General features: G+C 52.6%; 26 protein-coding genes and 2 long non-coding RNA genes across 45 annotated transcripts; 14 read left to right on the top strand and 14 right to left on the bottom strand.

Moving 5' to 3' along the window:
• Positions 1 to 3241: 3241 nt before the first annotated feature.
• PPRC1 (PPARG related coactivator 1) lies at positions 3242 to 17237 on the top strand. The gene is made up of 14 exons (XM_066554921.1): positions 3242 to 3382; positions 7155 to 7298; positions 7417 to 7572; positions 7962 to 8078; positions 8452 to 11179; positions 11593 to 11646; positions 12027 to 12087; positions 12435 to 12520; positions 12687 to 13485; positions 15571 to 15750; positions 15915 to 15978; positions 16195 to 16316; positions 16452 to 16603; positions 16906 to 17237. The coding sequence occupies exons 1-14, from the start codon at positions 3242 to 3244 to the stop codon at positions 17007 to 17009; spliced, it is 4908 nt and encodes a 1635-aa protein (XP_066411018.1). The 3' UTR covers positions 17010 to 17237.
• Positions 17238 to 62938: 45701 nt separating this feature from the next.
• Positions 62939 to 122481, top strand: LCOR (ligand dependent nuclear receptor corepressor). The gene is made up of 6 exons (XM_066554293.1): positions 62939 to 63004; positions 63421 to 63500; positions 77101 to 77233; positions 81780 to 82067; positions 84929 to 85022; positions 111519 to 122481. The coding sequence occupies exons 4-6, from the start codon at positions 81830 to 81832 to the stop codon at positions 116020 to 116022; spliced, it is 4836 nt and encodes a 1611-aa protein (XP_066410390.1). The 5' UTR covers positions 62939 to 63004; positions 63421 to 63500; positions 77101 to 77233; positions 81780 to 81829; the 3' UTR covers positions 116023 to 122481.
• A 547-nt stretch (positions 122482 to 123028) lies between these two features.
• On the bottom strand, positions 123029 to 183519 carry SLIT1 (slit guidance ligand 1). Of its 2 annotated transcripts, XR_010783989.1 has the most exons (38): positions 183317 to 183519; positions 171200 to 171271; positions 170845 to 170916; positions 170124 to 170195; positions 139984 to 140055; positions 139774 to 139845; positions 139283 to 139354; positions 138796 to 138959; positions 138254 to 138401; positions 137675 to 137746; positions 137351 to 137422; positions 137174 to 137245; positions 136908 to 137051; positions 136572 to 136735; positions 136433 to 136456; positions 135847 to 135991; positions 135635 to 135709; positions 135265 to 135408; positions 134862 to 135005; positions 134589 to 134755; positions 133403 to 133535; positions 132440 to 132508; positions 132004 to 132075; positions 131709 to 131780; positions 131399 to 131470; positions 129769 to 129932; positions 129314 to 129438; positions 129011 to 129108; positions 128221 to 128360; positions 127747 to 127840; positions 127435 to 127572; positions 126776 to 127013; positions 126558 to 126688; positions 126312 to 126466; positions 125953 to 126241; positions 125427 to 125638; positions 124718 to 125341; positions 123029 to 123226 (listed from the first exon to the last, which is right to left on the bottom strand). XR_010783989.1 is itself a non-coding variant. In XM_066554294.1 (37 exons), exons 1-37 carry the CDS (start codon positions 183517 to 183519, stop codon positions 125097 to 125099), a joined length of 4617 nt encoding a protein of 1538 aa, XP_066410391.1. In that variant the 3' UTR covers positions 123029 to 125096. The 2 variants fall into 2 exon arrangements, 1 of the variants encoding a protein (XP_066410391.1); XM_066554294.1 differs by having other exon boundaries at positions 123029 to 125341.
• Positions 183520 to 192248: 8729 nt separating this feature from the next.
• Positions 192249 to 217755, bottom strand: ARHGAP19 (Rho GTPase activating protein 19). 2 transcript variants are annotated; one of them, XM_066555043.1, is made up of 12 exons: positions 217694 to 217755; positions 205261 to 205526; positions 201231 to 201311; positions 200676 to 200885; positions 199906 to 200132; positions 199319 to 199405; positions 198317 to 198382; positions 197399 to 197587; positions 196609 to 196707; positions 195924 to 196016; positions 195384 to 195452; positions 192249 to 194909 (listed from the first exon to the last, which is right to left on the bottom strand). In XM_066555043.1, the coding sequence occupies exons 1-12, from the start codon at positions 217753 to 217755 to the stop codon at positions 194853 to 194855; spliced, it is 1506 nt and encodes a 501-aa protein (XP_066411140.1). In that variant the 3' UTR covers positions 192249 to 194852. The 2 variants fall into 2 exon arrangements, with proteins under 2 accessions (XP_066411140.1, XP_066411141.1); XM_066555044.1 differs by lacking the exon at positions 217694 to 217755 and adding an exon at positions 208330 to 208408.
• A 2861-nt stretch (positions 217756 to 220616) lies between these two features.
• On the bottom strand, positions 220617 to 232233 carry RRP12 (ribosomal RNA processing 12 homolog). Of its 2 annotated transcripts, XM_066554934.1 has the most exons (34): positions 232057 to 232210; positions 230971 to 231203; positions 230789 to 230872; positions 230483 to 230559; positions 230192 to 230297; positions 229903 to 230019; positions 229651 to 229789; positions 229200 to 229327; positions 228815 to 228913; positions 228638 to 228729; positions 228450 to 228561; positions 228188 to 228285; positions 227942 to 228056; positions 227533 to 227675; positions 227225 to 227346; positions 227033 to 227097; positions 226761 to 226923; positions 226518 to 226672; positions 226071 to 226138; positions 225788 to 225881; positions 225426 to 225584; positions 225224 to 225304; positions 225039 to 225144; positions 224788 to 224895; positions 224535 to 224692; positions 224095 to 224186; positions 223844 to 224002; positions 223494 to 223666; positions 223242 to 223358; positions 222886 to 222935; positions 222526 to 222604; positions 221599 to 221666; positions 221142 to 221224; positions 220617 to 220949 (listed from the first exon to the last, which is right to left on the bottom strand). In XM_066554934.1, the coding sequence occupies exons 1-34, from the start codon at positions 232193 to 232195 to the stop codon at positions 220847 to 220849; spliced, it is 3885 nt and encodes a 1294-aa protein (XP_066411031.1). In that variant the 5' UTR covers positions 232196 to 232210; the 3' UTR covers positions 220617 to 220846. The 2 variants fall into 2 exon arrangements, 1 of the variants encoding a protein (XP_066411031.1); XR_010784024.1 differs by lacking the exons at positions 220617 to 220949; positions 221142 to 221224; positions 221599 to 221666; positions 222526 to 222604 and having other exon boundaries at positions 223242 to 223384; positions 232057 to 232233.
• A 398-nt stretch (positions 232234 to 232631) lies between these two features.
• On the top strand, positions 232632 to 235260 carry PGAM1 (phosphoglycerate mutase 1). The gene is made up of 4 exons (XM_066554933.1): positions 232632 to 232844; positions 233209 to 233483; positions 233987 to 234167; positions 234262 to 235260. Exons 1-4 carry the CDS (start codon positions 232703 to 232705, stop codon positions 234429 to 234431), a joined length of 768 nt encoding a protein of 255 aa, XP_066411030.1. The 5' UTR covers positions 232632 to 232702; the 3' UTR covers positions 234432 to 235260.
• Positions 235261 to 235764: 504 nt separating this feature from the next.
• Positions 235765 to 238015, bottom strand: EXOSC1 (exosome component 1). Of its 2 annotated transcripts, XM_066554674.1 has the most exons (8): positions 237973 to 238015; positions 237650 to 237765; positions 237402 to 237476; positions 236739 to 236827; positions 236492 to 236525; positions 236317 to 236367; positions 236154 to 236238; positions 235765 to 236011 (listed from the first exon to the last, which is right to left on the bottom strand). In XM_066554674.1, the coding sequence occupies exons 1-8, from the start codon at positions 238001 to 238003 to the stop codon at positions 235905 to 235907; spliced, it is 588 nt and encodes a 195-aa protein (XP_066410771.1). In that variant the 5' UTR covers positions 238004 to 238015; the 3' UTR covers positions 235765 to 235904. The 2 variants fall into 2 exon arrangements, with proteins under 2 accessions (XP_066410771.1, XP_066410770.1); XM_066554673.1 differs by lacking the exon at positions 237973 to 238015 and having other exon boundaries at positions 237650 to 237964.
• A 137-nt stretch (positions 238016 to 238152) lies between these two features.
• ZDHHC16 (zinc finger DHHC-type palmitoyltransferase 16) lies at positions 238153 to 243932 on the top strand. 4 transcript variants are annotated; one of them, XM_066554321.1, is made up of 11 exons: positions 238153 to 238226; positions 240119 to 240637; positions 240837 to 241031; positions 241219 to 241307; positions 241517 to 241545; positions 241750 to 241883; positions 242104 to 242151; positions 242735 to 242820; positions 243097 to 243220; positions 243293 to 243363; positions 243707 to 243932. In XM_066554321.1, the coding sequence occupies exons 2-11, from the start codon at positions 240401 to 240403 to the stop codon at positions 243819 to 243821; spliced, it is 1128 nt and encodes a 375-aa protein (XP_066410418.1). In that variant the 5' UTR covers positions 238153 to 238226; positions 240119 to 240400; the 3' UTR covers positions 243822 to 243932. The 4 variants fall into 4 exon arrangements, with proteins under 4 accessions (XP_066410418.1, XP_066410420.1, XP_066410419.1 ...); XM_066554323.1 differs by having other exon boundaries at positions 243097 to 243215; positions 243707 to 243818; XM_066554322.1 differs by lacking the exon at positions 242104 to 242151.
• A 686-nt stretch (positions 243933 to 244618) lies between these two features.
• Positions 244619 to 259513, bottom strand: MMS19 (MMS19 homolog, cytosolic iron-sulfur assembly component). Of its 2 annotated transcripts, XM_066554318.1 has the most exons (31): positions 259406 to 259513; positions 255728 to 255776; positions 254894 to 254994; positions 253342 to 253427; positions 252865 to 252939; positions 252249 to 252318; positions 251924 to 252052; positions 251655 to 251716; positions 251282 to 251368; positions 250895 to 250969; positions 250543 to 250620; positions 250103 to 250241; positions 249596 to 249750; positions 249341 to 249419; positions 248971 to 249096; positions 248579 to 248660; positions 248170 to 248267; positions 247664 to 247801; positions 247277 to 247432; positions 246933 to 247032; positions 246677 to 246779; positions 246507 to 246581; positions 246261 to 246387; positions 246078 to 246178; positions 245946 to 246002; positions 245650 to 245836; positions 245457 to 245539; positions 245193 to 245357; positions 245054 to 245113; positions 244834 to 244934; positions 244619 to 244758 (listed from the first exon to the last, which is right to left on the bottom strand). In XM_066554318.1, exons 1-31 carry the CDS (start codon positions 259500 to 259502, stop codon positions 244731 to 244733), a joined length of 3069 nt encoding a protein of 1022 aa, XP_066410415.1. In that variant the 5' UTR covers positions 259503 to 259513; the 3' UTR covers positions 244619 to 244730. The 2 variants fall into 2 exon arrangements, with proteins under 2 accessions (XP_066410415.1, XP_066410416.1); XM_066554319.1 differs by lacking the exons at positions 244619 to 244758; positions 244834 to 244934; positions 245054 to 245113; positions 245193 to 245357; positions 245457 to 245539 and having other exon boundaries at positions 245691 to 245836; positions 246078 to 246173.
• Positions 259514 to 259635: 122 nt separating this feature from the next.
• On the top strand, positions 259636 to 264429 carry UBTD1 (ubiquitin domain containing 1). Its single transcript, XM_066554751.1, has 3 exons — positions 259636 to 259742; positions 263480 to 263707; positions 263925 to 264429. The coding sequence occupies exons 1-3, from the start codon at positions 259673 to 259675 to the stop codon at positions 264308 to 264310; spliced, it is 684 nt and encodes a 227-aa protein (XP_066410848.1). The 5' UTR covers positions 259636 to 259672; the 3' UTR covers positions 264311 to 264429.
• A 1463-nt stretch (positions 264430 to 265892) lies between these two features.
• ANKRD2 (ankyrin repeat domain 2) lies at positions 265893 to 268688 on the top strand. Its single transcript, XM_066554818.1, is given in 10 exon segments — positions 265893 to 266027; positions 266029 to 266160; positions 266550 to 266663; positions 266742 to 266903; positions 267089 to 267196; positions 267375 to 267473; positions 267703 to 267801; positions 267936 to 268034; positions 268306 to 268404; positions 268492 to 268688. Coding segments are annotated over 10 exon segments (1152 nt in total). The 3' UTR covers positions 268597 to 268688.
• An 829-nt stretch (positions 268689 to 269517) lies between these two features.
• On the top strand, positions 269518 to 272168 carry HOGA1 (4-hydroxy-2-oxoglutarate aldolase 1). Its single transcript, XM_066555056.1, has 7 exons — positions 269518 to 269746; positions 270326 to 270454; positions 270541 to 270668; positions 270778 to 270912; positions 271085 to 271181; positions 271306 to 271439; positions 272019 to 272168. The coding sequence occupies exons 1-7, from the start codon at positions 269518 to 269520 to the stop codon at positions 272166 to 272168; spliced, it is 1002 nt and encodes a 333-aa protein (XP_066411153.1).
• A 339-nt stretch (positions 272169 to 272507) lies between these two features.
• On the bottom strand, positions 272508 to 276102 carry MORN4 (MORN repeat containing 4). 2 transcript variants are annotated; one of them, XM_066554669.1, is made up of 5 exons: positions 276015 to 276102; positions 274285 to 274382; positions 274054 to 274168; positions 273859 to 273968; positions 272508 to 273744 (listed from the first exon to the last, which is right to left on the bottom strand). In XM_066554669.1, exons 2-5 carry the CDS (start codon positions 274349 to 274351, stop codon positions 273596 to 273598), a joined length of 441 nt encoding a protein of 146 aa, XP_066410766.1. In that variant the 5' UTR covers positions 274352 to 274382; positions 276015 to 276102; the 3' UTR covers positions 272508 to 273595. The 2 variants fall into 2 exon arrangements, with proteins under 2 accessions (XP_066410766.1, XP_066410765.1); XM_066554668.1 differs by lacking the exon at positions 276015 to 276102 and adding an exon at positions 274831 to 275136.
• Positions 276103 to 276634: 532 nt separating this feature from the next.
• PI4K2A (phosphatidylinositol 4-kinase type 2 alpha) lies at positions 276635 to 283989 on the top strand. Its single transcript, XM_066555009.1, has 9 exons — positions 276635 to 277027; positions 279596 to 279796; positions 280038 to 280169; positions 280254 to 280407; positions 280989 to 281050; positions 281484 to 281583; positions 281841 to 281974; positions 282251 to 282310; positions 282447 to 283989. Exons 1-9 carry the CDS (start codon positions 276635 to 276637, stop codon positions 282606 to 282608), a joined length of 1398 nt encoding a protein of 465 aa, XP_066411106.1. The 3' UTR covers positions 282609 to 283989.
• Positions 283990 to 284865: 876 nt separating this feature from the next.
• Positions 284866 to 285803, bottom strand: AVPI1 (arginine vasopressin induced 1). Its single transcript, XM_066555011.1, has 3 exons — positions 285688 to 285803; positions 285099 to 285393; positions 284866 to 285018 (listed from the first exon to the last, which is right to left on the bottom strand). Exons 1-3 carry the CDS (start codon positions 285776 to 285778, stop codon positions 284952 to 284954), a joined length of 453 nt encoding a protein of 150 aa, XP_066411108.1. The 5' UTR covers positions 285779 to 285803; the 3' UTR covers positions 284866 to 284951.
• Positions 285804 to 286116: 313 nt separating this feature from the next.
• Positions 286117 to 288768, top strand: MARVELD1 (MARVEL domain containing 1). Its single transcript, XM_066554733.1, has 2 exons — positions 286117 to 287246; positions 287781 to 288768. The coding sequence occupies exon 1, from the start codon at positions 286355 to 286357 to the stop codon at positions 286880 to 286882; it is 528 nt and encodes a 175-aa protein (XP_066410830.1). The 5' UTR covers positions 286117 to 286354; the 3' UTR covers positions 286883 to 287246; positions 287781 to 288768.
• Positions 288769 to 290151: 1383 nt separating this feature from the next.
• ZFYVE27 (zinc finger FYVE-type containing 27) lies at positions 290152 to 294469 on the top strand. 2 transcript variants are annotated; one of them, XM_066554872.1, is made up of 12 exons: positions 290152 to 290428; positions 290506 to 290576; positions 290647 to 290833; positions 291012 to 291107; positions 291290 to 291402; positions 292099 to 292229; positions 292591 to 292662; positions 292815 to 292835; positions 293020 to 293164; positions 293459 to 293505; positions 293984 to 294065; positions 294283 to 294469. In XM_066554872.1, the coding sequence occupies exons 1-12, from the start codon at positions 290232 to 290234 to the stop codon at positions 294345 to 294347; spliced, it is 1227 nt and encodes a 408-aa protein (XP_066410969.1). In that variant the 5' UTR covers positions 290152 to 290231; the 3' UTR covers positions 294348 to 294469. The 2 variants fall into 2 exon arrangements, with proteins under 2 accessions (XP_066410969.1, XP_066410970.1); XM_066554873.1 differs by lacking the exon at positions 292815 to 292835.
• A 2886-nt stretch (positions 294470 to 297355) lies between these two features.
• SFRP5 (secreted frizzled related protein 5) lies at positions 297356 to 300188 on the bottom strand. The gene is made up of 3 exons (XM_066554787.1): positions 299657 to 300188; positions 298900 to 298977; positions 297356 to 298488 (listed from the first exon to the last, which is right to left on the bottom strand). The coding sequence occupies exons 1-3, from the start codon at positions 300186 to 300188 to the stop codon at positions 298148 to 298150; spliced, it is 951 nt and encodes a 316-aa protein (XP_066410884.1). The 3' UTR covers positions 297356 to 298147.
• Positions 300189 to 306732: 6544 nt separating this feature from the next.
• Positions 306733 to 310364, top strand: GOLGA7B (golgin A7 family member B). Its single transcript, XM_066554525.1, has 5 exons — positions 306733 to 306838; positions 307866 to 307991; positions 308361 to 308513; positions 308661 to 308762; positions 308877 to 310364. The coding sequence occupies exons 1-5, from the start codon at positions 306827 to 306829 to the stop codon at positions 308979 to 308981; spliced, it is 498 nt and encodes a 165-aa protein (XP_066410622.1). The 5' UTR covers positions 306733 to 306826; the 3' UTR covers positions 308982 to 310364.
• Positions 310365 to 310578: 214 nt separating this feature from the next.
• Positions 310579 to 323978, bottom strand: CRTAC1 (cartilage acidic protein 1). Of its 3 annotated transcripts, XM_066554524.1 has the most exons (16): positions 323886 to 323978; positions 320005 to 320201; positions 318626 to 318822; positions 317585 to 317715; positions 316815 to 316971; positions 316074 to 316208; positions 315644 to 315789; positions 315328 to 315464; positions 314591 to 314673; positions 313994 to 314094; positions 313741 to 313909; positions 313109 to 313254; positions 312934 to 312976; positions 312347 to 312490; positions 311121 to 311246; positions 310579 to 310799 (listed from the first exon to the last, which is right to left on the bottom strand). In XM_066554524.1, the coding sequence occupies exons 1-16, from the start codon at positions 323928 to 323930 to the stop codon at positions 310672 to 310674; spliced, it is 2085 nt and encodes a 694-aa protein (XP_066410621.1). In that variant the 5' UTR covers positions 323931 to 323978; the 3' UTR covers positions 310579 to 310671. The 3 variants fall into 3 exon arrangements, with proteins under 3 accessions (XP_066410621.1, XP_066410618.1, XP_066410619.1); XM_066554521.1 differs by lacking the exons at positions 310579 to 310799; positions 311121 to 311246 and adding an exon at positions 311482 to 312106; XM_066554522.1 differs by lacking the exons at positions 310579 to 310799; positions 311121 to 311246; positions 312934 to 312976 and adding an exon at positions 311482 to 312106.
• A 13458-nt stretch (positions 323979 to 337436) lies between these two features.
• R3HCC1L (R3H domain and coiled-coil containing 1 like) lies at positions 337437 to 345042 on the top strand. The gene is made up of 7 exons (XM_066554632.1): positions 337437 to 337902; positions 338383 to 339808; positions 343615 to 343790; positions 343902 to 343972; positions 344086 to 344181; positions 344331 to 344471; positions 344630 to 345042. Exons 1-7 carry the CDS (start codon positions 337805 to 337807, stop codon positions 344683 to 344685), a joined length of 2064 nt encoding a protein of 687 aa, XP_066410729.1. The 5' UTR covers positions 337437 to 337804; the 3' UTR covers positions 344686 to 345042.
• A 1787-nt stretch (positions 345043 to 346829) lies between these two features.
• LOXL4 (lysyl oxidase like 4) lies at positions 346830 to 351850 on the bottom strand. Of its 3 annotated transcripts, XM_066554732.1 has the most exons (15): positions 351562 to 351838; positions 351240 to 351418; positions 351202 to 351204; positions 350881 to 351092; positions 350329 to 350367; positions 349990 to 350206; positions 349681 to 349864; positions 349261 to 349415; positions 348776 to 348943; positions 348420 to 348582; positions 348056 to 348299; positions 347684 to 347799; positions 347457 to 347593; positions 347155 to 347266; positions 346830 to 347030 (listed from the first exon to the last, which is right to left on the bottom strand). In XM_066554732.1, exons 1-15 carry the CDS (start codon positions 351836 to 351838, stop codon positions 346960 to 346962), a joined length of 2277 nt encoding a protein of 758 aa, XP_066410829.1. In that variant the 3' UTR covers positions 346830 to 346959. The 3 variants fall into 3 exon arrangements, with proteins under 3 accessions (XP_066410829.1, XP_066410827.1, XP_066410828.1); XM_066554730.1 differs by lacking the exon at positions 351202 to 351204 and having other exon boundaries at positions 351562 to 351850; XM_066554731.1 differs by lacking the exon at positions 351202 to 351204 and having other exon boundaries at positions 349975 to 350206; positions 351562 to 351835.
• Positions 351851 to 354730: 2880 nt separating this feature from the next.
• PYROXD2 (pyridine nucleotide-disulphide oxidoreductase domain 2) lies at positions 354731 to 359345 on the bottom strand. Its single transcript, XM_066554817.1, has 16 exons — positions 359129 to 359345; positions 358691 to 358710; positions 358370 to 358463; positions 358223 to 358296; positions 357957 to 358103; positions 357660 to 357813; positions 357383 to 357444; positions 357175 to 357272; positions 356613 to 356754; positions 356386 to 356520; positions 356214 to 356286; positions 355956 to 356112; positions 355671 to 355825; positions 355445 to 355551; positions 355219 to 355339; positions 354731 to 355115 (listed from the first exon to the last, which is right to left on the bottom strand). Exons 1-16 carry the CDS (start codon positions 359289 to 359291, stop codon positions 355045 to 355047), a joined length of 1773 nt encoding a protein of 590 aa, XP_066410914.1. The 5' UTR covers positions 359292 to 359345; the 3' UTR covers positions 354731 to 355044.
• Positions 359346 to 360455: 1110 nt separating this feature from the next.
• HPS1 (HPS1 biogenesis of lysosomal organelles complex 3 subunit 1) lies at positions 360456 to 365251 on the bottom strand. The gene is made up of 18 exons (XM_066554816.1): positions 365074 to 365251; positions 364847 to 364984; positions 364623 to 364765; positions 364252 to 364360; positions 363910 to 364070; positions 363731 to 363833; positions 363524 to 363628; positions 363362 to 363431; positions 363190 to 363257; positions 362470 to 362637; positions 362219 to 362395; positions 362083 to 362150; positions 361830 to 361952; positions 361665 to 361729; positions 361332 to 361477; positions 361122 to 361235; positions 360911 to 360993; positions 360456 to 360674 (listed from the first exon to the last, which is right to left on the bottom strand). The coding sequence occupies exons 1-18, from the start codon at positions 365170 to 365172 to the stop codon at positions 360512 to 360514; spliced, it is 2103 nt and encodes a 700-aa protein (XP_066410913.1). The 5' UTR covers positions 365173 to 365251; the 3' UTR covers positions 360456 to 360511.
• A 692-nt stretch (positions 365252 to 365943) lies between these two features.
• On the bottom strand, positions 365944 to 470489 carry HPSE2 (heparanase 2 (inactive)). Its single transcript, XM_066554910.1, has 12 exons — positions 470230 to 470489; positions 469070 to 469227; positions 457494 to 457655; positions 399425 to 399598; positions 398693 to 398864; positions 388087 to 388134; positions 379984 to 380077; positions 377479 to 377585; positions 376571 to 376685; positions 367705 to 367850; positions 366642 to 366788; positions 365944 to 366559 (listed from the first exon to the last, which is right to left on the bottom strand). The coding sequence occupies exons 1-12, from the start codon at positions 470487 to 470489 to the stop codon at positions 366394 to 366396; spliced, it is 1749 nt and encodes a 582-aa protein (XP_066411007.1). The 3' UTR covers positions 365944 to 366393.
• Positions 470490 to 472824: 2335 nt separating this feature from the next.
• LOC136559602 (uncharacterized) lies at positions 472825 to 481138 on the bottom strand. Of its 2 annotated transcripts, XR_010784022.1 has the most exons (3): positions 481026 to 481138; positions 475614 to 475761; positions 472825 to 472980 (listed from the first exon to the last, which is right to left on the bottom strand). It is a non-coding gene; the product is annotated as an uncharacterized lncRNA (long non-coding RNA). The 2 variants fall into 2 exon arrangements; XR_010784021.1 differs by lacking the exon at positions 481026 to 481138 and having other exon boundaries at positions 475614 to 479795.
• A 349-nt stretch (positions 481139 to 481487) lies between these two features.
• CNNM1 (cyclin and CBS domain divalent metal cation transport mediator 1) lies at positions 481488 to 501190 on the top strand. 2 transcript variants are annotated; one of them, XM_066554290.1, is made up of 13 exons: positions 481488 to 483000; positions 492770 to 492913; positions 493460 to 493600; positions 493898 to 494067; positions 494257 to 494356; positions 494530 to 494577; positions 497440 to 497502; positions 498474 to 498631; positions 498841 to 499018; positions 499350 to 499463; positions 499555 to 499671; positions 499951 to 500078; positions 500426 to 501190. In XM_066554290.1, the coding sequence occupies exons 1-12, from the start codon at positions 481488 to 481490 to the stop codon at positions 500028 to 500030; spliced, it is 2826 nt and encodes a 941-aa protein (XP_066410387.1). In that variant the 3' UTR covers positions 500031 to 500078; positions 500426 to 501190. The 2 variants fall into 2 exon arrangements, with proteins under 2 accessions (XP_066410387.1, XP_066410388.1); XM_066554291.1 differs by lacking the exon at positions 500426 to 501190 and having other exon boundaries at positions 499559 to 499671; positions 499951 to 500066.
• On the top strand, positions 483180 to 483992 carry LOC136559240 (uncharacterized). Of its 2 annotated transcripts, XR_010783988.1 has the most exons (4): positions 483197 to 483297; positions 483553 to 483708; positions 483810 to 483859; positions 483973 to 483992. It is a non-coding gene; the product is annotated as an uncharacterized lncRNA (long non-coding RNA). The 2 variants fall into 2 exon arrangements; XR_010783987.1 differs by having other exon boundaries at positions 483180 to 483708.
• Positions 501191 to 501708: the final 518 nt, after the last annotated feature.

Here is a 501708-nt window from a genome sequence, read left to right as displayed (position 1 = left end):
CCCCTCCGCTCTGCTGAGGCTCTCGGCGCTGCCCCCTGGGGTTTGCGGCCGTTGGAGCGGGGGTAGCGCTCTCCCCTGAGCCCCGTGTGTGGGTGAGGGTTCTCAGGGCTGCGAGGCTCCCGGGGGCAGCGCAGGGCTGAGGCTTCCGTCCCCCCCGTCGGCCGGGGCTGCTCTTCCCAGGGCCTGAGGGGGACTCAAGTGGAGGGACGAGTGCTCAGGGACCCACGCCCGGGGTGGCCGATGAGCGCCCCGAGTGTCTCCGGGCAGCTCGTTGGGGTTTCCACCTGAGAGGCCGTGGGGACGAGGAGAGGACGCCGCGGCTGTTCCGCATGGAGGAGCCTGCTGAAGGCTTGTGCTTTTTGGGACCTTGCCAGTCTCCCAGCCCCGGGGCACGGGAAAGACGGCGCTGTGGAGGTTGTAGGTGGGAGGGAAGGGGGCAGAGAGGGCCGGAGGGCAGGAAGGAAGGGGGTTCGCAGCAGCGCTTTGCATAGTCAGAGAGAGTGTGACCTGCGATTGCTGTGCCTTGTGCAGCAGGGGATGGCAGAGGCTGCTGGACAGGAGGCTGGGAGCTGCTCTGGTCTGTGCTGTACCCTATGCTGGAGAGATGTGACAGCATCCCAGGTGAGGCTGGGGGCCAGAGAGATGCCAGGGCAGAAGGAGCAGAGTGCCATACGGACAGGGTCTCTCTGGGGGACACCCACCAAGAGGACCTCACCAGGAATCCTGGCCCAGCCCCACGCAGCTCTGCTCCTGCACACCAGCTGTAGGGCCAGAGCCCAGTCTGCAAAGGCAAGCACTGTCCCTCTACTGCCCTGCCAAGATGCAGTCCCAGCCCCACGATGGGAGCAGTGTCCTGGGCTGAGCAAACTGCCTAAGGGAGCCAAAGCCCTCTCTTCTCTCTGAAGGGCCAACTTTGGCCATCTGCTCCTGCCTGGTTGGGACACACATTCCTCTTTACTGAGTGGAGTGTCCTTTAAGCATCACATGGGTTTTGGGCTCTCCTTTTCACACTGTGCCTATTAGCCCTGAGCAAGCTGCCACCCTGGGTGCTGCACAGGCTGAAACTGGATGGCCCTGAGCAGCATCTGGCTGTGCCTGGCCAGGGAGTGGTCACAACACAGAGAGGGAAAGGAGGGGAGCCAGGGATGTAGAATGCGCATATTCCTTTCTGGCTTGTTGTTTGTTTTTCTTGTAAACCAGCAGGAATGCCTGGTGTTGCCCTGTGCCAGGAGTGCATCCCTGCTGGGGATTGTACTGGGGGAGGGAGATAACTGCAGGTGGGACTCCCTATGGTGACACTCCAGGGACCCTATGTGCAAGGAATATGGTTCCACTTTACAGGATGCACACCAGGCCAGGCTTGCTCTGTCAGATCAGCCTTGTTGTGCCGCAGGGTCCTGCCACACGCAGGGACAGAGGGATTAGGCAGGTCATTGCATGCCCTGGATGTGCCCAGGGGAGAGGACATGACAGGGAAGGAGGGTGTGGAGCAGGATAAGGAAAGCTGCAGGGCTCCAAGGGGAACGTTGCTCCACATCCCTGTCAGCAGCTCTCTGTGTGCCAGCAGCTTCTCCTCAGGCCAGTGGACAGAAACGTTGACATTTGAAAAGTGACTTGTTCCTTGACCACACCTGAGCTGCAGAGAACCTGGAACACTTGCCCAGCCTCCCCAGCTTCTTCTGCAGTGCCAGAAGCAGGTGCTGGCCTGAGGAGCCAGTTACATCCAGCAAAATCCCCCACACTGCAGTGGTGTGCTCTGCAGCTCTCAGACATGGATCCATAGCCCTGGAGAAGGACACAGCCACCTGCTGCTCAGACAGCATTTTGGCCAGATACAAGTGTTGGTGAGAAGTACTATGGGCTCCTTGGATGAGGAGGTGGAGGGGAGCAGCTCCCCTGGACAGAGCCTGTTTGTGGCTAGGGAGGAGCAACCCCTGCGAGGCAGGAAGTGACGAGCGATCACCTTTAAAGTCCCTTGCGGCAGGGATGGAAGGAAGGAGAGCAGGATGAGGCTCCATGTGTCAGACATAGTTCAGTCCAATGAGCAGGCACACAGGGCTGAGAAAAGCAGCTCTATCCTGTGGATCCCCAAGGGAATCTGGCCAGGGCAGGCCTGTGCTCCAGTGACTGATGTAGAGGAAGGGGCAATTGCTCCCCACCAGGTAAATCGTGCACTTCAGGGCTCCAGTGACATGTCCACACTGCACCTGTGCTGCTGTAAGCACATCCCTGAACTCCATGAGATGATCCTACTGTTCGTCTGGAAGCCAGAAGAGCCATAGGAAGTGACAAAGAGTCCCCAAAGGGACTCTGGGCTTCCTGAACAGAGGGTACAAAGCAGGGCCAGGCCAAGCACCTGTGCACACCAGCATCCCTTGTCTTCTTGAGGAGCCAGGCTGGATAGCAATTGTGTCCAGTGAGCCCAGTTTGGCTCCCTCACATTTTCCAGGTGATCTTCTGTGTGCCAGCTTTGGAGAACAGTGCACAGCTAAACACAAGAAGTGACTTGGGTACCCTGCCCCGTTGCCATGCCAGGAGGCTGCACGGCAGCTCACGGTGCCCATCCCTCCTTTCATACCCGATAGTTTCTTTCATCCACCCTGTGCCCACCACACGTGCGTCTCACCTCCACCAGCCCCACACGAGGTCGGGCTCAATGGAGCACCATGGCACAGGCACCTCAGGCAGAGGGAACGCTGCTCACAGCCAGGAGACGGCGAGCCCACAGCAGCTCTGCCCCTGCTTTCCGGAAGCGACGCGCGGGGACGCGCGGGGACGCGCGGGGACGCGCGGGGACGCGCGGGGACGCGCGGGGACGCGCGGGTCGGCCGCGCACACGTGTGCGCCGGCGCCGGCGGGGCCGGGGCGGGCCCGCGGCGCCGCGGGAAAATGCGCGCCTGCCCCGCCCCCAGGGGGCGCTTCCCGCCAGTCCCGCCCGCGCCGCCCCTCCCACCGCGCGTCGCGGGGCCGGGCCGACCCTCCTCGCCCTCGCCCGCCGCAAGGATGGCGGAGAAGCCCGGGGGTCTGCCCGCCCTCAAGATGGCCGCCCGCGCTGCCGGGGCCGGGCGCCCCCTAAGGCTGCTGCCCGCCTCTCGGCGCGCGGCCAGCGGAGAAAGGGTGCGCTCCCGGCGTGCCGCGCGCGGGCGGGGCGGCGCGGGGGTCGCCGGGAGTTGTAGTGCGGGGTGGGCGGCGGTCACGTGGCGCTCTCGGCAGTGGCCGCGCTGGGAGCAGAGGCGCCAAGATGGCGGCGCGGCGGGGCGGAGCGGTGCCCGCCGCCAACGGGGCCGGGGCCGGTGGCGCTGCCGCCGCGGCCGCTCCGCGGGGCCTGGCGAACGGCGGAGCCCTGCGCGAGCCGCCTTTCCGCGCCGGCAGTCCCCTGCAGGTAAGGGGCGGCGGGGCGCGGCGGGCCGTGCCGTGACACGTGGAGGCCGGGCGCGGCTCCCGCGGCCGCTGCACCACGTGTGCCGGAGCGGGCCCGCCGCACCGGCGGCGGGCAGGGGTCGCAACACGGGCCGGCGGCGCCTCTGCTGTTCCCGGAGTGGGGCGCCCTTTCTTTGGGTGGGGGAATGGGGTGCCCGCAGCTCTCCCGCCGGCGTGGGGCGTCGGCGCGGGGAGATTACGGGGTTAGAGGGGCCGCGGCACGGCCACGGGACCCGGCGAGACGGGTGGCTTGGTGTCCCCTGCGGGAGATGACACCCCGGCCTTGGGTAGTGGGGGACAGGGGGATGCCGCTCGCGTCATTCCCCCGTGGTCCTTCCATCCCGGCGCCGCTCTCTGCCACCTGCGGCCGCGGGGAGCTGGGGTTGGCGCGGTTTGGGACACCCGCCGGTTTCGGTGGCAGGAGCTCTATTTGCAGAACGTGGCCCGGGCCGGAGGAGGTTCCCCCAGCCGTACCGAGAGCTTATCCACGGGAAGCGGGGCTTTATTCTTAGTAAGAGGTTTCCGCGCCGGGGCAGGTGTGGGGCGCAGCGCTGCCGCTGTCACCGGCCCCGGTGGGCGCCTGCCGGGGCCGGGCTGGGCGCGGGTGCCCTGCTGTCTGGGTGGGGAGCGCGGGGATGCAGCACCCCGGGAATGGACGCGGGGGCACCTGCGTTGTGCGTTTGTCGGGATTTTTTTGGGGAAGGTCCTAGGCTTCTGCCTCCGTCAGGGTCCTGAGGGGCTGCGGGGGAGACACCCCCATCCCGACCCTGAGCTGGAGGACGCCAAGCCCGCCTCGCCCCTCCCCGACGCGAGCAGAGTGGGCTGCGTATGGGGGAAGAGAGGTGTGTTCCCGCCTGATGCTTTCTGAAAGCAGCGGGGGAATCCAGGGAGCATCCTCTGGCTGTGCCGCGCTGGCCGGGCGGAGCCCCCCGGCTTCCCGGGCTTACCCCGCGCCCTTGCCGGCAGCTCTGGCGCTGTAGGAGCAGCCTTGGCAGCCAGCCGGGGACCATGGCCGCCCTGTGCTCGGGGCGTAGCCGCAGCACGCCGGGCACACGTGTCAGCAGCGGCCTGCGGGGGCCTCCGTTGTCCCTTCCGGGGAGCAGAGCAGCGAGCGCAGTGTACCCTGCGCCGGGTGGGTGCCGGAGGAGCTGGTGGCCTCGCTTAGACTGTGTCCATTGCAAGCAGTCAGCTCCAGTCCCGGTACCCACTCTGGGGCTGTGGGCATCCTCCCTTCTCCCCGGCAGTGCTGGTTGCTTGGGCACAGCGTGGCCAGAGCCGAAGCCTGTCCTTGAACATTCCCGTGACCCTCTTTCCCTGCAGCGTTGCTTAAAGCAAGCACAGGGAGCTGTGAAGGAAGGCACGGCGGGTTCCCCCCTTCCCTCCGGGCTAGGAGTGACAGGGGTCTCTGGCAGGGCGGAGCGCGGGCAGGGACGCTGGAGCAGGCTGGGCTGGTTCGTACCCCCGCCCCGACGCACAAGCGATGCTCGAGTGATGACGGCTGCAGGAGGTGCCCGTCCCCAGGTGGATCAAAGGGAATCCTGGGGGAACACAGCCCAGGCCGGTGACTCACGGCTGTGAGACTCCTTGTTGCAAGGCGCTGAGTCAAGGGAGTCGAGGAAGGCATGGGAGATTGCCCGCCCTCCCTCCCGGGCTGCGGGAAGGAGCCACAGGAAGAGGCCATTTGAGTGGGAGGGTTTTACTTCCCTCCCTCCTAATGTCCAGCGCTGATCACAGCTGGAAACCTTTTATTACATGTTTTCTTTGGGGAGAGCCGCCCTGTGGCCAGATGAGCAGGGCTGTGCAGCCCCGGGGTGTCCTTCGGATCCCTTTGCCATCTACAGGCAGGGGTCAGATGGTCCCTGCGTCCCTGGGTTGCTGATGCTCCATCCTGCTGGCTCCTTCGGTGGCCCGGGTACCTCTGCCTGCCGGTCACCGCTGACTCAGGGTTGCACTCGGGGCTGGGCGTGTGAGCCTGGATGTCCTCCCAGTATCTGCGTGAGGATTGGTCGGGAATCGCAGCCAGGCTGCGCCTAGAGGGCTGCCAGCAGGCTCTGCGCTGCGCTCTGACCAGCAGCCAGCACCGGCGAGGGAGGGGACTGGGGATGCTGAGCAGGGAAACTGCTCTAAAACTGCTCCATAGCCTGAACTGCATGATGGGCTGGAGTGGTGCCCTGGTGTCACTGGTGGGCTCCACTTCCAGGCAGAGGGCCCTGGAACAGGCTGGTCTGGGCTGGCAGCCTGTCTGCTGAGCCCCAAACCACTGCAGACTCCTGGTCCTTAGGGTGTCATGTCACAGACTGGGGGAATTTGGGATAGGTAGCTTTGGGGCATTGCTGTGGATGTCCTGGCTTTGATTCTCAGCCTGGTATTGGGGTGCCTGTGTTCTGGGGTTGCACAGGGCTCCTGGCTGTGCTGTGGCCAGGAGCTGCTGCTTAGTCTTATCAGAGGAAGTCTCTGAAGAGCCCCAGGGACCAGGGGTTTGGGCACGTGGCTTTGGTGCTGTTGTATTTTAGAAACATCTATTTCGTGAAATGCCTGCTGTCTCTCTGGTGCAGTTTACTGCTTGCTAGAAGAGGATTTCAAAGTATTAGCAGATTCTCTCTAGGGACAAGGTACAATTTGTTCTACATGGGCACAGGCTCACGCAGGCTCTGGTACCTACATGAAACAGAGGTGAACTGCATCATATGTGCATCCCCCAAGGTTCGGCTGTATTCTCACGGTGCTGGTGCTGCTCCAAGGGCAGGAAGATGGGTCACAGCCTGCTCCTGGCTAGCTTTGGGAGGGAGGTGTACTCTCCCAGGGCTCTGTCCTTGGTGCCCTTATCTTCCCAGCCTCCATTATCTCTCAGCCTAAGCCCATCTACAAACAGGAATTCGCATCCTGTCTCGTGCCGGTGGCCTGCGCCACTGCTCTGCTCTGTGTGTCCTGTGGCTCTGCTCAACTGGGGGCTGCAGCCCCTTCCCTTGCCCAGCATCTGGCTTTTCCTGGCTGTCCTGCAGCATGGCTGTGTGACACCCTGGAGTGCAGTGCAAAACTTTCTTGAAGTTACCCAAGCATCCCTGGAGGTGGCTGGGGGACTGGAAAGGATGTGGGGTTGGGAATTTGGAGGAGGAAGAGTAACAAAGCTGGTTTGGTCCTGGATTGCAAGCACAGACCATGTCCTCTCGTAGCCTGCAGCAGAGGTATTGGGGTAGGGCTCCAGCAGTGGCAGCTGGCTGCACCCCTCTTGCTGACTCCTGCACTTTTGTTATGAGTTTCGTAATGGTTTTGGGCTTATCTGAAGCACCAACAGCCGGAATTGGAGGAGCGCGTGACAGTCCATGAGGTGGCTGGAGCTGGCCTGTCCCCTCCCTGTCCTGCAGGACCATGTGTGGTGTTGGGTAGAGCCTGGTGTTTTATCCATTCATCTTTCCCAGTCATGCAGCTGCAGAGTGAATCAGGCAGAAATTTTCAGTGTGCAGGCATCCTGGGTAATTGGAAGGGTCTTGGGCTGAAAGCAGCACAGGCCTTTGTGCAGTGGACTCTCCTGAAAGCAAGGAGGAAGGTCCCCTGTGCCACCTTCTGACCTGCAGCTGCGTCCCACCTGCTTCCCCTGCGTGTTCAGGGTGCTGGGGGTCCCCAGCCACTGTTTGCAGCACAGGCTGTTCACAGCCCGTGTGTACTGTGAGGAAATCAGTGCTGGTAGTGGGGCTGTGCAAAGTGTTTACCTGGCTCCCCATGCTCCTCAACAGTGCTTTTCCCTTGAGGACGATGACCTGAACTTAACATCGTTGGATGCAGAGACCATCTTAGAGGCTGAAGAGATCCTGGGCACAATGCAGAACTATCTTGACTCCTCTGTGATCTCCATCATTGAGGATCTTTCTCTGAGTGAGGTGGGAGCTCACACACAGATGTGGGATGTGGCATGGGTGGGGGTGATGGCAGTGTCCTCAGTGTCCAGGTCTTAGGGCTGTGTCCCATCGCCCTCTGAGACCGTCCCTACCCTTGCAGCAGAGCAAGGCCTGCCTGGATGCACAGAATGAGCTGTCCCTGCTGACTGCCATCACAGAGATCCTGGACAGCACAGATGATGAGACCTTGTCCCCCTTTGACACCATCATGGATGCAGAGCTGCTGACCTCACCTCGTGAGCGGGAGAATACCTCGGTAAGTCGGGGGCAGATGCAGCCTGACCCCAGAGCCCATGGGAAGATGCTCTGGCAGGGCTCTGCTAGGTCCTAGCATGACGGTGTCCTGAAGTAGTAGGACCCTGGTCCCCAGTACCCTGAGATGTACTCTCATGACAGTTCCAATGTGAGGAAGTGCTCTGGAGGGCCATGCGTCCCCCTTGAGTCTTTATAAAGAGCCGGAGTTGTGCCAGAGGCTTTGAGGAGCAGCATGTCCCCAGTGGGAGCTGTGTGCAGTGTGGGTGAAACAGGGCTGTTTGCTCTTGGGCTTTGTGGGGTGAAGTGTGTGAGCATTGTGGGGCTGGGGGTGGCCTGTCCTCTCCAGCAGCATAGACCTGCCACTGTCTAATCTTCTGTCCATCTTTCCAGTTTCAGAAGTTTCTCACCTTATCCCGCCCATTGCTGGAGTGTGAGAGCCCTACCCTGGAGCAGCCTAAGGCTCTCAGGCCTCTCAGCAGCAGCAGCAGTGTCTCTGTGGTTGGGAAGGTGAGCAGCTGAGCAGGGCAAGCTGAAGCAGCACTATTGGGGTGGTGCTGGGATAACTGCCTCTGCTGCAGCCCCTAGCCCCGGCCTTCCCTCCTGGCACAGGCATCCTTTCCCTGAGACGATGCTTTTGCAAGGTACCAGTGGCAGTGGGAGCAGGGTCTGCCTCATGTGGTGGGTGCCAGGGACTGAGGATGCTCCCATAGGAGCGTCAGATTTCCAGCTCTGTTGTGTTTTACTGGGCAGGTCAGATGTGTCCCAGCTTTTTGTCAGCCATGGGGCTTTGCTGTAAAATTGCAGCAAACCCAGTTGGCTCTCTTGGGGGACTGCTGCTAAAAACTCAGGAGCTGATGTTTGCTGTGATCCCCCTTCCCAGACTGACACAGATGTGGCCTGGGACCGTGCTACTCATGGCCTCGAGGACCCAGTGCTGCCAAAGAAGCAAGTCTGCAGTACCCCGAGAGTGGAGAGGAAGGTGAGCTGGCACCGAGCCCGAGAGCAGCCCCTGCCACAGCGCAGTGATGGGGAGGAAGAAGAGGAAGAGGCTGCCTTGAGCCTGGAGCTAGACAGAAGCATGGAAGCTGTGAATTTCTGTGTGAGCGAGACAGGGGCAGTGCTGGAGGAGCATGAAGACCCCTGTATCATCAACACAGGTGATGTATCCCTGAGTGAGCTGGTGAAGTCCATGCACCCCTACTGCCTGCCCACCTTCACTGTGTGCCTGGACCCTGACACAGAGCCTGTGGCCAAGGAGCTTCTGAGCAGTCCTGTCTTGCTGGAAATTGTGCCTGGAGAGGGAGAGAGTGTGGAGATCCCTGTGGTTCTGCAGCCCTTGACTCCCAACTCCGCTGACATGGAGCCCCAACTCCTGGGAGTAGAGGAGACTACCGGTGAGTCAATCCCAGAAGATCGTGGGAAGCTGCCAGGAGCTCCAACCCAGGAAAATAGGTTGGAAGAGGAGAAGGAGGAAAAACTGCCTGGGAAGGAGCCTTCACGCACTACCCCAGAGGCCACCTCCCCACTGGAGACAGCAGCACCTGGTGCCTCAGGTCCCAACAAGAGCTCCTGCCACAGCACAGAAGCCCCAGCAGGTGGAAAACGTGAATGCTCTGAGAAGGGGCGGGGCCGTGAGAGAGCAAGGAAGAGTCGGAAAAAGAAAGCAGAGGAGGACCAAAGCAAGCAGGCCAGGCCTGGCAGGGACTGTGTAGCCCACCGGCTCCGTTCCGCTGGCTCTGGACAGCCCCATGCCCAGCCAGCCGTCAGCAGGCAGCGGGCAGAGTGTCCCTCTGTTCAGGTCTCAGACTTCCTGGCACAGCAGCTGGAGCGAGCCCGGAAGGAGGGGCAGATGGAGCTGCATGCTGAGCGGGCACCTCGGCCCCGGGGCAGGCCTCAGAGCACAGCAGGGGCCTTGCTGCCCAAGAAGGTGAAGCAGGAGCTGCAGAAGGAGCCGGCACCAGAAACCGTGAATGTGGCCCTGGAGAAGAACAAGACTCTGATGTCCCTGGAGAAGACTGCACCAAGCGTGGAGGGGCAGCCAGCAGCTGCATGTCCCAGCCCGACAGACCAGGCTGAGGGCCAGGGAGATGTGCAGCCATCTGCCGGACAGAGCAGTGGGGTCTCAGAGGCTGCCTCTCAGCTCCCAGAGCAAGGTGTTGGGCTGGAGCCTGCCCAGAGGGTGCCAGCAGCAGAACCAAGTGAGGGCCTGCCTAAGGAAGCCAAACCCAAGGCCCTGAGCCTGCGTGAGTACCGCATCCGCATGCTGCACCGTCAGCCCAGCGCGGGTGGCAGCCAGGAAGGCAAGAAGCAAGTGGCCAGCAAGTGGCCCAGTGTCCCTGAGCCTCCGACAGAGCTGGCGGAGATCCCCTGCCTGGTGTCACCCATGCGCTCCGCCACAGAGGCAGACATTGCTCAGAAGGGACCAGACAAACCCTCCAGCCCTGCTGCTGTCCCTTCTCCTGCCAGCAAAGGTCCCACCGCACTGACTTCAGCCCCAGCACCTGCCACAGCTCCACCACCGCCATCAGCACCAATGCCTTTTGTCGCACCAAACGTGCCCCCAGCTGCTGGGGTGGCTCCCACTGGGATGCCGCCAGGCTCTGCCGGTGCTTATGCCCTTTACCCACCAGTGCCTTCCTGGCCCTGCTTCAGCCCGCAGCCCATGGGCTGCCATGGTTTGCCCCCACCACCCAGTGCCAGCTCCTCCAGTGCTTTTCACGTGGTGCCTGGCCTCCCGCCTCCAGCCATGGCCTGGCCCCCTCCACCTTTGCCACCCCCGCCTCCATTTGGCCCAGGTGGCCCCTATGCCCCAGTTGGGTGGGCACCACCATCCTACTGGCCTGGAATCCCCGTGCCACCTCCGGTGCCTTCCCTTGCGTACAGGGACCCTGGAGCAGCCATGCAGGCCACCACTGCCTTCCCAGCTGGCAGCCACCCTGGCACAGGCCCTCTGCATGGGCAGTCTCCTGCTGCCCCTATGCTCAGCTGCCCAGAGCCACCAGCCTTCCCTGCCCAGTCACCTGCTGCCCCGAGCAGCGAGATGGGGCCTGCAGGTGGCCCGGCCAGGCCGGCGGCTGGCAGGGTGTCAGATCCCAGGAGGCAGGCACGGCTGGCAGGAGAGAGCTCCCTCCCCAAGGCCCCTCTGGCCCCAGCCCCAGCCCCCTCAGCTGCCACTGCCCAGCCCAGCAGGGTCCCTCCTGCAGTGCCAGTCCCCCAGGCTGTCCCCACCCAGCCTCCAGAGGAGTCCCAAGCTGCAACTCCCAACCAGCTCCCAAAGGTCCCCCCAGCTGCCGTCTGCTGCCCAGCAGAGGTGTCTCCTGCCCCTGTTGGGGAGTCCCCTGGCACCCATGCCACAGAGAAGGCTGTAGAGCCAGGGAAGGAGGCAGCGGAGAAAGCCCCGTTGGAGCCCAAGGCAGCTGCCGGGCAGGAGGTGCCTGGCCAAAAATCCACCTCCCAGGCTGTGGCACCACCACGGAAAGCAGGTCGAGAGAGCAGCCTTCCCACCAAGGCACCCACTGTGCGGCCATGGAGGCACCAGCCACTCCTCAGCTCAGCCCAGCCCAGAGACAGCAGCAAGGACATTGTGCAAGCCTTCATCAGCGAGATCGGTGAGTGGGAGGGCTGCAGGACGCTGGGTTGAGTGTCAGCAGCCAGCAAGGCTGCAGTGCTGCCGGCAGCCTGGGTAGCAGGACCGGTTCCTGGCACTTCTGGGGGTGAGGGTGGCAAAGCCTTGCCCACAGGCTTGCAGTCTCTTCCCAGTACTCTGCTGGGATGTTGCCTGCAATGGATGGTTTGGGCTGGCTGTCCTGAAACTACTTCCTTCTGGGACTGCAGAGCTGGCAGCTCCTGTCCATCTGGGAGACACAGAGCTGCTGCAGGCTCTGTTACTGCTTTTCCTCCCCAGTGTTTGTCCCACCATCCAGGGAGGCTGATGCAGGGGGAGAATGGGGTTGGGGTGCATCACTGTGGTGCTGGGGGAATTCTAGCTGATCTGACTTGCTGTGCTTTCTCCCTGGCTCAGGGATTGAAGCCACCGACCTGTCCAGCCTGCTGGAGCAGTTTGAGAAGTCTGAAGGTGCGGATCTGGCATGCCATCCCCTGCAGGGCTCCCTCCGTGCCATGCTGGCCTCCCTGGGCTGTCCATGCTCCCTGTGTCAGCGTGGTAGTGGGAGGGCTGTGATGCTGCTGCCTGTGGGCTCGTGTTACCCTGCCTGGGTGTTTTTGTCCTGCGGCTCTCTCTGCCTCCATCTCCTTGGCCTGTGGAAATATCTGGGGGTCCCCATGGCAACCAAAGGGGTGGTGAAGAGTCTGTGAAGGAAAAAGGATGTGCAGCTCCTATCTTGAGGGAGCTGAGTTTCAGGAGCTGTGCTCTTCCAAGCTGTTCCTGGGGTGCTTTGTTGACCCTGTCCTTCAGCCCTACTTATTGCCACTCTCACCTACCTGTTCTCTTTTCAGCCAAGAAGGAGGAAACTCCTGTACAGCCCCCTGAGGAAAGGCAGCTGACAGGGAGCTCTGGGTGAGTATCAAAACCTTGGCAGCTGGTGCCCAGCATGGAGCCCAGCAGAGCAAGGGCACAGGGCAGCTTTCAGTCCTGGCAGGATTTGAAGTGTGGTGGCGCTGTGTCCATTGGCCCAGGAGGGGCTGAGCTTTTTGCTGGACTGGGACAGAGCTGGCACTTAGGGAAAAACTGGGACAAGCAGTGATGGGCATGACAAGGCTGTGCAAGTTTTATCCTTGCAGCACTCTTGGATCCTCTGTCCTCGTGAGCTGGCCAGTGGGGCAGATTGAGTGGGTGCCCCAGGCTTGGGGAGTGGGGCTGGGTTTTGCTTGCTGTGTTTGACAAAGCTCTTTTCCCATTCTCAGACCTGAGACCCAGCAGGAAGCACCAACCCAGCAGGACAGGAAGCCCCCAGATGGGCTGCAGGCCTCTGAGCTGGCCAATGTGGCAGGTAAAGAATACTTGGGACAAGGGAGGGTAGTGTGCCATGTCGTGGCAGGGCTGTTGTGTGTCTGGGGGGACATCTTGGGGAGTGAGAGGGGCTGGGATATGAGGGAGCCCCAGCTGGTGGGTTGCAGCAAAGGGCTGCTCTTGTAAGTGTTCTGGTGCTCTCCCAGGCCTCACGCCCCCAGCGACACCTCCTCACCAGCTCTGGAAGCCTTTGCCTGCTGTCTCACTGCTGGCCAAGACCAAGTCACCTGGGTCCATGCCCCAGGAAGGGCCCCAGAAGTCAACCAAGCTAATGAAAACCAAGCCACTGCTCCCAAACAAGATCCAGGTGAAGAGCATGGTGCCAGCCCCTGCCAGCACAGCCCCCAGCCATGTCTGCTCGGGAGACCACGACTACTGCATCCTGGGTGCACCGCAGCCCGAGAGCAGCAATAGCCCTGGCACGCAGCCCCCTGCTGAAGGTGGCTCCCGCTGGAATGTCAAACACCACTGGGACATCACTATCAAACCCATCTCCTCCTTAACCAAACGGACGCTGGACCAACCTGAGCCCACCCCACCAGCCCCCGACACCGCCATGGGGCACAGCCCGGAGCCCCTGGGGATGGCCTCCCCAGCTCCCCTGGATTATCGGACTACCATCCCCAACAAGGCCACCACTGGGTGCAGCAGTCCCCCCACCTCAGTGCTCCTGTCTCCAGCTGCATCCCCCTGCCGGGAGCAGGAGGTGCGGACTCCCAGTGCCCAGCCCAGCCATGCTGCTGCCAAGAGGTCCCTGCGCTGCTACCGGAGACCCCAGGACTCACCCAGCCCCTCTACCGACAGCTGGAGGGCTGGCCGGAGCCGTGCCAGCCGTTCTTTCAGCTCCAGTTCGGATGGAGCTAGCGAGTCCTCATCTTCATCTTCATCCTCGTCCTCCCGGTCCCGGTCACGGTCGCTCTCCCCACCTCCCAAGCGGTGGCGAAGGTAAGCAGCAGATTGTTGCTTGCTCTTGAGGAGTGTCTTGGTTTGAAAAGACAGGTGTCTGATAAGGAGGGCAGGAGCCTCTCTTGAAATGTAAACCCCCTCACTCCAAATTATTATAATTTTGAAATTAAGGGGCTCTCAGGCAAAGATATGGGAATAGGAATAACAGTTCTTAACTAGGAAAATTAAAATAAAAATGCAGTAATACAAAAAAACACTGACAGAGTCAGAATACAACCTCATTGAATGGTGGCTGCTGTCCTCCTGGAGTGACAGGTGTGGGTGGTTCTGTTGAAGCAGCGATCCTGTAGAAGGGTGTAGTTTTCCTCTGAAGGTCCAGTGGTGGTGTAGATGGGCCTGGTCTTCCTCTGGGAATCCTGTGGGAAAAGGCTCCCCTGGGTTTCCAAATATCAGATTTTTCTTTAGGTAGGAATGCTTGGCTCCTCCCCCTGGGTGGAGCATCTCACAATGGGATGATGTAATTTTATGCAGCGAGTCAATGGCCCATTAACTGGAGATATTTCCCTGGATGGAGGATGGGTCATGGAGGAGATAAAGAACACTGCTCCACCTGGTTTCAACAGGTGATGATAGAATACCTGTAGTATTTCTGGTTACATCTTTCACTGCAACCTAAAACAGGCAGTTGTCCAGTGGCTGGTCTTTTGCAAGAGCCCAGACACATCTTTATGGTCCTACTTAGATGGCTGGATTTGATGCTTTTGTCCTTGCGACCCTTCTGAAGAGATGTTTGGCTCACAGAGGGTGGGGGAGCTGCAGCAACACGCTGCCCATCCAGTTCTGGCTGAAGCCCACATCTGGGCCCATATGCCTGCAAAGCCACCACTGAGCCAGACTTCCCTACTTCTGGAACATCCAAACCATGTTACAAGTCCTTGGCTGCATCTTTGCTTTTGGATGCTTTTTCTGGAGTATTACAGCAAGTGTTCATATTTGTGCTGTGGGGCTGTTGCAGCCCTTGGTATTAGAAGTGAGAGGAGCCACAGTGGAGCTCCCCAAGGAGCTGCTGGAGGCAAGCAGGGAAAAACCTGTCTGGCTTGGCTGCCTCAGGGGCTCCCTGTTCTCTTTATGCAGGTGGCTGTGTAGGAAAGTGGGACAGCTTGGATTCTGTGGGATGCATTTCTTTTGGAGTCCTTGTGCATCTGAATGATGTGTAGCCTGTCCAGCTGGGCTGGGAGGCACTGGAGGTAGTGAAGGGTTTCTCTTTCTGTCGTTCTCTTGATGTTCAGCCAGTTCTGGAGATGTCCCTGGGCATGAGGGGCCTGTCCAACCAAGACCTCTTCATTGATAGCCAGTAAATGCAGAGGCTGGATCTGGAAAGAGCAGATATAAAAGTGCCATGTTCCATGGATGTGCAGCTTGGGGATTGTGAAGCAACACATCTGGCTTGGCTTTCCAGCAAATCAGCTGGCCATGTGCTGGAAAATGTCCCCATGTACTGTGCCACCCTGATTTGCTGTCTTCCAGGAGAATGTGGCATAGGAATATGTAGCCAAGCCAGGCAGCATGCCCTGCCAGGGTTTGCCCGTGGCAGGGACCACTTATGGCCAGCATGTCTGGAGAGTGACTGTGCTCCTGGCTGGACAAAGCAGAGCTTAATCCCAGCTGTGTTTTGGTCCTGCTGTCCTTAAGGTTTCCCTGGCCCTGCTGGAGAAGCTCTTGCAGTCTCTGTCCACATGGCTGTTGAGCACGAGGTGGATATAGTGTTGTCCTGTGCATTGTGTGGGGCTCAGCACAGAAATCCCAGCCTTTTCTGAGCCCTCCCAGGCACAGCCCTCCCAGGCACAGCCCTCCCAGGGCTCACAGTTCCCCATGACTATTTCTTGGAAGCTGTGCCTCCTATGAGCCTGCTCTCTTTTCTCTGTGGCATTGGGAACCAAATGGAGCAACATTTCTGTAGTGTTGCTGCTCTGGCAGTCTTGGGCAGAGGCTTCCCCATGCTGGGGATGGGTCCTGTCCGAGTGGGATGCTGAATACCGTGGGGACAATGGATATATTTTCCTGCTTTGGAGCCTTATGATGCTGGACAAAGGGAGAGCTCAGCTGTATCTCTTCTTCCCCCAGGTACCGCTCAAGATGTTCCCACAGCTCCCACAGTTCCTCTCACTCCAGCTGTGGGTCATGTGGCAGGTCCCGGGACAGGTCCTCATCCTCATCGTCAACATCCTCCTACTCATCCAGGTCCACATCCCGCAGCCAGTCCCGCTCCCCCTCGCCCCGTGGGAGGAGTAGCAGGTGGAGAAGGTGAGCGTGAACTCTCACAGGGTGTGAACTCTCCCCAACCCATCTCCCAGCCTTCTGTGGAGGAAGGATAGACCCATTCCTTCAAGATCTCCCTTGTGTTTGGGATCACTCTTCTGACATCCCCATGATTCCATAGCTCATGTGTCTGGTTTCTGCCCTGACAGATACAGCTATGATGCACAGGACCACTACCAAAGGCAGAGGATCCTCCAGAAGGAACGTGCAATAGTGAGTGATGGAGGGCTGGGAATCTGGGACTGGAAATTTGGGGGTTCACAGCCCCCCTGTCATTTCAGAAACAGAGGGGGTTTCTGTATGGGGGTGCAGCCTTGCCAGCAGCATTGCTGGGAGGCCCTGGCCAAGGCACAGTGTGGTGGGAGGCCATGCAGGGAGGGTGTTCTGTGCGAGAGGTCCTGCTCATGGATGGGGCATCCCTGTCCGCAGGAGGAGCGGCGAGTTGTGTTTATCGGCAAGATCCCCAGCAGGATGACACGGTCAGAGCTGCGGCACCGCTTCTCTGTCTTTGGGGACATTGAGGAGTGTACCCTGCATTTCCGCTCCGAGGGGTAAGAGCTATGGGGAGATGGGTCAGTCCCTTCTCAGGGATGACTCCTCTTGGCCCTTTTCCCATTACTCAAGGGGATGTTGCAGACCAAGGGGGGACAAACATAACTGTTGCTGCTGGTCTCCTCCAATGTCAGGGATAACTATGGCTTTGTCACCTACCGGTATGCTGAGGAAGCCTTTGCTGCCATTGAGAGTGGGCACAAGCTGCGGCGCCCAGACGAGCAGCCCTTCGACCTGTGCTTTGGTGGCCGCAGGCAGTTCTGCAGGAGGAACTATGCTGACTTGGGTGAGTTGCACAACCTCCAAGTTGGGGGTTGGCCTCCCTGGGTCCTTCTCTTCTTTCCAGAGGCATAGGAGTCCCCATCCTTGGGGTCAGTCAGAGTTGGCAGCAGAGCTGCATCCAGGAACTGTCCTGCCCTGAAGGATTGAATGGGGGCTCCCTGTCTCTCCAGCACTGTGTTGGAGGCCGGCCCAATTCTGGGTCTAGAGGCTGGCAGGTGAAACAAGATAAGAAATTTGCTGTGGGAATGGCCAGAACTGTGCCATTGTTTCCATGAGCTCAAGACAGCCTCTCCCCATCTCTTCCAGATTCAAACCGTGAGGATTTTGACCCAGCTCCTGTCAAGAGCAAGTTTGACTCCCTGGACTTTGACACTCTGCTGCGGCAGGCACAGCGCAGCCTGCGGAGGTAGCGGCAGGCAAGGCGGAGCACCCGCCCCCACTTTTATACTCAAATACAAAAGGCAAAAAAAGAATGGAGAGAGAGATGAGATTTTTAATAAAATGAAAAAGGAAAAAAATTTGTTTTATAACCAATATTTAAGGAGGATGGTTCATTGGCCTTCAACTGGAGCAGTCCAGGCAAGTCGCAGCCCTGGGCTTGCCCCAGACATATAATAAATACGGATGCCCAAACAGCAGCACTGCCTTGTTTCCTCTTTTGCATGGGCTATTCCCAGGTGTGGGCTTAGGCTGTGCCCCCCTCAAGACCCCAGGGACTCTGCCTGTGGTATGGCCCCATCAAATGTTGCACAGGTCATAGACTGGGCACAGGAGTGGGATTTTTGGGGAGAGTGGGGCAGGATTGAGGTCACCGAGTGTGTGACTGTCATCATGGCAGCCTGCAATGGCCTGGCACGGGGTGAATGCCTCTCTGAGGACCCCTCTGACAGTCTCTTGGGCTCTGCTGGACTGCAGGACTTGGCACCCCGAGGCTCCCAGCCGTTTTGGGGCCACTTGCACCGCCCGCAATGGCCACGGCGGGGCAGTGCAAGATGCTCCACCGCCGCTCCCAGCAGTGGGCTGGGAACCGGCTCAGCCCTCAGCCAGAGCTCGGGCAGGGCTCTGCTCGCTCCGAGCCCACTGCCCTTCGAGCCTGCTTCTTGGTATTGCTCCGGCTCGCCAGAAACAGAGGGGAGACATCTCATCTCTGGGTTTCCCCTGAGGGAGAGCTGTTTGTGTGACTGCAGAGGGATTACAGCTGTCTGCAGGGGCATGGTGCTTGGCAGGAAAGGATGGCCAGTGGCAGGCAGGGAGGGATGGATGGTGCCTGTCTGGGCCCTCTCAGTGCACTGCAGCTCCTGGAGGAGAGCAGCGATCGCAGGCAGCCCCCAAGGGAGCAGGCTTGGGCCTGCTGCCAAGCATCTTTTCTGCTCCCTGCTCTTGTGCTGGCAGTCAGAGAAAAGCTGTGCCTTGGACTGTTTCTGGGCTGGGACAAGCTTGGGCATCCCTTGCAGGTGGCAGTGCTGATTTGGAATGCTGAGATGGCATCGAGTACCCTGGCTTCAGGACTGGGACAGGCTTGGGGTGGGGTGCAGTGTTTGAGCCCTCTCTTGGCACACCCTGGGTTAGGAAAGCCTGCAGCTGCCCAGGTGTGGAGGGAAGTGATGGGCAGGGGATGGACCCCATGCCATTCCCAGGGTTGTTCATGGTGTTTGGGGTGGACAGGGGCTGGTCAGAGATCCCTTACTTGGTGGAGGCAGCACCCACTCCAATAGTGTGAGATCAGGGAGGGGAATAGGGGCAATAAACCCAGGGTGGGGGGTTCAGCCAAGTTGATGCTGATGTTGCCACTTGGATCATGTTCAAGGCTTTGAGCCCTTTGTGGCTGTGCCTGGGTGTATTGCAGCACTCTTATGGACTGGCACTGTGGCTGGAGCCCACCTCTTCCCTTGCTGCTCTCCTAGGTGGAGCGAGGTGCTCCTGCCTGCACACTGGTGACTTGTGCTGCTGCACTGCTCAGCCCAGGGAGGCCTCTGCAGTATGCAGGGATGTGGGGTACAGTCAGGCTGCCTGCAGGTGGGCCCTGAGTGAGCTCCCACCTTGTTCTTTCCTCCTGGCCCTGGACTTTGCACAAGGGAGGGTCCAAGGAGGCAGCTGCAGGCAAGGGTGTGAGTGGGATGGAGGGAGGCAGGCAGGGGGCTGTTAATCAGCAATGCAGTTCTTCCAGCGACATTGAAGGAGGGGGTGACAGCCAAGGCCCAGTGGGGTCTTGTGGGGAGGATGTGTGTCCCTTTCTGTGAGTTCATGCAAAGCCCTGTGGCTGCAGCATACCTGCAGCCCCTCTCCTGCCCAGAGCTGCTGGGCTGATGGTGGTGCTGACCAGCATCTCCCTGGTCTCAGAGCTGCCACAGGAGTGGCAGATGTGGATCCAAGCGTTACAGGGAGAGCATCTCTTAAATCAGCTGTGAAAACACTCTCCAGCTGCTGGGTGATTCAGACCTGAGGAAACTCTTGTATGCCTTAGAGCTGGGCTTGTTTCTACAAATACTTTAGGTGATCTGAAAGTTTCTTTACAGCCTTTCCTTGAAACTGTGGTGCATCTGAAGAGGCAGGCAGGAGCAGGTAGTGTTATAGACAAAGAGGAGTTGGACACTGGGGATGTCTGCTGTCAGCAACCCTGGGAACCCCTGGGTATATGCTATTCCATGCATTTGGGCAGCCCTGTGAGCATGGCATCACCCCAAATATGTGTGCTGCTGACTGTTGCATGAACAAGGCTGTGTCCTTGTGTTCCTACAGCTGGGCTGCACATGGTCCCCTCTCCTCCCACTGCTCCTGTGGGTGACGAAAGGCAGGGGGTATGAAAGTGTTTGTGTTGCCAAAAGAATTAACACCCTGCTGTTGTGCCCTATAAATCTTCTGAGTGTTAGAGGCTGGCTTTATTCCCCTGTGTTACAGTTTAATGGTTTCCGTTAGCAATAACCTATCCCTGTGTTCTTGGTTATTGATTTAAGGTTTGTTGTGGAGGGTGTGAGAGTTGCAGAAAGGTGTTTTCCTGCTGTCCAGCCAGCGGCAAAGGCACTGTTGCAAAGAGGAGGCAGGAGCAGGAGCATGGAAAGCAGTGCACAGCAGCTCTCTGGTAGCAGGAGTGCTGGTGGAAGCTGTCTGGAGAAAACTGGGGACAGTGGCAAGGAGCAGCACTTGGAGCATATGCTTCATCCAGGCAGGTGAGCCAGAGGTGAGGAGCAAAGATGAGGTTTTGTTGGAACCCCAGTTCTGTTGGAAACAAGTCCACTTTACCATAGGATAGCCAACCTTCCTCCTGCAAGCAGCAGCTGCCTTTGCTGCCTGTGCGAGTGGCTCTGCCCCGAGGTGCAGCAGCCCATGGCTGGGAACCACACAGAGGGTGTTTTATGAGAGGTCACTAAGCAGAGCTGGGGTTTTCACTCTGTTTCTCTTCAAAGCACTCTCAGCTTTTCCCTTTCTGTTCCTGCTACAGACTCTAATCTCCAGCAGCTGTCCCTTTCTGCACCAGGCCCTGTTATCTACAGTCTTCTTCTTGAACAAATCTCTAAGTGATTGATGCTGATATCATATCTTCCTTCTCCCTTTCCATTTTAATTCTCTCTTGCATTTGTATGTTCTGAACATGATCTCCAAGCTAGAAAGCAGCTAGAAGGGCATCCAAATTGGTCTTTCATTGTGGGTAAAACCCACAAGATGAGGGACTTGTGTTCTGTGCATAAGCTGTTTTGGAGCCTATGTGCAGAAGGCAGTGGGGCAGCAGAAGAGTCTGACAGCAGCACTCCTTGCACATCTCTGCCCAGGGCTGAAGACTGCACAGCCCTTGTCTTCATTTCTTTGCAGAGCTCAACATTTTCTCAGCAACAGCACAGTCCCATATCCTCAGGAAAGTTTATTCCGGGTCCATGGAGTTGGGTGCTGCCGGGTGTGGAGTACCCACATGTCTGTGAGGTGGGTGTGCTTTCTCACACTTAGGATACTCACACTTAGAAGTTCAGCATACTCATCCTGAAAGCTGACAGGGACCCCTGTGGGCAGAGGTGCCAGGCAGGAACCTGGCTATGGTCCTTGCTGTTGACACCCATTCCAGACCCTGGGACCACCAGTCCTCAAGATTCAGACTTACTCAACACACCCAAGGGCTCAGGGCTCCTGACCCAAAGCAGAGGTTGCTGCTGTGGCACATCTGTGCCTCCCCAACCTGGGTTCCCTCCACCAGGAGCCTCACAGGGGTACCCAGCTCCAGGGTGCCTGCTGAGAGTGGCCATCGATCCCAGTCTGGTGCTGGGATTGATGCAGGTGGGCTCAGAGGAGCCACAGAGAGCTGGGAGAGGTGCTTACCCCACTTTGGCATGTAGCACCCTCAGATTTGGGGCTCCCTCACTCACCACACTTTCTCTGCTCTCTTACACATTCCTCATCCTAAATCCCTGCCTGCCTGCTTGTAAATAAGCCCTGGAGGTCAGCCAGTGGTTGTGTGTCCTTTAAATCTGTGCTTGTAGAGCTGAGAGGCTGGGTTAATGCCCCTGTTCCCTCTCACAGCCGCTGCTGCAGTTACTGTGTGTGCTTGTGTTCGCATTGGGAAGTCCTCCAGGGTCACCCTGTAGTCCAGTGTCTGCAGCTGGGAGTAAACATGCAGTGAACATCCTGTTGGTGCCTCTAGTCTGGACACCTGCTCCCCTCACCTCACAAACCAGGTGCTACAAGTGCTTTCTGACTCCTCTCAGAAAAAGACCTGCAGCTGTAACATGCTACAGGAAGCAGGCAGGAAGATTAAGGGACCACTGGTCTGCAGCTTGGCAATAGCAGAGAATTAATGAAAAAAATTACATAAGGTCTAGAAAATAGATGTGAACTTGGGGAAGTAAAAATCCAAACCAAAACAAAACAAAAAGGCCCCAATCAAAACCACACACACACAAAAAATGCAACCGCAATTTTTCTGTCAATCTAGGAAAATTCCCTCCTGACCCTAATCTGGCAATAGCATTAAGCCTGATGTGTGAGCAGACCTCTGGGACTGTAATGCTGAGCACCAATGCATGAGACCTAGAGCTTGCCTTTAGTTTCCCAAAGGAAGGAAAACCTCAGTACCTTTAGTAGCAAATTAAGAGGGGAAATTATATTCTTCATCATCACAATGCCCAGCAGAAACCCAGAAGCCTGGGGTAAAGCAGCATCTCCTCCAAACACCCTTAGTACTGCTGACTCCTTGGCCAACCTGGATCTGTATCCCAGGCTGAGCCGCCCGTTTCCAGGGTTCCTTCACTTACAAATTAATGGAGGGAATTCTAACAAAGTGTGTGTTAAAATGATGCAGGTTTTTCTGCCTCATTACCCTTCTCAGAAGGCTGGTCCAGAACATTAATCCTGGCAGGGGTATAAGCTCTCTAATTCACCATCTAAACTTATTAAATATTTTTTGCCATTATTGTACATCTTGCATATTTTCATAACAATTTTATTTATAATTTTCTTTTGGTGGTTTTTCGGAAATACATCTGTCCCCTCTCAGCCTGTCTGGCTAGAAGAAACCAAACTCTTTTAGTAGATTCTTAATCAGCTGGTGTTTGTTTGTCTCAGCATCCAAATTGTTTTTCTCTGTGCAGTGGAAATTTATCCTTCCTGGATGTAGAGCTGCAAGGATATTCTGGAGGAAGTCTCACAATGCCTTGCGCAATGGCAATAATGTTTCTGTCTCTGCTAAAAATAACTTGTCTGATGCATCCTAGCATAGTGCCATTCCTTTTCCACAGAAGCATCATGCCGCAGCTTCATATTCATCCTTCAGTGCAGTAAGGTCTTTTTATTCCTTCAGAGCTTTCATTTCATCAGTTTGTAGCAAATGTCCTTGCTGCTGGTCCCCAAGTGTTTAATTTGCCCTTTCTGCCATTAAATTTCACCCTGCTTCCCTCATCCCTTGACAAGGTCAAGGTCCCTTTCTTCCCCTGCGAGGAACTATTACTCTCAGCACTTGCAATAACTCCCAACCGTCTGCTCCCTCTGCATTTTGGGAGCTTGCACATGGCTCTTCTGAAATTACCAATGGATTTACTAGCCTGAACTTATTCTCAGAATCTGTGGTTAATACCTGTCCTGCAGCCTGGTCATGCTTGTGTCTGATGCAGCCTGGCCAGTTTTTCGTGTATCTCCTCTCCAGCCTTGGGACTGATCTTCACCTTTAGCAGCAGTTTCTTCTGATTTGTAGTGCACCATCCTTTACTTTGAATTGAGTGCCTCAGTCTACGAAATTGGCAGCCCCATCTAAGGGATTATTTCTGTTGTGCTGTTCCTGTTTCACTAGGTATCTCCTCACTCCCCATGTTCCCTTCATCACTTTTACTGAAACAGAGTTAAACCCACTTTTGGGGTTTGATTGCAGCTGGTTCATGTCTCCTCTCCCCTCACCTCTCTCCCTGCAGGGGTACATTTGGTGGCTGCTCCTCCCTACAGGTCTGTTCCCTGACTGATGGAGCAGGCTTACCATTCAGTGAAGCTGTGTCTGAAATGATGTTGTGTTTTATGTTATACTGAATCGATATGGAAATTTGCTTTCTGTCTTGTCAGCGGATGTCTGAGCACTGCTATTCTGGCACAGTTTACTGCCTGGCATTCACTGTGAAATTAAAGACTCCTATAATTGCACAGTTCCTACTCTTTATCCATCTTGTAGCCTTGAAGACAGCACAGTTTATTCTCAAGGCTATGTCTGGTGTATATGCAGCCAGCCCCTGAGAATAAGGACCCTGTGCCACCCTTTCACACAGCTCCTCAGGACGTATCTTAGCCATGTAATTCCCTTTTATGTCCTTACAATGACCTGATTTACTAGCAGCGCCTCACGACTTCCTGCTCTCCTCCTACCGACCAGGTGCTGCCAGCCAGCTTCTACTCCCGCTTATCTCTGCAGCTTTGTTCCAGGTGGCACACTCTGCCTGTGCCAAGCATTCCAACACATGCTGGGATGCACTATCCTCTGGCTCAACACCTTTCCAGTATGCCAACACTCTGGCTTGCCTGATGTGGCCACAGCAAATGACAAAATGGGGAGAAGCCTGCAAAATCAGTAGCACAGGCTGTGACAAAATCTGAGAAGGAGAAAAAAACTTGTATGAGGAATGGATGACTGAGATAAAGGACATGGTGTTTCCAGTTTAACCTCAAAAGATTCTGGTTAGGGGATGACAGAGCCTTAGGTGATAAGGCTGGTTGGACAAATGGCTTAACACCTCTCAGCTTAATCCAAGGGAGACCCACAAGTCCATGTGAAAATGCTAAACAAGGTAAATTGAGTGTGACTGGAAGGCTTAGTCGATGGGTGAGTTACAAGGTTGTGAAATTGTGTACGGTATCAATATAGCATATGAGCACTGTTCCCAGGTGAACTGGTATTAGAAACTACATCTTCAAATAGCATATTTTTAGAGGCAGGAAGTATGTAGAGAAGTAGCAGAAAATACACTTTTTCAGTTACCAAGAGACAGTTGGAGCTTGTCCCTAAGTAAAGCAACTCTCCTTCAAGTACCTGGGGGTAAAGTGATTCCTGCATCCCACTCATTCACTAGAGCAATGCTGCATAAGCTCAGGAAACAGGACTTTACCAGTTCTGGCCATGCGACCCAGAGCAGACATGACTGAGAGCATCATACAGGTGGCCTGGAGCACTACGTCTATCACCTAGCAAAGGACTCGTGTGGTGCAATGAAGATGTGGAGACCAGGCAATGTCTGTGTATCAGAACTTCCAAGACCTGGGATTGCACTTAGCCTGTAGGCAAAGCACTCAATTTGTTATAAAAATTAAGTGAATAAGAGATGATCATAACGTTTGGGAAAACACCTGGTACAATGAATGAGAAACTACTTCAGGCTAAATTTGTGCTTTTATAGGCTTTGAAATCTGGCTAAGGGGCAGTTAGACCTCACTGTGGTCCATTTTCACCAGTGGATGAGAATGAGTTCTACTTACAATCTCATGTGAGTAAAAAGACCTGCAGGATGTATCTGCTCATGAATTGTAGCTGCCACTGGAGGAAATGAATAAATCAGACTCCTCCGGATGCTGGTGGAAGCAGACTTCAGAGAAGGCAATGCTATTAATGGCCCAGATAAAAGGAATAGGTCAGAGCAGGACAGGATCTCTGGAGTGCCAATAGCAACAAGGGAAAGAGGGGACAGCAGCCAACACCACTTACTGCTATGGACAGGTGTTCTCTTAATCCCTATCTCTATCAACATCTCTAAACATTTCCATGCGATAGCAAGGTTGGTGAATCCGTAACCCCTCCCAGATCCACAAGCTGGGCTCAGTTTTGTCTTTGTATTCTCTCTCTCCTGGTGCTTTGACTAGTGGCTAATTCCTCAGACCTCGGTGCTTCCCATTTGATGATTCACTTCAGAGCTATCTATTAATGAAATGTAAGTTAACAGGGACTAAAACCTGGTCTGGGACCCTCAGCCACCACCTTATTACTTCAACAATATTTCCCTCAGCATGCTGGAAGCCACATGTTGGAGTGAGGCAATTACAAGGCTGGACCCAAACTTGATAGAAATTTTACATATACCCATTGCTTTTAAACCACAGCTAAAAAAATGTTTGGATGTCCACAACTGTGCTTGGTGACAGTAGCCTGTAGTCAAGGTGATTTTTCTGCACTGTTCTACCCTTAAAGCTTTCTGTTGGGCCCCTGAGTCCCTGTAGGCTTCCCCCTACTGTGTAAACATGTCTTTATTAGTAATCTTCATGGTTTTAGAAAGCTGCTCTTTGAAAATTAATTTGGCTGGCTGAAATATGTTGGATTGTGGGGTCTCATTATTTATTTATTTATTTAACTTGGCAGACTTTGGGGTTTTCTGTATTTCTTCTTTGGTCATACTTATTCTTTTTTTGGTTTTTTTTTTTTTTTTTTTTGTTTGGGTTTTTTTTTTTTCTTCTAAATGTCATCTTTTTTCTACTTTGAGTGATGCCATATTTAAAGCTTTAAATGAAGGGTCTCAATGTCATTGCAAGCATTTGTCCGTTCATTACCTACCTAAAAATTCTTCTTAATTACTCTGCTGACTTCTACACTTATTCTCTTTGGAAGGAGAATATACTCATCTCCTTTTTAAATTACATTGCACTGCAGTGTACTTTTCTGTTGCTTTTTCCTCCCTGGCTATAATATACTGGATTTGAGCACACTGTGTTCATAAAGACAAGGTGACTCTTCGTTATTACATTTCACACTCCCTCCCATATACTACTCGTGACTAAATCAAGAGTTCATCCTCTGCTTGGTTCCTCTGAGTGGTCATTCTAAGAAATGCCCATTTATGAGGGCTAAAAATGCAGTCTTTGCATCATTCTTTGACATGGTGTCTACCCAGTCTGTATGGGGGAAATTAATGTCTCCCATTATCATTATGTTTTCTCCCCTGACAACCTCTCAAGTCCTTCAGATGCTTTTTATTCCACTATTTTAATCAGGTGGTCAATAGTTTATGCTCAGTATCGCTTAGGCACATGTCAATGCAAAACTGTTCTCTAGTAGTTTAAACAATATCACAGGGTGTGCTTTTTTCTCCCTGTTTCCCCCCATCTCTCCTCTCCTCTCCTCTCCTCTCCTCTCCTCTCCTCTCCTCTCCTCTCCTCTCCTCTCCTCTCCTCTCCTCTCCTCTCCTCTCCTCTCCTCTCCTCTCCTCTCCTCTCCTCTCCTCTCCTCTCCTCTCCTCTCCTTTTTCTTTTCTTTTCCTGGATGAACACTCTGCTACTAGCCAGAATAATTTTCTATGGCTTCATATCTTGAGCTGCTACTCTGGCAATCATTTTCCTACTGAAATGAGACAAAACCTTACATTGGCCTGGGTAGGTTTTTTGTTTTGTTTCTTTTGTTGTTGTTCCTTTTTTAAAATAAAATTCACGTTTGATTTCTAGCTCTGGACGTTGGTCCATGAAAATGTCTTCTTTCACCAGCTGTTTTTTCAGTTTGCTGAATGTACATTTGTAACTTGAAAGAAAATTTTATCACCTTGGAGAAGGGCAGAGATATTTTCTATCTGCATGCAGCCCCCCCTCTTCTGTAATGCAAGAAGCATTTTATGGTCATTGCTCATAAAAATTAGCTTACTGTGTATGAAGACAGCTTTTTTTATACCCATACTGTTCTTCCCAGAGTGATGGGTATGGTGACCATTCCCTAATTTCCTCATTCTCCATTCAGAAACTGCAGAGCATTTGCCACTTTTCACTTCTTGATTATGAGAGCCAGCTTAAGCAGAACATAGTACACTGCATCAAGTAAGTCAGTGGTTTCATATCTGAAAGGATTTGAAGTTCTTGATTAGTCACTTGTCACTGAGCCTCCAGCACCTCCCTCACGCTTTCACAGTGACCACAAACCTGTTTAACATTGAGCAGAGTTTTGAGTGTGGCTGTTGACTGCAGAACATGAACATCTGAGCCATTTTGAGTGCTGCCTTCATTCTTGTAGTGTATATATAGAGAGAGAGGTTTTATGATGAGCAACTTTATATTTTCAAACTCTTTGCACCCTTTATTTTGAAGACACTGCACCCGTCAAGTTGCTGGTGTGGAAAACTTGTAAGGTGCAACTGCTTGATCCACTTGCCTGTCTCTTAGGATGCACCAAGCCTTCCTTGGAGTTACCTGCATGTTTGGTTGAATTGTTTTGTTGTTTCCTGCTTCTACAGCATTTATAGTTTTGGCCAAGCTCCTTAATGAGCTGACACACACAAAGATGCTGTTGTCTGCTAATCATGGTGGCACTGGAGCAAGCATTCACAGATTCACAGAATGACCAGGTTGGAAGAGACCCTCAGGATTGAGTCCAACCCATGCCCTGACACCTCAACTAAACCGTGGCACCAAGTGCCACAGACAGTCTTTTTTTAAACACATCCAGGGATGGTGACTCCACCACCTCCCTGGGCAGGTCATTCCAGAACTTTATCACTCATCCTGTGAAAAACTTTTTCCTAATATCCAACCTATATTTTCCTTGATGCAGCTTGAGCCTGTGTCCTCTGGTTCTGTCAGTTGCTGCCTGGTGAAAGAGACCAACCCCCACCTGACTACAACCACCTCTCAGGAAGTTGTAGAGAGTGATAAGTCACCCGAGTCTCCTTTTCTCCAGGCATTCAGAGCATGAGAACTGACTCAAGTCATGCTGCAGTCTCAAGTCAAACATGTTCTGGACAACTTGACCGTTCCAGTTCCAGCTCTACCCTGGTTTCATGCTAATGTTTCCTCATCCCCTAGAAACAGTTACAAGCTGACCTAGTGTTCACCTTGCTTCAGGGTGCATCACCCTTCCTTTTATTACAAAGATGATCTTTTATAGTCCATTTATTCAACTGTCCAGCTTTCCTGTTCCTTTAATGGGGATAAACTCCCTGCTGTAAACCCCAGATTATTCCCATCGACGTTACAGATCTATTGCTTTCTATTTATATTAATATTATAATTTCTGACAACACATTGTCTTGTGCCCCGAAATCCATCCTAAACTTAATGAATATCTCTCTGCTTTCACGCTGATAGTCTGTCCATCTCTAGTGAAGCTGGTATTGCATGTGACAATAAATCCCTTTGAAAAAGGGATCAAATTGCTTCCCTCTTCATCCATCCTGCATACACTCCATAGTGCTTCTCAGGCTCCTGCCCAGCAGTGTATGTCAGAGTGTTTCCCTTGCTGTTATTTGTGGATCATTGTATATGTTGCTCCGTGCTGTTAATGCCCTCTTGTCTTCCAGACTCCTCTCTTGCAGGATGTATGATTGTATTCATTGTGTCAAAACCTGGCACACAAACCTTGCTTGGATGGAGTGACTTTGGGCACTGAACAAATGCTAAATATGTTATCAAAAGTGAATTTTGTGTCTCTTCTCACTGACTCGGGTAGACTTTCCAAAGTGCAATGTTCCTTTTGCTGGACACTGAGTCTCCTTAGCCTGTGATCAGTCATGGCCTCCTCCATGATGTCACTTTCTACCTCATTAGAATTTATTTCAGTGTAGGCTCACACACTTTTGTATGAGTTCCACCCTGCAGTGGGCATGGCACAAGCATTTGGACTTGGCTTGCATTATTTTAACTGTGTCATCCAGTTTGCTGCAGGGAATAATCCTGTTCTGGCAAGAAAATGAAGAGTTAGTATCTCTCTCTCTCTCATTGCTATAAATCATTTAACAAAGGTGATATGTTGGAAGCATGCCACATTCCTCAGAAGAAGGCATGTTTCCCTAACTTTCAGTGAGGTCTCATTTATTGCTCTACTTGAAGGGATGTAATTTGTGTTTGCTTCTGCTTGGCTGGGGCTTCCCAGAGGACTAGCTCACTCCATTCAAAAGCTTGCAGAGTCTGGATAGAAGCAGAGTTTGTGTGATATGATAAATATACTTTGCTGATAATGGGGAGAGGGTTACAAAATTGAATTTGTGCCTTTTTCTCACTTGTCTTTGTTCATACTTATGGTTCAGTGCTTCCTTCCTGAGGCTGTGGTACTTCACACTTCCACAGGACAGATATCTTTCTCACAGTTCTTTGCTTCCCACACTATCTCTCCACAGCAGGAGTTCTGCCTAATCTGGGCCCTCTCCAGTATGTGAGGTGTTACCCTAGGGAGAAATCCCAGCCTCCTGGTCTGGGACCCACAACAAGGGTTGACTGAAGCCAAGGAAGCTACCGCACATCCACACTCTTTTTACCCTGTCTCTGAGGGGTCAATCACTGACCTGTAGGTTTGCATGCACTTGGCAATGTGCTGCTGCCTGGAGCAGATTGACAGAAAAGGTTTTGCTGAAATATCCACTTAAGAAAGAGGATAGTCCAAGGCTGCTTGTGCAAGTCTCATTTTACTGCAGCTGGCCCCTTTCATTCAGACATCTGCTGTGCTGATGGAGAAGGTGCCATGTTCTGTATGGCGTTGCCTTGAACACCAGCCACACAAAAATCAGGCAAAACAGCAATTTAGAGTCTATCCCCTTCTCCCATTCTGGTGTATTCCTTCTGCAGGACCACAGAAGGGGGCAATTAATGGGACAAGAAGGTAAATCATGTTTCTACTAAGTCCCATAAAGGTCATGCAATTCTATAGGGCCATTTTTAACTCTCACTGTTTCCCCACCTCTGGCATCTCTGGGGCTGTCATGATATTTTGGATGTGGTGCAAGACTGTGAGAAGACAGGTTTCTGCTCAAACGCCTTTCTGAGTATTTTCTGTTCTAATGGCAAAACGGATGTTGGAGAGACCTGCTGTAGGATCTACCCTGAAAATCTTACCTCTGAGATGCCAGGCCCTACTCGGTGCTAAGTGCAATTGTCTGCAGCTCATTAACATCAAAGCATTTTCTCCACTGGGCTGGGCAGCTCGGTAGTAACCAGCAGACGGACCAGAGAACAGCTAGCTCTCCACTAAGCTTTGCCTGCAAACAATTAACATCAAAGGGGAGCCACCTTGAAACAGGGGGGAAACAACGTTTCAAATGTAGCAAATCTCATGGCTCATGGGAAATGGGGGAGGCCAAAGCTGGGTCCCAGCTAGAGAGCTTGGGCTGAGATGTTTACAGGAGCAAGGACAGGAGTGGCTGCTGGGGCCTGCTGGTGGTCCTGGCCAGGAAAATGGTGGATCCGCTTTGGTTCAACAAACCTGCCTGACCATGTTGGTGGCAGCATGGTGCAAGCTCTGGTTTATCAAATTTGGTCCAGCCTAACTCTAGGATCAAGTCAGATCTGCCTGTTGCCTTGGTAGTTTCATGATTACTCACTTAGCTGTCACTCTTGATGAGACTCTTGAGGCCAGTCCCACTGCTCTTTATACCCTTTTTCTCCATCTCCCTGAACACAAAAGTTTTAGTTTTGATTCTAGATGATGCTGCTCTTTTATAAAGTGGACCTTGGCCCTTTTTTTGCCCCTCCTCACAGGAGGCCTCTGGTATTAAACCATTTTTTAGATTACAGGTCTATTGCCTTTCTCTAGCCTTCAAACAGCTTCTTGTGCTTTATGTACTGGATATTCTGGTTCATGCTTTCCTCATCCTCTTCCTCCCTGCTTTGGTGATGGGTAAGAAATCCAAAGTATTGGTATTTATCATGCTACCAGTCCATGGTTAGCCCTGGGGAGGGCAACACATTATAGAAAATGAATTATTTTTTATATGGGTCCCAGTCAGGAATTAGAAGCTTTATGGTAGGTTCAATACCAGCACAGGGTAGAACCGTGGGGCTGTCTCAAAGAGTTTGCTATCTAAACATCAGTCTAAGAATAGAGGATTGCAAAAAAACCCAAAACTAGAACTCTCTAATAATTAGTGTGGGGAGTTCACCCACTGTTCTAGCTGCCATGCAGAAGTTACCTGCTGGAGTTTAAACCATCCATGTTGTAATCCCTTTGTTTAGATTATCTACCTCTCAGGAAATGCACATTTCTGTGATTAGTACAGTGGCAGCTAAGGGGATCATTCCCGAGCAGGAGTGCCCAAAGAGCTTTCCTACTCTTTGTGGTATAGAAATTCTTCATAGGTCATGCTTTCCCTGTTTTCACTGTTAATGGCTTTCAAACCAGGACTGGGATTCCCTAAACCTGTTTGCTCTGCTCATGAAAACAAGCTTCACCTTGCCCTCCTCACGTGGAAGCTGCATCTTGAAATGGGCTTTTGCCTCTTGCTACTCTGTTTGCTGTCTACTCTGGGAAGTTCCACCTGCTACAGTAAGAAATCATCCTCTGACTTCCTCCAGGAAAGTACTGAGAGCCAACCAATAATCCTTGCTTATACTACCATTGGCCTTCAGATAGCTCTGTCCATCTTTTCCCCCACCACAGCTTCCCTGGTAGATTGGCAGAGTAAGTACACCTTGGGTTTGCACTCCTTTTGCTGGACTAGCCAAACTGAGCTGTCTTGATCTCCTTTTGTAGGACAGGTTCATTGCTCTCCTACCTGCCCACACCAAGTGCCTCTTGGTGTTCCCTTTGAACAGGACAGGTGGCTTACAGCAGCTACAACAGCAGCTGAACAGTAGCTCAAACAGCTCTTTCTGTCCAGGAAATACTTTATCTAGGACATCCTAATACTGCAGCTGCATTTGACCAGCCAGCTTTGCACAGCCAACTTTGAGCTCTATGCCTTTTTAACTCCCTAATCATGTGTGGCTAGGCAAGATGAGGGTAACGGCTCTAGTGGTTAGGGTGGGGAAAGAAAGGCTCATACACCTTCATCTCTGGCCTTATGGCAAGGTTTGGAGTAAGAGATTTCACTTTACAATCCTATCCCCTGAGCTTGAAAGAAGCTGGTATTGGTGCTCCTGTCCTCCTGCACGGGTACAAGGCAGTGCCATGCTTTCCCTAGATTGTCAATGTATTCCCTGCTTGCTGTCATAATTGTTACTACATCACCAGCGCCCTTACAACATCTGAGCACACCTGGAGGGAGGGCCTTGTGCTTGTGGTGCAAGGCTGCAGCACAGGAGGTGGCCGAGTCATGGAGCTGTCTCTGCAGGACCTCCTGGCCACTGCAGGCTCATGTGCCTTCTCTTTGCATCATGGCCATCAACAGAACTGGTGGTTTTATAACTACACGGTGGAGCAGATGAGATTTCATCTCTTCCTGATACAAAACCATGTGATCTGAAATGGCCCCTCAAGGAAGGATTGCAGCTCTGGGAACAGTGAACCCTCTGGGCACAGTGAACTCTCACAGTCCCCTCAGGACACGGTGACCCCTCACGGGTGGCATGTCCCCTCAGGACACAGTGTCCCCTCAGGATACGGTGACCCCTCACGGGTGGAATGTCCCCTCAGGACACAATGACCTCTCAGAGCACGCTGACCCCTCAGGGCGTTCCCGCTCCCTCACGAAAGGCTCCGGGGTTGCACAGCGCCCCCTAGCGCACGGGTGCGGCGCGGCCGCACGTGCGAGCCGCTGGGGGACGGGCGGCGCATGCGCGGGGCGGGGAGAGCGCTGAGCGCGAGTGGGCGTGCCAGAGCGCGGCGCGCGCGGCCCTCCCTCCCTCCCTCCCTCCCCCCCGCCCCGCCGGCCGCCACCGCCCCCGCCCCGCCCCCGCCCAGAAGATGGCGAGCCCGTGCGGGCGGCAGCAGTGCTCCATCCAGAGGCGCGGCGTCCGCCACCAGCTCGATTCGTGGCGACACAAGCTCATTCACTGTGTAGGTGAGGGACGGCGGCGCGGCGGGGAGGCCCGGCCGGGCCCCGCGGCGGCGGGAGGCTCCGCCGGAGCGGGGGCCGTGAGGCGAGCGGCGCCGCGGCCTGCGGGCCCGCCCCGCTCCCCCTCCCCGTCTGCCGCCGTGAGGCGCCGCGCCGGGCCGGGCCCCGCCCTGCGCCGAAGGGGGGGAGCCGGGAGGGGGTCCTGCCCTGCCCTTTTGTGCGGCCCCTGTCAGCGCCGCGCCCGCTCCTCCCCGCTCGGCACGGCCCGGCCCGGCCGCGGCCCCTTCAAACTTGTTTACGGCGGGGCCGCGCCCGGCGGCGCCGAGCGGCCCGCCTGTCACTGCCCGGGGGCGAGCCGGGGCCGGCCCGCCTGCCCCCGGCCCGGCGAGGCGGGAGGGAGCGAGGCCGCGGAACCGGCGGGAGGATCGGCGGGGGAGGTGGAAAGTTGTGGATCGCGGTGCCGGATTGACGCCGTGAATCCGGAGCGGGGCCGCGGGGTTAAAAGGATGTGTGATTGCTTTTCTGTTCTCCCTCCACCTCCTTTTTTCCCCCCTCTTCCTCTTTGCGCGTTTCTTGTTGAGTAGGCTCCCTGCAATCGAATGTTTGGGGTTTTGAAAAGGAAGTCCCTTTCATCTCGAGTAACTTTTTCCATTCAAAATACAGATTTTGCCCTCTTATCTTTCCCTGCTTAGAAATTGAAACCTTTTCAGTGGAACCCAACATTCACGTAAATGTCAGCTCTAGGCCAGTAATTCAGTGTCTCCAAAGAAAAAAGGTTTGAGAACAGTAGACTGTGAACTTGCAGAGTAATCGTAAAAATCCCTGTCTAGAGCATTGGTATGTTTCATCTTGTTTGGCCTTCTGTTTCTAATTGAGCACAAATCCTCGTTTTATTTTTAAATATGCAAATATGGCCATAATCTGCCAGTGACTGCTCAGCATAGGTAATCTGTAATAACAGTCACAGATTCACTTTAGTTCCTTGTGTGCAGAGTTAAACCTCTTATTGTCAGTTAGCTCAGCATCCCAATTCATTATCAGGGATTTGAAACACCATTTTTGGTTACACCAGGATGTGTAACTGCTGTGTATATTTTTGGCTTCACCTAGATGTTTAAATTTCTGTAATACAGAAAATACCATGTGCTCTAGATGCTTGTTAACTTCAGATTAATTCAAGCAATTAATTTGTTTTATATATGAAGCAACTGAAGGGCAATATGTTACTGAGAAACTCCTACTACATGAAACTGTTGGGTTTTCTTTCCAACGAATAATTGATATTTCTAAATTCAGTTTGTGGGATTTTATTTTGATTCTATCTCTGGTACATTTTATTCCACAGCTGCTTGAACCAGATTTATTTTACTTCTATCTCTTTTTCTCAATTCCTCTTACCTCAAGCTGCTGGGGTTCAGCTGTTCTGGTCCTTTCTAAACTCTCTGTTTGCAGCCTGTCATCTTATCTTCCTCTCAGTCCCTGCTGCTCTAGCACTGGGTCCAGTGGAGCTGTCCTATTGCTCAGAGTTTAACATAGCTGTGAGGAGTAAATTTGGAAGGAAGAAAAAAACCAAAGAAGACAGTTTCAAAGCTGCTGTTGAAGATATTGTGTTGGGGTGAAATGCAAGAATTGTCTCTATTCATTGTGCTGCTCTTTGGGAAAATCCTGGGTAGAAAGAGAAGTTTATGTCTACAGACTCAAGGAAAACACTACGTTATTGAAGTTCTTAGCAACCCTAAGTGCTAAATCTTAAAACAAACACCCCACCTCCACCCCCATTAATACACACCCTGTTCCATTTCCCTAAAGCCATTTAAATTGCCAGCTTCTGGTGAAGTTGCTTCCTCCCCTCATCTCTTGCATATCTCTTCCTCATACCTAAATTTGATACGTTTTCTTCTTCCAAAAGATTCCTCTCTCTGAAAGTCCCTCTGTGTGTTTAACAAAGGGTACTGAGAAAGCTTTTAAGCACAGAATTGAATGGGGTTTTTTTGGAGGTAAAGTACAAAACCATTTTAAAAAAATAAAGTCCAAAGTGTAACAGTGCTCTGTGACTTTTATCTTGATGGCAGTATGTCGTAAATAGTTTCAGCTTCAAATTGATCAGTTTTATGAGGTTTCAGGACCTGCCTCGTTCCTACTATGAATCTTGCATAAATTGTTGGGTCATGTAAATGTGTTGTTACCTTTTTTGTTTTCATATTTTTATAAAATTATAAAGGATTTATTGCACTTGCCCACAATCTCCAGCTGAAATTATGTTGTGATCATAACCCCTTGCTCTAAATATATACTTCTGTCATCTTTTTAAGTGAACTTTGACAATATTCCGTGAGATTTGGAAGTAGACTGTTAAATGATGTAGTCTTCTGTTTTACCTTGGCTGTTTGTAGAAGTCTTTGAGAATTTTTCCCTGTAATAAACACTCTACTTTCCAGTATTTATGCATCAGGATGTGAAAATTTTTCTTGTAGTAATCAGACATACTCATTCATATTTAGTTCTGAAAATAAATGAGGTGTGTGGGATTTTCTGTGTTAACATCATTCCTTGAAAAGTCATTCTAATACCACACCATGTGGCATTCAGAAAAAATATACCTGTGGTTTGAACTAGTGCATTTGGCAATAAATATGGCTTAAGTAATTCACTTTCCCCTCTTGTTTCTTGCTTCTTCAGCTGTCTGCTCCTTTGGACTGTGGGTTCATGACAATTTGTCAAACTAAGCTTGTGCTCTTAAGGGAGCAAAACCACAGAGGGACAGACAGACCACCTGCCCACAAGGAGCCAATTCAGGGGAGCTGTCCTAGCAGAAAACATCTTTTGGAGGGAGTAGAATAATTTTGTGCTGGTCTAGCTCCCTGAACTGCTGGCAGTTTAAGCAAATACCAGCACTAGCACGAGGAAGAGGGTGAGAATGCAAAGCTGGTGGAAAAGAGTGGCAACAAGGCAGCAGAGATACAGATAAACTTGAACTGTCATAGAGTTGCATCCTTGGTTGTCCCAGTGTGGCCTTTTGTGGGAGATAGCTCAGGGAACTGATCTGGCTGAAACCTTCCTTCATTGTCATGCATTTCACCCCCTTTCTGTGAGGAGGGAGATGGTGAGGCTGGTGGAGCTCACATAGGTCTGTGAGCAGTTCTGTTGATCAATGGTGAAATTGAGGGAGCAGCATGCCGTGGCCTGGAGGTGAAGGAAGTGTGGAGAAGGGGTGTCCAAGCTCTCTTAGCAGTGAGTTGTAATGGGACTGTGAACCACAGAGCAGGGATAGCTGGGACTGGTGCACAGATCATGGTGCCCTGGTAGCACTTTGTAGGGACAGTCTGCCAGATCACAACTATCACAACTATTTGATGCTGCCATTTGTGTTCTCTGTACCAGTCTTGAGTGTTAGCGTCTTTTTCAGTGGTCAAAAGCAGATACCTAGACATAAAGGCATGTGGTGATTTTAATTTACTTTTCCTTCTCCCAGCCTCTAATCATCTTGTGTTCAGGCACTTGCTGAATTTGAAACGGTTGATGGGATTGGATCTGCTAAGGAACGGGGAGTTTGCGGAATGAAATAACGCAGAGATTTCTGAAACCCTCCTGACACCTTTTGCACAGGCAGTTAATAGCATGGCAGTGCTGCGTGATCACCGGAGTAGCATGAGGTGATCGCATGCATTTCTTCTAGCTGGTGATGCTTGGCCCTTTGTTAAATATTAGCTGTACTCTTGGAGAGTCTCTGACTGAATTATGCTCTATGTTGGGGGTGTGGGGGCAGGGAGAGAATGGTTCACTGCCCTTCAGAGATGATCCTAGTTTTGGGAGCAAAATGAGGATTTCAAGGGAAAACCTGTAACATTCTCATCAGATTTCCAATCATCTTGAGCTCTGCCAGTGTTTCATTGAGATGCTGCTTAGCTGTTAAAGTTATCACTGCTGATTAAATACTGCAACTTAAGTACCTGATCTCTTTCTGTTTAGTTCATTGTATGATGGTGGTCTTCTGTGACCTTGGATACTTAGGATTAAAGTGTAGATTCTGAGGAAGAAGTATGATACATCAGGAAGTGTTAGAATACAATAATAATCAAGAGAAGGTGTATAGCAGTTGAATAATTCTGAAATCTTTATTACTTTCCTTATCTTGATTATGGCTCCTGTATAGCTCCAGCCTGTGTGTGATATGAATTAGCTGCTGCTTCCAAACAGTTAGCTGTGTTACCTTGTTTTGGAAGTAGGCTCGAGTCTTCAAGTGTTTAACGTGGTTCTAGTTCAAAGGTCAGATTGTATTTCTTTGTTCCAAAATGAGAAAGCTTATTATAGCTGTGGTGTTGATGAAAAATAATAATAAAAAGCAAGTTAAAGTTTAAATGTAGGGCTCTTCTATACTGGTGTTTGTTTTAGATACACCCCCAGCCTTGTCCTCAGCAAACGTGAGTGGTACTGTTTGCCTTATCTCAACCTGCTTGCAACGTAGCTGCAGATTGTGGCTTCTTTTATTAATATAAATCCATTGTATGGCAATTTTACAATTTAGTAGCTGAAGGCTTGTTCAAGAAAATCTGCTCTATGCTCCAACATTTCTGCTTGTTGGCAGTATGAGTAGAGGGAAGGAGAATTACCCTTTTATTACAAAGTTATGCCAGGAAGAGATTGAGGCAACTATCATTTAAAAATGAAAATCTTTTGTTGGAAGGAGTAAAATTTACAGTGTGATTTTTAGTTTTACTTTAAATGTGCATGGAAGGATGGTATGTATCTGAAGAAGAGTAGAAGTTGAACTGAGGGGATGAATCTTGATCAGTTTAAAATTCAAATTCTTTGAATTCACTACAAATCACTCTGGATTTGCCCTTGTTTCCTTGCTTGCACATGAAAAATAACTTCTCTTCTTTCATGGATGATGTCAACCAATCAAAAGCATACTCGAAGAAATTATTGATAATCACTTTGAGTTACACCATCTTGAGATATTCTTCTGATGCCTGCGACATGAAATTTCACACTAGGCCTAATAATTGGGGTTTCTTTCACATTTCAACAAAAACATATTTTAATTTGTGTGAGGCAATAGCAATGATTGCAAGGTGGGATATTTCCTTCTCGGGATATGTTTGTCCTGCAGGAAGTATAGGCATTTGAACTTTTTAAATAAGAAATAATGACATTCAGAATTCATCCGCTCTAATAAAACTTCCAGAATTAATTGTGATAATCCATTCCATGCATGTAGAAAATAGTAAAAATCCACCTAGATAAAATCTATTTAGCATTTATGTTGAGATGTATATATTACAGATTTACAGCTTTGTGGTACAGTACCATTTTAAAAGAGTACCTAAAGGACTGTTCCAAAATTTTCAGCTATTTCTTGACAGTTTGTGCCGTATGTTGATGATAGTCCAAATGCTGTTATGTATAGAAGTCCAGTTACTGCACTTTAATGAATAATGGGTGATAAAAAAAATACCAATTTCTGTGCTCCGTTCTAAATCCTCATTGCATGGTGCTTTAGTGACTCCACAGTCTGCCATCTTAGGCTATCGTACATCCAGGCAAGTACTGTCATGTGTCCTTGCAAGGTTTTGGGGGTTTGCTTGTTTTTGTTTGTTTTGTTTTTGTCTGAGAATTTATGTTCTTTCACTGCTATTGTAAAATCACAATGAGAATACTTCCTAGAAGTATTAGTCAGTTTAGGCAAGGTTTGAGGAAAAACAAGCATTTAATAGGGTTAAAGAAAATTAGCCCTGTCTTACAGGTTGGGGCAGAGCAAACACCACTGCAGGATTTTACAGGAGACTTTCCAATCCTCTTCCTCACCCTTCTATGTATACACATTTTCACTCTTAAGAGGATGAGGCTTTGGTTCTCAAAGTTTGCTGGGATGGATATTTATAACTCTCTGAGAAATACAAAGCTTTTGGGATTTTCTGAGAGCAGGGTTGGATGGGATGGGCTGAGCCAATTTAGGGTCTGCCTCTGGCTAAGAGGGGCATTAGTGCTTATTTTTACTAAACTGACAGAAGTCTGCAAAACCAGCTCATCTTCTGGTGATGTGCAGTAACCTGAGTCATCCTAGGTGGGAATGAGATGATCAGGAGAGCTCATCTGAAACACTCGATGGGGTCACATCTGTGGGGGGAAGGGAAGTGGGTAGAACAGTCTATTCCAAAGACACAGAGTCTTCTAGTTTGTGTCTTGTTTCTTGTAACCATGCTACAGACTGTGGTTATGTTTGACAGTAGTGCTGTCTAAACTGGCTTAAATAGTCCCCTCTGTTCAAGCACAAAACTATGTGTATCAGTTCCCTGACTAGACCTGACTGGAAAACAATTATTTTTTTTTTTGGCTACAACATCTGCAGAGGAAGAAGAGGCGCAGAGAGTGAGGAATTGGTGAGGAGTTGAGACTATTCAACTGGTATTGTCACACACGCAGAAATACATCTTTCACTGAGTAGGTGTTAGTTTTTGTGTGCTTCATGTTCATTGCAGAAGTAGGAAGATTGAAGCAAGCTCCCTCTTCATGCTCTCTCCCTGATAATGAACTGTGGGCTTTGCTTTCCTAACCAGTTTCTCTTTAATAAAGTTGCAGCTTTATACCTCCTCTCCTTGTATCTCTGCAGGCCTCTGGGGTTTCTCATTTCTTTCTGATAAATCTGTATGGCCATTTTGAGAAATGAGAGCTTCAGCTTCTTTCTTTTTCTCTTGAAGAATGCCTTACTGTTATTTCTCTGGATATCTTTAAATCATTTACCTTTTTCCTCAGATTTAGTTCACCTTGTATGTTATGTGTAGTATCACATGCTCTTTATGGTGAATTGACAAAAAATTGAACTCTCAAAGCTAAGTAGGAGATTTGAGTTACACATCAATGCTGCTGACACATGAAAGATGAAATAGAGGTTATGGTTTTGCAACATTTCTGCAGGACACCAGTTCCTCTATGGTAAAATTGCTACTAGATGATGTCTCCATCTGGTTTTTTCCACTGTTCTTACAGAGAAGAGAAAGGATGGTACTCCTCTTGCATTTTCTAGGAGGGGTGGCAAAGTGGCTGCACAGGGAAAACTTGCAAGAGGACAAAGGATGTTCCTTATGCCCTGAGGACCATGATATTTTATGGGAGGGAGTAGAGGGGGAGAAAAGAGGACTTGACAAGAGCCTAGTATTCATTAACAAAGGAAGCTTTCAGAAGCTGAATCCAGCAGCGTGGAAAGACATCAGAGGCCACCAGACAATCTTAACTCTTGAGCTGAGTTTACTAATGAAAACTTTCCTGGTTGTCTTTGATTGCTTTTTGCATACACCTATAGTACAGGTATTTCAGTGTGTAACTGGAGAGGTGAGTCCATCTGATGTCCTTTGCCCTCTGCTACTGCAGGGGTGGTGGTCGTTTTGAAAATGGATCAACTGCCAGAATAGGAAGAGGAACAGGTAGTCAAGAGTCAGAGTTCTTAATTTCTTTTTTTCTTTTTTTGTTGGTTGCCCTAACAAAAGGATGTGAAAGCTTCAGCTCACAGCCTGTAGTTCCCTGCTCTTATAATACTTCAAGGCAGGTTCTTAGTGCTGAGGCTCCTGTGCTTGTCGTGGTGTCTGTAATGAGTCTGTAGCAATGTGCTGTTTGGCTCCCTTTGCTGCTGTGTTTGTGTGACAGGAGGCAGCTTGCTGTGTTACCTGTGTAGCAAACTTCTGAATTCAGCCTGTGGCCTTGCAAGGACAGGATAGTCCTGCAGCTGTTACACTCTCCACAGAGATTCAAGTACACTAAGCTCTTTGGTGGTCTGCTTGTGCTTAATGTGCTGAGTAACTTGCAGGTCAGTTTTGAAACTTTGTCGCAGATTAGTCAGAATAAAATAGAGTTCTGTGCTTGTGCACTTCAGATGGAGAGTCTTGTGATCAGATGAGTCCTCTCAGCCTGTGCCTTGTGTCCTGTAGTCTTAGGTTTCTGGAGAATTTTTTTTATATATTTGAATTGAGAAAATGGATTTACTTTGGTTTTAACAGCAACCTGGCTTACTTCTTGTCTCCTTTGGGAGTTATTTGGTCCTCAGTGTGAACAAGTTGAAGATAAGCTAGTGTTACAGAAGACCCTTGTCTGAAGTTTGGTCATCTCCTGGGTTAAGGGCTGTCATTGTGACAAAAATGATGAGAGCTGCTGTCTAGGTGATGCTTTATCATGGCTTTAAGATGTGTTTCTGAGAACATGCATAAAGAAAATTTTAGCAGAAGTGGATGCTTAACTTCCATTTCATTCTGCAAAAGCAAGAGAATAGGAAAGCATGGAGGTAATTTCTTTTTCTGATCTAAACAAACTTAAAAGCAATCTTCTTGAAGCAGTGATTCCATATACATCCTTCAGAATAGGAGGAGCATTGCTACTTATCCCTAGCTTTCTCTCCTACTTAAAAGTCATTAGTGAAACTTAAGTTTATATGATACCAAAATCTCTCTTCTGGGGTTTCTCTCAAGGGTCTTACTTTTATCTTATGAAGAAAAAAAAAATCTGACAGTGCTCACTTCCAAATGAGCAGTGAAAAAACTTTTCTTAAAAAAAAAAACTACTGCACTTTTTTGTCAGTGATCATTTCTTGATCTAATTGTCCTCTTTGGTAAGTAAGAGGAGTGTTCCTTGCTGGTTTTAAATGTCCTTTGGAAAAGTTGTGTTCTTATTCAACTAGAAATTGAAAGTTTCAGTTACCTTAGTGGTTATTCTTTATCTGCATGCTGTACCTTACTATCTTTCAAAATATTACAAGATTAGGAAAAGGATGAAGACATGTGAGGGAACATATTGCAGAATGTGTTGTGTAAGACAAGTGCACTGAGTCTTTGTCAAAACGAAGTGTCAAAGTCTCTTGGAGGGGGAAAAAGTAGTTTTTTCCCTGAAATATTTCCCATGAATGTTTAGTTTATTCTAACTTATACTTCATGGCAAAATTGTATCAAGTATAACACTAAATTTGGTATTTCTGGTTAAATGCCTAACTACTGCCCACACATTTCTCTTGGTTTTTTTATACTTTTCTGTCATTCTTGTCAGTCCCATGCATTCATTCAAATAAGAAAAACGTAATCATCTGTAACTGTATGGTAAGATGCTATGAGAACCTAGTTTTTGTATCTCACAGGAGTATTTTTGTAAACTCCTCACAAAATCTAGTGCCTTGGTCTTGCCTCTGCAGGGTTCCTTGAGTGATGTACAGTCATTTGGGAAATGAATGGCTTTAGTGCTCCGTTGGCATAGGCCATGCAGAGGTCCATTTTGCATATGATCTTTTGAATTCAGCAGGGATGCTGCATTTATTTCTTGAGCAAGCCTAAACCATTGAGAAAACTGTGCTTTGCCAGAGCTCTCTTAAAACAGTGTTTTTCAATCTGAAGTTGGCAAGAAGCAACTGTGGAAAAACAAGGCTACTGCCAATAGTTTAAATTGTGTGGCATTTTATGCTTTTCAGGATTCCACAACTTGAAAATTACTGCTCTAAATGATTTGTAAATGAGGGCTATTTTTCCTTTCCAAAGTGGCTGTAGGTGTTAAGGAGTATGAGCTGATACTTAGCGATCCATTAGATTAGGACTGATTTTTATCTTTCCTTCCTCTTCTCATACTTTGCTATTTAAAAGTATATTTTATCCAGAAATGGGTATCATGGTGGATACTAAGTCTGGAAAACTTCAGTTTGAAAGCTGACTTCTGAAAAAAGGTTAGAGTGGTGTTAAGTAGGTCTGTTTACAGAACTGCACTCTGTGAATGTAGAGTTTCTGTACTCTCCCTTCCAAGAATCTTGCTATGAAGGCCAAACTCCTGCTAGTTTGTGTTAGATCTAAAGATTTCATTGCATTCCTCCCTTACACGGTTGTGAAAGAACTTTAAATATGCAGGCTTGAGCGTAAACTGATGTAGTCTCCATGCAGTGCATTGGCAGATGCCCTGAACCAGCAGGTAAAGCACCTTTCAGGTCTCAGGAGGACATGGATTTATTTATTTTAATGACTAGAAGGCATTTGAAGTATGGGATGGACGCTAAGCTGTTTGCTAATCCTTTGGTGCACTGCTGTTCTGGGTATCAGAACCCAAATAGTCTCCATCCTGGCCACTGTCCACCTGACTCTTTTTTGGTAGAACCACAGCTGAGGTCACAGTTTGAGCATGCTAAAAGTACAAAATTGAATAGAGTTCAGAGGTTACTCTGCTCAACAAGTTACTCAGTTTTAAAACAGATTAAAATTTGACTTCGTAAGTTAAAGATGCTGCAGAACTGTAGTCAACTTTGGAGGCTGCACTCCTTTCCTATGACAGATTGGTTCTTGTTCTTAAATCATCTGTTTGCCTGTGACTAATCTTGAATTTGTATCTTTCTGCTGCTTGTACTTTGAAGTGAATTCTGTGCTCCAAATAAGAACAGCAGACAGGACTTTACATTTTTTCAGCTCCTTGTAGCCCAGGGACTGCTCCTGGCCCTAGGATAGGAAATGCCTTACACAGCTTGGTATATAATGGGAGGTGCTTGAGGGGAAGGCAAGAAGTCGATCACAGCTGCTTTGGTCTATACTTACTGGCATGGTGATGAACTTTAGCACCTAAATGCGCTTGTGATGACACCTCACAAACTTCAGAAAGTAAGCAGTTATTTTTGGAAACTTTTTCCCCCTCAGGACTAAAACTACTAAACCTACTTAAAAAAAAAGTCTATGCAAAAGCACTTTTTCCCAAGAAATCGACACCTTCTGCTTATCGTGTTTGTGGGCATTTCAGCATCCCAACCCTATATCCCTCTTGATGTTCCTTCTTGTCTTTCTAGTGTTTGAAAGTTGGAGGGCTTTCCATAGTTGTAAGCAAGAAGAATAGCTATTTCCTATTCAGCTAGAGGAAAGAGATAAGCAATCCTTGATCCCATCTTTAAGGCAGATGGATCTTTGCTCTCAGCATGCCATGATGCTGCCTGGGGGGGGTCTTCATGATTGTGCTGGTAAGCAGCAAACAGAGCTAATTTCTGAGTTGGTTTATACTAGGAGACTTGAAGGGTTAAGAGTGCTGAATTTATTGTGCAGTTTTGAGATTCTGTTGGTGGTGTCAAAAATTTCTTTAATAAATAAATAAATAAATCATGCTCTGAACACTGGTTTGCTGCCCCGTAGTTTTGCTGGTGTCGCTCTATTTGGTCTGTTTTTAAGCTGGGTTGTGAAGTCAAGGTTTAATAAGCCTTGACTGTAATGAGAAGTCACAGGCTAGTGTGAACAGAGGCTGTGGGACCTTAGCTGTGAGTGGGCCAGAACGAGAGCCATGGATGTGGGTGTGTGGAGGAATCCCTGTCAGGGATGTCCTTGCCTCTGAGCTGGGAACCGTCTGTTCTCAGTGGCAGTGAAAGGACACCAGTGCCTGCAGGAGCACCTTGTGGTTATGTGTGACAAGTGAGGCTCTCCTGAGGACTAATGCCTGCTCTCTGTCAGCGTGGCAGCCAGAGTGTAAATGTGCTTTGGCTGTAGTGCAGTAACTGCCTCACCCTCTGCTGTCAGTCCACACGCATGTAGGGCTGGGGTCTAGAGCAGCTTGAGTCTGCTGGTCTTAGGAAATTGATCTCTTGCTTCAGATGACCTCACAGAAGGTCATAAGCTTACTCTTGTTTTCAAAATGACATGTAAAATCCTTGTCTGTGGGCTTTCAAACTCCTTGGTAAGGCATTGTTTAACTCAGGTGGCTTCTCCCTGCTAGTTCCTTTTGAGGGGAGGTAGAGATGAAAATTAACTACCAGGACATCATAGCCTTGAAATATCCCAAGAGTTTTTCTTCTTGGAACCAGTGAAGGAAAATGAGTATATCTTCAAAACTAGGTCTCTTGAAAATCCAGATTTAGCATAAATGAGGATGCTTCACAAAGAACGCTTTTAGAAAAGGAGATAATGAGCTTTAATAGCTGTGTAAAGACTAAACTCTTCCAAATACATCTTAAAGCATTTTTGGGGCATGGTCAAAATATTTCCCACTTCAGAGGAAAAAAGAGTTTCAGGTAACTAACTACCTGATCTTCCCATCAAAGAGAAAAGTGTATTCATTTGAAGCCTTTGCTTATTAAAGTTCTAATGTGAAACTTGAGGGGGCAGTGTTTGGGGAGACACTGGTGGGAGAGGCAGCCAGGTTCTGGTGGGTTTGTTTTGGTTTTTTGTTTGTTTGTTTGGGGTTTTTTATTTTGTTTGGGTTTGGTTTTGGTTTTGTTGTTTTAAGCTTAACAAGTCAAGTGGAAGTCACCATGAAAAAGCTATTCTAAAAACATACTATTTTCAGTTAAGTGTTAGGATGGCATAGGGATGTGCTTAGATAGGTTCTCTGAATCTTTTTGTAAAGGAAATTAACAGAAAATGGTCCTCAAGAATATCTAATAAAATTACTTTTGGCTTTTGAGCCATGAGTTATTCTTTGTCCACAATTAAGTTAAACATTATGCTGTTTTTTAAACTGTCTTGCATGACATTAAGCAAGTTTCTAGATGGTCAGATTTCTGAAAAGGCATGAAATTGCTCTCTTTGCAATATTACTGTTTTGGTGAAAAATATTGAAATGTATTGATTATAGTTTATATACCCTAAAAGTGATGTTCAGTGTTTGTAGAAGATGCTATAGGAAACATTAAGTAGACTTTTTCCTTTTTAAAATAAAGGAGAAGTTATGCTAGAGCAACTGTAATAAGCATTTCACCCTGTTTTTGAAGAAACTGCAAGTCCAAATTTCGAACCTTGCCAAATTGCAGCTTAGTGTTACATTTAGAGTAGGTACAGGTTTGGGCAGTAACTCCTACCATAATTCCTGAGAAATCACAATTGTATGTCTTTTAACCTAAATGAGCAGTATGGGAGAGTACAATTGTTTAATGCTGACCAGTTTATAAGATTATTCAGGAAAGATTTTGGTTCCACCACAGGTAAACAGAATACGTATCCAAGGGATGCACAGCAGTAAAAGTGAATTTCCATATAAAAACACAATTCATGGTTGCACAGCAGTTTTTACTCTCACATAGATTTAAAATGCTGCAGGAGAAGAGTGATCATACCACCCCCTTTGTGCCACTGCCCTCACTTTGTGTAAATGCATGCTGGGTTGGATCAGGAAACTGATCCCTGAACCATCTTGTCATGTTACTGTGCAAATGCGAGATGAGTGAGCATCTGGGGGGGTGGGGAGGATGAGTGGGATCAGCTCTTTCAGTGGAGAGGTGGATTTATCACGGATTAAAGTGCCAGGTGATCAGTAATCATAGCTTCAAAACATTGAAACATGCTGCAGTATGAACTTCCCTGGTACAGTAACCTTCAGTTTACAGTGATCTGTCTTCTAGTGACTTGGGATAAGTGAATTGTGGAATTTTGTGTTTTCTTACTCTGCTTCTCATAGTTAACAATTTTTGCACAGTATATATTACAGTCATATTTTGCATACACATGCATTTTAGTGCTCTTTAATTTTTATCACCCTCCTTTAATGCACTTGAGTCAGGCAAGCCTCATTTTACTCCTGATGCTGCCTTATTAGTCAATGTGCCTTAAGTTGCAGTAAGTCTTGAGTAGATAAAGATCTTTATCCAATATGTTTGTTTTTCATAAAATTAACAGGAAGTTACAGAGAAACTGATGCTGCAATGGGGACATTAGGACTAGTTAGCAAAAAATGATTTTCAGGGATGAAACCAGCTGAATCTATCTTTATATTCCCCAGTAGTCATTCTCATAGGTATTTCCTTGCTCTGGTTCCTTTGACATAATGGTAGTCTAAATTCTCCTTTCGAACTAGAGTCAAGACATTTTTGAATGTTGGCCTAAAGGAAGGGATTCTCTTTACCTTGTTGGGTAATCTGTGTTTTTGGGCTTTCACAAAATGACAACAATCTCTGCTGGGGTACCTTACACCTTAGGTTTGTGTTGCCAACTGGGAAGATGGGCCAGTGCTGCAACAGCTTGTTTGGGATCAGTGTTCTCCCAAAGAGCAGGGGCAGTGGGTTTCTAACCTCTTGAACCTCCTGGACCTCAACCCCTCATTACACCAGACTTCAGAGCATTCTTGGTCTAGTGCAGTATCTTCCATTTCCAGTGAAAACAGTCCCTACTACAGAGGGATGCATAGGTTTGGACTGGACTTTTTATGTGGTCAGCCAGTCAGAATGCATATTCAGCACAACTGCTGGTTTTTAGAGATTTTGTGTTAAGACATGGTTTACAACTGTCATAGGGCTTGCTTCCAAACCAGAGTCATTAGGGAGAAAAAGCAGGTAGAGCTAAGGGCAGTTAGCACTTGTGCTGAGTTCATCTGAGATTGATCAGCCAGCATCTCCTGATGGCTGACCAAGGAGTGTGCCAGGGCTGTGTCAGACCAGCTCTGCGTTCTCGAGAGAGAGCTGGAGTAAGAACCACTCCCTGATAACAGCTGTCTGCTCATTCACCAGTGGGTCCCATTGCCTTCCATAAGGGCTCTGGGATCTGTGTGCTGGCCTCTCCTACAGGAGCGTGGGTCTGTCCTGCTCCTCTGTGTCTCACCTATTCTCTGCAGCACACTGTGCCAAAACCTATGCACCATGGACTATTGTTGACTCTATCTCCTTTCTGTTTTAATAGGCTTTGATTTTCCAGCATCTTTACTGTAACATGCATCTCTCATGGTTTTCATTTGCAAGCAGTCCAGTGCAGTTACACACCTGACAAACTGGAGCAATTGCATGCTGTTCTTTAACAGACTTTTAAGCAGCAGCTATGCTTCTCCTTCTGAAAAAAGGTTTTTTGTGATGTGCTGGCTATGCTTTTCACGATGGCATTGGTTAAGTCGTCTCCTTGTATTGCCACTTACACTTTTGCCCTTATTGGAATTGGGATTCTGGGCTAGGTAAACCTTTGTCTTAACCCTGAACACCCGTTCTCATACAAGGTGAACTTATAGAAGTTACTACTTAAAATAAAGAGAGAAGTGAGGGGTGTGTGTGCAAAATCACTTATCCTTTCTGCAGTCTCATGAACTTCTAGCAGTGTAGCTGATGCAGTGTAGGAGTAGGAATGAGTGATGGAGTAGAGAAGGAAAGGGCTGCAAAACCTGCTGTTGCTACTGCTCCAGAGACTGCTTTGAATCTGTAAGGTGATTGGACTTTGCCTCTATGAAACTTGCCTCATGCTAGCACTGATCTTTTAAAAGGGGCAAAAGATTACAGAGATACTTTGCTAGTGTCCTCTGGTGCAAAATCAGAGATTAATTTTTGTAATGTCTGAAGCCATGCATCTTCCTAAAATACACTGAGTTCTTCAATGAGATTATGGGATTCTTGGTTCTGTACTGTCTTTATAGTTTGAACTAATTTAATACCCATGCTGTGTTTCATGTGCCTTTGGCTTGAGGGATACCTGGCAACATGTTGTTTAAATCTCCATTGAAATATGTAGGGCTAACCAGTTTCTGTCAAAGATGAGGCAGACTGGTAGGAGCTGTTTTGTTCTTGCCATCACACCACAAGCAGCAGCTGATGATGTGCACAGGATGACTTTTTTCAGAAATCACATAGCTTTGCAGTCGTCAAGAGGGAAAACCTTCAGTCTTCTATTTGCTTGTGATGATGGGATGCATAAACTGGAGCATAAGTCTCTATGCTGGAGCTTCTCCTAATGTTCAGCAACATGATAGGCAGAAAGATGGCTTCTGGTAAAATGTTGAACCTGTTGGTTTGGGATTTTGGTTTTTTATTTTGTTTTGGTTTTTTCTTTTTTTGTCTGTGGACTGCCATGAGTACAAACCATCTACATGGTTGCCTCATGGAACCCTTGTTACTGAGGAAAACAAATTCTGTAAAATTAGCCTATTTTGTTAATTTGGGAATGAATCAGAAAAAATGGTTCTTAGTTTGTGTCTAGAAATATTTCTTAGAAACAAAGACTTGACAATCCTTGGAGATGTATGCTGGTTACTGTAACTTTTACATTTGCATTTGTCTGCCCTGGGTGAGGAGTCTCTTGTAGTCTTTCTGAAGGTAGAGTCCATGCTTTCCTCCTGTTATCTTTGCTATTAAAGCTGGATAGTGCTGACATCTGCCTTGATGGATGAGTGGATGTCATTCTTGGGAAAAGTAAATTTTAGGCAAAAAGTAAATGGTGAAGGATTTTTTTTTTTAATTCTTCTTTCTTTTTAGTAGTTGAACTAGCAGTTTTGGTTTATTTTCTCAAGGACCACAGGAATAAATCTGAACAATGCAAGGTTGAGTTGCACCTGTAAAAGTGGATTCGTTTTCTTAGCTTCCTCCTGTTCTGCACAAAGCCACAAGCAGCAGAAGTACTGGAAGAGCCTGCTGCGTAGGCTTATGCTAACCGTATGTTAACTTTGCTTAAAAAAAATGAAACCCTACCTCCTGCAGAACTTGATTTGCCATTGAGAAGAGCTTTCCACTTGCTAGGCATGAAGGGGAATTTTTCAGTCCCTGGCAATTGTGCAGAGAGATGGCTATTGTTATTGGCTCAAAGACTGTAGAAAGAACTTTAATTTCCCTGCTCTGTTTGGTGCCTCTGCAACTCCAGACTGTCTTTCAATGCACATATTTAGCTGACTGTCCACTGTTGCTGCTTCTAGGTTCCTTTCATTTTATGTTTTATTCCACTATCCTTGTGGTTCTTCTACATTAAGTGTTTGGAGTTATTTTTCATGAGGTGTTTTTGTTTCCAAAGTAATTTTATTTTTTCTCTGGGTCATTTATGTATTTGTCTTCACTAATGTTTGCAACATCTCCGAACATAGTATCCTCTGTGAATTTAACTAACGTGCTGTTTACCCTTTCTTCCAGATCCAGTTTCTGATCCTACTTCCACATTTGGGAGTATGCAAGGGACAAACACAACTCTTTGCGTAGCTTGACTGGATATCCCAAGACTAGGATGTTAGTATATTTAAACATTTTTTTTGCATTAAAATGTTGCCAGTATCTTAATTGCACATAGACTATTATTTCTTAAATGTAATTAACTTTATTGGCATTATGCATATTCAGAAGCTTGCTCGTAAAAACATTCTGCAGTCTGACTAGTGCTTATTGGTGACTTTAAAATGGGTGCAGGAGTAAAAAGAATTTCAGGGTTGCTTTTTAAATGAGCTTATTTAGTGTTACAGCTTTAACACTCATTCTTGAAAGTGTTGGCTCTTTGTGTAATAAGATTAACTACAGGTTAATCCATGAACATATAAAGTCTTTAGACTATGTTCAAGATAGTTATGAAAGACCGTTTCAGACTTATGAATGCATGAAGAGAGATTTTTAAATACCTGAAATAGTCAAATATCTATAGAAATACTTGCATCAAATAAGCGTTAACAAAACCCAAAATTGCACACTGAAGTCTTCTTTGATTCCCTGCATCGTAGGTCATATTATTATTATTCTGGGACTCATAAGGAGCCAGTTGTCTGAAAGAGTAAACCCTATGCTAAACTATTTTTGCAGATTTGATAATGCAGTTTCCTTAAAAATGTGTTTTGTGATCATATCACTACTGCAAAATGAGGTATTGCATGTTTTCTGTTGTGCAAGTAATTGCTTGGAAGTAATTAGCAATTCAAAGACAAAGTCAGCATTAAAATATGTGCTGTTTTGAAAAATGTTGGGTTTTTGACTCGGCTTCTCTTGGTGGAGTGTTCCATGTGTTCAACTACTACTGTATATAATTGAATTACTTATTGAACACTAGGCAAGCAAGTATTTAAAATACTGAAGTCACTAGGATACTGAATACAGGATTCATTGTGGAGCTGTGGATTTTGCAGGTTCCTTTCCAGCCTTAGTTTTCCAGTGTGCTTCTGTTCTTTTCCTCCTGTAAATGAAAGGAACCTTCTCTTCATGAGATTTGAATTTCTTTTGTTAAAACTGCTGCTGACCTTCTTGCCTGTGATTTTACAGTGATTAGGTATAGTTTCTCTGCTTGGATTTTAATTGATACTGTTCAGCTTTGTACATGGGTAACAAATCCAGTAAAATTGCAATTCTTCTTTAGCTTGGCTACTTTGGCAAAAGAAGAACTGGTGCAAGTTGTTCTGCAACACTTGTTCTAGCATCCCACTGCATTTTGTTTTAGTGTCTGATTTCCTTCACTCATACCTCTGGTACTATTGCTGTGGTTTTATAGAAAAGTGTGTTATGGTCACCACAATGTGTTCTAGATGTCTAATATTCCTTGAACTTGGAAATATTTCTGGTGTGAAAGATAACTTTTTTTTAAAGTTGGGTATATTTGAAATCATTTCCATAGTACTTAAGATATGAAATTGACAGTAGTGGGGAGCAGGGCACTCACATGAAGTAGTTATTAATGCTTCTTGCACACGCAGTCATCAGTAATTTACTGTTCCCTCTTTATGCTATACTTTGTTCATTAGGTGTGCATGATAGTCTTTTTTAGAAAAGAGAGAAACTTATGTATGAGGAATTCTGTAGGGGAAAAAAAATTACCTTAGGGGAAGATATTTACAAAGTGTCGTAGACATCAACAAACTGAATAGTTGTTAGTGCTACTGTAGACTTTTAATCCCTTAGGATCAGATTATTAGGGTGTAGCCTGCACAAGCTCAGTTTGCATCAAATTTCTTTGCTGTTTATATGGCTGTACTGCTGGCAGTTCCTAGCTGTGGATTAGGAAATCCATTTCTGAGATTTTGCTCTGAAAGAACAATTATGAATTTACAAAAAGAGCTGCTTTGATTACAAGTGGACAGTGATACTGATCTTAAAAGCTCAATCTTCTAGCAAAGCAGCACTCAAAATTGGGAAGGGTTTCTATTGTTTCTTCTTGTAAAAGTTGTACCAGATACTTCAGTTTCTGGTGAATCTAGCAATACAGCAGAGTGGGCAAGCTTGAGAAGATTTGTGTATAGGTTACCTGAAAAATTTAATTCTGATTTGGAACAAAAGACTAACTTCTGATTTGGAAGGCTGAGTGCTCTCCCAGTGTTTCTTCACTTAGCATGAAAGAATTGGTTTCAGATCTTTTGATCATCCTAGTGATGAGAGTGACTTGATTCTTTGAAAAGATCTGAGGGAGGTTTAGCAGGTTTACTAAAACCTTTTTACTGAGACACTAACTGTAAAATTAGAGCAAGACTGGCTGTTGTAGAAGTCTTATCTTCAGATGTTTTGTCTTTGTAACAGTTTGATGTTCTTGACTAGAAACTTGTAATTTTTTTTACTGTTAGCATATCCTGAGATTCTGCTGCAACACAGTGACATTGAGAAACTTAGTGTGCATAAAGTATGGGACTGCTGTCTTCTCTCAAGTTCAGATCACAAATGATGCTTTGAAGCAAAGAACTTCAACTAGATTGAAAACAAATGTATGAGGGTATAGGGTGGCCTCAACCAAAGTACAGTGGATAAACATTTGACTAAAGAAGGCCAATAATGTATGCTATATTTCAGGAATTCCAGAAGATCTGGAATAAATGGGATGGAGAAATCAGCAGTGTCAAAAAGCTGCACGTAACAGCTTGGTTTGAGGAAGACTTAAAGATGATGATAGGAACTGAAATTACTATGTATATAACTCAGTTAAATGCACTATAAGCTGTTAAATATGCCATTAGACACCAAATCCACTGTAGCTATCCAGAAAAGGTACTTGGGAATAACTTTGAAATCCTGAATGGCCATCGAGAAATCTGTGTTCTCTATCATGTTACTTTTGCATCAACCAAATTCCAAGGGATCTTTTCTGGCTATGATCTTTGCTTCTGATCCATTATTTATTTCAGATATCTGTCTTTAATCGGAATAAGGGAAGGCAGTTTGAGAGAGCAAAAAACTAAGTTAGACAGATCTTGATTTCTGCAGTGTTGTCTAAGATGTCCCTCCCTGGTCCTGCCATTTGTACTTGCTGGTGTAACTGGACTAGGCCAGGAAATTGTTCCAATCTAGAAAAAAGGCAAGCAAAAATGATGATTTTTTAAAATCTTTTATATGTTCTTACATAGTAATTTATATTGCCAGTCAAAAATGTGATTAGAAGTGCTGATGGTTAAGCAGTCTGAGCTCAGCTTACGGAATTGGTGATGTGTGTCTGAGGCTAAAGGGTTAGTAAGACTCCAAGAATTGTGACCTGAAATGATAGTAGACATTATGTGACATCAAAAGTGAGAGAGATATTTATCAGTCACTTGCTCTTTGGGAAAATTTCACTAAACTCCAAAGGTCAGGCTTTTTTTACAGCTATTTACTGTGAGTTTCTGGCATCTTGAGTGGAGTTATTTTTTTAGAAAAGGTTTACTGGTCCTCATCTACACTGAGTAATGTTCCATCACATCTGGCAATTTCAGTTCTCGCAGTTAATTTCAGCACCAAATTGTTTTTCTGCTGTAATATTTTGTTACAAAGTTGTCAGCAGCTGTGCTGATGCCTTTCTGTTTCCAGAGGAACATCAGGGCTTGCAGCTTCTTTAGTGCATAGGCATATCCCGAGGTGTGACTGAAGGATAGCTTAAGAATATTTCTGTTAGTATTTGATTCTGTTGACACAAGAATAACAACAGTAATACAGCTGTATCTTCCTTGCTGTATGCAAGGGCAGTCATGTCCTTACTTTGTACCTTTGTGTTCTCAATACTACTGCTGTGCAAACAGCCATAAAGCTGGAGAGGATTTTTAGGCTTAGTTTTGCTTCCTTTGGGTTTGCACCTTGTGTTGTAGACTCATGGAATAATGCCTCTCTTGATGTAAATTTGCAAGTGTGACTTCAGTGATGACAATTAGTCACTATAACCTGCCCAGAATTCACCTGGTGTGAATTCTGTGTCTTTCAGTGTTAAGATACTCCTCTGTGTGTGTTGATTTGTTTTCAGGGTTTTTGTTTAAGGTATATAACTTGTGACTCCGTGCCCTGCTTTCATTTACCCTTTCATTTTTGTGTAGCTGCCTGTATCACCTTCTGATTTCGTCTAGATCATCCTTCCTATTGAGGCAGAAATGAGCTGTCCATCTGACAAGGCTAAGGATACTTTTCTAGCATTTCTGGAAAGCCTTCTCAAAACATCACATGTGCTTCGTATTCACTGTAGTCATGATTCAGCTTTCTTTACAGGATGTAGAGCTTTCTTTGCTTTTGTTAGCTTCTTAATCAGAATTTAGATACTGGTGTGGTGAAATAATCACTTGACTTAATAGTGTTGTATCTTTGTATACCATAAGATTTTTCAGGATGCTGAGAGCTAGATGGAGTCAAGGTGTACTGTTCATTGAGGCAATTATGTAATGGCTTATTAAGGAGGTTTATTTTTCACCAGACAGACTTAAAATCACAAAAAACAGAGTAAAAATGCTCTTGGCGATTTTTACCTTACAGGTAAACTCAGTATATTCACTTCTCAACTCAGAAATGTTCAATTGTTTTCATGGGTCTGTTCATTGAAGGTCATCAGATGTTCAATGATTGATGATGTAATTATGTTTAGTTTCCTAAAGAGAATCATATTTTCATTCCCATTTGCTGATTACTTGAATAGATCTGAAAAATCTCTGTAGAGATGTTGAAAGGGATATCTACAACTTGAGAGCTGAAGGAAAAGAATAATGTATTGAGTTAATTCAGTAATGAATCATGGTATAAATGACCTCTTGTGGTAAAGAAGATGAAACTGAGTCACACTGCAGGAGTTTTCTAGATCACAGGTGTGGTTTGGTAGATGCTTTTTCTGCTGGCAGTTCTTGTTTAAGTGGATTCAGCAGCTTGTACCTACCATTTCTGGGCTGATTTTTAGCTTTGAATTATTTCAATTAATGTGGTTTCAGTAGGTGACTATGTTGCAGCAGGGAACAATGTCAGGCAAGACTGGATTGCTGAGGGAGGCAGCCCTCTTCAAACAGGGCAGTTGTGGAGTATGAAATATAGCTCATATCTCAGCCAGTTAACTCATCCTCTAATGCTTCTGCACTGTGCCAATATCTCTTGAGGTTGGGGTGCAAGCCACTGGTGTCCTGTGCTTCCACACAGACAGCTTCTGTGGGAGAGGGAGGGTTCTTCTGTGGGAGAGGGAGGGTTCTTCTGTGCTTTAGACTGACTTGGACCTCTGCTGTACCTGCTTGTGGCAAGTGGTTCCTCATAGCACACCTGGCCTGGTCTGTGACACGAGCATTACTGTGGCCATGAAATAAAGTAGAGCAGAGAATTGATGCTGCTGGAAATCCTATCTTTTCCGTGGGAGGCATTTTCCAGGCAGATCAATTTCATCTACTGCAAGGCAATTCTTAAGTTTGTGCTTTAGGAGCATGGCATATGGGGATAAATAGTGGTAGTTCATGAATGCCACCTTACCTTTGCTTGGGAGTGAAGCATTAATGGATTGTCTCCAATGGGAAAAAAGTTTCAAGGTTTTTATTTTGCTGCAATAAGTAATGCAATACGGTTAAAAAAAATAGCCTCAAGTTTGAGACATGTTTGGGTCTCTGGATTTTAGTCCATGCTGATTTATGCTAGTGTGCATCCTCATTCTTGAGCTATTTGACTTTTTTAATCTGTAAACTTCCTAGCTAGTTCTTGCAGTTTCTTATCAGTGAAAGTTGTACCTGGTTGCCTGCTGGAACTCCATACCTGGAGGTTGTACAAATAAGAGCACTCTCTTTGAACTGAGATACTGAAAAGCAAATTCCACTTCAGTTTTTATTTTTAAAATTCATATGTTTGGATTTTACTTTATTTAAGTTCTTAAAAAAAAATTAGATCCTCTTCTACCATTAAGTAAAACCTATATTTTTTTAAGGATGCATAGAAAGTTGGTAGTTACTGAAACTCCTCTGTTGTAATTCTTTGTCATTTTGTGCTGTCTGCATTTTCTGGTTTATTTTCTAAGGTAATAAAATGCAAGTATTTACGTGAGAAGATTCCAGTTAGGTCCTGCATTAGTGGTGACTGACTGTGAAGGAAACCAGATAGTCATACAATAAATCTCCTGATTTTGAGCTAAATGTAAACCAGAAACCCACAACTCCTGACTTGAACAACTAGCCAGATTAGTGGTGCAGTATCTATAAATTTGAGGATCCTTTCACCCTGCAAATCCATATGAAGATTGCAACTCAGCCTGCCAGAACAATTGATGTATCTTGAGGGGATCTTGAGACAGCCATTGCAATATCCTTAGCTTTTCTTGTATTCTGCTTCTGAGACTTTTGATTGGAAATAAGAAGTTTGCATGCCTTTGTGTAATTCTCTTCTTGATATCAGATCGCTCACACAAAAATACTCCTCGTGGGAGGGAAGCAGGAGATGATCCATATTTTGCTATACTCTGCACTCAGGCAACAAGCTTTATAACTTGTCACTTCTGGTTTTTTGGGGTTGAATTTTCAGTTGTAATCAGTGAGATAGCCTGCCAGTTAGAGTGCTAACATTGGATGGAAAGACTCCTGTTTCCATTTCTTGTACTGTGACACAAGCTGGTAACTTGCTTTGCTTCTCTGCTCTTCCTTGTAGAGCAGAGAGATCTCCCCTGTTCTAGGGTGTTTGGCAAGACACTTTTCTGCTGTGAAGGCAAGTGCACTGCAGCTCTGTAGTTCTGATATGTAGCTGTTATGCTGTCATATTTAGCTCATTAAATTTTAAATGCCTTACTGTGAGTTTGGGATTGCATCAGAGAAAATGTTCTTAGACTTGGTTCTCAGAGGAAAAGGAATAGCTTGGTTGAGAGGGATGTTTGGGGAGCAGAGTGAGGATGGTCTGCTGCAGCTTTTTTATAAAAATTACAAACTAGTTGTGGAATTTTAATTAAGTCCTGCAGGATTGATGGTCAGTCAGAAGCACTTCTATCAACAGTTCTTGTAGTTTTTTGCTGCTTTTTTGATTTCTCAGCTTACTGCTGCAGTAAATTACTGTAACAGTGACGTAGTGGCTGCAGAACATGCACCTTGTTCGCTTCTTGATTGTTTCAAATGAAGCTTCTCTACTGGAGATGCTCTTCTACAGTGAACAAAGCACTACTCTAAGGCCAAAATTCTTATTCTCTTGAGCTCCAAGTTCCTGTTTAGGGACCTCAGCACATGTTATTCTGTATTGAACGGAAGGTATTCTGGTGCAAAAAGCTACAGAAGAGCTGTGTGTTGCTATACAGAACTTGGATATATCTGTTCTTTAAAGCAGTACCTGTCTTAACATCCGTAGTTCTTTTCTTTTCTATGCATGTGTCTATATTGCTCTTAAAGAACCAGGTTGATATTTAAGATCCTCATAATCCTCTGGAGCAAGAATGTCTGCAGTAAGTCCCTGAACAGTGCAGTTTCATTAACAAGAATGGGGAAGCATGAAATTTGAAAAATTGGTTGAGATGCACAGCTTTTACTTTTTTCCCCAAGAAGCTAAAGCAAACTTGATTTACCTTGTAGTTGGAGTCCTTAATTGGTCTCCATGCAGATAACGAGATCTCTCATCATAGGTAGATGGGAGTTTCTTTTATTTTGTTGCATGAATAAAAGAATATTCACAACTTATAATTATATGCATGTCATGAGACTTAGTGTATATTAATAACTGTCCTGTGACTTTTTTCCACCTCCCTTGTTGCTTGGTCTTGCTTTTCTATTAAGATGCTTGTGACTGAAACATTCAAGTTTAATAGATTTTTGTCCTGAAAGAGACAGAATTCCCGTGTTACACATAGAGTGTAGGATTTTTCTGAATTAATTCCTGCTTCAAATCCCATAGCTGTGGATAAATATAACCAATCTTGACCAGAAAACGCAGGCACAAGAAATCCAGTAAAAACCTGATGTGATGGTGGCTGTTGGTTCAGACTAGTTAATGAGACTCCTAGCATGATGAATCCAACTGCTGGGAGAGAATGAAAGGGAAATAGATCTCAGCAACCAGCCTATGCTTTCCTAAACAACACCTTCAGAGTCCTAGAGTAGGGAAAACGATGATCCAGTCTTAGGGTGCGTGTCTTGTGTCTTCAATTAGACCCTTGTAAAATTAAAGAGTGTCTTACGTCTGGCTGAGTTTGATCAGCTTCCAGTTTCAGCTGCTGGATCTGGGTATGTCTTTGAGAAGCTGTTTTTCCTGTTCCTAGATGTGTGATTTGTGGCTTTCTCCATTCCCCCTACCCCCCTTTCCAAGTAGTGTTTAATTGCATTTGCTTTCGTAAGCAGCTTCTGTGACCTGGGCCTTTTGTTAATTGCTGCTCTTCCTGTCTTTGTAGCTCCAGCAAATTTAGTGACTGCTTTCTTCCAAGTCACTGACTAGGACTGAAATGGCAAATGGCACAGGGCCAAGAACCAGTACCTGATGGACCTCACTGCCAGTAGTTTCTCACTGCCACCAATATTTTAAGAGCTGTCACTTAATTGATTTTTAATGTTTTGTATTTACTTGACTGATTTTTTTCTTTGGTGTGGCTTAATGTTTTTTTTTTTTTTAATTTTGGGGGTTTTGTTAAATATGTGGTTTTAGTCAAGATGTGTCATGCCAGCCCAGAAGTCTAAAGATATTATATCAAACCTGTTGTTAATTAAAATTTTAGTTTTGTAAGACTCTTAATAAGAATTTCTGTAAGCCCATGTTGATTGATACCATTTTTGCTATCAATTCCTGAGAACTATTCATTGGTTTTGAAAACCTTTACCAGTTTGAGACCCTGGTACTAACTTGTTTAATGTTTTGACATTTCAAAGTGATTTTTTTTCTTTTTTTTTGAGCCCATTGGGACTTCCACAATATTTCAGGACTTTTTGGAATTAAACACTGCTGCAAATACTCTGAGTAACTCACAGAAAAAAACCCAGCACATGTCCATTGAATATTAAAACAACTTAGAAATGTTAGTAACAGCACTTTGATAGATTTTGTTGAATTATTGCCATTCTATTGAACGATTTGTAATATCCTACCATACTCCTACATATTTTATCTAAAAATTCCGATGTATATGTGCCTTGATTTTGATTTTATCTTTGCTTACTTTAAAGCTGTTTGCATCTCCTCTCTGACTTTTGCAACATTTCTGAGTGTTGATTTGACTTCTCTGCTCTGAGTCTTCCTGTCCATCATCCAACTGCTTGTCTCCTCTTTGTGCTTTTACTCCTAGTCACCTGGGCTTGGGTTTTGTTGTTTTTTTAATTTTTTCCCCCATTTAGCAGGTCAGATTTTCTCCCCCATGGGTTTGATGGTTTCTGATATGTTCTTAGATGGTTGAGTAATTTAAACAAAATATATAGCCAACTAATGTCTTAAGTGACTTGACTAAATTTCCAGCTTTTTGAAGTTGTCCTTTTAATGTGCAAATTGCTATATATTTGATTGTTTATTTTAAATAAATGCTGATGAATCACTTGTCTTAATTTCTATTGCAACTGGTCCATTGGAGTTTGATTTGATCCTTGTGGATCACTTCCGTCTCTGGATATTCTGATTCTCTGGTTCTGTGACCTACTATACTTAACTGCTGGCCTGAGTAGTACTCATTAAGTCTATTGAGGTTTAGTTTATAAATTGATATTCTCTGGTTAAATTTATATGCATAGATAAGGGCTGAGGAGTTGACAACTATGTATGTTGCTTTTAATTTTCTGCCCTTGCTATGCTGATTTTTTTTTTTTGAGTTATTAACAATTTATGTAATAATACACTCAGAGCAATAGTAGTCTGTGGTTTTTTACTTCCCCTAAAATGATTTGTACCTGTACGTTAAAGTAAAGCTTTACTGCTTTGACTAGATACATATCTAGGGCTGAATTATGTAGTAACTATTCAAAGGTATATTTGAGCTGTGCTGTCTTAGGGGGAAAAAAGCATTGTTTGACGTGCTAGGCTCTGTGTCAATGGCACTCCAGAAGTGCATCCCTATCTTTTTCTGAAGATCTTGCATTCCTGTTTTTATAGTAGAGAATGTGTCTCTGGCTAATTTGCATTACTAGATACTGTTATCCCAAGGAGCCTGGTAGCTACTTAATGATCACAAGGGCTCTCAGTTTTAAGGGAGAAGATGACATGAGGGCTTAACTTTTTTTTTTTCTTTGCAAAGCTTAAATTAAACTATTGTGTTAAATTGTTGTCTTAGACCATTAGCCATCAAACTACAATTACAGTTTAAATTTCTGCCAAAATATTTGGTTATAGATGGGAAAAAATGCCGAGAAAAGATGAAAATAAAACTGTTTAGGTGCAGAGAGAAAACTAGTGAAAATTGATCATGCTGAGGACTGCATAGTCAACCTTCCCCCCCCACCTTCTCTTTAGTTTTAATTTCTTTTCTTGCTACCCTTAGCAGAAAAAAATGGCACATATATATTCTGATTTTTACCAGAGAAAGTTTTAGGGGAGGCTTTACTTGTTTACAGTTTAACTTTTGTGAAATAGGAATAAGTGTGTAACAACCTCTGCATTCAAAAAGTTATTCCACCCTTGCTTCACTACTAAGGGTTTTCTTTCTTTGTTCTGGGATTTATTTTTTCTAATTCTTCACTTTCTAGAGAGCCTTCTGGAAAAGAGAGATGTTTTAAAGTTTATAAATTCAGGGGGATTTTTTAAAATTAAAATATTTTTTCTAAATTTTTATACTAACATCCAGAAAGTGTTTTTCATTGGAAAGGTCACCAGTAACATTTGTGGGAGTTAAATATGTGGCTGCTTTGATTGTGAAGAGCATATCAGAGATCTAAATACAACTGATATTGAAAATCTAATACTGATTTCTAAAATACTGGAATTTTCTTTCTTTTTCTTTCTTCTAATTCTGTTATTCCTGCAACTTTTCCACTGGCTCTGCTCTTCAGCTGCTGTAAACTATCAGACACTGAAATACAGATGATGAAAATATAGAAACTGGAATTTAGCAGAGAGAGCCATGTTAATTTCTGTTCCATTTGAAATGCAGGAAAATATCATCTGCCAAATGGAAAAGGACAATCGGTGGGAAAAGAAATGTTCTTTTCAAGCTTCTAAGAGCAGTGACAATGGAGAGAAAAAATACTATAAAAAGTAGGCAGCTCCTTTTTCAAGATTTTGTTTTCAATGTATTCTGCATGATTAACTGTACACAGTTGCTCTTTTGGAGCCCTGAATGACTGAACACAACATCACAGGGCTTAAACTGCCTTTGCTGCATTGCACTTTGCATTTGGGGGGAATAGGGCTCAGCTTTATGGCAGTTTTACCAGTCTCTAGTATAATTTTTGAATACATTCATACTTCCCTTATTTGCCTTTTTTAATGTCAAACATTGCACATAAGATGTTCTGCTGTTGCTATGCAACTGCTAAATCCAATATTTAATATTAATAAAACCCGAGTGGCATTAGCATCACTCAGAACAGTGGGCTAGCAAACTACGATCGTACAATATCCAAGCTGTAAAACTTGGCAGGGACTTCAGTGTGCAATTGCATGCATGGCAAACTGTGGGGCATGAGTCACTGCCAGTTGCTATTAAAAGATTGATGAGTTTGAGTAAAATTTCTGAGGTCTTTTGATTTTTATACATATATATATATATATACATAAAATAGAAGTTCTAAACAAAAAGATCAAGAACAAGGTTGGTTAGCTATTTTCCTTAAGGTTTCATTTCAGAGTCAAATTCTGAGGGTCTCTACCCATATGTTAAAAACGTTATAAACTATTCAACGTTATAAACCTATGGGTCAATACCCTGATTCTCCTATTTTTCTTCTAGGTCAGGTTGGTCGGCCCTTTCCCACTGTTCCTGCCACTTCCTGAAGCCTGAATTGGCTTTTTTTGGAGGCAGTGCTACTTCTCTGCCTGACAAGGTGCTGTTCAATGGGGTGTGTTTCCAGTTTCTCCTCTTCCACCTTGTTTTCTGATTTCTCCCTATTTCTCTTCACTCTTGACTGTTATTTCACCTTTTTTTTTTTTTTTTTGATTCTTGGTTCTTTCTGAGATTATATTTTTAGTGTTGTACCTCAGCAATGCTTTTGCCATCTAAGTCATGTTGCACCCTGCAAATTCTGTAGCATCCTGCGTTGGATTGCTGAAGATGTTGGTGCACTGACACTCTTGCTGACACCCAGAGGAATGAAGCACTGTTTGTCATTTCCTTTTGAAGACTGCTCTCCAAAACATAACTTAGATATTAGATCTGGATGAAGTCAGGATTATTTTAGAATTACTGCTCTTTTGAAGTGTAATAAACTATTTCCTTCATTGTACACAATCATTTAGATTTTAACTGATGTCTTAAACATTGCTATTTTGGGTAGTTTATCTGTCCCTGATTCACCCATGCAAGTTTCTCTAAATTTAAGACCATACTTTTGTTTCTTAATTTGTTTTTTATTTCTTCTTCTGCCACTCAAAGACTCAAAGAAGTAGGAGAAGCTAGAAGCCCCTAGCTACTTTCAAACCATTCTTAAAGCTACAAAGCAAAAAGTATTGGAGGGTGGAGGGAAGGGCAGGCAATAGTAAAGTTATAGTCTTGAATTTTTCTGGTCATTCCATTTTTATGCATTTTTATAATCTTTGTACTTTTCATACTCACTCTGCTAACCCATCTTCTCACAGTACTGGGTAGTTACTAGCTCTGTAGATTTTTTACTGCCAGCAGGGGGTTAGTGTAATATTGATTTAACTTTTCCAAATAATGGCAGTAATTTTGGTGCATGTTTTCCCTCTTCTGGAATAAACTTAAATTGATTAGATTTATTTTAAGTGAGGTATAAATCGTGGCATTGAAGTAGATCGGACTGTGTGTGTCTTGGATGCAAATCTGTGATTGAAATTTGATTTCTTACTAATATGGCAATGCTGAATCCTTCTCATTCTAATTTTCTCTCCTCAAAACTGCAGTTCTTGAGGAAACACTGATTCTAATGTTTACAGAAATTTAGAAAAGTAACTGAATGCCACTGAGATGAAAGAATGTATTTTTTAAATTGGGAAACTTCTTTCAGTTCAGAGGCTTAAATGAGAGTATTTTTATTTGTGTAGAAATTTCTCGGTCACGTTGTAGAACCTGCAGCTTCCTATGTTCTTTTGAAAATGGTTTATTTCAATGTTGTAATGTTCTTTGTTTTTAACCTAGCTACTTAGAAAACTGCAGGAGTCAGTGGACTCTAGGTTGTGCTGTGATTTATCAGTAGTTCAGTCATCACAATTGACCCGTGTATCTTGTAATACTTGGAGAAAATGTGTTGAGCTCTGTTCTTGGAACAGATAAATATAGAACTGCTATTATGAATATTGTAGTGACGTACTAATCTAGAAAGCTAACAATTCTTTTATTTGCTTTTAGGGTTTGAAAGTATTCTAGAAGGCCTGTTTGGACCTGGATTATTAAAAGATCTCAGTTTGTTTAAAGGTATTCAATCTCTATGTTTGTATCTTGTTCTGCATTTCTAATGACAGAAGCAGCCTCAGCTCTGCCTCTAGAAAATGTGTGTTACCGTGGTGATTTGTGCTTTTTTTTCCCCCTCCCCCAGGCAGTGCTCACAGTTAGTTTCATATTGGCTAAAATTACTAATGAGTGTGCGTTCATCTTTATGTAGCTGAGAGTGTATTTTGCAGTGCTCAGAAAAACAGATTTGTTGTGCACAGATAAAATGTATATAGTTTGGTAATCTGAGGATTTAGAAAAATGGCCGAAATGAAGCCTGAATCCTCAGAAAGCAGGCAAGAATGTTGTGAAACAGGTATTTAATTCAGCATTTCTCTTTTGGCTCCAGTTGTGTCGTGGTTTATGAATATGAAGTAATTTGCTATTCTTCTGATTTACAGACTGTGAGCCTGAAGGTGTTTCTGATTGGTCTTTTGATGAAAATTGTCTTTTCTGCTGCCTGAGAAGAGAAAAAGTGAAGGTAACAATGCAGATGTGTGAAGCTAGTAGTTGTAGGGGAGGGACAAAGGGAGGGAGTTTGCTGCTCCTAGTTAACTGAATATGGAAAATCTGCAACCTCCTACCCCTTTCCCCTTTGGAAAAAGGTTTTCTGAATTAAATTAAGCAGGTTAATGAACAGACTTGCCTCTTTCTCTGCAACTTTTTCTTTGTAGTATGTAATGCAGGTGGTGGGTTTCGTTTTTTTCTTCCCTGTGCATTAGCTCTTTCTGTTTGGTGTTTTTATTTGTTTTGGGTTTTCCTGAGTTCTTTGTAAGAGATCTCGTTGGGAATCATGAAACCTTTCCCAAGGGAGCCAGACTGTGTGTTGTGCATGTTTTCTACAGTCAGATGATGGGCTTATCTTCAATATGGAAATGTGGTCCATTTTAACAGTCTAGAATCTTGTTCTATATCTTGGAATCTTCTTCCCTGTGGCCATATCCTTTTATTAAAGTGCTCTTGTGCATGGTAGATTTTTGTACTGTGCTTGTTCACAATGAAGTCAGAACCTAAACATGGACAAGTCAGGTTTGCCAACACAATAAACTTGCAGTTTATTTTCTTATGGAGATTATAGTTGTATATAAAACAAAAGCTATGGTGGTATACTGATTGTTGTTCAGCCCACGTATTGAAATTGTGATTGTTCTATAACATAGGAAGGAAGGATCATCTGTCTTGGCAAAACTTCATTTACTGGAATTTGTAACTACTGCTTCTTCCTGCACAATGTAAAACAACACCAGAATGGATCTCTATCAACTTAGGAATTAAACAAAAGCACTCTTTCCTCTGCAGCAGCTAGCACGTAGCTGCATGGCTTGTCCATAAAGGAAGTACCTTGTTGACACTGATATTTGCCATGCTGCCAGTTCATGCATGTTTCTGTATTACAGCTTTTATTAAGGCAAAAGAGGAGGTTTAGGAGTGCGTGCATTTAGAACAGATGTAAGTCATAGTTATTTCATTGAGACTGACAGCAGGTAACATGTATGTATGCTTGTGAAAGGAGCTCTGTCTTTTTTCTTACCTCATTTCATAAAAGGACAAAATCCAGTGTTAAGCACAGCTCTAGTGAAGCCATTGAATTGATTCAGAAATTAATTTTGTGGTGAGTGAGAGACTGGTCATAGTGTGGGCCAGTTGGACAGTGTATGGGTAGGTATTCAAAAAGGCAATCTTACTGCTCTCCAGCCTCTCTGTCAATTCTGTTGGGTTTGGGTATTTTGGCTTTTTGGCTTGCCTTTGTTTTATTTTGAAGGAATGTGTCCTTTTAGGTCTAGGGTTTTTGTGTGTCATCTGAGAGATGGTAGGATGGGAGTGCTTCCTTTCCCCTGTGGGTGCAGCAGATTGCTGCCCTGCTGGCACTGATGTCATTAGCTTGCAATACAGAGTTAAATATGATTCTTTCACAAGAGCCTTCAAATAGTGTGAATTTGACAACATCTTAATTAGAATTCTAATATGTGAGACTAAATTGTTGAAAAAAAGGTTGTAACTTAATTGGTATTTAGCTAAATAATGGACAGTCTTCAGTTAATTCGACTAAATTTGGAATGGTACTAGTTTATTTGACATCTCTTCCATTGAACGTCTGAACTGATCTCTAATTCTTTAGGGAGTTGCAGGCTGTTCATGTGTATCCTCTCACTTTGTTTGGAGAAGAACTGGGCAGGGTGGCATGGTTTGGGTTGGTGCTTGCATGAGTGCTGAGGTACAGAATGAAAAGGTGTGTAATGGATTGTGTAGCTGGGAGCTGGATAGCCACAAGCCATGTATTAAGATACTGTGTGGCTGTGGCTGGCCTGTTTTTTTGGGTTTTTTTTGAGTACATAATTACCAGTACCTCCTTTTGGATTAGTTGAATAATCAGTCAATCTACTTGATTTTCACCTGTAAGTGACATGTAGATACCTAGTGTAACAAGTTCAAAACCAATAAATATCTTTAGGGTTTTTTTCTGGATTTCATTTGCCCATGAGAATTACCTGTAACTTAGGAGACCAGTGGCTGTGCATAAGTAAAAATGGGTTCTGGACTTGTAGGATGAGAATTGGAGGCCAGTATTAGTTTACTGGCAGAGCTGCTTACAGGGTAAGAATCTACATTAGCTGTCCCACTCAGTGATAGTTGTTACTGCTTCTCCAGGCAGTCAGGTTCAATTACATGACTTCTTCAAAGGATGGAAAACCACCTTTTGAAGTATTCTAAAAAGATGAATTTATTTGTACCAGCAGTTCTAATTGCAAATACTGAGCAAATACCTGCATTTTGGCAGTCAAAATACAAGACAAGTTTTGATAGAGAAATGGACTTAAGTGTTTTCATTTGAAAGAGATAACAAAATACAGACAAAGTAGGGAGCCAGCATCTTCCCAGACATGTTTTTTCCCAAATCCAAAGGGTTATGTGCAGTAATGGAGAACTTTTAGAAACTGGACTTCTTCTTTTCATCACAGAATGCAGAATACACAATTGTTTCTGCATGGTGTGTTAGAAGAATAAGTGGTTACCTAAGGTGCTGCTACCAGGTTATTAATGTGGGTGCCTGTGTGCAGAAATGGACAGGTAGCTTGAAAGACAAAAAAAACCATTTAGCAGCTCTGGCTGTCTCCATGAGGTGAGAGAAAGACTGGGATGGGACCAAATCTGGGACCAAATCTGACAAATTCACATTTGGATAAAGTGCAATTGTGGTAATTCTCTATTGCTTGTGGTCTTTATCACTTTTTCTTCTAAAAGGGTGTGGTACAGCCAAGACCCATCAATTGAGATGGATTGAAGTGTACTTGCTTTATCTCTTCTTAATTATGATTCCTAATTTTTCTGTGTGGTTTGTTAAATAATCTGACTGAGCTATCATTACAGAAGAAATCTTTGGCTTCATGTAGAATGTTTGTATCAAATGAGGTGGTCTCTAGTGGCATTTGCTCATAGTTGGAGCTCAAGCCTAGTTTAAGAAAGGCCAGAAGAAAGGAGAAACTGGAAAATGAATCCTTTAAGAATATTCAGTTGAGTATATTCATGTAGAAAGGAAAACACTATTGTCTACAGTGACATAAAGCAATTCATGTGTATTTAGAGAAAAAAGGAACGCACATACATGGACACACAACTAATCTCATTAGTTGGTGAGAGCAGAACAAGAAGGATAATACTCCTAAGCACATTAACTATTTTATAGATATATTTAAGCTACAAAAGTAGCAAGAGAGAAAATGACTTCTAGGAGCATATTCTGGATTCATAGGCAGCTTGATGCCAGAAGATTGATTCTGGTCTGCCAAGTTCTCTAAAATACCTGGGCTTCAGTGAAAGGACCTCTCACAATTCTTTCATTTGTGAAGAAGTGTTTTAAGGTACAGCATTTGAAGAAGTTATTTTAAAATTCAAAATTACTCTGTTATGATTTGGGTATTTTTAAAAGCTTGTAATTATTTTACACAAATCTGATGACCTTTGACTATGGAGGAGCATAACCAATAAGATATGAACTGTGGTAAATGTCTGAATAATTCTGAAGAGAAGTTATCACTCATCTAAAGCATTAACTTGTAGAATAATTGAAGGTGGCAAAGGAAATATCTGAAAATGAGTTGAAGTTGTAGAACTCCTACAATTTTTGATGGCTTTAGAATGTGTTTAAGCTGTGTACAGAGTTCCTCAAGTGTGCTGGAACATGATCTAAAACATTTTAAATGGATTTCATCACTTAAACTCAAGCATTTAGACTGTCACTTTTGTATTGTGTCATTTTAAAATTATTTGATATGGAGGCTAAAACTTGAAAATATTGTTAGTGATAATCTCCAGATGTGTTTAGCAGTAATGCAGGGTTGCAGCTTTTCTTGTGCATCAGTGTTAATAGCTATGGATCAGTCAAGTTGCATGTTTTGAATTTGATAAATATGATGTCAGTCATCTTACTGTAAAAATACATATATTCAGTAAGTGAGGGAGGTCTTAAAACTGATTAAACCATCTGAATTTTTTTAATACTAAGCTGGGAGCAGTCATAGATGCTTTAAAGGACATGCTCAAAATTGAAAATGATCTTGATAAATTTGAATAACAGGACAAGACAGACCTGTTTTGTCAAGTCACAAGTTTCAGAGGTCTTAAGAGTGATAGGAATGTAAAATTAGTAAATGACTTCATGGACTGTTTCAAGAGAAGAATTTGTGTTAATACCTGGAGAGGAAAACCTGAATGCTGGTGAAGCCTCAAATGACTGTAGCATTTTGAGAGATGTAAACAAACTGAGTATCATTGAAATGAAAGCAACAAGAATGATATTTTCTTGCAGGTAGAAGGAACAAAGAGGTCTGCTACCCTTAAGGCTTGTCTACAGAAAATTGTTCTCCTTTGTGTTGGCTATGAATTAAAAAGACTGTACAGTCTTAAGGAAAAAAAAAACACATTGGAGAAGACAATCTAGGGGTGTTTTAGCATTCCTTTCTTACTCAGTGTTCCTGCTTTTACATTGAGGTGGGGTGGGAGGCTGGATGGGGTCCATGGGGTTGACCAGTCAGCCATGGGTGGTGTCTGGGCAGCCTCCTCCTTTTTTTCCCCTGAAGATGGACAGGAATTATCTCATCCCGTTCTAGCTTGTGGGCTCTTCCCATTCCATCTGTGTGTGTGCTGTGGCTTAAACATGAAACTGCTGTTTGCACATCTACACAACAACAGCCTGCATCATAGAGTTCTCTTCATGTCAGCAGTTTAGCATTGGAATTGCTGTATCAACATTTCCTGCAAGGAGGCTCTCAGTGAGCATCCAGCAGTAGTGCTGACGAGGCTGGGCTGCCCAGGATAGGTGGTCTCACAAGGTCACACACTGACCTTGCCTTTTGAAAACCTGAGCTCTGTATTTCTAAGGCTCTTTGACTTAATTACATTGTTATGCTGTTTATCTTAATGTACAAAAAGAGCTTTAGCCCACAAAGAGCATGTGCAAACCACTCCAGGTATCTTTCTCTGAAGGTTTATTGTTCAGTAGTGATGCTGCATGTTCACTGGTGGATTCTAGGAATGCTCTGGGGCATTCTGTTCCCACCTGAAGAGAAGCACAAAGAGAATAGAAAGAATCCTGTGTTTATAAAAAATACCTAAAAGTAACTGAATGGCTATAAATACCCTGAAAAAAAGCCCAGTGAAAATACTATGTAGATATTATTGGGTTTTTCTTCTTCCTACTACCTGCATGTTGCTACTGAAAACTTTGATGTGATTTAGGACTGTAGAGTGAGTGGGTAAATCTGAAAGTAGTGGTTTTAAATAATGGTTATTGGGAAGAACCAGAAAATGTAAAAAAACCCACACCTAAAAAATCAACAGCCCCCCACCCTAACCAAAAAAAACCCAAAAACAACACAACCAAAACCAACAGAAATCAACCAAGCAGACACTCCCAAACCAAACAAAAACACCTCACTTTTGGAAGTGGAATAGCAATCACAAATACTTAATGTGAAAGCTTGAACTTTCCTTCTGGGGAGAAAAAACCTGCAGATTCCTGGAATAATTATGGTACAATGGATGAGAAAACAATTAAAAGTGCAATAAGCAAGAACTATTTCCAGTGTATTTTGTCTCACGTAGTCAGTGCTGCACTGAACATGCCCAAAGACTTTTTTATTCAAAGTGCAAGGTTAAATCTGACTCTTTTACATAACTGTATTTCTTTGTTTTGATATCTTAGCATGGACACTGATAAAAACCATGCATTTAAGGAGATGCTCCTTAATTTGGGGAGTAAAAACTAAGCACTGCCATTTTCTTCCTATTATTCCTCTTCTCTCCTAAATGCAGATCAAGAGATCCTTTACTGAGCACAAGCCACTTAGAATTTATTTTTTCTGGGTGATCCCTTTTTCTTCATTCCTTCTCTATGTAGCAAGAGTACAGCTTTAGTTAGTTTCAGTAGATTAAATGGTACTCTTCTTACATTGCCTTTATATGAGTAATATAAAATACATTTGTTTATGGTGAGGCAGGGTGCTACTGGACTATTTTTCCACTGAGTTGCCAGGCTAGTATTTACAGTGTTTTGTTATAGATGCGTAAAGTGCTAGGAAGATTTGAAATGTATTGTGTTGGCCAAGGGTTATTTTTATTTTAGGCTTCTTCCAGAGCTATAGTCTGTTAAAGAAGAAGCTTCTCCTATGAGAGCAATCAGGTTTAAATCTGGTATGGAAGAAAACCTCAGTCATTTTGTGAGGCCTTCACTTCTGCAGGCTCTTACCTTCGCAGAATCAAAGATGTTTTTACTCACTTGTAACCTCTGTCATTGCATGTTCCTTATATTTCTGTTTGTCATAAAATACTGCTTTGTGTCTGTACCCTGAGATAGTATCTCCCTTTGCTTTTGAAAGAGAGCTTTTGGAAGCTGTTAAATCACAAATATGATATGAAAGCCCATCCATGTGGTTCAGGCCAGAGTCCACAGCATTTGGTATTATTACCCTTAGCACACAGTTCATGTGACTTCTGCGTTCGTTAATTTACTGTGGGCTTGTCATATAACCTTGCTTCTTAAAGCTTTGAAGTTGAGACAGCACAAATTTAAGAATTGCTTATTTTTCATTTATTGTGATTTATAAATGAATTTCCAGTTCTTCCCTTCTAGATCCATGTGATATGAGTCTGAAATCAACTTACACAGTAGAGGCCAAAAAAACAGATGCGGCCTAAATATTATGGTAACTGATACTTTATAAAGGTTAACAAAACAAAACACTCCCTGAAGCCAAAGAGTAGCTGTGTATACATTCCTGCAGTAGGTAAATACAGGTATCTTTAATATAGCTTAAAATGAAAGTGGAAGGAGAGGGCCAGTAAAGAAATTTTTCTCCTGAGCAGGAGCAAGGCATTAAACTGATATAAGTGAAAAAAGGTGTGTGCATCTGGGGGTGGAACCTAAGCATTTAGATTTTGTATTTTTGTAACCTTGTCTTCTAGTTTCTTGACTGTACTTAAAATGAATGATGTATCCTGGCATCTCATGTGCCTAATTATCCTAGTTTGAATTTATTCTTGAGATTACTCAGCTGCTTCCAATTGTGAGAATGGATTTTATTTCATTGTAGGTGTTGTAATGGCTAACTAAAATTTATTTCACTTAAAAGTAGCTACTATTGAGCTTCTTCACATAAAGGTCCTGTTTGTTGATAATGCTTGGTCATTTTTTGCTTAGTTTGCATGAAGGATATATGGAGTAAGGAGAACTGTGGATATTTTGCCTTCAACAGTTATTTTTTGAATCTAAAAATAATAGCCAAAGAACAAGTGCTAGATATGAGATTTGCAGCCAAATGCTTTTCTTCTTTATAATGGACTCTTATTTTCTGTATTGTTATCAAATCTTATGTTTGTGTAAGATCATCATCATTTATGTCTTGGGTTGTAGTGTAAGGTGTCACCCAAGTATGTATTCTACCACCACTTCTATCACCTTGTGATGAACTGTTAGTGATGGGTCCTTTGTATCAGCTGCATACCCCACCTATGAGTTGGGTGTAGTGTTCTCTTTGTTACACCCAGCCTAAGGATGGTCATCTCTGCTAATGTGCTGTCAAGGACTCCCCAAAACATCCTGTGTTTCATAGGATTACATCATTCCATTGTAAAATTCCCCGTCCTGGGGTAGGTACTGAACTGTTCCTGCCTGGATTTGAGGGTGTTGTATGATCTCAAGGTCTGGGGACTTGGAGGAACCACCACTGGACCCCTGGGGAAGGAGCAGACCTTCCACAGGACCACTGCTTTGACAAGTCCACATGCATCATTTCAATGGGACTGCAAGCACCATTTAATCAGACTGCCACCACCACCCTGACCAAGAGGGTGCCAAAACTCTTTGTCAGTTTAAGCCAGTGTTTCTGTACCATTGCCTTTAATGTAACTTTCCTATTAAATTGTAGCTCCATGTGGAAATCACTTGCAAGGTATTTGTGTAGGGTTAATTTCTCCCTCTGCTGACCTTCAAACCAGCACATATTTTGACAACCAATGTGCAGCATCCTGAGAGACATCAGAATTGCAGTTTTGCATTGTATTACAGAAACTGCCTATTCACCATGATGCTTGACATGTTCGCATGGATGTTGTACCTTGCTCTCCATATTTTTCTGCACATGGGGAAGTATTTGCCAGTTGTGATACTCCTTTTGAGACCAGGGAATGCTATGAAAATTGCTTTGTTGGTTCTAAATTGCTTTGTTAGTTCTTTATGTCTACTGCATGATAATATCAGAGGCAGTGAACCTCATTTAGATTATATATTCAGTTTTGTTCTCCTGTCCTGGTCTGGACTGCTGGTTACGGGGCCTTTTTAATAATCTCACCCAGCCAATAGTGGGAAGAGTAGAGAATGGTTTCTTCCAGCTTTTCAGGCCCAACACAACAGTTTTTGAAAATACTGAGTTCTGTCTGGATGTCAAGGATGGCATAATCTTGTTAGTTTTGCTCTGTCTTCTCTGTATGGCCTGCACTGTGTATGCCATGCTTGGAGTCAGGACCAAGCTTGGTGTAGTCCAAGCATATTCAGGAGGAGGAGGAGGAAAAAAGAAGCCAATCAGCAGGCACCGTGTCTAAACAAGCTGTCACTGAGCCATGACAGCCTAAGTCAGTAGCAGTTGCCTCTGTTCAAGAAAAAGAAATTGAAGAGCAAATCGGTCAGCATAGGGACTGATGAGGGGGCAGCAGGACCTTCGTACCCAGGTGGAAGAGACAGAGCTGGAGATCGTCACTCGGTTTCTGTCCCTGGGTGAGTTGTGTGAGCTGCGGAGCGAGTTCACCTGCCAGGTAAACGAGTCCTTTCTGAGCTGGCTGCTGCACATCTGGGACGCTGCAGCCAGTGACACCATTCTGAAAGGATGTGAGGCTGGGATTGCTGTCCCAGGATGTGGTCATTGACCAGGGGATCAGTGAAACCCTGGAAACTCTTAGCTTCTGGCAGTGGCTACTAGCAAGTAAAAGGACTAGGTACCTTTGTAAAGGGGACATCCACGTGCAAAAAGGAATCTGGAGCACAATGGAACAAGGTATCCAATGCCTAAGGGAATTAGCTGTGCTGGAGATATTTTTTCCGGAAGATGAGAGATTCCCTAAGAGCCCAGATGGTGTCCAGTGCACATCACAAATGTGGTTGAAATTCACATGGCTCAGACCAGAAATATATTCCCACTACATAGCAACACTGCAATGGAAGGAAGGAGAGGACAAGGTGGATGCATTGGTCAACAAACTTAAGACTTTACAAGGGTGCTGTCACTGCCCTGTTATGCACCCGCATCTCATATGTGGAAACAAAGCTGGCTGGGCATGTCTGGAGCTTGGAAGACAAAGTTGAAGAAGGTCACCAGAAACTGAGGAAGGAGCTTAAGGAAGGAATTTACCACATCTTGCCAGAACCAAGAAGAGTCTCTGTCATTTGGACCAGATGTCCCCCAGCCAAGGAGAGAGGATACGCTCCATGAGGTAACCTCTGGTTTTTCCTTCAGGACCGTGGAGAAGACATGAAGAAATGGGGTGTACCTCTTCCTTAGCCACCCAAGTACATGAAGTGAAAGGGGGAGCAACAACCGCAAGAAGGTCATCTAGAGTCAACGCTGCTTCGGTCTCTCTTAGACAAAGCTCCAGGTGGTAAAGGAATGATGATATTGCCAACTCTCTTGAGGGAACGTCAAGGTCATATTTATAGGAGAAGAGCAATGTGTACAATGACCGGGATTTAGAGGGGCCCATGCCTTTAGCCAGGTAGGGCAGGGGGACAGTCGGATCTATTGGACTGTGTGGATCCAGTGGCTTGGCATGTCTGACCCATAAAGGTTTATGGCTTTGGTTGACACCAGTGCTCAATGTACCCTGATGTCATCAAGGTATGTGGGAGTGGAATCTATTTCTATTTTTGAGGTGACAGGGGGATCCTAGCAGCTGACTGTATTGGATGCTGAAGTGAGCTTGACTGGGAAGGAGTAGCAGAAACACCCCATTGTGACTGGTACAGAGGCCCCATGCATCCTCAGCATAGACTATCAGGGCTCAAAATGACATTGCTGGGCTTTTAGGATAGCTGCTCTAGAGACAGAGCAAATCAGACAACTGAATACCTTGCCTGGTCTCTCAGACAGCCCCTCTGCTGTAACAACAGGTACCAATCACCACAGCAACAGTGCACCATCGGCAATATCGCAGTGACCGAGACTCTCCCATCCGTAAGATGAGTCCTGAACTGGAGAGCTAAGGGGTGGTCAGCAAGACTCATTCACCCTTTAACAGCCCTCTATGGCTTGTGCATAAATCCAGTAGAGAATAGAGCCTGACGGTGGATTACCTTGGCCTGAATTAAATCCTGCCACCACTGAGTGCTGCTGTGCCAGCCATGTTGCAGCTTCAGTATGAGCTGGAGTCCAAGGCAGTAAAGTGGCATGCAACCATTGACATTGCCAATGATTTTTCTCTGTTTCTTTGACAGCAGACTGCAAGCACCAGTTTGCTTTCACCTGTAAGGGTGTGCAATATACTCGGAATTGACTGCCCCAGGGGTGGAAGCAGAGTTCCACCGTCTGCCATGGACTGATCCACACTGCACTGGAAAAGGGTAGGGCTCCAGAATATCTGCAGTACATCAATGACACCATCATAGGGAGGAACACAGCTGGGGAAGTCTTCGAGAAAGGAGAGAAGATAATCCAGATTGTCCTGAAAGCTTGCCACTAAATGAAGTAAGGTTGAGGGACCTGCTCAAGAAATCAAGTTTCAAGTAAAGTGGCAAGATAGACATTGCCAGGTTTCAATAGAAGTGATTAACAAAATAACATCTATGTCTCTACCAACCAACAAGAAAGAAATGTAGGCCTTCCTAGGTGCTGTGGGCTTTTGGAGGATGCATATCCCAGAGCACAGTACAGTTGTAAGCCCCCTCAGTCTCATGACACAAAAGAAAAAATATTTCCGGTGGGGCCCTGAACAAGCTTTTGAATTAAACAGGCAATTCCCATGCAGTAGCCCTTTGGTCAGTCAGGACAGGGCAGGAAGTAAAAAATGTGCTCTACACTGTGGCCGGGGGAAATGATCCTTCCTGGAGCCTCTTACAGTGACCTGAGGAGACCTGAGGATGACTGTTGGGATTCTGGAGTTGGGGATACAAAGGGTCTGAGGCCAGCTGTACCCCAGCTGAGGAAGAGATTCTTGCAGCCTACAAAGGGGTTCAAGTCACCTCAGAAGTGATTGGTACTGAAGCACAGCTGCTTCTGTCAACCTCACTACCAGTGCTGGGCTGGGTCTTCAAAGGGAAGGTTCCTTCTACACATCATGCCACTGATGCCATGTGGAGCAACTGGATCATGCTGATCACACAGGGAACCTAGGTGGGAAATCCTAATCTCACTGAGATTCTGGAAATCATAAAAAGATGGCCTGAGGGTGAGAGTTTTGGACTATCTTCTGAAGAAGAAGAGGAGCAGGTGACATGTGCTGAGGAGGCCCCACCAAATAACCAACTACCAGAGAATGAAAAGTGATAACGCCCTCTTCACCAAGGGTTCCTGCCCAATTGTAGAAACAAACCAGAAATGGAAAGCTGCTCTGAGGACCTCCACACAGAAAGCTGCAGCAGCTACCACGGCAAGGTAGATCAAGTCAACTTGCAGAGGTTAAAGCCATCCAGCTGGCTTTGAATTTTGCTGAATGAGAGAAGTGGCCGAGACTCTACACTGACTTGTGGATGGTAGCTAATGCTCTGTGGGGGTGGCTGGATCGGTGGATAAAGGCCAAATGACAGCGCAGAGGGAAACCCATCTGGGCTGCTGAGATCTGGCAAGACATTGCTGCCCGGGTAGAGAAGCTGACTCTGAAGGTCTGTCACATCAATGTATGTGTACCCAAAAGTCAGGCTAATGAAGTAACAACATGCAGGTGAATTTTGCTGCCAAGATTCAAGTATCTCAGGTAGATCTGGACTGGTAGCACAAAGGAGAATTACTTCTAGCTTGTTAGACCCTTGATGCCTCCAGTTATCAGGGGCATACCAATGGGCCTGTGACCACTCCTGTGGACTTAAACATAGACAGTATCTCTCATGAATGACTGTGAGAAGTGTGCTGCAATCAAGCAAGCCAAGTGGATGAAGCCTCTTATGGTATGGTAGACAGTAGTCAAAATATAGTGTCATGGTTTGACACTGGCACTCGTTGCTCTTCTCCCATCAGACATCCTACTGCAGATGGATTCTCAGACAGCCCAGGCAAGGTGTTCAATTGCTGGATGCCCTCTGTCTCTACATGTCTCGACCACCACATATAGGTACAAGGAAGCATGGCAAATTGACTACATCACCCTTCCCCAAACCTGCCAAGGCAAGTGCTATGTGCTGACTGTGGTGGGAGCAACTACTGGATGGCTGGAGACCTACCCTGTGCCTCACACCACTGCCCAGAACACCATCTTGGGCCTGGAAAAGCAAGTCCTGTGGAGACATGGCACCCTGGAAAGAATTGAGTCTGACAATGGGACTTGTTTCAAGAACAAACTTATAAAACCCTGGGCTAGGGAACATGGCATTGAGTAGATGTACTGTATTCCTTATAATGAACCAGCTGCTGGGAAGGTGGATGGTGCAATGGACTATTAAAAATCACCCTGAAAGCATTGGGCAAGGGCACCATCAAAAACTGAGAGCTGCATTTAGCAAAGGCCACCTGGTCACCAACATCAATCAAGCTGATCCTGCCCAGTCAGAACCCTTGCACATGGTAGAAGGAGATAAAGTCCCTGTGGTACACATAAGAGGTATGTTAGGACAGATAGTTTGGATTAATCCTACCTCAGGCAATGGCAAATCCATCCATGGAATTGTTATTGCTCAAGGACCTGGTTATACTTAGTGGGTAATGCAGAAAGATGGGGAAACTTGTTAGGTACCTCAACACACCTAATTTTAAACAAGAACTGTGTGTAATGTTTCATTGTGTGCATGTATGTGTATATATATATATATATATATAAAGTAGAGTTAAAGAAGGTTATTAATTTGGATATGATGTAGATGGTGTAGAATAAGGGGTGAATAATGTTACAATACAAGGTGCCACCAAAATATGTATTTTACCACCACTTCCATCACCTTGTGATGAACTGTTAGTGATGGGTCCTTTGTATCAGCAAGTCCACATGCATCATTTCAATGGGACTGCAAGCACCATTTAATCAGACTGCCACCACCACCCTGACCAAGAGGGTGCCAAAACTCTTTGTCAGTTTAAGCCAGTGTTTCTGTACCATTGCCTTTAATGTAACTTTCCTATTAAATTGTAGCTCCATGTGGAAATCACTTGCAAGGTATTTGTGTAGGGTTAATTTCTCCCTCTGGTTGACCTTCAAACCAGTCCAATTTACAACAAGAAAACAGGACAAAGTACAATGTTCTGATGCAGCCAAAAAAACAAGGTTTGATTTAAATAAATTCAACTGTGCTGAGTACCTTAAAATGTTTTGAATTTAGTAAAATATTGAGTGCCTAGGGAACATCATTAATTTTGGAGTCTGGAAGATCTTACAAATATTAAATATCTTTGCAGGAACACTTAGTCAGTCTGGATGAGCCAGCCTCGGAAGCTGGACAAGAAGCTCTGCTTAGACAAGAGCAAGCAAAAATCATTCGTTTTGAAAGGCAAGCGGAAGAGTTCCTCAATGCAGTCTTTTACAGAAAAGGTTGGTTTTAATGGGGGAGGAGGATGCGGGAAATGGTCTCTCTTGTGATCTTTTTGCATGCAATGTAGGTATCAAAGATCTGATGTTCAAGTGGAATGTTCAGTATTTTTCAGTTATCTTCTTTATATATATTTATCAAGGATAAAAATTGACTCTGAAGTAATGTAGCAACATAACAGTGTGGGCTTGGGACATTGGAAGAGAGTATTGATGCCTAGGGAGCATAAAACTGTTTAACCCTAAACCAAATCTCTCCATGAGATCCTGGTGTTTTCACTTTTGGAGAGATGACTCAGTTCTTACCCCGCAGAACTGTTTCCCATAGCCAGTGTTTAGGTGGGTGGGCTGTTTGGAAGAAAGGTCAAGTGGCAGTGGTGGTTGTAGGTGGGTAATGTGTATTCTTTTTTTTTTTTCTTTAATAATTTTATTTTGATGGGATATGTACTAATGCAGTTTTTCTTAAAGGTCATCAGTCTTTTCACTATTGGTAATGATTACCTACCCTATTCCCAACAATCTAGAGTATAAAATATTATTGGAATAGTGCTAAGGGGAATATATGAAGAATTCAAAATGTGGTCAACAAAAGAATTGCTGTAGAATATGCCAAGAACGTGCTCAGTGCTAGAAAATCACCTAAATATTTTCTGGAGAGTTGTTGCTTAAACTGCTCTTAAGGAAGGCACAGAGCTCATTTCACTGTTTTCTACAAATCTGAGAAACATTAATCCAGAGGTTGCTTCCAAATGCATCCTGAATGAAAGTACATCGTACTTATCAGTCTAACCCATGTGTGAGAAAATCTGCCAAATCAGTAATTCCAACCTATCTGCTGGGGGACAATGCAAGGCTTCAGTTTAACAAATTAGAAATTGCTGTAGCCAGTCCCCAGCCCCTCCTTCCAGTGACCAAAATATTTAAAGGTGTTTTAAGTAGATAACAGTATCTTAGCCTTTCTTTTATGACTCAAATGAATAAATACAAGCTATACATTATGATGCTTCTATACATTTTGCAATACATGGAGGATGTTGGGAAGGATAGTTATTGCATTACTACTGATAGTTCAGATAATGCCTTTATTCCAAGGCTTCCTTTTTAAGTTTTCTTTTTTTCTTGTAAGCTTAATGTTTCCTTTTGCTTTTGAGTTTATCCCATTTATCTTCAAATCCAGAAGGAATTTAAGAAAACTAAAGTCTAGAGAAAACAGGTTTTTTCCATATTGCTTTTTCTGGTGATGAAAAAAAAAGCCTTTCCATCATTTTCAAATTGTTTGTTTAAGACCTCATTCGTTTACCACTAAACTTAAATCTTTATGTATGACGTGTCTTTTAGGAAAGGATGCTTTTTTAAATTCACTGAGGAGCCAGCAGCAGATAGTGCAGTTTGTTAATGAATGGTATAATACTCTGTCTGTGGCTGGATACCCAGAATAAAGATAATGAAACATGTCAGATGTCTAAGAATCTTTGAGAATTTTTTTTAAAATATAGCCTTGTTTTTCTTCCTTGGACAAAGCTGTGCTTGGTGCAAGAGTAACAGGCGAGGGGTAGAAGCCTGGCAGGAAGTCAGTTCTGAATCCTTAATGCATGATTTTCAAGCTTGCCTGTATTTAGATTGCTTGAAATCTAACTCATGCTACTGCCATAAGATCCCAAGGCACTGTCATACCGAAGAGGACACAAAGAATGGCAGAACTCTAATGTTCCTACATTGCTTAGAGATGCTGAGCTCTCCTGGCTTCCTGCCAGCAATTAGTTTTTTTCTTCTTTCCATCCACACTGCCAGTAACATTTGAGATGGGTATTTTGTAGCCTGGGTAGATCAGAGAAAATGCAGCTGCTCTCTGAACACTGGCCACACATTAATGTACTGAACATGAATAGGGAATTAACAAGATCAGCAAACTTCTTCAACAGGTTTACTGTCCATTAATCTTAGTCCTTCCTCTGAAGTTTGTGTCCCTGGCAACTCTGACCCAGTAATGCTTCCTTCAAATACTTGTATTTTTCCAGTGAAAGCAGAGTGGTAGTACTTCGTTGTCTGTTACCTTTACTTTGTGGCAGGACAGGACCTTCTTCTGGTTTAATGAAATCATTAAATCCTTTATTTGTTTGATACTGCCCTTTTAAGATTTTGATATAAAAATACACAAAAGCTATTAAGGCTTTAAAGCTCAGAGGTACTGCTTCAGACTATGTATAGCTGATATTTTTTGCTGAATTTTCTCTTCTAAGAGAATGTCTATGTTTTAGTTAATTTTAGTTTTATTTTCCTAAAAAAACCTGAACAGGTGGAGTCAAGATAGATATGTGGTTGATTTCAAGTGATGCTGGATGGGCACCAGCACATATTTTCCACTCCTGAACAGCTTTAATCTTCAGCATACAGGCTTTATATTAAGCAAGAAGCCTTTAATGTGCTAGGTATCTACCCTTCTGCTTGGAGACAGAGTTTTCTGACCCAAATTAGTGCATTTATCTTGAACAGCACTAGAAAGTTGTCATTCTGGTCTGATTCTATGAAGTTGCAGATTACAAGGATGCATGGCTGTAGGCATATGTAATATTTTATTTCTGAATGTGTAAATATGTTCAGATGTAAACATTTTTGAAATGAACATATGAACATGGTGCACAGTAAGGGCCTGATTCTTCGTTCAGAAAACACAAGTGCCGTAAAGCTCTGCATTCCTGCCAGCCCCACTTGTATATGCTAAAAGCACATGTCAAACAGTTGGTATCTGTCTGGTCATGCCATCAACTTGTGTCCCTCTGGACCTCCTTAGAGCCTTTCTATGTCCTTCAGGAGGTTATAGTGAAGAGATTAGAAAAGTAGAAGAAATGCCACCACAGCAGAACAAAACCCTCACACTTTTTCAGGCTGGTGTCCTTGTGGACCATTTGGGAAGCAAGTGAGATTGTAAATGTACCAAAATTTAGGTTTGGTTCATTTTTTGGTGTCTTCTTAAAACTGTAGTATTTGATACTTAAGAACAAGTAAAATCTACAGGATGTTTTAAAGAAAATGGTTACATATTTACATAAACATCCTCGAAATTTATAGGATTTACAGAAATTTACTGTAAGAATGTACGTGGTGACTGTATAAGATCTTAGGTGTAGAAAGCTGTGCTTAACAGAAAGGAGTTCGGGCCTGATAAGTATTTAAAGCTCAATATGATGTTTCATCAAGAAACAGGCTGCTACTGCTGCTCTTTGATTTGTAGGCAGCTCGCTCAAACCTTCATGTCAGTCATCCTTTACACATACTATAAAGCTGGTTTGTTGGATTGATGTACTTTTGACAAAAATGGTGGCAAAAGGCAAATTCTAACACTGAAAGGTCCCACAGAAGATTTTCCTAATGCTTCTAATAGCTCAATCTCAATAGATTACCTTTCAACCTGGGCAATTTTTTTTAAAGAGGTAGTAAACACTTCTCTATTGTTCCCTCTTGAGAGCTGCTTTTAAAGATTTATTTGGTCTTCTACTGTACAGTTGTTTTCTGAACGTTTCTTCGGTAATAGAAAATCAAACCTTTTGAGCCATTTCTGGAATAGTGGTGTGGTTTTCTGTGCTTTGGGGTTTTTTGGGAGTATTGTGGGTGGTTGCTGTTTGTTGTTGTTGGTTTGGTGTTTGGGGGGTTTGTTTGTTTGTTTAAAAACCACAAAACTGATTTGGCCAGAGAACACAGTGTTTCAAGTGAAGTGGCAGGACTTAGCTTTTGGGATTTAGGAGTTACAGATTTACTTTTTCATCACAAATTACTACTGGTCTAAAATAGTGATTTTTGTCAATAAATTTTTGTGCTGTCCACATGCCCAGATACCTTTTTATTTATACACTATTTCATAGAAATAAATTGCAATGCCTACTTGTTCCATTTCACATCCGTTACTAATAGATTTAGCAGCTCCTCTAGAAATAGAATTACTTGTCATGTGACATATCTTGGGGTTTTATGTATATGCAAGTTCTTTGGGTGATTTCTGATCCTGCATTGATTGCAATGTTAGAAATATCAAAAGGAATACATAGAATGAGAAGGAAGACACTTGAACATTTGATCTTCATGCAAATTATTTCAATTTATCAGAACTACAGGGCTTTATTTCTCAGTAAACTTAGAGGGGACTGCTGCAAATTTATTTTCCATTTTACCTTTCTGTAGCTGCAGGTAAGTTATGCAACTCTTCCACTGTGTAACCTGTTCAATATTTTTGGATGAGCTCCATTACTTGGCACTTAAGCTCTCCTTTTCATTTCCACACCTCTTAAAGGTCTGGTAGAATATATCTATATTTTAAAACAAAATATGAGATTGTATATTTTTTTTAGCAAAGTGTTATTTTGGGAAGGCTGTACCTCAATTAGCAATGGTTCTTATTCAGGTATTCTAAGGCTAAAGTACATTTTCTACAGAAACTATTTTATCTTTGTTTTTTTTTTTTCCCCTGGATTTGTTTTGGTAAATAAACAATGACTTAATATAAAAGCTGTTTTACTTAAAGTGCTTCCTTAAAAGAAATCTCTAATATTTGCAGACAGTCCTAGGGTCTCTGACCCAAATATTCCCCTAGTGGCCCGTGAGATCATGCAGCGAATGATCCGACAGTTTGCTGCTGAATATACCTCAAAAAATAGCTCTACTCAGGACTCCAGCCAGCCCAATAGCACAAAGAACCAAAGCCTGCTGAAAGCATCTCTGGTCGCCTCCTCTCCCACGGCTGCAACTGCTCAGAACCCTGTGCTCAGCAAACTGCTCATGGCTGACCAAGACTCACCTCTGGACCTTACTGTCAGAAAGTCTCAGTCAGAACCTAGTGAACAAGGTAGGACTCTTACCAGTGTCTTGCATCCTGTGGCAGTCCATTAATGGCATTCTTATTGCAGAACCAATTAGAAGGTTGCACTTTTGCATAAAATTTAAAGTGGAAAAGCAGTAGATGGTTTTACAGTTAAATAATGACTAGTTCAGTGTGCCTGGGAGAGAAAAGACTTTTTGAAAGAATGTAGACCCATAGACATGAGACATTCTTCAGAAGAAGGGCAAAGGGGATGGACATGCTCTAGACTCCAAGGATGAATGTGCTGTTCCTACTGGGAAATGCAAGAAACAGTCTGCCAAAATAGACTGTACACTTGCTGATAAGAGAAGTTCACATGGTCATAAAAATCATAATGCTGTCTCTTCTCTGAAGATTTAGTGCACAATTTGACTGAAAGGCTGATTTATTTCCTTTCTGGTTGTGGTGTGAGAAGAGTATCTTTAAAAATCTGTGAGAAATTGCTTTGTGAAGGCTATGAAAATTATACCCATGAACTGCACTAAACTTCCAGGTTTGTGTGTTTGGAAGAAATGTCTCTTTTCTACCTTAAAAATAGACTTGTTCTGCAGAGCACAGATTGAATAAATCCTAACAGTGTTTCAGAGCTTATTTTAATTCAAAAACCTTCCTTTCCATCAAAAATGCTTTTTTTTTTTTAAGGAGCAAATTCTGTGAGTGATATAGTATATGAACTTTTCTTTTCTGAAATTGTTGAATCCTAAGTGTATTGTACTGATTAAAATTAGACCCTTTATCCTTCTTCAGAAAAATGTTAGTGCTTGAAGTCATTCTGTCACAGTAGGCTGTCCATCTGCAAATGGAAAAGTTGCCTGAAAAAAAAGCGTTTTTCTAGCTATGACAGAAAAGTAGGTATCCCTTTATTCTTTTAAATTTGGTTTATGAAGCTTTTTGTCAAGTTAATTTTATGTGTCCAGTAATATGCAGCTTGGACATCTGGACACATACTGCAGTTACAGCACTTACTGAAAGCTGTCGTTGCACTTCAGTTACAAACTGCAGTGAGAGGTTGAATAGTGTCTCTCTTGAAATGTGGACCTGTACAGTTAGCTGATAGGCATTTGTTTCTAGCTGTCTTTATTATAAATGCATTCTGTGAGTGTGTTTTGCATGTATGTTTATAAATGTTAAACTGTTCTCATTGTTAAACTTTTTGCTGAAAGAAAGAGGGAGAGAATCAGTTTTGCTTTTGGTTTGTTCCCTTTTAATTAGAGGATGGTATGGTGAAGAAAAAAGCAGGAACACGAACTGTTCTTTAGCTACCATGTGATGGAAAAAGCTGTAAGATAATGAATGGTGTTCATAACGCTCGTTATGAGAGTAGAACATGTGCATATTGAATTATACAGTAATCTGTTTGCTGATGTAAATTTTTTTCCCAATTTACATTTAATGTAATTGGAAAGAGATTTTGCCAAACTTGTTAATGAGAGATTTCAGAGGCTGTCATGAAAGATTGCTAGTGGTGCTTTGTGCTATAGTTTGTTCTAGGGGGTTGAAGGGTACCCAGCTAGTTGTACACTTCTCCCTGGGGTGTGAGGTTGGCTCTGCTTCTCCTCAGGGGCTTCTAGGTCATACTGACTCTTCTGAGGAGGAAGCATGGATGCAAGTGCCTCCAGCAGCTGCCTGTGCTGTCCAGCCTCTTGAAAAGAATGAAAGACTTGATCCAGTCTGTGTCTCTTGTGCCTGCATAAGTGATGTTCAAAAAGAAAATTTAATTATCTGCTTGCTTAAGTTTGGGTTATGGTGTGTTCCCAAATGCAGTGGGTGGAACAGCTTTTCGTAAGTTAATTCTAGTTCACTGTTTATCATGTTTTTTCTCCATATGTCAAATGAGAACTTTAAGCGATCTGAAAGCTGCCTTACATTGTTCTTGTGTTGGGTGGTATTCACTTGATTAGATGGAATGAGTGAGGAGCTCTCATATGTCTCAAGTTCACCTTGCCAACAGGTTTCATTTATCTCTGCCTCATAAATTCCTCGTTTCAAAGTTTCCAGGAACTTCAGATTCTGGGCTGCTTCAATGACAATGTTGCACTTATTAAAATGACTAGAATTTCCAGCTGCTTCAGTGCAGCAGGAGCAAGGCTTTCCTGGTGAAACATGCTCCCTTTTCTGGTGCCTATAAAGGCAGAGTTTACATAAAGGTTTGCAGGGGAGCATGGGGGAGCTTGAGGATGTGCCATTAGTGAGAGTGGAGGAAGCAGTCTAACAGGAAAACCAATTTGGCATATGGAAGAGAGGGAATAAAATGACACAATAGAGGTGAAAGGCAGCAGCTTTTCCAGTAGGGACCCCTTGGAGATATGAAAAAAAAAAAGATGAAGCTGGCTGCCATGTGAGAAGGAATCTCACATCTATGTGTGTGTTAATTTAATTTCCAGTATGAAATTCTCAGTGAATTTTCCTACAAGAGATTTGGATATAAAAAAAAAAAATCCTAGTACTGGCTTGCAGCCTCCCTTTAAGGAGGGGAATATCTCAGATTGACAAATCTTGAAGATTGTCTCAGTTCTGGACCACTGAAAGGTAGTTATGTGATAGGCTCTGTTGTATCCAAAACTGTCACTTGTAGGTAATTTGTTATGCTATGTCTCCTGTAACAGATGCACTTTTAATTTTGTTAATTTTTATTGTGATTTCTGAAGACTATATTGAAGTCACATGTAAACCATATTGCAAAAAAATCCCAAGCCTTATTTTGTTCAAAAATACAATAAACCAAAAAATGTGTGCTAAAAATTACTTCAGCTCAGAAGACTTGCTTTTTCTTTTCAGCTGAAGACAAGATCAGCATGGCTGATCCTGCTTCTTCAAACACTGAAGTCATTCTTTTGTCTCTACAGACGGTGTGCTTGATTTATCCACTAAGAAGAGTCCTGGTGCTGGCAGCACCTCTCTGAGTCACTCTCCAGGGTGCTCTAGTACTTCGGGAAATGGGTAAGAGAAAGCAACTTACTGTGACCTTTAAAACAGTTTTTTACTAAAAATGTGTGCTTAGCTCCTGGTAATTTTAAGTTTCTTTTGGTGTTAACCCTTTGGAGTAATGTGTTTTCAACTTGTACCTTTGGCAAATACCTTCACCCCACCTGCCAAATAAGAGTTGTTGCCGACTGAGACAGGTTTAAGTTGCAGTTAAAGACTCTAATATCTATTAGTTTTGCCAATTTGGTGCTTATCCAGAGATCCTTCCATTACCTGTTTCTTGGGGTTAGTGATAGGTTATTGCTGTGAACATGCAAGTTCAAATAAGTGCATGAAGAGTCTTAGAGGCTTTGCAGTATATTTAGACCTCATTTCACTTAGGGCAAAGTTAGCTAAACAGGAAAGTTTATTTTAGAGGTAACAATGATTTGGGTGATAAACCATGCTGAATTAGATTTAAATCACTGCATGATTTTTGTTAATATTTCCTAGCATGAACCACAACTTAGATAAGGACATGGGGCAGGAAGTCTGGTAGTTCAGAAAACTTTAAATGTAACTTTGTATTTGTGATTGTTCTGTAGTGCTGAACAAGTTTTTTTTAGAAATAATCACAAAGTATGTGGTGTACTGCTCTTGCCTAATCAGTTCAAGGTATGAAATACTGTTAAATAAAAAAACAGTCTTTAGGTTTCATATTTCTAATGGTCACCATTTGCATACATTTAGAAACCCTTTACTCTTGGTCAGGAGGCTGACTGGGACAGTCAGCCTTGGAGAGGCTGACTGGGACAAAGAAGGGGTTTGGGTGTTGATTATCTTGAAGCTACTGTGAACAAATATTTTTTACTAAAGTACAGAAATAGCATATGGTTTAAAGTGCTATTTAATTGCTGGATTTAGCTTTATGATAGCCTTTGAAAACTTGAAAATCTCAACTAGCAACCCTCTTCCACCACCATTCCCATGTACTGCTAACAGCTGATTGAATTTTTGCATTTCTCTTTGGAAAAATATACTGTCTCAGATTTCTCTTTTCAGTATTACTTTTCCATTTAATATTTCTATTAATAAAATACTTCAATCCCTCTTTAAAACTTAGTCTTAATACTTTTTACAATTCTTTAGCATAAACCTTCCCTAGCAGTACTTCTCCTCTAATTCTGAACAGGTTATTTCCATCTTTATTTTCCTAGGAAGGCAGCAAAAGCCACTGAGGCTCTGTACTGTTTGTTCCCTTGTTTGTGAATCAAGTGAAGGCCAAAGTCCAACACACAGGGGTGGCAGGGCCAGCATCTGGCACTGTCCTGCTCAGTCTTGTGGGTCCAGAGAGGATGTGGCATCCTTGCACCTGTGGTTACTTGTCCAGGTGTGTGGCATACGAGGCTGGCTGCAATTTGTTCAGCATCACTAAGTCGGGTGTAACTCTCTATTAACTGCCTGTATGACCTTTACTGAGGTGTAGAATCACTGGTGCACCCTATGATGCTGATACATTCTGTAGAAGGGGTGGAGAATGCACATTGTCTGAGAGGGTTCTTTGGAACTGCAAACTTTGAGCCATTTCTCTGGATTTTGTTCTGAATCCTTGTTGACTTTTGTTGTGCACATCCTATGACTTGTTGCATCCCGGAGAGAAGTGAACAGCATGTGTATCAAGCATTGTGTATGTTACATGCCAGGTTCTTGCAATGGATGTCTTTTCTCTAAAGACTCTTTTTTTAATCCCAGTGTGATGTTAAAAATAATAATGTAGCTTTTCAGTACTATGTATCCTATCCTTAAGTAATGCTGACTTAGCCAGAGGGCTTGACGCCAGTATAGCGTCCCAGAGCATTAAAATAGATTCTCTTTGTTAATTTGTATGCTGAACATGGAGAAATTTGGAGGTGGATTTTGAAACCAATGTGACTTAATAACTATAGGGGGCTAAGTAATCAAAGCATTAAAATAGATGTGATTCTCTGCAGCAGTAGTACTTAATTTCATAGAAAGAGCACTTGTGATGAAAGGGAAATGGTAAAAATACATACTGCCTTTTTTTTTTTGTTAACCCTTGATCTGGATGACAGTTGGCGCTTAGATCTTCCTTTTCCTAGGCATGCTTTTTATCAAATGAGATTCAGGGCTCTGTCTATATGCAATTAGTTGTTAAGAGAGCAGTTTGGTAAGTCTAGTGTAAGTGGTTTTCTTTGTGATCTGCAGTATCCCAGCTTTCATATTTGGTGCTTAATGAAAGTCAGGCAAATGTCTCTGAGGCCTGCTAAGCTTTTTCTTTTATCCTGAGCAGCAATTCTTCAATATGATGTAAGCAAACACTATGCAGGGTTTCCACCTGTGTGTAGATACTGCAGGTGGCAGTCATATTTACATGTTGAATATGTTGCACTTTGGCTTACTCTTTTATTACTGTGCTTGTTTAGTGGTAACGTCACACCAGTAACACAGTTGTGTGTAGATCTATGGCGATTGATTACTACTTTGTAATTAAGGTGCTATTTTCAGACGCTTGCGCGAACTCTTTTCTACTCCGAGAATTTGTGAACCCAACCAGAGACCAGCCAACAGGTTTCATTTTTCTTTGCCCAAAAAGCTTCTCTTTTTTTGCGAACAAGTTTTAAAACTGACTGATGCTGAGACTTTAAAAAAAAATTAAAATAATAAAAAAAATTTAGAGAAAAATAAATAACACAAAAAGTGATGTTACCCAAGCAAGGCCTTCTAATAAAGGAGTGGCCCCCTCACCCATCCCTCCCTACCTGTGCAAGTCCTGCTCACATCAGTTTCCTTCCATCCAATTAGGCGACCTGGGAGACCCAGCCAGCACCATCCGGAGGGACTACAGAGTGGTGATGGGGTACCTCCAAGAAGCTTGCAGGATGGAACCAGGGAAGGTTATGGCCACTCCACATCTCTTAAAGTACCACTGGCTCGATCACTCCAGATTAGTGAAGAACTGCTGAGCAGAAACCAGTTCTCTACAGCTGCCAGCCATGGGCCATCTGGACTACAGAATCATGGACAGCACTTAATATTATCCAGGGAGGCTTCTTGGGCAAAACCACACTACGAATTCAATTTCAGCCGCATGAAATTCAGGGGAAATGGTGCACTCAGCAACATCAGTGACCTTCCTTTTCTTACAGAAAACTCTGCCTTTCAAAAAATGGCACTTCAAACTAAGCAGGATGGGAAAAAGGACGTGAGCCATTCATCTCCTGTGGATTTAAAGATACCACAAGTTCGAGGCATGGACCTTTCATGGGAGTCCCGCACTGGTGACCAGTTCAGCTATAGCTCTTTGGTAATGGGTTCACAAACGGAGAGCGCGCTTAGCAAAAAGTTAAGGGCTATCCTTCCAAAACAAAATAGGAGAAGTTTGCTGGATGCTGGACCAGATTCCTGGGGCTCAGATGCTGAGCAGTCTACCTCTGGACAGCCATATCCCACCTCAGATCAAGAGGGAGATCCTGGCTCCAAGCAACCTAGGAAGAAAAGAGGGAGATACAGACAGTACAACAGCGAGATACTGGAGGAAGCAATCTCTGTGGTTATGAGCGGGAAAATGAGTGTTTCCAAAGCTCAGAGTATTTATGGGATCCCCCACAGTACACTGGAGTACAAAGTTAAAGAGAGGCTGGGCACTTTGAAAAACCCTCCAAAGAAAAAAATGAAATTAATGAGGTCGGAGGGGCAGGATGTTTCAGTAAAGATTGAATTAGATCCCCAGGGAGAAGCAGCACAAAGTGCGAATGAATTGAAGGATGAATAGGGATGTTGTAGAGTGCCAATTACTTTGCAAACTGGGTGAGCACTACTGCATAGTTCAACCATCACTGAGCGCACCTGAGTCTCCTGTTTGCTGCAATGCTCTTTTCTTTGCAGTTTAGCATAGACTTATGTGAACACAGGTGAAAGATGTGCTCTGAATGTCACATTTGTAAATTTTTCTGGCCTAGTATGGCACAATTTCACTCCTTCACCTGCCCACTGCCCTCTTTCTTTCTTTCTTTGTTCCTTTTCTTTTCTTTTGCCTTTTGCATGTTTCTCTGTAATAGAGAATTGAGTTACCTCACAAAGAATGCAGATCTGTAGAAGTGGACATCTTGCCTGTAGAGCCTGCCTGAACTTCTGATGTTGGATTTTTCATATCTGCCTTTATAGAAATAAGTCCACTTTGTTAAACTGACACTCTCCTGAAACCAGGCAATTTTAAAATGAAAATCAGACTGTCATTCTTCAAAAATGTTTCAGAAATCTTTTTTTTGCCCTTCTTATTTTTTGTTGATCCAGTTGATTGAAAGGTTTGAGCTAAATCAAATTATTTAGGAATGGTACCTCTCTTGAACTCAGATTTGTCGACTAGATAGATAATCAATTGGGTCTAATTAGGCTCTCCACTGTTTTCTTTCTAAATTAACTGTACTTACCATCTGCTTAGTGCTCACCCGGAGGGGAGGGGAGGGAAAACTTACATACACTACCTTCAGAAAATGTCAGTTAATTATTTATAACACTACCTTCGCTGTAATTTTATTTGGTGTTTTTGAAGGGTGATATTTACACTCACCTGCTTGAGGATGTAGCCTTATCTCACGGAAGACAAGCTTCTCACAGTCAGGAGCAGTCAGGGTACACTAAATGATGTATTAGGGTATGCCTCATTATATCAGAACTACGGTTCTTTGTGACCTTTACACTTTTTACAGACTTGGTTCTGAGTTTACTAAACTATGTGGTCCCAACAGCTAGTTTAAAAGACTCTAATCCAGGGATGGGGGATTTGTGTAACAAACTACTGTGATACTGGGAAAAAAAAAAAAAAGGAAAAAAAAATAGCCCACAAAATGGTGATCTCAAACGTTACAACCTCAGTAGTCTGCCCAAATATCCACATTAGTGAAGGAGCTTGTTAATGTTCAGGGAAGAAGTAAAACACTGGTAGCCTGATCTAATTCAGGCTCTGCATCATATCTATCTGTAATACTGTCAGGGTCGAACACTCAATGAATGGGTGTTTCCTTTTTAAATATTACAGTTGCCAGTAGCAGGAATTGAGTCCTGCTTTTTTGTTGTTGTTTTTATTTAATCTATTTTGATAGTGGTTTAGCACATGCTAGAATAAGCATTTAAACACCATAAAAAAAGCACTCCGTAAACCACAAATCTGGTTTTTTTTTCAGTATGGTGGTATCTTTATGCTTATATGGAGATCCAGGAAAAGTTTTGTACTGAACTTTTATCTTTGATACTTTCTGCGGGAGTGGTCAGTAACTAAGTGGAACTTACTGGACTTAACCACAACATGACCAAATCATAATTGCTGGTTCTTCAGGTAGAAGCAATTTGGTCTTAATCTGTGCAAAAGGTAGACAGACTTAGCATTTTTCCCCCATTTGCACAACCAAAAGAAACATTGGAGTTTTTGTGTGAGAGCATTAAGTGATGTCAGTGAAAGTGATCTCTCAAAGTTCATGGGAGGGTGACCTAGGTAGCCCTAGGGTTTCTGAATGACTTCTGGAACAATTGATTCTATTAGCCTCTCCCCCTCCCCAGCAACTTCATATTTTCAAAGGTTAGGCACACCATTGCTGTTGTTTTAAATATGCACTGCTCATTCTTAAAATGGACTGGGCATTTGGCCCCAAGTATACTTTATTTTTGTTTACTTAATATATTTTAGTCCTCAAAATCCTGGTTCCTTGTAGCTTTCTAGTTGTCATCTTGGCATTTAAAGCAGTTTAAGCTCAGTAGCAGTATATAAACTCTGCAATACGGTCCAGTTTAGCTGGTGATTGCAATAAAGGCGCAGTTTAAGGCGTGGTTTCATCTGCTGTTGGAGGTTATGGTAGAAAGTTTGTTGCAAGTTAAAAAAAAAAGTAACACAGTTTTACTCTTGAGAGAGGTTTAACCTTTTGCAGTTGTCCTTATTTAAGAAACATGAGTTGAGTTTTATAAAACTTGTCACTGTAGTGTACGTGGAGTGCTCATTTTACTAACCTAAATATTTTGTATGTGTATGTTTAAGTGGGTGACAATCGTGCAGCAGAAGAATGGTGTGCCTACCCTTTAATGCTGCAGTTTTAAAAGAGAATTTGTCTTGTCATTTCAGACTGTAGGCTAAGAATTGTAAATAGATAGTGAAAAGTTGAGTACTCTTTATTTGCTTTGGTTAGGAAGTGGATTTAAAAAAAAGAAACAACAACAAACCAAACACGTAACTTTCTCAGTTTAAATGTCCTGAGACCTGAAGATTGTAATACTCATAACTGCAAAGCTTTTAACACAACACTTGATCTGTGATAACTTACTATTCAGGTAATCTTTCTTTTTCGAGAAGCTTTTGAACAACCATATTTCCTCCAAAGGTCTCTGTTTAAAAAGGAAAAAAAAGAAAAAGTGTAGATTATTTTTTAAGCACTAATTGCATTACATTGGTAACTGCAATATGAAATAGCCATTATTGTTTTGTGAAGCATGGTTGAGATTAGTTAGTGGTCCCTTTTTAAAATTTCATGAGCCTCTCAAAAAATAAAAACAAATTTAAAAAAAAGCTGCTGAATATTCAAAAGATATATATTTTACCTTATTGTAGGTTTTGTAAATTTAGTCTGTAATATTCAGGTGCACCTTTTAATGTTACTTTTTTTTTTCAAAGTCCCATCTAACATATTTTCTCTGAGGTGATTCATCACTTAAGACTAGTATCACTCTAAGTGCTGCAGTGATCACTAATATTTTGTTTCATTTTTCACTACATATATTTTGCAGGCGCTTTCAGTGTAGCTAACTAGTAGTATTTGGGATCATTTTAAATATATGATTGGAATTAATGTTTGTCCATTAGCATGCTTAATTTTCTGCTGACCAGCAGTTTGCATGGCCAAAATCCCTGGTTGACCATATTTTGGTGTGGGAAGGTGTGGTTCACTGCGGTCTTTGTAACAAAAGCCTTGTTTCTCATCTTATTTCTGGTAAGTGGATGCTTATGTTACTTGGATCACTTGGACAGGAAAAAGATTTTAAAGCCTTCTCCTGCTGCTCTTGTGAGATGGCATTAACGTGTAACATAGACAAACTGCAACCCTGTAAAAATCGAGACGTTGTTAGGAGGAGACCTTTCGGGTATTTTTTGTCACTAGTTTTCTCTTATTCCCGAGAATGTCCATCCAATGTAGTTATTGGACTTAACAGTATTGTTGTGTACTACGTTGATGTAGCTGAAAAAGCCTGACAGCAAGAAACTGTGAATTATATTTGTGGCAGTCTCTGAAAACTAGTTTTTCAGTCCAAGTACCATGAAGGAGAATCCCCCTCCCCTACCCCATCCTAGAAAAGTAATTTTATATTTTGTGTGTATAAAGTTTTAAGAATCGAAGTTTCATATTGTACTGAAGTTTAGGTGTCGCTTGGTAAATCTTTGCTGCAGCATATAATTGAAGATGAGTAAGGCTTAGTGTGGTAGGGGTCCTGGTGTGGAGTTAATTATCGTACAGTTCTGGTGGGAAAGCCCAACATGTATGAAATGTGTCCTTTTTTTTTTTTTTTTCATTTGGATTTGTAAGATGTAAAAGTGCTTTTTTAGAACTCTGACCTATTACAAACTATTACCTCACTTTCAGCCAGCTGGATCCTCATTCCACAGTGTTGTAGGCATTATTGTGGCTGTAATGCTTGAGTACAGCTATAGAGTTGAACGTTTCCAGTTAGATATTGTAGGGACACGTTTCTGGACTCATTTTTATTTCTGTCTAAAGATTATTTATTTTCCAGTCATTCCCTGATTTTTTTCTAAAGGTTCCAGACAGTTTCCTTTAGAATTTCTCATTTTTTCCCTGTTGCGCAGGAGAAGTTGCTACATAAGCAATACAGGTATGCCTTTACTTTCTTTTTTGTTGCAGAACTCATAACTTGATTGTTGCATTACCAACCCTACTGCTAGGCCTGAATTCAAACTCTGAACTTTTTTTGGCAGTTGGAGAAAAAATATTTTTAATGATGCAGGGATACAGATAGGATAATGCCTCTAGTTAGGGAACACATTCAGCTTCTGTGTTCTCTCGCAACTCCTGCATGACATTTTTTGCAGAACTTTCCACTGCTGGAGGATATTCCTAAACACTGGAGGTAACTGCATTTGTGTTTAGACTGGGTAAGAGCAGACAAGGAATAGTCTGTGCTTTGTCTTGTGGCAGGCCAACATTTGCATCTATATATTTCTTTCATGAGTACTCAAGAGTACATTGCCTTTCCCTGGAAATTCATGGGAGCTGTTTTAGGGGCTTTAGGGTTGAGTAAGCTTTGTGAAACAACTTTTTAGTTCTGATTGAATTGCTTTTTGTATCATCTGCAACGATTGTTATACAGGCAAAACTGGAATTGCCATGTGTTTCTTTCCAGTTTACTTTCAAGTAATGCTCTTAAGATGTCCTTGAGTCTTAGGAGAAGAACACAGTGTCCAAGGAGTGAAGGGAGCACTCTACTGTTCCCTTTTTTTCTCAAAAACTAGTGTGGCTGCATCTGTAATGTAAAGACCTCTTTCTTCAGTGAAGACAAAATTTGAACTCTTCAGTATAAGAATGCATACTCTTATTGCAGTCCAAAATCTTATGAAGGCGAGATTATTAACCTTACTGAAAGATTTGTCACAATATTCTAAATAGCTTAAATTTTCTGCCAAATGTTAGAAGTAGGATGGGAAGGGTTGTTTCCCTCATTTTCATGAGGATCAGAAACCTCTAGGTATTCCCCACAAATGTTTCAGAAATTAAATGTAATTTCAGTCTAGGTCAATGTTGCTTTTTCTTGGCATCAGTACATAATGTTGGCTAATATTGTTTTAGAAAGCTGTAAGAAAATAATTTTGAGACTTGTTTTGGTACTATAAAGGTTTCTACTTGATCTTGAATTATATTGAAAATTCAGTAATTGGAACCTTCAGAAACCTGAAAATCTGCACTGCTAGTTGTATGCAGTTCTGATGAATGTAGCAGATAAAGTAGCCACTATAGTAACTCATTTCAGATTATCCAGTGTATAAACACAGTGCACTGTGATGACCAGTAGGCAGAGAGATATTTCAAACCCAAAATGATCTGTAGATCCACTTCATATGTACCAGAAAAAACTGTTAAGTACTTAGAGCATTCCGGAGTCCAGCTCTCTCTCTCTTTCCTGTTCTTTCTTTGACTGGGGCCAAGTCTCTAAACGAGTATTACAGCAGTAGTTTTGGACCTCATGTCCTACTGAATTATGCCTATATTCAGGTATTGTCATAAAAACCTTCATATTAAGAGAGCTTTATTTAATCCTTACAAAAATCTCTCAGCCCAGTTGCAAAATCAATTTTCTGTGATTGGGTGATGTACTAGAAAGGAGGATTTTTTTTAGCCTGTCCAGGGCATTTAATCTACCTGCTTAAAAACAAGCATCCCCACCAGTGCCCCTGTGCTTGTCTCTACTGAATTGGTAAGTATAATTTAGGAGGACTCAAGATGATAACTACCTTACAGAGCAGGGATTAGGACACAGGCTTCATTTTGACTGGAGCAGGAAAAGTTAACATCCAAAACAATTTCTCTCATCATCACCTAGCACAATTTATCTTAATATTTTTTTCCTACTCAGAAATAATGAAGATACTACTAGAGCTACTTAAACAGTTTATCAGTTACTTGGTGCTACATTTCTCAAATAGTTTTGCAGATAATACTTTTTATGCCTGCGTGAAAACATGTAAACAATAAAAAGCACTTGTCTGACCTATTCTAAAGTACCAGAAAAGGGATAAATAACTGCAGCACTTTCTCTGTTACAATGCCAGAGTCTTAATTAAATCTGGTCTTCAGGTTATGAAATACTTCAAATATACAATCTAGGATCATGAACAGCTTGTCAGGTCAGATCACAAGGTTTCTTGGGATATTAAGCTGTCTTTTAAAGACAGATTTTAGTACAACAAAATATTCTGGAGTTCAGGCAGGGGATGTATATATACATGCCTGGTATTTTTAACTGATCATTTCAGTAGGCCATTTCAGGGCTTAACATTGGGAATCTGGGATGATGGGTAGGGAAGGGAAGTTTCCCAAATGGAAAAAAACCATTTTGGACCATTGTTTAATGTTCAGTTTGAAAACTATATCACAAGAAAAATGGGTAGGGATTCTTTCTCCCTTATGCCTTCAGGGAATGAGTAGTATTTAGAATCTCTGGCTGAAATTCAAGCCTTTTTACCGTGTAAATTTTTAATATAAACTCATTGACATGCTTTTTACATCTGAGGACTGAAAATGGATCTTAATGTTTAAGTTGTGGAATGGTATATTTCTTAAATGAAGGGGGAACATTTAAAAAAGATAGATTAGAATACCAGCATTAGTGAGCTTAAGGAATTTTAGTATGTAATAGCAAAGTATAGCAAAGTATTTGATTAAAAAATTAATCTTGAATTGCTAGTCTGTAACTAGGTGCATTCTAATTTAGCAGGTGAATATTCTTTACTTATCGATATATGATGGGCTTTTTGCAAATAGAAACCTTTATCTGAGTCCCACGTGTTGCTTGTACTGATGGGATGTATGCTTACAGCAGCTTACTGCTGCTTTAAAATGTACAAAATGTTTTGAGTGTTTGCTCATAACTCTTTTTAACCTCCACTTGTTAAATTGTCAAACATTGGTATTTTATCAGTCCGCAGTGTAAGTTTAAACTAATGTTCTTAGGAATCCAACTTGTACACACACTGTTTAAAAACCCTCAGGGACAGTTTACACACTATCCTCACTCAATTCAGGTACTTGTACTCTCTTCTTAAACCTAGCAGTGACTTGTATTTTGTTTTGCTTTTCTTTTGACGTGCTGATAGCACATCCTTGATGAATGTCAACTTAAAACTCAGTTCAGGTATCCAGGTATAACTCAGCCAAACGGATTTTAAAGCTGCATATTTACTCTCCAGCACACAGTGCCTCAGACACTTATAGTGGCATTCTGTATATTCAGTTATTACTACTGAGCAGATCGCGTGGGGGTTCCTGGTATGTATTGTAAGAAATTCCTATGTATATTATATAATATGTATTATATTATATACATATATAGTATATATGTTATCTTAAACTTATATATTTTAAAATGCCACTTCTAGCCAGCGCAGCTAAAAATGAAATACATTCCCAGCTGCTTCTGCGAACAGCAGAGGCAGCTTCTTAACGTGGCTCTTGCTTCTCTCTCACCATAACTACTTCTAACCTCAAGCACGGGTCCTTGGCTGTCTGACCTCTACACTCTAGTTATGCAATGTCCTTAGAGAATTCTGTGCACTGGCCACTGTGATGGAAACCAATGGGCCGGGAGTGCTTTGAGTTTATTAGTAATTGTTCTGCCAAAGTTGGTGTTTGTATGACAAGCGTGTAAACCTGTCAGATAATCAGCAGAGGTCCAGGTTGTCCATAATTAATTCCACCTCCTGGGCAGGACCAGAGCTCACGAGGCGCCTCCTTTCTAAGGCTGAGCACTGTTCACTGAACACCTGCAGTGCCAGGCCTCTGTGCTGTGCTCACCTGGAGGCCAAGCCTGAAACTAAAATCTGCTGTTCTGCCTTCATGGTGATCTGTTGGCAGTCGCAAGTCAGCAACACCTCTGCTTTATTATTTGACACTTTACATCTAAAAAGTCTTCTCTTTCTATTTATGTAACCCATAGTCTTTGAAGAGTATGGAAAATGGCATTTCTCTCTGACCTCTAGAAGTTCAAGTGTCATGGGAAAAAAAAAACAGGAACCCCCCCCTTTACTCTTATGGACCTCATTTCAATATACTGTTTACAGTTTGACGGAATTGTATAATTTAATATTTCTCTTGTACTGTAGTTTATATTTATTTACAGATTTTTTTTGTACTGTGTGATTTGAATTTTTTGTTCCTTGCTATGATCAATGTTTTATGTAGTAGAGCACTTATGATCACAAATTAAGGTTTTTGGTTTGATTGCACTACATTAATTTTTTTAATGCAGTTCTGATTTTTTGACTGGACTAAATAAGCTGTGTCTTAATGTATGTGATAAGTACTTTTAAATTTTTATTTCATGTGGTCCATTTATTTTTTGCATTGTATGTCAAAGCGCTAATTCTCTTGTTGTGCATGTGTAAGATTTAATGGCTCCATTGTATTATTTGACCATGTCATTTTGGAAACACATTCCCAGCTGTAACGTTGTGTATGGTAGTTTTCACTGGATGCTAGACTTTTCAAAACCACTATTCTTCTAATAAATTTTGTTGTGAAAAACTTCAAGGGGTTCCAATTCTCTTCTTCCTAATGTGCTTTCTAAATGCTTGTTACTAGTAGCCCAAGGATATGAGATGGAAACTATCACAAGGGGGGAGAAGCAGGGGAGGAAGTGAAAATAGAAGGTAAAGCAATTTCTGGCTGAAGGACTGAGCTTTGGAATCTCCATACTCCATTGGGTTCTTGCCCTAAATAGGATTGACCGTAAAGCTGCTTTAGCAGCTGGGTAGGGAATACATGTGAAAGCTGAAACGCTGTCTCATAGCAGCCCGGTCTCATGGACTCCCCTACTCTTAATTTGTGCTTCCCTACTGGCCACCTTAATTTCCTTAATGGTAAATAATTTATCCAGTGAAGAACAAACAGCCTCTCAGGAGGGAAAATAAAAGGTGGTGTAGTGATGTTCACTGAGCACTCAGTAACGAGCCAAGCTAGGCACAGAGGTAGTGAAAGCGTGGCCAGAGCCCCGTGTGGGTCGGTTTTGGGCTGTGGGGTGGCAGCGGGCAGAGCTCCGGTTGGGGCAGTGGAGCTTTGTACTGGAGCACATGGCACCAGGCACAGGCACCTTGCTTAGCTGCCCACCAAGGCACTGGTGTTGCTTTTATTTTCTCTGCACCTTTATTTTCTCTGCTTTTCTTCCGCAGAGGGGGCAGGTCCCCAGCTCCCCATTAGCACAGGGAAGGCTCCAGCAACTCCATCTTGCTGTCCCTCTGCACAGGGGCACAAGGCAAATCCAGCAGTGACACCACACTGCAGCCGGCCCTTCTCCAAGATCCATGTTTACTTTCTCGTGCCTGTACTTGGGGTTGAACGACTTTTGATGTTATGCATTATTGATACTGAAATGCTGAATACTAAAAAGTAGGTTACACTAAGTGGTGTATAATGGAACCCACGTGAGTTTAGGCATTTCTGCTAACCTTTGTGTTCAGTTCTACAATGATTTTGAGAGTGATGCATAGTGATTTCCTAGCTTTAGGAAAATTCATAATGCTGCATGGTATCTAGTCCAGGTTTCTTTTCTCCTGAGAAATTGCCTTTCTCTTAGCATGTGCTATTGAAAAGTAGGTAATTTAGGGTTTGCATTTTTCAGTGCTTTTTTTGTTTTTTAAAATCCTTAAATAACTGTTACATTACAAACTAATTATTGTATTTCTTGTATACTAATGCTGTTATTAAAAACAAAAGGCAAAATGATAATTGGGCACTGTCACTGGTTTAGCTTTACCAGGCAAATTTCTCTTAAGTAAAAAACTTGGTTTAACTAGAGACTACATTCTACACTTATTCAGGAATAGTGAGTTTTTATGTGTAAATAGCTTGAAAGCCTTGTGCAGTAAACTATCATTTATAATATTTTTTTTCTCTTTGTCTGAATACATCTGTCAAATCTATGAAAATAGCCTTTGAAAGTGATGAACCATATTCCCATCTGCCATTCTTTAGGATGCATTACACTGTGCAGGCTTGTCCCAGAACATTTTTAATTGACACTTTTAGTCCTGCGATTATCAGAAATACCACATTTTTCTGCTTTTCCTGAAGGACTTGCTGATGGTCTCGCACTGCTAAGATGAAATTGTTCAAACTTAAATGAACATAGTCTTGATTTCTTCTTTTAAAAGCTGTTTCCTGTATCATGACAATATTTCACAAGATGTTGCCCGCAGAGCCAGAAAGAAGCTTCCATGCTGTCGTCTCTTATAAAAGTAGCAAAGAAACACAATTAGCCCTGTTAGGCAGCTTTAAAAGTCACTAATTTCCTTCAGCTTGTTTGGACTCAGGGTGGGTTTTGAGCTGCTCAGTCTGTTATTGGAAGAGGCAGCTGCCTCTTTTGTACCTGCAGGAGCATATCTGGTCACCTTCTGAAGTAGAAGAATAGCTGTGGACTGTACCCCCACATACACCTGGGTCACTTGCTACAATGCAGATACTCCCTCAGATGTGGAATGAGAGGCTCTGCTCATTGCTCCTCTGTGGAAATAAGAGCTACTGGGAGGGGAAGAGCAACTCCCTGAGCTCAGCATGAAGGATCTGAAAGCTGGAAATAAGCTTAATTTTTGTGAGTGAAGCTGGTTTAATTAAGGAAATTCCTGAGCATGAGAGTTTCACCTTCCCATGTAACCAAAGCTGAGCCCTTGTGGTATGGCTCCTCGAACACCACCAGTGCAGAGGTTGCTCTGGTGTCTGCAGTGAGACAGATCACCAGCAGCTTTCCTGCCTGAGCATGCTGAGCTCTCTAATTTCCTAGAGGCATGACAAAAGTGGGTCTGGGGGAGGGGGAGGATTTAAATCCTGATTCAGGAAGATACTTCAGCAAATCACTATTTTCTTAATCTGCCAACTCTGCTCTGGCAGATGCCCAAACAAGGGTACTGGCTGAATGGAGGTTTTAACTGGAAAGTGCATAGCAGGTTCTTGGACCTGTTTAGGAATATGATTCATACACAGAGGAACAGAGCTACAGATGAAAAGCAGTTTCAAAAAGCTGAGCTTGAAGTGTTAGGGTAAATCTAGGATTATGGATTTTGATACAATGAAGATGGAAAAGAGATTAAAGAGGAAGTTGATCTTTTTAATGTAATTATTCTTGAGACATTTTAGTAGATGTTACAATGCTAGAAGGATCCCAGTTGGTGAGAGTGCTGTTTCCTCTGATCTGGTACATTTGATGCAGACTCTGTAACTTGAAATCCAAGGTGTTCTCAGCTGTCTAGTAGGAAAATCAAAAGAAATGTGAATGACTTCACACCTATGAATTATGAATTCATTAAGTTCCTTCTTACCCACCTACTTGAAAACCGCAGACAACGCAATCTTTAAAAGCTCCCTTTTGGTATCATGAAGAGGGGAACACAAAACAATTGCATCTTGTTTTTACAGGTCACTTTGAATGTCTCAGAATTACAGATCACATTTGAAATAGAACTTCTAAAAATCTTCTCTTGCTGCCTCCTCCTCTGCAGGTGTCTCACAGCTCTGCAGGAGTCTGTTCCCAGCACACTTAACTAAAAGGCAGATTTTCATATGAGATGGCTACAGCTCAGATTTCCAGGAATTGTTTAAAAGCTCAACTAAAATTAGAAGTGCTTAAGGTATACTTCAGAGCACAGAAGTACAAGCACTGCTGCCTGAACATACAAAAGTTGCCTGTATGAAAATACAGCTGCATCTCCTGAAGGAGCTGACCGGAGTCCTGGACCATAACCCACGCAGCCCTCACATTAACACCATGGGGGATGGGGCAGAGGCTTCAGCTCTTGCCTGTACCCAAGCCTGCAGTGGATCTGTTGCTCTGTGGCTCCTGCCTTGTCTCCCTGGCTGTGGTTTCCAGGGCTGGCTTGGTCACAGCTTGCTTGCCTGCCTTTGCTGGGCTCCTGCTCCAGGTGCAGATCAGCCAGCCGTGTGCTGACAGGAGGAGTGGTTTGTCTGTACAGGATTATCAGCAAACTGCCTGTAAAAATTACAGTGCTAAATAGGTTACACCTGCTCAGGTTTGGAATTTTTTTTTTGCTGATGTGCACCAAGATCCCATTGTCTCATGTCCCAGATCCCTCCTGCCCAGCTATTAAAGTGTGGGGCTTGCTTTACTCATTTGGAATTACATTTCTAACTTTGAAAAGGGCTTTTATGGTTTTCCTTTCTTACAGCTGAGCCTTTCTTCTCCCTGAGCTTTAGAGGAAGGCCCTGACACTAATTGTTGAGTTACTCTGGGAACACCTGACGCTAGGAGAAGCCCAACAGCTTCCCTGCACGTGTAAAGTGGTTTTTCATACACACAGCCAATATTTGTGCTGGGTCCCTTGCTGTAATCTAAGCCTGAGGTGGTTGCTTGGAGGATCCACTAGTTCCACCACGTTCCCCTTTCAAGTGAAGGTGGTATTATAGTTTTTTCATGCTTTCAGGTGCACTGTGGTCACACATGGTATCCTCCTCAAATTTCTTTCAGGTCTTTAAAGCACTAGCTGCATGTGAGGTTTAATCAAGTGTTTAAAACAAACTATTTGATTTTGAAAGGAGACTGTAAAAAAAGAGCCAGTAGGATTCTGGTTTTGCATAAGAAGCTACCATAGCAAATACACTCTGTTTGTACAGAAGTACAAATTTTTTTCTTGTTTCTATCCATCAAACATCAGCTCAAGGTGCAAAAGCTAAACAAGCTTACTTGGTACCTGAAGTGTGGTTGTTAATAACTAAGTTCTGATCGGGCCATGGTGGCAGCTGCCTGACCTTACTGCTCACTAGAGGTCTGTCAAGCTGGAATTCAGTGAGCTTTGCTGCTCATGCTCAAAAGCAAGTAGATTTTTGCTCCTGTTTCAGGCCCTCTATTGGTCTTTCTCTGACAGACACAAGTGTGTATGGTAAAGGTGACCACTCATCTGCTCTTTAGTTCTAGCCACCTTGCATATACCTGTCCTTATGTTGGTGTCTTTTCTTTGAGTGTAGACTGGATTTCTAATTAATAAAAGGAAAAATAACATAACTCAGGATTTAAAAGATATCTGCTCTGCACTCAATTGTATTATTGATTTTGGAATAATAGTTATATAATGTAATATTGTAATAGAATCATAATTACAAAGCTTAAAATCAAAGTGACAAAGGTAGTGCCTTAGTGCTGGCAAAGAGCAGATTGATTTGGCGTTTTCATCTGTTCTTTTGTGTCTCATGAGCAAAGAAAGGACTTCCATTGCAAGATTTATCAGAGTAGCAAGGCCTCAGCAGGACAACAGGGAATTTGGCAGTCAGCCTTTTGTGGGTCAGAATTCTCACAATGTGCATTGTTTGGGCTCTGGTGTCACCATCTGAACATCTGAGTTGCTTTGAGGAAGATTTTTCAGAGGTGGTTTAGGTGCGATTTCTGGGTATTGTCCCATTCTGTGTTTCTCTGGTCATGAAAAGTACAGTGCAAATGCCAGTGTCCCATGAGCATTGTTGTCTCATTACAGCTGTGTGGTTAAGAGTGAGTTCATTTCTGTGAGCTCTCAGGGTTTGCATAGTGCACTTACTGTTAATATGATAAAAATGTCTGCAGTAGAGGAGATCTGCGATTGATTGATGGGCAGCATGTACTAATGGGTCATCATCGCTTTGGCTTTCTCTACAAAAGTTAGGGACTCATCTTCCTGCTGGAGGGACCAGGAAAGCACAGAAGTCAGAGAGAGGCAATCTGTGGAGGCATCTCGGGAGGATCTGCAGGGCTCTGATGCTTGCTTCTTCCTTGCTGTGTGTGAGGAGTGATGAGTCACCTCTGCTTTTTCCACAGGATCTGTTCCTTTGCTGGCATAAGCTGTTGTTGATGATTTTATTTTATTTTATTTTTCCTTTTATGACAAACCACCAATAGATGGGTTTTATCACCAGTATAAAGAAACAAACAATACCAATCATTATGCTGCGTTAAGGAAAATCGCACAGAGATAAAGTACATTTCAACTGCAGCGTCCATTTACAAAGGGTAAAATGCCAGCTGAGGAGGCTTTAAATATGGAAAATACCCCTAAAGTAAACTGGGTGTATTAGTAGTGATGGAATGTTACTTACTAAGCAAGGTGTAGTTCCCTACCTCAATTTACCACGTAGCTGCACAAATACTGCCTGTGTGGGGGAAGATGGAACCTTTCTTAGTGGACATCTGCCAGGGTCAGATGTGGTTTGGATTTGTCAGTCTTCCTCTAGCATTGCAATGTGTGACAATATAAACAAGGGAGAAAAAGAATTGTGGGCCAGGATATCAAGGTGAATTTTTGAGAAGAATAGACTCTCTTAAAAGAGGGAGGAAGGACAAGAGTGTGTAATGACAAGGGTTAAAAAAAAAGGCGATGTGAGGGATGTGCAGAAATGGAAGGATGAGAGGTTTGAGCTGAAGGGGAGGGGTATGCATTAGCGCAGAGGAAATCTCTCCTCACTGGTATGCACAGAGACATTTCCTGCCTTATGTTTTGGTTTCTTAATAGTTATCTGACTATAAAATTAACCTACATCATTTAATGGTAGTTGAATGGCAGCTAAATTAACCCACTTTCAAAATAGAGCTTACCTAGCCCGTCAGCTCTGAGACAGCCTTGTCCCCAGGCATTCAGGGCTGCAATCCACATCTCTGCCTTAACCTATTTCCCAAGCAGCCAGCCAAAGTGGTGCATCAGAAACAGGCTTTGCTGCTCAGCCCAGCAGCTGACAGAGAGTAGGGACATGTATCAAACTGCTAATTCACATTTCACCAGGCATTCCCCTGCAAGCAGGGGTGGCATTGGCACGTGGGGAATGCTGCCCTTAGGAGTTGTGATACTGTTTCTATTAACAATGTGGCCTTGATTATCTGAGGCCCAATTATCTGAACCTCCAGGTTATCTGAAATGGGGTCATATCCCCCAACATCTGTTAATTACACCCAGGATACCCTCTCCTCTCCAGATGTCTCCACTGGCCCCTCCCAAGCTTTGGTGACTGGGGTGTGCTGAGTGTGGTTAGCTCTAGCGAGTGCTCTACCAAGCTCCTGCATTTGGCTTTTCATATCCACGTTGGCAAAATACCCCAACCTGGATAATTGCAGAATTGGAAATCCTTGAAGACTTCTAGAAGTAGGCAGTAGCTGTGCATGGCAATGTGTCTATTGGAACTGGGACCAGGAAAGTCTTAGGGGAGGGTGTCCAATGCATTTGAGTTTTCTTCCATCTTTCAGTGTACGTTCAAGTTAGGAGGAGAAGGTGGAATTTCTCACAGCACAGCCTATCCTTGTCACAAGCCCTCATTGACTGCAGATCAGTGTACCTTCAGTGGGAGTTTGCCAATTGTTGAACCTCTGCAGTTGCAGTGACTCCAGCAGACCTGTGTGTGCATGTCTGAAGTTTGGGGAGAGAGAGCTTTGTCCCCAGCGTGCTGCAGGACAGATAGGAACTGACAGCGATGGACACAGAGCAGGGGAGAGGCCATACACCTGTGTCACCTCAGGTCCAGAGCCAGTATATCTTCCTGGGATGGTTAAAGATACTCAGGGCATCCCTCCCTACTCCACAGTCCCTGTGATTCATTCCCCCTTCTCTTAACTGAGTGCTGCTTTTTATAAAACGTGCAAAGCCGTGAAAATCATTGTAAGAACTTTTTTTTTTTTGCCCTGCATGCTTTTGTTATCTGTCTTTTGGTGCTGTCTGTTTTTCTATCTATTCTGGTCTTCTGGTGCTATCTATCCTTTTGGAGCACCTAGCTCAGCAAAGATTCTGAGTACTGCCTCAGAAAGAAACAGTCATGGTAATTTTTTTTCCTTAAAGGGAAGATCCCAAATGATCTTGATAATTAGAAAAATTAGCAAGGACAATTCTGGAAAGGGTTTGAAAGTTAGTGTGTAGAATAGTATTTCCAACATGATAAATTTCCCTTGGTTTTAAAGCAATAGCTCAGTGGTAAAATTTTTAATTAGTCATTAAATATTATATTAGAAATATTAGAGTGATGATAAACTACTATAGAATACAGTTGGGTTTTGGGAAAGATGGGAGTCAAGGAAGTTATGACAGGAATATAAAAATGCAAAAGTTATTTGAGGCTGCTATTAGTTTCTTTTAATGCAAAACCAGCTTTCGTTTGTTTGGTTTCTATTTGGTTACAGGTGGGGAGAAGTGATTTTTAATGTTAAACTAGTTTAAAAATAAATAAACAAGTAAAAGACACTACTCTGAAGGGTTAAAAGTGTGAATCTATAATGGATGTCTGTTATTTGTCCAGTCACTTGGCTGATTGTACAACCTGGATATGTCGATGAATACATGCAGCTGACAAAAAAACCCAGCCAAACAAAACCTACCAATAACTTGTTTCTTCCTGCTTTTCAGTTAAATACAAGCTCAGTCCATCCCCAAGTGCGTCACCAAGGACGGAGTAAATTCTGGGGCCTTGAGAACCTGGCAGCAATATTTCCATAGTTATTTTGGCTGTGCTTTGCACAACTTCAGCTTTTAATTTAGAGGAGAGTGCTTTTTCTCCTTCCTAGCTGTTATGTGGAGCCACAGCTCTTTGCATGCTGCTTTTCTATTTTTTTTCAGTGCAGTGAGGGAGAATTACTGTAGCACCCACAGAGGTGTGAAGGGACTCATTCATCTGTGTGGGGAGTGTGAGGTGCCAGGCATATTTCTGAGGATTGAAATACAGGCATTTAAACTGGTGCATCCAGTGTCAGCCTTTTAATTGGGGCTTTGAAAGATGAGCTCCAGAAAATCTTGCTTCAGTGGCTTACACTGTTCGTGCCCATGGCTGATTTGCCCATCCCCTTCAAGGGGACATCCATTCTGCCAGCAGAAGGAAGCACATCCTGCACCTCTCAAGGCACGAGCTCTGTGCTGCAGCTATGAGTGGAGATGGGTTTGAGCACAGTCAGATGGTCCCACGCCTTTCCCAGCAGGTTTGCTTTTGCATGGCCATTCCAACAAGCTGAACTGGGACTGGCAGAGAACCCATTTCCCCCTTCTGCTGGGTAAGATCCCTGCATGCAGCCCTCCAGCACAGGCAAAGCAAGCCTGTCCTTGGGAAGCCACAGCACAGCCCCTTCCAAGCGCACGCTTGGCATGCGCCCCTGGGGCTGGGGTCAGCTCACCTGACTGCCAGCAGTGAGCAGGTCCCCTTTAAGAGGCTGTTCTTCCTTTGCAACCCTTAAAAAAGGCATTTCCACTCACCCTGAAAAATAAATTAAGTGGTTGAAAACAGCAGGGCTGGAGGTGCCACCCAAGGGCAGTGAGACGCTGCCTCAGAGCTTGGGCTCACAGTGGGCCTGGCCAGTGCTTTGAGTTCAGCTGATGGAGGGCACTGCTCACCAGTTAGTCTTTCTTCTTAGTCATCCATGTTTCTCAAATCTCTGCTTTTAGTCAGGTTTCCAAGAAACCCTTCAACTCGGTGGGGTACTCAAGTGGTACCTCTGGTTTTGGGTGGTGCAAGGCACCTCTGCCAACTGGCACAGAGTCAGCTGCCTGGCAGCAGGAGAGGGAGGGGAAAGGTCATCCCTGTAAAAATACTGAATTGGATTTTATAAGTTTATAGCTATGTTTTGTTTCTTTTACAGAACTATAATCCTGGTGCTTAGAGTGGTCTGAAAGGAACAGAAACACTTAGCCTTGAACTTTTGTTCTGCTGCTGCTTCTTGTGCCTCTGAGGTACAAAACATACCTGTAAACTTATAATCAATCAAACCATTGTTCAAGGGCTAAAAAAGGAAACCTAAAAAGGGTACAGGCTTCAAGTTTAATAGTGAAAAACTTGGGGTAGGCAAGCCAGAAGATTGCAGTTGGCTATTGACAGGTTTTCAGAGACTGGCTTCCCAGGTCGGTTGGTATGAACCAGCTGATTTCTTTCTCCTTTTCTTTCTTCCCCTCTTGCTCCCTGCCCAAATACACTATAGAACCAAAGGCAGGCTGGGCTGCCCCTAAAACTTTTTTTATGGCATTCACAAGCAGAGCAAGCGCAGCGTTACCCTCGTACAACAGGAAGGAAGAGATATGACAACCCCACCAGTGGGCTGGGGGCACTGCAGGAGCTGGGAAAAGCTCCTCAGGCTGTGTAGGGAGAAACACAGATAACTTGGCCCTTCCTCTCCATGCTGTAAATCCTCTATCTGTGCAGCCTATAGGTGTTAGGGACTGACAAACCTCTGCCTTCCCCCAGCCCCTTCATCCCCAACCGCGTGGCCTTTGTTGGAAGCCCCAGGTCCCCTCCAGCAAGAGCTGGGGGAGGGTTGACTTTAAACTCCACTAAACAGTGGAGGCACAATGCAAACAAATGTATTGCAGCACGCAGCTATGCAAATAGCTTCAGAGCGCAGCACGTTTCCCCAGCATTAATTGCTGCACCACCGGGGTTGCGTAGCAACAGCTCCGCTTGTGCCTCTGACAGCTCCTGCCCCTTGATGCCTCTGACACCTTCTGTGGCAGGCAGGCAAGGGGAAGAGAGCAGGGCTGCCCTGGGAAATCAAGAAGGACTGGGAGGCAGTGAGGGGCTCTGGTGATAAAATTCACTTGGGACACTGGGGTTGTGTGCTGCTGTCCCAGGGTAGTGTGTGTGGTGGGGCTGGAAGGAGGGTGTTGGGGCACAGGAACAGAGGAGATCCTGCAGCTGCAGTCTTGTGAAGGCAGCATTCAAGGCTGGTGGGCAGAAAGGGCAGATCTGCCATGTCCCAGGCTCTGCAGGAAAGCTCACTGACAGGTGGGCCGTCTCTCCCATTGCAGTCAATCCTTCTGCAGACCCCACACAGGTTTATGACTGCACCTACAGCTTGGCTAGAGGCATAGAGGGTCCCCAGATTGTCTCTCACTGGTTGTGAATCTCCTTTTGGCTTGTGGCTTTTCCAGCCCTTGGGAGAGATGGCTCATTCCTCATGCACACCCAATCCTAGGAGAGCCCTGTGGGAAGGGGTGAGTACAGGCACCAAGGAGAAGGATGTAGGTGGGATGGGCAGCCCTGGGCTCCCTCGCTGGTCTTTCCAGTCCAGCAGCGTCTGTGGGGCTGGCCTGTATCTCCTGAAAGGCAGGACTATGCCTGCCTGTCTCTTCAGAGGCAGGACTGGCTGCCTCCTGAGAGTAATTTTTCCTCCTGTTCAAAACCATGTTCCTAATTCCCATCCTCTGTGTTTACCAGTGAGTCTTCAGCTCCTTTTGTGCTTTTGCCAGGCTGAGGAACATGTTTGCACCCGGCACCTTTCCCTGGAAAGACACTTCAGCTCTGCAGTCAGCTCACCTCTCCTCTATTCTGATAAGCCACATTAAAAAATTAGTTTCTCTGCAACAGTTTGTACTGTCCATAAGCAACTCTGCTTGAAAATATGGGCACTTGGTGTAAGTCTACTCTTACATGTGAGCCAGAAACAAGCTCTTCTCCAAAACTGCCTTAAGTAGGGAGCATGTGGGCAGTCCTGCATCCATCAGCTGCCTCTAAAGACAATGCCCATGGGCATGTTTTACCTATTAGTGATAGCCAGAACACTAGCCAGGACAGGAATAGTGGGAAATGCTGGCTAGGTACCAAGGCACACAGATTAGCAGGCCCCAGGGAGCACAGAACTCTGTGTGTCTGGGAGATCTGGGGATGGTGAGGCACAGGCTGCAGCTCAGCACCCTTGGGGGCACAGGGAGAGGAAGGACAGAGTTGGGACCTAGCCACCCTCAGAGCCTTTTCACTGCAGGTGGCTTACCGCAGTGAAAGCTCTGCCCCACGGTTATCCTTAGACACCCAGAATGGTGATGCTGCCTGCAGTAGCCAAGCAGGGATGGACTGGAGAAGGAGCAGATGAGCTCAAGGTGAGGAGTTGCAGCCTTTCTTTGAGCTGAAGTGGCGTGACACCAGAGGACCCTGAACACAATGTGCCAGGTGAACTGTGTCACTGAGTGCAAGATGGGTCTTTGAAGTAGAAAGGGCATCAAAACTGAATGGGTTTATTTCCTTTATCAAGCAGGAAAAATGTTTATCTCTGTTTTTAAAAATTTATAGCTTGACAAGCTCTGTGTACCTCTGATTGTCTCCTTGGAGTACAGTAGGGCAAATAAGGTGACAGTGAGCACGAAGGCCTCAGTCACATCACACTTCAGAGGAAGAAACTGGGTGAAAGGCAAGGCAGAAATGCTGCTGGAACCTTCAGGATCAGGGAGCCAAGGTCCCCTCTGCCATACAAGCAGGACATGAGCCTTTTCAGTCCCACTACCTCTGCAAAGCAGGCATGACCTGCAGCTGGCTGTGCTCAGTTTCACGGCTGCAAGGCAGGAAACGACAGTGTCCAGCCATTTTGTCCCTTCTCCCAGACCAGGGGCTCTGCACCCAGGTTTGCAGCCTCGTCCTCACCAGGGGTCACCCAGCCTTTCCATTCCTTTCTTGCCACCCACCTGGGCGGTCACTTTGCCTGTGCCATGGATTCTTCCTTCACAGCCGTGGAGTGCAGCACCCGAGGGTGCTGCAGCAAGGAGTGAGATGACTGTTTTGCCACCATAACCCCTTCCCACAGCAGCCCAGGCAGCATGGCAGTGGGGGGGCCAGGGCAGGGCCCCACCTTTGCTGCTGTCGATAGAAATTCAGTCTTCCCTGGGGAAGATGGCTGCTTCTCTTCAGAGCTGGGTCTGTGAGTAGGTAAGAGGAGTCACCGCCCTCTTTGCAAAGGTGGAAAAAAGATTACGCTGAGCTCTGCCTCTTCAAAAAGCCCCCTGCTCCAAGCCCAGGGGGTTGAAAGGTTTTTTTATCCCCTTTTGTTATTCAGCAGAGCGAGGGGAGGAGCTGGGCCGTGTAAGAGATCCTCGCTGACATAACCCTTCCCATGCAGGGCTCTGGAGAGGGGCCAGGTTGTACCTGGGTATTTTTATTTAAACTAATCCCAGGCGTTCCAAATTGAAAGCCATCGCAGCGCCAGGTAGGACCTCTTGCTGGAGGGCGTTTTTCTCACCTGGGTGTAGTAAAGCAGTCTCCAGGTACGTTGTTTATTGCTAACCCTGGGAGTGTGTTCTGGAGGTGTTGGGACACATTCGACAAGCCGGGCTGGCTCAGCCTTTCCGGGTGATTTCAGGAAAACCCTGCCTAAGAAGCCTTTAAGGAAAGGCTGGGCTTGGGAGGCAAAGCCTCATTACGTGTAAAACACGTTATGCCTGGGCAGACTGGAAAGCAGAGGGGTGGGTAGAGCTGCTCAGGGCAGGCTTGGCTGCAGCCTGGCATTTCTGGGCAGAGAGGAGACTTGGTCAGCCCTGAGCCTGAAGTGGCCCCAGGTGTCTCTCCCTGCCCACCAGCCCAGGGAATCAGGGCACTGGAGGTGCCTCCCTGGTGCATGTCAGTTCAAAGAAAGCAGCCAGCCAGCAGCAGGTAAGGAGCAGGTGAGGGCTGCCCAGCGCAGGCTCTGGTGTGCCTGATGCCACTGAGAATGGCTGGCTCTGGCCACTGGCTTTCCCTTCTCCATTTCTCTGCTGATGGCTCCTTCAAACTGGAGCTCTTCCACCTCATCCACCTGTTGAGCCCTGTGCCTGGCAGCATGGAGAGGGAAAACCCACTCCAGATGAAGCTGCTTTTCTCTACCCTGGCCCTGAACTCTTCGATAAGCATTGCCCCCCTTGACCCAGCTGAGTGAGTGAGGTTGGTGCCTGATGCTGGTGGGGGGGGGGCAGGCAGAGAAAGGCTGCAGGGGGAGAAAGGACTTTCACTCCTCCAGTACAAGGCCAGGAGGTGCAAAGTACAAGTGCTGCTGCAAAGCAACCCTACGTTACTGGTAGGGATCCCATGTCAGGCAGTGTGGGTGCCAAGACGTGGGGCCCTCTTGGCGTGGTCAGGACTGGGTGGGAGTTGCCTGTGCTGCCGTTGGGAACAGATACGGTCTCAATAACAGCACCTGGCATGGAACTCATGATGCTTTCATGCAAACACTGGGTAATTATCCCCTAACCTCTCCACCAGTAAGTCCTAATTAATTGCCTCTGCCAAGCAGGTAACTGATAATGGCCTGGGTTTGAGCACTAGCTAGTGACAGTGACCCCGTGCTGTAGAAGCCCACCTTTCTGCACAACCAGTGTGTGTGCTGACAGCCCATCAGCTGCAGCAACACTTTATTAAATGGCAGCTAATCAAAGGTCAGTGCCAATGGCACGACACCACACAGGGTGCATTGCTGCCTGCATGTCCTGCAGGCTGGGAGCTCACCAGAATTTCTGTGCTGACGACAGAAGAGGCTCAGATCTGCTCAGTTTAGCCCCAGAACCATCTTCTGCTACTGAGTTGTAAGCAGGATTTTAAAACTTAAAGTAGCTGAAGATTCCTGGCATCTGGATGCCCAGCTGTGATGCTGCTCTGCTCCCACCCAGCTTGGCAGTGCAGAGTGAGGGAGCGGAGGTATGCAGCCATCCTAGAAATGCTGGGCCTTCCACACCAGGTGCTGTGCAGATACTAAGCCTGATTCTTTTTAGGTTTGCTTTGAGTATGTGGCATGGTGCCTACACACTGGGATGTCCTAGGCAGAAGTGTAATTATGAGTGCTCTGGCAGTGGCAGACAAACAAAAGTGCAGTCTGTGTCCTGCCAGCAGTGTGCACATGTAAGTGTGCATGCTGGGGCTGGAGGAACACCTGCCAGCCCCAGGAAAACAAGATGCTTGATCTCACCTGGAGGTCAGGCAAGGGATGTGCCTGACTGGGAGGAGAAGGGTTATTCTGCTTTTGCAGCATAAACTAATATTCCCTAGGACACATTACTGACTGCTTCTCTCTTTGTCTCTCTAGTGAGGATCCAGCAGAGACAATAGCAATAGACTCTAACAATCAGCCGAAGTCTCCACTGGAAAAATTTATGGTCAGACTGTGTACACATCACCAGAAGCAGTTCATTCGTGTGCTAAACGACATATACACTGAAGTACAGCCAGACTCTGACGGCCAGCAGTTATCTGAATCTGAGAGCATGGAGGCCTCTACTTGTGGCTCTGGTTGTAGCCAGCAAAGCACTGAAAATCAGGATAAGGGTGCTACTTGTACTGACTCAAAGCTCCCTTCTACATTGGACCCAGGACAGTCAGGGGCTGACGGCCCCCTGCATGTTACGGGACAAGCCCCGAAGCAGCCAGTGGAACTGAAGTCTCTGGACAGAGCAGAGAACTCCAGTCCTGCTTTGAGGAGGGACTTCTGCGAGCTCCCCATCACCAGGCTTCACTCTGCTAGTCCAAAGGATAGCCCCACCCAAGGATACCTCAGCACGTTGAACTCTTCCTCTTTGAATTTCCATCATGCTGCAAAGAGCCTGGAAGGGCAGCAAGCTGCTGGACACGAACAAGAAGCCGCTGTCAGGAAGTGTGAGGATAATAAAGAGCAGCTAGCAGGTAAGACTCTCATGGAAGGTTATATCTCAGTCAAAGTGGCAAATGTGAATGGCAGCGAGGACAGCTTAGACAGCTGTCTGGGGTCCCAAAAGAGCTCTTTCAGGGCTCTCCCAGAGGAGTCCTGGGATCCTGGCTTTGCGGTGACCCCTCCTCGCAGAGCTGACAAAGAGAACACTTTGCAATGCAGCTCAAAAGCCTCTTTGCACCAGGACTTAGATGCAAAAGAACAAGATGTGAGACCAAAGCAAGAAAACCACCTGCATGCCGTGGCCAAGGGCAAGGCAGGCTGCCAGCTGCACCCAGCCGACAAGGGCATGCTCGACAAGTCCAAAGAGGGCTGGCTGCCCACTGGCGCCATGCCAGCCGCCCACCGCCCCCCCGGTGGGCACCCCCGTGCCAAGGCAGCCTCCCTCAGGTCTTCTCGGAAGAGCAAGAAGGCATCGGGGCTGAGGGTCAATGACTATGACAACCAGTGTGACGTGGTGTACATCAGCCAGCCCATCACCGAGTGCCATTTCGAGGCGCAGCGCCTGGTGTCGTCCCGCAGGACGGCCAGGAAGAGCACGCGGGGCTATTACTTCAACGGGGAGTGCTGCGAGCTCCCCACCGTCCGCACGCTGGTGAAGAGCTCCCGGGCCGAGGAGAGGGCGAGCAGCCCGGCACTGCGGACAGAGACCCTCGTAAGTGCAAAGCCACCCCTGGTGCTCTCGGTGGAGGGGTCTGCAGGGGCAGGACGGGAGGGTGAGAAAAGGGTTTCCCTGAGGCTCCTGGCTAAAGTGGCACCAACCGGCCGAGAAACGAAAGAGAGAGCTGAGCTGGGCTCCATGCAGCTCCGGGATACACGAGCACTACGATCAAGGGAAGCTGCTGTGGCCATGCCGTTCTTCTCCCTCTCTGCTCCACCCAGCCCCCAGAAAGAGGACAGCTTGGTCAGCTCTCCGCCACCTGGCTCCCCTCCTGCTGAAGGAGGGGAGTCACCTCCCCTCAGTGCCACAGTGGGAGGCACTGTCACCTGGGAGGCTGGCAGTAGCCTGAGCTCCTCTGGGGATGGCAGCAGCAGCAGACAGGCTGCTGATATTGCTGCCTTTTCAGTCTCAAAAGCACACGGTGAGGAGGAAGGTTGTCCAGGCTCTGACATACAAACTATTCCGGACCCCCCTGCCAGTCCAGAGCCAAAGTCCCCCTCACAGCCCTCTGCTGCTACAGACACAACACCTCTGCCCTGTGATGGTGCCAGGGATCCTGCCCAGCTTCCAGGCTCAGGGGATGCTGAGCTCTGTGGGCAGTGTCTGGCAGAGCCCTCCACATGCTCTCCAGGCTCGCAGGCTCCTGATGAGCCCCCTGCCACCATGGATGGGAAGAGCCCCCTGGAGCCCCCTGCCACTTTACAGTGTGGGGATGTGAACAAAAGCATCGATGCTAAACCAGAATCCAAATCATCGGTCATGGTGGCTGACAGCCCTCTTGAGCAAGAGGATGCTGTGGTTGTCAGCACACCTGTCTCCAAAACCTTGGAAGTGGAAGCAATGCAGAATAACAGCACAGCAGGTGAAAAAGAGCCCACTGAAGGGGAAATGCCACCTGACCCAAACAGTTCAGACTCTGTCTCTTCCAAAGACAGTCTAGACAAGAAGCGAAAGAAAAGCAGGAGAGCACTGGTGGCATCGGACCGATGTCTCCGAAGCCAACGATCCCCATCACCTGCTGAGGGCAGTGCTGAGGACTCTGGTTCTTCCAGCTCTGGGCAGCTTACTTGCCTTCAGATCAAACTCTCCAAGAGCCCTGGTGCTAAGCGGTTCAAGAGAGAAGTGCAGCTAGATGAGGCAGCATCCATGCACTTCCCCAATGACTGCTTCCCCAATGTGCTGCACAAAGCCAGTGAAGAGCCAGGCACTGGCCAGGCTCCAGAGAGCATCACTGAGCAGCAGCCAGGCAAGGAGAATGGTGTCACTACCAGACAAACCTATAAAAGCATCTTAGCAAAAGAGACTGCTGCAGAGGGAGAAAATTCCTCTAAAGATGACTCCTCTGCTAACAGCAGCCAAAGTCAACAGGGTGAGATGCTGGAAATCAGCATCCAGGCTGATTCTGAGAAGAAAAACATTACCCTCCCTCCAGGGAATACTGTTCCTGCAAATGATGCTGAGCAAGTGGATGTGAAACCAGTCAATGCCAGTGCAAAGGACAAGGAGAGCTCTGACAGTGTCAGGGATCTGGGCAAGCCAGTGAACTATGAGCTGGTGACCAATTTGCCTCCGTGTCCCAGCAGCAGAGGTGGAAGCAAGCATCTTCCAGCAAAAACTGCAAAGCACAAAAATGTTGCTCTGCAGTTTTATAACTTACGACATGCACCCGCACCTGTAGACAGTGCAAAAAAGAACACACCAGGGAAGGAGTCTATGCAAGCAATCCCCAAACTGAGGGATGAACACAGTTCAGGGAATGATGACTGCCCAACACTGGAGGACATAGACATGGCTGACAGCAAACCAAAGTTCATGGAGTGGTGTGCTGAAGAGGAAAACCAGGAGCTCATTGCTGAGTTCAACACTCAGTATATGAAAATCCAGAAGGGCTGGATTCAGCTGGAGAAGGAGGTCCAGCCAACCCCCAAGGTAAAGAACAAAGCCGACAAACTGAAAGAGATTTGGAAAAGCAAGAAAAGAACACGGAAAAGCAGAGGCTCACTGGAAGTGCAAAAGCTTTCTCCTGTGCAGATGCTGTTTATGAAGGCCTTTAAGCTGTCTGACATATGCCAGTGGTTTCTGGAGACAACTGAAACCAGGTCTCTAGTGATTGTGAAGAAACTCAACACCCGTCTCCCGGGGGAGATTCCCCCCATGAAAGTCCCCATGCAGAAATATTCTTCCTCTAGTCTCTACCCCAGCTCACTACAAGCTGAACGTTTGAAGAAACATCTCAAGAAGTTTGCCGCCACTACCCCGGCTCGGAATAACCTGAAGAACCAAAAGCTTTGGGCCAAAATTCGTGAGAATGCGGATAAAGCAGAGGTTGAAGAAGCCACCACTCCCAGCCAGACGTCTCCCACTGATGCCAGCACCAAGGAGCTGAGTGAGGACAAAACCATCCCGCCTGCCCTCAGCTTGCCCACGCAGGCCAGCACCAGGATCCTGCGCAAGTACTCCAATCTTCGGGGCAAGCTGCGAGCCCAGCAGCGCGTGGTGAAGGCAGAGAAGCGGAGTGATGGCCCAGGGGACCAGCTGTCCCTGGAGAGCAAGCAGAGCGGGAAAAGTGTGTGCATCAACCCCCTGATGTCTCCAAAGCTGGCCTTGCAGATCAAAGCAGCTGCCTTTCCTGCTAAATCTCCCTCAGTGGATGGAACGGGGAAGGGGCGGAAGGGGAAGAGCAGGTCCCAAGAGGATCCCTTGCCCAAAGCTGACCTCCAGCTCAGCAAGAAGAAGAAGATGCTGAAGGAGAGCGGGAGCACCCAGGAGCGATCCAGCTCTTCCACCAAGGACAAGCTGCCTGCCAAGAAGGCTAGTAAAATAAAGCATTCAGAGGGCAGTGTGAAATCTCCCGCCACCCGAAAGCAGACTGCCATGGAGAGGAGCAATAAACTGGCCAGAAAAATGTCTTTGAAAGAGAAGAGAGTCCCGAAAAAGCAGCTGGAGAAGATGCGGCTCCCCATGCGGAAGGGCAAGGAGAACACGAGCAGACGGGCCGTGCTCCCTCCCAGTCACGAGGAGCTGTCCAAGGCCCCAAAACAGAAGCCACTGGGGGAGTCCTCCACACGGTCACAGAAGATGGCCAACAAGAAGCACAGCAGTGGGAAAACCTTGACAAGGTCCATGAAGAAAATGCAGGAGAGCAGTGTGTCTCAGGGCAAGAGGAAGCTAAGGGCAAAAGTGGACTGTTCGCACAGCAAACGCTCGCGACTGGACCCGAAATAGCAAAGAAACGGTAGCCATGTACAAAACTGATGTATAATAGTAACCCTTTACCATGCATTAACTAAAGCTGCTTTTATAAGCTGTAGCAAGCCTTTAAAAATCCGCAGTTAAAGGATAAACGCCCATGATTTTAGGCATCAGCAGATGTGTCTTGGACAGAGAAGAGGTTGGTCTGTCTGGCTCTGCTGTTCAGAAGGAAGTTTCTGTAGTTTGAACGTTCCTTGGGTTCTTTTAAACTTAGAACCAGGCAGTTTTTGTTAAAAGTACAGTGCCTTATTTATCACTTTAAAAATAAAATAAGAAGCTCGTCTGTGTGATTTGGAGGCTTGCGTTTTATACTTGAGGCACAAGCACTTGTACTGTAGCAGAAAGAAAACCACCTTCGTGCACATGAAGTAGCTTTTGTCAGCCTTTGGGTGCACACAAACATTTCCCTTTCTTTCAGAGTCCTCCTTCTGTCTGTCTTCTTAGTGGCATTTAAAGCAAAACAAAAACCATTTCGCATCACTAATGGAGAGAAAGGCGAGTCTGTCCATTGTCGGTTCGCTGGTAGCAGCTGCTGGTGTCCCAGACTGTTACCTGCATGAGAATGTGAAGTAGCTGCTGGTGTTGTACTGCTGACGGCTGCCTGCTCCTCGCTGCACAGCCCGTGGGTGGGGAGGGCCCGCTCAGGCTGAGGAGATGCCCTGGGGGTGCCAGGTACCAGGCTGCCACACCCACTGCTGCCGGCCGGGCGGGCTGGGCTGTAATCTCTCTTTTTTTCTTGCTGGCTTCAGGGATGAACCGGTCTTGCCATGCTCTGCTCTTGGACAGACTTCCTTCTCCCAAGTCCCTGTCCTTGTGGTGATTTCTGTGGTCTCTGTTGGCAAAGCTTTTCTGTAGTGCTTCACTGGAGGTTGAATCTCTCCCTTCTTAAGGGCTTGAGTTCCTGATGTTGGTGCTCTGCAGGAAGGGAACTCTGGCCCTCACCTTGTGCTTTTGTGCATGCCTTGCCTAGTGCTCTCCGAAGCCAGGATTTGCAGTTGAAATAAGGTTGGGATAAGGGACTGGCTTGTGTTAATTTTTTACCATAATTTGCATTTCACCCTTTTACCAGCAAGGTGCGGGAGGTTTGTCCTTGCTTGTGTCACAGAACAGGGTCATAGTGCCTGTCTTTTCTTAGAAAAACCTGTTAGAAGTGCATAGAGTGTGTGGCTGTGCTGGTTCTGCTGGGCAGAGATGACCAGCAGCTGGGGAGGGCTGTGGTCTGTGCTAGGTAAAGGTCCCTGCTCAACCATTGCATCCCCACGGCTTCACTTTCACATTGCTGCAGAGTCCGCTTGCAGGAATGCCAGTGCCAGTCTCCTTCCAGACATAAAGCAGCAGTGCCTGTCAGGGCACTGTGTGGACCCTGAGGCTGCCAGACCTTTAACAGCTGCCTTGCTGGACCTTGCTCAGCTGCTTGTCCCTGATGAGAGCAAGGCTCTAGTGCAGCCCATGAATTCAAGAGATGCTGGCCCTTGCAGCAGAGGCTGGAAAGGGATTGGCTGCAAAGGGAATTGCTTTTCATGGTTGGCATTGAACCCCAGATCTCAAAGCCTGGGGGTGGGAGGTGAAAGGCAGATAATTGTGTTAAAATCTTTCATTGTAAGCCTTTAGTACAGAGGATGAAACCAGGTGTTTGATTTGCACTCCCTTCACAGAGCACCTCTGGCTCTCTTGGAGGTACTCCCTTTCCCAAGCATTGACACTCACAATGCTGCAGCACATTTTTCTCTTTACTGTGAAATGGCTGATTTAAAAAAAAAAATCCTTTCCCTTTCCTTTGAATTGTGCTAGAGTAAGTTAACTCTCTGAACAGGTAGGAAGTGATTAAATCTAGCCTGTCAGTCCCTGTACAGATTAATATGAAGTTATCTATTACTTTAATTTTTACTGCATGCATTAAATATGTCAAACATTCCATCAGAAGAGATTTTAAAGCATTTCAAGAGAGGTCTAAGGCAGGAGGGCACTGATGGCAGTTAAGTGACTGATCTGTACCTCTTTTGCAGGGTGTCTTTCCCTCTTGCTTCTCCACCCTTACTTATGGTCCTTCTCCAGCCTCTGGCTGGGGCCCAGCCACATGGGCCCAGATTTCCTCTCCTTGCTCTGGGCCAGGTGTATGTGTGAGCACACCTCTTACCTTTGTTGCTCATGCCATTCCCCTGCAGCAAATCCCCTCTCCCTGTCCTTCACCATCACTCCTGAAGCACCTGCACTAGTCACCATGCACCTCCTTGAGGCTTTCTCTCTCTCTTCTCTCATTTTTTAGCTGCTGGTAAATGGTAAATGCAAGCTGTCCTGCTCCCTGTCTTCTGTGCTTCTGGGAGCAGGAATCCCATTAGGATAAAACCCTATACAAAGCAAGTAGAAAGAGTCTTTCTAGATGGGATGCTGCTGCTCCACTGTCCTGGATGCCTTCCTGCACCCTGGGGCTTCACCAGCACTGACTGGCTCAAGCATGGCAAGGTTGGGGGGACAGCAGGTGTCATTGGTGCTGGAGTGGAGCAGCTTCTGGGCATCTGTCCCAGCTCAGTGTGCACTGCTTGGCTCAGGCAGTGATGGGATCAGAGCACTGAGCTTCCTGGCACTGTCCCTGACAGGCAGTGGTGACATGTGCTGCTGAGGCACAGCCCCTGCTTCAGAGCAGTCTGTTACCAATAAATGTGGCTCTTACATCAAGCAAGGGATGCACAGGGAGCTGCAGATGAGCTTAATGAATGGAAGAAAATAAGCAACATGATTTAGTACCTTATTCCACATGGACATGGAGTGTGTTTCCATGTGCTACAGGCAGAGTTGCCCACTGGCACTACCACAGTGCCATCCTCAGATCCACAGCCTCATTGCGCTCCTCTTCCCCGGGCTACCCCCCAGCTCCCTGCTCTGCTTCTTCAGCTCTGGATTTCAAGAGCTACAATCCACAAAGCAGATCTCTTTCTGTTACTTTGGCTTTTCTTGCTGGCTACTTTCTCATCCTATTGAAACTAGTCTCCATCATGCACCCTGGTCCATGAACGAGGAGCAGCATCCTCTTAGCTCTGCACCTCCACAGATGTCCTCACTGTCCCTCTGCTGCCACCCCCCTCCCTCTCATTTGCATGGTTACCTTATTCTCTCTCTTGTCATCAGCAGCTCTGGGTCTTCACACTTCACATGTTCAGAATCCGTCCATCTTAATTAACCACTGAGAGTAGCTGCGTTTGCCAAGCTCAGAGTAACAACTTATGTTGGTGCTGTAGCAAGAGCAGTTAGAGCCCAGGATGGCTCCTCCTACCTGTAGCTGTTAGGATCGTGTTAAGCAAGGCCAGCCCTGGAATGGGTTTCCCTGCTGACAGGGTGTGTGATATGTACCCAAGGCGTGCACATATTTATATTCATCACCTACTCATCCCTGGCAAGGTCCTATTTGCCAGTGTTCTCTCTGTGCAGTGGGGTTTCTGTAGTCACCTGCCAGCAAGTCAGGGAGACAGATCTGCAGCAAACTTCTCTGAAGATCTGACCAGTCGGCGCTGATGCTTCTGACAGACTTTCTGCTGCATTGCTGATCAAGGTCCACGAGCTGTGAGAGCAGGATGAAACTGTTCCTCCTGCTCTCTGCACCCTTCAGTGCTGGGGGTGTCATGCAGGGCTGGACTGAGCGGGCTGGCTGCCTGCCCATGCCACTTTCTGCTGGTGTGCAGATGAGCAAAGCTGCAGGCCAGCCCGTGTCCCAGCTGGTCTTGTGGCACCTCTGGAAATGCTGATGTTTCCAAAAGCTCTGCCAGCTCCCAGGAAATGGACATGCAATCAGATATACTGGTGCCCTGTTTTTAAGATTTGCTGATGGGCACTTTTTCTCTCCAGCTCATAAACTTTCAGCCTGACAGCTGCGTTCCCAGTTGAAGGTGACTGAGAAAGCTGTGATTCCCAGCCTTCCATGGGTAAAGGTAGTGCCTTGGGCATCATGGAGGTGTGGGTGGCCATGCAGGTTGGGCTCTCACCTTTCCACCATCAGCAGTCATGCTGGGGGAAGAGGGCTGAGCCCCAGCCAAGGTGTACTTGGGTCTGCATCCTTGGGCCGTTTGCCTGGACAGCCCAGGAGCAAGACGGGGATAGGCTCCTCCTTGACAGGGAATGCCACTGGAGATTTTCTTGTAGCAGTAGGTTTTTTGAGCGAACCACAAGGCTATGATGTCCCCATGTCACGTGTGTTCCCCCCCGTGTGTCGTAGCATCCATTTGGCCCATCCTTCAGCTTGGTGGTTGTGAAATGAATCCATCTGTTCTAAGATGTTCTCAGGAGTTCTTGTTTGTATTAAGCTCACCCCTAGGCTTAGCAGAAATCACAGTCCCCATCCTCCCTGCTCCCCTCCCCGCAGACAAGCCCTCTCTCTCACGAGCACTTCCACCTTCTCCCGAAGGGCAGCAGAGGGCAGCTGGCGGTTTTGATTCAGGGCACGTTGGCAGCTTTGGGGCAGCCGAAGGAGCTGGGATGCAGCCGGCCAGCATTTGTGACATGGGTCTGGAGGCCAGGCGGTCCCACGGGCTGTATTGCTAGCCAATGTTTTCTAAGTCTGTTTGTAAGAGTACCTAATTTTAAAATGAAATGTGAATATATATTATGTGTAGGTGCCATGTAAGATAGTGTTGTGCTAGGCAGCAGGATGCTAACCTACTTTTTAAGCTTTTTGGAGGCAGGAAAAAGCATTTTTCTCTCACTTCGTGCTCACAGATCTAATATTGTAAATAGGTTTTTTAAATATTTATTTCATGGGCTTTCCACAGGTTCTCGTTCTGACTGGTGTGTGGTGGGTGGGGCTGCATTGCCCAGCGTGCCGCAACCAAAGGGCTGGCGATTGCGTGGGGGATGGGATGGGGCGGGGTGGGGTGGTGGTGGTGCTGTTCAGTTTGGGTTTTTGTCAGAGCTGAAGCATTAACTCTTCATCTCGTTTTGATGATGTCAGACCTGGTCGATGGCCACGGTCCCCAGGGAGGCTGTGAGCTCCCATGGCCGGCCAGGATGGCTGTTCCCCAGGACAGGGGGCACTGCAAGCAATAAGATTTGTAGTAATAATGTCTGCTGTGATGGCAGGGGCTCTCGGGGCTCAGGGCCAGGTGGGAATAACCCTGCTCCCGGCAGGGGCTCAGTCCAGCATGGCTTGGGGGGGGTCTCTGGACCTGGGGCTACTCAAGGAAGTGTCCCCAGGGATGCAGAAAGTGGGGGATGCTGTCACCCCCAAGGAACCCCCAAAACCAGCAGGGTAGGGTAGGTAGTTGCTGGTAGCAAACTCCCACTAGAGAATCACTGCCTTTGTGGGTACGGGTGACCCAAGGGAGCTCACCGCTGTCGCTGCTAGTCCTAGGGCCAGCTCCAGAAGGTCATTTGCTCATTTGCTGATCATTCTGTAATTTTAATTCTCCTTCTAGGAGGTTCGAGGTCATTTGGTAATTTTTGCTTAAGTGGGTTTAGATTTGTTTTTTTTCTTTGTTAACCCCTTTTTGCCTGGAAGTGTGGCTGGCTCTGACCTTCCAGTCCAGCTGTCTGTGTGGGGCAGTGTCAGCAGCATCTGCTTTTATGATGGGTCTCTGACTTTGGAGGATGGAGTGAGGGGTGCTGCTGGGTTCCAGCCCTGCAGGACCCTTCACCAGTCCCACACTTCCTTTACCCTTGGAACAGGTGTGTAAAAAAAGAAAAACAAAAAAAAAGGAAAAAAGGAAACAACACAGTAATTTTTTTCTTAGGATGTAAAACATTTGAATATTATCTCCACCCTGATGGCAAATGTTTTTCCTTCATCTGTGTCTGCTTCCCTGGGAGAGTTTTGTTTCTCTGTTTGTTTCTATATGAATTTTAGACACTGAGCTGAAATTCCTCCTGTCCGGTACTGTATGTTTGAGCCCAAGCAATGTGAACTGTACAGACCAGCAGTGGGAAGGGGGAGCTGGTGACTGCACCTGGGAGAGCCGTGGCTTGGGACGGCATTCCCAGTTGGTGTAGGAGTGGGAAGTACTGCGCCACAAGTTGGGAAAATGAACTGTCTGCTGTGAATTCTCGGTTGGAAATGTGGAGAGGAGTTTCCATTAGATAATGTTTACATACCTCACCTGACAAACCTTTGAAAGTGTATATATAAAAAAAAAAGAAAATAAAATTATATTAAGTTGCTTTAAATCAATATGTATAGCTATAAGAGCTGGGTCATTTGAACTTTGAAAATGTATCGATTCTCTAAATGTTGACATTTTGTGAACTCTGTGCTCCTGTCTTTTATTTCATCCTAGCCTATGGAAAAAGTTGTGTTCTTGTTCCAGGTAAAAGGTCCCTGACTCAGATCTGAACTCCTCAAGGATTCCCACCACCTTGTTTTCTTTTCTTCTTCACTGTCAGTATTCACCCTATGAGCTTTCTAAAGGTCCGTATTTTATTGCCGCTTATTAAACGTTTCTTTGATATCAATGTTTGTTTGGTGTGATAAGTGGGGAAGACTGAAGGTGAGTGAGTGCATGAGGTAGGGCACAGCTGCCTTGCACCCTCCAACTGCCACCCCCTTCCTACGGAGGGGGCATATAAATGCCTGTGTGGGGTTTCAGTGCTCCCAAACCAGTGCCTGAGCTGTGGCGGATTTGTGTTTGTGGCACCAACAGTGCAACCTCTTGGTGGTCCTGGGGACTACTTCCCAGGCCCCCTCTACCCTTCCCCAGAGAGCCACAAGTGCCCGTTTCCGCCTGGAGCCATTCCATCCCCACAGCAGGCACTGGCCCTTCAGCTTCCCACGTGCAAGACCCTGGCAGTGATGGCTGCTTTTGCAAGGCATTGCATGGATAACCCTGGCTGTCCCTGCACCATGGGGGCAATGCATTGGCCAGGGCTGCTCCAGGAGTAGGAAATCATCCCCCAACGCACAACCAACTCTTTCCATCCTGTGCCACCTCCTCACACTCTCAGCAGCTCCCAAGCATCAGCTTCTCCCTTCTCCCCAGCAGGAAAGAAGAGGCCAAGCCTCTGAATGAATAAATGTCATGTTCACATGGAAGACAACATAGACAATACCAAACACCTCCTAAAACAATACAGCCTCTGCCAGCGGAAGGATGCCCAGCGCCTCCCTCGCCAGCCTAGTACAAACCAGCGTCTTCAATAGTGACACACACAAACCCCACGGGCCAAACAAAGCCACTGTCATTTTCCTGCCCAGTAGCATCTGTAAACAAAAAGAAAACATCATTTGTTGACCCCAAACATATAAAAATACTATAACAAAATGAAATACAAATATATATTAGAATCTGTAAGTATTCTGTATAAAGAGATACTTTAGCGGTTAGCGTACAGCAAGAACAGAAACACAACACAACCAAGCCCCGGGTGGGCCACAGGCAAAATGAGACGCATCCCAGCTCCTCTGTGTGGCAGAGGAGTTCCCATGGAGAGAGCATTTGTGGCAGAAACACATCCCCGTGGTGGTGGAGATGCCCTGGATGCCAGTGGTGAGCAGGGATGGGGACAGCACCTGCAGAGCTGGGTGTATCCAGTGGAGGTGCCTGGAGCCCGGGCACAGCTGGCAGTGCAGACCTGAAACCAAAGTGCTGGAGCAGTGAGATGGAGAGACCCAGGACTGCAGCTCTGGGATGAGTCTGTCCACCAGGGTGATGTGGTGTTTCACTGTCCAGCCATGTGCAGTGTCCCAGGTTGGGCCCCCACTATCCTTGGCCCCCACAGTTGTAGAGGTGATGCTGCTGTGGATGTTGGGTGCCTGCAGTACCCTGGCAGGAGGTCCCAGTGTGCCCCAGCTCCCACACCAGCCCAGTACATGCCCTGGCACTGTGGGCTTTGGAGAGATCCTGGGTATGGGCACTTGAGTCCAAGAGCTGATGGGTCCTGCCCTGGCAGTGGTGTTGGTTCCAGGCTTGCAGGTTTGGACATCTCCAGCCTCTTCAACTTGGCATACACAAGACAGAGGCCTGGTGATGGGCATGGCAAACCTGCATCCCAGCTGTCCCAGCAGCCTCCTGCTCCTGCTGCCTGGGGCAGTGGGACACGGGGGACACCTTTGCCCAGCTGCAGGCTTGCACCCCTAGGAGAGAGACTGGAAAAAGGGGATTCCTGTGCTGCCCTCACACAGCTCCCACCTCTGAGCAGAGCCACCTGGCTGAGCCAGGGGTATGTGGGGCCCTCTCCACAGGAATGGCACAGTCAGTGCTGACCACATGGCACAGGGCAAGTTGGCCTGGGAACCCTCAGGGACATCTGTGCACTGCTGCCTGTCCCCCATTCATTGTGCCTGGCACTGCCCTGGTCCTGTTCCACCAGTGTGGCCCTGATGACCACAGTGATGTGACCACAATGACCGAGTGTGCCCATGCATTGCAGAGCCATCCAGTATGCACAGACTGGGGGTGTCACCAGAGGGTCAAGCTGGGGCCACAGAGCTGGGGACATTATCTGGGTACTTTGGGCTACAGAACCCTGCAGGGAGAGAGACCAGGGCTGCTGGAGAGGACAGGAAACCAGGTCTGGGCTCACCAGGACTGCAAGACACTGGCTACACCACGCAGCCCACTGTAAGCCATGGCTTGCCATAGATCACAAGGCTCTGCCATGGCAGGCCTCCCTCCTCCTGTGACACATGTTGGAAAAGCCCTCAGATCGCTGGGCTGATGCAAGGGACAGGGCTGCCAGGGAGGGGACTCACCCGGGCTGCAGGCACTGCCCTCCATGGCCGTGGGGCTTCACTGGCAGGGAGGCAGAGTGCCACAGGGAGAGGTAAGGGCAGCTGGGCAGGGTGCCCACTCCATATCCACGTATCTGTGTAGCTGCAGTTCTTAAAAAAATTCCCTATCTACACATTTGCTTTGTTTGTGGGGTTTTTTTTCTTTTTTTTCTTTCTATTTTTTTTTCTGTTTCCTTCCCAATCTTCTAGATGCACCAGCTCTACCCTCTGCTGGGCTCCTCAGATGCAGCTGCAGTTCGGAACACCCAGAGAGCAGCACCATGCCCGCAGTGTAAAGTGAGGTCCTTGGCTCGGGGGGGTCTCCCCACCAGCCCCCCGGCTCTGCAGGGCCGGTGGCTGCTCACAGGCACTGGCTGCAGCCACACTTGCTGGGCTTCTCCACCTCCTCCACAAAGGTCGCGCCGTTGCTGCATTCAAAGGCGTACTTCCTGCGCCGCAGCCGCAGCCCGGTGCAGCAGCCGGCGTCAGGGCCACCGCAGGTGCCCCGGCATTCCACCCAGGCCACCGGCCGCGTCGTCTGGCAGATGGCATAGCCCCGCTGCACCTGGTGGTAGTCCCGCACCGGCTCCCCGCGGCACTCCGGCTCTGCGGGACAGTGGGACAGCAATGGTCAGCCTGCTGCAGTGGCGTGGGGCTGCCTTCTCTGAACACCCCCCTCCTCAGCACCTACCTTGGTCACAGAGGGCTCCGGTGTAGCCATCGTGGCACTCGCAGGTGGGCTGGCCACCTGGCGTGAGGTGGCAGTGGCCATGGACACAGGGCTGGTGGCGGCAGGGGTCAGGTGGCTCGGCAGGCTGGTTGCAGAGCGCGCCCTGGTAGCCCTCATGGCACTGGCAGCTGTAGGAGAGGGCATCAAGGGGCAGGCACACCCCGTGCACACACCTGTGGGCATACACTGCTGTCAGGACCTGCTGGCGTGGCACCAGCATGCAGACCCCACCAGCATGGCGTGGCTCTGCACCAGCGCTGTACTGCGACTGGTACGGCACCACCTGGTACAGGACAGCCATCCTGGCACAGCACAGGTGTGGCTCTGGCATGGCACCAGCACAGAACAGCCTGACACAACTCAGTGCTAGTGGCATGGCAGGGCACAGTCATGACACAGCACCGCTGTGATGGCACGGGACTGGCACGACAGCACCAGGAAGCAGTCACAGGGCAGGGTGGGCAGCCAGTGGGGTAAGGGCACTCACTTGTGCCCCTGGCAGGGCCCGCCGCGGGGCTGGTCGCAGTGGGGCCCGTCCCAGCCAGGCTCGCAGTGGCACACGGGGCCCTGGGCACCCGAGGGCTGGCAGATGCCGTGCAGGCAGTAGAGCTTGCGGCAGGGCTCGCAGCCTGGCACCACCCCCGGCGTCATCCGCGTCTTGGTGAAGTCCTGCAGCTCGTTGTTGATGTAGAGGTTGCGGATGCATCCGTGGAAGCTGGTGCCATTGAGGAGCTGCCAGAGGCGGAAGGCAGCCGAGTTGACATCCACAGGCATTCCTGAGGAGAGCAGGACCATCAGCGCACCCGGATGCCCCGCATGCCCTCCATCACCTGGTCCCTGTCCTACCTCCTACGTAGAGGGGAGCCTCACTGTTCAGTGTGTAGTGCTTGCCCGAGTTGTCCATGGTCATGGGGCTGCCACCATCGATGGACAGGTTCACCATCTGGTCGAAGGTCACCAGCTCCACGGTGTGGAACTGCCCGTCATTGATGGTCTCAGCACTGGCAGGGATGGCTGGGTCACCGAGGATGCCCCCAGGCCAAAGCAATGGGGGTGGACGTCCCCAGTGAGTGGAGAAGGGGTGCCAGGTACCTGTAGATGGCCGAGCTGGGGTGGGTGCCAGGGTCATAGCTGACCCTCACATGGCCCTGGTACAGCTCCACAGCCATGTGGTCGCTGTCACCATTGTACAGCAGGATGCCATTGCCTTCAGCTGTGGAGACCTGCCAGAGAGAGAGGTGGGAGCCCACATCCCTGGGGCAGACCCCCAGTGCCATCCCTCAATGCCCCCACGCCCCCCCAGCCCTCACCTGAAGGGTGATATTGGCCCGGGGCCAGTCTTGCAGGTCAGTGAACTGCAGGTACGTGTCACGGTCCACAAAGTTGACGCTCAGCAGCTTCTCACATTTGGGGCCACCAAAGCCAGGCAGGCACTGGCACAGGGCACGGGCACCCCGCTCCACACATGGGGCCCCGTTCTGGCATTCAGCTCGCTCACAGAGGCCAGGCTGGCCAGCGGTGTGGGGCGGCATCTCGCAGAGCTGGCCACTGTGGGGCCAAGGATGCTGCTGGGCTGGGGGCTGGGAAAGAGCCGTACACCCTGCCCAATGCCCCACAGGGCTCTGACAGCACACCCCTGATTTGGGTTCCTGGGGAGGCTCTCCCAGACACTGGCAGAGGGATGCCTGAATGCTGAGCTGTGCCCTGGGGTCCCTCCTCAAGGATGCTGGCTCCCCCCAGCCTCCACCCCTAGAGACACACACTCCCAGCTTCACTCCTTCCTCTCACACTGAGGATGGATGGATGGATGGATGGATGGATGGATGGATGGATGGATGGATGGATGGATGGATGGATGGATGGATGGATGGATGGATGGACGGACTTGGTATCCAGGACTTGTCCCTTCTGCACAGTGACACATAACCATGCCCAGTACCCCAGGTGTCCCAGGTGTTCCTGGTGGTACCTGTAGCCCTCGGTGCAGAGGCAGGAGTAGCCATTCACCTCATCCAGGCAGCGGGCGTTGTTCTGGCACCGGTGGTCCTGGCAGTCGTCGAAGTCCTCGCTGCAGTTGCTCCCCACATAGCCAGGTGCACACTCACACCTGGGGCAGGCAGGGGGCTCAAGGCTGCCCCTTCCTTCCCCCTTGCACCAGTGGGTGCCTGCTCCTCCCCTTGTAACCCCCCTTCTCCATGCCCCCTCACTGCAGTCCCCAAAAAGCAAATCTACCCACCCCCAGACAAGCCAGGAATAGTGGTTTGGAGAGGAGGGGGCTCACCTGGGCCCCTGGCTGGTGGAGATGCAGGTGGAGTCATGCTGGCAGGGGTTGAGCTCATCTGAGCAGAAATTGGGTGGCTGCTCACAGAATTCCCCTGCAAGGCAGAAGAGGGGGTACCCACAGCTCCAGGACCAGAGGAGTAGCCCCAGTCCCCATGGAGCAGAGGGGACCCCTGGGAGACTCAGCTCAAGACAGGGAGCTGCCAAGCCCACAGCTTTCACCCCGTGAGCATAGGGTCCTCCTCCCCCGGTGGCAGCTCCTGCCTGACCAGGCACTGAGGGCATCCCGGGGTGTGGGGGGTCAGCTGGGTGTACCCAAACTCAAGACAGCTGAGCCCAGCCAGAGCCCATGGCAATGGGCATTGAGGCAGCAGGCAGAGGAGCTATTCAGCCCTCATGGGTGGGTAGAATCACTGGGCACATTCCCATGCCAGGTCTGTGCCATTTGGGGATGGCTGGCCCGCATTCCAGGTACCTGTGTAGTGGGCAGGACAAAGGCAGGTGTAGTTGGTGGCACTGGGCACACAAGAGCCCCCATTCTTGCAGCTGTGCTCCTTGCAGGGGTCGCTGGTGGTGTGGCAGCTCGGGCCCTCGAAGCCCACTGGGCACAGGCACCTGCCACAGGGCCAGGGCAGTGTCAAGGAGGAAAATGAAACAGAACTTTTTGGGGTGGTTGCCCCAAAAACAACCAGCACGGGACCTTGGCAAAGAGCTGGGTTTGGTGTCCTCCTGTCAAACACTGGGCACAGGGGTGGGTGGCAGCACAGCCTGCCCGAGGATGCGGTGTTGCCACGACAACAGGCTGAGAGGCCTCTCAGCACAGGGAGGGGCTGCACAGCCCAGCTCCTCACCCCCAGCCTGCCAACTATTTTCAGCTCCTAATTGCAGCCTGATTCCCAGAATGGCCTAAAGCATTCAGAGCAGTGAGGGTTGTGTGAGGGTAAGGCAACCCCACAGGGGGCAGCAGTGACTCCAGGACCACAGCAACCAGTACCAGTCCCAAACCCCTCTAGCTCCCCCTGCCTTGTGTGGTGATGGTACCCCCCCAGTGACCTCCACCTAGGAGCCTTCTGGGCTGGGAGGCAAGGGAAAGTGGAGTCAGACAACACTAGCTGGAGCTCCCATGCAAATGCAATATCCCAGCTAGATGCCCAAGGGAGCATGCAGGAGGTGAAGGAAGTGTCAGAACTTCTCTCCATGGGAGGCCAGGGTCCCATGCTACTGCCCAAACACCCACCTTTCTTGGGTTCCTGTCCAGCACTCACCTGAACCCAGCTCCTTCCCCCTCCTGAGGCTGGCAGGTCCCCCCGTTGGCACAGGGGTTGGAGGAGCAGCCACCGAGTGGCACCTCGCAGTCACGGCCCTGGGGAAGGAGGGAAAGGTGGGAGCGAGGAGGTGCCACAGCAGCTGCCCAGCTCTGCCCATCCTGCTCAGCAGGGTGCTGTGGCACACAGGGAGGGTAGGTGGTCCCACAGGCAGCAAGCCCCAGGGGCATGGCAGAGGCTCTGCTCCCCTGCCCTCGGCAGGGACATGTCCGCATGCACTGGGGACCCCTGGGAGCAGGGTACCTTGTAGCCACTGGGACAGGCGCAGCGGTAGGAGCCAAGGGGGTCATTGTGGCAGGTGCCCTGGTTCTGACAGGGGCTGGAGAGACAGGGGTTGCACTTGGCCTGGACGCTCAGGGCAGGTGGGCCTGTAGGAGGGGAGGCACGGAGATGACCATCAGTGTGAGGAGTGATCAGAACATGTCCTTTTGTGGGCACCAGTGGGGGGGCAGAGCCTCTGGTGTTGCTGGGAGCAGAGTCTGTACAAGGGGCTTTGCACCCAGGCAATGGGACAGCCACAGGTTTGCTCAGTCACCAGGGAAGTGCCACCAGTCAGGTAAGAGGACAGAAGCAACCTGGTCCCCCTCCTCCACAAGGCAACTCAACAGCTGAAATCTTGGAGCCACCCAGACTCACAAAGCATTGCTCTGCTGGGTGCCCATGGGAGGGTATGGAGAGACAGCATGGGCACCTCTCACCTTGGCACTCAAATTTCTTGGCAGGGGTGGTGAGCAGCAGCTTCCCTTCCATGTCGGGGGGCCCAGCACAGCGGGCAATGCCAGGCTCCTTGTAGCCCGTCTTGACCCAGCTGGAGAGCCAGCGCAGGTTGCAGCTGCAGTACAGGGGGTTGGCCCCGATGGCTCTGCATGAGGAGAGGGGCAAAATTGCACCTGGTGCCACACAGAGGGAACTGGGCACAATTCTCACTTGACTGGGCTGCCACATGATTGGCAAACCAGCGCTCCTCCATCTCTGGATGCACCAGAAGTGCTGCCCACAATGGGAGGTCTGGAACACACAGCCCCACAATGCTGTCCAGTTAGACCACCCTGCTGCCAGACCCACAGCCCATGCAGTGCTCCGTGCTCTGCCCTGGGGCTCTCTATTGCCCACACAAAAATTCTTGGCAGTCCCTCTCCAGTACACAGGCAAAGCTGCCTGGGGCCAGCAAACTGGGCTAAGTATTCTGAGGCCATGCAGAAACAACAGAGCCTGCACGGGAGCTGCAGGGCCAGCCTGGGCTCTGCTGCACAAGCCTGCAGGACAGAGACACAGGAGTGGGCTGGTGGGAATGAGCAATGGGTCATGGCCAGAGTTTGTGCAGACAACACTGAGGGAAAGCAAGGAACTGCTCTGGGAAAGGAGAAGGAGGATGGAGGATTGCTCTGCACCACAGCAGAGAAGGGTACAGAAGCAGTGGATGATGTGGCAGGTGGAGGGCCTGGATGTCTCTTTGAACCCTCCTTGACTGCAAGGGTCAGCAGTGATGGAGGGCCGGTGTGACAAACATATGTGACAAAAGGAGATGGCAGCCCAGAGGTGAGGCAGCAGGGACAGCAGATCTGCTGGGGCTGACTAACCTGGTCCTACAGCACCCACAGCACCAGCTGTGACACAGCTCAGCCTGTGGGAACTGGCAGTGCCAGCTGTCTGCAGTGAAGGCAGCACAGCCAAGGGAAATTGGAGCAGAGCAAGCAGTGTTTGTCCCCAAAAAACAAGGAGGCTATGACTGGGTATCAAACTGCTCTTTGCAGAGTGAAGGAACAGCCTGAGATGCCCAGGATGCCAGGAGCAGGCAGCTGGGCACAGCTTAGTTAAGAGACAGGGAGGGAACTAAAAAGACACTGTGAGCAAAGTTAAACCCTGGCCCTGGGTGGTGGGTACAGGGCAGAGCTCCTGCAGACCCACTCAAAGAGAGGCTGAAACACCACCGCTGGCAGGAGAATACCTGATACTAACAACACACTGGTGTGTGTCAGAGCAGCCCCTGCCAACCCACAGCTGTGACACTACTTTGCATGGCTTTACCTACATTTTGGGGGACCCCAGAGATCTCGTGGGCTGGGGAAGGACCCCACACCACATCCACCTAAGACCACAGGGACATCTCAGCAGCACTGGGAGACGCAGCTGCACACCTGGATCTGAGCATGGGCAGCAGGTCACAGCACAGCACTATCCAACAAATCATGTTGCAGGTACCAGCCCAGAGAAGAAGGGAGAAGGCAGCTCACCCCCCAGGGAAGCCAAGCTCAGCCCTGTAGTTTTTAAAGATCTATGGAGCCTGCATCCAGCCCTGAGCCCTGAGGAGTGGGAGGAGATACTCACAGGTGGGACAGGGAGGTGACATCTGCAAAGATGCCCTCAGGGAGGCTGGAAATGTCGTTGCCATGGAGAGACCTGCAGAGAACAGAAGGTCCTGCAATGCCCAGGGCTCCAAGGTGGGCAGCAAGGACCGTGGCCCCACCACATTGTCACTGTTGCAAATGCACCGTCTGCTCTGAGGGCAGATGAACCTTCCTGTGCTCCCCCTGCCCAATCGCATGCACCCAGCTCCAGGTGGGCACAGGGGACAGAGGGACATGGGCAGCAGCAGGGAAGGGCCCAGCAGAGCTGTGGGCTGAGGGCAGGTACTCACAGCAGCCGCAGGGAGCGGAGGCCCTCGAAGGCCAGCGGAGGGATGCACTGCAGGGAGTTGTAGCTGAGGATCCTGTGGGAGGGAAGCAGGCAGCACAGCCATGTGTGGCGTAAGAAACACTCCCTGGGCTACACACTGCCCCTGCTGAGCTCCATCTCAAAGCACAGCTTCACCCAGCAGAGGGTGAAGGAGACCCTGGTGTCCCCAGCACCCCCCAGTCTTCAGGGTCCCCTAAAACAGCCCACACAACTCAGCTGGGCTGCGGCCCTGTGTGGCACTGCAGGACCTCACTTACAGGGTGGTGAGCTGGCTCATGTTGGTGAAGGAGGAGTTGCTCAAGGAGCTGATCTTGTTGTTGCTCAGATCGCTGGAAAAAAGAAACCCCAGGGCTTGGAGCCAGCAGGGCCCTGCCCCCTCCTACTGCTCCCCAGCCTGCTCAGCTGCAATGGGGTGCAAACAGCAGCAGGGCTGTCACACAGGGTGATGGCAGCAATGCCGTTTGTCCCCCCTCTGTTCCATGCCTGGCACCAGGTGGTGACCAGCCAGAGGCTGAGCATTGCTGCCAGTCAGTTGTGTTCCAGAGCAGAAGGGGGACACAGAGGGATGTCAGGGGTCCCTGCACACTGCCAGACCCCTTCTCAGGATCACACACCATGGAGACAGCCCCTGCCCTCACCCACAAGTTCCAGCAGTGCCTCCAGCTGCCTGGGCTCCTGCTCCTGGCTACTTACACAAGCTGCAGATACTTGAAGGTGGAGAGCTGCCCCGGGACCTGAGTGAACTGGTTTCCATCCAGGTAGCTGCAAGGAAGAACAAAAACACCTCAGGGTGACTGAGAAGCAGAAGATCCCTCCCTCTTCCCCCTCTTTCTCCTCTGACAACACAAACTTCAGGCTGCAAGAAGCATCTCCAGCATCACCTCCCTCCTGCACCCAGGGCCCAAGGGGCTCTGAGGGGACTCCTGGGCTGGCAGGGGAGCTGGTGTGTCAGTGTAAGAGCACACCTGGGTTTGCAGGCATATCCCTGGGGACACTCTCCCAGCAGCCCACGTGTGCAAGCACAGCCAGTGCTGCGTTTACACATCTGATGGGAGCGTGGGAAGCTGTAACGCTCCCAAGGCATGTGTGAGAACGTGAGAGATGGAGCAGGATGCAGAGAGAGGAGGAGTGTGCAAGACAGCGGAGGGGGCTGCGGGGGTGCTGTGCATATATATGTGTGTCCAACCAGTGCCTGCACCCCCTGCACACAGGACTTGCTGCCATCCCTCATCCCACATGGGCACAGAGCCCCTTTCACAGCAGTGGGCATCACGGAGCCTGCACATCCAGCTCTGGCATGCACATCTGAGCTTCTGGGCTGCATGGGGACCACAGCTACAGGGGGTTGTCCCTCACTGTCCCCTCCCGAGGGCCAAAGACAAGAGTCTCAGCTGCTGTGTGACAACACCTCTTGCACAATACCCTTGACTGCCCCAAATCGTCAGAGAGACTCTTGCTGAGCCACTTGCTGGTGTTGGGGCTGGACAGGATACCTTGGATGGGTCAGGTCCTACCCCCACTACCAGGCCAGGATGGGAGTGTGAGGAGGAGCCCAGGAGTCTCTGCCCTGCAACCCCACAGCAGAGGCCCCTTGCCCAGAGCTGTAAAGTTGATGGAGGGTTAGAGGGAGAGCTTGGGTACTTGCCCACTACTCACAGCTCTGTGACATTCTTGGGGATCCCCTTGGGCAGGGCCTTGAGGTGCTTGTTGCTGCAGCGGACAACTGTGTCGAGACAGGTGCATTCCTGTGGGCACTGTGGCCGGGGGATGCAGGTGGTCTCCTCCTTACCTGCACCAGGCATGGAAAGCCACAAAGTCACTGGGGTCCAGCCCTTGGGTATTGTGTAAGGCCAGATTCAAAGCCAGCCTAGGATGGCTCCCCTCCCATGCCAACCATCCTACTCCACCCCCAAAGCAGGGTGTTGCAGGCAATATCAGTCAGGAATTAGCAGTGCAGGAATTACTCCTGCACCCAGAAATCACCTGCCCCACTGGTGTGGATACAACCAGCCAGCTCAAGGCTGATCAAATTTTCACCATTTTCATGCAAAATGCAGTCACAGGGACAACACAGATAAGGGCACAGAAGCAGGGGCTCAGCCCTGCAAATCCTCCTGAAACATCCTCCTTCACCCATGTCCCAGACACAGGTTAGATGGAGCCTATGCTGAGCAGCCAGAGCAGCTGGCATTGCTCCCCTTCCCTGCCGTGATGCTGGAATCCTGCAGGAAAGGCACTCCTGGGACAACCGTATGCTATCTCGCACTGCTAGGAAAGGCGCAGGATGCAACCCTTCAGTCTTTGACGGGGTGGAGGAGGGAAAGCAGAAGAAAGGATGGTTTGTTTGTAAATATTTTCCAGAGGGCTCAAAAGCTGTTCTAAATTTAAGAAATATATATATATAAAAAGAAGTTTTTCTCCCCACGCACACTCCCTGTCTGCTCCATCTGCCCACCGCCAGCTCCGGTGCATGTGCAAGGCTGAGAAGGGAAGGAGCAGGATGAATCCCAGCGGGCTTTGCCTACACCTCTGCTTCTGTCAGCACCCAGGGCACAGTGTTTGCCAGCATATATATGACCCACCTACATATAAAAGCCTCAAGGTGCAGTGGGTGCAAACTCCTCTTCTGGCTTCAGAGTGGATATTTGAATGCCCAAGGGCTGAGTACCAGGAAGGGAAACTCTTGTATCATTAGGGGAGGGCATTCGGCCCCCTGAGCGACTGCCTTGCCACATGCACATCCTGGCAGCAAGGATGGTGCTGGGACAAGGAGCATGGTGTCATCCTGGGAGGAGCAACCTCGCCTCCCCTCATCCCTGGTGCTGCAGGGCCCATGAGTTACCTTCCTCACACCTGAAGTCAGGGAAAGCCACATCCTGGAGCGGGATCTGCCGGAGGAAGTCAGGGTTTTGGCACCGAGGGTTCCCTGTCACGATCTTCCTCTTGCGCAGCCAGTCCCCCAGCCAGGCCAGCTGGCAGTTGCAGTTGAAGGGGTTGGCGAGCAGGTTCCTGCACACGGGAGAGAGCACAAGGGCAGCACCTGAACAGCCACCAGGCAAGGGCACCTGCAGCAACGTGCACCGGCTAGGGGCATCCCCTGGGGCCCGGGACATACAATGTGGAGAGGGACTGCAGTGTGTCAAAGGCGCCTGGTGCAATTGTGCTGATCTGGTTGTCGTACAGGGAGAGCAGGCGGACGTTGCGCAGCCCTGTGAAGCTGTCATTGTGGATGCAGCTGATGCGGTTGTTCCTCAGCATCCTGCAGAGGGAAGAGAACAAGGGCACCTACAACACAGGCAGGCACCACGGGGGAAACCCACCTTAGCAGTGCTCAGGCTGTGCCCACCTCAGTGCTGGGCAGCAGAATGAGCCTGAGCAAGTCCCTGAGCAGCAAAAACCTGCCCCACCCAGCACTGGATGCAGCCAGCTGGTGGGCAAGGCATCCTGGGCTGGCCCTGCAAGGAGGCAAGGAGTAAGGACATCCCCATCTGGGTGCTCATGGAGGAGAAGGGACTCACAGTGTCCTCAGCCCGTCCAGGCCCCTGAACATGCCACTGCGCACAGACTCCAGCTGGTTGACAGTGAGGTGCAGCTCATTGACAGACGACGCCCCCTCAAATGCCCCATCCTCGATCTCTGACACCTTGTTGTTGCTGAGGTTGCTGTGAAGAGGGAAAAGCAGGCTGGGATGAGGGCTCTGCCTTGACCTCATCCTGAAATCTGCCTCCCCCAGATCCCACTAAGCACCCCCTGATGCCAGTTGTTCAGAGGATTCTCAGGCTGGGACATGCCCTCCATCTCATGTCCCAGTCTGCCCTGGCATCAGGACCCCATGTGCCTTCCCAGCCCTCGGCACTCCTGACATGGCTGTGCCTCCCCAATACTCACATTTTCTTCAGATGTGGGAGTTTCTTGAAAATGCCAGTGGCCTCCAGGATGGAGATCTCATTGTTGTTCAGGCGCCTGGAGTGGGCAGCAGGGAAAAGAGCTCAGGACATGCCTGCAAAGTACCTGGTACAGCCCAAACCCTGAGCCAAACCCCAGTGCCAGAAAGGTGCCTGCTGCAGGAAGGAAAGCAGAGTGAGAGAGGAGACTCTTACAGCTCCGCTGTGGACTGTGGGATGCGATCTGGGATCTTGGTGAGTTTCAGGTTGGAGCACTCGACCACACCAGATTCACAGCGGCATTTTGGGGGGCAGATCACGTCACTGTTGCATTCACTGTTCAGCTGGTAATCCTCTGTCCCTGTGTGATGGTGAAGGCAGCGTGGGCTCCCACAGGCAGAGGTACAGGGGAGTGTGCCTCCCTCCTCTCCCTCTGATCCTCCCACTTGCCCACCTGGTCTCATTTTCCTCCCTAGCTCCCTTCATTCCAGCCCTTGTGCACATATTAGTTTTGTCCATACCCAAAGAAGCTTATCTACAAGGATATTTTTCCTGGGTACACAGGGCACTGCCCTGCCCACCACCCTCCTCCAAACAAAACTGGACCCTGGGGACACTTCTGCACCCATCCAGGTAATGGCAGGATGGGAGATGCCACAACACATCCTGGTACTCAGTGGGAAATGAAGTGTGGTTCTGCTGGGCCAGGCCACGGGTCTGTGGCACAACACCCCCGCACTCAGCCTGGCTAAAAGGGCACCATGCACACACCCATGCACATGTGTGCAGCTCCTCTGCTCACCTGGGATGAAATACTGCTCTTTGGCTGCAGGAAAAAAAACAACACATCAGCCCTCTGAGCGCACAGACACCAGGCTGGGACAGGGCTGGGGACAGCTGTGCTGCAGGATGCCTGTGACAGGGCTGGGGACAGCTCTCACCCGAGCAGCGGAACTTCTTGCTCTTGATCTGGCCAATGCGCTTGTTGGCCAAGCGCCGGGGGCTGGCACAGCGGGCTCCGCTGGTCTCCACGGGGTTGGCACGCAGGAAATCTGCCAGCCACTTCAGGTTGCAGTCACAGATGAAAGGGTTCTGGGCCAGGTGCCTGTGCCAGGGACAGCGGGTGACACACCACCAGGAGCAGTGGGTGACACACTGCCAGGGACAGCAGGTGACACACTGCCAGGAGCAGGGGGTGATCAGCAGCTCCAGCCCTGGAGATGCTTTTCCCCCAGAGGCTCTCCTGCCCAGCCACGGGAGCTGGAGTGAACACTCACAGAGTCTGGATGGCCCGCAGGGAGGTGAACGTGCCTTTGGCCAGGCTCTGGATCTTGTTGTCATACAGTGAGAGCAGTGAGAGGTTCTGCAGATCCTGGAAGGCATCAGCCCGTACACAGTTGATCTTGTTGGCATTGAGAAGCCTGGCAGGGAGGGAGGGATGTGAGTCTGGGGACACCCCTTCACTGCACCATGGGTGCTAGGGACCTCAGTCCTGCTTCCCTGTGTCCCTGGAAAGCATCCCACACAGCCATTGGTGCCTTACAGCAGCTGCAGGGCAAAAAGTCCTCCAAAGACACCCTTAGGGAGGTCTGTGATCTTGTTGCCATACAGCACCCTGGGAAAGAAAGGCTAGTGTGAGAGACCTGGAGGGACTGGTGTGGGCCATGGTTAAGGGGTACAGCATCCACCCCATCCCACCCACACCAGTGTAGACACTTACAGGGAGTTCAGTGAGCGCAGCCCCTGGAAGGCATCAGGGGCGATCTCCGAGATCTGGTTGTTGCTCAGGTCTCTGAAACCCAAAGGGAGAAGGTGGCCTGGTCCCCTCTTCTCTTGTCCCATGTCCTCATCCTTCTGCTCGTTCCAGTGGACCACCCCCAAGACCCAATATACAGAGCTGGGGTTATCCAAGACCCCCTCCCAGTGCTGCCATATGGGGCACCCGTGTCACAGCAGGTGCCCCACGTCTGTCAGCTCTCAGCAGTGGCCAGCAGGGTGAAGGGTGCTGGGGTTCAGGGTGAGCTGGCAGAGGCTGCACACTTACATCCTCCGCAGCTTCTTGTAGGGTGAGAAGGCTCCTGGGGGGATGGACTTGATGCCGTTGAGTTCCAGGCGTCTGCAAAGAGAATAGGGAGACATGAGGGCTCTAGGACTTGGCAAACCCCAGAACCCCACTGACAGAGCTGGGCCTGCAGGACTCCTAAGGTTGCAGTAAGTTACCCCACAGGAGTGGAAATATTCTGCCCAGAGATAACTTGCATCCTGTGGCTGGGGCTTTCTCCATCAGGGAGAGGTGCCATGTGTGGGGAAACCATGGTGGCTGGGGTGGAGGAAGCACCTCTCTTCCTCAGCACCTTGGGTTTGGGGGTGCCTGCTGCCTCCCACATGCTTTCTGCACTGTCCCAGCAGGGGCTCTGCACCGTAATTGGATTCCTCTAAGGAGATTATTTCTCTATTTACATTTTTAATGCAGCTAAATCCAGGGCTAAATCTGGGCAGAGGGAGAGAAGGGCAAGGAAGGCCTGCTAGCCTACGGAGTGGCTGAGCTGCAGGGCTTGCTCCTGTGTTCCCAGTGCCTTGAGCCACCCAGAGCCCGGTGGTGATGGTGTGGGGCCATACTCACATCTCTGTCATGGTCTCGGGCAGGTTGGCGGGGATGGCCGTCAGCCCCTTGCCCCGGCAGTCCACAATGCCATTGCTGCAAGTGCACATGGCTGGGCAGGAGCCGGAGGACAAGCTGCAGAGCTGGGCATGTGCTGAGTCCGTTTGTCCTGCCAGGGAAGCAGCCAGCATTGGAATTGCAAAAAGCTGAGCCAGGCCAGTATGTGGCAGCAGCCTGAAGAAGGGATCCTGTGACAGCTCAGTATACAGGGACAGTTCATGGCACCCCTGAGTGGGTGCATAAGATCTTGGTGCACCCCAACCCCCTGCAAAAGCTCCAAAGGCACAGACTGATGTACTGTCACATGGATAGGGTGGCATTGTCCCCATATTGTCCCCTCACCAAGGACTGTGCTGACCTGAGATGAACCCACAACATGTGTTCTGAGGCTCTGAGCTGAGGCACATGGCAGGGAGTGGAGATGGGCTGCATTGGTGGCAGAAGCCTTGTCCCCCTGGCCCATGTCCCTGCCCTGGCACCCACCACCTCCTCTGCCCCCTCACCGGAGCAGCTGAACTCGTTCTTTTGGATCTCAGCCACGTTGAGGCCGCGAAGCTGGGCGGGAGCAGCACACTGGGTGAAGAGCCCGATGGTGGGGCGCTGGCGCAGCCACTGTGACAGCCAGGCCAGGTGGCAGTCGCAGAAGAGATGGTTGGAATGCAGGCGGCTGCAGGCAGATGGATGGAGCTGTCAGCAGACACAGGACAGCTCCTGCCCACCCCATTGCCCTCTGGATACCCCAGCCTGGCTCGTCCCAAAGGCTGGGGGGATTCAGAGGGAGATACAGAGGGGCCAAAGAGCATCTGTGACAGTTGCCAAGGCCGCCTTGCTTGGCAGTACTTGGGGATGCTCTGCAGGGGTGTCCCCTCCGTTCCCTCACCATGGTGCTGTCCCAGCACTATTGAGACACCAGCACCAGCAGCAGAGCTGGGGACATCCCACTCTAGCCTAGGAGGCCACTCCCACCACCACCACGGCCCTGGCACTCACAACGTCCGCAACTTGGGCATGTGGTTGAAGCTGGACACAGGAATTGAAGTGATATTGTTGTTATTCAGGGTCCTGCACGAAGACAAAGAAGGGCAAACAGGCAAAGAAAGTCAGGGCAGACAGGCTGTAAATAGGCACGTGAGATGGTCTAGGTGGCACTAATCCCTGGGAGCAACCTAGCACAGGGTGAATGGATGGAGGACTACAGGCTGGGGACAGCCCAAACCCCCAGCAGGACTTGCTGTCCTTCCCAGGCATCTCCTCTCCACAGCCAATGGCACCCAGGTGGCCCTCAGGGGCAGGATCAAGCCCTGGAGCACAGCTCTGCAGCAGTTGTACCAGAACCCTGGTCAGCCCCTGCTCATGCCCAGGGAGAGATGGCATGCTGGGGATGTCCCTGCAGCTCCTCAGTGAGGGGGGACACTCAAGGACACCCTCATCCTGCATGGGGTTGCAGACTGGAGGCTCCAGCCGTGTCCCCAGTCACTTACAGGACCTCCAGCCCCCGCAGGGCACGGAAAGCCCCATCCTCGATGCAGCTGATCTGGTTCTTGTCCAGTTGCCTGCAGGAGAAAGAGAAAAAAAGGGAGAATTGTTGGGACAGCCCAGGCAGGGAGCAATCAGTGCTCCTGATCTTCTGCTGCCTGCTGCCACTGGACATGACCCCAAACTCCCGCATGACCAACACTGCCAGGACTCACAGGTTCTTGAGGTCAGTGGCCCCACGGAATGCTTTCCTGGGGATGGCCTGGATGAGGTTCTCACTCAGGTCCCTGCAGAAGAAAGAGGCAGGAAGGCAAATGGGCAGTGCCTGCAAAGTGTGATGTCCCGTGGGAGCAGGGCATCCACAGGCAGGGGCACGCCCTGGCACTCAGTGATCCCTCGGGGACTCTGACAAACTAATTTGGCTCAGGTCCTTGGCTGACCAGTGTTCTGCTGGCTGTCCTGAGGCAAGTCTGACTCCATCCATGGTGGCTCAAAGTAACTGGGGCTCCCTGGGCACTGCAGTCCCTGGCTCTGACAAGCAGAGCTGACTGGCACAGCTCTGGGAAAACCCTCCATACTTAAATGCTCTTTGACTGCTATAATTACAGGTCCCTGCTGATTAACTGGTAATTACACTTAGTGGCTCCAGGAGGCATTCCCATGGAGCCTGACCTGCACTTCAGAGGGTACAAATAATCGGGTCATTATTTACTTCATCACTGTAGGATACTGTCTGTGTAATCACCTGCTCTGTAATGCCAGGGCATGCCAAGCCAGCAAGGGCTCTGTGTTGCAGGGCTGGCAGCAGGTCAGATCCCCTATCATGCCTGGGCTGGCTTTTAAAGACTATGAAGACCACAAATCTCACTGCAAGCAGGGTCTGGGTAGACTGACTCAGCTGTGGGAAGACCTGATTGTTTTATTTATTCTCCATGGCTCCCAAACAGCCATTCCCTCTCCCACCCTAATAGTGAGCAGCTCCTCTGAAATTGGATGGCAACTGCATTGACTGCTCCCATCCTGGGGTGCCAGCATAGTCCTGCTACAGCCACCCCTGGGGCAGGAGGTCAAGTTCCCATCTCCTTCCTGGCAGAGGTAAACTGAGGCACAATATAGCATTTTTCCTATACAAGTCCATGGATGAGTGAGGAGGAGGACCAGGGTATCCTACACAGATTAAATGTCCCCAGAATTACACAGGCCACACAGACACCTCATCCCCAGCCCCAAGAGGTAGTTTAGGGTGTCCATAGATATCAGCACTTCACACATAGTGCTCACCAGCTCTCCTTCAACATAACAAAGCCTGTTTGCTATTGATACCCCACAGCTGGACTGGGTCAGGATGGAGGCACAGCATCCAACTTCCTCCCCATGCCCTCATTTCCTCCAAAAAGTGGGCTCAACAAATGGGCACAAGCTGCTTGCAAAACACCAGGAGGTCTCCAAATTGGGACTTCACCGCAGCTGAAAGCTTCACTAACACAATGAGAAAATGTCCTCAGAGGGAAGCACCAGCATTACTTGCACAGCTGCATGAGGAAAAGGAAAATGAAAGGACAGTGGGCTTGCCTAGCCCTCCAGTAGAATGCCTGACCACCAAGGAGATGCTATACAGTCCAGTGTGATGCACCAGCCCCTGCCCCCGCACAGTTCGTACATCACTCTGGCTCACTCCTGGGAAACAAACCCGGCTGGCAAAGCATCATTGCCGGAGCAGTGGAAGGGAGATGTCGCCCCAGGAACTGCCCAGGCTTCTGGAGAAGGACAAGCCCAGCTCCTCTGCGAGCAGCAGGCGCAGTTTCGCAGCAACCCACGTGGCGGCACTGCCAGGCTGCCCTGCTGTTCGTGCTGCCTGCGCCGCCTGCCCTGACTGTGCCGGCTATTCCCAGTACTCCGCCCGACCCGCCCACGGGGGATCAGGGTCCCTCACCCTCTCCAAAGGGAAAGAACCGGACACCTGCAGCAGCGTCCAATTGTCCAGCACTCCTTCAAATACAAACATCTTCTCCTCATACTATGCTGGGGATGTGATGAGTCTGGGGACCCCGAGGAATTGCACTGACTTTTCAGAATAAGACAGCATTGCACCAATTCCTCTTTTCTCTTTTAGCTCCCACAAGGAATCCCTTAGAAAACTCCTAGGAAAAGATAGCAACTTTTTTACATGGGCAGACAGTGATAGGGGGAACAGTTTTAAACTAAAAGAGCACAGTTTTAAATTAGATGTAAGGAAGAAATTCTTTACTGCGAGGATAGCAAGCCACTGGAACAGGTTGTCCAAAGAACTTGTGGATACCCCATCCCTGGAAGTGTTCAAGGCTAGGCTGGATGGGGCACTGAGCAACCTAATCCAGTGGGTGCCATCCCTGCCCATGGCCAAGGGTTTGAACTAGATGATCTTCAAGTTCTCTTCCAACCCAAACCATACTCTGATTCCATGAACCCTCCAGGTGCATTTCATCAATCTTTCTAGCAAAGCACGCAGTGCACCGCGTTCCTTCTTGGCAGCTGCCTGTCCTCCAGCATTAAACCATCACAGAGGTGAGCACCACACTTCAGTGCTCTGCACCCCTCTCCCAGGGGTGCAGGTCCTGTCTGTGACTTGTCTGGCTCCCCCATGGAAAGCTCACTCCCATTTCTCTGCTTGGAGCACATGGGAGTCCCAGTGTGCCCAGGGAGCAAACCCAAGCGTCTGTCTCCAAGCTGCTCATTTGCAGCTTGCGACGGAAATGCTGCTCGAAGGTTGCAACTGACTTTGCAAGGCTTCTCCCCTTCACAGCTTTTTGTGACAGTCCCTGATGAAGTGCTGCCGTGGGGGGTACCGAAGCCAAGAGGGACAGACGCTGGATGGGAGGGTTTCAGCAAGGCCCCGGCACCGGGCTTAGATTACATTGCACAATTACACAGCTGACGACACCAGGACAAACACATGCTTTGCCTGTGGAATCCTCAGGCCCCGGCGTTGGAACAAGGCACGGCCCCTTCCCTCCTGGTGTTTCATAGCTCCCAGCTATGTTTGCTTTACACTTTGGCGCAGAAGAAACAGCAGATGGCACGGCTTCTCCTCGCCCCGCTGTGCCGCTCGCAGCACCCACGGCGGCTGCACTGGTGCCACCTCATGCCCCACTTGAATACAAGAGTGTCACTGCCATGGCACGTGGAGCACCAGCTTGCAGTGCTGACCACAGGCACTGGCAGGTCTGACAGGCCTGCCGGGGACCTGCTGATGGATAGGCACAGAGAAGGGGCAGTTGTCACAGTCACCCTCACTGCCTCTTCTGGTTCCACTTCCAGGTATTGTCCTCAAACTCCAAGTTAAAGAGTTCCCGGCTGTTGAATCCAGGTGTTTACCAAACAGCCAGCCCATTCACAGTGCTTGTCCTTGCACAGCACAAGGTACAGAGGGCTATGGTAGTCCCAGGGGCGCAAAGGGAAAGTATAACAGGGGGTGAGGACGTGATGGAGGACACCTCTGTCAGTACACTCACCTCCCACATGGATTTCTGACCCAGCAGATGCCTGTACAACAGCAGCAGCCAGCTCCAACCCACAGCTGTGTGATGGCAAGAAGGCAGGCACCCACTTTTCTTCCAAGTCCCCCAAAAGCCTCATGGCCAGCCTATATCCACACAAGTGCACCCTGCCGGGCAGTGAGGGGGATGGTGGCAGTCAGGGACCGCGATTTCAGGAGCTTCCCTGCTCACATCTTACACCCGGCTGCTCTGCCCCATTGTGTGTGTGACGGCTGTCAGATACTCGCGGTACCCCTAGCGAGGCAGGAGGTGTCCCGGCGCTGCCTCTCCTGGCAGCCAGAGCCCCATCGCACCGCCCCGGTTCCCGGGGAGCCTCGGCGAGGAGCCAGGCGCGGGCGCGGCCCCGCGGGGCTGGCAGGGCCTCGGCGGCGGGAGCCAACCCCCCAGCGCGACGCCCTGCCCGGCGCTTAGCGGGGCGCCCGAGCAAAACTGTTCGACATGGCTTCCCAGTGGGGAGCCCACTCAGGCAAACAAACCCCGGCAGCCTTAATCTCCCCGGCAAGAGCCCGCCGGGCCGCAGGGCGGGCGAGAGGGAGGGGGCCGCGGCGGGGCTGCGGCGGCCGGGCAAGGAGGCCGGAGCTATTAGCACGCTCTCATTCTTTTGGCTAATCCTGACTTCACACTTTAACCTGATTGAGCCTTGTTTGGCGAGCCGGCTCCTTGCGCGCCGTGTGAGGGGATTAGGGCCGGACGCAGCGGGGCGATAATTGCTTCCAGCGGCGCTGGCCCCGCGTCCGCCGAGCCCCCCGCTGCCAAGAGCGCCGGGGCGGCCTGGCAGCCTCCGGCGAGGCGCGGCCCTCGCCAGGCGGCCCGGCTTGGCAGCGCCGCTGGGCTGGCTCCACTGCTGGTGAACAGGTCCAGCCTGCCCGGCGGTAGCAGCCACGCGGGCACCTTGTCCGGGCCAAGGCTGCAGCCCGTGTCATGTCCCAGGCACAGCGGCGAGGGCTGCGGGCCATGCTGTGCCAGGTGACTGACTTTCCACCCTGGCAGTGCCAGCATGCCAACTCCAGGCAGGTGAAGTGCAGGGGGCTGCTCCTCTCTTTACCTTGTTTCCTCCCCAGCATCCAAGCTGGAAACCCATTATGAGGGCTTCAGCCTCTGCCAACCCACAGCTCCCACAATGAAAATGCACGACACTGCATGCCCCTGGCTCACATACCAAGCACTGCTGCAGCAGCTCTGCTCCACCAGTGCTGACACCAATCACTGCGGGCACCAGCTCAGCCACAGCAACCATCCACCAAGCCTTGAGCAGACAAGGCAACCAAAGCCACCAGCCCTGCAGAGCATCGTGTTTCATGCTGGAACAAGTGCGCCCTGGATCCCAGCCTCACCTCATTGGTGCCATGCCAGAGGCAGCTGTGCCAGAGCACAAACAGCATTTCCCCAGCAAGGACTGTGGCACCTGCAGCTATTAAGCAACCTCATGTCTCTCACATCACCCTGCACATGCTGTCTGTCCCAGCACAGCCTGTCCAGGGGAGAGGGATGAGCAGAGACAGGGCTGACAGCTGTTCACACCATCACCTTCACTGCCTGACAGGTGACAAGGGGTGAGCTGAAGGGACAGTAAGACTCCTGCATTACAAAAAATCAATAGACTAATCAGCACTTGCATTAGTAGAACAGCCCAGAGTCTCCCAAGGGTTCTGCGCTCCCTGTTGCCACTTCAGGGCAGGAGCTGCTGCACCCACTGCTTGTGTCAGCATCAGCACCTGCAGCCCTGTGCTGGGGGAAGTGTCACCCACATGTCCACAATCCCACATGTGGCTACACAATCCACTTGAGGTGATGCACACAAGTCCCCAGTCGTTCAAAGACCCAGTGCCCAAGGAGGAGTGTCCCTCAGGGAGCTGCTTGCTGGAGATGGGGAGCAGCCACCCCTCCTCTGCATTAGCAGGATGCCAGGGCAACAAGGCAGAATTTTGTCCGCTGTGTCACCTGCCCCAGTCCCCAGTGTGAGTTTGAGCAGGAGCCCACAGCCTGTCTCAGGTTCAGGTTGCCGTGGCATGCCCCCAGCATTATGTCACACTGTTTGATTTTTAATGGGCTCCACTGGCCCAGCTGCTGGCACCGCTCCATCCTGGCCAAGGGAGATGGACAGACTGCCCACTGCCCCCAGCCCATCTCACCCCACTGTCCCCAAGGTCACAGCCTGTGTGCTACCCACCACTGCCTGTTGCTGCCTGCCACCCACTGCAACCCCAGCCCTTGGGGCTGAGGGTGTTTGCACAGGACAAGGTGGGATGGCAGATGCTGACGCATGGTTACAAACAAACCAAAGTGTAGAGGGGTGGGCTCAGTGCGAGCCCCTGCCACTCTGGAGAAACATGGTGGGGTTTCTGGAAAAGGCCCTTTGGCAGGGGGCAGAAGGGGGAATGGGAAGGAATGGGACAGGGCACAAAGCAGCATGGTGTGGGGACAAGGAACATTATTTACTGCTTTTCACAATGCTAGAACAAGGAACGACCAACACAATCACAAAGGCAGGCATACAATCACAGCTAAGAGTGAATCCTCCAAATTAGAAGTCCATGCATCTCTCAGCCACAGCCAGCTCAAAAGGAAAATTAATAGAAGCCAAGTGCTGAGATGCACCTGCCAAGCCTTGCTGTGGCAAGAACACCTGCAGGTGGATGCTTGGGAGCTGAGTCCTGCTGCTGGGAGACCAGCTGGGCACATCTCTGTTAGCACCACCCTGCCCAGTGCAGGCTGCATGGACAATGGCTCCACCACTGGTCTGCTGGTGGGGACTGTCACCCACCAGGAGTCACTTCTGTCACCCTGTTTTAGCGGCAGGCAGAGATGCACAGCCCTCTGCTTCCCAGGGCAGTATGGGGGACATCAGCCTGGGGCCAGGGCAATGCTGGAATGCCCAGCCAGGGTGGGGTATCAGGATCCTGGCTACGATCTCTGCCTGTCACTCCTGTCACTGCCCCCTCCTGGAAGAGGGGGACAGTGAGCTGGAAGTGGGGGAGGGAGGCGCTGCTCCTACAGGGGTTCAAGGGGGAACAGCTGTTTGCTGTGAGCAGCATCCCAGGCTGGGCGGGGTGGCACAGCCCTCCCTGCTGGCAGCCGGAGTGGAGCGGCTCATCAAGCAGCCCCAGCCGCCAACAATTACGTGCTGAGTAAATCGATGGGATATAATTGGACTATTAAGATCTCATTATCCTCCAAGCTCTGGTTGCCACAGCCCGCAGCGAGCTGGGGGAGACTGCAACCTGCAGCCACAGAAACTGCCTCCTGACACACACAGCCTTGATGGGCACTGGGAAAGGGTGCATGGAGCAGGGACAGGACAGACAGAGGGGACAAGAACGCTGGCAGCAACCAAATCTAGTGCAGGAGACATCTCTGTGGCACTGTGCAAAGGCAGGGTGGTATCCCTACAGGGGTCCTAGAGATTAAGACAACCAGCCATCCTTCTACCAGCCTGAAAGCCACCACTAACCTCTCCTGCCCTGTGTTCTCATTGCTCCACAGTGAGATGGGCAGTTTGGCCTCTATATGCCCTTACATGCATATCTCTACCCCATTCCTACTGGAAAGCAGGGCTCATGTCCCCACCTGCAAGATACAGCGTCCTTATGCTCTGAATCACCCAGGCTGCCCAGCCCTGAGTGTCATTTTCCCCGTGCGAGGGCTGTGTACCCACATCATCACCTGCTCACACACCACCCATGGTGGCTGATACGATTCCAGGCCATGGGGCAGTCCTCTCAAAGGCACCAGCATCCTCAGCATCTCTTGGCACCAGGTCATATCCACTGTGGTTCAAGTGAAAGTAAATAATCACTTCTCTTAGGAGAGCTGACCCAATCCCACCTGAGGCTTCTTGTAATATTTCTTTTCTTCTTATTTTCTCAGCACCAGTGAAAGCAATGCATCAGAGCTCCTCCTTGCCAAGCCTTATACATAAGGACAAAACAATCCTTTGCTGCAGCAAGGCAAAACACAACTTGACACCACGATGTGCTGAGTGTCTCAGACCTCAGTGATACAAGCCCTATCAAAAACTTCTGCCTGTCCACTGTGTCCACACAGTAGAGTGCAAAAGTGAACAGAGCAGGGACCAATGCTTCAAGCATACTACCCTGCCTTCCCCAGGCTTCCCAAAGTGCCGTGCTGACCCCAGGCTCTGGCCCTGCTTCTTTCCCTCCCAGGAGATGCAGATGCTTCCAAAAACATTAAAGCTGGGGAGGTTTGTTGCTTGGACAGACGAGCAGAGCATATGTAAAAGCCAACATATGCTCATGGCAACAGTTAGTGAGAGGAGTCCCAGCCCCAGTGTCGTGGTGTTGATTTAGCAAAACATTTCAGGGTGTGCATAAATCTCAGTGGCTTCAAAGGGACACTGCTGACCATGCCACAACCCGCTGATAGCAGCAATTGACTCTGGCTGGTATCACCCAAGGGTGCCACCACGGTGTCAGTGTGTGCTGAGGGGACACCCTGGGGATGCTGAGGCATGTGGGTCCATGCACTACGGGTAACACCAGCAGCCCCTTGTTTGGGCATTGGGGAATTTGGGGACAGTGCAATGTCCCCAGTGAGTGGGTGATCTGTGCCAGGAGGGCACTAGCAGGGGCCAGGCTTTGCTGAGCAGCTCTGCCAGGGCAGCGCATGGGCAGTGGCTCCGGTCCAGCCCCAGCAAGGATCAGCTCCTGCGTGGGCTGAGCTGCAGTGCCAGAGCTGCGGACTCGGCCTCTGTGGGAAGGGGGATGCTATGGGAACAAGGGGAGCTGGCCAAGGAAAAGAGGGAGGGTGGGAGGGAGGGGGAATAAAGCATCTGCTACGCACCCTGGAGCCTCTTCAGAGATTGAAACAAGTTAAAAGCAGCAGCTTTAATGGAAACACAAGTGAAATAACAAGCTGCAAACCCTGCGTGCCTGTCACCGCCCCCTCCCCACAGTGTCCCTTTGTTCCTGCAACCTCGTTATCGGCAGGAAGGGGAGCTAACACGAGGCTAAGGCATCGCCATCAGTTCCCCCGCGCCCCAAAGTGCCTTGAGGGAGCCACAGCTCCTTCTGTGTCCAGTGCCCTGTGGTCTGGCAGAGCCCAGGGGAGTGTCCTGCAACCCACCTGTGGGAGCAGCCAGCCTGTCATTTCCTGCAAAAGGACCTCCTCTGTGGCTGACAACCCCGTTCTCACTGTCTGCTGGGGGAGGGTTCTTTCTCTCCAGCGTCTGGCTGGACACTGAGCGTTAAAACTGCACCTGCCTGGCTCACAGCCCCTGTGTCCCACTGCCACTGGGACCCAAGGCACCCAGCCACTGGCCCCATTGCTGCACAGCCTCCCACTTTTCTGCATCCCTGCTTCTCATCACTTCCAAGTCCCCTTAGCCCTGATGTTCAGCAAATCTTTTCTCCTCCCTCTTTTCATGTTTTTGCTTCTCTCTTACCCTCTAGTAGTGGGAAATCCCTGCATGAACCTTCCACCAAAGCATGTTTTTCCAGCTACCACACTACCCTCCAGTCTGTGCACCTGCCTGCTTCACATCTGCATACCTCAGCTCATTTCAAACATGTTTCCCAAATGCTGCAAATAAAAGGCAGAGAGACGTCCCTTTCCCCAGGGCTGCACATCAGGCCTCCCAACCCCGCAGAGGGAAACTGCTGCCCAGAGCGTAGCAACTCAGCACTCACAGACCCACATGTTCCAGGATGTCTCAGCAGCTCCAGAGCCTGGGACAGAGAGAGCTGAGGGTGGTGCAGGGATTTGCTAGACCATGTGTGGTTCTACCTCCAGCAGACAGCAGTGTGCCACAGCAAGACCCTCCCTGTAGCTCTGTGACAGTTAGGACAAGGTCAATCCCCCCTCACCCCATCACAACCCCATGCATAGCTGTGCCATGCCCTGAGAAGTGCCAGGCTCCAGCCCTGCCTGCCATGCAGCCTGTGCTCCCTGCCTGGCAGCTCACACCCGAGAAGATACCCCAAACTCCATGCTGCAGCACTCATCCAAGGTGTAAATGAAAAAGCAAATAGCTCTTCTGGCAAGCCAGCCCTGAGCCCTGTGGGGAGTTGGCTGCAGCTCTGGTTAGCAGGCTCATCCCCTGGGTTTGCAGCACTGCAAAGCCCAGAGCTAATTGACTCCCAGGCTCTGAGGCTTTTAATTGCTAATAAGTGTGAAGCCAGCCCTGCCAGCCCTCCTGGATTCCTCCGAGGTGTGAATGAGGCTGAGCCAAGCTGAGAATTGCATCCCGGCTGTCCCAGATCTGTCCCAGATCTTGGTGAGCCAAGAAGTGATGCTCTGGATCTGTGATGCTGCTCCTCAGCTTTACAGGTCCTGGGACAGCAACTGGCCTCAGCTTTAAGAAGAGCTAAAGCAAACTCCCTATGGCCTGGAGGATGTTCTGAAACTGAGGCTGAACCTTGCAAGACAGTTGGAGAACTTGGCAAGATGCCCTGACATGACTAAGCGTCCTTCACACTCCTCATGTTTGGCCTTAGCACTCAGACAGGTAAAATTCTTATGTCTCATAGCCTGGGGCTTCCTGAAAGCTCTTGGGAGAGGCTGGCAGTGGGAGGAGAAGTGGGAGATGCATTGCAGGATGAAAGGCAGCCAGGAAGGAGCCAGTGGGACATCTCAAATCGTGCCCAACAGCTGGTAAAAGAGATGTGATTTTACACAGTGCTAGGAGGAAACAGCCAGGATAGGAGAAGGAAAGGCAGATGGAAAACAGCAGAGGGAATGTGGAGCTGCAAGATCACCCAAGCATGGGAATCAAGCACAGGGACACACAGGGAAAACCCAACAGGAAGATAAAGAGACTCCATCTCGTGTGACACACATCAAAGCCAAGATAAGGACTGCTGGAAGGCAGGCAGCAAAGCCCTGCCACAGGGCTGGCCCAAGCTGGGGCTGCCCTTGCCCCAGTAACAATTGCTCTTGAGAGGGGTTTGGGAGAGCAGCACCCAGTCAGGGCCATGCCACAGGGGAGCTGCATCCCAGCCCACAAGGCTTCCCTCCACAGAGCTGCTCTTTGAAGAGCCCCTAGCAGAAAACCACACCACAGGTCTGGGGAAACCTCTGCCTGCAGGTAGTGAGAGTACAGCTGCAGCTCCCACCCATGGACCTGCCTGTGCTGTGGATCAACAGCCCCTCCTTGTTTTGGAGAGGCAGAAATGAGTTGCTGGAGCCACTGGGTGCTCCTCCCTTTCTCTGACCCATGTATGTGTGGAGCTTGGAGAAGTATCAAGCCCAACAGCAGCACCCAATCACAAGGCACAGACTGAAAAGTGCTGGTCCTGAGTCTGTGGGCACTTGGGGGTCTCACACAGATCTTCAATTTCTGTATTAATGTTCAAGTGATGGAGCAGCCCCACAGCCCTTTTCAAAACTGCCCTGAGGTTAATTATCTTTGGGGCTAACCTCCTGTCTTTGTTCCAAGTGCATCTGACTCACCGTGGGGATAGCAGCTCTGTGACCCCAAGAGCCCATGGCTGACTGCCCTGTGGGTGTGCCTTAATAGCTGGGGACTGTGTTACCTGCATGTCCACGCCTCCTGCCACAGCCTGATTGAGCTCAAGAGCAGCCAGGATTGCTGAGAGGAGCTCCACAGAGGGGAGAGTGAGGATGTTGCCAGGGAAGAGGGGATGGGACCCTTCACCCTGGCTGGCTTGGGGGGTTGCTCCTCACAGCTCCAGGGGAGGTGCTGGCCAGGACTGGAGCTGCCAGGGTTGCAGCCAGCCTCCAGCATGGCTGCTCAGGTGGCCTGGCACTGCTGGCACAGCTGCAGCTTGTGCTGTAGGACCTGGGGAGAGGAGCTGCTGAGGCTGATTACCCCTGCCAGAGCAGGCCTGGCAGGTTTATTTTTAACACTTCTGATTGAAGCTGGTTTCCTGCTGACATTTACACTCCTTCATCATTATCGGCTCCCTAGCTTCCAACCGCCAGGATAAAAAGGAGAATGAAATCTCCCGAACAGTGGTGTCCTGGCTGCAAACCCCACACAGGGGGAAAGACCCAGACCAGGGCAGCTGGGCAGATAGCAGCCCCCTTGGAGGGAGATGGGTGCCTATCTCTCAGTGGGGGCATTACAGACTGGGATCCCGCCACCAGATGCAGCAGGAGCCATCTCAGGGCAGCCTGTGCAGGATTGTGAGTCATCATCACTGGCATGAGTGTGACATGGCAGCATGGCTGGGCTGCAGATGCAGCTTTGGGTGCTGGTGTCCCCAGAAACAGGCACACTCCTGGAAGTGCCCCAGTGACTGGCTCCAGGTGCAGCAGGAGCCATGGCTGCTGTCTGGGGCCAGCAGAAGGGTGAGGTGCCAATCCTGTTTGCATGCCCATGCTGTGAGCTCCCAGCAGTGGATAAAGGGACTAATGAAGACATGCAGGGCTTGGAGCCCCAGTGTGGTCCTCTGTGATGGGAGAGTCAAGCAGGGGCTGTGCAGCACAGCCTGACCTTATCCTCCTTCCTATGCTGCTGTGGGAAGGCCAGCAATGCAATGCAGAGCCAGTAGTGGGGCTACAGCATGGCCAGAGCACTCAGATCTGAAAAGCTCCTTTTTCTCCCTATGCAACAGTCAAATTCCAACACGTGCTGCCTAAAAATACACTCTAGTCTGCCCAGAACTCTGCCCGTTCTTACATCTCTTGGATGATTCATATTTTGTCAGATTCCAGATCAGTTTTGAGACCAGAAATACCAGGTTTGAGAGACAAGCATGTCACAGGCCCTGTAAGAGGAGGCTGGAGATGTGACCCAGGTGGGAGATGTCCTTCTGCAGCAGGGACTATGGGCTGTGTGTTCCTGACATGTAGAATGGCTCTCATGGAGGGGGAAAGCCCTGCAGCAGCCCTGGATGGGTACAAGCTGCTCCAAGGCCAAACAACCAGCACAACCCTGCTGCATCCCAGAACAGCCCCAAAATGGGGCGCATTCATACATGGGAGCTTGCGTCCAGCTTTTACTTAATTGACTTAATGGATATTAAATCATCAATAACTAATTACACAGCCCCATTCCTGCCTAATATGCTGAAATCTGCCACCTAATTAAATATTATAGGCATTTAAAAGAATTTCTGACAACATATTATATATGTAAAATACTGCAAATTAGCTGTCTCCCACACTGAAATCCTGCTCAGGAACAATGCAGGGACCTGGTTGGACAGAAATCCGGGACATAATTTCAAGTAAATTGAGAAAAGGGCCCACTCTTCTGGCAAAGGATTTTTTTTTCTTAGGGTTGGAGATTCCTGAAGGACAAAGGAGCCTAGAATCACCTCTGCCAGTCTTGCTGCCCCATGAGCTATGTGAGCCCCCCAGCAAAGGCGATTAGGATGTAAGAGGGCTCCTGGTTAGTTAGGCAAACATTAATGCAAATTGTCAGTGAGCCAGGAGAGGAGATCCCAGGCACAGTGGCTTGAAGGGGAGCAGGCACTTCCTCACATTATCAGCCCATCCACTCTTTGAGGGGGGAGCAGGAGCCAGCAGCTGCTCTGTGTCACAAGAAAGGAGCTCCAGGAGCCAGTTTCCATCCGACCACAGCACATTTGATGTCTTGTGAAGTCGAGTTTACATGAGCTGTCTCGTGTCTGCCTCGCACAAGGAAGGGGCTGGATCCTCCCCCTGCACACACAGCCGCAGCTCTGGCTGAGCACGTGAGCATCCCGCAGCACCCTGGGATCCAGCATGGATGAGCCATCCCCACTGCACCCTTCTAGCCAAAATGCAGCTGGAGAAAAAAGGGCTGGGTTTGGTCTCCTCCTCATAGTAAGGGCCAAAGTGCTGCTGACTTGCTTTGCCCTCTGCACAGAAAACTTCTATTCCTCAGTCTTCAACTCTGGCTTGGTGTGAGCCCAATTCAGTGCTGAGGTGGGGCCATGAGGACCACAGGAGGGGGCACAGGAGGGCTGCAGCATCCCCCACCTTAACCTGCAGGCAAGAGCCCAGCCCAGCACAGTGTGTGCTCTGGTGTGTGTGCTCTGTGCCAGGCTCTTCCCCTAAAAGCGGAGCAGAGAGCAGGCGGTTTGCAAGGGAAAAGGCCGGGAGCTATGGCAGGGAACACCACCTGGTAATTGCCTGCAAACTTAACTTGCAAGTAGAAGCTGCAGTGCCAGGCTTTGAACAGGGCTGTTTCATGTGCCTGGTGCTCCTGCTGCTCCCTGTGCATCCCATCAGACATGGGAGAGGGGATGAGGACAGGGTGTGTTTGAAATTCACACTTCAAAGTTGCTATCCGAGTGCACTGGCTTGTATTTGCTGCACAGCTGGAGACAAGTCAGGGAGGGGAAGGGTGAGCGGGGAGACAAGGGCTCACATTCCCAGACCCTTTAATGCTGGGATCAATCACCTGCTCAGGGAGGCTCTGCTGCAGTGAGATGAGAGCTGTACTCAGCCCCTTCCTTGCTACAGCTCCCATGCTGCAGCTTGTACCAGGGTAACGCTGCCTGACGCTGGAGCACCCTCGGGCTGGGGGCTCTCCACACGCTCTGCTCTGCTGCACTGCCCGCTCTGTCCTACCCTGCAGCATGCACTGCAATCCATGGCCCACTGCACCACGTCCACACTCCCTCCAGCATGCAGACACACTGCACACACACTTGCTCTCTTAATCACTCCTTGATTCTCACTTTAGAGCCTTTGCTGTTTTCTGCCCGCTCCTGTGTCAGCACACCTGGAAAGGCAGCACTGTGGGGAGCAGCAGAGGGGGCACATGGCCCCTGCAGAGTCCAGCCCATCTTCTGAGGCTGGTGGAAAGACCATTCAGTGCTCCTCTCCCAGCAATGCTTCCTTCTGTACACAACCTAAAGAGCAGTCTGGGGAGGTAAGGCACAGAGGAAGACCCTGGTTCTCCACCACCAGGCTCAGGGACACAGATGTGCACGCTAATGCCTGGACTCTCCTGCTTGTGCTCTCCCTGCAAAACACAGCAGCAGCATGGAGGGTCTAAGTATATCAAAGCTGGGCTTTGAACCATTTTAATCAGACTGCCCACGCCACCATGACAAGATCCCCCTGAGCCATCTGCACCTTCCCACATGGCATCCCAGAGGCTTTCAAGGCAGAGCTGGAGCGCAGAGTTGCCCCAGCTGGCAGACACAGGGGCTCTCTGGGACACAGCTAAGGGGATGGACACTCTGCATTCACCTTCCAACAAACGACAGCCCTAAACCTGACCCCTTTTCATGACTGCCACCTGCTTTCCAGGGACTCAGCAGCATCATCCCTGATTTTGCAGGGACAGATTAAGGCACAGGGACAGCATATTGGTGGCCATAGAGCCACAGGCCAAGGACCACTCTCTGTCCCGCAGCCCCTGGAGACCTCCGGAGCCCCTCAGCCTGGCCAGCTGAAAGGCTCTCCCACCTGCTCCTTGGAGCCACAGCGTCTGCAGGGCCGGGCAGCGCCTGCCCCTTCCCGCGGCGGGGCGAGCAGCGGGGCCGGCCCTGCTCAGCCCCAGGAGCCGCAGGCAGCTGCCGGAGCGGCCGGCCCTGCCTCACGGGGGGCGCAGGCAGCGAGGGCCGGGCAGGCCGGGCAGCTGCCCACCTCCCCCGGGGAAGGTGGCGGGCGGCCAGGAGGGGACAGGCGCCAGCCAGACCATGCCGAGGGCAGTCACCAGGCAGGACGGCAGCCGGGCGCGGGCCACACGCTGCTGAGGGCCAGCCTGGTCAGCTGGTGGATGGGCCCAGCAGGAACAGGGTCCCACCTCCTGCTCTGCCCCTCGAGAAGAGGGTTTGATGCAGCGCCTGCCCTGCCAGGCTGCAGCCTCTCCCTCTCATTATTTTTTCACCGCAAGAACTATCTTACACCTTATCAATAATTCACAGGTACAAACGATAACGTTCGCTGTCATGGTCCGGGAGCCACATGTTCCCGGCGAGGGAGAAGGGGCCGGTTGCAATCGCTATTGTTAATGCCTGCGGAGCTGGGGGGAGGCGGGGAGGATAAATATTTAACACTGTGTCTCCGAGCAAATGTCCATGACCGAGGGCTGAACATGGGTTTTACACAGAGCTGCTCCTGCCCTTGAGAGGGTCATTAGCATGTTAAAAGCCGTCAGAGCAGGGCTGATGGAAGGGCTCTGCCGGAGGGACCCCCAGCGCTCTGCCTGGGGGCTAGCGGGGATGCAAGGTGCTTTTTTCTGCTGCAGGAACGTGGCCATCTCCATCCTGCCCAAATCTCCCCTTTTCTGAGCACAAAGGCTGTCGGCCGCTCCTGCTCCTCGAGGAGCATCCCCACCTCTGCCCGATAGACAGGGATGAGGCACCTGGGGTAGCCCGGGGCTGGTGGGTGGCCAGGGCAGTTCATTGTGCAGAGGAATTACAAAGGGGACACAAAGAGCCACACACCACATTTTGTGTGAGCTTCCTCTCCCGGGCCGCCCGGGCCTTTCTTTTGCCATGTTGAGGGTGAGCTTTCTGTGTAAATCCCCAGGGCACGGTGAGGGGAGAATAGGTGTCTTTGTGAAAGAGGCTGGAAAATAAAGGGAAGAAAAAGAAGCAAAAGCACAAAACCCAGGCCCTGCTGTGGCAGGCGGCAAGGACAGGAGCACAAAGATTCCCAGAGGATGTAAAGACAGTCCTACAAACGGGGTGGGGGGATCAGGGGTTGGCAGGCTGCAAGTGCCCTGCTCACGGAGGCACCAAAAGCATCCCACAGCATTCTCCCACTCTGTAAGTGTCCCCAAATGTACAGTGTAACTTCCCCAGAGCCATGTCCTCATCTACAGCCCAGTTTCACATTCTTATTGTTCAAGGCACAATTTTGGGCACTGACAGACAGGAAAACCCCATGCTGGGATAATCCAGGAGCACTCTGTTTTGGCCTTGCTGTGACAGTCACTGCTGGCATCTCTCTGCAGATGGATGGGAACGGGAGAGGAACAGGACCTGTCTGGCTCTGTGGAGGTGGGGGCACAGGAAGAACAGTTGTGATGGACAAGGGAGGAGTGTAGGTAAGAGAGAACAACTTCAGCCACCACTGCCATTTGCCCTGTGAGCTCCAAGCCGAAGCCCCTGGAAGGGTCAGCCAGCCCCTCACCAGGCAAGGTATTCTAGAGCTCATAAAATTAAAGCAAGGCTGTCTTTCCCTTTTACAGAGCTAATAAAATATATTTCTGCCTAAGATGCTCAGACAGGACTGCAGCACAGAGGTCAGAAAGGCCACGGCTGAGCATCCCCTGGGGAGAGCGTGGGAAGAATGGCGCCAGTGGATCTCCCCAGCCTGGCTGAGAGCAGCAGAGTCAGCCTGGAACCCCCTCCAGCAGCCCCCAGCTGTGGCAGCCCCATCCCTACCCACAGACGTGCCTGTTCAGACACCAACTCACATCATCCCAGATAGAGAAAAGCCTCTGCAGCCAGCCTTTGCTCTGCCAGCCTCACAGAGCAGGGATGCTTGGGGGCTTTGAGAGCAATTAAGGACCTGGCCTGTGTTGGAGGCACTGGACTTATGTCCCCAGTACCCAGAGAGGGAGAGCGGATGGGGTGTCATCCATCACCCAGAAGGAGCCACTTTATCAATGGGACACCTCTGAGTACTCAGCCCAGACCCAGAGCCCTCCCAGGGATTTCTGCTCCAACCGACACTTCCAGTTTTCACCACCGGGAAAAGAAGTACAGTCTCTTTTGCAACTTCAAAGGACGTTAAATTCACCTCTTCCCAGCTAAGTGTTCAATGGTTAATTGCTCTCTGTTGTGAAAAAGACAAATTTAATTTTAGTCTGAATTTGTCTAGTTTCAGCCCGCAGCTATTGAATTATTTTATGCTTTTTCTCTTTTCTTTTTTTTTTTTTAATTAATGGCATCCCTATAATCAGGCTTTTCTCCATGCAGGTATACAGAGATGGAGATAAATTTCTCTCCTAGCCTCCTCTTGCATACACTAAATAGACTGAGCTTTTTAATTCTTTTCACTGGAATGCAGATTTTCCAGACCTCCAATTATCCTGCACTTCCTCTCTGAGCACTTTCTAATTTCCCAACATCTCTCTAAACTGTGGGCCCTGAAGCATAAACTGTGCTCAGCAGAGGCCTCCTGCCCCCCAAACGGGCAACTCCCCTGTGCCCAGAGCTACTCCGCACATCCATCACTGCCCAAGCTGGAAGCCCACATCCCAGAGCAGCCTTACACGATGGCTGCTAAGTCCTTTTCAGTGTAACCACATCCCCAGACACTGCTCCCTGTCTTGTAGCTGTGACCTACATTTTTTTTCCCCCAGCTGTGTGACCTTGCATGAGGCTGTTTCCCAGTGCAGGTGTTTCAGGCAGAGTATCCCCACTAGACCGGCATCCCGCCCACAGCACCAGCCCTGCTCCTTTCACCACTGGCTCACGTGTCCTCCAGACTGAGTTCTCTCACTGTGCAGGTGATTTCTTCCCAAGCTGCATCACCCAGGCCACTCAGCTCACCCTCAGCTGGTGCAAGGCAGAAAGAGGAGGCAATGAGAGACCAGGATATTGGGAGCTGATTGGCAAAAGTCAGTAGTGCCACCAAAGACTCCAAGACCACCGCAGCTTGGCAGAGATGGTGAGAATTAGTTCACCACATTAGTTCACCACCATCAGACCCCCACTGCACCCTGCCAGAGAGGTGACCACTGCAATTCCCCCAGGGATTTCTACCAGTGAAGAATGCTGTCAGAAATGCTACACAGACTTTTGCAGAATATTAATGTTTTCATGGCAATATCCTCCAGGCAAGAGCAAAATGACTTGCAGAAGTCTCGGTATATCATGTCAGCACAGTCGCTACTTATCAACCCAATTTGTCAGCTCATCAAAAAAAATGATATCAGGTTTGTTTGACGAGAGCAATTTTCCATGTGGATTGGCATTAATTATCCTTTAATTCCTCCCTGATTGCCACCCGTACTGTTACTGTAGCGGGGATCGGTGTCAAGCTGGAGGCAGAGCAGCGGCTGCCACCGGGGGGAGGCATGGCAGGGATGCTCCATCCTCACTCACTGTGCTCCGGGGTTAATGACCTCACACTCACTCTGGAGGTGACAAAGTGACTGATGCATAGAAAGTGTCACATCCCTCTCCACACAGCCCAGGTCCTGGGCAGGGGTGTTGCTAAGAGACAAGACCAGGATGAAGAGAGTCAAGGAGGATGGGGGATAGGAAGATCCTGTCCTAAGGAGCAGGCTCAAGGCCACTATGGGGAATTTGAGCTACCTGGGTGAAGAGCCATGTTAGTGCAACCACCCCTGCCAGGGATGGGGACCTGCCTGCACCATGAGTCCCTTTCCTCAGGCAAGAGGCAGCCCTAGCCACAGGCACAGGCTGGAGCAGGCACAGGCTGGAGCAGTCCCAGGAGAAGCTAATATTTGCTTTCTCTCAGTTAACCCTCAGACTGAGGAATGCAGGGTCACCACCTGTGTGGCTCCCTGGGGAGGCAGCTGTGTGTGGAGGGATGCAGGGATGTCCCCTTTTGGCTGTGCTGTTTATTTTCTCAATATTTGTGGAAGGAAACAAGAGCCGGGTGGGGGAATGTGGGGCCAAGGATGAACTGGGAGGGCTGGCCAGCAGAGCGTTGGTTGAGGGTCAGCAGGTGATGGAGGTCAGCCAGCACTTCCCAACTACCCTGTGTGTCCCTGTGACACCCAGCCAGGGCCCTCCTCTGCCACCTCCCTCCTGGATGGGGAGTGGGGCTGTGGGTCTCCCTCCTGAGCCTTGCCTCATTCCCTGGCTCAGCCATCTGCTTGGATGCAGCTGGACACACCAGAGCAAACCACTGCCTTCACAAAAATCTATTTTAGGGTGAGTGGGCTCATTCTCACCAGGACCAGGGCCTTGCCAGCTTTCAATAGCAAAAGGTTCTGTGTGATGCTCACTTCCATTAAACCTGCCCACTTCTGTAGCCCTGCTCCCCCCTAAGAAGTTAAAATCTCCCACAAAATGATGTGCTGACCTACAGCACAGGTGATATTCCCAGCAGATAACTGTCTCACAGCTTATATCCTACTCCTGCTCTCAGCCATTAATAAAACTCAAAAGCAATGACCTTGAGGTCCCTGCCAGTGACACCAAACCCCAGCAGCCCTTCACTTCCACACTCTTCATCTCATTTGGGGCTGACATGCTTCCAGTCAAGGCTCTGCCACCAGACAGGCTGCAAACACACAGCCCTGGCACCACGTAGCAGCTCTGGAGGAGAAATCTGGCCATTGGTGGAAGGCACAGCCCTTGGAAAGACAGGCAGGGCTGTCACCATGTCTCTAACCCCTACAGATCTGGGAAATGCAGATGGCAGGGCCACACAGGCACTTTAGTTCCTGTCTCTGTGACTCAGTTTTCCGTCTGTAAATACGAAAAAAACGCTGACATCTGCAGTGGTGGAGATGTCAAACTGAGCGAGCGCTCGCCCCAAGCTCCTCTAGAGCCCAGGGGGAGGGCAACAAAGACTAAATATTATCATTCCTCATTGCAACCAAGACTGCAGAGCAGAAACTGATGCACCAGTGGTGCTGCCCCAGTGGGCTGTATTTGCAGTGTCAGCTAATGATTGAGCTGAGGCACCTCTGAAAGCTGGAATCACACACAGAGTGGTTGTCCCCAGCCCCATGTTGCCAGAGCATTGCAGCAGGGAATAGAGCCTGCTGCACCCTATGATCCAGGGCAGCCAGGGAAGGAGCTTCCTCTGGTGCATCTGCCTGTTCACCCCAGCAGGGCTGGGCAGTCACAGCCCCTGGGGAGCCTCAGGGCACCCCAGTGCCACTGGCACATGCTCGGAGCAGCCGCCCTGCTGCAGGAGAACCAGGCAGCTGCTCTGCTGTAGCATCCCAGCTCCCAGCCCCAAGCTCCTTACCAGCGGCCCCAGGCTGGGGTTGGGGTTGCGGGGGTGTTTCCCAGTCCAGGATGCCCATCTGGAACCCATTAGGCACCTTTAATCCTCCTCATCCATTCTGGTGCTGTCTGAGCTCCCCCCTACCAACACACACAAACGCTGCCATTCAAGCAGTTAATTTAAACAAATTCTGCCCAGCCGCCACATCGAGAAGCAATGAAAAAGCCAAACGAAGCTGCTCAAAGCCAAGGGGAGAATGGGAAAAAAAAAAGAAAGAAAGAAAGAAAACCAAAAGAAAAAGAAAACCACTCAGCACGGCGGGGCTGATACCCAGAAAGACCAGCTGCATCCTCCCGTCCCAGCCAGCCCCAGTCCTCCCCTCTCACAGGCAATCAGATACCATGCGGGCTGTGTAATTGGATGGCAAAGGATAGAGAGAGACATCTTAAAGCTTGGGTCTAATCTCATTAGCACCCGGCTGCGGGGATGCTGTGAAATCGTAGGATGCAGGAATGAGCAACATGCTGAGCCCGTGGGGAGGAGAACAAGCGAGCTGGAGCAGGACGACAACACCGGGAGGTGGAAATGCCTCCGGTCAGACAGCGAGAGCTGGAAACACTGCTGAGTCCTGGGAATGCAGCCAGCCCCCTTGCTTGATCCTCACTTCCTTGCTCCTGTTTACCCCACAAGCACAGATCGCCACTCCTGTTATGTGGCCCCAACTTTATCCCTATGATTGGTAATTAATGGTGTAGCCCAGGGGTTAAATACCTACCCCCCATCCCACACCCATTTTGCATTTCCACTATTCTTGCCTCGGACCAGCACACTGCTGCATTTTTTGCTGGGTATGTGCTGGTCCATGGCAAGAAGAATCACCAGACCACAGGCAAATATCCCAAAAAGGTGCCATGGTGAGGTCAATTTCAACACTCCTCTCCAGGCCCCTGTTGCCACTGCAAGTCTCTGTCATAGAGTGACCAGCCTGGGAAAAAGTATCCTAGATGGGGTGAAGTGGAGGGGATGAAGTATCCACCTATCTATGGGGCTCCTAGGTGGACAAAAGTCCCTTTGAGTGTCATACCAGGGATGGGAAGGTATGGGGAGACACAGGTTCAGAATTCCCAGGTCCCTTTCCCAGTTCTGCCATGGGAGGGGTCTGGGGGTGGAGAACTTCCCAGCTTCGGGACGGGAGACACTTTTTGAGAGCTATTCCTGTGCTTTCCACATTTAGTACTCTGTCCATACAACATAGCTAACACCTCTCCCTCCTTTCTCCTTAGAATCCCAAAATTACCATTTCCCAAACACTCAAGTGGATGGTCAAGCTCTTTCTGGCTGCACCTCCCAGGGAAACATCTCTCCTCCAGCCCCAGGGCCTGCAGAAAGTCTGTGCCAATTTTCCTCTTCAAGCAGCTCTGCCTCAAATGCCATCCCTCACTGGAGGGGCAGCGAGGACCAGATAGGGAGAAGGAGGTCACGGTGAGGAAACCATTCTAAACCATCCCTGCCATTTCCTGCCTCCCAGTTTAGAGGAAAAAAAGACAGCAGGATGTCTTCAGTTACCAACAGCTCCCTTGGGAGCAGTAAAAATTAATCCAGCTTTTCCTATCCTGAAGGGAAATACAGATACAAATGAGAACAAAAGCCTCTGTGGGCAAAGGGGGGTGCAACAACCATGGAAGGGCCGTGGAAGGCAGCTGGTAAGACCCCCTAATCCATACCCTGCTTAGCTCTGGCAGGGCAGTGGGAGTCCCAGCCACAGAAGTCTGCGTCTCACTGGTTAAGTGAGGATAAGCCTGAGATGATAATTAATTTAACACAGATGAGAATCAGGAAAGTGAATCCCCACCTCCCCAAACCCATCCCCAACACACTGCCAGCAGGGTTCCCTTGCACATGGATGTCAATTGGCACACACAGTTGGCACAATGGGCTCACCAAACCAGGACTCCCTCAGCTTATCCCTGCAGGCAGGGCACACCTTCCCCTTGGCAATGCCAAGGAGCCCTGATGCACCAGGAAAGCCCCTAGGTGTGCAAAGGGGCATCTTTTCCACTTACACTCATCTGTTTGGCCCTTACAGGACTTCAGCATAGAGAACTTTACCTGTCTGCAGCATTGGATAAAGCATCCCAGTGCTCCAGGCAGCCCGCTTGGGCAAGAAGTTGGAGCCCACCAAGCCCAACTGCTGGTGTTGGGGTTGCAGGCTGTGTGGTCCAGCACCAATGCCAAAAGCACCACAGGTCCCTTGGGAGCAGAAGAGAAAGAGCACGGCACAGGGACCCTGTTAGGAGCAGTGCTGGAAACTGCTGACAGCTTGTTTTCATTGCAGCCCCAGCATGAGAGAGGAGGGGTTGCAGCACCCAGCCGCGGGAAGATCAGCCAGCAAAGGCAGGTTAATTACCTGGCTCTGCACATTCACACGTCTGTGGGATGCACATGCAGTGGTACCAAGTTATAACTTAGCCTCAAATCACTGCATAGGACTTTTTTCTTTCACATTCTGGAATTCAAATTACCAGAGGCTAATTCTGCTCACGATTCTTTAATATCACTTTGAACTCTTCTACTATTTGAACTGTGAAAACAGGAGGAAGGAAATGCCTTTATGCTGTGCTCAAAATGGATGGACAAAGGCATCAGCTCTTCCAAGTGCTCTTTTAACTCTTTCAGGGGACCAAAGGTGGCCAAAGGCTGAATGTGGGACAATGCAGGCAATGAGCTGTGAGGCAGGCAGGGAATAAATAATTCCTGTGTTTTAATAGCTGTGTAATTAGCACTGCTGCTCAGCTTTAGGAAGACTTGATTTTTCATTGCTTTTTCCCATGAGTTGCAAATTCCCATTTGCCAGTGCACCACTGGGAAGCTGGACAGGGATGCTCTGCATGATGCCATGTGGAGGAGAGGACTTTGCTGAAAGAGGCAGGGGCTGAAAGCTGCACCTCACCACACACAGACTTTCGCTTTAATAACATTACAAAACCCAAATCCAAGCCTGCACCCAAAGCAAGACAGAGGGTGAGCCCAGCAGAACCAGTGGCTCAAGGAGAGAGCCCCGGGAGTGGGGCTTGACCCTGTGCATTGCCAGGGAAACCCTGGAAGCGTCTCAAGAGCCAGAAAACTGGAGCCGGCCGCGAGTCAGGAGCACAACGGGGTGCATGGAGGGAACGGGGCAGATTATCTCCAGGCAGCCGTCTGGCAATGCCCGCTCCTGGCAGCCCCGGCTCGCTGGCAGGATAATGGCACAGAACAGAGCCAGGGCGTCCCTGAGCAGGGCTTGCACCACCACCCCAGTGGGACAGGGCCCAGGCTGGTGGGAAGCAATCGGGGAGGCTGCTCGTCTGCAGGTTGGGCCATGGCTGCTACCCTCACCCCAGCACTCCTGTGCCTCTGGAGACTGCGGGTCAAGTCCCAAAATGCTTATGGAAATGCTCAAGAATGTGTTTAATTTGTGAGGCTTTGAGGTTGTCTGCACTCAGGATCCTCCAGGGAATCTTGCCCTCCCGCCCAAAAAAGCTGAGATCTGTGGCACATTAATGATGGACCAAGAAGAGCAGCAGGCAGTGAGCAGCTCCCTGCACAGGGGTGCTCCTTTCCAGCAGGGTTACCCCGCACAAAGCCCCAGAAGTAAGAATCTGTAAGAATGCTGTCCCCATGGGCCAGAAGCACAAGGACGTATCAGCCTGCCTCAGCTTGGCCCTCCTGCAGCCCCCTGAGCCCTGCCAAGGCTGGGGTGCCAGGAGCAGCCCCTCAGCGCCTGGCAGCCCGCCGGGGAGGGGGCTGGCCGCCCGCCCGCCTGGCAGCATCCTTCCCTAGGTAACCTCCCCACCTATTAGTGGCACATTTGTTTCCCTGCGTTTCCTTAGAGCTGTCACCAGCCACACTGACTCTTTGTTCCCGGGGCCTGCAGAGAGGCCTCCCTTCCCCTTCCCCCCAGCTGGTGTGGGGGGGTGTCTTGCAGCACACAGGCCCCACAGCTCCCCCCTCCCCCCAGCTCCAGGGGTAAACACGCTGCCCCTCCTCATTGGTATTCGGGGGGACACATCCCAGCCTGGCCCCCCCAGCCCTGCTCTGTCCCCAACAGAAGGAGCTTTGTTGGGGAGCGCGATGGGGTGCGGCACCCGGAGTCCAAAACGTGGGCATGGTGACAGCGGGGACACTTGGCCCTCACCCGGCAAGGGGAGGGGGATGCTGCTAGAGGGGGAGCTGGGACAAAATGAGGGATGCTGGGGAAGGGGAAGCAGGGAGGTTTGCTCCAGGAAAGCTGCTCTCTGCTCTGACCTTGGCACCTTGCTCTTGGACCACAGACCTCTGCACAGAGCATCAGCATGTACACATTTGTGCAAAGAGCAAAGGGGCACGTGCCCAGGGAGCCAAAGCAACCCTGCTCCAGCAGGGGAAGGTGAAAACACAAGGCTGTGCCCACAGGCCCCTTCCCACACAGCAGCTGCAGGCTCCTGGGTGCTTGCTGAGCTCCAGAACCAGCACAAACCTTGCTGGAGGGAGTGAACCTCAACCAAATCCCCAACAAGACTGACTGTGGGACATGGGGGTGGGTGTCTGGCACAGGAGAGCCAGGGCACAGCCAGAGCCAGCCCACCACAGTGACAGCATTTCCAGGGAGCCAACCAGCAGGCAGGCACCAAATATCCCTCACTAAATTGAAAATGGGGCTCAGGCAAGTCTCCCCCACTGGGAGGGAGCAAAGCTGTGGCACATGCACTCCCCAGAGAGCGTCCCCACCTGGTACCACACCTCCCACCTGGCACCAGCATCACTACCCACTGTGGGGGCACGGGACCGCTCCTTTATCCAGCCATCACCAAGAACACATTTTTTCCTCTATCCCTGCCTTCCCTCTCTGGGGGCTTTCCTGGTGCAGCCCCAAGAGGAACGGTCACTAGTACAGTCTCGCAAGCAACACCTCCCACACGCAGCCAGCCCCATCTGAGCGGGGCCTGTTTTGTTATTCCTTTCTCTGACAGCTCCTTTTTCACTTGTCACCCTGTTTTGCTACTACTCAGCTCACAGCTTCCTCTGGCATGGTTGTGATCCTCTCCTTCTTGAAGGATGTCATTTGCATTTTCTCAAGTTATTTAGCAGGCCTCCATTTTTCTCTGCTGCTTTTCTAAAGGCAATTAGGGCTGGGTTTAGCCAAATGCAGGGGTGGTGTGAGGAACCTGCCCCAGGGCTTGCCATAATATCACCTCTCCTAACCAGGCAGCACACCCAGCTGTGGTGCTCTCTGCCACTCAGCTCAAAACTCCCTTTAAATAGCCCTGAATCCGCGGTGGGTCTGGACCATCCCCTGGTCCCTCTGTCAGCTCCCAGACAGAGGCAGCCATAGAGCATCACTATTCCTCTGCAGGCTCTGGCCACAGAAGAGTCTCATGGGAGCATGACAATCCCCCCAGCTCCTACAACATTTCACATGTCCCCGGCTCAGAAAGTCACCAGCCCTGATTGAGATGTTAATGCTGTTTCTAGGGAGCCCCTGCCCTTGCAGACTGAGAGCAGCACGGCAGCCCTTCCCCCTGGGCTTGGCTGCCAGCTAAGATGTGGCACCATCTCCTTCACCATTTTAGCTGGCACGGATCTGACAGAAACTGACAGTCTGTGGCCCCTGTCCTAAATCTCCCTCCTTCTGGAGACAAGACTTTTTTCCCCCTACTCCCTGCTCACTCTCTCTCAGCTCCCATTCTGCCTGAGCAAGGAGCAGCTACTGCAGCTTTTGAGGGAAACCACTGGGCAACCACTCCCATGGGGATGCATCCATCTGGGATTGCGACTCCCCTGCAGGAGCTACTCCCCAGAGCTCCTCACAGCCAAGCACCCACTGCTCCTCTCCTCCCTCGCATCAGCTCGGCTTCCCTTGGAGAAAACTATTTATTTATAGCCATCCTGGCTGCCTTTAGCACATTTCAACAGCCCACGTCTTTGCCTCCCTGATGATGCGCCCACAGCATTTCTGTCCTCACCCTGCTGCTACAGCCATTCCAGACTCCTCTCTCCTCCTTGCATCCCCAATCCAGAACCCCCAAGGGACTTAGAAACAGCTTCAGGAGGAGGTTTTAAGGGGAGCTGAGCAGAGAAGGGAGAGAGTGTTACAAAACTCCTATCTCATCCTTCCCCCCCACAAGGAAGCAGAGAGAAACTCTGCTTGCTTTTTCTGTTGGGGGCTGTTGGGAAAAAAACCCCAACTCCTGCCAGCTTGGGAGAGAGGGTGAAAGAAGATCTACCAGCATCCCCTTGGCTCCTGGTGTGCATCAGGGCTGTACTGGAGCACCACTGCTGATGTGTACGGCTGTGGCACACTGGGGACCAACACCAGGCACTGCAATAGAAGAGGTCACCTTCTTGCCTGGGTAATCCTCACTGGAAGGAAAGATCCATCTTTTTATCACCCCTCCTCTTCGCAGGAGATGTGCTCTTCCCCAGTGAGCTGCTGGGGGACCCTGGCTTTCCCCCTTGAGCCCACAAAGCTTTGTTCTTCCGTCCAGTGCTGACAGTTTAATTAAACCCAGTTTGAGAACAGGTCACTGAGGTCAGGCGCTCTCCAGCGAAACCTCAGCTCAGCACCACTTCCAGCCACCAGGACTGCTTAATGAGTTATCCATACATAAATAAAGGAGACATGCAGGGAGTCCCCCTGCCTCCTGGCCCCACTGCCAAGGACCACCCCCACTATCTCAGACTGAAATGGGCTCTGGGCAGGCGTCAGCTCAATATTTCCAAATTCCAAGGGGAAAACATTCCTCTCCAGGCGTCTCACCTCCCTCATGCCCTCATTTGAGGTTTGCTTCCCGTTGGCCCTTTGCTGCCATTCCCCAGTTTATTTAAGCCCTGACGGATCAGGTTTAACTCCAACCCTTTCCATTATCCCGATGCACAAATGCTCTTTACAGCCAACTTCCATGTAACTAATTGTAGCTTGAGCCGGGCTGGGAGACCACAAAGTACCACAAGAGTACGTGGCTCTGACACTCAGGAGGGGCACAAAGAGCTCTCCATCCCAACCTGAACCTCAGGGAGTCCTCCTGTGCTCCTGAAAAATTTTCATCAGGTTCAGCAGGAAAGGTACAGTGGGAAACTGCTCTGTGGGTATCACATACCCCTAATTCAACAGACTTGTCTTCGTCTTCTGTGTAACTGATGTGCTGAGAAAGATCCATCAAGACTATGCCTAGAAAAGGCTAGAGCACCCAGGCCAGCACCCAAGGGCCCATCTAAGTAACCCCCAGCAGCTCCTACAATCCACCCCTGGCTTTCTGCTTCAGCTGCCACCAGACAGCCTTATTTCCCAACCAAACAGATCTCAGCCTGACTCATTCAGTCAGTTTTTGTTAATTCAAGACCTGCCAGTACAATGGTGTGAGGACATGAGGAGCTAGCAAGGACTCCTGAACTCGAGAAGCATGCCATGGGTGGCTGCAGTCAGCAGGTCAAGGGGAAGCCTGTTTGTTGGAAGTGATCTGGAGATCAGGGTTTGCAAGAAAATGGTGCTGGTAAGAGCCTTGTTTTCCCAGACCAGCACAGGTCCTGGCCTGTTTCTGGGCAGGGAAAGGGTCTTGAGCAGTGGGGCCACCCCAGATCCATTTCAGCAGTTAAACAAGTGCAAAGCCCAGTGGGGAGGCTCCAATTTCGCTCAAGGAGAGCTGATTTCAATTTAGCTTAAACCTGTTCCCCACTGACTCGTATCCCTGTAGCCTGACCCGGGTTTGCAGCAATTTAAGAGTGTCCTTATGACCTCCCGCACTGGCAGGCCTAGCTCTGGTCCAGATCCCACCTCCTGCTGAGTCAGCATGTGTGTCTAGACAAGCCACCCAGAGCACCCCCTGAGCACCTCAGTAACCAGCAGTCCCAAGGAGAGGGAGCAGCAGGTCCTCTGGCACATGGGCTCTGTTGCACAAATGCAGAACTTAAGGATCTGCCAGGACACTGGCTCCTGGTTTCCCTCTGGGCAGACCCCAGTGCTGCACCCCTACTCTCATTAATGTGTGTGGGGGAACCTGCTGCAGAGGAGGCTGGAGGGTGGCTCAGTGTGTCCCCTGTCCCCAGTCCCACTGCTCATCACAGGGACCCTCTGCTCCAAGCACACATCAAAGCTCCCCAAACGTGGCACCAGCTATAGTCAAGGAGCTGCAAAATCTGAGCCTGTGCACACAGCCCTAGATTGAACAAGAAAAGCTCCAGGTGCTTTTCCCAGGCATCCTGTATCCAGTATCCAGGCAGTTTGCCACGGCAGAAATGACCAGAAAACAACTTCAAAACAGGGTGGGAGGGAAAAGGTTTGAAATAACCCCCACATTGCAGTAAGCAGTAAACAACAGGAGGAGGCTGAAATGCACCTGAACATGAGGTGGCTGCAAGGAACACCTTGCATAGACCTCTTAAACCCTCAGGTTGTGTACAGCCCCCTGCACACCGTGGCACAGTCCTGGCTCCACATGAGTCTGGCAGCTGTGTAGGGGCACTCTGTATTTGTAGGAGACACACATGCTGCTCTTCTGCATCTCCACAATGAATTGTTAGGGTTTGCTTGTTGAAAGAGTCTGGTATTAAAATCTAGAGAAGATTAAAAAGGAAACAGCAATATTTGTAAAATTATTCTCTGGCCTGTGTTTCTGTTATGGAATGGGTGGCTGGAGGAGGATGGGCCCTTGCTGGCGCCATGATATGGCACAGCTGAGCTCAACAAATGCCATTTGATAATTAATGGAACGCCTGTGCTATCAGCTGCCATTACCTAGGCCCATCTTTGGCACCTGTCCACCACTTCACACATCCCATACTGGCAACCCACACAGTGTTTTAACCCTTCATTACCCACCCCAGGCTGGACTCTGGGACTGACTCCCTGGCACTGTTGGAAGAAAGTGGTTCAGCCACAGCCTGACAGCACAGGCAGGGCTGCCTGGCCCGAACATGGCCATGCCTGTCCTGGGAATGTCTCAGCACATACAGTTATTTCATCCATTCCTGCCTTGCCTCAGCAGGGACCTGGCATCCTCACGTCACAGCTGATCAATGGAGATACAAGATGCTGCAAGCAGAAAGCTTGTGTCCTGGCAACCATCACCCCAATCCACAGGGTATAAGCTGCTTCTCTGAGTGATGGAGAGCACCCAGCCCCAGTCTGCCACGCACCCTCTGCTCCTCACAGCACCCTTCCCAATGTATGTAGTGCCTGACATAGCTGAGAGCCTGTAAACACTTTGTTTGAACAATGCTGGCACTGCTGAAAGCACCATTGCCTGAGCAAAACAGCCCCAGGCAAGGGAAACCCAATATGGAACAGAGAATATTTATCAAAACCCCAGCAGCCCTCCCCAAGCAGCCTGCTGCCGCACAGAGGGAGGAGGAGCAGAGAGATCTGTGGAGCTGGGGCTTGCACAGCAAGAGACAGGCCCTGGAGTTGTTTCTGCAGGTGCAGAGGGACAGGCAGGGATGGGGACACGTAGAGCAATGCGAGAAGAGGGCAGCAGGCATGAAGGGCTGAATCTGCCCTGGGCAGGGCTCCCCCCTCCTTCTCCAGACACCTACAGAAAAGCAGCTCTTGAGCAGGGTTGTGGGGCTCTCTGTGCCCCATGGAGGTCTCTGGAAAGTTACCTCTATGACCCTCCTTTCATGAGAACCTGGGCTAGTGTGTAAGGGAGCCCTGCTCCAAAGCCTGTGACCCACACCCAGGGAGAAGGCTGAGGCGCTCTCAGCACCTCTCCACCTGACACTGTGCAGGCACAGCTCAACTCTGCAATGCCAGACCCAGCCCAGACTGCCAGCACCTCATCCCATATCCCCATGTGTTACAAGGCATCCTTAACACTGCCAGTCTGAGGTCCCTGGCAAGTCACAGCCCATTTCCCACCTTGCTGCATACTCAGCTCATATAGAAATAGGGAGCATTCCCCTGCCAGAGCCCTCACTGGGACAACACACCTGTAACCACCAGCACACCCCCCCAGGAGCAGCACCCTCCCGAGGCATCAGTATCCATCCAAACCCCATGGCAGTCCCCCATGTGAGCCCACAGCAGTCCCCAGGGGAGCCCTGCGGGCACAGGGGGCACTTACAGCCGTGACAGCGCCTGGTTGTTCTGGAAGAGAAGCTCGGGCAGGGTGTGCAGCTGGTTGCGGTTCAGCCGTCTGCAGGGACAGAAGAAAAGGGTCAGGGTTGGGAGTACAAAGCAATGACCCCATCTGCAGCCCAGCTGGATGCACCACGCAGAGCTGGGCACTTTGGCTCACTCAGAGAGGCCAACAGAGCAGAGCATCCCACCTGGCAAGGACAGCCCCATCCTTCTCACAACAATCCCAGGCAGGGACAACCACGGGGCACTAATAGGCCCACTCACAATGTTGTAATTACATGCAGAGAGGACTCCAAGCTGTTAACTGCTGACTGCTGCTTAACTGCGCTCTTAACCTGCTGCTCGCTCAGCTCCTCATATTTGCTCGAGCAGCTTGGGATTTTTAAACTGCTGAGCTATTTTACTGAGTGCTGGACCAGAACTTACAGCTCCCTTGCCAACACACAGGACACAGCTGATACAGCAAAAGTCATTTGTGTTTAACCTGCTCCTAACTTCAAAAGCATCAGAAAGGACTCTTAAGATCTATAGAAACAGAAATAGGTGTGCTTCCCAAACTGTAAAATACCACTGCCACACAGAAGAGAAGCTGTTTGAAGTCAGGCAGCACCGGTACGTTAGGGTTTAAGGAAAAAAGGAAAGGATGCTCACTGCAATAAATCCGGCAGCCCCACACCAACCTCCCTCCATGACCAGACACTCACAGCCGCTCAAGCTCCTTCATGTCATCAAATGCCCCACGCTCCACCACGCTGATCTGGTTTTCCATCAGCTGCCTGCAGAGAGAAGGGGTCAGCTTTCTGCAAAAGTGGTCCCCAGTGCCCCCATTGCTTCTTTTGACCCAGGGTACCTCACTCCCATTATCCCCTCAACACAACCCAGACCCTTCCCACTCTCTCCCAGCTGGAAATCCACCAGGCTCAGCCCAACACAATACCCTCCAGCCCTGCTGGCTGAGGCTCACAGAAAGAGGCTAACTCCAGCAGCCCTAGGAGGGGCCACAAACCAAGCACAATATCCACCAAGGTGGGGGCATCTGGCCCTTTATCAGGAACTCACAGGACACGGAGCTGCTTCAGCCCGGCAAAGTCATTCTTGTTGATTCGTGTTATGTTGTTGCCGTTGAGCTCCCTGCGGAGAGAAGAGGAAGAAATTAGCAAGGAAGCACTCAAGAGGTGGCCAAGCACTGGGCCTCCCCAGTAGCTCCCCAAAAACGGCAGGCAGGGCCCAAAGGACCGTAGGGGCTGGTGCAACTCTGTGGCCCTTCACCAGGAATGGCCCCTGGCCCCAGAGAGGACCCTCAATGACCAGCAGTGCTGGGCACACAGAAGTCTGGCTGCCTGTGGCTGGCATCTTTCATGGACCATAAGGCAACGAGAGGAAGGGGCTCTCTGGCTCCTCCCTGTTCCCGTTCCAGATGCCCCCCCTCCGGGATGCATGTCACCCCCTTCTGCAAATGTAGCTAACACCTGCTAGGGTCATCCCAAATGCATCTAGAGTTGTTTAGAGAAGGCGAGGGTAACAAGAAACAAACAAAAGTCCCCAGAACAGCAGGATCCCTGCAAATACCCAGCTGCAAGACACTTACAAGTGTAAGTGACACTTACATGATAATGGCTCCTGCCACTATCGTTGCATCACAACCGGTTCAGTGCACAGCCATTTCACACCTTCTACCTGGAGAATAAGCCACACTCAGGTTTCACCTGCCAAGAGAAGCTTGCACAGGACAAGCTGCTTTGTGGCATCACTCTCTCCTTCAAAAGCCCTGGGTGAGCATAGGGACAGGCAATGCAGCCAGAAAGAAGATGCCGCCCCTCCTTGCTCATTCTGTTGGTGGAAATAAGGGGTACCTACACCCACCCATGGCCTCGGTCCTGCCCAGGCTCTGCTGAGCACCAGGACAATGTGTCCCACTCCTGGACACACAGGACCTCTGCTCCCAGCCTGCTGGTTACTCCTTCCCCAGCTCTCCTCAGCCATGCTCTCCAGCACGCTCCTACTAGGATTATCCTGCTTTAAAATACATCAAGCCAGAAGCTGCAGAGATTTGCACCTCGCAGTCAGCTTTGCAGCGCTTTTCTGCATTACAGGGTGTGATTACTGTGGGAAAAGCAGGACCATCAGCCCTGGGACCCACAGTCTGCAGAGCTGGGGATCTCTGTGCAGCCCCCTATTGCAGGAGACATCACAAAGCATGGCAGCATTTGCTTCTCGCCATCAGCCAACCTGCCCAAGGCATGTGCTGGGCATGGAAGGTGCCTACACCAAGGCACAGCCCAGGGAGGGCTCCCGTGCCGGAGACCCACTGCCTGCACTGAACACAGACACAAAAAACAAAGGGAAAACAAATAAACTACAGGAGGAGAAGTCGGTCAAGTGAAGGATGAGCTGCAGCAGCCAGGGAAGGAAAGAGACAGGAAAGTGCCACCATGGAGCAGCTTGGGGTGCTCGGGCAGCACCGGGGGGGGGGGGGGGTCTGTAACTTCCTGAGCCCTGACAGCGGGAGCAGGGAGCAGGAATGCCTCATGTCACATGGCTGGCTGAATACACAGTCCATCATTCCCATCCAGAGCCAAAGCTCCCCTCCACCGGGCTCTGCAGCCGTGCGAGGGGCCAAGGTCAGCGGCGGGCTGGCCTCGGGGCCGCCGAGCAGCGTGTAGGGCCAGCGGGTGCAGGCAGCGCAGCCGCGCACCCCGGGGTGCTGCCATTGTCCTGCTGGAACGGCTGATAATGGCTAATGAGTTCCAGCTCGCCATTATAGCCCCGTAATTACAGCGCTATTCAGCCCCGCGATTGCCGGGCTCCTGCCATTATCCAGCCGTGTGCGCCGCGTCGGGAAGGAGGCTGGGAGAGCAGCGTTACTAGGACACAGATGAATGCGAGCCGGAATGAATAGAGGTTCCTCAGCCCCAGTGATTAAACTGAAACCCACAATTGGGCTCTGCAGCCCCACGGCTCCCAGTCCGACCGGCTCGCAGAGAGCACAGCGGGCTGCCGGGGACGGGTCTCCAAATCAGAAGGAGGTGACCCCCTCAGTGGGAGCAAAAGCCGTAGTCAGTCAGGCTGTAAATCCCAGGCACCAAGCTCTGGGGTGTGTCACACGTTTTAGGGACATTTGTCACCACAAAGGGGGTCGTTTGGCATGTACAGCTGTGTGCCCACCTCCCGATGGACCACAGCCCCGGCGTCAGCTAAGGGCAGGGAGAAATCATAGCTTCAGGAGTGGTTTTCTCCAAATGTCCTAAAGGTTCCGTGGCAAAGAAGATTGCCTGGAAGATCCCCAGGGCCAGGCTGGGGACCAAGCTGGAGGTAATGGCACCCATTCGAGCTCCTGTGAGGAAGGGTTCCCAGCAGGACTCCCATGTCACCTTCCTTTAAACATACCCAACGTTACTCTGGCTGTGCAGCCAGAGTACAATTACGGTACAATGTGTAACTGGAAATTGAGACATCTCCAGTACTGCAGAGGGACAGAGCAGAGAGGCTTGATTTAGAACTGCCCAACCTGAAAGCCAGGACTTAGACCCCAGCCTGCAAAGCCCAGGGTGGTGCTGTCCTCAGAGCACCAGCATCCCAGAGCCTTAGCCAGAAGCAGAGCACAGGCAAAGCATGGAAACATGAAGAAACACCAAAGAGCCACGGAAGCCCCACACTAAACATGGCCAGTCCCTGCACATGCCAAAACCAGGCTCTGCCCTCTCTCCAAGGCATCTGCTGGGACAGTGCCCAAAGACTGGAACACCAGAAGGCACTGCCAGGACCAGCTACCCTGGGGTCTGCCGCCCACACAGCCCACCCCAGCTTCTGCTCCCTGCATGCCTGCTGAGCATCCTCGGGGAACTTCAGCAGTGGGGCTGGTGGCAATCCCCAAGTGGGGCTGTGTCTCAGGGGCCCCCTGACAGTCCTCCTCCCTCAGGAACTGACTCTCTGTGCTCCCTGACAACTGCTCCCAGCATCCTTCCATGCCTTTGTTCAGGTAAATGATGGCCTTTGCAACCCAGATGGGAACGAACAGCAGGTAAAGCTTATTTGTAAGGATGCCGAGGCAACACTGCCATTTAACTTCATGACATTTTTTCCCCTCTGAACCCCCTTCAGTTCCTCATGGAGATAAATTACAGTCTGCAGTGCCCAGAAAGCTGGATCCCTGCTGCTCAGCTGCTCACCCACTGCCTCCATGCCCTTTCCTAGTGAAGCAAAACACTCTGCCCTGCTCCACACAGCAGAGCTTCAATAAGGACTGATGTGTCTGGGGAGCTGCCCAGCAGATTGGTTGTATTTCTGGACTATGACTTGAAAGCAGAAACACAAGGCATGCTCTTTCCTCGCTAATTCAAAGGATTTAACACCAGAAAGCATCCTCAAGTTCATTCAGGCTGCCTTCCTCTGCCCCCCCAGCACCCCATATCTCACACTGCTGATGGAGAGGCAGCAGATTTTCATTTGCAACCCTCAAGTTTCAGAAACCCCCCTCCCATTCCTCCCTGGGAAGAGGAAAGTCATTAAAACAATCAGTCCCTTTGCTACATTGCTTGTGGATCATCCCACTCCCAGATGGGATGTCTGTGCTGCAGCAGGGTTCGTTAGACTGGATTTGCATAGTCTGGGTTTATATTTGGTTTCTAGCTTTGGATGGCTTATCCATTCCCAGGAGGTCCGATGTGTCTTTTCCCTTTGCAGGGTTTGGAGCTACACTAACTCAGTAACAACCTCAGAGAGCACAAATGCTGAGAGTTAATTTATTAAATACAGCCAACATGAATGATATTTCCCTGGGCACTGATTTATCAGGAGCGGGAAGGAGCAGACAGCGCAGTCCCAGGATCCCTACTCTTGCAAAGCATCAGCTATTCAGCACACATGTGCCTCCTGTCCTTGTGGCTCAGCTCAGCTCTGCTCTCCTGCTGAGGCAGAAATCCTAACTGCTCTGCTCCCTGGAATCCTGCTTTTAAGAATGCAAAGTCTGTGAGATGGATTCCTGCATTTGCACCCACCAGCACCAAAATGTGCCCTGGCCCATCAGGGCGAGCACAGAGCAGGTGCCCACAGCTCTGGGCAGTGACTGCAGGGGCTGGTGGAGAAGGATCTGTGCTCCTGTGGTGCTGCTGCTGCCCCTGCCCTGGTGCCCAGTGGGGTTGGTACGTGTATTGTCCATGAGATCTGTCCCTCCCTCGACGATCTTCACTGCTCTGCCTTCCCTGCCCTTGCCTCAGAGCTCTGGCCCCAAAGGGCATGGCTCCCCTCCCAGCAGCTCCATAGCCCTCATCCCAGAGCCCTGACCCCAGCTGGAGCCAGCAGTGCCAGATAATAATCAGGGAAGCAGAGAAATGAAGGCTGGAAGGTCACACACCCCACAGCAGTACCTCTGCCACCCTCCATCAATCCAGGCAGATGCACACACTGCTCCTTCAAGGACAGGCACTGACACTACCCTGTGCCTTATTCCAGCACCATTATCAAAACTCTGACCTGAACCCCTCCCACAGCACATGAACCCCATCTCTGCCTGCTCAAGCCACCATGGTGCAGAGATCTGGCTGCTCCCTTGCCTGTGCAGGCCTCTTTCCCACAGCAATCCCCCAGCCCAAGGGCACAGCTCTCCCTCAGGGCCTCTCTGACTTGCAGGGCTCTGTTTGTGCTCCATTCCACATCTGTGCTTTTGGTGATTGCCTCCCACCAACACTTTCCTCGAGTCCCCAGGCAACAACTTCCTTTCTGTCAGCTCATTCCTCCCATTCACCAAGCCCACTCTGAAACCTCAGCCCGTTCTCCAGCCCTCCTGCATCTCCCCCAGCCTGGTGGCATCTGCAACTGTCAGAAGCAGCTCGTGTCCCATCACACAGACTGCTAATAGAAACATGGATGAGGCTTAGACTCCAGACTGACCCCCGTGCTCAGCACTGGGGACAGAGCAGCTGCAACCTTTCATCCTACACTTTTATTGCATTTTTCAAGTCTTCTCAAGATTTCACCCGTCTACTTGAATATAACTTGGCCCCAGCATAGACTCAAACAAAGAAATGTGGGGCAGAGGCCCTTCCCAGTCCTGCAAGAGCCGGTCCCCTGCAGCACAGCACCACGTTCACCAGCTCTCAGGAGCCCATATGGCCATGGATGGGTGCTAACTCCATCCCCTCCAATACCAGGGAATTACAGGGTGCTGCTGCCCACTGCTCAGGGAGGGGACACTGGTCACACACACCCTGGGCTGACACAGCTGCACAAGGGGCTCAGCACCTTCTTCTCCTTTTCCATCCCATCCCTGTTCTGACCAGAGCCCTCAAGAAGAGCAAAGGTGCCCAAGGGACACATGGAAGTCCCTTTAGGGTGTCACTCACCCAGCACCAGCCCTACCAGCTGCCTGCTGGTGCCCAACAAACAGAGCCAAGAGCAGCTGTGTGCTGTTGGGGCTCATCTGGGAATCACTGCCCTTAGCCAAAGAGGACCCCAGCCCCAGGCACAGCCATGGCCCCACAGCACAGGAGGCTCTGTAGGCTCTTACAAGGCCCTACAGCAGGTTAGCATCACGACAGATCTTTAAGCATTACAAACAGCATCGATCATGCAAGTAACAGTGAGGATCCAAAGGCTTTCTGTTCTCCTAACTTCTCTCTGGGGTTTTCATGCCACAGCCATTAGCTGCTCGCAGTCAGGGAATGCTTTACACACACAGCATTGTGGTGTACCACCTTCAGGTTAAAAATTAATAAATAACCTCCCTGAACCCCAGCGGGAGAGAGAAAAGGCAGCAGGGCATTTCTGTATCACAAGTGTGGAAACTGAGACTCAGCCAAGAGAACAGATTTTCTGGGATACCCACGAAATTTGGCTTTTTATGCTGTGCTGAGTAGCCTGGTGAGGGGCTGCTCTGTAGCTCCTCTGCTTCCCAGGGCAGGGGAGGCTGCCCAGCCCTCAGGCTGCATCCTGCCACTCATTGGATTGAGTTCCACTTTGCATCTCCCCCAGCAAAACCTCTTTGGCTTATCCCTCCTGGAGCTGTTCACACCATGGATGAGAGGACAAGTGCACCTGAACTGCTCAGTTATAGATGCCTACTCAATCCCAGACCAGATGGGTCTCCTGGAGCATCCCATTTGGGATGTAGGGCTTCCTCCAACTAAGAAATATCCAGGGCTAGGAGCCTTGCATCTCTCTCACTCTTGGTGCCCAGGGCTGCTCCTTGGCTGCATCACTTTAAAAATTAATCTTCCCTTTTTTCTGATCTTCCTCCTCTAGCAGCCTCTCTCCCCCATAGGACACTTGCCTCTGCTATTTTGAGCAGCAAGTGCATCCAAAATGCATGCTGGGGGAAGCAGGCAGTCAGCACAGCCTCAGAGCCTGAATGTAGCAGGGCGGTCTGAGATGATTCTTGTGGGGACAGCCTTGGGCCAACCCCACACCAACACCACGGAGAGGTCCCCTCATCCCACCTCAATTCCTTCTCACTCCCAGCAGTGCCACAGCCCCAAGGACCTGGTTATCCTTACTGCTATCCTTACTGCTCCCATTGCTAATTGGCATCCTGGTGCTGTACAGCAGGAAGCCTCTGCTCCTCTCCTCACTCCTACCACTGCCATCCCTGGCTGTCCCTCCAGTGGGGATAGGGGCCAGCTGCTGGAGCTGGCCTTGGAGCTCCTTGCAGTGGAAGCCTGCCAGGGAGCAGTGATCTGGGTCTGAATCCCCTGGATGAGGCCATTTGCTAACACACAACTCTGTGGATTTACTGCTTTTCAGTAAAACACGCACAGAAACGTCTCCTTGCCTCTCAGGTTTTATAAAAGGTTATTTCAGTAGCAATGAAGACCAAGAGGATGCATCTGCAGCACCAAGTACCTCTGGAGTGGGCAGGGAAGCATGAAGGACTCAGAAACAAGACAAAGACAGACTCCCTTGGTTGCCCTCATGCTCGTCCTGCTCCAGTACTCTCCTCCACATCTGCCAGAGAGCAAATCAGAGCAAGGATACAGGAGAAGCCCCTCTTCAGTGGGAGGTCATGGGCTTGTACACCTTTCCCTGGACAGGACACCCGTTCCTGTCCACACCACCCTGGTGATAGCCCAAATCCCTTCTGTTCCCCCAGGCTGCAGGTTCTGCTGCCCTGTGGGGGTCCCTCCTGCATCCTCAGCCTTTTATAGCTGCCTCACTCTTCTGCCACAGGTTTGATAGGAAGCAATGAAGTAGGGGAGAAAGAAACTCAAAGCAAATGCACATCCTGTTGGAGTCCCTTTCTGTAACTGGGCTGTTTCTGTGTGTGCTGCCCTGCACTGGCACCATGGCCACCATGCCCAGCCCACCCTGGGACCTGGGCACAGCAGCAACAGCATTGGAAGGTGCACGTGGGAGACCCACATTAAAGCTGGAACCAGCTCCCCTTCCTTGCTCCCACCTCAGCAGCAAGGAATTGCTGTTAGCACAATGCATCACTCTGGAGGACCAAAGTGGCAGCACATTTAAGGCAAAAATATCTGTTTTAAAGGATGCAATAAAACAGAGCCAGGGAAGGGTTTATAGGGAAGCAATTGCTGTGTGGGGTGAGAAGTGGTCACCAGAGGCCAATCTGCCTGGCTTTATTGCCTGTTACTGGTGACTTTTCCCAACCAGGGGACAATAGATCCTCCACTATCAGCCTCCACTTCAGTCAATACAAACACGACATAGTTTTTTAAACTAATATTTTTCCAGCATGCAATTCCATAGAGAGTGAGAACGCAGCGTTACCATGGCAATATATAGACAGCATCTGCCTTGGACGTAGCTGAAGGGAGAAATTGGAATAGAATTGCAAATTTCCTCTGTCCAGGAAGGCTCCCAAGGAAGCCACTGCAGTGGGCTGGGCAGGCTACCTTCCCAAGCCATCCTGCATCCTCCCAGTGCCCAGCACTATCTCTCCTGAGAGCTGAGGGCTGCAGGGCCAGCCAAGCACTGCCCTGGCTGGACCAAGGTCCTGCATCCTGCTCCAGAGCTCTGCAGAGCCTGCACGGACCTCTGCAACCAGACTGCTCACTGGGAACTTGCCTGGGCACTTCAGGGAAGGGACAGGTTGACTTCCTCAAGGTGCTTCCTAAGAAGGAGCATTGCCTGAAGCCCCTGAGAGGAGAAGCAGCCCAACAACTGGAGTTGAATGCAGGAGTGCTGCTGTGATACACCAGCCTGGCTGCTGCAAGACATTTTGATTAACTGGTGAGAGGTAGATGCAGGTGAATGGATTAAACATGCTCTGAACAAGAGCTTGCTGCTGGAATTTTGGCAGGGGATGGTTGGGCAGTATGCAAGAGTGCTTCAGGTGCAGCCACCCTGGCATGGGGCTCCCACACCCAAAGGCTGTAGCTCAGCACCCCTTCCCTCCACCAATGCAGACAGAGGGATGGCAGGCTGGCTACAGACTGCATGGGTCCCATTTCAGCACAGGCAAACCCCCAAAGTTTGGGAACAAGGCAAACAGAAGCCCCACTAAATGCTGAGGCCAGGGACTCTGCAAAGGAAAAGTCAGAGCCAAGAGGGGTGCAGTGATGGGGACCCCCAAACCCAACTCTGCTGCCTTCCACATGAGGGGAGGGACACAGCACAGCCCCCAGTGGGGGGATATTCAGCTCATCAGAGAGGAGGCAAAAGGGGCAAGTGGGGCAATTCTCAGCTGTCAGCCAACAAATTCAATAGCAGAAAAGAGTGACATGCCATCCCAGACAATTCATCCCCTGCAAGCAAAGAGCTGGGCTGGAAGCTGCCATTTGACAGTGGCAAATTTGCACTGATCCTGCTGGCGTGGGGAGAGCTATCCACCTCCTCAACAAGGCAGTCTGCTCTTCAGAGACACTTTCAAAGGAAAAAAGAAAGAAAAGCAAGCAAATGGGGAAGGGAATCGTGACCTTCTCCCACAACTCTTCTCTGGTGGCTGAGGCTGAGGGGACTCCTGGAAGCAGATAACACTGTAGTGCTGGAGGATTATCACCTTATCCTGCCTACAAAGCCTTCGGGCCTCTGTTGTGCTTGCCAGAAGTGTAGGCAGGAGCACAGACATCTGTAAAAAGTGCCCAGAGACTTTGCTGCTTCCCACCTTGCTCAGCCCTGATCCAGCCAGAGGGCAAGTGCACAACCCCCATTTTTGTTGGGTTGCAGACTAAAAGGCACTTAGGGATCAGTGTGCTGTGCCCTGGTACAAGGGAAGAGGGGTCCTGTGTGTCCCCCCCATGCAATCATCACTCATGGTCCATCCTAGACATATCTGCAGCCCTTACTCTCTACCAACAGCATAGCACCCACCAGGAAGATAATCACAGGGCAAACTGAAGCAGAAGACAAGACAATTTTCCCCCAGCCCATGATTCTCCAAAGTTGCAGTGACTCTGTAAGGCAAGTAATTCCCTGTTCTTCAAAGGAAAAGGCTGTATTGCAAAAGCAACACAGCACAAACCTCATCACAGCATGCTGCTGCCTGAGTCCCCACAATGGCAGTGCCAGCAGGCCTGGCTGCCCTGCCCAGGGGCTTGACCCAAGGGGCTCAGCCAGGTGGGAGGCTGGAGAAAGCCTGGAGGCTCCAAACACCGCACTGGCATGCAACAGGTAAGAAATTCAACAGCAGGGACATCCCTGCTCACTGCCACTGTGGGATGCGTGGTGAGGTTGGCATTGCTCATGCTGTGCATCTCAGCATTTGGGAAAAGAGGTATGCAGTGGGGGGCACTGGTGAGAGGCTGATGACTGCCCACAGAGAGCTGACCCCTGGAGAGAGCAAGTCCTGGCACAGCCCCTGCTGCAGGCTCCCCTGTGGCTGCTGCTGACCTTGCTCCATCGAACACTGAGAAGCTGGAGACTGCAAGGCTGCAGCCTGCTTACAGGGAATTGAAACTCACTTACGAGCTGTTACAGCAGGATTTCACTGCTAGGAGATAGACCTGCTCTGCACAGACACCCTCCAGCACCTGCATGGGTGTGCAAAACAGCAGGAAGTAGTTATCCAGCAGACAACACCCACGAGAGAGTAAGCATGTCTAGCTCAGTCCAGACAGGAGATCCGGCATCACCAGCTGCATTAAAATCCAGAAAACCCAATGCTGCTGAATGGCAACAGGCAAGGCAGAACGGGAGACAGCAAGCAGGACCCACCTCCAGAGCAGGAGAGATGCCCTGCCAGAGCAGGAGTGAGACACCCAACAGGGCATCCTCCATTAGCTCACTGCAGCCTTGCTTCATTTGAGCAGTGCTGAGCAAGGGGCTGGATGTGGGCAGAGCTGGGGACCCGATGCCAACCCTCCCCCAGGACCCTGCACCCAGGTGCATGGATGGAGAGCTGATGCCAAGGACCCCATTAAGCTCTCCAAGAGGGAGAAAGGGATAGTGCAGTCTATTCATAAACCTTTCCTCTGCCCTGGGTACAGCAGAAAGGGGGATCCAGTTTCAGACCTCATAAACTTGGTCTATGGGATGGCAACTCACAGCAGCCTGGTTGCCGTGCTGGGTAATAATCATTTGTATGAGGATAATTATGGTGGGAGAAAAGAAAACTCCTCTAAAGTGGTACCCTGCAGAGCTCTTGATGCTGCATGCTGGGTGCAGCTCTGGCAGCTGCCAGGCTCTCTGCAGTCCATGCATGCAGTCCTTGCCTGCAGGGTCTTGGCCCATCTGCAGGCAAAGGGCACAGTCAAACTCCGGGAGCTGCAAACAGCAGGGCACAGGGACAGGAGCACTGTGTGGCTGTCCTGGAACATAGCCTGCAGCTCTGCTGCCCAAGGAGACAGCAGCTCAACACTTCCCTGCACTGCAAGGGGGATGTGGGAGCAGCCTGGCCCCCGGGCCAGGCAGCTCCTGTGCCACTATGGTCCACTGCAGCTACTGGGATGGGGCACCTGCTGCTGCTGAGCAGAGGGGACAGGCTGGGGGCAGCCCTGCTCTCCTGCTGTCCCTGCGTGCCAGGAACCTCCTGCCAGCAGCAGGTTGGACACGTTCAGCTCATGCTGCTCTCCCTGCTTGGCCACAGAACCCCAGGCAGGCAGACCTGCCCAGCCAGGCACCAGCAGAGGCCCCCTCCTGCTCGGGGGAGCTCAGCAAGTAACACGGGGCCCACATAGCCAGCTGGACCTTGACTGTGAGAGAAAAACCTTCCTCATGGGGGCCCGGCTAAGAGAGACAGGGACACCTCCCAGCACCCCTGAGGACGTGGCAAGGGATTTGATGAGCAGTGAGGTGCAGCCACAGGGGACTGGAGAGGATGGGTGATCTGCATGGCTGAAGGCTGATCATGCATGGGGGAATCTCAAGAGGGGCTGGGGCAATGGGACCTGATCCTAAGACGATGTGCAGCACTCCCAGGAGAGCTTCCTGGGGACAAAGGGGTGCTCAGCACAGGTAGGGGCTTGGGGTGACAGGAGCCCTCAGAGAACCCCTGTGGCCGTGTAGCTACCCTGTGACAAGCCACTGGAGGGGTGGCCACACACCTGCCGGGGGTGCCATGGGGCTCACGGACCCACACACACAGTCCGTTCTGGGCTGCCCCAGCGCAAATGCCCCCCCGGAGCAGCCCACTCCCTCGGGCACTGCTGCAACCCCAACCCCGCTGCACATACATGCACAAAGACTGGCACACGCGGGCTCTTGCATATGCCGGACCCCTTGCACGACCCTCACACAGAGAAAAGGCTACACACACCCCCTGCCCCAGCAGGCTCTCACACACACCCTGCTCTCCACCTCGACGGGCTACTGCACCTCCCTCAGGAAGGGGATGATGCACGTAAACTCACTTAACAGGCCCTTGCACAGGTATGCTCTGGACGGGAATTTACAGACACACAACCCCCGGGCGCAGCGGGACACTGCACATCACCCACCCCACCAGGTTCTTGCACTCGCAGCTTTTGGGCGGCCGATCGTGGCCCCACGGGCATCTGCACACGTTCTGCCCGTAGCCGGCACGGCGGGCGCTTGCACACACCGCAGACAGGCTGCTGCCCACCCCCGCCGCGGACAGCCCCTTCCACACGCATCCCCGGACGGGCTCCCGCACGGACTCCCGAGCTCAGGCTCCGGAGCGCGTTCCGCACCCCCGCGGGGCACTCGCTCCCCACGGGCTTTTGGCCACACGCCCTCGGACGAGCCCCGGCCCCGGCGCCCCGCCGGGCTCCCGCACCCCCGTCGGCGCACGCCCGGCGGCGACGGACAAAGCCCGGCGGTACTCACAGGCGCTCGGTGCCGCGGGGGATGCTGCGGGGCACGGCGCGCAGGGCCGAGCCGTGGCAGTCCACCGTGGTGCCGCTGCAGGCGCACAGCGGCGGGCAGGCGGCGGCGCGGCCCCGGCACAGCGCGGCGCACGCCAGCAGCCAGGCGGCGGCCCGCAGCCCCGCCGGGACCCCCGCCGGCCGCCCGGGGGTCGGGGCCGCCATGGCAGCGGGCAGCAGGGTCAGGCGGTGCGGCCGCCGCGCATCACCGGGGAGAGGAGCGGAGCGCGGCTCGGCTCGGCTCGGCTCGGCTCGGCTCGGCTCGGCTCGGCTCGGCTCGGCTCGGCTCGGCGCGGCGCGGCTCGGCTCGGCTGCGGGGCGAGAGCCCCGTCGGCGCACACCCGCCCACCCTCACTGCCGCCCCATCCCGCAGCCCAGGCTCAGCCCCCGCGCTGGCTCCTCCCTCCCGCCCTGCCCGCCCCGACGGGCCCCCCCGCCGCCACCGCGCCCCTCCCCGCGCCCCCGGTACCCGCGGCGGCCGAGGGAGCGGCGGTCCCGGCCGGGCAAGGCACGGGCACCCCGGCCGCCGGAGCCGTCGGGGCTCTGCACCGCTCCGACCGTGCGGGAAGGTGGCTTCGGGTCGGTGCCCCCACCTGGGACAGGGGCTGCGGTCGCGGAGCACCCGAGTTCTCCGGGAGAGGGGCGGGCAGCGGCACCCCGGGGAGAAACAGCCTGGGAGCCAGGCGGCCGCAGAGAGAGCATTCCCACCTCTCCTCGGGGATGCCAAGAGCTTTCGCATCCCCTGATGTACCTAAGGGAGCCTTGGCCTGTCTCCCACCCGGCAGCCTGAAACCTCATTCCATCATCCACAGAGTCCGGGTGAGGCACGGGGACCTGGCAGCCCACGGGGAGCACAGGACAGGCTGGCGCTGGTCACCCGGGACGGTGCCTGGCCCGGCAGTGGGAGTCCCGCGGCTCAGCACTCCAGCCTGCAGGAGGGACTTGGATGGCAGCTCTGCTTTGCTATTTGTCCCACACTCAAACAGCAAATCTTGAAGTCCTGGTTATGGCATTAGCTATGCTCTTTTCCATTCCAGAGGAACACCTTTAAAAATAAAATAACCAAAATGTCTTTTTGGCTAACCTACAGGGAAGAACAAGGCAAAGTACACCTATTTCAATGCAAAAGGAAGCGAAGCCAAGAAATCTTACAAGTTTGACCCTAAACAGCTGACATCTCAAAACCACAAACATTGCATTCATTTTATTGCCTTCCATTTTTTTTCCCCCTGTGATCTGCAAATGCAAGGCAGGAGGGTGTAACCAGGAGGGCTGGTCACCTGTTTTATTAATGACACCTGAAACACTTGTAACCCTGTGGCTCCAAGTGCTGGGTCCTTTAGAAAAACAACAGGTATTTTGATGTGCCCAACACAGCCCTGGCTTCTGGCAGCAACTGCTACAAATGTCCTCCTCAGAGAGGAAATCCACAGAAGGAGGGGAGACGGGAGCCTGTTGCACTGTAGGAGCACAGCAGGAGGGTGGTGTGTGAGCATGGACACCCCAGTGCAACAGGGCATGGTGGATATTTGCAGGGATGGTGGCAGGTCCCAGGGCCGGAGTGTCTCTTAAATCCATGCCCTCTGCACATGGAGCTCCACAGGCTCCTTAATCAGGGCAAGAGGGATGTGTCTGCCTGGGGTCCTGCTCCAGCAAGGGCCACCTCACACACACACAGGGTTGCACCAGCTTGGCCCAGATCAGCAGCTCTTTTCCATCCCAAATGCCGGCTCCCATCATCTGTCTGCATTTTCGTGACATCTCCTTCCTCTGGCCCCAGTCCCGGGAGGAAGCTGTGCCTGAGATGGATGAAAGGGGTTTGTTCCTCGTTGCTACCCAGCAGCCCTGACAGCAAGGAAGATGAGCTGCTTCCCAGGACTCTGGGAGCCGACCCCTTGCTGGCAGAGCTTCTGCAGAGGTGTCCCTGCAGCCTGTCCTGGGGCTCACAGGGAGAGCCTGGTGGCAATGGCACCTGAAAGGGTCTGAACTGTAGACCTTGGCTGAATTTTGGGGGGTGAAGGTTGTTTCAGAATGGCTTGGTGCCCCCCAAAAGGCTGCTATCAGTGTGATGCTTGTGACAGCCCTCCCTCACAAACTCTCCTTCACCTCTTGGCTGGCAGAGCAGAACCAGGTCTCCCTAACCTTTACCTCTGGTGATGGCAGGAAGGTGGGAGGGAGTGAGGGATCTTGTTTCCTCTGTTTTTTTTGCAGCACTCACCCCAGGCAAACCCTTGTGATCTGCAGAAAAAGCAAGTTCTGTCCATCTCTGCGTCCAGCTGCAGCAACACTCAGTCACTGACACGGGGCTGTGGTCTTGGCAAAGGGAGGAGCTGGCAGGGCTTGCCTGGAGCCCACCACACCTGTCCTGGTTCCAGTGGGAGTACAGGACTAGGAAGCTGAAAACTCCATTTCAAGCTGACATCCACATTTTCTCCTGTAGGTACCTCAGCTCTGCTGTTCTCTGTGAGTTTTGGCCTCTGCCTGCCAGGCAGCCAGTGCCCCATGCCCCAGCACCACGGTGCATCCCACTGAGCTGGGCTGCCAGCCATGGCTGACCCCTCAGCATCTGCTCCAGCTGCAGGAGCAACACCCTTCCAGGGCTGCCAACACAGCAAGGGCTGAGCCAGGACAGCAGTGGGGGGGACAGGCTGTGTACCCAGACTCAGCCCCTGGTGCATTTGGGTGATCCCAAATCACCCAGGCACCCTGATGGGGTGGGCCTCAGAGAGCAACAGCTGCCTGGGAAAGTCCCAGGGTTCCTCTGAATATGGATGAGGAGCAGGGAGAAAAATAAACCCCAAACTTCTTTATGAGGGGAGGCCTGGTCCTGCCGTCTGCCACCGGGATTTGGGCCAAACTGCTTGATAGAGAGAGAGACCATCTGGATCGTCTGATGGGCTTTGGATTTGGTTAAAATGAAGCAGAAGCTTTTTTTTTTGTAGGAGTTTCCATGGGAAGATCTGGGGAAGGGTTCCAGGGTACGTGCCAGACCTGTCGTGCAAAGAGATGCGAAGCAGCTACAAAGCTTCAAACAAAAAATTGCTGCCAATGGGAAGCCAAACCCCCCAGGGGAGCATCCCGGCATTTCCTCCCACCCAGGACAGGTCACAGCTCGCCCCTGTTAGCTCTCCCGTGGGCTGGCCTGGCACTGGGTCCCATGATAGCACCTTCCAGCATGCCTGGGCTTCAAGGCAGTGTCTGTACCCTGGATTTGGGCATGCGGAGGGGAGGCAGCACACCCTGGTTCATTTGTACCACACTTTGAAGTAGTTCTGTGGCTGTCACCTGTCCACAGCAGTGCTCAGCCTTTCTCAGGGTGGGATCAGGCTGCTGCAGAGCAGAAGTGTTTAAAACACAGGCAGTAGGGTTCTGGTGGGTTGGCTGTGGCTGGACACCAGGTTTCCCCCAAATCCACTCTGTCCCTCCCTTCCTCAGCTGGCCAGGGGAGAGAAAATATAATCAGAAGCTCATAGGCCAAGGTATGACCAGGGAGAGATAACCAGTTACCAACAGGGGCAAAACAGACTTGACTTGGGGAAATTGGTTAAATTTATCACTCATCAGATCAGAGTAGGATAATAAGAAATAAAATCGAATCTTAAAAACATTTTTCCCATCCCTCTCATCTTCCCAGGCTCAGCTGCACTCCCAGTTTTCTCTACCATACCAGTGACATGAGAAGATGGGGAATGGGAGCTGTGGTCAGTTCATCACACTTCATCTCTGCTGTTTCTTCCTCCTCAGGACAGGGACTTCTCACATTCCTCCCTTGGGCATCCACTGGCTCTGCTGTGGGGTCGTTCACAGGCTGCAGGTGAATCTCTGCTTCACTGTGGACCTCCACAGGCTGCAGGGCTACATCCTGCCTCACCCTGGGCTTCACCACGGGCTGCAGGGGAATCTGCTCTGGTGCCTGCAACATCCCCTCCCCCTCTTCTTTCACTGACCTTTGTGTCTGCAGAGTTGTTCCTCTCACATCTTCCTTCTTCTCTACAGCTGCTGCTGGTGTTCTGCAGAAACTTTTCCCTTATATACATTATCCCAGAGCTGCTACCACCATCACTGGTGGGCTCAGCCTTGGCCAGTGGTCACTCCATCTTGAAGCTGACTGGCACTGGCTCCATCGGACATGGAGGAAGCTTCTGGTAGCTTCTCACAGAAGTCCCCCTGCTACCAAAGCCTTGCCACACAAACCCAACACAAGCACAGGTGCATGGTGCCTGCTCCAGCCTCCCTGCTGAGCCATTGCCAGCTGCAGGATCTGTCATCCCTTGCACTGGGGCTGTGCTTTGAGCCCTTCCTTCCACCAGCAGCACCTGTCTGGGGAGCAGTGGCCATAAGACCCAGCTGGAGCTGTGTTCGGAGCAGAGTGGCCATAACCTTCAGCTTCTAAGTGTCCCCCCAGAGATTTTGTGCAGGGTGGGCTGCCGGGCTGTCCAGGGCCTGTCTGTCATGCCTGGCCAGCTTGGCTCATGCTGGGAGGCCAGGCTGCCTTTGTCCTGGCTGACACACTGGGCTTGGGAGAGCAAGGCATTGTGTGGGAGCAGGCCTGTGTGTCAGCCCCATTAGGATACCTCTTGGGCTCCTGTAGCACAACAATGCCCTTGATGGGTCTATTATAGAGTGGTGCAGGCAGCTGGGGGCACTGGGATCATAGTAAATCTCTCCTGGTTAGCAGCAGCAGCAGGCAGGGCTGGGATGTGCTCTTTCCTGTGTCTTTCTAGGGACAAGCCCTCCCTCACAAACAGCATCACCCTGTGACTGTGGCCAGCATTGCCTTGCAAACTGCCAGCACTGCCCTGTGAGCATAGCCAGCATTGCCTGCCAGACACTGCCAGTGTTGCCCTGTGAATACCACCACCATCACCCCCCAAAGATGGCCAGCACTGCTCTGTGAAGGTGGCCCCACCGACTGCAGGAGCCAGGCAGCTCTACTGCCTGGTGATCTTCACCACTGGGACCAAGTGAAAGGAACAGCATCCACTGACTGCTCTCAGATGATGCAGGTAGTGCCAAGACTCCCAAGCAGATGAATTTGGCCCCAGCCTAACACAACAGGGACCATCCAGGTAGGGGGAACCCAGTCTGTCTAACTGCCTTGAACAATTGTGGAATGGCAGGAGAGGGACAGTCTGCAAGGCACTGCATCCCTGCTTTCTGGTGTGGCTGAGCAGAGGGGCTGAGCCCTGCAGCCTGGCTTCCCCAAACCAGCTCTAGCCCACAAGGAGAACATTTGCAGCAAGCAGCCCAGATGCAATGAGGAGATGCTGCTCCCAGCACGGCCGGACACACGGACCGCCAGGGAGCTCGGCAGAGCAGTGCAAGCTGGTTTGAATAAACCACACGCCAGGAGGTGTCTGTGAAGTGCCTTGCACATGGAAATGCTATTGTTGGATCAGGGGCTCCAGGGTCCCCAGATGTAGCAATTGTTCCACATCCGTGCTGTGCATACAGACACACTCTTTCCCACTCACTCTGCCTGCAGCCACTCATTAACCCTCCTCAATGAAGATGCATTGGAGGGATAATTTACTGTTTAATAGACTAACTTTCCATTTGCTGTTGCCAAGCACATCCAACATATTTCTCCACGGTGCCATAAACTGCAGCTCCTCTGCCATAAAACCCTGCCTCCCAGAAAGAGCAGGTGGGTTTTCAGGACTCAGCTGATGACCTTGGCCACAGGGTAAGCAGAGACAGTGTTCTGTTGTTAGAGGAACAGGGCTTGTTCCCACCAAGCCCTTTCACCCCCCATTGCACTGACATCCCTGGACTGGGAAAACATCTAACCTGAGAAATAAGGAGTGCCTCAGTGCCTCAGTCTGATGGATGAGGGAGGCAGAGGCTCTGTCCTGGTTTTCTTGATGAAGATGCCCTGGGTGCAGATGAGCATGCTTCTGCTCCATATTTATGGCTAGCTGGCAGCTGGTGCCATGCTGGGCTGTGATCAATAAGCTCCATGCGCGCTTGGGCTCATTGTGCTTCCACAGTTGCAGATGGTCTTTCTGTGCCTTGTCAGTCCCAAAGTTGTGAGCATGTGTCTCTGCATCCTTGCTCCTCCTTCCCCAGCCCTTACAGAGTCACAAGCTACTAGAGAATGAAAGAAAAGTCAGATTCTGCTCAACCTGGGACAAGGGAACTCCTTCCATATCGACTTTGCCTCCAGCACCCAAATTTCCACACTATTGAAGATGAACTTTCAGGCTGCAGTTTCTGCAGGAAGGAGCACCAGCCCCAGAGGCATGAGCCTGAAGGACTGGCTACCAGGGTCTGGCTCTGAAGAATGGCAAGAGGATGCTAGTAGCCAAAAATAACTTGAAAAAGAGAGAGAAAGGGTTTAGCTTGCCTTGTGACAGCTCTGCTTGGCCATGGATGCAGGCACAGACTCTCCTTAGAGCTGGAGGACCATGCTAGGGGCTAGCTGCAGAGCTCATTTTTGAGGACACCCTTCCCCAGCCTTCTTAGTGCTCTTTATGTTTTTGTTCACTTTATTTATAGTCCCAGCCTCCCTCCTCCTCCATCTGCCAGATGTAGCCGGGGAGGAAGGAGCAGGCGTCTCCAGGCCTGCCCCCAGCACATCTGGCTCAGCCCCTGGGGCTGCGGGCGGGCAGGGGGTCCCGTCCTGCAGTGTGTGCTGCCAGCCCCCTCTTGTGCTGCCGCTGCAGAACGGCCTGGCACAGGCACAACGCAGCCAGAGCCTGCTGTGCAAGAGGTTGCCGAGATCCTGCTCCACAGGGAAGCAAGGCTCAAGCTTTGTAAGCAAAAAGGTTGGAAGAAACAAACTCTAAAAGAAGCACAGGTCAAGACAGACACCCCCATATCATTGACCTGTGCACACATCAAGTCACATGCAGCCATTGACACAGGCAGGCTGGCACCTCTATTCACCACAATTCCCAGTGGCACAGGAGCTTCAGCCAAAAGCAGAGCATCAAATGGGTCACAATTCTCTCCAGTGGAAAAGGAGATGCGCTTAATGTCATGTAAGGCACTGCAGGGGAGGGCTGGGTGGTGGATTTGTAAATCTTCCCCAACAGCAAGGCAGGGGAGCTGGTTTAGCCTGGGAGAGGAGGAAATGGGGAGGGGGCCACAGAAATGACCACTCCAGCTGTGACTCAGCAGAGAAAGGAAAGCTTGTCTCCCTCTGACCCAGACTAAAATTGAAGGCTGGAGCTGGCAAGTATCTGAACCTCACCCTGTGATGCATGGCTCAGCTCCTCACACAGGAGCCCCAAAACAACCCCATCACATTCCTCATGTATGAGCACTCCCCAGGAACAAAGCTGGGCTGCAACAGGATGGGGCCAGAGAGGTGGTGCCAGCTGAGATCCCACTCTGAGCCACAAGTGTAAGGTCAGTGTGGGACCCAGCACGGAGATCTTGGCACCTACATGCCTGAACAGTTTATGAGCTTCAACACAAACCCTCACTGGGAGATGAGCAAACAGAACTAAACATGGTAATTTATTCACTCAATGAAAAAATATTAGTTAATCCAAGCCAATGAGATTGCAAAGCCTGATAACTGGTCTGGCTGATGCCAATATCTATCGCTAGCAACAGTCATGTTTTTTGTCTACACTGTTGCCCTAGGCAGTGAGATGCAGCAGCAACATGACAGTTCCCAGCCACACATGATAATTTAAGAAAGAGAAAATATCTTATTTCAACTCCAAACCAGGGCAGAGCAGTTAAAAAAAAAAATCAAGACAACTTGCAAAAATTGATTTAGATAGAAGTGACACCCTGAAGAACTTATTTGCAAGTCTGTGCTGTGCAATTTGAGATAAAAACTGTTTAATGAAATGAAGGTGAGCACTGCTTGTTTGCTTTGTAACATCACTGCTGTGCACACATACCAACAGGCCAAAGCAAACACACTGAGAGATGAGTGATCCCCCTTTAAATATATACCTTCACCCAGTGTTGGGTCCCAGTGGCTACTGCCCTTCCACTTGCAGTCAAGCATAAGTGCTTGGATTGTGGCTTCAGAAGCCAAAACCTACTCATTTTTTTGAATTATGTAAGCCAGATAAAGCTGTCACTTTGAATCACAGCTTATGAGGGGGGCGATATTTGGATTTTCAGTATTGAAGATAGCTGTTGTGAGTTTTTGCATTCCTTTGTTCAACACGTTCAAGAAGAGAAACGTCTCTCCAGACTCTCATGCCCACTTTGAAGTGCACAGAGGCCCATCACCCCCGCTGCCTGGGCTCCAGGGAGATGGGGCTCACCATTCCCATGACACCCAAGTGCAGGCACGGAGGAGCAGGGGGCTGGCTTGGGGCTCAGCCCGCAGGAAGGCAGCGCCGCTTTCAAACGCGCTCCTTCTCCTGCTTGTTTTTCAATTGCATGGCGAGGATGTTAATGAGTGTCTGAGCTATGGCAGGCAAGCCCAGGGCATTTCAAACGTGGAAGAACTTCACAGAGAAATAATCTGCATAAAATCTGAGACGCCATTATTAAGAAGGAGGAAAAGAAAATGCAAGCAGAAAGCATCCTCTCTCAGCAGCCAAGAGTGGCAAGAGAAGAATGGCCCTACAGAGAAAAATTTATTCATTTGATCCATTATTTATATAAAGTGTTCTTTGTAAACCTGATTTCCCATCACCCTGGATGACAGCAGGGGGAAGACAGGAAAAGAAGAGGTCCAACTTCATACTTCCAAGGGAAAGACAGCCTGTCTGGGCACCCTGTATCATGCAAGTATCCCAGAGGCTTTCGAGCCCTAGTGCCATGGGAGGCCACCCTGCAGGTGGGCAGCACCTGACCAAGCACTCCCACACTTCAGAGTAGTAGCTCTGGCCTTCTAAGCAGACATTTCCTTCTTTTTGAAGGTGGATGGGAGTCCTTGTTGTCCCAATGAAACTGCTTAAGCCACCAAGCAAACCCACTAAAAATAAAAGCATTTAATGTGGTGTTTTCACATAACACACAGAAAGGCAACAGTCTGCAGCAATACTGACATAGCATATATAAATAAGGACAAAGATTAAAAATACTCTGGAAATGATAGACTCTGGGAACAGTTAGCGGCTGCTCTAGGAAGAAGCATCCTCATGAGTCATTGCACAGGGCAGACAAACAAGACACATCCAAGCATAACTAAAACTCTCCCATGCCTGGGAGACAGCAGGAATGCATGGGGACAGCAACAGCCAAGGTCCTAGGGGTGGAATCTGCCAGCCACACATGGTGAGCCCAGCAGCACAGACTAAAGCCCGGGCACTGAACCCCTCCCAGGACTGATGACAGCATCCATCCCCTTGGCAGGTAAGGCATGTGACACATGCAGAAGGCCTGGCCAGTGCCTCATACGTAACTTTTCTTAGAGCTGGACAAATCTCAGCTGTGCCAGAAGCCAGACAGAGCCCCTGAGCTAGAGCCATCAGTAAGGGGGGACAGTGGAGAGTTACATTTGTCTCATCTATATGGGAGCAGTATATTTAATTTCAGGTACAAGACTGCCTTGCCAAGCAGTCACCCATACAGAGAGATATGAGATATTCCAAGAATGGACAATGGGGAGAGGAGGAGTGAACAAATGCTTCACCCAGAAATTGCCCCAATGCGAGTAAGAGCAGAGATAGCAGGAGCAGACCCAGCTCTCCCTGTGCTGCCACTTGACCTTAGTCTGTGCCTCATCTCTGCTCAGAGGCAAAGCTGAGATTCTCAGGTCTCTGCTAACAGCAGGCTGCAGGGACAGGGCAGAAGTGCAGTCAGAAAAACATGGTGCCCTTTGGAGAAAAGCACACAGACAGCTTCAGCCTCTGGAGGGAATGATTACAGGCACATCCAAAAGCACATACTACTACCACAGCAAACAGCCTCTGCCCTTCCTCACAGCATCACCATCAGTATGGTCCCTGAAGAACCACAGCTCTTTCTTTGCTGTGACAGAGGCTCCTAACACCAGCAACTCCCAACTCCCACATCTACAGTCCCTCAACCCCCTATATTTTCAAGGCTCCAACTGGGGTCAGACTGGGGACAAGCTTTCCTGATAAAGCACCAAAAACCACCCTTTGTACCAAGCAGCATGAGGATTTGTATCTTAAAAAAAATTTCACAATTAAAAAAAGGGACAAATTCCAGTTATGTTACACAGGGCTCCAATGCCCTGTTCTGACAGCTCCAGCCAATCAGACTGAACTCCCTGTTCATATCCCAATATTCACACCTCCTGCCACCAGTTGTTTCAGAAAGCTGTCAAGAGCAGAGCTCTAACTCCTGCTGGCTGCTGGTTCTTAAAGATTAGAAGACAAATATAATTGGATTCCAGAGATTATTTACTTTGCTGAGAAGGGCTGAGAAGTGTTTAGATGGTCCCCCAGCTGATTAAATCTTCATTTCACAGTAGCAACCCTGTGTGTATCCTACCTCAGAGTGCTTGCAGACAGGTTCTTGGCAAGACTGGCTTACTGGAGCGCTTAGGCTTAACGAGACGGCTGACATTGGCCAGCTGTGACTGGGGTTTATCCTGTATCTAGAAGGTTTCATCTCATTTCTGCAGCTCAGACCAAAGAGCTGAACCCAGCTTCAGCCTTTCCCTCAGTTTAATGACTAATCAGCCACTTGCCCTACCAGCCATCCACATATCTTGAGCCAAAGCCTTTGGCACCATTTGCAGCAGAGCACAAATGGATGGAGCCCTCTCTCACCTCTCACACTGTGTGTTTTTCACACACAGACACAAGACTCTGCCTGCCCCAGGCACCTTAACTTCCAAAGATTGCCAGCCTCCTGCTCTCCTCAGCTTAAGCCTCTCTGAGTGAACACAAAGCTAAGACTCCTGGTTCAGAACTGTGCCACTTAAACATGAGGGCAGTGAGCAAGGGCTGCATCCAGCTCAAGCTAAAACAGAGGGATGAGTTTATTGGGGAAGCTGCTTTCCCCTGCCCCTACTTGAAAAGATGGCATCCAGAGCCTATCCTTCCAGGCCCATCCCATGCTCTGTACCATTCGTGCACTTCAGCCCTTGGGAAACAGCAGAGCAAAATGGAACCAAGAAGCAGAGAAGGGAATGTCTCCAGAGGAGGACTGGAGGCAAGCTTGGATGTCAGGATGTGGGTGAGGGTTACAGCCCATCATTCTCACTGCTAACAGGGGAAGGAAGCAAAAACAAGCCAACATGTTAAAAACTCGGAACAGAAAAGCAAAAAAATACAGCCTAGCAACATTACAAGAAAGCTGGGAGTGCACAGAGGGCCCTGCAATGAACAGGGCTCTCCTTGTAAGCAAGCACGCCAGCTCTTCCCAGAGCCAGCAGGTCAGACATGCTGCACAGGTTTTGGTTAGATAGTGGTTTGCCCCATAGTAAAATGAAATGTAATTTATATACAGAAACAAATCCCTGCAATCCTTGCAAAGGTCCAGTCTCAGGAGCGCTGCTGTGTTGGTGAGGGTTGCTGTGAGCCTGCAGCACTCCCCTCTCAGTGCAGCACGTTCACAGCTTGTGAGACGGGGCCATCCCCATCCATGCGTTGGTGCCAGGCGATTCAGAGGGAGGACGAATCCTTGGAAAGCAGGCGGGCTCGCATGCGTCTGCAGGATCCCTGGAGCAGAGAACAGGTGCTGTTAAATGCTTGAGACACAGAATACCATGCAAAAAAAGGCTGACATTCTCCCTCTGCAAGGACTCTTCCCTGGTGTCAGCCTCCCACACCTTTGCCAAAGCTCGAGATGAGGCAGAGAGAAGAGAGGAGCAAACACAGCAGTCAGTCTCGGGCTGCACCAACCTCTTGTCCCACTGCCACCCTGACAGGCTGTTAGCACCATCCTGTGCTGCCAGCTTCCCTGTGCTTCCTGCAACATCCAGCCTGCCAACTCACAGGCAGAAGGGCTGTAAGACCCTTCAGGGTCTGGCTTCCAGCATGTCACCTGCCTGCAGCTGAGCACAGAGCAGACTGCTACGAGCTGGGGCACCACAGCTGTCCCAGAGCCTTGAGTGTGTGCTGTCACCTCAGCAGGTTTCAGCACACCAGGCTCCCTGCAGGAAGAGGAATGGGGGGTAAGGGGAAGTGTCTCACCTCTTTCTGGCCTTCCAAAGACTTCAGCTTGGCCTGGGACATATGAGCTGGAGAGCCACATTTCTGTAACTGGACAAGAGAGGGCAATAGGAGTAGAAAGCTGGTGAATGAACTGGCATCCACAGCCTTCCCTAGGAGCAGCCTGTACCACCAAAGAGCATCTATCACCCAAATCCACTCTTGGTTTGTCTGGGACAACCCTACTGCATACAGGCAGCAGGATTTGTACAACCTGTGGAGGAGGATGAGAGAGAGGGAAGGGAGCACAAGACAATGCCCCAGGGCAGGACCAAGCCAGAGAAACAAAATTGGAGTAGAGCAGCTACATCCTACAGCTGTCATCCCTGCTCTGACACTGCCCTTGCCATCTGCTCTGTTCTCCTCAGAGCAGCTTCTCAGGACGTTATTTTATCATACAGAAGAAACTTGGAACCCTTCTCTTGAGCAGAGAACAGCTCCCTAGGGATTGCTGAAGTTGCAGTCAAGCTCCCCACACACTTGCCCACCAGCAGCTTCAGTGGTGCTGGGAGCAGCTCTTACCAGCTGGACGTTCTCTTTGCTGACCCGCACAGGCTCTGGTGTGGAATCCCTGCTCTTCCTCTCCAGGATAACTGGAGTTCCCAAAACTTTCCGCTGTTGTAAGAAGAAAGGGCTGTTGGCTAGTGCTTAAAGTGCAAAGAAAAAAGAAAGGGAAGGAGCAGGATGCCTTGCTGGTAAGCAGTTGAATGCTGGGAAAGAAAAAAAGGAAGCCAAGCTGCGACAAAGATTGCAAAGCAGAACCACATGAAATACCACACCACTAGGCTGAGCCTGCCTGATTGTAAAGAGTTTGGGAGCTGACCTGGGGCCTGGCCAGGAGCCCAGCTTATCAGAAGCAGGTACATGCTGCTGTAGGGCAGCCCATAATGTGCTAAAACCCGTGCTAACATGCTAGACTTCATGACCAGCTCCCTGTCAATCCTCATCTCATCTCAGGAAGCAATCAATTTTCCAGAAAGATGCATAGATCCTACAGCCATGTGTTTCAAGATAATTACACTTTACACTAACAAGGCTTTTTGTCACTCTGCTGCCTTTTCTGCCCCAGTGGATCTGTGTTGTTTGGCAGGCAATACTTTGAGGAGTCTCTACCCTTTGAGGGTCTCATTCAAGGCAGGGCAAGGCAGAAGCAAAAAGCAACATCAGAAATTCACAGCAGAGAGCAAGGGTCAGAGGCTGCTTTCACCTTAATGAGGCCGCTGAAGGAGCGCGAGCGGGTGCGTCGTGGTGCTGGGGATGTGGGCACATCAGAGCCAGGAGTCAGAGCAGCTGGATGCTTATTAAACTAGGAGAAAACACGAGGGCAGCATGTTAGCATAGTTATACCTGTCCCTTGCTGCTATGTGCTGCTCTACCTGATGTCCCAGAACTCAGTTTCTCTCCTTCACCCCCTAAAATGGAGAAGCAGCTCAGAACTGCAGGAGGAAGAAAGCAGAGGAAGGCCACACCTTCCACCCAGGATTACAGGGAGTTTGGGTGCAAAGGTGCTTTGTGCTGGCTACCAGATTAACCAAAAGTGGCAGATGTTGGGAGCAGAAAGAAGGCTGGGCAGCAGCTGGAGGCTGGCAGCCACGACTGCTGCTGACCATATTGACCAGTCTGTCTGGTGCAGCAAATTGTCTGAGACCAAGAGGAGACCAGTTTGTCCACTCTCTGCAGGCCACAGGGAAAGAAACTTTTCCCTTCCTGAGGGAGGAAGCTCAACAAGGCCATGATCAGGACTGGGAAACTGCTGGCTAGCAAGTCCTTAGCTTGAAAAACCAAACTTAAAAGTGCTACTCGGTACAGCAACATCCAGGACACCTTCTCCTCCTGTTCTTACAGTTCTTACAGCTCTGCCCCTTACACAGCCCAGAATCCACTTTCCCCAGCCTGCCCAGGATTAGGAGCAACTCTCAAGAAGATCCTGTCTTTAGCCCTGTGCCCAGGATTGTGCTGACAAGCACACCCCAAGATACCTTTCCTCCCCACACTACCTGCCGGATAAGCTTCTTCTTCTTTGCAGAGTCAGGCATATTGTGGACGTGCAAGAAGAGCTCCTTCAGTGCCTCCTCTGTGCGCTGCTGGGTCTCCTCCTGATGGCAGGAGTCCAGCCGGCTTCGCTTCTGAGACTTGAGGGGCTGCAGCTCCTTGGAGCCAGAAGACGTCAGCAAATCCAGGTCGTCCTGGGAGAGCGGAGACAGAAGCTGCTTCCCATGCTTTAATCCCAACGAGCCACCCATCTGAGCCAGCCCAGGAGAGCCTCATGAGCTGCCTCAACCCCAGTGAAAGCACAGGACTGTGTTTTCCCTACCCCTCTGCAGCAGCACTGCATCAGCAGGCCCCGTGCCAGGAAGAGGTGACAGCAATACAAAGGTGACCCCATTGCTTCTTCCCTCCCCTCCCAGATGCGAGCTGCAGAAGCCCTTCCAGGCTTGAGAAGGGTCAGTGCAGCTCCTTGCCATGCATGTTCCCTCTTCTGCAGCTACATGAGGCAGGGAAGCATTTGCTGGCAAGACACAAATGTTGTCCCAGTGGCAGCGAGTAGCCTTTATCTCAGCACTTCTGCCAAGCATCCTGGCCATGGCAGCAGGCATGTCCGTCAGTTTGGAAGGAGCAGCCCTGTGAAGGAGCAGGTGCTGCATGTACTGGGCACAGGGAGCAGGTCTGCTGCTTAACAGGGGCTCGTAGCTTTCTTTCCCTGTGCTTTTGATTAACAGATGCTTCAACTCTGTCCAATTTCCCTAATGCAGCTGCCTGCACTACCACACCATATGCTTCTCTTGCTCCTGCCCTCTGACAGATCCTCTTTCATGACTTGGTTTGTTTTCAGCTTCTATCACTCACAAAGATCCATTCATAATATCACAGCCTCTGCCCTTTCATGGAGGGCAGGCTGCACTGGCTGGCCTTACCTTTGATGTGTGGGCTCTGGATCCCAGATAGTGCAGCCTGGCACACTCCCGGATGTACACTGGAGCCTGTGACCATGAGCAGAGAAATGGCCAAATGTATGTTTAACATCTCTGCTCTTGGGGCAACTCCAGCAAGAGCTGCTTTTCAACCATACAACACAAGCCACTTGTATCAAGACTCAGCCATTCTGGGCAAATAAAGCCACGGAATTTCATGTCCTCTCCCTGTATCCCCTTCACAGTATCCTCCCCTCCACAGTATCCTTTACATGCAGACATTCAGCACAAGTGGAACTCAGAGCAGGAAAAAGTTCCTGTGGAACCCTGCTCTAAGTGATTGCCCCAGTTCTGAGCTGGCCAAACTGGGGCCAGACAAAGAAGGCAGAAGGGGAACTCTCCACGGGAGGACTCTGCAGTGAGCAGATGCTTCCAGTAACCAGGAAGGCCCCGAGAAGTCGAGACTGTCTGTTGTAGAAACATTTCCTTGGAGGAACAGTTGAAAGCCCCACACTCCTGACTGTCCTACCCAGCACCCTCCTCAGAGCTGGACAGTGCGTGTAACAGCAGTGGGCTGATGACCATTTGCAGAGAAATTCCCAACAAAACAACCCAGTGCATCAGGTATTCTGCTCCTGGCAGCACTGAGGCAGGACAAATCCCTTCCATTCCCTTATCCTGCCAGAACCCGGGTGCAGCCCGGTGTGTACCTGCCCTCGGGGCCAGGTTTCCCGCCGGGCAGCAGGTGCTGCTGTCCAGCAGAGGGGAGTGTTACACTGCACCGTGCTGCTGACCTGCCCTGGCAAAGCCACCTCCAGCACTGCCTGCCCAGCAAAGACCTCCTCCCCAGTCACTATTGGAATGGTTTCTTGTACAAAGTCTTCTTCTCCTACCGCAGAAGAGAGCCCACAGAATACACACTCAACATGTGGGATCTGGCTGGACAAGGGGCATTCAGCCTCCTGGTGATGGAGGCAGGAGAGCAGGATGCCAAAGCACACTCACCTTGAAGAGTTTCTGAGAATGTTTGATCATGAAGGTCACTCCATTGTTTAGCTTTGTGATATTTTCCTGAAGGTCGTTTGCTGTCACCTGGCAAGGGGACACAGCCATCCATTAGAAGGGGAGGAGGAGGGGTCTTTTCTGGGACACAGACACACACAGTGCCACAGCAGGAGATCTACTCTGAGATGACAGGCAGGCAGGGCTTATAGCAGAGCTCACAGAGCCAAAGCTGCTCTGAGAGGAGAATCAGATAACTCTGAGGCAAAACAGTTCACCAGCAGCATAAGAAAACTTGAAGAGATATGTAAGGTTTTTCTGGAGCTGACATTCTAAGAAGAAGCATGACTGTGCTGTGCTTTCAATTTTACTGAAACAGAAGATGCATAAGTTGCAAATAAGACTCATGGCAGGTCTGGGCTGAACATTGGGACTGAGTCCTGCCAGGAAGCTCCCACCTCTCCATCACAGCCTCCAACCCTCACATCATTGTGTCAGTACTCAACCTTCTCAACCTTTGTTTTTCCCCTGCCAAGCCTTTGCTTTTTACCTTGCAATATCCCACCCACAGACACTGAGGCATTGCTCACATTTCTGGGCCATAGGATGTGGGGTGCAAACATGAGGGCAAGGTTGTGGGCAGACATCTTGTTCTTGTCCTGCTTCTTGGCAGTCTGGTAGAGCAAGTCCAGCAGCAGTTTGAGCAGGCTGCGGTTGGGAGCGGGGAGGATCAGAAACAGCAGCTGGAGGGCTTCGATTTGGCGCTCTTTGTCTGGAGTGCTGGTCTTATTCCCCTTCTCATCAAACAGTGTCAAGTCTGCCAAATCACAAGGCAGAACATGAAGGACACATTACCTTCCCTCAGAGCTGTCTGTTGCAACTGCTTATCCTTTCCTCTTCATATGCAGATCTCCTACAAACCCCTGCACAGCTCTTGGCCCTCTATCTCTCTTCCCCTCAGCTCCCCAGCTCCCCACTTGATGTGTTAATCTATGCTACTCCTCCCACAGAACAACAGAGCTGCTAAGAGCTGTGAAGGCAAGATGGAGCAAGTTCACATAAGGTAGTTCAATAACAGTTATTAAATACATAGAAACCACAACTTGCTCAGAACCCCGGACATAAAACAGATGGAGACCCAGGTTATCACTGTGGGCTTTACCACTGTGGTATCTGAGAAGAATGGTCTAGACAGACTTGGTCTGATTTGTTAATCAGCTCCTGTCTTTCCACCACCAGGCTGAGGTGGCAGGAAGATTCCTTCTAAGGCTGCCTTTGAGGAATACACTTCACAGCCTACTGTGCTTTCTAGGCCAATTCCAGTCCTTCTGCCCATCCCTACCTCTTGCTGCCCACTCACCTGCAATTTTGAGGTGGGCATGGAAGTGCTTGTGTGTCAGCAGCGGCTCTGGTAATTCACCCAGGAACATCTTAAGTAGAGTGGCCACATCGTTGGAATGAAACTCCCCAGAGTCCAGGTCAATATCAGTCCCACTGTTCAGAGCATCCTTTAGGATCTGTTGCCTGATGCTGTTGCCTGGCACTCGAAACAAGCCTTCTGCTCTTAGATCTGCTCAGCAGAGGGGAGAAAAAAGGGCACTGAATAATCAGAGGTTGATTTCCCACCTTCTTACTAAAGCAGCTCCCCCCTCTTTCCAGAGCTGGACAGCAAACCACAGTGAACTGCATTCAGAGACATGGCTTCAAGCTGTCTCCCACCAGTACAGAAAGTCCTTGTACAGAGGGAAATAGACTGACATATCTGCTAGGCAATTCTGGGGAACAGCTGCCCAGGGCAGTCCCAAACTCCTGCTGCTGGAGAGCTCAGAGCTTGTCACTCTGTGTGCACCAGAGACCTGAGGTGGGCCAGACAGCCAGCCATGGGGATAGGAAGACAGCAATCAGAGGCACTTACTCTTGTGCAGATACTCGATTAGCTGGGAAACCTGTGCAATGCCTTCTTCTGTCAGCGGCGAGCCAAACACCACCCCCTTCTCTGCAGAACAGAAAACAACGTGTTCAGGCAGCTCAGAACCAACAGCCACAGAAATTAAAGCTCCCCAAACAACAGCATTTCAACATGCAAAGAGCAGTGCCCCAAAATGTTAAGGGTGAAGGTCACAAGGACCCTCACAGATGTGAGGTTTCACAAACACTCCAGAATAAGTGACTTCATCTCACCATGCTGTACTCACATGGGCTTCATCATCCTTGCTTCTTACCTCAGTTTAATTATAGCTTTTATCAGCTAAAACAAATATTCTCTAGCCCTTGAAGAAAAAACAACACCAGAAGAGATGATTCAGTTTAAAATGGCACAGAATCTGCAAGCCCAGACCTCACAAAAAGAGCAAAGTGGGAAAGGCAGATGTAAGAGCCTGGACAGCCTGGTGCCTGCCACACTGGCACACTCCACACCATGAAAGAAATGTCCAGATTAATCCTCACTGTGGCTTGACATGAAATGGAGCAGAAAGAAGAGTTGCAGCTATGAGTTTATGGGAGAGGCAAATAAGCACTACTGGGGAGAGCAGACATATTCTGACTGGCTCACACTAGCTTCCTTTCCAGGCATGGGTAAAACATGGGATTTCCTCATCCCAGTGAATCTCTCTTCTATGTCAGCTGCCCTGGTCTGAGTGAAGTATGAAAGCTGAACAAGGCAGAAGGAGAGTAGCAAAGCAATAAACTGGGCTCCTCTCTTGAAGTGTGTTCCCATCTCATGGGGTTGAGACTGGGCAGGAGCTGCAGCTCCAGAACTCCAGTAAATAACACAGGTTATAGTCCCAGAAGATGGAAACAACTGAGCTGAAAGAAAGGGGATCACTGCAGGGAAGGAAACATTAGATGAGAAATCCATTTAACTGAAGGGCATTTGTTGAACCAATGTAGAATACTCTTCTTGTCCACAAAGGAACTTCCCAGGTGAGACAGTGATTATCCAGAAGGACAGTGTTTTCTAATAAATGCAACCTTGCTACTGAATGGATTTTTCTGTCCAACACACACAGCCAGTATGATCTGTCCCTCAGAAGGTGGGGAGACAACTCCCAGAGAATTCAGCAACCAGAACTCTGGGCACCACACTTCTTCCCTCAGATGAGTATAGGTTTGGACTGGAGACAGGATACTGGAGAGACTGTACCACAACATGCTGACTGGGACTGAGAACTGGAACCAGGTACAGAGCTGGTTTGTCCTGCCCTGGTACTTGGGCTTCAAAGAGACAACAGATATGAGAAAAGAATATTCCTCCCTTCTCCATGACCAGACTGCCAGCAACATGGGTCACTTCTGAGGGCAGGCTGGACATCTGCACCATTTGCACTGAAGGTTTCCCTCCTTACTGCTACAGCTGATGGCCCAGTAATCCAAGCAATGCATTGGCTGGTCTGATAAAAGTTATCTCCCCCACAAACTTTCTCTTGCTTTTTTCTCCCCTCATATCTCATTTTGATTTTACTTGCTTTTGGTCTCTTGTACTACAGATCTTACTGCTCTGCGGTGTTGATGCTCACAGCATGTGAGGGAGACCTGTTAACCCTAGGCACTTCTCTAGCAGCCATTCTGTGTAACTAAATTTATTCCGCCTGAAGAATGTTCTGCTTTCTTCCAGGACTTCTGAAATACATGGTAAGCCACCAGGAACTCCAGCCTCCTGTTAAATCAAGAACTTTCTGACCTCACTCTGATAAAGCACATGCTTCAGTCATGCAAGAGAAAGGAGGGCAATGCGAGCTCTTGATCCACACCAAAGATCTGAAAGGTTTGAGTGCAAAGGGAGAGAATGATTGGCAAAAGATTCTTGTCCTTGAAGAAAACTAAACTCATTAGACATTCAACAGATAGAATCAACAGTGGCCAGGAATAGAAGAGGAAAATACATCTTCTTGAGACATGCAGGGCCTGATAAATTCAATTTAGTTTTGAAGTCAGAAGCTGGTATCTGAATGAGAATTTGATTCTCAAAGAAACTTGAAAGATGTGTCTGGAGAATGGATGCTGCATTACAAAGGCTTAGATGTTATTGTACAATTGCTTCTGAAACTAAGCAGCAGCATGAGACTGAGTTTCCTGATGCTCAAAGAAGTTGTAAGCATTTGCAGTTTGATCAGCTCTGAGCTCCATGGTCCTTGGCCTCTGGCTTTGAAGAAATAAATTTTTTGTTTGTTGTAGCTGGTCTATAACATGAAGAAAAACAAATGATGGCTCCAAGATGAAACACACAGTACATGAAACTGATTTTCTCTGTAGTCACAAACCTCTTTTCTCAGACTTTGGCCAAGGAGTTCACAGACAGTGCCTGTCAATGCTGGGAGACACTGCTGTTGCAGCCTGGGAGTGCAGCCAGCAGACTTGGAAACATCTGCTAGCTGTAGTGACACACAGCCATGGAGACATGTGAATGGGGGAAAGCAGAGCTCTTGGGGAGCAGAGTTAGCAGGAGATGTCAGCTCTGATAAGAGCAGTGCTCCCAACAGAGTACAGATAATTTAATAAAAAAATTGAGCTGGAGAAGGCTCACCAGCCCCTGCTGGAAGGTTTTGACAAGAACATGGGGGTTTCCATACACACTAAGAAAACACTTTTAATTTGGTTACTCACTCACTTTTATTTGTGAGCAAGTGGCAAGTGCTTGAATTTAAGGTGTCTGCTACTCTCTGGGAAGAGGGAGAAGCAATAACAGGTATGAGCACAGTCTAACTGCAGTTTAGGGGCAGCACAGAGACCTGCTATTGTGGAGCAGCAAAGTAAGTAATGGCAAAATAAAGTAATTCTCATCTAAGGATGCTAAAGGACTTGAAGTCTTTTATTTTCCTAAGGTGAGTATATGCACCAGGATTCTTGATGGGTCAGACAGAAGTGGATGGCTGAAACTGCCACCAGAAAATTCTGCCTCATCACTAGGGCTGTAAAGCTTGTCCTTATGAAACACAGTGGAGGAATAGGCTTGGTATAATCAGAATCACTTTGAGAAATTATATAATGGTTGAAGACAGAAAAAAGCTGTAGTCAAACTATGCCATAGCAATAGCTCCCTTCTCTGAGATACTCACAATAGCAGAACTGCTCAAAGGAAGGGGAAGACTAATCAGAAGTGTTCAACCTCAGGGTGCCAACATTTAAAGGCAGCTCACAGCTTCTCTGCCAGCAGCCAGCCAGTCTAAGCTGGGAAACCAGAGCTGAGGAGGAATGTGAGGGGGCCAGATGGAGGCTGCTTCTGCCTAGATGAGTGAGAAGGTTTAAATGAACTTATCAGGAGAACCAGGCTTCCCTTGAGTGTGGGCAAAGGTGGGAGAAGACACACACACACCGAGAACACCCTTTTAGTTTCAACAAAACAGAGTGATAAATGCCAGCCATTGAAGAGAAAAGGACCTGAACACAACCACACTCAAAAGAAGACTTCTGTGAAGGGCCTGGGGCTAATGTTTCACAAGCAAGACAGCTGAACTTGAGAGAAGATAAGAATAGTCAGTTTAGCAGAAGAAAACTCCAGTGGAATGCTTGTCTAAGAGAGAAAGAGAAATATGTCACCTCCCTGAGTTGAAACTGGGCTTCATCAGTCAGTCTGCAGAGCTTTGTCACTGACTCACTGAATTGGGATATGGACCAGAGCAGCACTAGCATTTGGATGGAAGATACTTACAGATTTCTGAGCTGCACAGTGGGCAGCTGACCCACTGAGGCCAGCCTGACACACACCACAGCAATAATCCCAGAACAAGGGGAACTATTCTCAAAGTGCAGGGCATTGCCAGGATCAATTTCCTGGCCTGTTTTGCTCCTTTCTGGAAGCGGCATCCCCAGAGATTATGAAACCATAGTATTTAGCATTCCACAAGTTCAAAACTATGAGCTGAAACTTTTGTAAACTCAGTGTAACAAATGGGTGACAGCATCACTCAAAGGTGGGCACCAGACTTTGTGCCATCCATACTCACCCTTGCGCTTCAGAGACATCAGAGAACGAAAAAATCCAGAGGCTGTGCTGTTTGCCCCAGGGAGCTTTGGGTCCTCCTCTCCCATGAGCTGGGCCAGCTCTGCCCCAGGCAAATCAATGAGCCTGGTGATGTTGCTGACAACCAGCTCTGTGAACACCTCTGGCTTTTCATGGCGCAGCTTTTCCACAAAGAAGTCGGGATTGAAGATGATCGGCTGGCTGCGGAGGGAGGAGTCATTGCAGATGACAAAATTGCAGATGGCATCTCTGAAAAAAGGGAAAGAGGAAAAAAATACAGTAACTCCTCATCACTTTGGTTTTTACAGCCAGCTGGTCTGCCCTGAAGGAGACATCTGCTGACACAGGAGCTACCAGTCTACACCAACAGCACTGTCTGACTTTGGTGAGTGTTCAGCACAGCACAGTCACATTTCCCTACGGAGCAAAATAATTTCTGGACTGTTTGTACAACACAGTCTAAGACTAGCACTCCACAGCGTGATGATGACATAGGCAACACCCAATGAAAACTACATCTACATCTTTACTACTTGTTTCACTGTATCTACATCATACTACCTCTGGCAGAGATGACACCTAATATTTTACATTAACTTATTACTTTAAGTCATAAATAAGTTTGGCTTTACTTCCCTTCCTCCCCAGAAATTCACTCCCAGTCGCCCAAAAGTCTGAAAAACAATCTAAATTTTTCATGGCCAGCTTACACTCATCAGTTCCTATTGCCATTCTATCATACCTACCTTTCTATCAACAAACAGATAGTTCCCATGTCCTGGGACTCTGTTTTTAAGGTCATAAATGTACAACAACACTGAACCCTCAGTTTTGCTGTGGGTGTGGTCAAATGCTCCCAGGTAACACGCTGCCAACCCTTTGGTTACTGTTCTCTGCCAGCTCCTCACTCTGAGTCTGGAGCAAGTGAGTACTCATTGTCATGAGCCATGCAAGATCAGTCCTTGAGGAACCCCTACTAACTTTTCACCTAGATCATCCCTTTTCAGCTCATCCAGTTCTTACCTCTTTGTCATCCCTTCATGCCCTTTATCTGCCCTCCCTATTCTCTACTGACACCTTTCTTCATTTCATAGCTTCTCATGTGGCATGGGAAAAGGGATGCACCCGAGACACTGCTCTAACAGTTATCTCAAACAGGTGCATAACTCTACCAGAGGATAGGTACATTTACCATGTAGAAAATCAAATCAAAGAGTTATCAAAGAGATATCTCATGTTAATCAGCACTCTTAATGCTCACACTTAACTTTTATCCCAATTTCCATCTACCTCTAGGTCTTCCATTACCGTCTTTCCACCACTGTTCCAAACATTTTCATATTTCTGAAGTCAAGCCCACAGGCTAGAGTTGCCCAGCTTCTCCCTCCACTCTTTTACTTAAAGGTGAGGATTAGTGTCATTATTCTCCAGGCATGAGCTACTGTCCTGATTTCATACTCAGCTATAAAGTGACAGCCTGGCTCTGTGAATGGGTGTGCCAGTTCTTCCAGGGCTCTGGGAGGAGGATGCCTACCCCCTCAGCTTGCACATATTGTGTGTGTTCAGCCTGTGACATTTCCCAATCTTTTAATCATTCTTTAGCTCTTATATAATACTTTCCATTCTTTCTACATCCATCCTCAGCTGTGAGCTATCACTGGACACCATTTTCCAAGGGCAGCTGCCAAGTGCACAGTTAATAGGGATGCTGTGCTTATGTACCAGGAATCACATCAGTCCCTTAGATGCAGATGTGGGGCAGCGAGTGCTCTGCTGAACACCCCTAAGCCCATAAAGGCTTTCTCTTCAAAACAGGCTTTTCTAGAGAAGACCTGGAGCACCTTGATCTTCCTCTCCTCCCTGCTGAAGGGTGGAGGCCATGCCATTGTGTTCAGACCATGCTGGGCATCCTTGCTCACTGCTCAACACAGCTGCCACCAAAAACATCTGCAGCCCCCTGAACCTCACATCCACTGGCTCAAGAAACAGAGCACTTCACTGCTGGTTCAGAGACCTCAGCAGCTTCCTGTTCTCACGTAAACTGACAGTAGCTCACGACAGGGGGACATCAAAGCACATAGTGGCAAGTCACCTGAACTCCAGCCCACCTCCACACATTATCTGTGAACCCAACAGTTATCTAAGCTACTTTATGTTTTTGGCCTGAAAGACTATGTCCAGGATTTCCAGGATCCCTGATCAGCATAACAGAACAGAAGCTGGGACTCAGGCTCCACAAGAAGAAAGATACTTGCTGAAACAAGAGGAAATGAGGCTCTCAGCAACTCTTGTATCGTGAGAATCCATAGCAAACCCCCCTCCCCTTTACACTGCTCTCCATGGGTGCCAAAGACGCCCTTCAAGAGGATGGAGAGGAAGAAGGTCTGCAAGGCAGACTGCAAGGCAATCTGCCAGGTCATCTAAAATTTTAGAAAGCTCTTAAAGGCTCCCAGCTGCCTGGCTCAGTGGCCTAGCAAGCACACTGCTGACTCCAAATGGGGGCCATATTTTGCTGAGCACCTCCCAGCCAGTTTTTCAGCAGTTTGTTATCTGCAATAAATCAAGACCAAAATGCAACAATTCGGTATCAGCTGCCAAAAGCAACTGCCAATGGATCTGATCATATTCGCATTTCATTGCATAGGGCTACAATGCGCAAACAAGTGCCAGCTCTGCCCATAATGTGGAGCAAGCCCTTTGCTTGAAACCCATGACAACTCATTCTGTGGCAATACAGATCCTGAGAAGGGTTAATAGCAAGTGTATAGGCCCAGTGACCCTGCCTGCAATGATCCGTGCACTGTTATTCACTCACTAGCAGTTTTGTTTCCCCACAGAGAAGATATGCAAATACTTTGAAGCAGTTACATCAAGCATCACAGATTATCTCTTCCCTCTGACAATTAGATATCTGGATTCACAGAAAGAAAATTAAACAATTTTGTCAACTAGCGCTGACTGATATGATTTCTCTGCACCGCCTGTGTTAGAAGTCACACAAAGTCCAACAACATTTAATGCAAAAATAAATAGAAAAAAGTAAATTTCTTACATGAGTGCTGAGAGCTTTTGAAGAGGCATTAGGAAGCAGAGACAGGGAAAAGAACTTGCTCCTTGTTTCCAGCAACAAAAGAAACCTGCCTGTCCCAGCACAGCCTATGCAAATTCCACGCATGCTACGAGACACAAGGGCGCATTATTGGGTCTGAAAGGCCCCCTTGGCACACACTGGGCATCAGCCTTCACACAGGGACAAAACAGAAAAGAAAAGCTGGACAAATTGATTCATGTCTCTTGCCAAAGGCTGCGTTGCTGGAGTTTAACTGCAAATAATTCCTACATAGAAACCAGGGTTTTGAATCAGGACCAGCGTGGTATTAAGTGCTTTCCACCTGTATCCAAGAGGAATCCGCAAAATAGTTCCAAGTCTACCCTGTGTTTACCATGAGTAAAGCCAGGCAAACACATTCCCAATGGCATCCAAGCACAACTGATGTTACAGCACTGGCAGGACAATCGCCAAGTCCCTTAACTGCACAACCCTGTGCCCAGAAACCTTGCTGGAAACACTCTCTGCGCCTGCCTTTCACACTTTCAGATCCTTTCAAAGACAAAGCACATAGATCAGCCCCTCAGAGCTGGAAACAGCACCTGGCCATTGCTGCTTGCTACCATTACTGTGCCACCATGTGCTTTTCATCCACCTCAGGATTCCTGTTCCACGTTTCTCTGGATTCCCGTGCAGTTTCCCTGCCTGCTGCAGCTGGGACCAGCCTTGTGTACGCTTATTGTGATATGGCACTTCAATGAGCTACTTCATTTTGAAAGGTCACTTTATTAGCAGCTCTTCCTTACACAGAAAATTTGCTTTTGTATCATTATTGCTAATCAAAATGGAAATGTAAAGCAAGCCCCTATTTCTGAGCAAAGATAAAGCCCCCACTGGCTTTACACACAATAACCCTGCCAATCCTCACTGCTGCACACACCATAACCTTCAGAAAGAGCCATGTGCCCCATCTGCTGTTTTCATGTTAAAAAAGAGAGATGGATGTACTCTACCTACATTCACAGTTTATATAACAGCAGCAAAGGGGAGACAAACATGTATTCATGGAGTTTATTGCTTTTTTTTTGCCTTGCTTGCAATTACAGAGTTATATTTTCTATATGCTGTGATCTCAGATTGCTTTACGACACGTCAAAAGACAATAAAGTAAAGGAATAAATAGCTTCCTCTCCAGTCTCATGAATATAATCAAATCCCAATGAATAATAAAACCTTGTTCTAATAGGGTTGTGATTAAGACAGCAGATTAAAAAAACTGGGTCCTATATTGTGCTGAGATTCTTGCCATTCTAGTATCCTTCAGAGGCAAAGCCTGTGATCCCAGCCAAGTCACAAAGAAAGCTGTCTGTCACACACAACGTTTTTGCTTCAGGCATGACAGCCCCATCATTTCATGGGGAGTGGATGGTGCAGGAGGTCAAAATCATGATGGATCAATTAATCCCTAAGGTAACTAGATCCAGGCCAGGGAAATGCCTTGGAAACTGGGACAAAAATGAGACTTTAAGTGCCAAAACCTGGTGATCAAACCTGCGGTGCAAGAGCTCTGCAAGCAGGCAGATAAGTTCACGTGGCAGCAAGCTTGCATTCGGATAGGTGAGATGGAGCTGCTGTAGTGGCTATCACAGGTCTGATATTGGTCTAAATCCACACATGTGACAGAAGAAAGGTCCAAGAAGCATGAAATAGAGCATAAGGAGAACAGAAGGCAAGAAAGAAAGAGAAGGAAGAGGTACCTTTGGGGCAAGGCATCAGCTGTGTTTGTCTGGCTGGGAAAGGGGATACACTGAAAGCTAAAGATTTCAGAGGAGCCTTATGTGGCTAACTCAGTGGACAAAATCCATCCAGTGCCATTTTGCACACTTTGTATGTCATCACCAAGGCCCTATGCTTCAGACACACCACAGCAGACAAGTTTTACCATGGAGGAGTAAAAGGATTAAAGAGCTTTTGAAAATAAGGCAGATAATAGGAGAAAATTTCCCTCTATAATAACAAAATCTTTAGATTATAGGAAAGAGCTGGGCTGGTACCAAATACTAAGAGCAGGGTGATAAGCAGGCAGTGCTGAAGAACACAAAACATGAACAATTCTCTGCCTGGCTAAGCACAAAGGGACATGGGACAGATGCACACAGGCTTGGATTTCCCCAGGGAGGAAGAAGTAGCCTTGTCTCCTGTGCTGTGCCAGAGTAAGGAATCAATTAATGAGGATGTCTGAAGACAGTATTTCCAGAGCCAGATAGGAGCCATCCCAGATTTTGCAAAGAGATGAAAGAACCATAGTGGAATTATATGGAATCATTTTAAGAACAAAAGGACTAGAAGAAAAATTATTTTCTAGATTAAAAAAGAATAAAAAATAAAAGTAGTCTAATAGGAATGGACTGCAGAGACATTAGAAGAGACTCCACAGTTAAAGTTGCTTTGAGGGCTGTACTTCAGACTGACATTCTTGTAAGATGGTGTAACAAAGATCACATTCAAGCCTCACACTTGGCACCCTAACTCTTCATAGGATGACTGATAAGCCTCTGGAAAATGTCAAGAAAAACACAGAGTAATTTTTGCCCAGGGTTATACTCATAAGGTCTTCAGGGGCAGAGTCCTTTTGTGATGAGTACACAGTGCACAGCACAGTGGGTGCCAATTCTTGCCTACTGTCTCTAGCCTTGACACAAGTAAGCCTTATGAAATATCACTGTCTTTTTAATTTTTGCTTTGCTTTCTTCACATTTAAATAGCTTACACAGAGTGATTCAGCCTTCTGACTATGAGAACCAGATAATAATATACAATTTAAATGGCAAGGAGCTGGCTAAGAAAAGAAAGCTGCTGTTATTGATGGTGGCTTGTGCTCAACAACCTGGAACTAATGCAACTCCTGGCCACCTTTTGGAAACCAGGTATATTGGTTATCCCTGTCACTGCTATCATCTATGAATTCAAATTCTGTGTCAGTAAACAACTCAGAGTAGATCTTGCCAACACTGGCTACACATCTGTGATATGAACCTGGAGGAGATGGACCTATCTGAAAAGATAAAAGGGTTGGGAGGGGTGGGGGTCTGTGCTTTGGAAGAAAATGAAAATGCAATATATTACCAGCGTCAAAGAAAACAGCAGTAGCAAGACAGCTTGATATATGTGAAACATCAAGAAATTTGCATTTCAGCATGAAATTTCTTAAGTTTGACCCGAGTGAATTCTTTGTGATATTTTTAATAATAGCCACTGGAATATTTTAAAGTCAATCAAGCAGTACTTCAATCAGCCATCACAACATCAGAGCATCCAGATGCCTTCTAGTGCTAGGAGGGAGAGAACCAAGGGGTGCCTTAGAGAGAATTGCATGTTCACTGCTGCTCCTCATCAAGTCTCCTTCCCAGTGCCACCACCCCAGGTCCGGGTGCTCCCACACTCTGTGATGGCTCAGCTGGCTACCCAAGACCCTGTAAAAATGCAGAAAGGCAGCTACCACCAGAAATGCAGTAATTTTACATTAAAGATCAGCAAGCTCACATGTCTGCCTTACGATCATATTACCAGAGTCGAATAGTGTTAAATAGGAATGCTGCTCTGATTTTCATGACTGTCAATGCATTTGTGTCTCTATTTTAATATAAACTCCTCCTGGGAGCAGTGATAGAAGAAGAGCCTTAGATCCAATCCTGATTTCACTGAAACCAGCACCAAAACTGAATCTTTTTAGATGGCAGCAGCTGCCTCCTCTCGTTACTGATGTGCTCACTTTTATCACTGTGGCATTGGGAACCTCGGTCACAGCTGGGGACTCCGCTGTGCTCTGTGCTGTACAAACAGAACAAAGGCAATACCCTGTCTTCAGAGGGCTGATAGCTAAATCTGAAATGAATGCTGCAGGGACAGAAAAGAGAAGGAATCCCAAGAGAAGATGCAGCACTATCAGTCAGCATGACTGATAGTGCTGAACTCTGCCAGCTTTTCTGTAGACACTATTAAAAAGGAGGGCAAGGAAGGACAGGAAAAATAATCAGGTCACACTGCAGACATTTAGAAGAAATACAGCTTTTGCATATGGGGTGACATGGGACTGAGCATAAAGGAGCTGGTTTGAAAGCTATCAGGCAGGGATGGCTGGGACATGGGGCTGAGGAGGCAAGAGCTGAGCCCCACGCACTGGCTGGGAGCTGCTGGTGAGGCAGAGACAGGCCAGCAGTGCCAGGCAGCTGGAGAAGCTTGGCAGTGCCACAGGGCACCGTGTGGCACATCCAGACCCTCACTGCAGGGTGGGACACAGCCTGAGGAAGCCCCACAGCCATTTCCCACCAAACATGTCTGCTGTATCCCCAGTGCGCTGGTGGGTACTTTCCAGTTGACAATAATGATAGCATTCTCTTACTCTTCTCATTCTAAACTGTCTTTATCCTCTTATTTCCCCTGGATGGAAGCCAGGCATGGCCCAGTCCCACCTATACCTCCTTGGCCCCTAGCAATCCAAAATTGCTGCATGCACCTCTGATTGTCACCCTTGCTCTTGAAGGTGAGTCTTAGGGCATCCTTCAGAGGCAGGATGAAATGGAGTTCAGAGACCAGCAAAGACACACCATCTATATGCTTCTCAGCCCAGTAGCTCCAAGCTAGTGTCCAGGTCAGAGCAGAACTACCATCTATAAACAGCAACCCATAATAATCAGGTTTACTTCTGAGACAAGAAATCAAGCAATTACACAAAAACAACACAGAAAAGTTAACAAGCTATTGTAGCAACCAGTCTGGGAACTCAGAGCAACCCAGCAAGGCAGGACAGATGTTTTCCTAAACCCTCCCACAGGATGATACCCAAAAGTGGCAGCACCAGCTGGTGCCCAGAACACATTTGGGAATCCCATGCCACCATCAATTGGTAGACTGGTGCTTGAGCAAAGCACCACAATTTGAGTACAGTGTGCTGCAGCACTCACAGGTTTGCTGGACTGCTGCTGCTTTTTATGCACTGAAAGGACACTGAGGTCAGGACTCACAGCCAGCTCCTCACAGTACTGTTGGTGAGGTTTTGTAGTCACAGCCTGGCAAATACAGAGGACGAAGGTATCCAGGAATTACAGCTCTTGCTTTTGTTCACTACACTTCTGTAATTCCACAGCGCTCCAGAGGTGCAGTGAACAAGCTGCATCCTTGCATCTGTGTTTTGTATCACAGTGGTGTTTGCAAAGGATGATAGCACATCAAATCCCTCCTCATCAGCAATCCTCTGCAGACACCACTGAGTATGTCAGAGGCCACATCCCTTGCTCCAGGTGTGTAAACTCCTACGAGCTGGAATTGTGATGAGGAACACCTGGATAGGTGCCAGCATTTAAATAAGCTGGTGACATCTGGTCAGGGCTGCCGAGCACACAGATAAACAGGCTGGGCCCGCCACAGAGCAGCACAGCATGCAGCACCAGTGAGACACAGATACACAAAGCAGCCCAATTAACTCACCAAACTGAGCAGGATGGGGGCCTAGGGCTTTTGAAGGGGATCTGGGCAGGCTAGGATGTCAAAAACTGGAATACTGTACACAGATACCAGGATTCATTTGACAATAACCTACAGTGTCACTTTATGCAACTCTGGTGAGATACAGCTTCTCTTCACATCCTGCCTGACAGTTCATCTCTGTCTGGCTCAACTCTGCTTCACTGCAGAGCCCAGGGAACTGTGATATATTTATACAAGCTCCAGGGGCCACTCAAGAGAATGCAGAGTGGCATGTGCGTGAGGAGAGCTCCAGGAACCCCCAAGAGCTTGTGAGGATGTTCCCTAAAAGGCTTCCTGCTCTCCAAGGCACAGAGAGCCACAGCATGCTTGTCTGCTGCTATAAGACAGCTTGCAAGCAGGGCTGTAGGAATGCCCATATGGAAGTCCCAAACCATAAAGCTATGTTTCAACCTTGAATTTGAGCTCCAGAAAAACAAAAAAGAAAACTAATGCCATTTCCCCTGAGAAATTCCTGCCTCTGAAAATCAGAGCTGCCACATTACTGCTCAAGAAGAAAGGATGTTTTGGCTGGAATCCAAATTATTAGAGCTTTATAGGCCAAAAGCAAACACATTAAAAGTTCCTGTAAGCCAGCTGGCAGGCAATTATTAAGCAGCTTATCACATTCTCCGCTATCTATAGTTTCTGAAAATAAAATTTATGAGGAAACTCTAGATGGTTTCATTGCAATTACCTAGTGTAGAGGTGAGAAAGGCCAGGAGTCAAGGAATGAGGGTTTTGCACTTGGGAGAAAAGGGCCCAGACACCATGGTAAGTGTAATGCATTACCAGGATGAGAGGTCAGGGACACACCAGACCTGTGAAGCTTTGAAAAACTTCACCCTATTTATCCCAGCAAGCAGCCACATTTCCTCTCACTTCTCTGCCCATGCTGACTCCAAGCCCCCTGTGACCTGGGGACACAGGAACCCTCGGTGGCAGTCCCTAGGATCACAGTGCAGCTTCGGTAACAGCGGGGCTGTGCCTCAACCCAGCAGAGCATAGGGCAAGGAAAGAGCCTCAGCTCCCTGCTCCTGCCTCCAGCTGGAGGGCAAGTGGAAATGAGATCCCACAGAACCAGACAGGCCCGAAACAACTGGCAAATATAAGGGCTCAGCAGTGACGAGGAGCCCAACTCAACACTCAGAGGCACAGTATTTCCAAGACGGACTTGACTTCAGTGTAACCATTTGACATTAGCCAACAATTCCATGCTGTCCCCATCTCCTTCCCATCTGTTCATGTCATTTATTAAATCAACACACACTGAGGACTTTTGACCTTTAGGACAAGGCATTTGATTCCCAGCAGCTCCTAGCACTCAGTGCTTCAGTTTCAGACTGAGCTAAATGCCCAGGCACCTTTAAAGGAGTGATAACGAAGCTCTGTGACATTTTCATAGGCATGTAAATGTGCACACAGCAACAAGGCAATGGCCAGGCTGGCAAGGAGACCCAGACGCTGCGTTGGGCTATGTGGGAAGCAATGCTCCCCCTTCACACACACAGACAATAAACTGAAGGGTAGCAGAACAAGGATCCTGTTGTCAAAGCCCATCCCACCCTGGATGGGAACAGGACAGAGTGTTACATGCAAACATATAAAAATACTGCAAACACAACATGGCCTTGAGTTCAGTTCAGATGCAAACCTCACAGGACTTGGATGGAGTATGGGGTCAAACACGAGTTTAGGTCTCAAAGATTCTCATAAGGGCTGTGGAAAAGGGAATGCATGAATGAGATTGCCCCCAGCTCCCAGGCTTTCTTCAGAGAAAAGTAGCCATGTGTTCAAACTTGGCTTTAACTCTGAAATCAACCATTTTTTCTGCCTGACCCTCAGCAAGTCACTTTGATTTTTTGCCATCAAGTCATGTTTACAGTGAACATTTTCCTATTTCCAGTAAAACACAGATGGCAACTGTGTCTATTTTCATAACCTGTTTATGATGTGAGCTCTTGATGTCCAGTTGTGCAGTGCCACTTTATCAAACCATTTTAGCAAGATGCTTTATGGCTTTTTCCAGCTTCTTCCAGCCCCACTGCTTTTTCCCTTCCACTCACCCCACCCCTGCCATATCAAATAGCTGACATGAGTGCCTGGCAAAGCGTTTAGGCACTGCTTGAGTCGGACATTAAACGCATTCATTAAACAGACAGATGTTTCTCTTTTGAAATTGGGCACTCTGGCACAGTGCAATCTTCATTCTCAATTATGAAGAACCAGGCAGAGGTTAGAGAGACCACAAAGAGAAGAGAGAGACCCACACAAATCATCTTTTGTCATGTTCAGTAATATTTGGTAAGGAGTTTAGGACAACCAGGTTTTAATTCCAGTCTTTAAGTCAGCATGCTGTAATACCACACACACAGCATGCAAGCTTTACTAGCTAACTTGCACTTCTCTCCAGATGAGAGGAAATGGGGGCAAAAGCACAAAAAAAGAGGAAGCTTTGTGGCCTGTGTGGTGATAGGCCAGCAAAGCAAGAGCTCGATTTTCTAGCGCTACCTGTGGGTGACAGGCAGTGCTGGAGGAAAATTTGTACTTCAGGCTTTGCATTAACAGAATTGCTTATGGAGGGTGGGAATAAAGAGCAAGAGAATACATCCTAGGGACAACTGCCAACATAGAAAAAGATAAATCTAGTCATTTAGGCCGATCCAGGCCATGTTACAAATTCTTTATCCAAAAGGGCATTTTAAGTATCAGCTGTACTAAGCATACAGATCCCTTTACCAGGTCCAGCATTTTAGGCACTCCTGCCCAAACAGGCTGAAATGAGCACCATCTCTTCATCCCTCCTGCCAGGGAATGCTCTGCCCCAGCCCAGGTACCACAGCAGCGCCCCCAGATAAGCAGAGCAAGTGCCATCGGGATGGGTCCCACTCAGAAGCAAGCAGGATGGCACCACTGTGAATCAGGCTGGGTAAGAGGCATCAGCCCTCTTATAAATAACTGCATTTATTTATTCACAAGAATTACCATTCAAAGGATACTCAGTTTGCAGCTACACACCACACATGCAGGGGGAGAAAAAAAACAGAAGGGGAAGAAAAAAGGTACTGCAGCTTTTTAATAGTCATCCGACACGGCACTGCTGTAGCGAGGTGCTCATGCAGTCCTTGCTGTTTTATTGCAGCAGTAACAGAATGGTGATGCATACAGAAGTGTGAACTGAAGGTGGATTACGTGAAGCTGACATCGCCTGTGTGTTTGGAACGCCAGAATAGCGCGGGCAGAGCGGACAAAGCGAAGGAGAAGGAGGGCTGAATGCGAAGCCAGTCTGTATAGTGCCATCACCCTACCAAAGCCCGCAACTGCCGAGCGCTCGGCGCGGGCTCTGCGGCTGCGGGAGCGGCGAGCCGGCCCGGCGGGCCCCGCAGAGCCGCACGGCGGGCACGGTGCCTTGTCCCCCCCCAGGGAACACGCCGTGCCGGGGCGGAATCTGTCCCCGCAGAGGAGCGGGCGGCGCTTCCCCGCAATGCAGCACCGGGACGCTGCGGGGAGCGCTCCCCGCCGCACAGCCCCGGGCACACGGGCACCGCGGGCACACGGGGCCCTACCGCCACCCCCGCGGGACCCCGCGGCGGCTCGCCGAGCTCCGGAGCCGCCGGAACGCTGAGCCCCACAGCTCTGTTAAGGTGCCGGGGCACCGGCGGGCGGCGCGGCACCTGGGACGGCGCGGCTCGCACGGGCAGCGCCGCAATGGGCGGGCTGAGGTGCACGGACCGGCGCCTGCCCATCGGATGGTGCGGGATGCCTGACCCGTACAACGACGGCCAGAGGCCAAGAGGAGCGCGCCGCCGGGACGGGGCGAGGGGTGCCTGGGTCCCGCTCCTACCTGCGGCCGCCGGACGCCGGTGCTCCCGCCGCCATCTCATACCTGCCGCTCCGCCTGCCCATTGGCCCGCCGCACCACCCCCTCGGCCCCGCCCAGCCTGCGCTGCGCCACGCCATTGGCTGCGGCCGGCACCGCCCCGCCGCTATTGGCCGGTTCGAACGGGCAACGGCCGATCCGCGCGCACGAGGGGGCGGGTGCGGGGGAACGGCCGCCCGTGCGCCGCGCTGCCTGCTGGGAGTTGTAGGCACCGGGAGCAGCGGCAGCAGAGCGCTGCCGCAACCCCTCCACTGCAGGGAAACCCACACCGGCCTGACGGACACCGAGCCTGCTCCAAGAAGCACGAGTTACACCATAAACTGCAATTCCCATCTCGGCTTGAGTGTTTTTTATCACTGCTTTCCATCAAGGACAAATAAAGAACATAGATACTGGAAGAGCAGTTTTATTCCGTTTTTCCCCTTTACGGGTGAAAGCATCTGAGTGCTCACAGCCAGGGTCTCTGTGGCCCTCTACACTTACTGCACCTGCAGTGCTCAGGTAGCAACTATAGAAAGAACTTAGAAACAATTGAAACTGTAGATTGGAGTACTGAGGGACTAGGAATTAATGTAATATTTTTTTAATTGACTAGATTTCAGCTGGAGCGGTCCCTTGGCATTTAAAACTCCACACTTAATTATCTTGCTGCCAATCATTTCAGCCTAAACACCAAAGCTCCTCTTATACTGCTGTCCCCAGGAGGGTTTTCCCATCCCTGCAGCATGTGTGTGAGGAATCCCAACTCTGAACAAGGAACCCCAAAAGGCCCTGCAGTGTGCTTCGAAGATGGGGTGGTCCATCTGGATGGTGGGTGGGCACAGCCCATGGGGCACATCTGCCCCCAATTTTAAGCTTTAAGAATCACGGTCAGCATTTGCAACTGTCCCAGCCAGCACTGGGGGACACGTGTTAGTCCTGCCACCCTCTCCTCAAGCTGGGATCTGCAAGGGTTGGGAACCCTTTGTGACAATGTCATGTGCAAGTGTAGCTGATTTCTGGTACTTCGTAGTTTAAGAGCCTGCTGGATGAAGAAACAGCCTTCAAGCCACCTCCCAGCTTGAGCAGCAAAAGCCAAGCACGGCTCCAGGTCCCCAGCTTGTGCCTCTCCATGGTAACTGCAAAGCAGATGCGGTAGGCAGGGGCAGGAGGCACAACCCCCACCACCCCTCACGTGCCCCGTGTCAGAGATGTGCTCAGGCTCCTGAGGGTCCCCAGGATGCAGCTCTGCTCCCTGCCAGGGGCAGCTGCTGGTGGGGAAGTGGCTTGACTCACAGCCAGCCTTCCCAGGCAGGATGACATCTCCTCACCCAGGGTTTCCATTGCATTACATGATTAATTAGCTGATTAACAAGATGGTGTTGCAGTAGAATCCGTTCTCTGGACTCCAGCTCAGGTGAACACCATCCTCTGTGCTAATAAAGCTCTTCTGTTCCATGCAGTCATGTACTAATCTATGCAACAACATGCAAATGAAGGACAATAGAGTGAGTAAGCTGGAGCTCCCAAATAAATTAGCTACAGCCTTCTCCAGGCCCTGTCTCCAAGGAGAGAGGGGAAAGCAGGAAGACAGATAGCTCTGCTGGGTCTAGAGCCTCAGGTTACAGGTGCTGGTGTCTCAGAAAGTGACTGCTGCCTGTCTCCCCCTGTCCTGCTCTCAGGGGAGGGGAGGGCATCAGGCCCACGCTGCAGGCAGCAGAGGAAGATGGTGTAGCTCCTGGTCACAAGGTGCTGCTGGAGAAGCCTGTCCTGTAGGCCAGGCTGTGAGCTTCCTTCTGGCAGGACAAGCAGCAGCACTTCAACTTGGTCATGGGGCTCAAGGGTCCCACTGAGAGCCCTGGGTGGGAAAGCACAAAGGGAACAGCATTCCTGACAAGGCAGGACCAGTATCAGTACAAGAGCTCCTCCTCTATCCCAGGCTTTTAAAAGGATCTTGGGGGAAAAAAACCCAAACAAGCATAAGAAAACCACAAAACTGGATTTGCAGCCTCCAGAAAGAAGCCTGCAGTAAGAGGCTGAACAATCACAATCCCTTTAGCTTATTACAGAACTGACATGCTGGAATTGCAACGCTTCTAAGCTGCCACAAAAGGAAATTACAAAGGGCTGAAGGCTTTTTAATAGGAAAGAGGAAGGGAAAGCCAGCTACATTCACCAACACTTGTTCTTAGCAGTGTGAGCAATGGGATCTGTACCCACTACCCTCAGCACTGCTCTCTGCAGCACACTTTGGCCAAACACCATCTCTTGCACTCAGCATAGAAATAGCTGGGCAAAACCTGATGCTCAGGCCAATGTGACAGGGCTGAGCAGCTAAAAAGGTTCAGGATTACTCATGCTACTCAGGTCTGGCAGGAAGTGGCCAGAGCAAAGGGCTTCTCTTGGCTCTCAAAAGTAAGAGAAATGGCAAGGCACAGAGCTTTGCTGTAGCAGTCTTCCAGCCAGTTTGAAGAAATTTGCAGCAAACTGTTCCTCCCCCACCGTCAGGCATGGCTGATATGGGAAAAGTGTCCAGTGGTCAAATGGCAGTCACTTTCTGCATGGCACAGATCCCCTGGCCACGGTTTTGGGCAGAAGAGCCTGCCAAGGAGTTTGGTAAAGAAAGCTGATTGTAAGGACTTCAGCCTCTCTGGCTTTGTTCTATGGCCAGCTCCACATCTCAGCCCTATTGCACATGTGCCCCACTGCTCTGTGCCACAGTGCTGCTCCCGGCAGCCTCCAGGCAAGCCCAATGTGGGAGAGAGAGCTCTGGCCCCGTGTCCAGGCTGATGCTGCTGTGAGCCCTGCAGGATGCAGCCCTGCAGCGGCAGCAGGGCCCGCTGCACATGGACAAAGGCACAGCACAGTTATGCAAGATCTGAAGGGAAGGAGAGAGGAGGAATCTGGGCCGGGTAAGAACAGAGGATATTTATCTATGTAGAGGATTCTTTACATATTCCTTGCTCTCACACACACACACCCATGCCTGTACCAGGCACAGAAGGGCCATTAGTCCATAATACACCCAAGTGGCTTTCCAGGGAGTCTCAAACAAATGGAGGTCACCTTCAAGAGGACTCCCAGCTGTTCCACTAACAGGATGCTGTGTCCTTGGGCAGGGGGAACACTGGAGTGTCCTCAGGAGCGCTGGGACTTCAGACGGTTCCTGCAGCCGGCCTTGGCCCCGCGCTGGGCTCCCTTCATCAGGCCCTTGAACTGGCCCTGCATTTTCGCCCGCTTCCTGCAGGGAGCAAGGAGCAGGAAGCTGGTTTGGAGCAGGCACTGGGCACACCTAACCCATGGGGATGCTGCTCCAGACTCTGCAAGGAGTGGCACAGCAGATGACAGGGGGCTCCCAAACCCACCAAAAACCCATAACAAAATGCAGGATCAAAACCGTTCCCACTCCTGTGCCCTTCCTGGTTAGCCTCACCTTCTGTTGAGTTTAGCTCTGTTCAGGGGGATGTAGGCATAGGGGTCGAGTTGGCCCTTCTTCTTCACGTCACCTTTACCTTTCTGTGGGAGACAGTGACATGAGAGAAGATGCAGCACCAGGGAAGACGCATGCAACCCATTCCAGTGCAACTCTGCCACCTAACTATCCCAAAGACTGTGTTGCAGTGGGGTTCCAGCTCAGCACACTGCCCTGGGAGCTGATTTCCCACCAACATGATGCTACAGACACCTGCTTTGAGCAAGGATAGGACAGGAACTTTGAAATGGGCTGGCAGTGTTCAGAGATACTGAGCATTTGGTAACTCCTCTTGGAGCAGAGATCCCATCCAACCTTGGTGCTACAGGACCAGACTCCCAACAAAAATGGTGCTTCGTGCCCCAGCAAAGTCCAAGCATCCCCACAGACAAACCCTGCGACCCCATGGCTCCCTCACCTTGGATCTATACTCTGCACCGAAGGCTGGCTTCTTGTTCAGTGGCCGATGGATCCCAGAGCCTCCAGCTGGAAAAGAGAATGTACGTTGGAAGGAGGTCTTGGGCCTCCCCCTGCCCAGTTCTAGCCTGTGGTAACTGTTCCTGTTTTTGTCTCCAGCTCTTGGTGTCAGGACAGCAGAGGGGTGGCAATTTCCCACAAGTAAAATCTCAGGAGAAACGTGTAGAGAACTGTCTGAAATTAATGAAGGCAAATGCACCTGGGGAGAAATAACCCCAAGCACCAGTTCAGACTGGGGGCCAACCTGCTGGAAATCAGCTCTGCAGAGAAGGACATGGGGATCCTTGGTAGAAAACAAGTTGTTCAAGAGCCAGCAGTGTCCTTGTGGCCAAGAAGGCCAAATGGTGTCCTGGGGTGCATTAGGAAGAGCTTTGCCAGCAGGTCCTGCCCCTCTAACTCAGCCCAAGTGAGGATGCACTTGGAATGCTGTGTCCAGTTCTGGGCTCATCAGTATAAGAGACACATGGAGCTCATGGTCCACTGAAGCATTAAGGGACTGGAGCATCTCTCTTATGAGGAAAAAGCTGAGAGCTGGGCCTGTTCAGACCAGAAAAGAGGCACCTAAAAGGGGACCTCATCGATGTCTGTAAGTATCTGAATGGAGGGCGTCAAGAGGATAGCACCAGGCTCTGCTCACTGCTGTTGGGTAATAGGACAAGAGGCAATGGCAGAAACTGATGCACAGGAAGTTCTTTGCTATGTGAGTAACTGTGCATGGGAACAGATTGCCTAGAGAGGCATTCTGGAGTCTCCCACAATGGAGAAATTCAGGAACCATCTGCATGCAATCATGTGCCATGTGCTCTGGGATAACACACGTTTCTGGCCCCCTGGGGATCCCCAGACTGGGCAAAGGCAGAGGATTTACCTCTATACTGAGAAGAGGCTCCACCCTCAGCTTCCTCATCGTCTGGCTCCTCTCTGAACCGACGCTTCTGACTTTTCTTCTGCAGAAAAAGACAGCAGGAACCCTGCAGCTGGCTTGGCCTTACAGTTCTGCCCTCCCATCGACCCCCAACCTCCTGCTTCCTCACTATGGGCACCAAGAGACTTTCCAGACAGCACATCCCCATCCCAGATAACTTCCTGCACCCCTCCAAGCAGCTGGCAATTGCCTGGTGTCCCCACTGGCCTCTTGGGCAGAGCTGCAGCTGCCATGGCACAGGCAGTGATTTGGCAAGGATGAGTTCCCCCAGCATCTCCTCAGGACCACGAGCCCCATACTCACACTGCGGAGCCCCACATCTTGCAGCACATCTGCCATCTCCTCATCTGCTCCTATGGTACAGGATAAGAAGGTCAGTGTGTGATGAGGGCATGGCAGAGCCCTGGTACTGTGCTAGCCCCTGGAGGGAGTGGCAGCACCAGGGTGCCTCTGCTGAACCAGCACCTTCCTGATGATGTAGGTGACTGCTTCCCCTGGGCAGCGGCCCAGAAGAGAGCCACTTGGTGTGACACAAAGCCATACAAACTCCTGCCACTTTCACCCACATCCCCCCAAGATCCCACGTGCAGGTGGCAGGATGAAAACCATTCAGAGACCCAGAGCAAGTCTAGAGTCGCCCCTGTCAGCCTGGGTAGTACCTTTGCCTTCATCATCATCCAGCTCCTCCTCCTCTTCATGGATGATCAGGCGTCCGTCCTCAGACATCTGGAAATCATGGCTCACTCCTCTGGACCGCTTGGAGCCTGGCTTGGTGGCTGCTCACAATGAAATGGGTCAGGGCCTAGAGAAGGATCCAATTCTGGGGGCAGCAACCCCCAGGCCCCTGTGCATTGCAGCAGCCCCTGCCCCATCCATCCCTCCCTAGCCCCATCTGAAGCTCCACTCCTTACCCAGCACCCGCTGGGACACATTAGGGTCCAGGAAATTGAGGGGCTCATCATCTTCCCCTTCCTTGAGCCATGCCTGGCCCTTCTGCCGTGCTTGCTTCCTCCACTCCTTGCTCCGATGCCGTTCCTCCTCTTCCTCCTCCTCATCCTCTGAGTCAGCCAGGATCTCCTCCATACTGGTCAAAAGGTGGAAAGGATGATGGAAAATGGATTAAGCCCAGGGGTGCACCCTGCCCCACAATGAAGAACAGCCCTGGAGATGTCTCCAGCATCTCTAGGTGCACCAGCTGAGCAGTTGCAGTGCCAAATCCCCTGTGGGGGCTGCTCTTTCTTCACCCTGAGCCCATCTTCACCTGTCTCCTCTGGGCTGTGGTGCTGGTGCCTCCTCCTCATCCATATCTGCAGCTGCCTTCTTCAGGGCACGCTGCTTGCGGCTCCGGGACTCCGCCTTGCGGATGTTCACCAGCACTTTATGGTACTCAGCTGGCAGCAGCCCCTTCACCAGCTCAAAGCTGAGGAAACACACAGAGAGCAGTCAGCACCCACCTTCTCCTGCACTGCTTCCCAGAGAGCTCCCTCACCACCCCAGGACACCCTGGCTTACCCAAACTTGCGGATGAACTTGATGAAGAGGTTTCGCAGCTTCATACGGAAGTGGCGCCTCATGTCATCTGAAAGGTTCCCCACAGCCTCCAGCTGTCAGGACAGAAACCCTCAAGACCAAAGTACACCTGCCTTGAGGACCCAGCCTCCCAATCTTTATCTGCGTGGCCACCTTGTCCACCCTGCTGCCATCTCTCCATGCCTGCCCCAGGTAAGGCCATGGGGAGGTGTCCATACTTGGCAGTGCTAGTTCATGGGGCTTTTTTGGCACGTCTATGCCAGGATGCAGGAGAGAAGCCTCCTCATTGCCATCTCAGCCACTGAGATCAAGGTTGTTTCCTTGGCTCCCAGGCAGAGTGCAGCTGGAGATGCTCCTGTCTGCCCAAGGCAGACACAGCTTTGCCCACCACCCTCCTCGAGGCACCCTGTGCATGATCTCACCATTGTCTGGACATGCTTGGCCAGGAGCTTGGTGTCCACCAGGAGCAGTGTGACCTTCAGGAATCCCAGGGCTGCCTTGACCACATCCCGTGTGCGGGAGGCCAGCAACAGGCAGATGTTCTGCAGGAGCTGCTCCACCACACTGAACTCCAGGTGATCTGTAACCACGGTGGGACTCAGTCACAGATGGCTTCCTCCCAGTACCCACCTTCACCAAAGGGCTCTGCCTCATCCCCCCAGCCCTCCTGCTCACCTTTGAACTCGAAGAACAGGCGGGTCAGTGCCAGCACGGTGCAGCTGATCATGGTGACTGAGCCAGTGAGCCCCACGTAGATGAGGAGCAGGAAGCGCTGCATAGCCTCTGCAAGAGGGGGATGACTCAGGGCCCGACTCGCTCTGTGTCCAGCAGCATCCCTGGACCATTGCAGCAGAATGCTCGGCCTGGGTCTGACCTCCCTGGGGCCAGAGTGGCTGTGGGGCTGAGCAAGTAGAACAGAAGCTCACCTTCAGGGGTGGGCCCAAAGCGGATGAAAGCATGGCCCATCTCCACGAGCAGCATGAAGGCGTTCTTGCGGGCCCCCACTGACACCTCCTTGGTGCACAGGATGACCTGGAGGAACACAGCATGTCACCACTGCTGCCACTACCACAGCCAGAACCAGCCAGCTCCTCACAGGAACCCTGCTCACCTCTGGGACCAGGGCAGTGACAAAAGGCTCGTGCTCTGCAGATAGCTGCTTCACAATGTGGAACAGGCATTTCAGCCGTGGCTGGGGAAAGAAACAGACCAGCACTGGTACACCAGCGACACACACCTGGTTACCCTGCCGCCCACCCTATCCCTTCCCTTCCAGCAGTGCTGATCACCACCAGCACAGCCCTTGCTCTCACCCTCTTGGCTGGGGATGCTGCGCTCTTGAGTGAGTCCAGCAGCGCTGCCTGCAGCTCCTGGAGGTGGGAGTGGACGAAGGCCTGGCAGGGAGCGTGGGGAGCAGCACACACCTCCTCCAGCACACGGTATGCCTTCTTCTGCATGCTGCGCTCTTTGCTCTGCAGGGATAGCCAGCATGCTCTCACTGTCAAGGCAGCCCCTCACCATGGTGTCTGAAGAGACACCAGGACCCCAGACCACCCAGCAGAGACCTATCCCCTAAGACAGCTGCTCAGTCCCTAGAGTGTGGGTTCAAGCTGTCAGAAAGCAGAAGGTGCCCTACTGCAGCCCCAGCTCCTCTCAGGGCTGAGGATCAACTCACCTGGAGAGAAGGCTGGATGGTACGGTACAAGGAGTCCAGGGACTGCTCATCAGCATAGGGTGCCATTGCCACTACCAGGTCCAGGATGGAGAGTCTGCAGCAGAGAAGGACACACAGCTGCAGCTGTTATCTGTGGCATCACATCCCAACCAAGCTGGGACACCAGCTGCAGGTCACATCAAGTGCACAATGGTGGCAAAGCCCACACAGGACAATGCCCTAGTGCTGCTCACCAGGAGCATGCCAGGAGTTTTACCCATTAGCATCAGGTCCCAGGTGTTACCTGGCAAACTCAGAGCTCTCAGGACTGGTCAGCTTTGCACTGGCTTTCTCCAGGAATCCACACACCATCTGCAGGGCAGGCACAGAGAGCAGGATCAGAACTGATTGAAGCGAGTGCTTTTACAAGAGTTTACAATCCACCTGGCAAACAACTTGCTAAAGGACTTTGTGGAGACCAGAAGCACCAGAGAGTCCAAAAAGACCTGGACAAATTCACAAAGAGCTTGTGCATGATGGGTGAGATGTGATTGCAAGACTGGGAAATCCCAGACTGTGGGTTGGAGAGGTCTCCCTGCCCATGAGGGCAGGAAGGACTGCTCTCTGGTCAAAGCCTTTCTTCCTGTCCTCATCAATTAGGCCTGCACCAAAGCCCCATCAGACTGAGTCCAGCTGGGAGGTTCTGGCCCGAGCCAGGACAGCTTGCCCCAGTGCTCCAGATGCCCCTCACCTGAGGATCTGTGATGGTCAGGTAAGCACGGACAGTGTCCAGCACAGAGCGGCGCTGAGCACTTGTGCCCCCATCCTCCTCGGGTTGGCTGTACACGTTGAACAGGATGGGCAGGAAATTTTTGGCAAAGCGACCCACTTCTGCCCGCTCCGCATCTAGGGAAAGGATGACAGGGGGCTACAGATCAGCATTTCCCCTCCCACAGGTGGCAGGAACCCCCCACAAGGATCTGTTTCCCCCAACCTGTCTCGCAGCCTTTGTGGATGAGGGTGCGCAAGGCCTGGCACACCGTGGGGCGGAGATCGGGGCGCTCACTGATGGCCATGCCCAGGGTGCGGGCCAGCCCCTTGAAGGCCCCCAGCACATCTGTGGGATGCGTGCAGAAGCCAGGAAGCAGAGTCCAGACCTGGAAGGCAAAGGAAAAGGTGGGAGGCCACAGTCTTTGCCCCAGTCACTGCTCCCCAGCCTGGTGCCAGGGGTACACTATGGCAAGGCTCCCAGGCACTGGTTGTCACCTGCCACTGCAGCGTGTCATAGATCTTGGCCTCCACACTCTTCCCAGCCTGGGTAAACTCTAGGGCTGCAGAAGAAAAAGAGATGAGCAGAGCAGAAGACATTGTAAAGCCTTGTTCCACCCCAGGGCAGAGAAGGGAGGTCCCATAGAACACCCTGGACTGCTGAGACCCCTAATATGCTGCTCTCCTCACCTCTAGTTTTCAGGGCAGCCGCCAAAGGCAAGAAGTAGCTGGTGAAGAAGCCAAGGCGTGCACCCTGCACGTTGTCCCGCAGCACTGGCAGGAGCCAGCTGCGGGGGAAATCCAGCGTCTCCCTGGAGAGGAAAGGCATGGCTCAGGAGGGTGTGGGGCACTGCCAGCATCAGCTCCTGGGCACAGGGCACCTTGACCCAGCCCAAAAGCTGGGCACAGGTAGGCTTAACAGCCATACCTGCAGCACTGCATGGGGAATGAACGGGAACATAACAGCTGCAAAGCTGCTATCCCATGACTGTACTCACTCCTTGCCATTGATCTCCAGGGGCACAGCTTCCAGGAGCACCTCGGGACCCATGGTGCTCACAGCAGCCCCCACTGCCTGGTCCACTTCAGCAGTGTAGGGAAAGTGTGGGGAGAGACGCAGGTCACACAGGGACTGGAGACACTGTGGGGACGTGGCAGGACAGTCACAGAACAGCCATGTGCACAGGGCTGGCACATATCACTCTGCCTACCCAGGGATGCTAGCTGCCCTGCATGTCCCTGTGCCGAGCATCCCAGAGCTGTGCATGCTCTGGCCACACGTGGACAACAGAGCAGGGCAAACATCGTGGCCCTGCTCCAGCTGGAGGGGGCAATGCAGCCCAGACAGCAGTGCAGTCACCCCACCAGCCTCTATGGATGACGCTGTGCCCTTTTAGTCTGGCTCACCTTCCTCATGATGGGATGGCACTGTTTCCCACATGTCTCAAAGAAGACCTCCAACACTCGCAGAACTTCATCCCACGCTGCATGGAAACGGTATGTCAGCCCTTCCTCCACTGATCTGGGGAGAAGAAGGAAGATGGTCACACTGGCAGTATTCAGGGTGCCCACCAGGCCTGCTAGACCCCATTGAGGAATGGCCAGAGCTCAGCAAGACCCATAGGCAGCCCCTCCCAAATCACTGCACCTCACCTGAACATCTTGCACAGATAGGCAGCAGGGGCTGGGGCAGATGCAGACACAGTGCCCACATCCTCCATGTGGGGAGCAATACACTCACTCAGGATGGTCTGCAAGGGCAAACAGGAAAAATGGGACAGGTGTTGGACCACAGAACCCCCAGCCTCACAGGCACAGAAGGGCACACCACTCACTGGCAAGCCCCAAGCCCCATGGCTGAGCCCCACACAAGGCCCAGGGTATCCAAGCAGGGAGAGGTGTCTGAGTGTGGTACCTCCAGGGTCTGTGCTGCTGCTGACACCACCTGGGAGTGTGGGGAGAGGAAGCAGTTCATGGCAGCAGTGAAGAGCCGGGGCAGGTGAGCCCAGCACAGGTCCTTCTGCAGCCTGGAGAGGAAAGAAAGGCAGATTAGAGACCAAGCAGGCACCTCTCCTCTCGCCCAGCCATGGCCCCCATCTGCACCTGCCCAGGTTGATGTGAGCCCTCTCCATGGTGGACAGCCAGGTCAGCAGAGGCTGCAGGTCACTCGTGCTGGGCACATAGTCATAGAGAGCCTGCAGAAGCAGAAGGTTGGGTGGGTGGGTGGGTGCTCTGCAACTGCCAGCTCTATCCCTCCCCACACTGGTAGGCCACACTCACAGTGATGATCTGGGCATTGAGCTCAGCTGGCAGGCAGGCCACACTGGCCTGGGCGCTGAAGAGGCTGTGGAAAGCTTGCATGGCACACGCTGTCACCAGCTGCAAAGGACATGGTGTCAGGAGAGAGGGCTCTGCTTTGAACCCAGTCCCCCCTATCCCTAAGCAGGCTCTGCCCTGGAAAACCCAGCACTACTGCAACTACGCTGGGTCTGCATAGCCTCCCTCTTCCACAGCAGTCAGGACAGCAAGCTGTCCTGGGCTCTTTTCCATTTGCATCCTGCATTTCCAGACTCCCAGTTGACAGCTGAGAGAATTTGATCCCTTTCAGAGTGTAGCCCACGGGGAAAGGGTCTGGCCTTGTCATCCCTGGAGTGGGAACACTCACCACATGGCTAAGGGTCATGACTCGGAGCAAGGTCTCACAGCAGGTCTTCACCACAGCTGCAGGGAAGCAGGGCAGCACGTCCCGCAGCAGGGCAAGGACATGCAGGGTGGTGGTGGCCTCCTTGGCACCTACAGGAGCAGAGTAAGCTCTGAGCCTGTGGGACACCACAGCAAAGCCCTGCCCAAGGCAAAGCCCCCATGATAGCAGTGGGGCTGACCCACAGAACACTCCAGAACACACAGGGTGAACACTCCCCTAACTTCTGGGAACAGGAAAGCACCAGAATGGCTGAGGAGGCTTAAAAAAACCAAAGGTGCCCCAAAGATACCTCATACCCTCCCCAGCAATCCAGCATGCTGCAATCTCTCCTCTTCCCTCCAAGTCCTTATTCTCCCACAGTGGCAGAGTCCCCCACATGCAGCTACAGACTCCATAATCCAGTGCCCCACACCTCCAGCTTTTTCAATCTCCTGCACACAGAACTTGGCAGTGGAGGGTGCTGCAGGGTGATGCTCAGGGGCTGCATCACCAAACATGAACTCGCTGCCCCTCAGGACAGAGCACACACCATGCTGCGCTGCTTTCCGCACCTGCGGGAAGAAGAGCCCAGGTGAGCAGAAGCTACAGACCCAGGGGTACAGCCATCCCCAGAAACAACCCCCCAGAGCAGCATCATCTCCTGCCAGAAGCACTGAGCTCTCACCTTGGGCTTGGTATGAACACAAAAGCTCAACAAGCCGTGATAGACCTGCAGGGTGACAGGGTAGCTCCAGGCTGCCAAGTCTTGCTTGCGTAGCAGTGTGGCCAGGCAAGAGAGGACCTATGGCAAGGGAGCAGCAGGGACATTAGCATCACCCCACAGAGACATCGTCCTTTCACTGCAAGGGCCTCAGGCCGAGCACCCAGCACCACCCTACAGCAGCAGCCTTGACCCCAGCACTCAGCAGACCCCGGGCAGAGCTGACATGGCTGGCTGCCTCTTGGCTACTCACCCATCTCAAGGCAGAGGTGGAGCTGCTGCAGGCCTGTGAGGACACGATACTCATGAAGGCTTTTGAGGCATCTGAGAACTTTTTAATAAGAACAGGGCTCGGGACCCTGCCAGGAGAAAGGGACATATCAGTAGGGTGAGGAGCAGACAGCTGGTAGTAGTCACAAAGGGGACTGCATCGCCAGCTCATCCCAGCTGGATTCCTTCCCCAGCCTGGGGAGGGAGGACAGCACCAATCCCTTTTCCATGCTGGGGTCTGGTAGCTGTCTCTGCTTCTCTGCCAGCCACTCACCGCTTTAGGACAATGTTAAGCAGGTAGGCGACAGCAGACAGTGACTCGGGGGACTCCACTGCCTCCAGTGTGGTCATCTGGGAACAGAAGGGATGGCTAAGGGATGGGGTGCAGGGGGTCACACCAGGCCAGCCCTTCCCCAACCCCTGGGGAGGGGGAAAAGAAACCAGGAGCAGCCCAACAGCATCTCTGCTGAACAAAGCCACTCAGACTACAAGCACAGACCTTTCTCTATCCCTTCTTAGAGCCCACCCACGCTGCCAGTAGCAGCTCCCCTCACACCCCTTCCACACAACCAGCACTCACCAGTGCAGCAAAGTATTCTGTCTCACTCTCCTTGCCACCTCGGGAGCGGATCACTTCTGTCACAGCTGCCAGCACGGCACAGATCTGAGAGCAGCCAGCACAGCAGGTCAGCACCTCTCAGCCTCACAGCCAGGGGCCATCCCCCCAGACACCCCCCTTCCCCAGCCCTGCTCTGCCCGTACCTCTTTGTGAGCAGCAGAGTTGGATTCCCAGAAGCGCTGCACCTTGCTGAAGGTGACGTTGGTGCAGTCGCTCAGCCCGCTCAGAAAGGTGCCAGAGGATTTCTCTGTGGCAGCCTCCTCAGCACTGCCCTCCTCCATACGCTGGGCGCTGTCACCCGCCCGCTCCAGACGCAGGGACCCTGACTGCAGCTCATTGTGCAGCTTCACTGCATCCACTGTCAGGTTACTTTTCTCTGCAGGGTGAGAGATGTGTCAGAACTGAGGAGTCACACTGCTCTACCATTCACCCCGAAATCCCCCATGCTCCCCTCCCCTCCCAGCCAGACTAGCTTGGTTGGAGCTCATATCCAGCACGTGGAACACAGGTGCTGCTTTGCCCCAGTGGGCAAAACCACAAGAATAACTGTAAAGAGCTCCTTGTTGCTGTGCAAAGAAATCAGAGCAGAGTCCAGTCGTCTCTGATGAAAGACAGCATCATGTCCACTCAAATATATGCCGGTGTACCAAGGCTTTAATAACACTGAGGTGCTTCTTGTACTCTGCCCTACTTATCTTCCACCTGAAGCCCTAGCAACCAGACAGCCAGGACAGATGCTGCATGTCCCTGTGAGTCCCAGCCATCAGCCTGTATCTGCATTAGATGTTGAGATGAGATTTGCTTGGCCAGGCATCTGCATAGTATGCATAAAAAATATTCCCTTGGCCAGGAGCAGCCAGTGCTCTCAGAGTCCTTTGGCACACTTTTGGTTTACCTTCCCCATCATATGGCCGGCTGAATGTTAGTTTGTCACGTTCCTCATCACACCAGACACCACAGCAACACTTAAAGATATGATGCACCATGCGATGCCCCATTCCTCTTCTGAGGCCCGCTGTCACTACGAGGTTAACTCCTTACGCCTTGGTCTAGGTTTCCTCCCCGGTTTGCTGCCTCCGCCTACCTTGGAACTGTCAGCGGCTCCGCTCTCACTCCTGCCCCAGCCCCAGCTCTCGGAGAACCCCAGGGTTCGCCCCGCAGCCCTCCGCGGCCCTGCACCCCTCCTGGAAGAGCCGGGCACAGGAGGAGCCGCCTGCCCCTGCCCTTACCTGCCGGCCGGCTGCAGAAGCGGCTGCGGGCAGCCAGACGATGCTGGCGGGTCTCGGGGTTGGAGTCGCTGCTGTGGCCTTTCCGCCAGCGCTTCAGCTTGGCCGCGGCTCCCGAGCGGAGCCTCCCGCTCCGCGCCATGCTGGACCCGGCGCCACGTGCGGCCGCGCCCACAGCCCTGTTTCCGCTTCCGGCGCCAGCCGCCATCTTGAGTCAGGGCGGCCCTCAGGGAAGACCGCGTGCCGGCCGAGCGGGCGACAAGCGGTGTCGGGGGGGTCGTGCCCAGTCGGGGCAGAGTTGGGAGACCCGACGGGCCCAGGGGCAGCCACCGGCAAGAGCCCACCAAACATCCCCGTGCCCGAGCCGCGGCCCTGTGAAACCGCTAGACCCAGCCCGTAGCCCCGGCCGAGGAGTCACGTGTTACGTATTACTGAGTATCGTGACGTCACTGTGACGCCACGCCCTGAAGGTCGCACCGCCCTTCGCGGCCGCGCCATGTGGTACGTGCGCCTCCGCCTGGCGCGCGTTCAGCGCATGCGCCTCCCTCCTCCCACGGGCGGCGCGCGGGGCGGGGCGGGGCCGAGCGGGGGCGTTAATCGCGCGCGGCAGCGGCGTGAGTAGCAGCGCGCCCCGGTCTCTCCACCCGCCATGGCCGCCGCATACCGGCTCGTCCTCGTCCGCCACGGCGAGAGCGCCTGGAACCTCGAGAACCGCTTCAGTGGGTGGTATGACGCCGACCTCAGCCCCGCCGGGCAGCAGGAGGCGCGGCGCGGTGGCGAGGCCCTCCGAGGTACCGGTGGACCATGGAGGGGGTGCCGGCCAAGAGGGGGGTCGCGGGGAACGCGGGAACGGGATGCGGCCTAGTGCGGCAACGTCGAGCCTAACGGGTGCTGGTTTGGGGCTCTCCGATGCTGGGCGAGGGCCTCCAGTGCCGGGTCGGGGGTTCAGTGCTGCTGGGTGAGTCGTAGGTACCGCAGTGTGTTCGTTATCCGGTACCGGTCGCGTCCTGGCCGCCGCCGCTTTCTGTGAAGACGAGGACGCGACCGGTACCGGTGCGGTGAGGCCGCCGCCCTTGCCCTTTTCACCGATTGCATAAGGCCGGCCACTCACCTTCCTGGTCTTCCCCCGCCTCCCCCTTTCCCCGTATTTTCTAGATGCCGGCTATGAGTTCGACATCTGCTTCACCTCGGTACAAAAACGGGCGATCCGTACTCTCTGGACCGTCCTGGATGCCATTGATCAGATGTGGTTACCCGTTATCCGGACCTGGCGCCTAAATGAGAGGCATTATGGGGCTCTCACGGGTTTGAACAAGGCTGAGACAGCAGCGAAGCACGGTGAGGCGCAGGTCAAGATCTGGAGACGCTCCTATGACATCCCTCCACCTCCCATGCAGTCTGACCACCCCTTCTACAGCACTATTGCAAAGGTAAGACCCCGTTGCTCTTTGACTTCCTCGCTAAGGGTCTCTTAAAAGTTACCTACAGCATGGCCTTGGTTCCTGTGTAAGGTCTCCTGTGTCTCTGTTGCGTTATCTGGGGCTGTTGTGCATGGTGCTCATAGACTTTAGGCTGAGTTTATCCTGCGTCCTCCCTGTGGAGTTGAACCCCTGGGCATTCTACAGACAGATCCAAAGAAGAGGGCACAATATCTCTGTTAATCATTAGTGCCACGACCCATTGATGAATGTTTGATCTGATTTCTTTGCCCAGATAGGCAATGTATGACTTATCCCAGGAGGGCTCATGGCCCTGACTGTGGCTCATTGCAGCTCCAAACCTCAAAGGCACTTTCGTGCTTCCAAGCCTGGCTTTGCTTACATGTAGTGAGTCCTCAGGTAGAGAATCTGGGGGAGAGATAAAATCTTGCCACCTTCTTCCCACACTGGATGGGGGGCACTGGGCTGCTGTGTGAGCACGGTTGTTCTCCCAGGATCGCCGCTATGCTGACCTGACAGAGGACCAGCTGCCAACGTGCGAGAGCTTGAAGGACACCATTGCCCGTGCTCTGCCTTTCTGGAACGAGGAGATCGTCCCACAGATCAAGGAGGGCAAACGAGTCCTCATTGCTGCTCACGGCAATAGCCTGCGTGGGATTGTCAAGCACCTGGAAGGTAGGTCACCCCTGCAGGGACATCCCAGGGACCCCTCCTTCCCCAGCTGCCACTGTGGGAAGGTGCAAGAGTGACAGCACTGCTGTGTTTGCAGGCATGTCAGAAGAGGCCATCATGGAGCTGAACCTACCCACTGGCATCCCCATTGTCTACGAGCTGGACAAGAACCTGAAACCTGTCAAGCCCATGCAGTTCCTGGGGGATGAGGAGACCGTGCGCAAGGCCATGGAGGCCGTTGCTGCTCAGGGCAAGGCCAAGAAGTGAGGGCAGGCAGCAGAGCACCACGTAGTAGAGCCCCCTGCCATCCCCCACCCCTCTGTTCACACCCCCACAGTTGTAGGAACTCAGAGCTGTGGAGCTGGAGGTGCTCCCCACGGTTAGGCCCATTCCCTCAGAGCAGGCTCCCCTCTGCAGATAGCCTGGGGGCTCCGGGGCGAGGGCTGGACACGGAGGTCTGGTGTGAAAGGGAGCCCTGTCTCTGCCAGGCAGTGACCCCACACCTGTCCATGCTGTGATCCCAACCCTCAGACCCTGTCTGCAGAGGGACAGGCCAAGCAATCCCTTGCCATGCCAGGCTCCTCCTTTGCTTTGCATCCCTGGCAGCTCTCGTCACCTGTTTACTGTAGTTTTGTCACTTGATTTAGTCCTCCTGGAGCAGTGAGGCAAGTGCAGTGCCGGCAGTGACCAAGGTGGGTACCCCATCCCCTCGTGGGTGCGTGGCACAGTGACTGGGATGCCACTGGAAGGGTTGTGTTCTGGTGCACGTGGTACAGCACCCCAGGGTGGTACTCACGACTCTGGGCCCAGCTCTGCCAGCCCCTGCTTTAACTATACTGCCTTCAGACAAGGGTGAGGGAGGGAGCCTGTTGCCTGGAGGTGTGTGTCTGCACCATGCGTCCCCCAGCTGATTCCCATGCTCAGCCTGCTGGTGAAGCAGGTGCTGTTGTGTCCCATCCCTCATGTGTGTACGTGGCCTGTCACTGTGGCCTCCCCCCTGCCGGTGTCGTGAGCCTGGGCTTGCACAGGGTCGGTGTAACTGTCCAACCATAGCAGCTGTCTTGTTCCAGTTCAATAAAGGAGTAATGCGCAATAAGGAAGTGTCCACGTGTCTCTGGGCCATGTGGGCTCCATGCTGCCAGCACGTGCACATGCAGCAGTCACTGCTGGGCACGCACATGAGCATGCAGAAGCTGTGCCAGGCTCAAAGAGCAAAGCTCAGCTCTGCAATCTCTGCCCGAGAGGGTGATACCCTGCCATGCTCTGGTTTTTGGGCTGTGTGTGCCACACCCTCGTCCCAAAGAGCAAGGCCTGCAAGTGTGGCCTGAGGAGATATGGCCCCAGGCTGCTCTCAGCCACCGCCCACACTGGTTAGTGGTGTGCTGAGACAGGCTCTGCTCCAGGCTTGACTCCAGTGTAGCCCAGCGCTCTGTGTGGTTTGTGTCACTCCATCACTCCCCTTCACCAGCACTGAAAATGTGCTTCCTTCTGCCCCTGGTGCTGTGGAAGCTGTTCCTTCACCTGCCGTGCTGCAGGAGCCAGATCAGACTGCCGTAGATATCTGGCTCCCTCACTGACTGTAAAGAACAAAGCACGAAGCTCTCAAAAAAAATTTATTATGCAAGTAGCAAACCTCTCCTTGCCAGTGGAGGCCTGGCTGAACCTGTGAAGAGGGTGGGAACCCAGGGACTGCTCTGGCTCCACAGGCCCCAGTGCTGCAGCCCTCTGCCCCCTCAGGTGTTAGGTCTGCAGGAACTGGGGCTGCACCCGGGCCACCTTACGGAACTCCTTGGTGTGTGTCCGTGGGCACTGCATCTCGCACCAGCTGATGGGCACCATCTGCACCCCTGGGGACACAACATGTCAGGGCTGCTCCTTCCCAAGCTTGCACTCCTCCATGTGGAGAGGGAGGCAGCTGCATCAGCTGCCCCTAAGGCAGGGATGAGGCAGCACTGTTTCAGCCCGTCTCTGTCCCTGTGCTGCCCCTACCTGCCTCACTGCGTGCCACCACCACGCCCAGCTCGTTCTCTGCTGTGCTCAGCAGGTAGTTGGACTGTGCGTCCCCCAGGGAGATCTGGTTGGACAGAGGTTAAGGGAAAGACTTCCACAAGGGAGCCTGAGCCACCCCACTGTCCCTGAGGGGGAAGGATACAACTTTGGCCAGGACGATGTCACTGGGGCGGAAGCTCTTGTACACTTCTACCTGCACAGGAGAGAGCAGGCAATGCCACACAGTGCCAGGCTGCTGTCAGTGGGGGGACAGTGCCCCACAAGCAGAAACTAGGGAGCAACGTGTATAGAACAGTTCCTGGCAGTGGCTCACTGACCTTATCCTTCTCTGTGGCTCGGATATCTTCTTTCCTAAAAAAGGAGATGGAGGGATCTGAGTGCCAATAAGCACAGACAACTCAACAGCCTGTGGCAGAAGCTGTCCCAGCCTCCCTGGGCGCTCAGCAGGACCTGCTGGACACCAGCCCAGTGCTCAGGGCAGAGCTCCAGCTCAGGGCAGCCAGCTGCACTGCCCACCACAGCCTTCCTCCCCGTGAAGGGAGGGGATCCTAACCTTTTCCCTACCGTATGGTGCCTCGGAAGGTGGATTTCAGCGGCGTGGAGCCAACATACAGGATGTGGATCTTGGCAAAGCGAGAGTTAATACTGCAGACCTGCATGTAGGAAAAGGGGACTCAGTGGTCCAGGCAGGGAAAGGGCAAGGAGCAGGCAGGGCTGCACGGGGAGCTCAGGTCTCACTTGGCCTCCTCCACCTTGTGACCAAGCAATGGTGGGACACCTGGCAGCAAGCCAGGTGAGGAAGATTATACTTGTGCAATTCGAGGCACCAGAATAAGGCTGAGACCTGCAGTGATCCCAGTCCCTCTCCCACCACCAGGAACATAAGAAAACTAATCCCTGGTCTGTGTCATCCTTTCTACAAGCTGCTTGAGGCACTGACCTGCATGCTCCCTGCCCCAGAAAGAGTTATGGAAGGAGAGCAAAGAAAATTGTCCCCTCAAGCCCACCTCAGTCTCAGGGCAGGTGTCCCTCATGCCAATACTCTCTTTGTGAGTGAGAGACTCAAGGGAGCCCCTGGGCTGCCCCTGCCCTGGTGGGTGTTGTACAGAGGGGACTAAGAAGCTCAGGGACTCCTCACCCCACCCTACCCGTGTGCAGGAACAAAGTTCAGTAGGAGACAGAGTCGAGGCCCATGCAGTTTGTCAATGCAGCGCTCCAGTGCCCCACCTTGCATGTCACCACAGCCCCCACGTTGGGCAGGAGCTGGGACTCGCTGTCTCTCACCACCGACACCACGGGCAGCTGCAGGGCAAGACACGAGGGTCAGCGCAGGGCACAGCTCGTGCACAGGATCACCAGCCGAGCCCCATCGGAGTCCGATTCCCCGTGGCAGCCCAGTCTCCAGGGAGGCTGTGCAGCCTGGGCGCACAGCACTGAGCCCTGGGGAGGAGCAGCCGTGCCGCGGCCGCGCCCACCTCGTTGTCCTCATTCTTTCTCTCCAGACAGCCCGCCAGCGAGGAGAAGATGAAGCCATGACGAGTGTAGGTGCCGCTGCCAGCCGTGGCCTCCTCCGTGCTGCACAGCCGCTCACCTGCGACACAGGGGCTCAGGGGCTGCCGGAGACCCGGCCCCGGACCGCCCCGTACACAGCGCTCGCTCCCAGCCGACCTACTGCGGGGCATTCCCGGGACAAACTCCCCCGTACTGCTTCGTCCCCTACTCCTCTCCTAGGCCACCGCGTCCCCTTTCCGGGCAGTAGCAGCCCCAGGAGCCCCGCACCGCCCCGGGCCGCACTCACCAGGGACGCAGTAGCGTGCGGGAGGCGCCATGCCCGCTGCCGACAGGGCATCACCAGAAAGCCCTCACCCTATTGGTTCCAGACTTCAATGCTGCCCTGTAAGCGTCGCGGCTATTGGTTCTCGCCTACCCGGCGTGAGACATGCTGGGAGCTGTAGTCCGGTGACGGCAGCCGGTGCTCCCGGCATGCTGTGCGCGGGCGCTGCCCGTGGGCCGGCAGGGCCCGGGCATGGAGGCGGCGGGCGCCGGGCCCAGGTCGGCGGCGGCGGGTGGGGGTGTCAGGGCCTTGCGAGAGGCTCTGGGCTTGTGGGAGCTGTGGCTGCCGTGGGGCTGGGCGGGCTGGGCGGCGATACAGAGGTGCTCTGGGGCGGGGAGCGCGGGGGCCGGGAGGCGATGGGGGTGCTCCGTGTGTTGTGGGGCAGGAGGTGCCTGTGCGGAGCCGGGAGGCCGTGGGATCTGTGGCCATAGGGTCTGTGGCCATGGGGTGCGCTTGGGATGGGAGGCAGCGGGGGCATGCTGCTGGTCTGGAGGGGCCGGGATGCTGCGGGGCAGGGAGGGCCGGGGTTTCGGGGCTGGACGCGGTGGGGCTGTAGGCGAGGGCAGCCTTTGAGGATGGGGCTGAATGGCGGAAAGTGTCTTGGCGCTGTGGGGCTGGGTGCTGCTGAGCCGGGGAGCCGAGCGCTGTCAGCCACCGGAGGGTGCCACAGGGCTGCGCCTGGGTGCCTGGAGCTGGCACGGGAAGGCCTCCTCTTTGCCTGGGGTGGGGCCAAATCCAAGGATCCCCACCCCTCGGCTGTAAGGTTGGCAGTGCTCTTGTCTGTGCTGGTGGTTGCTGTCCCATTCCCGTGGGCTCGGTGCCCCGCGGGGATGTGGGGACGGCCATGGGCAGGGCGAGGGCTGGATCCCAGTGCCCGGCTGGGCGGAGGAAAGTTTTATGACTCTACTGGAGTCTCATCTCTGTGGTTGTGCTGCTGTCTTCAGGCAGCTGCCTGGGGACAGTGGGTCTTGCTTTGGAGCAGGCTGGCTGCCTCCCCTGTGGGTTCCCTGCCCAGCAGCTGCCGCTGTTGTAGGTGAGGAAGCTTCTCGGGGGGCAGGAAGGTGCTGTGTCTTTGGAAGAAAGGGCTGACCTCAATACCTGCTTCTGGCTGCAGTATTTTGTCTTTTACCACACTGACAGCACAGGGATGTGTGCCACCAAAAGGCTGCACGGCAGGAAGTTGTTGCTCCACTTTGCACCTGCTGAGTTTCAAAGAAAAGCTTTTGGCAAACCAAAGGGGAGATGTGGAGAAAAGAGTGATGAAAACGTTTGCATATCCCACCTCTCCCATACCAGGGCAGGAGCCCTGCCTGTGACCTGGAATGGGCTGCTGGGTCTGGGGTCCTCATATCCAGCACATCCCAACCTTGGGGTCAACCCCACACTCCTCAGGCAGGGTGGGGGAGAGCCCTGTCTCCTTTGGGCAGCCCATCTGGATGCTGCAGCTTCTGCCCTCACCCTCCCTGGTGCTCCCCAGGGGCTGTGTTGGTGGGCACAGCAGCGCAGAGAGACGATCCCTGCTGGAGGGACTCTGAGCTCTGGCACCAGAGCCTGGCACCAGGCCAGGGCGAGTGCTTGGCCCAGGCTCAGAACGTGCCTTGGCAGGACCCTGGGGCAGCCTTGCTGCTTAATATTGATGGGTATTGCCTGCACGGGTGCCTGGGGCCCCCAGCCCTGCAGATCGTTTTCCCATGTGCTGAGCCAGATCGGGTTCCTCGTCACTCCCAGCAAAGCTCTCAGGCAGGACAAGGGGCTCAGCAGGCAGGGGACCACTGGCCCGGGGCTGTCCCTGGGCCTCTCATTTGCTGGTGTGGGGCACTGTTCAAGGATGGAGGCGAGGAGAAAGAGGAAGTGTTGGGACTCTTGGAGTGAGGCTGTGAAGCTGTGAGGGTGGCCTCAGCAACTTGGTCCAGAAGTTGAGGTGAAGGGAAGTAGCATCCTTCACTTTAGGGAGGGACTAGGAGAGGAGGGATAATCCTTTACTGGCTCATCCACATTTTTGTTGTGTGGATTCCCCTGTTCATGAACATGTTGGGAAGGGCTGAAATCATCCCTGGAAATGGCCCAGCATCCTGGATGTTCATGCCTTCTCTGGTTTCCTTTGAGTCAGACTCTCCGTGTCATTCCCCCGGCCCCCTCCCCGCTGGGAAAGACGAGATGGGACCAGAGAGCACCTGAGCCCAGATGCTGAGGGGCCTGTGCCCCCTGCTCCGTGCAAAGAGACATCCCGGCGACAGCGGCCCCGCAGCCTTCAGGAGCTCAGCTTCTCCAGCTCGGCATCCTCGTCAGCTCAGGGAGCTGCACTGCCGGCATCAGCGCGTCGGGGACAGCCAGGCAGCAGGGTGGCCTGCCCACGCCCAGCTCCTGTCCCCCCAGGCGTGGTGTGGCAGGGATGAGGAGCCGGCAGCGGATGTTTGCCGCCGTGATGCGCCTGCTCCTCAAGTGCCTGCGGCTGGGGCGGCGGCGGCGCTTCAGGCTGCTGCGGCAGGTGGAGCAGCTGTGGCACTACGGGCACCTCTGCCTCCGCTCCTTGCTCTACAACTCCTTCACCAACGGCGATGTGGTGCTTGACTCTCTCTTCGAGCCGGTCTACTGGCTGGTGGACCATGTCACCCGATGGTTTGGTGTGGTGAGTCCCCCTCTGGGGCAGGGTGCACGTGGTGCTGGGGCAACGGGCTCAGGGCTGCCTGTGCTTCAGGCAGGAAGTGAGCTGGGACCTCAGTGTGTGGTTCAGATTGGTTTCCTCTGGCTCTGTCCTGCCCATGCCTCTTCCCAGGCAGCAAGGGGCAGGCGCTGCCCACTCCAGTGACCAGGTCTCTTTCCTGTAGGTGTTTGTGGCACTGGTGATCGGGCTGACGAGCTCTATTGTGGCCATCGTGTACATCTGCCTGCTGCCCCTCATCCTGCAGACCTACACACCTGCCTGGATATGCTGGCACCTCGCCTATGGACACTGGAACCTCATCATGATTGTCTTCCACTACTACATGGCTATCACCACTTCACCTGGGCACCCACCACAGGTGAGGCACCACGTGAGCTACAGATGGTCACTGGGAACAGCCTGGTGATGTTGTTGCAGGATGTCTCTAAACTGGGGAAGCTAGCCTGGGCAGTGCAGAGTGGGGAGGCAGTGGGGTGGCACAGAGGAGAGCAGGAGTGCAAGATGCAGTGTTTAAGATGCACAAATCTCTTCTGATCTGTGCACAGGCCAAGAACGACCTCACTGGTGTGTCCATCTGCAGGAAATGCATTGCCCCTAAGCCAGCTCGCACCCATCACTGCAGCATCTGCAACAGGTAGGACACCCTCCCTCTGCCTGGGGCAGCCTTTGGAACCCTGTTCCTCACCCCCTGCCTGCCCCAGTATGAGACAGGGGCCCTTCCCCTCTGCTCTGCCACCTCCTTGCCCTGTCGCTTGTAGCCTGCAGGGCTGGGGGGTGCCTGTCCCCTCCCAAACACACCCCTTGCACTGGCTCTGACACTGGCACCGGTCTCCTCTCTCCCAGGTGTGTGCTGAAGATGGACCACCACTGCCGTATCCTTCTGCAGTACTAACTCATGGCACACTCCTGGGGGGAAGCAGCACTGCTTCCCCCTTCTCTCCCAGTCCCTTTTCTCAAGGAGACAGCCAGCATAGGAATGGGTGATGGGAGCAGGGCCCAGAAGAACTGCCCTGGTCCCTGGGTTGGATTTGGACCCATGGTCTGTCACAGTTATGTACCTTTAACCCCAGAGGCAGCCTGGCTAAACAACTGTGTGGGCCACTACAACCACCGCTACTTCTTCTCTTTCTGCTTTTTCATGACCATGGGCTGCATTTACTGCAGCATCAGCGGCTGGGACATGTTCCGGGATGCCTACGCAGCCATTGAGGTGAGCAGCTTCTCCTGCCATGCACCAAGACTGCCTGGCTTCCCCAGGCTGAGCTTGCAGAACAAGGCTGGGCCAGCCCCAGCCATATAGTGACTGTGCTTCTCCTCTTCCTCCTCCTGCAAGGCCCCCAGCTGCTCTGGTCCTGTGGGGTATGAGGGGAAGGGTCCCTGTCCCACTCCTCTGAGACACATAACTGGTGCCCTGTTTTCCGTCCCCCTAGAGAATGAAACTGCTTGAGAAGGAGAGACTGCAGGTGGCTGCCAACCAGGTGGGACATCCCTGCCCCCCAGCTGCTCCAGGCAGTGTGGAGCAGAGCTGCTGTGCAGGCTGGGTCCTGCTTGGGGCTCCGTTCTCAAGGAGCACCCCACATCAGAACCAGCCCCCATGTTCATCTCACATTTCAGAGAGCTGGGGCTGGTCAGGCAGCTCTGCTACGGACAATGCTTCCAGCAGCTTGGGGTCTGCCTCTCTGCACCCAGCTTCCAGGGGCTTGGGTTGGTGACAGCTTCTTGGCATGTGCTACTCAGGCCATGGTCTCCTGGTGAAGCTGCAGCACTACATACACATCTCTCCATGACCACCAGCTGCAGTGTCCTGATGAGGCCCATGGCTGCTCCCTGCCCCCTCACCTCCAGCCCACTGTTCCTCACACCTGTGCCAGCTCTGGGTGTCTGTCTGTCTGTCTCGTGGCTATCCCAGCTGCCTCCCCCTCACCCTGGCTGTTGCATTAGTTCCAGCTGCAATCCTTTCTTGCTGTCCAAGCTCTGCAGCAGGGAAGGGTGCAGAGATCCCTGTCTGGCTTCAAGCTGTAAAGCAGTTTGGGTAATCCTCTCCATCTGGTCCTTTTTCAGACATACTACCAGACCCCACCACCCACCTTCACCTTCCGCCAGAGAGCTTTCCACAAGAGTGTGGTCTACCTCTGGGTCCTGTGCAGGTGAGGGGGCCCAGGGGCTGGGGAAAACAGAATGAAGCCTGTGACATTGCTTGCCATCTACCTGCCTGTAGCTGGGCTTGCTCACTCTAGCACAGATGTTGCTGCCCTGCCAGCCTTTGGGCCACAGGGAAGGAGAGATTTTGTCTGTCGCAGGAGATTAGACAAGCCGACCCACTTAGGTGGCTGTGGGTGTGGGGAGACAGTCTCAGCCCCCGCCAGCTGCAGTGCCAGGGAAGGAAGGCCTGTGTTCCACCTGCTGTCCCTTGTCATACCTAGCTCGGTGGCACTGGCCCTGGGTGCCCTGACGCTGTGGCACGCTGCCCTCATTACTCGCGGGGAAACGAGCATCGAGCGGCACATCAACAGAAAGGAGAGGCAGAGACTGCAGAAGAAAGGCAAGGTGAGCCTAGCCCACGGCACGGGGGCTGGCTGGGGCAGAGCCAGACGTGATGTGCCTCTCCCTGTCCTACAGGTCTTCAGGAACCCCTACAGTTATGGCAGCTGGGATAACTGGAAGGTGTTCCTCGGTGTGGATGTGCCAAGGTAAAATCCTGGGGAAGCCCCTGCCTGAGAAGGTGGTGGCTCAGCAGCCCTTGGGGTTGTAGGGACAACAGGGGCTCTCCTTGGGCTGCTGGGGGAGAGGACAACAGCAAACATTGATACCACACTGCACTGCACTGGGCTTGGTAAGGTGTGGAAGACGTGGACATCATGGGCCTTGTGCCTCGGGAGCCCTGTCTGGTGACAAGGTGGCATGCCCAGCACACCTTTGCCAAGACAATCTGAGCTGAGAAGCTCAGCCATTGTGGCAGCTCAGGATATGGTTCCTCAGAGCTGAGAAGCACCAAGACTTCACCTTTTGGCTGTGGCCTCACTTTCCCCACAGGCACTGGCTCACCCGTGTCCTGCTGCCCTCTCCTCACCTGCCCCACGGGACAGGCCTGAGCTGGGACCTGCCTCCCTGCGTGACAGAGCAACGCACGCCACTCCTGGCAATCTGAGGCCCTGTGCTCTGGAAATCCCTTCCTGCAGGCAGGGGAGCGCGTGGGGAACCCACTCCACACTGCAGCTTCCTTTGGCCAAAGTGCCTGGCAGAAGGCTGGCACATATCACTGACTGGAGCCAGAGCCATGGGGAACTCTTATGGACAGCGTTGGTGCCTGGACACCTGCCCTCTTGGCTCTTGATGGCTGCAGGCAGCCCAGGGGTGAGGTGGCAGAGCTGCTGCTCGTTGCTCCAGCTGGACAGTGCTGCCCTCATTAGCACAGGTACAGGCCAGCATTGGCCCAGCTCAGCTCTCTGAAGGGCTGGGCGCAGAGGATGGCACCCCCAAGTGCTCCCCGGGGAGTCTTTTTAGGACCATTACTAAATACTGTTTTTTTTTTTAAGGGAGTCTGTTTGTGTTATCTTGTGGGGGGACATGGACTTCTGGGCATGGGAGATGAGGGACAACAGTGTTAAAAGAGAAGGAAGAGTCTATAACCAGCAGGATCTTAAGCAGCTGAACACACAGAAGAGCACTGAGGACCCAGCCTGAGCTGCATGGAGACCCTCAGAGCATTATCAAAACAGATATATTTATTCTTCTGGTACATGGGTTGTCACACACCACACGTGTGCACAGACCTGTCCTCTCCACTCACATGTGGCAGGGGCTGTCCATCACTGTCCCTGGCTGCAGTAGAGGGTGGGCAAGCCACAAGCAGCATAGCTCCTTCCCTGCTGTGGGTACTGGGAAGGGACTGCAGTGAGGGGTGCTGTCTGCTGGCCTGCACACTCCAGCCCTAGCACTTGGGGCACTCCTGGGCTCTGAGGATCCAGGGGGTCCGTGGCATTTGGTCGAATGACTTGGTGGCTTAGCGAGGCGCTGGTCAGACTGTTGGTCAGCACAGGGAGGGGACACAGGGTGCTCACCTGCCTGGGCTCCCGAGCAGGAACCTGCAGGGACAGAGATGGCACTATCAGCCACATCCCCTACACGCTGGCACCCCCTCAGCAGCTACTTCCACACACCATTCTCCACGTGCTGCCACTGCTTCCTTCCGCACCAGCCTCTTCTTGTCATCCAAAGGTTTGGCCAGTGCCCGGATAACTCGGCCCTTGTATGGGAGCAGCTGTAGGACAGAAGGGGCTCTTTGTGAGAGAAATGGATGCTGGCTGCCCCCAGGAGGTCTGGGAGCCCTTGCCCCTCTACACACAGGAGCAGGCAGCAGGGTGCTGCAGAAGCACTTACCACTGTTGTGGGCAGACTGGTAAGGGCGTGGGCACAGCGCAGGGCGGCAATGCGGACAGCCTGGAACAGACAGGGATGAGGGCAGCACAGGGGGCAGGAGAGAGGGGCATAGCAGGGAGGAAGGAGGGGGTGCACGCACCATAGTGGGGCTGGAGGTGAGGTTGAGGAACTTGGTGACCAGTGTGTCGACATGCAGACTCATGATCTGGGGAGCTTCGAGCAGCAGTGGGTGGAGGCAGCTCAGTGTGGAGAGCTGTACTACACGATCTGAGCAGGACAAGGCCTCAAGCAGGAGGGAAAGCAGCTGCAGAGAGAGGGAGAACACAGGAGTCATGAGTAATCCCAAACCATGTACTCCACAATATCACAGCTCACCCTGCTTGCCACCCAGGCTGGCTCTTACCGTGGGCAGCTCTGTCACCAGCACAGGTTTGGGGAGGTGATTGAGCACATGGGAGAGGCCCTTCAGGTAATTGGCCTTCACATCTGTGGAGAGCAGAGATGGTTACAAGCAGCCTGCAGAAGGAGGAGATGGTGGCTCAGGTCCCCTGTAAAGGGTCAGGCGTGGTGAGGCTGGGCTGGGGGTGGCCACTCACCGGGGTCAGCCCCATGGAAGCCTTGCACCAGCTTGGGGACGTTGTCAGTGAAGAAGCGCTGGCGGAACATGATGCGCACGTCAGCATGGCAGCCCTTGTGCAGCACGTCCGGGGACTCAGCCATGAGCAAGGAGAAGCCATCGGCTGTGGCAGGGCCCAGCTCTGTGTCACCCAGCAGGCCCAGCAGCTGTGAGGGAGAGAGCCCTGAGACACAGTGCCCTGCTCCTGAGGGTCCCCAGCCAGCCATGGGGGAGCAAGGCAGGTTTCTTAGACCGCCCAGCCCCACTACCACCTACCTTGTCTGTCAGGCAAGAGCTCAGGGGGTGGTAGCGCAGCACCAGGGCTTTGGTCACCTGTGCAGGTAGAACAGTCAGTGCCAGGCTGGGTCCCCCAGCCCCCCTGCCCCACTCATCCAGGACAGGCCTTACCCAGAGCAGCAGGGTGAGTGCCTGCGTTCGGCGGGGCCCCTCCGCAAGGCTGGGCTCCATCTTGTTCACTGCAAGCTGCAGGATTTCGTCCAGCTGCTGCCCTGGGGATGGAAGGGCCAAGCTGAGCCATTCCTCCTGTCAGCAGTGGGCAGGGACACCTGGCATCTGCCCCAGCCCCCTTACCTGCTGGGTGCTTGTTCACCAGCCCTGCAAAGCACTTGGCAGCTGTGGTGGCCGTGAAGGGACAGTTGGAGGAACAGCTCAATGCCAGCAGCTCCCGGAGCAGCCATTCCTGCTGAGGGATTGCCACCTGGAAGAGACACAGAACGTGTTATGGCCCAGGGCTGCAGCTGCTCCCTCAGTCTGTCCATGGAGCTTGGTTTGGACAGAGGCTGGAGGGTGCTTGGGCAGGGCTCCCCATCAACGTACATCGCGGGGCAAGGAGCAGACGAAGGCCATGAGGAGGGCGATCAGGCGTCTTTGTGCCTCCAAGTGCTCCCCATCCTGCAAGGGAAGAACAGTGTCCATGTCATCACAGTCCTTGCTGCCAGCATATGCAAACATCCTCGTTCTGGTGCCCCAGCCCAAATCAAACATACCCCAAAAGGCTGGAAGGAGCAGGGAAAATTGTTTTGGGGTAAGAAGGAGACATCTCCATCCAGAAAGAGGGGCACCACATGAGACACACTCTGGGCAGCCAGCCTAGGAAAAGACATTGTAGTGTGCTGCTCTGGAAGGGTCACCAGAGACCGCCCAGGAGGCACAGGGCCACCCTGTACAGATAGCAGCAGAGGGCATGCAGCCTGCTCCCTCCCCACGATGGAGGACCCAGCTGCCTGCCCCAGCTTCACTCACTCAGGGCTCAGGTGAGTGGTGGCAGCACTGATGACTGGAATCATGGCAGCCAGCACCTCTTCCTCCAGCAGTGCCTTGCCTGGCAGTGTATGGGTGCTCTCTGCAGGTAGTGGGAGGAATGGAACTTGCTGGAGCCTGCTGTTCAGAAGGAGGCAGGCACAGCCCCCTGAATGCACACCAGAGTGGGGCAGGGCTCTGGGACAAGGGCAGGGAGCAGTGAAGCCCACTCTTGACAGCCACGGGTGCCAAAAGGCATCAGCAGTGGCACTGACTGCAGGATCAGGGACCCCTGAGAGCCCGGGAGTTGCCTGTTCTACCCTCTCCCACTCCAGCCCTGCACTTACCTGGCATGGCTGCCTGCACAGCCATGGCCAGCAGGCATGGCACCACTGTCTGGTGGAAGTACCAGCAGCCCTCAGCATCCTGCTGGCACTGCAGGGCCACACGGTGCAGGCTCTGGCACACAGAGATCACGTCTTGGGTGTTCTTGGCCTCAGTCTCTGCAGGGCACAGTCACCAAGTCAAACAGCCTCAACACCCAGCCCCCTGATCTGCACCAGGATCCTGGGACAATGCAGCTCTTCTGACTCCCACTCCACCAGTGGGATTCACAGCCCAGGTGTGGATTCCTTGTACCACTGCCATTCCAGCTCTCTCCCAGCCATCACCAGTAACAGAGGAAGCTCCTGCCCAGACACACTCTGTGGAGCTGCCTGCAGGAGCTCCATTACCTTTCTGCACCTTCTGGAGATGCTGTAGCAGGATGGGGACAGTCTCCTTCACGATGCTGGTGTGGGTGGACACAGCTGCCAGGGCCTGCAGGCAGCGCTGCTGCAAGGACTGGCGCTTGTGGTAGCTCTCCTCCCGCTCTGAAGAGGAAACACAGCTCAGAGGAGGATCTGGGGACACCCCACTCAAGCACAGTCAGGGCCCAGACCCTGCCAGGGTGGATGGGGTGAAGCAGCACAGCAGACCTAGCCCATGCCAGGCTCAAGGCACTCTGCCTGCTCTGCAGCTGGGCAGCTCCTTCTCACAAGGGTGGCCCTGGCCCCACACAGGCTGGCTGCCAGACCAGCCACAGCCTTCCCTGTGCCAGCACACAGTGCCTGTGCTGGGAAACCCCAAGGACAGCCACCGACCTACACCACATAACACAGCCCCACTGCCTGGCAGGAGCCCAATGGGGATGGAAAAGGCTTTACCCCAAAACCAGTCACCACTCTTTTCCCAGCCCTACCTGACTGCAGCTCCTCTTCAAGCTTGGGTACCATGTGTCCAGAGAAAACCTTTGGGTAGGCGGGGGCCAGGGACCCAGCTGCCTCCATTGCTGCTTCACTGCCAGGGGGAAAAGAGAATGGGAAAGGTGATGCAAGGACTGCAAGTCCAGGGCTGCTTGTACACCAACTGCACAGACCTGGCCAGAAGGTGTCTCCAGAACCCCATTTCTCAGCAACTTGCCTTTTTCACCCCTCAGGTAGGCAGAGCAGAACCCCTGCTTTGACAGGCTCAACTTTGAGCCCATGAATTGTCTGGCTTATTCCATGCAGTCTTCTTGTTCAGAGAGTTCCTGTGCCTTCCCTCAGGCTACAGCAAAGCCAGGCTTTTTCCTCCTCCCAGTGTGGGCGTGATGCCAGCCCTCCCCTCACCTGCTCTGGGAATCCTCCTCATGCAGAGCAAGACGGATGAGGTGATCCACAACCAGTTCCAAATTAGAGGAAGACAGGAAGCCTGTAACAAGAGCCATAGAGGAATGCTACCCTTGGCCAAAGGCAAAGATGCTGGTGCACTGGACAGGATTCCTTCCCCCTCATCCAGGCCAGCAGCAATGCAGCAGCACACCAAATGCCAGAGATAAAAGGTGCCCAGCACAAACAGGCAAGAGAAAGACCAAATGTCCCTGGAGCTCATGGCTTGGGTAGAACACACTGCTGCTACTCCTGTGCACTTACAGGCAGCAGACAAGGATGTCCCAGCAGCCACCGTGTCTCTGAGAACACGGTGACACCTCCCTCTGTCTCAAGGGAAAAAAGGCACCAACCTTGCAGGGAGCCCAGGACAGTCAGTGCCTTGATCCCAACCAGCTGCAGCTGCACACTGGGATCCAGCAGCGCCGAGAACACCACAGAACAAACCGGGGCTTGGTGCAACAGCAGAGGGCTCTCATCTGGAGAGAGGGGCATGGAATCACTGCCAGTGTCTGGCTGTCACCACACAGCCACCATCACAGGACTTTCTGGGGTGCTGCTTCTGATACTCAATCATGCAGGGTCCCTGGGACATGGCAGGGGCTCACACATGCAGCCACACTGGCCAGTGAGTTTTCCTTGTATGTCAGCATACAGGAAAGTGAGGTCAGAGCCAGGAGCTCCTGGGATGCAGATGCCTCCAGAGGAAACAGCCACCCTCACCTTCTTCCACATGTCCCCACTTCTGCTGCAACTCCAGGAAGCCTAGCAGCATTTCCAGGATTGTCCTCCTCTGGCTGCTCTACAGGGACACAAGGGTGTAACCCAGATCACCGTCACTGCTGGGACAGAGCTGCACCTCAGCCCAGCACTGCGAGGCCACAGGGTGCCCATGGGGTCTCTACCCACAGCTAGGGAAGGACATCCTTAGACACCCTGCTGCCCCCAGGCCCTGTGGAGCCAGTGGGTGCCCCTCACCTGCGTGTGCTTGGTGTACTGCTCCAGCAGCAGGGGCAGGACGCTGTGGGTGATGCGGTGGTAGGTGCGGAGGGAGGCACCCGCTGCTGCCTGCAGGAGTTTGGCACTGGGCCACACCAGCTTCATGTCGGGCTCGCACAGATGGTGCCTGCAATCTGAGATAGGCTGGGCGTCAGCTTCACCGGCACAGAGCTCCTCTGCCTCGTGTGCAGGGACACAGCGGATAGCGGGCTGGGACGTGATGCCAGGGCGCAGCTCTGAGCTGCAGCACAGCCTCCCCAGCTGAGCAGCCTCCTACAGCTCCAAGCACATAGAGTGCAGTTCCAGCAGAGATGGAAGCAGCTCAATCCCCTTATCCTCCCTTTCTGCAGCCAATTACCTTGGAGAAGCCAAATATTGCTGTGAGGACTAGAAAGAAAAGAGGCTTGAAAGAGAAGAGGAAGGCACATCTCTACCTAGAAGGATGCTTTCAGGCCTGGCTGCATGGGGCAGGTCTCTGTTAGCTACCTTGCAGGATGCTGCTGAGGAAGGAATCCAGCAGATCCTCAGAATCAGAGCTGAGCACGGAGCGGGAGAGGCAGGCAGAGAGAGCACGCAGTGCAGCCAGGCATTCCGTCTCAATCTTCTCACTCGCTGTCTGGAACACCTGCAGGAAAGGCCAAAGGGTGAGCTGAACTCCACTGCTGACAACAACCACGGGCTTCAGGCTCCCAATGCAGGCTGAAGGGCTCAGGCTCCTGCCTCACTTCCCACGTGATTTGAACATACAGCATGGCACCTTCAAGCCACATGGACATGCTGATAGGGCTGGCCTGTCCCCTCCACTTTTTAGCTGGGGCAGTCCAAGGTCACAGGTGCGACTGCTGGGAGATACGGGGCCCACCTGGTCTGGTTGAGAACTCCTGCTCAGCAGAAGCCCAGCCCAGGTGGAGCCCTGCAGTACTCACCTCTCTGCGCAGGGATGACCAGAGGCTGGGAAGGAATTCCTGCAGCTCCTTCTGCCCATAGATGGCACAGCAGGCAGTCTGCAAGAGGAAGACAGGAGAAAGCATCACAGAGAAGCCAGTACCAGGAGGACACAGTGCCAGGACACCGCTCATCACGGCAGGTTCATGCTGAGCTGCACAAATCGCTCAAGAAAAACAGGAAAGAGTGATGCAGGCGAAATCAGGACTCTGGAAATTGTGGCTCTGCAAGGGAGAGTCTCTGGATGGCAGGAAGAAGGGCTCAGAAGTGGCTGGCAGCTGCTACTGCCACAGATTAGCTATAGGCTGAACGAAGTAGGGGATCTCTCCTTACCAGAGTCTGCAGCGAGTCAAGCTTGGCACTTTGCAGTTCTGAGTCCAACTTCTCAATAAGCAGAGGGAGAAGGAACTGCAGAGAGAAACATTTTAATTCAGCTCATCCCTTTTACCACCTTGTCCATGGCCCTGCAAGGCTGCAAGTTCAGCCTCTGCCAGGAGAGCAGAGGTGAAGGGGTACCTGCAATAGGCAGCCCCTTCCCAGGGTGTCAGTCAGCACCCTCCCCATTACCAGCCCCAGCAGGAGACAGGGCTGCCCAAGTGCAAGCTCCTGGTCCCAGTTTTCCCCATCCCACAGAGTCACAGCAGGAGCTGCAGCCCTATGAAAGGCAGCCTGTGCTAAGGGAACAGAGAGGTGCACAAGAATCCCCAGGGAGCTTTGTACCTCAGCAAACTGGGTCGTGGAGGCCAGTACAGCCCGGAGGCTCAAGATCAGGTCTTCCCTCTGGATGCCATGAGGATCATTGGGGGGCTGGAAAGGAAGCAGAGAGCAGGAGACCCACCAGTCAGGAAACATCGCAACCCAGCCATCAGCCAAGGCTGCATCACTTCATCTCCAACAAGGCAGCAGCAGCGCCTGTCACCACAGCTAGTTTGGCACCTGCCTGCCAGCCTGGGTACCACAGCTCACAGCTGAACACTGCCCAGCCAAGACCCTTGGCCACCCTCTCATCCCATTCCCTGGAGAGGACACAACCCCTAAGAAAACACCAGAAAGAAATAAAGTATAGGCTGTGGCACATGGCAGACTCACTCACCGGAGTAAAATCAACAGGGAAGTAGCAGGATGTAACTTCAAACAGCTCCTCCACAAAGGGACCTGCAGACAGAGGAGAGAGGGGGTGAGCAAAGATACTGGGCAAAAAAGGCACAGCAGCTGTGTTCAGCACCCACAATAGGCCAGCTCTGCAGCTTTTAAAGCATGTTAGGGACCACCCCAGGCCTGGTCAGACCCAAGAGCCACTCCTCCAACAGCTCAAAGAAAAGGGATATGTTTCCCAGCTTTGCATGGCAGGTTTAGGCTCACCCAGAGCATAGTCCTTGGCAATGAGATCATGCACAATCTGGAAGGCCACCAGCAGATTGCGGGGATCCTTCTCCCCATCCATGACCTGGATGAAGCCGAAGGTGAAGTTGGCACCCAGGCCTTTCAGCTCTGCAGAAAGAAGGAGCATGAGCAGGTGCAGGACATCAGACCTCACAACACGGCATTAAATCAGCCAAGTTGCCCCAGCCCCACAGTCCTTTTCCAGGTCTCCCAGGCAGAGCCACAGAGCCCTTGGAGAAGGTGAAAGTGAGTCATTTTCCCAGCCTCAGCAATCCCAGAGTGGTTCTGGCATCTGCTCCCTCACCTTCCTCCCTGGTGCTCATGAAGTTGGTGATGATGCTGTAGACTGTATGGCGGTCCAGCTGCAGCAAGGACTGAAGGGAGAAGCAGACCAATCAAAACCATCCTGTACACATGGCAGCACAGCTACCCACTACCCCACAGGCAACACATGCCCTTGAGAGAGAGCAGGACCCCCAGCAGCTCAGCTGCTGCTTCCTAGCAGAGAGATCCCATTTATCACACGCAAAGTGTGCACATGCCTATGCAATGGCACATGAACATGACTCTGTCCCATCACTGCATGAATGCACTATCAGTCACACCAGGGCCACACATGCTGCCCAAGGCACTGCAAGCAGAAACAAACTTATATGTGAGGAGAACTGGACTGGGGGCACTGAGAATGGAGCAAAAGGAAATAATTGCCCTAGGGCTGAGAAAAGAGAGGACAAGGGCCAAACAGGATTCTTGGCTGTTGTCTGTCTCTCACAGTCTCTCTTGCAGTGATCCAAGCTGTCTCTGAGCTCTGCAGAAGCACTGCACTGTGCTGAACGGCCAGTCCTCAGGGCAGTCGGCCACTCCCGGACACACAGGGAGCAGAGATCAAGGACAGGAGGATAGGAAATCACATTGCTCACCTGCACATGTACCTCCTGGAAGATGGCTTTGAGCACAGACACTGCTAGCCCTGGGGACAGCACCTCACACATGCTCTGGGGACAGGAAGAGAAAAGCAAGAATAGAATACCATGATGGCAGCCACATAACAGAGCTCCTGCCTCCACACAGCAGCTGCCTGCAGGATCCTCTTCCACAAGAGGGAGAGCTCAGTATTCCTTCCCCAGACAGAACAGGATAAGATGCCCATCATCTGTGCTGCTCCCCAGGGTGCCCCAGTACCCAACACAGGACAAGAAATCAAGACAGTCTCCTGTCCCTGGCTCCTCCACAAGAAGCACAGCAGAAGAGAGGAGAAAGGGCAATGTTGCCAGATGGGCTGACAGCCCAGCCAGGCCCTGCTCGACCCAGAGCTCCAACCCATACCCAGGTGTTGCATCTCGCTGACACTGCTGGGGGATGCAGCCCAGCACTGTGGGCTGGGGGTGCGAGCTCACCAGTGCCCGGAGTCCCTGGAGCACCGAGGGAATCACCAGGTGATTGTCTTGCAGCCGGCTCTCATAGAACAGGACCAGATGCAGCACTGTCAGAAACAGACACCAGGTGTGTGTTAGCCCTAGGAAACACAGCTGCTGGGTGCTGGCCCCAGCTCAACCACAAACTGATGGATTAAGAGTGAGCACATCTTGCACTAGTGAATGGGACACACTGCTGCTGTTGGGTGCACCCACCTGGCTCCAACACCTTTGCCCTCCTCTTGTAAGCAGCCCACGCCTAACTGCAGCAGGGCAGCAGCACCTCTTGCTGCTGCAGAAGTGCAGGAGCTACCCAAGAGGCGTTTGCCCTGGCCTGTCCAGACACGTGGATGCAGACACCAGCAGCAGAGTGGCAGTCTGCTCAGCGGAGGCTGGAGGATGTCATGGGGTGGGGTACAGAGCTGGAGCAGGAGTTCTGGCTTCCTCCAGCCTGGCTCCACAACACGTTCCTGGCCCCTGAGTCACAGCCACGGGCGCCTGCACACCCCAGCCCTGGGGAGTGGTAGCAGGAAGCAGACTGGAAGAGCCGGCTAGCAGCATCCTGTGCCCACAGCTGCTGCAGAAACTCAGCCCCCCAGGAGGCAGCCTGACGCAGCGCTTGAGAAATTACCTGCGTGAGCAGGGACACGAGGCTCTAACAGAGCTCCCTCCCCTTGCTCAATTGCTCTGAGTCTCTTTTCTCCTTCAAGTATCCCCACTGAACCTCCCCACCTCTGGCTGCCCCTCCAGAGCACCCCAGTTCCCATCAGTCATCACATCCAGCTACTGCAGTAGATAAGGTTCTATGCACAGCTGCTCTCAGCCCTGCCTGGCTGCAGCCAAAGACAGCCAAATTCCAAGGACTAAGCATCTTTTACTTCCATCCTCCCCTTCCTCTACCTTACTTACTAGCTAGGCCCCCTGTCTAGCCAGCCTCCTGGCATAAATTCAGCTTCCCATTTGCAAGGTCCCCAAGCCAAAGCTTGTTAGCACTTACTGGCTTTCCCTGCTGCCAGCCAGCTGCTATGGGGCATTTAACAGAGGCAGACCTTCTCCTTGGCTCCATGAACAGGGCATCTTCCCCTCCCCACCCCGGTCCATTCTCATCCTTATGCTGATCTCCCCTCCTCCGCAGGCCCCAGGGTTCCTCCTGAGTTAACACGGTCAGGCTGCAGGGCTGCAGTGTGACTTGGTGTGTGAAGGACAGGCTTCCTGCTCTGAGTCATCACCCAAGGATTCTGACATACAGATGTATCCCCAATGTGTCCCACGTGGTGCTGAGCACACCTTGGTGTGCAACACCCACACACTGTCAGGGGCCCCAGCTGTCCAGCAATTGGGGCCTGAATTATGTGGTGAGTTTGGCAAAAAAGGCTGCAGCGCAAAGCTTCATGGACTTTGGACTTTGACTCTTAGAGACGTGTACAAGGTTGTCACAGTGTTAAATCAATCTCTTTGCCAATTGCAGGACAGACATTTTAATGGCACAGGCTTTGTCCCCAGCCAGACACTCAAGGACCAGAAAAGCCCTTACCTTCCTTCTCCTGGAGCAGGGAGTAACACTGTAGCAGGACTTGCGACAACAGCTGGATGCCTCGCCCTCGCATCCGAGGATCTGTGTTCTCCAGGCAAAACCTAGGCCAGGAGGGGAGAAAGCCCAAGAATCCTGTTGTGAGCAGGTACATCCAAGCAGGAAGCACATCCTGAGCAGGCACAAAACCAAAGAGGTGCCCCTCTGTGAGCCCAACCACACCTGACTTGCTGGCAGAGTGCAAACAGACTCCTCTCCCCCTGTCTGTGCTGCATGTGTGCACTCAGCCCCAGAACCATGCAGAAAGAAATCCAAGCTCTCAAGTCAGACCAAAGAAATTGCTCTTGCAGCATGTTCTCAAGATCACAAGGGTCAAAAAGGATAAAGCCTCTTACAGTGAGGCACACCCAGCCCCCAGCCTGTGAGAAAGGAGCCTAGGCTATGACAGTTTGGACACAAAAGCAGAAGCTGAGTGCCAGCCAACTTGTGACATGGTGTTGTGCAGCTGTGTGCTCAGGCAGCTCCTGCTGGGGACAGCCCCAACTGCAAAGTGCCCTGCAGCATGCTGCCTGCCACAGCATCTCTCCTCTGTCCTGGGAGAGCATCAGGGGCTGCTCCAGCCTTGCTCCTTCCCAAAGAGCTCCCACATCCAGGGAGGGCAAAGCACTGCTCAAGCCCCACTCTGTGAGCAGACAACATCCTGTCCACTGCAATGTGTCATCCAGTGCTGAAGCTCATCCTGGATGAGCACACTTGTCCTTCTCACTATGCCTCCTTCTGGGAATGTCCCCTGCAAGGCCTTTACCCAATGTATAACTTGCATAAGGCTTTTCTTACCCCAGGGCTTCCACAAGCTGCAGCACTGTCCACCTTCCATCCTTCACCCCTGGAGAAAGAGGTAAAGAGAGTGAACCAGAGAGATCATGCAGGCATGTTGCTGGAAATGGATGCTGGGACACATCCCAGCACTGCATTGGGAACTGCCAGTCAGTGCTGACTCCTCACCAAGCACCAAAGGAGCCATGTGCACTCAACTGGTGGGGCTGCCTCCAGCCCTGCCTGCAAACACATCTGAGACTGAGAGCTGAGAGGAGACAGCCAGTGGAGAACTTGCCTGCACTTTGCCTCACCCTCTCCCTGCAGCATGGCTGTATGTGTGGCTCCTAAGAGAAGTCTTGCTGTGTTCCACTTCTCTGAGATACTAAAACCCCCTTTTCCAAGGTGAGCATGCTGTGAGGAGACAGAGGGCAGCTCTCCAGATGCTTCCTGAGGGAGAACTGGCGGAACAAGCAGCACAGACACTAGTGATCACTCAGCTTCCCACCTTGGCTCCATCACCTCCATGCTGTGCAAGAACTGCACTAACTCCTTCCAAGATGAAGGCAGTTTTGTGGTCAGAGGAAGATAAAATGCTGGGATTCCTGGAGTCTATTTCCAACTCTGACTCAGATTCCTAGCCAGGTTGCCTCATTCACCTATGGCCTCCGTACTCTTGCAATTCAACTGGGGGAAGAGTCACTCCTCAGGAGGCTTTGGTAAGGACCTGCTTGCTGCACCTTACAAGAACCTTGGCAGAAGGGCAGGTTCTCCATTCCTGCCACCCATTGCCAATGTGGCACCTCCCCAGAAGGAAAGCTCTGTGTATGCCCTCTGCTCAGACATATGTTGGCAGGCAAGGGACTGCCTTCCTTCAGACCCCTAACCTGCAGTCAGGTGTCAAGGGACATTGCTGGAAAACAAGCAGCATCCCTAACTTTCTGCCTGGACAAAACAGCATTCCCATAAAAAACCCCAAATCACCTGGCAGTCACTGAGACTCACTGTCTTTGCCCAGGGGCACTTTTGGGCACTCTGGAGGGACCTGCTCACCTCTCTGCCCTGCTGAACCTACATGACTGACAGGGCACTCACCCTCTCAGAAGCCCAAAGGTTTCATTATGGGCTTTCCCAGGCCTTGTTCCAGCCAGTGTCTCCTGCTGCTGCAAGCCTTTACTGTCCCTTCCTAAGCAGTTAATTCCAGTATTAAGACACACTGTTCATCATAGAGCTGTCTCTAGGGATGGGATGACAGTGTTTTCTGACAGTGTGTTCTGACAGCAGGCAGTCCTGACTCCAGAGACAAAGCTTTCAATCCTGCCTGGCACAGCAGGGAGAGGGAGCCTGAGCTGAGAAACAGAACAGATAAGGGGAGCTGTGTGGAAAAAGAGCCCAGCAGGTCTTGAAATTGACGGGCACACACTGAAAAGGGGGCGCCCTCAGAGACAGCCATGATGTGCTGGCAAAATTTCCTGCAGAAAAACAACAGTGAAACAGCAAGCAGATGCTTTGCACCAGCCAAAGCAGAGTGGGCTGCAGAGAGAGCTTGGATGGCCCCTCCACATCCAGCATCCCAGTATCTTGCTCTGCAAGCTCATGAAGAGCCCTTGTGCCTCTGCACCATCACAGAAAAAGTCTGAGACAAATGCCATCTCTGTGGCCAGGTGCTCTGCCTCTCTGTGTCTGCAGAGACTGAAAGCAGCTCTACACAAAGCTTCTGGTTCCCTACTCAACAGGAAAGAGCTGCAGTGTGATGGCCAAACCACAGTCTGGTACTGATGCACCCTAAGATCAGCAGCTCCTTTGCTCAGCTCAGCGAGGGAGCTCGCTGTGCTGTCAGGGACCCAGGTGTGACCAGCTTTGCCTCACACGGTGTGGCCACCCCTCCCTGGCACAGCCTGTGAGTGTGGTGTGCCTGTGGCCAGCACAGCTCATTGGACCTGCCTCATCAGCAAGGCAGGCACAGTGGTGAGCCCTGAAACTGCTGCCTTCACATCTGGCAGCTGCACATATGCCCCAAGGTTAATTAGGCACCTTGAATCCCTCTACCAGGAGGGGCTGCCTTGCTATTCTGGCATTGCTGTAGCTCCCAGAGACTTAGCAGAAGGAAGTCATTCACCCTGTGCTGGATTGCTACTCTGAACCAAGCTGCTCTCTTTCCTGACAGGTCTCTCCCTCTTTCAGTGTCCTTTTAGGTATTAGTTGCTTCTGGAGGACTTCCATTCTTGTTTCCCCCACACCTTCAAAATGTGAGCTCAACTTTCACAGGGAATGTGTAATGGATTCTGTAACAGTGGTATCCTTCTCTCCCCATTTTTTAAGATGAATTCAGCCTCCTCGTGCCACACACTGACCCATGCAGCCCAACCTGCCCGTGACAGCACCAAGGCCTTTAGGCCACTTGCCAAGTTACGCTCATTTTAGTCCTTAGCAACAAACTGGTGAAGCTCAGTGTGTTTGTTACAGCAATTGCACAATGGCCATGAGCTTAGAAAAGACCTCACTATCCTTTTGCTCAAGGATACACAATGCAATTTAATCCTTTCTGATGTGTGGTTCTGTACGAGGTCAGAGGGGCTCAAGGACACTTGCCAGCCCCACTGTTTGTGAAGGTGGGCTTGTCACAAGAGCCACACGGCTGAAAAGAGCTGGGAGGAGCAAGAGGGGAGCAATTCTCTCTTGGAAAAGCTTTCTCCAGGCACTTCCGTAACATGACAGCAGGTGACAACAGCAGTTTTAAGGTTATCCTTCCCCAGGTATACCCCAAATATGTTGGAGACTGCGTAACCCTTCTGCAACATCTTGAATGTCACATAGGTTAGAGAATTCCTCCCAATTTCCTTGGCATTTTCTTCAATCTGTGTTACATGGGCCACTGGTTTCCTTTCTGTTTTGCCAGCTCATCTCATCACCAAGACACTACATAGCAGTTCACAAGCCATCAGGCCTTGGGAAAGGTTCTAGAAGGTACCCGTCTATGTAATGTAACATACACAGACAACCCTTCTCAGCTCTCCGAGCTCCTTCCCGAAACATGCTGAAGCCACTGCCTACACACACAAAAAATCAAATATCACCTTATCCTTAGAAAGCCACATTCCTGAAGCTGTGACTTCCCTAATGCAACAAAGTCACCCAATTGCTGATCGAAGGAGAAAGATAAATTATCCGACGAAATCAAATGCATAGGTCTTGCTAGAAACCACAGTGAGGGTAGTCTGCAACTGTCACCTCCCACGGTCCCTCAGTAAGGCCATGAGCTCTCGTCCCACCGTCGATTTTTCTGCCACGCACACGTGCTTCGCTCCTGGAGCCCCTGACCCTCGCGGCTGTCCCGCTCCTACCGCGCACCTCCTCGGCAGCTCCGAGCTGCAGGCCCTACCCTCCCCATTCCCACGTGCCCTGCCCGCACGGCAGCCCCACAACCCACAGACACGCTCTGTCCACACCACACCACACCACACCACACCACACCACACCACACCACACCACACCACACCCTACCCTACCCTACCCTGCCCTGCCCTGCCCTGCCCTGCCCTGCCCTGCCCTGTCCTGCCCAGACCAGCCCGCAGCCCCCCGCTTCCTCCCAAACCCCTCCCCACGCCGCCACGACCCGCCCGTACCCACGCCCGCCCCAGGCCGGCCCCGACGCCGTGCCCACGCCCAGTCCCGCCCCACCCCGCCCCCGCGCGGTACCTGCCGCCACCTCCGCGGCACGGCCATCCTGCTGCCCAGACACGAAGTCCCGGACGGAGGTGGCGAGAGCCTCCGCCCCGACCCCGGCGGCCGCCATGACACCCGCGCGCAGAGCCGCGGCCCGGCCCCCGCACCCCGCCTGCGCCTGCGCGGGGGCGGGACCGGCGGTCACGTGTGCCCGGGGGGCGGGGCGGCCCCGCGCGCACGGGCGGGCGCAGCGCGGAGCCGGCGCGGCCCCGATGCCGAGCGCCGCCGGTCGGCCCCGCCATGGGCGGCTGCGTGGGGCGGCAGCGCCGGGAGCGGCCCGCCGCCGGCGGCAACAACCGCAAGCGAGCAGGTGAGCGGGGGTCGTTCGGGCTGGGCACCCCCGCGATCGCGGGCACTGGGGCGGGGGCGTCCCGTGTACCCCTGGGGGTGGCGCGGGAGGAACGTGGGCACCGGAGGGGCGCAGTCCGCCACGGGACAACTTCCCCCTCGCACAACCCCAGGAGCCGCTCTGCGCCCTCGGGGTTCCCGGACCCCGAGGGTCCCGGTTCGGTGCGCGGCCTCGGGAGCGGACAGGAACCGCGGCTCCCGTCCCGGTGCCCCGAAGGCTGTGCGGGGTGAGGGCTGCGCGTCCAACCGAGCCCTGCCGGTTCCCGGCTCCTCCCGGGAAGTACTGTCCTGGCAGGTCTGCAGGGTGGCGGATGCCCCGGTCCGGGCTCGGCAGCGTGCCCCGCGCGGCACGGCGCGTCCTGCGAACGGCTGGGTCTTGCTCGCTCGCGATCCGTGCTGTCCCGTACACCCGGCGGCTGCCGGCGGGCGCCACCGCCTCCGCGCTGCCCCGGGGCTCCGGGAGGTGCGGCCGGGGCAGGGAACGGCTGCGCCGGTCCGGAGAGCAGCGGCGAGGCTGGTGCGGCCCCGCGGCCCCCCGGAGTTACCGGTAGCCGAACTCCTGGGTGCCGTGATGCGCTTCCCCGTGATGCCATGCCGGAGGGTCCCGGAGGCCGCGGGGATGGGTACGGCGGAGTTTTGGCGGAGAAGCCGTGGGCTGGTAGGATGAATCACGCCTTTCCCCTGCCGCCTCCCCGGCCGGTGCCGTCGCAGCCGGTAATTACCGTGTTTATGGCAGAGAGCGGTAGTGGGCGGCGGGAGAGGAGGGGCAGGAAGCGTGTGCCCGGGACGGGATGCCCCGGCCCCCGCCCGCAGCTGGGATGAGGGAGGGAAGGGCGTTCTCCGTGGGACGGGGCTCGCCGCTCCGGCTGCGCGTGTGGGGGGCCGTGGCTGCCGGGCCAGGCTGTGCCCGTGCCCGTGCCCGTGCCTGTGCCGTGGGCAGCCGCCCCCGCCGTGCGCGGCTCCCGGTGTGCCAGCCTGCCCCGGGGATGCCCTGCTGGTATCAATTGGGGTGATAGCTCCCCCACCCCGACTCACTTTGCCCCCCAGGAGTGCCTTCTTGCGGGTATCGGTGAGGCCTGGGGTTCCTGGCTGACTGTTCTCTCAGCTAGGTGGGATGTGGGGCCATTGTCATTGCCTTGTGCCTCAGGCTGCTGTGATGGGGGTGGGATCAGATCTCAACATCTGGATCTGTGTGATCCCCTCCTGCTCCAGGCAACAGCTGGCTGCAGAGCCTGTGTCTCGATCCCCACTTGCTCTGATGGGATGGGTCATGGTCCCTTCCTGGTATACTGCTGGAGTTGCTGCTGCTGCTTTCTTCCAGTGTGTTCCTTCCTGGGAGAGCAGGGCTGTCCCTTGTGCCAGGTGCCCTGGCTGGTTCCTGCCTTTTGGTTCCACCAGCCCATGGGAGCTGCTCAGCAGGTGATGGGGAATGAAGCAAGGCTACAGCTGCTCTCACCAGCAGTATGGGGACATGCCCTGTGCCAGCAGGTGCCAGTACACCAGGACCTACCATCAGTGGGATGAGTGCACTGTCTGCCCACCTCTGATGCCACAGGGGCCCTGCTAAGCAGCCCACCTGCCTGGCCAGCTCCTGCCCTGCCTGGGGCTTCTTGTGACCCCCTATGGAGGGGTCCTTTGAGGACTCCCGGCAGCAGTGACAGCACTGTCCCTGGGGTGGACCAGCCAGCACTGCTGGAAGCAGTGGTGTGTGCCTTCTGGCTGACATCTTCTCTGGGGCCTCCAGGACCTGTCAACTGGGGCTGCCTAAGGCTCTTGCAGGCAGGGAGCAAGCCCAGGGTAGGGAAGCCTTTGGGTCACATCCTCCTGCCTGGGGGTCCCTCATCAGGGCACTGTGGGGGCTGAGCCACAGGCAGGGTGCTGCAGGCACAGGGCAGGAGGAGCAGGCTGCCAGCCAGATCCTGTTGGCTCGAGGCCGGGCACAGCGAGCGGATGGACCTGTCTGGTGGTGCTGCCATGGAGAGTTGCACAAGGGGCTAGGAATAGAGCAGCAGGAGGTGATTAGAAGGTGCAGGCCCAGCTGGGCGGTAGCAATAAATAGACTAGGCTTAAGCCCCTGCCTACCTGGGCAAGGCTGCTGGGCATGTCTGTACACATGAGGCAGCCACTGCCTGTCCCTGCTCCCTGCCACATTCGACCCCCACAGCTCCAGTCCTGCTGCCTCTCCTGGGCCAGCCTCTTCCCTTTGTTGCAAGCAGAGCTGGGGGAATGGTGCTGACTGGGAGTGCTGGCCAGGAGTCCTGGCTGTGAGAACATGAGCCCCAGCCTGGTGGCCATAGCAGCGTGGGGACATGATCCCAGACATGTCCTTGAGGCTGGCTGTGGACGCTTCTCCGCTGCCCTCCTGGGGCAGGTGTTGCCTCTGACCTTGCCGTGTCCTGTGGTGCTGCAAATCCCTGTGGCCCAGCACCGTGACTGCTGAATTGGCAGCGCTGGCTGCAGCCGGCTGCCCTTGCTGCTCCGGGGATGTGGGCAGGATGCTGCCTGCCAGGGATGCTCAGTGCCCAGCCCTGGGGTAGCTGAGCACCTGTGCCCCTTGGGGACCCCTGAGGTGGGTGCTGCTGGGAGGCAGATGCCATGCTGGCTCCAGTGGTCTTGGGCAGGGTGAGGCAGGGCTGGTACAATCAAAAAGGTCACATAGTGCTGTGTGTCAGCACACACTTGCTCAGGAGCAGCTGCCTGGGGAACTTGGCTCAGCCACAGCTGGCGGTGGTGGCTGTCTCCAGTGGCTGGGGTGTGTGGCATCACCTTGGCTGGCAGGTCGCTGTGTGGGCACAGGCATCTTCCTGCCCAGCTGGAGCCTCACTTTCCCCTCATCCTGTCCCCACAGGAGGGGTGCTGCCTAGCCAGCTCAGGGAGGGGGGTGACAGGAAGGAGCTGTTATCGTTCATTGTCCCCATCTCAGCTGGGAGTGACAACAGCTCCTTCCTGCCCCACGTGTCCGGCCTGGCTGTGGGACCGGTGGGACAGGGCTGTTCCCACAGGGCCACAGCCCAGGGCAGTGAGGGCTTGGTGATCTGGGACTGGCATTGGGGTGGCTCAGATCCCTGGGCAGTGCTGGCTGCAGAAGGTCTGTGGGGATGTGGCTAGGGGCTGTTTTGGGGAGAGCCAGCTCAGTTCAGCCCGTTGCTGGGGCACCTGCAGTCTTGGCAGTGATGCCCTCTGTCCCCCTGGTGCCTGAGACGCTGTGTACCTGCTGTCCTGCCTGCAGCTGGTCCCTGTCATCCCAGGGTGGGCAGAGGGGACAGTGAAGTCCTGACCCCCCTTTGCTGCAGCTCAGCCTTTGTAATCCCCTTCTCGTTCCAACTCACCAGCTTATTTCCTGGCTAATTCCCCAAGCTATAAATACTGCGCTGCCTCAGAGGGCCCCGAGGCCCTTTGGCTACCCTAAGGGGCAGTGGCTGGTCCCCCAAGCAAGGAAGCAAGAGCCCTTGTCCCCCCTGGGGACACAGTTGGGGGAGCAACTGCCGTGGGGCCAGTGGGATCTTGAGCCAGGCTTGCTTAGGCCAGCTACCTACCCCTGCCTACATTGGGGGCTGTTGTTCACTGGACAGGGTGATCCCTCAGACTCTTGCTGGGGTACAGGAGGTCTCTAGGAAGAACCTGTGGTTGTGGGGAGGTGGGGGGCTCAGGACCTGAGGGGAAACTCTGTCCTTTGGCTGAATATCCCCCTGTCTGCAGGCCGCAATGAGCCCCTGAAGAAGGAGTGTCCCAAGTGGAAGAGTGACTACCCCATGACAGACGGGCAGCTGCGCAGCAAGCGGGACGAGTTTTGGGACACGGCACCAGCCTTTGAAGGCCGCAAGGAGATCTGGGATGCCCTGAAGGCAGCTGCTTATGCTGTAGAAGCCAATGACCATAGCCTGGCCCAGGCCATCCTCGATGGAGCCAGCATCACCCTGCCCCATGGTAAGGGTCAGCACTGGGGGTTTGGGTGGGGTGTGTGCTGAATGTCCCATATCTGGGCACATGGGGGTCCCAGGCTGAAGTAGAAAGGGGCTCCCACCTGCCATGCAGAGCCAAGGCGAGAAAGGCAGGCTGTGCCACACTGCTTGAGGTGGCCCTGTCCCCATTTGAGTGGTCCATGGGGATGCCCACCTTTAGCATCTTATCCTGCTGTCCCCAGGGTCCCTAACGGAGTGCTATGATGAGCTGGGCAACCGGTACCAGCTGCCCGTCTACTGCCTGGCACCCCCGGTGAACCTGATCCTGGAGCGGAGCGAGGAGGAGGCGGTGGAGCCGGCCGAGCCCCCACCCCACGCCCGGCGGGAGTTCACCCTCAAGGTGCGCCTCTCCACCGGCAAGGACCTGCGCCTCAGCGCCAGCATGAGCGACACCATCGGGCAGCTGAAGAAGCAGCTGCAGGCGCAGGAGGGCATTGACCTGGCCTGGCAGCGCTGGTTCTTCTCAGGCAAGCTGCTCACCGACCGCACGCGACTGCAGGAGACCAAGATCCAGAAGGATTTTGTTGTGCAAGTGATTGTCAACCAGCCCCTTCCACCCAGGAACTGAGCCACCCCCTGCTGGTTGAGGGGAGAGCGCAGGGGGCTGGGGGACAGTGGCACCTCTGGGGATTCCCTGTGCTGTGTTTTGGCCCATCTGGAGCTGTTCCTGCTCCCCCCTGAGGCTGCCACACAGGTGACCCCCCAGGAAGGTCTGCGTGGGGCTGTGCCACCACGGTGGCTCCCTTTGGCCGGGGACACGGGCGGGCGCCGTGTTTGCTGAAGGAGGTTTGAGACCAAATGTCTCTGGGGCTGGGGCTCCTCTGCCAGGCTGTGCCGGCAGGGGGAGGCTGTGACCCACTGGGCTCTGGCTTCCCCCTGGCCAGGAGACCCGTGGGGTGCTGGGCTGGGTGGAGATGTCTCCCCTCTGTACATAGTCTGTATTTATCAATAAAGCCTTTTCATCCTTCCTCTGGCCTTGGGGACAGGCTGGAGGGGGCTGTGACCCATAGGCCCAGGTGGTCCCTGTGCCTGTCCTGTATCTGCTCCCATGTCAGAATGGGCACAGGGTGGTCAAGGGTAGCCTGGACACCCTGGCTCTGCTCCCTAGTGCCACCCTGACCCTGTCCTGCCAGCCCTGGCTGTTTGTTTGCCAGGACCCTTCCCCTGCATTGTCCCATCGTCATCCCGGCTGCTTCTTAGTGTGGGGTCACCACCTCCTTTTCCTGGTGCTTCCCCTCTGGCGGTTTAAGCTTATGTCTCCCCTTGAGCTAGGTGGGACAGTCCATGGAGGGGAACAGTCCCAAGACTACCTTCATGACCACCATGGCCTGCCCTGGTGGAAACAGTGTCCTTCTGCTGTGGGAGGCTGTCACACCCATGGGACAGGGCACCCCAGGATGGCCCTGGGAGCTGCCCAGGAGGGTGACAGTGACGTGTAGCTGTCCGTCCCTCCCCCAGCTCCTGTGCTGGTGGACGGTGCCCAGCGCATTAACTGTCCCAGCACAAGGCAGTGTTGGCCTCACCTTACAAGGGGGGAGTTCTCAGGAGGGTTGAACAATGTTCCTGCTGCTGGGAATAGCTGCCAGCTCTGCCTGTTGGCCCCACGTGAGGCCACTCTCCTGCTGCCAGGCTGCCATGTGCTGTGGGGGAGGCCAGGCAGCCTCAGGGACCCTGGCAGAGCTGCTCAGAATGTTCCACACCTGAGGTCATCCTCTAAAGCAGCACAGAGGGGCTGTGACTCCTGGCATCCCATGCTGCCTGCTGCTGGCTGAGAGACTTGAGAGGACCCATTGCCTCCCTTTGGGGTGGGCAGGCCCCCCCCCAGGCCCCCACCCTGCCCAAGGTGCCAGGGAACCTCGGGCACTGTTGGTGGCTGCTGCAGCATCTGATTGGACAGAGATGGGAGCCATGGGAGCGTCTTGCTTGCCCGGGATGGGTGGTACAGGTGCCATGCCTATGGGGTGATCCTGGATCATGTCCCTGTTCTGCTGAGCCTCTCTTGACTGGCTGTCACAGGTTCTGCACACCGCAGCTCCCCATCACAAGCACAGATGTCCTGGTCAACCCAGGGTGTGTGGGGGGGGGGGTGTTCTTTAAGAGAGTGTGGGGCTGGAGAGGTGAGTCAGGGACAGAAAGCAGAGGGTGAGCTCATGGCAAAGCTGCCCCAGTCATGTGGAGCAGCCACAGCTGTTGGTGCCCTTAGGCTGTGGGACAGAGGGGCCAGCAGCATAAAGCCCCACGGCCAGCAAAGCCACCGGCAGCACCAGGAGCCAGGACTGGGAACTCCCTGCCCGTGGTAGCAAGAAGAAGAGGACACATCCAGCACAGGACTGTGCACTGCAGGCAGACATGGAGCTGGATGTGGAACGGGCCAAGGAGCTCATAGAGCAGAAGCTGGCAGAGGAGGAGGAGGAGGAGGTGGGTCCACAGGGCAGGGGAACCTTCCTGGGCTGTAGTAGGAACCCCCATTGTACTCTGTCCATCCTTAGGGACTCGGATGTGAGGAGGCTGGCACTGACCTTGCCATCCTGGGGGATATATGAACGTGTCCAAGGGCTCTCAGGGGGATCAAGTTCCCAACCCGGCAGCTCTAGCCCATGGGGCAGAACTGAGCAGCCGGCAGGTGCCCAGCTTACCAAGCAGGATGGGCAGGCAAGCTCAGTCCCGAGGGCTGCCAAGCACCCCGCAGACCTCAGTGGCAAGTGGAGCCATGCCCAGAGCCACCTTCCCCAGCAGGCTGAGGATGGAGGCAGTGGGGCTGCTCTGTGCCCAGACAAGACCATGCAGCACCCGCTGTGCCTGTGCAGAAACTCAGAGGGGATGGAGCACGGGAGCCGCCGGCCGTGGAGCGGATGAACACACCTGAGCTGGAGGAGGAGAAACACCGTGGGCCCAGGAATTGGGGCCTTGAGGCCATCAAGGTGAGAGGGTTGGGCTGCAGGGTGGCCAGGGTGGCTGGTCACAGGCAAGTCAAACGGGGCACTGTGTGTGCTCACCAGGGCCAGGAGAAGGTGCGGAGGAGTTCAGTGGATCTGAGGCGAGAGATCATCGATGTGGGGAGCATCCAGCGGCTCATCGAGCTCCGCAAGCAGCGCCGGCAGCGCCGGGCAGAGCGAGCAGCCACCCCCGAGCCCACTCCACCACCTGAGCCCCTGGAGATTGTACGTCAGGGGTCCCAAGCTGTGGGAGGGGGCTGCTGGGGTAGGGGCTGGACCACCCACAGGCCAGCCCCCGGGTCACCCTGCCATTCAGGGACCTCTCTGGGGAAGCAGGGCAGGGGGCTCCCATGTTGTCCCCTCTCCTGCACCCCTGTGCTGCCCCAGCCCTGAGCCTGTGCCATTGCCAGGAGGGTCCTGTGGAGCCAGAGACCTTCCTGCGAGCTGCTGTCCAGGGCAAGATGCACGTCATTGAGAAGTTTCTGGCAGACGGTGGCTCCCCCGACACATGTGATGAGGTAGCATTCCTGGCAGCCACTGGTTGCTCCCTGGCCTGTTGCATGCCACCAAGGGCCTGCAGCCATGCCCCACCATGCCTGTGGTGAGGGCTGGGACCCTTGGGACAGGGCTGGAGGTACAGCCAGACTGGGCAGGGGAGGATGCCTCTGTCTGCCAATGTGCCACCCTGTCCCCCAGTTCCACCGCACAGCCCTGCACCGCTCCTCGCTGGAGGGACACATGGAAATCCTGCAGAAGCTGCTGGACACTGGGGCCACTGTTGACTTCAGGGACCGGGTGAGGCTGGATTCTGCTTCCAGCTGCATGCTGGCTTGAGCATCTGGGTGTGTTGCAGCCAGAACTACGGCAGGACTGGGGACTCTGCAGTGGGGTAGTGCTGTCCCCATCACAGAGGTGGCTGCAGGCAGGGCTCTGCCAGTTCAGCTCCAGCACGGGGACCTGCTGGGGCAGGGGACAGGCACAGGGTAGGGGTGTCCCCCACCATGACACAGCACTGTATGTCCAGCTGGACTGCACTGCCGTGCACTGGGCCTGCCGGGGTGGGCACCTGGATGCTGTCAAACTGCTGCAGGACCGCGGGGCAGACCTCAACGTGAAGGACAAGGTGAGCAGGACAGAGCAGGTCACAGGGTTGTGCCAGGGGCAGGGGCATACCCTGGAGTCCCAGAGCTGACCTTCTGTTGGGTTAGCAGCTGTGGGTGCTGATCCCCCCTGATGTCCATCTCATCCCCCCTTAAGCTGCTCAGCACACCCCTTCACGTGGCCACCCGAACCGGACACCTTGACATCGTGGAGCATCTCATCCACTGCGGAGTGGATATCAATGCCCCAGACAGGGTGAGTGCTGCAGCCATCCAGGCATCACTGTAGGCAACACTGATCCCCCTCCCTTTGTTGACCCCTCCAAGGGCTTCCAGCACCCACGGTGGGGCACATCTGGACACACACATCCCTGCCCCTGGTGGTTGCAGTCACAGCCAGGTCTGGGACAGGAATGGCCCTCCTTGTGTGGAGATTGGCGTGCTGGGGACTGAGGAGCAGTGCTGGGGACAAGCAGAGGGTCCTTGTCCCTGGACCACACTGTCCAGTGAAGCTGTGTCTCTCACAGGAGGGTGACACAGCACTGCATGATGCCACACGGCTCAGTCGCTACAAGATCATCAAAACGCTGATCCTGCACGGGGCTGACATGATGGCCAAGAATGAGGTGAGTGTGTGGGGCCAGCACCGAGGCCATTTCCTGCCCCCATATTGCACCACCCTGTGCCCAGCCTCTCTCTGCCCACTCTTGCAGGCTGGCAAGACCCCAACAGACCTGGTGCAGCAGTGGCAGGTGGACACACGCCAGGCGCTGGAGACAAAGGAGCAGCCACAGGGGGAGATGGAGGTCCCTGCATGATGGCACCAGGCAGGGACCAGGGGCTGGGCCCAGCTCCAAGGAGCAGGATCCAGACAAGGCTTGTCTGTGTCAATAAAAGTCAGCAAAGAGCAGCGTTTGGCTCCAGGTGGCTTTGAGGTTGGGCAGCCTGCACCAGCGTTGATGGGCCTGGGAAGCTGGGTTATCCTGGGAGCAGGGTTATCCTGGGAGCAGGGTTATCTGGCAGCATGATGAGCCCTGCCTCCTCTCACTAGGACTCAAGTATTGGTGACACCAAGTGGTTCAAGGGCAGGACTCCTTGCTGCAGGAGTCCTGATTGCTCACAGTCTTATGAAGTTCCACCTGGGCAAGCTCAGGGAGGAAAAATTCATGGATGACAGTTCAACCTGAGTCCATGTTGTGCTGGAGGCTGGGGCTGTGCCAGAGAGCAGCAGCTGTACCTGTGCTGGACAGCCACTCTGTGGGGTTGGATGGCTTCTTGTCCTTCTGCCTTTCCTGCTGCAGCCGTCCCCAGGGGACAGTGGTCCCTCTGCCCACATGCTGAGTGCAGTGCTCACTGCTCCCTACAAGGAAATGCTCACACTCACCCGTTTACAGGAGACCCTACTCTGGCAGCTGGATCAGGTGATCCCTGACCAAAGCCGTGGGACTGCTTGCAATACCTGGTCCCTCCTTGGCCTTGCAGCCCAGCCCTGTACGAGGCAGAGGGATGGCTGCCAGGGTTGGCAAGCACAAGGGAAAGCCACGGCCGCGGTGGCCAAAGCTCACCTGGAGGGGCGCTGAGCTCCTTGCAGCCGTCCCTTGGAGGGGGAAGAACATCCTGAGCTCATCTGGTGCCACCCCCCATGTCACCTGCCCAGCAGGGTCGCGGGTCCCTCACGTGCCCCGTCAAACATTAACAGGCGCGGCAGGCGGCAGAGCCCGCGGCAGCCCGCAGCTACCATGGCCCTCGGCGCCCGCCTCGCCGCCTCCCTGCGGCCCGCCCTGGCAGCTCTGCACCGGGCAGCCCCCAGGCGGTGCCGGGGGCTCAGCACCCCGCAGGGACCAGAGCCCTCATTCAATCTCGGGGGCATCTTCCCACCGCTCGCCACCCCTTTCTCGCCCGCGCAGGAGGTGGACTATGCCCAGCTGGAGGGGAACCTGCGCCGCTACGCCCGCATCCCCTTCCGAGGTAAGCGCTGCCCCTGTCCTCCTCCGTGCCGGCTCCCGCCCGATCCCCGCCTGCCACAGAGGCTGTGCCGGCAGCCTGCCAGCTTCCCAAGGGTGCTCAGCCTCTAGCTGGACTTTGCTCCGTGGCTGGCAACGCCTCGGGTCACCCACCTGGGGCCCTCTGCACGGCACGTGCCCAGGCACACGAGTGTGTCCTTGCACACCCCCAGCACACGCCAGCACGTGCTTGCACACACGCTCCACACATGTGCAGGCCTGCACAAATGCTCCACTCATAGCTGCAGGCTTGAACCTATGCAATGCACTCCCATGCACACTCTGAAAAATTCATGGGATATCTATCTGTTGATTGCCAAGGATGGATAGATGATAGGAGAGGAGCTGCAGCCTCACAAGGATGATCCCCAGTCTCCTCTCTTCTGACCAGGAGGCTGGGACTGCAAGGACATAGGCAGGAGAGGGCGCACTGTGGGCTGTGGAGCTCTGCCTGGGTGCCAGCAGCAAAGAAGGGAGTGAGAGTAATGTGGATCCCTGACAGTCCTGGCACCCTTCTCCTGCTCTCCCCACATTTGTGTTCCAGGGCTGGTGGCACTGGGCTCCAACGGGGAGTATCCCTACCTGGCATCCCGTGAGAGGGTGGAGGTGGTGAGCTGCGTGCGCCGGGCTCTGCCCAGGGACCGCTTGCTGCTGGCTGGCTCGGGCTGTGAATGTGAGTGCCTGTGTGGGCAGCGTGGGGGGCAGGCAGGGCCATGTGTCCCCCCTGGAGAACCCCTCACCCCTTTGCCTCCTCCCCAGCCACCCAGGCCACCATCGAGCTGACAGTCAGCATGGCAGAGGCAGGGGCTGACGTGGCACTGGTTGTGACACCCTGCTATTACCGGGGGGCCATGACCACTGCTGCCCTGATCCATCACTACACAGAGGTGAGCCTGTCCAGTGCCTGCCAGCCACCCCAGCTGGGGCAGCAGGTTACACACGTCCAATGTGTCCCCAGCCCACCCCAGCTACTGAAATCTGCCTGGCTGCCTGCAGGTTGCTGATACATCCCCCATCCCTGTGGTGCTGTACAGTGTCCCTGCCAACACCGGACTGGACCTGCCCTTGGAGGCTGTCATCACCCTGGCTCAGCACCCAAACATCATTGGGATCAAGGACAGCGGTGGGGACGTGAGTGGGGCAGGACTTTCCCAGGGCTGCTTACCACCAAACGTGGACCTAAGCTGGGAATGGGGAATTGGGACCTGCAGCCCTTCCCTGGACCCCAGGGCTGCCAGCAGGCACCCTGCAGCAAGGGGCACCGGGTGATGCCTGCCCCAGGGCATGGCATGTCTCTCCCCAGATCACCCGCATGGGGCTGATGGTCCACAAGACAAGGCAGGAGGATTTCCAGGTGCTGGCAGGATCAGCTGGCTTCCTGCTGGCAAGCTATGCTGTGGGTAAGTGCAGCTGCCCAGACTTGGCTGGTACACTGCCTGGCAGGGGGAGGCAGGCGAGAGACCGGGAGGTGCTGGCTAGGCACAGCACTCTGAGCTGGCTGCCACGGTGTCCTGGTGTCTCTAGGTGCCTCTGGGGGTGTGTGTGCCCTCGCCAATGTTCTGGGTGACCCATTGTGTCAGCTGGACCACCTGTGCCGCACGGGCCAGTGGCAGGAGGCCCGTGACCTGCAGCACCGCCTCATTGAGCCCAACACAGCGGTGAGCAGGCAGAACCCCATGGATGCTGAGGGCAGGGGTGCCAGGCCATGACACAGGCAAAGAATGGAAGTCCCTTGGGCTGCAGGGGGTGGAGGGGTGGTTCAGGGGGACAGGATGGCACAGCACCTTGGCCAGCAAGCCAAGACAGGCTGGAGGTGAGAAGGTGGGAAGTGCCAGCCCTGTCATGTTAAGGAACAGCTTGTCCACTGGCACCAGGCAGCGGTGCGTGACCCTCTGTGAGAGCCTTGCTGGCTATTTATAGGCAGCAGTGTGTATGGGGGAAGAGTTGGTCTGTTCTGGGTCCTTCATCCCCTATGGAGTAGCCTGTCCCTGCTGCAAAGCCCAATGTGCCACAGAGCTCCTGTGTGGAGTCCTGTGTGCGTGTGCTCTGCCCCCTCACCCCACAGTGGGAACTTCATGGGGTGCTGCAGCCACCTCACACCCTGCCAGCCTTGCAGCCCCACATGGGGAGGACAGGAGTGATGGCAAGCAAAGGAGCAGGGGCTGCACACCAGAGCCCAGAGAGCATGCTGCCCCATGGGAGCCAGGAAGCCTCCATGCCCTCCCTCTGTCCCACAGGTCACCCGCCGGTTTGGGATCCCGGGGCTGAAGAAGGCCATGGAGTGGTTTGGCTACTATGGAGGTCCCTGCCGTGCACCCCTGGGCCCTCTGAGCCCTGCCCAGGTTGAAGAGCTGAGGAGCACCTTCAGTGCCAATGGTTGGTTATGAGCTGTTCTCCATCTGCCCCTTCCCACACTGGGCAGGTACAGGAGTCAGGGATGCTGGGAACTGGGGACATTCTGGGGACGCTGGGAGGTGGCCAGGAGAAGGCTGCCATATTACTCTTCCCTGTTGGACATGGCTGGACTGGGCAGACTGGGCAGAGGAGGGCAACCCCAAGCCAGCCTGCATCCCTGCCAGCCCCCAGGGACCTGTTGCATTCGCCTGGGAAGGGGTGGATCCTTGTACCATGAATAAACCTGCAGTCTCCTCTTTGTGTCTGCAGTCCTGTCTGTGCAAGGCACCCACTCCATCCCTGCTCCCAGCAAAAAAGACATGGCACAGGTGTTTGGCAACATGGTTTACTCAGCTGAGGCCCGTGCAGGCAGCAGCACAAGGCAGGGTCACAGCAAGGCACGGGGCCCGGTGTGGGCAGAGACTGGCAGGGAAGCACAGCCCCTGCACTGGGCAGTGAGGGCTGCCAGGACCCCTGTGCCACAGCCAGCCAGACCACACTGGGGGTGAAGGTGAGCATGCAGTGGGGAGGTGAAGGATGCTTGTGGGGGGCAAAATGGGGAACTGTGTGTCCCCTGCCTGCCCCGTCACCATACCTCTATCCCCGCTCTGCCCAGGCCTCCTGCTCCAGCCCTGGCATTCCATGCAGCCCTGCTCATGTCCTCACTCCAGGCTCCAGCTGATCCTTCTCCTTGCTCACCATTGCTGCCATCCTCACCAGCGTGCAGCAGACATGTGCCAGGCTGGGCATTCCCCAGTCGCTCTTGGTGGGGATGCTGCTGCTGGTGTCCCCAAGGCAGTGGGTGGATAGATTGGCACAGGGATGAGGGGAACACAGCCCATTGGCTGGCCTGAGAGCAGGCTGGGTTCTTTGGGGACACAGTGTCACCGTACCCTGGGCATGCAGAGGGACGGCCAGTCACCCAGAGCTGAGGGTGCAGGCCCGGGGTGCATGCCTGGGGTGCCCACCTTGCCTCCAGGACCAGGGCAACAAAGTGAGCCAGGAGCTGCCCCTCTGGGGGCACGTGGTTCAGTCAGCAGCTTCCAGCCAAGGCACCCTGGCAGTGGGGTCAGGGACCAGCCTCTACCCCCCTGCTCCATCCTCTGCAGCTGGCTAGCAGCTGTAGTGGTCCACAGTCTTCCTGGGGGGAAGAGGGGCCAAGCCCCTGCCACCCTGTCCTTCTGCTGCTCCAGCAGGTGCCAGGGTTACAGCCAGAAAGAGAAGGCACCACGGCTGCCCCAGGGCACTTGGGTGGAGAGCGGAGAATCCCATCCCCTCCAGCGGCAGGGGTTTGGCAGGAGGATGCTTGGAGAGGACGAAGGGCAGGGAGGGGCACCCAGCAGTGCCACATCCCTTCTCCAGGGCCAGCCAGTGCCCAAGTAGGGGGTCCCTGCTCTGGTGGGAGGGGATGCAGGCACCCTCACGCTGTCAGGCTGTGGGCAGATTTGGAGGCGCCCTGGGCCCTCTGGATGATGGCCGTGCACTTCTCCCGCCGCAGCAGCTTGTTGTTCTCAAAGAATCCCTCATTGCGGGGCACGCCGTGCGAGCCATCAGGGAAGGTCAGGAGACCTGGGGAGGGGAGGGAAGGGCCGGGAGTGAAGAGGCAGGGAGCTGCACCCACCGGGATGGGGCCAGGGAGGTGCTGGAAGGGGCTGTGCTGAGCAGGGGCCATGCAGCACTCACCGAAGCCGTACACGCGCCCGCCTTTGAACTCGCCCTCAAAGGTCATGTTGTCACAGCGGGTGAAGACCCCGACGCCATTGAACTTGCCCTGCACAAACTCCCCCTCGTACCTGTGTGGGAGGGTCTCCTGAGGCAGCGGCTCCCCACGGCAAGGGGGAATGCCCAGGGAGGTGTATGCGGGAGCGCCGGGCCCACCTGGAGCCGTCGGAGAAGGTGAGCACACCGCAGCCGTGGAAGAGCCCGTTCTCAAAGTGCCCCACGTAAGCAGTGCCATCAGCAAACGTCAGCTGCCCGATGCCGTGCCTGCGACCTGGGTGAGAGCAGAAATGGGCAGCACTGGGCAGAGTGGGACCTGCCCCAGTGTGGAGCTGGGCAGAGATGTGGGGTTTGTTGTCCTCCAGCACAGGTGGCACCGTTCCCTCCTACCTTCTTTCCACTCGCCGCGGTACTCCTCCCCATTGGAGTAGGTGAAGGAGCCTTTGGTGAGGGTCATGGCAACAGCCTCCGGCACAGCAGGACAAGAGCTGGCAGGGAGAGGCACAGAGAGCTGCTGGGCAGGGAGAGCAGCTCGGCTCACCCAGAGCCCTTGCATCCTCTCGGCTCTCAGAGAGGCGCCTGCCTGCCCTGGGGACAGTTCTGCTAGGGCACAGCACAGATGAGGAGGTGAGCCCAGCTGCCCTGCCCAGGCTCTGAAACCCCAGCCGCCAGGTTCGGGTTGCTGCCCGCCCCACTGCAGGGCTCAGAGAGATGTGAGCCCACGGGGGTCACAGCCCTGTGAAATGTGAGTGAGTGGCAGGAAGGAGTGTGGCACGAGCTGGCTGCCTCCCTCATGGCACTCCAGCAGAACCCCAGAGGTCCTGCACTGTGCAGGCTCAGGCCAGGAGCCATTCTCAGCTTTGCTGAGGCAGTCCCAGACAGAAACAAGTGTTTTGAAGAGGAGATGGATTTGCTGGATTGTGTTCAGGGGAGTACCTCAGGAGAGGGAACAGAGAGCTTGTGGAGTTTCCAGATTCAGCATCAAGAATGGGCAGAGCCGGTTCACTCCCAGGGATGAGAGGACACTCCTCCCAAGAGGGACAGCAGAGATAGGATCCTGGGGCTTCAGGGCTTTGCTCGGCTACCCAGGCTTTGCAAACCTGTCTGCCAACAGCAAGCAGCCCCTGAAGCCCTGCACACCTCACAGAGCACTGCCACGCAGCACAGCTCTCCCTAGCACACAGGGAAGGCACCAGAATAGAGACAGCCCGGCAGGTGGGCTGGGCGCTGCCTCTCCAGCAGCTGCCGGTGCAGCTCAGGCAGTGCCAGAGATGGGAAGGAGCTTCCAGCATCCAAGCGGGGTCTAACCGCTTACAGCCGGCTGCACATCACCCAAAAGGTGGGTGCTGAACCTCATGAACCAGCAGGACGTGGCAAAATAGGAGCAAAACAGGAACTTGCCAGGGCTTTGTGTCAGAGAAATGGCCCCAGCCCAGGCGAGCAGCGACTGAACAGTGCTCTCTGCTGATGGGAGGCACCGGGAGCGCACCGCCGGCTCCCGCCCTGCAGCCTGCCCAGCCGCGCCAGGCGCAGGAGAGGGTGCTGCCGCGGGCTGTGACACGGCCAGCACGGCCTGTGACACTTCAGCCGGAGGACAGCGCCCCAGGAGCGCTCCAGCCTGCCAGGAGCCGGGCCCGCCCGCACTGGGCTCCCGGTACCCCGAGCCCGCACCGCGTACCGCGCCCGCCGCAGGGAGGGGCAGCGCGCCCCGCACTGCCCGGACCGCACAGCGGCCGAGGGGGCACGACCCCGTTGCACCACACCAGACATCCCCGGGCCGAGGCACGGACATCCCGCCCGTGCCACGCATCCACGGGGGATGCGCGCACACCCCGCCTGGGCAGGGTGGCCGCGGGCGTGACCGCGCCCACGGGTGATGCACCCACACCCCGGTGTACCGATACCCCGTCGTGTCTCTGTTCCTGTGAGCGATCACCCACACCCCGCCGTGTCCGTGCACCACGGCTGATGCACCCGCACCCCGGTGTGTTCATGCACCCACGGCTGACACACGCACGCCCCACCAGCGGGACGCGCGTGGCGATGCTCACGGGCCCGGTGCGTGCCCAGGAGCGGGGCGGGCGGGGCGGGCGGCGCAGGGACCCGCGGCCCACGCTCACCTGGCTCTGCGCTGTCCGCCTACACCGCTCCCCAGCAGGTCCCGCCGAGGGGCGGTGGCGCCACCGCCCCTGCCAGCACCCCGCCCCGCCGGGCGGTGCCGCGCCGCCAGCGTCCATCCCCACTCGCCGTTGGCTGTTTCCATGGCAACCGCTAGCAACGCGGATGTTCATTGGCCAGCTGCGTTGCACGCCCTCGCCGGTCGCCATCTTTGTGTGGGGCAAGGAGCTCGCCACAGCGGGCGTGGCTGCAGGGGGGCAGCGCCACCGCCCTGCTGCCATCTTTGCGAAGGGCAGCAATGGGCACGGCCACTCCAGAACGTCCATCTTTGTGTAGGGCACTGGCCGCCAGCCGCCACGGCGGGGGTGTACGGGGGGCGAAGACACCATGGCCTCCCCGAACGAACGGTTAGAGGCGCGAGAGGTTCCGACCTAGCCCCAGCGGTATCATGTCCGCAGCCGCGCCCGCGGCTCCGGCCGCAGCGGCCGGGCTGGGCGTGGCGCGACGTGGGGCGGAGCAGCCAATGGGGTGCGGCGGGGGGCGGAGCAGCCCCTGGGGCGCCGTGACGCGGTCGGAACCGGAAGCGGCGGCAGCGGCACGGCGGGGCCGGGCGGGCGGCGCGATGGACGAGACGAGCCCGCTGGTGTCGCCGGAGAGGGCTCAGGGCCCCGACTACGGGCTGCCGGGGGGAGCCGTGCGCGCCCTCCCGCCCGCTGCGCCCCCGCCGCCCTCCCCTCCCGGCTCCCCTGGTGGCCGCGACCGCGAGCGGCAGCCGCTGCTGGAGCGCGGGGCGCGGGGCCCGGCGGCGGCGCAGGCCCAGGCGCAGGCCCAGGCGGCGGCGGCGGCAGCGGCGGCGGCAGCGGCGGCTGCGCAGCGGGAGCGCAACGACTTCCCCGAGGATCCCGAGTTTGCCGACGTGGTGCGGCGGGCTGAGCTGGCCAGCGAGCGCGGCATCTTCCCCGAGCGCATCTCGCAGGGCTCCAGCGGCAGCTACTTCGTGAAGGACCCGCAGGGGGTGAGCTGGGCCTAGCCCCGCGTGGCCGACCCCGGGGTGGTGCCGCCCCCGTAGCTCCGGAGGCCTGTGCGCTGAGCGGCACCGGCCGGGCGCGGCACGCTGGGGGAGTGACCGGCATGGAGGGCTGGTAGGAGCGACCGGAGCGGGTCTGAGCCTCCCCGGGGAGAAGTACAGTGGAAGCAGAAGCTAGAGTGCGGGGCAACAGTGTCCAAGTGCTGATTCAACCTCTTCTGCGGCTTTGTGCCCAAAGAGGAAGGGTCACCCCCTCCCACAGGCCTGTCCATCAGCATCTGAACACAGTGACTCCAGCCCCAGGGCTGTGACTCTGTGGGCTGAGCTGGTTTTGGCCTGTTTTTTTGAACTGAATGAGATGTCTTCTCTGTGGCTGTGTGGTTGGTATAATGGAGACAAAGTCCTTGGCATGTAGCTGGTCCCCTATAGACCTGGTTGGCTGTGTGGCAGCTGTCTTTGTGCCACTGACCGGATGACTGTGCAGCACAGGCTGGCTTGTCTTGTGACATGCTGCTCCCTGCACAATTACTTGAGCTCTTGCTGTTTCCTGTGGCTCCCTTGCCACGTGTGTGCTGGGCTGCTTCCAGGGAATCAGGAGTGAGCTTTGTGGTTTCTGATGTGTCCTAGTTTTCCCTCTCTGGGTGAAAGCCGGCTCTTGGAAGCTGTTGCAGGCAGTTCCCAGCTTGGCTGATGGCGTGTGGGGAAATACTCGTTTGTGCCACAGCCCACCTCCCTCCTATTGCTCAGTAGGAGTGGGCAGCCAGATGAGCTACTTGGGGATTGCAGGCTGGAGGCTGCCTGGCTGTAGGAGACCCAAACTCAAGGATGGCTGCTAGACCATGAGTGTGAGAAGTCAAAGTCTGTGTACTGCTGGTGTTGTCAGCTGGCAGGTCCCCCAGATTATCCTGCTGCCAGCAAATGTGGTGTGTGACTGGTTGCTTGATTGCTGCCCAGGGTTACCAAAAACATCCCACTGCTGGCACAGGAGTGAGTGCAGCATGTAGATATTGTGAGCAGCAGGGGGAAGATACTGGGGGGAAAGACTTTCTTCTTTGATTATTTCCCTTGAGGTTACTGGGGCCTGAGCTGTTCCAGGGCTGTGCTGCCCAGCCCCAGTGGTTATGATCACCCCACTGCCAGCTGCTCCCCTGTGCTGGCTGGGCTCTCTCTGCCTTGCTGCTGGCACCAGGCAGACCTGTTTTCCCTGTCAGTGCTGCTCTCGGCATGGGGCTGTCTGGAAAGGGATGCTGTGCTGCCAGGCCTCTGCTGTCTGCTTCCATGCTGTCCCTGCCTGACTGGGCCTTGTTCTGCTGGACTGGTTCCATGGAGCACAGGGCTTCATGCTACCAGAGCTCCTGACATGCCTCTTTGTGGGCTTTTATCCAAGCATGGATATATTGACAGTCGTGTGACAGCCGTGTGGGGCTGGTGCGGGGATTGCCTTCCTGCCTGCCTAGGGAAAGTGGCTCCACCATGTGATCTGGACATGGCTCAAGTGATCCTCTTCCCTCAAACCCTCCCTTTCTGTTCTTCCTGGTGGACAGAGCCTTGGTTCTGCTTGCTCTGGCCTGGCTTTTGGCCCCTGAGATTGCATTAAGGTTCCCTGCTGAAGCATTGGAACTCATGTTCTACTTCCACATTCTGGCAGGAGCTCAGCTTGGGGAAGCGATGCCCACTCGGGCCAGGGCTAGCAGTAGCCATGGGGAGAAGGTCTGGTTGCATGTGATGCTGAGTCACTCCAGAGCAGGAACTGCCATCCCCCCAGGGATGCCTGACTTGTGGGGACAGGTGGCCTTGCTCCTGTCCCAGCCCTTCTCCCATCTGTGTGCCATGGCAGTGCTGGCTCAGTGGTGGTGCAGTGCCCTGCACAAGGCTTCTGTGCCCTCTGCAGCAGGGGGATACCTACACTGCTGTCCCCACTGTTGGGTTGGTGTGTGTGTGAGGCTGGGTTGAGGGGCTGGGAGTGCTGCTGGTACCAGCTGGTGGCCAGTCTGGAGCTGTCTGTGCCCTCCTGTCCACAGTGTATTCAGAGAGTCAGCCCTTCTGCTGGACTCCCCAGCACAGAGCCCTGGCTCCTCAGGGGTCCTGCAGGTGCTTGGCTGTTATGGTCCTTTTCCTCTGCTCAGTTTGAGATCAACTCTGTTCAATTTTTGAGCCAGGGCAGGGATTGCTATCCTGTCCCTTTCCTGTGTGAACATAATGACCAGTGATGAGCAGTAGCTCTCCCCCGCCATCCAAAGGTCACTGGAATGAGACTGATGTGTTTACCAGGAGACTGCATCATCATTGGTGTTTTTTGGGACTCATGTTGGGTATAAAGGTCTCTGGGGAGCACTGTGCTCTTTTGGGATGGGATACTGGCTGGAGAGAGCTTCTTCCCAGCTCTGGCTACCTCCCTCCTGGGAGCTGTGGAGTTTTGCCTGGTCCCAGGAGGCTGGTTATTATCCTAATGAGGGGCAGTTCTGGACCTGTTCCTTAGTATCCCCACTGTGGGCTGAGGAAAGTGTCCCAGCTCTGCCAGTTCCTGGACTCAGCTCTCTTCTCTCCCACTCACAGAAAATCATTGGCGTCTTCAAGCCCAAGAATGAGGAGCCCTATGGGCAGCTGAACCCCAAGTGGACCAAGTGGCTGCAGAAGTTGTGCTGCCCATGCTGCTTTGGGAGAGACTGCCTTGTCCTGAACCAGGGCTACCTGTCAGAGGCAGGTGCCAGCCTGGTAGACCAGAAACTGGAACTCAACATTGTTCCCCGCACAAAGGTGAGGGGACAGCTGCTGGGGGCTTCTTCTAGGGAGCCTTTTGTGTGCTTCCACACAGCTCTGCTTGCACCTTATCTTGTGTCACTGCTGACCTAGGAGATTGAGTGCTCTAGAGTAGGACTGTTATTGCTCAAACCGTGGGGATCCTTGTGCTGGGCAGAGCTCTGGGAAATGCTGTGTCTTTTCGGGCAGTCATGTGATTTGCCAGAGGCCCCTGCTGACTGTGCTCATGTCCCTGCAGGTGGTGTATCTGGCCAGTGAGACCTTTAACTACAGTGCCATTGACAGGGTGAAGTCCCGAGGAAAGAGGCTGGCCCTGGAGAAGGTGCCGAAGGTTGGCCAGCGCTTCAACCGCATTGGCCTGCCACCCAAGGTAGGGCTGCCAGCCTCCATGCCTGCCTGTTAGCACCTCCCCAGCCTCTGTGGCCTTGTGTAATGCAGCCTGTCCTTGCCTCAGGTGGGCTCCTTCCAGCTCTTTGTGGAAGGCTACAAGGATGCAGACTACTGGCTGCGGCGCTTTGAAGCCGAGCCGCTCCCGGAGAACACAAATCGGCAGCTGCTGCTGCAGTTCGAGCGGCTGGTGGTGCTGGACTACATCATCAGGAACACAGGTAGGGCCAGCTGCCTGCCACTGGATGCTGCTGCTCCTTCATGTCCTACCATGCTGCAGAAAGGGGTGGGAGATAGGGTCTCCATGGCTTTTCTCTGCACCTGAGACTCCTCTCCCCTTGGTTGCTGCCAGGTGACATCTGCCTCTAGGCAGAGTGCAGCTGCTGGGCTGCTCACCACCTGAGGCTCTGGCTGCTGGCCAGTTTACTGGCAAATCTGTATCTACCATGGTGCTCAGGTGAAAGTTTGCCAACTGTGAGGATCCAGGGACATCCAGAAACCCAGCACCTAACTGTGCCCCTGTATATCCCATTTCACACCGTGTTTCTGAGTTTCTGCTAGGGGTTGCACTCTGGGGCTTGCAGGCTGACCTTTCTCTTGGGAGCTGGCGATATGTGGACCTCTAGGGCTGTCTGTGAGGGGCTTGATGTGGCTTCCCATGCCTGCAGCAAGTTTAAGGGCTCTGGGAGTTTGTGCCTAAAATGTGTCTGTCTCACTTCTGGGTCAGAGGAGGAATAGTCTTCTGCCCAGCCTGGTGCAGGGAGGCCCTGGTGCTGACACAGCTGCTTTTATCTCCCTGCAGATCGGGGCAATGACAACTGGCTCATCAAGTATGACTGTCCCCTGGACAGCGCGGGCGTGCGGGTGAGTGGCTGCTCCTGGGCAGGGGCAACACAGGGACTCTGCTTCTGGAAGCTGCCAGCTTGGCAGGCAGGACAGGCATTTCCCATCTGGTTTGGGTTGCCAGGTGTGTTGAGGCCTGATCTTGTCTCCTGGGCCTTTTGTTACCATTTGCATTGGTGACTTGTGGCCTAGTGGGACTTTGTGAGGGTGTAGCTGAACTCTGTGGGGGAAACTGGTGTTGCTGGACCTTGGAGTGAGGCCTGGGGGGAAAACAGCCTTGTCCCCCTTCCCACCCAAAGCAGACTATGCTTCCCTGTGGTTAAGGTGCCATGCTACAAGCAAGAGGCTGCTGTGCCTCTGTGGTAGCCAGGGCAGAGATCCTGACAGTGGGGAGTAGGAGAAGGACTGTTCCTGCTGGGAGGACCTCCTTGTGACATGCTTCACTTCCTTCCAGGACAGCGACTGGGTGGTGGTGAAGGAGCCCATCATCAAGCTGGCTGCTATAGACAATGGTTTGGCCTTTCCCTTGAAACACCCGGACTCCTGGAGAGCATGTGAGTCCCTCAGGCTATGCCAAGGCACCATGGCAATCCACACAACTCCATGCTTGGGCATCCTTTTCAAGGATTGTAGAGGAGAGGGCTAGGGCTGTGTCTCTGCAACTTCTGGGTTCATGGGCAGCTCCTCAGCAGAGACTGTAGAAGGCAGATGCTGGACTCTGTGTCCCAGATTCAGGGAATCTAGCACCCAGGGGCACATGGCACCATGTGTTACATTCCCCAGTTCTAATGTCTCCTGCTTTCTTCCACAGATCCGTTCTACTGGGCATGGCTGCCCCAGGCCAAAATCCCCTTTTCACAGGAGATCAAGGACCTGATTCTTCCCAAGATCTCAGACCCCAACTTTGTCAAGGACCTGGAGGAAGATCTATATGAGCTCTTCAAGGTGAGCTGGAGGAGTAGTGGAAATGAAAAAAAGCAGGAGTGGTATTGGGGAACTCCCTGTCAAGGTTGCAGGGACAGAGGTGGTCAAGCTCCTGACAGTGTTTCTAGGCTAAGACACAGCAGGGTTATTCTGCCAGAAGCTGAGGATTCAATGTGGGAGAAGCAGGAAACCCATGGGACAGGACAGGGGGTATGGCTTACATGGGGAATAGGCATCTTGTTCACTGCATGAAGCAGTGGGTGGATCTCATTGTGTTCTTTGCTCTCTCTCTTGCAGAAAGACCCTGGCTTTGACAGGGGACAGTTTCACAAGCAGATTGCTGTCATGAGAGGCCAGGTAAGCTGTGCATAGGGAAGACAGATGGGTGAGGTAGGAAGCCTTGTCCTGCCTTTGTGGCAGGAAGGGTGCTGGAGTGGATGCTCTTTGTTGCTCAGGCAGGGCAGCTCAGGCATTGCTCTGTTGTGCCATACAGATCCTGAACCTGACTCAGGCGTTGAAGGATGGGAAGAGTCCACTGCACCTGGTTCAGATGCCGCCTGTGATTGTGGAAACAGCGCGCTCCCACCAGCGCTCCGCCAGTGAGTCCTACACGCAGAGCTTCCAGAGCCGGAAGCCTTTCTTCTCATGGTGGTAGCTGTGGGAGCCGTGGGCAGGGCTTGGCCACCTCGGACTAGCACTGCGAGAGGAGCTGGGCCACTGCTGCCTCCTGTGGCTGGGACTCGACCTTCAGGGTAGAGCGAGCAGATGCGACTGGAGGAACCTGCAGCTGAACTGGAGGAGCCAGGCAGAATGGGCATGGTCCCTCCCCAGCTCCATTGGAGCTTGGTGCCCTGCCTGGGGCAGGGGCCAGGGGGAGGTGTGGGAATCTACCAGGAACTGTGGTATGGCTGGGACCCTGCTCCTGCCTCTGTTCCTTGGCCTGCATGCAGTTCTGAGCACCCCTGCTTGGGGCTGGGATGAACGGGCTACCTGAGCCAGGATCCGTCCAGCCCATTACACCAGCCACTGGCCCTTCTTTTCCCCACCATGCCAGCTGCCAGGCTGGGAAGGCCTTTAGTAGGTGATACCCCCTCCATTTCCCTGAGGGTGTGCTGTACTCCTCCACTGTCCCTCCAGTGCCCCAACCCCGTGCACGCTGCTTTCCTCAGGGGGAGTTCCTGCTGCCCACTGGCATAGCGGGGACCACAATGAACGGCTGTTCTCTGGCTAGAAGCTCGAGGAGGGGACATAAGAGGGACAACACAGGGGACTGGCTTGGATGCAGTTAGACACTAAGGCAAAAAAGGTGCTGGCTTGTCCCTGTGAAGAGCAGGTGGCTTCACAGAGCTCTCCCATGGGAGCTCTCCCCTTTTGCCCCAGTCCATTTCTCCTGCCTGCTCTCCATAGCTGCTCTCGCTTGACTTTCTTTCCTCTCCCAGCAAGCTCCCTGGCTGCTGTGCAGCCAGCATGGTGCCAGCCTTGTCTGTGCCTAGGGACCCTCTGAGGGGCAGGGGTTGCCAGGGAAGGGCTGGAGGGGCTCTTCTGCCACATGGGTGGGAGTACTGGGGGGCCAGCATGGACTCCTGGCTGCCCTGGAGCTGACAATCTCGCAGGCCTGCTGTGGGTGGGGAGGCAGGGAGCCCCTCTCTTACCAGCAGCTGCTGAGCTTGTGTTGTATAAAACAGCGCCAGGGCTGCTGCCTGCACCTGCTTGCCTTGAGCTGTGACTTCTCAGGCTGCTGGAGAAAGTCAGTGTTGGGTCTTGCTGTTCTGTTAGCTCATCTTTGGGGAGTGAGAGGGATGAAGGCAGGTGAACCTGGAAGGCAGAGGAGCTGCCTTGTCTCCTGCAATGGGGAGGGGACTCAGCACTGGCTGTGTAAGCACAGAGGGGGCAGCAGTGGAGATCCCAACTACCCGGCCGGGCCCAGCTGCATTTGACTGACCCAAAATGTATTGTTCTAATGCACTGTAGAAATGTATGTAATGTATTTAAACCATGCAACGGTCTGAATAACAGAGCTGCCATTCAGCTGGCTACATCTGTGCCTCTGCAGCACCCTAGAGCAGGTCGGGGCTCCTCAGCCCATGGCTGGTATCCATGTGTACCTGCACAGGGATGCACTAGCCGCCTGCAACTGCTGGAGCGGCTGCAGGACAGAGTTCCTTTCCTGTCTGCTCATGCTGGACATTGAGGGCAACCAGCTGTCTCTTGGCATCTTGTGTCTGCAGATCCTGCTCCAGTCTCTCCTGAGCCCAGTGGCTCTTGGAGAGGGAGCTCTGGAGGCTGGAGATAAGGCTGCCCAGCTGCTGCTTGTCCTCCTCGAAGTGGCCACATTCAGACTGCAAGGCTGCTTCCTGTAGCTACTTCTCCTCCTTCAGCCACAGGACCATAGCCTGGAGTTTTGTTCTTTTGGCAGCGAGTCTGAATACCTCCTGTTTCAGCTCCTTCACCTTCAGAATGTTCCCCATGACTTCTCCGTTCTCCTGAGTGCTACACTCTTCCAGCTTGGCCAGCTGGTCTTCCAGCAGCGAAATCTTTCCCTGGAGAATCTCTATTCTCTCTTCCTAGTGTTCTTTCTCATGGAGGGCAGCATGTAGCTTGTTCTTCAGTTGTCCCTGTGACTGTGCCATGGCAGTTACTGTGTGACTGTGCACTGGAACAAATTGCCCAGAGAGGCTGTGGAGTGCCCCTCACAAGAGATATTCAGGAACCATCTGCATGCGATGCTGTGACATCTGCTCTAGGATGACCCTGCTTGAGCAGGGAGGCTGGAACAGATGACCCATAGGTCTGTTCCAACCTCACCTGTCGTGTGGGGCTGTTCCCCTTGCACTAGGTGCTGTACAGCAGCCTGAACCGTGGTTCTGCCACTCAGGGATGGGCAGGACACAACCAGAGCCTCACCCAGCCACCACCGTCCACCCTTTATTAACCATTCATTGCACCCTGCCCAGTACACTTAGGGCCCTTGGAAGGCTGCTCGGCGCGGCCCAGCCGCTCAGCGCTGCTGCTTGGACCCTGAGCCCGTCCTGGCCCCGCAGTCACCCTCCAGCTTCTCCGCGATCCTACGGGCAAGAGGTGCGTGTTAGCGGCGTGGCCCGGCCGCACTTCCCCCGGTTGCCCCGCCTCCGAGACCCGTACCTACCGAAGGTGTTCGAAGCGCCGTAGCGCGGCCATCCCACCGCCGGGCTGGGCTGTTCGTCGTCGCCGAAGCCGCCGCAGGGCCCGCGCCATGCGCCGTTGGCCCGCGTACCGCCAGACGAGGCGGGCGCGCTCCTCGGGCCGCTCGGCCCCGCCGCTCCGGAACAGGCTCCGCAGCTCTCGCAGCCCCACGCCCTGGAAGATGTTGGCCGAGGCCCGCTTGCGGGCGCGGGCTGCGGGCGCCGCCCGTCCCGGAGAGTCGCTCACCACCGAGGCCGGAGTGCCCATGGCCCTGGCCGCTGCGGGCACCGAACAGTCGGCGTCAGGCTGCGGTCTCGCCGCCCGGTCCGGTCCGCCTCCCCCGGGATCCGGCGCGGATGCCCAGTGAGGAAGGGGGGGCGTCGGGTTAAGGGCGGTCCGGGATGCCGGGCAGGGGGCCAGCCGCACAGGCGTTGCCGCCCGGGAACGCGGGAGACGCCCCGGCTCGGGCCGGGGCACGCAAGTCCGGTCCCGCCCTGCCCGGGGCGCTGGGCCCCGCCGTGACCCACTTTCGCTCCGACGCTGCCCCGCACCCACCGGCCCCTCGCACAGACCTGGCGGTGGCGGCTCCGCCTGGTGTCCGCTGCGTTCCCGGACCCGCTTCGCGCCACCGCGCCGGGGTCCCGCCACAGCCGCGCGCCCCATTCATTCACCGCTGCGTGCCGGCCCCGCCCCCGCGAATCCCCGCCCGCCTCCCGCTGCCACGGCCAATCGGCGCCGAGGGGCGCGGCTGCCCCGCTTCTCTAGGAGGCCACGTGGCAGATGACGTCACGGGCGGGGTGCGAGGCCTCGCCCCTGGGCGGGGCCCCGCCGCTCGGCACTCCGAAGGGAATCCCGGATGACGTAAGGGCAACCCCGGCGCGCGCCCGCCGCCGCACGGGGTCCTGGTGCGCTGTCCCTGCGCCCCGCCGCCGGCATCGGTCGCCGTCTGCCACGTCCTCCTGCCGCCCCTCGCGCCCCGCGTTGTGGCCCGCCCTGGCCGCAGCGGGACGGGAGGGGCGCGGCGGCCCCTGCCCGACGGCGCATCCGCGGCGGCCCTCGGGTATCCGATGGGCTGGCGGGAGGTGCGGCGGGGCGCGGAGGCGGGGCGGAGAGGAGAGGAGAGAGGCCCCGCGCGGGGAGGACCTCTAAGTGCCAGATGTTTGGCAACAGCCAGGGAGGAAGTCGCTGCCGGGGCCCTGAGTCCCGCCCGAGCCGCGCCGGAGTAGGCAGGGCCGCGCCATGGCCCGCACGGCTCCCCCGACAGTGCCGCCGCCCCCGGGGCCGCCGGCCCGCGGCTCTCTCAGCCTCCATCGCGCCTTCCTGCGGAGCCCGCTGGGCCTGCTACGCCTGGGGCAGCTGGCTCTGGGCGCTGCCTTCTGGGTGACGGTAGCGGCTCATAAGTACGAGGGGGCGGCCCACTTCGCTCTGTTTGCCGCCGTCCTCGTCTGGCTCCTCACCCTGGCCCTCTTCGGGCTGAGCCTGCTGGGGCGCTGGGAGCTGGTGCCCTGGTTGGGCTCCCGCTGGCTCCTCACCAACCTGGTGCACGACCTGGCACTGGGTGTGGGGCTCTACGCAGCTGCCACCGGCATCATGGGTCACAAGGCCAAGCAGAGAAGCTTTTGCAACCTGCCGGGCTACAGCCAGCACTGCCTGTACAGTGCCTACCTGAGCGCCTCCATCTGCGGGGGCATCACTGCCTGCCTGTACCTCTTCTCCGGGCTCTACTGCCTGTTGCGGCGTTGCCAGGACCAGCGAGACATCATCTGACATCCCGTGCCACTTGGCTCCCCTTCTCAGCCGCAGACAGAACACAGCCTGTCTATGGGATGAAATGACCCTGCCACCCAATCCCCTCCTGGCTGACTGCACTGCAATTCCTCCAGAGACTCCTGCACAAACGGATGGACAGACAGAGGCCTTCGCCGAGCACGGCTTCACCTGCAGAGCACCGAGACAGCATGAACACCCAGCCACTGCACAGGCCCTTCTCCCAGCCCTGGACAGACGTAGGCTACTGCAAGTGGAAGGACCCAAATGGAGAGCCCCTAAGAGGGATACCAATCTTTGGGAGCCCCCCTAGGACTCAAGCCAAAATCCCCTGGCCCTGGTCTTGCAGATGCTGCATGCTCAGGTGGGTGCTGACTTTTCCCTGGGGTAGAGGGGGGACTGGCCTGGGGGAGCTGAGCTGGGGGCAGCAGTGCCTAGCGGAGTTGGATGGGCATAAACCCCCCTGACCTGCTGGCAGCCCCATCTTGCCATTCCAGCTGCAAGGCGCCTCCACAATTCCCTAAGGGAGGCTCTGAACTTGGCTTCCCCAGCCTGGGCCCCTCCTTCTGTCTGGCCTGAAAACATCCTTTATCTTATTGGAGCCCCAAAGGGCTCAGCGCCTCCCTGCCCTGCACTCGAGGGGTGTAGAGATACCCAGTACTGCACAGCCAGATCCAGCATCACCCCAGTCCAGTTTGGAGACTGAGCAGGGCAGCAAGGCCTTCATTGCTGCACAGGGAGGGGAAGGACAAGGGGAGCTGTAACCTGTTCTGTGACCCTGGGCAGGGGGTAAATCCCTCAGCTGTGGAGTTTGTGCAGTCCTGGGATGGGGCCAGGTGCCCCAGAGGTTGAGGGGAGCCAGTCATGGGGTTGTTCTCTCCTCCTGCTGTCCCTGCAGAGAGGTTTGTGGCTCCAAGCGACCAGAGCCACTGAACCAGCCTTGGGGCCAGACTACTCCAAAAGGGACAGAAACAGCCTCGCTGATGGTTCCGGAGACCAGCCTGCGGCCCTGCCTGTCTCTGCCACACTTGGTTTATCATCCTGGAAAATCTTCATCTCTGGACTCTGTGGGACTGGGCCTGGAGACTGTGGTGAGGTGGAGGGGAAGGGTGAGCACTGCAGCATGGAAGTCTGTTCTGGCACTCTGGCCATGGGGGAGCTGGGGCCAGGCATTGTGGGAGCACAACCTATCTTGGAGAACAGAAGAGGAGAACACTGGCACTGGAGCCAGCCCAGCCCTGGACCAGCCTTCAGAACCCACCAGGTGCCAAGCCCTGACGATGCCATGTAGGGCTGACTAGAGAAATGGGCACCTAGAGACAGAATTTTTGGAGCAGTGCCACACTAGGACTGCTCTGCCACGAGCCCTCCTCACCCTGCCTGGAGGCAGGTCTCTATTGCTCCCGGTTCAAGGGAGGGTCTGCTCCATTCTCTGTGTAGACTTAGATCAGTGAGATGGGTGTCCCCAGCAGCTGGCCACAGCTGCCTGTTGCCTGGGGTTCCCTGGCACCTTTTTTGAGGTGTAGAGCAGCAGCCATGGTTCACCTGGGGCCTTGAAGGGGTCTGGGATTGGTACTGGGTCACCACTTCCATCATGATGTGCTGTCCCAGTGCATACCCCATCATGCCCCAGGCCATGTACCCCTTCCTTGGGCAGGACATGCTGTCTGTGCCCTGTGTCAAGGCTGGTCCCTGACACCGCCTGCCCCTGCCTTACTCTGGTGCAGCCCTTGGCCCAGGCCGTCCAAAATGCCCTCAGTGCTTCTGCCACCACAAGTGCCTTCTGGCTTTCTGCAGCCCTGTCTGTCACACCAGCTCTATCCCCCCACAGCCTCCTTTCAGGTGCCAATGGATTCACCTTCCAAATAAAGCAATATTGGCGCTCACTGGGTATGTGGGGCTTTGTGTTGGAGCTGGGATCTGCTGGGTATGAGGTCTGAGCTGAGATCACACCCAGCTCTGTAGCCCTGCACCCTGGGGCCTCTCTGCTTGGAGTCTCTGGCCATAATCATGAAGTCGTGGGGTGCTCTGGGGTCACAGGGAGACTCCCTCATGCTGAGCCACTGCTCCTACTAGAGAGGCTTAAGCCTCTGCCCCTGGGGACAGGGGCTATCCCTGGCCCTGCTGCATGTCCAGAGACTGGGCACAGCCTGATGCTCGCATGGGGCTCTGGACAGAGCAGAGGGAGGCCAAGTGCCACGGCTTTGGTATGGGATGTACTGAGGACAGGATGTAGTTGTATTCCTAAGGGCTTCGTCACTCGTTGCTGAAAGGGCCCTCTGTCCCAGGGCCAGGGCACCATGGGCAGTCATGTACACACTGACTGCCCCTTGGTGGGTCAGGGGCCAATGGAGGGCTGCCTGCATCTCCCCAGCCTGGCCGCAGCTCTGGGACACACTCTTGGGACAGAGGTGAGTCTGGGACCTGGACCTGCAGCTGGGGTTTCACTGGGTCCCCAGCCTTGTGCCCATGGGACACATGCCCTGTTCATCAGAGGCTGCAGGCAGTCGGCAGCAGCACTGTACCCTCATTGTCCAAGAGCCAGCACAGGGTTATAACGAAGTTACAACTTTTGGCATCAGACAGAATCCAGGATCCCCAGAGCATCTCTGGGAGCCAGCATCCCTGGTCTACTGCAAGCACCTTTTAGGACGGCCCATGGTGCCCTGAGCAGTGCGAGCAGGGCTGCAGGCTGCTGGGCAGGACAGTGCCAGTGCACCCAGGGCTGGGCTGCATTGGGGGTATGGAGGGGCAGCGAATGAGCTGCCAGCCACGCTCAGGGCCTGTGGGGAACCTGCTGCTCCCCTCCAGGGATTCGGTGTGGGGCTGCTCCCCGGTCTCTCCTTGGGGAGAGGTGGCCCAGCAACCTCACAGGGACAAACCCACCGCGACCGTCACAGCTGGATGCAGGCCACGCCAAGACGCAGATTGGGACTGAGCCCTGGACCTGGATTAGACACGGATCAGTGCTCAGCCCTGGACTGGGACCGGATCCAGGCTGTGAATGAGCCCTACACCACAGCAGACCCGAATCGGGACCGGGCCGGGTCCCGTGTCTAGACCGGGCTCACCGAGACTCCGCCCCGCGCCTCCCGCCCAGGGCGTGCCGGCGCGCAAGCCCCAGCAGGGCGGCGGGCACGCAGCGCGGTCGGAGCCGGGCGGGCCCGGAGCGCCGGGCGCGGCCCGTTCCCGTTCCCCGCGGGCGGGGCTCCCGGCGCGCCGCTCCCATTGGCCGCGCGGAGCTCACGGCGCGCCCGCCGCGTCACGGGAGCGCGCGGCGGTGTCGGGCCGAGCGCGGCGGGGCCGTTCGATTCCCGCTCCCGGCCCCGGTCCCGGTCCCGGTCCCGTCATGCAGGCGGTGGAGCGGGACGGGGCGGCAGGCGGCCCCGAAGGGGCGGCGGGAGCTGCTGAGGCCCCGCCGGAGCCGTCGCCTCCCAAGGCCGCCGCTGCTTTCGACCTGCTGGAGCTGGTGCGGAGCTACCGGCGCCTGGAGCTCTACCTGGAGCCGCTGCGGGACGCCGCCGACGGTGTCCGCTCCCTCCTCCGGTAGGTGCGGGCTGGGCCAGGATCGAGACCGGGACCGTGCCCGGGTCTCATATCCCTGGCCTTCCCCCTGTCGGCAGGTGGCAGCGGCCCGTGTGCTCTCTCCTGGTCTGCCTCGGCCTCAACTTCCTCCTGCTCACCCTCGGCCAAGGTGCGTCCCGGGGGTCGGGGCTGCTCCCGTTCCCGGACCCTCCGGGCTGACGCTGTCCCGCCTCTTCCAGCTGCCTGGTACTCGGTGCTCGCCCTGCTGGTGGCGGTGCCGGCCCTGCTGGGTTATCTGCAGGAGACGTGCCGGGCCCGGCCCTCGGAGCCGGAGCTGGTGCGCAGGAGGTACCACAGCATCCGCAGGGAGGATCTGCGCAAGGTGCAGCTCTCGCGGCAGGAGGCCATCGCCCAGGTCAAGAGCTTGTGAGTGCCTGGGGCCTCCCCAGCGCTGGGACTGTGGGGGCCTCTGCAGCCACAAAGCCTTCTTGGAGGCCGTGCGGTTTGGTTGCAGTTTGGCTGCAGTTTGGCTGCTGTAACTCACGTGAATGTGGGGAACGAGGGTGTGTGTTTGTGGGTTTTTTTGTGACTGTCTCATTCGCAGCCTGATCCAGCTGGAGGGGTTTCTGAACGGGATGTGCTGCAGCTGTGAGGCAGTGTACCGTGTGCTGTACTGGGAGAACCCCACTGTCTCTTCCCAGTGAGTAGTACTGGGTCAGGTACCCTGTGGTGGGCTTGGTGGGGAGAGGGGCTCAGCCAGGCCTGTGGTGCTGTGTTTGATTTGTTTGGTACTTGGAGAGAACAGATGGAACACCAGATGAAGGAAGGGGTTTGTGTGTGAGTTGCACTGACTTGACCACAGTATCCTGCTGTTTTCCACAGGTTTTATGGGGCGCTACTGGGCACTATCTGTGTCCTCTACCTGCTGCCCCTCTGCTGGGTCCTGGCCATCCTCAATAGCACCCTCTTTCTGGGCAACACCCAGTTCTACCAAGGTATGACACCTGGCTGGAAGTGCCCTGTGTGGGATGGGCTGGGGAAAGGCCCTCTGAAGCCAGGGATCCTTCCCTGGACCTCTCCCTCACATGAGCCCACTGTCCCATGTCAGGCTCTGCCATAGACCCTGAATCCCCATGAAGGCAATGATGCCCTAGGGGTGGTGCTCAGCAGCCCAGGGTGGGTGGTATGCTCCTGGGGCTCAGCTGTTGGAGGTGAGAGTCTCCCCTGATTTTTGTTCCAGCCCAGGTGCCATTTCCTTCTCTTCTCTGTGGTCTGGCAAACCAGGGTCTGTCAATGCAAGTTGTGTGTGAGCCTCTCCGTCTCTCTTGATCCCTGACCCTGCTCTTCAGGACTTCAAACACATTCAGTGCCTGTGGCAGTATATGACACAGGCTTGAAAACATGCCATTGGAAGGGAGAGGAGTCCTCTTCTGTGGCTCGTGTTGGAGGGAGTGTTGGATGTATCTGAGCTGTGATGTTGGCTCCTGCTGTTCCTTGTCCTGAGCTGAGCTGGGGCAGGTGGTGGTGGTGGGGGGCTTCCTTTCTCTCCTAACTTTGATGTGTGAACAGAGGAGTGTGTCAATGCCCCACCTTGAACCTTGGAGATCAGGTCTTGCAGTTGGCCTTTGTGTGATGTGGCTGGGAGTAGGGAAATGCCACCCACACTCCAGCTGTATTTCCCTTTTTACCAGTGATAATGGAGCTCAAGGCCTCCATCGAGCAGTGTGTGGGCTCCAAACCCCTCGAGAGCACTCCAGAACCTGCTGAACCCCTGCCACCAGCTGCTGCCCCAGATCGGACCCCCACCCCCACCAGTGCAGAGGTGAGAGAGGGGCAGGGCTGGCAGTTGTGGGGTGGGAGCTGCAGAGTCAGCCCTTGGGTCTGACTGTGCCTGTGTCCCTCTACACACAAACTTCTCCCAGCTGCCAGCTTTGCTGGAAGCCTGTGAGCTACTTTTGAGTTACTGGGATGCTGCTCTGTGCCCTCGGGCTTGGCTCAGTCCTTTTGCCACATGTAAGGATGTGGTCTGAGGAGGCAGGGGCTCACCTCACGTTCTGACACTTGTGTCATTTGTGAGGCTGCATGGGGCCAGATCCATTGTCCTGGAACCTGCCCAGAAATGTGAGGCCACCTTTGAACAGAGGCAGGGGAACAGCAGGATTAGCTTTGTGAATCTCTTGTAGGACCTTACCCCTGGCAGTGTGGAGGAAGCAGAGGAGGCAGAACCTGATGAAGAGTTCAAAGATGCAATTGAGGTTTGAGGCTGGTTGGGGTGGGGCAGCTGAGGTGGGAAAGGGACAAAGACCTTGTTGGGCAAACTGGGTGCTCAGAAAGAGTGACTGTGGGGCCGGGTGCCTCTGACTCTGTGTGTGCTCACTCTCCTCTCTGTCCCATGCTGCGGGAGAAGGAGAACCAGCTGCTGGTCATGGTGAGTACATGGTGAGGTGTGGGATCTCCTCCCAGCTGGAGCTTTGCCTGGTTTGCTGGTGGCTTGTAGAAATGCCAGGTGCAGCACCGGCTTGTTGGGTGCCTGCCTCTGGCGTGGGCTGCCCTGCAGCCCGCAGTGTGCCCCCAGCCTCCCTGCTGTGCTCAGCTGGCTCTGCTCTCTGCAGGAGGATGATGAGAGCTCTCAGTGCTCAGCAGATTTTGACCTCAGCCTCCCAGACAATGGTTTTATGAGCAAAAATGAGGTGATCCGCAGCAAGGTGTCCCGCCTGACCGAGCGCCTGCGCAAGCGCTACCCCAGCAACAACTTTGGTGAGTTTGGGAGCAGGTGCTGCTGGGGAGCTCAGCAGCCTGGGGTCTGTGCTGCTTCCAGTGGTGACCAGAGGACTGGGAGAGGGTGTGTGGTGCTTGCTAGGCTGTGCTGACACCTCCAGTGACCTTTTCCACTCTGTGGAGAACAGTCCCAGCACTCCGAGGAAGGGCAAGGATGGAAGGTGCAGCAGTGTCACCTCTGAGCTGAGCCTTTACAACAGCTGTAGATGTTCTTGTGCCACTTGCAGCCCCAGGCAGCAGAGCCCTGCCTGACCTCTGGTCTCTTTCTTTCAGGGAACTGCACGGGCTGTGCTGCCACCTTCTCTGTGCTCAAGAAGAGGGTGAGTCTTCAGCTTCTGCCCCAGCTTGCTGTCTGCACCTGGGGCGGAGGTGTTGCTCATGTCTGGCTTGCCCCAGCTTTCTCCAACAGCTCAGGTGTCTGGCCTCGGTCACAGCCCAAATGACCTCAGCTAAATGCTGGGTGTTGTCACATGCCTAATGGCACCAGGGATCCCTTGTGTTGTACAGCATTTGTCCATTTACTCCTTTGGAAGGTGCCTCAGGCCAAACCCATGTGTTATTGTAGAAGGTACCTGCTCTGTGCCCTGGTTTAGTCCATTTCCTGTGGCCTTTGTGGTGAAGTAGAGCATGGGTCTGCTGGTGGGAATGACCTGTTGCCTTATCTGAGCCGTGTGTGCAATGCTTGGCACACAGTCTGTGGGCAGTTCTCAGAAGGAGGTATAGACTTTTGACCCCTTTCACTTATTCCTGGGTTAGTCTGATACCACGTCTGGGTCTCACCTCCATCTTTCTCTACAGCGGAGCTGCAGTAACTGTGGGAACAGCTTCTGCTCCAGGTGTTGTTCCTTCAAAGTCCCCAAGGCTGTGATGGGAGCCACGGGTGAGTTGAAAGGTGGAGGGAAGAGCTTCTGCTTCCCCCTGTTCTGTGTGCCCAGGCATTTGCCCCAGCCCTGGTGGGGAGGGTAGACAGGGCGTGCCCATCACAGCCTGGCTCGGGACAGAGCAGTGATGAATTTGCAGCTCTTGAAGCAGCTCTGTGGCTGGGGTCCCTAGCCCATGGTGGGAAAGGGGGATCTGACATTTGCTTTCCTTTCCAGCCCCGGAGGCTCAGAAGGAGACGGTGTTTGTGTGCGCGCTCTGCAACCAGGTGCTCATCAAGTGATGAAACAGGCCCAGCCAGCTCTTGTGTCCTGCACTGCCTGACACCTGGGACAGCAGGCAGGCACCCTTGCCACTGGGAGCCTGGAGTGTTTGGATTCCAGCATGGCATTCCCCTGCCAGAGGACGCTTGCACTTGTGCTCCTCCTGCCAGCGCCAGGCTGGACGGACCAGCCTTCCTTGCCATGCACCAGCTGGGTCACTGTGGTGGAGCACTGCCCACGGCCGTGCCCCATCCCTGCAGCTGCTCCAAGCCTTGGGTGCTCTCTGGCACTTGCTGTGCCCTGCCACGTGCTTGCCCAGGCCCTTTGGCCTGGCTCAGTGATGGAAGAGCCATCCTTCCTACTTGTGGTCCTGCCTTCCCCTCTTGGCTGGGGCAGAACAACCTCAGGACTCTGTCCCTACCTTTCCCAGCACTGTGCTATAAGTGACTGTATTTTTGGGATCAATTCAGAGCTCCTCCTGCATCCCTTGGGGTCTAGACTGGCTCAGCTGAGACTCTGCTAGCCACTCCTGTGCTCCTCACCCTCACAGCCTGCAGCTTTAGTCTTTTACCCCCGAATTTGGCTGTAACCCGGAGGAGGAAAGAGAATGAGTTTGGATTGGGCTGTGTGGCTGGGTCTCCAGTGTGACAAAAGGCAGGAGTTGGTGCTGCTCTGTGCACTTAGTGACTGCTGCTTTCTACTACAGATTAATATATAAATGCATATAGAGAATGATCAATAAATCTCTTGTCCTCAGCTGGCTCTTGTGTCATACCAGTAAAAGCTGTCCCAGGCCCAGGTCACTCTGACACCTCTGTGGCTTTGGCCCTGCTATCCTGCAGGTGCTCCTGGACAAATGGTGTTCTGTGCCACCAGCTCTCCACGCTTTACTGGAATTCCCATCTTGTGTCCTGCTGTAGCCTTGTTTGCCCCCTGCTCAGAGCTGTGTGCAGCTGCCTGTCAGCTGTGCCAGGGCTGGATCCTGCTGGGCTGGAGCCAGGGAGCACCTCAGCTCTGACAGGAGCTACTGAGCTTCCTCTGCCTCCCGTGGCTGCTCCTTCCCCTGCCCTCCCCGGGTGCTGGTCCCACCAGCTGCCTGTGTGCACAAGGATGACCTTTCCTTGTGTGAACAGCAAAGCCCCCAGCTATCCCAGGAATGTGACCCTGGCTGCTGTGCAGCTGGGAACAGCCGTGGCCTGGGTCCCTGCCAGCCAGCTGCAGCTTCCCCCAAGCCAGGGCGTCTGGGGGGTCGGTGCCCACCAGGCTGTGACACCCACTAGTCTGAGAAGTTGCTGGAACCCAGACCCTGCTGCAAGCTCCACATCCCACCAGTGTGGGAGCTCCAGTGTGGCAGGCAGCCTCAACACTTAGCTTGGCTGTGGGCTCATAAACTCCTTTGCATGGAAATTTGGAGAAAATCTGGACTTGGCATTTGATCATGAAGGTGTCTGGCTTGTGCTGGGTGTGCAGGGGAGTGGTGTGCAGAGGGCTGAGCAGTGGGGGCAGTGGAGCAGCTGTAACATTGGGAAGGGGGCTGTGTAGCACCACAAGAGCTGTGGGTGTGTTTGTGAGGGTGTCTGCAATGGGATATTACTGGGCTGTGAGGGACTGTGAGGGGTCAGCTTGATGAGACAGCTGACAGTGGGAGGCAGAGGAGCCACTCATTTTCTAGAGAAAACACTTGGAGCAGTGAGCGCTATGGCCATGTATGTCTGAACACTCTCTGGGAAGATGCTAATGACACAGAATACAGAGGGCTACAGATAAACTTAGGCTGTGGGAGATGGGGTTTTATTTATGCTTTTTAAGTTTTGCAATAAAATGTAATTGACAGTGTTTATTCCTATGAAAGTGTGCTCACAGTCAAGCTCTGAACAAACCTATAATTTTGAATTTTTTCCCCCTTTTTATTTTTCCCCAGGGAAGAGTGCCCATTTCTGGTGAAAGGCTGGGGCAGGGGCTGGTTGCCCCATGGTCCTGGCTGGCTGTGGGGCCAGAGTGGGAGATTTGGGGCTCTGGAGGCTGACCAGTGGGGCCAAGGCCATGCCCAAGGAGGGCAGGTGCACAGTGCTCTTGTCAGCCAGAAGAGGGTGGGTGCAGACAACCTGCAGTCTCAATTTCCTTCTTGTCCCAGGAGCTCCCTGAGGCTGGTCAGCTCTGAAGAGAAGGCAGTGTCAGGCAGGCAGGCACTGGGGGAATGTCCTGGCAGCACCTTGGGCCCCCTCACCCTTTGGGATGGGTGGATACCAGTGTGCCCTGCAGGAATGATGGGGTCCCTCAAGAAGCCCCCTGCCAGCTGGGACTGGGGGGGCAACTGGGGGAGTCCAGCTGAGCTAAGGCACAGCCCCTGCTGCCCTCAGGGCTGGGATGAGGGCTGCCCTGCTCCTTGGGCTTTTGGGAAGGTGCCGGCTTGTGCAGGTGGGTGGCCTTAGGAATCATTCTGGAGGAGGCTGGAGGCTGTGGCATGGGAGGTCTGGCAGCCGAGCAGGGCTGGCAGGGAGCTGCAGAGAGGACTTTCAGATGGTATGGTGTGGGGAGGACGGGGTTGGAGGCTGCCTGGTCCAGTATCTGCCCCCTTTGATGCTCAGTGCCAGGCTTCTCACAAGTGTTGTGAGCTCTCAGACCATGGATTTATCCCCTGGGGTGACAAAGGAAGAAACTTCCCTGGCAAACCACAGCTAAACCCAGCTGTGAGGCTCCAGCAGCAGTGATGGCCCTGTCTCCCCATCCTACTCATCTCAATGCCCTCCCAGGCTCCCTGGAGTGGCAGGGGTGCCTGAGTCTCCAGGGATGCCTGTGGCCACCAGGAATCACATCCCTTGGCTTGGCTGGACTGCCCAGGCTCAGGCTCTGGGCACAGCACCTGGAGTGGGGCTAGAGCCAGATCCTGAGGTGACCTCTCTCCCTCAGGCTGCCTCACTCGTGGGCAGGACTGGGACCCCCCTCCCAATCTTCTGGGGTGCCTGAGGGAGCCCCAAGGGGCTCATACCCATGAGCTGCAGTGAGTGGCACACAGACTTCTCCGAGCTGGAATAATTTACTGTGGTGTTGGTGGGCGAGGGGTGCGTGGCTGGGTCACAGCAGGGTGTGTGCAAGGGATGCAGCAGGGCTGCTCTGGGGCACTTGGAGGTGTGAGCCCTGTGCTATGGGGAGTGGGGGAGCCCAGGAAGGGTTTGTGCAGCTCTGGCCACTCGGTCTGGAGGGAGTCAGTCAGTGGGAACAGAGGGGCAAGAGGGACCTGCCTGGGCCGGATCTCTGGAAGGTGAGATAATCCAGGGCTGGATGTGAGCTCCAGGTGAGGGGATGGGATGTTTTGGTGGGCTGGAACAGGGATGGGGGGGCTGAGGGTCTGTGGCATGTCATGAGGGAGCTGTGCAAAGGACATGGCTGCAGGGGAGGGGTCCCAGGTGTAGCCAAGGAGGCCAAGCAAGGATCCTAAATGAAAGCAAGGGTCTCTGGGCTTCTGGGTGGGGAACCTGGGAGTAGACAAGGGTGTCCAGTACAGAGGGGCTCACGAGCATGCAGAACAAGGGTCCTGGGTCCAGACTAAGGTCCTGGACAGGGGTGAGGGTCCTGGGAGCAGAACAGGGATCCCAGGGGTGCAGAGTAGGGGTCTCGGGAGGAGGCAGGTGTCCTGGCTGTGGATCAGGGCTCCCACAAATGCAGCAGGGAATCCTGCAGGTGCACAGCTGGGTTCTGGGGCACAACCAAGGGCCTGAGGTGAGCAGGGCTGAGGTCCTGGGGTGCAGCCAGAGAAGCCAGGGGTGGGATGTTAGGCCAGTGCAGGAGTTCTGGGAAAGGGCAGGGTGGGCAAAAAGCCCTAGTGCTGCCCAGCCCCATAGAGCAGGGGGTGGTAGAGCGGGCAGGGGTAGGAGAACATGAACTTGACTGCAAACTTCATCTCCTTGTTGTGCTTCTGCCAGGGGTAGATGGCCAGGAGGAGCAGGCGGCCGCCCACCTTGCGGCCCATGACCAGGAAGCTGCCACTGAGGCTGTCGAGCTGGGGGCAGGGGCAGGTACCCGCGTTCCTCATGTGCAGCACCATCTTCTTGGTGTCCTTGCGCTTCAGCGGGCCCAGTTTCAGCACCTTCTTCTTCTGGGCAGCCACCAGCCGGCGCTCCCCGTTCTCCTCCGTCACCTCCTTGATGCGCATTTTCACCACTGTGTGGGGCAGCGGGGCACGGTTGGGGGAGGGAGGGAGGGAGGGAGGGAGCACGGCTGGGTGCTGGGGAGGGGAGGGCCTGGGCCGGGCACCTGGGCAGGACAGGGTGCAGCCCATCCCTGGGTTGGGTCTCTGGGGAAGTTACTGGGTGAGGAGGGGAAAGGGGTTTGGGGAGGGTCCAGCAGACACCCCCAGTGACCCTCCCAGATGTCTTCTCCCCTATCCCCCACCAATGTCTTCTCGTGTGGTGCACCCATCCCAGTCATGAAGGGTCCAAGGGAATGGCTCAGGGGTCTCCCAGGGGCTGTCCCCATACAACCCCACCCTCTGGCCAACTCCCACCCCAGCTGCCAGACCTAGGGGAGGCAAAGCCTTGTCCAGGGGCCTGGTAAGGAGACTCCAGCACTCACCAAAGTCACTGGAGCACATCTGCTCCATCATGCCATCCGCCTTGTGCTCCATCTCACACTGGGTGCAGATCTTGGACACTGTGGTGAGAGACCAGTTAGTGTCACAGCTTTGTGCTGCTGGTACTTGTCACCAGGGCCAGCTCCTCGGGGACACGCTTGGGAGAGCCCCAGCAGCTCCTCTGCTCCCTAGGTAGCTGTGCTGGGGTGATGCAGAGAGGCACAGAGCACCTTGCTGGCCAGGGTCACTCCCCAGGAGGGGAGGAGATATGGGGACATCCACCCATCAGATGCTGGCACTTTGAAGCACTGCAACAGTGAGAGTGGTCCCAGCCTAAGGCTGTCACAGCCCTGACCCTGAGCCTAGGCTGCCTTTAGGTGATGTTCCCTCTCCTGGCTGAGGGGACAGCCACCCTGTAGCAGCAGTGGGGCTGACACCGCAGGTGCAGCATGCTCTCTCCTGCTGACATGGGACCCAGTGGCGGCAGAGGGACACAGCACTGCGGTGGATCGGCCAGCAGCTCCCACCTCATCCCGTGTTCTTCCTCATCCCGGGACAGCTCTATGCAGGCAGCTGGGAGCACAGTGCTACTGGGCAATAGTGCCCAGACAAAGCTGATCCTGTGCCCCCTCCTGCCCTGTTACACGCAGAGTCCTTGGCCAGCACTGGTGTCCTGGGCTGTGCTCTGAGGGGCGAAGGGACACCTGTGCAGAGGCTCCACATGCATTCCCAGCCCATTACAGTACCCTTCCCACTTACCTGGGGGCGGCGTGGCTTTGCTGTTCCCAAACTGGACGGCGATGCAGAGCTCGTGGTCAGAGGGGAACTTGCCACAGTGCAGCATCTCAGGCCAGGGGAAGCCGTAGGACTCCATGACGGGGGCACAGGAGTCCCGTACCACCTCGCAGAGGGAGCGGCAGGGATACACGGGCCGGTCAAGGCACACGGGGGCGAAGAGGGAGCAGAGGAAGAGCTGGGTGTCGGTGTGGCACTGCTTGGCGAGCAGGGGCACCCAGCTGCCGGCCTGCTGCTTGGCTTCGGCCATGGTCTCGTGCTCCAGCAGGTTGGGCAGCCGCATGCGCTTGTAGCCCACGTCGCGGCAGAGCTGCATGTCGGCCGGGATGTCGAGGCACTGCGGCTCCCGCCCGTAGAAGCGCCCGTGGGGCAGGCTCTCGGGCTGCCAGCCGTAGTAGTCGTAGTGCTGCCCGCCGCCCAGGGACCCTGCCAGCACCAGCGACAGGGCCAGCAGCGCCGTGCCCCGGGAGCGCGGGTGGGTGCCCGCCTGCGGCATCGCCGCTGCGCGCCCGCCGCTGCCGGCCGCGGCTGCCGAGCGGGACGGGAGCGTGTCTCGGCACCCTGCCTGCTCCCTTAGCGCCTCCCACGCCCGCTGCCCTTTCTAAGGAGGTTGGAGACCTCGCCGGCAGCCAATCTGCTCTGCCTGCCGGGCCCCCCGGGGCTGGCCCCCGGCTCCCCCTAGCCTGCCCGCACCGCTGCCACCTCCCTCCCTCCCTCCCTCCTTCCCTCCTTGGCACATGGTGCTCCAGTGCCCCTCGCCCTCCCAGGAAGCCTCCCTGCATGCACCCCCCCAGCCCACTCTGCTCTGTGTGCCCCCTGGGTGATGCTTTCTAGAAGGGCTGGCTTGCCTGTCCATGGCGAGGTGTTGTGGCCACAAGTTGTCCCCATTATTCATATCAGTCGTGCTGCCCCCATCCCACCTGGCACCCCAGTGGCATGTTCTGCCATGGGGCAGGGGATCCTGCTTCCTACCCTGTGCCACACTACTCCCCACTCTTTTCTCCCAAGACAATATGCGTGGGGTGCTGGGGTTTAAGGAAGAGGACACCCCAGAAGCTTCATGCTGCAGCCCTGGGAGGGCTCCTGTACCCCGATGCCAGGTGTGCCATCAATGAGGCAGTGCCATGGGCATGGGGGTCCTTATTCTCATGGATGGTTCTGCCAGCATGTACCTTGGGCAGTGCATGGTCTGCTGGCACAGGATAGCTGGGATTACACCTTCCAGCAAAGGGCCTGCACCCAGGCTCTGCCAGTGCTCAGGGTGTGGGCAAAGCTAGAGCCCAAATGACATGAGGGTCCTGCCCAGATGACATTCCCCCATTCCCTTGGAGATGGGGGGTGCAAGGCTTAAGACCCTATTAGAAACCCATTTGTCTGCAGGGGTTATCTGGGCCACCCCTCCCTTTCCCATGATCGATGCCCCTGCCTGGCCAGCGGGCTTTGGGCTGCCGCTGGCCCCTGCCCACCGGATAAGGCAGCTCTGTTAATGGGCTGAGAGAGCAAACAGTCCAGTGCAGGCAGTGATAGCAGCTGCTCTTTGCCCTGGGCTGGGGGCAGGGACTGTCCCCCCAGCCCTGCTGGGGTACTGCTTTGGGACAATGCTGGGAACCTCAGCTGCACAACTTGCCCTTCCCTGTAGCCTGCCCACCCTGCCCATGCCCTCTGTGCTCAGCAGCCGTCACTGCATCACGCAGTGCTGCTTGCTTCCAGCCCGAGGGTGGGCTGGGTTCATCCCACCCAGCCCGGAGATGGCACCATTAATGTGTAACTGCCGGGGAGCCCGATAAGATACAGCAGCCTCTTATCAGGGCTGCCTGGTAGCAGGAGGGAGGGTGATCGAGGCATCAGGCTGTCACAGCAGGAGTAAGATTGTCTGGAGATAAATGCTGATAGAAAATAGCTAATCCGTGATGGATGGGCTTGGGCAGGGTGTAATTGCCATGGGAGCTGGGCTGGGAAGGGGCTGGTGAGGCCTGGGAGCAGAGGCAGAGGGAGGCCGGGTGTGCAGGGTGGAGCTGCCAGAGTGCTGATACTGAGCACAGTCGTGGGTGTGCCATGTCCCTGGGCTGTTCCTGTGGCACTGCCAGCACTGTCCTGCTCTTGACCATGGACCAGCTCCTGGCTCTCAGCCTGCCACATCCCACAGCCCAGTCTGGCCTCTACATCCCCAGTTCCTCCCAGGAAGGTGTTGGGGGTGCTGAGCCCGCTGTGCCAGCTGGCACCACATCAGATGAAGGTGAGGGGGCTGGCGAGGCTGGGGCTGAGCAAGGGTCTCCCTGCCAGCTGCCCCAGTTCCTTCATCTGCCATGATGCCTTCATTAGAGCCCTGAGTCACCTCCTGGCTGTGCTGTGGGGAGCAGGGCTGCCCCACAAGAGCGGTGTCTGCCCCCCGTGGGTGTCCTGGCAGCCTTACCTTGAGCTGAGTCTGTGCCTCTGCTCTGGGGAGCCCCTGCTGCACTCGCGTTGCTTCCTTAACCCTTTCCCACCCAGGATGTCCCAGGCTGATCTGGGCTGTACCCTGGAGAAGGGGATGGACCCAAGACAGCTGTAGCTGGCACCCTTCCCTGCGCCTTGTCTGCTCAGGCTGCTCTGGTGCCCATATGTCCGTTCTGCAGCCATGCAGCTGTCTGGGAGATAGACACTTGCTCCTGTCACTCCAGAAAGCTGGCTGTGCCACCACTCGTGTCACTGCCTGTGCCACTGTCACAGCAGCGAGTCCGGAAGCGGGGCCATGGGGGCTGGCCCCTCTGCGGTGGGGACCTCGGGGACGGCCAGCCAGGGTGACACAGTAAGAGCACCTCACCTGGGGGGCTCCCTCGACACTCCCGACCCTCCCTGGGGGGACCCGTGCCTGGCTGTAGCACGGACCAGGTCCTGTAGCAGGGAAGGGAGGCCCCCAGGAAAGGAGCAGCTGAGCACGGTCCCGGCCGCCTCCTTCCATCCTTGTGTCCCACCCACTTTTCTGCCGCAGCTTTGGGTGCTACCGACCTTGTTTCTGTCAGCAGAGATGCATCCCCAGGGACTGGGTGGGTGGGCTGAGTGGGCTCCCTCTCATCCTCCTCTTTTCCCATCCCCTCCCCCTTCCTGCCCCAGTCCCGCACGGGTTCCTGGGCTGCACCCAGTGTGGAGCAGGGGCCTTTGGGAGAGGCAGCGCACCGGGGCTGGCCATGCCGAGTCCCAGGAGGGGGCGGCACTCTGGCACTGTCCCTGCACAGCAGCTCCCGGGAGAGCAGCCTGGCCGGGGGCAATGCTGGGCCGGCAGCACGGCTCGGGCGGGTGGTCCTGCCTGGCAGCGGCCGCGGGAGGCTGGGGCATGACCGGGGACACCGCGGGGCCGAGGCTGCCCGGGTGATGTGGCACGGCCGGGGCGGGCAGCGGGCGGGTCAGCGATCGCCGTGCACTTGCCCTGCGCCCACACACGCTCCCGCTGCCCGGCAGCCCCAGGAATGTGCTGGCAGCGCTCCCGGCCCAGCTGCGGAGCCCAGACTGCCCCGGCGCCCTCCCAGCCCCCAGCCAGCACCTCCCGGCCCTGCCCAGTTCCTGCCAGCTCGCACACAGACCCTCCCTGTTCGCGGCCGGACACCCCGATCCCGGCCCCCGGCTTTCGGTCCCACTCAGCAGGGCAGGGAGGGGGCACGTCGCATGTGCAGACCCTCTGAGGAGGGGTCCCTTTCCCTCACAGCGTGGCACCATGCGTGGGGACCTGCTCTGCAGTGCTGTTTGTCCCTCCCCGCCCCACCATGTCTGCTCCCACCACAGCCCCATGCCCGGTGGGGGAGCAATCCTCGCACAGTCCCTGCTCCCAGCCGGCTCCTTGGCTAGTGGCAGACCTTGGCACCTTGCTCTGAAACCACATCCTCCTCTGTTGCCCGTGTGCAGGAGGATGCTGTGTCTCCCAGCCTGTGGACTCTGTGGGATGTGCTGGGGGGCTGCCCAAACCCTCTGTGGGGGCTCCCAGTGCAATGAGGGTCCTGGAACCACCCCTCAGATGGACACAGCTGGGCTGCAGGTGCCACAGAGGGGTGTCCACACTCAGGGTGCCCAGTCTGTAGGGTCAGTGGGTGCCCATTTGGGGCACTCTCCTTGTCCTGTGTGAAGGGGCAGGCTGGGGCATTTGGAGCTGTTTTCCAGAGGCTCACAGTGTGGGGGCCTCGTCCCCCTCCCTTTTCCCTCCCAGGTGCACACACCTGGGATCTCTCAGGAAAGGTTATCAGCTAATCACGCTGTGTTTGTGCCTCCCAAATGTCACCGTTGTCCTCGCTGGGACTGTGAGCTCATGCTCCCCACCATTACTGAAAGCACTTCCAGTGCTAGGAGAAGCAGCTGCCATGCCCTTCTGTGGCCCCTTTGAAGCAGAGCTGGAGCTGCTGACAGCTCTGACAGGCTGGAGAGGGGTTCAGCAGGCAGTGGGTGCAGGATGGAGCCACAGGGGTTGATCCCAGGCTGGTTGCAGGGCTCCAGCTGTTCTCCATGGGCCCTGGTCATCCTTGTACTGCAGGGAGGGTTGAGATGCTGGGATGAGGTGCAGCACCATGCACCCAGAGACACACAGGGGACACCCCCTGGTCCTGGACTGGGAGTCAAGCAGGGCTTGGAGCAGGGGCACTGCTGGGCCATGCCTGCAGTGGTGTGATGGGCACATTGCCTGCTGAGGGCTGGCCAGAGGGTATCAAGTGTGCCCCATGTCTGTCCCATGGGGCCAGGGACAGGGCCTCTGGGAGGTCAGCCAGGGCCGAGGGCAAGGAGAGATCTGTGGGGTCTGTCTGCAAGACAGGTCAGAGCTGCCCACCTCAGGTGCACGGGAGGAGCCAGGCAGGGGAGTAAAGGCAGCTCTGGCATCAGTCATGCCTATCCCTGCTGCTGGGCAGCCTGAAAAATCACCCCTTTAGGCTGAGCAGAGGGAGCAGAAGGGTGAGAGCCCTGCCAGGATCCCTCACAGTGCAGTGGTCTGGGGAGGGCAGCAGGGCCATGCAGCACATTGAGGCTACCCTGAGCCCCTGCTGTCCCTGCTGCTACCTCCTGGGCAGTACGGCTGGCAAAAGGCAGCTCCCTGTAGTGGGGGGATGTCCACCAAAGGATGGGACATGCACATGCAGACAGCAGGTCCATGGCCTGTGAGGCACATGGGGCCCAGAACCAAAAGTTCTTTGCTTGGGCTGGGTTGGTGTAGCCAGAGGAGACAACCCTGGGGCAGCACTACAGGATGTGGGATGATGGGCAGAGTCTGGGATGGCAGAGAGAGCACCCCCCGGCTGCTCCTGGCCCCTCACTGCAGCAGAGGAGAGCAAACTCCATCTCCTGGCAGGCACAGCATTGCCATGGCAACCGGCAGGACCTGCCAGGCGGGCAGGCCAGCACTGACGTGGCAGTGGCATGCAGCACAGGAAGGAGATGGCAGGCAGGGGCTGGGGACATCTGGGGACAGGCTTAGGTGTGTGAGCACACTGCATGTGCACCTGGGAGGGCACCTGAGTGCATGCACGAGTGCCTGTGCCAATGTGCATGCACATGTTTGGGTGCATGGGAGACTTCACACAGCACCCTCTCAAGGGTCGCCCCTTGGTTTTGTGGCACCATCGAGGCAGGATGTGCCTCACTGCTCTGGAGGGTGGGCTGCCAGGGTTCCTCTGACCCTTGGGAGCAGCAGGTTTCCCCAAAAGCTGTGGGATCCATGGCTTTGTGTCTGTGGGGAAGATAAGCCCTCCAGCTGGGGTCCCTGACTGCATGGTTCCTTTGGTCTCTTGGTCACAAACCCTGCCATCCTCCAACCACCCCCAGGCCTCCATTTGCCCTGCCCAAAGCCTGGGCTGGTGCTCACAGCAGGGAGCAGGAGTCAGACAGAGCTACCCCTGTGCTGCAGGCAGCTGGCTATGGCATGTTTGCTGTGTTAGCTGTGTTAGCTGTGTGTGTAAGCTGTGTTAGCGGTGTGTTAGCTGTGTTAGCTGCGTGTAAACTGTGTGTTATCTGTTAGCTGTGTGTAAGCTGTGTGTGTTAGCTGTGTGTTCTGTGTGTTAGCTGTGTGTGTTAGCTGTGTGTTAGCTGTGAGTTAGCTGTGTTAGCTGTGTGTTGGCTGTGTGTGTTAGCTATGTTAGCTGTGTGTTAGCTGTGTGTTGGCAGTGTAAGCTCCGTGTAAGCTCTGTGTCAGCTGTGTTAGCTGTGTGTAAGCTGTGTGTTAAGCAGTGTAAGCTCTGTGTCAGCTGTGTTAGCTGTGTGTAAGCTGTGTGTAAGGTGTGTATTAGCTGTGTAAGCTGTGTGTTAGCTGTGAGTTAGCTGTGAGTTAGCTGTGTGTTAGCTGTGCTATCTGTGTTAGCCATGTTCTGTGCCAGAGCAGATGTTCCGCAGGGCCCGGCGCTGCCCCCAGCACGGCCCAGGTGCCGAGGCAGGCTGGCAGCTCTCCTGCCTGCTGAGGGCCCTGTGCCCAGCTACTGCATCCCTCGCCCCACTGCAGCCCAGCTGGGAGCCCCCCTGCTTTGCCTCCCGGGAGAGCCTCTGTTCCCCCCGTTTGGCATTTCTCCGGCTCTAATTGAGCTGTCAATGGGCAGAGATAACGGGGAGTTCGTTAGTTCTGCTCTTTGATGTCTGCCCGCGCTCTGATCACAGCACCAGCTGCAACTCCTTAGCAAACAAACAGCTTCAGATGAGGTCCCTTGGCAGGGCGCTCTGCCAGTCCCACGGTGGACCCCCCCAAATCCCTGCCGGGCCATTCTTACGATCGCTCATACCCTCTGTTACCTCCGGCAGCCCCCTCGGCAGCCAGGCTTCCCCCAGGGACGCCCGGCTGCATCTCGCAGATACCGGGCTGCGGCACTCGCCCTGCCGGACCCCCGGGACGCACAGCAGCCGCCCTCCCTCGCAGCCCCTCTCCGGAGCCAGCCCCGGGGCACCCGGTGCCGCCGTCCGCAGGGGCTCCGCGCCGGCGGCGGCAGGCGCCCATCCCCGGTGCCTCGGGGCGGGCCGCGGCGGACCGGGCGGCTGCGCACACGGGGCGGCCGGGCCCGCCTCCGCCCCTCGGCGCGGCAGCACCGCGGACAGCGCCCGGCCCCGCGCGGCTCCGCACGGCTCCGGAGACGGCGCCGGTGCGGTGCGGTCCCCGCGGCGCGGCACGGCACAGCCCGGCCCGGCGCCCGCCGCGCCATGGCCACGGAGGTGGGTGCGGGCGGCGCGGCGGGGGCGCCCCGGCGGCGGCGCCCCCGGGCCGGACTGCGGCGGAGCTCCCCGGCCCGCGGTGTCCGCCGCCCTGCCCTGCCGGGGAGCGGCACCGACGGGGCTCGGTCCGCGTGGGGTGCGCTGCTGCGGGGGGACAGCGTGGGGCGGGGGTCCGCGGGGATAGCGGTGTGGGGCAGAGAGGGCTCCGTGGGCGCAGAAAGGCCGGTGAGGGGCCTGAAGTGCTGTGGGGTGCAGGGTGGCTGCAGGCCGCCTTTGGTGAAGGCTGGAGCGGGTCAGGGTTGGGCTGTGGGACGGGGGGCTCTCCTCCCACATGCCGTGGGTCGGACGCGGGACGGCCTCAGACGGTCTGTGGGGAACGGAGCAGGCAGTAGCCCCATAGCACCCAGAGGAAGCATGGGGACGGGCCTTGGCACAACCTGGTGCCTCCATCCAGCCACCAAAGCTGCCCCACGGGCTGCAGCTCGGGGGCTGGCACGGGCTCTCACACCCTGTGGGGAGTCAGGGCTTAGCACCTGCTGCCGGGGCTGCCGGTCCTTTTCATGAAGACGCCCCACTGCAGCCTGCCCACCCGCTGGGCCACTGCTGCAGCCTCGCTGCCCAGTCCCTGCTCCTGCTCGGGAGCCTGGGAGCTGTTGGGTTGGCTGTGTTCTGGGGCACTGCTGGGGACGGGGGGCTGTGCCCTCCCTGGGCCATGGCCCGCTGGCAACACACGCGTGCAGGAACCACTGGGGCTGAGACCAGACACCAGCCTGGGGTGGGAGCACTCACACTCACCCTCCTTCCTGTGGAGCAGGGGCTGCCACGGCATCCTCCCCTTGCTGCCATCCTCCCCTCCCCGCCTCGCACCTCCAGCACCAGGCTGTACTCATGGCGTGACACAGCCTGTGCCAGGGGCTCCCTGCAGCCCCTGACACTGGGGAATGGCGCTGCTCCCCAGGCCTCCAGGCCTCCAGCAAGGATGCCCAGCACCCCTGGCTGCAGGCCCCGTCTCACCCTCTGCCCTCAGGTGCACAGCCTACAGGAGCTGCGGCGCAGCGCGTCCCTGGCCACCAAGGTCTTTGTGCAGCGGGATTACAGTGACGGGACCACGTGCCAGTTCCAGACAAAGTTTCCCCCTGAGCTGGAGAGCCGGGTAGGGAGTCTGAGAGGTTGTCAGGGAGGGGGGGTGCCCTACGGGGACTCAGAGGGAAGAAGGGTCTAAAGGTGTGGGGACTTATGGGGTGTTGTATGGCCCTGGGCCAGCCAGTGCTACTGGGTGCATGCAATCACAGCTGGCTTGGCTGGTGTGCAAGGCCTTTGGTGCTCCTGGGGGCTGGGAGGCTCTGGTGAAGGCTGCAGGTGCAGCAGGTCTTGGAACGGGTGGGAGGTGGGCAGGGGCCTGCATCAGCTGGGCAGGGAGGAGAGGGTTAAGTGTTCTCCAAGTCCCCCCAGGAAAGGGGACAAGGTGGTGCAGGGAGTCAGTCCCTGGCCAGACTCCTCTTCACTCTGGTTTCTGTCCTAGATTGAGCGGCAACTTTTTGAGGAAACTGTGAAAACCCTAAATGGCTTCTACGCTGAGGCGGAGAAGATTGGGGGCAGCTCATACCTCGAGGGGTGCCTGGCCTGTGCCACTGCCTATTTCATCTTTCTCTGCATGGAGACACATTATGAGAAGGTGCTGAGGTGAAGGGGAGGGTTCAGGGATGGGCACAGCTGCCAGTGGGCACAGGGATGGCTCAGGGGTGTCACAGGGAACATGGGACTGAGGCCAGAGTAGACAGCAAAGCTGGCAGGCCCTGAGTGTCCCTCCCTGTGCTGACAGGTCCTGAAGAAGATCTCCAAGTACATCCAGGACCAGAATGAGAAGATCTATGCGCCACGGGGGCTGCTGCTCACTGACCCCCTGGAACGTGGCATGAGGGTCGTATCCTTTGGGCAGCGGGAATGATTGGGGCATGGCAAGGGTGAGGGGAGACTGGGCGTGGGTTCTGGGTGATTGGGCTGGCACATCTCACTGGTGTTCCTTAGCAGGGTCCAGATCGAGATCTCCATCTACGAGGACCGGTGCAGCAGCGGCAGCTCCAGCAGCGGCAGCTCCAGCAGCAGCAGCGGGGGCGGTGGAGGCGGGGCAGGGGGCCGGTGACTGGCCGGGAGTCCCTGCAGGGACTCGTACTGCCGGGACAGTGGCCTCTCCGAGCTCCGCAGGCTGCACTACCAGAGCACCCGCTTCTGAGCCCAGCGAGAGCAGCAGGGGGAGGCCGGGGCTACCGGGTGGGGCTGTCCACCCCCATCTGCTCTTTGTCCCCCGCAGTGGGTCTGCCCCTGCTCGGACCCACTGTGGGCAGAGACTGCTGCTGGGGCATCCCAGGTGCTTCCCACTGAGCCGAACTGTTGCCAAGGGGCTCCTACAGCCCTCCATGTGCGTGGTGCTGCTGCCCCTGCCACAAGCAAAAGGAGCTTGCTCTGCTAGGGGCAGTCCCAGCTGGCAGTGTCCCTGTTGCCAGGCGCTGGGAGTGCTGGGACTGGCAAAGCCTCAGGCAGTGCTAAGCAGGGGATGCACAACCCCACACTCACAGGCACTGACAGCTCTTGCTGCATCCCCTCCTGGGGACAGCCTGCCTTGGTGCTGTGGTGTGGCTCAGCTGCTGCTCGTGCACCGTTCAGGGGGCCTGGCAGAGCACTGGTGCCGCTTCTTCTGCATGATGGGCCGTGCGTTCACCCCAGCTCTGTGCCACCCACTGCCCCATTGCTGCTCTCCTGGCCCCTTCCCCCATCTGGCACTACATCCTCTCCAGCAGCAACCTTCACTGCCCGGACACTGGGCACTTGCTTCTGCTTCTGCTCCCTGCATGACTTGCTGCCATCCCCAGCTGGACCCACGCATCTCTCCAGCCCAGTGTCCAGGCCAGGGAGCTGCAGTGCTGGGCATGGTGATGCCCTGTGCCATGTGCCCTGGACTCATTCATGGCCCGGCACAGTTGAGGCTGAGCTGTGACATGGGTGAGGCAGGCTCCCTGCCCAGTCCTAGCAGAGTTTGCCTGTATCCAGCTCCCAGCAGCCCCTGCCTACTCTGCCCCATGACCTGCCCTAATGCAGGGAGGGTGCCCAGTGGGGCAGCTCCATAAGGACCCTTCCTCTCACACTGCTGAGTCCTCTCCTGCCCACGTGTCCTGCATGCATCTGCCACCAGTGCCCCAATTCTCAGCCTGGTCTGTCAGAGGGACCTTGAGGGGCACCTGAGCCTGGCAGCAAGGTGTGGAGGTTCATGGTCCAGGGGTCAGATAGCAGGAAATAGGAGGGTCCATGTGACATCCAGCACCCCAAGGAGAATTTCTATCTGGGAGCAGGGCTGAACGAAGCTGGCCTTTCTCTCCTGGGAGCCTGGAGGGAGGACCCTGCCCTGTGGGACTTCTTTTGGCTCAGTCATGATGTGTGTGTGGGGTGGCCCTGGCCTCAACGTTCCTGCTGGAGCCCCCCCACCCCTGCATGGAGACCTTCCTCAATAAACCCCACGCTTCTTCCCCCACTGCCTATCCTGCATCTTCTTGTGTTGGGGAGGTGAGCAGGACAACCCTGTGGGGGCACAGAATCAGGCTGGGTATCTCTTTTCACACTGGGTTGCACAGAGCCCCACAAGGGTGAGCATGGGGGGACGGAGGGGATGGAGAGGAGGGGACAGTCTAGGGGAGTAGGGGGACAGGTAGCAGGCACGTGGCCCTGGGACAGGGACACACAAGGAATACAGAGCAGGAAAGGGTTTATTCTGTTGGCACTGGGTGCAACCAGCACAGTGCTGGGGGGTAGCAGGGAACACCTGGCTGCGCCAGAGCAGGCTAATTGTGCCAGCAGCGTCCACCAGCACCCAGGGAGAAGCCGTGGTGACAGTGGCAGTGGAAGGAGCCATAGCTGTTGTGGCAGATATGGTCACAGGGACCAGGCTGTGCCTGGCACTCATCTATGTCTGTGAAAGAAGGAGAGAAGGTCAGAGCTGTGCCAAAGTTACAGGGAGTGTGTGGCATGGGCAGCGCAAGGGATGGAGGAGGCATGAGGGGGACAGCTCCAGGGCTGGGTGAATGTGGGACACAAAGGCAGGTGATCCTGCCACTGCTTGGTGCCAAGGCTGCTGGGTGGCAGATGTCCTTACTCTACCAGCTCCTGCACAGCCACAGTCTGTCCATTCTGCCCCCCAGCAGTCAGGGGCAGTGAGCACAACTGGGCACCCAATCATCTCTGCCGCCAGGGCAGCAGCAGGCAGCGGCAGGGGGGCACTGCAGATACTCACCCAGGCACCGGCTGGCAGCCGGATCGAGGGGACGGAAGCCTGGGTGGCAGAGGCAGCTGTGTGCCCCAGGGCTGTTGATGCACAGCTGGCTGCAGTTGTGCAAGCCCTGAGCACACTCGTCGATGTCTGGTGGGGATAGAGAGAGGAGTGTGGAGTTATAGCATGTAGGGGGGAAAAGCAGCCCAGCCCTGTTGTTGAGGTGCAGGCAGGGCTGCTTGCTGCACCCCAGCCCCTTCAGAGCTGCACATTTTGCTATAGTCCAGTGCAGAACTGGGCCAGGGGCACCACCACTCTCCAGCCAGGTCCCAGCGTGGGCAGAAGCACAAGCACAGCCCAGCCCTGCAGAGCTCAGCAGACCAGGTTAATAGATGGGATATAGTTTATTGGGGGATCTCTGGGAGAGGGGCTGGAAGACTGTTGGGACTAAGCAGGGTCAGACTCCAAACAGTAAGGTCAATACTTTAAAAACCAGACCAGGAGGGTCCTGCCCCTGCAGGGCTGGGAAGAGCCTCCTCTGCCAGGGCTGAGGAGGTGGTTCCTGTCACCGAGGAGGGGGCAGGCGAAGCACACAGTCGCAGGCCAAACCAGCAGGCACATGGTACGGTGTCAAGGCGACGGAGCAAGGTACCAGCATGGCAGGAACAGCACTGGGGCAGGGGGGTGGGCGGGGGAAGGGGCACTGCCAGGCTGCCCCAGGGCTGCTTTCCCAGAGATGGCACAGGACAGCCAGGTCTATGCCCGTCCCACTGCAGGTCACCCCACTATGTCCCAGCCGGCACTTCCAGGGTGGTTCGACGAGGACAGAAAAAGAGAGACAGGTAGAGGCCAGCCCATCCTTCCACCAAGGCTGCTCTGGCGTGTTATGGGCAGGGCTTAAAGTGCATAGAGACAAAGGCAGAGTCCGAGGACTTGAGGGAGGAGGACACTGTGGGGGAGCCCCAGCCAGCTCCCAGCAGAGGGATAGCCCCCAAAAAAGGCCACTTGAGCTGCACAGAGAAGGAGAGAAGGAACAAGCAAGAAAAAGAGAAAGAGAAAGGGAGTCAGTGGCAGCTCAGTGGGAGGCATAGACAAACAGACAGAGAACCAGGGTGGAGGTGGCTGGGCTGCGGTCCGACATGTTGCAGGCTGCGGCCTGGCTTTTGTCAGGGGTGCAACAGCATCCCAAGGTGGTGCTTTGGGGCTGATGCCAGCTGGCATGGGGTCGGGGTGTCCCAGCTATCACTCACCCACGCAAGCTGTGCCATCCTCGTTTGGCTCAAAGCCCCGGCTGCAGCGCTTGTTGCTGCGACAGCGGTACCCGCCATAGGTGTTGATGCAGAGAGGCTTGTCCCGGGGACAGATGAAGGGGAACTCAGTGCACTCATTTGTGTCTGCAAGAGGGTCCTCAGTGTGAGATGTCTGGGCAGAGAGCTTGGGGCTGCCAGCCCCTCCAGTTCCCCCGGTACACTGGATGGTCACCCCAGTGGCAGCCATGCATAAGCCATATCTCTGCCCAGGAGGCTCACAGCCTGGCCACAGCCACCCTGCTGCACCTCTGCTGCCCCTCCCATCGCTCATGGCTGCAGCACACAGCCTGCCACATGCCAGCCATGCCTCCTGCCCTAGCACATTGCTCTCGGTGTTCTCTCAGATACCATGGTGCTCCTCTGGAGCTGTACAGGTGTCCCATTCCCAGGCCATGTGCCAGGCAAGCAGCTGTACCTGGCATGGAGCCATGTGGCAGACAGCCACCTCCCAGTCTCAGAGTGTCCCTCATGGGGCTATGCTACAGCATCCTGGGTACAGGCACACCTGTGCTCCAGCAGCCACTCACCTACACAGCGTCCATTCTCGTGCTGGGAGAATCCCTGCCCGCACTGCATTTGGGAAGAAGCAGAGACCACTGGGATGGGGAGGAATCACCCCTGGGCAGCCACTGAGCCAGCAGAGCCCAGCCCCTTGTTTCTGTCCCCAAAGTGTCACACCCTACACCCACACCTGGCCCTCACCTCTAGAGGGGCAGGCATGAGTGGCTCCTCCACATCCAGAGGGTAGGGGATCTCCAGGACAGAGTTGGTCTCACTGCTCGCCACAGCTCGTGACACCACGCGGCCATCTGGCCAAGTCACCTCCAGGCTGCTGGCTTCGTCACGCCCTGCAGGCGGGCAGCCCATCAAAGGGAGGGTCTCCAGGGTGGGCAGGGGCTGAAAGGAGGCCAGCGGGGTGGTAGGGATGGAGGGGCAAAGTCCTCCCTTGCTCCCTGAGCCCAGCTCCAGGTGCTCATGCTGACAGCCCACACACATGGATATACTCTGAGGGGCGTACATGGGATGACTTTGCAGTGGGCAGAGACACCCCTGAAGGCTTGGCTGCAGCAGGATAGAGCTAAACGGAAGGGAAAGCCCTACTGCCTGGGCAAAGCAGGAGGCAGGGCATGGGGAAGGGAGCAGCTGCCCCTTGCAGCACAGCTGCAGTGGCTGGACAGCCTGCCCCCAGCCTTACACGGAGCCCAGCATACCTAGGGTGACAGGCAGGGACGATTACTGCGCAGCAGGACACCAGGGCAGCACACATGGCCCCTGCCCTGGGGAGTGCCAGGGAAGGCTGGGGATGGAGGCAGCCCCCTGACCCCCTAGCTCACCCAGTCCGAAGTGTGCCACGGGCTCCATCTCGCAGAGGTACCCGGAGCCGCCGTCGATGATGCGCAGGTGGGCCCCGCTGCGCCGCGTGAACAGCACCACCTTGGCCCCCCGCGCAAACGCCCCGAAGCGCGTGCGGGGGATGACGCGCAGCCAGTTGTTATTGGTGCCCTGCAAAGGGAGGCAGAGCAGAGAGATTGAGTTGGGAGGGATGGAAGGGATGGGTACAACACGAGGAGTCCCTGCTTGACTCACCTGGGTGCCCTTGAAGATGGAGATTGGCTGTGCCATGGACTCGCCATGGGATAGGATGAGGTCCAGCATCCCATCGCCATCAAAATCTGTCACTGCACCTCCTGCAAGGACAGAATCATGCTGTGTCTGAGGCCTGGCCCCATGTTCACCAGCACTAGACCTTGCTGCTGCTGTGGCCTTCCACTGGCAATGGGAGCACTCCCAGCTACACAGGGACAGAAAGGAAGATGGGGTGACATCAGTGCAGGAGTGTGGCTGGCACCCTGTAATCAGGTGCATTGGCACCCTGGGCAGTGGAGGGGACAGGCAGTGCCTGGATGGCTGTGGGTCACAGGGAGTTGCCTGACCTCTTCCCAAATGCAGAGGCTGGCTTTGAGCAGTGGACACCCAGGAAGGGGCACATCAAGAGTGTCTCTGGGGTACTGGAGATGGCACTATTGGCTGGGTATGGGTGGAGGGAGAAAGCATGGGGCCATTCCTGGGTGACAGGAGCTCCAGCCTGCTGGTGGGGAGCAGGCAGATAACTCAGCCAGGCATGTGGCATGCTCAGGCAAAGAAGGTGCCAAGCAGTGCTGTGCCAGAGCAAGGTGGACCTACCTGTGCCCCGTCCCTCTGGCTCCAGTGCATCCCCTGGATTCAGCTCTTCCACAATGGGGTCTGAGTGTTCTCTGCGGATGAGCCTGCCAAGGACACACACAGGGTATGAATGCCAGCTCCTGCAGTCCTCAGAACCTTCCTGGACATATCTGTCCCCTCCTGAAGAATCATGGTAGGGGTGACAGCCTTGGTGGCTATAGGGTGTGGACGGAGGATGTGACTGTCCCCTGCCTGTTGGCACATCCCCACTCCATGCAGAGGCAGCAGGAGTTTCATGAGAGCTTCTGGATCTGAACTGCAGAGTAGCAACAGCGTCTGTTGCATCCCTCTGGAACCTGGAGATATCTCCAAAGGGCTCCTTACAAAACCCTTGCCCTCTACCCACCTATGGGTGCAAACATTGGGTAGACAATCAGTTCCCATCACCCTACACACGAGGCAAGGAGGTGCTACACAGAAGTAATAAGACTTGACCCCCACAATTAACAGGAGCCATGAAGAAGTTTTCACACAGCTGCTAATCAGCGGTGCTGGGGACCCCAGGGGCTGCTGCAGGCACGATCACAGTGGCTGGTAAATGATGCCAGGAAGGGCTCAGTCACGACGCCTTTTATGAGCCGAGCCCGAGCCGTGGCACTGCTGGAGAGGAGCCCTGTGAGCCTGGCTGTGCTGCTCGGGCTGCTCGGCTCCCAGCGCAGGGTGCAGGGTGCAGGCTGCCCGGCCCCGCCGGCTCCTACCGGAACAGGCGGTTGGCGGAGGAGCCGCGGTAAGCGATGTTGTTGAAGAAAACCTCCAGCTCCTGATCGTTGTCGAAGTCGGCTGCGATGACGGTGCGGACGGGGGACGGCATGGAGAACTTGGGGGTGGCGATGTCCTGCATGGACACGGCCCGACAATAGGCACAGGAAGCAGGACACCTGGGTCTTGCTTTGATGCCTCGGGTCCCCTCCTCGCTGTCAGGTGGGGCTCAAAGGGAATTCAGAGCTAAGGCAGCCCCGCTGGCCGAGGTGGCTCCGTGGCAGAGCCGCCAGTGCGGGGGCTCCCGGCCCTCACCCGGAATCGGACGCGCCCGGGAGCTCCGCTCTGCAGGTAGAGGCGGTGCGGCCCGTTCCAGTTGCCATAGACGATGTCCACTCGGCCGTCCCGGTTGAAGTCAGCCAGCGCCACACCGCGTCCGTGCTGGTAGGGGTCATCCAGCCCTGGGGAACCGCAAGGGGACAGGGGGAGACGGGAACCCCTCCCTGCCTCCTTGTCCCCAGCACACCTCCCAGGATGTGCTCCACCGTCCCCAGACAGGTTCTCCACGCGCAGGGTTACATCCCTGCTGCGCTGATGGATGCCCCGATGCATCTCAGCCACTGTGGTCAGTGGGGCTCTGGGTCCCCAGGGCTGTCCCCCCACCGCCCTCATCCAGTGCAGGCAGAGCCACCCCTGCCCTGAAGTCCCCAGAGTCTCTGTGTTCCCCCCAGCTTCCCCTACTCACCCACAGCAGCCGCCACGTCCCTGTACGTCCCGTCCCCCCGGTTGTGGAAGAGGAAATTTGGGCTGTTCTCATTACCGCAGAATATGTCAGAGGCACTGTCACTCAGGATGGGGCCCACGGCCACCCCACGGCCGCCTGGGGACAGAGTAGCCCGGGGTGAGGGGACAGCTTCCCCACGGGAGTTTGTGCTCCCCACGTTCCCTCAGTGTTGCCCACACGGTGGAACCAACCCCCCCCCATCACGCGTCCCCTCCACTCCTCCCGCAGCGTCCCATTCTTGCCCACCTCCAATCCCTCTCATCAGGAGCTAATTGGGCCTGGCAGCCGCTTGTGTCACTCCCAACCCTAATCACTGCCATCGCCATGGTGACAACACTCCTAATTACTGACAATTTACCGCTGGGGCACGCAGCAGTCCCCACGGTGGTGGGGCAGCATGGGGCGCAGGCGGGCTTGTTCCTCCCGACGCCTACGTTCCCAAACCCCGCTGCCTGCCCTATGGATGCTGTGAGCTCGGGAGGGACTAGCCCCGGTGATGCTGGGCACAAGGGTCCTGCCAGGCGTGCATCCATGGTCCTGGCGCCTTTCACGGGCCGTGGGGCTGCCACTAGATGGGGCAGTCAGGCAGCCCAACGCGTGGCACGGACCTCGGGCTGCACTGCCCTGCCTCAGCGAGTTCCCCCGTTGGCCGTGCCCTGGAGCGCCCCGTGCCCTCCGCAGGGCCACGGCAGCCGGGTGTACCTGTGTACTTGCTGACGCCAGCCTGGGCGGCCACGTCCACCAGCACCACGACACCGCGGGCAGGGTCACTGGCAGCCACATCCATCTCAATCAGGGCATGGGGGCCCACGTTGCCGCTGGCGTAGTTGGCGATGTAGATGGAGTACCTGCCGGAGCCCTGCAGCCGGCAGCACCGCCTCAGCACCCACCCACCCGCGGCTCATCTGCACGGGGACCACAGGATGCCTGCTGTGAATGCTCTCATTGCTCCGTGGGAGCGGGCACTGCTACTGTGTGCTGAGCGAGAGCTCTGCAAAGCCCACGGCAAAAAGCATCCCAGGAGTAGGGATGTGCCTCATTGCCTCCAGGAGCTCTCTGGTCACAGAGCTGGCATGGGACACATTATCCCCCCTCCCAGCATCCCCGGCGTGCCGGGTCCTCCCAGTTTCCACCGCCCCCTTTGTCCCGTGCAGTAGCTGCACCCTGATTTAGCGATAATCATTTGGAAACAAACCGCTGGAGGAGGAGGACGAAGAAAGAGCAGGTGACAGGAACATAAATCACCTCGACAGGCACGTTTATCAGCTGGTGGCAACCGTGTGGACAGGCATCCACAGTCTCTAGAGCTGGGGCTGTTGCTAGCCCTGACAGTCCAGGGGTGGCTGGGGAGCACCCTTGGCCAAGCAGGGGATGGGACGGGCAAAGGGAGCAGGACCCAGGACTCCACTGAAGGGACACTGGGAGTGGCAGGGGACAAAGATGCCCCTGCCCACAGAACCCTGCTTGCTCACCGTGCGGTCCACGCAGGCAACGGAGCGCCCTGCAAAGCGGCTGGCCACGTCCCGGTTCACCTCGTCACTCAGGATGTCCTCCCAGCGCCCGTTGCGGAGCTTGAACAGTTTGTCTGTGTAGGTGGCCATGCCTGGGGAAGGGGGCACAGGTCAGTGGGCTCCAGCACACCGCCTCCTCCTGAGGAGGGTGCTTTGTAGCAAGGGAGGTTGTGGAAAAGGTACTCTTTTTCCAGAACACCCCAAATATCTGCTGTCCCTGCAGCCCCCTACAGTGCCATAGGGCTGGGCTGCTGCTGCTGCAAGAGCCCCATGACCCTTAAGGGCCACGGGGAGACACACAGAAGAATCAACTCATTAAGCTAAAATATGTCCCAATGAGGCACAGCCCTGTAGATCATCCTCAAGAAAGCAAAAAAAAAAAAAAAATTAAAAAAGAAATCGATTCAGTGGCAGGCACAGTCAGCGAGCTACACCATTTGTGACAGCAGCAATGGCAGATCCTGATTTAGGGACAGGTGTGCCAGCAGCCACTGCCAGCCCAGGTAATTAGGAGCACTGGGAAGACAGATCTGCTGCCTGGAGGTCAGGGACACAGGGCAGAGCTGGGCTGGAGCACCAAACTAGGCAGCCCTGGGGTGCCAGCTTGGAGCATGTAAGTCTTGTTCCCATGAAAGGCATGCCAGGAGCAGGGACAGCACTGGACTTGACTTGGTGCAGCAGGCACAGGAGAGCCATGAGATCAAAGGGGACAACTGCTGCAGGGCACAGCTGGGATTTACAGTCCTGTGGCTGGACAGTCGAGGGGGCAGAAGGGAATCTTCTGTCCCACTTGGGGTGCCACAAAAAGGGTGATGGGCAGCTGGAAGTGCTGACTCGGTGGCTGGCTGGGCTCAGTGTCCCACCCGTGCTGCCATCAATCAATGGAGCCACTCAAGTGAGAAATTAACTCCAGCCCGCACACATCCCTCACACGCCGAAGGTCACGGGCAGCCACGCCGGGGCTCCCCCCGTGCCTGGGGCCCAGCTGCCAGCAAGGCTCACCAGAAAAGGCATTGTTGGTGTTGAGGAAGTAGATCTCCTCGCGGCCGTCACCGTCGATGTCACAGGCTGTCACGCCGATGGCGTTGCCCTGCCGGTCCCGCAGGGCGTAGTACGGGGAGCCCCGCTCATCCTCTGCCATGTTCACCAGCCGCCCCTGCGCCTTGTCGTACTTGAGCACCAGGTTGGGGCCATTGTACCTGTGAGTGTAAGCAGGGGTATTGGCTTCCCGAGGACTGAGGATGGGATAAAAGCCCCTGTCTCACCCCTGGGGGGACACTGGGTGTGATACTGGATTTTCCCCATGATGGGCACTGCAGAGACCTGCATGGTCCATGGAGGCCAAGGACCCTGCCAGGCATCCCATGTCTGGCAGCACCAGTGGGGGTCAGGCAGATAGCAGTACAGGATGGGAGCAGGTCCCTGCTTGCAGAGCTTTCCCAGGGCAAGGAAACTGCCACATGAGGCAAATCCTCTCAGCACGGAGCATCCCACTGGCTCCTCGCCCGCTCCCGCCCAACGCACCAGTAAACAAGTTATACAACGGCCACCACGACTGCTTACAAAACTCCAACTGCCTTCTTGACTCAGCACAGCTGGGAGTGGTGGCCCAGACCCCTCCAGGGTTCCCAATGCTGCCCATGTTTTCCTGCCTCAGTGATGTTCAGAGCAGCATAAGGGCCAGACTGACTGCCTGCCACCATAGTGCCTCCATCTAGCTGGATGGGATCTGTGAGGGTAAAGGTGGGCACACTCTCCAGGTGGGCACACCTGTATGTGCAAGCCTCTTTAGGGAGTGAGGATGGTGGTGTGTACACAGATATCCTGCAGTAGCAGCTCACAGCAGTGCCGGCACACACACAGAAGCTTACACCATGGTCTCTGCTCTTCCTGACCAAGACTGGACCTGCTGGCAGCAGCTGCTCTCTGTCCAGCCCCACTTGGGCACTGGCAGCACAGCACACGGCTCCCTGCTTCCCCGGCTCCTGCCGGCCCTTTCCAGCCATCACTCCAATAAAGGACTATAAAAAACTCCAGCCAATTAACTGAATCTCCAGAGAGAGCTGAGTCCTGTCAGCAGAGCAGAGACGGCCTGGGGACACGCTGGCTGTGCACTGCAGGGTGGACCCTGGCTGCTGGGCAGCTGCCACCGCCCCACAGAGAAGGGACCGATGGGGGCACTCATGTGGTCCTACACAGGCACTCAGCCTGGCATCAACACCTTCTGTGGGTGCACACACACACACAAATTCACTGGTGGGTGCCTGCAGACCTCAACCCACCCACCAGTGTGCACAACCCCCCAGCTGGCCACAAGACCACAGAGGAGAGTGGAATTCCTGTCCCTGCTGTCACTGAGGCATTAGGGGTGCACCACTCACCCTGCCACCACGATCTCGAAGTCACCGTCAGCATCCAGGTCGGTGACGGCCACGCCGTAGTTGAGCTGGGTGGGATTGCTGTCGTAGTCGGGCGGGAGGAGGCGGTGGGTGACGGCTGCAAACATGGGCTCGCTGCGCTGGGAGCCCTCGCTGAGCCAGGCCAGGGACAGCAGGCACAGTGCCAGCATCCTGGACACCTGGGAGAGACCTACAGCCCATCAGCTCAGGAGACACACTGCTCCACCATGCCCAAGCAGCCCACTGTCCTTGCATGGGAGATGCTCTCTTTTCACCCTTTGCCACAGCACCCCAACCTGCACCACACCACCTGTCCCTGGACCCTTGGGCACTGTCACACTGGTGTCCTGGCACTGTTCACCCTTGGGACAAGATCATACTCCAGTGAGCTGGGGCTGAGCAGCAGCCCAGCCTTGGCAGCCCATCCTACTAGAGGGACTGGAGAGGCAGCAGGAGGGCTCTGGGGTGCTGACAAAGCCAGGCTCAGGCCCAGCTCACTCTGTCCTAAGGTGCCACGGGCTTCCAAGGTCCTGGAAAATCAAAATGTCAATCACTGCTCCCTAGACAGGGTCAGAGGAAGAAGACATTCACTGGCCCAATGAGTTTGTCTTCTGTCCAATTGGTCTTCCAGAGCTGGGGAAGTTCACAGGGAGAACACAGGGATACTTTTTCAGGTTACTCCCACATGCCTCAGTTTCTCCATCCTGCTGGAAATGTTCCTCCCAGGGTCTCTGCAGGGTGAGGTCCCTCCAGCCTGGCCAGGGAAAGCTTCTGCACAGGGATGCAGCCATGAGAAGATGCTGGGAGGAACAGGAGACTGGGACGAGAGGCTCATTTAACCTGGACTGCGGAGGACAGCTTCTGCCAGCACTGCTGGCAAGGCTGCAGAGATTTCGGAGCTGGCTCTGACCTGGCTGTAGCACAGGTGATGAGCAAGGTGGCACTTAGGAGGACAACCCCTCATCCCAGGCCTGGCAGTCACGTCCAGAGGGGAAGAGCCCAGAGATGAGCTGTGTGTCCCCAGGCTGTGGGCATGATCCCACATATCTCCACTCCAGCTGGGAGAAAAAGCAGCCTGGTCCGCTCTTGCAAACCAGAGGGGTGGTTGGGGCACCTGGCCTGCAAGGGGACAATGCTGCATGTGACTGTGCCTGGGCAGGACTGCCCTCCCCAGCCAGGAACAGTCCCCCTGTCCAGGAGTGAATGACCCCCTGCCAGCTGACCCCCATGCTGTTGGACTCAGCAAGCCCAGGAAGTGGTGGCAGCTGGGTGGTACCACATATGCCCAGATTGGAGAGGGGAAGGTGCTCAAGATTGAGACCCGAGCAGACCCAACAGATAGTGGAGAACAGTCTGCTGCTGCCTCCTCTGGGGATGGGAATGGTCCCAAGGCTCTCTTGGGGGCCAGGGTTCCCATGCCATAACGAGCTTCCAGGCCTACATGGCTGGGCAGGAAGAGCCTGTTCTCCAGCTGCAGAGTAAACCTTAACCCTACTGGCCACAACATCCATAGCTCTGCATTGCATTGCACCAGCCTACTCCCCTTTCCTCTCCAACTCCATCTATAGCCTGGGCACAGTTTCCAGTGTAGATGTGTGTGTGTCCCCAGCTCTATCCTCAGGAGAGGTATGCTCCCATTCTCTTCCTGTAATGGTCCATTACCCTGCCATGCTGTCTGCAGCAGCTCTTGAGGGGCAGGAGCCTGGATCCTTCCCTGGTGCAGGGGTCCATTCAAGACACAGGTGATGGGGACAGGGCTCATCGGGTTGTTCAGGGATGGGAAAGTCCCTGGGTGTCACTCTGCAGTGCCAGACAGTGAAGTAGGGGGAGCCTTTGCCACAGCCCCACTCCAGGCTTACCAAAATGAGCACGGGGGAGAGCCACTGACATTGTGGACAGATGGGTGCAGGGCTGCCACATAAGCCCCTGGCCCTGCAGAGCAGTGCTGCCTCACTCCCAGCCACAGCCAGATGATGGGTGGCTGTCCCCAGCCCATTGGCAGGGCTCTCTGTCTTTGCCCACTCCAGCTCCCACTCCCCAGAGCCTGGACTGCTACCACATGCCCCCTCTGCCTCATCCAGCTGCAGCTGAAATCCCTCCAAGCTGGATGGAGCTTTTCCAGTAGGAAACAATGCTCTTGATTGGAGACAAAAGGCTTTTCCCAGTGGATCCGGTGCTTGGTGCCATGGGAAAGGGATGCCCAGCCCAGAGCCAGGCCATTTTGGGAAGGGGAAGGGAGGCAGACTTGGGCTCTGCATGTCAGATGCAGAAGGGCCTCATCATTCCCAGCATGCTTTTGATAGAACCACAGTCCCAGCATGAAGCTTCACCTGGGGTTTGAGGCCATGGTGCCCTGCCTGTATTCAGGGCAGACCTCAGTCTATCTTGCTCCAGCAGAGTCACATCCTGGCTTGTGTTGTGGCATCTGGTAGCAAGGTCACCCCAGGGGGTTTCTGCAGTATGGCTAGTGACATGAAGCCAAGGTGCCAAGCAGGGCAGAGCCACTGGGAGGGTGCCAAGGCACCCGTGCAGGGTGCAGCCAGGCAGCCCAGGGGGAGCATGCTGGCCCCAGGGCAGAGATGCAGCATGTAGGATTCATCTGAGCCCATGTATTGCTATGGCCAGCAGTGCCCAATGAGGAGGGTGGCAAGGGGACCCTGGGACAGGCAGGTGATTGGGCCCCAGACCTCTCACCACAAGTGGGGAGATACTGTCCCCAGATGTCCTCACTGTACACACATGGAAGTCCCCTAGTCTACATCATGGGGAAGGGGGGTGTGAGGTCCCTGTGTGGCCGCTCCACCCCGCATGTCACCGTGACATTGCTGCCCTGCTCACCACGCACCCCAGTGATGTCATGCTCCACCACTGCAGCAATGTCCCCCTGTGGGCCGCAGTCAGCTCCACGACATTTCTTGACATCATGCAGCAAGGGCATCACTGCACCCCAAATGCACCCCAAAGCAGTGACAACATGTGACATCCCAGCACCTCATGCCGCCATGCTGCACATGCCCCAGTAACATCATATTCTCATTGCTAGCACTGCCAGGCTGCCACAGCTGTACAGGGACAGGGCAGAGGACAGGCAGGAGACGTCCCACAGACCCAGCAGACCTCTCTTCCACAGCAGCTGGGCTGCCCAGAGTACCAGCAGTGCCGCTCCACAGCTCCTCAATGCCCAGCAGCCCAGACCCTGCAGTGCCTCTGCTCCAGCCAAAGCCCATGAGCCTGGGTCCTGCTGCGACGTCTGCTCGCTGCTGCGAGCCTGTCCCTCCTATGCAGGACTCCTCAGTGCTGGACCTGGCAGGCTGGGGCTCAGCCAGCAGCAGCCAATGCAGTGTAGAGATGAGCAGTCACCTTAGCCTCTGAGCTCGCCCCAGAGGGACACCAGCTCCTTGGGGGGCTCAGGCCCACCAGCACACAGCCACCTCCTTCCCACGCAGGCAGGTACATGGCTGGACCCCTCTGCCCACTCCCCCCGCTCCTCCATGGGCTCGGCCACGACCAAGCACAAGTGCCGCTATAAAGAGGGGCTGTCCCTCGCTGCTCACAGTCCTGCTGCTCCTGCCAGCGCTCTCCAGTCCCAGCACACACCTCCCATCACCGTACAGCCTCTTGAGCACGGTCCTCCCCAGCCCAGCATCCTTCCATCCCCATCCCATCCTTCTTCCCGCTCCCTCCCAGCTCACTACCCCGCATCCCCACCACGCCACGGGGACAGGCTACGTGCCCGCGGTCCCGCTCCGCCCTCCACCAACTTCTCCCCGGGCCGGTGACCGTGCCGGAGTTGACAGACGCCCCTCCCCGCCCCGGAGTCCCCGGGAAACTTCGCGGAGCAGCAAAACCACACGGCTACTCACGGGCCAGGGGGGCCGCCCGGCGCCCCCACGGCGGCGGGAGCGCATCCCGCACCGCCGCCTCGCCGCCCGCCGCGCCTCCGCCTCCGGTGCTCCGCTCCCGGCTCCCGACGGGCCCGGCCCGCCCGCGCGGCGCCTTAAGAACGGGCGGCGGCGGCGGCGGCGAGCGGGGCGGGGGCGCCGCTGCCAATGGGGAGCGCGGGGTGGGGCCGCCCGCAGCCAGGTCCGGCCCCGCGGTGCTGCGGGGGGGCACGGGGAGCATCGCCCCGGGCACCGGGAGGAGAGGGGCGCCCCGCGATGCCGGAGTCACGGCCCAGAGAGCTGCATGGCCACGGCGGGCAGCGTGTCCCGGCTCGCTGCGGTCACTCCGGGGTGCTGGATGGGGAGCAGTAGGGCCATGGCTGGGCACGGCTCCCCAGCTCCTGCGAGGGCCGCTGGCGCGATGAACCGAGCAGAGCCAGGGGCCTGACCCGCACTGGGGGCGGCGGAGGTCGGGCACAGGAGGAGGAAAGAGAGCGGAGCTGGGCACGTCCCTGGTGCAACACTGTTTTCTTGGAAGGGCAAGGGAGGACAGTTTTAAACTAAAAGAGAGGAGATCTAAATAAGATGTTAGAAGGAAATTATTCACAGTGACAATGGTGAGACACAGGAACGGGTTGCTCAGAGAAGTTTTAGGTGCCCCATCCTTCGAAGTGCTCAAGGCCAGGCTGGATGGAGCCCTGGGCGACCTGATCTAGTAGGCAGCATCCCTGTCCATGGCAGGGGGATTGGAACTAGATGATCTTTAAGGTCCCTTCCATCCCAAACCATTCTATTGTTCTACGAATCCAGCGCTCAGCCACACCCCGAGGGGTCAGCACCTGCCTGTGTCATCACCCTGCACATCACCATCTCTCTCTGCAGGGGCCCCAGGAGTGGCTGTGCCATGGAAGCCAGCCTGAACTCTAAGAAAGGCCCCATCTTAGGTCACACAAGGCACTGACTTGCCCAAAATCTTGTAGCCAGTGGATGCCCCAGGCAGGATGGCATTTATGCAAGCCTGCCTTTGCCAACCTGTTTTCCTGAGGGGCTGGGCACAGAGCTCTCTGTGTGTCTCTGGAAGCACAAAGTGACTGTGGCAGGGACTGGGACAGCACTGACAGGGCACATGGCTGCCAGGTCACTCTAGTGTGGCACATTCACACTGTGGCACTGTGAGAGACAGCAGCAGAGACATGTTGGAAGACAGCAGGAACTCATGCCACTCTGGCTGCTTCAAGTGGCTAATCACCTCCTCTGGTAAAGCTCTTATTTCTCATTGAACATGTCTGGCTACAGCTTCTGCCTGTTGCTCCTGTTCTTCTCTCCCTGCTAGATTTGAGAGCTCTCCAGTCACAGTGATTGTTTCCCACAACGGTGCTTCCATACAGCCATCAAATACCCCTTTATTTCATTGCTGACGACTCCCTCTTGCAGGGTGCCTGGCTGAGCACCAGGCTTGCTGCGTGGCTGCCTGCTGCAGGGTCCTCACAGACAGAATGCTGGCATCCAGGCACAGGGAGCCTGCTACAGGGCACTGCCATGGGGCAGGAACCACACCAGCTCTCTGCATTTGCCATGCTGAGCCATGATGCCAAGCAAAACCACCAGACTGGGATGTCGGTGTGAGCACCACACATGTGCAATGCCGTGCTTGTGTGCCCCCGTGCACCCCAGTGCTGTGGGTGTGCTCTGCCCGCCAGTGTCCACAGCCCCATGCCCAGCTGCAACCTTGCATGAGTGCGTGTGTGCTCAGGGTGAGCGCTCCTGCTGTCGAGCTGCTCGCTCATCCCAGCTTTGGTAACACCTGGATAATTATTCGTACAAACTGCAAAGCTGGCTCCCACTGCCCTCCCCGTGACTGGCAGGTACAGCAAACACACATGCCAGCAGGCAGCCAGCTCGAGCATGCCAGGACCGTGAATAGCACCGGGCACAGCGGCTCCCTGGGGTTCTAAACCCAGCATGCCAGCACAGTGGGGCTTGGCGCTGGGCACGAGCACATGCACACACAGGCAGGGCTGTCGGTGTGCCAGCGCAGCGCACATGCAGCCGTGCAGCCGTGCGTGTGCATCAGTGTGTGCATGGCACAGGGCACGGCTGGGCACATGGTGCCATGCACGCACTTGTGCAGCCCCGCAGGTGCACACGCCGTGTCCCTGGGGTGTGCTCACCCCACAGCTCCCCGTAGCACACACGTGCTGAGTGCCAGCAGGACACACGAGCCGAGAGCACCTTGCATGCTGCAGCCCCCAGGCACTGCTGCTGGCACCCAGTGGGGTGGTTTTCCACTCCTGGGGCTGCAGGGTGTTCCCCAATAGCTGCTTTTGGAGCAGTGTCCTTCCCATGGATGCTGCCACCTTGCCAGGATATTTCTTTGCAGCCAGCAGATGCCTTGGTGCAAACAACAGCCACGGCCATAAGAAACATCCTTGCACCAGTCCCTGGGCCCTGTGCTGGCCTAGATGTCTCCATCCCACCCCTCTGGATGCAACCACACTGGGGACATAATGGGGCAGGCACCTTGGGGTGTGACAGAGCTCTCTGCAAGAGGCTGCAGAGGGAAGCACAGAGCATCAGTGGAAGGAGCTGGGATGCATGAGAACAGTGGCAGGGACGTTTGCAGAGCAGTGAGGTAGGGCGCAGGCGTTGGGGCACAGGGAGCCTGGCAGTGTGGTGCACAGAGGGGGGTGGGATGTGCAGGGAATGGTGGCACGGTGATGGGGACAATGCACAGGAAATTAGAGTGAGCAGCAGCCAGACACGCTGCGGGGGGAAGGGAGATGCTGCGCTCCACTGAGGGCTGTGTGAAGGAGGGGGAAGGCTCTTCTGCTGAGCTGGGGCCAGCATGAGTACCAGCCACCTCTTTGTACATCTGGGGCCTCCCTTTCCCATCCCCGGGACTAATATGTCCCAGTTTCCCCTGGCCCTTGCTCCTGGGGCCCCATCCATGCCAACCCAGCTCCCAGGGAATGGGAACCGTCTTAAAGCCAGCAGCCCTGATGCTTGGTGACCCTCTGCCTCGTGGCTCATCTGCCACCCCAGGCTCTCCCTGGGGAGAAGGCAGCAGGAAGGTGGGAAGCAGTCTGCCCCGTGCTTGCATTGCAGTGGGCAGAGGGGTGGCACAGGGCACTGCCAAGCAGAGTAAGCCTGTGTGGTGGCAGTGCCAGATGACCCCTGTGGCTCTTGCAGGGATAGTACTGCTCTGGGAGCAGGATAGGAATCCACCTAGGATCAGAGACAGGAATCCACCCGGGATCAGCTGGATTCATAGAGCACTCATCCAGCAAATGTCCTCCAGCAAATTTCAGAGGTTCAATACAAACAGGGTGCAGGTGAGCACAGGAATGCTGACTGAAGGCACTAACCTCCAGGATACTTCACTGGAGCCATCACTCCCCTTTCTAGAGCATTATGAGGGCCAGACACCTGCACACAGCCTGGTGGGTGCACAGCACACACACACACACACACACACACACTGCCAGCACACTCACAAGCACTTGCACACACACAACAGTCTGTGAGCAGCCACCCCCTCTGCCTGTGTGAGCACTCAGTGTGCCACCCAAATGTGCGTGCAGACCATGCACACACACACCTGCACTCACACGTGCATGCAGTGATGTGCAAACATCCCATCATATACCCCTGCTGCTTTTTGACACAAGGAGAGGGCTCACACTGCCACCACAACACGCTGCGGATTCCTCGGCTGCCCAGCCAATCTGGCTCTTGCCTGGCACTGCTTTTTTCTCTGGAGGGGCTGTGCTGGGATATCCCTGCTCCGAGGGTCTAATTTCCACTGTAAATGTATTCATGGATAATTTATCCCCAGTTGTTCCTGTGCTAATGTTGTCTTTTAGCTGAAATAGCTCTCCTCCTCCCTGGTGTTTACCCTGCTGATGTATTTATAGTGAGCACTCCGTTTCCCCACAGCCTGCGCTGTGCTGGGCACGAGTCGCTGTCCTCCCTTCACGGGTCTCCTGGGCTCTGCCTCCCTGGCAGCCCCACGATACCTCTGCTCCTCTTCCAGGCTGATTCCAGCACAGGCAGGTCCCTTGGGGCCCAGGCAGGCATGAAAGCAAGTGCCCAGTCCTGCCAGAAATGCCTTCCTGGTTCCTCCTAGGATTGCTTTACCTCTCCCATGTCTGCGTGCCCATTGTGTGGTGGCTCACAGTGATGGACTCCCATGCTCAGATGGCTCCTTACTTCATGCTGTCCCCTCCCTGCCATTGTCCCACAGTGTCTGATCTCCTGTCTCGCCCACAGACCTCCTCTCTCTCTGCACCCCAGATCACACTGCTCCCGTGTCCCCTGGACACCTTTCAGCATGGGGTCTCTTTGTGCCGCAGCTGGCAGTGACCTGGCACCTGTCACCCATCCCAGCGGCTCCCTGTGAGCTTTTTCCCCCAGCACCCTTCCCCAGTCCCCTCCTGCTGCCAGCAGTAGTCCCTCTCAGGTTCTCGCTGGGCACGGCAAACCCTGGGAAGGAATTACCATCACCAAAGTCAGGTTAACCCCCAAATTTGTTTAATCTAGTCTCCTTCCAGTTTAATCCAGTCCTCTTCCTCACAGGTTTCCCACATCCTTGGCAGCAGCAGGGTGTGAATGCTGGATCCCAGGCACTGCTCACCCAGGGGTCTCCAGGGGTGCCCAGCCCCTGCCCTGGGACCCCCAGCCCTGCAGCTCTCTCACAGCCCAGCCCCTGTCTCTGCACAGCCTCCCTGGACCCCACACGGTCCCCAGCCTCTCCTGTCACCGTGCACAGTGCCCCCGGGTCCCCGCTTGGACTCTTCCTGTCGCCGGGACATCATTAGAAATGTTAATTATTTATTATCACTAAAAGCCCTTTTTGCTGCATTGCTGTTCTCTGCCTATCTCTCTGCCCCGTGCTGCCTGTAACCGGATCCGCCTGTGCTTGCCTCCTGCCTCGCAGTCCCTGTCCCTGCTTTCCCTCCTACCTGCTGGGACACAGGGTGGGGGAGCGAGAGCCTTCCACCACCCCCTGCAGGACGTGGCCCTATGGGACGAGCTGGACTTGTCCCACTGGGATCCCAGAGCCATGTCTGGTGTGGAGATGCACCAGTAGCAGTGCCCAACCTGGGGACTGGCCTGTCCCATGCCAGGAGAGGGGACAGGAAGACAGAGGAAGGACCTGGCTGGTGCTGTGATGGAGCAAGGAACCATTAGCTCTTCTCAGCCAAGGACAATTTTGTCCCTCCCCAGAAGCAGTGGGATGGGGCTCCCTGGCCAAGGGATATCAGCAGGGTGGTGGCATCAGACTGTGCTGCAGCCCTCTCAGACAGCATCCCTGACTGGGAAAGGGCAAACAGGCTGAGGGGGAACCTGCGGTGGTGCTTGCAGCCAGCTGGGGCTAGCAGGACATGCTTGGGGCAGCCAGCTGCTTCAGAGAAGCCATGCAGCTGCAAGGAGGCAGGGGAATGCCCAGCCTGCACAGCTCAGCCTCCTCTGCCAGGGCTCCTGAAAGATTTATCAGCTCCAAGTGGATCCCATTGATGAATCAATTAAAGCTTATCAAAAGCAGTGGAGTTCCTTCCCATGGGGTAGGGCTGGCAGTGGATGCAGCAGCTCTGCCACAGCCAGCGCTGGGTGAGATTGGGAACTGTTTCAGGTTGCAACATCCCTGAACACTGCTGGGCAGAAATCACCTCCTGGCAGCATCTGTGCCTACTAGAGCCAGCCAGAGCACCCTGGTACCTTCTAGGGACTGTGGCAGAGCAGGCTGTGACAGCGCCGATGGGAGCCAACTGGAGTCGACATAAAACCTGGATCCCTCCCAAGAGCCCTCTCCTTCGTATTCCCCCATCTCCAAAAGGAGCCAGGCTATCCAGGTTAGCAAGCTCCCCAGCCCTGGTGCTGTCACCCCTGTGCTGCAGGGTCCTGCTCAGTGCTGGAGAGCCAGGCAGCAGCGGGAAGGAGGCTGCAGCGACAGCTGTGGGAGAGACGCTGGGGATGGCTCCCACGGGAGCGCAGGGAGGAGCACCCAGGCCGCTCCTGGAGCAGTATTGATTCCTGCAGCACAAGCACTGCCTCCTGTGCCTATTCATTGTCGATGTGCAGGAGAACAAGCAGCAGGAGAGCCCGGCTCCCCCCTGCACAGCAGCCCACACTGCTCGGGGCCGCGCCACTTCCCTGCCCGCCGGCCGCCGGCAGCACCGGCGTCTGCCCGCACCGCCGCCCGCTGCCCTGCATTGCACAGCGCCGTCACGAACCGCCGGGTCCCCGGGTGCTTTGTGCAATAATGCAAAGCAGATCTAATCCACCCCAGCCCCGAGCTCTCTGCAGTCCCCTCCCCACAGGCTGAGCGTGTTCCCTGGCCAGGCACGGGAGAAGGACCCAGGGCGGCGGGGGCTCTGCCTGCCCCTGGAGCTGACAGCCGATTCCCCTGCCGTTCCTGCACACCCCTTGCGGTTCCCCAGAGCTTTTCTCTGCCAAAAGCACTCTGTAAGCATTTGCTCTGCAGCAATAAATCAGAGGGATGCTCACACAAGCACGGGCCAGCCCTGTGCTCCCTGGGACCAGGGTGCAGCAAGGTGCTTGAGGCAATGTTCAGCCCCAGAAGGTGGTTCATTCATTTCCTGTCTGCCCACAGCTTGGTGGGGCTCCAGATGGCAGTTCTCTGAACTCCTTGGGTTGTCTGGGTCCTTTAGGACTAGAGCAGAGCAACCAGGGACACCTCTGGACCCATGTGTGGTCCCAGAGGGTCCCCAGGACTGGCTGGGGTCTGACATGGATGCAACAGCCTTGGTTGTGGACAAGGTGGTTCCCTGTCGCCGGACCATGCCTGGTTGTCGATGTTCCTCCTGCTCAAACTCTGGCAAGGAGCCAGGGAGGAGCAGCCCTGCCCTGCCCCCTCTGACACCCCCATGAGCATGTTGAGCCTGCAAGTTCTCAGCTCCCTGAGAGCTCCGGGAGTCACAGGAATTGGCAGGCTCTCTGCGGGCTGGGAAGAGACTCCAGGGCTCACAGAGAAAAGGCTGGTCAGGGAGAGCTGATGTTGCCCCATGCTGTCCTTTCCATTTCAAGGGCCAGGGCTCAAGCCAGTGGATGCTGGGCAAGCAAGAGCTGTATGCACAGCCCACTTGAGATCAGTCCCAGATCTGGGGCTGCCAACAGCTCCTTTCTCTCCTGCACTGCTCCTTTCAGCCTGTGCCTCCCCATGGCCCCAGCTGATGCAGTTGCAGATAAATAGACAAGGAGAGCCAGGCAGCAGCTCCCGGCTTGCTGTGCTGTCCCCTGGGAGGCACAGACATGGCAGCTTTAGATCAAGACTCTTCAGAAGCAAGAACAATCCCAGCTATCAGCAGAGAGCGGCTGCTGGTTCCCGGCATTCACTCCGCTGGGTACACGACATGGGCAGTGGGTTTTGGACCGAGGTACTGGGACCACTGATGGGATACTGGAGCTCCCACCAGCATGGCCAGGCTGGGGGCAGAGCAGGCAGCAACAGGTGATCCCCTGTCCCAAAACTGGGAGCAGTGGGAGCCCAGTGCCACCCTGCTCTATGCAGAACTAGAGTCAGCCTATAGGGAGTGGGACCTCCATGCCTGGGAAGACTCCCAGGACCCCTCAGACCACTCTAGCCCAGGAGAAGCTGAGCCATGGTCAAGCCAAACCCTACAATACTATTCTGGGGTAGCTCAGGGACCAGTTCAGGTGGGATGCCCTGACCCATTTGTCCTTTCCTGGGGATCATAGGGGTGTTAGTGCACAGTGGGTCTCTGTCCCCATGGGTGGTGATCTGGGGGGTACCACCGTGTCCTTTGAGGGAAGCAGGAGCACAGACACAGTGGCTGAGGCTGGAGAGGACACGAGATTATGTTTCTAGTGGACAAAAAGAAGGGGGTCCTTCTGCAGCCTACACCTTGCAGTGCTTGGACTGTTTTACTGCTGCCATGGAAACTGCTGTGGAGCATCATTCTGTTGCACTGGCCAGGGTGACCGGGCCATGGCAGTTCCCAACCTTCCTCGTGCTCTTACACCTGGATTTACAGAGTGGGAGAGGCTGGATGCTGCCTGCCAGTCACCATCCTTGGGTCACCCTGTGACAGGATGGGGGCATCCCTGGGTAGAGCACCCAAAGAGCAGAAGGGATGGAGAAACCAGGTAAGTGCTGGCAGGGGCTGTCTGGTGCCATTCCCAGACAAACTCAGCTCCCACGCGGCCAGGGGCTCCACGCTGCTTGGCCTCCCACAAACATAAATCATTTTCTAATTTATAACATGAATAATTGATTTTGCCTCCATAGCTGGCGATAAATCTCCTGTGCGCACATGCATAAGAAAATAATAATAATGAAAGCGATCAGGATCTGCTGCCATCGATTACCTGTGAGAGGGAACATGGTCCCCTGTGTGCCACATGAGGCTGGGAGAGGGGCTGCTCCCAGGGGATGCTGTGTGGCCCTGCCTGATGTGAGCTTTCCTTGTCCTGAGCAGGGGCACCTGTCTGAGGTGGGATGACTGGACCTATCCTAGTCTGAGCCCCTGGGGCTGTACTGGCACCCACACTGGGCACTCAGGAAGGTCGGAGTATTTCAGGGTATCCCAGACCTCAGGCATGTGCGGTCCCTGCCTCATAACTGCACCTAAGGAGGGATAAGGTGCTTGGCATAGCCCCATTCAGGGATGCCGCGTGCGATGCCTCAGTGGCACCTGACCGTGACCGTGACCGTGACCGGTCCCCCGTCCCTCGGCAGCTTCAGTCCAGGGGGAGCTGCAGAAGCCGTTCTGGCTCCCGGCTGCCCGGTCCCGGCACGGGCAGGCAGCGTGCACGCCATGGGACACTCCTCTGCCCGGGTCACCTCCGGTACCCACCCCATGAAGCTGGCTGGGATACAGCCGGACGGAAATCGCATCGGAGAGCTTCGGCTCCGTAGGGAGGAGGTCCTGGAGCGGGGAGTGGGCAGAGACCCGCTGCCCATCAGCCAAACTAACCAGGGCGGCCGCACCGGCTGGCCCGAAGCCTTCCTAGTGCGGTGTCCCCACGTCTGCCCGCCCGGTCACAGCGAGCACCACGGCTCCCGCCCGCTGTGTGACCCTGAACGGTGACGGGACACCGACGGCTCCCGCGGGCGGGAGCGGGGGTCGCTCTCCCTGTGTCCACCACCATCCCAGCCACGGAGCCTCCTTTCGGTGGCTGCCGGCCGCTGCCGGGGCAGGACGGCCCGCCGCCGCACCGTGGCCGCCCGTGGTGCCGTGCAGAGCACGGTGCGCCCCGGCGGCGGCGGCGGTACCGGCCCGTGTGCCCAGGGCCGCGGGGAGGAGGGCGGCGGTACCGGCCCGTGTGCCCAGGGCCGCGGGGTGGAGCAGCGGCCGGGGTGGGCGCGGGGCGGGGCGGCGCGGGGCCGCGCTGCCGGTCCCGCACTACAGGTCCCGGCGCTCCCCACGGCGGGGCGGGCTCGGCGCGGCGGAAGCGGCGGCGCGGCGCGGAGCGACGGGGGACCCGGCGCGGCCACGGGTAACGGCGGCGGCCTGGCGGGCCGCACGGCCCGGCCCGGCCCGGCCCGGCACGGAGGGGCGCTCGGTACCGGGGCACAGCGGCCCGGGGTGCGCACCCTGCCCGCTCTCGGCGCTGCCCCACTCTCCCTCACCCTGGTGTCCCAGCCCTGATCCTTATCCCCTGTCCCTTCCCTGTCCCCAGCCCTGCTCCCCTCGCCCCGTCCAAGCGCTGATCCCCACGTGAAGCCTGCCGTCCCCAGTCGGCTGGCAGGCAGCCCCCGGGATGCCCGGATAAGGGCACGCTGCAGACCCCATGGCTCTCCCAGTACAGAGTCACGGGGCCATGTGTCAGCCCTTGAGTGCAGGGGAGCTGTACGGGTTCCTGGGTGCTCGGTGCGCCACTCTGCCATGCCTTGTAAAACAGGTGTCTGCTGCTCACACGTGCTGGACACTGCTTTTCATGGCTGCCTGCAGGCCCCTGCATCCTCGTGTATCCTTCACACCACCTGCGAGGTTCTGCGTCTGCCTGCTGTGGCCCATGGCACGATGCTGGTGACCAGATACACCTCTTGCACATTTTAGGGTGGTCGTCCCAGTCACTTGCTTCCTGGTGTAAATGCACTGTAGGGCTCTTGCCCTTGCTTTTCAGGCTGCTCTTGCTCCCAGGGTAGCCACTTTGGGTTATTTTAACTTCATTTTCCCAGGCTAGGTCTTGCTTTGTTTCCTGCTTACATTCCTTGGATCCTTTCAACAGTGTCTTCTCTGGATGGTGTTTACAACAGCTCACTGCTCAGTATCATCTAATGACAATTCATTCTTCAAGTAGAAGTTTGAGAGATGCTGTAAAACAAGACTCTGAAGTTCAGCTAAGTTGGCTCTTGCTTGCTTCATCAAAAAAATTTGCCCAGTGATTCTTCTGAAATAACTCTAGGCAAGCCAGTGTCCATCATTCATTGTGCAGGTATGCTGGCTCCTTTAACTGCCAGTTTTGTTCTGCACTGGGGATAGGAACAGGGTTTGTCCTGTTCTCAGCTCTGGTTGTGTTGTCCTTTCTTGCAGAGAAAATCAATGCCTTGTTTGCTGTACCCGTCGCTCGGGCCCTGGTTTCTCCTTGGCACTATGTGTCAGCAGGTTAATAGGTTCATCTCTGCACTGGCCAGGCTGGCCAGGTGACTGTGTCTGTGTGGACATGCTGTTTTTGCTTTTGCTGCAGCTGTTTTTGCAAGGCCTCTGCCTCATTTGCATTTTTCTGTTTAAAAACAGTGATTTTTCCCTTTTGAGTCATCTTTATTTTTGAGACATCATTAATTTTCTCTCCCTCCTTGTTTATTAATAGACCTTTTCACTTTTGTGCTGATTCTGCCTGGTTATATTTGTAAAGTCCTTTGTATTCCCCTTAGCATTCTGGCTGTTAACTCCTTCTGCTGGTTTGTTGTCCCTTCCCTCTCCTGTGCCCCCCTGCAGCTGTGAGGGGACACTATTGACTTTCAAATCATCTTCCTGTCTGGAATGTTCCCCTTCTCTTGTTCCAGGTATCTTCTAAGAGCATCTATTCCAGGTGTCTCCTAAGAGTATTGCAAGTGAAAGGCACGATTGAAATCTCAGTGCCTTTGACGTTTTTGCCACCTCCTCACACAGCCAGTGTTGTGTGGCTGCTGGAGAGCTCTTTCTGCTAGCAGCAGGGGACAGGACGCCTTAAAGAGCTGCAGATGCAGCTCTTTGCTCCCTGAATGCTTTGCTTTGCCCTGTACCAGTGGCTGTGTTCATGCCTTTGCTCTGTCTCCATCAGGTATCCAGGTCCTTTCCTGGCCCCGTTGCCTGCTGTTGAGCCAGGTGGCCTGGGCTGGAGCTCTGCTGAGAGCAGGAGAGGTGCAGGGTAGCCAAAACCTCTGACAGTCCTTGCCCGGGCTGCCAGGGGCTGCTGTTGTGCAGTTGGTAAGTGTGCCATGGCACGTGCCTGGCATGGGATGAGTCCTGCAAGTGGCAGGTTCCCCAGTGGAGCTGTTTAGAATCTCCTTGTACCTGCCTTTTTATTAATCTTGTTATTGTAGTTATTTTTTTCCCCTTCAAAGAGCCCAATCTGCTGCAGGCTGTAAAGAGTGACATTGTGGTGTGCGAGCTGCATGCCAAGGCTGTGTGAGGTCCCCCAAGGCTCCTGGTCCCCCAGTATTGCCATCCCTGTTCACTGCCAAGGCTTTAAGGTTATCTGCTCTATTGATGGGAATATGGATTGAGTGGAATTAGAAACCTCGAAGGCTAAAAATACAGCTGCCTGCCAGGAAATGCAGCAGCCTGCTGAGAGGGTGCTGTGTGGCACTGGGACTTCTCCAGGAGCTGCCATGTTCCACATGAGCACCACAGCCCAGCATCCCTGCCTGTTCCCAGGTTCTCTGAGCAGGACTGTGGCTGGCTTGCTCTTGTTTGTGGGGTCCTTCACTTGACAGGACAGGGAGAGAAGTCAGGGAGAGAATGCTGCCCATGTGTGCTGCAGATGGTTGCTAGAGGAGAAGCACAGGCTGGCACCTGAGCAGGCAGCTCCCTGAGACCTCACCAATGCATACCATGAGCACAAGCTCCCTGTGAGCAGGGTGTTCCTGGGAATGGTGTGAGAGGAGCCTGTGCCTTCAGGGAGCTCTGGCTGCCTCCCGGCTGATGATCCAGCACCCTCCTGGCCATGCTGGGCTATGTTGTGCTGGGCTGGTGGGCTTTATGTGGCAGACAGCTGGGCAGCACTCCCATCACCACTTTTGCCATGGTGTCATGGCCTTTCCTGTTTTGTGTCAGAGCACTGAATTGTTTTGCTAGGCAGGTCCATGAAACAAGACAGCATCTGGGGCTGCATAGGCCTTTTTGGGGATGCACTGCTCATTGCTGCCTGTCTTTGTGGGGCAAGCTTGGTCCCAGACTCTGGAAGTGGTAGGGTTGCCCTGCCTAGTGTAGTGTGAATGAGACCCAAAGCCAGGGCCATTGCTCTGGCTCCCAGAGCATGAAATTAGTTGGTGCTGACCCGTGGCTGTGGCATTGATGAAGTGTTTGATAGGCTGGAGGCAGGGGCTGTGCTGCCCTGTGGGGAAAAAACAAAGCGCTGCAGCATCCCTGCCAGTGTGGGTCATCTACCACCCTGCCGTGCTTCTTCCCAGGCTGCAGGAAGCAGCTCTTCCCCAGCAGTGTGTGGCAGGCAGAGGCAAAGCTGTGTAGGGAGAGGATGCTCCCAGCACCAGCCGTCTGGCTAATGCTGCACCATCTGCTTTGGAGGGTGAGGCAAGGTGAATGGCAGGTTTTTGAGGAGCCCATAAATCCTATGTGCAAAGGCTCTTGGAGGTGACATGGGATCTGCATGGAGAAATGCTGCTTCTGGTTGCTCCCCGTGCTGGGAACTGTCAGGAAGGAGAGCCTGGGGAGATCACTGACCCCCACAAGACATTCAGCAATGAGCCATGGCCTGGGACTCTTGGGTTTGGCTAGGAAGAGTCCTTCAGCAGAACACGCTTCAGTGCAGTTGGAAGCTATCTGTGGTTGGAAATGGTGGTGCCAGGGGGGCTTGCAGTGCCCCCTCCCCTCTGGCACTCGGGCTGCCACTTGCTGAGAAAATGTATAATGCCTCAGTGTTGAAAAATGACTAATCCAGTCCTTGGAAGGTTTGTAGGATACATTCCTTTCTTGCGGTCGATAAAGATAAAGGGGATCGTTCTGCCAGCAAAATTAGTGTATCAAAGAGGGGGGGAAAAATGACAAGAGCTATGGAGACAGAAAAATGGTTGGGGCAGCCCTGGGATGATGCTCAGCATCACCACAGCACCCATGCCTGCACCTCCTGTTCCTGCCCACCTTCGCAGCATGAGGTGCAGGCACAGGCACCACGGTCACGCTAGGGGTACTGCCCTGCTGGGCTTTTCCAGTGGTTTCCAGAGAGCCATGAGAGACTCATCTGTCATGCCAAGGCAAGGGTCTGTCCATCCATCACAGAGGGGATGATGCTGTGTGGCATGGGCAGCCCCAGCCACTTTCCAGCCAGCGGTTGGCCTCCCCTCGCCTTGCTGGCACCACTGCTGCTGTTGGTGAGGGGCCACGGGGAGCGTTCGCGCCTCGGTCAGGGGCTGTGTGCAGGGGAGCCTAATGTACCGGAGGTGCCTCGGAAATGAGAGCCTTGGATGGGTTCCTGGCCCTATTGATCTGCCGGCAGTTTATGCATCCTGACATTCATAATCTCGGTCGGCGCTGATGGTCCAGATTAATGGGCCCAGGGGCTGTCCATCCGTCACTTCACATTAATTACTGAAGAGGTGTTTTTCCAGTGATTTACCTGACAGCGGCCTGTGATGAATCCCCCTAAACGGAGTGGGCAGTGATTAATCATGGGGCCCCAGCCCAGCCCCACTCTGCCTTCCCCTCAACCACAGTGCAGCCCCCCGCACCATCCGTCTCCATAAACCCTGTCTGATGCATATTTATAGGGGCAGGGGGGCCTGGCCGCTTGTGGTGTGCCTGCTTCTGCCAAAGATGATGAAAAATAAATCTCTGTCGGGACGGGGCAGCAGGTGAGCAGGGCTGCATCATGCCATGGTCCTGCGCCAGGGTATCCCTGTGCCGGGGTTTGCTTTCTGTTGTTCTGTGGCTGCCTCAGGCTTCTCTGTGGTTTTTGATGGCTGAGTAGTGCATGGTCTCAGTGTTCTGCTTCACCTGCAGACACTGGGCTCGAGGGTCCCAGGTAGCAGCTGCCGGAGTGGGGCAGGCGCCCCAGTGGTTCTGTCAGGATTTCCCTGCTTCCCCCAAGTTGGATGTGCCCCACCAAAGGCTGTAGGGCTTTGGGGTGCTCTGGGCCCCAAACCCTGTCTGCAGATACGCTGCTGTGGGGCCGTGTTGGGGCTGCACAATCTATCACCGTGTGCCAGTTGCTGAGGGAGCAGGGTGAGCAGTGGGACCCTGAGCCAGTGACCTGGGCAGGGGCTGCTCCCCGTGCTCTCAGCCGTGGGCTGTTGGGCTGTGGGCAGGACAGTGACGCTGTTCTCTCTTGGCAGGCAGGGTGGCACCATGCAGCAGGAGGCGGAGGGCGGCCGGGCGCGCCGCAGGAAGCCCGACATGGCCCTCTACGTGCCCAAAGCGCGGCGGGAGAGAGAGGCACGAGCGGCAGGGGACACCCGGGGGGCCGGGCACTGCCGGGAGCCCGAGAACCACCGGCTGCTGCAGGACCCAGCCTGGGCCAGGGGCGAGGGACAGAGGCCAAGCCCCCGAGCCAGAACACAGGCAGGCAGAGCGGCAAGGAGAGAGGACAAGGTGGATGGCACCAAGGAGCTGCGGACAGCCTCTGCCAGGCACAGCCATAGGACAAGAGGGAGCTGCCCTATTGCACTGGAAAGCCTAGAGGCATCACCCGGCGTGTGTGAGCCATGCCCAGATCCAGCTGTTGCTCAGCACTGGGACAGGCAGGACAAAGCATCTCACGAAGAACCCGGAGAGCTCAGCCACAACCACAGGGTGATAAGGACTGAGCCTGACCCTCCATCCCCACAGAATGCCCAGGCTGGGGCTGTGAAGGCTACCTCTGAGTCTGGGGATGATCCCACTAGCCCAACACCTGCTGCTAGCCCAACACTGGTTTGTCAGACAGGCCTGAGTGGCATGTTGGAGCACTTGGGGGACAGCACCCTAGATCCAGCTGAGGACCTCTCCCAAAGCCTGGGAGAGGCTGTCCTGCAGTCAGCAGGGGTGGGCAACCGTGGCAGGGTGCCCCAGCTGGTGGAGGAGACAGTGGGTCTGAAAGTCTGGGAGGAGGAGAGGGAGGAGGAGAGGTCTCTCCTGGCAGAGCAGAGTGAGGGTTGTGCCACTGGGGTGCCAGAGGAAGAGGGGACGTGGGGAGGCAGAGCTGAGGTTCCTGGGGAGAGCACCTTGTATGCACCAGGAGCCAGCTGTGAACCTGTGTTCCTGGGGGGCAGCATGGGCGATGTTCCAGGGCTCCCAGGGGGGAGCACTCCACAGCAGGGCACGGGCAGCCCATCCCAGCTCCCGCCTGCCATGGAGGAGAGCACTGCTGGTGCTGGGGATCCCAGAGGGGAGGGTGACCTGGTGCCTGCTGTAGTGGAAGCAGGCAGCACTTCTGCCTGCACAGATAGCAGTGCTGGATCTGAGAGCAGCCCGTGGGAGGGAGCACCTCTGGAAAGCTGTGAGCCCCCAGTGCTCCTAGAGCAGCTGTGCCATGGCATAGAGGGGATCTCACCTGCATCCTGGGCCAAGGAGCTGGCAAAGCCAGATGAGGATGTGGGCTCGCTGCAGAAGCACCGGGAGGCTGAGAAAGAAGAGAGAGGTCTCCACAGCAGCTCCCCTACAGAAGGACAGACCAGTGCCAGTGCTGAAACCCTGAGCCAGACCAGCCCAGGTGCTGAGGAGAGCTGGGATGTGCTGTTCAACGATGATGGGGACTGCCTGGACCCACGCCTGCTGGAGGAGGTACTTCTGCAAGCCAGTGTTTGTGGGGATTGGCAGGGCCGGTGGCTGGTGCCTGCTGGGACGTGGGGGATGTGTTCCTGTGCACGGGGTGGGTAGGCTGCACCCAGGGCATGACCAGCCTAGCTGCCTGTGCTGCCTGCTCTTAGAGCCAGCCTTCCCCTGGGATCTCCATCTTCCCCCTCTGTCCCATCCCATCTGGTGTTGCTGGGGAAGGCTGGGGTGATTGCCCCTCTGTAGTACATAAAGTGTGCCCAGTAAAACCTGCTGAAGTGCTGTAAACTGCAACTGCACCCTCATGAAACCAGGGCTAGTGATAAAGAAACGGGCTGAGATGTATGGGATCCCATTGAAACAGCAACGGGATGTTTCCTCGAAACTATGGCTTCTTAATCAGCTGTGGCTCATTGCCATTCCCTCCTGCACACATGCTGCTGAATTTACTACACTTGGCTGCTTAGTGCCAGGATCCACACCATTTTGCTGCCATTCACGAAGAAAGCTCAGTTCCTGCAGCAAGGCTGGATATCCCTTATTGCATTTTAAATCAGTAGTGTCAAACTGGTAATTTTCCTGAAGAAACAAACAACATTAATATTGTTACATCCAGCGTCTGCCTACCCCTGACTGGAAGCAGGGTGTGAAGTGATGGGTGGTGCCTTGATAACAGCATCTATTAGATTAACTCAAGAGCACCTTACTGAGGGGCACAGATCCCACCTTGTCTGCAAGGCCTTGCTTGGGCTGATGTGTCCTCTTGGAGCCTGGCACAGTGCTGAGACAGTGGGACACAGAGGGCTCACATTTGGGGGCCCAAATGGAAGGGTGGAAGGGTGTTGGGTATTCCCATCATTGCATGGCTGTGCTCTCCTGAGCCACTGTCCCTCACCCTCTAGACTGGAGATTGTGGTGAGTGCTGGTGTGAGGAGGACAGCACTGCTGCTCTGAGACAGCTGATGCAGGTGGCACTGGCTTTCTGTGGGCTGATGCCATGGGCATGGCTTTGTCCTCAGGGGAGGAAGGTCAGGGAAGGTGCAGCCATAGGATGCTGTGAGCAAGGCTGTGCTGTGCAGTGCAGGTTCTCACTCCAAGGAGTATCTGTATTGGCTCCCCTACGCACAAGCTCTGGGACAAGTTTGAGCTGTCTAGGGAGCTTCCCAAAATGGGTGAAAAAGAACCTGAAATAGGGATTTATCAAAAGTTGCCTTCTTTGTCCCCTGCAGATTCCTACATGGCGCCTCGTGCTTCCTGAGCCCTCTGAGCTCCCAGCAGGTGGATGTAGCTGCTTGGGGAGGGCACAGGCTCTTGGGAAGAGGGAGCCTGTTGTTAATTAACCTGAAGAACAAGAAAATTAGTAGCGTCTTCCTCGAAACTGAATCCTTATGCAATGCAGATAGCTGGCAGAGAGCAAGATTTATGATGTTCTGTGCGGAGAAGAGATTTCTGATAGCGGATGGCTCTTTAATCTAGCAGGAAAAAAACACCGTAGTGAGCACCACTGGCTGGCAGCTGAAACCAGACAAATTCAGAGTAGAAATCAGTTTGAACACAGAGTAATTAAGCACTGTGCCTGTTTCCTTGCGGGCTCTGTGGACTCTCCATCAGGCGGTGCGGCATGGCAGGGGCCGCGATGCATGCGCACACCCCTCTGACCTGCTGTGGCAGGACTGTGTCTTCAGAGACCAGCGAGATGTGATGGACAGGCTTCATTTTTACTGTTGTCTGTCTGTCCATCCATCAGTGAACCCTCCCCAGGATGCCTGGCAGGGCTGGGGACCGCACTGTGGCTCCCACTGGCTGCCGTGCCCCACAGCTGGGGAGATGCTGGCACGCTGTGTGCTGGGCAGTGCTGGGCAGTGCTGTGCTGGGCTGTGCTGGGCTGGGCTGGCAGTGCTGGGCTGTGCTGGGCAGGGCTGGGCAGTGCTGTGCTGGGCTGGCAGTGCTGGACTGGCAGTGCTGGGCTGTGCTGGGCAGGGCTGGGCAGTGCTGTGCTGGGCTGTGCTGTGCTGGGCTGGCAGTGCTGGACTGGCTGTGCTGGGCAGGGCTGGGCAGTGCTGTGCTGGGCTGTTCTGGGCTGTGCTGGGCTGGCAGTGCTGGGCTGTGCTGGGCTGTGCTGGGCAGTGCTGGGCTGGCAGTGCTGGACTGGCAGTGCTGGGCTGGGCGGGCAGTGCTGGGCTGGCAGTGCTGGGGGACCTGTTGAGCCGTGCCTGCCGCGTGGCTGAGCCCTGCTCCCAGACGGCTCCTGTCCTTCCTGCCCCGCCACACTTGGTGATTTGTGAAGGTCAAGGGCTGCTCCGGCACTCAGTGCTCCTGCTCTCTAATCATCCTCCCGCTGCCTGGCACTACCTGAGTGCTCTGCTCCCTCAAGCAGCACTGCAGGGCTTTATCCTGCCTGGGAATGGCTCCCTTGCTTCCCCGAGCAGGCACAGGGTGCCTGATGAGTGTGCTGCTCTGCATGGGGGTGATGGCAGGGCAGGAGGCTCTGCTGGCAGCTCTGCTCGTTCCGTAAGCTCCATAACTCAGCTCTACCCTCCACCGGCATCCAGCTGCTATGGCAGCACCCCCTTACCTGCCGTGAATCCATCTTCCCCATAAAATTGTCGGAATGAGCACTTTTTATCGACTGAGCTGGCTGGGATTTATGGACTCTAACCTTGCAGTCGTGGTGTGCTCTGCTATGATCGCTTAGGGGATCGGGGTGGGAACCCGCCTGAGTTATGTACCCATTTCTTGGCATCACACCAGCCCCACGCTCCAGGGGAACAGGAGCTGTCAGTGCCTTTGGACTGCACCTGGCCTGGGGTCTCAGCTGAAGGAGGGCAGTGAATCCCCTTGGCCAGTGGCACAGCGTGGTTTGGAAAGCGAGGATTCAACAAGGGATGCCAGGAGGCCCACTGGGCAGAACAGGGTGCAGGGTGACCAGCTGGCACTGGCAGTGCCGTGGGACACAGGGAAACGGGGGCTGGATGCACCCTTGTGCTGTGGCAGCAGGACGCTGCTGCCTGTTTTTTTAAATAAAGGCTGTAAAATGTGCATGGTAGAAAAGCTCTACAGCCATCATCTTTTAGGGCTGGAGAAAGTGCCCCACTGTGAGGTACTAAAGGTGCACAACCCATTTTATCAATAAGAAGATTGAGAAGGGACTTGATTAACATTAGTAAGTGCTGTGATGGGGAGGAGACCAGGGACTGAGGGTTCTTTAATCCGGCGGAGAGGCAGAACAAGAACTGCCAGCTGGAAAGTGAAGTCAGACAAATTCAAATGAGAAATAAAACATTAATTTCTAGGTGCACAGGTGATTAACCAGCAGAACTTGCTCCTCAGTGAAGCACTGTCTTTTTCATCTTGGCTTCTGGGGTGCTGATTGGCTGCTCCAGTGCATGTGCTGCAGCCGGGGCGTGCTGAGCCTGGTGTTTCCATGTAGCAGAGAGACATCAATCTTTCCTCCTGGCCTTACTATCCTGCTCCTTGTTCTTCCCCTAAGGTATTTTAGGTCACCACATCACTGTGGAAGGGGGGGTGTGCTTGGAGATGCATGTTCTGTTTCATCCCTGCCATTCCTACCATGTCCCTGACTTGGCCATCGAGCATGGCAAGTGAAGGGATGCTGGTAATGGGAAAAGCAGGTGCCTGGTGTGAGAACCCTGGTTGGTAACTCCTAATTCTCAAAGCCGTGAATCCATCTGCAGTGCTGGGCTGGGGTGCAGGGGCCTGGACAACTTTCTGGGGAGCAGTTGCCACGGGTTGGGAACTGCTGTGAGGCAGGTGGGCATGGGTTGCTCAGTGCTGTGCCTCTCCTACTGCTGCAGCTCTCAGGGGGTGAGAAGCACGAGGAGAGCCAGCAGTCACCCCGCTTCAACTACTATCGGGCCGAACCTGCTGCTCCAGACATCAGCGACGATGAGCTGCCGCACGTCATCGAGATCTACGACTTCCCTGCGGATTTCCGCACCGAGGATCTGATGCGTGTCTTCTGCAGCTATCAGTGAGTCTGCCAGCACTCTGTCCCTGGTGCTGGGGTTCCCTGCCTGGGCTCTGCTCCACATGCCTGCCCATCAGGTGCCCGTGCCTCGCTGACCTTCCCTCTCTTTGGCAGGAAAAAAGGCTTTGATATTAAATGGGTGGATGATACGCATGCCCTGGGCATCTTCTCCAGCCCCATAACAGGTACTGCTCCTGGTTCAGCTGGGGATGGGCAGAGAGGAGGCATCCCTCTCCCACAGCCAGATTCTGGGCGTGGGGCTGTCCCTGCACGTGGACATGCTGCTCTCTTCCTGCAGCACGCGATGCCCTCAGCACCAAGCATCTCATGGTGAAGACGCGCCCACTGTCCCAAGGCACCCGCGCCTCTAAAGCCAAAGCCAGGGCATTTGCTGGTGAGTGGTGCTGCCCTGTGCCAGCTTGTGCCATCCTGCTTGTGCTGCAACATCATCCTGATAATTGGGGAGGGCTGGGGCAGCCAGCATGGCTCCACAGCTGCCTTGTCCCTCACAGAATGCCCCAGTAATGTCCCCCATCTTCACAGAGTACCTGCAGCCAGCCAAGGAGCGCCCTGAAACATCAGCTGTCCTGGCCAGGCGGCTGGTGATCGGTGCCCTGGGGGTACGGAGCAAGCAGACACCAGCCCAGCGAGATGCAGAGAGGAGGAAGCTGCAAGAGGCTCAAGGTGAGTTTGGAGGGGCTGCAGTGTAGGGGGCCCTTCCTCCTGTATGCTCTGTCTCACAGGGTGCTGGGTGAGAGGGGGCTGCAGCAGGGTGGGCTTCAGCCACTTCGACAGGGAGGTGGGGTGGTGGGGATGTGGCATTGACCCCCTTGTCTCTGCAGAGAGGAAGCGCCTGGAGAACAAGCAGCGGGAGGATGCCTGGGAGGGCCGGGACTGAGCCAGGAGGCTGCACTTTCAGCCCATGTCCCTCTCTGCAGGCGGGCAGAGCACTCAGCATCTCAGAGCTGGGACAGATTCTGCACTGTGTCCAAAAGCACTGGGCTGCTTCACCGAGAGGGCTGAGCAGCATGTGGGCTGGTTGGTGCTGTGGGGATGCTGTTGCTGTCAGGCAGCACTGCCCACCCTGCCCAGGGCAGAACCCCCAAGGCTGCCAGCCACAGCAGGAGCAGCAGCAGGATGCAGGGAGCTCAGCAGAGAGCATGGGGGGCTGTGTGAGGTGGCCCTGGCCACCTGGAAGGGCCTTGTGAGTGAGAGTTTCTGTCCTTTATTTTGCTAATAAATGCCATTTATTTTATTTGCTTGCCTGGGTGGTGGCTCCCCGTTCCCTTCATACCGGGGCAGGGTGTGCGTGCCGGGGGCAGCTGCGCATGGTCCGCGGGCTGTGGGGATGTCCACCCCTCCCAGGTGCTGCTGGTTGTCCCCTGCGGCTGTGGGGGATGTGCAGGCAGGAGGGGTCGGGCAGGACGGCAGGCAGGAATGTGCTGGCAGCAGCCCTGTTTACTTCCGCGGAGCAGCTGCAGCCCTGAACAGCGGGGCCCTTGTCAGAGCATGGGCAGGGCCGTGTTCCCGGCCCCACATGGGGCTCTGATGTGGCCATGCTGCCAGCCATGGCAGGCTGGGGGCTTCCTGCCCTGCCCCCGGGTGGAGGCTGGCACCTGGGACCTGCCTTTGGCTCTGCTTTGCATCATGTCTCAGCACCTGAAAAACTGCTCTGTGTGCCCCAGCACTCCCACCCTGTAGCTCTGCAGATTCTGAGGTTTTGGGGCCTTTCACAGGAGGCGAGGATGGGGATGATGCTTTTCTACCACCACTACCAGCAGTTTGCATGCTTTTGGTCGCTGAAGTGCTCATGTGGCTGCCCCGTGTCCCCTGGCTGTCCCCCAGCTTGGCAGCAGCAGAGCTGGTCATGACCCCGTGGCGGTGGCTGCCTGCCCCTGCGCCATCCGGCAGCGCTGCCAGCTGGGAGCCATCTCGGCTGCCGTTCCCGGATGCTCGTGGCTTGGCCGGTGGAAATTCCAGGGAGCAAAGCTGCTCTCATGTGGAAAACATCTTCCTGGCCATCCAGCATCCCTCAAAGCCCCAGCCTGGCCGGGTGAGCCTCCACCAGCACGTGCCTTGCCACGGTCTCTGGCCTCGGGCCCCTCCAGTGCATCCCTGTGTTCCCAGCAGCAACTCCACGTGCAGGGACCATCACGTGTGGGTGCAGCCTGACTTGTCCTGGGCCGAGGTGGGTGCTGGCAGCCCCCCACTCTGGGCTGGTGCCTGCCAGTGAGGCAGGAATGGACACAGGTATGCAAGGAGAGGGGTGGCACTGCCCCGTGGCTGGCGATCTGGGGAACAGACAGTACAGAGTGTGTTGGTGACATTCCCTTTTATTTCCTGTTATAAGAAAAAAGAGACCACGGGAGGTAAGAAACAGAGAGCAAGAGCACAGTGTTCCTTTGAGGGACAGAGTGGCCCTACCACAGCTCCCATGTCTGGGAAGCTGCCAGGACAGCCTGGGAAAGCCCAGCATGTCAGCTGCATACACTGTGGCCGCTGGGCTGGCTGCCAGCCCATGCTGCCACAGAGCTGGTTGGGTCTTTTTGCATGCACAGGATTAGCCAGTTCAGGGCCATGGGGACCACTGATGGCAAGGCAGAGCTGCTTGATGCCAGCCACGTGCAGACAGCCAGGGAGTTGGTGGCCCTGGGTGTCACAGAGGGAACACTGCCTAGCTGGGGACACATTGCCTAGACCAAATTGTTCCCATCTGGGGACTGGCTTCATGATCCTAATAGGAATGAGTGCAGGGAAAAGAGGAGGTGATGATGGGATTGATAAAGGAGTAGCTCCTCTTCTACAGCACAGTACCCTGCTCCCAACTCACAGAACCTTTATTGAAGACAGGACTGGTGCATGGGTGGCTGGGTACTGTCCTGAGTCTGCTGGAGCAGGGGGGGCTGGGCAGGCTGAGGTAGTTGTCCTGGGGGCCCTGGGGCTGTGGAGGTGAGGCCTGCTGCAGTACTTGGGCCACTTTTTCCAATCCCGCTGGCAGCACGGGCACCCCCAGGCACTCCCCACCACCCCTGGCGCTCATCTCCCTCCTCTGCAGCAGCATCAATAAATACACAAGTCTGCAAGTCCCTGAGCTCAGTCGGGTGCTGCCAGGGCACAGGGGCCAAGGTGCAGGAGTCGGGCTCTCCCGTGGGACCACGCCAATGGCAGGGGTTCACACGAGGTTGTTGGCCAGGCGCTCCCGTCTCTCCATGTCGCTCACCACGTCGGCACCGTAGGCATCACCTGGGGAGAGTGATGTTGTGGGGGTAGGTGTGCGTGTGGGGGCACAAGAAACCTCTGGCACCCCCAACCTCATCACTTCCCTCACCCTGCCTGCCATAGCCCCTAGGCTCCCATCCCTCCTTACTTGTGTGGCAGCCATGCATCCAGACACGCTGCCCATCATACTTGCACTGGCACCTCATCACGTTGTTGGAGAAGTCCGACTCAGCCACCTCGTGCTTGGGGTTCACGACCACCTGGGGAGGGCAAGAGGCAGGGCTGGAAGCACCTCTGCTGTGCCCTGGCCAAGCAGGGCTGTGGCACGCACAGCAGGGTACAGAGCAGCACCCTGATGTGCAGGGTGAGGGATGCTGTTGTACTCATAGAGGGGACTCCCCAGCCCTGAGATCTGGTAGGCTGGTGTCCCCCACCCCTCCATCCCCATACCTGGAAGGTGTAGCTGCCTGGTGGCACATCGGTGATGTCGATCCACTGGCAGTCGATGTCATGGCGGTAGGTGTCCCAGCACCCCACACTCACCCCCTGCTCACCAAAGTTGGCACAGGCAAAGCGTCGCTGAAGACCTGCAGCAAGGAGGGAGGTGAGGGAGGCACAGACAGAGCCCCCTTGGGGAGCAGAACTGGGCCACTGTCAGCTCTGCAGATGGCACCTACCTTCGGGGCAGTTGGTGTCTTCCAGGCAAAAGCTGGCCTTGTGCCCCTCGGCCACCTTGGAGCCATTGAGCGTCAGCAGATCATAGTGGGTAAAGACCTCGATGCTGTGGAAGTGTCTGTGGGGACAGGGGCTCAGCACAGGACCAGTGCCCGGCCAGGGAGCACGTGGCTGTCCCAGGCAACCCCGGCAGAACTTCCGGCAGGGCAGCACCCAGGGACTCAGCAAATTACAGCCCTGAAGCCAAATAAAGCCGTAATGACAGTGCTGGCTCAGACGCTGTTAATTACCCCGGGTGGGACGGGTGCCACCATGCCCTGCCTGGCCCAAGGAGAGGACAGCTCCTTGCCAGCCCCTGCCTATGGGACACTCACCGGTGGCACTGGTGCCAAGTCCAGGCATGACGCCCCATCCTCGGTCGGAAATCGGCTCTTCCCAGGTTGTGGATCTGGGAGGAGAAGCGAAGAAGGCGGCGGTGGCCGTAGGGCCACTGCATGTTGTCAGCAGAGCGGGAGAGGCAGCGCTCCTCATGGGCACAGTACAGCAGCCCCAGGGGGCGGTCCTCCAGGTAGGCTGTCTCCTGCACCAGCTGGGCGTTCATCACCAGGTCTGGGGCATCTGGAGGGCATCAGCGGGGATGGAGAAGGTGATCCCCACCCTGCATAGCACCCCCTACTCTCCTCCAGGAGAAGGGGGGTGCCCCCTCCCAGCAGTACCCCATGGGCTCCTGCTACTCACGGGCAGTGCAGGTGACCCCTGCTGAGAAGCGTCCCCCGCCGCTGGGGCAGTGGACAGGGCCATGGCGCTGGCACTGCTGGAGGGCCAGCTCGGTGCCGGCACAGCGCACGCCGCTCATCACAACCTGGCTGGCACCGGGGCTGCCTGCCCAGTACCACGTCTCCTGAACAGAGGAGGAGCACAGTGCTTGGGCCAGTCCTTGCAGCCCTTGCCAGTACCCACCTGCCTCCTCTCCTGCCCTAACACTGCCGCCACTGCCCCCACTGTCCCATCTCAGAGTCCCTGGCCACACCATGCCCACACTGTCCATCCTGCAGGACCCCTGCAGTCTGGCCCCAGGCTGGTACCCCACTCACCTGGAGGGCATGGCTGGCAAAGCCCAGCCCCAGCTGCCTGCAGACCACCATGGCCTCGTTCAGGCCCCACTGTGCACCACACACTGCACCCCACTGCAGCTGCCCCTGCACTGGCACCAGCACCTCCACCACGCCTTCCTCGGGGTTGCGGCCCCCAGCCAGCCGCACCTGTTGGCAGAGAGGGGCAGAACTGGAATGTGGCACAGACCGGCAGCTCTCCCACCCCACACTGCAATGGGACAAGCAGCCCTGCACATCCAGCTGAACATCTCCCTCATCTTCCTCTTCCTCCTTTCCTCCCTACAAGACCAATTTTGCCACCAGATCACCCTGCAGGGCCCCATCAGGATGCTGCTCTGTGTCCCCCCATCCCCTGGGTCACCCCAGGGCTGCTCTGAGCACCCACACTGGGCATAGAGCTGGGGAGCAGGGACTGTGCAATGGGGCTGCAGTTCAACAGGCCTGGGAAGGAGGCAGGGACTCACCTGGCTCTTGAAGTCCATGTAGGGCATGTGGCAGCGGACAGCAGCATCAGCCTCGTGCCGACACCCATTCTGCTCAGCGTCCTGGAAGTGACACTCGCCCAGGGAGCGCTCATGGCCAGTGCACTGCACATTGCTCATATGGATGGGCCCCAGACCTAAAGCACAGGAAGGGTCAGTGCTCCCTGCTCCATGACCATCCTGGAGCAGGACCTTCATCCTCCTTCCCCTGGTGTGGGCATTCTTTATGGGAATGGGGCTGCCCATGGCAGGAGCAGACAGGGTAGCCTCATCCCAGGGCAGGCTGGAGCTGCGTGAGCATCCCAGGATTGTCCAGCAGGGCACATTACACCGGTTGATTTCCCCATTGTACCCCTCCAAGCCCAGAGGTTTCCCAAGCCCATGCTGTAACACCTGCCTCACCTTGTCCCATCCGGGCTCCCATCAGGGCCTGCTTTGCCGTCCCATAGCCCAGCTGCCGGCACACCACACTGGCTGCAGCCAGGTCCCACTGCTTGTCACACACGGTGCCCCACTGCCCATGGCGCAGCACCTCCACCCGGCCCTCACCAGCGTGGGTGCCCGCTCGCAGCCGCACCGGGAGCACCTGGGCACGGAGAGCAGTCAGTCAGCAACCAGGGCACAGCCAGCCCCCCCCTCAAGTGCAAATGGGGTGGCTGAGTGCTGCTCAGCCCTGGGACTCTGAGGCTGTGGAACTCTGCAAGGGCTCACCTTTCCTGGGGCGGTCTTGTTCTTGCCCTTGCCCGTGCCCTTCTGGAAGGCAGGCCCAGGGAGGCAGCTGACGATGGCGTGCATGCCGTGGGGGCAGGCATGCTGGCGGGGGGCTGGTGGGGCCATCTGCACAGGGCAGCGGGCCAGGTGGGGCTCTGAGCCCTGACACCGCACCCTGTGCACCCAGAAGCTGTTCTTCTGGCTGAGGCTCTTCAGGCTGCCAAGGGAGAGGAGAAGGGCCAGGGTCAGCTCAGGTGCCAGAGACTCTCTCCCACCCAGTGCTCATGCTGGGCGCCCATTCAAGGTGCCCTGCCCACCATGCACAGTGCTGAGTCCTACCTGGAGTTAGGGTCCTTCAGTTTCTTGTTCCAGAGCTTTCTGTGGGTGTACAGAGCCAGGAGATGAGGGAGCATGCTGACACTGCCCAACTCTGAACCCCCTGCCCCATCATTTCTGCCCTCCCTGGCAGGAGATGGAGACCCCAGGGTACGTCATATTCTCTCCCCACTGGCAATTACTGTGCCAAGCCCGTCTGTACCATGTGTCCCAGCGGGACTGTGCGACTCCTGGCACCCGTAGGGGCTCATTATAGGTTGTATTTATAGTTCCAGGCTGAGACGGGGTGGGAGGGACCAAGGGACACTTGTCTTTCCTCTCCTTTGTCCCACACTTTGCCAGCCATGATGGTGACCATCCCCAAAGACCTCTCTCTGAATGCTGTAAGCCTAACTGACCCTTGTCAAAGGCCAAGATGGGGATCCAGGCTGCCATACCGGCACCTCGCACACCCACCCATATGTGCAGCCCTCCTCTGACCACTCCTCCAGTCCCCACAGTGTGCTCAGCCTGCCCCCCATGCCCAGGAGCAGCTCGTGTCTCCCTCATCCCTACCGGTAGAAGCTGGTGTTGACGTGCTTCTCCCGGGGGAAGCCCAGCATCCCGCACACCACGCGGCTGTTGTTCCTGGTCCAGTTGGCATCACACACCTGCCTCCAGCGCCCGTTGTGCTTCACCTCCACAGCACCCTCTATCACTGGCATGCTCAGCTTGGCCCGTGCCAGGATGGGCTTGAGCCGCACCTCCTCCAGGGTTAGTCCCAACACCTGCCACAGTGGGCATGGCGTGGGCCTGGGGCTCCCGCATCGAGGGCAGAGCATTCAGAAAAGGGCAGGGGAAGGGTTAGTGGGACGTGCTCCAGTCGCCCTGGTGTACCTGCTGGCCACAGGCACACACCACGGGCCCCCACTCACCTCTCCCAGGTTACCAGCAGTGGTGGCCTGGGGGGAGTTGCCAGGCAGGCGCTGTCCTGAGCACACCACACCAGCATCCTCGCCATGGTGGCAGTCACTGATGCCCCAGCCATTGTGGGCACACTCTGCCAGGGAGCCTTCACTGCCCCCGCATCGCACGTTGTCCAGCCAGATGGGGCCTAGGGACACAGCACCACAGCCCCATGCAGTGTGTCCCGCAAGCTGTCTGCACCCACGGCCCTGTGGGGAGGCTCCCACAGCCAGCGGGAAGCACGCTGCCCCCGTGGGGACCCCCTGCCCCCATTCCCCACCTGCCCCGTACCTTCCCCTTGGCCGTAGGTGGCACTGTGGGTCCAGGTGATGGCTGCGCTGTAACCCAGCTGTCGGCAGGCCACCGTGGCCGCATGGAAGTCGAAGCCGTCATCGCACACGGTGCCCCAGCGCCCCTGGTACAGCACCTCCAGCCGGCCCTCTCCAGCTGGGCCCCGGGGTCCCCCCAGCCGCAGCTGCACCGGGGCCAGTTCCTGCCTGCTGGGGGCCACCCAGCACAGCACCAGCACCAGCAGGACGTGACTTGTGCCAGTTGGCATCACCATCATCGTTCTGTGAGTGGGATGCCTGGGGACAGACCAACAGTGAGTCCTTGGGGACCGTGGCAGAGTAGGGGTGCAGCTGCAGCCCCCCTGTGCCCCAGGAGCTGGGCAATGGTGGAGGGATGTCATGCCCTCTTGCATGGTGGTGACATCCCTGTCCCTGTGCTGTGGGGGATGCATGGGCTGGTCCCTGCCACACACACAGCCCCAGCCCTACCCCCTTCACCAGGTAACCCAGCTCTGACACAGCCCTCCCAGGCACTGACAGCCACGGGCAGCCCCACCAACATTGCCCTGTGCTCTTGTTGCTTCCTGTCTGCCCCATGTTTTGGGACATGGGTGAGGGCCCCCTTTCATCCTCCACTTGCATTCTCTACTGAACAGCAGGATTCTCTACTGAACACCAGGATTCCTCCCCATCTTGCACACAGCCCGGTCCCTGTCAACTCACCTCTTCCCCTACATCCTCATTCAGAGCATTGGTGGGATTGCTGACCCCCCTTCAGGTACCCAGACCTCCCCTCCCGGGGCCACCTCTGGCACTCACCCTGGCAAGGGATGGTGGTGCCGGACCGGCAGCGGTGCGGGGCAGGCGGTGGCGAGGGACACGGTGGTGGCGAGGGACACGGCGGTGGCGCTGGCAGCAGTGGATCCCGCAGCTCCTGCCTCCCACTGGGCACCGCCTGCAGCCGCTTTTATGGTGCGGCGGGGTGGGCCGACCCGAGGGGGCCCCCCGCCCCCCCGCCTCTGGTCTGGAGCCCAGCCCTGCTCCCTGCCCACCCCCGGCCCTACTCTGCCTCACCGCACACGGGGGCAAACCTGTTCCTGTCCCAAACCCCGTCCTTTCCCCAGCCAGGAGGATCTGAGCTGTCCCGGACAGTCCCTGCGTGCCGTGAGGCTGCACCTCCCCCGAGTCCAGGTTCCCTCGGTCAGGGATGCTCCCCTCGCTGGGCTGAACCGCAGCCAGGCACAGCACGGGCTTTCCTGAGATGACGAACTGCTGTGCCGGAGACATTCCTTGCAGCTTCCCACCCACGCACTGGTTCGAGTGGGTGCACGGGCACAGGATGCCTGGAGGTGCTGCAGTGGGGCCGAGACTCGGGGGGCACAGGGACCACGGCAGGGTATGGGATGGTACCGTGAGCCGGAGCACAGCTCTCCCAGGGCTTGGGGCATCACCTGTGGCATTCATAAAGCAGGCTGGCTGTGAGGGTCCTCAGGCTCAGCGCCGCTCCGTGGGACGTGGGGACCGGTGATGCGCCCCCACCTCCCGCCCGACCTGCCCCGGGAGCAACCTCGGGCTTGGGGTGCCGCCAGTCCCCGGGGCACCCCGCTGCCCACACGCCCGCCGTGCCCCGCCGTGGGATGGGGATAAACAGGAAACCCAGTGCCCCGGCCGTGCCCAGGGACCGGCCAGGAATGTGCCGGTGGCCACCGGACTGTTTGTTTGGAGTCAAAGCAGCCGGATCCTGCCGGGAGGAGCCAGGATCAACACGGCCGGGAATAGCCCGTGAGCTCATCGCCACGTCTCGCAAGGAGCCCCAGCACCTCTGGGTGTGCAGGGATGCACGACTCGGGGTCCCCCTCGCAGGGCGCTCTCATCCCAGCCCTCTGCCTCGGCCGGGATCGGGGCAATGTCCTGAAGCTGCGATGTGAATGGCTGGCCAGCCCCAGAATGGAGGCCACGGAAAGCCCTGGGGAAGGGCAGGGTTGGGGCCAGCAGTGGAGCCCGTGACTCATTCGTCTCGACGTTTTGGAGATCAATTGCTTAAGTGTGAATCCAGGAGCCTCCCCCGAGCTCCTCCCCCGGCAGATGCTGGCAGGGGCGCGGGCAGGCGGGCGCTGGGTCCCGCTCCCAGCTCTGCCTCCGCTCCGGGCACAGCAAGAACAGAGAGGTGCGGGGGCTGGCGGGCTCTGCCCCTCTGGGACCTGCCAGCTCTTCTCGCAGCGGTACGGACACTGTGTCCTGCCGCTCGTGTGACCGCGGCGGGCCGGAGGTGTCCCCCTCTGCCCTGAGGGGTCAGCCAATGCCCCTCGTCTCCCTGGGGGCTCACAGGGTGCCAGCACCTGCAGTCCCGGGCAGCCAGCAATGGCAGCAGCTAAAAATACACGGCCGGCAGCAGGGCAGCCCCGTGCGCGGGAAGCTGTGGGCGGCGGGCGGGCGTGCGGGGCTATTCTCAGAGGGCTGCGGGACTATTCCTGGCCGGTCAATATTGATTCAGCCAGCTCAGGTGCAGCAGCTCACCCTGGTAGCACCGTATTTAGGGCCCGGCAGGAGGCGAGGCGGGCGGCTGAATCGGGAGCATTGTCTGGCGGAGGAAGAGGGCAGGGAGAGGATGTGAGCTCTGTAATCTGCAGCCAGCGGCTCCCGGCAGCAGCCCGGGTGAGGGGCACACCCCGGGCCTGCTGCGGCTGAGGAGCGGCCAGCACGGAACATCTGCCCTGGGGACGCCGGGACGGGGCCAGGACACGTGCAGGCAGCTTCCGTCGGGAATAGGAGCATGTGTGAGGCACGAGGGGCAGCTGCAGCCCTGGCTCCTGCGGTTTCTGAGCTGCTGGGCACGTGTCTGCTGTACACACAGCCACCAAGAGCCGGGGACTGAGGACAGCTGGGGACTTCAGGCACCAAAGCAGCATCCAGGCAGCTCCCTGCTTGTTCTAAGTACTTAGGATGGTCCGGACCTGCCCGGAGTTGGGGAACTCAATACAAACAGTCCTGCATGCATCTGAGTCTGCATCAATGAGCAGAGGAGAGGGTGAGGGGCTGTTTGTCCCTGTTCACTACTCTGAAATGTGCCTGTGCTCTCTGGCAGCTCCCCCAAGGCTGCCTTACCAGCAAGTGTGGATAGTGCACTAGGAGCTGCATGAGTTGCTCAAAAAACACAGTGAGAGTGCTCATGACAGAGCCTGGGCCAGGGTTTATTTCCATGGGCACAGGCAGGGGCTGAGTAAGGCTTGCCATGGTCATGCAGGGTCCAGGAGCCACTAGGGCAAGGCTGGGTTGTGGCAGGCTGGGAGCAGCCATCTGTTCAAGGTGACAGTAGCAGCTGGGAGCACAGGGGACCCTGCCAGCCTACACCCAGCTCTCAGGAGATGCTGCTGCCCTGAGGTGCTGGGGAATCAAGTTTGGGATGGGCAGGGCTCTGCATGGCATCAGTAGGGCATGCTGCTGTCACAACCCTGCGTTGGTGAAGTCAGTTTCACCAATCTCATCAGAGGTGCCTGAAATCCTTGATAGCCACCTGGGCGGCATTGCGTCCTGCTGCTCCCATCACTCCTCCTCCTGCAAGAAAGGAGAAATGGGGAATGCTGCTGCACCTCTTCCACACGCCCCTTTCTTCCTTCTGCAGGCCTCCATGAGGGTCCTGGCTCCCAGCTCTGCTCACCAGGGTGGGCTCCACTTCCACACAGGTACAGGCCAGGAATTGGGGACCGGTAGCCAGAGTAGGATGGTACTGGCCGGGCGAAGTACAGCTGGTCCAGAGACATCCCTCCATGGAAGATGTTCTGCCAAGAGAGCTCTGTGTGAGCTAGCTGTGCCTGGCCCAGGCCTGTGTGCCCCCTAGCACTGGCACCAGAGCGATGCTCAGAGCTGACACGCATGGTACCCACTCCACCAGGCAGCCCAAAGATCCTCTCCAGGTCTGGTGGCGTCAGGATGTCCCTGCCAATGACAGATGCCTTGAAGCCTGGGGCATAGTCTTCAATGCAGTCAAACACTAGAGGAAGATGAAGGGACTCCTGCTGGGCAGCCCGGGGGGACATGGTAGCAAACTCCTGTGCAGCCCAGGGCAGCTCTGCCCATGGGTGTCACTGGGTCTGTGTGTGCATCACGTACCCGTGTCTGCATACGCGTTTCTGGCCTGCTCGTCCCAGGAGCGCCCGCCTGCCAGCACGGACGGGGTGTACTGCGTGAACAGGGACACGACATGGCAGCCTGGAGGGGCCAGCCCTGGGTCCAGCACTGAGGGAATGCAGAGCTCGATCATGGGCCTGGGGGAGCAGTACACCAGCTGGGCAGGCAGAGGGGCACCCAGCCATTCCACACCTCCTTCCCCAGCATCCACAGCCATGGCTGTCCTGTCCCTTCCCCAGTGCAAGGTGTGCCAGTACAGGCTCCTACCTGCTGGAGGGGTGCCCGTGGGCAGCCTCAGTGAATGCCTGGTGCAAGAGCTGGGTGCCCTCACAGTTGAGGTGTATGGAGCACTGGTGGTGGGGCAGGGGCTGGCCATCACGGGCATTGGGGGCAGCCAGGAAGCTGGGCAGCCGATCCACTGCCACTGGGCATGGGAAGATGAAGTGGGGTGCAGCCTCTTGCTGAGCCTGGCACCAGTGTTCCTCCAGCAGGGATGGCAGCTGAAGTGTCCCTGCTGGTACCTACCATTGATCTTGGTGACAGGGGAGCGTGTGTCAAGCTGCCGGATCCGCTGGACAAAATCCTTGGGCAGCTGCTCCTAGGGTGGGATACACCAGTGCAGAGGCTGGCTGTGAGAGGCAGTGAGAATGGGGCTATTTCAACAGCCAAGCCCCCACCAGCCCCATGCACTCCATACCTGAGGAATGAGGTCCAGAAAGGTGATTTGGGGGGAGGCATTGGACAGCACCAGTTTGCTCCTCACCTCTGTCCCATCCTGCAGCACGACACCCTGCGCCTCCCCGGCCCTGCCCAGCAGCACGTGGCACACTGCCTGGGCACGGGTAGGGGACAGGACTTTACCAAGAGCATCCCTGCTGCCTGTGGGGATGGCCAAGCAGCTCCCCTCTCCCAGACACCCCCTACCTTCTCAGCAAAGATGTGGGCTCCCCGGGCAGTGGCTGCCTGGGCGATGGCGTGGGACAGGGCTCCCATCCCGCCTGCCACGTAGCCCCAGGCCCCCCGCCGTCCCTCCAGCTCACCCATGACATGGTGCAACAGCACATACCTGTGGTAGTAGGACCTTGAGTTAGCTGCTGGCTGAGGGTATGGATCTGTCTCCTGCATGGGTAGTGCCAGAGGATGGTGCCAGAGCCCCCACAGTCCCCCCCCTGGGACCATGCCACCTCATGGGATGTAAATTCAGTCACTGGGAGCACGCACCAGCCAGGACTCAGCCCAGCCCAGGGACAGAGGTGTCCAAACAGTGAAGGGATAAGTGGGGGCCACTCAGGAGAGCCATATGGCAGGGTTGGGGGCAGCCCCTTGCCCAGCACCAATCCCTGAGGCACTGTGGCAAAGTGGAGCAGGCAGTGGGAGGGAGGGGCAGGGGGGCAAGGCACGGGGTACTGGTGTGCAGCAGAGCCAAGCACAGAGCATGGCAAGGGGGGACAGTGCAGGCATGAGCCCAGGGGGAAGGATCACTCACCCACTGCCAGGGGTGTGTGGGCTGGCCATGGCTCCAATCACAGCATCAGTAGCCAGAGTTGCCTTCAGGGGTTCTGACTCAAACCAGTGATCCAGGATCTGGCCCAGGAGAAAGAGAGCATGCCAGGCTTGGGGTGGGGAGCTGCTGCAGCATCCTGGCAGGCAGGAGAGGCACTGGGTGTTTTCACACCAGCACTGCCAGCACGCACCTTGGAGATGGGAGCTGTGAGCACCTCGTAATAGTGGGGCAGCTGTTGCCCCAGTGCCAGCCCTGGGGGTGGAGAGGTGGTGTGAGACCTGCATGGCTGTGCCAGGGCTGGCTGCTGGTGCCCAGCTGGCTTTGGAGGCCACTCAGCAGGACCAAGGTGAGCAAGTCTACCGGAGCCTGCCAGCCCAGACTGGGCTCCTGAGGAGGCTCTGTATTGCCCATCCCAGGTGCTGGCAAACACCCCCTGCTGTCAGGGCTCCCTGGCATCCCAGATGTACCTGCCTGCAGCAAGGGCTTCAGGGTTTGCAGGTTCCTGAGCTGCTGGAGCAGGGAACCCTTCCCCAGGGCAGCTGTATCCACTGGAGGGGCATCCAGCAGTGGGTCAAGGGCCAACACCATGCGCCCCATGAACGCCTCATACTTTGGGTAGGCCTGGAAGGGGACAGAGGGTGGACAGCAAGGGCTGCACCATTGTGGGTGCAATGGATACCCCACCCAGGAGCATCCCTGCCACTCCAGGGGCAGGGCAGCCCCTCGTGGGTTTTGCTGTGCCAGGTGCATGCCCCTGCTGGTACCTGGGCATCCTTCTGGGAGAACTGAGCAATCTGCTGCTGAGTCTGGGCCATGTCATGTCCCAGCAGAAGGGAGCGAGGAGGGCTCCTGTCCTCCAGCAGTGGGGTGAAGGAGTAGGGGTCCCGTGGGAGCACCCTCAGACCGTGCCGCTGCAAGACAGGGATGTCCCCACTGCAGAACCCACCCTGCAGGGACAGCCTGGCAGCAGGGTCCCCTTGCTTGCACACCGGGAGTTGCCAGCAGCCCAGCAAAGGGCAGGTGCCAGTACCTTCAGCTCCAGATCAGCATAGATTTGTGGTCGCAGCAGGCTGAGCAGATATGATGCCCGGGAGAACTTGAACCCTGGAACATGTGGGGTGGTGGGGAATGTCCACCACCAGGGCTGGCCAGGGGGACAAGGGGCACGCAGGGGTACCTGGCACGATCTCCTCGGTGACGGCGGCGCCGCCCAGCACGTGGCGCTTCTCCAGCACAGCCGTGTGCAGCCCTGCCCGCTGCAGGTAGGCAGCCTGTGGGGAGCACGGGGCACACTGCCATCCCTCCAGCTGGGATTGCCTCTGCCAGCATCAGCACCCTCCTGCACACGGTGCCCCCCTCACTAGGGAGGGCCTGCGGGAGCCCCAGCCCCATGGACACCGCCATCAAAGCCCTCCCTTGCTCTCAGCGCAGACCCTTCCCAGTGCCTTGCTGTCCCCTGGGGATGGAGGAGAGGCAGCACGCCACTCTAGGTACTCACTGCCACCAGCCCGTTGTGCCCTGCAAGAAGAGAGGGAGATGAGCAGAGCCCAGTGCTGGTGATGGGCGCACAGCACAGGGCACCCTGCCGTGCCTGGGGCATGGGGCTGTCACAGCCACCCCAATAACAGGCTCTAGACACAGGGATACAGGTGACAAGGAGAATCGTCCCCCAGCCCTACAGGCCCTGGCCCTAATGGTGCAGCAAAGGGGGACAGAAGTGCTCAAGGTAGATGCTCCTACAGTGCTCTGATGCTGGGGGGCTGCAATTTGTGCCAGACGCCTGTGTCGTCCCAGGCATGAGGAGCAGTTTGGGGGTTTGCAATGCGTCCAGCACTACTGCGGTCCCCACCTAGCTGCTCCTCTGCGACCTGCCCTGGGGGGAGGGCAGATGTGGGTCCCTGCTCGCAGCTCGACTCTCGCTCCCTGGCTCTGTTACCTGCTCCGATCACCACCGCGTCGTATTCCTGCTGCAGCCGGGCTGTAGCCCCGGCATGGGCCAAACGCGCTCCTGGCGGCCGCAGGGACAGATGCCAGCCCTGCGGCCAGCGGGACGAGCAGAGCGGACCGAGCGCTCCCCGGAGCCCGCAGCGCCCGGCCATGGCTGCTCTGTCCGGCCGCCTGGACTTTGCTTCCACGGCGGAACTTTTCCCAGGGCTTCCGGGCACGGGGAGGGACGGGGGGCCAGGGCAGGGAACGCCTTGAGGAGGCGGGGAGGCTGCTCAGGACAGGGGCACCGGCCGCTGCTGCCCCAGCGAGGCGCGGACCCGGAGCAGTTCAGCTGCGGGGCCGGAGACGAGCCCCAGGGCAGAGAAAGGGCCACATCCTGCCTGGGGCTCAGCAGGGTGCCAGGAGCTCCCCAGGCTGTACCCCAGGACGGTGCTGAGCAGCCAGAGTGCCCTGCCCCAGCTCCTGTTGTGCTCTAGGGATGATCCAGAGGCACATGGCTGGGATGATGGGCCAAGCACAGCAGGACAGACGGAGTTTGGCATACCCACAGCCCCAAGCACAGCCCTGAAAGCAGCAGGAGAAGGGGCATGGCTTTGGGAATGAGCATGGCTTTGAATCCAGAACTGTTGCTCAGCAGGGCAAATTCCAGCTCAGCAGGATGGGGCAAAGGCCTTGTCATGGTCCAGTGCTCCTTGAATTGCTGTCCCCAGCTCCAGCGAGTGGCATGGGAGCAACAAGGGGCAGTGGCTACGTGAGTCCCTTGGGGCTGGCCCCATTCCCAGCTGTGCTTGAGGTCTGGAGTGCACTGAGCCCAGACGTGCTTGGGAAACACATAAGCTGCATCAGGATTTACTCACTGTTCCCTGCTAAGCTCAGAGCTGTGGCTAACTGGTGCCTGGGTGTGGAGAAGGCAGTGCAGGATGGGCTGCACCTCCCCAAAGCCTGCCAAACCTCTGAGGGCCCTGCACCCCATATTTGGGGGTGAGGGGGAAGGGGGATGCACCTTAGACCATTGCTCCACTCAGGTTTGGCTACATTATCTTGATCTCTGGCCAAAGCCTGGCAGCAGTGCCAAGCTAACATTATAAATCCTGCTCTGGAAATGCACTTTTCAGCAAGACAGTGATTTGCCAGCAACCTCTTGGCCCCACTCTCTGTCTGTCCCCAGAGGCTGCTGGATGGCAGTGAAAAGCATGGGGAGCAGGAAAAGGGACAGTGCCGGCCCTGGCCAGGCTGAAGGATGAGAAGCTTGCCTGTCCCTGCCTATAGGCACAATCCATGGCATGGCACACACACACTGAGAAAGCAACCCAGGCTCTGGGAGCACCCACACACCCACTTTAATCCCAGCCCCAAGGCGGCTCGAGGCAGCTCAGAGCAGAGGGATGCGGGATGGCTCCCAGAGGCGCCGGGCCAAGTCGTAGGCCTGCTGCACCACCAGCTCGGAGGGGATGATGCCCAGGTGCAAGGTCAGCAGCTCATAGCACTTCACTACCTCTGCCTGGTGGTTCTTGCTGTAATAACGCAGCAACTTCCTGTGGAAGAGAAGACAGGGGCTTGGCAGGTACAGTGCACACAGGCAACCCCTCTCCAACGACCTTCTCTCTGTAAAGCACTTTGCAAAGACACAGCAAAACCATGGCACCAGGCTGGGACATGGGCTGGTGCAAGTCCAGTGACACCACTGGTATCCTGGCATCACCCACAGGGACCCATGTGCCATCACACCTTTGAGCCCTGGTGCCAAACCACAGGGCTGGCAACTGCTCACCTGTAGTAGTCCCCTGCAAGCATCCCAATGGGAGCAGAATCATCAGATAGGACCGGTATCTCCATCACCTCCAGCTTGTAGCCCTGGGGAGAAATGACAGCAGAGGGCAGGAGCTGGGATGGGACCACCGAGCAGTCAGAGCTGGCTAGGCCTACAGCCCTGCTCCCTGGCCCAGGGAAAGAGGGCTCAGCCCCTTCCTGGGCCCACATACCATCTCATTCTCAAACCAGAGGAAGTAGGAGCAGCAGTAGTCGCCATCCTGCAGCATCAGTGTTGTATAGCCCTTCTGCAGGTATCGACGGGCCAGTGTGATCAGGGACCAGACCTGGGGGACAAGGGACACCTGAAGCCTGAGCAGAAACCCCTCCGATTTCCACCCTCTTCTGCGGTTCCTGTCCCACACCTACCCCATGAGCAGTACCTTTTTCTTGATGAAGGCGGCCAGGGGTCCCTTGCCCAGCTCTGAGCTGGACTTCTCTGTCACACTGAGTGATGGTGCCATCATTTGTCCGGCCGTGCGGTCCACATAGATGAAGTGCACCAGCCCAGGGAAGTCCTCCAGGTACGTGGGATGGGTTAAGGGTGTCCAACAACTTTGGTGCCCTTCCAGGACAGCCCCTGAGCCTCAGGAAACCACCTTTGTCCACTACATTCCTCCCCTTGATCCCGGTGCCAGGGTCCCACTCCCATGTCTGCTACCCCCTTAGGGACACCCCGTTGGCAGGTTGGGTCCCCAGCTGCAGGGATGGGTATGACACCATGGTGATATTGCGCCTGCTCTTCACCAGCAGGAAGTCCCGCCAGTCCAGCAGCTTCTCCCTGCCGAGAAGAGGCACGGTGAGAGGCCAGGACCCACAAGCCCCAGCAGAGCCGGGTGTGGGGCAGGCCCTGGAGATGCTGACCATCCCCCTGCACTCACCGCATCAGTTTCTGAGCACGGTCCCGCAGCCCTTGGGACAGGCTGTGGCCAGCAGAGGTCAGGAAGAGCTGGCGATACACGGAGCAGAGCTGCCGCTTCACGTTGGCCACTGACTGCAGCAGCCTGAGACAGGGGACACAGACAGCTGAGTTTGGACATGGACCCCAGCACTGCAAGGACAGCTGTGCTGGTCCCCAGGCTGGGAAAGGTCCCTGCCTGTCCTGGAGATTTTGCCTGGCTTCCCCTTACTCACTCTAGGGAGCTCCCAGGCTCACTCCGAGAAAATATCTTGTTCTTAAAGTCCAACCAGGTGTTCTGCAACTAGAAAGAGACAGGACTGTGTCAGGCTGTGGAGAAAACAGGACAGGGTCCTCATGTCCCACGCCCACCTGGATGTCCTGTCCACTCAGCTTCTTCACAAATTTGTCCATGCGCTGCCGCAGCTCAGCGAGGAATGGGTAGGAGCGTGCGACTCCCACCTCTGGTCCCTCTTCCAGCTTCTTCTCCAGCACCAAGAAACCATCCAGCAGTTGGTACAAGGTGATGGCCACCTGGGTCATGGGGCCCTGCCAGGGAAAGGAGAGGTGGGTCAGGCAGGACCCAGTCCCACACAGCTTCCCGCACCTCAGAGGCAGCTCACCTTGGTCAGCAGCACAAGGGAGATGCCTGGCCAGAGCGGGAGGCAGTGCATGGTGTGTGGCAGCAAGGGGCAGTAACCTTCCCGCAGGCTGGCATCTAGAAAGATCCTTCTGGGGTTTGAAGCTTCAGGGACCAGAGGCCCCAAGGTCTGGAGCAAGTCCTCTGCCATCTGGGAAGACAGGGGAGATACTCAGTCCCCTGTGGGGATGAGAGAGCTCGCACCAAGAGGGCTCTGTAGGGATTCAGCATTGCCTTGAAAGCTGCAACCAGGCAAGACAGAACCAAAAGAGCTGGAGGGGCCATGAAGCAAAAGATCAGCAGTGAGGAAAGTGCCCAGGGACCCCAAAGGAGCGGCAGAGAAGAAGAAGACTGTTGCAAAGACAAAGGTTGCAAATGCCTTCAACGAAGGGCAGTGTTTGCTTGTGGTGTGTGAGGTGTTGCAGCATCCATCAGGAAAGCAGCCCAGAAAGCCCAACGGCAGCAGAGGGAGACACTGGACTGCTCTGAAGCAGCCCCGCTCCCTCTCTGCAGACAGCTCGTTGTAAGCAATGCCTCAGAGAAGGAGATCAGAGCTGTCACAAATATGCACAACATGGGGGACACGGGGTACCCACAGCTGCAGCACAGCAAGAGAGAGTGATGAGGACCAGAATCTGCGAAAGGCACTGGGGCAGGCTGGTGAGGTGTGGAGCTGGGAGGTGTTGCAGGACTCTGCGCTCACCTGGACGTCTGCAGCATCCACCTCCCCGATGCTCAGCATCTCAGCACCCTCTGACCAGCTCTCACTGCCTGCAGAGAACACGGCAGGGCACCCTTCCAGCCCCCACCAGAGCCCTGGGGCCTCTGCAGGGCTGGGGGTGTGGGGCATGGCTGCTGCTCAGCTGGGCACTCACCTGTACTGTGCCCTCCTGGCGAGGGCTCGGGTGTGTAGTACACCTCAGGCGCAGAGAGATCATCTGTGTCCTGCCAGCAAAAACGAATGGGTCAGCGATAGCAACGATACAGGCAGCCCTCCCAGCAATCCCACCCTGCAACTCCTGATCTCAAGGACTCACTTGGTCATCTGAGTCCTTCTCTGCAGCTCCATGGGAGCCAGGGCCACTCACAGGGATGCTCTCACTTCTCTTGGGTCCCTGAGGGAGAACATTCCCTGCTGTGGGCTTTCAAGAAGAGAGAAAAACCCCTAAGCCCCAGCTGTCAAGGCATCACCCCATGATGGGAGCACCCTGCCTTGCTGCACCCCCAGTCCTGCTCTGAAGCACCTGTGGGCCAAGCTCCTCCTCAGCACTCTGGCTGGGGTACAGGTCCTGAACCAGGAGGATGAGGATGAGCAGGTCGGCAGGGCGGATGGAGCTGGCGTTGCGGCTGCAGGCCAGAGAAGGACAAGGTCAGCTGGGAGGACAAATGGCTGCCCTGGGGAGGGTGGTGGGACTGGGCACACCTGGAGTAGAAGGCCAGCAGCTTGGTGTGTACCAGGAGGAAGGCATGGCCCACTTCATCCCCACCACGCTCGGGGCTGGCGTTGATGTGCTGCACCACTTGTCGCTCCAGGAACTCGATGCACTGCTCACACAGCTGAGGATGGATCAGCCGCTCCACAGCCTGGGGTGCAGGAGGAGGGGAGGCTCCTCAGCCCCAGCCTTGCAGTCCTAGGGGCAGGTCTGAGCTTCCATTCTCCAGGGAGCTGCCCTAAACTCCCCAGCCTACTGCCTTTTCCCACATCCTGGGACTCCATGCAGCCTCCCTCCCTGGAACAGTGAGCGACAGCCCAGATCACTGGTACCTCCACTGCAAAGCTCTGGTCCTCCTCCCGCAGGTGGCCGTAGGTCTCCAGCAGGCCCCGCAGCAGGCTCCACACGCGCTCCCGCTGCTCCGAATCAGCCGGCCGCAACCTACAGCATCACAGAGGGTAAACAGACAGCTGCCTGTCCCCTCCCTGCGTGACACTGACACACCAAAACCCAGCTCCCCGCGTGGGATGTGGACACACCAAAACCCAGCTGCAGCCCAGCAGGCAGGGGGTCCTGCTGCAAAGGGGGGGGTCCCAGCTGGAGACACCCACTCCCACCCCCCGGTGCTGCATGAAGGCAGCTCAGGGCAGCCCCCCCCAGCAACCCGACATGCCACCCTGCGCCGGTGGCTGTGCCTGCTCACTCCTTGCGGATGAGGTGCGAGTCGAGCGTGACGAGGCCACAGTGAGCCTCCACCAAGCGCCGCAGCACGAAGAGTGTCCGGCGCAGGTCGTCCTCGCTCTGCGTCCCGTCGCCGTTCACTGCGATGTACAGGCAGTCCCCGAACTGCAAATGCCAGCGGGGTCAAGCGGGGTCAAGAGGTCCCTGGTCCCCGGTGCCGCTCAGGGGTCCCGGGGCCGATCCTACCATGTGCAGGACGTGGAGTTGCCGCCCGCCCTCGGTGGCGAAGCAGGTATAGGTGTCGGAGAGCTTCTCCAGCAGCGCGGCGCAGGAAATGATCAGGGGGGCGAAGAGGGTGTTGAGGCTGTCCTCCAGCGCCGGGCCCTGTGCCACACTCTCCCGGTCAGCGCCCACGCGCGACCGCGCATCCCGCGCTCCCTTCCCCGCACCCGCGCCGCCCCGTCCCGCCCCACCTGCCCGGCGTGGGACGACCGCAGCCGGCGGAGGAAGGCGGCATCGGCCCAGTAGAAGAGCAGCTCGGCCGCGGTGCTGGCAATCAGGACGCAGCGCATGGCCCGCGGCCGGGGGGAACACCGGCACCGGGGCACCGGGACAGGGCGGCTCCACCGGCACCGGCACCGGGCGGCTCCACCCGCCCCGCGCCGCTTCCTGCTCCGCCGCGCGTGACCGCCGCGCCCACGCGCGCAGCGCCCCCGGCGGCCCGGAGCGGCACCGCACCGTGTGACAGCGGCACCGTGTGACCCTGGCACCGCACCGTGTGACCCCGGCACCGCACCGCGTGACAGCGGCACCGTGTGACCCCGGCACCGCACCGTGTGACTTCGCACCGCACCGTGTGACAGCGGCACCGTGTGACAGCGGCACCGTGCGACCCCGGCACCGCACCGTGTGATTCAGGCACCGCACCGTGTGATCCAGGCACCGCACCGTGTGACAGCGGCGCCTCACCGTGCGACCGCGGCGCTGCACCGTGTGACAGCGGCACCGCTCCCGCCCGCCCGGCCCGGCCCGGTCCGCGGCGGACAGAAGACGCCGGCGAGGTTGAGAGCCCAACTTTATTACACCTCCGGTAGCGCCTGGGCGCGTCGCAGCTGCTCCTGCCTGCGACACCGCCACTCTCCCGGGCAGGACACGCTCTCGGCCCGCCGCTCTGGGATGTATAATTTAATTATCAGCATTTCCGGCCGCGGAGCCCGAGCTCGCCCGCCCGGGGCGGCCCCCGGCGCTCCCTCCCCTGCCCTGCCCCGCCCCGCCCCGCCCGGTGCATCCCGCGGCGGGCCAGGCCGGCTGGCGGCATCCCGGCGGCAGCAGAGGGAGCTGCTTCCATGCTCTTGCTGCACCGGAGCACTGCCCGCCTCTGGGGAGGGGGTCCGGCTGCTGCAGGGGTCGTCCCGAGGGGCAGCAGGACCAGGGGGTCGGGGAGGGTGTTCGTCCCGGGATATACCGGGGCTCAGCACCCCAACCTTCCCTGCAGCCAGTGGGCACCAGGGCCCGGGTGCTTCTCGCAGCTCACAGGACGGAGGATGGCAGGCCCTGCGAATTGGCTGTCGCACTGCTCTGGCGGGATGGTGGCCAGGGCACGTGGAGCTCTGCGGTCACAGGGCAGGATGGTCCCAAGGGGGAGGACATCCTGGGGGTGAGGATGAGGGCACGGCGTGGAGCTGCCCAGCACGGCCCCACGGCGAGGCTGCCTGGGCTGCCGAGGAGGCAGCGTGGCCTGGGCAGTGCACAGGGGCAGGAGCGGGGCTGGCGAGTCCCTGCTGGGCCGCAGGCTATCGGTACCGACAGGCCAGAGCGTTCACATTCTTCACCACGTAGAAGCTCATAGTTAGCGGGGGGATGACCAGGGTGCGGCCGGCCCGCAGGGGGCGAGGCTTCAGCTCGGGGAGGGTCCCGTCATCCACCATGGCCAGCGGCTGCCCGTTGAGCTGGACCGACCTGTGGGAGCAGGAGAGGGTCAGCGCAGTGGCACTGAGGCCGCGACAGTGGTGGCAGTCCCAGCCACCAGCATCAAACTTACTTGGAGTGGAGCCCGTCCTTGCCATAGGGCTGCAGCAGGTACTGGTGGACAATCTTATCCCGCAGCGTCCCTGCCAGCTTGATTTTCTTCCGGGAGCGGTGCAGGTTGATGATGTAAAGGGTGATGGATCCCCGGACATAGTTGTGACTGCAAAGGGGAGAGTGGGAGATGAGGGCTGCACTGCCATGTCCTCAGGGAGCATCGCCTCCAAGAAGGGGCTTGGGGGTCTCTGTAAGAACTGGCCTCGTGCAGGCATCCAAATTCACTATCCTGCTGCCCCTTCATGAAGCCTAGTTCTGAGGTGACACCTTTCTTCAGCCAGCAGTGACACGGCACAAGAGGACGCTGCCACGGTGTCCAGAGGGGGGGTGGCCAAGGACAGAGTGTTAGTCCCAGGACGGCCCCCGCCCGCCCCCTCCCCCCAAACCTTGCAAGGAGGAGGCTGAGAACGGAGGGGAGCTCTATGCGTCTGCCCCCGCCACCCCAGGCACCTGACAGACAGGTCCAGACACTGATCCTCTGTCCCTGCCTAATCGGGCAGCCCCAAACAAAGGCTATAAAGCACTTTGCACCTGTCAGTTACTAGACAAGGTTTCCTACCGAGCTGGAGGCATGTTGAAAGCATCTGGACTGTGTAAAGAAACAGTCTCTCCTCCTCTACAATAGCAACTTGTGTCCGCGGAGGAGGTGGCCGCCCCCCCGGCTCGCTGAGGTGCTTTCAAAGACCTTATCAGAGAAACAATAACCAGGCCAGGCTCCCCGGCAGCGCGGCCCGGGTAACCCGAGCGAGCGAGCGGGGCCCCTCGTGTGAAATCCACTCCCTTGATCTCCGCTGCCCGGCCCCACCGGCCCCACCGGCCCCGTTCCCAGGCCCGGGCTCGCCGCGACTTTCATCGGAGGCATCGCCATTCCCGCACTCCCCTTCACTGTGACAGCGGCCAGAGCAGGACCCGAGTGAGCATCCTGGGAAGCCGACCTGCACCAGCGTGTCCTTGTTGCCCCCACCTCCTGTGGGTGCCACTGATCCCACCCTGTGACCCCGAGCCTTCCTGGCTCCGCTCACTTGTGGTAGCTGGTGCAGTGGGCGTAGATCCGGAGCTTGTCGCGGATGACTCTGCCGGGCCGGGGTTTCCTCTGCAGACCGGCCACGTGGATCGCCAGCACCTTGGGACCAATGAGGCGCTTGTAAAGCAGGGACAGCCAGTAGTCCTGGGGGGCAGAGGGGACAGTCAGCAGCACAACAGCCCCCCCTACTCACAGAGGGCCTGAGCAGGAAAGGCTGGCTCCCCTGCTTGCAGCCTGGCAAAATTTTGGCGGTTGGGGGTGAAAATGTTGTGTGCCAGATGTCTGCATTGGGATGAGCTCTTTTTGTGCACTCCAAGCCATAATGGCATGGATGTTTCCAGGAAAGAGATTCAGGGAGGAATTCATTGTCCATGCTGAGAGACACGGGTACCCTCTAAAGGAGCTCAGATCATGGCTGGGTTGCAGAGCATGAGGAGCAGCATGAGCACCCTCGCACATACCCATGGACCAACACACAGCCGTGCTGTGGACCTGCACACCAGCTCCAGCTGATGCTCACAGGCTGGTGATGTCTCTGGAGCAGGCTCTTCCTCCACTCTCTACAGAGAGCTGGAGAACATCAGAACTCTCCCCTGCTCTTTGTTTCTATTTGTGGCACACTGCCTTTTGGGACTGCTGAGGGTGCTCAGCTTCCCAGAGGTATTTCTCCCATTTTAAAGCCTCCTGTGGAGCATGGGGAAGCTCAAGGAAGAGGAAATGCTTAGACCCTACACACATGCATAAGTGATGCAGCCTTAATTACGTCACCACACACTGCTTTTTCCCGCAGGGCACGGCCTCGCACGGCACACAGGATGGGCCCCAGGCCCCGGGGAGGGAGCTGAGGCTGTGTGGGCCCCCCTCTCATCCGCTGCAGGAGCTGGGAGGTGTGTGGTAAATGAAGCAGGGTTGTGGGAAGGGAAAGGGCAGGCTCAGACCCTCGCCTGCTGTTCTGCAGGATGGGGCTCTGGCCCCGCTGCTGCTCCAGGCACGGCAGGTGATGCTGGGAAGATGGAGCCTCTGGCCCAGCTAAGGGTACACAGCTTTTCTGAGAAAAACCATGCAGGTGCCATGGGATGGGTAAGACAGTCAGCAGTGATTTAAGGTGAGTGTGCAGTATTTCAGCACAGTCAGTGCCTCCAGGGCAGTGCAGGAACCACTGTGTTCCTCCAACATCTGCAGGAGGTGAGGGGAGAGCAGTGCTTTTAGCTCGTCTTGCTGGCAAAGCTAGCTCTAAAGTCTCAGTTTCAAGAAGGATGTGAAAGTACCAGAGAGAGTTCAAAGGAGGGCCAGAAAAATGACCCAGGGATGAAAAAGGAGTCGTCAGCACTGGCCTCAAGGCACTTGAGCTCTTCAGCTCACTGCAGGGAAGCACTGAGGACAGCTGCAGCTTTTCGCATCATCACAAATCCGCTTGTGTGAGGGGCCCAAATCGTGTTATTTGCAATAAATTACCAGGGCCTGGTGACACCAAGCACTTGGATGATGAATTACACACACACACCTAGCATGACTGAAACAAACCTGCTGAGGGCAGACACTTTCCCTAGCTGGGCTGGTGCTCCAGGGCTGCTCCTTCCACTGGCATGAGTGAAGCCCAGCCAAAACCATCCCAGGGCTGCTGGGCTCCTGCAGCTACCAGCTCCTGTTCAAGTGGGACCAGCTTGGGAAATAATTGCTCATGAAACCCAGCTGCAACTAGGGTGGCTTTTCCACTGACCAGTGACCTCTTCCTCAGCCCTGACAGCAGCTGGCACCCACTGCCATGTGGCATACCCTGTGCAAGCAAGTTCCCCAGGCTGGCAGTGCCCACATACCCCTTGCAAAGACGTGCAGTGTGGTGCTGGACATCCTGTCAGGGGCAGCCTCAGCCAGGCCCAAGGAGACAGGTTGCTCCAACCAGTGCAACTGCAGAAAGGATTTGTCTTTTGGAGTCACAGGAGACTCTAGTTGTGAGGGCTGAGCAATACAGCTGTAGCAGTAGAGGAGGGATAGCAGGGAGGAATCTGGTTTGTTATTAGTCCCATGAGAATTGAGGGATCTTTCTTGGTTTAAATACTTTGCAGAGCCATCAAGCAGTAGTGCAGGTGAGGAGCACCTGAAGGCAGAGCCTTCCTGTGCCTCAGGTGGTCTCCTGTCTGGGACCCCTGATTTGTGGGCAGGAGGGGAGCTTGTGTTGAGTGAGCTGACGTGCAGAGCTCAGGGAGCCTCACCTTCTGAGCCCCATGGGGCCAGTGAAGACATACAAGCTTTCCATTAGAGAGGGAAAGCCCAGAGGGTCCTACTTGATCTCTTGGCACAGTTTACTTCATTGCAGAAGTTTTAGAGACTTCAGCTTTTGGAAACAAGGTTGATTAGGCAGGCCCTGGGGCAAAGCTGTTTGCCAGACCCTCCTGTCTGCAGAGCCATCAGGAGAAGGGCAGGAGTTATCCCCACGCTCTCTCCTAGAGGCAGCAAAGCAGCTCTGCTGCCCACCTGAATTTGTTCAGCTCTGTGCTCTCCACGTGTGAGATGTTTCCATAACCAGAAAATCAGAGTAAAAGAGCCATAGCCCTTCAGTCTCCTGGGAACTGTAACCAACAAAGGCAGCTGAATTTCAAACGAGTAGGCTGTGAGCCCGTGGTGCACAACCTCCTCTGGCTGGGGCTGCCAGGGCATGGCTTTATGTTCCCAAGTCACCAGCAGCATCAGCTGGCTGCGGCTCACCCTATTCCACTTTTCATTGCTTCTTCCTGCTTCTGAAGCCGCCCAAGTTTTCCCCTGTGCTTTATGCACACTCAAGTTTCAGCTGCCAGTTACAGAGAGCTCCAGTACTGCACCTTCGTCTGCATTTTTCCACAGTCCAAGCAACCTGTGTGGAGGTAAGGGCTGGCTGGTTTGAACACCACAGGACAGAGGGCTTTGCTCTTTTATCCCTTGGTTGAACCTGATGGCTTCTTTTTGACAAAAGCATACTACAGAAAAGTAGTGATTGTGGTTGTGAAGATCTGGAGGGATGGAGAAGCTGCCACTTCCCAGGGAGCCTGTTCCAGCAGTTACATATCCATACTGTTAACAGTCCCACTCCTTATTTTTGTCCTAAATTTATCTGGCTTCAGCTTCCAACCAGTGGTTCTTGTTCTTGCTTTTTCCACAAGATTAAAGAGATTCTCAGCATCCAAAGCTTTCTCCCCATGGAGGTCCTTACATCCTGTTCAAGCCATAGCTGCTTGTTCCTCCAGCAAGGCTGGATAATGCTGCTTTTAACATTATCCCTGAGTTTTATGTGCTTCTTAAGTGGGAGTTCAAGGTTTTCTCAGCCAAACCCTTTGCAAGGTCCTGTGACAAGCAGAGTGGGGCAGGGCCTCATCCCGAAGGGAACAACATTTTCTGAAGTCAAAATCACCAGCTTCAGACACTAATGCTGCCTTCATGAGCTCTCATGCCCCCACCCTCAGAGACATTGTTTGCTGTTTTGTGTGTGCCTCTCTTTGTGTGGAGGTTGTGGAGAACTGAGCAGTCCCTGTAACATTTGCTGCTGTATTGGGGAGTCTGTGAGTGAGCACCACCGGGGACAGTCTATGAATGGGGAACAAGGCTCCTTCTAGCCCCAAACAAGGGAGCTTCAAGTGGACTGACCTGCCAGAGGCACCAGCAGGGGAGGAGGAGGCAGCACACAAGCTGCAGCCAAGGGGCCCCTTGCCTCTTCCCTCCGCTCTGCCCTGCTGGGCAGGACAGACCTTTGATCCAGACACCACCGCCCATGAAAGGTCAGCTGATGCCGACCAATCCCTCTTTTGCTGAGGCCACATCCCAGCAGTGCCCCACCACCAGTCCTCTGAAGCTGCTGACGTCTCTGCCTGGGCATCTGTTGCTTTCTCTGTGCTGATCCTCTTCCTTCCTGCTCTAACGGCTGCAAACACTTCATCTCACACCACTCTTTCCTGCATTGCCTTATGCCCTTATGTCTTCCTGCAGCTTCCTCCTCAGGCAAGTGGTCTGCAGCAAAATTCCAACAGTGGGAGTGGCAGCCACAGGAATTGCTGCCAGGCATCAGTGGCACTGAGGGGACAGCCTGCCCAGGAAACAGGAGAGTGCTGGTAGGACGTGACCCCTGCCTACTGCCCAGCACAGCCTGGCTCCAGCCAGTGGCCTCCCCACCTTCTTGGGATCTGAGCAGATGGAGGAACAGCCAAATCTCTCTTTTGTCATCACCTCTCCCTAACAGGGTCCAGGCGATGCAGGCTACAGGAAGGGAGCAGAGTTGCCAGATCAGACGGCTTGGAAACCAAATGCAATTCTTCTGTTTCCTGTTCTTCCAGAGCACCAATCCACTCTGGGAATGGTCTTTCTGTCCCATCTCATCCACAGCCCTGGGTTGGCTCTGTGACCAAGCTGGGCAGGTTTAGCACTAGCATGGTGCCTCTGGAGATGTGAGCCATGGCTGTGTCCATCCTTCCAAGACCAAGCTGCTGCTGCCAGTCCCAGATGCATTTTGTTTCTGCCCCAGACTCCAGTGCAGGAGGAACAGTCCAGCTCCAGCTCTGCACATGTCTTGCAGCTCCAGTGGGTGGGTGCCAGAGCTGCTAGCAGGGCTTTGATACATTTAAGGGTCCATGCATATGCACTTCAGAGTGCACCAAGAGGGAAAGGCCCCTTAACCCACTGTGACAGCAAGCAGAGTTTAGCTGCTTTAAATCTGTCTCCTCATTCACGGATACAACGATCCTCAGAGACAACCTGGAACTCCTGGAAGGAGAAAGGGTGCAGAAAGCAGACAATGCCTCAGTCCCTGAGACATGATAGAAAGGACAGGGCAGTGGATTGGATGCTCTGCTCAAACCTGCTCCAGGCAGTTGTGCCAAGGCTCTCTGGAAGACTTCCACAGGGCACCATTTCCACTCTGCCCTTCAGCAGACCATGCTTTAGCTTGACATCTCATGGGAGAGCTTTTCCCCTGTGCACACCTGAACTGCCCGGGACTTCACCCCTCCCATCTGTGGCCAGAGCAAACATCCTCTAACAACAGTTCCTGCCAACCCTTGCCCCTCTCACCCCTTCCCTGTCTGCAGGCATCACTCCCACCAGAGTCAGTGCTCTAGCGTGCAGGGCAGATGGGGGTGCCAGACGCCCGCGCACAGATTTACAGTCCTCAGGAACAGCTTCCATGTGTGTGTGCAAGCTCCATTGAACCTGCTCCCTCTCCCCACCCTTTGTCACTCTCAGACTTGGGCCCGTGCCTCTGCCTGCATGGCACACGGTCCCAGACAGTGACCCGGAGCCGAGGGTCCCTGCGGGGAGCAGCGGCCGTGCTCCTGCCCCGGTGCTCGGCTCCGCGTGTGTGCAGCGCGGTGACGCTGAGAGATGTGCAGAGGAGCGGGTGCAGCAGCAGGGCTGAACCCCGCTGGTGCCGGGATGGGCATGGGCACAGCTGGGCGAGGACCCGGCCCCCGCAGCCCTGGCCAGGGGAGCGCAGGGGCGGGGGAGGGACAGACCGGGGACGGCTGGGACCTTCCGCTGCAATTAGCGGCGCCTCCTGCCAAAGCAGCTCCGCTAATGAGCGCACCGGGGAGCGAGTACGTGCAGCAGGCGGAGCACGGCCGGGGACCCGCTCCTGCTCCTGGCACCTCACCGAGGGCCCCTTGCCTCCTTGGGCCCGGAAACTGGGGGCGCCCAACCCATCCCCTAATGCGGAGGTGCTCGGGACAGGTCAGACAGACCTGATATGAGCCCAGGGTCCTCCCTCCTCCAGGACAGAGTCATGTTCTTTCCCATTGAATTCTCCTCAGTGCCTTTGGGCAAAGCCAAGGAGGTGAAAAATCACCAGCAGCATCCAAGCATCTGATCACAGCACCATTGGGCACAGCCCTTCGCACTGCTGTGATGCTTTCTCAAGGACACCATCAATTCACAGGCAATATCATATTGTCTTCTACCACCACAGCTGAGCAGGCAGCCCCTGCTGTCCATTCACCCTTGATCCCTCTGGGACTTTCTCATCCTGCATATGAATCTTATATGCAGAAAAGAACTTTAAGTGTCTACTGAACTCAGTATCTCCCTGCCCAGAGTCATCAGAGGAAGGTCCATGAGGAGCCACAGGAAATGGAAATCTGGTTTCCAGCTTTGGCTTTTCCATGGGGTTTGTGTTCCTCAAGTCCTGCCTAGAAATATACCCAAGTTTTTTCTCTGCATAGATATAACCTTACAGCATTGTACATTAAAGGAGCAGAAATCAATACCAAGGATGGATAAAAAAGAGGTGAGTACCACGTGGAAGAGCACTGAAAAACGTCTTTAACATTCTGTAAGAATCTGAAGAGAAATCTCATGTCTGCCTGGGGTGAAATAAATGTATTGCTTCCCTCTGGACTGTTTCAGAGAGATATTAAGGAAAGAGAGATAGAGTATGTACGTTGCATGCCTGAAATGGTCCTAGAGGTACTGTATGCTGGATCAGCATTTCAAAGGCACTGCCCTGTGACGAGCAAATATTAGTGCTGCTCCTGCCCTCCTTCCCTGCACTCCTTACTCCCACACATGTACAGGTTTAAGTGCAGGCAGGCAGACTGATGTACCTGCATAAGGCTTTATTTGAAGGGCTTCTCTGACTATTATACAGCTGACTGCTCCAATCACTCAGCAAGAAAAAGCACTCCAACCATACATGAAAATGTTATCTCAAAAATAACAAGGCAGTAAAACACTTGAGCTCAGAGGGAGAGTGGACAGGCAATTCTGGCAACCAGAATGGGCACTCAAGCTGCCCTTCCATGGGTGAAGGACCTGGAGGGGCACACAAGGACCACGTCTCTTGCAAAATGTCCCAAAAGGCACAAGATGTCGCTTAGCTCATGAGTCAGCTGAGTATGGGAAGCCCAGCAGAGATGTGAGCATCTTCCTAATTTCACTGCAAAGCTTCGGTGCCTGTTGCCACCTGAGACCATCCTCTTATTGGACAAGCAGCAGGGGCAGGGAGGAGAAGGAGGTGCAAAGGCGGCTCTGGGGAGCCCGGGCCTGGCTCCCATCTCCCTGAGGAGCTGCCAGCCGGAGCTGTGATTGATGCCGTGGCGGTGCAGCCCTTCTCTCAGCAGGCAGCTGAGAGCTGCCTCACGCCCAGCCGGCGTGCGGAAACCTCTTTGTCACGGCAGCTAATGAGCAGATTGTATTTCACAGCGCCGGCCCCGCACAGGTACAGCCAGCGGCTTTTATCTCCTGACAGCTCCCACGGGAAAAGAGCAGCCGCCGTCCCGCAGAGCGGGTCACTGCCCGGTCTTGCCGGGCTTTACGGCAGCTTTTTAAACCCTTTGTCGGTTTTCACCTGTCCGTGGCTCTTCTATAGCGCAGGAGTGGAGGGAAAGAGGTTGTGGAAGCACCTGCCTGAGTTTGTGCAGGAGCACAGTGGTGGGATGTGGGATCGGCGCTGAAGAACATGGGAGAGTGAGGAAACAATCATGACAGCAATTGGCACCTCACTTACTGGGAGACTTATCTTTAAAACAACAGCAAAATCCAAGTTAAAGACTTCCATTGTGTTTATCAGCCTGGGGTTTATTCCTCTAACTCCTTCCCTGGCTCCAATCCCGTTCTGAACTGCATTCCTTCTCCAGCTGATATCTGGGGCTGCTGCCCTGCTGTGCCAGCAGAGCTGGCCATGGGCACCCTCTGCCCCCCCTGTGCCAGCAGAGCTGGCCATGGGCACCCTCTGCCCCCCCTGTGCCAGCAGAGCTGGCCATGGGCACCCTCTGCCCCCTGTGTCAGCAGAGATTGCCACACCCTTGTGCACTCAGCAGGCAGGAGCTGGCCCGCACCCATCCAGCCAGGAGCAATCTGGGGTCCTGAAGCCCTGGGAAAGGGGGTGATGTGGCTTGGTCAGGGAAATCCAGGCTCTTCAGGAGAAATCCATTGAGCTGTAAGCTCAGGTTCATCTCAGACAAAGCTCAAAGCCCCCTAGGCTGGGCCCCCAGAGCTGGTAGGTGAGCTTGCTGGAAGGCTGCATGTGGGAACACACCAAGGTGCCCCAGGAGATACCCAGAGCAGCACAGGCAGGAGGCCATGCTCTCCTGCTCACTGGTTTGCTCTCTGGAGCCAGCCTGATGCTCAGGGATGCTGTTTTCATTGCCTGAGCAGGCAGAGCTGGCTGAGATGCAGCTCCCTCAGACTTTGCTCCCCTGCAGCCACCCCTGAGAGCCCAGCACAGCATCAAGGGCAGGCTCACAGTGTCAGGTTGTGCACACCTCCAACAGGGATCCCCATCCTGCTGGCAGTGTCTGCTGGGTCATGGACCAATAAATCCCTTCTAGGAGAGATGCAGAGCACTCAGCTGCTCTGCCAGGCTCTCTGCTTGCAAGGCAGTATATTTACTAACCCCCAGAGGAAAAGGAAACCTGCTACTTTTAACAGGTTCTTTCATATGGTTTCCTTATCAGCACCATGTGTTCTGGGAGTTCCCTCTGCCCAGGTGTTGCTGAGGAGTGAGGGATGTTGTGGGGCACTGATGAGATCACTACTCACTGTGAAGCTTTCGCCTTGGTTTCTAGAAATCTGAAATCAGGTGCTGAAGCTCCAGCCTGGCTTCCCTTGGGCCAGCACCCCATCCACCCCTCCAACTCTCCCACCTGCCCTGGTACCCCTCTGTGGTACCAGCCTCTCTCCTGTGCCACAACCCTGGGGCATCAGACGAAATTTCAGCTACAGAGGTGTCGCTCTCCCATCTGCCTCCAACATGTCACACTCGACATGAACCAACATCTCCTATTAACACTGTCAGGAACAGATCTGGAAAATTCATTTCCCAGCAGAGTTCAGAGAGGCCACAAGGAGAGAATCCCCCCAAACGTGCAGGGAGAAGCCAGCAGCAGCATGACATCCCTGGGCAGACCTACCGGCAAGGGGTTGAAGTTCTGGTCCACCAGGTGGTTGTGGCCGTGGTCGAGGAAGGAATGGCGCACCACCACGTCGATGCCCTGGCTGGCCAGCAGGCCCAGCGTGTTCAGCCACCTGGGGACAGAGGGAACAGAGCCAGGGCACCATGGAGGGGCAGGGGCACCACGGGGGAACACTGGGGGGGACTGCCTGGTCCCAGTGGCACAGCTGCTCTCATGCATATGACCTAGTCCCTGCTCCAGCACCTGAGCTGAAGCCTCCTGATGGTTTTATGAACTGGCTCCCACTATCCCTGTCCCAGCAAGTCTGCATGTCTCTCCCCCTGCCCCAGCTGTGCACAGCTTGCACGTCCCAAACCTGTGCCTGAGCCCCTGTGTGCACCCCAATATCTCAGCCCTCTGCCCAGAGGTGCTCCCCCAGCCTGCCAGCACTCTGCACCCTCTGTCTGAGCAGGGCAGAGCAGACCTTTGCACTGGCCTGTCTTCTCACATTCCCTGGGCAAGATCTTCAATTCTCACAGCCTGCTACAGCCCTGATAGCCCAGGCATGTCCCTGTGCTTCCCTGCAAAGCTCAGATAATCTTCCTCCATCTTTCATGATCACAGCCAGCTCTGAAGATCTGAACTGGGGCTTTGCAGCAGGATGTCCAGGCCATGGGGCTGTGCCAGTGGACAAGCCCCAGGAGCCAGGAATGGTTGTAGCTTCAAAGGAGAGAAAATGGAAAGCAGAGCTGAGGAGGGGTACTAGGTACGAAATGGAGAAATTAACACTCAGGCTGCCAGGGAGTACTGAAGGGGTCTCTGGGCCTGCAGCTTGCCCTCTTCCAGCTGCAGTGCCTTTGCAGCACCTCAGCCTGCAGAGCCCACGGGGGGCAGTGCCCTCGGGGTGCCAAGCCAGTGTCACTCACAGGAACCCGGCTGCGTATGAGTCGGAGAGGTTGTTCATGCCTCCAGCTGAGGTCATGCCAACACCTTCCAGCCAGATCTTCTTCCCTGGCGTGTATGTGTTCACTACCTGTGTGAGAGACAAAAGCAACCAAAATTACTCTGGTGCACCTGTGATTTAAAGCCAAGGCAGACATCTCCTGTCTCATGGAAGACTTGTGCAGACCTTTGGTGATGGTGCTGGTAGACAGTCAGTGCCTGCCTGGCCATGGCGTGTGCCCCTGTGTCCTTACCTTGGCTGGGTGGGGGGACACTATTCCTCACTCTTTCCTTCCATTGCCAACACGTCCACTCGCATCTTCTGGAGCTGCTCCCAAACATACTCTCATGTTTCCAGTCCCAGATCCTGCTCTTCCCCTGTGGTGTCCCCATGCACTCTGTCCCACACACTGCCCTCTCATGTCACCTTAGCTCGCCATACCCCTGTCAAGGTGGCTGTCAGCCGTGGGTCGCCCCCGAGCCCCAATGGGACAGTCAGTCCCACAGCTGAGCAGGGGCTGCTTGGCCACCTGAGGGGTCTATGGCACAGGTGGGACATGCAGGTCTGAGCATGCTGCCCACCCCTCAGCAGGCTTCAGCCAGCAGTGCAGACACCTGTGGGATACTCAGCTGGCCAGACCTGCCCCCTCCCAGCCCGAGCAACCTTCGGCACCACACCCTGTCCCCTCTCCTGCAGTCCCACTTCTCCAGGCTGGGTGACAAGCTCCCAAGACCAGATGTCTGCAAACCCAGGAATGCTCTGAGCAGCCTGATGGATCCTGCCCCATTAGTGAGGAGCGCTGGAATGTGCTGGATGGACTGGGATCCCTCAAAGATGTTAAATAGGCCAGCTCTGGGCTGCCTCCCACTCACAGCCTGTGAGAGCCGACAGCCCTGCCTGAAGCCCCAGAGGTGTTGGCATCCTGCCTGTAATTATCTAAGCCCGCCACCTTCCCGGCCGGAGAGGAAGCAATAAAACAGGCAAGTGGACAAGTCCAGCTGCTCTAATCAGCCCCGGCAGGATGCAGGGACTCAGAGCCAAGCTGGAGGCCATTAGCACCCAGTGCTGTGCTTTTGCTCAGCCACACTGGCATTCCCAGGAGAGCCTTCCCCAGCCCTACCCCGTGCACACCAAATTCTGGCCCATGGGTGTGAGGGTTCCCCTAAACTGCAGCAAGGGCAGCTCCTGGCCACTTCTGGTCTGGGAGTGGATGGAGTCCAACTCCATTCCCAGCAGGTTCCAACCTGCAGCAGAGGTGGGATACATGTCACCACTTTTGGCAGGGCATTGTACCTGTGAGGGCTGGGTAGCTGGTGCCTCTCGCTTGCCCCACTGTGATTCCATTGTGCCATGCCTCCCCCACAGCAGGAGTATCATCCACACACAGGGATGACTCCCAGCTTGTGCCAGAGGGTTCAGCAAGGAGCTTCTCTCCTCCAGCTTTGCTGCACTGACCCTCTCATCCCCTTTCCCAGGGCCTCTTTGAGTTGTTTACTCATTCTATGGTTTCTCCCTGCAGGAATTGCAAGTGAGACATTGTGGTGAGTGGTAAGATTTGAAAACCTAGACAAGACAGATGGACGGACATCTCCTCTGGTCCCTAAGGCCTTTTTCACTCACTAGGTGTTCCTTATTTCTTCCAGGACTGACAGCTGAGTGTGTCAGTCTCAGCCCTGGCCCCTCTATCAGCCAAGCAGGGGAACCCTGCAGAGCCCCTGCCATGTATCCCATTGGTAGAGATGTGAGCTGGGTCCCTTGGACAGGGAGGAAAGGAGCACTCACGAGCCAGCCATGGACTCTGACACCACAGGCCAGCAACAGCTGGGTTTTTTGTCACAGTCAAAGCATGATTATCAGGGAAAAAGGACACTAGTTCATAATGGTCACAATTCTCCACCAGTGAGAATCACTCTGGGAATGCAACTGCCACTACTTTGCAAGCAACATTTCCAGCCACACTGTGAGCAAGTGGGGCAAGATGTGGTGGTAGGAGCCCCTCCTGAGCACACATAGCACTGGCTGTGCTCAGGGAGGTTTGGTACCACCTGGCTGCTCTCCCCTCTCCTTCTTCTGGGGAGCAGGCTCAGTGTCACCCTCATTACATGCTGCTGCCTTCAAGGACAGACAGATGGGAGCCTCAGGCCAGTAGCTGCCTTAGCAGGGCCTTGCATTGCATGGTGTTTTCTGCTGCCTTGCGTCCTAGCACACCTGCACAACCCATGCTGTGCTGCAGCCTGTGGCCATTTCCCTCACAACCCAGCACACACCCCACCCTGGGGCCAGGCTTTGTGCTGCCTGGTGTCTCAGCCCTGCCCTGAACAGGCCTGGCTGCACTTTCCCCGGGAGCACAGGGCCCACTCTCCCTCCCTGCCCCAGCCCAGCTGCCTTGGGAGCTGTGGGTGCTGAGCCCCGGCCATGAGCTGTGCCCCAGCCAGGCGCTGCAGCCACGGTGTCCCCTCAGCCCTGCAGACCCTCTGCACCTGCTCACCTTCTGGATTTTCCTGATCTGGTCTGACAGTGTGTCTAACAGCCGTGTTTTCAGGAAGTCTGTCACCTTGGCCACTCGACCATCAATGTAGTAACTGGAAGGGAAATAAGAAGACAAGCTCAGAAGCTGGAAGTGTCTCTGTCCCCAGACCACGTCCTCCTGTTCTGCTGCTGCCCCACACCAAGATGTTCCTTTGCTCTGGGGAATCCCCGCTTGCACCCTGTCCTGTCCTGGCCCTCTGGCCATGCCTGTCTGGCAGATGCTCAGTCTGGCAGATTTCAGTCTCCAAAACAGGATGTAAGGTGGACACACCCTAAACACTGAGCATCCTGCACTTCAGGAGCCACGGGAAGTTTTGCAATTTCTTAACTTTTGCTGGTGAAACTCTGGGGGTAGTATTCTAAAGGCTGGGAGCAAAATGCCACCTGCAAAGGCTTTGCAGCCCTCTTGCACAACCTACACCTTCTTTGTTTGCTCTTCCAGAAAAATTCTCAGCTGAATCCCCTGACAAGAGAGTTGTGGCTGTTACCAGCAGAGGAAGTCCTGCTCTCACAGAAATACCTTCTGGCCTAAGAATGCCAGGGAGTGTTTCCCATACAGGGGGCTGATTCCTGCTCTCCATGTGCTTGATTTTATGAAGTACAGCTACAGTGCTGCCCATAACATTGTGAATCATCTGTCTCTAAGTGTGAGAGGAAAGCTCTGAAATGTCTCACTGCTGTCTGCTGGCTCCAGGACATAAGGTGAAGCATTCTGTCCTGACTGCACATACCCTGTGTCAAGAGGGAATCCCAGCCTGCTCCTCCTGAGGGAGAGCCTTGGGCTGTCACCTCTCCTCCATGCAAAGAGAAATGGCAGCCCTTGTACATCTCCCAGAGGCTCCTGCCGGTCTTGCAGGGAACAGGATGCCTGCTGCAGCATGCACTGGCATACCCCTGGGCCAGCCCTTTTTCTGATAAATAGGTTTTGCAAGAGAAACTTTATGAACCTTCACCTCCCAAATCTGCATTGTGTATCAGCCACTCACCCCAGCAAGCCCCAGAGAATGTCAGAGCCACGTTGAGGGGATGGAGGTTCCCAGGAACAGCAGCAGCTCTGGCTGGGGCTGGTGGGGCTGAGTCATTGCCTCTGATCCCTCACTGGATCTACATGCACTCAGATTTCACCAGAGTTGCACAGAGCCCTCTCCCTCCCTGCAGGCCTCAGTGCAGCTGTGGGTGCTGAGATGCACAATGAGCTAAAGACCTGGGCTCTGAGGAAAGGTGGATTCACCTTTCCAGGGCTGCTTTCTCCCTGACATGCATCTCATCTGCACCAGTGAGCACCTACAGCAGTTGTAGTGGCTGATTCACTTGGGTGCTGGAATGCAGGAGCATCCCCAAAGGATGCTGTGGGCTAACTCAGCCTCAGACAGAGCACCTGGCACATGTGCAACATGCATGAGTGCTTGGAGAGGATTTTGTGTCTCACTGCTCCAAGTCCCTAACTGTCCCAGAGCAGAATTCTATTACTTGCAAATGCATTCAACGAGAAGAACCTCCTGTGTCAGCCCCCCCGAGGCGTGCAGTCCCAGCTGTGTCCCCAGCCAAGCACGGGAACGTGCCAGGCACCCCAACATTGTGTGACTGGGTAAGGAGGCACGAGGCATTTCTGCACACCCATGGTGACTGGAAGGTGCTAAGGGCAGAGATAATCTCCAGAGAGAGTTTAGGAAGTGTTCAAAATCACTCAGATCACTTACACACTCTCCAACCACTGGCTGCTGGGAGGAGAGCAGATCTGTGAGCAGCAGGCAGTGGTGGGGTTTACACAGATTACTTTTTAAGACAAAATTACAAAGCAATGTTCTCTGGGGATGGCAGATGTTTGGAGTTTAGCACTGCACTTAAAAACTGAGCAGAAATGACTTTTTCAGACTGCTGTGGACTAAAAACCCCATCACCTGGGCTGAAAACCGGCTGAAAGACATAAAAAAAGGTTGTATTCACAGGGAAAAGATGGAGTTAGATAGACCTCAGTCTGTGTATGACCCCTCCAATGCATCAGGCTTTCTGCAGGGTCTAGCTCCTTGTCCAGTATGGTTCCAGAGCCCAGGATAAACCCCTCAGAGAGCAAAGACAAGCTTGCACCTCCTCATCACCTCATCCAAGCAGAGGTGTGCTCTGACATGCAGCTCCCCTGCCAAGGGGAGAGGAGCAGCAGCAGAGCCAGAGGAGGCTCTGTCCCCCAAAAATCACCTGGGGAGGTGCTGATACACCCAGCACAGCCCAGACCCTGTGGAAGGGAAGAGAAATACTCTTAAATATGTGAATATGGAATATGTGCCATGGTGACATTTTTTTTTGACACCTTCATTACCAGCCCAAAGAAACAGACACTGGTAGAGGCACAAAGGGCAGAAATAAAGTATCAGTATTCCTGCCTCAGTATCAAGAAATCTTGGTAGCATATTTCCTGGCAGCATGAGGAGGGGAACACTTCAGCTTTGGGTGTGTAAACAGAGCATGATGACAATTACAGGCTTCAATAAAATGGGCAAGGACCTCTAGCAAATCTGCCTGGGAAGTCCTCAGTTGCCAACAGGTAGTTTTATCCTCCTCAGACTAGGAAAAAGGGAAAATGGCTCCAGTGTCACAAAGCTTGTGAGGAAGAGAGAGGAACTGAGGTCTGTGCTGATACCTGGCTACTCAGGAATGGGTTGCCAGCTGTAGTGTTCATCTCATTGAGTTAAGGCACTTCCTTTTGGTAACTTTAACTGTCAGTATAGGCAGTATAGAAATCCACAAAATGCAAACAACTGTCAGGCCTTTAAAGCAAGAGAAGAGCTCATTAGGCGTGGATTATTCCTTGGAGTAAAGGCTGCAGCTTTGCTGATATTTACAATGACTCAGTGCACTTGACTTTAAAAAAAACAAACAAAACCAACAACCTAAAACAGTCACAACTCTTCAACCTCCAAAAAAGCCAGCAGCAGCTGCAGAGAAATCCAGCACTGACAAATACCTCCCCAGGCCAGCCCTGGGGTCCATGGCACTCTCATCCTGCTCTCCTAAGTCCAGCAAGGAGATGAATGGACAGACCCTCCCCAGCATGGGCAGGGGTCTCTGTCAGCCACGACTCTGCAGAGGCAGAGCACACCTAGCTCTTGGACAAGCTGTTTGTGTCCAGCACAGGTTGACAGGTCTTTCAGTGGGCTCTGGGAACAGCACAGCAACAGCAGTGGCCCTGAAGCCTGGGAGACATCAGCATGCACACCATGAGCACTGACCATGCTGCTTCTCATAATTCAGGAGAGAATAGATATGGCCAATTACATACAGAGCTGGGCCATCGTGTCCCCCTGTTTGATGCCACTATCACTATGAACAGGCAGTCTGCAAGAAGATGAGAAGAGTCAGCCAAGAAAAAGATGGATCTAGCTACTAAATCCCAGATGAGACATACATCTTGAAGGAAAGGCCATGTACCTGTACTTTTGGGTGTCCTATTATACTCTGGATGCCTATTATACAAAGCTGAGACAAATTCTCCCCCCTCTGCTTACATTGCCCCATTTCTAAAACTGTCATTTGACTGTGCCATGGAAAGCCAGGATGAGATCACACACTTTGCAAAGGGAGTTGTGACTGGGCCACTCTGGGATGGCCAAACCAGAGCGTGGTGCAGGGGAAGGACTCAGCCAAGGGCTGGGCAAGAATTTATGCCAGTGCTAGGAAACGAACCACCCCAATTCCTGGCCTCCATCCTTTGATGGATCTGTAGCATGGCACAAAGATGAGCTGAGAACAGTAGTGAGGCAGGGCTGAACACAGCTGCCAGTCAGAAATGCCCTTGTTCTTGAGCAGGCTGCCAGGCAAGGCTGCACACAGCTCCAGAGAGGGACAGTGCCAGGCACCAGAGCACTTGGGCAATTCAGGGGCAATTACATGTCTCTGTCCTCTCACCTCCAGCTCTGGCGTTGCATTTAAAACTGTTTTCTGGCAAGATCCATGATCGGCTGCACGGGACCATAAGCATTATACCATGTTTAATGAAGGCAGTGCACTGACTCCTGGGCAGCTGGTTTCATTTACATCTTCCTTCATTTTAAAGAGAAACCTTTGCCCCTATTATCTGACCTCTTCTTCTGTTGCAGTTAATTACATTAAAGCCCACTTCCCAAAGCTCAGGAATTTCCGGATCTACTTTGTTGCCTGCGCTGCAGGGAGAGTCTGCTTGGAATTAGGGACCTGCCTGCCAGGACACCGAGCAGGGCAGATCCTCACAGCCAGCACGACACCCTGCTGCCACTGCAGCTGTGGGACTGACACACCTCTGCTGACAGGTGCCCCTGAGCATCATCCCCAGGTGAGGGTGTCTGCAGTGCAGGACGTGGGGCAGCCACCCTGCCCTGCTTCTCATGGAGGAGAGGCAGGATGAGACCTGCTCCTTCCAAACCCCTGCAGGCACATAAGAGGTGCTGCCCACCTCCAGTCAGCTAATGAAGGCTTGGATGAAGAGTGCCTGCAGGCTGTTCTGTGGCCCCAAAGGCACAGCTCACACCCATGCCTTTCTCTACCCCACACCAGATGGATTTGCCCATCTCACCACCGGGAGCCATCCCTGGCCTGTGCCATCTCCCCAGCCTTGCCCTGGCACTGCCTGGAAATGTGCAGGTGGCCAGGCCATGGTGCTGCCAGGAACTGTTCCCTCCATCAGACAGTGAAGAGGATTGCAAGCCAGTGGGCAAAGCTGTGCCCTGACCAGGTTTATTTACAGGTTGTAGTGGGTTTGATTTAAAGCCATCACACAGGTGCAAATGGGTCAGAGACTCTTTTCTGCAGCCCCTTCCTCCAGGCACAGCCTGTGAAGACACAGCACTCTGAGCACTCTGAGGCTGATGTGAGCCCAAATATACACCCTGGGTACATACACTGGTGGGTCTGCTCATGCTGGGCAACTGTCTCCTGGTACCTTTGGCAAATCTGCCCTGTGTTACTGCCTGTGAGCATTTCCCCCTGCACACTCACCATGACTAGGCCAGAAGAGATGTCACCCAAACCAAGCCAGGCAAAAGCATTCTAGGCAACATCTCACACATGCCTGTGTGTCTGGCACCTCTGTCTGGCACCCTGATTTGCCACATAGGACAAGTGTCTTTGTATCTTGGAAGAGGAGCTGGCATTCTCCAAGAAGCCACAGGGACAGATGTCCATTGGTTTTGAAGATGTAAACATTTACTTTCCCCATAAGTAATAGGGATTTGTGTTTCAGAGGCAGCATTGCATGAGGATTTGCACATTAAACATGACAAACTTGGAGCTGTGTGAGAGACTTCGAATGGAAAAGCAGTTGTGCAGACTGAGCTGGGGGATGGAACTGGGCACAGCTGCAGGCTTAAGCAGACAATGAATCTTCCCTATGTGTGAGGACACCAGCACAGAGCAAAGAGATGGCTGTGGGGAGGATTCTGAGCAGTGAGAACCCACATCCAAAGGCTGATGGGGTCTGCGTTCACTCATACCCAAACAGTCTAAATCACCACAGAAATGCCAAATCTCTTGGAGCCACTGTCACACCCTCCTTTGGAGGAAACTCCCTGAGCACTTTGAAGCCATTCACACATCTCTCTCCAGCAACCCTTTACTTCTGAAGAGGGAGGCACAGTGATGTGTGCTGAGTGATGTTAAGTATGTAACTGAAACCATACTCAGTTGAGTGAGTGAGGCTCACTGGTGAGCTGCTCATTTCTACCCAGTGTCATTTTTCTATCAATTATATTTCAGATATATTCTGTTTTCACACAGAGAACAGGGTTCCTTGCACTATATTCCCTTCTCAATTCCCCTTCTGGATTGAGCACAGACTTTTCAAAGGAATAACAGATTTGACAAATTTATAACCAATATCCCAGGAGAACTTTAGGGTTTGGAACCAAAATACTCATACTTGAAATTAGACAGCAGTTTAGTTTCCTGCTAATAATTTTCTTCTTGGATACAAAGGAACTTGTTTTGTTTTGTTTTGCTGTTTGGAGCAGAGGGATGAGACACTGTTTTGACATTTATTCATAAACAGTACAGAAGCCCAGCTCAGAGCTGCGGCCATTGCCAGTCCTCACAATCACATACGAGTGCTATCTCCAGAGCTGCAAACCCTGGCTGGGGGAGAAGCAGGAACACTGCAGTGGAAATGGGTCAGCAGGCAGCAGCTCAGCTCTGCTGACCCTTCTGGGGAGCTGCACCAGCCCTCCCAGCCACAAGCTGCTGCTTCAGCACCAGAGCTGACAGGCACTTCAGACTGACCCTATAAGAACCGGTTTCAAAGCAGCCATGCAGGCAGATTCCCTGCACACCAGATGAAACTCCACATCTGAAGCCTGGAAGATTGTTCCTTCAACTCATCCAAGGGCTTGGCCCAGCCATCAAGCCCTGTTGCAGAAAGCAAATTCCTGGACTAAGTAAATGCGATCAGCACATCGTGTAATCATGAAAAGCAAATTCCCAGATGAGACATAGATCATCATTGCACAGCATGAGCCTGTAAGTAACACAAATCCTGCTCCAATTGCTCTGCTACCCCACTGTCCCCCTTGCAGCAAGCTGCTGCTGCCTGGCAGGGAAACCCAAGGAGCTGAACACCCAGGCAAGCACACTGAGACCAGCCAAGCTCCAGGAATGGGACCTACAGGCTGCTGCTCATGTCTGGTGCTACAAACCCCTCTAGGATGCCAACAGTTGCTTCTGCAGAAGCCTCCAAGGTCAACATTGACACAGAGACCATGGCTGTGCTTGCAGGAAAACCTGGTGTGTTAAACCCCACTGAGCTCTGCCTCAGAGCAGGGCTCCAAAGGGCCTTTACAGGTGATGGATTTACAAACCCCACAGCTGCACTTCAGCAAAGCAGCTCCAGCACCCCATGAAGGGTCATGGTGAAGAATCACCTTGGGAACAAGACCTGTGGGCACTACACTCAAGCACACCTTGGAGCTGAGACCCTGGCTCCATGCTCAGGCCAGTGTCCTGCATGGGAAGTATAACCCAGCATGACAGCAAATCCAGTTTTTCTGAGAACAGAATGGTCTCACCATAGTTTGTTTTTTTTTCCTCCAGTGAATACTCGTCTCTGAAATGTGTCCTTTCTGTGGCAGGAGAGAGTCCTGCCTGCCCCACAAACCCTCTTGCTGTCAATTTTGGTGGTCACTGCTGTGCTTGTACGGTGCCTCACCTTGGCACTGGTGTTTGGACTCCCACTGCAGAGAGCCTGCTGGGGAGCCTACCTCTGGCCACAGCATGCAAACTGGGGCAGGTGGAAATAAGAGGAAGGAAAAGATGTTTTTGGATTTTCCCTCAAATAAGAAAACCTCTCCCTCCATAGGGTGTTTGTAACACTCAGTGCTACAGCTCAGAGCTTCCTTTGCTCTTCTGAGATGCAGCATTTGTAGGACCAGGGGGAAAAACAGGCAACAGCACCTCTCTCAGCCTCAGCTGGGCCAGGATCTTGGATGTTCGTCCCCCTTTAACTGATATCTGCTCCTGGGGCTCCGCCTGCATGTAGGACACAGCGGGGTGTCTGTGGACAGCCTTACAAAGCAGAGTGGGGGCTGGGGCATTTTGTGTTTACCATTGGACTAAGATGCTTCTCCCTTGTCTGGATGAACCAGTTTAGATTCAGGCCAGTGGGCATGAGGAGACAGTGATTGGGGTGAAAGGAAAAGGGCTTTCAGATACTCCCATACATCTGTCACACGTGGCTTTTGGCTCCTTGCTGTCCCTACCCAAGCCACCCCTGGAGCTGCCTGTCCTCACAGCTGCCTCTGGAGACTCAGCAGTCCAGTTCAGGGCTCTGTTTCCAGCAATCTGTCAGGCCAGGCATGCAGGCAGTGGTATTTTTGTCCTTAGTCTCAGCTTCAGAGGTAAAGGTTATTACATCCACTCCTGTAATTGTTTGAGAGGCTCGAGAAAGAAGGGCAGAGCCTCCTTCACTTGTTTAAATTCAGCAGGGCAGAGGAGGTGGCTGTAGCACATCTGCCCCTTGACACCCAGAGAGCACATCAGCTCTGTTCCCAGCATCTGTGATCACTGCACTGAGTGTTGGAAAGTAGCAGGAATGGTGAATACCTACTGTTGCCAGGTAACAGCATCCACTGTGCCACCAGCCACTTTCATGAACCTGTGGGAAACAGAGGAAGAAAGCAGGTAAGGCCAGTGTGGTCACAGGGAAATCCTAAACAACCAGTGCTCATCCTACACCACGAGATAACAAAGGTGGCCACTGTACTCACAAATACTTTCTAATGAAGCCTCTGTGTCCTTCAATAGAAGGAATAAATTCTGCTCAATCCAAGTGCTTGTAGCAAGCACAGCTCAGAACAATGAAGTGAGACCCAACTGGCAGCAGAGCTCTGGGCATCATTTCAGAGCAGGTAAGGAGAGCTTTTGAAACACAATAGCATTTCAGGACCAAGATCTTGAGGTATGTATTAAGTTCTGTGACTTTAACAACCCTCAACAGCAATTAAAGAACATGTTTTAAATGTCCATCTTAAAAGGAGATCCTTCTTAGCCCCCAATATGTATTTAATCTGAGGAACTCTTTGCCTGGATTCAAGCAAGGACTGGGAAATGGAAGAAAACGGAAATAAAACCCAGCAAAGCTATTAGGTGCAAAAATGCCACCTCCTGCTCAGGAAGCTCCTGAAGAAGGGAGGAAAAGCTGGACTAGCACTGCTAAGTGCTTTCCTTTTTTTGCCTCTTTCTTTGGCATTGGCTATTAGCAAACTGTGGGATTCTGACCTGGGTGCACTTCTGGTTTATTCCATTCCCACACCCAACCACAGCACTTCCATGGACAAGGTTAAAGTCAGTGATATATGGCTATTATTCTCCTGATGGCTTCTGCCCTGACTAAGAATATACCTGTTCCAGACAGCTCCTGTTTGAGTCAGACTTGAGGCTACACAGGTCCACCTGCTCACACTGCTAGCCCCCAAACCAAAGCAATTCCCAATCCTGGGCACCATGTGCAACCACCACAGGAGGAGATGGTAACTGCAGGGGTCTCTCCCTGCTTCCCCAGCCCAGCAATCCAAACAGCACCTTGGAAAACTGCAGCTCCCACGAGGAAGTTCTTATATTCTTATGTTTAGGAGCATGGATATGGAAACACAGCAAGGCACAGTCTGCCTGCACAGGCACGTTGTCTGTGCGGGAGCGCAACGTGCACTGCGTGGCTGATGCATTTGGGAAGCGATAATGCACACACATGACAGGAGACATGTGCATGAGCTCATGAATATGCTGAGAAAGGAAACGATGCTGTATTTTCTTGGGCTGCTTTAGATGCACAAGGATTCCAGGAACACAGCAGCAATGTCACAGCTGTCCCAGCTCCACACAGGGGTGAGTGGTGCTGGGTCCAGTGACCCCAAGGAGAGCCCCATGACTGAGGGCAGGGAAGAGGAAGGTTTGAGAGGAGAGACCATCAGACTGTTTGTCATGGCAGGGATGAGCAGCAGCTTTCTGGCACACGAGCCTCTAATCAGGTCTGAAACAAGAGCAGCAAGCTTCAGGCTAAATATAGCTCGGAAATGATCATTCTGACTTTAAATTAATGACCATGGTCAATTATAGACTGGGACAAAAGGGCAGCTGGACCCTGTGGAGCATAAGAGGATGCTGGCAAAGGCAGCAATAATAAATCCCTGCAGACAGAGAGGGAAGAGATACAATTAGAAATGGAAAAACAATAACATGCTGTAAACTCCTGTAGCACTGATGCATCCCCAATTCTGCTGCCCAGCAGTGCTGAGAGCTCAGCTCCCAGGCTCTGAAAAAGAAGCAAATGCCTTTCTGAAATGCTTTTACATCTCTCTTTAGGGTCAGGCCTGGAAGACAGGTGGCAATGGAATGTTTGGGGACAGTTCCTCCCCAGCTGAGCTGGGCCAGACCTAGTGCAGCCTTAGGGAGAGGTGTGAGCTCCCCACAACTCACACTGGTCATCTGGAAAAAAGAAAATTACGCAAACATTGCTGAGGAGGCATTGCTGTTGTATAAAACTAAGTGTGCAGAAATGTGCCAAAAGTGTCAACATCCCCAGCTGCCAGGTTTTAAATTCTCTGTACAGCGGCTGCTGCATAAAATGTAATGCACAAAGTCTATAAGAGTAAACTAATGAGCTCTAAACTGAAAGTATGAATACAATCTGTATTGGATTTGAAGATCAATATGTTGCAATTGGATTTGAAGATTAGCCCAACTTGTTTTCTAACCTCAAATGCTTTATATTCTGGCTGAAAGTAAACCAGCCTGGACTTTACTGAATCACCTCTTCAGGCTCAGTTTGGCACTCTCCCCTCACAGACCAAAACTGTGAGCAGACCAAGCTTAAAGGAAGAAACTCTCTGGTTTTTCTTGCCATTTTCATAGGGCCTATAGCCCTGTTGAAGACACACCTTCTACAGTGGTCTTTGAGCAGGGACTGAAAAGCAAAGCAAATCCTCATTATAATCTCCTGGGGCAGCAGAAACAGGCCATCCATATGCCCCATCTCCCACATCTCTAGGAAGCTACTTGGCCTCCTGATAAAAAGTTCCCAAGAAACTGTTATAGGGCACAGGCGTCACTCAGGCAGCACAGTGCAGACCAAAAACAGGACAGAAAGGCCCTGGCTTGCTTAGGGCTCCTCTTCTGCCTCTGTAATACCAAGATAAATCAGTTACTTCTGTTAATATCAAAATCTTATGATAAAACATACATATCTAGCTCGAATTTTCTTTTGCATGTTTGTTTTCCTTTCTTTCAGTTTTCTTCCTTTTTCCTTTTGTTGAGATTTTTTGCAAGATGAAGTTCCTGGTAATCGTTCAAGTCCTGCCTTTAGAGATGGAGTTGTTCCTGGAACACCCCAGATATCTTGGGCAGTGGTCTCTACTCTCCAGAGGGAACCTAGAGCAGCCCAGCAGCCAGCAAGGGGTACTGCAGGAGCAAGAGATGAAAGCCTAGGGGATGCGGAGATGCAGTAATGCACAGGTATCCAAATCTCCGTGTTTTAGGAATAGGGATTCAACTAATCCCTTTATTCCTTTAGCACCTGTGCTGTTCCATCCACAGGTTTTGAGGCCAGGGAAGATCCATACAGCGAGAATGCCCAGCGGTGACACAATTCCTGTTGGGATTTCCTGGCTGTGTGATTTCCACAGCGCAGGCACGGTGAGCCAGACATTTCCGCAGAGCTCAGACCCTGCACATGTGCTGCACAGATGGGCTGGGCTGGCACAGTAAATCTGCCATTCTCCTGCACACCAGGCTCTCTCTGGGAACACCAACTGACCCTGCAGCACATGTGCACTAAATCCCTCCCTAAGAGGAGCAGTGGGACAAGCTCAGCCCCAAATGCTGCAGCACTGCCCCATAGTTCAGAAGGGTGACACCCCAGTGCCTGCCCCTGTAATACCCCTGGCTGGATTTCCACGTATCAGAAACCTGGGCCCATGTTAAAATCCTCAAGAAAAGTCTTTGAAATCTTCTGGGACAGCATTTCTAGGTGGGAAAGCAGAACATATCAGAGACATGTAGAGGAATTGGAATCTTGGGTAGGGAGTTCCTGATTGTGAGAATGAAACGAAGTCACTGAGCTTGATATGGACATCTACGTGACAGGGGGTAGGTCTGGATCAGGTATTAGAAGAAGAAGTTCTTCACTGTGAGGGTGATAAGGCACAGGAGCAGGCTGACCAAAGAAGCTGTGGATGCCCCATCTGTTCAAGGCCAGGCTGGATGGGGTCCTGGGTAATCTGGCTTGCTGAAAGATGTCCCTGCCCATGGCAAGGCGGTTGGAACTAGATGATCTCCAAGTTCCTTTTCAGTTCAACCCACCCCATTACTCTGTGATATATCCATTTTCTTACCCTTGCAGCTGGCTCTGTGCCAGCATGCCATGCCACCACTGCTATCGGTGGGGCCCTGCATTGAGCTAGAACTGAGAAAAATGTAATTCAGCATTGCTCAGTGGCTCAAAGAGTTCACAGCTCTGTCCCACAAATGGTAGTACTAGCACAAGGTGGGGCTCACCTCACAGGACATGTGAGCTGTGGGGGCAAGGAGCAGGAGGGCTGCAACACCTCAAGATGGTACTGATACCCAGACTCTGTACTGGCACACCATGGGTCAAATCTGACCTCTTCCAGAGCATCTCCCATAACCACATCTCCCAGGACCACAACTTTCACTTTAGTGTTGGCAGATACCTGCAACACATCTCCTGCTTTGATTCAATACTTGTCAGTCATGGAGCACCTACTGCAACCTCAAGTAAATTGGTCCCATGGTTAATTAGCCTCCAAGTATGTTATTTCTCATGTGAATGTGTTTGCATTCAGCTGCCAGCCTCTGGAACTTCACAGGCTTATTCCTGATACATTAAAGAGACATCCACATTTGGAAATCTCTTTCCCGTGCAGGTAATTGCATATTTTCATCCTTTAAATTATTAAAAGAAGAAAAAAAAAAAAAAAGCAATGCTGTAACAAAGAATGCAGCTGCACAAGGAGAAAAGTTGTTATTGCTAAAGTGGTTTAGCATCTGAATGACCCCTGAGTGCTGGACTCTACAAACATGGGTTATTTCATCTGCTACTCCCTGAAGAACTACAAAACAGAGTCCCTACCCTGCACAAGCCCCAAATATAGGAGCAAGACTGGCCTGCCTGTGGTTGTGGTGGTGCTCTGGTGGACCCCTAGAGCACGGTGGCAGATCTCTGCCCTTTGAGCCAACAGTGATGGGTAAAAAAACCTTCACCTTATGTCTCAGCTGGCTGTGAGGGTCACTAAGGCCCAGGCTTCACTTACTGACCTCTTCAGGTTCCAGCAGAACGGCTGAATACCTGCAGCAGAAAGAGGTACTAGACCCCACTAAAGCTACATGCTGCAAAGCCTTTGTCCTGCAGTGGATATTCATGAATTTCATTCTGGGGAGCAGAGGCTGGTGTGAACTAGGTATAAATCTATTATATATATATAGGTATATGTTGTATTCTCTGTCTGCTCAGCATCACCTTCCTTCAGCCAGCCTCATCTGTGGTAGGGCTGCACAAGCCTCCCAGCAAGGAGGGCTCTTTGTCCTTGGAGGGAGCTCAAGGAGTTAGGAGACAGGGACTCAGCTCCCTCTAGCCTCCACAGCACCCTGTGACAATTACTTACACAATGCCACTGTGTACCATGTGAATAACCTTCCTCCTTCTATACAAAGCTTCCTTCCAAACTACTTGCTGCACCTTGAACAAACCACCCCATTCACAGGCTCTTGGGCCTCAGTAACACTCCCTCTGAGCCGTCTCTCTTCTGAGCTGGAGGCATGGCCTGTTTAATCTCTTCTCATGTGAAGAAATAACACACTATGCACATCCTCAGCTTCTCTCTGTAACCTCCTGGTTCTATTACATCTTTTCTGAGATGAAATGACTAAGATTGTAGATAGTAATCAGAATGAAGGTACAATGTGTACTTGCACAGTGCTGTAATCTCATCTGTGTTTTCTTATCCATTTTGTTCTTCCTATACAGGTGACAGTGAATCTGGCATTCCAGAAATCAAATTAAGTTTCAGAAGAAACAACTATATTAACTCTTTCCTCCTACAAGAGCAGTAGCTAAATCTTTTGCTTATATCTCAGCTTCTTGACCCTGCTATATAACCAACTGCAAAATGAGTCATCACATCCTTCACACCTCATTTCAACGTATTTATGAATTGAGTCACTCAGAAGTTCAATGCTACCAGAGCTTGAGTTCGCACTGCAGTGACCTCCTCCTCCCTTTGTACCATTAATTTAAAGTTCCTTGTCTTGTGGCTTTAATTTTTGCACAAAATTCTTGCTCTGGATCCCTTGAGTGTCCTCCTACAGTCTGTGCCACCAGCCTTGTGGTAGCTTTTGTAATACAATACAGCAAGGATATACTTTTTTTTAAAAGAAAGTCAAACAGCCAAAGCAACTTCTAAAAATCCAGTGTTTACAAGTCCCTTGTGTCAAATATGGCAGAAGTCCTTCTCAGCAAGAGGATGGGAAAAATGCCTACATTCATTCCTAAAATTCATCCAGAGTCCTTCCATTTGCCAGATACCACCTACTCCAGTTCCTTATTTCTCGCTCTTACTTGAATTTAAACAAACAAGCTCTGTCCATACACTGTCTTTGGCTGCTATTGGGATAAAAACTGATGTCTGAGCTGACTGAGGCGTGCTGTCCTGCACACACAGGCACAGCCCTCTTCATCCTCATGATGGCAGAGGCATAAGGCAAGGGCAGTTATCAAAACACTACCAAGTCTCTCCCATTTTTAACACTTTGATTTTGCTTTGGTGGAACTCCATTGTGCCATTTCATGAACTGTAAGCTAACAGTTCTCTCTACCAGGTAAGTGTTAGAAACCTTGGCTTGGGGTTGATTTGTGGGTGAAAGGAGCAGGGCTGAAGACTGAGTCAGGTATTAACCTGACCCCTACTTGGCTGCCCACAAATAACTGAGACATGCCCCCTCCCAGTCCTGGCATATCCACAGCTTAACCACCACTGACAAAAGTGCTTCCTCAGCTTTGTGGGCTCCTGTCAGACCACTGTGGAATGACATTACCAACAGGAGACACAGGGAACCAGATGGATGGTTAAGTCTCCACAGGCATTACAAACCAGGAGCAGGAGGCAGTAAAAGGATGAAGGATGAGGAATTTTTGTGCCTTACAAGGGAAGACTGAAAACTGGGAGCCTTGTCACCTACTTCTGTCACCTGGCTGGAGGTGCTGTGTCCCTGTGGCCAGAGGGTGGGGACTGCAGCAGGAAAAGGGGCTAAGGAGGCTGGAAAGAGGGCAGAGAAAAGCCAAGGAGACACAAGATCTGGTGACTTTGAGATCTGTGAGATGAGGAATAGGGAAAGAGTGTAGCTCCAGACAAGAAAGATTTTCACTTCTCTGGTGACCCAGCTGTCTCAGGACCTAAACTGGCCACAGAGCACCAACAGCCAGTCTAGGATGGGCAAAAGTGCCTGCCAGCCCTTACCCTGCTGACATTGCTGCACCTCCTGTCATGGTGGAGGTAACACACTGAAACTTGTGAGTTACCAGTGGCAAAAACTGGGCTACACCAGCTGAGGAGCAATAGGTCATGAGAGCCCAGAGTCAAATCCACCCAGACATGCCAGTCCAAGTTTTGTACCACGTTCTGAGCTTTAACGCATTTTAACATCTCTCCTTCCTGATTGCTTTTCCTCATGTTTCTTCTCTTCCAGCACCAAATGGGCTATCCAGCCATGCATTAACCTTTGTGTCTGATTCCTGATCTGCTGTTAAAATCTATGCTAATTCCTTAGAATCCCATATTTTTTTCCCCAAGCCAATTCTGAGCAGTTCTGGGATTCCTGTACCCGCAGACACAGTAGGTAGCTAACATGCCGTGCTCTGCAACAGCTCAGGCTGCATGAATGGTCTAATTAACACCTCATCAAACTCAACTGTTGGTCGTGTCTGGAGAAATTCCCTCTTGCACCTGTGCATCCACAAGACACCATTTCTAGCCTCCTGCATAGTAGGCCCAGCCACTGCAGTGCCTGTCCTTACAGCATCAGCTCCAGGCTCCAGGACCTGCCAGCCCAGGGTGACACGGATGGCTGTGGCTGCTCTGAGCCATTGCTCCCTGCAGGCTGCTGCAGGAACTCAGGGACAATACCTCAGCACTGAAGGGTGTGCAAAGCCCAAGCTTTTGTGCCTCAAGCTCTCCTCCCCTCACTATATCCCACCTCCACCATTGGGAAGTGCACAGCGGTCACCCAGCACAGCTCAGTGTCACCTGCCTAAGGACAGCCTCTGCAGTGGGCAGCATGCACACCCTCCTATATGCTGCAAATTTTTGGGTGCCCAAACTGTCAATTATTGTAGCAGACCCCAGAGAAAGGTGGCACCTCAGGAGGGGTTCAGTCCCAGCCTGTTCTGGAGGACAGGCATAAGGATTTAGTCAGAAGAGCCCTGGAGGTGTTCAGCAGATGCAAATGCCCAACTCATGTTGACACTGCCATTATTTCAGGACAAAATTTAAGCACAAAAATAAGTTTAATTCGATTGCTTGAGATAACAGCTAAAAAAGGACTAAAACCTTTGGAACACAGAGCATGGAACAGGAAAATGTTATTCTAGTTAATACTTTACAGTGACACTTTTCTCTGAGTGTTTTGGGACCTCAGGTATCTCCAGAGGCTTTCCCTGGAGAACATCTAATGCCAGCTTCTACTGCTGGAGAAGGCTCCCCTACTGCTTGTCTGAGGTCTCCTGTCCCATTTCAGCTCAGTTCTATTACTTCCCCTCACTTTGTGTAACACAGCAATGCTTGCCTGGCAGACAAATCCATCCATCCCATCTTCACATCAGGGGCGTCATCTCACCCCTCCAGCCTTAGTTAACTCTTGATGCATCATCCTCCACTTGATGTATCTCCTCCTACATGGTTGACTACTGCTGTTCATCACAATTTTTTTTAAAGAAGAGAAAAACTACAAATTTTACATGATCAGGACTCTGAGCTGCACACACTTCACTCAGGAGCCTTCAACCTACCATGAGCACTACACAGATCACTCATGGTGGTCTAGCAGGGTAGGTGGCAGATTTGCCTTCGAGAGAACCTTCCTAAATTCCCTCTCCTCTCTCCTGCTTGCTGACTGTGTGTGGCTCATTCAGGACCCTGAGAGGCACGTCCTGGCTGTGACAGCACCAGGCACATGCTGAGCCACATCCTGCAGACCAGTTCTGGATGCTGCTGCAGAAGACAGAGCTCTCGGTAGCACTAACCCACATATTGAAGAGACCTTGGGGAGCTACTGGGAGTAAAGCTCACACTGTCAAAGAGCTTAGGCACTGGGCTTTGTATGTTTATCCTTTTGCAACTCCATGTCCAAATACTGCAACTGAGTGTTTAGCCCTTTGTGTAATCAGACTTGTCCTTTCTCTTTATGCCCTGCCTGGTAATAATGGGCTCTTTATGTGGAAAGACCAGCAGCTCTTTTTCCAGAGGACCCTGCAGGCTGTAACACCATGCAGGCGTGTGCCGCTTGCTGTGAGCTGCTGACACCAGGATTTGCAGTGCAGGACACAAGGTTTCTCCAAGGGAGACACAAAACTCTTTGAGCACCTATGGAACAGAGTCATCCTGGAAGGCAGGGATGGGCAGCAGAGAAAAGAACATATAGCTTGGAGAGCAGGCATGTCATCAGAGCCTTTCCACACCAGCTGGGGCACTTATGAAGAGCCCCACTATCCCATCACCAGGGCTACAGCTCTTACATATCTTCCCTTTCATTTGAGATGGGATATCTGCCATTATCTCCACCAGACTGAGGAGATAATGTATCTCCACTACAGCCCTGCTCCCAGGGCTGCCGTCAGTCAAAGCACAGCAACATTCAGCTGCTGGACCACCCTGGCCGTGCGACTTGGCTCTTCCGACCCCTCTTCCTTGGGACCCGGCTGCGGCGCACGAAGGGCAAACACAGCAGTAGGACTTCCCTTTCTCTAATAGCTTCTTGGCTCTCATCCCCATTGTTTTCCTTACTCAGCCTGCTCCTCCTGGCGCTAATAGATTTCCTGCTGATCAAGGCTACTACAGCATTTTGTAGCTCCTCGTGTGCCGCTCGGGTGCGGTACCAGGCGCGGGGCTCCGTGGGCGTCGCTCTGGCGTGGCACGGCCGAGGTGGGGCACAGGGGCTGTTCCCCCTCTCTCGTCAGTGGGAGGGATGCTGGCGTCGCAGCTGGTTCAACCAGCTTTATGGTCTCTTTGTGATGCTGCAGCAGAGCTGAGAATCTGGCCCTGGCTCCCTCCCCGCCTCGCTGGGGACTGCATCAGTGTGCTGTTTATTGTTTCTGCCAGATCATTCCTGCAGATGTTAATGAATGCTAGACCCAGCTTTGCTCCCAGCAGAGTCCCTTCCACACCTCCCCCTGCCCAGCCTTCTGCACTGGAGTTTCTGTTTACAGTCCTGCAGGGAATTTCCCTTCTGCTGCATGGTCTTCGAGCCACACAGACCCAACTCCTGCTGCCAGCAGTCTCCCACACCTCCCTGATTCCTGTAGCTGTCTAGTGTCACCTCCAGATGTCTGTGTCCCTCTCTGTCACCGTTCCTTCTCCACCTCTGGCTTTCCCAAACTAGAGACGTGCCAATCCCCCTAGGAGGGAGAAGACAGCTTGGCCAGTGAAGAAAGTTGCAACAGGTTCTTCCTCTGCACAGATGGAGAAAGCACAGGGAGAAGAAATCACCAAATGGGAAGAGCAAAGCAATTTGTCCAGGAGGACTCAGAAATAATAATGTGCACATTGGTAAGTGGTGCCAGGACACACATCCTCACCCTGCAGCTCTTGGGCTTGCAACAGCCAGCATCCACACCCCTGCACTACCTTAACATCCCAACAAGGTGGGCACCTCAGTCTGCCTATAACTGGGAAACGCTGGAAATGCTTGGGAGAGTGTAAATCCATCAGTCCATCCCAAGATCCCACCAGGCACCTCTGCAGAACTTTAGCCATACACACGACTGTGTTCCAAAGCCTCTGGTTCTGTGGTGGCTCAGCCACACAGAGCCTCACTATCCTGGAGGCTGTTGGACATTTGGAAGCCAAGGAGCAAGCCTTCCTGCTGCCAAGGACATTGGTCTCAGGAGGGGTTTCTGAGCCCTTTTTGACCAACCCAACACCACTTACCCTTCCAGGAAAGCAACAACATTCTTTCTGGGCCTTCCAATGTTGGGCCCATAGAGGTGTGCTCTGGAATAGGTGCGGATGAGCTGCAGCAGGCTTCTCAGCTGGGTGTAGTCCTTGCCCAGCTGGCTGCCATTCACCGAGCGGCCCATCAGGGTCCGATAGTTATTGGGCTCTGAGAAAATAAAAATTGACAAGCAAAACTTGTCAGCTCTGCCTCCTCCTCTGTGCTTCCAGAGAGACACACAGCTCACCCTGTCACACAGATTGAGCTCCACAGAGGATGCAGGCAGCTCTGCAGAGCAGCAGAAGGAGCCTTTGAGGAGTGGACAACAGCCACTGCCTGCTCTCCTGTGCCCCTTTTGCTGTGCTCTGGGTGGAGGAGCTGTACCTTGGTGTCATGCTCCTGTCCCCATAGGGTTGCCCATTTCCCCTGGCACTGCAGCCACCATACAAGTCCCTGCAGTAGATGGCCTGGACCCCCAGCACCAGCTGCGCCCAGCAGCCAGGACAGAAACATTTCATGTGCTTAATACCAGCTGAGAGAAAGTCCAGCTAAGAGACTCTCTCACACCAAGTCTTAGAGGTGGTGCTGTCTTATAGCAGGGGCCTTTAAATCCCTCTGAAAGTACACTGGTAAAGCATCCTATGAGCTACAAGTATCCTCTTCCAAAACTGAGCATCTTTCAGCTACAGCAAGCTCCATTCCTGTGGCTCTCCTGTTCCCACACTCACCGTTGCCCAGCTCCCAGGAGATGTTGTACTTCTTGCTGGCACTGTACTTCAGCAGGCTGAGGGCATTGGAGCTGTTCCAGGAGTTGTTGGGATTTCGGCGCAAAGCATTCAGTGCAAAGATCAGGTGAAGGCCAGAGCAGTCAGCAAAGTTATAGAGTTTGTCTAGAGACCTGGCTGGGAAGAAACAAAAAACAGTTTGTAATTCAAAGGAAAGCTAGTTCCAGGAGGGTTCAAATGATCCTGCTGTCCATCATACCTTGCCTTCTATGTAGGATGAGCCAGGGTCAAATGGCATCCCCACGACATCTGTAACCACAGAAAGGCACCTGACCTTTGAAACCCAGATAGGATTCCAGGTGTGGGTTCATCTCCTTCCAGCAGGAAACTTGGATGCCCTCCACCTCTGTGTCAGAACTGGGGCCATGTTACCAGAGACAAGTGACTTTATAACATCGCTTTTCATCTGCTATTGGCAAGGAAATTTTGTCCTTTCCTGTGCTTATTCTGCCTTGCATCTCTTTCAGAGCAGATCCCTGCAGTGTCTGGGGAGAGGACAAGGAAGTCACCACCCTAAAGCTGCCATCTCTCCTGCACCCCACAGCAGCCTGGTCTTTGCTCCCAAGGCTCCTTGCCTAGTGACAGCCTGGCCAAACCCTGCTGCCAGCAGGCCCTCCCAGGGTGCTGGGGGCTTTGCGGAATCTGTGTCCTATCTGCTGGCCCCAAAACTGCCGGGTTGGCATCTCCCTGTACTGCGGCCTCAATGAGCAATGGGGACACCAGCCAGCAGCAGCAGGAGAGACCAAAGAAAGAGCTGACCCACTCTTTAGGGAGCTGCAACATTAGCACAGGGCAGAGAGACAAAACACTTAATGCCCTTTTTTTAATGAAAACTTCCCTAAAAACTCAACAGCAATCAAATTGCTGATGAAGCTAATGCCAGTGTTAGCAGGACACAAACTCACGTGACAGCGAGGTTTGGTTAGAGAGAAATTAGATAACTGTGGTGTTTTCAATCATCCCTGCCTGTTGAACTGCATCCCAGGACACTCAACAAGCTTCCTGAAGCAGCCTTGGAGATGCAACCACTTAACTGTGAAGAGCCACCAGGGATAGGGAGGTTCCAGGGGGCCAGGGAGGGCAGACCATAGGCTCCCCTTTCAGAAGAGGGAAAGGAGGTGCTTGGGAATTACGGAGTAGGCAGGCTGGCTTCAGGTCCCAGAAAAACACTTGGACAAATAACCAAGTTGCTTGTCAGCACTTAAAAAATATAAGGAGATGATCAACAGCCACAGGAGAGTGCCAAGAACAAATCACACTGAAGCAATCTACTGACAGGAGAGCAGGACTGGTGGGCAGCAAAGCAGCCATTTAGGCCTTACACCTTGATGGGTCTGAGGCTTTGTACACAAAGAATTGCACATGGAATTCTCTCCAGAAACTGAGGTAACCCTTATCTAGGCTGGACTGCGGTGAGAAATACTCACAGCTAGGTCAGCTTCCAGTAATTTGTTGTTACAGTGAAGGGTCTAGGCAGCCTGCTCTGGGTCTATTTGCACATTTCCAAAAAAAGTGGGGCATAAAGGAGCAGAGGATACATCAGGCTTGCCATGGCACCAGGATGATAGCATGCACCACCTTTGCCAAGGGAAATGAAGGGGATATAGGGAAGGCCACCACACATTCAAGGAATTGCTCTAAGCCCAGCAGTGATGCTCCAAGATTTCCTGTAGCCATGCTGCCCACCTGAGGTGCAAGTGGAAGAGTAATAAGAGGGAGCTGCTCGCTCCAGGTGGGATAAGCTGTTCACCACATGTCTGTGTTTATTCTGTTGCCTTTCCTGGCCACTGAAAGTCTCAGGGAATACAGACTCAGCTCTGAGAAGAATAAACTTATCTTTAAAGTAAAGTTTTAAGGGGGGTCCAGGAAATAAGCTAACTGAATAGCTAACATTTAATGCAACACAGGAAAGTTATGGAAAGAAGAAGAAGAATGCAAAAATGTGGAAGAGAAATTCTCACACCCTTCCACAACCTTTTTCAAAACGCTACTGGTTGTCTGAGTGAAAAGTAGCTGAATTAGATTAATCTAGTATCCATCCCAGTGGTTCAGGCACATTAGCTGTTTTTCTGGATGTTTAGTGAATTAGAGACAGATACAGTTACTTATTACTGATTTACTTCAGACCCCCAGGCAAAAAGCTGCAGTTGAAATGAGATTCCTATAAAGAGGAGAAGATAGACACCCAAATGACAAAACAGGATAGCAAAAAAGGTGTTACCTGCAGTTCCCCTGCTGGAAATGAAACCTTTTCACTGGCACAGAACAACTGTACTACAAAAGCGAATTTGATTCACGTTTAGGAGACACTGCAGAAGACTGGGAATTGATTTTCCATGCATCCATGAGAGGAAACAAGACGTCTGTTTATCCCAACGCAGGCCTTGCCACTGTGAAATTATATTTTCCCCATGACACTTATTTTGTTTCCGTGCGCCTGGATGCAGAGATGCCACGTGTATTTCATGTTCTGCCACGACTTTCCAAGCTGGAAACCTCAGCAATCAGGGGAGTGAGCTAGGAGAAACACACAGATGTCTGGGGTTCAGTCCTGCACGTTTCCAGTGGTCCCCCAGGACAGATGGACCTATAACCTGCACTGAAGCTACAAAGAGCAGAAAAGTACTAAAAAACCCATCTCTGCATCACACCAGATTGTTAAAATGGCCACTCTTGATATCAAGACTAGCAGGTACTGAATCCACTTCCCTCCTTCATTCTTGCCAACTGTCTTGGGATAGTGCAAACCTGGAAGCACCAGTGCAGTGATCCTGGCAGAGTTTTGATGATCAGTTTGCACAAGCTAGATAACCATTAGTGGTTAAAGGGATGTCTCTCACCTCTGAGATGATTGCCTCAAAAACCCTCATTGCAGACAGCTGCAGTTAGATGACAAGAATACTGTCGTGCAGTCTACGACAGCAGCGTGCTAAAGTGGCCAAGGAGGCCAGGGGCATCCTGGCTTGTATCAGCAGCAGTGTGGCCAGCAGGACAAGGGCAGCGACTGACCCCCTGTACTCAGCACTGGTGATGCTGAACCTTGAGTGCTGTGCTCAGTTTCGGGCCCCTCACTACAAGAAAGGTGTTGAGGTGCTGGAGCATTTCCAGAGAGAGAAAAAAAAAAAAAAGAAAAAAAAAAAAAGTTGGTGAAAGGTCTGGAGCACAAGTCTTGTAAGGAGCATATGAAGGAGCTGGGGATATCCAGCCTGCAGAAGAGGAGGCTCAGGGGAGACCTCATCACTCCACGAACTACCTGAGAGGAGCTTGTAGCAGGTGGGGGTGGCTTCTTCTCCCAAGCAACAAAGGATAGGACAAGAGGAAAGAGCCTCAAGTTGTGCCAGGGGACATTTGGATTGGATACAAGAAAAAATTTCTTCACTGAAAGCATTATCAAGCATTGGAACAGCCTGTCCAGGGAAGTGGTTGAATCACTACCCCTGGAGATATTAAAAGATGTGTAGGTATGGCACTTAGGGACATAGCTTAGTGATGGAGTTGGCAACATTAGGATAATGGTTGGACTGAATGATCTTAGAGGTGTTTTTCAAACCAAATAATTCTATGGATGGCTAAAGCACAAAAAGAAGCACAAAAAGAAGCCTATTTAGAAGACTCTGAGTAATGTCCAGTCCTCCATATGTACAAATAAGGCCATAAGAAAATGCTATAAATATTTTACTGCCATGACTAGGGATGGCAACATTACTTTTGAGTAATGAGAACATGAGGAATCACAGTATTATTAACAGCTGGCTAAAACTCACTTTGAATTCTGGATAATTGCACTGTTTTTTCTTCATCAAACAAAGAAAATTATACAGGAATTTAACCTTTCCCCAGCTAACAGATCATTAAGCAAGGCTTTCACAAAGCACTTCAATAGAAAAAGCCATTGTCATACCAGAATGAATCTTAATAGAGCAGAACTAGATTTATAAGATGTTCTCCTTGCTCCTTCTTCCCCTCTGCCCAGTGCAGAGATGCACATGCTCAGCACTCATGTGCCGCTTCAGCTCAGCAAGAAGGAGTAACAAAAAAAAATTAAAAAGAAAAAGAAATGTGCAAGGATGCCGAGAGTCATGTTCTTCCCTTTATAATGCTCATGTAGTTGGAGTGAGGCTGCCCGAGGCAGCAAAGCCCCAGGCTCATCCCCTCACATCCAGCAGCAGTGTTGGGGGGGGTCTCACTGGGGTGGTGCCTTGGTGGGTTTGGGTCAAACAGCAGCCAGTAGTCAGAGACAGAGACCACTTAGGCCTGGCACAAAAATTAAATCAGAAGATATTTGTGATTTCTCAAACTTTTACATGATTGGTTGCAGAGGCTTCAACTCATCTAGGGAGTGAATACAGCCTGGCAATGCATGGCTGGGTGGCCACCAGTGGAGATCTGCTCCCAGTCCTGCCCTCAGATGAAGCTCTGCACAGAAATTAAAGCTTTTAAGTGCTTGTATTGATCTCAAACCCTGCACAGAGAGAGACAAACAATTTCAAAATGCAGAAGGTGTCTGTGAAACCACAAATGATGGTGGGGGTTCAAGGGACAAGTACGTCCTTTGGGATTCTTTCCCATTATTCTTCTTTTTATACAAGGCTAAATTTTAATGTTCTCTGAAAGATGGATGGCACTTAACTCTGTAGCATGCCAACTCAAAATCTGAGGCACATTAAAATATCTCTGGCAGTTTAAAATAATTGGAAAGACTTTCCAATTGTAGTTACTGAATTAAACATTATACTAGAGCCTTTATAAAAAGAGCACAATATTGACCACTGTTTGGTAAGTTCAAGCATCTCTGGGTTTGAAAGCCTTCCACATTTTTTATTCTGCTTCAGGAATTTTGCTTTGGCAGAGTTTAGCATGAAGAGTGGAAATTCATGTGCATGCTGAGATGGAAGCTGGGATCAGTCAGTGGGCTGAGGGGTGGCAGGACATGGCACCCATGGTGTGCCAGGGGCTTTTGTAACTCTGGGAAGGCAACCAGAAGGATGGGGAAGAAGAGCCTGTTCCCCCTCTATCCCCACCATTCACCACATCCATGTCTTGCACAGAGTATGCAAGCACTGAGGAGGGTGAGATGAGAGCTGAGCATGGGGTGAGCAGCTCACAGCACAATTCCCAAACCCACAGCTTAGCTGAGAGACCAATCCAGTGAACAACAGATGAACCCTTCTGTGGATAGAGCAAAAAAAAAGTAGCTCTAGAAATAATGATTTCAACTAGTCACACATATTGCTCAACTCTGCCTTTCCCATAAATTCTGAGCAAGCCTGGAGCATCCCTGCACACAGCTCCTGTGCCAGCACTGAAGCCAGCAGCATCCCCTGCCCCTGAGCACCCCGGAGGAGACAGCAGAGTGATGGCACTGGGAAAGACCCGGCAAAGAGAAGCCCAAAGAGAACTTTACAGGGAGGGGACAGAAAGGGCAGTACGGGCTGTTCAGACTAGAGATGAGTAAGATGGCTGGTCAGAGCAATGAATGGAAAAATAAAGATATTCCCACTTACAGAAAAACAAGGGGGTACATGGAAAATTTATTTACAAACAAATTTGCACCACAGTCATCTGAATCCTATTTGCTCCATCTCTCTTGCATCAAAAATCCTCATAAAACCACTTGTGTGTGGCAAGGACTTGATGTTTTCTTAGCAAATAAACATGAATCAGAAGATAGGCAACAGACAATTAGAGTAACTCCAGACCCATGGGACAGGTCTGCAACACTGGCTTGAAATCTTTCAAAGGATTGCATCCCCAGTCACAATAGGGTGTCAGACAAGGTGACCAGAACCCCCCCCCCCCACCATCCACAATCTACCCAGTTAGAGCTCCAAAGATCAGCCTTCACCATCGCTGCAAGTTCAGAGGCAAAGCAACAGCCCACACTGTCCATGTGCACTGTAACATCCCACCAGATCATGGGAAGATTTTCCTGTTGTAGCTGCATGCTAAGCCATTCCTTCAAAGTTGTTGCTTAATGAGAATTTTTGAGATTTCAAGGCTACCCAGAAACCCACACAGTTGCTCGAAACTGCATTTTAACGATGACCATCCCAGCTGGGAAATTGTTTGGTTTTGATTTGGTTTTCTGAAGCATTTTGCCATGCAGTAAAACCACACTGTATAAAGATGCTGAAGAATTCCTGCGCAAAATTGCTGGCTGGAGGGAAAAATTTACTTGCCTCAGATACACATTTCACCTGAAATGATCTCTCAGCCTGGTCAGGCTCCTAATGCCCTCCAAAGAGGACTGAGGTTTTCAGAACTGTCCCTTGCTCTCCTTGACCTGCCAGGCTCTCCTGTTGCTCCAAGGCAAGGTGCAACGTTGGAGGTCTGTTCTGAGTGACAAGAAGTGCTTTGGCAGAGCCTAATGGTGCTATAGAAAAGGGATCTAGTTTAATCCCATCTGAAGAATACCTGAAAGCTGGAGGAACTGGCTTTAATACTGCCAGCCAGCAAAGAAACGCTGCACACTGTGTTAATGAGAACCTGGATTTTATATCCAGCTGGAGGACAGATGGGGGATCTGGGGCTATTCCCTTTGGAGTATCAAGGGGGCCTTTTTCCAAGGGAATTGTCATCATCCCTGGTCTTTAAGCAGCTGAACATTGACCCTCAATATTCATTCAGGTCTTTAACTAGATTTTTCATTTCACTGCCAGCGCAGAGGTGATTATGCTGACCACGTGAGCAAGGTTTAGTCCTTAACACCGCCGCACAGAAATAGCAGTCTGGGGGCTTGGTGTCAATCTCTCGCCAATAAGGAGCTTGGCCAGCAGCCATGGATTGTGGGCTGAGTTCCCAGCTGGCATATAACTTGGAAGACAACCACGAGGTCTGGGTTCAATATCCAATTGCTAAGGAGTCTGGCTGACAGCCTCATTTTGTGGAATGAATCCCAAATTAATATAATTCTTTTGATACCAGACAAGGGGCATGGCCTGTTTCCAAATGCTCTAAGGGCTCAGATAAAAGCCATAGGCATTGGGTTCAGTGTGTAAATGGTATCGAGGTTGGATAACAGTCAGGATTGGGCTTAATCCTCAGATGGTGAGAAAAAGGAATGAGTCCTGAGCTCTGCCTTCGTGCAAAAAAAGAGAGCTCAAATGAGCAGAATAGCTCTGTTTTCAATCCTCGCGTGGTAAAGAGCTCACAGGACAGTAATGGTTTCTAGGAACAAGTGTAAATTGACATGGAGCTTCAGAAGAGATGTGGGATCTGGGTTCAATCTCCAAGGGCTGTAAAGCTCAGATAATGGCCAGAGGGGCAATTTCCAAACCCTCTGTTCCAGTCTGATGTCTGGGAAGAAACCAGGATCATGTTACAGCTAAGAAAGCTGTTTTCTCCTGCTGCATAACTTAAGGAATTTTCCCTTTTGGATCGGGATGAATCCAGCATCTTCTAAAGTTTCAGAGGGAAATGGAGGTGAGCAGGGAGAGTGCTACATATTTGAGTGGAGCAGAAGAACAGAGTAAGGGAAAATAAGACTGTGAGCACCACCTGCTCTTCCACATCTTCTTGGCCACCCCAGACCACTGGATTTGAGCCATGGAAATTACTCCAGGGAAAACGTGGGTACAGCTCATCATCATCCTCAGTGCTCAGCAGTGTCTGCATTGGGTGTCTTTGGGCCCTCCGTGGGAGGCAGCTTGTCCTGTCAAGAGACAGTGACAGCCTGCGTGGCAATTCCATCTCCCTGACACTGCTTGCATAGGGGGCTGGTGGGAAACTGTGTGTGCAGCAGTGAGTCAGGTCAGCAGCTTGCTTGAGTCATGCCATTTTGAATAAAGGAATGCAAATAAAATGAGCAGAAAGTATTCAAATATTATTTTGTCCAGGCATTTAAAGCTGGTCTTTTACATAGGAAAAGGAGCAAAGGGTGAGGTTTTATCAAAAGCTATATATTGATCCTGTGAAAAGCTTCAAATTTGATAGCACTATCTTCCTGCTCTTGAGGAAATTTAAAAAATCTAATTCCAGTCTCTGTGACTCTCAGCTTTAGCTCCAAAGTCCAAATAGTATGGACCACAGCAGACAGGCTCTGATCTGTGAATGCTGCTAGAACAGCTTTGGATTGTGAACCTGACCTGCAGTTAGCCAGACTTCGGAACAGCAACAGCAGGCTTGGGGTAAAACCCTCCAAAACCCATTTCAGTGTGAGAACTACCCATTCCTAATGACCAGGGGTGCTGGAGACAAGCCCTGTCAGCACCATCCCCTGCACAGGTGGTGGGCACAGCTCAGTGTTCTGCTCTTTATCCCGTGCAAAGCTGTGACTCTGGGGACAGGTTACCCCATTGCCTCAGAGGTACCTCCCTCCAGGCTTTACCTGTGCGTGTGGAGGGAGCAAACCTGCCAGGCTCAGGAGCACGGCTGCAGACATAACCCAGCCCCACTGCCAGACCTTTGCTGACAGAATGACTGTTTTATATGGCTATAAGAACAGCTATAAGCACAGCTGTCTGAAAAGCAACAAAATCTATGATGTGTGTTTCTAAAGCCAATGACAGCTGGCAGTGCTGCACTGCAGCTCATTCCTTCTTTTACATGGTTTAGGTAAAACACTTCTCTGCAATCACTGTGATTTATCAACAAAGTGCACTTTCTGGAACAATTTAAAAGCATTCCCAAATAGGTCAGAAGTGGTCAGCTCCTCAAGCTCCCAGCAAGCTCCCAAATGGCAGGCAGCTAGAGATGGACAGGGACAGCTGATTCACAGCCCTGTCCTCCCTGTGAGTGGCCAGGGAGGACCAAACGCCCTCCCTGGCCACTCACAGGGAGGACAGGGCTGTGAATCCCATTGGGATGGGGAGTGTTGAGGCAGGGGTACCTGGGCAGCTGCAGAGCATTACCCACGGATGGGAGAATGGCGATTTATTGAGTTTAAAGTTGGCTTCAGGTGCAAACATGAGCCACTTCTGTGCTGCCAGGGGAGGTGACTCGGTCCTTAGCCACATGGAGGGGGACCTCCAGTGACCCCCTGTGACAGAGTCTGACCTCTCAGACATGGGAAATCCTGCGCAGCCCAAACCACAGAGGTACATAGAGGATAATGCCATAGCTCCCTGGCTATGGCTCTCTGGTTCAGCTGGAAGTTGTGACATAAGGCAGAGTGAGAAGGCAAGTACTGCACCATCCCTGTCCCCACACTCACCTTCTCCTGCCAGCTGTAGGGCAGATGACAACAGCCGTGAGGGGAACCCCGTGCATCACTTGCTGCTCAGGTAAAATGCATCCATGCTTTTCTTTCAATCTGCCACGGTTGCAAAGCAGAGGTTTTCTTTAGAAATACTTTTTCTAGCAGCACCTGAAGCACTAACTGCAGCAAGAGGGTAGATGTTTTCAGCACTTCCCTGCAAAAACCAAGCTGGGCAGCACAGGCTGAGCAACACCCTGTGCAGATGCTGCATGGCTAAACAGGGATGAAAGATGCACAGGTACAAAGCATGCTTTTAACATGCTCCTTTAATCTCAGTAAAATGCTTAGCCCAGGTAGGCTGTGCATCTAGCTCACCAATCCCCTTCAGCAGCTCCCATACTCCATTTTTTGCTGCCTAAGCTGCTGTCACGTGGCAGACACACAGCTTGATTCAGAAGAGCCTCACGCAAGCCAGACCCAACCCAAAACATCCCTGGAGCCACAGAAGGAGCAGAGCCTTGTACCAGGCCCTCTGCCTCCCACCCCCCAGATCTGGCTGCTCCAGAGCAGAGTGACATTGATCAGTCATGCGAGGAGCCTGAACTACCACATCGGGAACAAATTCAAACTGAGGACTTCAGTGTTGCCAAACCCCAACATTCAAAAATCATGAGTCAAACTCACAAAAATCATGGGACTGGCTCAAGAAACCTGGTTTTAACATAACTTTCATTGCCTGATGTTTTCAAAAATTTGGGGTGCCTGTATAAGATGGTTTTTGAACTCTTCTACTACCAGGAGAGTTAAAATCTGGCTTGTTTTTATTATTCCTTTTAGGCAGTTGATGTGCAGCGGAACAATCAGTTTACTTTACAAGTTGTTTGACTGCCTTTCCCATGGGTGGGGACTGCAGCTGGTGGCTGCAGGGGATGGCAGGGGCATGCCTGCAGTCCCTCAGTGTCAGGTGCTGCAGCAGGAACGCTCTGCTGCTAAACAGGGATCTGGCCAGCTCCTCTTGCTACTGGGAAGCAAACCCAGAACCCACAAGAATCAGGTGCTGTGTTTTGTGGGTCTGAGTCAGTGTTTCCTATGGTGCAAGGGGCTGCAGGCATGGTGTGGTGCTAGAATCCCCTGCCCCAGTGCCAGAGCATCCTCCCCTGCCCGCTGACCCCGCTCTCGGCATCGCCCATCCCTGGCTGCTCCCACCCAGCCAGGGAGCAGCTGACTTCCCTTGGAGCAAGAGGGAGTGACTAGGGCTCTTCACACACTTTGTGAGCTGGGCATCTGGTATTTTTCAAAACTCTGAAACATTTTAACTGAAAACTGTCTTTAAAAAAAAAAAAAAAAAAAAAAAAAAAAGAACACCCAAAACCCCAACCAAAAAAACAACACATAAAACCGGAAATGTTTCAATCTGAAATCCTTAATTAAAACCACACTCTTTAGTACATAAAGAAGGAAGTTAAAACAGAAATGTACTTTTGCACATTACAGACAGCATTATAATAAACACAGAGCTCTGCCAAGAAAGAGGCATTTTCAAGGCCAAAATTGATGCCTCCAGCTGCACTCGGATAATGTCAGAGGGCTCGTCTGCAGTGCGAGTGTGGCTGCGTTTGAACGCAGCAGCGAGCGGGCGAGCCTGGCGGGTGAGGAGCGCGGCAATCACCGGGGCAGACTGCGAGCGCTGCACAAGGACCGCAGCCCACCGGGGTCAGAGCTCCACCGGTTCCCACAGACCCCAGAGCCGGGCCCTAATCTGTAAAATATTTGAAGGAACTGGCCCTGGCTCTCTCTGCTCCTCTGGGCCCTCAGATATGGCTCAGCTGGAGGGACCCGGCTTGGCAGGAGCTCTCCCCGGCTAATCTTTGGGGAAATCTTGTACCAAAGCACACAGGGTGGAGTCTGAACCTGATTTTGGAGGCACAGATGAATGGCTGGAAAAGACCAGCATCATTAGTATGATGTCCTGCACCAGGCAGCCTGGGACACACATGTGGAGCGTACAAGTCAAACCCAGTCCCTTAGCAGGACAGATCAGCTATTTTATAAAGGTACCCACTGAGAGCTTAAAATCTGCTGCAATTATGAAAATCAGTCTACCCCATGGGAGATTTTGCAGTTATTTAGCATCCGTGGTCAAAATAGGCACCTGGCTTTGAGTCCAAACTTACCTGTTTTGGTTTTCTAGTGATTGGATCTTGCTATACTCTTGCCCTGCTAGATTTTTGTTTCTTGTGGATAGCTCAAGATTAAGGTCAAGCCTCCTCTAACATTAAGCTGTATTTGTTGCAGGTCTTCAGCATCTTCACAATAATGCAAGATGTTCCAAGCTTCCAATCAATTCTTTGGCTCTTTGCTGTCCTACAAGCCTTACCAAGCTCTGTGAACAAACCACTGCTATGTGGGGCATTTAGGATCTCATGAACCAACTGACTAGTTCTGAGAGCACAGGTCTGCCCAGATTCCTTCTCCTCCTCACCAGCTGCAGAGTCAAAGCAGCCTGGTCTGCACTTAAGTGCCAGGAGAACAAACAAGACACACTTAAACAACTACAGCCTCACACATGCTTCATGGAAAGGTTGTTGGAAGGGAATGCTGATGTGGAAGGATGTCACCTGCTTAGGAAACAGAAGAAGGAAATAGAAGGGTTGATTGGGTTTTTTTGTATGAAGAATATTTTGGGGTTCAAAAAGAGGTGAGAAACAGACTCTATGCGTGTCTCCAGGCACCAAGAAAAATAAAAGGAGCACAGAAAATATCCCACAGAACTTCATTAATAACAAACAGAACACAGAGGACATCTATTTGAGTGTCTGACTAAAGCAGCTAAAATAACTGGAGTTGGTAGGAACTAGTAATTTTAATTACCATGATATCTGCTAAAGACAGAGCAGAGCAGGTCCCAGACACAAGTTGTTGGACTGTGTGAGGAAAAGTTGCTCTGGAGAAGGGAAAGTAACAGGGGAGGGGATGTTTATTACTTGAACATTATTGATATAGAAAGTTGACTAATAGTCCAAAAATGGAAGTAAATTTGAGTGCAAGTGGTTACAAAACCAGAAAGCCCAGCAATTTAAGGCAGTGGAAGGAATAAGAAAAACGGATTAAAGATAATGTATTTTAAGAAAAAGCAAATTTGAACAAATTCAGGGCACAGGTCAAGAGGATCTCTGGGGAAGGGAGTTTAAGACAGCATTTCCCAACCAGTGAGACATGGAGAGGCAACAGCTGTGCTGTGGGTCAGGGGAGAGAGCAGCAGAAAGAACAGCAGGAAAATACCCTGCAAATATGTACAAATTAGAGGAAGAAAGAGGAAAATATCAATTGGTAACTGGTGCAAAAGAGTAAGCAACATATTGACATGGAAACAGCTCTTTTCTTTAGTTTTCATTGAGACAATTAACTGTGACATGACTGTTAGTTACATTAATCTGAACTGTGAAAGAGCAGCAGACCTGAAGAAGGACAGAACAAATGAAAGACCACTTAGGAAACCTAAACCACAGAAGTGCTTAAAAATCACTATGAAGTCTGTGTCAAATTGTTTTGCCAAATACAGAAGATTCATATGTATTCAATAAATACCTTTTCTGCATTTTTCACCCAGAATTTTGCCACTATCAGCACGCCCTCTTACAATAATTCTGTATTTTACTGAAGTGGTTTTACTCCTGGTAAATATACTGGAAGTATATTTATTGCTTTAACCCCCTGGTCCCCAATACTCTCAGCTTGTGCAATGGAGGCATCACCTGAGCAGGTTCATTCTTTGAAGGTGAGCAGGGAGGGACGGGCATGACCCATAGTGATATAAACATCCAAAGAGCCTTGTGTGAACTCCCTTTAAGTTCCATACCTCTTTATACTCCTGGAAAATAACCCAAAGCCAGCCCAGTCCTGTGGATCAACACTGCAGGTATATGGACTTGGATGGGATGGATGTTAAATTTCACAGCAGCCACCTTGCAGGCACTGCTGCCACACAGCTCCTCTGCACTGGCTGGCACATCCTTGGTCTCTGCAGTGATGGGGAGGGTGCCTACAAAACCTGCCAGGACAGCAGCTCCAAATATCACCATTAGTGGTGTCATGCCTAGAAGTGTCAAAACCAGAGGGAGCCACGTAGGCAGAAGAGGCAGAGGAGAGCACGACTCACTCGTGGTATGTGGGACTCAGCTAAACACACAGCAAAAGGCTGTGCTGTGAGTTACTCCACTCTTGGAAGGGATTTACATGTCAGATGTTGGCTCTTTTCATGAGCAGATCCTCTGCTTGGCTTTTAATATGTATGTGTACCCAACTGCTGAGCGACCTACAGCACTGCCCTCCCTCCTGCTCCCCTCTCACTACTGAAACACAAATCCTTCAACTGAAAATACATCAAACTCTGGAGCTAAAGAGTCATATTAAAATCGAGCATATGAGGTGCTGGTTTAAGCTAATGGTGTCATTGGCTTGCCTTCTGGGACAGGGATCTGAGGTTTTTGCAATATACTTGTCAGACTTTTCAACTTATTCAGCTAAACAAATAACCACTGTTAAACCTCTGAAAGGGATTCTGCCCCAGCCAGAGCAGACAGCCTTCTGAGACAATTCTTGGGGATAAAGGTTGATCTAAAAAAAGCATAATTTCTCAGGGTTTAACTGACTATCTCACTAGTTAAGTAAATGGTTTTATTTCTGGATATAGCATAATCTCTGATGAAAAATAAATTAATGGAAAATATTAAAATCAACTTATTAAAATAAATCCCCCCATACTTCTTGGCAGTCTCTAATTAAATAATTCTACCTGAAAATCCCATGACTCAGATTACTTATGGGATATGCCCAGTGGCTCCCACCTTTGGTAAATTGGAACCATGTGGGCAGCATTAGGAGAGGGAAGTGCAAGAAAAGGTGAGCCCAGTGAAAGGCAGATGGACACACCATGGCATTCTGTGGGAGATTAAAGGGAGACACCAAAGGAGGGATGAAAGCTTCTAACAGTGGAGAACAGGAAATTTTCTGTGTCTGAGGAAGGTTATGCTTGCTCTGAGCAGGAAGGAAGGTGTTAGCAGCTGGAAGAAAAGACTAAGTCTTGTCCTGAGAGGAAATGCTTCAAAAGCATTTACTTTCCAGATTAGCAATGACCTTGCTACATATACTGCTGACACTGTGCATGTTGGAAGCCTCATCCTGCAAAATGTGGCTTGTTGTGCATTACTGCACAGCTGACAAATGCTCCACGTTCTGAACTGAGAAATATGCTCACAGCACTCAGAAATGACTCAACAGATTCTCACTCAGATTTCAAGTCATCTCTTCAAACCCTCAGTCTGAAAATTTAGCATAAGGAATTCCTATTTAAAGAGAGGCGATAGGATAAAATTATAAAAGCCCAAACCACAGACCAAGGGTTCCACATGATCTTGTGCTATGTCAGCACCAGTGGGACAAACAGGGCAAGCATCTGGACACCAGGAGGACAAGTCAGCCACCAGGATCACCTCCTGGAGAGAAAACAGAGAGACAGAGGGTGCCCAGGATGAAAGCAGCAAACTCGGACAGCCTCGGTCTCTTCCCAGCAGCACTGACCAGATCTGGTGGTGATGTGCTGCTGTGCAACACAACAGCTTTGATCACAAAGACTGATGGCAATGAAGAAGCAGATATCTCTAGTGATTAAGGAAGGAATGTGAAGTATTTTATGCACATGTGTGTAGAAACAGGCTCTATCTTTCTAGAGCACTTCTGGCCATTCAATCAAGAAAGGCACAAAGGCAGCGCTTGTGTTAGAAGAGGTGGCAGCATCAGGGAGAAATATATTGAGCTGGTCTGTCAGGTCCTAGTTAATAGTAATTTCTTTCAGGTGAATTTTTTTGGTCCTCCAGTGCTGACAAGTCCTGGGAATGCAAAGACAACAAGAGCCCACAACTATCAGAGAATCAGGAAAACCTAATTAGCTTTCTGATGGCTCTTCACTGAAATACAATCTAAGCACCACAAAGAGAGAGCAGAAGGGCAACCCGGCCTCCACAGTGCCCTGGAGGAGTTTTGGAAATGGTGTTGATGACCATGCTCCAGGAAGGCAGTGCCTGGGACATTGCATGGGTGCTGGGCTTTAACCACTGTGTTTCCTGTGTATTCCATTCCCTGACACAAGAGATGGTGCAAGTCCTATCACCAAGTGGTGATTTCCCACTTCTCAAAGGATGGAGATCTTCAGAGTTTCCTTAGCCTCTAATGGCTCCTTCCCAAGGACAGACTCACTAGGAGGTGCAAGCTGTTGGCAGCTCAAGGGCCCAGAGGAGCTGTTGACCGTGTTTAGGCCGCGATCCAGAAGACTTGATTTCATCCAGCATAAGTGGAGCTGTTTTATTTATTCTAATGGTCTGATGGTGAGGGAGGAGTGCTCCCTGGCTGCCCAGGCCAGCCCTGTTCCAGGCAAGAGGTCCAACACACAGCCCTTCTCCAGAAAACACTGCTCACAGGGACAAGGCACCCATCCCCATGTGCTCCCTGGAAGCAAAGTTTCAGCAGACTCATGCTGCCTCCCAAGAGACATTTAATCTTCTCTTAGACCTGTTATCTGACATTCTATGTCTTTGCCAGCCAGGTGAGTCTGGGTGATTGCTCCACGTCATGCTGGAGGACTGTTTGAGCATCCCTTCTCCAGCAATGGCCAAAAGGAGATAGCTGGAGAAGAGCACAGGATGGACAACCACACCATGGTTGGCCTCCAAGAATTAGTGGCACAGGGCAGCCAGGATAGAAGGCATCAGGAGCCTTACTTCCCAAACAAAAGCAATAGTAGGAGCCAGGATACAATGGCAGCCCCAGGACATCACATGCACCATGAATATGATGAAGCTCAACTCAGAGTAACCTGTTGTGTCACCCAAAGATCTGAAAGCAAGATGTCCTAGCTCACATAAAACAGTGAGAGTCTGCTGAACCCTCAGAACAGACTCACGCCAAATTATAAATAAAGATCCAAGAAGACTTGACACGATACTGAGGCAATGACTAGAGAAATGACTTATGAAGTGCACAGTGAAAGCCTGCAGGGCTGACCAAATGGAGGAGAAGCTTTTAAGAGCTGCAGAAGCTTTCCAAAGGAACAGAATCTGAGGAGTGCCAATTTGTGTCAAAGATTTTCCATCTGCACACAAATAAATAAATAAGGAAGATGGAAGCAGACAGGGAGAAATCTTTGTTGTCCATCTCAGAGCCCTGTGTGGGTGTAGCTCCTCCAGTGCAGTCTGAGCTGAACTCCAGCGAGACTGAAGTGTTGCAGATGGCCAGCAGTAGTCATCTGCATGGGGGTGAGTTATACTTCATAGGTCCAATTCTGCCTCTGAAATGAATACTGTGTCCTCTACACATCCAAGGTGCTCTCCAGACCTGCACAGCATTGATCTGCCAGAGAGGGAACATCAATGTCCCTCAGGCAGAGAGTGGTTTGGGAGTTCAGCAAGAACAAAGGAGCAAGGCAGGAAGATGTGAGACAATAAGCAGAAGGGGAAAATAAATAAATTTCCATGGCCAAGCCATGATATCCCAGCTCCTATTAACACACACTCCTGTCTCCTCAGCACCTCAGCATGAGGACACCAGCCTTGCCACCCACCAACAAATCCATGGAGGGAGCAGGGAGGGAGGCATGGCAGGCAAAGAGGGGACAAAGGCAAGCCAAAGAGTGCAGGAGGGAAAAAATATTTTGGGGTTTATTTTTCACACAGGATTCACAACATTCCTCAGAAAATTTAATTTTGCTGTCCTGTTCTTGTTTGCTAACCAGAACCAATTTAATTTTAAAACAACATGCAGAGCCAACAGGGGAAAAAAACATTTTGCAATGGCTCTTCGCTCCCACTTGGAACAGCGAGCACAGCTTAACTCATTCGGCTCTTGCAGTTGCAGCACCAGCTCGTGGGGAGCTGGCCCAAGAAGTCTCTGCTCAGGAGGAAGAGGGAACTCACTGGTGCCCATAAATAATAGAATAAAAATGGGTTTTTTGAGCAACTTGACAGGTCCCACTCCTCACATCTGTGGGGGCTGGAGGTGGTGGGAGCAGGGAGCAATTTGTCGCATGGAACATCTTCCTGTAGCCCTGTCTCTCCACTCGACAGCTCACTCCAAGGTTTGTAGAAGAAAAATGAATTGTTGTTGCATTTAACAGAGAGCAGAAAGCTCCTATTCCTCTTCCACTACCAAGAACTTGCACATTTCTCATATCAGCATGTTAGTCTTCTGTGGTTTTATGCCTTGTTGTGACAGTTTGGTAAACAAGCAGATAAAAATCAAGAGCTTTTCAAAGGCAAGGTTAACACACTCATGTGCGACCTGGCTTGTCAGAGTACTCCAGAAACTCCAAACACGTTGCTTCTGCTTACCATCTGCATGAGCTTATTCAGACTAAAATAACAAAGTGTGTTTCCTGATCTCCATCAACGTAAATAGAGCCATTAAACTGCAAGGCTGTTTACATTCTGGGGAATAGTCATTGCATTCATCCTGATTGCTCCTCATCGTGCAGCCCCAGCATCCCCACACTGTGCTAGCCGTGGCTCTGCTGCAGCCCACAACCCCACTGACCACCAGCTAACACCAGGCATCGTCTGTGCCACAAAACCAACGGAAACCCCTTTGCAAATATTGTATGCTGGTGTCCAAATTTGGTTTTATAACTAGAAACAAGGACACACTTGAAGGATCCAGCTCTCCCAGTTGTAATATCTGGCAGGCGTAGAAGTGGGAACATTCACATTTTATAAAAGGAGATCTTTTGCTAGGTAAAATTATAAACATTAGAGCAGAAAAAAACCCTGGAGCTTGCCAGTGGTGTGCTTACAATAGCTCTGTCTTCTGCGTCATGCGAGGACCAACACTCCAACACAAGCACGTAGAGATAGCCCAGCCTCCCCCCCAGAGGATTTGTGTCCTGGAGGAGGAGGGGATGGTGCCATCTGTAAGCTGTTGCATCCCAGAACATCAGAGCCAGACACTGCACTCTTTTGGCCCAGGCACCCCATCTGCTCATAGGGGAGGGCTGAGAGCAAACACTGCCAGCCCTGTGGGGTCCGACCACGCCAGTCAGCACCTCTGCACCCATATGGGCACGGGGCTCCTGGGTGCTGACGGGGGCATTTGCACAGCTCCTGGGAACATGGGCCATTCTGGATGCTGGCCTGCACTGCTGCACTCCTTACAGCCCTAATAGGTGCTCCCTGTAATTGTGCGAGACCGTTGTTTTTTGTTGGCCTAGCTTCACCTGCAGCATTGTCAGGAATGAGAATTCCACATTTGGAAATAATAACAAAAGGATAAAACTGGGCAAATAATGATGCAGGCCAGGTCACACATTCCCATTTTATTAGGCTCAAACCCTCCTGAAAGAATTTCCTTGTATCTGCGTGTAATAGCTAAGTGCAAATATTTTCTAGAGGACATTCTGTTTCACAAAATGGAGTGGCTCTGTTTCTATGCGGGTTACATCATAAATTATCCATTACAAGTGTGGCAGATTTTGCCTTTATGCTCTCTGCATAACAGCTCTGGACCTGCCCTTGTGGCTCTGCTTGGTGAGCCAGCTCGGCAGCTCCACAGATCCATCACAAGCACTCTCCTCTGCAGGGCCAGAGTCTCTGTACTACCACTCTTCACAGCTCCTGTCCTTGTCTCAGTCCCAGACAAAAATATCCTCTCCTCTTTTGCACATGGCTCTTCCCTACCCACTCCCTCTGCTAGCAATTAACTCACTGGAGCATTTGTGAACCAAAATGGAAGACAACATGGAAGATAAAAGGTTAGTCCCATTCCCCACTGTTCTGGTGGGGAGAATGCCACTCTGCCCAGCCTTGTGCCAACTGGCAGTGTGCAGCAGGAAGCCCACGGAGTATGGACAAGGCTAAGGAAGAAAGGAGTGCAGCACATTTGCTTTGGCTGCTGCTGTTCTGCCAGTCGTGTCACGTGTAACCATTTAACAACGGGGCTCGTGAAACCCAGCCCATAAGCTTCTGCTTTTACCTTGGCTTTCAAGGCATCTGTGCCATGCAGGCACTGTTCTTAAAGGAGTGAAGCAAGTATGGATTTGCACTTGCGTTCGAGCACCAGTGAGGTGGGATACGCTGTGGGAATGGCATCGCCCCGGGCAGAACCAGTGCGTCCAAGGGAGCAATCCTGCCTTGGTTCAGAGCTGTTAATCACATCCCAGGAACCACTGCAGGTTCTAGAGTTACACACCCACTGGGAGACAGGCTTTCATCACAGACCTGTAATTAAAGGGAGATGTCAATGTAGCATGTTAACAACTTGGAACATCAGTTATCCTTGGAACATTAGTTATCCTGGGAGTCCAGCGAATTTAAAAGACAAGTATTTAGATAGAGCTCATCAGTTAACATACCAACTTTAACTCCAAATAAATCAAGAAGATTTGATGATTTTATGCCAAGGTATTTCTGCAGAAATAGAAAGTAACTCAGTGTAAGCATAGAAAGTCTCAGCCACAACCCAGGCAGGCACAGCATGTCAGCACAGAGCACCTTACCTCTGTCTCTCTGCATCTAAAACAGTTAAAGAATTACTCAGTATTTTGCACAATAAACTCTAAATATCATTACAACCCCTCAGGTTTGCTTCGTGGGGAAGACAGAGTGAAAAAAAGATGCCTGTGGCTGGATGGCGTGTTTTAATCATGTGCAGCCCTTTCCATCTGAGGTGTACGTATCAAGTGTCTGTCCAAACAGGAAGGGCGCACACAGGATAGTCAGAACAGCTCGAACTCACGCACTTAAGAAGGAAAACATCTCCCAGTTGTGCGTGGGTTGGCTCTGAGGATCAGGAAATACACAGAAGACAATGCCCAGGGACAGGGTGTCTCAGCCCCAGGACGTGCTCGGGCGCGCTGCAGGGGTGTCACTGAGGAGCAGGCCACTGTGGGTCAGGCATGGAGAGAACCATCCCATGCACGGGCTCAGACCTGCTCAGAGGACACCTAACCCACATGGGAGAGGTGAAAGCAGCAGCCATGTGCTGCTCTCAAGTGCGTGGCAATGTTTCATTGTCAAAAAGGCTGCGCTGGCCAGAAATGTTACTACATTATTCAGCATTAAAAAACATTTTCCACTTAAGAACAGACACAAGTTTGAAGCCAGTGTAAAAGCACCCTCTCAATCAGTACTAACAATGGCATCATTCAGTTCTGCTGATGCTTCAGGAGAGATCAGTACTTCTGCCTGTATGGTTTTAATAAAAGCAGCCAAACAATCTCAGTATGGGCTCTCTAGAAAGCCCTGTGGAGGGTTTGTGCACTTGAAGAAGGAGTATGGGATCCATGGCAGTTGAGGTGGTACTTGTGTGAAGGCAGCTGCCCTGGAATAAAGATGTTCCCTGCATAAACTGAAGCAGAACAGAGCTGTAGACAGACAAGCCCCTGGAGAGACAGAAGAGAATTATGGAGTGTTGAGCTAATTAGGTTCACAGCCTTAATTATTGGAGCACTACAGCTGATAATGCAAAACCAGCCTTGTAAACAAGCTTCTATTTTCAGCCACTCATGCCAACAACTTTCTTCTGAAAGCATCTGCTGCACAACTCAGACTTGTCACATCCCAAGGGCAAATTTTGGAGAGCACAAAGAGCTTCTCTGAAGCCCTATAATATCAGGTAATTAGAACAAAAGAGATCTTGACAATTGCCATTTTTAAACAAATAATGAAAACATGATGGAACATTTCAAACTCATATGTGGGCTGGAACATTCATGGCTTTAGTGCTGGCTGAAAAAACCCAAAAATATGGGAATTCAGTTTTATAGATGGCTTGCAAATCTTCAGCTTCTCTTCATAGCATCCTCCCCAAGATCAGAGGAACAGGAGACAGGGTTGCACACAGATGTCTGCTAATCCCAGGACAATATGGATGGAGTCACAGCACCACACCTTAACTGGTCTCACCCTTCTGCCCACAGTAAAACTTTGTAGAGGCTCTGCAGGAGGAGGAACCATCAGATCACCTTGTCTGACCTCCTGTGCATCACACACTATAGTATTTCACCACTTATACATGTGCTGAGCCAAATAACTCAAATTTGGCTGAACCATAGTTCTATAAAGGCAGCCAGACTTAATATAAAGCATTACAAGATGAAGAGAAAACACCTTTTTTTTTTCCTTAGGTAGTTTATGTAGCTGGCTAAATATTTGTGTCCCAGTTCTAATTGGAATTCTTTGGGTTTGGCTTCCAGACCCTGACTCTTGTTCTACCTCAAGTCATTAGATCAAGAAACCTTGCAGTAGATTATGTGGGTTTTTTTTTTTCATGAGACCACACAAATGAATCCACATTTTAGTTGTTTTTTTGATACACTGAACTGCCCAAGTTTGTGAAGGCTCCTTCACAAAAAGGACCCAACACCTCTTGGTACCCAGTGGAGTTTCTTCCTCTCCACCACCTTCACTCATCCAGGTGAAACAGCAAGTTGAATCAGTTCAATATCAGACTCAAAGATGCATGGAGAGCCCAGGGAAGAAGAAGTAAAGAGTAAAGACAACTCTCAGTGATGAGGGAAAAGCAGAGGAGCTTGGAGATTGCACCAAACTCTGTCCTGTAGAGGGTCTAAGCTTCCAGTTAGAGCATCACCCAAAGAGCCATTCCTGTTCTCATGAGAGTCACACATCAGTGCAGAGAAAATGGTCCTTGGAAAAAACCTCAATCCATATAAAGCTCAGAAAAGGTCATCACATCATCAAGGCTGTTGTCCCACAAAGCCAAATGTACCTCCTAGAGCCACCTTCACTGAACTCAGTAATTTGAATTTACTCAATAGCAAAAAACATTAGATTTTAAATGTTTTTTCTTAAATGGAAAACAAATTATCCACTTTTATATTGCTGTCCACTCAGTGAAGCATTAAATGTTTCCTGGGATAGGGTGAAAGAAATGATGTAAGGTTTTGGGAGCCTCAGACATGGGGCAGCTGGAATAACTGGATTATCACGAGCTGTCAACATGTGAACAAAGATATCAACTATGAGATGAGATTCTTGGGCATTTAAATACACACTTCACAATTCCCAGAGCAGACAGTGATTTATGACTCACCCAATTATCTCTGTCTCATGATGGTGTAGAGCAGAAACATTAATGAGGGAACCAGAGCTAAGAGGAGACAAAAATGGACAGATTTCCACATGGACAGCCATGATATGATATGGCACTCATGATATTCCAGTGCCCACCCAGGGAAACGTGGCTGGGTAAACGGGGCACAGAAGGTAGAAGAGGCCCAGGTCATGTATTTCTGCTGTGAGTAGCAGTTTGAAGAACAGGAGAAGCCAAGAAGCTGCACTTCAGTCCTGGGAGAGTGTCAGTGACTGACAAATCAAGCTCAGATCCCCAAGATACTGCAAACTTCAGGACAAACCTGATTTTTAAATGATGATGCATTTTGTAATTTTATACCATCACCCTACCATTGTAAACACATAGGGTTAGGCAGGTTAATGAAATAACTTGTCACTTAAGCCCTGCTTAGCGCTAAACCTGAGCTCAAGGCTCTTCACCACTAACCTCACTCACCCTACATCCCAGAGAAGTCATGTCAGATGAGCTGCAAGCACACTGCTCTGTCCATCCTGCTCAGAAACTGGGGGGGCTGTCCCTGCCAAGGGACCCCAGTTAATGATAACTGTGTCATTATCATTTCTGTGCATCTTTTATCTGACAGCACTTTCCAACTTAACTCTGGCCAACCACCCCCCCCCCCCCCCCCACTTAATTGCAAGGACTTAGTCATTAAGAAAGTAACACGAATTGGCAGATTATGAGAAACATCTTTCCTGGAAAAGATTAGCCTGAGTTGCTTAATAAATAGCATGATAGCAGAGAGGGTGTTTCAGATTCAGGGGTTGCCAGGCACTCGTTACCATCACCAAAGGTTTTATAGGTTCTTTGGACCTCCTAAAGAAGCCACTTAAGAGACAGGTATGAAATCAGTAAGTCACAAAATAGCAGAGCTGTGTCTTCCTCATTTTGAAACAGAGGCACTAATGTTACCATGAAATAAAAAGAGACTCAGGGCTGTTTTTTTGTGCATTTCTTATGCAGAGTGGATGTGAGGATCCTGGATGGAGCAGACCCTGGGGTCCCAGGCACAGTTCTTCCTCAGTAGCACAGGGAGGCACTTGGGACACAAAAAAAGCGATTTCAAGATCATCAGTGTCAGCAGGGAAAAAACAGCGATTTTAATTTCAATCATGACTTTTAATTAAAGGAACACTAATGTTACAATGAAAACATAGAGCCAAAGCACGGAAGGTGTCTGCCTCCACACTGCTTGAACAGAAACTTCCTTCAGACACCAGGAGGCACCAGCCTCCTGATAGGGATGAACTTCTGTGGGTGATGCTTGCAGTGCACTAACAGTACCTAGAAATTAGCTTTCTCCAGCTGAGCAAGCACAGCTTTTTCCTAAGCATGAGGTTTCTATTTGCATCTAGCCTCCCATATCCCTTCATTTTCTCCCAGGCTTTCTGGTGTATGAATAGCTCCACTAGCTGTCATCTTTTTGCCCTCTATAATGCTGCCAAAGACTTGTACCTGTCTGTCACTCATTAAGTTACTTGAAGTAAAACCTTGCTTTTTCTCCTCAGAATATGATACCCACCCACCCCACCCCCGAGTCCCACACCGTGTGTGTATCATAATCCAGGGGAACTGGAGCAGCTCCCATGTGCCCAAGCAGCCTCCAGCCATCACTGCAACCACCAGCCCCAAGAGTCCTCTTCCTATCATTATTATCCCAAATATCTGAACTGCCCTGGCAGGAACACTCTTTTGCATACAATGCCCAGCTTATTTCTGAGCATACAAAATTTCCTGCCTGTCTCCAGTTAGCTGCACACTGAGACACTTGGACGCTGAGCAAGCTGAAGCCTGCACATCTGCTGGGATGAGAGATGCACTGTGGCAGCTAAATCCCCGGGGTGCACACAGTCCATTTGTCTTTTCTTGCAGCAAGCTGAAGTGAGGACATGCCATAACACCTAGTGCTATTCTCCTCCTCATCTCTTCCACCACCCTGTTCATTCAGTGAGAGAAACCCCTCCCAAGGACAGAAACCCGTGGGAGCTCAGGTCCCAGCCCTAGCACAGGCTGAGTTTCACATTCTGTTCATGGATTGTGTCGGTGGGAGTAGAACTCCCTCAGTGCCTGAGGAGGGGCTACCAGAGAACTGTGCTCCCATGTCAAGAGTCCATAATCCAAACAGCATGAAAACAAACGGTACTGGAGTGGCTGGCACTGAATTACGGTGTTGGAGGCTCTCTTCCTCAGAAGTCACTTCAGGGAACACGTGCCACGGAGGGCTCCCCATCCCCAGGCACTTCCAAGCTCCACAGCCATGCAGACAGGCAGGAGGCAGCACTAATGCCACTGTGTGCCAAAGCACATGGCGCTGCTCCAAGCCTGCAAAAGCCACCAGCATGGATCTGCTCTCCAAGGTCTCAGTAAGCATTTCTGCAAAGCATACACTCCTTAAACCTCATGTTTCTGGAACTTAAATCTGCCATTTTAAAGCAGCTTAAATGTGATGCAAACACTAATAAAAAGACCATCCACCAGCTCTGCTGCTGCAAAACAGCTGGCTTTGAAGCTGGCTAATTCACTTAGCAGAAGCTCAGCCTTGCTGTGCTCTTGAACAAGGACAGAGGGACTGCAGGAGCACCACTAACAGCAAAACCTGTCTAGGTTGTTTCTGTAAACTGCTCAGAGCACTAACAAATTCAACAAGGAGAAAAGCACGTGTACTTTCCTGCTACAAAGGCAATGTGAGCGGCCCAAATGCATGAGGTAACTCACACATGAGCTTTTTAAAGCAGTGGCTGTGACCATTTCTGGGGTTTGGGACGTGATTGCCCCAAGGGAACACATGGCTGCGTGACACACAGCCCTTTGCTGGGCTTCACACTCTCTAGAATTCACTGAAACTACAGCTTTCATTGTATTTTCACTGTGTTTCAGGGTGGGTAATTTTATGGATGCTAATAACACTTAGAGTTAAGTAAGATACGCCTATGAAAAGGTAATCAAATGTCATGCATGAATCAAGAAACCACCAGTGGTTCATTCAAAGAAGGCTGAGAGAATGGCAAAATAATTATCTTTGGAAGAAAAGAGGATATTAACTTAAATATTAGCAATTAGCAATACGTAATTACACATCAAGATACCTTACATCAGCAAATTAAACAAGGGCTGGTGCCTGGGGACGTGGGCACAGCTAGCTCAGAGGTGGGCTTCTGCTGGGACTAAGATAAACTGTGTCCAGATCAGAGGCCAGAAATGCAAGAGGGGATGGATATGACCTAAATTAGGCATCACCACCTTGATGATGGAGGCATTCCTGTGTCGATACAGAACAGGATTAAATTCTGCAGCTACACAGTCCTGGGCTGAGGAGAGAAAATCACATCAAGGAGGAGATTGGAGGCCAGGAGTGGGGAGGAGACACAGCTGATACTGCTGAAGGCTGGCTGGGCTGTGCTCACTGGAAGTTCCTGCTGATCTTCTGCCACAGCACCGGGTGACTGTGGTGGGTGTGGGGGGTGACAGCAGCACTGCTTGCTCTCAGCCAGGAGCCTGTCTGCCCCTGCCCTGCTGTAGGGTCAGCAGGATGCTGTGGGACACAGCCACCAAACACCCTCTGGCTGCACGGGATTGGTGTGCACGATGCCCATCACGTGGGTTGTACTGAAGAGTTTTCCTGCAAGGTTAGTGAGCCTCCAGCACCACCAGAGGAACACACCACTGCTCTGCCCAGCCCAACAGAAACAATGACTGAGGGTTTGCTTGTGGAGTAACCTCCACATCCTGGTGCTGCACTAAATCACCCTCTTTGTGAGGGAGAAAGCAGGCTGAGGATGTGGCTGTGGCAGGGTGTGTTACTGCAGCCAGGATGCATTTCTGCACCCATGTGGTGACACTGGGTCCTCTTGAAATTGCACATTTTTCTGCACTGCACTGGCCCCTTGGGATCCTGGGCTGGGAGTGGAAGAGATGCTACAGCACTTGTCAGAAGAGATTTCCGGATACAGACTTTGATCACAGGGAAGAAAGGGCAGGTTGGGACATTTATGCAGGAAACAAATCCCCAAGAGCCAGTTCAATGCAGTGTAAGGAACAGTCTTTTTTCCCCTCTGTACTCCACAAAGATTGCCAGGGAAAAAGACCCAAAAAGTAACCCCCAGAAAAAGCATAAACTCTGGCAAATTAAATGTAAGAGCATAATAAAGCAAATAAAAAAGATTTTAAGAAACAACTTACTAAAGCCTTTAAAACTAATAAAAGCTTTTTCAAACACATCAAAAGGAGGAAGGCTGCCAGAGAGTCTGCAGAGCCAGAAGATGGCTGAGGCAAAAAGATAAGACGACAGCAGAAAAGTTAAATTAATTCTTGGCATGTGTAGGAAACAGCCTGAGAAGGTTCCCACAGCAGAGCCTTGCTTTATGTGGGATGAGCCAGAGGAATATCTCCAGCAGCAGCACCAGCCACAGAGGTGCAGAGACAGGGCCTTTGGAGCTGAGCAGGACAGGGGAGCTTTGGTCCTCGCAGCAAAGGGAACACCAGGGCCAGGAAATCACAAGGTGGAAGTATCAACTCATGCAGCCAGGGCAGCTTCCCTCCCACCATCTGTAATTAGGCAGAAGAGCTCATTACCAAAAGGGCTCTGAGGGTGGTACCAGGCTGGATGGATTCCCTGGACTCTGAGATGAATGAGGAGGAAGAAATGCACTGTCAGCTTTAGGTGATACTCTGGCAATTCCACAATTCTGCCCAGGCTCTCTGTTTAAGGCAAGAGATGTAGGACATCCATCTGAGGGACAGAGAAGCAGTCTCTAGAAGGACAGAAGGCTGAAAGTGGACACCCAAATGAAACTTGCCATCACCCTTATTATTGCTTTAAGGCTGTTTTTTTGGAAAATGTCCCAGTAATTAGGATTTAGAGTGCAACTTCTAAGTAATGGTCAGCAGTGGAGAGAGAGAGTGGTGCTGCAAAATAGGCCAGTCTTTTGGGAGTTCATAAAAATTTTGCTTGTGGATGCTAGAGAGGTCAAGGTCTGTGCCTAAACCACACTGGATATACTTGGTCATAATCAACCCTGAACCAGCAGGAGCTGGACAATGCATTGATTCCAGCTCCTGGCTGCTTCCAGCACAAATTCATGTGATTTGGTACCAAGCATACTCTGTCATCATCACTCACATGGCTGTGAAGGCAAATCACAGTACCCCAGATAATGAAATTAGGACCAGGGTGCTTATCCTGAGCAACACTTTCTTGGCCTCCCAGGAGAGCCTGCTGCAATGCTGTCTGTGACAGGGCTGTATTATTGAGTTCAATATTGCTTTCATGGAGAGAAAAAGAAGACAAATACAAGAGTATTGTGTTGGGGTCAATTGGGAAAATTGGGGGTCAGAGGTGGAAATGAATAGGCTAAGGAAAGGTGTAATTTTATAACTGGATTTATTTTTTTTAAATATGTAGACTGCTCTGAGCACTGCACAAGCCCCTTCCTCTCAGCACCTCCTTGCCCTGCTGCATTTTCCAATATCAGTTTTTTCACCCCTGAACCTTCCTGATGGGTCAGAGGCAAGTCCTGATCCATTTCTCAAACTTACAAAAATGGATTTAGCCTACCAGGGCATGTGGAGCCTCCTGGATGAGAGGGTTCTGCACAGCCACCATGGTCCCCTGACACCTGCAAGACACCTGGCACCTAGGGAAACTCTGTAGGCAAAAACCCAGGAAGCCAAACACCTGGAGGTTGATATCTTCTATATTTGAGCCTAATTGCCACACACAGTGCACTGGAAAATGTCACCAAAATAAAGAGGTTACAGATTATATGTTCGCATATTTAGTTTGAAAAAATAATTAAGTCTCACTTTCTTATTCACTTTGATTTCCTTGGGACAGGAAATGCAGGCTTTCAATCTGGCTATGGCAAGGGGAAATTTGCAGATGAATGGAAGATGGCTTTGCTCCTAGAAATGCTGGCATAATGACTCTGCAGAAAGATACCAAAGAACTTCAATTTATTCAATTTATTCTAGTGACAGATAGCATGCCAATCAACTCTTAAGCACCGGAATACGTTAAAAAGACTTTTTTTTAAATTATACATTGCATTTTAATTTATCAAAGCCAGAGCAGTTTTTAGAGACAGAATGAAGCAAGATAAATGTATTCACTAGAAATAAGCCTCCCTTTTATACATACATATACTGAAGGCAGTTAATCATTGGAACAATTTATCTGCATTGTGGATGATTCTCCATCACATGTTATCTTTTTAAGGCAAGAATAGAAAATTTTATTAAAATCTGCTCTGGTTCAACCAGAAGCTGTGAGTTTAAAGTAGAAATTTCTAAATAAGATTTTTTGTCCAATGTTACTATGCAAAACAGACAAGATTATTGTATTAGTGCATACTGACTTTAACAGTCAAGATTGCTTGTAATGAGAGAGGTTTCCCATTAAAATAAATTATATTAAGGGCATTAAATTGTATTTCTTTGAACCGCTCTGAAAATTTTTGCTTTGATATAGATATTCTTATTCAGTCAGTGTTTATTTAGATATCAAAAGGTACTAAAACTAATCATGGAACTTTCCGTTAACATATATTTAATATAGCACAATAGACTTACTGAAGCACGTAAAATATCTGAAGTATATTAGAAGTTTAAAACCTTGTAAAACTATGGATTACTAACCCAGTGCTATGAATGCTTTTGGGGATTTAATGGGATGTTGCAGGATATTAATTTCCACCCCCTCTCCATCCCAGCAGCAGGGTGAAGGGAAAGCTCCTCCAGTCCCTTTAGCAACAGAGACAACATACTAGAGCACAGTAATGAATTTCTGCTGGACTTGCTGAGGTCTGGATGCATGAAGGTCCTTCTCTGCTTCACACATGTCCTCCACTAACACAAACAACCGCTGACAAGAAGGAACACTGAACTTTGAGTCAGAACTAAAATAGGTAGAATAGTCAAATATTAAATTAAACAGAACTCCAGATCAAACTTTTCCACATTAGATTGAGCTCCAGCCTGTGCACACCACTCAACCTCTTTTAGACAACACAGACACAATCAGATCTGATTCATATTCCAGCGAGGATCAGCTCTTAATTCCTTTAAACGAAATCCAGACACGAGGTGCCACATGTTCCTAGGCTTTGTGGATTCTTAAATATTTTCCTTCTCCATGTACACGCTTGGGACACCTGAGCATGCACCACCCCAGAGCAGGCAGACACAGAGGGGGCTTTGGGCCAGGTGTGCTCCTCTGCAGCAAAATGCTGCAAGGCTCTGCCTAGCTCTTGCTCAGCTGAAAGGTGCTGCTGTTAGAACTGGCCATGAGCAGCCCAAAAGGACAGTGGAAGATCAGGCATTTCTCACAGAAGCCAAACTCATAGTGGACTCTCATGCTCCCAGGTGTGCCTCTACCCCAGCCGTGCTGTAACACCTTACATCTATGCATGGCCACTGCTTTGGTAACATAAAACTGCCCAGCATCCAAGGGAAATACATATTTTTTTCAACCAATCAATCTACAGCTAAATTTTCCAGTGTTTCAGTCCAGCTGTGTTATATTCAAAGCTTTTTGTCTTTGAATATGTAAAGCAATAGAGCTGGCTGGTGAAGAGCTATCAGCTTATGCTGTTTTTTTAATTTCCAAGCTCTTTCAGTAGTTTGTTTCTGTGTTGGGCAAGGAAGGAGGAGTAAAACCTGGACTAGTCCAGATCAGTAACTTCAGTTTTTCACATCACCCTCATCCTAATGGTGGGGAAGGCAGCACAGCCTCACCCACTGATTTCTCTTCTTCTCAGCTGTCTTCATTAACAAACACTTACATGCAACAGGGAATCAACAATGGATATGTGCTTGTTTGCAAACCCTCTAAATTAAATCAGAATGAAAGGAATGAAATAAGTTAATGAAACTATTGAACAACACTGGACTTGGCCCTTGAGGCTTTCTGCATGATTTCTCTTCCCAGTTTGACAGAGAACTAGATGTACTTATTTTTTTCGATATAATTTTTTCACCTATTTTGTAATTATTTTATCCAAACCAATGTCCTTGGTTTGCTTTAGAGACAAGTACTACCTCACAGTCAAAATATATCAGAGCTACTATTACCCTCCCAAATCAATGGCTGTCAAAAAAGGAAAACAAATTTGTCCTTGACTGGTCTAGGTTAAACCAATGTTTCTTGTCATCTTATCATCCTGGAAGTGTTTTTAAATTGGTTCATAATTTGTTCTAGTATGTTCCTCATTATCAAAGTGAAAATGACTGGTTTATAGTCACCCACGTCTCCCATCTTAGAGAAGAAGGATTATGCTTGTTGTGCTCTTTTTGCCAGGGCACAACCTGTCCTCTGTGGACTGAAAAAGGTGGCTGAATTGTCTACATACTCTTCAAAACTGACCCTTTGATATCAAGGGCACAGGAGGGCACATTGGATAAGCAATTTCACTGTCACCATCGGGTGCCACCATGAGCAGAGCCAGATCAGTGCCAGCAATGACAGTGTGGTTTCAGGCTAAGGGTCTGCAAGTGTGGGCTCACCAGCAGTTGTTTACATGTGTTTGTCTGAAGTTAGGAAAAAAATAAAATAAGGAAAAAGGAAAGAACAAGAGAAAATGAGCATTTTAATTTCCCAATAAAATCTATGCCACAGTATGAGTCATTGTTTGCTTTTTTATGCTAGTTGGGAAAGTCCTTCTGGTTTTAATAACTAATACTGCTGAGTTCAATAAAAAGCACTTAATTTAATTTAATCCAAATCCTGATTAATGCCAGCATCCCCTGGAATTTTATCTTTGTTTTAATTTGAGTCACTATGTTAAGGGGAAAAAAAGACAGAAGGGGTAGGAGTCAATTAGTTTCTGTGCCTGTTTCTGGGCAAAACACTGGAAAATAGAAGATTGACAGGTATGGTCTGAAAGTCTATTTTCCTCCATTCCTTGGGCTGACTTTCCCCTAAGAATGTAATGTTTGCTTAGTCTTAAAAAAGGAAGCTTAACAGCTCACAGTTCAGTTTGGAAAATAAAATATTCCAGGGCCAATTAGGATCAGATTTCTTTGCTGGAAGTATATTGCTTTTAATGTGTTAATATTCAAGAGATATGCTACTGTTTAATTGGACACAGAGAGCCCTTAAAGCTTGAGAGCTCTAACATGAAAACAGCCAGCCTCAGTCATGGGCCCTGGAGTGGCTACAGAAGGAAATAATCTGGGATAAAACCTCTGATAAGAGGTTTTCATCCTTTCCCTACAATTGTCTGCACGTATGTTTATTCAGATTCATATCTTATACAAATAACCAGTGCTAACAGATTTTTTTAGGCTGGAAAGTTGAACATTCAAAAATCCAGGGTAGCCGAGCTGCTGATACTGGAGTTCAACACCCTCTGTGGCTGAGGGGGATTGGCTCTGCCCAGCATCACACAGGAATCCTGTGACAGCGCCAGGGTTAGGATCCAGTTCTCCCACATCCCTCACCCGTGCCTTAACTACAAGTAAACATTCCCTCTCTTTTGCAGTTCTCTATCTTAATCTGCACAAGGAGTAAGCCAAGGTCCTGCCAAGCCAATAGTTTTTAATTACATGATCACATACTCTTGTAATGTATATATACAAGAGAGCTGAATTAAGGGTGCATGGGCCTGGGTATTTTCTAACTTTTGTATGACTAATTTCTGCAGCTTTACAGGGGAGGTTCTGGGTATGCTGTCTGTGATTACCTTTCATTACAGTAACAAGAGAAACAGAAATGAAATTATGCAAACATACTTGCAGAAGTCTGCAGCAGAACTGTAACTCAGAATCTTAAAGGAGCAACATTGGCCTCCATCTCTTTAGCAAACAGAGCAAATTCTGGGAGCAGATGGCTGGAGCATTAATTACATAACAGGCCCTTCACTACATATGGGTTTTAGGTGCTTTTTCCCCTTCCAGTAGCCAGGGATGCTGGAAATTAGCAAGTCTGAGCTCTTTGCTGTGCTGGAAGCATTGGGCAGCGCTCTGGCACCAGCAGGCACTGCACGCTCATTCTCACATGCTGCTTGAACAAGAACTAATTCTTTGTGTGTCAGAGACCAGCAAAAGTATGAGCAAATGTTGCACAGAGAGAGGGGAAACGCTTCTGGATTTACTTGCTCCCATCTTATCCCATCTTCCCAAGTTGCCAAGACAAAGAAAGGGGCACAGACATCATCCCCTTCTCCCTTTGGAGTCCCAGTTCCAGCCCTCATCCTCCTCCTGCTAAGGTGAACACAAAGGAAAACAGACAAGATACACCAGCAAAGAAAAGGGTCAAAAACTGGATGAATGAATTAAAGTCTCAATAATTATCTTTTAAAGAAAAAAAAATTTCAAAGGAAAAATGAAAACTACGTCAGTAGAGAAGTACATACAGGGCTTTGAGCCCTAAGCTGAGCACAGAGTATTTCACCAAGCTCATTACCCAAAGGGGGGACTCATGGGATGGGGGCTACCACCACCATCAGCCTGGCTACACAAAACCCAGAATGAACCATCTGCACCCTGCAGATCCCTAGAGTGACTTGGGCTTTCCTGCTCACACCAGCAATAATGGGAAAGGGATTCCAGGCACTGCCCCTGTACCTTCTAGGAAATTCCTTCCCTGTGGTTGTTGGGTAACTCTTCTCTAATAAAAATTAAACAAACAAATGTAATAAAGAGTTGTATTCAGAATAGAGGCCAATTTACTAGTAATGGCAGCATTAAGGTCCTAAAAGGGTATTAAATTACAGTGCAGTAAAGCCACAGAAAACAGCCTCTAGTTCTAAAATAGCTACAGGTGCCAAAATTAAAGAGGACCAAATTACCAGCCTGTTTCCAGTGTTGGCCTGCAAATACTCAACACAACATGAAAAATGAATAGCAAATGATTGGCTTTATATTAAGAAAAAGTTGTTTGAATATATTAAATGTGTTTCACTGCGCAATTTCTATATTTGCTCTGTTCCCCAAACCAGAATTATTCACCTAATGGATAGATTAATGAGATGACACTAAGCAGAGGGAGAAGGTCGTCTATAATCAGAACAGTTGCAGACAGTGTTTATAAAAGCTATTTAACAATACCAAGGATGAGTACACTGCACTTACAGCTAAAATGCTTCTAGGAGGGGCTGAACACCTGCACTGCTCAGCACACACAAGGGCTTTAAACCAAACCAAATCTGCCTTCGTGTGAAAGATGGCAATTCTGGATGACAGAGAATGAGATTTCCTGTCAACTGACCTCCCACCTCCCAGGCGAAGGGAAGTCAAGCCAGCCATTGGTAGCATCATTGTTCAATTTGAAAGAGCACATGTTCCTTGCCTGGAAATGTAAAATTTGGATTCAATGTGCTAGCTGCCTGTGCAGCCATGTGAGGCAGTATAATGGCACATGAAAGAAAAGGTCAAATTTACTAAGTGTTGAGGAGGTGTCATCAAGAGTCACATATTACTTCAAGATGTGTTTTCAGCAGCAGAGCCTGCATGAGCCCCTCTAACACAGAAATCTCTTCTGCCCACTGGGAGTTGGAGAATTCCTCCCAGCTTGGGTGGAAGTTGTTGATCTCCACAGGCTTGCAGAAGATCTGTCTTTTTCCTGCTCCATTTTTCCTTTTTTCTCCACTGCTACAAAATGCAACCAAACTGATGGGAACGGGCCTCTGGCAAACCCCTGTGCTTCTTTCTTTCCCATTTGCAGAACTGTGCATGTTACCTACAGCAATTAAGCTTTTTCAGAGCAGTGATTGTATCCCACATGATCCAAGGAGCTCCTTTCACCTCTCGCAGCTTTCCTTTTCTTCAACTTGAGTTATCAGTTTCCTTTCACCAGTGGTAGCATCCAGGGATGGGGGAGGCAGATTTTTACCTCTCTCCAGCCCCTGCAGAAATGCTCCAAACATTTTCAACCTGTTTGGTTCCTGACCCATGGACACGCTTCTCTGTCTCTGCATTTCCCATCGAGGAGCACAGCGCCGGTGGGAATTCCCTGCGAGCTCAGGAAGCCTGGCCAGCAGCACCGGCTCCACACAGCACCACAGCTCTTCCTCAGGGCTGTCTTCCTCACTGCCACCCCCCCTTCATTCCAGATAAAACCTCCACCAGCACAACTGTCAGCAGCAAGAGCAATGTGCTAAGGCAAGCAGCAAGGCAAACAGAGAAGCCATAAGGCTCTCTGCAGGGTAAACATGAGCTGAAATCCAGAGTCACATAAATCACGTGGATACATGCAGTTCTGAGGAGAGAGGAGAAAAAGGAGGGACTAATTTTTCTTGCACCAGTCCTGGAGGCCCCTTCCTGAGATCAGAGCAATTCAGCTGGAGGCACCAGTGAGGCACTGCCTGGTTTGACCAAAGGCAAGGAGCTGGTTAGGAGGATGACTGAGAGATATTTGTGCAGGTATCTGCTCCTGGGCTCCTTCCCAGAGTTTTCATCCTCATAACCAGTTAACTCTACTCCTCTGCAGTGGGAGAGCTGAAGCCAAAATGCAAAGCCCCTCTGTTTGACCCACCTCTTACAGAAGGTGGCTTTTGCTTCTCATCCAGATTGGACATCACAGGCCACTTCTCAGACCACAGTGCTGAGATTCAGGAGAGATGAAGGGGTCACCTGAAGAGGTCTGGCTGACTCTTCACAGGACATGAGTGCCCTAAAGATTTCATGGCAGGGAAGTTGGAGCTAGATGATCTTTAAGGTCTCTTCCCACCACAACCACTCTGTGATTCTATGATACATGGGCTAAATATCACAACATACAAAGTAACTTAATGGTAACAGCTCTTGTCATAAATGGAAGGACAGGGAAACAGGAGCTAGACACAGGGTAGTACATCTGTACACAGGGCAACTTGTGGGAGTCCCACATGAGCATGGCAAGGATGTGAAAAAACCTGGGGTAAAGTATTGGTATTGAATTCTAAAAGCACAAGCATTTTCATGCACAGAAGTGAAACCAGCATTTTCAGAAGACTAAATTCATTAGTCATATCAGATGAAGCATCCAACTCAGAATATTCTGTGATTCTGTGAAATGTTCACTGGGAGCTGTGGAAACGGGTTGGCAGGGCACATCAAAGAACAGCCCCTGTGCCCAAGTTTCCAGTAAGTTAATGTGCTTTGCATTATGTATTCTCAAGTTCAGCTTGAGAATTTTGCATTATTTGGGTGTTGAAGGAACTTTGAGCTTTGCACAAACAGTAGCACAGATATTTCAGTATTAAACTCACTTTCAATTTTCTGATAATCTCTGCCTGGCAAAAAATAGCTGACAAAATAAAAATATCATTGCAGCAAGATGCAGAAACAGTGAACAGCAGTTATTTCTTAATTCAGTAGCCTCACATTTTATGTGCATATCTGAACTTAACATCCATGAGTACTGTGTGTTAGTTTAACCAATTTTGCAAAGCTCAGGAGAAAAGATTAATTTGGCTCTTTTACAAGTCTCTCCAGTGGTTGAATATGCTTCGTTTCAACAAAGACATAGCAGGAAATCCAGGAAATTGCAAGAAGAAAGGACATTAAGGCAGTGCCATGTGTGATGTTTCTGATACCTACAGAGATAAGGTGACTTACCTCTGATGGATAAACTTTCCCATCATGAAACAAATATAGAAAAAAAAGCTTTTTTTTTTGTTATCTAGGAAGCAAACAACTGAAAGTACTGTTCCTAAATGCTCTGAAACAGTAAAGGTGGAATATTTATTTTAAATTAGCAGTATACTTGCACTTACTTTTTTTACTTCATTTACATTGTTAGTACAAGACCAGGGGAGTTTTGAAAATCTTCCTAAATAGCATTTGAGAGTGGGTTTGTTCAAACCCAGTAATGTATTTGAATCTCAATATAAAAATCTGTGTTACCTCCCTGTAAGGACTTATTGGACCACCAGTCAAACCAGCCCTGGTACTCAGCTGTGCTGAAGGTATAGGACATTTGCTTCCAGAGACTTTTCAGAGCTCTCCTGACTCTTCTGGGTTTTCTTATGTCTACCTGTGAGCTTGGAAAATTAGTTTTCCCCTCTATTTATTTGAAACCAAACTGTGCATATTTACACCCATGATCACTTTGCTCAGACACTGTGCAAGTGGAAGTGCCACCCATCTTGGGACTCAAGGATGGGGTTATCCAGGTGCCTGAGGACAGACACAAGGCTCCCAGTCCAGCCTCCCCCTGCTTCTCCCCAAACTGCACCCGGGCAACACAGGCTGGGCAGCAACACAACTGCCAGTGGCAAGGGCTGGAAGAACAAGAGCCACCCTCCCATCAAAACTGGGAATGCTGATGCACCCAGTGCACTTTGAGGAGTACTGTCTGTCTGTACACACAGGATGGCATAAATCCCCCAAACTGCTCCAGACAGCTGACCAGGTGCACAAGAAACCATATCATCCCACCATGTCATCCTAGATAGCCATACACAGTTGAAAAGGGAGTATCCCACATCCCTCATTTCTTCCCAAGAAGTCAAGAGACTTTGAATTATAGGACAGGCATAGAAGATGCTCAAAGTGCATATGGATAGCACATTTTGTAGAATTTGGTGCTGGTACATAACCTAATTTTTTCTCTTGCTTTATGTAGATACACATTGATGGAGTAGTGAAACTTCAGACTTCCCTTCCAGGGACTGCCACATCCAGAGAATAACTCTGGAGACTTTACAAGAGCAAAGCCCGGAGGGCTGCTGTGCCAAGTGCTGTATCATACCTGGAAAAATGATACAACAGACCAGCTCTTGGCAAAGACATGAAAGGCCCTCTAGGCTACTCAGCAGAACACAGAGACAAATGTTTCTCAGAGACACCACTGGATACCTGAGCACTGGACATCACATGGAATTACAACCACCCATTGAGGCTTGGAGTGCTCACAATGAGTCCTGACACAGCTCTTCCTTCCATGCAGCACCCCTGCTGCTCACACTGAGGGACCTGGCAAGCCTTGCCATGGAGGCAAAGAAGGGAAGGTGTTTCCCAAATGTTATTTTATGTAAATATGATAAAAGTTTCCCCAGAGAGTACAGGAGGGGTAGAAAGTGGCTCATTGCACACACAATACAGCGATGCTGCAAACAAACAGCAACTCTGATGCACCAGATGTGCTCTGTGCATATCCAGATGTGCTCCTGTTAATTCTCTAGTATTCCCCAGCTGCACTTATGACTCATCAGCTCACATGCCAGAGCAGCTCCCAAGCTGTGAGATCCCCATGGCACACTTGGGTGACACATGCTGAGGGATTTCTCAGGCACCTATGGAGTGATTCTGTCCTCCCAGGGAGCAGAGCACCCTTCCTGCTGATGCACAAAGGCACCACATTTCTCATGGGGCAGCATTTGAGGGCAAGAACAGCTCTGCTTTATCCTATCAAGGTCAAAGCTAAAAGCAGTGTATCACAGTATGGAGAGTTACATGGAAGTATCATAAGGGATGCACAGATAAAAACTGCCTGAAACTGAGATCCATGATTTGCTGTTAGCTGATTTCTTCCCCATGGTATCACCCAGTCATTCAGGTTGAGAATGGGTTGTGGCCAAAAATCCTTTGCCAGAACATGCTCTGAAGAAATAACCTCAGTTTGGAATACAGCCTGTGAATATCTGCTTGCTCAGTTCCAGCAAAACACTGAAGGGAAGTGAATCTTCAAATAATTTCTGGTCCCTCCTACACTTTTTCCAGTTGCTCAGTTTGGAGATGGTAACACACAAATTCCACTATTTCCCTCCTCAGTCATTTGCTCAGGAGCCTACTCTCTGCTTGCTCACAGCAACACTGATGCTCACACTTCTGTCCATAAAGCCTGGTGTTCACATCTCCATGTGCAAGAGGAAAGATTGCTTGTTTCAGTCCAAAAGTTTTTGCTGTGTGTTTCTGTTTTTCCTGATTTACCTTTCCAGATCAGACAACTCCACTGATGTATTAAGCTTCCCATCAATTTCCATAGGACTCAAGACACAGTTGCCCTCTAGCAACCCATAAATCTTCAATTGTGTGCTGAGGTCAGGCACCAGGCCAGCAGAACAAACACATTAGGGAGGGGGAGCAGAACCATGCCCACATCCAGAAGGCACCCCAGCAGGGTTTTGGGATGGGTTTTGGGTTTCCATTCTATGCTTCGGCCAGCCATGGAAAGTCAGCTGGGAGGTGATGCCCCCCAACAAGCTAGGGAGTGAAGAAAAAAAGCCGGGTGCCCACTGTCATCCAGCAAGCAGGGTGACATGAGGCACCTATGCCTTTCTTTCATTATGCCAGTACTCAGCTCCTGGCAGGACCTTGGAGGGATTTTACCATTTGGCCAAGCACAAAGCCAGGAGGACAGGAGCAAGCAGGAGGATGTGTGAGTGAGGAACACCCCTGCTTGTCCCACAGTCTGCAGTGAGTCATCAGTCATGACTTGTGCCAGATTTCCTAGTGACAATTCTGCTGGTGAAATGCTCCTGGCTCTGGAAGCCTTAGCACAGGTCTCATGGCACGTTAATCCCACCACATAGATCTGAGTAGCATATAAACACCATCATCTTCACCACTGCTTGGCACATCATAAATACAACTGCTTGAAGCTGGCTGTTGGACACTCACCCAAGCAATGGTGCTGTAAATTCAGAGGGCAGGAGAGTCTGCACAGGAACAGCTCAGGAGAGAGCAGGAGACAGCTGTTTCATTTCTACTTCTTACGGAAAAATATTTCCATGAAGTGTAATGTTTGGAAAATGTCTAACAACCCAGTTCATGCTTTCTACAGATTATGTGGACTTAGCATTTCTGTTGTCTATACTGGGATAGATGAATAGAGAGATAAAAGGAGGCATGAAAACATAAGACAGTTGGAATGCAGAAGAATCCACAGAATGTGCAAAAAATGTAGGAAAAACTAAATAAAAGAGGAAAAGACAAATGAGATATTGTCAAGGCAGCCAGTGAAGCAGCAGGGTCCCAGTTCAGAGGTGGAATCATTAAACGACAAGTGAGGCAGCTCTTACGAAAAGCCCACGTGATTTTTTAACCCTGGAATTCACTAGGGGGAGTGTGTGGTCAAGGGTGAATGCCAGAATAAATCTGTTTTCCAGAAGAAAAAGGGAATGTATTGGGAGTTCAGTCACCCCAGAACAGGGGCTCAGGGAATGGGGTGGCTTCTGCACCAGCCACACCCAGGACGTGTGCCCCAGCAGCTGGGAAGGAAAGGTGGGAGGCATCCACCCTGCTTTGCACCCAGCAGCAGCTCTGGGAGAGCTCACTCACTTCCAGAGTCAGGACCAAATACCATGGCCCTGTAAGAGAGAAGCAGTAAAAATGCCACAGACTAAAATCTGGTTAATTTGCTTAATGGTTAATTTGTGTTTTACCTGGGGAAAACTATTAAACCTTCCTCCCTTTCTTTCTCCATCTTGTCACAAAATTCTGGGATCCTGATCCAGAAAAGCCACTGTGCCAACACGGCAGCTTCCACACCAGTTCAGTCCTTCCACATCCCAAGTGCAAGTGAGCAGCAAACAGACAAATGTCAGAGCCACCCTGTCCCACCCTCCGCTCTTCTCTGCTGCAAAGAGGGATGGGAGGATACAGATCCCCATGGAGACCTGTGCTGAAAGGGGATGGAGGAGCCCAGCAAGGAAGCACAAAGAGCAAGCAGAAAAAGGAATTGCCTGTGAGCAAGATCACAACACAAAGGGCCTTCCTACTGATCCTGATAGAAAATAGTCCCATGTAGGAAGGCAATGTAAAGGACTAGGACAGTCTGACAGGGATTTCCAAAGTATGCATGCTTGTACAGAGCAACCTGTGCATGTGCAACAATCCTAATCCTAAACCTCTGTGGACATACCAGGACACACACACCAACTCCTCCTTGAGATCCTGCATTTCCTTCAAGTGCACTAAAAGCAATTGCAGCAGATATGTACAGTTGTCCATCCAAAATTCCCTGAGTGTCCAATCCCTTGCACATAACGTATCAGTGATTTCCAGGCAAGGAACAACTCAAGGCTCCTATGCATGGGGGCATATCCTACATTTCCAGACATTTGGCAGCCCCTCAGGATTCCTGCATCTGTGGACACATCTGGGCTTCCCAGACATGGGGCAGTAGAGAGTTTCTGTGCACGCACAGCAGCATGCAAGGCCAGGAGACACATGAATTCCCCCAAGTCTGGCTAGACAGTGACAGACAAGAGAACACATGTGGGGAAACCTGGACAGTTGGTCATGTGAAGAGCAGACTAGCCCACAGCAGCCAGCAGAGGAAGCTGGTGGCATCAGGGGTGAAAGACAGGCATGGCAGCTTGGGTTCTTTTCCTCACGCCTTCTACCTGAGGGCAAGCTGGCACTTGTATCTCTTGGGGACAGGAATGCAAAACTTGTGCTGCTTCTGGACTGTCCTGTCCTCAGAAAGAGAAACGCGAGGCATGGAGCTACTCCCAGTCCCCGTGGGGCTGCCAGAAATAACACAAACCTAACGTCTCGCACCAGCTGGCGAAGAGGACTAATCTGGCTTCAGGAACTGCTTGAAAGAGAGCCAAGCCTCCCATCCAGTTCTCATGGCCCCCTCCACCTCCCTCCAGACCCAGTTCCTTTTCTGGCATGCTGGTATCCTCAGTGCTCAGCTAACAGCAAGCTGCTCCTCGCCTGCTGCTCTGCTGCCCCGCCCTGCCGCGTATTCCTTGGTGGGGCTCCTCCACTTCTCCCATCCCACACACAGAACAACAGCCTTGCCTCTGTGGTGGCCACACCAGAGGCTGCTGGGGTCGGGGACATGGCAGGAAGCCCCATCTGTCCCTCCATGCTGGTCCCTGTCATTGCTGCTGCACCTCTTCCCTTGAATTAGGCATCTCAAGAGATTCCCTGCCCGTGAACCTGCATTTCTCTCCCTTCTATCAACAACCTGTGTCTCTTTTGAGCCTCCAGCTGGAAGGTCTGCACTCCTCTGTAGAAGAGGAGCTTGGTCATATTTTTAAGTATTTTTTAAAATTTCTTTTTAAAATGCAATATAATGACCAGAGCAGATACATCAACAACATAATAACTAGATTTGTCTGCATTTACAATGAGGGTGCTGAGACAATGGCACAGTTTGCCCAGAGAAATTGTGGATGCCCCATCCCTAAAAGTAATCATGATTAGGTTGGGTAGGGCTCTGAGCAACCTGGTTTAGTGGAAGGTATCCCTGCCCATAACAGGTAGATTGGACAAGATAACCTTTAAAAGGTCCCTTCCAGCCTAAAGCATTCCATGATTCCATGATTCTTGATTAATTTCAACCAGCAGCTTGCAAGATAATGAAAAAGAGTGGTTTTGACAGTCACATAACTAATTGCAACTAACCCAACCCTTTTTCAGTGACACTGCATAGCCCAAACCAACAGCTGTGAAGCACAGTTTAAATTAGATGCTGGCTCAAACATAAGGGTTTATTTTCGTGAATGCCATACACCTTGACTCTGTTCCTGCCACCACATCCCTCCCTGCAGCACTGCCTCACTGCGGTTTCTGCATTAGAAAAGCTGTGTTAAAAATATGTGAGAAAGCAATTGTTTTCGTGACTCAACACAAAAGAAGGAGGCTGGCACACTCAAGAGGCTGCACATAAATGAGTCCAAATGCTATGTGTTTCAGAAAGGAAAAGTCCAAAAATTTAATTTTAGAAGGGCAAGACACTGATGGAAAGATACCCTGCGTTACAAGTGGACAGAGCTGGGCAGAGCTAAACTCAAAACATTCCAAGCCTGATTTGGTCTGCAAGGTTCCTATCTCCTTCTGTCACACATTATTAAACATAGATCAAAAACAGGATCTAGGATTACAGAACACACTGGACTCGGGACATCAGAAGACACCTGTCCTATAAATAGGAATCATTTACCAATTCAGAGCAACACACACATGTTTTGGCAACCTCTCAGCCAATAAACGCAGAAGCCACAACTTCAGAATTATCCAAGTGCTATTATTTAAATGAGAAACAATGGTTTACATCATCATGGCTTAACTTCTTATTTCCCAAATTCTCATTATGCATGTCTGTGCTGAATCACACCAAAAATTAACCCTTCCCAAAATTAGTCCATTATCAGTTTGGAAAATTTCCTTTTTTTTTTTTTTTTTAGAATAGAGCAGAAACAACAACAAAAAGCAGAACTTTATGTTTGGAACTGTTGATTTGGTGATTTTGATTTCTTCAATAGATTTTTGCCTGCATCACAACACCCCAGGATTTCAACTTCAAATCTTCAAAGTCGATTCAGTCACTTAGATCACACCTACTTTGCATGGCAAAATGCTCAGAAACACCAGTTTGGGATTTTGAACAGAGTTACAATGCTGGCCTCCAATTTGTTGACACTTGGGTTTCTAGAAAAAATTAGCAGGAACACGTGCAAGGGTGTGTGTAAGGGAACAACGTGAAGCGCTGCTTCCAAACAGGTGCAGCCGATTATCTCAGGCAACGCTGGGCAGGAAAAGAAACGCTGTTTTCTTCACAAATTTTAAGAGCACTAAAAACTTCCAGATAATGGGAAGTCCCTGAAGCTTTTAGAAAGTGTTTTCTCATACTCCATACCTGGTATGACAGCTGCTTCTTTGCAGCTATGGGGAGTTGTGGTTTTCCATTTGTGAAAATTCAAGTGAAATCTATCATTTTTTGGAAAGAGCCTAAGTCCTGGTGTTCTCAAATATCTTTACAGGTTGAACATTTGGAAAGGATCCAAGACTCCAATCAGAGCCTGAATATGAGGAAATATTTAACTCTCTAAGAAACAGTATATAAAATAAGCTGTTTCTCTGCTTGATGACTATTTCAGGATTGACTAATTACTTGTCATGATGCCAAACACCACAGAGATGGCTCAAGAGGATAATTTCTGAAACTTGAATTTGTTACATTCTATCAAAGGAAGACTATTTCTGTGTCAAAACCCTATATCTGGAAATTTATATACAGCAAGATCATAAATGAACTTTTGGACACCCAAGGTCAAGTTATTCAATGAAATACCAGCTAAATCTTTTTTTTTGGGAGGTGGAATGAACAAGCTTTAAAATAAAGAAGGAAACCAAAGACTACTGTATCAAACACAGGTTTCTACTGGGGAAGCACTCACATTTCAGATAATTGGCCTCTGGATCTTGTTTCAGGGAAGGATTTGGTGGCAGGGAGCAAAGACTCCCTGCTGTCCTGGTCAGCACATCAGCTCCTCCCGGGGGTGGTTGTAGCAAGGAGATGTAGCTGAGGTTTCCTAAATTCAGTCACCTCTGTCCAAAAAACCCTGACCTAAACTTGATCTTTCTTCTTATACCAAAGCACGTCACATCAAGGCCAGACAGGTTCTGGCACAGGCAGGGGCTAAATTCACCCCCTATTTTAATGGGAAGAGAACCAGAGCCCATAGTCCAAGCTCAGCTTTGCTTCCAGCTGAGTGACATTTATCAGCAAAGGCTAACAAATTCAGTTTGGTTTCAGGAATATTTAATTCCTGCCATCACCTATTCTCTAGGAGGCACAACACTCATGTTGCACATTTATACAAGTTATAAGGATAGAAAGGACCATTCTCAGCATTATAAATCTGCACATTATTTCTCCAAGGTTGCCCTGCACTAGGTTCTAAATCATAGTTTCCTTTTTTGCCTTTCTTTTCTAATGTTTCAAAATATTTCCCTTTAATTTTTTTTCCTCTTGTTGATACTTGCACATTATGATTAAGTTTCTTTTTCATTTTTCTTAAGTAGATGAGTATTAGTGAAATCTTATCTATAGCACCCTATTTCCAGGATTTGGTCATGTTTACTGCTCTTTTATTAATCTTTCCCAACCATATAGCATTTTGGCTAAAACGGGCATGAGAATTGGACACGGTGCCCAGCACTGCTTCCCAAAACCATTTCCAATGTCAGAGCATCCCTCTGGCCCTTAGAGGGCTCTGGGTGTACCTGTCCCCCCAGCTGCTGCTCTGCCCATGTGGCTTATGCTCACCAAGCTATTTGCAACATCCCAAACTCCTTTTTATTTATCTGCTTCCACCTCAAATTTAACATTTTCTTTTTAGTCCTGTGAAGTCCAGATCTATACTGAGTATCAAAGTGCATGAACTTTAGTTCACCTGTAAAACAACCAGGTGCCAGTCCCAAGCTCAGAGCTGTACGGAGCTCTCTGTCACAGGACTTGCCAAAGGCAAGCAGCAGATTTTAGACCAGTGCCCTGACACACCATGTGGGATAACCAAAGGCTTTGGCACAAAGAGGACAAAGATGCAGCAGCTGCTAGAGAGAGCAGCTTTATCTGTTTAATATCTTACCATTGAAAAATAGAATTTTATTTGTCACTAGGGTTACAAGGGATCTGCACCAGGTGGAGGTGGGTTTGGGGAGCTTTCACCATGCCCGTGGTGGCTGGAGCACAGCTCAGTAACAGCTGGTCAGTGAACTGAGCAGAGGAAAGAAAAGGGGGCTCAAGGCCCTGTTAGCACCATGGGAGGGAGAATGAGAAGGATTTTGGAAGAGGAAGGAGCCAAGCAGAAGGGCACAAGGCTGCGATGAGGGTGGATAACCATCGGAACAGGCTGAGCTCCAGCGTGGCGGGAGGGGACAGCAGCACAGCCAGTGTGTGGGAGAGGGAGAGCAGGAGCAGCATAAGCGTGTTATGAGGCCACAGGGAAGACACAGCTGTCAACCACAGCCCTGCAGAAAGGCATGAGAGGGATCAGCAGGGGAGACACACATGGAGTTTGGTTTTGGCCAGCCTGAGAAAAGCAGGCAGCCATCCACCATGGAGCTTATGTGGGATGAGCAAGGCTGGCTGGCAGAGGGAGGAAAGAGGTCCCTTCTGGGGCATTCTCACCTCAGGTGGGTGAGCTGGGTCCAGACCAACACAGCAATCCATGACTCTGAGGAAGGGAGACTGGAGAGGAGAGTCTCACATTTGGGCAGCAAAGGGGCAGGGGAAGTTACCAAATCCAGGAAAGAGGGAGACCTGAATGACAGGGCTTTGAGTGACCTGGTCTAGAGGAAGATGTCCCTGCCCACAGCAAGGGGGTTGGAACTAGGTCATCTTTAAGGCCCCTTCCAACCCAAACCATCCTACAACTGTATGTGGAACACCATCAATCATTAGCAGCTCTAGAACTTCATTCCTGTATGCCAGCCTTGCAAGGCACAGAAAGCAGCTGTGGCAATTCCTGACACCACCTGCAAACAACTAAGTCTCCTCCTCCTTCTTCCATATTCATGTGCTGAGGGGCTCAGAGGCTGGCAGTGTGCCTGCCTGGCAGGCAAGGTACACAGCACCACAGGAAGCCTTCTGGAGGTGCAACTCCTTCCCACCCAGCTCACCCAAAGCAGCATCCTCCCTTCTGTGCTCCCAAACGCCTTCCCTGCAGACTTGCTCCTTGTTCCTGTCAGCTCAGCACAGCTGGCAGAGCATCTTACTCCACAGCCCACCCCAGCCACAAGAACTAAGAGTCCCAAGCCTGCCTGGCTGCTTATACAGCCTTCCCATACCACTGCAAGGCCCCACATCCACCCAAACTCTCCTGTCACGCCCCACGGCAGGCACAACGGAGCCCCAGCATCCTGCTCTGTCACCCCTGTCACCTTGGGGTGACAGAGCCAGTTCCCCCCACACATGCACTCACAGATAGCAATGCCCTTGTCCAGCAAGGAGACAGAGACATAGGTTGAGTGCTGTATGTGTGAGGAAAAGCAGACAGCTCAGCAAGGCACTAGCACTGAGTGGGTTGGAAGAGATGCTGTTCATGCCAGTAGGCTCAGACAGCAAGCCCTGGTGGCATAATCACCTACATTAGGTGCATAAATTTAGGGGCATAGCCACCTAAATGCAAGAGCTCCAGAGCTACACACTTTTTCTGCTCTGTGTGTACACCCCTATGGTTACAGTCTGCTACTAATCCAAGGACTGTCATTGTTCCCATGTTTCTGTTCTGTGTATTATCTGTAGTAGATAATACATAATGGTTTAGAACCACAGTTTTCCTGTGCAAGTACGTGTTGGGAAGCACCTAGAAACTGTTATACAACGTCAAAATATTTCCAGAAGGACCCTCTGCACTTGGTATGACTGCTACTTTGTCAGACATCTAAGCAATTTCTTGGCCTGTGCCCCCCAACCTCCCCAAAAAGCCTCCAAACAAATCCCAGGGCTGAATCAGTTTCCTCTCCTTAGAGGCTCCACTAAGTTTTTTCCTAGGATTCCCATTTTCTCTCCTTCTTTTTCTTTAAAAATATATAAATAGTCACATCGTCATATGAGACAAGTAGAGACTGACTCTTATGGGTAAAAAACAGATGTTTCCCAATCTTCCCTAACAAAGTAATATTTTATATATGGCTCTTCAATGGATTTATAGCCAATGAAGGGATGTTACAACATTAGCTCATGGAGGGGGTGGGTGATAAAAACTGGAAAGGAAGAGCCAGACAAGGAAAAAAGAAGCTATCCAGAGCGCTGCAATTGGAGAAGCATGACAAATGGGCAGCACAGTTTTAGAGGGCTTCGACAGCAAGGCAGATTGCCTGGCTGGGAGTGATTGTCCACAGCTGGAGCATCGCAGAGACCATCTGGTATTTCTTAAACATGCTTTCCCCAGGTGATCCAATTCTTGGAGTGCCCCAGCAAAGAGAGGAAAAAAAGGCCTGCAAGTCTCAGTCCCATTTCCAGAGTTCCCCTAATTAGTTAATAGAATTATATTTGAATGGTTTCAGTTTCTCCTACAAAACCTTTGTTTTTGCCACCTTTTCATCAGAGGAAAAAAAAGAAAATTTAAACTCATGGAGGTTTTAATTTGTTTAAGAAAGTCAATGATTGTGTCTCTTGGCACAGCAATCCAATATAAAACTTAATGAAGTAAAGAGAGATCCAAAATTTCTTTTGAACACCTTGTAACCTCACTTTTCCCCCACCACTTTTAGCTGCACAAAGCATGCATATCCAGAGCTTCTCACATTACTCTCCAACCTCCGTGTATCCATCCCCAGTATGAGCCTCTGAAAAAGCAGTTCATGGACTGCATGGGGGACTCCAGGACTCAAGGGGCTCTTACTTACAGGATTTTGACCCTTTTCTTAACTTGGAAAAAGTGTTAAAGAGTTTAATTAACTGTGCGTGCTGCACAGTCCCATCCATGGAACAAGGAGGGCTGGCAGAGAAGCAGTGCAACAATATTTGCTGCTGTCCTTGTGTTCCCCATAAGAGAGCCCTTTCCAGAGCCAGGAGCACTGGGAACCAGCTAACGAAGAAAAGAGCAAGGAGTAAATAATAAATGAAGGGACAGATGGAAAAAGGGTTAGAGCCAGCAACCGGAGAAGCAGCGCTGGGAAGCAAACTGCGTTCCCAGCAGCAGGCAGTGCCCCCTCGGAGCAGCCTGGGGCAGCAGCCAGGGGCCAGCCACAGAGATTATCCTGCTGCTCCCCGCCAAGCCAGGCTCACCAGACACGCCTTTCCCCTCTCCTCCTGCTCTCCCCAGCAGCTAGCTCAGCCACAAAGCTTTGGTCTGTCAGATGGATCCTGCACACCACTGTCCCACATCCCGGATCCCGGGCCGCAAGCTCCTCAGCAGCTTGCAAATACCACCCCTGCAAACACACAGGAATGGTGGCTGGAGGGATGAAACCAGCGCTACTCCTACAAACGATACTCCTGCAGCAAAATGTCACCATTTGTCAGAGAAGTTTTTAAAATGCTGAGAACTCACCAAGCACAGATTTTCCTGCTCTGTCCACACAGGCATCTACTTTTCCTGAGTCTGTACTTGAGCCAAGCAAGTGGGATCGTAATCCCAGTCAAAAATACATACACAAGATGCTTCAACATCTCCAGGCTGAAAAATAATCTAATTAAGTTATTGGGAAGAAAATACTGGACAAAAGAAACCAAAGGAATATTTGAAGGGGATATTGGTTGGGGTTTTTTTGTTTTGCTTTTAGGTGATGGCTAAAGTCAGCATATTCCAGCACCATGCTGGAAGGGGATTTTGGCAGGAAACCCATCCCTATGCAGTGGTATAGATAGCAATAACAGAAGATAATATAACTCATGATTGTAATGCAAAAGAAATAGCAGCCAACTGCAAATTACAAAGTATAGAAAATTAATACAGTATTTAAAAATCATGATGAAAAAATTCATGCCTTGCTGAGTTATGAGTGGAAATTTAAATATAGAGAAAAGAAGGGAAATGAGAGACATAGCTGTGCTATTTTGTGCACATGGTAAAATTATCAGTGTAACTATGAAAATATACATATAGGCACTCTGTATTTATGAAAAAATATGATGATGAATTAATCATAAGAGGATTATATAGATCACCATTTACTGATGACCAAGACATGAATTAGATAACATCTGCTTTAGATAAACACTATTAAATCACCCACCCTGGATAATTTGCACCTCCAAGTGCACTAAGGAGATCTCTGACCCGTTGATGCTAATTTTTAATAAATCTTGGAATGCCAAGTAATTCTAGAAGGGTAGGTGAGCCCTAACCCCATGCTGGTGCTTTGGCAGGACTTGCTGAGCTAAGGACCAACAACCAGTCAGGCTGACAGCAGAACCTGACAGAGTAATTAAAAGATAATATGAGAATCTACCAATAATTCATTATATTCATGTCTCAGCTAATTACCAGCCAGCATATGTTGTACAGAATCAAGTCCTTTCTAACTGATGTTACAACTTGATTTAAGAACTCACATTAATAGAAGTAATTTGCCATAAGTAGATGGACAGAAGTAGCTAATGAGACAAAAACCTACCCATTGTTTGCTTCCCATCCCACAGGATGCAGATTTTACTAATCATTCAGATAAATACAAGATCCTTAGAGGCAGCTTGCAGATAGCACAAATGAAGGTTAGTAAATAATGAACAAAACAGCCTTCATTTATCCTGTGATCCAATTTGTATGGTTAAATGGACACCATCCAACCAAGCGTGCTTTAATTCAGCCAAGCACAAGATAATACGCGAACAGAAGAACAATATAGGGCTTGTATCTCCAGGATGGAAAAGTCTGTCCTGCGTGGCCACAGGACCAAGGAGGAGGTATGACAGGACTTGCAAAATGAAGCTTGAGGAGCCAAATCCATTCAGCTTTTGAAAGAAAAATCCACAAGGTTTGACTCTGCATGTGGGCATTACATTAGTGTGGGAGGCAAAGGGGTTTCTAACCTGGTGGTCAGAGGCAAAGCAAGCTCCAAAGTTGCTTTGGAGTTTGAAAGTCAGAGTTAAGCGTGGTGCTGGCAAAGAGAAAAGGTAATATTAGCCCAGCTGAGGATGACAAACATCACACAAGAAGCTCTAGATGATCTTGAGGCCCAGCATAAAAGCAGGGGGTGAAAGTCAGTAGTACAAAAGGCAGGTATAGAGACCGCCGTGTAATGTAAGACTGGAAGGAGCCCAGACACTGGCACACCGGGGGTCTGCTTCAGGCTACAAAATCAGGGAGATCGGAAGCACGGGCTTATTGGGAGCATCTGAAACACAGAACCTGCTGGTAATTAGGGACCTTTAACTGCCCATACGTTTGCTGGGAAAGGAAGACATCAGACACTGCCTTTCTTCAAGTTCCTGGAATGCACAGACAAAAAAAAAATTGAGAAAGAAGCGACAGGAACAAAACTAGCAAGGAGTCTCCTTGAGGTTTGATTCTCACCACCAGAGAAAAACTGGGGAAAGCCATGAAGGTGGAGAACACCACAGGCAGGGAAACCCAAAATGAGTGTTTGTACTTGTTTGAAAAAGAACGGAAAATAGTGGCAGAATAAAAATAGTGCTTTGTAAGGACAGAGGCTTCAGTAATCTGAGAGGGCTGGCAAGTGAGATTTTGCTCCAAATGAAAAGGGAGTTTGGGAAAGACAGTGTTTTGTAAACACACAGCAAGATAAGGGAACAGATGTAAATTATCTTAAGGCAGGGGTACAATTAGGGTAATTCACAGACTCCTCCATGGCTTGAAGCTTGCAAAGGAGAAACGGCATCTCCATCAGGCTGATGTGGATGAGCACAAAGGAACAGCACCAGGAGAGAGGGACAGAGCGAGGGAGCCGAGTGCTCCACGGAAACCGCTCCCAGCAGTGACTGCCAGTGCTTACCAGGAGACATTTGATAACTACATCGGTGGGAAGAGACAGACCAAAGAGTTCAGCACCTCCTGAGGAGGGAGAAAAGGTTAATAGATTGCTTTATGACACTGAACAAGCCACAAGCCCTTCCAAAGCTATTAGTGCGTGTCAGCCCTCCCCCTCTTCCACCAAAATCTGTTTTCTGTTAGGTTTATGTGTTTTCTTTATTCTCTACACAGCACCCAGAACTGGCTGGTTCTGGTAATGACATTACATATTATAATGCATGTATAACTGCTAATTTTAAGATTCGCAATTTATAAAATATCTTCTCTTGTGCAGCTAGTTAAATTGGACAGCAAATTTAATTTAATAAATCCTGAACACGTCACAAGAAGCCATATTTCCCACAGTTACAAAAACAATAACCAAATCAGATAATGAGAAAGCCAAAGTGTGGCTTAACAGACTAGAGGGTGTCACCTGAAAAAGAGATTCACCTTCATGACCTCTCTCACACACACACATGCTGTCAGCACAAAACGAGTTGTGAAACTACTAATTAGGGTAAGAGAAGGCAGGGGATCCCAGGGGTTTGGCTCACAGCTGTCTCAGGAAGCAAAGAGGATAAATTGAACAGAATTTCACAATAGCCAACAACTCACAGAGTTAAAGCAGGAATGCTTAATGCTTTTTTTGGTTCAGACTTCATGAAAAGAAGGATAACATGAGGACCACAAAGTTAATGCAATTAAAAGAATCAGAGTAGAAGGGTAATGTATAGCAGCACCTTAGCAGAACCAAAACTACAGAAGTCTGATCTTTTAAAATAGGTGGAGGTCCGTCAGCAACTATCTGCAGGAATTCCTGGAAGATGAATGAAGTTCTAAAAGATCAGAAAAGGGCAAACATAGTGGCTATGTTCAACAGGCTGAAAAACCAAGGAAATTGCGGGCCAGCCAACATAACTTCAATTCCTGGAAAAATTTTGAAAGAAATCATCAAACAATCCATCTGCAAGGAAGGGCTGGAAGTAATAGCCCTGCCATGTGAAGGCAACCTGGCTTCTCTTTGATGGAGCAACAAGGTCTCGTGAGTGAGATAGAGGCAACAGATGTTCTGTACCTTTACTTTCTCAAGGCTTTACCTTCAGTTCTGTGCAACATTTTAATTAGAAAATTAGGAAAATAGAGTCAAGATTAAATTCCATGTGGGAAATGCACAGCTGGTTGGGAAATGGTACACAAAATTGCAGGCATGAACAAACAATATTGTAGAAAAAAAGTCCATGATTATACAGACAGAAGTGTCATACACCAGGTACATGAAATAACCCTGCTGCTTTTCTCAGTCAAGAAAGGCCTCAGCTACAATATTGGTCTCTTTTCAAGGCAATGCACTTAAAAAACATCCCAGACCCAGTGGAGAGAGCCCAAGGGACCCCAACAAAACCCAGAGCCACAAAAAAATTGTAGAGGGTTGAAAGGGATCTCAAGATGCAGAATCAGCTATGCATGTGTCATTCAACTTGAAAATAAAATGGACATGAGAAAAGAGCAAATGAAAGGCAGTTGTTCAGTGCAGAGAGCAAAAGTCTTCAGGGAAACATGATAACAAGCCTCAAATATGTAAAAGATTTCTGCAAAGAGAAAAGGAGTGCTGTAAGCTGTTCTCCATGTCCATGGGGAGAGGACATGCCATCATGGGCTTAAACTGAAGCAAGAGATTTTAAAAATACCATCTCCATGATGACACAGCTAATTACACCCCAGAACAAACTGCTGAGGGAGGTACATCACTGCCATCACAGAAGGTTTGAAAATAAGGATAAAGCCACCTCATTTGAATCAGTCAACAGTGATGTCCCTACAGCCTGGGCAACGCTGGAGCCTGGCAGCTGAGCCCCAAGAGGCTGCAGGCTTTACATGGACATGCCCAGGAACACAATATATTTCAGCTACAGCAAACACCCTCAGAAGGCTGTGTAGTAAAAACAAACAGCCACTTTGTTTCAGAATGAGCTCATATAAACAACTGATAATGGCACAAAACCACTCAGTTACCCGAGATTGTTTTCCAAGATTTATTTTTCCCAGCACTATTCCATTGGATCTGATCCCAAGATCTCAGAAGACACCTGCAAACTATCCTCAAAAGGTTGGCACCTCTGCTGTCATTCACTGTGGGCTTGGTGCAGACAGTGATTTAATGACATGACAGTTTTCCTGGCCCCTTCCTTGCAGGAAAGCCTCCAGTGTTTCACAGCAGCTGTGTCCCCCTCTTTCCCTCAGGAGCTGATGACATTACTGTGTTCCCTTTGCTGACGGGAGTTCCCCACCAGTACCCCAGTTCTGCTATTCAAGGTGACAAGTCCTGGGTAACTATTTTCACTGTGGTTTTAGCTTTGAATGCCACTTTTTTTTCTTTGAAGGGTTCAAGCCCCCCAGAGTTTGACTGATTTTCCAAGTGTACCAGCTGGTCACACAAAAGATATTGCCTCTTCCCAGACACCTTTCCCCAAGCAGAGACCAGGTACAGCTTTGCCATGGAAAAGGCTAGAAGATGCCCTCTTGAGGTCCTTTCTAGATCTATTTTGTACAATGCTGTGGATAATGTGTGTGATGTAAGGGTCTGTGATGCACAGAAGGGCAGAAAGCTTGATCCCAAAGACACTCCCAGGCCTGCTAGACAGCCCCAGGGCACAGTCTCCTTGAAGGAAAGCTGGAGAGCCAGTGCAGTCCAGACCACCCCTGTGCAGCACTCAGTAAAACAGCCATGATACATGTCACTGCTGTGCAGACCACAGAACACTGAGGTTTCTGATCTCAAACAAGATGCCAAAAAGGCAAAGAAGCTGTACTTACCTTTGCCACACCCCTGTCAGGTACCATCTCACAAGGTGGCCCACCCTCCAGTCCCATGCAGGTAGGTGTAGCTGGGGGATAAAACCCATCTGAGGAAAATTCCAGCAAAAATAACCACAGGCACCAAAAGCACACCCCACCCCATGCCCTGCTTCCTACACACACCCTCTTGCAAGGGGCAGCCTCTGAGCCACGGTTCTCTCTGACCCGGCACTCCATGGAATGAGCCTCAGGCCCTACAAACAGTGGTCCTGCTCAAGGACCACTGCCTCCCAGAGCCACAGCATTCAGCAGGAATCACAAAACCACCAGGGGAGGTTCACAAGTGCAGGAAACCCACATGCCACTGGTGCTCAACCTGAGCCCTGTGATTCCCTGCCAAAGGACAAGTCCAACTGGGGTTCTCACTGCCTTTAGGGAGAAGCAAAAAAACCTATTTCTGTGGGACAGTATCTCAGTAGCAAGCTCTTCACACAGACACACTGCCCTTGTCTCTGCTCTGTGCCTCCCACGCAAGTGTGTTCTGCAGTAGCCTCACATAAACTCTGCTGCCCTACCCTGCTTTGTTCCACTCATCCCACAATACACATCCTGCTTGTGAAAAGTGGGAGTGCACTCTGTCACCACCACCACACACCCCAAACCACTTACCTTGGGCAAAGAGGGTCTCTGTATGGCTGATAACCTCTCCAAAAGTAAACTTTTTCAAGGAGAAGCCTCCCAGAGAGATCACAACTGCTGTTATGGCAGTTTCAGCTATCCAATTAGTGATGGATGCCAGTGTAAAACACCTGATTGCAGTGTTAGACATAGACAGTGAAATGCACTCTCCAGCAGCTCTCAGCTCTGTTCCTCCCAGTTCCATCTGAGTTTAGTCCCTTCAAGTCTCTCTCAGTGCAGTGGGGAGTGACACTGATAAGACCCTCAGCAGGGTGTGACCACAGAGGGTCACCTGGGAGCATTACAAGCTGTGTGAGGAGGGTCTGCCCCCTCAATCACCACTTTTAGAGGCTGTGCTCTATGATGTTACAGGATGGAGAGCTCCCAGCACACACCTTCCAGTATCTTCACTGGCTTCTCAGTGCAGATGTGGTGTGGCAGGACAGGCCAGAGAGTTCTCATCATCAGTCTCTTGATGCAGTGAGGCAACCTGTGTCACAGTTTCAGGCAGGAGGCACAGCAGAAGGTTGTTTCTCCATGTTTTCAAGTGAGTAGTGGGGCACTATTTTGTTTCCTCTGGATGGGGAATCCTAAAGGGAAATTTATAGTTCGTGCTTGTTTCTTGGGAAGCCACAGTTACAAAGGGGCCCATTTTTCACATGCGTCTATGGACCTGAACAGTTCCCTCTTCCACAGACTTAACAGGCTTCACCTGGGAACAGTGCAGAAACCTGTGGATGTCCAGTCCCTTAAACTACAAAGACAGCACACTTCCCCAGTCCAAACTGGCACCACAGGTCGAAGAATGTGGATTTAGTCTATTGGACTATTGGCAGCCTGATGCTGCCCCACTCCCCACCAGCTCACTCTAAATCTGCATGCAGACTGTGTCTCACTGCCCGGGGCAGCTCCTCACACCTCACCTGCTGCCAGCCCAAGTTTGTGCTTTCCAGCCCTCCCCCACCTCCACCTGGTTCCAGGGCTCCAAAATGACCCTCCTGTCACCTGAACATTTCTTCTGAGGGCTGCAAAGGATGGGAGCCTGCTGTGACAATTGCAGCTTCTAGCCCAGCTAATACAAAACATAACAAGAATCGCTGCTTGCTCTGTGAACAGTGAAGGAGCAAAGGAGTGTTTCTAGGGAAAGAATCCTTCTCCTGCCTTGTCCCAGGGCAGGCTGAGCTCAGGATTCCCAGAGAGAGCAGGCAGTGCTGTGCACTCCCCTCACTGTACCACAGACTGACCTGGGAGCACGAGAGATGTTGATCTGTGAAACGAGATACCCATCCCTGAGCATGGCGGGGAAACAGCAAAGATTAATAAACCTCAAAATATTTTACAGCATTTAAATAGCATGGTCACAGATCAAAGGCAATTGCTCATGTCAGGGAGGCAGGCTCAGTAAGCCTGGAAAGATCACATACAGAAAGCAGAGGCAAGATGCAAGAGAAAGCCTGCAGACAGGAGCCGAGGAAGGCTCGACAAGAGAAACCAAAGTGGTCTAAGCCAGAGTCTCACATGTGTTCCTGGAGGAGTGGGAGCCAGAAAGACTGCCTGGTTTCACTCAGTCTCAGTTGTGTCTTAGCACAAAAACACACATTTCATTTTAAGACACCCTCTTACCTTGGAAGTACCTGCTGCTGTGAGCAGCTTAAATCCCAGTATAACACAGCCCTGCCTGATGCCTGAAATAAGGAGCACACTGGGAATTATGTGCAACTGGTAAATAGATTTGGAAAAGCCCTCAACTTACATTGATGCCACAGAGACTGCATGCACTCTAAGAGCTGTCATTCCTAAACCCATGAGGGTACTGCTTGAAAGTTTGTTGGCAGAATCCATTGCCCACACTTGCAGGCAGAGTGGGAGGCCTGAAAGTCTTTCAAATTGTTCATGTAACTATATTACCTGTGAGGAGGAGGAGGAGGAGGAAGGGAATGGGACTTTTTATCCAGATCACTACCGCGGTAGTGGTAGTGATATGGGCATAAAAATGCCACACAGTAGTATTTCTACTCTCAAGCTCTCCTAGCGGAGCTATCCCATCATAAAGCACCTTTATTCTCATATGACTTTGGGCAAGATAGTCCATTTACATTTTTTGGGTACAGTTGAAGAACTAGCAGTAGTAGGAGCCCTCTCACCCAGAGGTGTGGGGTTCAATATTGCTCCAGTCTGGCTTGGACACTGGAGGGCATCCACAGCATGTGCACTGCATGAGGCCAAGTGACTCCTCAGTACAGACCCCTGGGGGAAACCCTGTTCTCAAGGATCCCATGGATACTCCATGGGGGAAACCCTGTTCTCATGGGTACTCCATCCCTGCACACTCAGTCCTTCACTAGGGACTCCCTAAACCACACCTGCATTCTTGCTCCTGCACCTTGCCTCATGACCTGGGCACTCCCTATAGCACTGTACAAACCCACTGTGCAGAACAAAAAGTCCTCAAGCAAACTCTGTCTGATTGAATTTTGAAGGTAAGAAATGTCCTTCTGCAACAGATGTACAACCCCCTCTACCCACCCCAAACACCAGATCCATCACAGAGAAGGGAAATATTTACACAAGTTAGTAGAGTTCCAGTTAAATATTATGCTTAGCTGTCTAGAGACCATGTTCTCAGACTATGTCTATGAAATAAAAGATTAAACTTCATAACAATTATGAAGTTGTTCTGCTCACATTCAAAGGGAGTTAAAGAACATTAAAATAGTTCTTTGGGTAATATTCTGGTGAAATTGCTCTCTCCACCCTGGAGAGTTAGAGCTAAAACCTTCTGAACTATCCTGTAAACACACTTGGAAAGGCTAAGAGCTAAGCTGATAACCAGGTAGCACCTCTGCTCTGCAGGTTCTGTAAAAAATGTGAGCAATGCCAGAGAGCTTTTGAAGCAGCAAGGGAAGGAGGATAGGGGAGAGCAGCTTCACTTCTCGAGGGAAGTTTGTTTAGTGGAAAGTAAGCAAGTTGTCAGGGGAAAAGCTGACAATGTTGATTCCAGCAGTTGTACTGGGAATAAACAGCCAAGTGGATTACGTTACAGAGAATGAGAAACGGCTCTGAGGATCCCATTTAAATGCTGGGCCTTCAGGAATGATGCGACTCAGCTACACTCAGGGCCCCGATATCCAGTGACCCCCTGGCTGAGCCTTTCAACAGTGCTGGTGTCACCATCCCACCTCCGTGGGGTCCCCGAGAGCTCCGGCACAGCCGATGTCCCCAGGAGAGGCAGAGCTCACTGCTGAGGATGCAGACCCATGCTGGCTTCAAGGCAGGGGCTGGGCACTGAAACAGGGGTGGCAGCAGAGTGGGGGAGGTTGTGCAGGACTGGTTTGCCTCTCCCAGTCCAGCAGCAGGGGAGGGCCACCATGGGTTTTGCCATCTCCTCCCCAGACAGAGCACAGGGCCCTCTCTCTTGTAAAAATAAGATGCCTGCCTGCCTTTCACAGGAAAGGGACCTGTCAAGAGGAGAAGGGGGTCTCGTTTGATTTATTAGTCTCTTCCTCCTTCCCATCGTCTGTGGCTCATCCAGCTGTAGTGATAACGAGAAGAGATATGAGAGGACCCTCTTGGCTGCTGGGATACCATCCTTCTGCCCACTCACTGCCTGAAGACATCAGTCCTTTACAAGCACCATTAAATGTGTATCCAAAATGTGGCAGTCTCCTCCATCGAGATTCTATTCCCTGGATAATACAAACAGTTGCCAGAAAAAGAGTATCCTCTCATCTCTGTCTAGGCCATTATCCCTTTATATTTGCTCTTTAATATTTACTGGGTTCACACAAAGTGCATGCTCTGGAAAGAAAAAAAATCAGCTCCTCTTAAAGGACTCCAAATTTAGTAATTGCTGCAGCCCCATCGACGTGAACAGTTAGCAGGGAGATTTCTCCAGCACTTCACATGCCGTGGTATTCTGCTTAGGTCAGACTGTAGAAAATGTTCTGTTCAGGGGCACCAAATCTGGAGTGTTTGCATAGGTGCCAGCTGCAGAGGCCTTATGAGTCCACCTCCAGTTCCTGCTGGTCCTTTCCCTCCCAATACCCAGTAACCCTGGTAGGAAACAGAGGCAGCCAGAGAGATGCTGATTCATACAGAGGCGAGGAACCCGAGGGTTTTAACACACCTGTGAGTTAGCAAGAACCAGACCCAGCTCCTGGCTCCAGAGCTGGTCTTGCAGCCTTACCTGTTAGTGTGAGGTTGCTGTATGTGTTTGAAAACTGCTCCTTTAACAAAACCAAGTGCATCTGAGCTGCCTTTTCCCTCTGTAGCTCCAACATTATGTCAGGATGCTGGGCGATCTTACAGCCTTTCTGCTTATCCAGGGCAATGTCGCTGCGAACAATGTCTACAGCAAAAGGGAAAGAAAAGAGGGAGATGGCCAAACCTCAGCTTTCATTTTTCGCCAGATGCTTGGATCAGCTCCAGCCCATATGACAGTCACACAATCATCACTCAGCAAGAGCAACCCAACAAAGGGATCCAAACCCCCTGGATCCACCTATCAAATGACCCTCCCCAGCCCAAGTCTCCTTTTCTCCCACACAAAGCTCAAGTTATATGCTCACAGAACCTACAGACCCTTCCATCCTTCACCTGCCTTGCTGCTGGTCTCTTACAATGCTGATCCCTCCCCTGCAGGAGAGTGCAAAAGTCTCCCAACATTTATATTGCAACCCTGTTACATGTGTATTTGACACTAAATAATGAGAAAATACTAAATCCCATTCCAGTAACCCCTGGCTTCCACTTAACCTTGCCTGTCAAAGAGGTGATGAAGAAGGCTTGTTCTCACCTTGTTTATCCTCACTGCAGCTATCACAGGTCAGCATGGCTTATGACTCTGAACAAGTGTCTGTATCCTTCTAATGCCTGACATTCAGGAGGCAGAAGGATTATTCAACAATTGTTTTCTCTTCATACAAGCATTTTCTAAGCCATATTGCGAGACAAGAATATTATAGTCCCTACCCTAGAACTATTCACCTTCTGGGGAAAGGGAATGATGGAGTAGCAAGGCAGAACAAAAATCAAGTAAGATCTGGAAGTCTAAGCAGAAGGTGAGTGGTGCAAACTAGTCCTTGCTAGGTCCCTTATGAGTTTAATAAACTCTGTAACATGTTCAGATCCACAGGCACCAGATGCTGTCTATTTCGTACAAAACCTCAGGTGGCCAGCTCTGATAAGCAATGACTGAAGCTGGAATTCTTCCACCACATTGCATAAGGACACTTTGCCTCACAAGGCTGATCTTTGCTTGGTTCAATTCCCATCTAGCTAGAAGCTGCTGAAGAAGCTTGTTGTCAGAAGAGAGTCACACCTTACTCCACACACACTGTCCAGCTCCTTTTTTCGTTACACACATTGAGAAACATCAAAGTTGCTTCCAAAAGTCATGCTCTTGTTTCTCAGGTTCAGCAAACTTAGGTTCAAAGCTCTGCTATATCTTGGGCTGGCAGGGAACTGCCTCCAAACATGTGGTGGAGGATTGGAAGCCACATTATCTTCCTGTCTCTGAGCCTCATCCTGGAGTCACAACACGTTTTTGTCCAGGTTGTGTTCTACCCCTTTTCTGTGTAGTTTGGGATGAGTAGAGCTTCTCTAAAGGCTGTCTGAAACAGACTGCTCAGAATGTCAATGTCATTAAAGTACCCATGATCTGTAGTTAGCCATGTGAGTTCTCTCCTCCACCCACAGCTAGCATACTCAGGAGTGGATACTGGGCAGCATCCAGATACCATGAAAATATGGTTCAATATTTCCACACCCAGCACAAGGGCATCAGTGAGATGGAGCAAGAGGAAGGACTAATGCTCCTCTGCAACTAATGAGCATGGACCCTCAACTGTGTGCTTTAGTGCACATTCTCTTGGGTGGGCACTGAGTGAAACTTGGGCCTACCCAACCTTTGCCCAGCTAATGAATGATAAAATCCTGAACTCCTGTTGTGTGAAATATTTGGAAACTGAAGACTGAGAAACACAACCCAACATCTGTCCCACACGAGAAAGACTATTGCTACCATTGCTGGAGCAACCTAGAGCCCATGACCTCCCTGGGTGATAGATTTCCCTTCCTACAGAACTGAAAAGTTGTACATCCCCCACCCCCAAGGAAAAATGAAGATAAGCACATCAACAAGGCCCTGAAGGAGGAGAAGACTGAGAGGCAGACAGGCTTTAGATGGTCAACATGCTGTCTACAATTCTCTTTAAACTGCTGTAAGGGTGTCCAGGCTGGGTCAAAACAAGTTTGTTTTCTAAAAGGAATGGATGACTTCTAAAACCCAAACCAGGGCAAATGTGGACCCATGTGGAGGATCCACTGGCCCAGGACCAGGGTCAGGGGCCAGGACGTTGGAGGGAGCAGGGGACCATGGCATTGGGTCCTATGTGACATCCATCTTTGGGGACCACAGGGATGGCTCTGCATGCACTGTCAGCAGGGCCTGGGGACAGAGGGCAGGCCCAGGAGTGAAGAGCAGGAGCAGTGTTTTGATAAAGCTGCTGTGACAGAGATTACCACCAGGATGTCAAGTCACATGCAGACAGATCTCTGGAAGAGTGTGGGGAAGGCATGCAGGGCACAGAAGTTAGAGCACTCTGATAGTTATCTTCATGGGGTTCTGAGAGCCGCCACTGCAGACTCAGGAAGCAGAGGCAAGACATGCAAGGTCCTGTCTTCTCAGACTGGTGAGGGACCCAAGAAACTTGCCCAAGACCTAAAGAAGAAGGTGGACCCCACAGTCATTATAACTCCAGCTTAAACTGCGGGCAGATGTCTGGGATATGGAGCTCACCAAGGAACTCAGTGCCTGGTCCTTCCTACTCCACCGGGCTGTGCTCAGTGCAGGGGACGAGGCAAAGGCACCTCTGCAGCACTCTGCTGAACCAGCAGCACTGAAGGAACAGAGGTGGCAGACCACAGCTCCGGAAGGCCTAGGGGAATTCTCAGCAAGAACAACCCAAGGGACACGGACAGTAAGGAGCTCACAGCTTTCAAATCTTAAAAGGAAAAGACAGAAAAAAGACAGATGTGTGGAAGCCAAGAAGGAGGACGGTACCCAGGAGGCTCTGGGCAGGGCAGCTCCGAGTGGGCAGAAGAAGGGCACTCACTGCCTTCCTGAGACTCGAGTAAAAAAAGAAAAAAAGAAAAAAAAGAAAAGCGATAAACTGCTCAGCAGAGCACGGGACCGAGCAGCTCCTGCCAGGAGTGCGAAAGAAGAACTCCAGATGTGAGAGCCCCAGAGGATGCCAAATGTTTCCCGAGGCCGGCCGGCCGGAGCCGTGCCCCGGGCGGGCCGGGTCAGTACCCTGGCCAGCTCAGGCTGCCCCGCGGCCGCACGGCCGGGCCCCGGCGGGCGCGGCGCTCGGGGCGGCGGGCGCGGGCCCCGCGGTGGCGGCGGCGGCAGCAGCGCGGAGCCGGGCCCGGCCGCGCCGAGCGGAAGGAATGGCGGGAGCACACCCGTGTGGCGGCCAGGTGAGCTGCGGCTGCCGGGCCGCACCGACCGCCATCCCGGCCCCGGAGCGCCCGCCTCGGGCCGGCCTCGGGCCCCGCGCCGCTCACAGCCCGCCGGAGCGGGGCTCTCCCCCCGGCAGGCTGCGGGGCCGGGCCGCTGCTTTGCGGAGGCTGCTCTGTCCCGAGTGCCCGCACACATCCCCTGCCCGCCTCGGGATATCTCCTGCGATTTCGTGCGCACTGCCCGCGGAGGTCACCGAAACTACGATGGAAATGTTGAAGAACAAGTTAGAAAACACCCTTCAGGAGTGGCACAATCGCAGCGGGCATCCCAGGACTAGTTCAGCTGTACCAGTCCCTTTCTGTGAGTCACCGGCACCAGGGGGTTCAGTAACCATTTCCCACAGGGCAGGGAATTTCCAAGCTGAGAGACGTTGAGAATGGCGCACAGCACGCAGAGACAGCTCCCAGCCAAAGCCGGGTTTCCCTTGCACAGAGTGAAAGAGCTTCTCTAGCCGAGAATTTACACATTGTCAGTGTGGCCTGTGTGCAGGTGACATTCCCATGGCTCATGCCACCATGTGCCCACAGGCAATTCCATTCCAGGAGCTGCTAGAGTCATGGAGCAGACACAGACTGCAGCAGCTGAGCTCCTGGAAGATGGGAGGAGGAAGGACAGGGCAGAGGGATGTGGTTATTGCCAGAGGAAGGTGTGACAGAAGGGTAAAGAGAAGGAACTCATCTTTCCGTGTCTGTGTGTGAAAGTGAGCACTGCCCACAGCGACCACCGCTCCAGCAAAAGCAAGAGTCACCACTGCCATGGCACCAGAACAAGCTGAGCTTAGCCATCCTACTCAGGAGACTGTTTGCTTCAGATTTCCAGTCTTGAACAGTGAATTCAAAAGGGGAAAAAACCCCCTCGATTTCATTCTAACTAAACCTGAACACTTTTTCTAGAAAATGGAATATTAGAAAATTATGTTAGTAGCAAAATTAAATAGATGTTTAATGAGTGACCAGGCAAAAGTCTTACGATTTTCACATTGCTAAACTTGTAAAGTACCTACTTTTTAAATTAACAAATTTTAAAAGCTTTTAAAAACAGGTTTGTCTGCTGGAATTATTATAAAATGCCCAGTGATTGCGAAATTGGGAACACAACTTTTTTTTAGAAAGACAGAAGATTTCTCAAGCCACAAACTGCATCCTCCTCATGTCTGTCTTTAATGGGCAAATTTTTGACACATTAGTATCATTCCTTTATTTTAGCTGGGAAAAATTCCCTGACAATGAGTTCCAGAAGTTATTTCCCACCATATTAAAAAAAAAAGTCATATTTGTTCATTTTATATGTAATAATTCCACTGGATGCTCCCTATTTCTTGTGTCATGAAAAGAAGGAAATAATCATTCCCAAATTGTCTTCTCTGTGTGACACCGAGCTCGTGGCATTTGTCACAATCTCTGTCATTTTTTCCAAGATGAAAAATCTCTATGACTGAAAGATATGACTTTGATCACTTCCATCTTCCTACCCCTCACATATATATCCTTTACACTGATTAGTGTGTCAGCTCCTAGTTTATTTATAGCATAAGAATGCTCCCAGTGATTGTTTCCAATTATTTTCTAATATCCCTATCATTAGATCCACTTTTTACTCACCTAAATGTATTCAGAGACCAATCCATAATACATTCAGAACATTTTCCCTGAATGCCAACTGCTAATTTAGAATGGATAGTTGTACAAAAAGTCACATCTTTCCCTGTGCATGTAATTTTGCATGAATCACTTTTAATTCATACAAAGTAGATGTAGCATGGAAAGAACTGTGAAACTAACAAAAATATGCAATTTAAAAATAGAATTTAGGATACTTATTATAAACAAATACATAACTACAGAAATCTTTTTATCTCAACAATACACAAGCAAATAGCTAACAAATCAGAAGTTAACTGTTTGATTGCACCATTTCCTGCAGTTATTAAAGCTCTTTTCATGCATAATTATAGCAGAACAGTTTTTATTTTAAAAAGAAAAAGTGGAGATAGGCAAGTTGGAAGTATCTCCTGCTCAGGCTCCCTTACCTTGTGTAATGTGATTTCTACAACCTGGGGTTTTTTATTTTTAATTTCTAAGGAAACAGCTAAGCCCTGTGACTCTTTATAGAGGCAGAGCAGGTTGTAGCTCCTTCCCTGCAGTTGTGGTGCCTGGGAACTTGGGAGCAGGAGGCTGAGGCACAGAGCAGCCCCAGGTCTGGCAAATCCCAGAAGTCCAAAGGACATCAGAGGATCTTCCCATCTTGGGGACTGAACTCTTGCTATGCCTGAAATGCTACAGCCCTCTCTAAAGGGCTGTGTTTGAAACACTTGGAGGGTGAAAAAAACAACTATTTCCTTTTCAAGCTCTGAAAGGACAGATGTCTAAACTGTTGAGGGACACAAAGCAGACAGAAAAGGGGCCCTGGGTAACCAGAAACAGAAGATGATTCCCTGAATAAAGGAGAATTCGTTTGTTTGTTTTTACCAGGACAACAGGATGGTTATCCATTCAGAAACATCTAGTGCAGTTTTATGAGCTGGCAGAGCCAAAGGCACACTCCCAGACACATGGCAACAACATTCCCTTCCTCTGGCTCAGGTATCCTCATACCCCATGATCATCTTCATAATCCTAAATCACTAAATTCACAGTAAATCTGCTGCCTTTTTTTTTTTTTAACTTGAAATAATTTTCTGCTGGCTCGGCAGAGGGTCAGAAACGTGCCAGAGCCAGCACAAGGGAAGCAGCAGAACAGTGCACAGATCATAAAGCAAGCATGGGGACCAGCCCTTCTGATGGCAAAGAAACACGAGGTGAGATTTCCTGCCTTCGGGACATAGATTTGAAGGATTTAATCTGACCAAGACTGAGACTGCTGCAGTCCCATCTGCCTTCAATGCAGGCTTTCCTTTGCCAGCACTGTCCTTTACACCTCTGCCTGGTCACACAGCATTGATCAATTTGGCAGCCGAGCAAGCTGAAGTGCAATCACATCTTTACCATCAAGTTTTGGTTAGCTGAGATCCCTGAACTAATTTACCACACCACACAAACTCAGGCTCCAGGCAGGGAAGAGGAGAGGAACACGCCAGACAGGGCAGGAGGGTGGGAACAGCAGCCCTAGCTGGGGTCAGCTCCAACCCCTGTGTAACCACATAAACAAAATCTCAGGTCATTTAACATATCCTCAGGATGCCCCAGGATCCTTGGCATCCTAAAAGACACTTGTGCAGTATGGATTGAGCAAGGGTGAAAATAAGTTCCCACAGCCAGACGAATTTTGAGGCTTAGATGCAGTGTTGGGTACCTGAGGATGCCTGAAGGAACGGATGCAACACTGAAAGAATACACGGAATGCCAGCATTACAGAGAATGATGTGAAATTTCCCACACTATACTGCCAAATCCCCTGACTAGTATGGAAGGCTTAAGAAACATGTCTTTACAATTTTCTTTGTTGTAATTGGACATTTTTCAAATGGTATCCCCTTTAAAAAAGTGATAAAATAGAAGGAAGCAACTTACCAGCAATTAAAAGAGTATTTTTGAAATGTGTTGTCCGTACACACTTCAGCTCAGAAACTTCTTTGATGCACTACCTATAGCATGCAAATGTTGCCCCCTTCCCCTCTCCCTCCCACGGCCACACAGGGACACACAAAGTGTCCTTTGGTCTCTTCTCAGCCATGAGAAGGCTACAGAAGTCTACACAAGGCTGAGGTGCAGGAGCGAGAAGCTGTGCACTTGAGCCAGCACATCTTTGAGAACTCCAGCTGTGAGTAACTCCTCTTTTTCTGCTTTCCCTTCCCTGACAGCACGTTTGCCCAGGGGGAAGCTATACCAGTGTCTGTGCCACCCAGGCTGTCCAAAGCTGGCTCTGTGGCTTTAGGGTGAGAGGCAGTTTGGGATCACCCTGCAGATGAGGAGGCTCCACATTAGCCCACTAAACTCATACTGGAGAACCAGCAAGGAGCTTCCAAAATGGGAAGCATTGAGGGTTCAGGCACCTGCAGCACCTGCAGCACCTCTTGCTGAAACAAGACCAGGACTCCACACACATGTAACACTCCAACACCAGGCTCCAGGACAGCAGGCAAGCCAGGTTTTAACAAACTCAGCTTCAGGAGAGGTTTTGTACCAACAAAAATCCATGCCTTTGCTCCAAAGAGGAGCTGCTCAAGCCTGTTTTCCTGCAAACCAGTGTTTCCTGTTGTCCCATTCCTCAGACCCACCTGGTCCCTGGCACATGTGAGGCAGTTGAATGGACAGGCTGAACAGATTGCTTGTTAGGAAACCCAGCAGCAAAAGGAGAAGCAGGTCTACTACATAGACTGAGCATGAAATCTTACATCTTGGTACCTGCCCTGGAATCAGACATGTGCAGAGAAACACATCTCCAGATAACAAAACACAACGCTGAGCACAGCTGGGGAAGAAAAACGAACTCAGCAGGGCACATGCAGAGAAACACCATTTAAGGGAGGGAAAAGTCTCTCACGCTAAAAATGTTACACCTCTTGATCATAAAATGTCAAAAAGTCTCTGGCACAGCCCCACCTCCTGGTGCCACAGAGCCTGACATACATCAAACTGGGTTTCTGTTTCCAGCAAACCTCAGGCTGGCCAATGCCTTATCCAAATAGGGTGGGCTCCAGGACTGACCATCCAAAGTTGGGGCTGCATGAGATGGAAGCCACCAGGTGTGCAACATAGGTGGGGTGTTAATGTAGCACTTTAGATTACCTAATGTTTAGCAAAGTCCAGGAGGTACCTAGAGCCATGCTACCATAGCAGAGACTGCACACCCTGTGGCTCGCCAAGAGTATCTACCATAGGCATCCACTTTTAGGAGCTGCCCTGTCAGGTACTGACAAATCTGCCAGCAAGTGATGAAATTGCTGTGCCAGTTTCATACACTATGCTGCAGTAAATTGCCACATGCACCCTCTTCATGGGCATCCCAGGCAGTAGCAGAGCATGCATCACTTTGTTACCCTTGCTGCCCAAACATGACCAGTTTAGACTGGGGTGAGGCTGTTCACACATACAAAGGAAAGCTATCATACACCCCTGGTAACACACAATACTTCCAAGTCTGTGTTTCCAGGAATAATCTGAATAAGAAATGAGTTACCCTGGAACCTAAAGGAGACACCTTATTTCAGGAAAACAAAGTACATTTTAGATACAAGATGAAAGCAACTACTACTACCCTCAGAGAGTACCCACACTCTCTGTGAAAGAAGTGGGAAAAATGGGTTGGTGAACCCAAAGGCTGTGGAAGGTAAAAGCAATTTCCAGAAGGTGGAGGTGTGCATAGTTGGGACCATTTGAAAGGGAATCAAATACAATTTTAAGTGCAGGGGAAGAGCAAGGTGAATCCCTGAGGAGGTCTGATAGCCAGGAAGGCAGAGCACCACAGAGACAGAAAAAAACATGGAAGGGAACAGCGAGGAATACCCTGGTCTGAAGAGCACCAGTGGGGCAGAGCGGGTTTACAGGATGAAGATCCCTGTCCAGAGATTCATTCCAACTCCAACAAGCACAGTCACAGGGTCCATGAAGGATGACACAAAGCAGTCCTGGTGCTGCCTCCCATCTGAATGCCTGAGAGAGCCACACGGGTGTGGGCTGTGAGCACACAGTGGGGTGCAGCTGCCTGGGATGTGAACACCACTCACAGTCACTCACTTGTAACTGCAGTTCTCTGAGCAATCTTGCACACGTGCACTTCACCTCTCAGTCCTGCACTCTGGGAGCTGCTGCAGCCTAGAGGAACATAACAAGTGCCCTTCCCTCCCCCTCTGAACACAAGGCATGGGAGCAGCTGTGGGGGCTGCAAAGAGAGCCCAGACTCTGTGGGCACAGGCCTGGAGTCTGTCTGCACCCACAGGCAGAAGTGGCAAAAAGACAAACACTCACAGCAGAAAACAACCAAACAGTCACTTATGACATCCCTAAAAATCTCTAGGGTGCTGCATAAGACTTTAAAATTCACTGGTTTCTCTGTTAAATGTTTTCTGACTTTTTTAACTAATCAAGCCCCCCAGCATCTTCTCTGCTCCCATGCCATTATAAGAAATTTCAGAAAATAGGTACTGGACATATAAAAGCCCATGGACATGGAAAACAACTCCAACCACCCCAGACAGCTTGGGGAGAAGGAAGGGTACCTAGCAAGATGCTTGTTGGCTTCCCCCATGTTCAGGTGCTGATTGCCATCAGTTTTCTGTGCTGTCTGTTGAAGCTGTAAGTCCTCAGCAGCAAGAACAAACTGCATGTCCTGATTCCAAGCAGGTCCTGGGTGAGCCACAGATGAGGGAACAAAAATGGAGCCAGGGCTCCAAATGGAGACGGTGGCTGCTCATACCCGGACAGCAGGGCAAAGAGCTGTGGTGGCATCAGGATTTCATTTTGGAGAACTGGATCCCTCTAGTGAAGTACTTAGTGCAGCCTCAGCACAAAAGGACGTGAGCTACTAGCAACTCCAGCCCTTATCCACATAGGGTGAAACTCCCTGACCCTGGAGTTTGCACACAGATCTTAAGAACAAATACGAGAGCTTTGCTTCCAGGCAGGAAATCCCTTTTACCACACCTTTCTGATTTACACCAATGCTTGATACACACCACATGTGTCTTCCCCTTCCTTCACCCACATTCACAATGGTTCTGTTCCATATTTAAGTGATGAAAAGTTAAGACCTGTGGTTACAACTTCTATGAAAAGCTTCATTTTGAAGGCTGCTACATTTCAATTTTATTGCCATGAGGAAAACTGAAAAAAAAAAAAGCCAAAATATTTCACTCCTTCCTTAACATGAAAGCTGTTGTGAAGACATTTAATAAGTAAGTTCTCTCCTGCAAGTTGTTGAAATATGGAAGGTGGGAAAATTTATTCTTACAAATGTTTTGTATGTGTCCCATCCACAATTTTATGCATGACACCTAATTTCTACTGTACAAGGTGTCTGTGGCAAGTTTGGTCAACATTTTTTCCTGAAGTGCATCTCAGCTGGCAAAGCTTACAACAAACCCTTCCACTGAGATTTGTTACAAGGAGAAAAACAAGGAATAACATCGGGATTGCCCCAGCGAGGAGAGCAAGTGAAAGATGGAGCACAAAAACTTACCCACCTGCCTGCGTGTGGGAATAGAAGGACATTCATCTCAGAGATGTTATGTAGGGAAACAGCAGGAGTGAGAGCCATCAGAAAACTGGCAAATGCATCTGCTTTTTCCATTCAGGACTGCTGCTGACTAGATCTCTGCAAAATTTCCTCTGTTCCACAGACCTGCCCAGTGGGATCTGTCTGGCATTAATTGGCCTTCAAAATTACTTATGGAAAAATCTTAAGCTAATTTTTGTAAGTCGTTGAGTAAAGGGGGAAAAAAAAAGCTTGTTTCTTTAAAAAAGAAACAAACTAAGCAAGAGAGAAAAATCAATAAATTCTTGCATGTGGACATCGTATTCTTCTTCTTAATAGAAATGCCTTAGGACAGAGATATGGCCCTAAATTTTCTACTCAGTTTCTTTGTGTGAATTATGGGCCGCGAAAGGTGAAAGCCTTTTGTGTACTGAGGTCCGACGGGGAGAAGGGCATAGGGGGAAGAGGGGAACAGCGGGAAGGCGGGGGCCAGGCGGTGACTTTGGAAAGAGCTCGGATTGCCGAGGGGTTCGGAGGGGGAGCAGCCCCGACCGGGCACCAGCAGGCGGGGACCGACGGTCACCGAGCCCGGAGGGACCGCGGGGAGCCCAGGGGGCTGCGGCGGGCACAGAAAGGCGCACAACGGCGACGTCCGTGAGGAAAGGCAGGGCTCCGAGAGCCGCGGCAAAGAGAAGCGCGGGACGGGGCATCCCGGGCTCCGATGCCCGGCCCCGCCCGGAGCCGCGGCAAAGCCTCCCCTGCGGCCGGCGCTGCCCGCCGGAGCTCGGGGGCAAAGGGAGGCAGAGGACGCAGCGGGGCGGGGGAATGTGAAAAGTCCCGCTCCCCAGTGCTGGTCTTTTGTTCCCGGGGGCCGACACCCGCCGAATCCCCCGGCAATGGGGGGAGCGAGCTCCGCCGAGCTGCTCGGCTCCCCTCTCTCGGGAAAGAAAGGGAACGGGAATCTTTCCCTGCCCGGTGCCCGGCGACAGCGTGCCCGGGAGCGACACGGCCCCGCCGGGCGCGGGGAGAGCGGGGCAGGCGGAGCGGGACCGCCCGGCTCCCGCAGCCCCCGCTGCAGCGCCCGCCCCCGCCCCGGCCCCGGGGCTCACCGTCCTCGTAGTTCTTGAGGTAGTAGTCGGGGCCGGGCCCGCCGCGGCTCTTGGCCGGGTTCTTCACGTTGTGGAACTGCAAAAAGTCCGTCCTCTTGCCCGCGAAGCGCAGGAAGGCGGGGGCCAGGCCCCGCGCCAGGGTCACCAGCCGCCGGGAGCTGGGGAGAGGAGAGAGAGGGCTGAGGAAGCCGCGGGCCGGGCCCTCGCTTCCCCAATACCGCCAGCGACCGGGGACCACGGGGCTCGAGGACCCGCCGTTGTCCCGCCCGGGGCAGTGCGAGCGGTACCAGCGGCTGCGGGCTCTGCGCGGGCCGAGCGGCGTGGCCCTGGCCCGGGAGCCGCCCCGCCCGCCGGTGGCGGCCCGGAGGCCGGCGGGCCCGGCTCCCCCCCGTCCTGCCGGCGCCCTCCGGACAAGTGCAGCGGCGTCCAGGAGGCAGAGGCGCTCAGCACCACGGGGGACCGTGCCGCGGGCCGAGCCGCCGGGAGGAGAGAGGAGCGGGGAGGGGAGAAGAGCGGGAGCCGTCCCGGCTCCGCTTCTCTCGCGCCTTCCCGCATCCTCGCCCTGCTCCTTCCCCGGCTGCCGAAAGGACCCTCGCAGCGGGCGTGCGGAGGAGACCCGCTCTCCCTCCCCGACTTACCCAGCAGGGAGAAGGCTCTCTGGCCGTCCCAGCGCCTCCAGGCCGCGGCCGCTCCGCACCGCCGGTGGAACCCAGCGCAGCTGCAGCCCGGCTGTGCCCCCCGCGCAGGGCTGGAAGTCTGGGGAGCGGAGGGCTCGGAAGACCTGGCCGACACCCGCTCTCTACCCGTCGGGACCCGGGGAAGGCTCGGCTCGGCTCGGCAGGCGGCCCCGTTCCTGCTGCTGTTTTTTGTTCCATTTTGATTTTTTTTTCCCCTGTGCTGCCTCGGCCCCGTGTTGTGCTTTTTTGCAGAGGAGCGGTTGCTGGAGCGAGGGGAGCACGACATTTTTGCAGTCATAACTGATAAGTCTCCGAAATGCTTTCTCCATTGCAAACATGTGCATCTTAATGGAAACCATGGCCTCGCTCCCTCCGTCACAACAAGCGCCGCCAGCAGCGCGGAGCCCGGCAGGGCTGGGCGGCGGGGCCGCCGGGGCGCCCCGCGGGCGGCGTGGGGAGGGCGCCGGGGGGCTCCTGCCTTACCTTAAGAAATCGAGCCAGCCATCATGAATGATGGAGGGGTCCAGCTGCAGGGAGAGGAAATTCTCACTGATTATCCTGACAGGGCTCTTGGTGTTGACATCAAGGAGAATGAGAGTTCTTCCCTTCACACCTGGAGGTTTCTCCACCGGCAGTGCTCTCCTGTCCCCAGCCTGGGAAGGCAGCGAGAAGGTGGCCATGAGGGCCAGCCCAGGTGCCATCAGGGCTAAGAGCCCTGGGGGGCAGGAGCTGGGACAGGGCATGCCGGAGAGCAGGAAACCCCTAATTAACTCGCTGTCTGCAGGGGCTCGCTGGTGGCTAATTGTCCTTATCTAAAGTGTGGGGCGCTCTGCCTTTTTTTGCAATGTTTTGGTGTTGGTGGAGGGGAACTCACGCCCCTGACCAGCCTTTCTCGCAGCCGGTGCCAAGACTCCTTGCAGCCAGCACCGCCCCTTTAAGAGATGCAGGCTCCAGACATTTTTAACTTTTTGAAGGTAAGGGGAGGCTCCTGGTTTAACCCCCTCGGCTCGGGGCCCGCCGCCCTGCCGCAGCCCCGCCAGCCCCGAGCTTTCGCTTTGCGCCGGCTCCGGCGGACGTTTTCGCTCCCGCACCACGCGAAACAGGGACGGAGTCGGGACACCGAGACACCGGAGAGCTCGGGACGGGGACCGGCGCGCGGGGGCCGGCCAGCATGGTCCGAGATGGTCGTCGGCTGCAGGAACGACAGAGCCGGTAAGGCAGCGAGGACGGCCCTGGATGGGGAGGGGGGTAGGGGGGATGGTAATCACCCCGGAAAAAGCCCCAAGCACTACCTGAGGGAAGAATTACCTCCACACTGCGCCGGGACCCACTACGCTGGGCGAGGCCCTCGGGGCTGAGCGCTGGAGGCTCGGACGGGCTCAGGGGGGCTGGGGGCCGGCAGCACCCCGGAGCCCGGGCGCGGCCGCTCGGTGCGCCCTGCCCGAAGCACAGGGCCGGTCTTCGCACGAGGGCCATCGGCACTGCGGGGAACCGGGGCACGGGGAATCGAGCCGCCGGTCGCCTTTTCCCGCCTGCCTCCGAGCCCATCCGTGTCCGACCAGCGGCAGGGAAAGGAGAGGGACGGCAGCAGCAGTGCCTGCTGTGGAAACGTCCGCGTCAGGGGCGGAAAGGACAGCACGGTTTGATGGCACCGACGAGGAGCCCTGTGCTGGGGCCGTCGCTGCCTCCAGGACGGACCGGGCTCGGCGCACTGCAGAAGTGCAGGCGGCTGCGGTTGCCAGCTCTGGGCGCAAGGTCATGGCACCGGGCCGGGGATCGGTGGCGGCTGCTGACGATGCCGAGAGCCTCAAGGATTGCCCATCCGACTCGGACATTGTGTCCGTCAGCAGCCGCTCCCCGGGCAAGCCCCGAACTCCCACAAGCAGGCTGCTGCCTCCGGGACACGTAACGCGCCCGCACCTGGGCTCTCGGCCGCCGTGGCCCGCCCCGGTTCCCGCGTCGCCCAGGCCATGCGGGACGGAGGGCGGACGGCGGGAGGGCTGAGGCGGGCCAGGTGCGGTCCGTCGGAGCCCCGCAGCCCCGGGGATGGGGCGGCCGCAGCACCATCTGCTGGTGAGGGGCCCGGCGCGGCGGGGGAGCCGGCACCCACCTGCGGACACCCTCCGCGCCGCGGCCGGGAGGTGCCGGGGCTGCGGGCAGCAGCGCGGCTTCGGCATCGAGCCATAAATCTCACCGCAAGCGTGGCCGAGCCCCGGGAACCCGCCAGCCGCCCTCGGGGAAGCCGGCGGGGCGGATTCGAGCGGCCCGGGCAGCCGGATCAGGGGCCCCCCGAGTGCACGGGCAGCCCCCGATCCCGGCAGGGCTGCCCGCCCCTGGGAACCCTCTCCAGCTTCTCCCGGTGTCCGTGCGGAGCTACTTGCGGCCCCCGACCGCCCCAGTCAGGGCCCGAGGGGCGGCGGGAGCGGCCCCGGTGAGCCGGCGGCAAATCCCGGAGCCCGGTGCGCTCGGCGGAGCCCCGCAGAGAGGAGAAGCACTCGGCCTGGCCCCGGTGAAGCCCGCGGACAGACCTGTCTCCGGCGGAAATCTCCACTCGCCCCGTCTCTCTGCCCTTGAAACGCCCCAAGAGAAGAGGGGCAGCCACCCCTGCCAGCCCCGGCTCACTCGGGCAGCGGCTGCGGGGTACGGAGCCGCGGCGGTGACGCGTGGGGAAGGATGAAACGTACCTCTGGCTCTGCTGGGGCTGAGCAGGGAACACTCGAACTGGGATCTGCCGTGAAACCATCCCGCCAAAGCGGAGACGGGAGCAGGCTCCAGCCGCGCCTGGGAAGAGGCTGCCGAGCGCAGGCTGACCCAGAACAGCGAAAGGGTGCCCGGGGCAGCGGGCTCTGAGCGCTGGAAAAAGTAAGAGGATCCGGGGAAAAGAGCTGTGCAATTTCAGCTGTGCAAAGCCCTGGCATCCCGGCACAGGAAGAAGGCAATTTAAGCCTGGAAATTTGTGTTCGGCTGCAAACATTTCTGCCGAGGTTTGCAATAGCACTCAAAACTGACCCAGGACCTAAAGCCTCTGCTTCAGAAGCTGCACAGTTTTTTGGGTCATCTCCAAATGAGGAATGCGAGTTTCAAAATTATCTCGTTATTTTTTAATAATTTTTTCTATGCTTACAGAGGATGAGAAAAAGGCTTCAGGGGTATTTGTTGTGATTGCAGGCCGAAATTTTGTACCGTGCCTCCCTCCAAGGATGGTTCTATTTTCAAACGAAATTCCAGAGTGTTCTGTAGTAAAAGGGGGGAAAAAAAGCCACAAACAAAAACTAAACAAATTATCCCGTTTAACCTCCTTTATATATATATATATATATATATATATATATATATTTTCCTTACAAACACATTACTTCGAAAGAGAAATGTGTTTATTCTGAAAAGTTCCCCACAATTTGTCTCTGCTTTGAACACAAACTCCGGATGCACTGAAGTCACTTATCTGCAGAGATATCACCAACAACATTAAACAGCTGGGAAAGAGGCAAAAAAAAACCCCAAATGCCGGAGTCACCTTCCAGATTCTGGGAAGACGACGTTAAAGGAAATACTCATTTACCTGTCTGAGCTTTCCAGACCAACACCGGGAGCTTGCCCCAATCCTGTGCCCTCGGAAATGCAGTTGCACTCCACTTTGCATCTGACCCCAGCAGCTGCAAGTTAAATCTAAAAATACAGTGCTTCGGGCTTTTTTGTTTGTTGGCCTGTTTTTCAATAAATTGTAGGCTTTCTATAGAAAACATTTAAACGCTAAAAATTCCCCGGTTATCCGCGAGCGCCGGGGCAGCAGCGGAGGTGCGGGAGCCCCCAGCGCCGCCAGTCCCGGGAGCCGCCGCCGCCGCTCCGGGACGGCCCCGGCATCCAAAAAGAGGGGCCAGGGCCACCTCCTCCCCAGGCAGGCACGCCAGATAGGAGCTATCTCAATTTACACCAGCTGCGACCCTGGCTGGCCGTCCGCAGGGGCGGCGAAGCGATGATCCTTTCTTATATTACGATAATTACTTTCGAAAGCCTGACTCACATAAAAAGTATCTATAAAGATTTACTCGCGGTTTTGTCAATTTCGAAATAGGTTTCTCCGTTTTCCATCTACTCTAAACTTGCTGGTTTCAATCTCCAAAACAGTCATTGGAAAAGAAAACTGGGGGTGGAGAAGCATTTCTATAAAGAGCTTAACCAAAGCACATTAAATATTTTCCCAACATCACCAAATAAACAACAATTCTCCAGCTCCCTATAAACTATTTAAAGCATGTCATATCATCTCTTCTGCTCTTGCCAATGTACTTTTCTTTTAATTTACAAGCTGATTAGAGCAGGGGCCTGTCTTTTTGTATATATTTGCAAAATATTTGGCACCCTTTCAGTCAGTTGCAGTTCACAAACACTTAAAACTGCATTTAACTTCATTATTATAGGTAGTCACTTCGATTTTTCCTCTCTTTTGTAGAGCTACTGCCTGTGAAAGTGCTTCTTGTAAATGGTCTGAGCAGTTGTTGAAGGTTTTCAGCAGAGGAAACCTCTTCAGATGGAAAAAAAAAAAAAAAGAAAGAAAGAAAAAAAGAAAAAAAAAAAAAAAGAGAAGAAAAAGCACAACGGAAATCTAAACTCAGATCTCAGGCTATACAAATTGGCCCAAAAGAAAATGGGGGAAATCTCCTTCGGAGGAACATTTTTAGTTCTCTAAAGAATAAACTTTGCTCATAAATGATGAAAGTTATTATCATCAGAGGATGTCCTGTACCAAACAAACCTCCATTAGGCTGGGAAGGATAAAACAGGCTAGACAGCCCTTAAAAAAAAAAATCATCATGTCTTTGATTCCCAAGATATCAACCATGTCTGTTTCTTTAGTGCTGTCAAGTAAATCTGAGTTATGGATGCTCTAAAAGAAGCCAGCAAGGAGAAAATTTAGCAAGTGAAAATTAAGAGTTATACACACTTCACAAAAATACACTTTCTTTTCAAGCTCTTAAGTTTCTGCCCTGTAGAATGGTATGGCAATTTCTTAGAAGAGCAAGACCAGTGAATGTGGGAAATCTGTGATCATCAGAGCATACAGTTGCGTGACCGATTCTTTTTACTGAGCTTTTTGCTCTTTCTGCAATGCAGTGTCCATCATTTTCACCACAAGAGCTTTAACGTCTGGAATGCAACCTCCTAAAACTGCCAGTGCCTCAAGGTGGGTGTCACAGCCTGAGCTCCACTGCTGAAACCATTTTCTAGCCTGTTTATGTATCATGTCTAACCTGATCAAACAGACAGAGGACAGTTGCTTGATTTAGTACAGCATCCACATATTGCTCTTTAATGTAGGTGATCTGGGAAGTTGTGTAAAAAGCAAATCCCTCTGTCTGAGCGAGAAGGACTGGCTGGTTAGGGAGCTCAGGCACAGCAGGAGGAAAGCAAGCCTACTGAGAGAGCTTCCTCCCTCCATACATGCCAAAGGCAAGGCATCCATCAAAGCCAACAGCCTGGTCAGGAAAAGCACAGTTGGTTGGCAATGTTGTCTTTGCATTTTTGCCAGCATGAAAGGAGCACAAACTGGTATTTCCAAATCTAGCCATAGGAAAATAGAGCACATTTCTTTGAGAGTCATTCTGTACTCACTAGCTGTGTAATGAAGAAACCTGTAAAAAAAAAAGGTGGGGGGGACAGGGGCAAAAAGCACTGGTGCCATAAAGGTTGTGAGGTTGTGAGTGTGGGCTCTCCCTGGGTGGAACACCACCGAATGAAACTGGAAGGTTGAAATGGAGTTTTAGGCAGCTATCAATCAATGATTTTTTTTTTCTTTATTCCCGTTCTGTGAGAAGTTAGATTCCATGTACTCTGTTGGAATAAACAGCATTTATTTTTTCCCTTACCTGCCTTATTGTTTTACTTTATCTGACTTCTGATGCATAGTCTCAGAACTTCTCTTACAATCCCAGGGTACTCTGGTCCTGCAGATTTGTCCATAGGGAGAACTTATGAAATCCCAAAGTGCTGAAGTCCCAACAGGACTTTGAAGTCCTAGAAAGACAGAGATGCACAATTTCCATAAAGCTGTAGGAATTGCTCTGGGGTTCAAACCAGGTGCCATCTCAGCACACAGAAATCCCCTTTGCCCAGTGCCTCTTCTGCAAGCAGAAAAAAATCCACATAATGACTGAGAACATTTCAGTGTACAACAATGCCCTTGGACAGACAATGCTCTTTTGCTCCATTAACTTCTCTGTACTCATCAATGGCCAGGTCTGATTTCACTTTTGTCTTTCATATCTTGAGAAGCAGCAAATACAGCAGCAATTTGTCACAGTCAAAGAGATACAGAGTGAGAACACAACAGTGAGACTGGAGCTCTGCAGTGCCCTGAAGACACAATAGCCTTGGAAAACTTTTTCTTCAGACTGAGCCCCACCCTGAGCAGCAGAGAAATGTGTAGAATTATTCCTGTTTCACATCATCACGTGAAAAAGAAAGAGAAGTGAATATGCCAATTTTACAAGCCTGAGAATGAATGCAAGTGAGTATTTGTCCCACCATCTGGGGGAGATGATAGAGGTGAAGGAAGAGGGAATATGAGGGGGATGGTAAAAGTTGACAGAGACCTTCTATTTTTCTGGAGGGATGCTTTACATTCCAGCAGCAAAAATGGAGGAAGCGGACATGAGAATTAGATCAGAGAGGGGAAGTAAGAAGATGGATGAAGTGCAAGACTGGAGGAGCAAACGAGTCAATTATGAAAAAGAGGAAGGAACTGTGTGCCGAAATCAACGAGGAGATGGAGCTCAGGGGAAGGAACAGCAGCCAAAATGCTCTCAAATCTGAGAAGCTGCTGGGGTGAGAGAGACAGAAAAGAATTGGAATATTTCAGGTAATGATAAAATTGTAAGCCCCTGTCTGCTGTATTTATTTGCATAGGGCAAGTAAGCTCTCTGTCACCAGCTCTATCCAGACATCTGAGCATGGCCCTGCTACAGACAAAGACAAATCAGCCATGTCAAAGCTGCAAACTGTTGGTGTGCATTAGAGAAATCAGAAGCAACACATGAAACTCAAGGCTAGAGAGTAAGAGGAGAAAACTATGGGTCATGCCTGAAAAACAGACGATGAAGTAGAATGATGAAGTAGAAAAAAAGTTAAATGCCCATAAGGAACCACGGAATTTGGAAGCTCAGAAGAGAGCACCACTGAATGAGGGGGAAAGGCCAGCAGTACATCAGTGACCTGTACTCATGGAGGGAGGAGTCTCGGGCTGATGCCAGATGGACTTTAAACCAAATATTCTGCTTCCATTGCCCAGAAAAAGCAATGTTCTTTCTGCATAAATTCCAGAGCCCTTCAGGAACTTATCCTCACCTCAGCATTGCTTAAGGGCTGGCATGTCAGCAGAAGTGAGGGGTGAGGTGCAGAGTCCCTAACCCAGGCACAGAACCTTATTGACCTGTTGTAGGAAAGGTGCATTTATTCATAGCACAGACATTTTTGCCCTTTCTACCACGGGCAACTGGGTATTGCCTTGTATCTTCTCCCTCCACAGTTCCCCTTCTGTTGGTCCTTTAGAACAGCAACAGTTGAGAAAGCTAAAAATAAAGATATATAAGCAATATAATAGGCATGCAATTGCATGTCTATTTTCTTTGAAAAAATGATGCTTTATTTCCTGTTCAATGGAAAATACAGTTTGATGTTACAACTATTAGGTTTTGACTGAATGCAGAAATTTGACTGAAACAATGACATTTCCCCCTGTATTTACTATTACCATATGTCACTGATTATATATTTAAGTTGCAAAGATGAATTAAATTTCATGGCTTCCTCAAGCTAGATTCTCTTGGAATGGACTGTCTTTTGTTACTAATCAAAATGCTTGGAAAACAGTTTAAATCAAAACAGCAGACTTTTGGTATCATTTCAGGAGAAAACTGGTTATCACAAACCAAGTGCTTAACACATCATCATCCAGAAGGCTGGGTGAAGCCTTGCAAAGCTGCAGCCATCATGGCCAGGATAGAGAAAGAGGGTTAATTGAACACCACAGACTTTGAGATGGAAAAAGGAGAGGAAAAAAAAAAAAGACACTGTTTGAAGCTCTCTTGCCTGGGGTCTTATTCCTTCTGCTTCTGAAGTTATCATATATCCCACATCACAGTGCTTATTTCACTTACTTAGGCAAAGCATCTTCTCTAAGCTGGCTACAGAGCATTAGTGACAATCAGATTGCACGTATGTTCCAGGAGAAGCCAGCCTTGTCCTTCCTAGATTTCCTCCTGCTTTCTGGGGAGAAAAAAAATTCTGGTTTTTCTTTTTTTTTTTTTTACTCCTTCTGTTTCCCATCATGATTTGGATTGCTAACATTTCTATCCCCACTAGGAGTCCCTGGTGGCTCCTGGCCCTTTTCTAAAGGACCAGCGGACAGCAGAGCCCCTGGGCTCCCATCAACCAGGAAGGAAGTGAATTGCAACCCACAGCCTCCCAGACTCCGATTTCAGACTTTAAGGTGATGTAAAATGACTTTAGGAAACTCCCCATGTCCAACTTCCCACTTCCTCCAGGTCCTGTCTGGACCTGAACAGCCAGAGCTGGAAGAGGACAGTGGTGACTAGAGAAGTCACCTCGGGAAGGTTTGTGGATATTGCAGGCTGTGACACAAGAGGGATCTCAGTGGTGACAGACACAGTGTAAAGCAGAACCTGAACAGAGCTGGTGAGTGGGAATCAGGTTGTCATTCCTAACTGAAGACTTTGGGAAGAATAGGTAAAAGAAGTAGGATTCAGCAAAGAAGGACAGCTATGCTGTGCCTGCTGAAGGACTCAGCAGGCAGGATACAGCCAGGACAGGCCTCAGTGAGAACATTGCATATTCATGTCATACTTTGCCAAAGACTCAATCAATTGAGCATGTGCTAAAGCTGAGTTTGTTTTGTCTTATTTGGAGCTTTGGAAGATATTTCCTATCTTGACTCATTGAACACACTCCAACCACACACCTGCAACTTCTGGAGTGCATCCTCTCAGCAAGAGGCTGGCTAGCACGTCGTCACTTATGCAGGGCAAATCCTACTGAAAGCACATCTGACCACAGCTTTCACACCAGTTTACTTTTACATGTAGCACATGTAAGCTAACATCTGGCAAGAACACAACTATGTCCTGATCGAGATGGAGCTCATAGCAACAGATGGTGTTTGATACTGCAGGGCCAGAGGGGCTCTACCTTAAACTGAGCATTATTTTCTTTCTGAGTTTTTCCCCCCTCTGGCCACATCTTTTCTGGGTGTAGCCACTGCCACTATGGCTTTGCAGTCCCCTCAAGACCAAACACACTCTCGGCCTGCAGATCACTGCCTAGTCCTAACATCCAGGTGATTTTGCTCCCATTGAGGCATGTCAGTGCAACCATTATATTGCACATCAGTACAACACGAGGTTAGCAATGCCCTGAACCAGACAGTGCCTCCAGTGCAGGAGGAAACTTTCTCTCCAAGCACACAGTAGCTCTGCCTGCAGGCACGCAAGCAGCACCGGTAGTTAGCAATCTAACAAGCAACATCTGCTGCCTATTTGGGGGCAAAGGATGAAAAGCCAGCAAAGAGTAGCCTACAGATCCAGCTCCTCGAGACTGAGATTTTCATACTAAAGGGAAAAGCGTTCAGAAGAGAAAATCCAGCATCAAAACCAACGTTGCTGTGACTCTGGAAGATACAAGATGTGACTAACCGCCTCTGCAGCTTTACACAGTTACTGTCCACGGTTTTTGGTTTTTTTTTTTTTGGCCAGATCTTTATTTTGCCAGTTAAAGTGCGGCGAGAGATTGCCACCTTGTGGTTCCTTCTCCTGCAGTGCCATGTTTTTCTTCCCACATGTTCCAGGCTAAACCAGTGGTTTCCAAACTGCTGTCCGGGGATTTCTAGTGACAAGGGTACTGTGGACAAGAATACCCTCCACATACTTAATTAACTAGAAAAGCACATCTGTAATTCACAGTCTTCAGTTCCTACACTGAGAAACTTATCACTAGAAAACCTTTCAGGAATCTAACTTGCAAGTTAATAAACACGAGTAACTACTGGCATGGGTACACAGCTCCCAAACAGCAATACAAAACACAATGGCAGTGATGCACAAAACTCTTTACAATATTCTCAGCACCAAGAAGTCTGTGAGAAATTCAGGGCTGATGACAGCCTGCCATTGCTAAAACATGGGATGGTCTCAGACAGTAGCTCCCACAAGGTCCTAATAAAGAAGGAGCAGCCATGTGCTCATGCCCCCACCTTGCAGACAGGATGGCAGAACAGGAGCAGGCTGTGCTGGTCCTGAGTCACTCTGGGTACTGCTTAGGGCAGCTTGTGAGATCTGTCCCTCAGGCAGCATAACTTGGGGCGAGGTCTGCACAAGTAGGTTACCAGGTGGCTCCTTCATCAATCATGGCCAGGTAGAGCACCAGGTAATATTTCCCCAGTGGTAATAAAGGGGAGTTACAAAGTGGACGATCAGCAAGACCTTGTGAAGCAGCACACAGCCCCTGTGAACACCCAGTGAATTCATCACATTTGAAAAAAAAAAAAAAAGCTGCCTCCCCCCGGAAAGAGTGAGAGAAGAGTCTCTCATAACATAGAAAGGAGCACAGATCTCCCTGGTAGCTTTTCATGCCTGTCTGCCTGCTGACATACTGACACAGAAAGTGACCTATTTTCATGGGAGCAATAATGAGTGAATAATCAGAATTTTTCGGGCACTTCCTTTGCCTCCATGACATTTTCTAGCTTATTGCTTTGCCACTACTGAGCCTGTTGCAGTTGTAAGCAACTGCTTTCCAGTTCTCCAGCCTCCTTTCAAGTTTGTCGTCAATGTTGGTCCAGGGAAGACACAAAAGTTTAAGGAGTCCCTAAGTGCATTCTTGAGCACATACTTCTGAAGCTGATAAACCCTAGCAACATTCCCCGTCAGGTCTAGACACGAGAATAAATGTAGCTACAGTGTGGTACATTTGTTTCCTAGAAATACTGCAAATCTAACGACTACCCCCATTAAAAAAACAAAACCAAAAACAAACAAAAACAAAAACAAAAAAACCCCAAACAAACAAAAAAAAATCAAACCACTCCCACGGGAAGAAGGGAAATTAATCTGAACTGAAAAGCTGAAAAGTAGGGCCTCGACAGATAACAGAGGGAGGCTGAATGCAAATTCCAGCTCCAGAGAGTGCCGGCAGAAGCCCCTCAGCAAACTCCGACCGCGCAGCACAGGGGAGGCGCAGACCCCGCTGTGCAGCCCCAGGCAGTGTACCTGGGATGGCAGCGGGAGCCAGCGCGGCCGCGGGTGCTGGGGCAGAGCTCGCTGCTCGGGCCCGCAGCCCACTCTGGCTGCCAGGGCTGGGGGCTGTTCCGTGTCACCGCCGGTGTGCTCCGCCGCGGATCCGCCAGCATCTCACCGGGCGCGGAGAGCGCGCGGTGCCGCCCGCCGCGGGGACGCTCCCGCTCGGCGCGGGGAGGCGAACTCCTCGGTCCCCTGCGTAGCGTCCCGGTTGGGCGGTCCCCGTTGTCGGTCCTGGTTGGCGGCCCCGCTCCGCCGGCCCCTCCCGCCGGGGCGCCGCAGGCCGGCTCCCGGTCGCACGTGGCGCGGCGGCCGCCCGCCCCCCCGGCCCACGTGTGCCGCCGCGCCGTGCAGTGCCGTGCCGTGCCGTGCCGTGCCGGCTCCCCGCTGCAGTCCCGGGGCGGCGGGCGGGCGCTGCGGTGCCGGCACAGCGGCATGGCGGCGGCGGGCCCGGGCCGCGGCGGCAGCGGCGGCGGCAGCTGGGGCCGGAGCCGGGGCGCCGTGCTGCTGCTCTTCTTCTCGCTGTCGCCGCGGCCGCCGGCCGGGGCCGCCTGGCTGCTGGGGCTGCGGCCCGAGGACACGACGCCGGGCCGGGTGTCTCTGGAGGGCGGCGCGGTGCAGGCGGCGGAGGGCAGCCGCTTCCTCCTGCGCCTCTACTTCCAGCCGCCGCCCGAGGGCAACGGCAGCCGCGGGCCGGCGGGGGAGCGGGAGCCGCGGCTGGTCTTCATCGAGGAGGCGGCGGCGGGGAGCACGGCGGCGCGGGGCCCGGCGGAGCGGTGCCGGGAGCGCAGCGCCTGGGCCTCGGACGTGGAGGTGGTGGGGCCGCTGCGCTCGGGCGGCGCGGCGGGCTCGGCGCTGGCCGAGGTGCGGGTGCGGGAGCCGCGCAAGGGCGAGGCGGCGGCGGCGCCGGGCGGGCGGCTCTTCTCGCTGTGCGCCTGGGACGGGCGGGCCTGGGCGCACCACGGCGCGGCCGGCGGCTTCTTGCTGCGGGTGCGGCCGGCCGCCCCGCCGCTGGGCACCTGGCTGCTGCCGCTGCCCGAGGCGGGCTGGCTGCGGGCGCTGGGAGCCCTGCTGCTGCTGGGGCTGTCGGCGCTGTTCAGCGGGCTGCGCCTCTCGCTGCTCTCGCTGGACCCGCTGGAGCTCCGCGTCCTGCGCAACAGCGGCTCGGCCGCCGAGCGGGAGCAGGCGCGGCGGGTGCAGGCGGTGCGCGGCGGCGGCGGCACCTACCTGCTGTGCACGCTGCTGCTCGGGCAGGCGGGGGCCAACGCGGCCCTGGCCGGCTGGCTCTGCGCCTCCCTGCCCGGCAGCGGGACGGCGGCGGCGGCCGGCGGGCCGCGGGGAGCGCCCTGGCTGCCGGTGCTGCTGTGCACCGCCGCCGTCTTCCTGGGCGGCGAGGTGCTGCCCTATTCGGTGTGCTCGCGGCACGGGCTGGCCATCGCCTCCCGCACGCTCTGCCTCACCCGGCTGCTGATGCTGGCCGCCTTCCCCCTCTGCTACCCGCTCAGCCGGTTGCTGGACTGGGCGCTGCGGCAGGAGCTCAGCGTCTTCTCTACGCGGGAGCGGCTGCTGGAGACGCTGCGCGCCGCTGGCCCCCACGGCGACCTGGTGCGGGAGGAGCTGGCCATGGTGCAGGGCGCGCTGGAGCTACGCACCAAGGTGGTGGAGGATGTGCTGACACCGCTGGCCGACTGCTTCATGCTCCGGGCCGATGCTGTGCTGGACTTCGCCACCGTCTCTGAGATCCTCCGATCTGGCTACACCCGCATTCCAGTCTATGAGGGTGACCGGCGCGACAACATTGTCGACCTGCTCTTTGTCAAAGACCTGGCCTTTGTCGACCCTGATGACTGCACTCCCCTGCAGACTGTCACCCGCTTCTACCGCCGCCCGCTCCACTGCGTCTTCAATGACACGCGCCTCGACACGCTGCTTGAGGAGTTCAAGAAGGGTGAGGTCGCCGGGCCACCCTCCGCACCCCCCCGGGCTTCCCCTGCACCCCTCTGCACCCCCAATGATTTCCAGGTCAGCAGCCTCCACGGGCAGCCCTGCATGGCCTCCTGGCAGGATGTGGCAGGTACCAGGGATGCTGGGGGGAATCGGTCCCTGCATGTGCTGGTGTGTCGATGACCCTGGTGTCACCTGGTGGAACATCCCCGGGTGCATTGAGGGCCAGCAGCCCTTGATGTACCTGTGATCTTATGAAGACTTCAAGAGCCTTTGGCCTCACAGCTTGCTGGCTCAGCAGGTGAGCCTGTCCCCCAGGGGCTGATGGCAGCAGTGGCCGGGCAGCACGGGCATGGCCCCTGCCTTGCACCATTGCCCAGGAAGCATTCACTGCTCTGTTCTGTGCAAAGGAGTTTATGACAGGAAATCGCTTCTCATGACTTAGCTTTCACATTTTCAGCTTGGCAGTGAGAAGGAGGTCTATAAAGTGTTTCTATGCAAATGGTTTAAAGAAAGAAGAAAAGATGAAGCCCTTAGAGCTGTGCTTTTTTTGCAGCTGTGACAGCATTCATAATGCAGCAGCTGCCAGCAGCCCGAGAGATGCTGAGAGCTGTATTTCATTAAGCATACCTTAAGAATACGCACAGCATGTGTTTTTCTCCCCCCCTGGGAGCTGTGTTTTGCCGCGTGCTACTCACTACGTCATGCTGTGGTGAGTGAGCCCAAGGAATGGCTGCAGCAGTGGCAGCTGCATTATGTAATGCGGGAGGGCAGCGCTGGGCTCCGGGGCTGCCTGGTGCCACTCTGCCGCAGGCTCAGCTGGTCAGATGAGAAAGGCCAACCTGGCCCACTCCAGATACAGAGTAAGCCTCTCTGTGAGTCATCTGCTGCTCGTTTGTGGAGGTGGGAGGAGGAGAGGGTAGGACGTTTCTCAGTGTGCCAGGAATGTGCTCGTGCAGGTCAGCTTCTTCTCCAGAGATGTTCGGCTGTGTTCCCACACCACCCAGGATCACAGGCAGAGGAGTTCTGTGTGCCACCACCTGCCCTCTCTGCCCCTCAGCAGGACTGGAGACTCCCAAGGGAGAAAATCAGAAAATTCCTGGGTTTTATACAAGACTGTTAGCAAAAGCATTGAGATTGTTCTCTGGGTTCAACCTTGGTGAGCTGCAGTAGTCCATGCCCACCCCCTTCCCCCCATGCCAGCTGTCTCTTGTCTTCCTAATGCCTTATGTGCTTCACAGTTCCTTCCTAACTGTGTCTTCCTGCATTAACACTGAAGTTCACCTGAGGTCTCTTCTACCTCTTCCTTGTCTAGATATGTCAGATGATTTTGGCACCCTCTCCCTTGGTGAGGCTCCCCTGCAATTTATCTGATTTACTTTGATACACTTCCCCTTCCAAATTTCTTCTCCAGCATGGTACCCTATGGGTCAATAGACCTATAAAATGGGCTTGTGGTTGCTTGGTTCCCTGTCCTTTGCTTGCTGTCCTCTGTGCCCTCCTTAAACAGAGCTGTTTGGTGTGTGCTGCTCTGTGAGCTCATGAGTATGGCAACAAACCTTGCTACCTGCCCTGCACTCTCATATGCTGGTCTTCATTTCAGATGAAGATTATCCATCCTTCTTTAATATTGCTCCTTTAAACTCTTGGCATATCACTTCAGGTTCTTCCTCCTTTGTATCTGTCTGCCACTGTGGCCTTCTGGGGTCTTTTGTTACAGCTCCTAGTTAGAGCTCTCCCTAAACCCTTTATCTGTTCCTACCTCACCTCTCCTTGTCTTTTCTAAACTACTTTTTCAAGGCTGAAAAGCCTTGCTTTTGGTCTTCATATCTAACTCTGCATGGGGTTTAGCAATTCCAGCTCTTCCCCCAAATATTCTTCTTCCCAAGAATTGATGTTTTCTTCTGATTCATCTTTCCTCTATTTGTAGGCATTTGGTCACCCCCAGCACCCTGAATTTGCAGTTATCCCCCCCAGCCCAGCCCTGAACCCTCCTAACCTGTATTTTTCCAGTTCCAAATACAGATTCCAAATGCTGGCTCCCACACTGTGACAGATGTTAGCTCCCAGCTGCCTTCAGCCCCATCCACTGCTGCGTCAGCCTGTTCACTTGACTAGTTAATTTCTAAAATAAAGATTTCCCGTTTGTAATTAAGAATCTTTATCACTGTCTCCTCTTCTGTGTCCATTTGAATTATGTTGAAGTATCTCCAAGTTTGATCCAATCAAGGTTGCTTTCCATGGCCAGGTCTTCTGAGACACCTTCACTAATTAGAAAGTAGGCTGATTGCTTGTTGGCTCAGCGAGTGTTTAATGAAGGAATTCATCACTTCACACATCCAAGGTGCCTGCAGGACAGCAAAGGCTCTCACTGATAAACCCCAGCCTCTTTCTAGGAAATTAAAGTCTCTGGTAAGGATGGGCATTAATAACCACCTCCAGGTCCTTATGTCCCTCACAAGCCTTTGGAAAAGCCAGCTTTGCTTTCATTTTCTCACTTTTTTATTAACTCCAACAATTTTTGTATCTTTTATTTCTTTTTGTTATTATAATGTTTACACAAAATTCCTATAACATTTTTTATCCTTCTTCCTTGGATAGCAATGTGTACTTCTGATCTGTTTCACTAATGATTAATGTTCTGCCACATCCAGTATACCCATACTGTCATTTTTTTGCATAATGTATAAGGAACACAATTTCACTGCCAGAGCTCCTTGCCACAGTACACAAACATTTGTTCTTTCTTTCTGAAAATGTCAAGGGATCATTAAATACAGTGCTTTGTGATTCTTGCTCACACCTCTGACAGCACTTTCATTTTCTGTCTCTTACTCACCAATATCTCACCATTATCCTTGTTTACCTGAGGCATTTCTTTTCTCTTGCTGTTCTGTCCCAGCTATGAAGATAATCAGCCTTTTTTCCCCTTTGGTCTTCTGTAGCAAGGTTTGAGGGGAAGCTTTCCTTAATTTGTTTCTAGGTATGCTCACACTAACCTCGTTTGAGTGCAGTTCCATTAAGATGCATTGGTGTTTACCTTGATTTTAATCCACAATTAGATGTGCCACAAACTGCCTGTCCCCCAGCAGGACCTTGTGTGGAAGGGGTTACTCTCCACAGACCTGCAGCATTGGCTTTCCATTTAATTTAACATTTAAATTGTATGAAATAGTAGCACACACTCAGTGGCACCCAGGGAGCCGCTGGCCCAGTGTGGTTATGGTGCCCAAGAGCTGTGAGCTCCTGGTTAGCAAATCCTGGCCCCTGCTCCATCACAGCAGAACCCTTCAAACTCTTCGCCTCTGCCTTTTCACAACCCTGCTGCTGCAGCCATTGCTTGATTTCTCTTTCAGTGCTGATTCCTGCAGAGAGGTGGTTAAATTGGAGGTCCCAATGGGAACTGGGAAAAACCCAGAGAAGACCCCAAACAGCACCAGAGGGGCAGTCTGGCTTGCAAGAGAATAGTGTAGACTTCAACCTACAGCCCAAATGAGGAGGGCAGCTGCAAAAACCATGCAGAAAAACAACATTACAGCAGCGTGAGACAGGTTCAGCAGAAGGAGGGAAATACTTGTGCTGCAATATGGTTTTGACTTCATCTTCTCAGCAAAAAGAACACAGAAATAATGAAAGCTGGACATCAAATTTGCCATCTTTTCAGGGAAACTAGACACAGTCTTTTCTAGAAGGCATACATTGTTGTGCAGCATTAACTGAGAAGTGCTAAGTGAAGGACCCAAGACAAAATGTGTCCCCTCTTCACTAGAAATAAGAAAATACATACCAGTACAGTAATTTTACCACCTGCAGCCTGGTGAAAGAAGATGAAAATACTGAAGGAGTGAAAAAATTGGGAGACAATCTCTTGGCAATTTGTATTGGTACACCTTGGAGTACCTGGCTTTATTCTGGGCTCCCAGGAAAAAATATCTAATACACCAAAAAAATAATTACACCATATTTAGCAAGCTACAGCTATGTCGGGAGGCAGATGAGCTTTCTGTAGGATAAACTTTACCTAGGGAATGTGGAGCTATGAGGAAGGCTTTATGCATTTATTCAGTGTGAAATGTTGTGGGTGATACAATCTGTCTCTCCTCCTTTCTTGAAGATAACCAAGCAATGCATGTTGCAGCTCCAGTCCAGTGATGTAACTCCTCCTGGAAACCTCTTCTGTGAGGTCCACCTCCTTGTTTTGTAGTGCCTCTGGGAAGTCACAGTCTTGTCCCTTCCTCAAGTTGTTTATGGGTTTTGTTGACTGATTTCCTGGAGGGGTCCATATACAGCACTGGCACTTTTCAGCAAGTAACTTTCCTCTGTGAGAGGAGCAGCAGAAATTTGCTCTTAATGTTCATTTTCCTGTAGCAGGGCAGAGGCTGAGCTGCAACTCAAATTAGCCTTCTGTGGCTTGGCATCTTTTAAGAGTTACTAAAAATAAATTCTCCAAACCCCAAATTTCAGGCTTAGCAGGGAAAACAGCCTGTCCTGTGGAGGACAGCTCTGCCCTAGGGTCTGTCTTTACATTTCAAAATGCTCCACAGCCTCTATTAGACTTCTGCAAATTGAATGTAGCTGGAGAAGGTGCTTACATCTGCCAGGAATTGGGGTCAGTACCATTTCTGATGCATTTTGTACCATTCCTCTGATCCCGCAGGCACTGTAAGCACACAGTGTTGCTTCAAATTTAACTCAGCCTTCAAGAGATTTCTGCAAGTGTTCTAGTCACTCTGCTGGGCACCTTGATGAGCTGAAGCAATGCCCTCCCAAGGCAGTTGTATGGGTTAAGGAGCCAGTTTTTCCTGGGAACTATCACCTACATGTGCCCAGGAATGTGATTGCCAGGCTGAGAGCAGGAATAGATAGACAAGAAATGGTCTCAGTATCTCATGCTGCAATTCTGCCTGAACCATTACTGTGCTTTTCCCACTAAACTGTGCTAAATCTTGCTGTGTAAACCCTGGACTGCTCTACCCCACCCCAATAATCCCAGGATCAGGTCTGCTCTGGGCAGGCATTCAGCACAGCAAGAAGGGAGCCAAGTCCTTGGGAGAGAGGGCACCCTGCCCCCCACCTCCCTCTTCATATCTGTCAAAGGCACCTTCATGAGGAGCTGTTGGGTACCCAGGAGGTCAGGATCCTGCTGCACTACAAATAGAAGATGAGGTTCTGTGTCGCCTCTTATCTTCTCCTTACCTTTCTGATCTGCAATGGTAATAGATCAGCTATTCCAAATATTCCATCTTTTTTACAGTTTTCCTTAGGATTAGGAAAAGCACAAAAGAGAGACTATGAGAAAGGCTACAAACAGAAGCAGGTGAAGTTTTTGTCTCTGAGAAAGTCTGGGTTAGGTTAGGATTTACAGTTTTTCCTTCACATAGCTCTTATTCCTGTAGAGCTGTGGGACCCTGCAGCCCCCTTGGTTATTTCCCCCCTGCTTAGATGTGCATTTTCCCTGTACACAATGTGTGCTTTCACCCATGGTGCAGAGGGGTGGTAACACAGGATCACACTCACACACATTGGCAGTTCCAGGTGCTCAAATCAGGATCCCCACTTTCTTCAGATGCACGTCAGCAAGAGGGCATGGAGATACTGGCAGCCCCTGTGAGGAGCTGTGAAGAAAAGCACACAGAAAATGGATTTCAGTTTCATCATGGCATCATGGTTGTTTCACAAATCAACCTTATTTAAAAATTACTCTTCTTTTTTTTTTTTTTTTTTTTCCTTCCATTTTGTCGCTGCAAATGGTTCAGGCACAGGTCTGTGCCTGTACCTTTGATCTCCTAAGAACAGCTTCATCTCTTACTGTAAAATTTATGAAAATTAATTCCATGCTCAGGATGTTCATCCTGTGGAACAAGAGACAAGGCTAAAACATCTTTAACATTCCTCTGGCAGGGTAGCTATATAAAAAAATGATAAAGAAGTTGTCTGGGCTATAATTGAACCCAACAGCACTTTCTTTCCCAGAAGTCAAGGCATTTCCATGTGTTCACACCCCATTCCCTCATTGGGGAAGATACTTGGAGGTGGATCTATGAGCCCAAGGTCATTTAGGTGCCTATGAAAATCAAGGCTCCTAAAAATGGGCATAAAAGCTTTGGATAGCTGTTCAGATGCTTGTTCCATCTGGAAGCTCTCAGCTGTTTATATTAGCTCTGTAATTTAGCATTTTGAGGCATTAACTTTCCACTGAAGCTGTTGTTTGAAAAGAGCAGATTTCATGTAGCTCATAAAGAATTTAGTGCAGTTGTATCCCATGCTGAGCCGACACTTAATCACCTATAGACTTCCTGTGCCAGAGCAGTCCTGCGGAGGCCGGCAGAGCTGCTCACACAAGGAAAGTTAATTGCCCATTTGTTCTAGCATTTGCCAAACCAAGGCTTTGATGCTCAAGTGTTCCACTGTGCTTTCCTGCATCAGCGATAGCCCTGTAAAGTTTACGTGTGACAGCTTGCTAGTGGGGAAGCAGCTCACCCTTATAATTCATCTCATTTGAGCTATCAAGCGGTGGTTACAATAGCATGGGTTTTGGAATCAGTTTTACAGATCTTAAAGCTGTTTTAGGCCAAGTTTGGGGGTTTGTTTAAATTATTTACCTCCCTCTGTTGTGCTCCCACTGAGGCTGACCTGCTGGATAATGGCAGCAGAGGCAAATGTCACCCCCCTGGTGTCCCCAGGTCTGTCCCTATGCCACCCTCCCTTAGACATTGCTTCCACCTCATTGCCCAGATTCTGCCCTTGTACATGCTCTAAAGGCCACTGCTTTTCCTCCCCTGCAAGCATAGCAGCTCCCAGGGCTGGGCAGAGGGATCTAGCTGAGCTTGGCAGCACTGCCCAGGAGGGAACAAGCCATGGTCATACAGCCAAGGCACCTGCAAACCCCACACCGAAATTTATGGGGTCTGTTAAAAAGCTGATGGGAGGAGATACAGGACCCAGTCAGGCCAGGAGGGTGGGGCACAACTCCGGGAATGATCTCATGTCCCTCGGGTGGGAAATGGGAGCGTGTCAGCCCTCTCCCAGAGGGGAGCAGCTGTGAGCAGCACTCACTTGAAGGACTGGGACTGGCTGGCATTCAGGGCTTTTTGTGACATGGACACCACTGGCCAGGCATGGGCTGGGATCAGCTTTCCTGGAATGGGCGGCAGCAACCACACTGAACTGCAACAATTTTCCATTGTTGGGTACCTGCTCCATTTCTAGCGTGGTATTAGCCTGGAAACATGAACCTGGGGGCTTGGAGTGTGAATACAAGTGTTTATTTTCTGTGAAAATAAAGAACTCTGGAGTCCTCTAACAGCCCTATTGGCTCTGCCCCCAGTGCAGTGAAGCCATGGGTCTCCTTCCAGGCTAATGGTGCTGGGCTATTTCTAAATAATCTCATTTGCAGCTACGTGAACATGGAGCTTGAATCACATTTCTAGTGTAAATTGCAGTGTCGATGTAGGTGTTTGGCCAAAAAAAGAATTGCCTCCATCACTCTCTGACTGCCTTTAAGTAGCACCTAAGCTTTTTGTAAGGGCTTGGTGGTTTTGGGTTGCATGTAAATGTCATTAACAACAAGCTCTCAGCCAAAAGAAATAACTTTTTCCCCCTCCTCGCTCACCCAAGGACTTGTAGGAGACCAGATGGCCCCAGTGTTTGGGAGCAGAGTTTGGCAAAAGAGACCTTTTCAAAAGCTGGACTTTGCTAAGATGAAATGTAGCTGTCGCTGCTGTCTTGCAGCCAACTCCTCTGCTTTTTTCTTCTTAAGTGCTGTGTTGCTTTATGAACAGAAAAGATGCACAAACCTATGTATGAAAGGAGTGAAATAGCCCAGTCTAAAGAACATGCTGAATTTTCAGTGCCCCAGGGCTATTGATTTGGGCTTTTTTTAAGTAAATCTCAGTGCTACTTGCTGCAATGTTATGTTCTCATTTCTAAATCTGTAGGCGTGGGAGGCAGCGAGCTGCTCTCTGAAATCTTGCAATAAAAGCTTGGTATGAGGAGGAGGGAATTTATACTGTGGAAAGTGCCCAAGATTTGCTGTGAGAAATGTATAGTGCTGATCTTCAGCTGAGAAATGTCGTCTGCTCGTCCCAGATCCAGGGCAGGGTTATTTGAAGGTCACATGATCCCCAGCAAGCCGTGTCTGTGGGGCTGCCAGGCTGCACTGGGTGTGCTTGTCCCTGCACCTCTGCAGGGGTGAGAGCTGGCAGGGCAAGGAAGGAGCTGTGCACCCGGCAGGAGCCCACCCTGTCACATCTGTATGCATGGATGCTGTTCACATCCCCTGTCAGGAGCAGCAGGAGAGCTTGTTGGGACGGGTTTATGGGAGAAGTGGATGCAGAGGCAGCTGCATAGCAGAGAGGACCTTTCCCTGTTTTGGGTGACCATTGCTGCTGAAGGAGCTCAGCTCCGAGCCCAGGGGGAAATAAGGTGTTAGCAGCTTCCCAGAGGTCACTGCAGCTTGGAATTTAGGTGTTAGCAGCTTCCCAGAGATCCCTGCAGGACTTCTGGGCTTGTGCAGGCATTGCAACAGGAGACCCCAGGGATGCAGAGCAGAGGGAGCAGAAGTTTTCGGCTGTGGTGCCAGTGAGGGTGCTTTTAAGTAAAACTAGAGGTTCAGAACCCGTGTGCACTGGTGGGCAGTGTGGGAGCCACACAGGCAGTAAGAAACCCAGTGCTGTTCATTGGCAGGTCCAAGAGCATGTTGGAGCTGGAAACCCAGAAGTTGTTTGTGGCTTGGAAGTTGGGTTCTGGTCAAGATGCTGAGCAGGACCATAAATCAGAGCAGCCACTAAAAGAAGGGAGAGGTTGAAAAAGTCAAAACAGCTTACAGAGAACTGGACATGCAAAAACAAATAGAAATGTTTCTAGTATGCCAAAACCAAGAAACTTGAGAATGTGTCAGCAGAGCTGCCAGCTTACAAGGGACAAGTGAGGAAGCTGAAACTGTGATCCAGGAGCACTGGAACTTCCAAGCAGGAGTCAACATCATTGCAGCGGAAGGTCCTGGACTCACTCTGTTTGTTTAAGGTAACACAGAGAAGATGCTGTTAAGGGCAGGACTTGGAGAGGTGCAAGCTGATGGGTTGAAAAGTGTTCAGTGTCTGCATCCAGATGGTTCACCCAAGAGTTCTGCAGGAGCTGGGCTGAAAGCTGCAAACAAACATTCATGTTTCTGCATAAAAACCAGCTGCTGTTTCAAGTAGATGGAGGCTTTGCCCATATTTTATGAAAAACCTCAGTATTGGTCTACACAGTGATGGATAGAAAGATGAGGGGGAGCTGTTCCTGGCAATTTAATAGGAAAGATAATTAGCAACAGAATAAGAAACACCAGGAGGATATGGGAAATCAGTAGAGCCAAGGACACATTCGCATTTCTGTGTTGGAGAACATTGTCTCATTGCTCTGTTAAGAGTTGTTTCATGTCAATGAAGCTGAGGGTAAGGAAGAGGTGGTGTAATGTACACTTCATTCCTGCACAGGAGGCTTTCAAAGAGCTGAACAGAGTGACTCACAGCCTGTGTAAAGAGGGAAGCTGGCCCCCAAAAAGAGCCAACATCTACAAACCAGTCTGGACAGCAGCTGTCCTGTTAGGCTGGGCTGCGTGTCCAGCCCTTCTCCTTGGGTTAGCACATGTGGGTGGGTTTGGGTGACAGTGTCTGCTGTGATCTGTGCCTCCCACCAAACCCTGCCCACCTGCCTGCCCATCATGCTGGGCATCCCTCTCAGGATCACCAGGCCAGGTGTCTCAGTGCCACTCTGCTTTTCCCCTGCAGGAAAGTCCCACCTGGCCATCGTGCAGCGGGTGAACAATGAAGGGGAAGGAGACCCATTCTACGAGGTGATGGGCATTGTCACCCTGGAGGATGTCATCGAGGAGATCATCAAGTCTGAGATCCTGGATGAGACAGATCTGTACAGTGAGTGTTGCAGAGCAGCTACTGTGGTTGCAGGAGGCAGGGTGGGAGCCTGCACAGACGGACAGATGTGGGTAGGAAACAGGCCAGAGCAAATTGTGGTTCTTCCCCAGAGTAATTTGCTGTCAAGATGGGAAAGACAAGACTGATGGAGAGAGGCTGGTGAAGTGTCTCTATCTTGGATGCTCAAGATAGAGAAGTACCAGCATCAGCAGCGGGTGGCTGGGCAGGGCCTGACCTAGGAACATCTGTGTTGGGCATGAAATGGATGGTTCCCAAGCTCATTTGCAACTCTGGGTGATGCATCCAGCCTGGAGAGCCCAGGTTTACAGTCCTGTGTGGTTTACAATCCTGCTCCGTGCCCCAGGAGCTGCTCCCAGGGCTGCATGCACAGCAGGTTGTATGTGCCCCACTGCTCCATCTGCTGCTCCACAGCAGCCCTGCCATAGGGTGCAGCCAGACATGCCTGTCCATGTGTGTGCATGTGACATGGGGCCCTGCAGCTGCAGCAGCTTTGTCAGTGCCTGCTCTGCTCTGCTCTGCCTGCAGCTGACAACCGGAAGAAGGAGCGGGTTCCCCACCGGGGACGCAAGCCCCAGGATTTCTCCATCTTCAGGCTCTCAGAGAGTGAGATGAAGGTGAAGATCTCCCCACAGCTCCTCCTGGCCACCCATCGGTTCATGGCAACAGGTACACTTGCCCTTGTGCAGGCCCTGCAGCACCAGCCCCACAGGGCATCCCTAAGCCATTCCTGGGTTGGGCTTAGGGATGGGCATCCCTGGGTCGGGCTCCCCCTCACTGAGCAATTTCCACCCTCTGGACCTACAGCCTGGACATTCCACTGCCCCGCCTGCATTTGGCATTTGGCTCCCCTCTTGGCAATGGGTGCTTAGGCTGCAGGAGCAGGGCTGTGCAGCTCAGAGATGAGGGGTTCCCGGCAGTCCCGGGCCTGCTGAGCACAGCATGTGTGTGTTGCCTCCCCTCTAGAAGTGGAGCCTTTCAAGTCCCCCTACCTCTCTGAGAAGATCCTGCTGAGGCTCCTGAAACACCCCAATGTCATCCAGGAGCTCAAGTACGACCGGAAGAACAAGAAGGCAGCAGAGCATTACCTCTACCAGCGCAACCGCCCTGTCGACTACTTCGTGCTCATCCTGCAGGTGCTGGGGCAGCAGCGAGCAGAGCGTGGCAGGCCTGGCCCTGTTTCCTCCTTGCCACCTTGTTCTGGGCTGCTTCTAATAGCAAAGATGCCCATCCTCTTGTGTGGGGCAGCAGGGGTCCCTGCACCCCTGCAGGGTGGGTCAGGAGCACGGGGTGCTTGTCTGAGAGGGTTTTCCTCCTCCTTCCAGGGGAAGGTGCAGGTGGAGGTCGGCAAGGAAGGACTGCGTTTTGAGAATGGGGCCTTCACCTACTATGGTGTCCCTGCCATCATGGCTGTTGTCTCCTCAGGTGAGGCCTCTCTGGGCACCATCTGGCCCTGCCTTTGCTTCAGCAGCATCCATGGAGGCTAAACCAGCTGGTGCCAGGAGAAGGGGCTGGCCATGGGGTGGGGTGGCCCTGCTTTGGGGCATGGGGCAGGAGCCCTTCCTCTGCATTTCCCACACCTCCAACTGTCGTTTCAGAAAACGATGTGCGAAAAATGGGAAGCCTGGCAGGATCCTCCTTCCTACGTAAGTATTTTGGGACAGGCTGAGGCCCTAAAATCTCTCTGCAGCACTGGCTGGCTGGAGGGGCTATGGCTTTTCTCCCCATGCAAAACAGCTCAGACTGTGCTGAGGTAGACAGAGAAACAACATGCTGAGGGGCTGATGCAGCAAAGACCCCACAGAGTGACTTGGAATTCCCTTTGAGGTCCCTTTGATGTCCTTTTGAAGTTTCTACCATATGCTGGCTCTCTGCTGGTAGGTCCCAGCACGGCTGGTGCTGCAAGGGGCAGTGCCCACAGGTGGGTGTTATACTCATTCTAGGTGTCAGTATAACACCTTTAGACCCATTTGCCTTCCTGAGGCTCAGGGCACAACCTGAACACGGGCCCCACATTGGGCTGCTTGGGAATTGCAGAGATGGCTGATTTACCTGTGAGCTATTTGCATGTGGTGATGGTGGGAAATTAGCCGAGTGCCAATAAATTCCCTGCCTGCAGAGCTGATGGGTTAAGAAGCAGATCCCCTGCTTGCAGGAGGTAAGAGGGAGCTCTGACTGGGGGAGACTGAGAGGTACCCCCTTCTTTGCTATAACCCCTACAAAGGTTTGGTCCTGTGAGGCTCAGGAACAGGTTGAGGTGCTGCCCAGTCTCAGTCCATCACATCCCTCATCAAACCCCAGCTGTTGCAGTCAGATCTGCAGTGCTGATGGTAAGCTGAGATGCTCTACCTGCCTAATCAAAACAGGGGCCTGCTAAATGCAGTCTTTAGGGAGATGTAAAGAGGAATGTCATCAAGAGAACAGGGCCAGTCTCTTGGGGCAGGTGGCTCACTCCAGTGGGTCCCAGTCTTTCTGCAGCTCTAGAGTTCACCTATTTCCTGCTGCTTGCTTTGCCTCCTGCAAAAGGCTGGCTCTGGACTGATGGATTAACCCCTCAGTGCACATTCCTGCTTTGCCCTGTGTCCACGGTGCAGTCAGTTGGGACAGAGGAAACCAATGAAACGGCCAGTTCCTGCCAGAGTGCTGCTGGATGTCCTGTGTCCTGTGTCCTCGGTGACAGTGCTCCCGGGCCCACCGGGGCTCAGGCAGTGAGCGCTGCCTTGGGCCCGCCAGGGCAGCAGCCGCAGTGGGAGCTGTGTCAGAGCAGCCGTGCACGTCTGCAGTGCCGCCTGCTGGGACGCTGCTGCTCAGGGCTCCTTGGCTCCCAGCGCTCCCCATGACGCTGCCATGAGGGGCTTTCTGCCGTGCAGCCATTCCTGCCTGCAGGGGGACAGAGCTGTGTCACACCCCTGGCCAGCAAGGAAGCAGGCTGGGAGGCAGAGGTGACAGGGCATCTCCCTTGTGGGGGAGGCTGGCATCCTCTTTCCTCCTTGAAGGAAAGGACTGTGAGTAGAGTATCACAGCTGAGGATTCAGACAGCAACCTAGAGCATTTAATAGGTTGTTATTAATTAACTGTTATTATGCAATTGTTTTATCTGCAGCTGATCTTTGGCATTAGTGCTGTGTGGGAGGGTCAAGCAGTGGGAGCACAAAGTCAGTGCTAGTGGTTATCAACTCATCCTTTGCTCCCATCAGGACAAGGTCATTCCAGCAGTGCTTCATGCTGATGTCTTTTTTATTTGCAGAACGTTTTGATTCAGGGGAGGTCATGGAACAGGAATTCCTGGGAGAGCAGCAGGGAGATTAGAAAAGGGGACTGCAGGGCAAATTTCCTGGGGGTTTTACATTTGAAGCAATTTTAAAACATTAATCACATAGGCAGCAGATATTCCTAGAGTGCTGCGGCTGTGCTGTGGAGGCAGGGCAGGAGGGCTGCCAGCTGGGGGAATCATGGCAATGGCTGGAGTTGGGGCTGGCAGCCAGCAGGCTCACATCTCCCACTGCTTTCGAGGTGGGCAATGGCAGTGGTGAAAGCAGAGACTGGCAAGTGTTGAGGAGTGCATCACTGACCCTGTGTGTTGGTGTCTCTGTGCTCCCCCATCCCCTGTGGCATGGCCCAGGAACACTGTCCAGGGCAGCAATCGCCGGCAGGGGGAATGGCCTGCCCTAGAAATTGTCATTGCTGCTGTAACCCATGGCAATAAAACATGGAAAGTGAGTGTCTATGATTCACCTTCTCTGTGGCAATGGGTCAGGCAGCCCCAGATGCAGAGTCCTGGCTTCTTGCAGCTCCTGCAAGGATCAGCCCCAGTGGGTAGCTCTTCTCAGCATCACCCAAAGGCTGCTGAGACCCAGGACCTTGCAAGGAACTGCAGGCAGCCTGACATGAATCCCTTTGCTTTGCATCACCGTGAAGAGCTTCTGTCAGCCCCTGCCTGCAGCTGTGGGGCTGGGGCAGCAACTTTTGCAGATCATATTCCTTCTCTGCCATGTGCCCGCACACACAGAAGCATCCCAGATACCAAGTGCAGTGGTTTGGCTTCCACCCATCTCCCAGGTGGCATATGCTGACCACAAAGTCCCCTGTCCTGGCAATGGCTGGTAAAGGGCTAAAGCCAAGTGCCAGCACTTAACTCATGGAGGAAAGATGCTTTCTACCCATGCCAGGGCTCCAGGAAGTTGTGTGGCTCTGCAGACAGGCCTGGCAGGAGCAGATGCCCTCTGCCAGCCTCACCTCCCCTTACCTTGTCCCAGAGCAACCTGCTGATAAACAACTTACAAGTCTGTGTTCCTGCCTGTGGCCCTGTCCCCCCACTCCAGAGCAGAAGCAGGAGGCTGTAAAAGGGGTGGGAAGGGATGCTGGAGACAGCAATGGGAGCTCAGCCCAGGACTGCTGGCACATGATTTTTATTCTTCTTCTTCCTCTTGGTCTGTATCCCACCCTCACCTCCATCCCTCACCTTTCCCCTGGGTCCCCTCCTTCCCTCTCCCTCCGTGTCTCTGCAGTGCCTGTCTCAGTGTCCCGTACTTTCGCCTTCAGCAGAGGGGACTCCCTGGCTGGCTCTCCAGGTAACAGGGCATGGCTTTGGCCAGGGGCCTCTGCATGTGACAGGCTCTTTCCAGCACCTGTCCACAGTGCCCAAGCCCCCCTCCTCCCTGCATGCTGGGCAGTACCCACGCCACCCCTGGGCAACCCCTCACAAGCTGGAGCATTGGTGGCACACTGGGGCCAGCAGTCCTGCCACAGCCTCCCCAGTGTGATGCAAATCCCTGGAAGAATGGGATGGGGACAAGGGGAAGCCATGGGGTTGGGCTCTCTTTGGTGTCCACTTCCTGTAATTTCCTGCACTTAGCACTTGGGGTTTTGGCTTGCTGCTTTTGGTGACAGTGACCTGCAGCCCTGCATGCCTGCTGCCCTGCCCCCCTTGCTTTCTGCTGATCCAGGTAATAAAAAGGCATTCTAGCACCAGAGCAAAGTCAGCACGACGTCACCTATGCATGGAACAAGCTGCCTTTGTTCCCTAATAAATCACTGAATAGACAAAATCCATCATGCTGTGTGTCAGAGGCCATGCTGTGTGTCAGAGGCCATCAGTCAATGTGAGTGACAGACCAGCTTGCCATGGCAGCCTCTCCTCCTGATCTGTCATAGTTGGGGTGAGCAGGAGCATGCCCTTGAGACAGGTTAAGCAAATACTCACAGCCTGCCAGCTGCAACCAGGAGAAGTTGTGCCAAATGTGGTGCAGAAGGCTGGCATTAACAGGAGAACTGTCAGCAACAGGCAGGGAGCAGCCCTAACCTCTGCTGCTGCTGGCCCCGGGTCAGAGTCCTGCCCAGTGCCTCTGGTTTGTGTGGGGCTGGCATGGCACAGTCTCACACCAGCCTGCAGTGAGGAGGACAGGCTGCAGGGCCCCTGCCAGCCCCGTGTCTGGGGAACAGCTGCTGGAGGCCCACCTTGGCTCTACACCGGCACAGGGAAGCCAAGCAGCAGCACGAGTGAGAGTGAGTGTGTGCCTGTCCCTGCTGTCCCCTCCTGCAGTGAACAGGTCACCGTCGCGCTGCAGCGGCCTCAACCGCTCCGAGTCCCCCAACCGGGAGGACTATGGAGGCAGCAGCACGCAGCTCCACAGCAGCAGCAACAACATCTACACGCCCGACTACTCCGTGCACATCCTCTGCGACGTGCAGTTCGTCAAGGTATGGCCAGGGCTGGCAGGGACTGTCCCACCCTGGCCACCCCTGTCCAGGCGCCCTCTTGCCCCACTGTGCCCCAGGAGCCTGGTGGGTGCCCAGTGGGTGCTAAGGAGTCTTGCACTTACTCCTGCTGGAGGTTTGGAGCCACCAAGTCTCCGAGAGGTGCCGGTGGGCCCGGTGCCCACTGAGCTGGGTGCACGTGTGTGTGCCAGGTGACCCGGCAGCAGTACCACAACGCGCTGGTGGCCAGCCGCATGGACAGCTCGCCGCAGTCCCCGGACATGGAGGCCTTCGACAGGGATTCAACCAAGGCCTCGACTGCACGGGGAACCCCACAGACACCCAAGGAGGACCCTGCCACCCTCCTGAATGAGAGGAACAGCATCATGTGTGAGTCACCCAACAGCATTCCTCCCCTGCCACAGGCCAGTGCTGCATGTCCCCTGGGGGGGTCTGTGCTGGGGCCCTCTGGCATGATGCACACACCACCCCTGGGATGCAGTTGCACATGGAATGGGGCTCGCATACAGTGCAGGCATTTGCACACACACACCTGTGGATGCCTGTATGTCCACACAGCTGCCAATGTGCAGCGTGTAATTCCCCATTGCCTTGTGCTCGTGTCCCCCGGGGTCCCCGGCGGTTGGACCTGCTGCCATGGCTGGCATCCTGCCACGTCCTGCCCCAGGGCACAGCAGCTCCGTGCCCCGTGTCCCTGCAGGCAGCCGCTCGGAGGGGCTGCGCAGTCCCAGCGAGTCGGTGTTCCTGCGCATGGAGGGCATCCCCTTCATCCAGGAGGAGCTGGCTGACAACGAGGAGAACAGCAAGCGGCAGAGTGAGTCTGGCCGGGGGGCAGACACACCTGAGCCTGGGGCTGGCGAGGCCACGGTGCCCTGAGGTGCTGCAGCCGTGCTGGGCTTTTGCAGACAGTGAGTGCTGCGGGACCGTCCTGGAAGCAGAGTCCCCAGGTCGAGAGGCCAGGACCAGCTCATCGCCGAGCAGCTCTGAGGAGGCGCTGGGCAAGAGGCTGCTGAGATCCCTCAGTGAGTGACTGACCCAGGCACGGCACACCCAGGGGAGAGCTCTGCCTCGGCACCCCGCTGCCTGTGTCAGCTCTTCCTGTCCTGGGGACACCCTGCATGGGGCTGGTGTGGGACAGGGGACAACCGAGTTCCCTGTCAGTACCTCAGCAGAAGGCAAAACGGCACCTAGGGCTAGCTCAGGCAGAGCCAGCCACTAGGTCCTGGCCCGGCCCTATGCACCCCTGCCCCGAGCACCCTCGGCTCCCAGCACCCCAGCCCTAAGCACCCTTGCTGCTGCAGGTGGGCGCAAGCAGCGGACATCATCAGAAGGTGAGAAGTCGCCAGAGGAAAGCTCCAATCTTGCCCCATTGATCACCTGAGTAGTAGCGTGGCCAGAGCACAGTGCTGGAGGCCCGTGCAGACTGGAGGTAGGATCCTGCCTCTTGGTGTGACATTCCTTTCCCAGCAAGTGGGAGGTCACTCCGTTTAAATAGTGTAAAATAAGTTTCAGGCAGCAAAGCCAAATGGGGTGGTTTGGAGCCCATGGAGGTGTGTGTGTTGATGGGGGCTGGAGCAGGATCGAGGGATATGGAGCAGGATCTGCTCTTAGCAGCAGACTGAATGTCAGAAATGAGTGAGAGCTTGGCTCATGTTTTCACTGTCGGCACCAGCATACACCTGAGCTTGGCTAGGAAAGGGGCTGCAGGCTAGAGCAGCAGCAGTCAGAGAGGGCAGGCTCTGGCCACCTGCACCAGGCTGTGCTTGTGTCTTGCAGGTCTGCAGCATGGGGGTCTCCTGCCGTGAGGCTCACGTCCAACAGCAGGAGGTCTGCACTCGCTCGCTGCCTGCCCGCCCGCTCGTGCCGCCCCTCCCTGCAGGATCTGTGCAGAGCCCCATCCCCAGGCGAGAAAGGACGAACCCCGGCAGGGCTGAACCACGCAGGCAGCCTGGACCAGCTAGCTGGAGTCCAAGGGTCCTTGCCCTTGCGAGCCGCTCCCTGGTAGCATCTGGTCTCAAGGAAGAGGTGGAAAAAGGAAAGGTGAAAAAGTGTCTGTCACGGCATCCCTGCAAGCAGTGCAGGGAGGGGCAGCCCAACCCAGAACTGCCCTTTAACATCATTTACCATCCCCATCCCAGCGAGGCCTGGAGCCCCGCAGTGCCGGTGCTGCAAGATGTGGTCTCCAGCAGGAGGAGAATGTGCTATTTGGGGGTGCCACAGCAGCTCAGGGCCCCAGCACACGTTTGTGCCATGCCTGGTGACATGCCCGCTTGCAGCGCCTCGCTCACGCTGACCATGGACACGGCCCAGCCCTCCCCAGCCCTGCCAGGCTCAGGGCAAGGAGCCCCACTCACCCCCAGTGCAGCCCCCTCGCTGCGGAGGGGGCTCTCCATGCTACATTGGACCATCCTCCTCTCCACACACGCCTGCCGCTGTGAGGGAGGCTCGCACCAAGACTTGGGGGTGGGACAGACCAGTCAGTAGTTTTTGTAGAGGCTCAACGCAACGGGGATATCAACATTAAAAGTGATTTTTCCCTGAGTGATGCCCTCTCTGTGTCCATGGGTGAGGGAAAGATGCTCACCCCTCCCAGCAGGCCAGGCTGCCCTCATACCCAGGGCCACAGGTGCCTGGAGTAACAGCACTCAGCCTCACTGAAGGGACCAAGAGAATGGGTCAGCACGTGCTGCCTGATTTCTTGGTCTGAAGCTGGGCTCTCTGTCACTCCTGCTGCCAGGACAGCATTGGCAAGCCCAGCAGTGCAGACAAGGACTGGGGAAAACCAGGAGTTAACATCAGGCCATTGCAAACACAATAGTGGGATACACGTGCTGGAGTACGGCCTGACAGATAACGACAGAAATCTCATAGTCCACCCATGCTGATGGCAAAACTTCAGCTGGAATAACTGTAGCCCTGTCTGGGCACTGCCCTTCTGAGGAAACACACAGCAATTGAAAAGTGGACAGAGGAAAGCAAGGGCTGGAAAACAACCTACCCCATAGGCTGAAGGAAATAGAGTCACTTAATCTTTACTGGTGAAGGATGTGAAGGGGAGA

This window comes from Molothrus aeneus, chromosome 8 (assembly GCF_037042795.1).
Source record: "Molothrus aeneus isolate 106 chromosome 8, BPBGC_Maene_1.0, whole genome shotgun sequence".
In the NCBI taxonomy this organism is placed as follows: Eukaryota; Metazoa; Chordata; class Aves; order Passeriformes; family Icteridae; genus Molothrus; species Molothrus aeneus.
The sequence above is the reverse complement of the archived record's forward strand: the minus strand, read 5'-3'. Positions and strand labels throughout refer to the sequence as shown.

What these genes read in the sequence shown, in the direction of transcription:
- PPRC1 (XM_066554921.1), top strand. Translation starts at nt 3,242, where the DNA reads ATGGCGGCGCGGCGGGGCGGAGCGGTGCCCGCCGCCAACGGGGCCGGG. An exon ending in AGGATCTTTCTCTGAGTGAG is followed by an intron (nt 7,299 to 7,416) that starts GTGGGAGCTCAC and finishes CTACCCTTGCAG; the next exon opens with CAGAGCAAGGCCTGCCTGGA. An exon ending in CTGCATTTCCGCTCCGAGGG is followed by an intron (nt 16,317 to 16,451) that starts GTAAGAGCTATG and finishes CTCCAATGTCAG; the next exon opens with GGATAACTATGGCTTTGTCA.
- LCOR (XM_066554293.1), top strand. Translation starts at nt 81,830, where the DNA reads ATGCAGCGAATGATCCGACAGTTTGCTGCTGAATATACCTCAAAAAAT. An exon ending in GTCAGAACCTAGTGAACAAG is followed by an intron (nt 82,068 to 84,928) that starts GTAGGACTCTTA and finishes TTGTCTCTACAG; the next exon opens with ACGGTGTGCTTGATTTATCC. An exon ending in TCTAGTACTTCGGGAAATGG is followed by an intron (nt 85,023 to 111,518) that starts GTAAGAGAAAGC and finishes TTGTCTCTCTAG; the next exon opens with TGAGGATCCAGCAGAGACAA.
- SLIT1 (XM_066554294.1), bottom strand. Translation starts at nt 183,519, where the DNA reads ATGGCGGCCCCGACCCCCGGGCGGCCGGCGGGGGTCCCGGCGGGGCTG. An exon ending in ATGAAGGAGCTTGAGCGGCT is followed by an intron (nt 170,196 to 170,844) that starts GTGAGTGTCTGG and finishes CTGTCCCTGCAG; the next exon opens with ACGGCTGAACCGCAACCAGC. An exon ending in CCCAAGAATGTCACAGAGCT is followed by an intron (nt 132,509 to 133,402) that starts GTGAGTAGTGGG and finishes TCTTCCTTGCAG; the next exon opens with CTACCTGGATGGAAACCAGT.
- ARHGAP19 (XM_066555043.1), bottom strand. Translation starts at nt 217,755, where the DNA reads ATGGGCAGGCGGAGCGGCAGGTATGAGATGGCGGCGGGAGCACCGGCG. An exon ending in CCGGCGTCCGGCGGCCGCAG is followed by an intron (nt 205,527 to 217,693) that starts GTAGGAGCGGGA and finishes CCCTTTTTTCAG; the next exon opens with AGATGCCATCTGCAATTTTG. An exon ending in CCTTCAGCGGCCTCATTAAG is followed by an intron (nt 196,017 to 196,608) that starts GTGAAAGCAGCC and finishes TTCTTACAACAG; the next exon opens with CGGAAAGTTTTGGGAACTCC.
- RRP12 (XM_066554934.1), bottom strand. Translation starts at nt 232,195, where the DNA reads ATGGCGCGGAGCGGGAGGCTCCGCTCGGGAGCCGCGGCCAAGCTGAAG. An exon ending in CAGAATACTTTGCTGCACTG is followed by an intron (nt 230,560 to 230,788) that starts GTGAGTGCTGGT and finishes TTCTGTTCCCAG; the next exon opens with ATGACCACACTGGAGGCAGT. An exon ending in CCTGTTCTTCGAGTTCAAAG is followed by an intron (nt 224,693 to 224,787) that starts GTGAGCAGGAGG and finishes CCGTGGTTACAG; the next exon opens with ATCACCTGGAGTTCAGTGTG.
- PGAM1 (XM_066554933.1), top strand. Translation starts at nt 232,703, where the DNA reads ATGGCCGCCGCATACCGGCTCGTCCTCGTCCGCCACGGCGAGAGCGCC. An exon ending in CGGTGGCGAGGCCCTCCGAG is followed by an intron (nt 232,845 to 233,208) that starts GTACCGGTGGAC and finishes CGTATTTTCTAG; the next exon opens with ATGCCGGCTATGAGTTCGAC. An exon ending in TCTACAGCACTATTGCAAAG is followed by an intron (nt 233,484 to 233,986) that starts GTAAGACCCCGT and finishes TTGTTCTCCCAG; the next exon opens with GATCGCCGCTATGCTGACCT.
- EXOSC1 (XM_066554673.1), bottom strand. Translation starts at nt 237,856, where the DNA reads ATGCCCCGCAGTAGGTCGGCTGGGAGCGAGCGCTGTGTACGGGGCGGT. An exon ending in GAAAGAATGAGGACAACGAG is followed by an intron (nt 237,477 to 237,649) that starts GTGGGCGCGGCC and finishes CTTGCCCTGCAG; the next exon opens with CTGCCCGTGGTGTCGGTGGT. An exon ending in ACATCGTCCTGGCCAAAGTT is followed by an intron (nt 236,239 to 236,316) that starts GTATCCTTCCCC and finishes CTGTCCAACCAG; the next exon opens with ATCTCCCTGGGGGACGCACA.
- ZDHHC16 (XM_066554320.1), top strand. Translation starts at nt 240,401, where the DNA reads ATGAGGAGCCGGCAGCGGATGTTTGCCGCCGTGATGCGCCTGCTCCTC. An exon ending in TCACCCGATGGTTTGGTGTG is followed by an intron (nt 240,638 to 240,836) that starts GTGAGTCCCCCT and finishes TCTTTCCTGTAG; the next exon opens with GTGTTTGTGGCACTGGTGAT. An exon ending in TGCAGGTGGCTGCCAACCAG is followed by an intron (nt 242,152 to 242,734) that starts GTGGGACATCCC and finishes GTCCTTTTTCAG; the next exon opens with ACATACTACCAGACCCCACC.
- MMS19 (XM_066554318.1), bottom strand. Translation starts at nt 259,502, where the DNA reads ATGGCGGCCGCCGGGGTCGGGGCGGAGGCTCTCGCCACCTCCGTCCGG. An exon ending in TTGACTCGCTGCAGACTCTG is followed by an intron (nt 250,621 to 250,894) that starts GTAAGGAGAGAT and finishes TTCCTCTTGCAG; the next exon opens with ACTGCCTGCTGTGCCATCTA. An exon ending in GAGGAGGATTCCCAGAGCAG is followed by an intron (nt 248,268 to 248,578) that starts GTGAGGGGAGGG and finishes TCCCCCTGGCAG; the next exon opens with TGAAGCAGCAATGGAGGCAG.
- UBTD1 (XM_066554751.1), top strand. Translation starts at nt 259,673, where the DNA reads ATGGGCGGCTGCGTGGGGCGGCAGCGCCGGGAGCGGCCCGCCGCCGGC. An exon ending in CAACAACCGCAAGCGAGCAG is followed by an intron (nt 259,743 to 263,479) that starts GTGAGCGGGGGT and finishes CCCTGTCTGCAG; the next exon opens with GCCGCAATGAGCCCCTGAAG. An exon ending in CAGCATCACCCTGCCCCATG is followed by an intron (nt 263,708 to 263,924) that starts GTAAGGGTCAGC and finishes TGCTGTCCCCAG; the next exon opens with GGTCCCTAACGGAGTGCTAT.
- HOGA1 (XM_066555056.1), top strand. Translation starts at nt 269,518, where the DNA reads ATGGCCCTCGGCGCCCGCCTCGCCGCCTCCCTGCGGCCCGCCCTGGCA. An exon ending in CGCCCGCATCCCCTTCCGAG is followed by an intron (nt 269,747 to 270,325) that starts GTAAGCGCTGCC and finishes TTTGTGTTCCAG; the next exon opens with GGCTGGTGGCACTGGGCTCC. An exon ending in GCTGGCAAGCTATGCTGTGG is followed by an intron (nt 271,182 to 271,305) that starts GTAAGTGCAGCT and finishes TGGTGTCTCTAG; the next exon opens with GTGCCTCTGGGGGTGTGTGT.
- MORN4 (XM_066554669.1), bottom strand. Translation starts at nt 274,351, where the DNA reads ATGACCCTCACCAAAGGCTCCTTCACCTACTCCAATGGGGAGGAGTAC. An exon ending in CCGCGGCGAGTGGAAAGAAG is followed by an intron (nt 274,169 to 274,284) that starts GTAGGAGGGAAC and finishes GCTCTCACCCAG; the next exon opens with GTCGCAGGCACGGCATCGGG. An exon ending in CGGGCGCGTGTACGGCTTCG is followed by an intron (nt 273,745 to 273,858) that starts GTGAGTGCTGCA and finishes TCCCCTCCCCAG; the next exon opens with GTCTCCTGACCTTCCCTGAT.
- PI4K2A (XM_066555009.1), top strand. Translation starts at nt 276,635, where the DNA reads ATGGACGAGACGAGCCCGCTGGTGTCGCCGGAGAGGGCTCAGGGCCCC. An exon ending in CTACATCATCAGGAACACAG is followed by an intron (nt 280,408 to 280,988) that starts GTAGGGCCAGCT and finishes ATCTCCCTGCAG; the next exon opens with ATCGGGGCAATGACAACTGG. An exon ending in TGGACAGCGCGGGCGTGCGG is followed by an intron (nt 281,051 to 281,483) that starts GTGAGTGGCTGC and finishes ACTTCCTTCCAG; the next exon opens with GACAGCGACTGGGTGGTGGT.
- AVPI1 (XM_066555011.1), bottom strand. Translation starts at nt 285,778, where the DNA reads ATGGGGCGCGCGGCTGTGGCGGGACCCCGGCGCGGTGGCGCGAAGCGG. An exon ending in GGCGGAGCCGCCACCGCCAG is followed by an intron (nt 285,394 to 285,687) that starts GTCTGTGCGAGG and finishes CGGTGCCCGCAG; the next exon opens with CGGCCAGGGCCATGGGCACT. An exon ending in CGGCGCTTCGAACACCTTCG is followed by an intron (nt 285,019 to 285,098) that starts GTAGGTACGGGT and finishes TCTTGCCCGTAG; the next exon opens with GATCGCGGAGAAGCTGGAGG.
- MARVELD1 (XM_066554733.1), top strand. Translation starts at nt 286,355, where the DNA reads ATGGCCCGCACGGCTCCCCCGACAGTGCCGCCGCCCCCGGGGCCGCCG.
- ZFYVE27 (XM_066554872.1), top strand. Translation starts at nt 290,232, where the DNA reads ATGCAGGCGGTGGAGCGGGACGGGGCGGCAGGCGGCCCCGAAGGGGCG. An exon ending in AACCCCACTGTCTCTTCCCA is followed by an intron (nt 291,108 to 291,289) that starts GTGAGTAGTACT and finishes TGTTTTCCACAG; the next exon opens with GTTTTATGGGGCGCTACTGG. An exon ending in TCTCTGTGCTCAAGAAGAGG is followed by an intron (nt 293,506 to 293,983) that starts GTGAGTCTTCAG and finishes CTTTCTCTACAG; the next exon opens with CGGAGCTGCAGTAACTGTGG.
- SFRP5 (XM_066554787.1), bottom strand. Translation starts at nt 300,188, where the DNA reads ATGCCGCAGGCGGGCACCCACCCGCGCTCCCGGGGCACGGCGCTGCTG. An exon ending in CAAAGCCACGCCGCCCCCAG is followed by an intron (nt 298,978 to 299,656) that starts GTAAGTGGGAAG and finishes CTCTCACCACAG; the next exon opens with TGTCCAAGATCTGCACCCAG. An exon ending in GATGTGCTCCAGTGACTTTG is followed by an intron (nt 298,489 to 298,899) that starts GTGAGTGCTGGA and finishes TGCCCCACACAG; the next exon opens with TGGTGAAAATGCGCATCAAG.
- GOLGA7B (XM_066554525.1), top strand. An exon ending in CCCCTGAGCTGGAGAGCCGG is followed by an intron (nt 307,992 to 308,360) that starts GTAGGGAGTCTG and finishes TTTCTGTCCTAG; the next exon opens with ATTGAGCGGCAACTTTTTGA. An exon ending in TGGAGACACATTATGAGAAG is followed by an intron (nt 308,514 to 308,660) that starts GTGCTGAGGTGA and finishes CTGTGCTGACAG; the next exon opens with GTCCTGAAGAAGATCTCCAA.
- CRTAC1 (XM_066554524.1), bottom strand. Translation starts at nt 323,930, where the DNA reads ATGCGCTCCCGCCGCCGTGGGGGCGCCGGGCGGCCCCCCTGGCCC. An exon ending in TGGCGTCAGCAAGTACACAG is followed by an intron (nt 316,209 to 316,814) that starts GTACACCCGGCT and finishes CTCTGTCCCCAG; the next exon opens with GCGGCCGTGGGGTGGCCGTG. An exon ending in CCGGGCGCGTCCGATTCCGG is followed by an intron (nt 315,465 to 315,643) that starts GTGAGGGCCGGG and finishes GTGTCCATGCAG; the next exon opens with GACATCGCCACCCCCAAGTT.
- R3HCC1L (XM_066554632.1), top strand. Translation starts at nt 337,805, where the DNA reads ATGCATATTTATAGGGGCAGGGGGGCCTGGCCGCTTGTGGTGTGCCTG. An exon ending in CTTCTCCAGCCCCATAACAG is followed by an intron (nt 343,973 to 344,085) that starts GTACTGCTCCTG and finishes CTCTTCCTGCAG; the next exon opens with CACGCGATGCCCTCAGCACC. An exon ending in GAAGCTGCAAGAGGCTCAAG is followed by an intron (nt 344,472 to 344,629) that starts GTGAGTTTGGAG and finishes TTGTCTCTGCAG; the next exon opens with AGAGGAAGCGCCTGGAGAAC.
- LOXL4 (XM_066554731.1), bottom strand. Translation starts at nt 351,835, where the DNA reads ATGGTGATGCCAACTGGCACAAGTCACGTCCTGCTGGTGCTGGTGCTG. An exon ending in ACATGGACTTCAAGAGCCAG is followed by an intron (nt 348,944 to 349,260) that starts GTGAGTCCCTGC and finishes CTCTGCCAACAG; the next exon opens with GTGCGGCTGGCTGGGGGCCG. An exon ending in AGGGGTCACCTGCACTGCCC is followed by an intron (nt 348,300 to 348,419) that starts GTGAGTAGCAGG and finishes GATGCCCTCCAG; the next exon opens with ATGCCCCAGACCTGGTGATG.
- PYROXD2 (XM_066554817.1), bottom strand. Translation starts at nt 359,291, where the DNA reads ATGGCCGGGCGCTGCGGGCTCCGGGGAGCGCTCGGTCCGCTCTGCTCG. An exon ending in CCACACACCCCTGGCAGTGG is followed by an intron (nt 356,755 to 357,174) that starts GTGAGTGATCCT and finishes CTACTACCACAG; the next exon opens with GTATGTGCTGTTGCACCATG. An exon ending in CACGGGCACCCCTCCAGCAG is followed by an intron (nt 355,826 to 355,955) that starts GTAGGAGCCTGT and finishes CTGCTCCCCCAG; the next exon opens with GCCCATGATCGAGCTCTGCA.
- HPS1 (XM_066554816.1), bottom strand. Translation starts at nt 365,172, where the DNA reads ATGCGCTGCGTCCTGATTGCCAGCACCGCGGCCGAGCTGCTCTTCTAC. An exon ending in GCCAGGAGGGCACAGTACAG is followed by an intron (nt 363,258 to 363,361) that starts GTGAGTGCCCAG and finishes TGTTCTCTGCAG; the next exon opens with GCAGTGAGAGCTGGTCAGAG. An exon ending in TGAGTGGACAGGACATCCAG is followed by an intron (nt 362,151 to 362,218) that starts GTGGGCGTGGGA and finishes GTCTCTTTCTAG; the next exon opens with TTGCAGAACACCTGGTTGGA.
- HPSE2 (XM_066554910.1), bottom strand. Translation starts at nt 470,489, where the DNA reads ATGCCCTGTCCCAGCTCCTGCCCCCCAGGGCTCTTAGCCCTGATGGCA. An exon ending in GGCTGGCTCGATTTCTTAAG is followed by an intron (nt 469,228 to 470,229) that starts GTAAGGCAGGAG and finishes TCCTCTCCCCAG; the next exon opens with CTCCCGGCGGCTGGTGACCC. An exon ending in GTTGTTGCTTTCCTGGAAGG is followed by an intron (nt 388,135 to 398,692) that starts GTAAGTGGTGTT and finishes TGTTTCCCACAG; the next exon opens with GTTCATGAAAGTGGCTGGTG.
- CNNM1 (XM_066554290.1), top strand. Translation starts at nt 481,488, where the DNA reads ATGGCGGCGGCGGGCCCGGGCCGCGGCGGCAGCGGCGGCGGCAGCTGG. An exon ending in GGATGAGACAGATCTGTACA is followed by an intron (nt 492,914 to 493,459) that starts GTGAGTGTTGCA and finishes CTCTGCCTGCAG; the next exon opens with CTGACAACCGGAAGAAGGAG. An exon ending in CATGGCTGTTGTCTCCTCAG is followed by an intron (nt 494,357 to 494,529) that starts GTGAGGCCTCTC and finishes CTGTCGTTTCAG; the next exon opens with AAAACGATGTGCGAAAAATG.